Source organism: Sparus aurata, chromosome 5 (assembly GCF_900880675.1).
Source record: "Sparus aurata chromosome 5, fSpaAur1.1, whole genome shotgun sequence".
Classification (NCBI taxonomy): Eukaryota; Metazoa; Chordata; class Actinopteri; order Spariformes; family Sparidae; genus Sparus; species Sparus aurata.
The window spans coordinates 7318954-7875680 of NC_044191.1; the positions used below are offsets into that span (position 1 = coordinate 7318954).

General features: G+C 40.5%; 12 protein-coding genes and 2 long non-coding RNA genes across 17 annotated transcripts; 9 read left to right on the plus strand and 5 right to left on the minus strand.

Moving 5' to 3' along the window:
* Nucleotides 1-835: 835 nt before the first annotated feature.
* Nucleotides 836-38674, plus strand: LOC115581455 (transmembrane protein 132D). The gene is made up of 9 exons (XM_030416533.1): nucleotides 836-1539; nucleotides 7936-8809; nucleotides 19616-19753; nucleotides 25242-25434; nucleotides 30791-30934; nucleotides 33853-34058; nucleotides 34327-34591; nucleotides 35879-36070; nucleotides 36159-38674. Exons 1-9 carry the CDS (start codon nucleotides 1467-1469, stop codon nucleotides 37482-37484), a joined length of 3411 nt encoding a protein of 1136 aa, XP_030272393.1. The 5' UTR covers nucleotides 836-1466; the 3' UTR covers nucleotides 37485-38674.
* On the minus strand, nucleotides 38634-61573 carry glt1d1 (glycosyltransferase 1 domain containing 1). Of its 2 annotated transcripts, none has more exons than XM_030416537.1 (12): nucleotides 60965-61573; nucleotides 60223-60374; nucleotides 59960-60065; nucleotides 57939-57990; nucleotides 56646-56682; nucleotides 56005-56061; nucleotides 47520-47618; nucleotides 46738-46787; nucleotides 43803-43846; nucleotides 43195-43315; nucleotides 42554-42652; nucleotides 38634-39228 (listed from the first exon to the last, which is right to left on the minus strand). In XM_030416537.1, the coding sequence occupies exons 1-12, from the start codon at nucleotides 61030-61032 to the stop codon at nucleotides 39082-39084; spliced, it is 1032 nt and encodes a 343-aa protein (XP_030272397.1). In that variant the 5' UTR covers nucleotides 61033-61573; the 3' UTR covers nucleotides 38634-39081. The 2 variants fall into 2 exon arrangements, with proteins under 2 accessions (XP_030272397.1, XP_030272396.1); XM_030416536.1 differs by having other exon boundaries at nucleotides 43195-43378.
* A 40-nt stretch (nucleotides 61574-61613) lies between these two features.
* slc15a4 (solute carrier family 15 member 4) lies at nucleotides 61614-97956 on the plus strand. The gene is made up of 9 exons (XM_030416534.1): nucleotides 61614-61788; nucleotides 61957-62578; nucleotides 65926-66218; nucleotides 66903-67044; nucleotides 67299-67379; nucleotides 70763-70943; nucleotides 77738-77896; nucleotides 82011-82169; nucleotides 94874-97956. Exons 2-9 carry the CDS (start codon nucleotides 62006-62008, stop codon nucleotides 95023-95025), a joined length of 1740 nt encoding a protein of 579 aa, XP_030272394.1. The 5' UTR covers nucleotides 61614-61788; nucleotides 61957-62005; the 3' UTR covers nucleotides 95026-97956.
* Nucleotides 97957-108453: 10497 nt separating this feature from the next.
* si:dkeyp-14d3.1 (transmembrane protein 132C) lies at nucleotides 108454-288315 on the minus strand. Of its 2 annotated transcripts, XM_030418240.1 has the most exons (9): nucleotides 288105-288315; nucleotides 255588-256476; nucleotides 207189-207335; nucleotides 156213-156399; nucleotides 136953-137096; nucleotides 127801-128009; nucleotides 118792-119065; nucleotides 117451-117642; nucleotides 108454-110284 (listed from the first exon to the last, which is right to left on the minus strand). In XM_030418240.1, the coding sequence occupies exons 1-9, from the start codon at nucleotides 288148-288150 to the stop codon at nucleotides 109115-109117; spliced, it is 3258 nt and encodes a 1085-aa protein (XP_030274100.1). In that variant the 5' UTR covers nucleotides 288151-288315; the 3' UTR covers nucleotides 108454-109114. The 2 variants fall into 2 exon arrangements, with proteins under 2 accessions (XP_030274100.1, XP_030274101.1); XM_030418241.1 differs by lacking the exons at nucleotides 207189-207335; nucleotides 255588-256476; nucleotides 288105-288315 and adding an exon at nucleotides 156589-156607.
* On the plus strand, nucleotides 178632-182345 carry LOC115582323 (uncharacterized). Its single transcript, XR_003984157.1, has 3 exons — nucleotides 178632-178800; nucleotides 181525-181761; nucleotides 182179-182345. It is a non-coding gene; the product is annotated as an uncharacterized LOC115582323 (long non-coding RNA).
* A 14519-nt stretch (nucleotides 288316-302834) lies between the features above and the next one.
* On the plus strand, nucleotides 302835-311047 carry asb6 (ankyrin repeat and SOCS box containing 6). Of its 2 annotated transcripts, none has more exons than XM_030418314.1 (7): nucleotides 302835-302917; nucleotides 303375-303524; nucleotides 303705-303850; nucleotides 307035-307141; nucleotides 307237-307345; nucleotides 307436-307522; nucleotides 308708-311047. In XM_030418314.1, exons 2-7 carry the CDS (start codon nucleotides 303415-303417, stop codon nucleotides 309427-309429), a joined length of 1281 nt encoding a protein of 426 aa, XP_030274174.1. In that variant the 5' UTR covers nucleotides 302835-302917; nucleotides 303375-303414; the 3' UTR covers nucleotides 309430-311047. The 2 variants fall into 2 exon arrangements, with proteins under 2 accessions (XP_030274174.1, XP_030274175.1); XM_030418315.1 differs by having other exon boundaries at nucleotides 302874-302892.
* A 20518-nt stretch (nucleotides 311048-331565) lies between these two features.
* On the plus strand, nucleotides 331566-332694 carry LOC115581028 (immediate early response gene 5-like protein). Its single transcript, XM_030415837.1, has one exon. It carries the CDS (start codon nucleotides 331744-331746, stop codon nucleotides 332620-332622), a length of 879 nt encoding a protein of 292 aa, XP_030271697.1. The 5' UTR covers nucleotides 331566-331743; the 3' UTR covers nucleotides 332623-332694.
* Nucleotides 332695-333412: 718 nt separating this feature from the next.
* LOC115581888 (carnitine O-acetyltransferase) lies at nucleotides 333413-340108 on the plus strand. Its single transcript, XM_030417390.1, has 14 exons — nucleotides 333413-333598; nucleotides 334736-335005; nucleotides 335120-335238; nucleotides 336260-336313; nucleotides 336412-336577; nucleotides 336693-336867; nucleotides 336984-337162; nucleotides 337572-337672; nucleotides 337746-337865; nucleotides 337962-338084; nucleotides 338177-338312; nucleotides 338443-338505; nucleotides 338597-338734; nucleotides 338836-340108. Exons 1-14 carry the CDS (start codon nucleotides 333572-333574, stop codon nucleotides 339049-339051), a joined length of 1887 nt encoding a protein of 628 aa, XP_030273250.1. The 5' UTR covers nucleotides 333413-333571; the 3' UTR covers nucleotides 339052-340108.
* Nucleotides 339425-359457, minus strand: adamts13 (ADAM metallopeptidase with thrombospondin type 1 motif, 13). Its single transcript, XM_030417389.1, has 29 exons — nucleotides 359328-359457; nucleotides 358969-359035; nucleotides 356709-356842; nucleotides 356339-356422; nucleotides 355161-355285; nucleotides 354929-355075; nucleotides 353863-353997; nucleotides 352944-353094; nucleotides 352720-352824; nucleotides 352465-352616; nucleotides 352279-352342; nucleotides 350502-350628; nucleotides 350265-350413; nucleotides 350052-350172; nucleotides 349729-349809; nucleotides 349472-349653; nucleotides 349158-349314; nucleotides 347919-348048; nucleotides 347644-347823; nucleotides 347365-347563; nucleotides 347186-347288; nucleotides 346972-347101; nucleotides 345328-345504; nucleotides 345039-345243; nucleotides 343004-343286; nucleotides 342785-342928; nucleotides 342513-342692; nucleotides 341698-341873; nucleotides 339425-341599 (listed from the first exon to the last, which is right to left on the minus strand). Exons 1-29 carry the CDS (start codon nucleotides 359403-359405, stop codon nucleotides 341444-341446), a joined length of 4122 nt encoding a protein of 1373 aa, XP_030273249.1. The 5' UTR covers nucleotides 359406-359457; the 3' UTR covers nucleotides 339425-341443.
* Nucleotides 359458-366971: 7514 nt separating this feature from the next.
* Nucleotides 366972-391556, plus strand: LOC115581853 (neuronal calcium sensor 1). Its single transcript, XM_030417321.1, has 10 exons — nucleotides 366972-367145; nucleotides 367788-367901; nucleotides 368834-368974; nucleotides 374451-374475; nucleotides 381809-381947; nucleotides 386647-386725; nucleotides 387205-387293; nucleotides 388021-388098; nucleotides 388728-388826; nucleotides 390301-391556. Exons 3-9 carry the CDS (start codon nucleotides 368911-368913, stop codon nucleotides 388824-388826), a joined length of 573 nt encoding a protein of 190 aa, XP_030273181.1. The 5' UTR covers nucleotides 366972-367145; nucleotides 367788-367901; nucleotides 368834-368910; the 3' UTR covers nucleotides 390301-391556.
* A 2146-nt stretch (nucleotides 391557-393702) lies between these two features.
* On the plus strand, nucleotides 393703-454478 carry hmcn2 (hemicentin 2). Its single transcript, XM_030417322.1, is given in 82 exon segments — nucleotides 393703-393983; nucleotides 396712-396782; nucleotides 397451-397609; nucleotides 398329-398451; nucleotides 403860-404031; nucleotides 404140-404246; nucleotides 404329-404449; nucleotides 404545-404808; nucleotides 404907-405051; nucleotides 405479-405600; nucleotides 405830-406102; nucleotides 406511-406652; nucleotides 406970-407097; nucleotides 408529-408642; nucleotides 409595-409753; nucleotides 409838-409962; nucleotides 409964-410033; nucleotides 411856-411951; nucleotides 412087-412214; nucleotides 412313-412457; nucleotides 413820-413932; nucleotides 416165-416324; nucleotides 416491-416650; nucleotides 419034-419161; nucleotides 419316-419567; nucleotides 421059-421142; nucleotides 422922-423113; nucleotides 423222-423352; nucleotides 424345-424489; nucleotides 424958-425084; nucleotides 425179-425336; nucleotides 426791-427069; nucleotides 427144-427286; nucleotides 428350-428500; nucleotides 428973-429188; nucleotides 429294-429407; nucleotides 429497-429684; nucleotides 429782-429878; nucleotides 431147-431308; nucleotides 431423-431536; nucleotides 431712-431908; nucleotides 433343-433424; nucleotides 433512-433643; nucleotides 433726-433869; nucleotides 433962-434121; nucleotides 434629-434753; nucleotides 436011-436194; nucleotides 436292-436389; nucleotides 436486-436764; nucleotides 436853-437043; nucleotides 437514-437595; nucleotides 438887-439023; nucleotides 439111-439252; nucleotides 439336-439480; nucleotides 439568-439695; nucleotides 440001-440157; nucleotides 440246-440367; nucleotides 440456-440620; nucleotides 440739-440846; nucleotides 440926-441060; nucleotides 441666-441800; nucleotides 441929-442198; nucleotides 442284-442474; nucleotides 442563-442776; nucleotides 443159-443293; nucleotides 443373-443563; nucleotides 444225-444306; nucleotides 445493-445663; nucleotides 446152-446304; nucleotides 446964-447101; nucleotides 447504-447625; nucleotides 447715-447955; nucleotides 448042-448101; nucleotides 448195-448314; nucleotides 448449-448583; nucleotides 448739-448858; nucleotides 450530-450655; nucleotides 451311-451439; nucleotides 451523-451816; nucleotides 451907-452026; nucleotides 452115-452241; nucleotides 452781-454478. Coding segments are annotated over 82 exon segments (12603 nt in total). The 5' UTR covers nucleotides 393703-393724; the 3' UTR covers nucleotides 453160-454478.
* A 37521-nt stretch (nucleotides 454479-491999) lies between these two features.
* angptl2b (angiopoietin-like 2b) lies at nucleotides 492000-504404 on the plus strand. The gene is made up of 5 exons (XM_030418325.1): nucleotides 492000-492497; nucleotides 498301-499202; nucleotides 501254-501447; nucleotides 502400-502670; nucleotides 503252-504404. Exons 2-5 carry the CDS (start codon nucleotides 498326-498328, stop codon nucleotides 503449-503451), a joined length of 1542 nt encoding a protein of 513 aa, XP_030274185.1. The 5' UTR covers nucleotides 492000-492497; nucleotides 498301-498325; the 3' UTR covers nucleotides 503452-504404.
* An 8147-nt stretch (nucleotides 504405-512551) lies between these two features.
* On the minus strand, nucleotides 512552-516893 carry LOC115581127 (uncharacterized). The gene is made up of 3 exons (XR_003983992.1): nucleotides 516726-516893; nucleotides 512732-512828; nucleotides 512552-512651 (listed from the first exon to the last, which is right to left on the minus strand). It is a non-coding gene; the product is annotated as an uncharacterized LOC115581127 (long non-coding RNA).
* A 3042-nt stretch (nucleotides 516894-519935) lies between these two features.
* On the minus strand, nucleotides 519936-538013 carry zbtb34 (zinc finger and BTB domain containing 34). The gene is made up of 2 exons (XM_030417367.1): nucleotides 537717-538013; nucleotides 519936-526533 (listed from the first exon to the last, which is right to left on the minus strand). Exons 1-2 carry the CDS (start codon nucleotides 537732-537734, stop codon nucleotides 524971-524973), a joined length of 1581 nt encoding a protein of 526 aa, XP_030273227.1. The 5' UTR covers nucleotides 537735-538013; the 3' UTR covers nucleotides 519936-524970.
* Between the last annotated feature and the right edge of the window lie 18714 nt (nucleotides 538014-556727).

The window sequence follows — 556727 nt, forward strand, 5'->3', positions numbered from 1 at the left end:
TGTCCTCTTTTAACAAAATGAGCTAAAATGTGTTGAAACCTTATAATTTCTGATGCAACTGGGCTGCAAGCAAAAGTCAGTCACCTTTGCTTTTACTGAAATAAAATCTCCTCTCAACCATCAGAGGGCACTAAAAACCAACCTGATGCACTCACACATCCAGAGCTCATTGCATTTTAAATACCAGTGGAATCAACGCTGATGTATTCTTTTATAGACAATATGCATAAAAAAAAAGAAAAGAAAAAAGAGTGGATGGGTCAAGTTTGGTTATATTCATAATGTAAGAGAAGCTTAATCTTTAACCAATCTCTAAATTTTTAATGAACAATAATAATGAAGTCAGTGTGATGCAATCACGTCCTAATTAGCCTGATAAGCCCTGGTTGGATTGTAATTTTCACAGTCCATGCACTCTAGCAGACAAAGTCTGACAAGGTTGCAAGTGAAAATCAGCCATAATTCTGGGTAAAGAATAAGAAAGTTAGACATTAAACACGGCAGACAACTGAGGGAAATTATGCTGTAGAGAATTATGGAAATGCAGAGGAAGCGAACGTTTATTTTCCAAATTGTGAGGTGATGCAGTGCATGTACATTAGAAAATGTCCTCCATCATGAGATCATTATCAAGTGAAAAAAATAGAGAATGTTGATTCATATTTTCAACCACTGAAGATACTTTTCACTTTTATTTGCATTCGCTTAATCCTTCTTTTATTGTTTCACATCATAAAGACACAAGATGATTCTGAGAGACTTCCATCACGTCCATGCGTCCAATTTGAAACTTTATCTTCCGTAATGTCCAAACACTACAGGCTTCACTTCACTCTGGATCAACGTACAATGAAATCCCACATGAGTAGATTCAGTGATCAGAAATTAGCGAACACATTGCGCTTGATCATTTCTTCCGACCTGACATTTAAACCAACGCAGGGTTAATCCTACCAGCAGCGCACTGGACGTGGATTCCTGAGCGGATGAACAGTGACAGATGATGAGTTCAGTGCCCTGAGGATTGCGCACAAGACAGTCAGTGATCTCCTAACAGCCGTTTAGCACCACAGTCCCAGCCGCGGAGGCATACTGGGAGACGCGCTAACCGGAGGACTTGTTGAGATAACTCGCTGATTAAGCGGATCTCGATCGACACGAGACATTCTCCTACACAGACTCAGCTCGAGACTTCCACGCATCCTGACCGGACTCTTCAGGAGGGACATCTCCAGGATCGTTACGCACAACTTTTACGCACAACCTGCCGATGAACACATCTCGATGCGCTGCCCGTGTTCCGTGCAGCGCGGATTACTACAGTTTGTACTCCCACAGGTGTGATTATGTTAAGCGTGCGAACTGTAGAAATGGATGAAACGATCAGCTCCATGCTCTGCTGAAACGAGACCGAACCACGGACACTGGGAACGAGTCTGGAACAGCGAGCCGCACCGGGTGCCAAAATGAGCCTTTACTATCCGAGCTGGAGGACCTTACACATATTCTTTGCAACAATTACAGCAGTTCTCACACAAGGTACGTGTTTTGGGAGTCATTGGTTGTGCGTTGCGTTGTATTTAAATCGAAACTGCCCATCACGGACGAGTGTAAAACCAGTTTATAATCCAAAGCGCGATGAATGAACCTGAAGCCTCTTGAGACCCTCACAGTTTTAAGTGTTTATACCTCCCAGCTCATTTAAACAGCTGATACCACTGGGCTTTTTGCATCTCCCTCTTGTGCACATGCGACTGATGGGAGGTTGGCCTTTACTCGGCAAAGCCTGCAGTGGAACAACCTCCTCCAGAAGTCTAAATAAAATATAAATGTCCTCGTTTGCGCCACAAACTTACATCCCGCTACACAGTGATACAGCGTTCAGTGAGCAGTGGCATGAGCGTACCGTGTGTGTCTTACTTGTGGCAAAGCGGTGTCACAGCAGTGAGTGGGCTATAAAACATTCAGGATGAAAATGGGTGAGGAGTAACAGACTTGATGGTTATATTACAACTTGAGCTGGCCTTAATGCTCAGCACTTTGCTTCACTTTCAAAGTATCACTTTACCTCATGAGTGTCTGTTGGATCACCGGGGAACCCAATTTCCACAGTAAGGCAAACAAGAAGCGGGCAATCTAAATTTAAAACTTTCAGAATGAAAAAGAAGAAAAAAAAGCCCATCACAAAGGCATTTACTCTAAAGCCTATAACTGCCTTGTAGATGGCTATTTCCAGGGAATGAAGGCTGGCTGATTTGTGTGGATAAAAAGATGATAAAAACTGAGAAATTGTGGTAAAACAGATTTTTTCAAAGCAGCTTTAAGAGCCTCATGAACATGGCAATCCCTACCAATCACTGCACAAGCTTAAGCCTCTCTCTCTCTCTCTCTCTCTCTCTCTCTCCCCCTCCCTCTCCTTATCTTCTCCCCCCTCTCACTACTCAAGCCATCGGAGCATTACATGCTATATGATCGGTACTACATCATCTTTATATGTTTGTGTTAAGCACTTCCAACAGCATGGATGATGAGAAAATGCTGTAAAGACTTTGACTCATGAGATCTGACTGATAAGAAGTGTTGTAGTCTAACATTTACCCTGCTCTGGACACACTGTTGGAAGCACATAATTCACCATCACAGCTTGAGGCAAATGGCATGAAAACAAATCAGAAAATAAATCGACTTGTAACACTCTATACCTGATCATGTTATTGCATTGTACTGATTGGAGCCGCCCCAAATTTTGAGACCATAGGTTCTGAACTGGAAACCACAATACTCAGAAAAAGACAGAAATAGCAGGCACCACACTGTCGCACTGCTTATGTTTCCGACACACAATGTCTTCCAGATCTTTTTGGATCCCACTTTCAACATGACCTTTGATAACTAACAACAATGCTGAAAAATACTTTAGCAGCCCATCTAAAAAAGAAACGAAAACCCTGGGAGAGCTAACAGCTTGCCTTCCATTCTCATTGCCTCCTTAGATGACCGCTTGGTGTCTAAGTGTTCCACAAAAGACATAAAACATCGTATTTAACAACCTATTTATGAGCAAGCAGACTGATCAGCGTGAGACTTTTTGGTGTTTCATTAAGATAAACACACATTGTCCTGACATCAGTTACAGACAGTTAATGTTGTCTGTTACAGGTGCCTAATTAGTGTCATTAGCATCTTGGCCCCTGCCAACATTTTAAGGTTCTTATAATTAGTTTATTACTCAATATGTGACCCATAAAAAATGTTGAACGCTTTCCCACAAAAGAGAGAGAAACTTCAAGACACAAACAGCCTTTTTACTATCTCAATTACCGATTTAAATGCAGACATCCACTGTTATCTTCTGTGATGCTATTGTGAGTCGACTCACTTCTGCAAGCTGTTTGGCACATATGGTAAAAGTCATTACTGCGCATTAGAATTCAAAGGGCTTGCTCTGGCTTTGTGCATTTAAATAGAATAATACAAAGATTGATTATTACTGGAGGAAAAAATGCAAAAAGACATAGCACACTGAGAATAAGTTAGCTGACATGCCTAAAGATTCTAATATAGAGCCTTGAGACAAACTCCTGGGCAAAGTGTAGCTCATTTGATAAAACTGTGTTTTTATTAAAACTGGTGATGGGGAAAATTGTTTTGAAATGAATCTGTAAGACTCAATGCCAAAGTTAACTTTATAAACACCGCAGAACTAATTTCTATTACAGCACCACACTTTTCAAAGTAAAGTACCAGGATTATTTGTCTTTTGTATTTCTTACTGCATGGCAGTAAACTTCTCATTCAATTGTATTTGCTTTGTACAAGTGGCCAATACAGTGACCCTGAGGATCAAAACACAACATTTCAGAAAATACCTCTATAAAATGTCATTGGGTTTTGGGAAATATTGCTTGTTTTCTGAAACCCTGTTTTCTAAAATGTTGTTTTTTGTGACCTTCAGGGCCACCATAGGCCAGACAAAAAACACATCTCAGCTCAACTGCACAATATTTGTCACGTGAAAATCTATATTTTCGAAGAGACACATATTCAATTTGCAAAGAAAATCAGTACATGAAGCTCACTTTCTTCGACCACTAATAGGTGCTTCATTGCTAGTTTCAAATAATGTGATAAAAACAAAAAAAAAACCCAACTCCTTTATCTAATCTCATACAGGTAGAATTCTCTTTTGGATGCAGAGAGGCATGAACAATGATTTGATTAACATCATGTGATTTAAACCCTGGCATAAAGGGAATCTTGTCTTTTTTCTCCACAGAGAAAGCACTTAACCTACATACTGTAGACGTAAAAAATAAATTAATGCAACAAGGCATTGAACATTTCAGTTCAGTTTGCAGGAGAGCAGTGTTGGAGAGATGGCTTTTAGAGGCGGTTGTAGCATCTGCACGCCAACACTGATGCTTTCTGACTCGGCCAAGGAGGGAGCGAAGCTCAGGGTCTTCAAAATGAGTGATTTGAGAGGCTGGAACAGCTGGTACAGCGGATTTGCTCTCATGTTTATCAGCTGAGGGCAGAACTGTCATCACGATGAGATGACCAAAGAAGAGTTTTGCTCACATTGGCTACTTGTTAAAAATCTGAAATATTGGCAGAGGAGAGGGATACATATCTTAGCCCATGAGACATAAACAAACTGTGCCAGCAAAGTCTGCAACAGCCCTCACAAATAGACTTAGTCTTTTAGCAACCCAATCTCCAGAATACAATTTGTTGGTGTGTGTTTCTGCAAAACCACAAACATGTTGAAACATGACATTTATTGTTGTTGTAATTATGCATTTATTTAGGTTACATTTTTGATGCTGTGCATTGCATACACTCTGGTTACATTTAGGCACAAACCACTTAATAAGGGTCAGGTAAAGGTCATGTGTTGTCTTAAAACACCTGTTTTTGGTTGCCACAAACATATCGGGAGGTCTCAATAAAACCATCCAGTGTTGCCCCAGCAAACTTGGCTGAGTTGTCCTGATGTCTCATCAAAAATATCTATTTTCTTTGACTGGAGATATTTAACTTTCATCTAAAATATACTCCTCCCCCAATATAGCCAGAAATGGTCTCAGGGTCTTGTTAAAAACACCCAGTTCTGTTGCCACAAACACAGTTGGAGATTTTCTGACTTCCAGTAAAAAATATCTGTTCTTCGTCCCCACAACTGGATGTCACACTTGCAATGTTGAAGTGCTCTCTCCTACTGCGGACACCAGCTTCACTTCCACCTCCAGACATGAATGTGAGGTCATAAACGTTTAATGTGAATGTGAAATTACATGTTTTGTTTGTAATATGGTACGTGGCCAATCACTGGTTTGTAGAAATGTTAAGTGCAAACATTTTATACTGCCCATGGACTGCTTACAGTATGCATTTATCTAAACTGTCTCCTTTGGTTTTTTTTTTTTTTAAATGAAAAGAGTGTGAAATAACACGAAGAGCACAGATGACCCATCAAACCTGACTGTAAAGGGATGAGCTTGCATGTGAAGTACTTTGTTGCTACATTGGCAATGCATCCTCCCTGCAGGAGACACTGAGCCAGTTTATATTCACTCCAGCCAGAGCTGCTGCCAGCCCTGGTATTAAACAGCACATCTGTCACTGTGGCCACTGGTAGGCTAAGCCAGGACAGCCACGTTCCCAGCTCAAGTCTCTCATGCAGAGTGTTGCCCATTCTGCGAACATGACTGACACTCTTGTCCGTGTGAGGACGAGAGGAAAAAGAAGATGTCTCTGTTGTCTTTCTCCGAGAGCTGCTCGGTTGACATGATTGTGACGCACAGTGTAGTTATGGTTGTGTGAACCGTCAGGCCATCATGACGGGCTCGTTGCTGAGGTTGACGAGCGAGGATGAAAAAGCAGAGGGGCCAGTGATAGACAGCCCTGTCAAATGCCAGCAACCATAAGGGACATGACGACTGCTAATGACAGCTTCAAATCCTCCTCAATGGATAAATAATATTTAATAATTCAGTGACTTGCAGCTCTATAGCTTATCATCATTTCATAAATCTTACACAGGTGCATAGATATAGACATGTTCCCTGTCATAAGACATTGTGATTTTTGTGTGACGGTGATTCGTTTATGTCTAAAGCTGTTTTTTTTTTATTATGCTAATGCAGCTTCGTTCATTTTGCTATAATCTGCAGCGTAAACACCAGTATTTTTTTTATTTTTTTCCTTAATTCACCAAGTAGGGCAATTAGCCACCAGATAAACAAGTGCACGGTTGGGTCAGCTGCTATAATCTTCATAATTCTATCAAAATAGACATTTAATGAGGACAAATGATGAGCGGGTGACCCCTTCCTCTGAGGCAAACACTCACCATTAAGCTTTTAAACCAGATCAGAGAATATTTGTGCTGTTGATTTGTTTTTACTCACTCATATGCAAAGGTCATTCAGTGCACTTGTGACCGCTTTTTAACAGTCAGACAGTAATTGTTTTAATCGTAGAACCACTACACTGTTCAACACAAACAAACCGGCGCATTAATACAATGTACTGTATAATAGACAATATTTTTTAGATAGCTTGACATTATCAAAAGAAACATCGTCTTTTACTTCACATAATTATGCTCAACCACACTTGTTTTTCATGGAGGACTTGCCGCGTACTCACAGCCTGCTGACAATCTGAAAAGCCATTTTAATCCCAGTTTGCGATGCCTGATCTCCACCTTGCGCCAGATGTATCAGATCCCACCTCTACTCCCCGTATAGAGAAAGCAGGTCATCCATGAGCAAAGTGAAAGTGGGGCAGTGGAAATGAACTATGGAAATACGGTATAATACTACAATATGACAGGCCATAATCTTTACATTTTGAATCACATGACAGCAAACAGCTTTCAGAAGTTAATTTGATGGTAAGTGTAGTCACGGTCTTTTGAGATTATCTTTCTGCGCCATGATTAACTACCTGAGCAAAAATAAATACAGAGGGGGAAAGGGGACTAAAGGGGGGAAGGGTTGTTTTTACCTCAAACCTATTATTGTTTATCGATGAATAATTTCAGCTCTATTGTAATTTCTATTTTGGATGAGAGTATTTTTCATTGTGAGAGGAATGTTCAGTGAGAATATTAATAACCTCATAAAGGGCCTTTTTTTTTCTCGTATCCACGCTGGCGACAGCTGTGACCCGAGGCTTTATGTTTACTTGTTGTTTGTCTGTCTGTCCATGTGTCCATACGTAAATCCGTACGCACCGTTCTCGTGAACGCAATCTCACGAATGCCCTCAGAGAATCTCTTCAAATGTGGGACAAATGTCCACAATGACTCAAGGATGAACTGATTAGATTTTAGCAGTCAAAGGTCACTGTCATCTCATGTCGTCTCATTCTTGTAAACGCAGTATCTCAGAAACACCTCGAGGGAATTTCGTCATGTTTGGGGCAATTGTCCACTTGGACTCAAGGATGAAGTGGTTAGATTTGATTGGTCAAAATTCATGGTCACTGTGACCTCACAAAACACTTTCTTGGCACTCAACAATTCATATGATAAGTATGACAGTAAATTATACATATCACATACATACACATACATATCCAGGTTTAAAAGGAGGAGTAATGACTAGAGTAATGATGAGTGATTTTATATCCAAAAGGTCAAAGGTCAACTTCACTGTGACATCATAATAATCTGCAAAAAATGTTCCGACCGTTATTCAACACCATAACTCAGGAATAGCAACTTTCGATAATGAAGACATGGTATTTGAATCCCCACTCAGTTGAACAGTGGGCCTAGCCTGACTTTTGTTCCTGGAACTCTGCTGGTACTTGTCATACCATTTTAGTGTCAAACACAATGGAGAACTGAATTTCTTTGTTTCAAGTAGATTTCTGGCTGCTAAGAAATGTGGCACTATCACATCATTTTCTATTTTTACCTTTCAGATTTGAGCAGTAAAGAGCTGCTGGACAGCAGGAGTCCAGTGCTCAGTGCCTTCTTGCCGGTCGACTACGAAGTACGAGATGCTGACTACCTCTTCCTGAAGGAGGCTGGGCAGGACTTCATGAGGAACTCCAGCATGCAGACTCACACGCAGCCCTTCGTTATCTTAAGAACCAGTCGTCAGCCAGCTGTCAACGCCAGCTACGGCACCATGTCCACAGAGCAGCCTGTATCCCTGGATCTCGTCCAGTCGGTGCAGCTCTTCAATGCTCCAGAGGTCCCTACTTTCAACTGGAAAATCCAGGCCTTTGTGCTGACGCCGCGGGTTTTCTCCTCCAAGCCCAAAGTGCGCGTGCTCTTCTATGTTGCGGGCAGGGACTGGGGCAGGGGAGAAGGAACTGTGGATGAGCTACCATGTGTAACGGTGTTTGCATTCTGGCAGACCCAGGAGGTGAGGGGCTCCTGTGGCATGGGAGGCGAGAGGGGAACCTGCATGGCTGAGCTGGCTCCTGCGCCTGGCTGGTTTGCTCCAGGGTCAGAGGGCACCAGCAGAGAGAGGCAGGACCCGTCTACTGGGAACCCTGTGGAGCTGTACTACCAGGCGCAGCCCAAAGTCAATGGGAAGTGTAATTCAGTGGATGGAAGTCGTTGGGGAGGCTCACAGCAGCAGGCAGAGTATGTTCCCCTCACTCCCATGCAGAGGATTGGCAGCGTGCGTCTTCTGCAGGTGCCAAAAGGAATGGCAACACTCTCCAGGCTAAAGCTTGGCAACGCCATAGTCATACGAACATCCTCCAAACCGCTGAAGAAGACCGACATCGCCACCTTCTACATACTCATGGCCAGCTCCGCTCAGCTAATCAACTTCACTCTCAGGTAAGACGACTTACAAATACTGTACGACTGTACATTTTTCAGGTATCTGTGCTTAAGAATTTGTCTGACACATTTTTACTTTTACTCCCTACATTTGAAAACAAATATATGTACTTCTTACTCTTCCATTTTCAAAACAGGCTTGTTACTTTAGCTTTCATGCGTTTTAGGGGAATTATCAATTATTTTTGATAATTGGGAAACATTGAAGAAGTGGGAAACAGACAGAGAGGGAAACTGGAATGGGGAGTCAGTGTCTCGTATCTAGAAACCCTGCAGCCTCCTGCCTGGATTTTCTTGTTTTCTCACTTTGTTGCTTTGTTCGGGACGCTGTACCAATGAGACTGAACAATCAATTATCTTTGTGGTGTGTATACAAACAGCTCGGACAAATCCTACTGATTCTACCTGTAGGTTAATAGTCTTTGAATCATATCCATATGATGTGGGGTTCAGTTAGCTTTGCACAGAAATGGCCGGTAGAAATGTCCTTCAGAGCGATACTTTGAGTATATTTCAGAGCCTGAACTTTATTATTTCTACTTATTGAAGAATGCGTGGACTTTTGCCACCTTTGGTTTTCTGTGGTCAGACTGGCTTTATTGTAAAGATGCATCACCATACACTGAAGTGACGCACTGCCTCAGCTTCAGAGTGCCCGGAAGTTTGAATTCAAGTCCAAATTAATGATTCAAATCAATGCAGGGAATCTGTTCACTGACAGCATAAGTCCTCTCCTGTAATTCTTGCACAAATCCTGCACCCTCAAAATTAAGGGACTGTTGGAGGAAAAGAGATTTAGCATGGATTACGGCATTTCCCTGAAAATATGATCGAGGTTAACTGTCATTCCTGGAACTGTGGCAGGTTATTCAAGTTGAATTAAAAAAATAAATGTTTGAGTGAGCACAGCCTGATGACATTAAGAACTGTACTCATCAAGGTTACCATGGATCACCTAGAATCACGTGCAGCAGTGACTCAGTGTTGCTCTGCTCTGAAGGGTATGCTCAGGATCTGTGTTTTATGTATATATAACACAGATCCCACAGAGAGCCATTGAATGCATGAAGATGATGGGGATTATCAGCATGGCTCAATTTAATTTAAGGCTCTTTTTCCATTTGGCTAATGTTCCTGTTTGACCTGCGATGAGAGCATTTGTAATGGAATCTTAAAGCAATGATTATTCCTCTGAAGGTCTCTGTGACATCCTGGCAATAGAGGCTAATGTATCTTTTAAAGAAATGTTCCTTTATATTTCCCAAGAATCAATGCCTCATCCTCCACTGGAAGAAGCACAATACAAATGAATGGAAGAGAGAAAAACAAGATTTTAGTCTGTTCTCATGGCTTTTTCTTAAAAGCTGTCAGTCTTCAGGGTGAAATGATGCAACATGGGAGACTGGCACCTCAAAACTGGATTTAAATTAAATGCCTCCTTCGTGCTCTCACCGTTTTATTGATTGGTTTTCATGGTCAGCGACAGTGTAATACCTTTTCATTATCATCATCCCGATGGAGATCAAAGAGACCGGCTTTGCAGCGTGGCTAGATTTGTCGAGGTTAGCTGTCAGAGCAGACGAGAAGAGATTTACGCTAGCTTGATTAGAGGCGGATTTTTTTGTTATTATTCAAGACATTATCTTCCTTACTCCAAACCGGTGAATAATGGACTGTCAGGAGGTGTGAAATGCGTTTCTTGGCATGTCTCTGTTATTTATTTGCTTTGTGTGTAGATTTGAATCTTGAGTAAAGTCATGTCATAAATCCTTCTTTCAAATGCGGTTCGGTAACACAGTCATAAGAATGTCCGCGTTGCTGTCTTGTTGAGTGATGTCCAGTAAGGTATCGTGACTGAAAGGAAAATTTCAACCAAAACTAAAACATTTCTGTCTTTATCTACTCACTCCCCTGTCAGGGGAAGTTTCCCCAAAAGATTTTTTGGAGCTTCACAGCAAAACAGTGTCACAGTGTTTCTCTGAAACAACTGAAGTAGCTGTGGACGGTTTTCAAACATAAAAAACAACTGAAACTAGAATGGCAGTAAGTAGAGCGCATACATCTGCCAAGGCCCCACAGTCGCCTTCTTGTACTCACTCACAGATGCCAGCCACCTCAATACGTCTGATTGTGCTATTTTACAGAGATGAAAATGTCAAAAAATGTCCTGTATCAAAATGTTAAAGAAAGTAAGGAAAAACGTCCTGGCTCCATCCTTTTATCCATTATTGGGATCTGTTCTGGGCTGAGACCCATCCTCTATCCAAGTTTCGTGGAAATCCATTTAATAGATTTTGTGCTGACAGACCAACCAACAAACAGACGGGCAGAATCTTCACCATTTTGGCGGCGGTAAAAAAAACATAAACTGGCTCCATAAAGTTTTTGCAGTGCAATCCAAGCCTTCATAGGCCCCGAGATCCCAAATTGATATGAAACGCAAAAGTTCCCCAGGCCCCCTGGGAGCAGAAAGTTAGTTCCTCTTTGTCTAAGTTAACTTTAGCTACTGTTGCTCTCTGTTGGCGCTACGGAGAGAGGTACTGAGTCGAGGCACTGGAGAACATGCACAAAGTCACATCCTTTGGACTGTCGTTGGAAAATCCGACTCGAGCCCTTCAAGAAGAAATCCACAGACCAGTAGCTTTAAACAAGTTTAACAAATCGTCGACGGGCTTGTATAGGCAACCAAGAGAAACGGGGGAGGTCTCATTTTTCATGTAACGTTATGATCCGTTCACATATGGCCAATAAAATAGTGATCAATACATGTAAATTGCTGTAAATTGTTACATAGGGCCCCTTTAAGCTGAAATCTTCACTGTGGCTGTACACAACTGATCTGAAGTGGGTGCATAAGCTTGACTGTGCATTGATGCTGGAAATAATGTCTTTTCACATCATTTTGGGATCTTAGGGCTTACAGACACTATAATTACACCAGGCATGAGTTGTTTTTTTGGTTGTTTTTAAAAGAGGTGTTTTTTTTGGTACGCTTTAATGCTGCTGTATTGCAGTTCCCTCTCCTTCCTCCTCAGCACGCAGCTCTGGCCTCTTTTCTTCAAGCCTTTTTCATCACTTGTGTTTTGAAGAAGAGCCATTACAGGGCATACTGAAATTGGTGGCTTTCCCGGTTCCACCATAGCTAGTGTAGGGACCAGTAACAGGAGGATCCTGCTCTCTGCATGTTTCCCGAGCAGACAGGACCGCCTCTTTAAGAGGTGCTCCATCATTTTGTGTTTTCCAAAATTTGAAATTCAATAAACTTTAAAAGTTCTGGGAAGGGGCACCAGAACATTTCTTTTCTCATTTACCGCTTGAACAGTGGGTGGAGAGACATGGGTTGCTGAAAAAACACTCTCCAAGAGTGGTTCCTGGGGGAACATGCAGCTGTCTAACCCTTTTCAAATAAGAAAACAACACTTACAGCAGCTTTAAAGTCCCTATAGTTCAGTTGTTTTTAGCAGAGTGCTGCAACTCTTTTATGTTGTGGAACTCCAGAAATGTTTTGTGGACTTCAAATCTTAACCTGGATTTTCATCGGCAAAGGGATGAGTTGATAATGACTGAATTTCAGTTTTTGGATGAACTGCTCCTTTAAAAAGTGACTTCACAAGAAAGTCCTTGAAGGCAGCTGAGCCAAAAGTGTGTTAGTTCCTGGACAATAGTCACAGTCTCTCCTCATAGATTTAAAATACTGCACTACACGTTCAATACCTAATAAATAATTTCAGAGTTACTTCCGCCTGGACTTGTTCGTAAATGCTTCAGTGGAGGTGAGGAGGTGAGGAGACAGTCATGGTTTATTAATTCCCTTTTCACCTAGTCCTGCGTTCATTCACTTAGACAGTCACTTACTTAGATCAATTGTGAATGCAGGAATAAGTAAATATTGATTGAGCGGACAGCTGCGCATGAATGCACTTGCTCTCCTCAGCAGGTTTCAGAGACATTTCTCTCAGGTGTTCCGGTCTTTTCTGCTGGACCAAACAGAAAGAAAGAAACCTGAAGGTGTTTCATCCGACATTTCATGGATTCTCTGGCTTTCTAGGAGTATGTGATCATAAAATTGTGTTGCAGGCTTGTGCATTCATGTATTTTAAAGGGTTCTTTTGCTCTGTCTCTTGATTCGTGCTGAGGTAATGAAGCCAAAACAGCAATCCTGATTTCCTCTCTTCATTGTGTCACTTTTAATCACTGCTGCTTTAAGTGGTTTTCTCAGCCACAAATGTTTCTGCGCAAAAAGCAGAGAGCAAAAATGTTGCCTTCCTCTCCATTCCTTTCCTTTCTTCTGCTCTCCTTTCATTTGTTTGTCCCTTCCTTTCTATTCCATTCCTTTCCTTTTACTATCCCCTTCAATTATCATCTCTTCTTTTTTCCTTTCCTTTCCTTTGTGGGAAGATTGACAATCTTGTAATAATGTTAATAAATAAATTAAAATAAATCAGTAATTAAACCTGTATGATGGACACCTGTGTCTATATGGTATACACATTATATATGTATTGATGACTTACTCTGAAATTCAATTTCATACATAGTGCTTCCCTCCCCCAGCTTATCAGCACATTAACAAGCCCTGCGCATCCGCTCCTCAACAGCTGTCTGTGTGCTATATCAATGTCTGAATGTCCCATTAAGCTTTGCCTAATACTCTCTCATCAGCATGATAAACCTGTTATTGATGTCTATAGCTGGAGTCAAGGGACGAACAAAATTTGAGGTCGATTGAGAAAAAAGACAAGCCACACCTGTCCGTTCAAGCCAAATTAAACCTGTCATTCTCTGTGACGGGTTTAGAGAGTTTGATAAAGGTCATAGATAGAGTATTGTACCGCTGTCATCACACACTCACAAGAAGGCTATTAGATTATCCCTTTAGTTAATGCTTAGGAAGTTGATTGTCATGAGGTATGAGCTGACGATAGTAACGGCTTTTAAAAGTCAACAGTGGAGCAGAAAGCTTTGTCTTGTGTTGTGTTTTATGAAAAGGCAACATTTTGGCCATAAATAAACTGTAGCCTCTGTATCAACAGGACGTCGTGTCAGTGAGATCTTCAACTAGGTTTCCTAATCATTCATCGGTATGACGAATAGGTCTTTTACAGCCATTTTTAGTGCTGTGGCGCCTGCCATCTGGCAGGAGTGTTGGCATGAACGTCTCCCCAACTCCCTAAACTGCTCCACAAGTACGATAAGCACGTTGCCGATGGCTGGCCATCAGACTGGCTAAACGATGGACATTTGCCAGCATAATTAACGATTGCATCTGTTTCCGATTGCACTGGGGTTCACTGATGGTACTGTGGCCCCACAGTGCTGCATTCACAAAGCCAAAGATGGGAACACAAATCATATCAGGAAAGTAATTACAAACCCTATGTAGCGTTCTTCTAGCAGGCCTGGTGATGAATGCATCTGGGCCAGACTGCGAAACTCACAGGGAGGATAACTATCTTTGATCACATTTAGTTTCTGTTTCGCTGAATAAGGTATTCACTTTTTCTATGTCTCATTCTTCTGCACTCTGTGGTTGGCTATGGCTTCGTGATCTTTTAAGTAAGTTTAAAGAAAACAACATTCCACAAATAAGTACAAGACGGAATTGACTCAAAAAGGCCAAGAGCCAACGCGGTCTGCTTTGGGCGTATTTAAAAGTGTGTGCATACGTGTGTGTGTGTGTGTGAGTGAGTGAATGAAGAGAATGCAAAAGGTGAAAAAATAGCGCCACTCACGCCTTGCCTGGTCAGAAGTGAGATGGATGGCAGGTGCAGCACCTGAGAGTTGCTTTTTGCACACACTGTCACCTTCAGTCTTCACAGCCATCCATCTTCCCTGCCCTGGTGCCTCTCCCTGCCCGATGCCTGCTCAGGGCCTGCTAACCAAAGCCATGGACACTGGTTCTTGCTCTTCAACCACTCAGAAGAAAAACGCCTCTTCCAGTCACTGGGGACATTTCGTTTCTTTTTACACAAGGGGGGTGGATAGAGAAAGCGAGGGCTTCAGATAAGTCCTCTTGTTACTGTCACTTTTTATTAGTAAAACTCTGCCCTTTCAGCTCAATACATGTGGTGTTCAGAATGTTTCATCAGAGCAGGGCATGTTTTTCAGAAGTCATTACTAGAAAAACTGTCCTCCCAGATTTTCTCATTAATACCCTGAACAAGCCACCTTGCTTACCTCATCGATTAGGTCAGATTAGAGTTTCTCCCCATTGAAAGCAAATAATCACATTGCACTTACAGTTCTCGTCAGTCAGCATCAGTAGCAACTGAATACAGAAATAAGAAATACAGGCTAGAGAAGGCAGCAGTGTGTTGAAAAAAACGACAACAATATTGTACTTTGTTTGATAGAGTGTAATGTATAATGCATTACATGAGATTTCGCAGCTCCAGGGATTGCAATGTCTGATAGTTCTTAGAACCCAATCAGCAGAATAATGTTGGTAGTGTACATTTCTGCAAATGTTGAAACTTTACTTTTTGGCTATCCTGGTTCTGTCGCCACAAAATGGCTGGACATTGTCGAAACACTGCTCCAACAGTGGTCTCTAGTTAAAGATATTTTGTGGTTGGATGCCTACAAAATTGAAATTCTGTCTTTAAAAGTGGTCTAACAGCTGGAGAGAGTAGAGAGAGTAGAATTGTGTGTTGCTACTACTGAGTTCATGCACGTTACAAGAATTGGAGAATTTCCTCCTCCTATATAGCATATACATACTGTGTCTCAGTTAGTCTGGTACACAGTTTATAGAAATGCTGTAAATGTAGTGTGTAATATGTATGAGTCAGAAGCAGAGTCTGCCAAGCACCGAATGTAAGCATAATTTCCGTTTGGCGAGTAAATCTCGTAAGACTCCGCCACACCAACAGTTTGTACTCAAAGTCATTGGAAAAAAACCTTCTGCTGAGCAGCACTTCTGTGTTTTGTTGTCGCTTATCTAGCTAGATGTATCTTGTCTTCTCTCCCCTGCTGTTTGTCTAAAGTATATCTGAGTTTGACACACAAGGTCTCCATGGCACATTCAGGTGCACGTCTTAAACTTTGAAATCCACATGGCTAAGGATATGTGTGCCGACAAAGGGACCTAAAAAAGAAGGACTGGTCATCATGTCACTGAATCTTGCTTTGGGGCCAAACTTTGGTGACAAGTGCATTGAATTCAGTGGAAAATGCACAGAGGAACACACCACAATCCAATATACAGTATCTACGTTGTACGACTTCTGATCCAGGAAATGACACATTGTTCAGCCCTTGATTTCATTAGGAAAGACTCCCGTTCACAGTGTAATTGCAGTCTAATCAGCAGAAATCAGTTGGTTGACAATATAATCAGCCCTGTCGATCATTTGGGAAAAGAAATCAGTGGCTAACCTACTCTCTGAAGTGTGTCCTTTCAAGTGTGTCCTTTCATTGGCATATCCGAAGATATTTTGGTTTTTAGTGTGTTTCTACATGTGTCTCCCCTTTGCTTTAATATAACTGGCACCACAGTCTGGCACCAAAGCGAGATTCAGTGACATAACAATCCTTTCTTATTTTTTAATATCCGTTGTGCCGACAGGGATGTAATGGTGTGTTCAAGTGCACCTCATAAAAACTGTCAACCCCTTAGTCTACTAAAAGCGTTGTCGTCGGTGCTAAAAATTATCAAATTGAAAATCAAATCAAATCATGGATATGGAGAATCATGACACCTGAGTTTCATATTTACAAATGTTGCTGGACTGCAGATTGTTTATTTTATGATCCTCTAGATTCCTCTATCCTATTGTATGGATTGACACAAAATTTGTTTCAGGCGTTCATGTCCCCTTTCGGATGAATTGGATAAACTCTGGTGAGCCCACATGTTTTCATCCAGCATCATCATCAGGTCATAACATTTCATTCTTCGAATACTTCGGTTTATGACCAAATACCTCCAAAACTAATGACATTCCCATAAGCCTCAGCTTGTATAAGCACTAATTAGCAAATGACCAGTTTAAACCAAGTGTAGAAAAGATGTGAAAATATGGTTTCTCACATCACATGCCAGCTGGGGGTACTGCGCACAGAAAATCTAAGAAGCTACATACTCTATATGATTGCATTTTGAGTGGCCATGCAACCTAAATTCAGTTGATTTGAAAATTGCAGAAACAGAAATAATTAACATGCTGCTCCTCCATCATTTTGTCATTAACATGGCTGACATGGTGCAGCCACCTTCCTTCGTGTTATCACCTCGTCTTTCATCATCAAACACGTATGTGTTTCTCTTTGTTCATTCAGCCCAGACTGAGTGTTGGTCCCCTGTGTTGCTGGCTCTGCTGCCTCCTGGGAACCTTCTGACTGATAACAGTGGACTGGCTGACCCTCTCTGTTTATTCACTCTACTGCACATTACTTTAGTTTCATTTACCAACGCAGACCATGCACCACCTACAGTATTTTGTTTCTGTCTGTGCTCCATTTTGGTTTAGCTGCTTGGAGCCAGCATTGATTTAATAAGTACGCCATCCCTGTGGTACAGAGAGTGAGAGGTAAGAGGATTCAACAGAACTACCTACTTTGTAATTAAAATGCTCACTGGTCAAGTATCCACTGACTCTAAAACGGTGGCATTCAGCTGTGAGGTAAAGACTTGCAGGTTTTTCAGCACCAGATGTTTTGACCTCTTAGCCCTCTGCTCCCTGGTTGAACCTGTGCTCATCAGATAAATTAGCTGCTGTTGTGTGCAGCTGGGATGACAACCGTCAGTCTCCCTGGTCACAGCGGCAGCTCAATCCCTTTTTAATTGTGACCTTTAACCTGTGCTGCACTTGTCTGATTGAGCTTTTGTCACAAATGCTACAAGATGAGGCGGATTAATTCTTTCTGAGAAAAAGGTAAAAGGAAAAACCTTTTCATCATCTGCAAGACAGTTCTGAAGTGTTACAGCAAAACAGTGTTGCAGCATTCACAGAAGCAACTAAAGTAGCTGGGGACTTGTTTTTAAACCCCATACAGCTTGTCTAACATAACTGATATGAAAAGACATTATCTACACCCCTTTTAAATCAAAACCTTTACTGTAGCTGATAAGCTAAAAGTGTTAGCACACAGCCCATCTGTCCACGAGCTCAACTGTACGTCAAAGGAGGGTGTAAATAACATCTTGTAAAATTAATTTGGGATCTTGGGGCTTCCAGAGACTTGCTGTGTGGAACAATTTGTTTTGTTTTGTTTTTAAAAAAGTCTCCAGCTACTTCAGTTGTTTAGGAGAATGTTGCAGCACTGTTATTCTGTAAATCTCCAGAAATGCTTTGTGGATTATGAAACATCACCCAGCTTTCCATCAGCACGGGGGTGAGTAAATAATGACTGAATTTTCATTTTGGGGTAGATTGTTCCTTTAAGATAATGACAGAATTCATGAATATGAAATGCAGGGTGTAGTGGTTATTGTGGCTAAATAATACATACAAACATAGATACTGAACTTTAATTGCTGGGTGAACTGTTCCTTTTAGTCGCCAGGTTGTGTGAATCTCTGCAGCAGAAACTTCTTTCCTAAGATCAGTGGCCACTTGGGACATTTGAGGATGTGGAGGATTCACGCATTCATGCACGAATGAGTTTTGTTTTGTTCACACAAAACTCACCCCAAATCCATTAAGAAGTCATCTTGAATATTTCACAAAGGAGATAATGCATGTAGACGGTTCTGTTTCATTGTGCAGAACAGGGAGCGAAGTCTCCTGTTTATTTGCCTGGTTTTCTCAGCCAAAGCCCCGGCCCAAAGCATGAGAAGCGCTCAGATTGCTGTTGCTCCTATCACAGATTACACTTCCTCAGAGACTCATAATACGCTAAACGCTCTGTGTTTATCTCAAAGATTCAGAGATAAACAACACAGCTTTGCATGCAGATGAAAACCAAAGAATTACACGAGGATGTTGTTCTGAACTATTTGAGACTTGTCTGAGCTGCTGCTGAGTATTCACAGAGTCTCAAGGCTCTGGCTTTACAAAAGAAGGAGCAATACTTAGTGAGAATTGTTGACCGTATGGATTGGTATTGTTGCAGCAGAGGACTGGCTTTTTATTTATTTATTAATTTTTTATGTGCATGCATGCCCTGGTCTTACTTGATTTCATTTTTTTGTTGAAGAATATCTCATTAACATTTACCCTACATGCAAGCTGTTATGCTGTGGAGGTCCAACGGGAAGGTTTGCATGTTCAGCTGCATAATGCTTCCCATTTACAAATTAGAAGCAAAGAAAATTAATGATCCATTTGTTCAGTTTAAATAATGAGCGCACTTAAGGAGGAACAGACAGACCAATGCTTTCTTTGCTGTTTGAAATGCATGAGTACATGTGGGTAGATGAGGGTGGGGTGTTGGTGGTAGTACATTACAGATTTTTGACATTTTCTCAGTTTCTGCCACTTTTTGTTTTAATTTGATTGATTGCTCCTCTAATTCTAATAAATACCTTTTCTTCACTATTCAATGCCTAATATCTGATATATGAGGATGTATTCTTGCTGTCTTCGATTTATTATCACAACTTGGATAGGTTGTTTGAATTAATAAATCAAACCTATTCTGTATTTCTATGTGAAAGTTTGAATGTGCTATACACCGGGATTGGGAACAATCCATAACATCATTCGTCACAAAGAATGGAAAAAATAGGATCAGAAAATTTCAACAAATATGTTTGGTTAATTGTTCACATTATAGAAAACTAGATAACCACTGGTTGTTATTAGTATGGGACTTCCATTTACCATGTTCTTGACCTTTTACACTTTTGACTTTTCACAGAGCGACAGTAAAGAAAGGTGTGACCTTTCGAACAGCGACACCCACTAACTCTTTACTGTGGGACATCACTCTGGATATGGGTGCTGATGGTGCCATTGCTGTTGTTTGTCAGAGGAAGGCTCCCATACCTGGGAAAAGGCAAGTCGGTTCTCATCACTTTACTCTTTATGCTACTGTGTGCTATCTATGTCTATTTTTGCTGTCACTGGCAGATTTATCATATATTCATCGGCCTAAATTGCTATTGTTTGAATGGAAATCACACTAGAAAGCTCCAAAGCAAATCTTTCATGTGCTGTTGGTCACTGTTAAAAGTGGAACTACTGTAATGTATATTCTACAAAGCATGGCAGCATTTGTCTCTGCACCTGCGGAGTAGAATACAAACCATCTGTGCAGTATGAGCCTGACAACGGCTTACTGCAGAGGCCTACTGTGCTGTGTCCTGGGAGGACATGTCTTTCAGTCTCTAAGCACAGGTTGGCTGCAGGTGCTCCTGTAAAGCTGCCCCTTATACACAGATATTTCTTTTCTCCTTTCCCGGCCACATCTCCTTTCTGCTTTAACAATTCCTAAACATTTACCAGCTGTCCATGTCCATGCATTCCTAGTAGGCAGTAAAAAAAAAAGAAAAAAGATTGAATATTCTAACCTATGACACAGATCTTTGATGATTCATTTTCAAATGTAACACTAAAACTGTTTACAAGACATCTGCAGGTTGGTTTGATCAGGTCTTTGGGCTCTAAGTACTTTTAATTTGACCTATAACCTCATTAAAAGGGGATGCACCCTTTCCCCAACAAGCAGCTTACCTCAGACGTCCTTTCAAATTCAGCTCAGTGCAGCTTTCTGTTGTTAACTGACACGCACGCCTCGTGCGATTACTGGACACCCTTTTTGAAGAAGGACAGAGATGACTTTTAAGCCCCAGCTGTCTTACATGTTGACTTTTTACCTCAATGCCCAACCCAATCGCCAGAATAAATGTTAGAAATGTACATTTCTGTGAACCGTGGATATGTAGAAACATGTTGCAGCTCTACGTCTCTTTAGGTTACTTTTCTAATTCATTTTTGTGTTTATGTCTGGTTAGGTTTAGGGGCCAAAACAACTTGGTTGATGGAAAGGCCCAACGCGGCCTTTAAATAATCGCTGATCCTTAAAATAACAAGCAAGACTATTGAGATATCCAGAAATGTCATCCAAAACATCTATTTTTTCCCACCACAAATGTGCTGGAAAGATGCCCTAGTCCCAAAATCATGAGGTGTCCCAACATTGGAACTGAACACTCACTGACCCTTCTTGTCAAATATATAAGATTTTTGCATCACAACCATGGATGGAAATTGTCCTGAAATTTCCTTGAAAATAGATAGATAGATAGATAGATAGATAGATAGATAGATAGATAGATAGATAGATAGGTAGATAGGTAGATAGATAGATAGATAGATAGATAGAAATTAGGTCATCATAGCAGCAGGTACATTCAAGTACAAATACAATCAAAATGTAAGGCCAAATATAGAAACAATAAAAAACAATAAAGTAATGTATACAATAAAATGCTTAAGCAGTTATAAAATAAGATAAAATACTGAAGTAAATAAAATAAAATGCTGAGGTATCTTGGAGTTTAAGGTAAGTGGGACATAAGGTGCAAGAGAATAAGGTGCAGTTTTATCTACAGAGATAATAATTTACACTAAATGATGTGTGTTTCTGCGTGTAAGCATGCTGATGATGACAGGACTCTGCTGTGGCTGTCATCCATGTGAGCTAATTGTTCTAGCTCACCGTCCAGCGGTCTTGAAAGCAACATAGTATTCATGCTGTTGTTGTGCACTTCATTTTAATCATTGTTTTGCCATTCAGACTTGCCAGTGCCTCTTAAAACTGATCCACTGAGATTGAGCTCAAACTGTAAGATTATTTCCGCCTCTAGAGCAGCTCCAAGAAACGCTTGTAAAACCAACGCTCTAATCTGTGTGAACGATTGGCAGGGCAGGAGAAGAGCTGCCAAAGAATAGGCGGCCAACAGTCCCCTGAAAAAAACGAAAATTAGCAGCCATTGAACAGCATCACTCGAGAGCAAAGGATGAATTTGACTTTAGAATTCCTGAAGCAGATCACATGGGTCTGTCTGCCTCTGACTCTTCAGAGGTCAAACAACAATAGACACAGCTTGCTTTAAAGCAGAGCCAGAATGTTGACCTTATCTGCGTTCGTCATTATTGGTTTGACCTCATTAAGTTGTTTTCCCCGTTTGGCGTGGATTATGACATTGTTTATCACAACTTTGTGGGTTAACATGTTCTTTCACTCAGTCATTTCAGCTAATCCGCTCCAAAATGTCATGAAACTAACAGAACCCCTGCAGAGTGTATTGGGATCCTCTGACTTTCTGTCTTACTGGCTTAAGTGAGCACTAAAATATTTGCTGTATCCATACATTAAAGCCTGTTTATCCTCTGCTGCAGCTGCTCGGTTCGGATCTTAATATTAAAGCACTGCAATTCACATACAGACTGTTGGCCGTCGACACGTTGTTGAAGCTGCAAGCCTCACAAGAATGACTGAGGGTGTAAATATCACGGCAACATACCCTATCTTATCAGGATATCTGTGTTAATGCATACTTAAGGGGATATAGGCGTGCTTATGCGAGTCAAGCATATCTTGTTTTGACATCTGACCAGAATGCCTTTATTATCTTTTAATCTCAGGTGTCTGAGCAATATGCTAAGATTATTCAATTACACTTAATATCTGTCTTGCTCCTAATAAGGGCAGATAAAATGGACTAGTAAATGAGATGGGGACACAGAGAAGGGCATTTTTATGCTTTGTTGTTCAGTTTTGGAACTTAATGGGGGATTAACAAAATATGATTTGCAGTTTCTCCAATTGTTGTTGCTTTAACGCATAGAGGCAGCTGGTATGCAGCCCTTCAGAGGTCATTTTCATGCAGTAGCAGGACTTACTGTGCGTCTCCACAGCTCTGACACAGATATTTATAACATGCACATACACATGCACTGAGTCTGATAATGTCCATGTGGGTAAGTGCATGCGTTTTGTACTTCTATACACCAGTATATATAGGATTTTTCTATGGTACAATACAGTTAAGAAAAAAAATCGTACTCGGGCCATGGGAGAAAATTGAATTTATGGCCAAGACACTTTGTTCTAGCTGGCATTGCTGAGAGGCCATTATAAGTTAAGGCTTATATGTTGTTGTGTATGCAGGGTGATGCTGTCCTTGAACCAGCATTTATTCATTTCACATTTAGCAATATTGGAAACTCAAGGGTAGGGTCAGCATAGAGAAATTCAGCTCTCTTCCTTTTTTGTCTTAGTTTTTATTTTATTTTTTATTATGTCTTGCCACAGCTTCTGGGATCACATCCCTCTCCTAAAATCTCTACATTTTCCATTCATGCGGCCAAATTCATAGCATCTCACTTTGAATTTTGAGCACAATTTTGAGTCTAAATCTTAATCAGGTTGTGTTCTACCACAAAACAGCTTCCTAAATATGAAATAAAGGCAGACGTCTGAGTGTAGATATTGAGGGAACAGTTCAAAATTCAAGTTGAAGTTTTGTAGTCTCTAAAACTGGAGTGTTGAGGCAAAACAGTGTTGCACCATTACTTAATCAACAAAATATACCATTATAGTATATACTATACTATACAACAAGTCATGCACCCACTTCAGATGGGGTGCGTGCTAAAGCTTTTGGCTTGAATTACGACAGATTAGCAGTAAGGAGCTATTTTATATATTAATTGTGTATATTAAGCTCCAAAAATGTTTTGTGGACATCAAACTTCACACTGCTTTCCATCAGAGTGAGGTGAGTGAATCCATACATGGTGAATGCAAGACCTTTTGAGACCTATTGCATACTGCCATTGCATCATACAGTAAATTAGGTCTTATTGATGCGTTCTTAACTGTCAGTGTGTCACAGCAGAAATGCCACCAAACTCCCGGTCAGTGGTTAAAGTGATTGCGCCTGACACTCAAACCTGACAATGAGGATAAAGTCGGGCTCTGTCAGGGCAAAATGTGTCAATTCAGCGGTGGTAGAAAGTCACTCGTATATTTACTTAACTGCTGCCCAAAAACAGTTTTGATGCACTTTCTGTTTCATTCTACTTTATGCTTCTACTCTACTCATTTATTTAATAATTTAAGTCACCAGTTTCTTTGCAGATTTAGTTTAATAATACAAAAAATAATCGATCATGGTGCATGATAAGTACTTTTACTTTATTAATTTAATGTTTGATGTTCAAACAGTTATACTTTTACTTATGCTGCCAAGACAACTTTTTTTTTTCCTACTTTGATGCATAATTATGATGTAGAAGCTAATTGCACAATGCAACAGTGATAGAACAGGCCAAAAGTTGGCTTGCCATAAGGTTCGAGTTGGCCAGCCAGATGTTTGTTGTGTTTTTTTGTATTTTTTGTGACACAAAAATACCATTTTGCATTTTTTAATACCATTTGCATAATAATAATAATAAAAAAATAAAATAATAAATAAATAAAAAACCTTGCTTTCACTATGCTATTCAAATCTGTCAGTCAGGCTGGCAGCCTGGCACTTTTTCTATCTGCTTTCACACCTGCTTTACAATTATAATAAATTAATAAACATGTTTTGTTGTTGGTAGTTGCTACTCTGAGGAAAACGGAAATAAACGAGTTGTATTTGCAACACGGCACACAATAATAACACTTGGAAACACTTTCACTTTCAGTGACAAGTATTAATGCACAATTTGAACTTGTAAAAGAATATTTCTACATTGTATTATTACTACTTTTACGACAATAGAAGAACCAAAGACTTATTCCTCCGCTGCCACTCAGTTATCTGTTGTTATGTGATGAAAAGCACTTGGGTATTTTAGCAGGTTATACATTCAAAGAGATGACGACCTAAAGAAAACTAGAGCACAAAGGTTTCTGTGCTGGAGGCATGTTAGCATGCTAATGTTAGCATTCACCTGTAAGCACTACAGTGCCTCAGAGCTGCTAGCATGCCTGTAGACTCTTGCTATTGCTATTTATCAAACTAAATGTCACACATTCTAATTCAAAGTGTGTCTTCATCAGACAAAGGCAAAATAGAACAAAAGCACACTGATGCACTTTCCTTTGGGCTCCCAGCCCTTAGATTTGGATCCACACTGACTCGTCCTGCTCTGAAAACAATGAGCCACAGGCCAGAGTGCAGGATACACTGTAGTATAAGCACGGCACTACACATTAATTCAGACATAATTCTCGACAGGAGTTCACTGTGTGGGAAAAGAATTGTTAGACCCCAATGGCGAAATAATCATATGAAGTGTCAGCTGTTGTGGTGGAAAGATTCTGTCATTATGTTGCTAATTTGCATTTGGAAGGAAGTTAAAGAATTATATCCCTCACAGAAAATGCAAATGAAGCACTTCTTGAACCAAATGATACAAACATAATATGAGAATGGAATGCCGCAGTGACATATATTTTGTAATGTTTTGCTAATTTGCACATCACTTTTTCGAAAGTAACTTTTTTAAATGTTTGTTTCTAACCATTCCTGTTTCTCCTGCAGGCTCGAGAGCAGTCTGCTGGAGGTGCTTCAGATGGACTTCGAGGTGGATGAGCTAAGCAGTCCTCTCGACAGTCAGGTGATCATCTGGAAGCTGGAACTACCAAGCACATTCAAGAATGAAGCCAAGACTGAAGGAGCCATGAGGATCTTCACTACTCAGAGAGACTTCGTTGGCCTGGCCCCTCTTGTGATGGTGAGTTAGGTGACAGCTTCCATGTCACAACTAATCATTATTAATACTGGCATCCAATGCTGTGACAGAGTTTTTCCAATAATACCAACACTTGGACGGCATCCTTTATGCGTCGATGCATGAAAATATCAGAAAATGCACTCTGCTCTGATCCATTCCTGTCTGGTTTGCATACACAGAAGACTAGATTTCCTTTGGATTGTTTAGTAAATGGGTTCTATTTTGAGCAGAGTGTGACCTTGTGTTGTTGACTGTCAGCTAGCTGATGTCTCTCTTCTGTGTTGTTATGCTCTGTTCTGGCGTGCAATATGTGGTCATCCTCTTCGCCTAACAGCTGCTTCATGTGCTGCTATTTTGGTGCCGCAGGCCTATTTATCATGCTACCTCTATGATTAATAGATGACATAATCTCTACTGTTGAATAAGGAACATTAAACAAGAGGTTAAACCACTTGAATAACAATATTTAATCTGTCACCAGCTGACATGTCACTGGGATCAATGGCCACTTCAGACTTCATATAAACGTCCTTCCTGAGTAATCTGATCACAGGTGGACAATTCACAGTGGACTGTGTGTAATCAATTCTGCCTGTTGTTGTGGCTTCTTCTTCTTGTTGATGTTTCACAGAGGATGTCAGTTGAGTAGGCTGTCCTTCAATGTGGCCCAGGACACATTTCTGAACAAACTGCTTGGAGAATGTGGTCACATGAGGCCCAGACAACCTCTGAATGTGTTCACACGAGTGATCGGATCTCAGATGTGTCCTCAATGCGTCTTTAGTGCACTCACCCCTGCACATACAGCTGTCGGATGATAATACAGGTCGGAAAAGGGTTAATCTTCCTACGCAAGGTTTTACACAATGACAAAGACTGACATCACTCAGTCACAAAATAAACTTAGACTGCTGTTAGTCTGTTTCTTAAAAGTTGTTCAACCAAAGATATCGATTAAATATTTAATTTATACAATTAAAAAGTTAAGAATGATTATATCCTTACGTCATACTTTCGGGCAGGATGTGACTTCTATTTCACAATTCTCTCTGCTGCATTTCCATCATAATAGTCCCAAAGTGCTTGAAGTTATGAGGGTAGACTTCAGTGTCCTGATTTGTGAATTTGACATGGTTCATCTCTCTTGTGGATTAGAAGCCGACCTCAGGCAGGGGGCCAAACATGAGGAGATTTGATGGTCTGCTCGAGGGGACATTAACGCTGACTGATCACTCTTAGCCTTGCTCTGTGAACTCCAGCTAGTGCTGCTGCTCAATACTTCTATATAATGGTGAAAGCCTCCCTGACACAGGCTTAAGATCTGTATTTTTTAACTAAATTCTAATGACAATTTGAAAAAAATGATGTTCAATTATTTCAGCCTCATTTACACCAGTTGTTACAGTCGAGGGACTCGTATCCATCTGCTTCATTTTTGTACTGAGTAGACGAGTGTCTTGTTAAATTTGATTCAACTGATCATTCCCAGAACTTGACCGAGAAGCACTTCACTGCTCTCGTGCTAATTCACACACATGGGCACACACACTATATTGAATTATTTCAACTTCATTTGCAACAGTATGTTTCCATGGAGGACAAAACATATCCATCTGCTTAATTTTCATGCTTTGATTATGCATCCATGCATATAAATTCACATCTGTACAAATACACACACACTGTATTCATATAGCGTTATTATCCAAAGCACTTTACAACTTGAAGACAGCTACCATGAAAGCCGCTGGCCTAATCATCCTGAGCAATAGGGGCTCGGTGACTTGCTCGGGGAGACTTCGACATGTGGCCAGAATCACCCAGGGATCAAACCAACTTACCCTGCGATTAGTGGACACTTCCCTGCTACATCTGCCATATTTAATAATACATTGAGCATTAAAGGACAGAGAGATTATTCTTAGTCCACGTCCGTTTGATCATGTCTGATCATCGCTCTGAGGAACATGCCTGTGCACAAAAGTCCAAGATTAGCTCTTACTTCCATGTGGTGACCTGGTCATCAAGCAGCCTCAACTCCCCCTAAGCTCACCCCCTGGCTTCCCACAGGGGGGGACTGGCACTTCTTACCTCATCAGGACTGCTGAGTCACTGAGTTACACTTCATCGCCCCTGTCTCATCTACCATCAGCCTGTTTTTTCCTTTTTACAGTACTCCTATCTCAAAACCTTCCTTTGTTGCATGGACATGTCACTCATTTAGTTCACAGTTTTGTCAGGTTGTGACGACACTCGCAGCCAGTTTGGGTGCAGAAAATCACGAAAGAAAAACAAATGGTTCTGTGATCACTCTTCTGATGCACTTCCTTTATCTCATAAAGACACAGTAACTTTCCGTAAATACAGTTTTTAGCTTTAATTTGATGTGAGATGTTGTTTTAGTATTTTAATGTTTACTCAAGTATATTTGCACATATAGAAAAAAGCAGTGACTTTTAAATATGATTGAGCACCATTATAATGCAGATAATCAGGCTTGAAATTGAAGATGTTGGTAGTTGGGTTTTATTAAATCATCTTTGTGAAATCTTGTATTCGAAATAAATATTTGATTTAATAAAATGATATGCCATTCATTTAACATTAGATTTACACTATTTAAAGATATCTTAAAATACCTGATTTAATAATCAGGTATAGTTTAGTTTTACAATTCTCATGAGTTTGGATGTATAAAATCACATTTGTAATCCAAGGTTTTATTGTATTTTTCCCTGAATCTTTCATCGTTGGTGTTTTTTTTTAATACATGGAAATAAGTGTATTTCTTTGGCATAAAATATAAGCTTTTTAAATCTTTGCATTGTTGAGGCTCTACAGTTATTATTATCATTATTACAATAATAATAATACATTTTATTTATCAGCACTTTCAACTCGAGACTCAAAGACACTTTACAAGATTATTGAGAGCTTTGTAATTGATGAGGAGGATCTTGAAGTGGATATGCTGCTTTAGTGGGAGCCAGTGAAGGTGTTGCAGGATGGGTGTAACGCATTTCTATGAGTACGGAAATGACCGAATAATAGGCGGGTTTCAATTAACTGCAGGGTCCTGAGGTATCTGGATGGCAACACATTCTGATTTTTGAGTTTACTTAGTGTAGATTGAATGATGACTAATTGTTTCTCCTCTTGTGAGTTAAGGAGTGCAGACAGAGTGAGGCTCAAAGCTCCAGGGGTCCTAGAGTAGTTTTTCAACTGGGTGAGTGCTAAAGGTTAGCAGACGGCAGGCCATCATAAAGTACTAAAACCTGAGGTTGGCCCCCGCCAAAAGGTCGGAGATGCCCAAATGTTTATGTTCCCGTAGAAGGATGGGGAACCCATTTGGGTCATTTTGGGGACAAGACCTACAGTTGACTGCAGCCAGGTCAGATGAGTTATGGGAGAAGAGCAGGGAGACAGGTCAACTCCTCTTTTAATCTATTGGATAATATACCAAAATGACCAATTAGAAGAAGTGGGTGTGTACTGGAAAAGGGTCTCTAAAGGCCTGTGCAGAGAGAGAAGAGGGGGGTGGCACTTGGTAGAACTCCGTAGATCAAGGGCTGATAGGAGTTCTGATCGGGCAGAGGGAGAAGCATTTTGGCATTGCTTTTTCCAGAGATTTGATAATATCAGAACGCGGCCGCTTCTGAACCGGACTCAAGGCTCTAGATTCTGTTTTAATAAAGATTGCTCTATCATTCCACCCAGCCTTGCCTCCGCAGAATTCTTTTATCATCAAACTATCAAACTATCGTCCCCTTTAAACGCCAGGTGCAGGTGTATATTTTGATAAGTAACCGCCGGTTCCAATAAATGCCGGGTCTAATTTATTTATTCATTTTTTTAAATCAAGGAAGAAGACCTGACCACTGACACTGCATGTTTTTCTTCTTCGCCTTTCTCACGCGTTGAGCTTGCTTTCTGTCAGTCAATATCACATTGATGATCGCCATGGCTCTGGTGCAACAAAAAAATAAAAAGTATGACTGGCAATTTAACATTTCTGTCGTAAAATTTGCAGAGGAAAACTCAGGAGAAGCAGCCGCTAGACGTTTCTCTGTTGACCCCAAGAGAGTGAGAGATTGGCGAAAAAATCAAACTGAGCTTTAGCGTCTGTCCGAGGAAGACAGCAAGGACCAGGCTGCCTGGTGGAGGGAGGAAGAAGGCTAGCGAGGAGCTTGAGATAAACGTGCGGGGATGGGTTATCAGCAAACGGGCACGCCACAAGAGAGTGTCCCGCAAAATGATCAGGGCGATGGCGAAACAAATGTACGAGTGAAAGCAGAGATGAGGAGTTTGCCGCGAGTGCTGGTTGGCGGAATCATTTCCTCCGCCGCAAGACAACTATTGCCCAGAAGGATGCCAGAGAATTCACAGAGAAGCTGGCGAAGTTTGTGACATTTTCATCCCGGATTTTTGAGAGGAAGGAATTAAACGCCAATCCCAAATTGCCGCCTGGTCACAAATAAATGCCTGGTCTGTTAAAGTGACTGAAACAAATAAACACCCCGGCTCTTATTTGGTAATTTACGGTAACTTACACTTTGACTTCTATAGAAGTCTCTTATGTCTCCTTTTTTTTAGACATTCTGGCTGCGCCTAATTACCAAACACACATACACACACGCAATCACGCACGCACATGGACACCGATTCAAACGTTAATGTAAATAAAACCTCTGATATTACAATCCTTCCAGCGGACGTGACCCAGGCAGAACAAACGCCCAACTTACAGTGGCAGATTAATAAGGACTCCTGGGCAACTAGCAGACCGGTGTGCAAGCAAGGTAGAGTGACAGTGGGGACGGCCAATCACACAAGAAATGGCAGAGCCAATCGAGGAGCTTGTGGGCGGCCTAAACTAATGGAAACAGGCTTCGGCTCGAGCGGCTGTTTTCCGCTTGGTCCTAGTGCTTGACCGGTCTCTGTTTACTGTAGCGTAACATTGTTTTTGGACGGTAAAAAGTGCAGGGGACCAAAACAGCCTTTTGAAAAAGTGCAGGGGACATGTAGGCCCCCAACCCCCCCCCACCCCCCCCCCCCCCCCCAATTTACGTCCGTGGGACTAAATAAACACGTTTCTGCACTGGAGAGGGCCTAGATCAAGCCCCTCTGAGGCATTTGCACCTCTCCATCACATCTGTTGTTGCTCATATCTATATTGATCTGTATTATTTGTATGTGTGTAAACCAATATAAACAAATAAACAAACATTTTAGACAGGCATAAAACTCAATAGCGCCCCCACAGATGGCGCTGAGGGCTGAATGTCGAAAATGTCAAATTAAAAGAGATTTACTGTATGTGTGATTCTATTATATGGAATTATTTTCCTCTCTGCAGGACACAGAGATCCTGAATACAGCTATCCTGACTGGAAAGAAGGTGGTAATGCCTGTGAGGACAGTAGCTGTGGAAGAAGACGGAGTAATAACTGATGTGTCTGACTACACTGACTGTAGCTCCACTGATGAAGATGTTCTCAAGGTAGGATTTAGTTTTGCTAAATGTTCCATGCTTTCACATACTATAGAGGAAATAAGTGACCTCTAGCCTGAAATAACATCCTCATAAGTTTCTACACATGTTTTACACATTATGAGTGCAATAATTTTATTGTAGCATTAATGCTTCATAAAAGCTCTTTTCTAATGAGGACACATTGACAATAAAAAGGCTCTTCATTCAACCTTCAATTTTGCTGTGGAGGAGTCATGTAAAAAATATCTCATCACTACATGTACAGTAAATGGTAATACGAGAACAGAGGATGATTCTAGCTGCAATAGATGGAGAAATGTGAGATGTCTGTGTCTTGTCCCGCCCTTTACAGTAAGTGGCATGGGGGCAATTTGTGGTGACTGTAAAACAAAACAAAAAAAAAAAGGCTCCATGGGGGCAAGGTCAGTTTCATGTTTGATAGTAAGGACAGGTGCAGACAAATAAGTCGTGCCAAAGTCACCTCTGCTCTCTGCCTCTTTTCCACACGGTATAACAAACTATTAGCTGGGATCCAACAACATCACCCATCAATCACCCCGAACAACGAACAGCCACTGGGCTGAATCGCTCACCACAGATGACCTCACAGTCTGCCACAGTGCTCCCATCCGGTGACTTGTCCCTTTTATCCCGCAGACCTGAGCACGGCTGACTGCCAAAAGCCGGCTTTGTTTACTGATGAAATTGAAAGTCGGGTCCCTGGACCCTAAGGTCAGAGGCTGTGAATGTATTTACTCAAGGGTAAAAAGTGGGATTGTAAGCAAAGAATAAACACATAACACGCAGTAAACTCCAGACCGTAATAAGGTTTCTGGTCAAATTCATCCCCAAGCAGATTTAGCAAACAACACGTCTCGCCTAATAATATTCTGTTCAGAGTGTCTCTCTCTGAGGAGATCCACAGCACAGTGTATACAGTAAATGCACATGTATTAAAGTGCAGCTGGGTGTCAGTTAGAAGAAAAGCAGGATTACATGAGGATGTCAAGAGGCCGGGTATGGCCTAAATAATTCTTTTCCACTCTGTAATGTAGCCGTCTTTGTTGTTGTCCTAAGCCTACTGTAGCTCACAGTGTATTTGCTGACCAGCGAGCAGCTTCAGTCACAAATATTCCCTTTAATCTTCTTAGTCTAACAGCTTGACTCAGATTTTTTTTTTCTCTTCTGGTGTGCCTGAAGAGTATCAAATCTGCTAGTGATAGATGAGAAAGAATTTATGTAGAATGGATCGCTCATGTGACAAAACAAAAGCAAAACAACCTCTAATCTGAAGTGATGGAGAGGTTTTTTTTAAAATATGCATGAATTATGGAGAGACTTAAAATGTGCACAGACATTCTCTTAGTCAGTTTGGGATTGAAGGATTGGCACTTGAACATTTTAAGCAGAGACATATTGCGCATTGGATGTCTACATGGTTGATTAATCAGGACGCTTTATGACATGGTAGAGCAATTTGACTAACTGATTTACATCAAGTCTGAACTCAGTGTAATTCCTGAACTTAATTCGCCCCTTTGAAAAGATATGTTACAGTAATTCTGCATAATCATTAGAACTTATTTAACTTGGGTTATTTGCACAAGGAAAGTAGTCACAGTTGTGTCAGTGACACATGCATTTCAGCCTTTTTAAATTACTGCCAGTCTTTAATACTGTGCTCAAAGATGAAAGTCAAATCCGATTTTAATAAATATTTACTTTGAAACCAAAAACATTGAGGGATATTCTTGGCTGCAGAATGAGACCGACTAGGATGAGTGGGCGGTTGCCACATTAAAGTGGCATTCCCTTTCAACTGATGCTTCACAATATTATTTGCGCATTGCTCACAGAAGTTCAGTGTAGCTCTTGGAAGATGCTTGTCTGAAAAAGAAAGAGCTCAGTGTCTTAGATCATGGATGACTGGTTGACTGCCTCCACACCCAATTAAAACCATGAGCACTCCAGAGGACTTCAACAAAGTCGGTTCTTGTCTATTGTTCCATGCTTGCATTAGATATTTTCCATAACAATTGTTCAAGGGCTTTCAGCGCCACATATTTAAACGTAAATCTGCTCTTTGGATATAAATCAAGCATAGGATTACTCTCAGAGAATAGGTCAGTCAGAGCATCTCAGTTAGCAGTGAGGATGACACACAGTGATGTGGCCATTCTAAGGCTTAAGCTCTGGTCATGGGTTCAGGATGACTGACGCTCAGATGCAATGATGACACAATATCCTCTCAAAAATAGCATATCCCTGTGACAGCACATCCTCTTGCTACTTGCCACTGCCCCCCCCCTCCACTCCCCTGTGCACTTCCAGAAGCTGGTGACAGAATTTCAATGCTGTGTTAATTATCTAATTTGTTTAAAGCAGTGGTTGTTGAGAGAACCCAGAAAAAAACCTCTTGACTCGTGTCTCAAAATATCCATGAGATCTTTGAGCAGTCGCCCAAACTTGCCAAGGTCACTTTTGAAATTACACAGTAATGAATGCACTTGGCTGTGAAGGACTGATGTTCGGCGCAGCACCACATGATATTTTGATTAACATAAAATTGCAGTGCTGCCTCTTCCTAACGCTTCGGACTGGTGATCATCGCAGTGGTTTATTACAGCAAGCTGACATTACTATGGTAACGCATGCAGTGCAAAACTGCCGCAAGGCCATTTGTTGCTGTAAGAATGGCCTATTTGTTAAAATAGTGACTTTTATGAGAATATTTGATTATTTTTTGTCATTGGTGAGATGACTAACATCTCCCTCATTGACTACCGTCTCATTCAGAGTTTGATATAGATTGTTTACTTGAACGTACTTACGCAAAATCTTTGATATTATCAGGGAAATTAAAATGATAATATATTCATGTTGTGATGGATTGTTCCCTTTATATATTATTTCCTCCTAACCAGGTGTCGGACAGGTGCGACTATGTTTTTGTGAATGGCAAAGAGACGAGGGGCAAGGTGAAGATGATGGTAAACTTTACCTACAGCTACCTGAGTGCTCAGCTTGAACTGAACGTTTGGATGCCCCGACTTCCCCTCCAGATTGAGGTGTCAGACACAGAGCTGAGCCAGATCAAAAGCTGGAGGGTCCCCATACTGACCTCGAAAAGGTGGGACACACAACAACCAATTTACATAAAAACTACTTTTATTTGTTTTCCAGATGAGATTTCTAGAAGCATCTTTTAGCTCACACAAATCCAAATCATATCTCTCCAAGGGTTTAGGGTTTTGATTCCATTACATAATGTGCTGCAATATCTCAATGTGATCCAATCAAGCAAAGAGATGGGCTTGAGTGATTGGAGTCTAGTTGCTCAAAGCATTTAATGTGTGACAGGTGTGACCCACACGTGTGTTTCTGTGCTCATGTCCCAGAGCTGGCTGGAACAGTGAGGAAGACGACAAGAAGGGGAAGGGCTGCATGCTCCAGTTTCAGCATGCCATGGTGCGGGTGCTGACTCACTTTATGGCAGAGCAGGAAGATCCTCGGGATCCTAAGGTCTACTTCCTGGGCTCGGATTGGCAGGTGGATGTCACAAAGCTTGTTCGATACTTCATGAAGGTGGAGGACACTCGAGTGGCAAGGCTGCAGGCAGGAAGGGTGCTGTCAGGGCGAGACCTCGGGACCACCAGCATCCAGGTATTAAACTGAAATAAAGTTAAGGTTGGCCTCGGCAGCCTGTGACCAACACCACAGCAAGAAGTAAATGGTCTTTTGTCTTTTTGTCTGATCAAAGAGTACAGAAAAGTTGGGTTTAAATTTTATAGAGCTCAGCAGTGATCATCCCAAATTGTCCCGGTCCAAAGGACTGATGGAAAGTCAGGTGAAGTTTTATATTCCACAAAACATCTCTGGAGCTTCATAGTAAAACAGTGTTGCCAAAGTCCTTCTACGCAACTGATATAATGGGGGAAAAATGGGTCCATACAGCTCATCCAGCATAATCCAAGTCTCCCAAAGAGATCCCAAATTGATATGACAAGACTTCACTTGGATCTCGGGGCTTCTGGAGACTTGAACTTTAAAACAAATCCCCACCTACTTCAGTTGTTGAGGAGAATGCTACAACGCTATTTAGCTACGAAGCTCCAGAAATGTTTTGTGGGCTACTAAACTTCACCTTACTCTCCGTCAGCATGGAGGTCAGGTTAGTAGATAATGACTGAATATCATCAATGTTTGTGTGAACTTATCCTTAAACCTCGTCAATCAACTACAAGATGAATATTAACCATAAAGATTTTACTCAGAGATAAAAAATCTAAAATCTAAAATCCAAAATCTAAGAAAATAAATAAAAATGAATGTAAAACAGAAAGAGGGCAAAGGCATATTATTTATGAATGATTCTTTTCCCACAGCTTCCAACTCACAAAAACTCATACAGGGTCTGATTTGCAGTGATTTTTACCTCTTTGGACACTTTTCCTCATCTCTAAAAAAGTGCAGCATGTCGAGAGGGAAATCATGGTCGCTCTGTGGTAAATGTAACTTAAACAATCCAATTGTGGTAGCATTAACTTGCTAACCACCAGGACTTTCACAGGCTTGGTAAAAACGTCCATGGTAACAGTGAGTTTGACCGATTAGAGACGTTGCTGTTACACTTTAGGATTTGTGGGACCTTACTTTGTGGGTAGTGTGTTAGTATCATATGGACTTGCAGCCTCAACAGGAGCATATATCATTGTTTCACAATCTTAGAGCTAGTGGTAAGTCTATCTCAGATGGTTAAGACATTATGGCTGATAATGATCATCCTCGACTTGAGATATAGATGGGATATTCATTTTCAGAACCTCACTGTTCAGTTCTACTCGGACCCAAGTTCAACTTTAAACAGGGGCAACTGAACGGCTCCTGGTAAGGCCATATAGTCTGCAGTACCCTCATTAATATACTGTATCTGATATTGTTCTGTGACAGGTGTTTTCTCCACTGTCTGACACAATCTTGGGAAAAACAACCATCACAGTTGTGGATGACAAAGTGACTATTTCAGAGTTGGGGATCCAAGTGGTTACAGGCCTCTCCATGACTTTACAGCTAAGCACTGGAAGCAACAGGGCCATCCTAGCTACCACGACCGCACAGGAGGTCCTACAGAGCCCCAAACAGGTAACAGTCCTAATCCACCTAAATGTCTCAGAGATTAACTGTTGATTAAAAGAACAGTCACAATATCTCCTATTTTCTGTTCTTTTAGGAAGCTTTGGTGAGTGCCTGGGTGATGTTCAGTGATGGAAATCAGACGCCTCTTGACATTTATGATCCTACTTACTACCGATTGACGGTGACATCTCTAGATCAGGGGGTGGTGTCAGTGCAGGGCACGCCTCCAACTGTGGTGGCAGAGGGTGAAGGCGAGGGAGTCCTGGTCAGAGTTGAGATGTCCATCTGTGAGGCCTGCCAAAAGTCCAAACGCAAAAGCACTGTGGCTGTGGGCAACGGCAACCTCAAGGTCAAGTTTCAGGTGAACAGCAGGCGCTCAGGTGGAAATACTAGCAGCAACAACAACAGCACTGTCAGCGACAAGGAAAGTGGCAATGATAGGAATGATGGGGATGAGGTGGACAGCGAGAGGAAACGAAGAAGGCCATCCCAGGATCCTCTAGTGCGCAGCTCAACCTCTGATAAAGAGGAGAGTGCCGTACAAAAGATCACAACCACAATCAAATCTACACAATGGACCTTCTTGACCAGTGGGACCCTTGGAGGTGTAGGTAAGACCGACAATTCAGGAAACCCCAGCAACCCTACAAGTGTGGTGAATATCAGCATGATGAGCCCCCCTAGTGACAAGCAAAGCAAAGCATATGGCTCAGACAATATGATTGTGGAGGATATGAGCAGTGTTAGCTTTACTAGCACTGTAAAGGCCCCTGGGAACCTGGTAAACTATAATAACTTCCCCACCAAGGTGGGAGTACCTGGGCAGGAGACGGAGACAGAAATTGGCAGTGAAGACATGTTGGCCCACCGACAGCTCACTGACTTGGAGATTGGCATGTACGCTCTGTTGGGTGTCTTTTGCCTGGCCATTCTGGTTTTTCTGGTTAACTGTATCACATATGTTGTTAAGTTCAGGCACAAGAAGCCTCCCTCTCATGGCCAGGAGCCCACAGGACACAGACATGACTGGGTATGGCTTGGCACGGATGCCGAGCTGGTGATGAGCGTGCCAGGCAGTCCTGTCCAGCAAGGCCCCCAGACTACAACCACTGTCATAGACATTGGGCCTGACAAGTCTGTCTCTCTGACCAGAAGGCCCAGCTGCCTGGCCTCTGTCACAGACTCTCCCGTCAGCTGCGTGGGCCCCCACAGGAGCAAAGCTATGCACAGTGAGTCCGTCCACTCGCCCACAAGCAAGAGAAAGAGGGTCCAGTTCACCACCTTCTCCACCATGGAACGCCATCATTCACCACATCTCCCACCCAGGGAGAACGGCCATGGCATCCACTGGGTTGGGAAGCAGGACAGTTGCGAGGAGGAACCCCAAGTGCCCATGACAGAGCCAGGGGAAGAGTTATAATGCAAATATAACAGACTTCAGATGTACAGTTGATGTGGCTTTGATCACCTCAATGCCTTTGTTAACTCTAACAACTGTCTAGAATATGTGATTTTGGAATTGCCCTCTACATTTCATTACCTATCAAGGCCTTTTACATGTACATGTGCTGTATATTATTGTTAATATCAGACTGTGGAGGTGTGCAGTAATGTTTAAGATGGTTGACCAGAAGGACTTTTATTTACACAATGTTTAAAGCCACCAAATGTTAATGCTGCATGTGAACGTCTACTTCTCTAAGGTTTTGCACTCACATGCTGGTATATATCATACACAGACACACAGAAAAAGTATCCCAAATAAAAATGACAGTATATTGATTACCAGTAATCATTCTGACAGATATGGGTTTCACCAAAAATGTGGCTTTAATTAAATATAATTCGAACTGAAATGGGTGTTTCAATTATGTATTATTAAAGACCCTTTGTAAATTTAAGTTGATCTTATTTTCATTTTTGTTTTTTTTCATTAAAATACAATGATCGTAAAAATTGCCTGTCACTTGATTTTCTACAAGTTTTTACTAGAGCCATATGCAGGTCAGAAACTGATGTTGTGTAATGCTCAGTTTCACAATGGCATAAAAAACAAGTCAAATCTTCATGTTCATCTTCAACTTCAAACATTCATGTTTTTCTCACTGGCTGGCCCCAAAATCAGCCACCGTAAGTACAAATTACAAGAACCTTTTGTGCTTTTCCTTTGCTGGAAACATGCAACCCAACCATTGCACTTCATCAAAAATGAATGAAGTGGTGTACAGACTGCAAGTAAAAGACTTATTTCAGCAAAAGTACATTGGACTGCACAAATCGAGATTAAATGGCACTTTCAGTTTTCTGTATGACAAATAAACATGTTTTCTTAATAGAGGGACCGATATTTTTAAAACTCATACATTTTCAGACATGGCAGTGTCTGAAGGACACAAAGAGAAATAAAAAGGACACCAGCTGCATTTGGTTGGACACAAGCATGCAGGAACTTGTGATGCATTTATTGTGAAACAGTTCCAAACCCTGACTGAGATTAGAATTGTTGTATTGATATTGAAATGTTTTCTTCACTGGAAGGGCAGTATATCATGTTTTATCTACCAAGGGGACATTCAAGAAGGCACATTTGCAGCTTTTTTTTTTTTTTTTCTTACATGTGGAATGCAACAGTCTATTCAGATTAAAACAACAACCAGCATTGTAATCCCTTTTTTTTAATCCAAATGAATAAACAGAGAATCGATCTTTCTATATTTTTACTACACCATAAATAACAGTACATCGTCATTGTAAATACATAAAAGATATTATTTAGAAAGACAACCAACCACTTCTATATTAGATCTTTGGTTTAAAGTGATCTGCAGCATACATAGGATAAAACAGGATTAATTGCACTAACACCTTTGAGGTGCAATTTCTTAATGTACTGAGTATAAAGACATCTGTGATATTTGTATCTATGTTAGGATAAAACAGCAGTGTAATGCCCTGTTCTCTGTCGCTGAAGTTCCTGAGAAAGTATTAAGATTGGGGCTGAAGCTGTCTCCTCCCGCTCAGAGCAGAGTGTCCACCAGCCGCTGGTACGTTTCTCTTTCCTGTTTCAGGCCGTGATGCTCTTCCACGTAGAGTTTTCCATTCCTCACCACTCTCTCTCTCAGCTCATGATCTGACAACAGCCTCTGAGATTGACGTACAAATTCCTGGCGATGATAAAGGCAAACATTTAATTTACTGCCAAATGCTCACCATTGAAGTCGCCTGGAGATATATTTTTTTTAAAGCATAAAAGATAATCCAAGGCACGAGAACAGAACCCAGATAAAAAGGCTGTGTGCTGATTAGGAAATACTCTAAAAATGTCTGCATATTGCCAAAGGAAGGAGATATTTGCAGCTCCGGCTCCAAATACGGCAATAGCTGCCACCTCTCACTTATAAAGAAAGAAAAGCAAGAAGTGACTGCCACTGCTTACTGCTACAACGATACTACCACAACAACTGTCACGGGGACATGGGGAGGAGAAGATGAGGATGAAAATCAAAGCTATCGCTTAGCACTGAATGAGATGTGTTGCACCCACACATCATCCTGAATCCCAGTTTCGCATGTGTTGGCCCAGCAAACAGAGGAAAGTCTCCAACATAAATGAAGTTAAAGTGTCTTAAAGTGTCCCTGCAACATTGCAGCCAACATTTACTGCAGTAAAGAGCAAAAGGACAGACGGGGTACACCAAGTTTTAGCCACTACTAGTCAGCATATAAAGAGATGTGGATATGTCTGAAGAGGCACTTGGTAGGAAACTGCTCTTCTGCGTGACTATATGAGAGCTACAAATCCTAAGCAACAGGATTAAAGCTCAACTTATGAACAGTGTGCTTATAATCATTGCACTGCTGGTGCAATTTATAGAGGCGGGCAGAAAGTGCTGTTCTTTTTTCTTTAAAGCTTTCAAGTACTTCTGTTTCTCTGGACACATTTCTTGATACCTATACTTCCCATGCAATTACTTTGAAAGATTAAAGAACCAGAAGCACTGTCAATCAAAAAAATAAGAGATGATTTTCAAAGCATGCGTAACAGTGTGATCCACTTCAGCAAAAGTTAAAGGCCAACAGACTCACACTCACTGCCTGGCTGAGGTTGTGGCTTATCCAGGCCAAGTTGCTGCAACCATCTGTGAGAGCATCCTCCTGGCAGATCAGCTGAGCACACGTGACCCGGGCAACCCATGGAGAGGACTTATCTCTATAACAACATCACGCTAGAGCATAGTGTCTTGACTGGTTAGTGCTCAGGTCCTCTGTCATCTGGCCTTAACATATGCTATTCTCCTCATAGATCAAAGCCATAGGCACTGTTTGAACTATAAATTTGGGACTTAAAATAAAAAGAGAAAACTAAAGTGAAACAGAGGCTTTGGTTGAAAATTCATAACCAGGAGACCAATAAGTATCTCGACAGGGGATACGGTGGAACCGAACTGCAAAACACGACAATAAACTAGATACAGATCGAGCTATATCATGTAAATATGTATATACGTCGATTCGATTCTATTTTCTTTCCTTTTTAATTATATTGTCTATTACATATTGTCTATTTTGCTACTGCTCTTGTTCTTGTAATATTCTGCTGCTGCAACAAACAAATTTCCCCGTCTGCGGGACATTAAAGGATTTCTGATTCTGATTCTCAATCTAAAAGCTGTCTGGAGATGAGCCGAGAAGAGTATTATCTCCCAAAAAATGATGCTGTCTACTGAAAAAGAAATCATATCTTAATTTTCACATATCTGTAAATCAAGTCAACAGTCTGATTTCCAAGTATAGACCTAAACAATATAACCTATAACGCAAGTCCCCTAACTGTCCTTAACAGAGGTGGGACAGTACTTTACTTTAAAATACTTTGTTACTTTAAGTCAGTAGATTTTTTTAGGTATCTGTACTTTACCTACGCGTTGTTTTCTCAAACAACTTTTTACTTTACTTTACCTACATTTGAGCACAAGTATCTGTACTTTCTAACACTTACATTTTCAAAACAAGCTCATTACTTTAGTTTTGATGCATTGAATTGAATAATTCTGAAGGGAATTATCTCTTTGCACGGCGCCTTCACAACATCACAGGACTTTTTTAAAAAAAATCAGTGCATATCACGCACCGCTGATGTAACGAGACAAAATGACATTAAGGAGAGGGAGACTTGAGTGGGGAGAAAGGGTGCCGCCATCTACCTAGATTTTCTGATTTTCACACTTGCTGTGCTCAGGACACATTTATTTGACATCCTACGAATGAGACTCGACAATCAACTTTCTTTGCGGTGCATGTAGGAAAAGCTTGGACAGATCCTACTGATTGTACCCTTAAGTTTAATAGTGAATTATATTCATATGACTTGAGGTTCAGTTAGCTTTGCACAGAAATGGCTAGTAAATACTTAGATAAGTTTTACTTTTATACTTCGAATACATTAAAAAGTATCTGTACTCTAGGAAAGAATGTGCAGTAAGTACTTTTGCCACCTGTGGTCTTCACTGATTATGCTGTAAACTGTAAACAGTCTTTTGTTTGCTACTACTGGACAGTGATACATGGATCGATTGGACCAGTAAGGTAAAAAAAGTAAAAAAAAAAAAAAAGAATGATTAATAGTGGATGGGCTTTGGGTGTATGAAAAAATACATCATTAACGAGGAAAATATTACTTTACCTGCAGCGGCTGCTAAACTGCAGAAAAGATAAGTGTGTCTTCTGTTGCTGCGTATTTACCCAAAAGGCACAGCAGCTTAACTTACTGATTATTTAAATCTCCAACATGCCTTCAGTTACATGTCCAGGTAACTGAGGTCACACATACAGTCCAGGTTCATACAGTGACATTGTTTTGAGTAAAGAAGTCCGTCAGAGTTTTCTAAAAAGATATTTATTTCCGACGTTTCACTCTGTTTCCTTTCAAAGGTTACCACTGTCAGTCACATAATTAGTTTGCCTTACTTTTTTAGAGCACTATCATACTGTAAAATATCAGTTCTGTTCCTTTTTGGCCACAGCCACGAGGGGATTCAGTGAACCCCCAGAGCCTACGCAAACTGCACCTGTGACTGAGCTGTATTGAACATCTGACTGAATAACTCTCATGGAAGCTGCACTTTCTTGCATTCAGCTATGTGTTGCATCACTGTGGGGAAATGCGGTATCTTCGCTCTGTCCCTCAGGGCTGCATCTATTGATTCTAATCTAAGCACCTGAGGAAATACCAGCCCCTTTTTATATATTTTTACCTGCTCAGATGGGACTAATGAGGAGAATTTCAAATACAAAGTTTTATACATTTATGAAAAGTCTTCCTACTCAGACAAATCTGAGTCAGGAAGCGGACATCTTGAGAGAGTGCTTCAAAAGTACTTATCAAGTACTAAGTACTAATGTGGTCATTTGAGGCAATGGGAGTTGCTACACTGTCAGTGTTAGGTCTTAAAACATATGGTCACCTGCTCAATGTTTGTCTTTATATACCTGAGGAGACGAGTACAGCAGGCCAGTGAACTCATGCTGCACTATGGCTGCATTTCCTGGAATGTCCCTGGCCAACACGGGCACCCCGAGATCCATGGCCTGTTGGAGAAGAGAGATTAAACAGTAAAAAAGACAAAAGTTACTCACTCCTTCTATTTTTATTAAGCACCTTGAAAATTGTACAGCTTGGCTCTTCTGCTCTTTGGTGCCTTATTTCACTTACAGAATTAACAATCATTATCAGATAACACCTTCAGCAGGTTGCTGAGTGAAACATGCTAACACACTAATCAGACTTTAAGCCTATTGTGGATTGTCTTAAACGATGGTCTTTAAAAGAGATTAAGTGGATTTGCAGGTTTTGCTCACTCAGGAAAGGGAAGATTGGAGTCAAGCAATTAATTTGGGTAATTGTCCCTGAAGTGGTCCGATAACATTATAGCTGAGTGAGAAACAGTGAGATAAGGACTCCTGTAAATATTCACAGGGCTTGAACTTTTAAAGGGCTTTGGGTGGCAAATTCTCTATAAATAAAATACTTATTACCAAAATAAAATTCTGCACCACATTCTGCATGAGCTATAAAAAGACACAGCTGAGTTAACAGCTGAATTGTTACCCATGAGCCCGAAGATGTTTACCTCCAAGATGGCTGCTGACATGCCCTCTGAGACAGAGCAGTTGAGAACAGCGAAGCACCTTTTCATGGCAGCGTGAAGCTCCTGTTGGCTCCTCTCCTGGGCCAAGTAGACCCCTGCTGTTCTGCAGGAGCAGTGGCAGAGTTCAGTTCTGCGTGACTCAGGGCTCACAGAGGCGTGAATGATGCTAAAGGGCAGTGACAAGCTCAGGGCAGGAAACACGGCCCGCTATGTGTGACATGCACAGAGCGTCCAGGTAACGAAAGAGGGCATCTTCCTGCCGCAAAGATCTTTGTTGTGGTAAAGGCCCTTGGCGATAAACTGAAGGATCGGCTAAGACTTAAGAGTGTGAGGGCAGATACAAAAATAAAGAACATCTTGGCCCCCCCCTCAGAATTTCATTCTGTTCACATTATATCAAGAGACACGTGAATTACATTTGCTTAGATAATTCTTGTGCCATGTAGGATGAATAGAAGGAAAAGCAGTCTTCAGATTTCTCTGAAGAAAATATTGAGTGAAATATTGCCAGATCTGAAATTGTGTTTATGATATGAGATGTGTAACTGATGAAAAAGAAAGAAGAAAAGAAAAAGAAAAAGAAGTCTTACCTTTGAACAACAGCTTCCACTTCAACAGTGAGCACAGGATCAATCTAAGTCAGACACATTACAAAAACAAGTAAAAGCCATTTTCTGACTGTTAAAAGCTCTGTTTTTATCAAGGATGCCAGCAATGACTTAATCGGGAGGATATAATACACAATGACACAATTAATAGTTTCTATCATGAGCAAATCATTCACTCAAAATCCTGTATTTTCAGAGATTGGGGTCAGGGTTGGGTGGGTGGTCGGCCAATCTGATTAATTGCAATGTGGGATTTGCGTGCATTAGCCTGCCCACAGTCAAAGTCAAAGCATAGCAATTTAGGTCAAAGATGCCGCCAAGCAAGCTGCTACTTTATTCTCTCTAATTTTATAGCTGAAAGAATTTCTAAATGCAATCTGCTGTAAAGCATGTATATATTAAAATCAAAGAATATAAACTGAGAACAGTTTTGGAACACAGTCTAATCTGGGATTTAGCAGACACTGTAAAACCAGCAGGGGATAGATCATGATAAACACTGTATTACAACAAACACATGATTTAAGCACTGATTCTCTACTGTCCCATGGTGAATCCACTGGAAACCTTTGGGACATACGTGACCAGTAAGAAGGGGAAGGCAGTCATTAATGCTTTCATTCTTTTTATTCATTTTTATTCTATCTGTCATACATTTCCTGTTTTGTGATAACTGTGTTTTTTCCTTTGACATATTTTCTTAATATTAATCAGCAAATATCTAGTGCAAAAGCTTGCAAACATTCAAAATCTAACATTACATTTTTTAGGAACAAGTTTAATAATGCAGATTATGCTGCACAACGTACAGTTACGGAGGAGTGAAATGTGTTATTGCTGACAAACTGACCTGAATTTTCCCCTTAATGACAGATGCTGTGAAGCCACAGTGCTTATCACATGAATGAAGAAGCTGTGGATTTACAGTTCGTCATGACTCTCTGAGTAATGTCTCATTTTAGTATTCTGTTCGTATTCTGTAAATTTACTGTTACTTCATTTAAATTATCAATAATATTCACCAGGATCTGGTGGTCAAAATAATAATATATGGCTTTCCATTTCTCAGATAAACAAACAAACAGGCTTTCACGGTGATTCAGGGGTGTCGAGATGAATCATACGTCTCCGCTTCCACCGAAACCATTTCATCAAACAACAAAGCCGAGCAGAGCAAGAAGCGACAGTAAGAGCGTGTATAAGTTCCTGGCCATGTCTAACTGAGTTGTTTCAGAGAAAGACTAAAGCAGAACATACCTTTTGCCTGACACCACTGTTTGAAAGAAAGAACAGGCACTAAAATACTGTAAACTCATGTCACATCAAAGCAAGTTGTGGAGGGGAAGACAAGATGAAGACAAACAGAGAGACAAATAAATGAGGGACACATTGGAGAAGAAGAACAGTTGTGAGAGAAGTGAAGCTGCTGCTGTTGGCAGGATTATGAGTTATATCTGCAGTATGTAGCAGACAGAAACCGATCACTTAAAGAACTATGATAATGAACATATAAACTATCCCTCCTCTGATTTGACTGTCATGCTGAATTACTTGATTTATGAATATGGTAAATTGTGGCATATTTAAAGAGTTCAGTGATTTTGTTATTCCAATTGTTAGACTTACATGAAGCCACAGAGCCTGTACACTGTATGTAAAGTTCAAGGAACAGCACCCAAAAAAAAAATTGAAATCGGCCATTATCTACTCACCCCCATGTGGATGGAAAGATAAGTGGTACAGAAACATGTTTGGAACTTCACAGCAAAACAGTGTAGCAGCATTCTCCTTCAAGAACTAAGGTAGCAAGGGACTTGATTGAAAAACAGAAAAATACAGAAAAAAACCACAGAAAATACAGCTCATCAAGTGTAATCCACGTCTCTAAAAGCCCCAAGATCCCAAATTGATTTGAGAGGACCATTTACACCCCTGATGCACGGTCAAGCACGTGCACCCACTTCAGAGGAGTGAGGGCTAACGGTTTTGGCTTAGCAGCTACAGCGGCGGTTTTGGCTGAAAATAGGGTATAAATGATGTGCTCTCAAATTAAGTTGGGATCTCAGTGCTTCATGCGACTTTGAATATTCTGGACGAGCTATATGGTGCAGTAACTGCTACACTAATAACGCACATGCTGTCTGAATAGGGTGCACGAGTTAAAGTACGCATCAAGGAAGTTAATAACATTACTCTAAATCAATTAGAGCTCTCCGGCTTCCTGAGACTTGGATTAAGCTGGACGAGCTGTATGGAGCCATTCTATGTTTTGTTAGGTTGTCTTTTCAATATTCTAAAACAAGTCCCCAGCTACTTCAGTTGTTTAGGAGAATGCTGCAATGCTGTTTTGCTAAGAAGCTCCAGAAATGTTTTGCGGGCTGTAAAACTTCACCTGACTTTCCATTAGCATGAGGATGAGTCAATCATGACAGAATTTTCACTTTTAAGCGAACAGTCGCTTCAACATCTTCTGGAATGATGCACAAGACAGGCACATGATGCTGTGTGACAGGGTTATAAATGGCTCTGGCTGTAATTTACACCAACGCTCCTCCAGTAATCTGTCCATCCATGTGTATAAAATGAGGCTGCTCTGCACAGGTCACTAATCAAAGGCAAGTGCTACTCTGGAGTGGGCAATACATTAGTATATCAAGCAGTCAGCCAGACAGATACAGAAAGAAACAGGATCACTGCTGCTGCTGCTGACCCTCGCCCTGTTTGCAGACAGACCATTTCCTCCCAGCCTTAATTCCAGCTAAACAGCTAAAGCCAGTATCTCTGCTACAACCAATTAGAGGCCACTTGAATTCCAAGGGATGGTTTCTCTACAATTTCAACAGCACGGAGGGTCTCTAAACAGTGGGAGACACATGGCAGCTATGAAACGAAATTTGTGTAATGAGTGTGGCCTTACCTTTGGACCAATAATGACCAACACATTCTGTGAATCCTTACAATGCCACTCTGAAAGTAAAAAAATCACAATAGTTGGACAAAATTGAACAGCAGCAGATTCACAAAAGCAGGGAGACTTGTTACTTGCTTAGTGCACTGTATATATTTTTTCAAGCATGTGGATAGTACAGTTTAATTCGAAGATGTACCAGATTAGATCCACACATCTTCTATCTGGATTAAAAATTAATATACAGTTTGACGCCCTCTAGTGCTGTCTTATTACCATAACTGTGTGCTATCAAAGTCACATAAAACAACGGGCCACTGACGTGATGCCACTGATCTGTGGCATGTCTCACAGCTAAATGTATGGATACACATTAGAAGTGTATAGCATATACAGTGCATATATGATCGACATCACTAAAATAAAGGCAAGACCGGACCAGGAAAAAATGCCTTTGTAGGGCCAACATGAGATGTCAGTAGAATATTGTTGAACTCTCACATAAATTTTCAATTAGCTAAAACTCAACCGCAGAGATCTAACTTCATTTCTAATTCATGATGACATTACCATTCCCTCTACCACAGGGTAAAACAGAAGTACAATCACAAAGGGTTTGTAAATTGGGGGTTTACCTCTCACAAAGGTTTTAAAGGCTGAAAAACATGCTAGCAACAGACACCTCTTCTCTTCTAGCTGGCCAAATTGCAGCATTACTTAAGTATGTTAATTGCATGATTACCAGTATATACTTAAAATAGATAGATTCTAAACAAGTTTAGATGGTTTACCTGAAAAAACCTCCACCAGATAGAGGGGATCCTTGACTCTTCTGAGGCCACAGACCAACAGGAAGACACGCAGTTCATCCACATACTCACTGCTTACACCTGGAGAGAAGCCAGACACACAGAAAGACAGCAGCACAATATCAAAACACTGCATAATGAACGTCCCAAGTACATCAGCAGATAATGAAAGCAATACATCACCCAAGGTCATGAGGAAAATAAGACAGGAGTGACTAATGTGCTCACCCAATTCTCTGATCACAGTTGTAACACTCAGCAGGGAAAAAGGCTGTTAAAAACATTGGAAGGTTGCAGCCTAATCAGTGTGTAAAACAGCATCACAACTACAGAGTCTGAGTGTTCGGATGACAATTTATTCAGTGACTGGCCTCAGATTAAAATGAGCTCACCTAACATCATGCTGACAACATCAAACATATCGAGAACCTTGCTTTAATTGTGGCTGTGCCACTAAATTGGCTCATCCAATTTTCAGGATCAATCTAGATATTAGTCAAAAACTCACACTCACAAAAATAATCAAAGATCTTTTGTGAAGACTGATGAGAGTGGTGCATTTTGATCAGTGCTCCATCAGGCTTTAGCGATCCAGCTGTTGCCCGCATCTTCAATCCTGAAGCGAATGCTCTGTTTTTTCCCTCTTCTTTTCTCTTAGCTTCTAGTTTAAGTATGCTAAGCAGTGTTGTAAAGGGAACCCTTAAGCCATACCTGAATAAATGGGAAGAGATCGCGTTAAAATATTACTTTGGTGAAAGTGAAAAATCACCTGTTATGAATACTACTTGAGTAAAAGTCTTAAAATACCTGATACTAAATGTACTTGCAAATGTAACATCATGTAACTTTTTACCTTACAGTAACAGCTTCAATTTGATGGTAGTGTCTTGTAATAGAGTGAATGGTGTCTCTGTCTCAGCCACTCCGCCCATCAACACTTGTTAGTGCACTATGACACTTCAGTGAAAGGGTAAGATCATAGCGTTACGTACATGTTTACTTCAAGGTTTCAAGACATAACATAGTTATAACGTAATGAGTTTTGTTAGAAGTTAGCACCTACATTGTATCTGACAAATTGTTTCAGACCTGGGTTTTGTATTCATGACAGTGGTTTTAACCTCAGAAATTGTGGGGGGCACCAAATCACATAAAATACCAATTTCTACATGATGTTTTAAGTTTCAAAAGTACAAGTAAAAGTAAATTATATTTATATCTACATATGTACAGTATACACTGTAGGCTACATGTCGACCGCAGGCCTGGCTGATTCATGATGCAATATTCAGCATTTTTCTGGCTGATCAGTGTTTTGTTTTGTTTTTTTAACTCTAATTGCAGATTAAAAAAATGCATGTAAGGATGCACTTGGCTCTGATGCAGCATGTAATCTGCAAAGCAACTAGTAACTAAAGTTATCAAATAAATGTAGTAGAGAAAAAGTACAATATTTGCCTTCAAAATGTAGTGTATTGGAAGTATAATGGAAAATGGAAATAATCAATGTCATGATTTGCTTTTTCGCATCAAACACACCTGAGGCTGATGGGAATGCCATTGGCTTTGTAGGGATTCAGTCATTACCCAAACTCAAGAGCAAATTGAGATTATGACCTTATGATGGCACCAGATAAAACATTTTGGGATCAGCAAATCATAATTTATCCATGAATGTCAAATCAATTGGCAACCCATCAAACAGGCCAGTCAAGACATTTTATTTAGAACCACAAATGTCAACCTCATGGTGGTGTTACACGAAAAGTTAAGGGATCATCAGATTCATTAGAATACTTCATCTGGGAACCATGAATGTCTGAATGTTTTACCAATTAACTGAATAAGTTAAAATTTTGACCTGTTGGTAGCACTATAAAAAACAGTTTTGGGATCACTGATGTCAGTAGGTTTGATCCTCTGGGGACCATGAATATCTTTGCAAAGTTCGGGTGGATTGCCAGAAAAAAACTTTAAAACTGTAATCAATTTTAAAGCCATAACGCTCAGTAATATTTTTTTTATAACGTCTGAGAAAGCAGTCTTGTTTTTAGGTCAAAGTGACACTTTAAGTCAAGGTCTGCTGGCTAATTAGATAAATGTTGATCTTCACCAAAACAAGCAGGTGTAAAGGGACATTTAACATAAGAGGGTTGCCCAAAAATTAGAAAATACATTTTTAATTCTTGTTCTTAATGTTTGACCCAAATGACCCAAAAGGATAGTCTAAATCGAAAATAGAGTTGAGATAGTTCTGCTGGCGGTGGTTTTATCGAAAAATGCAGTGATTTTAATTGAAATATAACATAAGCCCATGTTGAAATGTATTTTGAAAAATGCCAAACTGAGAAACAAATAGGACGGGCACTCAGAGACAGCAGCAGTCCATCAAGGCCAATAGCCCACCTTTCAAGATATGTGAATATGCAAGCACAGCCAAAAATGACTGGATAATACGGATAGGTATTTTGAGTAAATTCAATGTTTGAGAACTCACATTAAATTATTATTGACTAGTTGCAAAAACATGAATAGATAAATGAATAAAATAATGTAATAACATGATCTGCTACATGATCTGAGTACCTGAGCCAAGCCAAAATGTGGGTCGGGGTTAGGGTTAGCAGCATGTTAGCAACACGTCTTGCACACCAGTGTCAGTAGTATGTTGTTTACACATACTACCTGTATGTTGTATGTTGTCAACACTTCACAGAACACCCCTCATATTTCAGCACTTTTTACAAACATTTTCTCTACCTTTGTAAGTATTTGTTCGCTGCGATGGTAGTTTGTACTTCAGCTTTTAAAACACCATCAGCTACTGGAAGCCTTCTTCTTCCAAAAAGCTTAACGTCAACATACCTCCTGTCACCGTTGGCTGGTTCCTCTGCTAGCACCTGAGGTGATGACAGATTGGCTGTCATCTACCTCCTCTGTTTCCTTATGGTGCCTCATGCACAACTGTTGAATCATTTAACTAGTTTTTTCACGATATCCAAGTTTAACATTACATTGTTTGCACTCATTTCATTAAATTTTACAAGAAACTTCTAAACATCCGTCTTATACCCAGAGATGGCAAAAGTACACACATTCTTTACTCAAGTAAAAGTACAGATACAGATAAACATGGACTCTTGTAAAAGCAGAAGCACTGATTCAACTTATTTACTTAAGTAAAAGTAATAAAGCTCATTCTATGAAATGTACTCTAAGTATAAAAGTGTCCCCCTGAAGGACATTTAATGGCCATTTCTAAGCAAAGCTAACTGAGCCTCATGCCATATTAATATAAATTCAAAGACTATTAAACTTAAAGGTAGAATTAGAACGATTTGGCCGATTTGGCTGTTTGTGAAATCACTGCAAAGTCGGTTGATTGTCGAGTCTCATATCCAGGATGTCAAATACCAACATTTTAGGTTTGTAAAGCACAGCACAAAGGATTAAAATAAGAAAATACAGGCAGAGGGCTGCAGGGTCTCTACAGATAGAAGACATTAAGACACCCTTTTTCCCCCATTCCAGTCTCCCTCCCTCTCTGCTTCTGTCTTATTATGTTTTTTACCTGGTTTTCTCTTGCTTTGTCTGGCCTGCGTGATATGGTATGATGTTGGGAAGGCAGAGTGTAATGCAAAAAAACCCCCAAAAAACGACTACCCTCAAATGCAGTAAAACTAAAGTATCCGGCCTGTTTTGAAAATGTAAGGGGTAAATGTAGGGAGTCAGTTGCCAGAAAAAACAACACTCATGTACAGATACCTGAAAAAACTACATTAGTACAGTCACAAAGTATTTGTACTTCCAATCTCCGTGTGGGCTACCCCAAAGGATGTGTGATATGGAACAGACAATTGCCCTATCAATGTCAAGAAAATAAAAAAATATATATTCTGTATCCGCCCTGTGATTCAGAACAGAATTTAATGGGCTCTTCCATGGCCCATGCTACACACTTCCCATAAGTATCACGAGACTGGGCCAGTAGTTTTTTCCCAGACTGCAGACAGTCAGAAAAAATACAAATAAAAATACAACCAGAAATAAACCAAAGTGAAAACCTCAATCTCCTTGGTGGAGGTTTCCAGACAGACACAAGCACGTGCTTAAAGCGCAGTGACATACAAGTGAAATCCCCTGCTGCCAGATAAGACCAGATCAGGAGGCTGAGGCAGCTCTTTTAATGCTATTAAAGAGCATCTTAAATTGACGCCGTGGAGTCGGGTACTGACCCTGATCCTAAGGAGCCAACTGTCAAAAAAGCTCTGTATCTGCGGGATGTATCGAACTTCCTTGCATTGATCCTCAGCATGAGAAAGCGAAAGGAAGCAAACATGTCACTACCTCACTACACGATCCAGGAAAATAATGGAGGGAAGCAGGACCCATACCAGAGCACAGAACTGTCAAAATGAACGAGAAATTCACGGAAGAAAAAAACCTAAGTCATCTTTCCTCGGGGGAGAAAAACAAATTGTACAAATCATTTGTTGTGCCAGCAGCAATCTTTTCTCCCTCGCTCTCTGCAGTTCTGTGAGTTCTATGCAAAACACATTTTTGTTTGCTTGCCTTTGATTTCAGGAGGGCATTCTGAACAATCCCCTAATGCTTTAATCAGATTGTGTGCGCATGCGCGTGTGTATATGTGTGTGCATGGATATGGGAGCCCACATCTATCTGAACAGCTGCGATTAATGTGTTGAGTGATGCAGGGTGACAGCGGGAACAGATAAAGTGTACAAAATCATGACAGCATTGTGGTAAAATAATGTAACTTAGAAAATCAGTGATACTAACACACCTAGACAGACATATATTAGGTACATTACAATTAAGTCTCAATGTTGCAAAGGTTTAATAATCAACCTTCCTACTGCACATGTGAGGTTTTAAAGCAGCCGTAATGTTCCACAAAAGAAAATTGGTAGTGCACAAATTGCAGGTGATTGTCTTTAATTTCTGCCACTGGGGGTCTCACAAACAGAACAATACAAAGAAAAACAAAGCTGCCGCTCAGCTGCTCAAGGCCAACAATATAAAAAGGAGAGGGGAGAAAGAGTGAGTAATTGTGGAGTTTAATGAGAGGCTGCCCCGAATTCAAACACACATACATTAGCTGCAAGCAGTTGCTTGCAAACATACAGCTCAAGGGCAATAAATGGCTTGAGATCGCTCAGCAGCTGGATTCACTGAAGATGCTAATGTAGCTGATATTCGCTTGATTAGTTTATATGTTTGTCACAGAAATGAACTTTTGACTTTTGGGTTCCAGGGGGAACTTATCAGGCTTCATTCACAAAAAGTCCATGACCATATCTGATAGTGTAGTGTACATATAGGAGGGATGGGGATAGAAATGCAAATGGAACATGGCACTGCTGGTAATTCGCACTCGAACGTCGTGCATAGTTGTCATTTGAAAAATTGACTGCGGATTTTCCCTCCCGCCACGCGACATTTTCGCATTGTGTTGGTGGGCATTGGCTTTTAACACGGGTACACAAGTAACAGGAATAAACACAAATTATCCTGTGGTCAAACTTATCTTGTTGGTGATGAACACACCATTAAACAACCACAACTGCTGATGAAAATCTATTTGAAGTGACTCAGGCAAGAATGTGTGTTGACAAGCTAACGTTTCAGTATCATCTATGCTATGTTTAGTCTTGTACGCCAACTTCCTTTCTCCCTCTCTGACCTTTTCCTGGATGCTATAGCAACATTTGGAATTATGCAAGTACACAACTCAACAAAATAGATAATAAGTCTCAGCGCTTTTGAACATTTTAATGCAGAAATCTTAGAAAATGTATCTGCCTGTGACCTAACACTTGGGGGTGGGCCTACCTATACTCAAGCACAACACTAAAAATAACTAAGGCTGGAAAAATACACAGTATACACTGGAAAATGCATCGTTTTTGTGCATGAGTAGAGGCTACAAAATGTTTACCTTTATTTCTTGGTTTCAATACAGAAACAGCAGTCTGAAAGCTCATACATAATGACCAAAGAAGATGAGGCAGTATTCAACTATGACATACCCCCCATGGCCCAAACACTGCTCCCTCATCATGTTCCTACACTGTAAGATGATTCTAGGCATTGTACTTGACATCTCACCTTGCCTCATCTCACCTCTTCCATTTTTAAAATCATGGCTTTATACACAGACTTCACTGAAAGATTCCTGTGTAAATTATTCAATAATCATGATATTCTTTGAGGAGCGAGTAACTGGACAAGGTAACAACAGCCCCTTTGCCTGTTTCTCATCATCCTTCAGTGATTCAAAGCATCTCTGTTTACTCCATACTGCTGTTCCTCATGTATCCAGCTAACACTACCACACAAGGGCACACAGCAGGGCCCAAAACAACCTACACCGAGGGGTTTTCATAGACTGATAGCTTCTGGATCCCAGTGCTGTAGTCTGTGCCTCTGAACGGTTCATGACGCCCAAAGGATAACAGAGACGAACGCAAGGTAGGAGGGCTAGCTCTGCCTCTTTTATGTTCACAGGTGGGGGTCTTTTTAAAGTGTGCCCCTGCAATGCTGGGCCACACGAAATACATTTATTCCCGAAACTCAAACCTCCGTACACTGTCATTAACCTAGCCTACATACAATGCACTAGTAATGATTTATTTATGTCACACCAGAATGCCAATCCTGCAGGGGTCACTTCAGACATGTTGTTTTTTTCCTCAAGCACAACAGTGCAGTCTGAAGCGGCTTGTCGAGCTTCAAAAGGAGGCTGTGTAACATCTGATCTTTTCGACGGCAGAAAGCCAAGAGCACCCAGTAAAAACTAAAAAAACACCTTTATGACAACTGAAAAGGTAACACAACAAATTTTACACATTAAAGGTCCTATCCGCAGAAAAAGACTCAATCCCAATTTGTCAGTAACTGACACCAAAAACGTGCTGCTTCGGCTGTGATGCAATAACCTCTCAGACAAAACGTCCCGCTCACAACACTATCTGATTGGTAATACATCAATTAATGGCAATAAACAGTAAAATAATATGAATCTGCAAAAAAATGTATCAAATAAATTTAATGGAAAGGAAGTATAAAGTAGAAGAAATACTCAAGTAAAGAACCTCACAATGTAACTTAAGAACAGTACCTGAGTAAATCTTACTTCATTACATCACTAGTTTCATTATTTACTGCAAATAAATATTGGGTCCTAATGTTGGTTGACCGTCTTGCTGACTTCTAATAATCGGTATCGACCCTGAAAAAGCCGTATCGGTCGACACTAATTAAATTGAATGGTTTGGGAGATTTGTGGCTTAAGTCTGCCTATGGAGAAATGAATAGGATATTGTTTTGAATTGGCATCTAATTATTTAAAGGTCAGATATTATGGTCATTTCTGCTTCTTGACATGGTTCCTTGATGTCTAAATGGGATGTTAGTAACCTGCTTTGATGGAAAAAAGCTGAGGGATTGAGCACAGCAGGGTTCTTGAAACACCAGTTTCACACTAATGACAGATGTAGTATTTCAACAAAAGAAAATGGAAAAAAAAGACACTTGCCCGTTTTCAACAAATCTTTTCAGCCATTTAGATTTCAGAGTTTATGAGGTTGAGTGAAACAAACTGACGGATAGCAGAGGTCACGATAGAGACTTTAAGCACAGTTTTTAGTCACATATCCATTTTAGTACAAACATTTATCTTTCAGTCAGGTAGAGTGCCTTTGAAGCTTCAGAAGGAAAATCGCTTGGCACTTGGAGGGTGTTAATTTTGGACACTGACATGCATCCATAATGAAAGATCAATTTTTTTTTTTACCCAGCCCTAAACACAGATAGCAATATTACTTGTCACTTCATTTATATATACACTCTGCCTTGCAGGTTGCATTCACTCATCCTTATTTCATAAAAACACAGGTAAAAATCAAGAGCATGCGTGGACTTATTACCTCTCTTTCAAACGTAAATACATTCTTTTCTTACTGATATTAAATACATTTGTTCCACATCTTGAAAAATGACTCAGACAAATTAACACCATCAGACAGCAAACATGAGTCGGATTTCAGCGCTTTCATCACATCTGAGGAAAACCACAACAGCAGTGACTCCTATTTCAAGTATAACAAATGTAGAAGTGACTGTGGGCAATTAGTATTACTTGCACTGATTGTGAAGCGTTGTGACAAATGGCCCCAGGCTGGAGAGCTATTAATCAGCTGCTGCTCTCTGCTCTCGACTGTGCTCTCTATGAGCACTAATGTACCTGGGATGGACATCATCTTGCAATGTCCAATTTAAAGTCCAGGCTCTTTGTGGAGGGGATGCCCAAAGCAACAGTGCATATTTACTGGACTAGTCACATGGAAGGTGAAGACTATAGGTGAACATTGCATCCAGCACCTGATATAGTTTGAGACATAGCCTTAACAGCTAAAATCAAAACAAACTGAAGCAGTAACAGTACCTGAACTCTTCAAGAATTCAGCCCAGCAGAATTTCTCTGTCACTTCTGTGTGGATACCTTTAAAATAAAAAAAATACAAAATAAAGCCATAGTGTTCTTGGTCAAGCTCGAGTAGTCTTGTCTGAACTTTGTTGATTACTTGACACATTCAAAATTATTTGATTAGTGAGTATATATCACTTCCTTTATTCTTCATTAAACACATTTATAATAGACACATAGATTAGTGTTTGTATGAAAAATCAATATGAATTTGTATGCGATATAGATTTAATGTATTCTACAAACATTATTTTGTGGGGTCCATGTTAAAAGCACTCGAGTGTGATCCCTCTCTGGTGACAAGCATAAAAAATAAGCTTTCAGTTGACTGGGTTCAGCCATGCAGCTAACCAAGGCTTCTCCTCTAATCTGTGAGGGGACACTATTTGCCAAACAAGGCTACTGGTGGGAAACAACACGGAAGAGTGATTTGGGCTGTCCTACATGGCACTGTGGCCAATGGCAAGAGCAAATACAACTCTGTACTGCAGACAGCATGATAATGGAGGAAAAAATGTCAAAGCTGATTAATGCAGCACTTCAATAGCGAGGCAGGGATGCACAGCATCAGATGAGGATGTTCATCCTGCAGAGCTTACCTTGGGGCTGCACATAGATTTTTCTGCTCTGGGACAGCTTTATGGGAAAAAAAAAACAATGGTCTCTGGTTAAACCAAATACCAACACATGAACACAGAATTGATTAAAAATCAGTCAGTAATGACTTAAGTGAGGGGTTTTCAGAAGTCACATGTGATTAATAGTTACTGTGCTTCTTTACCAGTTACGTTTCGTATTGCTTTCCCTTTGTGAGTCTGTGTTTGTGTGTGTCATCATAGTAAAATGTGGTACTGGAGAAACTTATTTTAAAAGAAACTGCTACAGAAGCTTTTTGCCAGGTGTTTACATATTATGTGATTTTTGTGCAATATACAGTTACAAAGCTATACAGGTGTGTAGTTGAGTTCAAAGATGGGTACTGTGTGCACATGTAATAGTGTAGTGATGGTTACTGGGTACACATATAATAGTGTAGTTATTACTACTGATTACACATGTAATAATGCAGTAATGTCTACTATGTAGTCATAGGCCAGAACATGTTGCCAAGTGTCCCAGCTGGTTTGATCCCATCACAAGATGGTCTCTAGTTCTCATTATGTCAGACAATAGAAAGTCAATTACCCTATTTTGTCTCCAAACATATTTAAAAATACAAACTTTAAAAAAAGTCATGAAAGCAGTTGCTCAGATAATGGGGTACTACAAAATAAATCAGAAGGGATGAAAAGGAAATTGACTGGATGTTATCACACTGGATCCATCCTCTAAGTGTGTTTTCTGTCACAATAAAAAGCGTGGTGATGCCTCTCAGTGCCTGTCCCTTCTGCCTGCTGTCAGCACTAAATGGCAGAGATAAAGCATGCCACTCGCCTCAATCTGCAGCCTGCGGCGGGAATCTAATCTGAAAATAAAACACGGTCATATTGTTTTAATGCCAAACTATTACGAGACAGGGCAGGATATTGTGTTTGTATAGTAAAAGCCCTTTTGCTACATTTATTCAAGCTGTCAGGCCACGCTGTCTGTAAAAAGCGAACAAAAAAAACATTTGCTCTCTTCATTAGTAGCTTTGTGAATGGGACAATATTTTGTTTAGGTTGAAATATTACTTCTTATGACAGTTGCTAACCTTTAGTGGGGACTGGGAGTGCAGCATAGCAGCCAGTTATGAACACACTGATGAACCAGCAATCAGGCTAATACCCATTAGATACAGACTTGCACATGCAAGAATAAAGTCATCAGGGCTCATCAAATATAAAATGCTACAGTTAGTCTTTTAAAATGCATATATCTCTATATAATAATGTACAGAAATATAACTTTACCAAGCATAACTCTGCCTCTTCTTTCAGCTTGTCAGTAAATGCAACCGCAAATCTGAAAAAGACAAAAAAAAAACCCAATTAATTGTCACCCCTGTAAAAGCTGTTTGAATAAGACAATTTGTCACTGCTAACAGCAAGTTTTGACCTTTAAAATATTCTTTTTTTTTTTTTTTTGCCTTTATGGCTTTATTGACAGTACAGCTGAAGAGGGTGACAGGAAACCGGGTGAAAGAGAGGGGTAGTGACACGCAGCAAAGGGACCCAGCCCGGGTCCACTGCAGAGCCTCAGCACATGGGACGCCCGCTCTACCAACTGAGCTAAACAGCGCCCCAAGTTTTGACCTTTAACAAGCAACAACAATTTTGACAACACTAGAGGAAAAAGCAGAGTTAACCACACTAAAACACAGCTACAATACAAGTCTCCAGGCTGAGACAGAGTTGTGAGAGCAGAACAACATTTGGGTTTGAAGGCAAAGTATTTAAGGGTGAATATTCCAAGAATACAAAGAGAAAAACAAAGGGAATTTGGAACAGTGCCGGGATATTAATACGTGCATGTGTGAGCGTGCATTATTAAATAGGCCAACAGGCTCAGAGTGGTTACTGAATTTCATGATCAAGGTCTGAGTTTGAAGGCACTAACAGTGGGAGGTGAGTGGATTCAGATGTTTGAAGTCAAGAAATCTCATGGATTTCCCCTGTTCTCCCAGAAGGCAATTATGCCCATAGATTCATGAGAAGGATGTCTGACTATCTATTTTCAATATAATGATAACAGAGTCACCAGGGTTTGACACCAGCACACAGGACAACATATTGATAAGCCTGTGTGCAAAATGTTGACCTAGGAAAGGAAGAAAAAAACACTCAACCTGTACAGCTGGGGTTGGCTTGTATGCATTCAGTCTCATTCTTTCATGCCAGTACTCTAGGATCATAGATAGATAAAACTCTAGTTATCATGATACAAATGCTTTGCAACAAATTAAAATTTAGAATTGTGATGTAATCCTTCTATCTACAACAATACTAGAACAAATGCGATTACTACGTTTAAGGCAAAATCTGCATTCATTTATGGCAATATCCCATTTGTTTACATTCGTCACAAATGTTACAGCAGGTATGATTTGAGCTTGCAAAGCTACATGAGATATGTTAGTATGTCCTGAACTGAAAATCCCAGTGCAAATCAGAGGTTGTCTTATGTACTTTAATTTTTTTTATCTGAAAAAATTTGAATTGACAGGTGTAAATGGCCACAGTTACTTCCTGTTTGCACTTCAGGGTGGTAACGTCTGCAGAAAACCTCTATAAAAGGAAGTGAGTAAAACATGCTGTGATACATGCTCACAGACCAGAACTTCAACAGATCTCTCTCATGGCAGATAACCTTGTGAGGTCAAAAGCTCCAGCAACACTTGTATTATTGTAAATTGTATTACTAGACTGCAGTATTTCAGCTTGGGCCTTCACCAGGGTTATCATGAATCAAATTAAAAACAACATTTAGATAAGGTAGGTGTGACAACACAAAAAAGTAAATAGTAAAGCAAAACACAGAGAAGACAACCAATCATGTTGGTTATTTATGTGGTCATTGGACTTCAGGAATCATTGTCAAAGACTGACAGAGGAGTGAGGGGAGTGTCCAGTAAAGGACATGGATGATGCTATGTTCTATTTTTAATAGATATTTGTAGTGTGTTGACTTCTATGTTTTGTATCTTTTCTATCTTTAAGCCATTACAAGCTGCAGTTTGTAATGGCTTGAGTGGTTGCATACTAGACTATTTCATCTTGTTTCCTGAATCTGAACAAAATATTAACCTTAGTTCATTTGGTCAAAACACATAAATAATGGCAGTGATAAAGAACCCTTTCCCTCACAAAAAAATGTGCTTAGAAAAGGTGTACAGTCTGTGTGATGTGCTAAGTCAAGGAGTAAACATTGTGTACTCAGTTTGGAGCTATTTGGAAAACAGTGGGTTAACGGGTTAGTTTTTCAACAACATCACCTGGCTTTCAGCAGCACCTGCTCCATAACCACACGCTTCTGCTCAACTTTCACATCTTCATTTATGTCTGTTCCACCAAAGATAATGCCGAAGGGTACTTGGACGCCTGGTGTAAAGGTTAGGCACAAAACAGAATAGTGTTGACATTTGCTCCTGTGAGACGGATCTAAGTGTACTTATATGTTAACTATTATTCTGATAAACACAATGGAATGAAGGTATGGAGACAAGTAAACAGATCATGTAACAGCGTGGATGTTTACCTAAAAGAAGCCTGCCTGCTCTGAACAGATGAATAGCCAGCGCACCCTCAAATGGAGGATTTCGAGATACAAGACCTGCCACCTCAGCAGGGGACTGAAACTCTGCAGCATCTCTGAGCTCACAAGTGTGTCCTGCTGATTCAATGTGGGACCTACAATAAAACAAATATACAACTATGATTGGCTGGAGGGAAGACATGATGGTAACAGCAAGATAAATTGAACTATGTCTCAAAATTATTTGGTTTTATTAATCAAGTGTTTCACTGGTTATTGAGCATCACCTCCCTCAATCATGTTACAGCTGATTTAAAGCCAACGTACAGTAGAGAGTTCACAGGAACTTTATTTTCATGTAGCCATGTTTAGTAGTTAACTACAGTGCTACTGCCTCACATAGCGTCACTGTAGAAATCATGTTCATTGATAGAATGTAAAATAAATAATTAAGTACATGTACTCGAGTGCTATACTAATAACGAGAATCCAAAGCCTTCAGATATAATGGTAACACATTGACAGGTAACCTTATGGTGCACAATGGGTACTGTTGCTGTCATACCTCAAGTACATGTTGGGGATAATACTATTTTTAATGCAGTACTTTTACTTGAGAGTTGCCTACTTTCACAATGTTATGTTCACAAAGGTTATTAGCATTTGAACTACTTATTCTACTGCTAATGACTACCGTTAGCAACAGCTGTTGTAGCTAGCTACACTTAACGACAGTTTCAGTTACCTTATCCTCTCAGCTGTAGTGTGGTTCCCAGTTTGGGGACTAAGACAGGCAAGAAAGAGTAATTTCATTTCTTTAGTACAGGCTCTTGCGGGCTAACCTGTTAGAATGTACACATTAAAACAACAAAAGCAGAGGGGATAATGCAGCAAGCTGTGGCTCTGTGTGCCGTTTGAGTAGGCTCGCTATCCTCAACACCTATCACATTTCCTGAAACTCATGATTACACCCAGAGCTAGATGTGAGCACCATACGGCTAGCTCATTAGCTGGCAACGCTATGGGCAACGTACCCACGCTTGACATGTTTACAAGTCCGTCTCCTATTTGATCCCCCGGAAACACATGACGGTAGCACATACTGTACAGGCTCTGTTGACCCGTTTCAGTATGTAGTTTAATTTTTGGACCGAGACAACACAACACAAAACCCCAAGCCAGATCGTGACACGACTGACAGCACTAGAATCAGCGGTTACCAAAAAAAAAGAAAAGAAAAAACAACCACGCAACGACTTCCCTTTCTCGGTGTAACAAGGTTTGCACAAACGGAAGTAACTTCCAAATCACACGGATAAGGCTGATCGCGTTGCTTCAGTGGACACGTCCGGTCCGGTTCACCTACAGATCGTCTCCACAGCTACGCAACTTGTGACGGCTTGGTGACTGAGCGGTGTGTCACGCGACAGTACTGTGACACACTGTTTTCTGTTGACTTCCAGTTCTCCTTTGACGAAGTATTGACTTAAGCCGAGACAAAGTAAACATTTAAGCGCTGTGTTAATGGAGATAACTGAACACCACTGGGGCGTGCTTCAATAATTAAAGGTAATGTCAAACCAAACTCTTACCATGCTAGCGTTATGCTGAAGCTAGCTTACTTTAGGTCTTTTTAGTGGCTGTGTTGCATATGATAAGGAAGGGTTAGTTAGGCACAGCTAGCTGTTCTCTCTGTATGAGCTAACTTGTTTAACCTCCTCTGTATTTTATTTATAGGTTTGAACTCTTACTATACAAGAAGAACTTAAGTCACTGGAAGTTGGGAATGGCTAACAACAGGGATGCCAATGAGAGCACCCCTCTTTTGGACTCAGATTCTGGCCAAAGACCTTCACCACCATCCGTTTTCCAGGGAAGGAGACTGGCATGTGCAGCCATCCTGCTGGCTGAATCATTAGAAAGGATTGCATTCTACGGCATCACATCCAATCTTGTTCTTTTCCTCAATGGTAGCCCCTTTTATTGGGAGGGTACTCAGGCGAGCCAGGCACCTCTGATGTTCATGGGAGTTACTTATCTGATTTCACCATTTGGAGGCTGGTTGGCAGATGCTTACCTTGGGAAATTCTGGACAATAGCCGCAAGTTTGATCCTGTATTTTATCGGCATGCTGTTTTTCCCTTTCATTTCAAACGATGAAACCAGGATAAACCTATGTGGAGAAGAGATGGCGTTTCCTGTGCAACCTGCTGAGTGTCAGAACAGTACCAGTGCAAGCAATGTGACCTGCCCTATACGAGCCCCATATTGTGGCCCAGTAGTCTACACAGGACTTTTTTTGATTGCATTAGGTGTGGGTACTGTGAAGTCCAACATCACTCCCTTTGGGGCAGATCAGGTAAAGTATGGCCAGCACTTTCATATCACCAAGTGTGAACTAAAGAATGCAGAGAGGAGGTGAAATGGAGTTTGTTATAGAACCAGGCTGATCTCTGAGATTGGGTGTGCAGTGTGACATCATGTGAGACATGTGATGGGATTTCTATTGCACCGTGACAGTTTATTTAGACATGCATTCCCTTGATCGCCATGGCCCCTTTTAAGAATTTCCATTGCAAAGTTGCCACTGAGAAATCCTCTGTCTTTCTCTCAGTTAAACTAATGTACACACACAAACAACCAAAAACGATGCCTGAAATGGTACGTCCTACTAACAAGAAAACACTGGTCACTTATCTACAAGAAGCAGTCTCAAAAGTAGAAAAGTTAATCAATGTCATTGTTTTTCAAAATAATCTAACCCAGGTTGGGTAAAACCTTCCAAACGGAACTTGCAGGGTGAATATGATTAGCACTTGATTAGTACACACTACGCTTGTTAAAAGAGTGTCACGTTTCTGTCAATGCGCGCTTTGATCCTGCTCGAACACACACAATACGCAACATCAAGGACAATCCATACATTGCAGGGAAATATAAGAGAAACACAGAAATTGGTATAGCAGCACACAGCAGAAGCAAAATAGGGAATAAATCAGCTCTATTGTGCCAGTGATTGTCAAAAAGCCATTATGAAATCCTGGCAAAACAGGTTACTTTTTTGAGGAGTTAAGATGTAATATGAAGTACATCACTTAAAGGCACAATTTTCCCACTAATTCACCGCCAGCTGAAAGTCCTAATTAAGTGGCAGTGGGAGCTGTTAATACTTGAAATGCGTCTGGTTCAAGTAAAATTGTAGATTGCCTGTTACGTATGGCTTGATTTCTGACTAAGAAATAATTGCACCCTCGTGCAGTGGGAACACCGCTACAGTCACTGTTTTGAGTGTTATTTTGATGGAGTGCAGACATAAGATTAGAGTTTTAGTGGGGCTGCAGTAGGCCCTGAATGATATGGACATTTCAGGACACAGTTATCCTGTCCAACATAACTGCAATGCAGGATATTGTCCTCTTAATCATTAAAATATGCTTAAAACTCTGAAAACATACTCGATCACTTTAACCTTACATTTTGTTGGGAAACAAATATTTATTCTAAATGTTTTATTGCATCACTAATGGGACAAACTTATTATTTTAGGAAATAATCAATTAATCAAAGCATCTTAAATAATTACCATAAATAATGACACTCTCCTGCACAAATAAGGGATAACTAAATGGTGGTAACTTCATCTTGTTTTTTTAGTTTGGAATCTGTAATATTTACACACCCGATTTAACTTGATTTTATGGTGGATACTATGTGAACACATTGTTTTCAGCAATGCTGACAGGCCCAAGCAGTTGAAAGTAAATCATGAAACCAGTATAGGATTGTAAAACGGCAATCTAGACACATGCTTTTTAAAGTCATTTATCTGAGGATTTTCTGGATTATCTCAAGTCTGTTTATCACAATAGTGAAAATTATCGTGAGTGTCTTATTTTTAATCAAGATTCGCAATAAAATATTTTATGGTTTGCAGCTGATCTGTAAAATGGAGACTTTGGACATGAAATAAGACAGGATACAAAAGAAAGGAAACTGCTTTTTCTCCTATAACGAGTCACTGCAGATGTATTGTAATGTTTACTCGCCATATTCTGTATTTGATGAAGGTTCAACACTGAAAATGGATGGTAAATTAAATGTCCTATACTGACAAGACAAAAGGTTTGAGGGAACACAACCACTTACTCTGATTGATAATTTGTCAAGACTTAATGTACAGTAGGAGCTACAGAAGCACCCCTCTCTAAAATGTGTTTAATGCAGTTTTCAGTAACGTGTGGCAATCAGGTGGTCAGTTTGAGCGTGATGATGAATTTTTTAACTGCATTACACAGTTGCAGAGAGGAACACCAGAAAGATTTATGCCTAGCATCAGCTCGTAAATGCTGTGACATTATCTTCCCAGTAGTTAATTGTATCTGTACCGCTGCATCTATTGTGTTCTTATATAAAAGACATACCCACTTCATCACACATTGATAAAATCTTTTCCTCCACGGGGATAACTGTATGTGGAATGAATCAGTGCCATTATGAGAATAATATTATTTGCTGGCATAGATATTTAACTGAAATTATTGCTATGTTGGTAAGTAGGCTATCGTAGCAAATCCTGTAAGAATGCTCACAGTCAGCAGACCAAGTTGGGAATAAGACTCAACAATCAACTCAGTTTCCTACAAATTGGACCTTAAAACACATTTCATTCCCTATGAATTCTTCATAATAAAAGTCCCCTGATATTTAGCTTTTTTTCCCCACGAGCAGAATTTCCTGAAGCAGCTGAAAAAGCAAATGAGATAAAACAGTAAAAATAAAGCAGATATCTGGAAGTACAAAGAGGAGCACTGGAGAGAAACTTGAGAGCTGACACACAGAGACTTTTAAAAAAGGATTTTTTTTTTTTTATCTTGAGCGGGACAAGGTGGGTTGTCAGGGGTCACTGCAGCCCACTCGGCGCAGCCAAAAGTGCCAGTGGAAAAGCCCCAAAAGAATTGTTGAGTTTTTCTTACCTTAGAATGAGCCTTTTCTCTCTACAGAGGGAGTGGGTCTTCTTACATGTGTCTACCATGTTAACTTACATTTTTTTCTACAGTAGCCTTGAACAGACAAACTGAACACTAACTCTAGAGAGGGACTTTGCATTTTACATTTCACATTTTAGCAACCACCGCCAGGGAGGGTCAGACGAGGGGTGTTAGGTTAGTTGTACTCTGCAACCTTGCGGGTTTTGCAAAGTAACTAGTAACCAAAAGTTATCAAATAAATGGAAAGGGGTGGAAGTATTAAGTAGCAGAAAATGGAAATACTTAATTCTACACGCTGGACATTTTTAATTAAATAATTATCGCACGAATTTCAGTAATTTAAACAGTTTTATGTATTGAGTAAAACTTGTTGTCACACCTCTGTCAGTTTCAGCTTGTGATCAATGTTCCTCGTTGTCACTGCAGTTTGCCTTTTTCTCATATTTTTTGTCAGGGTTTTTCAGGCATGCATTAATGACCAATGCAGCTACTATTTGAATGCATATGATTTGTTCTCTGGACTCATTTTCCTCGTGTGACCGGGCTTCTTCTGTAGCTGGCAAATTCTGCTAGTTTATTATCAAACTGGTCTAACACATAGCTGTAGCGATGTTCAGAGATTCAGCTCTTTATTATAATTGTTTTTCGTTCCTCTATATTGTACCAACTTAAAGTCGCATGATATGTTGTGGCCATCCTGCATTGTGTGTGCTCTTAGGTCAAAGACAGAGGACCAGAGGCCACGCGAAGATTCTTCAACTGGTTCTACTGGTGCATCAATCTAGGAGCCATCCTGTCTCTGGGAGGGGTGGCCTACATCCAGCAGAATATCAGTTTCGTGCTCGGCTACATCATTCCCACTGTGTGCCTGGGGATCTCCTTCCTTGTTTTCCTCCTGGGCCGGACTGTCTTCATCACCAAACCTGCTGATGGCAGTGCCTTCACATATCTGTTCAAGATCCTGGGCTTTGCCTGCTGCTCCAAGAGACCAAAGGAGTCTAACCTGCTCCGGTGAGAGTGAGATGCTACCTTTTGGGTGTCATTTTAGAGCATTTTATGTAGTGATGGGAAAAATACAGCACAAAAGTGTATTGTCAGGCTATAAAAGTGGTGATTCATTCCTTCAATGACAAGTAGTGCATTCACAGTAACTGTGGTGTAGCAAAGCATTCATCCGTCTCAATGGCAAGGCTCTTAGCAAGTGTTTTGGTTTATGGCAGAGGCCTGTGGCATGGGTACGCTCATCCAGCAGATTAACAGCCAGGTGTTGTCGGTAGACTTTTAAGTTGAAGCCTCATTTGATCCCCCTGAATAATAATTTTTTCCCGACTGGTCCATTCTTTCATCTTCATTCCCTGTGGTGAAAAGTTATTCTGAAGTGCTGTTATTTGACTTTGAACCAAAGTAGTACAATTGGTTCAAAAATTTGACATTGGATATTTTAAGTTGGCCAATCCTGCAGCCTTTCAAGAATTCTTCATTAAGACATATTCTCCAGAGATGGGGATTATAGGCTTTAGAATAAAGTTTTTTTCCTATCTCTAGAACTGCTGTTCACAAAAAAGGCTGCTCAAGGCTCACACTTAAAGAGTTTAGGATACTATATTTATTTATGTGTTTATTTACGTCACAATTACTCTGAAGATTTAAAGAGTATTTTAAAGGTCCTTTGATCTTATTTTATTCCCATGAAAGCAACAAGCCAACACTGCTCGACAGTGCCAAAGTGACCTATGGAGGGAAATTTCCGGAAGAGAAAGTCGAGGAGGTGAAAGCTCTGGTGAAAATCCTCCCAGTCTTCTTCGCCCTTATCCCGTACTGGACTGTGTACTTCCAGGTAAGATCATCCCTTTTTTAGGTGTGACAAACTGTATGAGTTTTTGTCACACATAAGATGATAAATATGAAGAAATTGCATATGGCAATATGAGCTTTCCAGATGGAGATATGCAAAATCATGTGTTAATATGAGGAAAAATAATTTTTTCTGTTTCAATATTGGAGACGAATGGTTCTATGCCAGACATCCTAGTGATCATTACACTGAGAATTACTTCATGCTGAGACCCTAATCTCCTTATTGCGTTGCAGATGCAGACAACCTACATCCTGCAGAGCCTTCATCTGAAGATCCCCGGTAGTGCCTCGAACAACACCGCTGAACCCCAAAAGGTAAACTAAAGGGAAGACACTCTCAGTCCAACTACCTGTGTTGCCTGTGGCTTGACTTTTTAATATGTTATCAAGGAGCGGCTGTATGATTTCATTGAGTTAAACACACCATTTCAACCAACCTGCCTCCATAAATAGAAGTGAACTAGATTTCACTGCTGAAACTAAAGGAGTCAGTAGGTCACTGACACAATGGTAGACAACAGCTGGAGGCATCAGCAAAAGCTTTGGGGATTAAGTGAGAACTTGACTTCACAGACTAATACCTTGCAGATTAGCAACCTGGCTGTGATTGTCCCCCCCAGAGCAACACTTCCAGCTGATTCTTCATGACTAGCGCTGCTGTTTCTGTTGACATGACTGTTTGTTGTGTTCTCGATGACTGACACCGTCTGTTATTCCACGTAGTACGTGACTCCTCAAAAAACAAAGTTTTAAAACTGAGCAAGCTTCGTCTGCTTGCTCTTCTTTTTGAATAGGCATGCTTGAGGTGATAGTGAAGTGAGCCAACTTCATGGAAATGTGAAGTGAAACCTCCGCCTGTAAACCACACAATCTAACCTAAATATACACATGCAGTATATTCGTACATTTTACAATGATATGCACGAAAATTTGTGAAACTGTGAAAGTGTCTGATGTAGTTTATTTGCTTATAATCCACTGTTTTTGACAATGCTACACAACTCTATTTTTTTTTTCTTTCCATCACGTGCTATGTAGTATCGTAACAAAACAGAACTAAGCCTTTTCTGCTACCAGCACAGACATTTTTCTACATCAAAAGGGAAGTGAGATTAGAGAGATCTGTGATTTGCTCCCTCACCTCACCTGACTCATTTCAATGACTAAGATGAAAAAATACTGTCTCCTCAAGGATACTGAGCAATAAAGACTGCTAATGGGAGGCAGTAGTGAACGTGTTAATTAGTTTTAATTAGATTTGTTTATGAGATTACTACTCCACCTGCATTTCATGTCTCCATATAAATTATACTTTAATTAGTTGTGGCTTGAATTGCATTTACTTTTTCTTTAAATTCAGGTTTATAATACCCTGTGAAAGGGCTGCATGATGTTGAAGTCAAGTAATCAAGTAATTGTGGTGATTTTATGAAGGAGTGCATTTTATCAAACAACCATAGGAGGCCCCGTTTGATAAATTGATTAAAAATTAGCAACAGGCATCATTCCCCCTGTATCCAAACTAGGCTTGGGCCGACATTCGGTATTATTGACTTTCACAATACTTTTCATATTGCATATCCAACAGCTATGTGATTCCTCACCTGAGAGCAACGACTCTGACTGTATTAACATTTTTTACAGACAAGCTGACAAGCCGCCCAAGCTTATCCATAAACTTTAAAGGTCCCAAATTCCAAATTAAGTTCCACTTGTGCTTCCAGTTCAGCACCAGCATGTTGGACCAAAACAAACCTGTGTGTCAACCACACCTACCCTCTCCCTTCGCCCCCCACGCACTCTGCCCTCTCTACCTCCGAGTTCTCAGCAGCACTCAGGAAGGAATAAGGTTAAACTTTTTTGGAGGATGTCAAGTGACAATTTAAGTACATTAGGCAAGCAGGAGTATGTACATATTGGCTTTATTTGTTCTGTAACTACCAAAGTTGGTAACAAGAAATGGGCGCTAACAGGTGGAGAGAAAAAGCATATGTGTGTGTTCTGACATATGCCACTTTTTGGGACAAACAACGGAGTCAAGACCGCATTTGCATTAAATGACTCAGTAGCCTAAGTCCATGGTTTTCCCACACACACACAATACACAGTCCCATGCTTGCTGTGTCTATTCATAAGAAGGGTGGTTCAAAGGTCCAAAAAGCAGAGAATCTCAATAACAACACACAGAGAGGGAGTTTGACGTCATTTTCTGCTCAGGATATCTTTACCTCACTATATCTTTACATTGCAAATAGTTGTTTCCTTACATCTACTGAGGCTGAACCTTTAGAGTAAAATATGTAATATTGGACGGACTGCTCTTGCCGGTGAACAATGGAAAACTGTGTGAGTTTTCCCTTTGTATCAAGCTGCAAAAAATTTGTAACATTATGTGTTGAGTTAATTTGCCTTACTTGACATTGGATGTCCTGTGATGTCACTAATGCATGTGTGCACTTTGCAGTTTCATTGTTGAATGCTATATTGTGTAGGCCTACCCAGTGATCCATATAGAGAAGTGGTTAGCCAACCTTTTTGGCTTGTGACCTTTATATATTAAAAAAATCAGTCACTACCCCTTTTTCAATAATAACACATTTTTAACTGAGTGATATGTGTGTGTGTGTTGTGTTGTGTTAATCACTAACAATTAGTAAAACTATTAAAATTCTGATAATGTGACAGCACTACACTATTTAATTGTAATGCTGTGTTGTCACATTTTAACTTTACCGAAAAATTGCAGATTCTGCGATGTGGATATGTCATTTATTTTCAGTGTGATTTTGATAATATTTTGTTTATATGTGCAACAATTTGACATGCGTATCATAGGCTTAGGGAAGTAGTAAAAGCAGAACATCATGTCCACGACTTACCTGTTTCTGCTGGAACACCTCTTTTGTTTTTGACAGGTTTTCCTTGGCAAAGAGAGGGTCTGACTTTACATGTTCTGTCATTTTGAATATGGGGAAAACAAGGGAGGAAAACACTTCTTAAGGAGCTGCGTATAGATTGCCAGCGGTGACTCCAAGAAATGGAATTTCAATTTGAGAATAAATGATGCTATCAGAAGTGTTAAACCAGAAACCCATCAGGAGCTCAGATGGCACTTGGAATTTGAATTGCAAAAAACATCCACAGCAGTTTGCAGTCTTTCATTGCTCACTCAATGAGATGTTGGCGTGTAGATACTTTGTATGCTCACAGTAGCTTTTCTCTCTGATTGATACGTCTTCCACTCTGTTTGCACAGTGTAATTATTCCTTTCATAGACAACACTTTATGGTAATGGGTTCAGATTTTTGCTGAAAATGTTAGTTTTGAATTAAGTGAGTTACCTTTTTTTTTATGCCACTTACATATTTAATGTGCATGTTAAACCAGCTCTACTTTTGATGATAGTTATAACAACAACAATAATTCTACTATTTACTTTCTAATAATTGATATGAATGTGCTGTCTTTTTTTTGGATTGAATGAATATTTTTCATTTCATTATGTTTGGTTTTGGCCACCTGAGGGTGCCAAAGCAATATCAAGCCCCAAGTACACACACTCACACACACACATGCACATTCATATAGACACAAGAACTTGGTGAACTGTATTTGAATGCGCTGACATTCTCCGTAGTTGTCATGCTTTGTCGCTTTTTGCACAGATTTACCTAATTTTTCTCTCCTGGATCCCCCAGATGACGTTCCACTTCCCGGCCGCCTGGCTCACCATGTTTGATGCAGTGCTCATCCTTATGCTGATTCCCCTTAAGGACAAAGTGGTGGACCCCATTCTGAAACGGCGCGGCCTGCTGCCTTCTTCCCTGAAGAGGATTGCAGTGGGGATGTTCTTTGTTATGTGGTCGGCTGTGGCAGCGGGTGAGTGCACTAACAGACATGTCCTCTCTGTGCTCTCACATAAGTAGGCCACATGAACACTTATTAAACAACAAAGTTAGCACTTGTGGTAAATGCCACATGCAATTAGTTGTTCCAAGGCAACGAGCAATGCAGCTTTGGTGCTGCATCTACATAACGAATTCAGTTTAATTTGAAAGACCTGTGAAACATTGCACTAATATGTCAGTTCCTCACCCACAATGATAGTAATGTGGCAGGCAGTACAGGGAATATTGTTGCTTAGTATCTAAGTATGATTTACAGATATTTGGCTAAATCCTTTGTTTTTACTTTCTAAGTTAAGTTCAGTGTGTTGCTTTGTGTGAGACTCAGCAGATGGTCTGTCCCAGATGTATTAATTGTCCCTGGATAAAAACATCACTTTTCATCTGGAAAATGGAAAAAAAAGCCCTAGAGGTTTTTATTGCCCTGCAGAGCACAGGGGGAACTGTGGCATCTTTTTGGTCCTGATCGACTGCACCCGCATACAGTAACGCAGCTCAGTCCTATTCACTTCAAGACTATGAATTATTTTGGAAGTAAAGTCTCAGCCAGGCCTATCAACGGGTGCTGTTGCTGCATTGATACATCCAGGCTAAAATGTTTTGAGGGAGACAAGCCACCGAGGCAGGAAGAAAGCAAATCAGTAACACTCCTGACAATCAATGCACAATATATTTTCTGTAGCCACTGCCCTTTCTCCTTCCTCAGATGCACAATACACTGGCAACTTTGATTATGAGCATGTTATGTCATTAGTGACCTTTTAGGAAATGACTGGTGTGCTTCAACCTGCCAATTGACGGTTAATCATGCACTCGTTTGACGACAAATTTACCAGTACATGTTTATCTAATACTTCATGCAATATTAATTTTAGAAATGATTTACATGTTGCCAAATGCGATTCTGTATGTGTATCCTGCATGAGCAGCCCCATGATTAGAGATGTCAAATTAATTTGAAGAGATGTTATTTACACCCTAAATACACAGCCAAGCTCATGCACCAAACCAACTGTATGGAGCCATATTATGTTGTGTTTGGTTGTTTTTTTTTTGTTAGTTTTCAAAACAATTCTCCAGCTGCTTCAGTTGTTTAGAAGCATGATTCTGAACTGTTTTGCTTTACTGAAGCTCCGGGAATGTTTTCACATGACTTTCTATCAGCATGGTGGTGAGTAGATTATGATTGAGTTTTCATTTAAAGGGTGAACTGCACCTTTACTTTACTTTCTTTTAATCAAAAAAAGCAACTTTTTGGGGTATTTTTATGGCTTTATAAAAATAATAGGACAGCTCAGAGATGACAGGAAACAGAATGAGAGAGAGGGGGTGGGACCCGCAGAAAAAGGACTCCAGGTCGGACTCAAACCAGGGGCCACTGCAGGGAGGACAAGGCCTCTGTACAAGTAACAAGTTTACAAGTTTACTTGGGGACGCCTGCTCTACCAACTGAGCTAATGGGCGCCCACTGCACCTTTACTTATTGCCATTTTCAGAAACCCCATTCACACTGCCCTTCGAGTGCAGGGATTCTGTGCCAATTCTCCGCATCCTCCTCTGTGTGAAAGTCTCAGATGCAGCGAGGGGTTTTCACTTTCACTCTGATGCGCCTCTGGAGGTAGTATCAGAGGCGCAGAATTGGCGAACTGTACCTGTGTGTGGTGGGTCAGGATCTCAATCACAACACAGTATAACTACATCCACATGATTACAAACAGTCAGCAGGTGTATGATTGACAGGTAGACAGCGGGGAAAAAAACTAGCTTCACGCCTCTTTTGGATCTGCATTGCCGGCTTGCTGTGTGAATTACACACTGGTGCGTCTTTACATTGGAGCTGCTTGGCTCTGTGAATGGTGTAGATATGGCGAACCACCACTGCAGCGATAATGCGCCATCTCTGTGTTAATAGGGCTAGAGTCATCTGACAGCAGAATGTGTAAACGGCCACATGGTCAACAGACAAATACATGGATCTAAAAGAACATGTTTCATATATAGTTCAAACCCATGTTTAAGAGCCTTTTAATGAGCTCAAATAAGTCAACATTCTCAGTGCCTGATTCAAGCAGCTGTACAATATGTGGTGTGTGTGTGTGTGTGTGTGATCTATACACTGAATGTATGATACGTAGATTAAAAGGAATAGACCCATCTAAACATCTGTGTGATGCTGTTTTTAGGGATACAAGAATGAAACTGGCCTAGACTCTCCTCCCTGCGCCTTACTTTTTATGGACATGGTGAAGAAGAGATGAGAAAGTTTGTTGACTGAGAGTCTGAGAGTTATGAAAGCCTGACTGAGCCCATCAGAACCATCCTTTTCAATCAGCCGATGTGCTAAAAGGTCCATTTACCGAATCTAATATGTCTAATGTGTTCGGTTTAAAGTAATATTTTCTTTTTAGAAGACATGAGCAATCATAGGAGGAAAGGTGCTCAAATATGTTCATTTCTGATGTTCAAAAGCCATTCAGGTATTTACTTTTCCATTTGGCTTCTTGAAAGAAAGTGCAATCCTTGCATTTGAATTCAGACTCAATAAATTCTGAATATTACAGAAAGCAATTTTGAGCCCTGGAACTGTAGAGAAAGGGTTTATGATGGTGCAGCAGTGTGGCCATTGGTCACAGAACAGTAGAACTAGTGTACAGCATGGGTCTGACCTGGATTTAAGAAGACAAATCAGGCGTCTGGATCACATCTGTACACTAATGTAGTTTGTAAAATGAGCCGCATTATTAATGATATTGTATCTGCATCTTATTTGAACTATTATTCATCCAGGAATAATTTGCTGAGCCTCAGTGTTGTTTATCCTCAGCACTGCCTTGCTTCACACTAATTCAGTTACACACATTGACTCCTGGGAGCTGCCTGACACTGTTAAACTGCATTTCCCTCAGCTGGGTTTCTGTGGGTCCTCAGTGCTTATCTGCATCTGTCCACTTAGTGAAATCATGTTGTGTTCAGAGACTGACAGATGGACAGTTTGGAATGACCAAGTATGGCATCTCTTTCCCAGAGAATAGCCAGTCCAACACATTGCATTGTCAGCCTGCCGCTCGTTGTCCACAACATCAGCCACACCACTGCTGTCTAGAGTTAGAATCAATTTCATCACCATGTGCAAGAAATGTGCAGGAGTTTGTCATGATGACATTGGTGCGGCAATATTTCACTGGCTTCCGTCGGCTCAGTGACGCGCATGGCACAAGGAGGTCTGGACCTCCCATGCAGTGAAAAAGGACGATTGAAGACATGCTGTCAAGCGGACAGTGTACTGTTTCTGATCCCCCTTTCATTTGTGTCCAACAGTCCCAGACTTCAGCCGCGCACTGAGGCCAGCTCTGAAAAGCTGCACTGACATTGCTTTTGAAGAGATTTTATTTTATTTTTTTATCACATTCTCTTAACTTTATATACTAATCTGCTTTGGTTAAAGCTCAGTGGCTTTTAGGTGTCCAGAACCATCTTCTTTTTTTAATTTTTATTTTTTTATTTATTTTTTTATGAAAGCTGGAGTAGAGTTGCCAAGGATCACACTGGGTTGTTTGATGTGTGATGTTTAGAAAGAGAAAAAAGCAGGGATGTGTGTTTCTAGTGAGATTTGCTCTGGGCAGCCCAGTGGCCTCACTGCCTGAGATGGACGCTTGGTATTATAGGATAGCCGGATTACAAGGCTGCAACTCCTCTCAAATACAGCATTAAGTGTAGTTATGATAGGAGGCTGTCTCTGGGAGTTATCTGGAAATAGCCGCTGGTTACATGATAATAGCTATCGAATAAAGCTTTTAGGAGGCGGCGGCAGTTGATGACAACTGCTTGGCTCTTATTATTGAACAGTCTGCACTGATCCATTCTGAGCTGCCATAATATGGAAGCGTGCAGATGTGATCTTAGTGAAGTGGTACAGTAGCCTTTAAACTAGCTAAATGCTTAATGAGCTGTCACTGATTCCTCTAACTCGAACAGTGTCAGGCTGTTTGTTTATGTCATGGCCTTTAATAAGAATTTCTTCATCCTGACTGAAATATACAAACCTTCAGATTCACCCTAGTTTCAATTTATATTTTTTTCTTTAGTGTGTATACATATATATATATATATATATATATATATTATATATATATATATATATATATATATATATATATATATATTATATATATATATATATAATATATATATATATATATATATATATATATATTTTTATTATATTTTATATATATATATATATATATATATATTTTATATATATATCTATCTATCTATATACTATATATATATATATCTCTATATTTATATCTCTATATATATTACTCTATATTCTATATTTATATCTATTCCTATCTTCTATCTATTCTCTCTCTCTCTCTTCTCTCTCTCTATCTACTTCTCTCTCTCTCTCTTTCTCCTCTCATATCTTCTCCTATATCTCCTCTTCTCCTTCTCTCTCTCTCTCTCTTCTTCTCTCTCTCTCTCTCTCTTCCTCTTCTCTCTCTATCTTATATATATATATATATATATATATATATATACATACACATTTTGTGAATACATTTTCACAAAAGCAATTTCTGATGGGAGACACTAGAGGTACTGGTGTTAGTTTTGCAGATGAACACACCTTCACCCTGCAAGTTAAGGAATTCCTCACTGTTTTATTTGCTACTGTAAACGCTGGTTGATGTTATTGTGTCTTGCTAGTAAAGCTCAGCTAACAACTTGCTAACATGTGTGAATGACCTGTTTTTCAGTGCAGAAAAAATGTAAAATGAATGGATGATTATAAATCTGTGTTTATTTCATTCGATGGGGGCAGTAAAGAAAGGTCTAACATATCCTTTGTTTGACATCCTACAAGAGGTCAGCAACCAAAGACAGACTCCCAGGATAGGGGGCTTGTATCCCTCTGCCCTCAGTGGGATTTCTGCCTGTGCACATGCCATTCAAAAATGCCACCCCAGTTGAGTTGGCAATAGTACGTACAAAGAAACCATACATACATGAACAAAGATAAAATAAAATAGATTTTTTTCTGCCCAAAGTTTTATTGCCCAAATTTGTTTGTTTCAGCAGTTAACTACACAAACATGGCAAAAATGTCATTTAATTATTTTAATTGTTCTGTGATTTTATCTGCTTTGTTAGTGCATGTTTTATTCTGCTTTGTGTGTCCTGTGTTTAATTGCTTTTAGCTTGCCTTATTCACTTCTGTTTTGCACAGCACTTTGTAACTGTTGAGAGAGGTGCTTTATAAAGAAAGTTGTTTATTATTATCAATACCAGCAAATCCAGATTTAGTTGAATTTCTGGCAAGACACTGCAAAATCTAGCTAAAGTGGAATTAGACAACTTTTCCACAATGTGGTGGTTGGCACCTCTATCACCAAGACTGCGGTAGCAACATTACTAGTGCTATGAAGCCTGGCCACTTTCCAAAGTAACAAACAACCGTAAGAATCCATATAGGACCTAGAAACCATGATCTCAGTGCTGTAAAAAGGGCTTTGTTACTTATATATCTAGTAGAAAGAATGCCAGTTTTAAACTGTCTGAAGTCCTCATGGTAAACATCATAAGATGCAGTCTGGACTTGAAGAGGGTGGTATGGGATTTTTCTCATGGATACGCTAAAAGATCAGAGCATGTATACTCCCCTGCAAGCCTGTAAGAAAACATTTTGCCCTGTGAATGTGTATTGATAATTGACAATTTATTGATCTGTTTGATTAAGTGATTTCAAATAAAGATAATTTGGCTGTAAGGGAAAAGCTTGTTTTGTCCTCACAATACAGTTGTGTAACAATCTGAGTAGGCTTTTTACAGTACCTTTGATTATAAAATCCTGCACTCTGTGACAATGAGTAATGAGGAGGAGTCAAATGCGCGGGACCATGGACAGTGTCACAGACAGCTCCTGGCATCATTACTGGCCGCGCGCAATAATGATGTGTGTGTTTATGTGTAGCAGCTGTCGCAGTTTCACACATTAAAAAAAAATGTGATTGAATGTGTGTTATCTAGCAAGTGTTGGTCGGTAGATTTACCAATTACAATTCTGTCCCACCAGACTTGACATGATGTGCGTGTTGCATTTGCTTATCAGCGGAGAAGTGAGATCCAAGTGGTCTGTCGAGACACATTTTAATGCCTGTGTGAACAGACGTACTTAGGGCTGTCCACTTGTCATCTGACTACAAAGGTAATAAATAAGGTGATAATACCAGGTGTAAAGAGAAAATAAAAAATGTTTTTAATGGGGGCCCACTCAAGGATAGTCCCGCGACTTTAACGTTATGGTCCCGCGTCCATTACTTAGCTTTGTACAGCCTCGCATAAAACAGCTCTGGCCGACTAGCCAAGGAAGCTAAGCTAAGAAAACTTTGTATGAAAACTGAGGCCACAAATTTACCTGAGGTAACAATGCCTCTTCCTGGCAGACGGGCTTCCTTTCGCCGTAATTGGAGCTTCATTTTTCCCTGGAAGAATCTAACCTGGTCTATATGGATCCAAACTGTACTCAAACTTTCTACAGCCATTACACTGTGTAATCAGTATTTATCTCAGAATAAGTTAAAGCAAAAAAGTTTACTTGCTCCAACTACTAGTAATGTGATGTGTAATATAGTCCACTGCTGCCAGACACAGATTATGTCTGCTTTTGTGTTTTACCACATTACTTTGTCCGTTTTTGCTTAGATTGCTTCTCAGCAAACTGTGCTCATATAAATTTCTCTCTTTCTCTTTTTGACCCCTCAGGTATCTTGGAGACCAAACGCCTGGAGATCATTCAATCAAATGGAACCATTGACCAGGTGGTTGGGACAGTTGTCTACTACGCAGCAGATTTACCCATATGGTGGCAAGTGCCTCAATATGTGCTGATAGGAATCAGCGAAATCTTTGCCAGCATTGCAGGTACATTTATTTGACATCTCCTGTGTCTTATTTAGCACTGTGGTTAGGCAGACATGATGATTCAGACTAATAGTGAAATGCAGTACCCTCCAGTGATGAACCTCGTGGTAGCGAGCCACTCTGAAAGGATGTGGGCCAAAAACTGTAGTGCACATTCTTCTAAGCAAAATGCAGCGAAGACTAAACCCTTTTTTGAGCTCTTTGTTTGATTCATTGCCAGACTACAGCGGCTTAATGTGTTTGAGGGTTGTAGTCCAGAGTAAATAGCCCAAGAAGTCGATCGATAGTTGATTATCTTGATTTTTTCACACCGTTCAGTAATGGGACATTTTATAAATACGGTGTGGATAAAGTAACCTTTTAAAGTTGAAATGATGATGACAGCCACAAACCAGCATCTCTTCCTGCGCTTGTTGTTCAGATATAGTAGATACTAAAACAAATATGTATACTGCACCACGTATCCCAAGGGTATCACAACACACAACACAATTAGCATCATAACATGAACTTTTCACCCTCATGTTCAGTCAGCTGTTGTGCTGACATTTACCTCTATGTACTTGAGTATATACAGCGTATGAAACAGAGAGAGATAATAATACTGACAAATTGTACTGCAGCACGCTGTAGTGCTAGTTCCCTCCTTCTGAAAGTTGAAGAAAACTGTTGGGCATCGGAGGAGATATTCATTTACTGAGTGCCATTCTAGTTTAAAAATTGACTACTTTGGCCCTGATGCAGCATGCAATCTGTGATCTAACTAGAGTTATCAAATATCAGCAAGTGTAGCAGAGTAAGAATATGATATTTTTCCCAAAAATGTATCAGAGTGGTAGTTTAAAGTTGGAGAAAATGCAAAACTGTAACAAGACAAATAATATACTTTTATCTAAAATACTTGAACACATTTCGTGAACACAAAAGGAACAGAAGGAAAAAAAACATATATGGCCCTTTTCATAATGATAACATACAATACTGTTTATACAGATGGCAATCACTTTGTTCTATTCACAGATCATAAAAAGATTAAACAATACACGTTCAGATAAATAATAATGATCCTAATAAAAAATATTATGAAGTAAAGCGTTTCACAATTTTTTTCTTTATGAATTCATTCAAATTGCATGATATTTGAGCAGCATTTTATGCAATTGTCCAAAGAATTCCACAGTTTCACTCCAAATACTGAAATACACACCTGCTTTAGTGGGGATCTATGCAACCTCCCCCGTCTCTCTTGGTTGCCTCTAAAAGCCTGCGGACGATTTGTTGAAGTTGTTCAATGCCACTGGACTGTGGATTCCTTTGTGAAGGACCAGGACTTTCCCCGTGAGTCCAAAGGATGTGACTTCATGCTGGTTCTCGAGTGCCTGGTATTAGTGCCTCTCTCTGCTCCGCTAATAGAACATTATAAGCTAACATTTAGAAATGGAGTCCACTATTATGAACTAACACACGCCTTCCAGCCAACACAGCAGTTCCAAGGGTCACCTTTCATGTCGTATACTCTACTTAAGTCTAGTACCAAGAAAATGTACTTTCCATTGTACATTCAATCACTGAGAAACCTCTCCCAGGGTCTGATGTGATATTAAAGCTGTATCACTGTTGCTACTAAGATAAGTCCTTCCATTATATAATCCTTCTAAAACACATGCTCATCAATGTAAGGCCAGCTATAATCCAAAATATAGCAGTGTTTGCCTTCCCCCAGATAAACGGATACCTTGTTTGTTTTTTTCCAGAAAATGATTAGAAAGAAAAGCATTGAATCAAAGCAGGTCACGATAGTTCATGCTGGAACTGACAGCTACAAAACTCCTCTGATACTTTGAGGCTATCAGCTGAAAACTGCTCAGCAAGCCAGCTCTCATTTCGTCTTTCTGTCTGTTTGTGAGCCCTGACCTAAACAGGAAATGCCATTTCATTAAAAGCTGTGGGAAATAAAGCTGTATTGCCCCAGTAATATAATAATGTGACAAAGTGAGAAATAGCTCTAATGTTATATCAAATTTTGGCAGCAAAATCTCAGACAAGAATGGGAACAACAGCAGCAATATTCTCCTTTATTAAAAGAAGGGACTTTGTGTCTGTGAGAAATGCACCGAATGTGATATAGAACATTGCTCTCTGGCAGCTGTGGCTTATTTTTATCCTATGCTTGACTCTGCAGTGCACAACAGAAATCTGCCTTGTATCGTGTAAATCCATTTTGTGGCTGTCTATCTGTCTGTATAGTTACGTTCTCTCTCTTCTATGTCTTTTTCTCTGCAGGCATTATAATGGTTTCAAGCCTCAATTATCTTAGTGACTCGAGCCTAGAGCCATGATTGAGTCATTTCTGTATTACTATGTGGCATGTTGTAGGCTCCTCTATATAGTGCTCACTTTATTTCTATATCAAGACCGAAGATTGAACCATTAATATTTAAGACTTTTCTTTCCTCAGTACGGTGGAGGGATTATCTAGCCCATCCAGTCACTGCTGGAACATTTACATTCATCATCTTTAGTTTAAAATCCATGGATACTGAAATTTGTTTAATAAGCTTGGGTATTGTAAAGCCCTTGAACAGAACTCCATAATGCTCCTATAAAACACTGGAATTCGCACAAAACCATCAGGGTCCCCATGAAAGTCAAATCCAGACATAACAAAGCTATAGGGATCCTTAAAATAAGCATACCCTCCTCTCTCCCTCCATACCATCCCACAGGGCTTACCTCGAGGAAAATTGGCTGACAGAAATGTGACATATGTCTGGTTAGGAGGAATATTTCCCCTTAGTCTTCTTCTGTTTGAATAAATCTGTTTAAAACCTCCGGTGCCGTCAAACTTCCTTGCTGCAATCCCCCAGTCTTGTAGGACGTGGGGTAATTCTTTGCTCGTACATGATCCGAGTTTGTCTGTTTTCAGGCAAAAAGAATATGCAAAAAACTTCTGCAGTATGAATCCCTACAGTATTTTTAATTATCCGCTGCACTTTTGAAAATGTTAAAGTGTAATTTTTTTTCTAAGTATGAATAATCACTCCTCCAAGACAAAATATCTATATGCATTATAAATTCCATCCTTTTCAGTTTATTCTCAGACGATACTACCTTTTGGTTGAGAAAGGTCAAGCAGTTTGTCTGTGTGTGGTGAAATGACTGTTTCTTTCATCACTGGTGTCACAGACAGCTGGATTAAACATGACGTTACATGTTCATCGCTCATATTTTCCTTTTACTATGCATAGCCGTATCTGAGACTCATCACCAACCTTTGCAATCCTCTGTGATATGCATAGCTATTGACCAGTGTTTGTTGCTATCAAAAGGTTAGCTTAGGATATCAAACAAGTGTGTTGTTGTGAACTTCTGGAAAGGTTATTCATGTTTTCCACTGAATAATAACCTTATATTTGCCATGCTCTTATCTCATTCCTTTTCTTGTAAGGCTTTTTTTTTTTTTGCACAACCAGCACAGGTATCTGTAAGGAGAGTGTTTGTCACATTAATTTGTGCAATGTCCCCCTCTAGAAAGGACTTAAACTGAAAACTTATTTAACCGCAGTTCCCTAATCTCTCCCGACAGATGTAGCTATAGGGCCTCATTTGAAAATCACATGTTTTGAGGTGCCAGGAAATTATCAATGTCAGCTTGCAGACAGACCCTTCTCTGGGCAAAAAAGACACATATTTGGTATTTTTTTCCTTCCTCATCTCTCTTTTTCTTAGGTCCCTTGCCCATTTTCTCATTTCTTTTATTTCTTTCAAGACACAGTAAATACTGAGTGATGTGTTTTCCAGAAATAAATGTTTTTTGGAGACCAGTACTCGGCAGAGTAGATACCCAACAATGACACTGCAGACCAGTGCCACCATGGAAAAATCAAGCCAGTCAGGCAGCTGCAGAGGAAGCCTTTTGGTCACACACAACACCTTAAAGGAAAACAGTCACATTCAACAAACCCCATCATGTTACTTAGATGTTAAGCAGAGCCGAGTGTACATGAATTTCGACACTATGTTTTACTTTAACTTATATTTTCACTGTTTTTATACCCTGCATATTCGACAACAATTCACCAAATATCTGTCTTTTTACTTTTTACTTTTGCAGGTTTGGAGTTTGCGTACTCTGCGGCCCCCAAGTCCATGCAGAGTGCCATCATGGGGCTCTTCTTCTTCTTCTCTGGGATTGGCTCCTTCGTGGGCTCCGGTTTGTTGGCAATCGTTTCCCTGAAGGCAATTGGCTGGATGTCATCACACAAAGACTTTGGTAAGAGTTACAGCAGCTCGTACACTCCTGCAGATATATGAGTAGTCCTAGTAGTAATCCAACAGCAAGATATAGAAAATGTCACAAAGTAAAGCAGCTATAATCTATATCATTATAATAACAACAGATGGAGTAAAATGTGATGTAATGTGAAAAGGGTTGCTTGTACCCACACAGTATAATCAACTGACGCTGCTGTTTCTGTCAGCCTGCTGGAGCATTATAGCTTACATTAAAGATAACTGTACTGTTTTGATTCACCCTCACAACTCTCACAGTGTCATTTTCAGCCTCTGCAGGCAGCTTTTTTCAACATAAAAGCTCTAAAAACACAACCTGCTCAGCACCAAACAGACAAGGTTAATTGGTGAACATAGTGGAGCTTTTAGGTGCTAAGGAGACACATATTTCTATCAGAGTTGAGTACAAACAGACCTAAAAGAAGAGGGAAAATTTTAGTTTTTGTCAACAGGTGGGGGCATCAGAAGGGCACCTTCAAAAAATGGAATCTTGTTGTACTTGCTGGATGTGTAAAGAGGCATCTGTTAGCTCACAAAGTTCACCATGATCAAATACAACACAACATTACAGAATCAGTCATTGCAGGTTTAAAGTTTATCATTGTTTTAAATGTAAGCCATCATCATTTTATACCACTTCCCATAAAAGTAGTGGCATTATCGTGCAGGCATGCACAAATTGTGATGTCCTGGGCCAGTGCCGATAACAATTTATTTTGCTTTTGTTGTAATTTATTCACTCCTGTTTTTGTTTTACCTCTACTTCTTAAGGAAAATTAAGAGGGTTACATTCTAGTGCCAAGTTCTCTTTAACTTTTAAAGAGGGGCAAATCATCCTAGCTGGAAACCTCACAAACTCATGGTTTGTGCATGTTCCAAAACATTATTGGTACCCATTTATGGAGCATCAGTGATATCGATAAGGTGTCTGCACAGAGCGCAAAGGATACTAAAATACAACACCCACCCCAGTCAAAGCCCGCCCACACTGCTGCCATCTGGCAAAAAATACAGACGTATCCACTGCTGTACCACCAGACTACAGAGCAGCTTCATTCCTCAGGCTGTGAGACTCCTGAGCTCCTCCTCAACACATCATAAAAAAATTAATTTCCTTCCGTAGCATTCAGAGACTACAACTTGTTTTTTGTTGCAAAACCTAGTCTTGTAGAGTGACAATTAAATGAACCTTGAAACCTTTTGTGCAAAGGAAAAAAATAAGAAATAACTGAGTGTTTTTTAAATAATTATGCTCTTCATTATACTCTCTTTGAAAGAGCAAAAATAGGATCATACAAATGAATGAAACAACCTTTAATTAACCTTCCTTTAAATAAAAAATATTTTGTTTTTGTTTTTAGCCTCCTAAACAACAACGTATTTACATAGCATTACAAAGTGATGACAGCACAAAACACACATCAGCATAGCTTTGGGAAATTGTGTTTGCCATTTTATCGATGCAATGATTAATTGGTGGATCAATAGAACAGTCACCAAATCAATAAATAATTAGAACAATGTATATTTACAGCCCAATTACAGTCATTCCATAGCAGATGCAGATGTAAAAACATGTAGTATTATATAAACAGTATGTTTAGTGTGTCACAAACAGACATGACTAGAACGTAATCAAAGAATAAGCTGGTCCTTTAAAGTGCTCTCATGCCAGCCTCTTGTTATTCTTTTGAAGTTTCCATTAGTGAATGACTTTTCAATTCAGGATGCCGTATTAGAGACCACAAGTGCAGCAGAGCAACATCTGCCACTGCTGTTTGTGAATATATCTAACTTTATTTAACCAGGAAGTCACATTGAGATTAAAATCTCTTTTACAAGTGAGAGTCTGCCAAGATAGGGTCAAAACTAGCAGTATGGATGACATGACAAGACAACAACATCATCATCAAATTACAACAGCAGCAGTAAGAATAAAAAAATAAAAACACATTTCATAATACAGTGCATGGACAAATCCACAATATTTAGTCATTTGTGAAACAACTGCAGCTGGCAATGAACACTTCAATTATTCTGCATTCGAAAATGCAACAAAATTTGCAGATTAATTAATCTTAATTGCAGGTAGGCCAATACCAGACAAAAAGGCAACTAGCAGCAGATGCAGACCTCCTGCCGTTTAAAGTTAAGAATGATGCAGCTCTCTGCAAAACACCTTCAGCACAGAAGTGATTGAGCTTTACTCATATAGTTTTCTTGGGGTTGTCCATAATCCTCCTGAACTGAGCATTACAGTTGTCAAGCCTGCTGTTCGTGCACTATTGACTTTGCATATCGACTAAATATATGGACTCATGGAAATAGAATTGTTAGTGATGTTTCAGAATACAAAAATTCATTTTCCAGGGACATACTTTAAGAATTATCATATAGCTCGTGCTGATTTAAAAACAGCTTAAAGACTGATTGTCGATTGGATGCAGAGGGTTGGGGGGGGCGGCGGCAACACTCTGTGCCGTTCTCTTGTTTAAAGAGTGTTTCCCATAATGAATAGACATGTCAGATGTACGACAAAAGGTTTGTGTAAATCTGTCCGAGTTGTAGGATAAATAGCATAGTGGTGGCAGCATATGGACTGGCTCCCTAGTAAGATGAGGCTCCCAACCCAGATGCACTTTTCCCTGAGCATGCGGTAAATAAGCCAACACTGTAAATTGTTTACACACAAACACCTAATAGCTCATTAAAACAGTGTGCCGACAGGTCAGGAAGTACTTTTGATGATGTTAGCACTGGAAGATGCTTGGCACGCTTCATAAATCCATCCTTTTCTCAGCCTTGCGTCACTCGAGGGGCAGTTAAACTAGAGCCGGATTGCCTGTAAGACTTCTTTTTGCTTTCCAAAATAAGTAATTTAAAAGGTGAGCTGCAGAAGTGGAACAAAACATCCTCCTGGCCACTGATAAAAGACACATAACATGAAGCTTAGCCACTAAGTGCGCTCAGGAGTCATGCAGTGTATTTTCATGGCTTTTTTTTTTTTTCTTCACATTTTGCTGCATGTTAGTTTTTATCTCACGGCTCTCTAGGTGGAGATGATTCAACTTATTTCCATGGCTGCAGGCAGAATGGTGTGCAGTAAACAGCATCTTGGGTGAGCTTTGCTAAGTCGTACTGAGCTGCAGAGGCCTGAAGACAGATGAGCAACATTAATCACAGGCTGGGGGTCTGATTACGTAGCCCTGCTTCTCTTAAGTAAAGCTGTCCCTGGAGCGTTACATGGGGACGGCACTGCTTGTCTGGCATCATGATGGTAGTTGCTGAGCTCTCCTGTCCTGCTGTTGGGCCATCTCTCAGTACACATTACATGACAAGTGTCATATGAGTCCATTGAGTTTGCTCTACCTTACAGTGACCAGTTGGATTCAGAAACTGTGAAATTAAACTCAAAGTCTTGGTTTGGTAAAGATGTCAGGGGAAAATAGGGAATGCCCACATCAGATACCAAATACCCAATTTCTTTATTCTGATTTATTTTGGATAAATGTTTTGTTCTGTTTTACAGAAGTCATGAGTTGAATGTTGACTATCCTTTTAATATCTACATTGTTCACAGCAATTCTATTCTTTCTTATTACTGCTTTTATCTTATATCCTGCACTGCATGACTCAGGGAGATGTTCCTTGAATCTTGAATCTACCCCATATGACACTGAGCTCTGGAGATATAGGGTCATTGTGTAAGCCAGATAATTACAACATTCTTTTTTCCCTTCCTCAGTGAAACTTATTAAAGGGAAACTAATGGAGGAGAGAAAAGGGTAGGGGTGCAGTCAGATAACTGTAGGATGTTTATTTTTTTACCCTGGTTCCCTTTGTTGTAAGCATTTGAGTTAGATGTATGTTAAAATTCCTTTAGTTTTAGTTTTAGTTAATAGTGTTGCTGTTTGCACATGTGTGGTTTTATTAATTGAGTGTGTCATTTTGGTGATAATCTAATAAGAAGGAAGCGTAGAGGAGTATCATCAAAATCAAAATATAGCCAAATGCAATATGCAATTCAGAGAAGCTTCAGTTCCTTTGTAAAAGGTAAAATGTGTGACCAAACAGCATTGAAATCAAATACTAAAGTGATGCAGAGATGTTGTGTCTGATAAATCTTGTTCTCTAGATCTAGAAGTAGTAAAGAGAACATTATCAAGGTGCAGACCCCAACAAATCTCAATCATCAAGATTTTAATATTTTTATTGGTTAAAATCAAAATAAAAAATGAGAATTTCCAGTAATCGTGACTCATATCAAAATTTTAAAATCTATCAAAATAATCACATATAATTATTGTGCAGCCGTGGAAACTCTCAGGTCCCAATGCAGCCACTCGGTAATATATTGGTTCAACTGCTGTCTCACCATATTGTGCATAATAAAACACTTAATGAGCAAATTGTGAATTAATTTTATATTTAAAATACAAAGCAACATTTTTTAGATAATCCTTAATTTAAACTGCATGCACAAGGAAAATGTATAAAGGCTAGAACTGTTACAATTATTAAAACTGATTTAAAAGTGTAGTCCAGATGTATTCAACTACTTTTTTAAGAAAGGCCAGTTATGAGTTTCCTCATTTTACACTCCCTGTGTCTTAAAGCGTTGCACTTTTTTTCCTACACATTTTCAGAATAGAAAATGAAACAATACAGCACATGAATAAAACAATGTACCTTTTTAATCCTTCAAGAAGGTTGTCAGTTAAATGTTTGTACATTTCCCTCCGCTTTAACAGCTTGGTTTGAATTCTTAAAATTGAATAAGGGTATTATTTGTGATTAGCAACAGACATAACTGATGAGCCTATTAACAAAATGGTCAAAGGACCGGAATGAGGTTGTTAAAGGGCCACCGTTTGAATCGGGCTTTAACTCGATTGGGCAGAAAATTGATTTCCTGTTTTGATTACTGATTCACCACTTTTTAAGCAAAAACATCACAAAAATTATATCAAGATTCAGCCTCAAAAATGTGAATGTTTAATCCGTAATGACATTCATTTACAGTGTTAGCCCAATTATTGTCATTCGTGACAAAAAATTGGGTTGCTGGCCTTTGAGCCATAATATAAATGACTCTATGAATACATGTTGCATAATATGTATGTAATACAACACGAACATAGCCAAAATAAATACTGCTTCTTCAAAGTCCTTCCATGCCCCTCTTGTTTCTGAGGTTAGTGGCTTTCCCATTTAACAACCACATGTGCTGGTGAAAGCTCATGGCATCAGTGTGCACACAGTGATGAAAATGATTATAACAAAGTGTTTTAGCCACATCTGTTCTAAAACTTAGTGAGCGTTTGTGATGAAATTATGGATCCTTCCTATCCCATAGCACATCATTTCCCTCGTGTGGTCACATCTGGTTGAACAGTCATCCATCACAGCCTTTTATTTGGTATTTTTATGGGCCTGGATTTACACTGTCTCATCCTTTCCTGACAACAATGAGTTTTTTTTTAAAGTCACAAGTAAGTCAAATATCAGCCTTTCCTCTCTTCACTGGCATTCTTCTTTACACACAAGGTTTTTGTTTCTGGAAAATGAAAGGTTTTTGTTCACTGCTGTGGTCACATGACAGGAAATGGCTTCTTTGGCCAGTATTCAAGTCCTGGCAGATCTTATATTAGATGTCTAGGACGTGCTGAGCCACAAGAGTGAGCTGACATTCGCACATCCTGCTCATGAAGTGTTGGATCACACTCAGTGAAATGTCAGTGTTTTAATGGGAGCCTTTAATGTCAGATCTGGCAAATTTAACTCATGTTATGTACGAAAGGGCTCTTTTTGTAAATGTCATTTTTGCCGCATGTATCAGACATGTCAAAGGTGGCAGAGGGCAGGTGAAAATAGTTGGCACATTGTGGCTATTTACAAAACTTCAGCGTCAATCATAAAGTTTAAACGAGCAAGTGGGGAGCCGCAGTAATAACTATATTTATAGCTGAGACAAACATGCATTGATTCCCTCTCTGATTTCATTCCGAGGATGGCATTGAATGCATTGGAGCATTAAAAAGTTGGGTCATTGCACTGAAGGTCTGGATCAATTGATCCATTTTCAAACGTTAAATTGATATTGACCCGTTTCATCTGGACTCGCATGGTCTGCTCGAACCCACTCGCAGGTAAAGTTTATATCACTGAGATATTAGAAGTCTGACCCCTTCTGTAGGGGCAGTCGGTGTAATCACAGTCGTGTCATTTACTAACTGTCAAACAGGCCCGCAGAGGTAAACATGTGGAACTCTCAGAGAAAAACAGTGTAGCAGCAAATACCTCCCTCTGATCACATAGAATTTGCCTTTAAAGGAACTGTCAAATATTTATGGGCTTCATTAATGTGTTTTACAGCAAGTCCTTGTTTAGTCTTTTGCTGCTGTAATTAGCATTCCATATTTTCTTTTAAATGCTTAGCAGCCAAGTGGGCCCTGGGGGGCGGAGGCTGAGCGGAGGAGGCAAACCCCAAACTTAATGTAAAATGAAATTAGAGCAAGAACCATTAGAAAACTGAAACCTTGCACAATTTTCAGCACTGCTCCAAAAAAAGAGATGTTTGCTCCTTTGCCAGTCGTCTCTTTTTTTTCATTCCTCGGTCCCAGTTAAGCAAGTCATTTTGAAATCTGGAACAAAGGTTGAGAGCCAGTCATCTGTCAGTATAATCTTAAAGCCACAATAAAACATTCTCTCTAGCTAAGGAGAAGAAATGTCCTAAACTCAGGATTTGTTACATGCCTCATACTGACATTCAGAAACTGCGAAGAGCCAACTCATGAGAGTGTTACTGTATATCCTGTGCTTATTTTCACACGGTCCATGTTCTTCTGTAATCCCATCATATTTTACCAAACACTCTGGATGTTGCTGTTTGCGGCCAGGATACATATGTCTTCAAAATAATTTGTATGCTGTATTTCTTACTTTTTGTAAGCCATACTGCTCTGTTAATTAAGACTGCAGAGGCAGACTCTTGAGGTGAATTATCGATTTGAAAACACAAGTGCCCTTGCTGCGGATGCACTTCCCTTTTCCTGCTGTGCTCTCCTGTCAAGCACATTGTTTTGTACTTCATGAATTATTCAAACACTTCTTTTGTGTTTGATATATTTCTCACATTTTAAACTTTTGACCAGATTAGGATGACAACATGATAAGATAAATCTGTGATGGGGGTCAGAGTGTCAGGTTTTCCATTTGCCACTCATTTCATTAACGCTCTGGCAGCACTTCAGTCATGAGCTGGCTCTCTTTTCCTAGATCAAAGGTTTCAGGCTATAGAGATGGCCTAGTGCAAAGAGCACTGATGAAGAATCACTCCTGTGTGATACATCCTTTTATCGAGGTGTTCTTTATTCCCCTCGATTTCTAATTACCCACAAGAGCACGCACACACCAGAGAGGCTAGAGAAAGAATTATTTATATACACGATGGTGACATTATAGAGTGTGATCTGCTCCGCTGATCACAAGTGATCATGCAAAGCACTGGGATCACTTGTTTCAAATGAGTTAATTCTGTTCTTTGATCAGTAGGAAAGGACGCCATGTTAAATCATGTACAAGAACATGAAGGTTAGCTGATGATGATTTGTGACACTGCTGCCTGTAACACAGTGAGGTGGATGTTAGGCAGGCCTTTGTTGTGTAACACGGCAGATGTGTCTATGTGGCAGATAAACTATATTGCCAGAAGTATTCACTCACCCATCCAACTAATTGAAATCAGGTGTTCCAATCACTTCCATGGCCACAGGTGTATAAAAGCAAGCACCTAGGCATGCAGAATGTTTCTACAAACATTTGTGAAAGAATGGGTCGCTCTCATGAGCTCAGTGAATTCCAGTGCAGTACTTTGATAGGATGCCACCTGTGCAACAAGTCCAGTCGTGAAATTTCCTCGCTCCTTAATATTCTACAGTCAACTGTCAGTGGTATTATAACAAAGTGGAAGTGATTGGAAATGACAGCAACTCAGCCACAAAGTTCTAGGCCACGTAAAATGACAGAGCGGGGTCAGCGGATGCTGAGGCATCCTCCAAACTTCATGTGGCCTTCAGATTAGCTCAAGAGCAGTGTGTAGAGAGCTTCATGGAATGGGTTTCAATGGCCGAGCAGCTACATCCAAGCCATACATCAGCAAGTGCAATGCAAAGCGTCAGTTGCAGTGGTTTAAAGCATGCCACCACTGGACTCTAGAGCAGTGGAGACGCGTTCTCTGGAGTGACGAATAGCACTTCTCCATCTGGCAATCTGATGAACGAGTCTGGGTTTGAAGGTTGCCAGAGAACAGTACTTGTCTGACTGCATTGTGCCAAGTGTAAAGTTTGGTGGAGGGGGGATTATGGTGTGGGGTTGTTTTTCATGAGCTGGCCTTGGCCTCTTCGTTCCAGTGAAAGAAACTCTGAATGCTTCAGCATACCAAGGGATGTTGGACAATTCCATGCTTCCAACTTTGTGGGAACAGTTTGGGGATGGCCCCTTCCTGTTCTAACATGACTGTGCACCAGTGCACAAAGCAAGGTCCATAAAGACATGGATGAGAGAGTTTGGTGTGGATGAACTTGATTGGCCTGCTCAGAGTCCTGACCTCAACCCGATAGAACACCTTTGGGATGAATTAGAGCAGAGACTGAGACCAAGGCCTTCCCGTCCAACATCAGTGTGTGACCTCACAAATGCGCTTCTGGAAGAACGGTCAAAAATTCCCATAAACACACTCCTAAACCTTGTGGAAAGCTTTCCCAGACAAGTTGAACCTGTTATAGCTGTAAGGGGTGGACCGACGTCATATTAAACCCTATGGATTAAGAATGGGATGTCACTTGAATTCATATACGAGTCAAGGCAGGTGAGCGGATACTTGGCAATTTAGTGTACGTTTGTAAGTTCATGCAGGAGTTTGCTTTCAACTTCCGGTCTACTCATCCCTGTTCTACGAACCTGCTTCATGAAGAAATGTGCATAAAAAGCAAGTATAAGAAAAGTATTTCTGCTGCAATTGGAGTCAAATTAGTTCTTTCCAGGAAATGATTGGAATTAATGTAAAATGTTGGCCACATCACAGTATATCCTCTGATCATCATGATAAACCACTAGGATGGCTGTAGACTCCCATCAACCCCTGATATTTGCATTGCCCCTCTGTGCCCAGCACACGGTGCATAGCTGGGTGATTCTTTCAGATTCAAGTGGCACAAAGTAGTGGGGGGAAAATGGGCTTTACAGTGAAAATAGTGTCTCAGAACAGCGTCGGTTTCCATCACAACATCAATCTGCTGCAATCTGCTGATTTTATTTACAACATCAAACAAAATACTTAAAGCAACTGTGAAGTAATATATATATTTTTTTTTAAAGTAAGCAAACAGTTTTAATGAAACACTTCTCAGCCAGTAGATGTGATTTAAGGTGGTAAATGTGATAAACCTGCAGCTTCAGATTAGAGAAGTGCCATGCGACACTGGGCTGCTACCAAAAAAAAAAAAACAACACACATTCACACACTTTGGACTATTTGGATATAACTCTGCATTCTGCTGTTTATGAGAGACATTGGATTACCAGAGCTCAATAATCCTGTGCATCACAGCATCCCTTCCAATTTATAAAAAAAGTAAAAAGGTTTATTCTTGAAACCTGTTACAAAGCAAATACCACACATTTTCTGATATGGTGTAACCACCAACAACGTGAAATACAGTAGAATTCTGACTGAATTGGCGTCAGTCTCCTTGGCCAACTTCCACATCGTACTAGAAAAAACCACAGCAGCTGCCTCCTGCTGCAGGTTTATGGTCTGTGTGTTCACGTACTGCTGCTCTGCTCAATCGAGACAAGATTTTGATATCCAGCACAAGCATCTCATACATAATAATCACCAGATCCTCTGCATATATGTACACAGATCAGCCAAAACATTAAAACCACTGAAAGGGGAAGTGAATGAGACTGATCCTTTTCGTTATCATTCAGTGGTCTACAGGGAAACCGTGTGTCTGGGCATTCGTGTGGATGCCACCTGACAGGCACCACCCATTTAGAGTAATCACATCTCATCTCATCTCATGACAACAACACTTCCCGATAGCAGTACCCCCCCTAGGAGTAAAGTGCATCCTGCCACCCCCAAAAAACTAAGGAATGGTTATACTCCTCTTGACTGCTGTTTGCACGCCAAACTGCCCCACGCCGTAACTCTATTCTCATTTGATATGTATTCCACATCAGCCAGCCTTTTTGCACTTTGCACTTTTTGCACTTTGCTATCCAGCTCTGCACACCATTCCAAGAGCGATTCATGCCCTGGTTGTGTTACTGTAAAGGGTGATGACCTCAGCTGTACGGTGTATTTGAATTCTTCTTCCTCTCTGAGCCTTAAAAAGTTTTGGAAACTACGAAAACAACTGCTTGATAAATATCTAATCCGTCTCATTTTGAACGTGTTCCAAAATCAGCCCACAAAAAGCCAAAAAGTAAGGTGGTTCGATGCATTCACTCATAGCCACCCACACACACAAGACAAAGACACACACACACACACACACACACACACACACACACACACACACACACACACACACACACACACACACACACACACTAATTAAAATCAGGCCTGCTCCTCTGTCTCTGGCTCTTTATTCAGTGTGACAGCTCCACATGGAGACGCTTATAGACGCTGTTTAAAGGGAAGACGGCAGATTGCTCTGGGCCTTCATAGCAACTCATTTCACGATAATGTAGGATGTAAGCTATAGGTATCTCTGTCCACTGATGAAACTGTGCCTTACATGGAGCCTGTTACATAAATGGAAGGCATGTTCCTCAATGTTCTGTTGCAGGAACAAAGATTAAATCCTCAGTTTTGCTCTCCTAAAACCAGGTCACCCAGAAATGTCTCTTTGTCCGGCAAAGTAGTCTTCATTCTCCTCTTATGCTGTTCACTATAAAGTCAACTGGTGTGCCAAGAGGCCACAAGCTGCTCTAATGCCAATCCAATTGTCTCTGTACTTGAACACTGGAGACAATTGGACTGTCATCAGCTTTGCCCTTCATGTAAAACCCTAGCGAGGAGAAAACAGGATTTGTTTAGAGCTTTTCTCTTGAGCTTGGTTGCTGAATGAGGACAACCACTTCACTCAGCAGGGCAGCACTTGTTAAGACGGTTAACGTTGAAGGCTGCTCATGCTCATGGTGACCAAGCAGGAAAAATGGGTCAAGGATGTCAACAAATAGCATTACTCAACATTTTTAAAGGAACAGTTGGAAATTCAGTCATTATCTACTCTCCTCCACGCTGATGGAAAGTCGGGTGACGGTTTGGAGGGTTGTAGCATTCTCCTTAACAACTAAAGAAGCTGGGGACTTGTTTTAAAACATTATAAACAACCACAACAGATCTCCAGAGGCTAAGAGATGTCACATGATTTGAAAGACATTATTGACAACCTCATACGGTGGTGGAGCCTTTGCACCCACTTCAGAACGGGTGTGCACTATTGCATAGCAGCTACACTGAAGATTTCTCCTTAAAACCTAATATAGACCATGTTTCACCTGTCAGTACGATGACTGGAGAAATACAGTACCTTTACATTAATCACTATGGTATCTTGTTTACCCTACAACCTCATGAACAGATTATCATAATAATTACAAAAAAATATGTTTAATGGCGCATTGATGTTCCGACCCCATTTAAGATGGTTTAAAAAAACACTGTGTCCACTTGGTTGAGTTGTCAATTCGGGAAGGACATTTGTAAAACGGGAAATTAATCACTTGATTTTCTGTTATCAGCAATTGATGCTGGGGGAAAAAGGAATGATCAGATGATCAAAACTTATTGTGGTAAATTGGGGGTAACTAAAAAAAAAAAAAAAACCCTTCAAATACCGGTATATAGCTTGATAATTACCACCTATTAACTTTACTCACTTTACTCACTCTCAATCAGCATGTGGATAATGAGTGAATTTTCACTTTTGGGTAAACTGTTCCTTTAGGGCTAGAAACTTACCGTGCCTAGTTCTGTCAGTCTCAGCGAGTCTCCCCCTTGTACACAAGTCATGCAGCAGATCACAGTGGAGGCATCAGTTTATTTTTTCCTCGTCTTTATTGCATCTCATTCCCATGAGGAAACAAACCTTCCTTTCATACAGATGAAAGACTCCCTGGCTCGAATCACAGCTGAGCGCCTGTACTGCTTGTGTTATTTCTGATTCCTCAGTCCCACATCATCAATACAGCCTTTTTGTATCGACGGTGAAGAGCAGGGTCAACTGTCTTCACTTTCAGAAGGTTTCACACTGTGGTGAGATGAGAAGTAACACGCCCCTCCACTGAATTCCTTATTCCTCACAGAACTGTGTTTCTCTGCCACGCTCACTTCAAGCCTTTCTTTTATGTCTGACAAAAACACAGCAACCTGCCACATTAGCAAGCTTGTGGCCATTTACCTTTCCCTTTAGTATTCTTTTAACATGTAGTACTTTGTGATAAAAGAACCCTCCTGCTGTCCCAGTACGAATATGTCGGGACTGGCTCTTTTGTTTTCCAAATTTGCATATTTGTCATTTTGCCTTGCACCCCCGAATTTTCATCAGGATGGCAGTCTTGCCCCTCAGCTCCTTCTGATAATGTCCTTGTGTTCTCTCTTTCCAGGTAATATCAATGAATGCTCTCTGCACTACTACTTCTTCCTGCTGGCGGGGATCCAGGGCGTCACCTTGCTGGTCTTCCTTATTGTTTCTGTCAAGTTTGACAAGCAGAAGAGCAGAGCGGGAAGCCAAAGGCAGGGACACACCTCCTCTTGACCTCGACATGTCCCATACCCCCCTCGCCACACCTGCCTTCTCCAGTCATATCGCTTAGTGCCCAAAGACCCTGACGAATAGGTAATGAAATCCTACAAAAGCTTTAGCTTTACCTCTTTCAGAAAAGCCACATGTGATCCTGGCACGACTTAATATCTCTTATTTATGTTTATTTTACCTTTAAAAGTGGAGACTCGTTATCCTTTTTTATAACTATAATGGTTTTAGATCGCTGTATGACTGCACAGGTACTGCTGAAAGAAATGCAGGAGCCATGTTTGAATCTCCTTCACTCCTGTGTGTTTACTCTTGTTGCCTTTCTTTGATCATTTGCACTTGACATGAGGAGTGGTGCCATAAAAAATACAATATCTAGGTATTTTATAATCTTGAAGAATACTCGTTTTTTAAAGTTAGAGTTTTACTTCCTGTTTTCTAACGGTCTTATTTTCTGACTAACCATTTTACTGACCCGATATTTTGTCAAACTGACTGTTTAAGTGATTTATAGACTTGCAAACCCTCATTCCAATAAAGTTAGGACACTATATAGAACATAAAAAAACAAAATACAATGTGTTTTGCTAAACTCAATTGAAAAAAGTCCAAATACAATATATTTCATTTTTACCTCAGAAACCTTTTTTGTAAATAAATTCTTATTTTGAATTTGATTAATTGTATTCTGTTTTATTTGCTTTTTTCCACATTGTCCCCTCATTTTTGGAATCAGGGTTGTACCTCCACAATTTAAAATTGGGCTATTTGTGCACTAAATATACTTGAATGTTTGCATAATTTCTGAATAACAGTTACATGTGTTGGGCTTCAAATACCTAGGTAATAACATATCTGTGATTGCATTAAATGGGAAATTTGTTTTAAATGAATAGTTAACACGATGATATAAATGTGGTTATTATTTACTAACCCCCATGATGAAGTTTCACATTTTACGAAAAGTTTCTGAAGTTTTAACAGCTAAACAGCTTGGCAGCATTCTCCTAAACAACTGGCGTAAACCACCAAAAAACCTAATCATTAAATTACTCCATGCAGCTCGTCCAGTGTAATCCAAGTCTCCAGCAGCCCTGAGATCCTACATTGTTTTAAAAAAGAGGAAATCTTCACTGAGGCTGCAAAGCTAGAACAACTAGGCCACACCATGTATGCAGTGGGTCTGTGAGCTCGAGGGCGCCTTGAGCATATAAATAACATCTTTTCCAATTGATTTAAGCTCTTGTGGCTTCTGGAGACTTGGATTATGATGGATGAGCTGTATGGAGTAGTGGTGCACGATATTGGAAAAAAACTAAGATAACTAACTATGATTTGGTTTGGTGTGATTTATATTGTGATATAAAAAAAATCATCCAGATATCCTGAACAGCTTTTTTTTTTGCAAGAAAAAATCACTCTAGTATGATGGGGCTGATTTTGTAGTGGGATGATTTTTATCAAACCAAAGCAGGTCATGCTGTGTTTGATAAATTGATCAAGAATGATTGAGGCTGACAACCATGTATTAGAGACCCATTAAATTGGACTAAATCATGCCATATTAGACAGATTTCTCTCAAACACTAGTCATGGAAAATGAGAATCGTGCCAGTAATAGCATGACATGTTTGAGTTTATTTTCCTTACTTGAAATTGCACAGGCACACATCTGCATGTTGATGCTGAAATGACATATTGCACAGCTCTAATTTGGAGCCATTTAATGTTTATTTTGGTTGTTTTGTATGTTTTAAAGCAAGCTACACCAAGCTACTTTAGTTGTTTAGGAGAATGGGAGTGAGTAGATAGCTACCAAATTTTCAATTTTGGATGAACTTTTCCTTTAATGCTGGATGGTATTGCTGTCAATGTTGAGACAGAAGAGGGCTATGTTTGAGCAGATCCCAAATAGACTCTGTTTGGCTAATCTGATATTCAAATCTAATATTGAGAGAAAAAACGATCTCGGACAATTGTTTCCCTTGCCTGTGATTACATACTGTAAATCCACATAAATCCGCCTTAAATCCTCAAATAGCTCTATACATGAATAATAAAAACTCCTCGTGTTAAAAATACTCCATGTCCCAGATGAAGCTTCACAGCAGTTTTTACATTTCTGGTCAAGCTGCAAAGCGGCACGGCTGCATGACAAACAACTAATTAGAAAGTAACCTTAAGCATAACAGGCAACCTTGAGTTAAGATCTTAAAAACATCCACTGCATTAATGCTTGGATCGTGATGAAAAGGAGTGCTGGAAATGAATAAGTACAAATGAAAAATGTAACCCATTCACATTGACATCATATTCAGATTTAGAGTTTCAGAACGAAATAAGCCACAAATTTCACAGTTTTTGTTGTCAGCAACTTTCTACAGTGTTATCACAGCTTTGCAGCTTTGCCAGGACATATGTTGTTCTTGTATTTATAAGACCGTGATGCATTTATTTTAGCTTAGAAATGTGTGTGCGCGCGTGTGTGTGTGTGTGTGTGTGTGTGTGTGTGTGTGTGTGTGTGTGTTCATGCATGTGTGTTTCTCAGAATAGGTACAGCACAAGGTACAGACTTTTATTAAAACAAAAGACCTCAGGGCTCAAGCAAGAGCATGGAGTTACATAACACTCCAGGAAATTTAAAACTGCCTTTCAAAGCACAGAACAGTGTTTATCCTGTAGTGTACATAGGTTTGATTTGCAAGAGCTCATAAAAAGCAAGACGCTATCTCAGTACAGATGGTATGTGATGCCTGTCTTTTGTGATTTTCTTTTGTGTTTAATTGGTCAGATAAATGGATGTTCCTTGTTTTACTGCATATTTTATGAATATATTTTTTGGGGGGGGAACGATAATCTGTTTTCACAATGCAACAGAACTGGAATATTGTTTCGTGGTTATGTTTTTGGCCATTAAAGTTTATTAAATGAGAATTGGGTTTGTCATTTTCAGCCTTCACCTGTCACTTTACATGCTGTCTTATTCAATTTAAAGCTCTCATTTGATAGGGGTTATGCAGTGCCTTTACAGTGCCTCTGAAAGCATTAATCTACAGGAGTTTAAACGCATTTAATTATTTTCTTTTTAAATGTATGTTTCCCACCTTAATCTAAAGAAGAATATGGGAATATGATATATGTTTTTAATGTAAAAATATTCCTACAGATGACCTGTAACTGCCCTTGTTAGCTGGAAAACACAATGTTGTCCACATCGTTATTGTCTTACATGGTGCAAGTTTAAATTGAATAACAAAATCACTGGAAATTAAGACTGAAAGAAATATGAATTTTCAGTGGCATAACATTTTTTTAGTTCTGTATGTCCTTATTTACAATAACTTTGTGCTTATAAGAAATTTAAAAAAACTAATGCTTAGGTGGAAAAACAACCATTCAGAGATGATGCATCAATCTTTTATATGATGGCCTGCAAGTGGATCAGGGGAGAGGAGAAAGAAGAGAGAGTAAGGTCATGGTCTACACGATCACTCATTGGCTATTGTAGGACCTAGGATGGGCATGGAAGTTAAGTTCTGCTCAAATGAGCTGTCAATTAAAATGGCTGCCAGGACTGCTGACAGGTTGTGCAGTCAAGAGTTACATATACATATAAATGAAAATTAGGGGCCTTTTTTATTCTAAACTAATATATGTTGGAGTTCACTCCTGTGTTCACAAATCTTATTTATGTTTACAAATATGTGTCAGGAAACATTAATAACTTGGAGTGATAACATGTTCCAGCCCTGTATTTGAAATTCAGGCAGCGGAGGGACCCTGTTGTTTACATGTGAATCACGAATAGTGACTTTAAAGCCTGCCAGAATTCTTTCGTGATTAGGGTTATGGTTTGTTGACCCTGAGGGAAAACTCAAAGTAGAGTGCTTAAATTATTTATATTACAAAACAGGCCCTGAGGCATGCTGTTCGGAAAAAAGTTGCAACCACAGAGGTGTTAATCCTCATTTTGCATTCCTATTAAAGACGGCAGCATATTTCTTCTTAGTTTCATCAGACACAGATTGAAATCTTCACGTCATCACAGATCATATTCTAATGCTGAGCCCTCCCAGCCGTGAGGTGCGGAGAGGGCCATTTCCTGCTTAATTTGGTCAGAGAGCCCATACTGCTGTGACTGAGCTTGATGTTTGAAACCAACACAATGCCTCTGGGTTATAATTCTCGTGTGGCGGCTTGTTTCTCATGTCGAGAGAGATTTCTGACACATCCAAGTGGTTATGGAGGCAGAATTGCAAGGCAATAACACTGAGATATATAGTTTAGGGACAGGCCCCCGAATAGTTTAAAATAATTTACTGTATAGGATTTAAGCAAACAGCAGTGCTTTAGAGAGAACCTCTTGCCAACATCTATACCTGCTACTGTTTGATGTTTTTTGAGCATGTTCTTAATTTGAGAGAGTATATTTTAAACCATGTAAGTTGCATGTTCAGTCTAGGATATCTAAATGACTATGGGATGGATCACCGTCCATAAAATTTGTTACAGATCTTCATGGTTCCAAAACTATGATTTCTGAGTTTTGATTATAGTTTGATGTCACCCTGACATTTCCTTGTGGCATCACTGGCAGGTTAAAGGATAACTCGATTGATGCATTAAAGTGTGTTTACAGGTCTCTGGCTTTGTCTGCATATGTAAAAAAAAGAAAAAAAAGAAGAAGTAGGAACCTTTGTGGCGCTACTGTTTTGGAATAATTGCCTCCAGTGATGTTGCATTGTGGTTATTGTTGGCGTCACATTTTGAAAAGCAGCATGATGCACTCCTATAACACATAATGGTGTAAAAATCAATACAGCACAACCAGAGATAAACCCCTGTGTTTATTCAACACATTCTTCTTCCTTAATCAAAATCTGGTGCCTACATTACCCACAATGCAACTTAGCTGGCGAGTGACATCCCTGAATGCAATTTATGAGAGTGCATGCAGCTTCCTCTCGAGCCACAAAAGGCTTTATGCTAAGTTTCTGTTTGGTTTACATACAAAAACACTTTGACAGAAGCCCAGACGAAAGTGGCAAGTGAGATCTTTTTTTCCCTGTGATCCATTTTTCTAAGTTCTAAAATGTTTTTCATGAGTGAAATTCCTGAAAAAAAGATTTATGTGTGCAGAACCCAGAAGAAAAAAAGATTTATGTGTGCAGAACCCAGAAGAAAAAAAAAATCAAAAGGAAAGTAACGCTCATACATCGAGGTGTTTTCTTTTGTGATAATCCATTTTACCACAAGAGGCTGACCCTAAAATATGATAAAAAAAGCTTATTTTATTTATAGACCTTACTACTTTAAAAGCATAAATTATGATATTTCTATAAAATACTTGACTTGGAATTGTGTGTGCATTAACAGAAGCTTTGACCCACACAAACAAACATTTTGGAGACTGTTGTCATAAACATTCAGAACAGCAGTGTCAGTTGTGTGCTTGCACTTCCGTACTTCAGCTTTTAGTCAAGTATAATTATTTCATAGACCTTTCAGTTGTAAATACGTCAGCTAACTCAAATCTTAAATCAATATTTCCTGAGTGTCACCATCACAGTCCCCTCCCCCAGAGCACAGCGGAGAGGGCGGGACTTCACGTAGTTGTTGTGTGTGAAATTGCTGCAGTGGACACGAGGGAGCTGTCAGGCGCACACTGTGCACTCGGTGTGATCTGCCGCACAGACCGCACTGGAGATGGAGCAGTCCCCGCACACACTCTGCCTTCTCAGCTCACCTGGTACATCCTCATCACCTGCACATATGGATTATATGATTTTTCAAAGCCTGGAAATGAAGCCAGTGACCGCTCTTGACTCGTCACACCCCATATCCTCACTTTGAGTGGTCATCATGATGCAGGCCAAGTTCACCGTAACTCAGTGTAACTGAACAGTGTTCAAGTATCAAATGTCCATTTTCCAATGATATCCCAGGCTGAGGGATACCACTGTGTACATGAAGCATTCAGTCTGATCGCTGTAAACCTAGAAATACCGTGGTGGCGCTCATGTGTAATGCTGATGGATGCATAGACTTTCACTGTCCTCAGACTGCTAGGACAATTTGAATGGAATAATTAACACCATGTGTTTTTCAACCTCCATCTCAGTCACATACAACTCCTTCTGTGTGCCAGAAATATGAATCTTCTTCCTCTTAATGTCCTCATGTCCTTTTCACAAGCACAAAACAGATTTGGACTTCCACAAAAATACTTTTTTGCCTATCTTCAAGTCCGTCACTTTATCAATACAAATTTCAAGCCAACTCAAACAGAAACACTGAAGGGACCAATTGATAAGTTCATCATTAATTTTACATTGAATAAAGGTCTTATCACATACTTTTATAATAGCCTCCAGAGTTGTAACCAACACAATGTTGATGGGCTTGTGAAGTGATGGGAGGAGGACCTTCAAAGTGTATAATAAAGATGCTTGGGAGGGATGTATCCAGACCATTCACTCTCTGTTTCTCAGCAATAATTTTAAAGAAATACAATATAGAATACTTCATAGAAAGCACAGGACACCTTATGTTATGAACAAAATTGACCCTAATAGATCACCATTGTGCCTTAAATGTAAGTTAACAAGTGGGACATATATACACTGCTTCTGGAGCTGTCCAAGAATATCAAAGTTCTGGTCATGTGTATCTAAGGAAGTGACAGCAATATTTAAACACAGTAGTAAACACATGTAAAGATTTGGGCCAGTTTCTATTGGGGCTGCCACCTTTGAATAGAGTTATGGATGTGAAAAGATCAAAATTACTCAATAAATTCTTACTTTTGGCCAGAAAATGTATATTATTTAATTGGATTAGTGAGAAACCTCCCACTGTAACTCAGTAGTACAAAGACATTTTTAGAGTTATTCCTATGGAAAGACTAAGTGCCAAATTAAAAGGAAATGACGACACTTTTACGGACGTATGGCGGCCTCTAATGGATTACCCGCCTAAGGATCTAAGTGAAATTATCCAGAGGGGAAACACTGGCAAGAGAGAATGAATTATGATGAAGAGAGTAAGATTATAGTATGATTAGTGTTTTTCATCAGATGCATTTACCCTTTCCAAAGGTTTTAAGTTCTAGGTTGAAAACTTTTAAGACTCAGAAAAAAGCAAAAAAACAAAGATTTAAGTGTTTATCTCTAGGTCGATTATGTTAATTGCTTAATTAAGACCATTTTCCTCTGTGCATGCCAAATAATGTTGTCTCCTCCCTACTCTTCGGGGGCATGTGGCAATCCAACATAATCTACAGAATGTTAAGCTGCTTTTAATTGTATTACTGAGTCTTACCTGTGTAATGAGCAACCGGCAGATGCTCCAGAATATGTTCCTCCAGTAATTGGAGGATTAGGGAGGTATCATCGTGTTAATTAAGAGATAAGCTAATGCAGACACAATGTTTAAGAAAACAGCCAAGGAGACAAATCACCCATCTCTAAGTACTAATTATCCGCATTTGCATAGACCTAATTATCTTATCTGAGCGGTCGGCATCCCAGAGCATTTTCTGTCTTGGACAAGAGACAAGTTGTTATACTCAGGTTGATCTGTTTTTAACATGCTATCTCCATAAAGGCATGCTGAGGTGGAGAAAAATAAACATATGTAGTGTGTCTTCCAATCTCCTCTACCAGAAAGTCTGCTGTTCTTGTCACGACTGTTTTCGACTGTGACGGCGGGGCTAGGACGTCATTCAGAGAGATGATCTGTGAAATAAGCGACCGTAAATTGGTTTAACGGCATACATCCATCTGGATTTACAGCATCAACCTTTGTTATTATGTGCAGGACCTATAGTTTAGAGCATCTTATTTGTACAGAATGGGGCTTGACTCCCATAAAACAGTACAGGTATCAAGATAAATCTATCTCAGACACACTGAGGAATACCATTCTAGCCAGGTGTATCTCGGTAACCCTCTGACCTTCTGTTGTTTCCCGGCAGGCAGAAAAATGCCCCAGCCTGTCTCACAGTCCTGGCTGATATGTCGCTCCCCTGTGCACAGTGCTCCACTAGTCATCCTGGGCTGATATATCTAAATGACATGGTCGGCTGCTCACTTTATGCTGCTGAAGGGCTTCACTAGCTACTGTAGTTGTTTGTTGCCTTTGGGTGTTTTGAGTTATCACTAACACATTTTGTAGTGCAGATGTTTATACTGTTGTGTGTGAATTTGTATTCATATCATATTGTGAGAATCAAAACCTGATTGTTCCCTGCTGTTGTGTGGAGGCTTACTCTTTCTGGGGACTTACAAACTGGTCCCCTACGTTACAATGTATTAACGGGGTTTTAACTTTATGGAGATAAGGCTAATGGTACTATGGCACTATGGTAGACTAAAATCTACAATGGTTTGATTTTAACTCAAATCACAAGACCTTTTGTGCCATAGACTTTCGATGTTGTTAAGAAACCCAAAAAGCTGGGACACTGTTTAAAAGGTAAGTAAAACATAATTCACATATTTTTGGGTCATATTAAAAGCCACACCATTGCACTGACATTTTTCTTGATTGTGTCTCTTTATAGCACTGTAATTTAATCCCAGGCAAACATCTCATCTCATCTACGCTCCAAAAAATTATTTCCCCAAAACTTTGACTGTATATTTCTATTACAGATTACAGAATTTCCACATAATTCATTTACATAAGTTCTACGTAAAGTAAATCAATTAATGCAAAGTATTTCTACAATGTTGAAATTATGTGAATAAATTAAATAATTTAGCCTGCTTAAATGGAGTTGATGCCATTTTTCAAGTATTATACACAAAAGTAATGCAGTACATATGGATTACTTACGTTAGTAAATTACATGAAAATACTATATGTAACTGAAATACATAAAGTCGTACACACTGGGGCATCAGCTGTGTATAGAAGGAGAAGTTCACCCAAAAAAAAACCAGAAAAAAGAATCTACTTGCCCTTATGCTGATAGAAAGTCAGGTGAAGTTTTGTACTTCACAAAACATTTCTGGAGCTTCACAGGAAAAAGGCATTGCAGCATTCTCCTACACAACTGAAATTACTGGGGACTTGTTTGAACCGTAAAATAAAACAGGAAAAACATAAAAGATGAGCTGTTGACTGAGACCACTAAAATCAATATTATGTACAGTTTGACCCTTTTCCAGTGGGCGCATGTCTTCTTTTTTACTACTTTAATGCCACACTGCCAATTTTACTTTCACTGTCATTGCCAGTACTATTTTTTTGTGTTCATTTTTCGTTTACCCTTGTTCTTAACGTGTCTTCTATTGTATTGTATTAGGCACCGTTTTCTGCAATTACCCCTTGAACACTTTATATTTTATATATTTCATTAATATTTAATACTCTTATCAACTTAAACTGGGCCCAGAGTTTGACCATGGCTTGGGGTACCAACTGATTTTTAATGGTTGTTAACTATTGCATTTTTGTAGCAATCTCTGGCATAACGATTTCCTTCAGGAAAAACAAAGTTTCAGTATATCTTTTCTTATCTTAAAATGTCTCCATAGAGCTGATCCATTATAATCCAAGTATATGGAAGCCCCACAATTGATTTGAAAAGACGTTATTTACACCCTTTTTTAAACTTAAACCTTCACTGTTGTTGATAAACTAAAAGTGTTAGCTACCCACCGTCTGAAGTGGGTGCATGAGCAGGACAGCAGCACTGAGGGTGTACATACAATCACTTTGAGTTCTCGGGGTTTCCAAGTTTTTCCAAGTCCCCAGCTGCCCCAGTTCCTGTGACACAGAAATGTTTCCATCAGTGTGAGGGTGAGTAGATAACGACTTTATTTTCATTTTTGGATTAAGTGTTCTTCTAAGTTTAAAATAGTCCCAGACAAAATCATGTTTAAATCCTTTTTCAGTAACATTTGCTAAAATACTACAGTGCCCAGCTGTTTTAATAAATGAATGATTGTATACATTTGTGAACCATTTATAAAGATCTGCAAATGGCCATTGGAAATGTCGGTGAGTGATTAATTACAGAGATATGTGTAAACACATTGTAGGATATGGTGTTTTTGTGGAATTTGTTGACAATAAGAAAGCAATTCAACATTGCAAGGTTATAATTAGGTTTAGGTCAAGACTGCTCTGCTATATGTTGTCAAGAATGAGCCCTTAAAAGGCTAGTGTGATAAGTTGCTCTATATGCTCTGGTGTTTGTCTTCCCACTGGTCAGGTGGGAGATTGTGTTTACAAGACACAGATTTGGCACAAGGGTTTTGTTTGTGAACAATGTTGTCCCTGGTTCCCTGCGGCTCCGTCTGTAGAAATTGGTCAGAGCGTAATGTCACGCTGACCTTGTCAGCTGCTGCTTCTTTCCTCTGCGACTGCGTGTTTGTGCATGTTTAGTTGCTGTAAAACTGCTGTGAACTGATTTAAAAATGAATTCAAAAGAAGCAACATAAATCAAGCAGCGAATAATCAGTTGGAAATTGCAAATACAGAGCCGGCACATTAGGACCACAGGGAGCACAGCCAACCATTAGTGAGAGTTTGTTGGTCTCACATCATCAATTTAATTAAAAATCCATTTAAGAGGGAGGCCTGGGGAAGGCCTTTTCTTTTCCTTTCAGGGAAGTCAAGACTTCAAGGCCAGCAAAAATGAAACTTGAGTTACCAAGAATGGATATGAATACAATCATTATATCTCCTGTGTCACGTCCCGCAGATATATGAACATATGTCTCTGACCTGAGCCCAAGGGGGGGAGACAATGGGGCTTTAATGGGCTCCACTGTTCCGTCTTCACTACCTGGAGAGGTTGGAGACACCGATGGTGGTCACAGAAAGAGAGTCGCAGTGGTGTTTTAATTACACAGCACCCTCCATCAATCATGCCCCTTGTGGCTGACAGTTAAATCCCTCCCAGACCTGCGGGAGCTCTCTTCGCCCTTCACAGTCCACAGGCTGAGCACAGCAGCCATGGTCCCAGCACACACTGCTTTGAACCCTGCTTCAGTTACCTGCAGCCGCTGACAGAGCCACAGAATAAGGGGAACAACACAGGTGACAGCAGATCGCAGCACAGTTAGATAATTTCGGGACGGAGCAGAAATACAGAAGAGAGGGAGCAGGAGTGTTTTTTTCTTCTCTCTGTGTGTGTGTGTTTCTTTTTTTTAATCTAGTTTAACATTTAAACTGATGTAGACTATTGCAGATTTGGAGTCAGATGAAAAGGTTGATACCATTATCATGTTGCTGTACTACTTAGCACACAGACTGGTAACATAATCTGTTACCTTCAGACAGAGCAAGGTTAGCAGTTTCATTCTGTTTCCAGTCTATGTACAAAGCTAAGCTTAATGACTGCTGGTGCTAGGTCTATATTTACCACAGCAACATGAGAGTGGAATTATCTTTCTGAGGTTAGCTTAGCTTACCACAAAAACTGCTATAAATAAGACATAAAATATGAACTGGTAAGATTTTGTGGTGCTGGTAGATGAATTGTGTTACCTTTGGACAAGGGCTGCACATTATCACAATTTCTCTACATGGTTATCGAGACTGAAATAATTCAGAATAATGATATCACTGTGAGATATAGATAATTAAAAAAATCTACAAAACTCCGATCTAACCATGTTATTTTTATACTTTTTTTTGCGCATCACTAGCATCCACACACTGTTGTAAAGGCAAGCTACTGTGTCTTTTTCTTCTTTATTTCTCGATTATTTACTTTATATTTTCATGTGTATTATCAACACAATATCAATATTTCATTTTTATACATCCCAGTTATCCTCAATAGCGGTATATCTCAACACCTCAATTCTGGGGAGCCTGTCCTCATCAGAAAAACAACCATAGAGGTCAAAACTGAAAGCAGCTTATTATGACCCATATTTATGATTGTTGTTAGGCAGTAACCTCTAATGTCTAGTGTAATTATTACAACTGCAAAGGAGAAAGTGAGGTAAAGTAGTATAAAGAGTTAAAAGTCCATATAGGTTGAGGAGTGACAGTCGGGTTAAACAAGCACAGGACTTTCATTCAGAAGACTTGTGTTCATGTCATGTATAAAAACCACAACTCAATGGTGATGTCATTTTACTTATTAATGTAGTGAAGTCAAGTACATAAGTAATGTAAGTTACTTAACCATGATATGTTTTAGTACATAAACCTACATACATGGTGGCTGTTACACTGCATCAGACAGTTGATGCTGTCCTTCAACCTACTGAGTTGATTTTGGAACGAGGATATGTTGATTTTGGACATAGTCAGGCTAGCTGGTCTTTATGCTATGCTAAGCTAAGCATCTGTTGGTTGTAGCTTCATACTTACCGTACAGACATGAGAATGGTATTGATCTCTTGGCAAAGAAAGCAAACAAGTACATTTCCCAAAATGCTACACCTGTATCTTAATACCTATCATTGGTTTTTTATCTATCTATTCAAACTCATGTCATTTTCTTTTTTCGTGATAATTCAACATCCTGGCTCAGCAGGCAGTGAATCAATAGCAGCTCCACAGAAGTCGAAACTAGGATCAGTCATCATGCTGCTTGAGCAAATTCAATAAAAGTAAAAAAGCCACTAAACTTGCAGGTGTCTCGAGGGGCTCCATTCACTGCTGACTGTTGACATAACTGAGCTAATCTAAATGGCATCCCTAATTACACTCAAGGTAGTGCTCCTATTTGCTGAAGTATCTCACCTCCCCTCTTCCAAGATAATATTGTGTGCATTGCTGATTAACAATCTGATCCACACCGCAGCAACAGTTAACATAATGTGAACATTTCTCTGCTTGATGGAAAATAATAACACAAAAAAACCCAATCAGCCAACACCACTGTGATGATAATAAGGCTCACTGAGCAAAATGCAATTTTTCAGCCGACTGCCTTTGTTTGGGAAGTTTCAGAGATGATTATTATTTGTGCAATTATCTGAATAATAAAAAATATCCATTTCCAAAAAGAAAACATCTCACCCCATCCCACCTTCCCTGTAATTATCCTTCTTTGTATCCACACTCGTAAAGAGATGGAGAGCACATTTCATCCCAGTGCGCCAATCAGTATGCTTTTCCTGGAGGCTATGGAACAGAGGTTAACGAGACCTTAATTGGCATTTTCTTCAAAGCTCACAAAACTTTAAACTGTGGGGTGGCAGTTGGAAATGTCACATTACCATGTTGTCCAGCCATTTAATTTAAAAGCTCCTTCATACACTGGCCGTCATGTTGGGCTACTGTGTTCAAATAGACTAGATGAGAGTGTCAATGGCCACTGCCGGCATCCACCGACCAGCAGATTGTATTGTGGCTTGTGGGCAAACTGCGTTTCATAAAATACTCATTCACCACAAAGTTGACTATCCTTAGGATGAGAGAAATGACCTGCTGTGGGTAATAAAAGCTAACACACGCTCTTGACATTGTTGTGTATTTTTTAAATGTTATGAAAATACAATATACAGAGAAACAATACAATGCTTTGGAGACTGTTCGGTATATACATAACAGGTCGTCTGCCGTGTTAAGGAGGATGAGAATGAACCGGAAAGTTGTGCCTTTTGTTTCCTACAGCATGCAGAAATTTCTCTCGGCTTGCTTTGGCCTTTCCTCGACTCTTCCACAGAATAAGGACCTGGCATAGGAAATTAATACCCAAAATTTTACAAAAACTTCCAAAACCATTTAATGTGCACAGACATTCAGAACATCTATCTAGTCACGTTACTGTTCGTTTAAAAATCTACATGTCGTCTGACTATCACAGGTCTGCAGATCAGTCCTTACGATCCTTCTACCTAAACCCTGTAGTCATAAAATAATTATTAAAAGGTAATCATCTGATAAACAAATGAAAAAAAGAACCATCTGATGTCCTCGTTCATTGACGTATTGTATGTTAGTGATTCATCATTAGTCACTTCTGGAATCAAGACAATTCTCTTAAATGTAATGACCCTTTGGCAGTTTGAGATGATTCTCCTCCAATTTCACCAACAAGAGGTCCGGTTTCCATCCAGACCCACTTTCTTCTGAAAGGCATAAGGGTGAGTTTGTTACAAGGGCACACAGTACATTATGCCACCTCTTTTAAAGCACTGTCATTTAACCTTTCCATGTAATTGCGCAACTCCTTGGAATCTCCCAGCTCCACGTCTTGGCACACCCACTTAATGTCCTGGCTGTGGCCTCCAGTCAGTGTGTTCACAGTGGGGTAGTTACTGTCTGAGGGGATGGTGGTGAACGTGGAGAACTTGACTCGCTTCCTCTTGGTGGTCGGTGAGTCTCCTTTGCTGTCCTTGGGTATACAGCTTGTGTCCGCCGCCCGATGCACTTGGCCCTGCACGTTCTTCTGGGCTGAGCCTCCGTTCAGCAGGTGGCTGCCTTCCTCAAGTCCGCTGCTCGAGTCCATCATGGAGGTCTGCTCCTCCTGCTGGGGTGAAAGGCTGATTTGGCTCTCAAGCAGCTCTGCCTCGTTCCCCAGCCACACCCAATCGTGGGCATGGTTCATGCTCTCCTGGCCCTCGATTGAGAGCTCCTTATGGCGGTATTTCAGGGTATAGGAGATACAGTTGATGAGAAAGACCAGGATGGCAAGGCAGAAGACCCCCAGCAGGGCGTACATGCCGATCTCCAGGTCGGTGAGCCCACGAGCAGTCTGGATAAGGTCATCGTCCATGTTGCGGCCACGGGGCAGGTCCACTTGTGCAGGGAAGTCAGCGAAATCAATTGGCATATTCTGGCTACCGTCATCTGCAAGTTTACCCCCATTAGGTCTGCGCATTATTGCGCTTCTGGTGGTGGTGGCTCTCCTTAACACACCATCCTCCACGTCAGAGATGGAGCTGCCGTAGTAGTGGGTGTCAAGGCCGGTCCTGTCCTGGGAGGGGGAGAGCCTGCCTCTGTTCTCCATATCGTCCCCATCAGGACCGTAGTCGCTGTTCCCTCCCCTTGAGCTGTCACTATGACCAAACTTCACCCTGATGTTACAGTTCCCCGCTGCCAAGATGCTGCGGCGCTTAAACTTCTGGCAGACCTCGCAAACAGTCATTTCCACCCTGACCAGCAGGCCTTGGCCCTCTGCCTCCGTCACAATGACAGGCCATTTCCAAGAGGGGTTCTGCTGTACTGTCACTACCTCCTCATCTAGGGAGGTGGCTGTCAGGACAAAGAAGTCAGAATTAAACAGGTCCAGAGGAGCCGAGGAGCCGTCGCTGAACTGTAGCCAGGCGCTGATCAAGGCCTCCTGTGAAAACACACACACACAACAATATTTAGTGTGAAAATATGGTGAAAATTGAATGTACTAAGCCTTATTTGAAACAGATTGAAACTGATAACATTGTTTTTCAATATATAAACTCTATATTATAAGGCCTCCTGGAGTTGGAGCATCAACCAGGTGTTCTGTTAAGGGATTCTGTAATAACCTACTGCTTGCTGCCACTGGCTTTCACTATCTGGAGTGAAATTAATTGAAAAACTATTTGCATCTAAATTTCCTTTTTTCAAATAGATTTACAGAATATATGCAGCTTTCTAATTATGGGAGACATTGTGAGTGTAAAAAGTTCACAAAGTCACTTGGTTCTGCGAACTCAAAGGCTACTCTCGCTAAGCTAAGGGGGATACAGATTAAAAGATATGCGGAAAAGATCAAACAGTAACATTAAACATTGTTCATGTGAATAAGGATTTGCCATACAAAGCGGCTCAAGCCTTTCTCCTGCCGCAGTTTCGCAATTTGCTTTTTAATGTTGCGGAAAGACAAATCCCCAAAGGCGCACAAGTAGATCCATATAGCGGTCTGTCAGTGCTCCCTAATTACTGGCAACAGAGGACTTACAGTGCAGCGCTGCCTGCTTATCTTCACACTCTGCATGTGCAGATAGGGCAGATAAATGGCCTTACCAGTCCCTCCCTTTCTCACTTTGAGGAGGAGGACTGTAAAGGAGCAGTTCAGAGAACTTGTGAGAGGGCTTGATGGGCACATCAAAGATGACACAAAGAGAGCAGCCTTGGCAATTGAGACAGGAAGCAAAACATGATTTCGCCCGTAAGTCATATTTTGGAGCAGAAGCTGTGGTGTTGCTTTCGCATGTCCTCAGATTAAGCTTCAGTTTCTATTAGCTGCCCAAGGAAAGGCATTCTGTCACAGTTGGGTTTTCGAGCCTTGCAGTTAAGAGGGTTACTGATGGTGTGGTACAAACAAATAGACAAGAGTACATGAGCGTATGCATGTTCTCACTTGATCATAAAATTGCACATTCAAGGACCCTGGTGGTGTAAATGGAATCTGGAAGTTAGTCTTTTGTTTTGGAATGCAAAGTAGTCAAGGCTGCAACGTGAACATTTTTTTCTCTCAGTATGCATATGAAATTTTTCATTTCATTTTTTTTTTTTTTTGACTATCAAACCATCAAAGAATAATTAAATATGCTAAGAGATAATAATTACTGTTATAAAACAAATTAACATCATTCTCTGGCTTAATCAGACTGGGCTAAATAGCGTTTGGAAATAATTACTGGTCTTGTTTTTCAATCTATTCAGATCATAATCACCATCATTTCAGTAAAGGAGGATTTGTATGAGGTTGCTAAGGGAGACATGCATTGAAAAAAGCTCAATTCTTGATTATTTCATTTCAAAATTTACTTGAGTGTGTGTGTCACACACACACACACACACACACACACACACACACACACACACACACACACATACCTAACTAGCAATTATTATCACTCTAATTATCATCCTGCTGATTATCTTCTTAATGAATAGTATATCACCATTGCAAAGCAGTCCAACAATGGCAGTGTCTTAGACAAATTCAGCATCCTTTGAAACACCACTTTCCGCTTCAGAATTCCTTGTGCAAGGGAAAATACAAAATATATAATATCTACAGAAACCTGTTTGTCCTTGCTGCCAAAAAACACCTAAATCAGTAAGGAGAGCCACTTTTTGAAGTCAGCCCACTATCTCAGCCCACAGCACATGTTTTCTCTGCTTCAGTGTTATATGCTCCCTCTTTGCTGACCAGGATGGATCCCTGAGTAGTGATTGGCCTCTTACCTTGCCATGTGATAGAAGTCTGGCTGACTAGGAAAACCCTATAAGAGGGGGTAGGGCACTAGGCACTCTCTCTTGCTGATTATCTAACTTCAGTCCACCAGACAAGGGTTGCAGTCAGTCAGCCAGGAGGCTGTCTGAAGTATTATGTTTTTGATTTGTGTTTATCTGATGGGTGCGGTTGTCAAGTTTTCTTGGGTTAATTTCAATTAGGCTTTGTTGTTCTGTTGTATTAGGGTAGAGGGTTAGCCCCCAGTTCTGACGGCACTGTTGGGTTGGACTGGGTGGCTGCTCTTCTTTTGTTTATTTTGGCCAGCCCATCAGTTTGTTTGTTTTGTTTGATTATTTGCCGGTTTCTTGTGTTAGACCTCACTTGGAGGGGGTCGTAACATAAATTGAGGGCTTGTCCAAACTACTTGAAAAATTTAGTATTTTTCAATGTGGTTGTGACATCTGCTTGGTGGCTTTGAGGCAGTAGGCCTGTGTATATCTCAGTCCCTCCAGAAAAAGGCAATTATGCGATCACACAATTAAATGCATAATCAGCCAAAGTCTGCATATTTATGCGGGGGCTGCATTTTTTCAAATACGCCACACTTTTGCCGCATTAATTGCAGATTTCCGCAAAAAAGTCAAATATATCTTAGCAGAAATGTGAAAAATGTTGCGTTTACTTCACACAAGAACAGCCATTTTCCCCTGTTGCCATTGGAACATTATGAAGTGACGTAATTACGCGATGTGAACATCATCAAAAAGCTGCAAACCCCGTGATGAAGCCATGATGAAGCCCGCAAATCAGTCTCATTTTCCAACAAAAAAATCATACTAGTTTCAAAAACCTTACAGTTGTAAGTATATTAGTAGTATGTAAATTTACCTTACAGTAAGAGATTGCACTTTGTGCACTGGAAGCACTTATTTTAACAGAAGATGTCTGTTTTGTATAGCTACCTCTGTAAAACAGGAAGCACACATTTTATTTTTTTATATTTTATTTATCAATTTTTACAGAAGTTGTAGCATATTCCTTTTGTAAAGCTACAGAACTTCTTTGACTCATCAATGTTTTATAAGTTTGAGCCATGTGTTTATTAAGGTCTGAAATAAAACAAGCTGAGAACTTATTCCCAGCACGTTCTGTGATGTAGTATGCTTGCTTATCATAGGCAGTAATAAGAAATGACTCTTTATATTAAGGTAGTAGCCTAGTGAGAACAGGGTGTTCACTTTTTTATCAAACCGCAGTTTTTGCAAGTTCCCGCAATTTCATTGCATAAAATTGCATAAATATCCCGAATATTCCATCGCATTTTTTAAGAAAACGTGCCGCATAATCAAGGATTTTTGCCCGCAACAATCACAAAAAAAGTCTGCATTTTTCTGGAAGGACTGATATCTGGATGTTTTATGGTATTTTGTAGTTTTAGCCTTTTGGGTTTTTTTGCAGTGTTTTTTGCAGCTGAGTTGTGCTTAGACTTGGAATATACTGTGGAATTGAAATTGGCAATTTCTTGAGTCTCCTTCACTGGATGCATTTGACTGGTGCACTCAGGTCAATCTGGTGTTGATTGCTGATCATTATGAGGTAGCTGTTTCAAAACAAACAAAAAAAGCAGCCTACAAAAGCTGACTTGTACGATGCCCTAGTAGATAGAGGGATTTTGCCCCAGAGTACTCAAAGAAGTCAAGTCATTCTGAGGCAATAAGACTTTAGGAGTTTGAAGTTGAGTTGCAGCGTTTGGTTTTAAGAGAGGAGTTGGATTACATGGATGACATTGAGGCTAACAGGCTTGAACAGCAAACTAGCATTTGCTTGTGTGAGCTAGAGCTGGGTGTTACTACTCCTGCAAGGAGATCCGCTAACTTATAGCAGAAACATTTGCTTGGTTCCTGTTTTTAATGAGAAGGATGTTGATAATTATCTTATTGTGTCTGAGCGGGTGGCATCTACATTGAAGTGGCCAACAGAGATATGGACCTTTTTGTTACAATGTGCTCTGAGTGGGAAAGCACAGAAGGCTTACTCTTCTCTTCCAGCAGAGGCTAGTCTCGATTTTGACGAAGTAAAAGCTGCTGTACTCAGTGCATACGAGCTGGCACTAGAGGCGTACCATCAAAGGTTTCGTTGGTTAAAGAAGCAAGGGTATCAAACTTATGTTGAAGTGCTTGTGAAAAGGAGGCTCTTTTTGATTGCTGAAGTACATCCAGTAAGGTTAGGAATTTTGATCAGTTTAGACAGTTGATGTTGATGGAGTACTTAAAAAAATATCTACCAGAGAGTGTATCAACACATATGAATCAGCTGAAGGTTTCTGATATTTTTAAGGCAGCTGTCTTAGTGGATGAATATGTTCTTCCTCATGAGGCTGTTTTTGTTGATCGCCCTTTCAGTAAGGGGCCTGTTGAAAACCTTAATGGTACTAGGAGGAATAGTGCTAGAGGTATGGTTGTGAAGTCTGAATGTGGCAGAAGTGCTGGGTCCTGAGAACTTGAGGTTAAGGCTGAAAAGGATGAGTTGAGGGGAAAGGGTGAGGTGATGTGCTTCTACTGTAAGAAAAAGGGGCATATTGTGGCAAGTTGCCCGGTGTTGAACAAACTAAATACAAAGTCAATACTTTTGTGAATAAGTTGGATAAAACCTTGACTGTGAGGGCTGGAGAGTCTAAAGGGAAAGCTAGTGATCTTACAGATTTTAATCTGTTTATTTTGTATGGTTTTGTATTTGTTGCTTAGTAATGGTCGTAAGGTCCCTGTGAAAATGCTGCGGGACATTGCTGCCTTTCAGTCTTTTCTTTTGGAGGGAGTGTTGCCATATAGTAAGGTTTCTGCTTTTGGTTTTGACATTCCTGTGTTGGGGTTCGGCATGAATGACACAGGTGTGCCCCTACATAACATCTTCGTGGAGTCAGATCTGGTATCGGATGAATTAGCTGTGAGAGTCCGTCCTTAGTTCCTGATTAAGTGGGTTCTCTTTTTGATAGGGAATGATTTTGCTGGGGGAAAGGTGTTGGTTACGTCAGATATAACGCCAGTCTCGGGCTGGGCAGCCTCCAAATGATTTGGCGAAGAGGTTTCCTAAGGTCTTTGCAGCATGTGCTGTTACTCAAGCTATACAAAAAAGGGAATAAGGATGACATGGACTTTTATGTAAAAGAGATACAAGAAAATCGCTCTTGTTCCCCATGTGGTAAATGGACTCACATTTCTATAGCTTTTCCAGTCTACTGACCGCTCAAAGCCACTTTACATCAGGAGCAATTTGGGGTTCAGAATCTTGCTCAAGGACACTTCGACATGCAGCTAGGGGGAGCGAACCAGCGACCTTCTGATTACTAGATGATCCGCTCTACCTCCTGAGCTACAGCCGCCCCTATGTGATGCTGAGTGACACAAGTAAGAACAGATCATAAACATTTGCCCATGTCTCGTGAACAACTGATAGCTGATCAGCAGAATGATGTCATTCTGTTCCTTTTGTTTGAAGCTGCAGTAGATGGAGTGGAAGTTAAAACCTTGCCGCTGGGTTATTTTGCTAGCGATGGTTTGCTGATGCATAGATTGGACCCCACTGAGTGCCTCTGCAGCAGATGACTGGAGTGTGGTAACTCAGATTGTTGTCCCAGCACCATACCGGACTGGAATTTTGAAACTAGAACATGATGGTTCCCTTGCCGGTCACTTGGGAGTCAAGAAAACATAAGACTGGATTTTGTGACGTTTCTATTGGCCTTTTTTAAAGTGTGATGTGGTGCGATATTGTAAATCTTGTCACATTTGTCAGGTTGCTGGGAAGCCAAATCAAAGCATCCCTCCTGCTCCACTTTATACAATTCTGAACCATTTGAACAGGTTTTGGTTGACTGCGTGGATCCACCTCCACGTGTAAAGGCTGGTAACAAGTTTTTGCTGACAGTGATGTGTTTCCCCTGCGTAAGATTACCACGCAAGTGGTAGTTAAAGCGTTGACCATGTTCTTTTCATTATTATCTGAGAGCCAGGGTGCACTTGAACGTTTTCACCAGACATTGAAGACCATGATGCGCACTTATTGTTTGGAGTTTGAAAAGGACTGGGATGAGGGGGTTCACCTGCAGATGTTTGCCATTAGCGAAGTGGTATAGGAGTCTCTTTGTTTTAGTCTTGGTGTTTTTAGAGTTGGTGTTTGCTCATATATGTCCCATGTATGTGGTCCCTTGAAGCTCTTGAGGGAGAAGTGGCCGTGTGAAGGGACGGAACAAAATTTGCAACTTCAGGTTGGAACTGCGTCGATATAGCGAGTGGCAATATTAAGGTAGCACAGACCCAGATGAAAAGATAGTTTGACAGAGAGGCTAAAAGTAAAGAGTTTAAGCCTGGTGACAAAGTCCTGGTGTTGCAGCTGATTCCTGGTTCTAGCTTGCAGGCTCGCTATTGTGGACGCTATTTGGTTCAGCAGAAGGTCGGGGACTGAGACTACCTTGTGGCTACCCCAGATCGCAGACGCAGAACCCGCCTCTGTCACACTCACATGTTGCAAACATGCTGTGAGAGGGAGTGTGTTCAGTTGGAATGAAGTCCAGTTCAGAGACAAATGAGGCCTCTGTGAGACCTGGGCCACTGTCCGGTGTTAAAACTGTACCACCATCTGTTAGCCTGGTGGTAGGGAATGTCACAGAGGAGCTGTCCAGTGCTGAAGTGAGTGACGTGGGTCCCTGGGTGCACGTCCCTGAACTGCACTGCTCGGACTTGGCTGAGTTAATTGATTCTAACCAAATTTTGTTGATGCTGATGTTCCTTCTCAGACTAACCTGTTGAAGCACGATATTGATGTTGGTGATTAACAAACCATCAAACAGCATCCATGGTTTAAGGCTTCTCCTGGCTAATGTCTTGTTGCAGGCAAAGGACATGGAGACTATTCTGCCAACAGTGACCCGTCTCCACACAATGTCCCAAAACATCTTTACAGAAACCTAGAAGTCTACACAGATGAAGCATCTTAAAACCTCCCGTTCCTCTGTGACGGGCCCCTAACCGGTAATTGATGGGTCCATGGCGGGTCCTTGCTCAGAGTCCGTGAATGGAATGAGATCCCCCGCAATGACATAGTGAACACAGAGCCTAATCATAACACTCTTTAAGCACCATGTGTGCTAACCAGTTACAATGGTTTATCTATCTTCAAGCAGTTTATGAACTTTCATTTCGTTATGCAACCCTGTGTTATATTATAAGGGATGAATTAGCTTGTACCTTGTACTATGGTGTTGTGATACATTACATTAACCAACAATCTACTGTAGAAAGTTACACTAACCAATGATATATTGGAATACATTACAGTATCCTGACCTGTTTGAGGCTCTGCAGAATCTCCTGTGTGGTCGTGGTAGCCAGGATGGCTTTGTTGCTTCCTGGACTGAGCTGCAGGCTCATAGAGAGGCCGGTCACCAGCTGGACCCCCAACTCTGTGATGGTCACTTTTTCATCCACCACTGTGATAGTCTTCTCTGCCAGGATTGAGTCTGATAAAGGAGACAACACCTTGGAGGAAAAAGAAGACAATGAAGAAAAAGATAAAAGGGAAAGGATCAGCACTGCAATGCTGAAGGAATTTTAAAGGAAAAAGATGAAGAATTTTATTCCACAATACTACCCTCAAACACTTTATTGTCCAGCAATAACCTGTGACATTCAGGTATGTTTAATTACTGCTGTGCTACTCTACAGTAGTGGCTCAACCTATTGTGCAGCCTGTTCATGAAAGCTTTTTCATTTCCTGTTTAAACGCCCAGAGCTGGAGAGGTTTTCCCAGAAGAAATCAGCAGCGACAGCAACCAGAGCTGAACGGTGAACAAGAGCACTACCTATAGAAACTTCATCAACAGAAAATCCAAGCACAAGTTCCCCCGCTGGTCACACTGCTTGATTGACAAGTGATTTCTGGCAAGTGGAATGCATAAGCATCACATCAGTAAGCATTTAGCAGCAAAGATGTCACCAACATGGGAAAAAGCAGATTACCATTAAGGTTTAAGAAAGATTTAAGAAAACGCCTTTCCCAGTGTTTCATCTAACATAAAAGGCTCACAAACCCCTGTGCAATATGCAAAACTATACACAGAAACTACTTTTTATTTGATCTCTTAAATCAGGCTGTGTATATCAAATGACAACTTAGCTTGGCTGCCTTCCACCTGAATTATAGTCATGTTCCTGAAATAGTTTATTATATAGACCTATGGTAAAATGTTGTATTATAGAATAATGTACAGCACAGAAAAGTTGAGTAGAATCAACTACAATTACAACAGCTTGCTTAAAATGTGGAGTTTGTTGCTTGCTTGTAATTAGATATGATGGTCCTGAGACAACTTTAATAATGATGTGCAAAGAACAACACCAACACAACAATATCAGATAGAGCATAATTAAACAGTTTGCCTTTAATTTGGATGGGATGCCTCCAATTAATTTTAGCTAACCTGAGGGCTTGTTTACAACCTTACAACTGCCTGACTTTGTGTTGCCTCAACAGACCTCTCCTGAGTGACAACCTCAGCAATTAAATCCATGAATATGATTTTATTTTGATAGGATAGGAGTGATGGCCAAAACTAAGAAAATAAGATCCCAAATGCTACATATGAGATCATTTATGTAATGTCCCTTGAAAGCTAGCCCATGACCTACCTGGATTGTGGTCATCCCCATGTCAAGTCCCACCAGTATCCTCCTGTCCAGTAGCTGTGCAATCTGGGGGTCCTCTACCTTCAGGAAGTCCCACACCAGCTCTGTGATGTCTACCTGCCAATCAGTGCCCAGCATGAAGCTGGTCTGGCCTCGAGGATCAGCTGACTCTGCTACAAAATGGGTCAGGACTCTGACCATGGCGTGCTGATACTGCAGAGTGCAGCTTCGTCCACGTCTGTCTTCGTCATCCTCATCCTCACTATCCCGTGCAGACCTGGCAATGAAAAAAACAAAAAACAAATCATGTGAAAAATTGTCAGCACCTTGAATCTGTTTCAAGCTGCATGGCTGCGATCCACTGCTTTTTAAATATCTGAAATATCTCATTTAACTTGTCTTCTATTGGAATTATTGGATCAATTGCAATGACATTTTGAACATTCATGGTACCAATAGGATAAATCCTCATAACTTTGGTGATCCCCTCACTTTTTGTCATTGCCACCATGAGGTTGGCATTTGTGGTTTTGATTGAATTGCCTCAACCACTTTAATAACATCTCAAATAAATAAAATATCTGTAAAACGTTCACCATCAGCCTCTGCTGTACCTTCAGCTTTGTACTAATTTCCAAAAATGTACATGTCAACAGGCTAAATGAGATGGTGACCATAGTAAACATTCTACAGCTATATTTGCTTGTTAGCCCTATCAACTTTAGCTTTATGTTATAATGCTGAAATTAGCATTCAGAGTCACTAGAATGGCTGTGGGCTCTTAAGGATCATCTGCACCATAGATTTTGAAAAAAAAAATCTACGCAGTGAACCCAAAGAAGCCACCTTTTCAGTCTATGAGAACTTCTTGCCTGACAAATATGCCAAGAAAGTTTATTTTCCAGCTTTCAGGTTTACTTCCTGGTTGTGCAGCCCATTGACAATGTTCAATTGTGTTCTTCACAACAGTTTCCAACAGTTGTAAATATAAGACCTCATGAAAATTCATGATAGAGTTCTACATTTTTGCAGTTCAAGGTGTCCTGTCGACAGTTTTACCAAATTCTCTTTTATAATTGTGCTCTATGGAGAACGAAGGGAAATTTCTCCATGCAGTATTGTGACTGAGGTTGCATCTCCATTGTGTTCCGGCTCCGTTCCGGTTTTGCGTCATCTGGCTGAAGTTGCGAGACTTAGAAGTTCCCGCGATAATCACATAATCACCTGCGACCACAGTTATAGGTATGTATTATAACACTATAAGTGCTTGTATTTTTCTCCTATTATTTTTGTACTGGCATCTAAAAAGAGTGTTTTTTAAATTTTATTTCCCTGGATGTATGTTGTTGTTTTGCTGTGTGACTTCCTGTCTGTTCTTGCTGTGCCGTGCTCCGGCATCCGGTAGAAATAAAAGTCCTGAGTTTCTGCTCGTCAGAAGCAAGCAAGCACTGCGCAGTCCAGGTATGTCTGACCTGTTACTGCTGTACATCATTCAGAGAAACAAAAAGAAAGCCAGAAAGATATGGGTTCATGAAATTCTTCAATGATGAGGAGAAAAACAGTTATGAGAGATGTCGTCTTTTAAATAAATAAAAATAAAGATTTAGTTCAGTACATTTGTATGAGTCAACATCTGGTGTCCTGGCCATCAGTTAGTACTAGTATGTACATTTATTTGATGAGTATGAGCCTCACATAAGTTATAAGCATGTAATAAGTTGTAAATGTAATGCATTGTAATACCAGATAGATTTAGAATTTGGCTGTCAGTGTTTCTATCATTCATTTAATCATCCTGAAAGTGATCTAAACCATATTATTTGTCGTTGTCGCTGTCAGTGTAGTTGGGGTTTGGACTCCATCCACTATTCAAATTATTGTTATAGTTATCATTGCGGTGCACTGCCCTTTAGTAGATTGTCACTGGACGATTATCGCAGGCTGAAGAATTCACGGTAACTATATAATTGCGATAGCAGAACATTTGGAAGTGACGTTTTCAGACCAAGTCATCCTTAACTTTGTATATTTTGCATTTTTTTGATGTTGTTTTCTAATATGACAAAACCAACACAGAAAGTAACCAAAATGATTAAGAGTCAATCTATTATTTACAAGATATTATTATATACGTAGTATTAACATCAGTATTTCTTTCTTATATAACGGATTATTGTCAATACCAGTACATCATGAAACCACTCGTATGCTATTTTGATTAAGAACCAAATATATACTGTATAGATGAGAAAAGAAAACATCAGCAGTGCTTGGTCACTGCATTGATGTTTGTTTCGTGGCATTTTCGGCAGCGCTTCAATTAAACCGATCTCAGGTAAAATGTACACACACACAGCAGGTCTTTTCACGCGGAGATGTGTACCTGACAAAGCTCATGTAATGATGCCGTGTTGTTTATTGGACCACTAAGAGAGGATCAATCCAGTGCACGGCTATCATTTCTCTTTCTCAGTGTCTCTCCTTCACTATTTCGGAGCACACGGTCTGAATTGTGATATGCATACACCTCCTTACTGCTTTACTTAATAGCCTCGCTGATTGCTTTGCTGCTAGCAAATCTAATTTTATGACTGAAGGCAACAAATCAGCCAACACGGGCTCAGCTCTTTCTCAACAGGAAAATTGCTTTGAGTATGACAAACTCGGTTTAAATGGTTACAGTACAGCCTCGTAATCATTAGATTTGCCCATAATTGTTTTTTATTTTTTTGCTTTAACAAACAACTTTTCAAAACCAACAGATAAAGCACTCCGGTGTGTCGAGAGAGAAATGCGTGAACAGTTGAACTAGGAGACTTAATGCCTTCACAGCTCTTCAGTTCTACACAGGGGCACAGCGGGGACAGAATAGTGCTGTGTCAACAAATCTACTATTCATATACTGTACTGTAGATTTACACCCAACATCTATTCCTCTGTCTCTCCCTCATGCACACATACAAGCTAGAAAAGGTTGTGGTCATGATTAAGGGGAGAAGAAAATGAATTAATCTCTTAAACTGTTTTTCTTGTGATTATCTGCTCTGCTTGTCCCGTTCTGTCTGAATACCCTGAGAAATCTGACTGCACGCGAAGCCATGAAAATAAAGATGTTACGCTCTGGAGAAAAAAGCCGAGTGTACAGTGAGATTTGGAGTTAAAGGGCTTAAAAACCTCCGCTGGCAGGACCGATTTCACAGGCAACTGAGTGACAGACATTCACAGAGGAAATTATGCCTCTTTGATCACAAGAGAAAAGAGAATTCAGGATTCAACAAGGTTCAGAAGCAACAAGTGATTCAACATCCCAAATTCAAACGTATTTGTCAATGGGTTTTGGGCGCACTTTTGACTGAACTTTGTTGTCCAGATACAAACTTTTGTACTTTTCTTCAATTTGTAATAGAAATGTGTATCTTTGTCCTACAATGCTAAACACCCACCCACAGAAGATGTCACTTCACTGTTTTTCAGTTTATGCTAATAAGCACCAAATCCATCATGGCCTACCTATATGTTCTAGGAGGCATTTTTGAGAACGATGATCTGGACTTGTGTCTCCAATTTCAAGTCAGTCAGAAATGTTTTTCAACCAATGTCACTAATTCATAATACAAATCTCTGTCCCATACTACAGTATGCCAAATTTGCTGTTGATTGAGTCATATTTGATTTAGATTTGAATCATATTACAGTTTAAGATTATGCTAAGTAGCAAAACATTTGCACTAGGTTCCCATATAAATTATTATTATTCAAACCCTATTTTAAGCTGAAAGGTTTACTGTAGCTGCTAAGATAAAACATGTTACTGCCAAACCCCTCGGATAGACGTTTAAAGTGCAAATAACCTCTTTTGAAATCAATTTGGGATCTCAGGGCTTCTGTCAAATTCAGTGTAGTTTTGGGAGCAGACTACGAGGAGAGGAATGAATGGATATCAGTCAAGTGTCAACAGCTTCTGTATACCACACTTGGAAGGATGTCTATCGATCAGTTTGGAGATCTGCTGTCTGGTCTTCACATGGCACTGCTCGCTCGGTGCTTACACGCCTCCGAATCCTCCTACTTTGAAAGTTTTATTTTTTAATACTATTTTAGAAAACGCCTGTAACACCAGATTAAAATAGAAGATCAGCTGTGCCTCAGCAGTCCCTACATGACGCATTTAATGCATATTTATGAGTGATTACTCCTTCATGACTATTATGACATTTTCCACACAGATGTGAAACACTGCACTAAATTGTGAGGTTATTTCAGTCCCTCTGGTCTAGTTTCAGTTTTATGAAATGCATGGAGCTTTCTGTCCGGTTGGCCTTTGTCCACTATGGCTAATAAAAGGCCAACCTTCAAATTCACACATAAACAAAAGAACTACCAGCTGGATAAAGTCTAGCACTTGCTCACATTGTTTATCTGAGCCTAACAAGGAACTTGTGATCAAACATGAATTCTTCTTTTTAATTTCTGTTCCCATTTCATAAATCCATGTTCACTTTTGTCTCAGCACCCTCTCCTCTCATGTGTATAGAGGGGAGAACTACCTGCCCATCATTTCACTCACCATCTCCCAATTCATTTCAGTGGAAGTGATTAAAAGTTTTCCTCCGCTGACTGCTTTGGTTGAATCCTTTCAATCATACTGTGAGTGTTTTGAGCATAAACAGAATTTGTCATTTGACATTCACAGCTTACGTATCGACAGACGGCGCTGATGTACAGGAGTACATTCTAGCAAATTGACTGAATCAGCGTTTAAACAGTATATTTATGAAGATATTTACACATGCAGGTAGTCGTCAAGTGTAATGGATTCAGGAGTAAACAAGCTGATAGTGAGGTCCAACCATTTCATCTCCGGTGTAACTCTGGTCTGTCAGTGCTTATGCAGCAGCCATCGCCAAATCTAATCTAAGGTTAATCTAATAAACAAATCAAACTCAGCTCCGAGAACAGCCTGCTTCACAAAGCAATTCTTCTTTCCGCTTCATTCACTTTCAAGCCCAGTCCTGACTTCAGAGAAGATGCTGCATATTAATGCGGTGTGTCATGCTTATTTTTCTTTGTGCCCTGTGGATCGTGTGCCGTATTTGTTTTGGTATTGAGCTGCATTCCATTTTCTGCAACAATAACAGGATGGAGGTCATTTGGACGGAAATAGGCAGCGCTGCTTCTGACAGTGGTTGATAGATTTTTCATTGTTTGAATCTCGTTGAAATTTCGTGCAAAGCGGCTTGTTGTACAGTAGAAAAACTCTCAGTCCACAAAGGTCTTTAGACAACAACATTAAACATAGAGTAATGAAAGGAAACTGCAAGAAATTTTCTTTAAAAACTAGATGGAAAACAGCATTCTCAATATCCATATCTTGAAAGACGTGTTAAAGGAGTGGCGCATGCCCGAGTGCTACGCCTACACTTAGGTTTGCTGTCTGCTGAGGCTTATCTTTTACATGTTTTCGACAGGGCTTAGGGAAGGACGAGGTGAGCCATACAGGCAGTGTCAATCCAAAACTGTGTGAGGAGTACTTTTGCAACTATCCCACTTACAAGCCTGATGTCTATTTATTTCTCATTCCTCTCCCCCCACAGTGTGGCCGCGACTTGCCGGCCTGGCTGATAGAGGAAGGTCCTGCCATTTGTTCCTTGTGTGCTTATGGAAAGTGGACCAATGCCCATTTTGGCCAACAGGCACAGTGCTACTTCACAAGGTCACGCCTGTTATCCCCTGATAAACAAAGACGGGTGGAAGACAGGAGGAAACAAAGCTCTGTGCAGCCCATCAGCTGCCATGCTGGTGTCAACAATGACAACACAACCCGGCTGTCCTCGCTGATAAAGGCATACCAGCAGCTGGATAGCAAGATTCTCGACAAGCCATGGCATTAGTCGAATGCTGTACCTCTGTCACTTAAAATAAGAGGGGCGCAGGGATAATTAGAGGAGCCACACTGCTGCGTGGGACAACTCCAAGTCCAATCTCAACGCTTTTCCGGAACTAATTACTGCAGGTAGGTGATAGCTGCCCCATCAATTGATGGATTTCTATAGTTGCAGAGCAGCACTACACAGCTTGGTTGGCAGAGGTGTTGCTGGTGATGAGCCCCCCGGGGGAAACTCTGACCTCCAGACAGCTCTAATAATGTTCTGTCCTACTGACGACTAAATGGCATGATGGGAGGCCACCTTAAGCCAGCGGTAATGACAAGCTGTATTGCACAGGTCAGCCATTTTGTTATCAGCCAAGAACTGTCAGGAGGACTGAAGTCAGGAAGAGACAGGTTGAGTGGTGTGCAGTCACACGTCTCATCATTATCTTATCTGAGGCTGCCGTGATTGAAATCGAATACATCACCTGGAGAAAAGGCTGTTCGTTACCCTTTAACATCAGGACAGCACTGCTGCAGAGGTGGACAAAGGGTCTGATCCTAAGCGTTTAGAGGAAAATCTACAAGAACAGCGATGTTGTTGGAGAATGAAACTTGGATCCGCTCAAATTAAAGTTGACCCTGATGCTTTTTTATTTTCTTAGGGTTATAACTAACACCTAATCCATTAATTGTTTAGTCCACATAATCTCCAAATAATGTGTAAACTGCTGGTCACAATTTCCCAAAGCCCAAAGCGATGCCATCTTCAAATTGCTTCTTTTGTCCATTAAACAGTTCAAAACCAAAAGGCTCTTCATTTACCATCATCAACGACAAAGAAAAGCAAAACATTCCAACATTTAAAAAGTTGATCCAACAGACGAATGAATGTGTCAATGTAGGGTTTTTTTTCTTCCAGGCAGAACAGTGCTGGCAGTTTGCTCGGGAGTGCTAGGTTCAAGTGCTTGCGCGCTGATAGAAAAAATGCTGCATGTTGGTTTTGACAGCTGCTCACGCTATGGTAACAGAGGGCTGACCAAACAAGCGTACAATAAGTAGGGCAATAAAAGCACAACACTCATGAGCAACATTCAGTGTAAAGATAATCTGCTCCCACAAAAGAGTTTTTGTCAGCTAAAGCTCAGGACAGACAGGCGCAGCCAGAACAAGCCTCTCCTCGATTTTCTGGATTAGCAGGGCAGGAGGCTACATCTGATCAAATATATGCTTGTTTGCTTAAAAACTTGCAGAGCGGTCTGAAAAATTACGCTGGGAGCAGCACTTTTCCTCTGGGTGGCCACATACGCTCGCTCCTTATTAGAAACAGTTGAAAAAGGATGCTGGTGCTCATAAAGATAACGCTACGTGGACACGGGGCCTGATTGATTGATTGATTAGGTAACAATTAGTAATAATGATAATAATAATAATAATAATAATAATAATAATGATAACTCTTAACAAACATAAAAACAATATTTTTAAGCCATTTGTTAAGCCTTGTAGAGGTTAATGAGAATCAATTGCAACTTTATAATGATGATCCAAATAACGTAAATGTAATCTACACAGAATTTAATAACCATTTACAAAGGGTTATGAACACAGTTTGCAATCTGACAGTAAAAAATGGTTGATAAATGTTTTATGAGTTATTTGACTGTTCGCTTTTAGTGAAATAACTATTAAATAAAGTTTAATGAACCATACATTTACCATTTTTTGATGATGTCAATCATAAAGTGTTACTATTGGTTATCTATAATGACCAGTGTAATGAACGATCATGAAATAAAATCATGAGCTTTGTATTGTTGATTGTATAAGTTGTCATCAGTAACCAGACATGGTGAGATCTGTAAAAAAATAGAACATTTTGCTACCTGGTTGCCTATTGTAAATCAAAAAATGGCTTTACCAAAAACATCCAGTCATTATAGATCCTGTAAGATTATGTTGACCCACAGTCCATTAAAGGAAGTGACAAAGACATTGTGATCAGTCGGTAAAAATCAGGAACTACCTGAGGACTGACTGTAGATCGTGGCAAGTTTCTTAAGTGTGGGACATTTATCTTTTATTTTGAAAGAGGAAGAGTCAGTCGTTCTTTCTACATTCTTAAATTGTCCTGGGGTCAAGATGTTGGATTTTCTTTTAATCGACACATTGATTAAGTCACTAATACAGTTCTACATTGGAGAAATTGAAATATCTATCTATTAAAACAAGAAAGCTGTGTGTGTGTGTGTGTGTGTGTGTGTGTGTGTGTGTATGTGTGTGTGTGTGTGCCTCAAATATCTCTGCAGATCAAGATCAGACTGGCCTGAGATTTTCAACATGGCAGCTGGTTGTGCAACCTTGGATTTGTTTGGACTACCAAAATACCATTAATAAATGATTTAATAAATGATTTACGAATTCCACCAGCATTGTCAACCATAGCCACCATAGCCACGCCCCCTGAATTTGTGCGCACTAAAGCCAATCACTGCAGAGCCAACCTCCACGCCCCACATCCTGTGTTCTGAGTCTCAAACGACCCACCTTACTTTGAGTGGAGATATAGGCGAGAAACACAACAATACTTGCACAGAACACTGGTATGCGAGAGAAAAACAGAAAATTGTCCAAGAATTAAAAGGCAGAATGCATGGATACAGCGCATCTGTCCATTTTCATAAGAGGCGTTGATGTAGCTGCCATGCATGGGACGACGATGGGCAGGAACATTTTTGATGCGGTGGAGAGGTTCGTGAGTAAAAAGAAATAAACCTGGGAAAAGTTGGTGGGGCTAACTACCGATGGAGCACCTGCAATGTGCGGAGGAAAAACGGGCTTGGTTGGACTAGTACTGCAAAAACCACTACATGTATATTCCATCCAAGTAGATATTTAAATACCCCCCAGATTACTTCTTTATTGTAAATAAACATTGGAACAAATGTGTTTGTGTGTATTTCTCTGGTTTCATCTCGTCCTGACAAATTCTAAGAAATGGTGACTTAGCTACAAGATGTGTCATCGTTGAGTCTGTCAAAGGCTCAAGAGACTTCTGATGTAGTCCCAGAGATTGAAAACTTAGAGAAGAGAGCAGAACTCACAGACACAATGCAGTGGACCTGACAGATGCGGTACTGTACCTCTGACTGGTGGCCGTGATGGGGACCCTCCACCCTTTGATCTGGCTCAGCTCTGTGTCTGACACCTCAATCTGGAGCGGGAGTCGAGGGATCCACACGTTGAGCTCCAGGTGAGCGCTCAGGTAGCCGTAGGTGAAGTTCACCATCATCTTCACCTTGCCCTTCATCTCTTTGCCATTCACGAAAATGTAGTCACACCTGTCTGACACCTGCATGGTGGGGATTAAGAGAGGCAGTATTTTAGTTGAGCTCTTCTGACGGTTGCACCAGATGACTACACAGTCAATTACAATGTGCAATATACTGTACAGCGCGCACTGTAGGCCAGGCCCTCGAGTTGATTATAAGGCTTTACACTCCTGAGCTCTCCTCCACTGATACAGTACTGCTGTAACTACTTTGAACAAGATGAAAGGTCCTCTATCTGCTCCACACTCAGGGTAAGAGAGAGGAGGGCAGCTAGGACGTCTTTGAACCTAAGGGAAAACAGGTCGTAGTCGGCTCTTCTATTATAGTTCTGCCTGTGGCTAAAAGAAGAACCAACAGATGGAATCTAGTTAGAGAAGAGAGGTTGTCTCTTGACGAAATGACCAAATCCAAAGCCATCTGTTTCATAAATTGCATTATAAAAGGAATGGGCGGGCCAATTTTGTGCCATTGAAGGACACAACTCTTTGTTGCGGACTGTCTTAGCATCGTTCTTTACTCGTACCAGCGTTTGATTAATACCCAGCATTCTGTCGCTCTCTCTTTAAAAACACATGAAACAGACACACACTCCACACTCACACACACAAAAAGCCACAGAGGATCTCAAGAGGAATATCCAGCTGACACACACACAATCTAAGGTAATTAATCAGTATGTCTTAAACAGAGATACCCTGTTTTGGGGCTCTTTGTCAATCCTATTGATCCCATCATATAGCAGACTACCATGGCTGGAACCAGATGGAATTAGATGGTCTGGGGAAATATCCTTTTTTTCCCCCTCCTTCCAAGTTGTTTCTCCACAGTGAGATAAAACCATAAACAGCCATTCATCACGAAGTCGCGGCAGGATATCCTCTGTGACCAGAAAACTTTGTGTGTGACAGATTCTATTGCTTTCGCATCACCTCTAGAGTAAAGCCAGCAGAGTTTATGTGGAAAATATTGGTTGGTTTGTTTAACTAAAAGCGGATATTTGGAGATTTGTTGCATTGATTTTACACTTTGCACTGTGGACTCTTCTCACAGAAGCAGTGTGTGGTTTGAGGTTTTGCTTCATCAGAGACCTTCCAGTTGAAGGCTGTTGTTTTTTCGTTGATCCATGTGGTGAGAACTGTTGCTTGAGAAACATAATTTAGGTTTGCTGCTACCTAAAGGGAATGTACTGTAAATGCTTTGGAAACACAACACCCCTAAGGTTTTCGCTCACTCCCTCACTAAATTTAAGAGCAACATAATGGATCTTCCTGCAGCTGTACAATGAATTCAGGCACCTACCGTCATTCGGACAGAACCACTTATCCCACTTTTAAAGTAAATCTGACATTTGGAATCTGGTTGCTTTCGTGTAAGGAAACACTATAATGATGCTGCATCTTTGTGAATATTTTTCCAATTTGCAAAGTAGAATAAACACATTTTGGATGTCTTTGAAAAGCATCTTGAGGCTCAGTTTATATTCCATTTAAAAGTGGAGGCTATGCAGCCAGTTGGCCTCGCCTGCCAATCTTAACAACTATTCCAAATAGGCATTTATTTTCTAACACCTGTCGTGTCATTGTAAGCTCCTGCTCCTGCTTGGTCAGTGCTGTGTTTGTCCCAAAAGGGGCAAAGTGGGAGGTTTACAGTTAATCATGTAGGCTGTTTTTCTATCATGGGTCCAGTTGCAGTAGTGGGTAGAGCTGCAGTGATACCGATATAAGATACTGAACTGTAACATATAAGAGTAATATTTCGTGTTTGTATCATGTTTAATGTCTGTCTGGATATAATATTTTGGGAAATTATTAAAAAAAAGCAAAAATTCTACATACGAGATGGTTATCGTAACATGAAAATCTCATAATGTGGCAACTCTACTCGTGGCAAATGTACTTGAATCCTTCTACAGAGACATCTATGCAAAAAGAGAAAAAGAAAGGAATCAAAAGCCATTCAATATGCAGAACGGCACCTTTAACAGTGATACGGTTTTTCTAACAAACATGTACGTGTATGAATATTTTAATACACAATTCATCAATGTGGAGCCAATTATAGATTTGCATTGTGTAATGTACATTAGTAACACAGTACTGTGTCACATAGAGCTGCAACTATTAATCGATTAGTTGTGAATTATTACATTAATTGCCAACCATTCTGAAAAAAGATACATGTGGTTTGACTAATTCTTAAGAAAAATAAGTTAAATTTCTCTGATTCCATTTGCTTACATGTGAATAATTTCTGGTCTCTTTCCTCCTCTCTGACAGAATATCTTTAGGTTGTGTACGAAACAAGACATTTGAGCATACTATCATGGGCTTAACTACTTTATTAATTAAAAAAATATAAACAATGTAAGAAAATGAGTTCATCTGAAATTTATGAGAGTAGTAGTAGGCATGTCAAGTAGAATTAAATGGAAATTGTAGTACAGTACTTTAATGCATGTACTTAGTTACATTCAACCACTATTTTTGGATTTGAAAAGGCAGTCATCACTACAGCACTGAGGCTGAGTGTGATCACTAGAGCTGAGTCACAGAGAAATGTTAGGAATGCTTTTATCAAAGATTGGGACCTAATGGCTAATGACATCAGCCCCTGGGCTAATACACAAGTGTCAGTGTGGCTGTCGGAATTGAAGTGATGTATTGAACTATTTTTAGTGTGTGCCCACAGACATGGAACATGGAATCCCAACAAATTTAACAAGTAACACAAACAACCTTTAACTGGGCATGACGTCTCAATCTAAAACTGATGCCCCTATATATCCCTGCATGAGTCAATAAACTAAAAGGACCTTTTTTCGTCTGTCCTGCTGTTGGGTAGGATTTCAACGTATCCAGTTTGAATGAGTCATAAAATAAAAAAAGGTCTCCCACCCAACAGTGAGCTAAAAAGAGCAGTGGACTTTATGTAGGTGCAGTGGCCTGAGCACCCAACACGAATCTTGAAACCCCTGTGAGAGAGCTGAAAAGCCTCCTGCAGGGTATCTTTCAAGACTCTAGCCAATCCTGATGTCCTGCTTTTTGCCCTGTATTCACAAGCAGGATCAGTGGATATTTCCCCTATAAATTCACAGCTAATAACAAGCACAGATCATAAGTAGTAGTACTGTGCACTAAGGCTGCATAACATAACAGTGACAGAATTGCTTGATGAAGCTTTTGAACATTTCTACAAGGGCGGTGTTTCCCCACTGGCTACAGCCAGTCATGGAGCAGATTGGGCTCCATCAGGGCTCCCTGTGTGAGAGTGTGTTTGAACTGATAAAGATGTCAGAGGAGTCCCTGCTCCTTATCAGCCCCCATTGTTCGCCTCTTTCTCTTTCCCTGCACTCAGTCTGCTGATACTGAAGTGCCTTTGACAGACCCTTCGTCTTTGACGTTTTCTCACAAGTTTGGTCTCCGCGACCTGTCTGCACCAGCAAGAGGTTGCCAGATAACAACTGGGCTCCATGTGAGGCTCACCAACGATAGCTGTGGTGGCCCTGAAGGTCAAAACACAACATCCTTTCAGAGAACATGACGACTTTTCAAAATACAGATTTCAGAAAACACAACAATATTTCAGAAAACACAACAACATTGCCGAAAATACAACATTTCAGAAAACTGAAATGTTGTATTTTCTGAAATGTTGTGTTCTGAGCTCAGGACCTTTGTACATATCTAACAGTGACTGGAATGATAAATGAAATGGATGTTTCTCGCAAATACATGTGTTCTATCAGTCGACTTTCACTTGCCACATTAACAGGAAGCTGTATGAAGTCAGTTTACCCTTAATTGTTGCAGGAAAAGTTCTGTGTAAATAAGTGTGTGATTTATAAGCATGCAGCTCTGCCACAGCATGTCCCATGACAGGGAAATTAAACACCTGCTGGCATTTCTTTGATCTATTCCCAAACACTCTTAGCAGAAACAATTACAGAAAACATGCAATTGATAACCAGCCATCCCAACACATTACACTGACGTGCTTACACCTTCCTGCTGTGCTGTAATATTGGCTGACATGGCTCCAAATCAATATTTTAACATACAAAGACACCCTCAATTAATCAGTGGTCCTTTTAACCCCTCGCACACTCTCCCAGCAGGATGTGTGTTGTGGCAGACCGAGGGTGGGACTGTCTCTACGAATTACACACTTTCCGTCATTCTGATTCACATAGTATCATAAACGTCCAGGAGGATCCACTGCCACATTAATCAGACACATTAGGCAGCTAACGGGAGAATACTTACCGAAGACATTAAGGCTGTCTCTGGATCTAGCCCAGGAAATTAACAACTCACCAGACAGATACAATCCATGGCAGATATGAGCGATGGGAGTAGGGAGGATGAAGGTGGGGTGAGCCTGTCTCAGACTTGTACACAGAGTTGGCTTGACAGAAGCAATTAAGCTGCTCAGACTCCTCTGCATAAGCTACGCTACTCATTTCAATGCAAGGGGAAGGCCTGTAAATATTCTAATAGCCCTGCTCCATGGAAGCGGTGGTTTTAAAAGCCTGCTTGTAGCATGACCTTGACTAAGTACAGACCACGGTTTAGATTAAATGAGATTTGCTTGGAAATGCATTAATACAGATTATTCAAATTTTTGTTTCTTGTTTCATGAGAGCAAGTAATATACATTTTCTCTTTAAAAAGTAAGTTTCAGGAGTCAAAGGTTACTTCTACACCTACATGGGCCTCATACCAAAAAATACCCAGAGAACTTTTGGACACCCCAAAATAATCAAAATTCACTGCACAACACTACATTTATAAGGTATAACTAATTCACAAGTTTTAAACCTGCAATACTGGCTAAAATCTAAAAAAACAGACACTTTGGTTATTATTGCCAATTTATTCTGACAAAGGAAGCAGGTATAGAGCAACATTATGATTCATTTGGCATCAAATATCTAGATATTTAACTAAGTCTAGGTTGACTATGTATGTGTTTGCCGTAAAGTCTTTGTCCGTTGTAACGCTGATGAAAACAGTAATTTCGAAACATTGGTTTGTTTTTACTTATAAAGGCATGATATTTGATTTCTTCTGCTGGGGTCTCTCAATCAACACAAATCAACAGACGGACAACTCTGGAGGAGAGAATCATGTGCAGAGCCAGGCCTTATTGAGGAATAAACACCAGAAGTAACATCCTATTTTGCTTCACATACATCTCAACTGCTTATCGATGGGAGAAGAGCTCAGAGATTCCGTTTTTATCTTTGGGATTATAAGGGGTATTTATTGTCACTCCTGTTCATCAAATGTTTTGTCATGTTGACTGCTGACTGGAGCTGAAGGGGAAATCTTCTTCATTTCATGAACGAAACATGACAGAGAAGAGAGGGGAAAAAGAGAAGCACGAACTGGAGTCTCTGGTGAGTGCTGAGGTAAGTGATCGAACACACAGTACAGTTATTGGCTGTTTGGGGTGAATAAGAAATAACATAAATTATCCCACTATGCTTGTATGAGTCACGCAGGGTAATAATTTGATTCTGTAGTGGTGACCATACCATTAAACACTCACCACTGATGTTGAAAATATATCTAATGTGACCCAGGCAGTGTTCATGGATGAGGTAATGTTTTAAACTTTTATTTATCAAGTTATGTTGAGTCCCGTTCTTCAGCTTTCTTCCATAGTCTCTGAATCTCTATGAGAAATTAGTGACAGGCAACAAAATGAAATACACCAGTACCTTAACTTAAATTCTGGATTTAATTGGTTTTGAACATATTTTGAATACAGAAATCTTATATCTGATTTCTTTAAAGCGGGATTAGTGCCTTTGTTTCCCCTGGAAACGCACTGTCCTTGAGCTGTGAAGCACCTGAACCATCTGCTTATATTGCTGGAAGAGTTGCAGAAACCCCTGCTCTGACCTCGCTTTTTTAAAAGCTACAATGTTCTCTTTAGACTGCTGCTAACTTTGTCTGTCTGCGGGTGGCTGACAGAGGGTTTTTAAGGGGTTTCAGCAGAAAAGCGGCTGCCTGCTGCGGCTGAAAACAACACACACCAAAAAAGGCCTTGAGCTGAAAGACGCTTAAATGCTTTGAGAGGAGGGGAACTGCAGAGTCCTCATCCTGTGATCATTTTGCGTTGGTTGGTCACTTTGAACCATGCTACTCACATACAAGTAGTCGTGTGATTGTTGATATAAAAATATTAAGTGCACGAGCCATCCGATACTGTAAACGACTCACATTCAACACAGTCATAGTGAACCAGGAAAGAAACATGTGCATGCAAATGAATCAACACTCTGCCTGCTTTCAGCCTAAACATGTCAGACAAAACTTGTTAAAGCGGGACAAATCTCCGAAGAGGTCTGAATAAAAAGCATGCGACCTGGGGTATTTCTTTCAAATTCACTTTGATTTTAAGGCCACAGGCGGATAAAAGCATAATTTAATGTGAGCTGTCATTCATTATTCAGCTTCAGTGTCACTCTCTGTTTACGTATCGCTAATTCCCCTGGTCCAAATTAGATGAATTAGTCATGTTTACATACATGAGGGCAGACTATGATTAAAAGAAAATGTCCTGAGTTATCAGCAGTAAATATACTCCAGTGAGTGCCCTGACTGGATTTTTTTAAAGATCTTTTGAATGTTATCTAATTTCCCTCTGGAACTTAACATCCCTAACTCACAAATCAGACATGATGAAATGGATCGATGTGGCAAAATATCCCCCACTACTTTTGACTTTGTTACATTATCACTTTTAAAGTGTAGTGAGTTTTGATTTGCTGCATCCCTCTATCCTTTCTCACCTTGACAATCTCAAACAGGAAGCACAATTGGAAGGACCCCTTTGCATATCAGGATGCTGTCTCTAAATACTGAGACTGATCTCTCAGCCACTTGAAAACAGACCACAGACAACGTGATGTTTTTCTAGGGATCATTAGGATGTCATTGGGATTCTGCTGGTGAGAGACTTCTTTTGTTTTGAGACCAAAGCCAGAGATACCAGGGCTCAACTCGATAAAACTGTAAGTGCCTTTTTATTCATGCATGCCTTGTGCCCCAGGTTTGAAAGTGGCTCTAAAAATAAAGGAAATCTTGAGCAACCTGTCAGCAGTCACTACATATCAAACACTCCCTTTCATGTTGTTTGTTGGTGTTTGTTTATCCATTCTGGAGGATTTATATAGATGCGCTAAACATAGCTAATATTCTCATCTATCCTCACATCAGCTTTAATGCTTGTCTGTAAAACGCCACAATAATAGTGTCAGTGTTAAATGCACATATTTGTTGTCATTCCTTGTTCAGATCATTTTGACATTAGCTAGGTATAACAATTGAGTTGTCTTCTTCCCAGGAACAACTTGCAAACTGCCACTGGGCAGCTGTGGCTCAGGGGTAGAGCAAGCGTCTTGTTATCAGAAGGTCGTTGGTTCGTTTTTTGAGCAAGATACCGAAACCCAAAATGGCTCCTGATGTGCTGGTCGGCACCTTGCATGGTAGTCACCGCCATCAGTGTATGAATGTATGTATGAATTACTGTAAGTTGCTTTGGACAAAAGCGTCTGCTAAATGTAAAATTATGGAAGGGAATGGACATAACAGATTTTTCTCACAGAGACTATGGAAGCCTCAAGGACATGTCCCCCCGGAAGGAAATTTGGCGAATTAAAAAAGTCAAATGCATCAGTCTGGTGCAACATTCAGAGGCTATATCATAAATAAAATGAACATAAATAAGAAACTGAAAATTAAAAATTTCTAAAAGGGTTAGCAGCAGGAACAGTACTCTAGTTGCTTATGTTAAAAATCTATTAATCCTTTGTAAATCATTGAAAAACATAAGTAAGCAGCTGACAAGGTAAGTTTTTTTAAGAAAAGTGATGAAAGCCAAGTTTGTGAGTTTAATTAGATTTCCTGAAAATCTGCAAAATTGAACGCAAATAAACATGTTTTTCAATTTTTCAATACATAACCGTTCTGCAAATACCAGGAGATAAACAGCTGATGGTGCTAATTTACCAGTTGGATACTCTTACACCAATGCAGAAGAAGAAGTACCAGTCAAACCTCAAATAGAAGAAATGTAACATGAAGTAAATATGACATTTATGTTTGTCTTTTGTATTCATTTGAGAAAGGTCTCTTCACTGAGTTCTACTCAGATCTATTCTAACATCTTTTCAGTGGAGTGTTAACTTTTGCGTTTATGTCACATTATGTCATTACTTAGCTGCTAACGCTATTTCTGTCGCACATTTGTTTTTATCAAAACAACAACTTTATCAATGCAGGTAAAATAAGTGTTTGTAGTATTTTAAGTTTTAAGACTTTCATGCCCATATTGAAAGTGTTCATTCACACACTTACTTATTGCAATCTGTGGAAAAACAGCAGCAGAAATGTATTTGAAGTCAGCTGATAGCAAGGTATGTTTTTATTAGATAAGTGAAACAGGACAGGATTGTACATTTTACCTAAAGTCCCAGAAAGTCTGCAAAAGAAATGCAAATACATATGGGTTTCAAACCACTGCCATTATAAAATTATTAGGAGTTGGGCACCTCAAGATAAACAGCACCTGGTGGCACTGATTTTCAAGTCAGATACCATTACACCACTGCAGAAGAAGAGGACCCAATGAGATGGCATGATATAATTCTCACATTTATGTTTGTTTATTGTATTAGTTCGAAGTTGGTTACAGTCTTTTCATCACTCCAAACAGATCTATTTTTGTGTCTACAAAGTGAAGTGCAGACCTGTCTAATGCTTCATGTGACTTAGTCGCTAAATCGTTTTCCCCTACATTTGGTAGCAATATGCTTTTACCAACACACCTACTTCTCTAACTCAGGTGTAAAACGTTTTTTGAAAATACTTTTGGAAACTGTGAAAAAATACACTCAAACACTCACTCTGCACACATACAGGCTTGTTTCTTTTTCAACAATTCATCTCACTGACCTTGACCACATCTTCGTCTGTAGAGCGACACTTGGCTGCCTCTGAGACATCCATAACGGAGGCGTCTACTCCAACGGTCACCACCTTCACTGGGACAGCAACTGTCTTCCCAGTCAGCACGGCAGTGTTCAAAATCTCTGAATCCTGGAGACAGAAAGAAAGAGAGATCAGCAGAGCAACGGTGGAGGGCCTGGCACGTCTTCTAATCCATCCAACTGCAGATAATATGTAAATACTAACTCTGAAAGAATAGAAAAGAATTGTCGCTCTCCTGGGGAGAATCATTTGTTTTGAAGGTACAACATGCAGCATTTTGCATGTATTTTTGAGTAGCTACTCTTGAGTTTGAATTCGAGTTGCAACTATGGTGGTGTTGCTCTAATTATTGTGCATGTAATTATTAGAATGAATGCAAAACATTCCCCCCAGTGCAACAGTCTTCAGATGGCTTACTGAAAGTAATTAGCATAGCACTGTGGCTGGCTAGTCATGAAATTTATAGAGCAGGAGACACATTTTTATTTTATTTTACTGCCAGGAGACAAATGAAATGTAGGAGATTTATATTTCACGTTTGAAATTATTCATGTTCTATTACATGAACATTTTTCTATGAATCATTTGCTTTTCCACTCAGACACATCATCAGTAATATAACACAGAGTCACTGACTGTTCCTGTAGCCAGGCTTGATGCTGAGGGTTGCCCTCTCTGCAGTCTGTGCTCAGTGTGATTGCCCTCCTCTCATGCATGTGTAATTGTCTGGTTAGCGTACTGCCACGAGACGTCTCAAAGTACCTTTTTGTTGAGCACATAGTGAATGCCGTTTCTACCTTCAGTGGTGTGCGTGGTGTCTTTTCACACTTTTGATTCATTTTGAGGCTGGGATGCAAAGTGCAAACAACAATGCATGTGTGACTGGGAAAAATGTGGTAAAGTTAAATGCAAGAGCACCAAGAATATAACTATGATTTAGGGTATAAATACATGCTAGCAAACTGCAAAACAGAAAAAAAGGTTGTATTGTCCCATTATATTTTGCATAGAGCATTCCTACTTAACGACTGAAAAATACAGACCAAACCCTCTTTCCCTAAACCTAACCAAGTATTTTTGTTGCCTTAACCTAACCACACAGCAGCAGAAAACAAGTAGAGATAATATCTGTAAAACAATATGTGAACAGTATAACAATTATAAATAACCCTTGAAGGACGTGGTCCATGAAGGCGTGGCCTTCATATACCACAAAGGCAGAACTGAATGCTGTTAAACAAGACTACTTTCTATCTAGACTAGACTGACCTTACCCTTGTGTCACAAAGCACTGCTCCTGTTGCATAGCGACCCTGACGGTACTGGGGTCCATTGTTTGTTACCATTTGTATCGTTAGCTACTTGAGTGACCCAAACACTTACATTTAAAAATGAATTTATCTGTTCTGTTTTACCCTGCAACAAATGTCACAAGCGCACAATGACTCTTGGGATAGGGTAGGCCGTTGGATGCTTCACAGCCTATCGCAAAGATTCATTGCGCGCAACAGCATTCATGGAAGAGGGCGGTTGCATTCCTCGGCCGCATTTGAAGGAGCCTTCGAGATTCGGCTCCTGAATTTGAAACACAGCGTACATTTTTCAAACAGGATATAAACCCCTGTCTCCTGGGTGACAGTCTTACACACTCTTCTCTTACAGGTGACAGCCTTACACACTCGTTTTAGTGTGTAGTAAAAATGACAGTCCTGGAACAACATTTCATATGATCTTGTAGGAACAACACCAACACAGTGATATCAGATAGACCAACTAGGCCCTTTGGTGGAAAAAGCTACTCTAATGAGTGACCTCAGTGGTCCTGACAGCTCAGGTTCTTTAAGTTCAGTGGTGCAGCTTCATCACTCTGAACATAAATCTTAACCTTTCATTACACACACACACACACACACACACTCACGCACACCAGACTTGTCACGGAAGAAAATTGGGGCCAATTAAGATGAGTCTAAGTCAACTTTTGCTCTCTAAAGTCATACATGCACATTGTACCTCCATTAATTCAACCCAAAGAACTTGGACTTCAATTACACAGATTGCTATGGAACCCTGGGTAGAACATCAAATTGTTGCCATTAAGGTCAGAGTGTGCTTCTCAATACTTACAATACGACGGACACAGCCTTATTGCTATTGGTGAACCGAAATGACTGTAGCTCATTGTACAGCCCGACAAAAGTCTCTCACCGTAAGCTGTTTCCATTCTACTACTGGGATGGTCTTACACAAAAGCCCTGCTCAGATTTCTTTAATTTGAACGGGCAGGAACCCCAAGACACTCTATTTTTCTTTTTACTACATTAAAGCTAGCTTTGCCAGCACTGAAGACATTTCAGTGTTTTTCTATTGAGGAAGCCACTCATATTTTTTCTTCTGACAGAGGAAATCTAACTCTGGAGTGATGCCTGTTGAACAAAATGTCACATTTGTTTAGAGTAATTTTAAAACCTGACAAGTGCAAACAGGACCAATCTAAACTGTCTGACTTCCTGTCACCACCTTCACGTCTATCCCACCATCAACAGGGAAGTACACAATATTTGTACATTGCCCCTGTTAAATGGGTTTCTAAAGACTTCCCCCTGTGTTTGCAAGCCATTCAAAAAAAAAGAGGAAAAGAGGATTACGTTTGGTTGAAAGGAGTATGGTCGGGCATCAATTACGGAGACCATTCAGCTCTGGAGTAAAATGATTATTAGTTGAGCCAAGAGATAGCAATGAATCACAAAAAAACACTTAATCTTCGAATGGCTTTTCATTACATTTTATAGACTGTGACAGCGTTATATAGCAATATAAACCCCCCTCTTACTATGCCGCTGACTTTGATTCAATCCCCCTTAAAATCGAGGGATGCTGTAAATTAATACTATGTCTGCTGGGATTTCTCCATTTCCAAAGGGTCATCTATAATACATGATGGGGTAAATGGCCGGGACCTGGTGAAAGCGGAGGCTAATGTTAGATTAGAGCAGCTGGAGATGACCCAGCAGGTTGAGAGCAGCAGAGAGCAGGGCCTGGCAGTAATAAGCCACAGCGGGATTCCACAGTGATGCATCAGTGGTCGACACATTCAGATGTAGACAGCGCAATTAAACACGAAATGGCGGCCAGTGGTGCACAACAGCAGCGTTACTCAGTCATCTTATTGTAAGTGTGAAAGAAACCACCTGAGAGTCGGTGATGTTTTACTATGGTCAGAGACTCATTTCATGAAAATGTACTTTAACCTTCAACCTCCAACATCACCTTATGTATCACCTAAAATGGTGATACATGTAACAATGTGTGCTTTATAGGCATGTTGCTCGAAGGATATGAAGATGTTTCTAAATCTGGTCAGATCTGTACTATTTGCATTTATTTTAGGAAGAGGTAGATAGATGTGTTGAACCCAGGGATGAAGAATTGTTGCAAAGTAAAAATGGTTTCCGTTTCCTGTCATTTAGGATTATTGTATCAAATACAAATTCACTGAATTACCTGCAAAATCTAACAAAATGGATGGACAAAATTCACAATTAATCAAATTACAACATGAGCCACATACTGAACCTAAAGCCTTTGGGATCCACAAGTGTCTCGGGTCCCAGGCAGTTACCCGCTATGACTGGCTGGTAATCCAGTCAAGTAGAAGAAGAACAAGAACAAGAACAAGAACAAGAGGAAGACGCCTAGTAACACCTGCAAGTAGCCTACCACCTTTGAGCGCTGGTTTAGAATGATGATGAGGTCACTATGCAACAGCTGTGCATTTTTATGAAAAGCCCCATAAAGCAGTTTATAGCATGTTAAAAAAATTATATATGTTAATGTGAATCAGACTACATTTGTCTTGTCTTGCTGTCCTTCACATTCTTATCGACATGTGTCCTTTTTTTTCCCCACTCTAAAGCAAGGACATGATTCTGTCATCAAATCTATCATAGAAATGATGAATGCAATTGTACAAATGCACTTAGTCATATTCTTTTAAGTATAGATTGATTTGTAGTCCATTTTATTTTCAACTGTTGATGCTGGTGTCTGTGCCTTAGCTACAAGCCAATCTGCCCCCTCAAGTCTCACAGATAGGAGTCTTTTTGTTCAATAATCTGTCAGAGAACTGCCCGTCTGCTTTATCAAGAATCTCTCTGTTAGCATTCAGCACGCTGCTGTGGCTGGTAATGTGCTCTGGGCCGTAATTTCTGCCTGTGTCTCGGTTGGATCTGAAAATAAGTGAGATTTATGGTGTCAGCCTCAGTGACACCGGCAGAATGAGAAGTAGCATAGCCGCCTGTCCTGGTGTTGCGATTAGCCTCTGCCTCCGCGCTGCACTAACACATCCACATTCTGACCCCACCATCCTGGCTACTGCAACAAATGAATAGGTCAAGCACAGTGTTGAGTTGGGGATTTCTGGGCTTACATTATTCATGGTGCAGCACGGAAGAGAAGTTGGTAAACAGTGTTTATGCTAGCATATACGCCTCCGTCTGCCCCTGATTGTTGTGGCTTGTAGCCGAATACACACATCAGGATAGGAAAACACCCTACAGGCCAAATCACTTAAACCTACTTTAACCCCACCATAACTGATGCATTGTCATTGGACATAAGTCACTTTATGATCCTTCATGTCATTTCAAGAACAAATTGCATTAAAAAGATGCATAAAAGTGTGCCAATAGACAAACTAAGCTATAGGGTAAATGAAATATTCATAGTTCTTATAAACAGTTTCCTCCCTTGGTGATAAAGTGAGTGTACGTGTAAGGAAGCTGAAATGGGAGTAGTAGCATAGTGAATTATATGATAGACGTTAAACGCGACTGAGACGGTGTCCTGAAGCTATTAAGCAGCCTAAAAGAGACATGTCCTTTCATCAGCTCCCCTCTCCACATTGTGCGTTGCTCAATGTGGCACTTCCTCTCTCCTATTCCAGTGGGCGTTTAATTGGCTAGAAGCGCGAAACATGGAGGAGAGTGGGAATAAAGGCCTTGGTAGCACCATGCAGAGCGATACATCACTGCATGACAGTGCATTGAAGTGGTAGGATGGTTGTGAAGCCAACACAGTGCCTTTTAATGAGGGTCTCTCTCTTGCTCCTTCTCTTTTGTTCCTACTTTTGCTCTGCCAAGAATGAGCCACTTCCTCCCCTATCTTTCCGTTTTCCTTTTCCTCATTTCTTCTTGGCTAACTGGACAAGGTGGCTGCGGTTTGCGGCACACATAGACCCAACTGCAGTGCAGGGCAGTGCCCTGTCTCAGGTGCATGCCGGTCAGAGATCTGATGTGCTCATTACTGTTGGCGGGGGCTGGTAGGGAGAAGATTAACTCGATGGCTGCTTTGATAGTGGATCTGCTCCAGAAGGGGTATGTTTAAAAGGAGAAGTAATGGGGGATCATGGTGACGATCACGTTGACAGGATGAATTGGTGCCTTGTCAAGGGCCAATTCATCAGGTACCTTGTTCAAAAATTAAGAGACATTAAGGGCTCTTCATTCCCTATCAGAGTACATAGCGGATGTCAAGCACACAAAAGTGGCAGTATTTGAATAACCTGAGCTCTAGATTGGGTGATAGATAGACAGGTGTAGATTGCGGCCCATGGCACATTTGTGTGTGTAACTTCTGAAATTTAGTACAGTTCCCAATGAAACTTTTAAGTAATTACTTCATTTTGTTCATGTTATTGGATATACATTATGCTTTATCTGTCACCAGTTTCATAGAGTGTTGAACATAACACTAGTTCTAGAAAAAACACTGAAGTCGCATTCTCAAAGGTATTTAAAGCTGCCATTATGCAGAAGTGGCACAAGTTCACACGTCTGCCAATCAATAATTGCCCTCAAATGCATTCAAACTAGAGTAAGCAGCCTGTTTTGAAAATGTAAGGAGTACAAAGTGTACAGATATTTGTGTTCACATTTGAGGAGGAAAAGTAAAAAGTTGTCAGAAAAATAAATACTCATGTAAATTACAGTTGCCTGAAAAATGTACCGTAACAAAATATGTTCCCTTCTACTGTGTCCCTTCCCACCTCTGCCATTATGACATGACATCTGTTACTATGTTTTCTTGTTCATTCTTGTATTGTCAATTTAGCATGTTTGTGTATGTGTATTGTATCAACCCTATCACCAGAATAAATGTTGTCAATGTACATTTCTACCAACCATGGTTTTATTGAAAATTTATGTTTCTTTAGGTTCAATTTGTTTATGTGTTTATGGTGTAGTCTGGTTTAGGTACAAAAAACACTTGGTTTGAGTTAGGAAAACATGTTTTTGTTTAAAATACCTTCTCTGGTCACCACAAACAAATGTTAAAAATGTTGAAACGCAGCCTTGAACTGTAGTCAGCAGCTTTTTCTGCCTTCTTGCCGAAGTTCACCAGCATCCCCTCCACCCAATCTGAATGTCAGGTTATCTACATGTAAAACCAGCATGATATGGCACATATTGTAGAAAAGTCAATATGGTACATATGACACGTAAAAAAAAAAGAGAAGGTATAAGTGGTTTGCAGAAGCTCTGAAAAATTTTTTTCCTGGCAAAAGGAGCCGGTTCAACATAGAATAGTTGTGAGTTAGATGGGAAGATCAATACCACTCACATATTTGCACAGTAAATTTGATGCTAAAGTAATTAGTGTGCTCCTTTCTCGCTTAGTTAGCGTAAATTCACATATAGACCACACACACTTTTCCTCAACATATATCTGGTTGTTTCAGTGCCTTGACCTAGCCAATTAAATTTCTTGCCATAACACTGTCAGGTTGGGGTAAAAGGGAAGACTATGGAAAAGGGGAAAGTGGACCCAAATGCAGTTACGGACAAGAGGCAAGGATATGGGGAAACAAAAGGCGAGCTTTATTTAAAAGCTGAACACAAGAACAGAAGCAGGCAAAACGGGGGGCGAGAGGCAAAGTAGCAAATTAAAGCAGGGCAAAGTAGCAACCAAAAACAGCAAGAATAAGTTCAAATCAAAAGCAAAGTTCAAATCAAAAGGCAAAATGCAAAACTCAAATCCAAAACGCATACCGTGGGGAACAAGGATCAGACAGGAGCAGGCACATGGACGGGAGCATGGACAAAGACAGACGCTGACAAGAACAACGACCAGACAAGGAGTGAAGGGAACGCAGAGACTAAATACACACAGACACTGATGACAAGACTAGGAACAGGTGAGGTGGACCAACAGGTGAGGTAACGAAGGGGAGGAGCACACGAGAACATGAAGGGGACAAAGCAATAGACAGAGGGAGCCAGAGGGAACATAGGAAAATACACAGGAGAACTTAAAGGACACATGAGGGCATGGAAAAACAAGACACAAGACAAGATACAAAGACATAAAACCAGAGTCATGACAAACACAACCAAACTGCAACAGTATCATGATTGTCCAGTACGGCTGACAATGCAATGGTCATGCTGTTTCGGAAACAATCATCTACCACTTTGTTTTTTTTGGGATTCACCAGCAATCGACCTATTCATTTTAAGTATGAGGATGTGCTCCTGTCTTCTCATTGTAGGTTCTTAATTACCAGACAGACATGACATTTTCATGAAAGAAGGAAAATAAGCATATTTCCTAAAATGATGACCTGTTCCTTTAAGGTGGGATTAATTCTCCCACAGAATCCTCTTTGCTGCTCGCATTCTGTGAGGTCCCTCAAAGAGCAGAGCATTTTCCGCCAAAATCTAAATGTATCACCATTTGATTGAAGTGTTCAATGGCTTGACTCACTGTAAGACTCTGACTGAAAAAGAAGAATAAAGCACTCAACCTCAAAACGCTGGCCTGAATTTGACTCTTGATAACCATGCCACGGTAGTAAGAAAGAGAACAAGAAAAGACACAGTTGGCACTGATCCTCCTCACAGCACCCGAATGTGCTGTGTTAACTTGAACAGGAACTCCTGAGCTCAGTGAAATGATTTATGTTGTCGCCCTCACAAACTTCAATTGAAGGGCAACTAATGACATATCAAGAACTACCTCTTCTTCATCTAAGCTGCTTGGTCGGTTATGCAAGACGATTCACAAGACAGTTCATGGACAGTATTGATGCTTTAGCCACATTGAATCGCTCTCAACTGTAAATTATTTATGAGTGCACATGATTTACGAGTTAACTTTGACTGCAGAGAACTGTCACAATGACAGGACAAATCCCCCTATAAATATCAATTACATTATGAACTGTCCTTGTTTCCTTAGTCAACACAGCTTGTTGACAGCATATTTCATTTTCTTCAACGCAAGCTGATCTAGCTGATCAAGACGATATAAGGTTTGAGCTTAAATCTTATCCAAAAAAAAGGAGACAGAATGTAAAAGAAGACAACAGAATGCGTTCATGGACTGCAGTTATCTGTGCTGCATTCCTTCACCTTCAGGGCATCTCTTGTAAAGATGCCTATCCAAATTATGAGTACGTCTGTACTTTCAAAATAAAGTCCAAAATTATTAAGTGCTGGTGCTCGAGGGATGTAGCAATCCTCTGGAGCCCAGTGGCCATGAACTGCATCCCATGCTGTGAAAGGAGTTGTGAATAAAACATGGCTGAATGTGGAAGTACAATATTTGAAGTTTATAGGACAAATCCCCTGCAACTCTCATGAATAGGATACCTGTAATACATCTAGATCAATGGGTCAGGAGGGAGGAGCGGGGCATCCCTGGGGAATCAAACAGTCTGACTCAGCTCCGGAGAACCAAGGTCGGGCACCAGGGACACAACCGGCTCTCCGCTCACCTGGACCATGAGTGAGAGTGCTGCGGAGCTCAGGGCAGGCAGCTGGTGGCAGCTCTGACTGATGCTGGCTCTGGTGCAGTGATGTTTCACTGGTGCCCCTGCTGTTTGCCCATTGAGCCGGGGCCCGGAGGCTAGAAGCCAAGGAAACAACCCTGCATGCGCCAGTCTGTTCAATTTCAGCCCGATATCTATCACACTCGAGCAATCGATGAAGACTTCTTCACCAACAGCCAGCCATGCCTGTGGGAGATGACCTCCTGATCTCTGTCTGATTTCTTCACCCGGCTCTGATCGAGATCCATACTGCCAGCTTAGCTTGGCTTAGCTTGGCTTAGCTGCCCTCTGGACACAGACCTCTCTCAGCAGGCACAAAGGTCAGCTCCACTGTAGAGTCCATTACCGCCAAAAAATACACACATTCCTCTCAAAGCTCAGTGGGCCAAGGATTAAAGTCAGAATGAATAGAACTGGGCAAGAATGTGAAGTGGGAAGTTAAGAATTTTGGGGGGAGATGTGAGATACGGACATTTACTCTGTCACTCTGAGATTGATCTGTCAGTCTGGATCCTGCCCTTCACTTCATCCCTGTATTTTTGCCTCGCTGTACAAACTGTTCTCACCATAATGGACGGGGTTAGGAGAACAGAGAGGGCCACAGTGACCGGGATGAAGGATCACAGCATTCAATTAGAGAAACTAGACTGTTTCCAAAGGGCACAGGTCTCAACCCTTTTCTATAGGCAAGCGAAAATAAACTTTTACATAAATGCAGCGTTTATTGCTTGAGTCATGCAATGCATGGCATGTCATCTTCTGAGAACTGCCACAGAACGGTAAACAAGTAATTTGACCTCAGTGCTGGGGGGGGCTTCAAAGGCATCACGGAAAGGTTATCTTTCTTAATGGTGACTGATAATTTTCTGAAGTCACTGTAATTAGCAAGCAGAAATAGGCTGTGCAGCATCTGAAGTTGTAATTATGTACAGCGAACACAAATGGAAGATGCGTGAGTGTGTTTTTAAAAGGTAGCTAACCTATCCCACTCACTTTTAGCCTTCCAATTACAAAACCATTTCAGAGTGTGTTCCTGACTGACACTGGACGAATTTGTCATTAAACTCCAGTGTATCTGTTCATTTTGAAAATAACTCTGAGTGTGTGTGCATGCATGTGTGTGTGTGTGTGTGTGTGTGTGTGTGTGTGCTATGTCACAAAAAAGTCACAGTAGTTCACCCACTCACTTACTCACTTGTTACTCTGCATGCAGTGAAAACGAGTGTCAGTCCTTCCAATACCTTTAACATCCTGTGATGGAAAAGGTTGGAACGAAGTTTGCTGCAGTAGTCGGTGCTCTCTGTGTTTATTGGAGATAAACAAGGGATGTCAGGGACATTTTTGTCTGGATACGCATGTCGGTCTAAAGGTTAATTTGCATACAGACACACTGTCTGCTAACGGCTTCACTAGAGCAGTCTGAGGTAAAAAAAAAAAAAAAAGTGAAAAGAAACTCAGTGTGGGAACATTTCCTTTGGAAAGGCATCCAAGTCAAATGTAAAAATGTCATTAAATGCGTGATGCTGCACTACGAGCACGCTGTTGTCGTGTCCGAGGATGACCTGCAGCCAAAGATCACATCGCCGCTAGCCAGGAGGACAAGGTGTGATGTGCTCGGGCAGAGGATGAGGGATTCAATGAACTGGTTTTGTATCTCATCACGTTACGCCAAACGTGAGCTTCTGAGGCCGAAAAATATCGAAAAACACGTTGAGAGGAAGGATGAGCTAAAAGACAAACTAGCAAGGACACACAAGCTAACGACAGCTCTGACATGCGACTGTTGGACAGCTGTCACAAATGAAAGCTAGCCTGAAATCAATTCCAGTGTGCTCCTTTCTCAAGTTCTGGCACAGCGACAAAGCAAAAGATGAAATTATGTCCAGTTATGAGGGCCTACTGTGCTCCTGACTCAGAGCCTCTACGCTGTACGGTACATGTCAGACAACCTCGCCAAGACGTTGACAAGGTGCATCGGAGCTCATTTAGTCAATAGAGTGCTGGACTAAAAGGAAGGTGCCAAAAAGGAGTTGGTTACCTCACTGAGAAATTGAGGAGTGCAGCCTGTCGCCTGTAGCTCCTCATCAGTTCAGACCAAAGGTTCATGACGCCACCAAACCATTTCAGAATGTTGCATGGGAAAGTTGCAGCAGTGAGAACTGGCCTGTCGCAGCTTGACTCGGGCCGGCAGTTGATGTTGCATGAGACTCTGCTTGTCAAGTTGCCAGTGGCTGGTTTTAGAACATAATGCATGTAATCAATGTAATCAGCCATCACAGCTTTTCACCTGCTGCGCTTGCATTCACAGCCACTTTCCACCGCTCGTTCCTTTTCTCTCACACATAATCGCTTTGCAGAATTCGCAAATACTTGCAAGTTACTCACTGTGAATCTTTGGTCTGAACAGGGCTTAACAACAAGAACTCCAGTTCTCCCACGGCGTGTGTGAAACGTCTCCCTGACACATTTCAGCTGATAAGTTGTCAAAAAATACCACTTTAAAATACCATACCAATGTTCTGGAGATGCATTTTTGATCAATAATGGTCTTAAGTGCTAAACTCTTTTTACACACTTTTTCTGTGAGTAGCCTGCGTCATTATAAAAGTCAACTTATGTTTCACCAGTTAAATGCTTTTAATCCGAAGCAGCAGTGGTTTCCAGTGGTAGGAAATTGACGTCATGCTCTGCTGATAGTGAGCGTCTTCTCTTCTATAGAGCCTGGTGTAATTGGACACTCTGGCGTTGTCTCGAGTTTATTTGCACAGGGAAAATTCATCCTCGCCACAACCCTAGTTGGAACATGAAAAATGCCGCCCGGCTTCAACAACTTCAGTCATGTTCTCGATTTGGTGACTGTGTGTCACAATCTGTTGTCTTAATAAGCTTTACATGTAGAACACCACATGTGCATAACGCAGCAGCCTCAATTAGTGCTACCACTTCATCATCAGCCTCTAAGCTGTAGTAGATGCTAATGGATTGCTCGCTTGGGGTCCATCCATCAGTCCCGTATTGTAAACTGTATGACTCTTGCTAAGTGTTGTTCTGTTCCACTAAAACACGACGGCTGTGCAACAGAGACTCGGCAATAGTGGAAGTGAGGTTATTAGACGACTAATATCAGGTGTTTTCAAGCTAGGTGTACAGTATATCCTCTTTTGATAAACAGCTTGCATGATATTATCTGCGCCCATGCAGCATTTCTGCAGGATTAGCTGGCACACCAGTGCTTATGTCTGTGTGTCTAACTATGTGTTTGATAAATGGCCCTCCAGATTTCACTTGCCTGGCAGAGGAGATGTGCATTGCAACAGAGGGAATGGAATCGAAAGGAGTAAAATGAAACATTCATCGGACGATGTTGATAGATGACTTTATCATGTGAGAGCAGAAGTGGCCAGAGAGGGCCAGGGTGATGATATATTGTTTAACGATATATGGGAGCGGTACGTGAATACAAACGGCTGCTTTCATTTCTCCTCATCTCTATGCCCACGGATACTCGTGTGAGTGAGCACAGTTTGGTGTCTCGGCTGGAACAGGAAGACTGATGAGTCCAGCTATGATGTATGCCCTGTCCTCCTGCTCCCTCTCCATCACCAGGCATCCACAGCATGGGTAATGATGATGAGGGCAGCCTGGACAGGAGAATATTACTTCACGATGGTAAAAGATAATGGACCAGCCTCCTACTGTGCAGGGGAATCTGCTCAGGCATCCAATTACTGCCTTTAAGATCCATCTTAACATGACCCAAAAAAACACACAGCTCGTTCACTCTTTAAGTGAAATGGAGGGTGCCGACACAAGGAGGTGGAAGGATACGAGGGAGACAATTAATCTACATTGTTAATATATTAATGTATGTTTGTCTGGAGCAAGCGGGAATATATTGTGAGAAAAAAGAGGTAGAGAAAAAAAAGAGGATCTAAAGATCTAAAAGAGCAGGTAAAGAGAAGCCTGGTATGTGGTATTACAGTGAAGAGTTCAGAGGCAGTTCCTCGCTCGAAACCGACTAAAACTTTTGAGTGCTCTTTTCATTTTCTGCTTTTGAAATAATTGCTGCATTTGCACAACTCCTGCTTCAGGGCTTCAAATTGGTGACAAAGTGGTGAGCAGTGCTCTGAGCCCTCCCAATGCAGGTGGGTCTGTGACAACACACAGGAGGAGCCCTCTTCAAAGGGAGCGGAAAAGAGAGAGTTCGTCTTTCAAAAGGATGTCGCTGCTCTCCCAGAGGTGTCACCCATGGCAGAGCCCATCACTCGGTTGGGAAAATGCAATAAAAAGACCTTTTTATAATAATCAATTCCGGCAAGGGTGCAGTAATTTGGAACAAGCCATGAATGGGCAAAGGAGGGGATCTGAGGAGTCGTTGCAGTAATAGACCATAAATATGATCAGACCCAAAATAAGCTTTCCATTACTAATGCTCATTAGCTTTATAACATTACAACCTATGGAGACATGGTCAGTTATGGATCCTCATTCAGTTTATGAGATTATTTCCGGTCAAAACACAATTACAGCAGCGCTTCCATTACGACAGAATACAGTCAAGCTTATTACACTAATTAGTCCTAAATACAGATGAAAGGACCTTCTAAAGCAAAAGCATGGAGCTTTTGTGTCAACAGATGCCTTCAGCAGGCTCTGTGAAGTCTCCCCTCTCAACATGATTAAAAACATTTCCCTCACGCATTTCCCCCTCTCCACTATCCCTGAATACACCTCATTTTCCTCCAACTCCACTTTGCCTCTTCTACACTCTCCTTTTCCTCTTTCCTTCTTCTGTAAACTTGATTTACTGTCCACATCACTGTTCTGCAGAAGCATTTTGCTGCCACACCATAAAAGGAAAGTTCAGTACAGAGATCATAACGAGATCTTTTCATGTTATAACAAGAAATATTTTTGTGATTACCCAATGCAAACTTATCACGTTTTCTTATCATGATATACCTTAACTTTTCTTGTTATGATATACCATTCAACTTATTATAATGCAAAATGTTTCACATCTTAACGTGAAAATATATAGTTATGCCATGAAACATTTCACATAATGACAAGATGTCGTCATGTTATAATAAGACATTTTCCTTGATAACAAGACATTTTCATGTTATTACCAGATGCAAACTATTCTTGATACAGTATAACGTGTGTTACATGAAACGTTTCACAACATTATTATAGGTTATCATGTTATGACATGTAACCATTAATGCTATAACAACAACAAGTGAAATGTTTCATATTAGAACATATGAATAACATTTTGTCATAACAGGATAAGTCTCTGTTTTACAATATAACAATTTATTTTCACATTTGATTTGTAAGCTACAATTTTACATTTTCCTTCTCGCATGGCTGCTGTACTGATCATAAATACGTCTGCAAAAAATACAACACCATAACAATTGCACCAAATAAACTACATTACTAGACATTCATATTGCTTTCTTCTTTAATCAATGTATTTCCTCATCAAACGTTGTCTATGATGTAAGATTGCCAATGCTGTGGATCCCACTGAGAGCCGACACTAAAGTCTACAGCCTCAGCTTTCAGCCATGTTCAGCTCATTACTTTGACTCTCAGAGACCCAGATTTTTATCTCAGGAGTTAGGAGATAAAACAAGAGTTAAGAACACAACAATATCAGACTTGCCTTTGACTAGTGGAGGAAAGAGAACTCTGACGGGATGTCAATGTTGCTCTGCTTCTGCTTGGTGAGTAAGTAATGTTGCCAAAGGCTTGCCAACAGGGATAAATCGACCTATTAGAGATCAGTTGGTGAATATTGCCCTACCACAGTCTCAGAAATTTCCACAGAATTTAGAGTGCTGTGAAAGCCTGTACCAAGGGCATAATTTCCACTGGGAAATGCATAATAGTTTGAGTTCTAAAGCACCAAACCTGTAGAACTGGGATCCAAGGGCAGCATTTAAAGAATCCTGCCCTTTGTGTAAAACCTCCAGATCTCAGAGCAGTGGAAAAAAACATATTCAATCAGTCAGTCAGTCAGTCAGTCAGTCGTTTTTCTCCCCTGCTGTACATATAGCGAAAACTAGAGGATGATTACAGCCAACAGACTGCTGATGTAGTAAAAACAGGATGTCGGATCTGTGCTGTTGTGGGCAGATATCTTTAAATTATTCGGTCTGACCAGCAGTCTGCGTGTTTCCTTTATGATATTACCATATGGCAACCTCAAAGTAACCCAACATTTGCTTCATGAATCATACATTCTGTCCACCCACGTCTCATATATCCAGTCTCTGCTACATCTTCATCTTAATTTCTCTATAACAGTGAGTTCTGTGTGCAGAAGCCTGTTTTACATTTGAATCACTGAGTTTGTTTTCCCCTTGGTGGAGACGATGTGGTGATGGCGGAGGGGTGGGGTGGGGGTGGGTTTTTGCCGGCTGTAAAGGGGTTTGAAGTCACTGCTTTTACATTACCTTACTTCCTCTTCTCTACCAGTGTAGCAGGCGGGAGGGAGAGGAACTTATCTGTGGGCCTTTCATGCCACAGTGATCCCAAGTAATCTAATTCAGCCTTCCTCTTTCTCGCTTGTGTGCTTCTCTCATATTGGCACATGCAGATTGCAAAAACCTTATGTGCATGTGTGTGTGTGTGCGTGTGTGGAAAGAGAAAAAGGGGACGGAGGGAGAAAGACAGAGTTAATGAGATCTGAATGTCTCTGCATGTATACGTCTTTGTGTTGCGTGTTAACTAGCACGGAGTGGCCGGGGATGTTTGTGCACCTTTTCGAAGTCGTCTGTGCCAAAAAGCACAACACGGAGAAAAGCGAGCAGAATGTGTGCAGCATTATGATAAAGCAAAATGAAGTAAAATTGGCCCATTCAATCTCTTTTCAATAAAAGCCAGATGATGAAAATGTTTGAAACGTTAGTATCAAAGGTGTTCGACGCGCAGTGAACTTGATCCTTCTCAATACAACGTATCCACACAGTCTCTGACATGAGCAGCTGCTTCACCGACTCACTGACAGGCCCTCTGAACAGAATAGCAAATCAAGGCACAGAGACGTGGAGAGCAAGTCTTTCTGTACATGCACGGCACACACACACACAGTACATCATCTGTTTTAGTACACATGAAACTATTCGTCTTGACTCCTGAGAGGCTCCTGCCTAAATTATCCTGTCCCTAATTGATTTAGCCAAGTTTAGCAAATAATGTAATATCAGGTTAATTGAGATGGATATTTGCCCACTGTGAAAAAAAGGTTACATGATTTATAGAGAGCAATAAAATCCCTTCTATCCTTTCATCTACACAAAATGAGCAGAATATTCAGAGTGAAATGGGCGACAGTTTCAGGATTGATTACTGAGCGCATGTTTGATTCTTTTGGGCTGTGCATTCTGATTTTGCATTGATTCTGAGGTGCGCAAAATTCCTACTAGAGTAAACAGAAATGTTATTTTTACTTTTTATAGATATTAAGGTGAAGTATTACTTTGGTAGTGAAAGCCACATATAGTTAAGGTTCTTGAGTAAAGGTCATTGATATTAAAAAAAAGAACAAGCAGAAGTGATTTTAAGACATATATTTACATCATTGGCTGATCATTGGATCTGATATTTAGCATTTTTCTTACTATCTGAAATAGTGTTGTTTTAATCTGATTGCTGAAAAAACAGACAAATTTAAAGGTGTAATATGTAAGAATTTACCACCTGTCATATTCATAGTAAAAATAAATAAGGTGCAATATATCACCGGTGTAACCGCTTACTTCGGCTAACTGTTGCGACTGTTAGCTGGTTAGCTCAGTCAGTCGTACAGCCAACAAGTCGAACTGGGATCTGAGAACCAGGAGACCGTTACTGTTTACACTGCTAGCATAGGAGCCCTGGACCGGGACATGCTAACTTCAGTAGTTGTTTCAGCAAAACAAAACAAAGACATCATAATGTCAGGACTACTATTTATTCTCATTCTGCTGATTTTTCATATGTTTTGTAATCTTTTCAGGTTAAATTCTTACATAATGCTGTTGGCTCTGATGTAACATACAGCAATACTCAAGTAACGTTGCTCAAAATTGTACTCAAGTAAAGGACTGTAATCAATGTATATACTGACATTCCATTACTGCTGATGTCTTGTAAAATGGCAAGTTTTAATCTATAATGTATTTTTTTAATTCAGCTCACAGCCGTCAATTATTTTCGTGAGTAAAGTCTAAAGAACAAATCATCTGCGCTTTTTTTTTTTTTTGTCAGTGGAAGATTTAACAGAAAACTATATATTTTCTGAGCAGTATGCAGACTGTTGATACACCAGTGACATGATATGAGAAAAGAAACTCGAACAATACTGCAGCATTAAACACATGGCTTCAATTATCTGGAGAAAGGATCCGTGGGCGAGGATGTCACATTCCTCTGAATCGAGGAACAGCCGCCCACACGCATGTATCATCTACACAGCTACGGGCAATACTTAGAGAATAACATTGACACAACAGTCAGGTATGTATCATGCAGATCAGGAGCACCAGAATAGAAATGAATGCATTTTTTGTTTTACTAATCAGCGCTGATGTGCCAGTGCATCTTTCTCTTTAGGCAACACAATTGATGTCGCTCATTTTTTCACCTGAATGTTCTTGATCTAAATCTGACTCTCTCAGTCACTGAACAAAGCTGCAGAAATGCATGAAAGGCTCTCTATGTGAAGTTCTATAGGGGGAGCTTTGGTTTAACTACACAACAGAGTACCTGTGCCTCACTGAGGGAGACTCACAGCTCCGGGCTTACCCTCAGGCCAGAGCCTGACTCTAGACCCCATCTGATGCCTGCTGGGAGATACAGATGCTCTCTTCCTGTCCCACTCATAAACACACTCTGTGGGCACAGAGCCACTTTACAGTCTGCCTGTCTAAAGGCTACTGAGGTAAAATATATTTTAAGTATCACAAAAAAAGTACCCATTATGCAGAATGTCCCCTTCCATAATGTTTATATGATTGCTTTATCATTGCAGTGAAATTAGCATGTATGCCGCATATCGATGTAGCTTGACAAGGTAGAATAAACTTCAGATAATTAATATACTGTGAAGCAGTGTAGGTTTTGAGTGTAATGTATATTGTACATTTTCTGTGTTTACATAGCATTTGTTGTTCTTTGTTTTGTTTCATTAAAGCACGATAAAAATATCTTGAAAAACTCGTAGCAACATCTGCACAGATACAATGCATGTATTTACCTTAATCATTCTCGTGGATTTTTTTTTATCCAGAAATCGCATAAAAAACAAAAACAAAAAAAACTACACAGAGTCGGACAATCAGAAAAATGCTGTCGATAATCAGCCGACTGTTATCCTACAGTGTAAACAAACAGGTAAATATACTGTACGTCTAGCATTTACTTTTATTGGTATACTTTTTGAGTAATAATATCAGATACTTTAAGACTTGTACTCGAGTAATATTGGCATGGGTGATTTTTACTTTTACCGGTAATACATACACTTTTACAAGTCATATTTTAGTGATATGGTAATATATGTTTGTAGCAGATAATGAGAATACTCAAATTAAGTAAAGGTACCTCAAGTTATACTTTTTGTACAACACATGAAAAAATATACTCGCTGTCCACCATTGCTCAGCAGCATGTGGCTTTGTCAAGTCAAATGTTATATTCCACTTTAGCAAAAGTAATGATATCCCATTAAAACATTACTTTGGTAAAAATGAAACTCACCCACATGAACAGTAATAGTCTTAGAGTAATCAGCATTTTTCTTATCAGCATCAATCTTACTGCTGATGAAATAAATGAATATGAAAATGTGCTGCTTCGGCTCTCATGCAGCATGTAATCTGCAAAGTAACTAGTAAGGGATCAAATAAATGTAGTGGAGTAGCAGACTGCATTTGCCTCCAAAATGTGGAGTGGAATTATAAAAGATCAGAAAATGGAAAGGCTAAAGTAAAGTACCTCAAATATGCACAGTATTTGACTAAATTTGTTGTTGTTATTTTTTATATAAATGATTGCAGTGTTATCTGCAGCATTCTAATGTCAAGGGACTATCCTACTTGCTATTCAAATGTTCAGTAAAACACATTTTTGGTTACTGAATTCTTCATTGAAACATGTGACCATAGCATGAATATGAATCTTCTCCTCCAGGCTGCCACCACTTATGATTAAAAGTGCAGCAACTCTCAGGCTTTCCAATGCAAAAATATTTCATTCATGTGTTGAAAGAAAATATATGCAAACGTTGCTGCTGACTCTAAAACCAAAAGAATACAATGCACTGTTTCACACTGTAAGTGCTGAGTGTGCAGCCATCACTTTAGGTGTGGCGCCGAGCTGAGAGGGGCATGACTCACCATGGCCAGTGGCACGATGCCCACCAGGTCCTCCTGTGCCACTCGGATCTCCGTCTCAGCTTCTTGGGTTGCAGCACGACTGGCTGGGTACTCCACCTGCCAGGCCATCCAGCGGCTGCCCAGCGGCTCTGGGAAACTTTCCATTTTCAGATCCACCTGGAGCACCCTCTGAACCCCCATCTCAGACCTGCCAGAGTACAGGAGAAAAAAAAAAGATAGAGTCAGTGAATGGTTAGGCAGATGGCTGGACGTGAGCTTGATAAAGCAAAAGTGGGAGCGCCGTGAGAGCTCATTCAACCTGCTGTGTAGTCTAATAACGACAAAAGGTAAAGGCTTATGAATGTTTCTGTAGCTGAAATCTTTGACATTTTACCACCTGAGAATCTTCAAAATGTCAAGTCCCTTTGTGTTTTACTCGCTGGTCAACCCTCTGCTTCTTGGAATAATATCACCACCCCCTTTTTCTTCATTCCTCGCACTCTTTTCCAGAGGTGCACTGTAAATACAACCTATAATCTCATGGCGGCTCCTCGGAGCAGTTCAAAGGAATGCTCCCCTGCTATGGTGTTGATGCTCTGGTTTGCCCTTCTCTGCCACGGCAGAGTGTAAATATACGGAATGCTTTGGCACGATCTACGGCAGGCCTGAATTAAGTCAGACAAATGGAGAGCGTTGATAATAAAATTTCCCGTGGCGCCATAAGTCTCTGGTGCTCAGAGTTTAAATATAGCCTGGAGGCAGGAAAGGTCAGCTTTACACGGCGGCTGGAGGAGATGGGAAATGGCACAAGATCTGTTAGCCACGTCTTGCGTGTCAAATGGCAGGACTTGGGGCCAATAAATTTCATGCATGGTCTCTGTGGCACACCGGCACAAAACAGCATCTTGTAATTTGAACACGGTGAGGGGGGGAGAGACAGAGAGGAGGAGATGAATAAATCCACATGGTACTCTGTTTGGAGAGGAAGGCTGCATCTGACATGGAATAACATACTGCAAAGCAGGAGGCAAGAAAAAAAAAGAAAAAGGTGTTAGACAATGGAACATGGAGGGAGCTCTAAAACTATAGGGAACAGCATAACTGTACCCTGCTGCTGACTATACTCTCTTATTTAGCTATCTTAGGCTGTAGCTCAATTAGCCTAAAAGCTGGTAAAAGTGGCCCTGTTATGGGGGAAGTCACTGAAGGTAAAGGGCTCAGCTCAACCAGGCTCAGTCGCCTCAAAGTGAACACAAGTGACTCCAATCAGAACTAGGACTTTGGGGACAAGAAGACGTGGCAGGCGGGGACAGGAGAGGCATGAAGTGACAGAGCACAGAGTGAGTCGGACGACAGTAAAAACAGCGTGTAGAGCTGGAATATTTTCACATCTCACACTGTAAATTGTGTATTTATTTTGTTTGAATGAGCAGTGTTTTTACAATGAGTTAACGAGTAAATTGAGCTTTTTATTCATTTGATAAAAGAGAGTAACTCGAATTCAGACGATGTACGGTTGTATTTTTCTGTTCAGGTGAAATATAACAAAGAACAAGTATTTTTTTTGTGTGTGTGTGTTTATTGAAGAGAATATCTGTAAAAGTATTTCCTCTCTCAATGGCAAATTCAATATCAAGTTAACAAAATGGTGCCATAAACAGAGATCACACATCTCAGCAAAGACAACAGTGCAAATGTATAACATGGAATATAATGAAGAGAGGACTAAAAACAGTAAAACAATAAATTAGAGAAAATGCTCTATCCACCAATCCCATGTTCACGTAAATCTGAAACTGAAACTCCACATCATTTTCAAATTATTCAGTTTTATTCTGAGGGAATGACGGATTTGTCACACAGCAGAGCATAACAACCCACATTTCACATCCAACAAAGGTGCGTATAAATAATTAAGACGACAACCAAATAACTTGTGTCACATTTCATAACAGCATACCAATCAGTGTACTGAGCCATTGAAGGCGTACTATGACATTGTGGACTTACATAACTGTCCCACAATGCTGGAGAAAAAGACAGATGCTAATCTCTGCTTGCAAACCGGTACAGCCACGAGCATTAACAGGGAAACGGAGTAAACAGATGATGAACCGAACGTCCAGAAATAAACCTCCGCAGTCACTGAGCGTCACACAGGACCCGTGTCAGACATCAGCCCAAGTGGCCTACTTTCTACAGCACAGGCAGACTTTAGCTGCAGAAAGGTTGCTCTGGCAAACATCACACATTTTATATTTGCACTGAGACAGACAGGCAAAAGAATGGAAGCGAGTGCACAGCAAGAAGGTTTAATTATGCTGTACATACGCTACTGAATACAAGAACTTAACTCCCAGGTTCACAAAGCAAAAGGGCTTCTAGAGAAGACAGAAAGCTTGACTGTTATTAGCTTTGTTTTTTTCCTTCAGGGACGTCAATTATTTTCCTCCTTGCATGATCCAGTTGGCAGAGTTTAACAGCAGCTGTGAATGCTATGAATTTTATATGTTTAAAAAAAAAAAAAAAAAAATATATAAAAAAAAAAATATATATATATATATATATATATATATATATATATATATATACATATATATATATATATATATATATATATATTAAAAGTGTTGAGTAAAAATAGTCCCTCTGCTCCATTTTAACAAGCGTCTTATTAAGTATTTTTGTAACAGAACAATCCAACTTTGAAAGAAGAACTTTAAAAATGACAGCAATATAGAAAACAAGGACGAGTGAAGGGAGGAGAAGAAAAATTGATCTCAGGGTAGTGTATTGCCGACATGAAGGACAAAAGTGAAGACATGCAATGAAATTCATTCAATTCAAAAAGCCTTTATTGGCATGGGAACAGAGCCTTACAAAAAGTTTCAAATAAAACAACAAAATAATAATGGCTGGTTCCCAGCCTCAATGACTATATATCCAGAACACTGCAGTGTACCTCGCTTTCAATCTACCCAAATTCTCCCATGTGACCCCCCTCCTCCGAGACCTCCATTGGCTTCCGGTTGCGGCCCGCATCTGATTCAAGACGATGGTGCTGACCTTCAAGGCTGTCAACGGAACTGCACCCATCTACCTCCAAACACTAGTCAGATCCACAACCCCATGCATGAGCACTTCCCTCTACTACATCAGCTGGCCAGCTGGTACCGCCATTGCTGAGAGCAAACAAATCCCGCTCAGTGGTGGAATGAAGTTCAGCCCAATGTCAGGACAGCAGAGTCATTGCCATCTTCCGCAAGAGACTTAGGACTCATCTGTTCAGACTTTACCTCGACTCCGTATGGCACGACTCTTTTTAATTTAAAACATTCAAAGAGTGAACATTATCAACAGAGTGAGTAGAAACGTGTCGATGCTACGTCAATTAGTACTTTAATAAGTCAACAAAATAAGCTCACAACATGTCAAAAACTTTAGAGACTTTATTTTATCTTCCTTTCCAAACAGAACAATATAGTATAAACACTGCAACATTTTTTGAATTTAATGTGTTTATATTTACAGACATAAGCAGTGTGCAAATGGTCAATACAAGACTACACAAGTGATTGATAGTCTTCATGGTGGATGTTTTCCATTGGAGGCGTGTTGCAGCAGCTCTGCTGTGTTTGTACATTGCTGTTCTTTGCCCAGAAGGTTTTTGTTAAAGTCCGTGTCAAGCAAATTCAGCCAATTTCTTCTAAACACATTAAATAGGTCATAAATGTATTTCCTTAAAATATGTAAAAAGCCATTTAACCATTTAGAATTAAATTTTAGAGCTAGGCTCAAAAGCTGTGTTTCAACATTTCTGTGTTAAGGATTTAATGGGCGGGTCAGAAATCATGGCGAGTTATTTGCATAAATCCAGCCCTGCTTGGAAGTGGTATAAATACATTCAGCGCATTAGCTTCGGTGGTTTTTCCACTCGCTCTCGAGTCTTGGATAGCATCTCTTACAATAGTTTGCAGCTGGCTACCAGTCAACCAGTCAGCTAAACAGTCATGTCTCCTCCACATCGCTCGTGCATCTTTCCTGGATGCCACAGTGTGCAGGGTAACGGCGCTGTTAGCTTATTTAAGTTTCCTAAGGACGACAACGTAAGTAAACGGTGGATCGATTTTGTCAAGAGGAGCTACTGTGAAGAGCTCAAAATCGCCACCAACACCCGTCCCTGCAGTGTCCACTTTACCCCCGATAGTTACAGCAACTATCACCAGGTAATGTCTGGATATCTGAAGAGTCTGTTGACGCTGGTCAATGGGGCCAAACCGACCCTCTCCGTCCCGGGCTTGCATCCTCCCATCTCACCGACAGCCGGTGCCACCATCATGGCCCCAGGCATTATGTGCCCGCCTGCAACCGTCTCCGTCCCGCCGACAGTGGATGCTCTCATCTAATCTTCTCATCTTCTCATCTAATGTTAATCATGACATGATTTGGCCTCATTCCCTGAGCGGAGTCCATCTGACAGCACAATGATAATCCACAGGTAATATTTTATGTCTACCAATATAGCTATGACAAGGAATTATATGTAGACTGGGGTTTTACGTTTGTGTGTAATGTCAAACATGGACTGTGAGGAACGAGGCTGAGCACTATCAGTGTCTGACTCAGAGTCAGTTTCTGGCTCTGATGGCTCAGACAGGTCGGGCTGGGTCCGTCCGATGACGCTGCTAGCTTCCATTGTTACTGTAGGTTATGTCCTTGTACACTACATGGAGGAGGCTCCCCTCCCACATGTGGGCGTGGCTCCAGCGCCTCTAACTGGCACGCCTCCAGCATTTCACAGCAGAGAGAAGTGCTTGTTTTTCCATGATTTTGAGACCTAATTTTATATACTTAGCAATTTTATTAATCTTTCAAATTTGGCTCAGTGGTCAATGACACATGTTTCTGTGGTGTGACAAACTCACACATTTATTTCTGCTTTACACGGACTTTAATAGCCAGGTTGCCTGAGTCTTTTTGGGATGTTGTAATCTGTAGATAGTAGTTGTCTCTGATGTTGGTACAACTGGCAGGTGGTTAAAAAGTGCAGCTCGGCTTCCACCTCCTGCTGTGTGCATTGTCTTTCCTCTGGGGAATCAGGTGTGCCTGTGGCGGCCTCTCTCCACGGTCAGGCTGTGCTCAATGAGTCTGTACATGGTCAAGGATATCCGTAGTTCCGGATCGGTCACAGTGCTCAGGTGATCTACCAGTGAGTACTGCATTCCAGTTTGCTCTGATTTTTGGTTGATACCTTAACAAGGAAGAGGGGCTCAGGGGGCTTCTCTCAAGATTCTCATGTTGGTGAGGGTTTTGTGATGGAGTGTGTTACTCAGATGATAACAAAATGTAAAAAAAAAATAATAATACATACAAATAGTAAAATCTGCATATATTATTTGGAGTTTTCCATTGGATATGGAGGATGGATTTGCAGAGTTCTGCATGCAGAGTCTCAGATTGGTGAGAAATAAGTTACTTAACACATTCTAGCATTTTACACTGGATACGAATTGGGATGTACAACCTGTTCTTATTTATGGCAAAAAAAGTCTTTCTAAACCATAATTTCTCCTTGGCCATTCTTTGACCTTAATTAGCAACATTCATGTATGGAAATAAAATCTGTGGCAGTCTATTGTGATTTAAGGAAAAATGTGTAAAAGTGCTCCATGCACAAAGCTGTGACTATAATAAATATGTAACAAGTAATAAATGTTCATGTCAAAAACTGTTTATTTAGGGCGTTTTTATGAAGGCTCTTAAAAACAAAAGCTGTTCCTGGTTGTATATCAAGCCAGCCAATGAGTTATAAAGCAGATGGCAAATAGTGTGAACAATAAACAGCCATTTTAAGCTCTTTACCTCACAAAGAAAGCCTGGCAGCAGTCTGTTTTTGATCGTCCGCTGTACTTGACCCCCATTGACACACGTCATAAAATGAAACCTGACGGAGACATGGGTGTCAGGGTGAATGAGGCTCAGACGTTGAGTCACAGACATCAGCCACACACACCAGCATGCCATCCTGAGCCGACCTCCCCGCTCCAAGTCTGCTAATCGCATGGCTCGCTGGGGGAAACTGTTCATTTCTCTGTCACTTCCAGCATGGGGTCTAATTCAATTAGCAACAAAAGGCCTATGGATGCTTGCCACACAGCTGGCCTCAGCCTGATAATTATCTGTGAACTAGCTGCGGTTTGACTAAATCAGAGGCCAGACAGACGACCGGAGGGCAGCCAAAGGCAATAGAGAGGGGCTCGGTAGATAACAGCCCCTAAAGTTGGAAGCAGCTGGCCCTGTGGCTTTGGGGACAGGACTTGAGAGGAAATCAGAGTTGACAAGGTGCCGCCCGAGAAGCTGACAACCGACTCACTGAGAATAGCAGGGAGATGGCTGAGAAGATGCTGTTTAGGCACATTCAGGATGCCCATTAATCACAATGATGCCAAGAGATCTGCAGGGAATGCAGTGACACACAACGCAACATAAGTGAATAGCTTTGCATCATAATGCATGTGTTTAAGATGCTATATCTAGCTTTTTCATACATCAAAATGACACTGTAAAGTCAATCGTTGACATAAATAACAGAGGCGAATGTGACGACTAGTGACAAAAGCCTCTCACTCCACTGTTAATGTCAGCGCTACAGTTTTTACCATAAACTCTGTTTATGGTAAAGACCCTTCATGACAGAAAGAGGGCTAAATACAGAAGTTCTACCAAAAAACAAGTACACAGTAAAATTCTGTGCAAGTAATTACAGGTTTACAAAAGTCAGACTAAATGGCTACAGAATTTAAAGCAAGCAAAAATATCTAGTCTCAAAGAACCCACAGCTAGTTTAAAACCAGACTAGAGACAAACTTAACTTCATACAAAGAAAGGTTTAAGAATTATTTCTACTTTCAAATATTTTATCAATATGCAGGAAAAGATGGCTTAATTCCCATGCCAAATTATTGTCAGCTTTAACAGAGGAGCAATAGAAAGTATCCGGACTGAACAATCACAAATTGGCATGCTACATGCATGGCCCAGGACAGGAAGTCTCGACAGCAGGTGAATAAAACCACCCAGAACATCATTGGTACCCATCTACAGAGCATCAGTTATATCTGTGAAGTGAGGTGCCTGCATGGAGTCCAGAGGATACTAAAAGTGGTATGGTAGTCAGGAAAAAAGTTACAGTACAGCAAGGGATGACTATAGCCTGGATTTTAAATGACTCTATTTGATATATTACAGGGTGATAGAGACAGTGAAGAAATTGGCTAAACTTTTAATCCATGTTGGACTTTAGTACCTCAGTGCAGAATCAGGCATGTATTCTGGGTCACCTTACATGGGTTACTCACCAGGTGCACCCAGTCTGTCATCTATGGCTTGACAAACATGAAGCCAATTACAAGCAGCTCGCATCATTACAAACACACGCCTCTTTTTTGTAACGGGTCCAAAAAAAACATTGTCATGACTCCCTATGGTGAGCCTCCACTCCCCTCCAGATACATTTGAGGCATTTTGACATCCTCCAAAAAAAAAAAAACACAGGAAGATTCTGACCCAATGGCATCGGTAAAGAGATTTTAACGTTCTTTCTTTCTTTCTTTCTTTCTTTCTTTCTTTTTCTAGAGCAAATAATATCTGATACTGGAACATGCAGACTCACACCCAAAACTACAACCAACAGCGACATTTGAACATATGCACAGCTGTCACAATTGTGTTGCATGCAGTAACTGCAAAAGGTCAACACGTGTACCAGCTTTAAAAAAAAAAAAAAACCTTTAAAAAATAAAATGAAAAGCACAACATTTTTAAACTGATAACGTGCAGCTCCAGTGACATTGTATACCCCTTTTCACGTATCAAATGTGACATCCGATATGTAGAAAAAACAAGGAGGCGAGTTAGATTCTGCGGCAAGACATTTTGCAGATGCCAGTTATCCTATTTCAGATTTTGCAGTCTGTGGCTTTGACATGATGACTTTTAATCGTCGTGGTGGAAATGTGTGATCAAGTTTACTCCAATGTGAATCCAGATGTACAGTATACGAGTTAAAATACTACACCCCGATGCTTAAATGTAGAATTAGATACAGCCTGTTTTCTATGATTCATCTTGTCTCTCTGTAGCAGTTGGTCCCATTTCCAGTGTGTGTATCAGTGCGAGGCGTATGAGGCGTCAATGCTTTGGAATTGTATTTTCGGCATGTTTGTAATGATGTGAGCTGCTGGTAATTGGCTTCATGAGTGCGTAACAAGCCCTGGATGACTGAGTAGGTGCACCTGTAGAGTAACCCATAAATACATTGAGGTGACCCAGAAAGCATCCCTCATTCTGCGCTGAGGAACGTTCAAAGTGGACTTAAATGTTTGCACACTTTTTTCACTCTCTCTAAAAAAAAACAATAATAATAAGGACATTCATAATACACACTATAGTCTGAATCTTGTTTGTTCTCTGTGCAATTCCTCCCTTGCTGTAGGACAAAAAAATGTAACAGTCACAATGTAAAGCTTTCAACCTTCTTATAATGGAAAACAAACACCAAAAGTTATTGGATCAGTTCCTGTATCGGCCGATACACAGAGTTCTGAGAGATAAAAAGGATAAGATACTTGAAATATGAAGTCCGACAGGTTTGCTTTCTCCTTATTTCTGTGATAATGTTTAAAAGGTTCTGAAAAGGACTGTCAGTTTTTAAGATAACATGAATTATCCTTAGCCAGAAAAGATCAAGGCTTCCCTCGTTTTCGTTAAAACCAGAATGACTTGACCTCAATTCCATTCAATTCGCCTTGTTGTGAAGATATCACTTCACTGTGCACTGTAGTCCTTTCTGTTGGTGTATTAAAGCTATATTGCCTGACTTTCAGAAACTATTTAGTAAGCACTGCAGCATACAACTAAACGGGACTGGCATCGGCATGTTTCTGAATGTCTGTCTGACCTACCAACATTTACTAAGGGGGGTTTGGTTAGGTCAGTTGTGATTACCCAATATCTAAATAGTTACTGAATAATTTTCTGTTGATTAATACTTTCAGCTAATATAAAAAAGCTTTATTCTTTTTTAGGTTTTCTTTTTCAGGTAGTTTTAGTGTTGTAATGTCCTCAACATCTTCCACTTGCCCTTTCAAAATGTGTTATCAACACACCCAAACTTGTATTGTTCAACTTTTGTCTTCACCAATTACACGGTCTCAAAAGCTCTCTGTAGAGGTGACTGAGCTCCATCTTATCTTGATGGAGCACGTTCGAGCGATATTGAATTTGGGCTGCAAGACGGTTAAAGAAAGACTGATTTAAATGTCAAAATGAATAAACAGACATGAGACAAAGTTACCAGAGAAACTCCTTTTTGAGAAGATTTCTCTAGAGAAAGAGCTGTAATTGACAGAAATTCTATTGTTCCATTATCAGACTCACTGTGTCATTGTGACACTCCTTGTTTAATCTCTCCCTGATGTGAGGATCTGAGTGTCCACTGCCTCACCCAATGGGGATTGGAGAATAAGGGAGAGTATAGACAGAGAGCTTTTGTTGGATAAATGAAGTGACATTTTCAGGTCCAATTTGTTCATATTCCAACTTGCAGCTCAAGTTTTAAGATACGTCTCCTGGTAATATAGTAAGAGTAGAACAACAGACTGATGACTGGTAAAACATTTGAAGCTCGGGCCCGATGGCTTCTTCTTAGGATGTTTAATGTATAAGATACATAGAGGAAGATCATGTAGAGTACATAGCATGAAGGGCCATAACAAATCTCAACAGAGCAGGACGTAACACTGCTGAATTACTGTAACAAGAGATGCTGAGTGGAAACAGAATGGCAGATGAAGATGCATAATGCAGGCTGGTGGAACCAGAGACGATGCAGTCGACGGCTGTGTGAGGTAGCTGTGGTGGTGGTGGTGGTGGTGGTGGGGGGGGTTCTCATGCAAACTCTAAACTACTTGTGGAGGAAAAAAAATAATCAAATTTGTGGCTTCAGTGGTGCTTGAAAACAGCACCCTCAAACTCTGCTGTTCTCATGCTCCGTCACCTGGAACAGCAATAAACCAGTCAGCACAATGGATCCAGGACACACACATTCATACACACACGCACACGCACACACACACACACACACACACACACACACACACACACACACACAAAGACCTATGCATACATGTATGAGCACACACAGTATATACTGCACACTAGTGCATCCATGCATGAACTGTATCTGCACACGCTCAAACAAGGTGGACCTAATCCCTCATGCAAGATTACGTTTTGTGAATGTGATATTAACATCTACATGCAACAAACTGTAGAATATATTGGCTGCTACACATGTTTGCATGTCCATTAAACCCCCTGCTACATGCAAAAGATTGAGAAAAAACAAGCACACCATACAACCCTGCTGAAAACAGTAGTGGTGCAACAATGAGTAAGAGGGAATAAATATTTACACAATTTAAAAATGTTTTGTGTAAGGGCTACAGCTAACCACTATTTTCATTCATTATCATTTAAACTTGTATTTATATAATACGACTAGAATGTCATCCTTGGCTATAGCAACCATTATACAGCTGATGGCTCAGTTAGAGATGGCCCTTCAGTTTGCCTGGACCGACTACTTGGATGATGGGAGAGTCAGCATGGGCAACGGTGCTCAGCTCAGCTGGGTATAGCAGCCTAAGAGATAGACGTAGGTTAGTTTGAAGACAATAGATACAGTACGGAGGTGATTTACAGTGGCTTTGAACAGGACTATGACTCCAGGGATGAGAAGACATGGCAGGCAGGAACAGGAGAATCATGAAGCAGAAGAGGAGAGAGAGAGAGTCGGCCGTCAGCAGGTGGTGAAAACGACACGTAGAGCGGATAAATTTCACATCTTTGACCAAACCAGAGGTGATTGTGAAAAGAAAAACCAAGACAGCTGTGAGTTCAATCTTTTTTATGTCAAGTTTGAATGAACTGTGTTTAACGTGAATTACGACCGTGAACGGTTGTATTTTTCTGGTTAGAAAGGAAAATGGATCTGAGAATATTTCCTTTCTTGACATTTTGTGAGTTTATTTTGTACATTTATCACATCTAAAGACAAGAGAGCTAGTACAAAGTGGTACTATTTGACAGGAAAGACAAGGGCTAGCTTAGCCTGCTAACTTTAGTAGACATTTCTGCAACACATTATACTGTACTCTTTGACATAAAGTAAAACTTTGTTGTTTCTTCACATTCTGTTATAATGTTAGTACATATTTGGTTGTGTTTAAACCAAAATTCTGTCCATATCTTGCATATTTCCTTTAATCGTCTGATTATCTTCTCAGTTAATTCTTTAAAAAACAGTGTAAAATGTCCATTACAGTTTCCTCCATTCCATTGTGAAGTCCTAAATGATATTGAAAAACCAAAATATTCACTTTTTTAAAGATATAAAACAGGAAAAAAAAAAAAAAAAAAAAGACTTTTTACAATTTGGGAGCTATTCGGAAATTTGACTTAAACATTTGATCAGCCAAATAGCTGCAGGTTAATTTTCTGTCAACTTCATTAATGGACTAATCATTTCAGTTTTGCCCCTCAACCTCAGTGCAAATGACACAGAGTACTGTGACACGGGACTTGATAAGCTTTGGCTTCTCCCGCTTTTCCCTTTCGGCCATGTGTGTTGTATTATTTGAACAATGATGAAATGTGATGCTTATGAATTGACATGTCCGAAACAAACAACATAAATAAATAAATAAATAAATAAACTGTCATGCAGCATTGTTATTAATGTATGGCTAATGGGCCTGATTCATAACATCTTACCAAAGTGTGGAGCTGCATGTGAATGTATTGTCAAATCTTTCAAACTGGCTTCTCCTGCTGTTATTCTTTTATAACAAATGCTGACAAAACTAAAACTGCCACTAAACTTAGCTAAGCATTTTGAAATGCAGACAAAAAGGCAGGTTTTTTCCTCTTACCGGTTTTGTATATTCATCCTTATGCTAAAGTATGTTTCCGGCAAATTTTATCTCATAGTATTATTATGTCTTTATCCTAAAAAGATCAAATATTAGACTTTGATTTATATTTGTCGATATATAATCTATAAAAGCAGCAAACTCATTCGAGGGGGCAGGTGATTGAAACAACAGTGGTGTTGTGACATAGGTAAATGGGAAGAACAGAAAAATTCCACATTTCAGCTGCATCCCTGAAACGGCTTTGTGCTCTGACTCTGCGGAGAAAACGTGCCAAGCCTAGTTTGACAGAAGTCGGCTAAAGATGCATTGAGCTGCACAGAGCAGATACAAGATAAAACACATTGTGCCGACTCAGGATATGCAGCACAACAAAGTCCAAAATATGAACAATAAACATACTCAAAACAGACCAAAATCAAGAAAAAAATGACTAAATAAAAAAAACAGTCTGAGCAACTCAAGCAGCACAATATCAAGCAGGCGTGTCAGTCTGCTTTTGAAATGCCCCCTGTGGGACATGATGTCATGAAATGGATGGAACAAAACAGCATTGAACACGGCCGGTGAAAGAGATGTGCCCAGTGGAATCAAGGGGTTACTTCTCAGCCTGCCAAATGCCCATTCTATATCATTCTAGGCCTGATTTCTAAGAATAGACCCCTGCGGTCACAGCATGACACCCCGACCAGTAAGTCTGATCTGAAGTCACATATTCAGGCCCTATGATTAGCTCCTCTGCAATCAAAGCAAATCACTCAGAGCCTGACTATGCTATAGTCATGGGTACATTCAAAAACCAGAATGTTAATCCTGACTTTACAGCGAAGAGAAGAAACACTGAATATAGACTTAAGTTTCTTATTACTATGATAATGTTTAATATCAGGCTTCTTGGCTATTGGAAAAGCCAAGGATGATAAATCCATTAGTATCTTAAAAAATTATAATAATTCTAGATTTCTATAAAAGTACATGATGGGCGACGGGGGAAAGAAAATAACGAAGGGTGAAGAGTGGGGGTTGCGGTTTGGAGAGAGCGTGGGAAGAACTCAGACGGCCATACCCAGTGGGCCTTTTCAATTCAGCCTTGTCCAGGTTAGACAGAGAGATAGTGATGGGTGGAGAAAAGGTGTAAACTCCCCTGAAACACTGTCAGATAAAGGGAAGACAGGAATGAAAATAATAGTGATAAATGTCAGCAAGGTGTAGCAGCCGCTGTGGCTCTCAAGGTTCATGGTTATGCAGAGATGTAGTGGCCACAAGAGAGTTCGAGGCGGATGGAAGAGAGAGAATTCGCACAAGAATACAGACACTTCAAGAGTAGAAGAGACTGGATTTATGTCATGATTTAAAAATATGTGCGATGCCTGCTGACGGTGAAAAGATATCACGTCTTCCAAGTGTATTCATTTTGAAGTTCACACATGAATCATTGTGGCAGATGAGAGTGAAAAGGACGTGATTTTCCTGTTCCGCTGGCGCTCCATGTGCTGATCATCGCTGCGCAGAAAGTGAAAAAGCACCCAAACTGACACTTTCAAATATCTTTAAAGGAACGGTTCACCCACAGACGGAAATTCAATCATCATCTTCTCACCCTCACCTCGAAGAGTCAGGTGAAGTACAAAGTTGTAACCCACAAAACATTTCTGGAGCTTCAAAGCAAAACAGTGTTGCAGCATTTTTCTAGGCAACTGAAGTAGCTGGGGACTTGATTTAAAACGTGAAAAGGCAAACGGCGAGATCTCAACTCAATTTTACACACCCTCAATGCGTGGTAAAGCTCATGCACCCAATTCAGACCAGTCGTGTGCCAACGCCTTACAGTGAGGACTTTTGCTTTAACTATACTGTAAATAATTTATTTTCAAATGTATTTGGGGGCTCAAGGCTTCTGGAGACTATGATCACACCAGATGAGTTGTATGAAGCATGAGGCAACCTCTGGGACTGAAAAATTAAGACACACAGAAGTACCAAAAACTGCAGTTCCTCAAGTGGACACTTGAGTCTGGGCCCAACAGCGAGTCAACCCCTAAAAGAGCCAGTGTTAAATAGCCCAACTTCACATCAGAAATAAACATGTTTACAGCCTGGTACAAAAGACAGTTCTTCATACTTACGAGCGTGTCCGCTTTAGAGTGACAGCTAGCCGCAAGGTGTTTGCTAGGCTTCACCTCAGCTGATTTGATTCACAGATCTTAATCTCTTGGCCCTGTTTGCCGTGTATGTGACATTTGGAGAATTTTTCTTTTTTGATTAATGTGCAACCCTTAAGTGTTAACCTGCGTACGGCTGATTGTGCTGGTGAGCGCTGAAGGAGACAGCCATGGGGATGGTTTGTTTTTTTAAACTAGTAGAATAAAAAATAGATTTATTTTTTCACTCTCGCCTCTCAACCTGTCTGCTGCAATGAGGCGCGAGGTACGGAAATCCACTGTAATGGACTATAATTCTTTATTTGACGGCTGAGTGGGGGGGAATGTACTTTACATTATGAATGTACACAGAGGAAATGGGGAAAAGACACTGCAGGATAACAGAAAGAAACTGAGTATCTGGCAAGCGCTGACTTTGTAAACACATACACACACACTCCTTCGGCATCTGCTGTTGCTTGATGTCTTGCGGCTTATCTACAGTAAGTTTTTCTGTCTGTTCGAGGAAAATTAATCGGCGGTCCAACTCAACTAAAAACAAATGTCAAAATAATGTGAGGCCAATGTTAAAATTAAATGCCCTTTATGTGTGAACACAGATAGATTGTTAGCCTAAGCTAGCTCGGTAGCTTCCAGATCAATGGGCTTGTTTAACTAACTAGACTTGCTCCACCACGTTCACTGTAACTGGTACAGCCAAGATGACGACGGCCGGTACCAACCCCTTTGGGCTTCATTCTGGCTCTTCAGAAATCTATGGGTGACATCATGGTGGTTCTGTCCTCTATTTTTACAGTCAATGGTATGGATTCATTTGAAGTTTTTCTTTCTGTTGTTTTTTTCAAAACAGGTCCCCAGCTACTTTAGTTGTTTAGGAGAATGCTGCAATGCTTGAGGACTACCAAGTTTTGGCATCACAGCAAGTAGACAATGACTAAGCAATTCTTTTCTTTTTCTTCCAAGAATCAATAATTGATTTCATAGCATTAGAAAGTTTGTAACCAGTGTCAAGTCCGCCTTGGTGAAAAAAGGTGATAACATAAAATTTAACTCTCGGTCTGACACAAAGTGAAAAGAGAAAAACCCTTTTCTCCCCTTCACCTGACAGCAACAATATGTTCTCGCAGCCTGTGAGTGCTCTTTCCATCCTCTCCAGGATTTAAGCAATAAAGATCCTTCTGTACAAAGTGGCTGCTGACGGGAGCCTGCAGTGCCCAACATTAACTTGTCAATATGACATTCAAACGGCGCCAATTTCACATTTGATTAAACTTTAATCCCAAGCTGCCTCTGAATGTATGGCTTTGTGATGGCTATACACGTGCAAGCCCGCCCGTGTATGGATCCATGTGCGTGTGCAGGATTCCAGTATTTCAAACATGTCGTGTGTTTGCTACATGAAGGCTGCACTGCACTGGTGATACAATCAAGTGAGCCGGAGCATCCCTCATGTTGCTATCATTTCCTCCAAGATACTAAACCAATACCTTTTGATTTATGGTGCGTCAACTGACATTCCTTTACACGCCCCTAAACCGGCAGAACAAGAATAGAGGAAATACTAAACTGGGCTGTTAAAAGAAGCTCTCTGGTTTAAAGGCTGTGTCTGGAATGTGATGAAAAAATATGGATTTGGGTGACAGTGTTTTAAAATTTACTACAGGAAGCATAAATGCTTGAACACATCTCTGTCTGTCACACAAATTCTTCTCGAGTATATTCCACACTGTCTCACTGAAAAATATCCTGAGCAAGTCCAGTTGGCCCGCATGACCAGTTCGCACAGCAGCCACTGATGTTGAACAAGAAGACAGAACAGTCTGAGGTATTTTAAGGAGAAAGCATTGTTGTAAGGATAAATGGATGATTGAACTGTAAGTCATTTTGAAGATTGTGGATGCTAATCCTGAGATAAATACACCGTTACATCCAACTAATGATATGTATCCTCACTGATTAAACTGTTGAGCATTTCATTTAGCATAACATTGTTAGACTCATGATGGACAGCATCAAAATTGAAATGGTGGAACCACAGTTATTGTCTTTTATCATTCTTCTTTCTTCTATGCATTACCAACAATGCAACTTGGCCAGTGACAGCTCAATCAAATGCTGCGTTCCAGAAGACTTGGAGCTACAATAAAAAGCCACTTAAGAGTTGGAATACATGTGAACTCAGATCCGTCTACCAAGACTTCATGAGGGAGCAGTTGTCTGATGTTACATAAAAACACCCACTGTGTAGGATGTATTTGTAGACGACAGTATTTGTGTAAGGCCAGTTCATTTAATATCAAGACGTTTCAAGGTATAAAAGTGGCATAAAATAAAATTAATAATGCCGTCTGCTACGTCATGTGTTGTCACTCCTCTATTTCCTTTAGATATGCAAGGAGGCAGCACTGCTTGCCAAAGAGACATTATTTTGTTATAGTCAGACAGGTTTTCATTTTTTTTTTACTTTTGCTGTTATGCACCTTGAACAGTCAGAAGACAGATGTTGGAAATTTCAGTGAGGAAATTCCCACATTGACTTTGAGTGGAAGCCGAGGGTAAGATTTGGAAGTGTTCTCCTTGTAGCAGCTAAGGTAGCGAACTCAAGGCCGTAAGTTTGGTCTCAGCATTTGTATGGACGAGCCCTAAGGCTAGTTGTTTCAAAATCAAACCATACATTTATTAATCAGAACCAGGAGTCGGAGACAGTGGGAAACAGCTGTTTGTAGTTTTCACTGTCTCAGTAGTGATGATTCTGAAACAACATTGCTGCTGACTGTCTTGGTGGTAGCTAGTGTCACTACTGTCCATATGCAAACCTGCACCCTTGCAAACTCCACAGCCCCATATTTTTTCATTTTCAAACTTGGAGACTTCCGAAATTACACCACTTAAGGCAGTTAGATTACAAACCCCTCCTTCTGGGGCCTCGAAAAGTCTTTATCCAAGTAAGCAGTTGCTGTATTACCCAAAACCTTTGAAGAGATTGTGTAAAAAATTAACTCAAGTTTGTAATTTTTTGAGGTACTGTAGTTTTCCTGCAGTTTATGGTGCTACTCACCCACATACTTGAGCCATATTTGCACAGGACCAGTATTACCTGGGAACCTCAAGTAATTTGCAATAATTCAGAGGAATCATTAGATTACCATATTTCGCAAAACTAGGAGGTCATGTAATATTATTAGTCCTGGAGGATCAGGATGTCGGTGGTTTGGGTATGTTAAACTTTTTAAACATCTGTCTTCTGTTGTCAGAAGACTGAACAAGAATGAAATTTGAGGCTCAAAATATGAAGAACAGCTGTGCTGTCAGATCAGCTGCACTGACATTAAAAATGAGTGACAGAGGGGGTTAGGACCGACAAAATGTTGCTATAAACAAGCACAGCCCCAAAGCATATTTCACTTGAGCTAAACTCTATGAGCTGCAAATCTCCCCAAAATCACAAAAGGGAATAATAATAATAATAATAATAATAATAATAATAATAATAATAATAATGCATTTCATTTAAAGGGGCCTATCAAAGCAAGGACACCGCATAAGAACAACAAACAGGAGACAATTTAATGCAAATGAGGATAAATAAATAATAAGAGGATGCAATTACATAGTGCCAGGAGCTCGGCACAGAATTCTTACTCTGCAGCCCTCACCATACAAGAGGTCACTTGGGCCGGGTTGGTAATGTCTATATAACATGAGGTCCCCTGGTAACACTTGTTCCTTGTGAAAAGGACTTATTAAAGCATACAGAATTATGCTAATTTTCAGGTTTGTAATTTTACATTTGAGTTATTACTAGAATATGTGTACATTTTATGATGCTCAAAAAGCACTTTTTTACTTCTCATACTGTCCAGTGCTGCAGCACTGTATTCCCCCTCTGTCTGAAAGGCTCTGTCTTAACTCCTGTCTCTTTAAAGCCCCTCTGCCAGAATACCCAGTCTGCTATCATTGGTCAGCTTTAACATGCCTGACCCTGTACCACTCACTCAGCTCTTTTGTTTTTTTTCCAGCTTTACTGAAGTTAACTTAACTTCTACCATGAATAAAGGCATACATTATATAAATGTAAAAAGTCATGGACAAGGTGTTTCAGGAGCAGTGTATTCTGTTGGAAAGAGGAACCTTTTTAACTTTCAAGTCCTTTAAGATTTGAAGAACCCAACAGTAGGTGAAGCAGTTACAGATAGATCCCCTGACCAACTACTACAGCTACTATACTACTATACTTTAATCAATTGCATACTGTGACTAAATGATAATAATCCAATAATCTAATATATAATGAAATGACACTCACAAAGGCCATGTTTTTACCACTATTCTGCCTATAATAGGCATAATACTATTTCTTTTACCTATTTTAAAATTACTTTGTAATTCTACTCTCACCACATATCCCAACAGCCTGCATTAGCCCAGAAGAAATTCAATGTATTTGTTTTACAGGAGGTTTTGAAGGTATAAGGTATATATATAAGGTTTTGTTCAGGCCAGTCACCAGGATGTAATGTTAGCAGTTAACAACTCATCAAACCACAGTAACATCAAAGTTTGACATTTGTACCAAATTTGGCTTATCACACTCAAAATGCATGCTAATTAGCCCCCTGTCAGGGCAGTGGCATTATAACCAGAGTGACCAGAGTTGGAGCACACTTGGACACATTTCTGGGCGTTTTTGTGGCGTTTTATGGGAAGTCAGACTTCATCCTTGAGCGGGCAACAAAAATTAGTGTTTTAAGCCAAACCATGATGCTTTACATACCTTAACCAAGTAGTTTTCTGCAAAGGCACAATGTCGTTACAAAAGAGAAATTGAAAATTCAACTGAAACAAACGTTAAGTTGTAACATAAAGCAATCTCCAGTTTAACGTAAATGTGGTTTTGCAGACATGCTTAACTAACATTTATTCTGGCTGTTAGGTTGAGATGTTGTCTACTGCTTCAGGATCAGGATGTGATCATGAGCTCAAGTGCTCTCAGCTTATGACCAGTGAGGGACCACCACGGCATTTAGTTCCACGTTGCCTTTCTATTAATTTCCTGTCATCTCTTTATTGTCTGTTATCTAATAAAGACATACAGTTCCTAAATATAACAGTAAAATGATGCTATAATAAAGTAAGACACTTTTAAGGGTGTTCTACACTGCTCTGCTTTATTCTTCCCAACAGGCAAGAAATACATTCAAGAAATGTAATTTCCATCTATCTTATTCACCATGAGCCCATAAGGAAATCAAGCTGCTACATTGGAAATAGCCCACAGAGCCTGAATTAAAACCCACTTTTAATAAGCATCCGATTCCCTTTAATTTAATCAATTATTCTTTACCCCTTTCTAACGTGCACACAGAGAAAAGGACTGAGTACTATTAATTATACGATTATAATGAACCATGGGTGGAAACCGAGGGGTTCTGGCTTGTGTGCACCAAACCCAATAAGGGGATCAAATTTCTGATTAGCTTAACAGTGTTCTGCAGCATTCATCAGCTAAAATATTCAACTCCCACATACACTCACTCTCTCGTGGCTCTGCCTCTTGCTCCTCCGTCTCGCTCGCTCAAACTGTCACGCATTTCATTTGATTAAATGTATGTGGGGAAGGGGAGAATACTGTCTTTCTAAATAAGTAACTGTCATATGTGGTCTTGGATTGGAAAGAGAAGAGGTTTTGTTATTGCTCTTATTTATATTGCTCAAATAATTTACTGCCACTTCAATAAAAATGTTCAGTTGGCAGGTTGTTCAGCTTCTACAGAGAGACTAAAAGACCACATTTTACACAAACATTAAGTAGAGACGTTACAGCAGCAGTCAGGCTTGTTCTAAGTCATCTTTCATTAGGGCATACACAGGGGGTGAAGGATGGGATGCGAAAGGTAGAGGAGTGTCAGGAGGGGAACATTCCATTATTATATTTGGTTCTTGAGAGAACCAGGGCTCAAACAGAGGCATATCAATTCCCAGACAACAGAATCTCATCTTAGAGTTAATGAAATGCGCCTTGCCAACAATTGTCTAATCAAAGCTAAATGCTTCTCTGCAGTGCAACATCATTAGAGTCCATCAGCTGAAGTAGGCTTCATGGTGTAATGGATCCCTAATGACGGCAGTTATCATCACCGGTGACCTCAGACCTTTGTGCACGACACATCACTTCCTAGTTGGTTGCACTCTATATCAGTCTCATTCATAGTGAAGCTTTCCAACTAGCAAATTGCAATATAACAAATTGCTACTTGTCCTGACAGTCACTCTCAATTTTTCCAACATCAAAGCACTTATCTCAAGGCTGGATAACAGGCATTAACCACCAGCAAAGCTGCTGATAACTCATCCAAACACACACTAGGGGGCAGCAGACACTGAGCCCTGGGGCACTGATGCAAATATGAGCAGATGAGCTGATACTTCTCCGGTCTGCACACTCGCCCTGCTTGATCTGCGAGTGACATCATGTGACCGTCTGGGTCTGCCCTTGCACCTGCAGGTGCTGTGACACTAGCAACGCCTGTCCTCCCCACTAAGGTCCTTAAAGACCCCCCAAAACCTTGGTCCTTTCAGCTCGGGCTCCGTTGGCATGGCAACAGAACCAGGAGAACACACAAGAGTCATTGACCAGAGAGGCCCAGAATATCAGATCAATGCAACCGAAGCTTCACCCCCTTGCTTGTAGGATGTGCACGGTTAAGCTACAACTCTGTGAGTCCTAAAAAAGGGTGAAAGAGTCAGAGAGAGGATCAGCTCAATATTACAGCATGTGTTTTGCAAACAGGTCAGTGGTAAACAAGGACAGCAGAGCCAGATGTCGAATTTGCTGTGACAGCATAGTGAGATCTGTGCAGGCATCTTACTAAAAAGTGTTTAACCTCAACAGCAGAGACCTTTTAAAATGATTATTTATTGGATAAAATGATGCTGGAAGGCAAACATTCATGAACATTTTTACTTTTTGACACTTATATAAACAAGTCACACTCCTGCTGTTCCACACAAACACGGGTGTAAACGGAACTGCTTTGTTTTTGATAATTACAGTGTTGGTGAGGAAATGATGCGGAGGCTGTGTTGGCATGATTGCTTTGTACCTCAGTCTTAATGTAGTGTCCCACCAATCGGAGGGGTGAGAGGAAGCGATGGAGAGTCGACTCCTACCTTCCAAGGAGTCCTTAAGAGTTCCATTTTAATTGAGAGACTCACAATAAATGTCCCTGACGCCCACTCACTGGCTAGTCTCTCACACTAAAAATCTGTTTTCCTTCAGCGTGCAACGCTTGTCAGGTGGTTATTAAGTCTGACTTCCAAATGTGCTGAGAGTTTCAAATAAATTCTCTTCCCAACAACTTGTTTATGTTTCACAGCAAATTTATGGCTGATTATGCAAATCATTGATTGTATTTTCTAGTCATCAAAAAGGTTCGGTGCATTAGCAGCCTGTCTAAAGGCTGGCCCGCAATCACAAACAGTCCATTTGTATCCAATTTGAATGATGTAACAAGGAATTGACTGCTCATTTACTGTGAAAACCCATAATAAAAAACGTCTGATTACTTGTTGGATTATCTTTGATTCGAAATTACATTGTAAATGTATTTCAGTATGGTTGAAAAGTAATAGAAAATTTACTCAACCTTGGCCAAGATACACCAAAGCGACAGGAGTAGCCCTGATGTAGCGCAGGACACAAACTAGGACCACAGACGCTCACCGACAGCCGAGACATGGCCGACGGCGGCGCAGTCACCAGTGGTTGACTTCTCTAAGAAGCATCAAAAATCAGTCCATAACTGCCAACATTAGGCTGTGAAAGAGAAGGAGATTATATGACGTATCGACAAATTTCTTACCACCAATGTTCCCGCTCCCATATAACCCTGCACCACGGATAAATAGAATACAAGGATGTGATGTCCTGAATTCATAATTCACGCAAGATTTACAAAAAAAGTGATAAAAAGTCAGCATCCAAACCTGATCTCATAAGAGATCAGGTTCTTGTTTTTAGGAGGTGTTAAGTGATGAGATCCTACGGAAGAGGATTAGGGCCACATGTGAATTTTTTTTTTAGTTCTGACTTTAAAGTCAGAATTCTGAGATTAAAGTCAGAATTCTGACTTTAATCTCAGAATTCTGACCTTAATCTCAGAATCCTGAGAAAAAAGTCAGAATTCTGACTTTAATCTCAGAATTCTGACTTTTTTCTCAGAATTCTGCCTTTAATCTCAGAATTCTGACTTTAAAGTCAGCACTAAAAAAAAAATTCACATGTGGCCCTAATCCTCTTCCGTAAGATCCACATGTTAGGCATTGGCACTTGCACACTGAGAAACGCCCATTTGATTTGTATCACTCCTCAATCAGGAGAAATTGCTAATTGCGAGCACAGCAGGAGAAAGGGAACAAAAGGGACATTTTCACAAAAATCTGGATTGTTGGCAGGTATGTCCGTCTGCATCAGAAAATGTGTTCAGTCAGTCAGTAAATGCCGCTGAAACCCCAGTGTACATGAACACTAGCAGTGAATGTGGACACAATGACGCTCACAAGCCAATTAACACTAACATTACTTACATTTTGGATTCATAAAACCCCTGAGCTGCAATCATGGGCTCAGGCAAGTGAACCCTAATGGCTGTTTTTAAAACACATGAGTAGCATTTATAGTCTCAAAGCGCTACATCAGCACCTCCTCCCAGTATGCACCCAGCTCCCAGTCCGGAGCACATTAAGGTATGAAGCAGAATTTAGCCACCTCTTTTGCACCACTTAATGAGCTCAGCACTAAATAACCACCAGAGCAATTACACACACATCAGCCCAACACTGCCTGACATACTGCATCCACTATACACACATCAACAGTGAAATAGAGACAGGCCACTTTTATAATCCACTAATCAAACTGCATACTTGTTGAAATTTGATCATGTTTATATTACAAAGAAAGTCTTACCAGCACAAGTAATATACATATCAGGCTTATGCGGCAGAATTTATCATTGATCAGCAGTTATGGAGTGTGATGTCAACGGACGTCTAGTCACAGAAGAAATTATAAAGCATTTTGTAACGGGGAAAGAAAATGCCTACACACACCCAGAGGTCCGTGAGCAGGAATGAGACATTGATCCATAATTGGAAGCACTCAGTCATGAAATCTAGAGACTAATTAAAGAAAGAGAGCTTTAATGGCATGCATTTACATATTCAGTGCTGTGATTCAATGCCGCTCACTGACTTACAGCCTGTGAGAGCCGGAGGGTCAACCCACAGGCTGTGAAGAGCTCAGATAGATCGTCCAATGATTGACTAACGACAAGTGTCTGAAATGTTGAATTCCATCGGGCTGAGCCACTCGCTCAGCATGAATAAGCTGCTTCTGTGGCTGTGCTGTCACTGACAGTAACTTCCAACAAGCATATTAGTAGTTACTATCATTTGAAAGTAATATGTTACTTGTAATGCATTACTGGTTACACTAGTTTTTCATTACTTTTAATAAAATAACAGAAGTATGACAAGGCATTATAAAATGAAGGAGCATAATATTGTATCACACTGAAGCCTCAGATTAACCCGCTTTTGCTGACTATAAAATCTTCTACGTTCAATTAAGACGTATTGTTTATCAGAATCTCGCACATCTTCGCCATTCTGCTGCATTTACAAAACTGAAAAAAGATGGCTGTCACTGTAAAAACTGCCCTCTGTCTGACCAGGCGCTAAAGCAGTCTGTGAGGCGAGATTTCACACTATAAGGCATTGAAATATTTCAGCTACTGCCGTGGGTGGTGGCCGATAACAGCTCGATCGACCATGGCGGCAAAGGTACACAAAAGAGCTGACTGGCCTTCATCTCATATGACATATGTCATATGACTCCCTCTTCCACTGGCACAACGTCTTCTTGCTTTATAGTGTTTTCATTTGCTGTGTAGTTTATTTGGTTGAGTTAATTAAGAATACATTTTCCAGCAGATTTATTTATTAGAAGCAGCATTTTTCATACATTTGTTATCTTCAAATTCTACTTTGTTAAATAAAATTCATTTAATATGCTTAATCCCTCACGTGTGCGTCCCTTACTTGTTATGGCCAGAGAGCCTACCATAACAAAAGAAAATAAATCATCGAGGAATGAACACAAATTAGAACTTAATTACAGCTTCAAAGATAGGGAGTGACCACTCTGTTGCTAACCATGCCAGCAAATCTGAACAAAGCTTTTGGTTTGCATTTAATGAACTGACCGACAGAGTTGTGGAGAATCTAACTGATCTAACCAGCTATAGCATATCCATAATGACAAATTTATATTGTTATGTCCCGCTTTGAACCAGTTTAAAAGTGTGACTGGTTTTAACCAGGTTGAAAAACATCGATGAATACTTATGCCGTGTTCCAATATCCATACTTTCCGTACTTACTATACTTAGTTTGAGGACGTAGGGTGTTCCGATATCGATCGCGGTGAAAAGAAGTGTACTTAAAGGACCCGGATGTTGCACTCATAACGGCAAAATCGTTGAGTGTGCAACGATGTACACTTTGCGCACTCAACGGCCGCCATCTTGTCTACGTAGCGGAAGAAGCGGAGCCAGGCAGAGGCGCTCCGCTTGGATTTTTTTTTTAAAATAGCTTCTGAGACAACAGCGCCTGCAGCTGAGCCATATTGCAGGATTGTAGGATTGTAACTGTTAAAAAGTAAAGCCGTAGATGTCTTATGTTCACCGTTCAAAGCGGGATGTTTTTGCCGCCGCGGCGGCTGTCGCAATTGTAATTTCCGGTAAGTGCACCACGGAATATTAGATTTGGAACAATACTCACCTGCTGAAATCTGCGTACTTAGTAAGTGTGGATAGTGTACTACGTTTAAGTGTACTCATGGAAGTATGGATATCGGAACACAGCATTAGATTCAGGTGGTAACTGGATAAGGTAACTGTAATGACATAACTGCAAATCCTTAGTAACATGTTATCTGTTATTGCTTAAAATGATATATTATTGTAACACGTTATTTTTGTAGCAAATTTCTCCCAACTCCAGACACATCAGCTGTGACAATTTGTAGCTTTTAGTGACAGTTAATCAGGGATATGTTCTTGGCACAAACTGCAGTGAAATTGTGAAGTCATCGATTAACTGCGGATGTCTTTTCAGAGTGACCTCCACAAGCCAATGACAGCCTCTGCTGCTTCACTTCGATGTGTGAATATCCATTTGTGTATCTGCAGTGAGTGGTTACATGTGAAGGTTCAAGGTGGAAGAGTTGACATGTACAGAGTGGGATCTCATCTGGAGGCACGGACATATCGGCGGGAGCTGCCATGTTGAGACGCTCTAAGCTCTGTGTGTCCCATGGAGGCGCACACACCGTCTGATTACATGTCAGGGTTGGTAAGTCCTGCTAAACAGGCACCGAGCTGCAGCTGCGTACAGTGGCATCCTATCCTTTACCCTGCACGTTATCAGGTGGACAGAGTTCTGCTTTCAGCTGGTTAAGCTAGGAATGATAACAGAGGACAGCAAAAGATTGCTTGTCAGTGTTGGCACATACAAGTGCTGGTGGTGCAGATGAGGGGATGAGACTGGTACCTTTTCTGTTTGTCCTTCGGTTGATTGAATGTGCTCGACTGAAAGCAGAGCTGCCCATTTGTGTTACATGTGCTGAGTTCTTCAATGTCCCTTTCCTTTGTGCATGTGAAACCCCCCTCCTTGTATTTCTTTTTTTGTTCTCCAAATACAGCTCCTATACCATGCTCAACAGCCCAGGGCCTGTTTTAATAGGCTCATTTAAATATTTCTCCTGTGCAGGTTAGAGAAATGAGACAGCGTTGGTGCCAGAGAAGACATTTCTCTAACTGGAATAGGCTTTGGTATAAAAGCCAATCTTCTTGAAGGCCAAGCTAAACGGAGGTTAATTGGAGCCAGGCCAAGGTTTCTTTTGCCTATTCAGTTAGATAATCTGTGGGGAAGAAGCTGTAGAGAGAAATTTGAATGGTGATATTAAAGACAAGTGGAGCTTATTCTCACTGCTTTATTGTTCATTACAAGAGAATGCTGAATGAGGGAAATCTCATTGCTATGCAATCGAAACTGAGTACTTGCTCAATAGACACCGTGATGATGTAATTAGAACAGAAACTCTCAGTATTTTTTGTCAGGATGTGAGTAGACAATTGCATGTTTACATCTCAACCCATTTCACCTCCCTGACTCTGAGTTCTGGTACCTGCAGCGAGCACAGCAACAATTTTGATCTAACCACAGGTCTAAACTGTGTCTGTCTGCTCAGGAAACATAAGGACATTCTGCAGAGGCTAAGATCATACATTTATTTATGGGAAGACAGCAGGGGAAATAAATCAGCGCCGTGCTTATTCTTGGCCTTTGTTTCACACCAAAGTATTTCAAAACAACACCTTCTGATTCCTTCACAGAGGGAGGATGTAAACACAGAGAGAAGTCAGTTTGTCCCATGGACAAACGTCAAGGTATTCAGTAATTTCTTAAACGTTGTATTCATATAAGATCACAGAAACATATACAGTTTATTTACGGGACAAAGTTACTTATGTGCCAAAAGAAAATGATGGGTAACACCTTTGAATACAGTCAGCAAATTATATTATAGTAGTATATAGTATATTTTGTATTGTATTGTATTGTATTGTATTTGTATTTTGAGGCCGGTTTGAATGCACTGCCAAATTCTCAGAAAGACGACTAGAGAGAACTGCGGGTGAAAAATGAACATGCATTTCAAGGGCAAAAGCTCTGGTTGACAGCCAGCAAGCACAAGCTCTCCCACACTCTCCAACATCTGTGGCATTATGTTATGTGAAAAAGCGGCGCATTTTAGAGTGGCCATTTATTGTGACCAGTCCAAAGCACATCTGTGCAACAATCATGTTGTTTAAGCAGCATCTTGATACGCCACACCTGTGGCTGGATGGATTATCCTGGCAAAGGAGAGGTGTTTACAGAGATATATTTTAACAAATTTGGAGTCAAAATTTGAGGGAAATGTTTTTACTGTTAACCTACTGGTAGGTATGGGTAGACGCTGAGGTAATAAGGACCAACAAATTTGTGTTTATTAGGGGCAACTAGCCGATAGACTGGTCTGTAATAAGGACTTTTTCTCACAAAGTTAACAGATTTTCCTGATGGTAGAGTTTTATCAGCAAAAGAAAACAGATATAGTTCCAACTGACTTTTCAAAAAACATGAATAAGAACAGAGGGGAAACTGACATGTGGTCGGTGAGTTATGATTGGTTTGTGTCCTTTTCTTTATGCTGTATTTTGTCCAATAAATTCCAATAAGTCTTGTGTGTGAGTGACAGTACACTGCATGTGGTTAGCTGCTTTCTACTTTTTGATGTACTGACATGTAAGAAAGCTGTTGGTCTCTCAACCATAAAATGACTTTCTATTAGTTTGGATCCAAAAACTACATGTAACTGCATATTCTATAATTCCTATTAAAATGCACACATATGAAACCGTTTCAGTCCCCAGCAGTGTTGGGGCTCGTTACTCAAAAAAGTAATATATTACACATTACACATTACTCTCAAAAATAGCAAGGCCGTACATTACATGATTACTCCCTGAAGAAAGTAATTAGATATATTACTCGTTACATTACTCGTTACATTCTTGCTACTTGCTCTATAAAATTGCCTGAAGTCCCCCCGCTGTGTAAAGCCACTTTTGATGGTTGGAGATAAAAACATTACTTTGAATTTGTTGAACGTAAGGAAAATAACTTGACTTGTAAGGTGCACACTTTGCCCGTGTTGGAAACTTCTCTCCACAGCTGCTAACACTACCTCAAACTATACGAAGCACCTACAGAGACAGCACACACACACACACACACACACACACAACGCTTGTTGCTAAGGAACCGTGGAGCAACATGAATGAGATGTCAAGCAAGCAGCCAAAACTTTCTTTTCAACAGAACCAGAAGGTACTGACAACATCGAAATCTGAGATGAATATGCTTGTTGCCTCGTACATAGTAGGGCAAGTCATGCGACTTCAGGCAAGTCGCATGCAGCAGCATGTTCTGCTCGTGTTGTTGACGCTGCCCTTGTTATCCCATCTCCCCTTGTGGGTGCCGACTAACCAATCGGTGATGGTGAAAGATACCTCATGCCAAACCCCACCCAATCACTGTTCCATTGTTGATGCCATCCAGCCCCCCCCTCCCCCCAGCCCGTTGTGTGTGATGCGTGCGACTATGCTGTTAAAATTGATTAACCTAGCAATGTAATGTAAGTAACGTGCTTGGCGAACTGTAATGTGATTACTACATTCAAAACAGTAATGCCTTACAATACTCGTTACTGAAAAAAAGTAATGTGATTACAGTAACACCCAACACTGGTCCCCAGTAACCTGGGTTTCCATTATCCGGTAATTACCGGACTTTGACTGGTTAAAATCTGCCGAAGGCTGGTATTTTTTGACCCCGCCGGTCAAAATGTCTGGTGAAAATATTCCCTCCACGCACTGATTAATTATCACTCTGTCTGTTCAGAGCTTCGGGAGTATGCTGAATAAACCATCCAAACCATTATTGGTCATTTTGGCAAATAAATTACAAGTGAGGACAAGTTGGCTGCAGCTACAACCCAGCTCATCGTTGCCACTTGTGCGCAACGAGACGCCATCGCTGTAATGACAGCAGTGGACTGAGTGGACTAAACTGGCCAAGATAGCCTGCATGATCCCCGTCTCCAGTGTGCAGAACCGCATCAAAACAGCACAGCGAAGTCGCCTCGGGGAGAATGAGGTGACAAGACTGATTTGCATTGCAAGTTGCGGAGAGACACTGCACGCTTTTGATTTTAATTCAGTTGCTGCACTCTTCGCTGAAGCGAAAATGCGTAAAAAACAAAACAAAAACAAAAAAAAGCCTGAAACATGTCAGGGGATTTTGTTTATATAGAGTTTTTATTGCATATATATTTCAAAAGCATATGGCGAAAAGACTTTTTTGAAATTTCAAGTCGCACACACGTTATTAAAATGGTATGAGCCAGTCCAGCTGTGTTTCTTGTTTGCAAATTGTTTTATCCTAGAACAGGCCTTAAGTTTCTTTATGTTCATGTTAAAAGAGCACATTGTGCAATATTTATTTTAGAAGTTACGCACGTGAGTCAGTCGACGGTACTCATTTTATTTGTTACAGCCTATACTTTTCAATACAAAGGATTATAAATTGACATGCTTTGATATCATTCTTATATATCCTGCATATCATTTATAATTTTAAGCTCAATAAATTCAGATAGGTATTTGACTGGAATTTCAAACATTTGTCCAGTAAATTGAAAACCTGCCGGTCACGTTGTCCGCTGCCAATTGTTTCTAGCAGAAATCCTGCCAGTAACACTGATATACTTTTTACTGTAATTAATTAATACTCAAACATACGTAGATATACATATAATTCATCTCAACAATAGAATGACTCAAAATGGAACAAGATGGTTCCATGTAGGCAGGAAAACTGTGGGATAGGTCAACTGTGAAAGGAGCTTTTTATTTCAGATATTTATTTTTCTTGTCAGTTGGCGACATCTACTGGCTGTAGTCATTATTACAAAGGCAAAAAAGGAAGTCAGGAAAAGTAATATTACGACCATTAAGACCATATAGGGCAGTGGTCGGGATTGGACCACCCGGTTTAACAAGCACTGTGTTTTTAACCAGGAAACCAAGTCTTTTTTTAATATGTTCATTTCTCTTACTATCGCAGCTTGGTTAGATTAATTACATAACTGCAGTTTTGTACATAGTCTAACAATGATCATAACTGAAGTTACATAATGAATGTCATTAATTTAACCCAAACCCATAATGTTTGCCTAGACCTAACCCTAACCTAAACAAGTTGTTCCAGTACCTAAACTTAACCAAGTCATTTTACTTCCTAAACCTTACCAAGTCATTTTACTGCCTAAACCTAACCAAGCAGTTGTCTTTCCTAACCTTTCCAAGTCATTTCAGTACCTAAACGTAAACGAGTTGTTTTACTGCCAAAATTGAACCAACTAATTTTACTGCCTAGACCTAACCAAGCAGTTGTACAGTCTAAACTTAACCTAGTTGTTTCATTACCTAGTTTTTTTGCCCAAACTTAACCAAGTAGTATTCTTGCCTAAACCTAACCAAACTGTGATTCTACGATGAAGGTTCGATATGCCTGTTCCTGGTATGCTGCAACAGTCAAGTTATTTTGAAAGTTATTTTAAAATAGAAATTGACCCTATGGTGTGACTAATGGTGTAATAGCTCAGTTCTGTGTGCAAACATACAATTAAATCAAAGAAATCAAGAAAACTCTGTACACACTCTGCAGTATGTAAATTAATGACCGAAAAAGAGTACTTTTACTTATCATATTATGTATTTTTAGAAAGCAATTTTCTGTAAGTAACTACAAAAAAGAAAAACCTCTGGTAATGCAGTGATGCAACGCTCCAAACACTGGTGGCTACCATCTAATCCCATGGGGGATTAACCTCTAAGAGCAGGATATTCACTCATAAACCTTTATAAATCTGAAACACATGAACTCTCTAGGACACATGCAAACCTCAATCTGTCTCTCCTCTACGCAAACACACTCTACCACAAACAAATTGTGACAGAAGCCGCCATAGCATGAATTGAGTGAATCTGAGCTTCTCTGCTCATATCATTGACCTGTTTTTAGGTCACGATGTGAACCTAATGTGATTTACGGATAAAGTTTCAAACTTGGATTTTGATTACCTTTGCAACAGATTAAATCTTCCCCATTTAGTGCTATTACTGTCTGGACTGAACTGGAAAAACGTGTAGTGAGGCACATTGGGACATTATTTCCCCATATTGTTTCCTTGGCAATTGAACAGAGAAGCAGCCTGAGCATTTAGATGTAATCTGGGCCGACTGCTGTAATCAGATGGATGTCCTGGGGAGACACAGGAAGTGCCACATTTCTGCTCCGGTCCTGATAAAGGAAACCAAGCCACATCTATTCTATTAAATGAAATCTGAATGTTCCTTTCTCATCAGCCTTACAATATGGCACCTAATAACACCCCCAGAATTCACTCTATCTTGATCGAAAAAGGGCCTGAGTATAAAGCTGTGACACATCTGGATCGTCACACATGAGGAAAGATCACATTTCCATTACTACAGTATGAGATGAAGAAAATAGAGCATTGCAGACAGTTGTGTCTTGGTAGATACTGCATATGAGGCTCCAGTCGGTGTTTACTGTAAATGGAGGTCAGTGGGAATAGGGCTGATTCATTATTAAGGGTGTTAGCATTAAGACTGTCAAGTTAGCGTTCCTGTTTGGCCCTAATGTAATTGGGCCATTTCATTTCAGCCTTGATTTATGCAGCATTATACAGCATTAAAGCCTACAGCGTGTGGCTCAGTCTCAGGGCTGTTGCATTAAAAAAAAACTTGATTTATGCAACAATCAAGAGGGTTTAGCATCTAATTTCAAATCAAGTTTGAAATCACAGAAATAGCACTGACCTGCTCATGTACTCATGATTGTGAAAATAACTTAATTCTTGTTATTAAGAGATGACACTACAGTATCCCAATTCTGGCTTGTCCTCATTTGCTTCCTGGCTGATTTAGAATTGATTTTAAGATTTTACTGATCACTTTAAACTCTTCTGGGTCGGCCCAGAGATACACAGCAGAAAGGCTGTCCCAATATGAACCCCTTTGCAGCCTTAAAAACTCAGATGGGGCACTTTTGGCTGTTCCAAGTTGAGGGTTGAAACTTAAGCTGACCATGCTTTTGCCATCAGAACCCTTCCAATTTGGAGTGATCTACCTGAGAAGATAAGGCTTGCAGAGTTCTTTTAAATCACTTCTCAAAACCCAATTTTATAGACTTGCTTTTATGTAAAATTGTTAGTTTCTATTCCTTTTAGTCTGTCTATCATTTTATCATTCTCATTCCTTTTAATCGGTATCAGATTAATCTTGTGTGATGTTGTGTTTTTATTGCTTTTATTCCTTTCTGATTGGCTTGTTATTGCATTTATGTAATTGTGACTTTTTGACTGGTTTTATCCACAGGTGGTGAAAGTCTGCACATTATTTACACAAGCAAAAGTACTGATTCAACTTTTTTATTCAAGTAAAAGTAAAGTACAACCTCTACAAAGTACAAAAGTATCCCTTTGAAGGACATTTCTACCTCATGTCAGTAGGATCCGAGCTGTTCGAAAACATACCACAAAGGTAATTGATTGCTGAGTCTCATTCCTGCGATATTAAAAACCAACATTTCTGGTTGGTTAAGTGCCCTAATCACAGCAACAAAATGACAAAATAAGAAAATCCAAGCAGAAGGCTGTGGAGTCTCTGGAGATACAAGACACCAACACACCTTTTCTCCCCAGTCCAGTCTCCCTCTCTGTCTGTTTCCATCTTATTACGTCTTTGATGGCGTTTCGTCTGTCTTGTGTGATATGCACTGATCAGACTTGTGACGTTGGGAAGGTGGCGTGCAGTGACCCAAAATAAAAATAATCAATAATTCCCCTCAAATGCATTACAACTAAAGTAATATGCTTGTTTTAAAAATGCAAGGAGTTGAAAGTACAGATATTATGTTCAAATATAGGGAATAAAAGTTAAAAGTTGTCAAAAAAGTGATTCAGTTTTTCAGGCTCTTCAGGACTGATAAAGCAAACCTGGACTCTTTGTTTCATTGCAGGTTTGAAGTAAAATGTCACAAACCATAAATAATTACGTTCTTAAAGGTTGTCCAGACTTTAAAATTGAGATAAATTGTGAGGTCAATGCCAAATCTCACCCGTTATTACATAGCTATATGATTTCTCTCCCTCTGGGTTCCTAAGCATTCACATTGATGAGATTTATTGGCCTACTTTAAGAGTGAAACTCATGTTGCAGAAAAATTAATGTACGATGAATTTAATTATATTAATCGGATCTTTGTGCAGATTTGATTCTAACAATGTAAAACAGGCCAAGATGAGGCTGTTTGAAGTTAGGATAATTCAAATGTATTTAAATATATATGTCCCCCTCACTCACCCCCTCCCTTCAACCTGGCTCGCTTGCAAAGTGGCTATAATAAGTGGACTGCCTGCTGTCCCTCTACTGGGTGTGGTGTGGGGGATTAATGAAGTCGTGGCTCACAAAAGAGATCCATCTGCAGCCGGACAGTCTTAATGAACTACCAAGGGCCAGACACTTTTACTGAGGCGTCCACTTATGCCTTATGACATGCTGAGGAGGCAGGACTGCTTTTGTTTTGAACAGGTTGGCCTTTAATGGTGACGAAGGGAACTTTTCAATCTACCAAAGTGCACTTCAGCCAATATCATGTGCTCTCCACACAGCAATTTTGTCCTCTGCTATTGAGATTCATTTGATTTCTTTGATGTAGTGTAGCACCATCTTCAGAAATATCCACCTGTCAAAGAAAAGGTACCATGTTCCCTTCAATATATGATGGACGGGGAAAAAGTAACCTGCATCTATATGTGGACTGTCCTCTCTTACCTTGTAGCTTATACAAACAGCCAGGTGTATGTAAAAGGAAAACCCTCTCATTAATTTACAATATATCAGTTAGTGACAGAGTATTTACAGGATGACAAATAACCAACAGCAGACAACAAAATACAAATACATAAATAATTAAAAAAGGAAATAACTACTCGTTTTCTAGCTTCCAGGTTTTACGTTGTGGTTTTGCAGCCCAGAGGACATTAATCTTAAAACCATAGATTTAAGCTTTTGTCCCAGATTGCTTGTCTGGGCTCAACAAAATAGTCTTAATTTAAAGCTTCCATGGATCAAAAATTCATATTACAAAGAGTTAAACATATTTAACCTTGTTTGTGGTTCAAGGGATCCTGTGAAGTGTTTTAAGGCTATCTCTTTTGAAATCGTGCCTTTTGGGCATCAGGGGAATATTCTGCTGCAATACCATAAGTGGCCATTGAGCAATTTTGGAAGCAAGGGAAGCAAGGGTGTCCTTGTAACAAAACCCACAAATAAGTCAGTCATTGGGGTTTTTTGAGTGAGTTTTGAGGTTCAAATATGGTCTTTGGTTACCACGGGCTTAAGACATTTTGACTTTTTCTTTCCTTGTAGCTGTTTTAAAATGAAAAGCCTATAATATAAGTGCTTCGTGGTTATATACATACTGGATGTAGCCCTAAAATACTGAGATAAAATCGGTATGTGGAGGGCAAAAATTCTTAGTTAAGAGGACATGAAAATAAAGGAGCAACATTGTTTGCTCAAGGGATACAGACGAGAACCAAGAGCTGCATGGTTGAACATACAATTAATTAGTACAACAATTAACTTACTGACCCTTGTCACTGACAATATGATTTATATGTATTCCAAATGACAAATAGATAAACATTTTAACTTGTCATCTTACCCCGACAGAAGCACCAGCTATGAGAAGTTGAGACTAGCAAATACAACTTTAAATTGCTGCATATCCCTTATAAGGCTGTGCTGCAACCTGGTGACTGCAACAGTTCCTAATATCAACAAGAAAATAATCAGAAACTGGACAAGCGCTGAATATCTCCACTCACAAGAGGTCCACTAAGAGAGAAAGACGAGCCTCTGATTATATTATTAGGATCATCATCATTCAAGCTGACGACCATTGCATTTCTATTTTTGCACCCAATCTGACCAATACTTGTCGACCTCAAGAATGAATTTGATAGAAGAGGAGTGCATTTATTTGTTCAACCATGATTTGATCTCATGAATATAAAGCCTTGCAGTCATTTCTTCAATGTTTGATTTTACTTTTCTCCAATCACTCATTCACTGGAGGGATACTTTCTTTTTGTTTGATTTTAGTTGAAGAAAGAATATACCTTTGACAATATAATCTGAAACAAACTGTATATTACTCTCTGGGTATTTGTATGCAGAACAGAACATGGCCTGTTTGTGATTTTAACACTAATTTGGAAACAGCTGTAAGAGGCTCCATCTGTGTCACTACAAGGCTTATGACCAAGAGCTTATTTCAAATTGCCCGTGTTGGTTTTAGAGCTAAGGGTGGGCGGATGGTGCTGCTGCTGGAATGGGTGTGGATGAGGGGCCCAGTTTAAAAATATTTTTCCCCCCAGATGCTCAACATAATAATAAAGTTAGCTAATGACATACCGCGTACTTTCAGAGATAATCAGTGCTACTAGTATAAGTAGTGATGCTGTAATCCATTGCAAGTTAGTTGATATTTCTGAGTTGGTATATCTGATTTCCAACCTAAATATATACCAGTGCATTTTGCTCAGGAAACCATGCACACCCGCAGCATCTATAGCAGCTGATTTAACACATTATGGCATTTAAAGAAATATGGGAGGAACAGGATCATAGTGCAAAGACTTCTATCAAGCATAAATCAACTCGAATAAAAACAGCAACTACAAAAATGCTGTTACAGCACACGACACAAACACTAACTAAAAAATGATGAATTGGTGAAAGGTAATTGTTCAGTGTGTTCCGTGTCATACTGCTGTGATGTCAACTGTTTTTTTGTTTTTACAAGTTATGTTCTTTACATACTCATTCAGTCATTTGAGAGGTTATGTAGGCAAAGTCAGGTTTTGTAGATCTGAGTTTCTAACTAGGCATTCCAAATTGGATGACCGTTCCATGGTACTTTTCCGTGTTAAAGGTAGTTTTTTTTTTTTTCTTCCATGTTTCAAGTGCAATGGATTGCAGCATTAGCCAGTTAGCCAGGCATTCTAAAGTTTGCAGCGTATTTTTACACAAACACACTGTTAAACCCTCGCCTAACACTACTGCAATGAAGATAAAACAGACACCAGCCTTCAAGGGGGCAGAATACTATACTTATTAGCGCCCATACACTGTTTCTGCATGTGAGATAATCCAAAACCTGACAGGCCTGTTGTGCCTAGATGGTAAGCTGAGGTCTGACGATGGCTGTTCAGGGCTGGGTGTACTGAAAAGTCAATTAATTTTAAACAATAACACCTCTCAACTTATAAATTCAAAGGCATCGATATTAATCAGCTACTTATTCTTTCAGAGAATAATGCGCATCATTATCCCACAGTATAAATGATGATGAGGGGTCATTTCAACAAATTCCTCTATTTGTGAGTAAGCATTTCTTATTCAGTCTGTTTTGACAATAAATGACGGAGGCTTAAAAAGGTAGCGCGTGTGACTCAGCATGAAGTTGAACTGGAGCAGTTCTAACACGTCTCATGACAAAGTCCCGGACAGCTGTTAGCTCATTATTGCATGCTCAACAGATTTCTTTCAGTAATTTGAAAAGAACTGACATCAGCTGTTTGGTGGCATTTCCTTTAGGGTGAAATCAGCTCTGTTATTTTCAGTAAAAAGCCCAACCTGTCTTCACACTGTAGCACTCCTTGATGAAAAACTGTCACCTCAGTATTGCTTTTATTAGGCTGGATGCTGCCAGTCAGGGGAAGTGTGCAGGTTTGCATTACCAGAGGAGAATTCAATATCTGCAGGGCTGAGACAGAGACTCAGAGTATGTCACTACTCTGAAAAGAATATTTTGTGCGATGAGTATTTGTAGCAATTCATATTTTTGATGAATACTGACAAAAATGGATGTTACGCTTTGCTGTAAAGCAAATCTTAATTTGAAGTTGCCTGTAAGCATTTAGAAAGAGTTGGAAAGTGCAGATCAGATAATGTCTCATTTATGTATTTTCAAAACACATTTCAAAATAAATGTATTCACAGCGAGTCGGGTGTGGTTGGAGCCTCAGCTGTGGACGGGAAGAAAGAAGCGGCTCAGCTGGCAGGTCTGAGCGGCTTCAAGAGACTGAGTAAACCTGCACATAACACACACCTGACCCATCAGTAGCACTGTGCTGTCGCGCTCGCAGAGGGGCCAGGCTCCCGTAATGGTACATGCACACACAGGCTTCAATTAGCATTCCCCCTGGACATTATTCAATGACACTTAAGCCCATTCCACAATCCAACGTTCAGTCACGGCGCCAAAGATCCATTTGCACCATGGCTGACAGTCAGAGCTTCAGTTCCAAGTTTTCAGTCCAAGTGTGTGAATGAGTGTGTGTTAAAATGAAAATCCAACCTCAGTGCAATCATGAGAGCAGTTACTGATGACATATATGTTTACTGGTGTCATTGGTTCTCTTCCTAACAGCTGCTCACCCCAGCCAGCTGTTTCACTCTCACCCTTCAAACTACAGACGTTTGCTTTAGATTTGCAAATTCTACGACAACTGGAGAATACTGAATGAAAGTCTGAAAATAAGAATATGAAATGAAAATCTGGTAATAATGCTTAGTCTGTATTATTTATTCCATCATCCACCGCTGTCAGATTTTTAGATTGCACGAGTGTCTCTTTCTGGAGATACTGCAGTGTTACTACTTCAGTGTCTATCATAATGGGGAGTTAAATATTCCTTATTAGGCCCTACCCCAAATGTAGCAAGACATGTGGGATATGCCGGTATTATTCATGTTTTAAGAGCATTCTTTTAAGAGAATTTGAAATATGTGCCTCAACTGTTTTTTTGTTTTTGTTTTTTTACTGCAATTATAGGGATTCATTTTTTTTAAATAATGAGAGAAATAAGCATGGAAAAAAATGCATTTCAATTCCACACACGAAAATGTCCTGATCAATTTGGACTAAAAACATAATATGGGTATCCATCTTTAACAGCTCCAGTGTTCTTTAACTGTACAGTAAATGATATAAATATATTCCTCTTTCCTGGAAGAAAAGACTGTGTGACTTTTCTCATTATGTAAATATTTTGTGGGGAGTATGTTGTGGAGTACACATTTGGAAGTTCCTGTTTTGCATCTGCATGTCACATTTTTTTAGACATTTAAAGTAATTTGATAAAAAAAAAAAAAAAAAAAAAAAAAAAACAGTTCACAGACAATTCGTTTTCTAAATGTTGCTCCAGACTGTGGCTGAGCTAAAAAGTTACCAGTCATGTAGAAACTGAGTAGGAAAACATTTGACCGTCACAATCATTCACCCTTTTAGAAATGTAATCTTTTTAAAAAACTTTTACAATTCCTCCTGCTTTCCGTGCATTCATATTTCATTATTTTTCTTGGCTGCATCCCAAGTGTCTCCCGCTGGATGTGACCGGACATTCAATGCATTAAAAGGGTAATGATTTTTGAATGAAGAAAGCTGGGAAATTGTAAGGGCAAATGAGTTGATACCAATGCTTATCTCTGAGTTGCAGTTAAATAGTTATGTTAATATGTGCTTTTCAGAGGTGTGACTATCCAGCAACTTTCAAGTTTTCGAGCACCTTTTAAAAAAAAAAGTGAAGTAAACCGCTTTTAGTACGGTGAGGATGTGTGTATGGGATATTCTCCTTTATTTATGTAGAGAGTTGCCGATTCTCTGAAGAATTTTTTAGACTCCATGTGATGAATCAGATCTCTTTAATACATGCAGCATGGAGAGAAGCAGGGGCGAAAATCCCATTTCATAGTTGGGGGGGGACAATAAACAGTAAAAATTTTAGAGAATAATTCAAGGGGGGGGACAAGGAATAAAGTTGCAGCCTGTCTTTTATAAAGCATCTTTTACCGCAATTTGATGCTTTAGTCTCTCTGTCTCTCCAACAGGCAGGCAGAAGACCTTTATTAGCACTGGCTGAGTCCACCTGCACATGTCTAGATTTAAAACAAAATGATTGAAATCAAGTTAACATGTACACATGCAATGAATAAACTAATTATCAGGCAAACAACTAAGTTTGTTTATCAGATTTCTCATAATCAAATAACTGCCTTTTTCCAGATGACAGATATCAGATTATGCTATTTTTTCTCTCTCGCAGTGTTGCACTCTTGCACTGTCAGCATGTTCAAATCAAATGTTTTAAAAAATGTTATCAAAAGTAATGATAATTACAGGTGGAAGGTGGCAATAATACACTTTATGTGAACAAATCTGACATAATGCCTTTGTTCACTGTTCTAACTTCCATCACAGTCCATTAAATATCTTTACAAGAGGTAAAAGCTCCAAACAATCCCAAAACTAAAGGAAATACCTTCAAGAATAATCCAACATAAAATAATTTCTCAAAAATATATATTTATTGTGTTGTCAACAAACATCTGACAACTATGCCACAAAACTGTATGTATTCCAACTCTCTATCTGTAAAACAGTTTTACAGATAGAGAGTTAAGACAATTAACTCTGGATAACTGGATAAAACCTTCCTGTAAATAAATCTAAAATGTCAGTAATATCTGATTCTGACATTTATATCCAGACAGTCTTTTAGAATGACAAAAATTATTATTACTGCTCTTGTCCTGTCCTGTCCTCTCCCTCTCCTCTCCTCTCTGTCTGTGACTATCACTATCTGTAGCTTTTAACTTAGCTTAACAGCACTCGTAATTAAGTAGGCTTTTGAACAATGCAGGATAAATGTTGCAGACAGCCTGGACCTGGCGCTTTTAGTAAATGGGATGTGTGTTGTTGTAACTTATGTAACTATGTCTATGTGGTATAGACCTCTTACCCCGCGAAGCACGGTGTGAGTAGCAGGCTCCGTCCACGCTGCTGCAGCTGTTGTTGGAAAGAGTGTGGGGTGGACTCAACCATTTGGGAATGGGAGTGGGGGGGGGGGAGACTAAATCTTTACAGATGTAAATAGCACATTATTGCGCGATTATAATGAGCACATTGTGCTTTCAATAAATGCTACTGCATTGTTCAAAAATTATTAATTGTGTCTCAAATTATTCTAGGGGGGAACAGCTTTACTGGAGGGGGGGACTTGATCCCCCTGTCCCCCCCCCCCCCCCCCCCCCGGGATTTTCGCCTATGGAGAGAAGATCCCACCATGTTCTCTGCAGCATTCCAAATGTATCTGCCTAAATACGCCAGAATAGGGGTTACATACTTTTCGACAGATGTTAATTACTCTGTTCTCTACCATACATTGATTTCTGAATTCAAAATTATTTAGTTCCCACATGTGATCTGCTGAAACATTAACTGGAACTACACAGCTCAAGATTGTGCGCAAAGTTCTAAAGATTTTACTTTTAGAAAAAGGATGAAAGTGATGTGAAGAAATGGACAAAATATTCATCACCTTGTTAAAAAAACAAAAATAAAGACGCTAAAAGGATTCACATCTTTGTGACCTACAGCATTCACACACCTCATCATCCTCCTATCCTCAAGGAAGGAGCCGAGAAGAAGAAAGCCGGCTGAATGACAGCTCAACAGATGAGATAGCTCTGTCTAATCCCCTCCTAAAAGAGCTTCATTGAAATAACTGGGAGCGGGGAGGACAAGACGAAAGAAAAATTGGAGCATTGTGCATTGTAGAGCCATCACGGGGCGTCTTTGTGGTCTCCTCTGTGAAGTGACTTTGACAGTTTTGGGGATTAAGGAGCAGTCCACCGTACATGGCCCAAACAGTAGGGATTAGACTAAATATGCTCACTCTTGTACCCTGTGCTTTCGCATAGCAAATTAATAAAAGGTGTTTTTACTAGAGCACGTGTTTTTTGTGTGTGTGTGTGTGTGTGTGGGAGAGAAGGTGAGGTCGTGAGACAGACAGCGCAGAGAGAAAAATACCTGCTTGAAAGGAGTGAATAGATCCAGAGGGAAGGAGGAGTCGGCTGCCAAGTGTTGCTGCTCGCTGCTGCAGTTTGCTGAGAGCTGCTTTAAATGTTTTTCAAGATGCTGCAGCTCCGCTTACTGCCAAGCATAATGTCTGTGCCTCGCATATCCATGAGAGAGTTCTAAGAATTCCACTTGGATTGACTTGTTCGGCCCCTTCACTTATTCAGTTTGACAGGTCGTGTTTTGGGAGCTTAAAACAAACTTTTATTAAAAAAAAAAAAACAAACAAAAAAAACATACCTTGTTAATGCTTAAGGTCAGTATAATAATGATGTGAGCACTCATAACATTCTGTGTGTCGGCATCTCTGGAAAATTGATATAACTGACCTGTTACTGCTGAACATTTCACAAAAAAAGAACAAGAAGCAAGCACAAAAGCATATGGTTTGAGAAAATTCTTCGAAGATGAGAGGAGTAGGGAGAACCATTGTGGTTTTAGGCCTGTAGAGTTCAATGCCGTGACAAAATGCCATCAATAAGCTCACGTTAAAGAGGTTGACTACAGTTTGAAACTAATAACTTTGGCGCTCCTGCAACATTACATTGTGGAAAAATGTCCTCAAAATTGCAGTAATGGATTTTTAATTGATCATTTCAGATGGATTTTGAACATTCATCAAATTGCTCTGAAAGTGATCCCAAAGGTATGGTTTACCACTGTCATTGTCATTACAGTTGTGTTGTGGACAGATTTGAAAAAAAATATCATATTTTTAGTTATCGTTACCATAACTGTTCTTGAGGTGGACGGTTCTTTACTGTACAACCGTTTACAGAGAAACTGCTGACACCAGCTGCGAGAGAGAACCAAAAAAGGCTTTCACTATACAGGCTTCTGCTAAAATTAGATAAAAACATCTCTAAAGTCATATGGATAAAATCTTGTGTCCTGTAAAGAATCATCTTCAGCTTACAGCTTCTGCTCCTAATATGCTTTTTGAGTCTTTTTCAGTTATGAACACAGACTGCAGCCAGAATGTTTAAGTCGATGAAAAGAGGGTGGATGAGATGGATACAAAGAAAATGATCATCGACAGTCTGCATCCGTGTATATTTGCAGGCAGCGGAAACCTTTCTATTTATACGACTGGGTTGTCAAAACACATTATATGAGTGAAAGAAAGGTCTGTAAAGAAGTTTCAGTGTGGAGGTGAATCTGTGTTCCTAGGGCAGCCCATGTTTGAATCTGCTGAAGTCAAGTAAAGTTGAGCTGTTTTGTTCAGAGAAGTGAAAATTTGAAACCGATTGAATAAACACGCCACTGGGACCACGGGCCGAGCCGCGAGTCTAAATGTGGCTCTGCAGCATTACACATCAAATGACTGTATGAGGAGTCTATTAAAGAAAATCTTTATTAGCTGTTTCTGATTTTACAGCCATGGCCGTTCAAAGGCAGGCACAGTTATCTTTGTTTTACGTGCCTGAGCATGAATCATTCCTCCTAGGGATCCAATTATAGCAGCATGTCCAAAACAAATCACTGGACCAACAGATTTTAAATGATGTATGTTTCACAGACCACTCTACACTTAAATAACCCCTGCACAACTTTGATTATAAAGTTGCAGATGCGATGTCAAGTGTCGTGTTTCTTAAGGGAGTGGCTTAGAATTCGCTAAGTAGAACGAAAGCCAAAGAGCACATAAGTGGAGCTTTCCCAACCCTAAATCTGCCTCTAATCCAGAAAATTACACCTGTCACTAGAAAGTTAGATCTATTAAAACTACTTCCTGATCCGAGGAGGAAAAACCATTAAAAACACACAAAAGCCTTCAATCAGCACTTAATTAACACAGCAACCTTTTCCCCAGTGCTGGCAATCACTTCCCTATCTGCCAGATTAGTTTAAGGACGTGAATACAGATAGGAAATGACCAAAACAACTTTGAGCTGTGGTGGAGAAAATAAGTATGCAAATAAAAAAAAATAAACGGGGGGGAGTTCAACTGTGTCATTTCAGCAGAGGGAACATCAGTGTGATTACCACTCACACTGTACGTTCCAGTGTGTCTCTTGCAAAATGTGCGACAGATGAGCAACAGAACAGGAAATGTAACAGACTTTTATAGGAGACTGAACCTTGACACCATCTAAGTGATCGAGCTAGAGCACATCAATGTGTGATTATCACTTGTGAGAAAGTGACAATTTGAAAAGAACAAAGTTTAAAAATCGATGTCCAGGTTATTTTAAAAAAGCAGAAGGCTTTCAACAACTGAAGATGTGCTTCGGCTTTGCCTCTAAATGTGAATGTAATGGCCCCTAATAGACCATAGACAGGAAAAAATGTGTAGTGCAATTAAAATACTTTAGATACACAAAGTAAAGCTTGCAATAAGATTTTATTATTTTTTTAACAACAGAGAAAATAACTGTTGGGTTCACAATGTTCACTCAGTATAATGTAAAACATTTAGAATGTAGTGTGTTTCAACTGCATAGCATGCTGGTTTTGTGAATTCAAGAAATGCGCAGATATAAACTGCATTAGCAAGAATTTCTGAGTATGGGACGTCAGAACGCTTAATGCTCATACTCAACTACAGATCGTCCAATGACAGCGTGTTCAAGCAATAGGATTGATGGTTCAAGCAAACTCTGCTTCTGAGGATGTTTAGGCAATAAATCCAATGTGTAGGCTTCACATAACGACAGCTTTACAAAAACAAAAGGGCTCTAGTCGTCTTACAGACCCCTTTTGTCCCACAGTCAAACAAAACACTGCAGCCAATGCAACATGATGTCTGGATTTATTTGCGTTATTTTCAATTATTAAGGCCAAATGCGGCTGATATAAACTTTAGATATGAGATAAAATACATAGCCAGAGACAAATCTTCCTCAGCAGCCTGCTCTTTGGTCAGCATGTTCTCACTCCCAACCCTCCAAAATTCAGCAGCTTGGTCGTTGACATTAACCTTCAGACTAGGATAATCATTCTACCCCTCTCGCATCAGTTTTGCACTTAAAGTCAAGTTAGCAAGAATACGTAATACATCATCCAAGTAGACTTTCAAAATAAAGGCTACTTGGTCATGTTTGCCATATTACGTACGACACTGGGTTTTTGCTTGCCAACAAACAGATCACATATCATGACATATTATGAATTTTGGACTGTTATTGACCATTATCAAATTTTACAGCTGATTCAGTCGTGGTTTGGTTAGGTTTAGGCACCAAAAGTACTTGATTAGGTGAAGGAAAAGATCACAGTTTAGTCAGGTAATGTAAGGTGTGTCATTTATATGGGTTAACTAACGTGCGCCACATAACTTAAAAAAGTTACTTTCGACTCTTGCTCCCAAACAGAACCATAACCACATTCTCCAGAAGGTGAGTCAAGTGTATGTCACGTCCAACCACCTCAGCCACCAACCAACTTGAACAAACGACTACTCATGCTCTTTATAGTATTGCATCAGAGGGGTGGCTCAGAAGTGATGCCAGAGTGGTACCTACAGCTGGTTAAATTCCCCAGGTCTGCATGTAAAAGTGTCCTTGGGCAAGATACTGAACCCCAAACTGCTCCTGATGTGCTGGTCAGCACCTTGCATGGCAGCCTCCACCATCAGTGTATGAATTACTGTAAGTCGCTTTGGATAAAAGCGTCTGCTAAATGCCCTGAATCTGAATCTAAAAGATTAACTGCAAACAAAATCTGTCATTGGGTTTCTTTTCACTTCTTATTTAATTTGCAGTTAAATAACAATGGGAAATATTACATAGAAGCAGGGGCGTCGCTAGGAGTGCAAAACATCCGGGGCTTTAGCCCCGCGCATTGTTGCCTCAGTTACCCTGAAAAAGTAATCTGATTACTGATTACTCCTTAAAACTCATTCTAAGCTTGATAGTACTTTGTCGCCAGCACAGAGTGAACAACAAACCGTAATATTCTCATCTTTAGCTGAGAGGAACTCAAAATAATGACTGTATTTCCATCTAGAAAAGCGCATCTCTCTCCTCCCTCCATTGTTGTTGTGTTTGTGTCGCTGTGTGGTATTACACGTGAGTTGTGCTCGTGCTGAAATGTGACTTGTTGCAAACGTGACATCACTCCCCGAGAGGAGAAGAAGCAGAAATATATATTTTTACTAAGGAAAAAACAATGATAAGTAACTTTAATGTGAGGTTTGGAAATATTAACGTGTTAGATTACTCGTTACTGAAAAAAGTGGTCAGATACCGGCATCACTGCGCAGATAGTCTTTTTTAAGGGGTCCGGGGAAATTTCGAAAATTTCGAAAATTAGGCTGTTTAAAGATGCAATTTCAACATAGTTTGAGAAGGAAAGGAAGGCCAATCATCGGGGTCCTCATCGTCATATTTTAATCACAAATAAAGCTAATTTTCCCTCACTAGGCCTACAGAGTAATGTTTACGTTAAAGATATTATAGCCAAGACCTGCGCTGTGTGCATAGGCTATTAGAGCAGGTAAAACATTCCCTATTATAATTTCTTAGCTTCATTGTCTATCTGCATCAGGCCTACAGGAGGCTTTGTAGGGTATTAAGAGACAAACATCGTCATTTAACATCGTCAATAAACCCACTAACGTAATACAAATCTGCAGCATTTAATGTAATAAACCCACAAATGTAATACATTTTCCACAAGAGCCGATGCCTAACTACAAACGTAACATGCGATTTCCCACACATGTAATAACTGTTACGCTTGCAGGGATTTGTTTGTGGGGACGTGCAAATCTTTATTGTAATAACTTCCCACAAGTTTAATAATACAATGAATAATGGTCGGGGTGGTTGTTGTTTGTTTGTTTGCCCATACACCTACTAAAACTGACCGTGGGTGCAAAATCCAGCTGCTGACTCTCCGCTGTCACACAACGGATCCCTCCGCGACCAGAGTGTCAGTTGGACTTCAGAGGAGCCGGAATTCAACACTACTAGAACTGCCGTAAGCGGTCATCTGGACCGCTAGATTTAAACTCTATAATCTGTCAGGTAAATACCCAACTGAGTGATGAATGCATTCATTGTGTCATGATATTAAAAAAAAAACCGAAATAACGAATTAACACCAAAGTGTACATTTTAATAAGTTTAATTAGGCTATAATTAAACTTAGTTATTTCGTTTTTTAAATGTAGGCCTATATTTATCAATATTCATCGCACATAGTAAACCGTAATTATTACACGATTTTAATAGAGAAAACTCCGAACAAGAAAATTAAACTATTAAACTATTAAAAGTAGCCTAACTTATTTGATTATGAAACATTTTATTTTAACACTTAATAATATATAATAAAATAATAATAATAATAATCGGAAAAGCTGAAAACGAGCTGATCTAAAACAAAGACAAACAAAGAGCCGCTGTGGTCACTGGTCACAGTCTGCAGATTACCTCCGCTCTCGTACAGTTACCACACGGGCTTGTGGCATTTCAAGTGACGTTTGGTTCCGTTTGCACTGCCTCGGTGTCTGTGTCAGCGAAGATGGTCAGTGGCGGTCTTCTATAACATCCTTGACCTGGCTGGGATCAATGCCCGCATCTTATTCAAGGAACACCAGCAGCAGGAGAGCCCGGAGGAAAGTCCTGCAGCAGCGGGCAGAGGAGCTGAGGGCAGAATACATGGAGGGGAAAGGGGCCGCGGCAGTCGGCACAAGGTGAGCAGAAGCGGAAGCAACCACTGCAGCAGCAGACACAGACACGGAGGCAGTGCCGGTCCAAAAGAGCTGCAAACGGAACCAAACGTCGGACACGTGTGTGGTAACTGTGAGGAGAGCGGAGGTAATCTGTGACCAGTGATCGCAACGGCTCTTTTTTTTTGTTTTACATCAGCTCGTTTTCAGCTTGTTCGATTATTATTATTTAATTATATAGGCCTATTATTAAGTGTTAAAATAAAATGTTTCATAATTAACCCGTTTAATCCCAAATTTTTCCCTGCAAAATAAGTGCATGCATTTTACTCTTTAGACCTCCCTAACATATGATATGTATGAATTTTTTCATATCATGTTGGTTATGTTAGTGAAAATGTAGGTTTTATACTCGGCAACAATTGTTGCCGGTGGGAAACCGCATAGTCTAAATTTACACAAATCCTTCAATTTGAACTATTTACACATGTAAAGAATGAAAATAACATGAACATGAGTAACATATTATAACTAGGCATGTAGGGCCCTATAAAATCCGTTTTATTTTTTCCCAAATTCCGTTTGATTTTTTCCCTTATTCCGTTTTTTCCGTTTTGATTTTTGGGAATTCCGTTTTTTCCATTTTAATTTGTGTGAATCCTGATTTACTCTTATTATACTACCAAAAACAGTGTGTTTTTAATGTTAATGAATAAAATGTACACAAATTAAATAGAAATTACCTTAAATTTATTGAGGTGACAAACATATTTCCTCAATACTGTACCGTACAGTACAGTAAAGTGCTTTCAAAAGTGGTTTCATTGAATAAAAACATGGTCAGCTCTCAGGCAGATCCAGAAAAGCCTCCCAGCCCAGGCAGAGTCAGCTAAGAGGGCTGTGGCTAACGGGGCTAGCTAGCTAACAGCAGCTACTGTTAGCAGCAGTTAACAGTCACTCTGGTATTATATGCCGATAATATGAATCGGATGGGTGGCTAACTCTTACACATTAACGTTACACCTTTAATTATGATTTCTCAGGTCTGCTTCTTTGCAAAACAACAGTTCACCTGACACATACAAGTCGTTCGGGAACTGCTCAGCTCTGTACTGAGGGGTTAATGTCAAGTTTCTCAGCTTTTTCGCAGACGAAGACGGAGCCGTGAGCAGCCGCTTCGCCATGCTTACATTGTTTTGACGGGGGGGCTCAGTCTGTGGGGAGGGGGGCGGCGGCGACTTGTTGTGCCACCCAGATTTGGTTCCCCACGTGCAGTTTTCCCCAGACAAACATTCCTCTTCCACACGAGAACAACATTTCAGTGAAATAATGTCAAATTCCGCGATATTCTGCGTTAAAAAGTAGATTCCGTTTCCGCGGAAATCATAGGGCCCTAGGCATGGTTACAACAACATCTCTGAAGAACAGCCAACTATTCACCACTGCACTGTGAAGGGACCAGGTAGGATTGGCCACCACCACTTCTTTGATCTTATTGCAGATCTATATCTTGACACATGAAGATCATGTAGATCCACACCACCCATGTTTTGGTTATATGTAAGGAAACACAGAGGTTGTGGCACTTTGACAACTGCTTTTTTCTCTTTGCTCCACCTGGATGTTTGACCCTCTGAATATCTTTCTACAGCATTGGTTGCCATGGCTACAACACTGTTACCCTTCCATCGCACTAGTAACTTCTCCCCCTCTGTAAGGACCTTCGTACTTCCACGAGGCATTTTTTCAAAATCCTTCACACTTTGTGAAAGGAATGTCATGCAGATGGCAAGGGACCCATAACCTTGTTTGGTCATTTCATCAATGAGGCTAAGCGAGGTGAAAAGGTTATCATGCACAAATGTGCATCCTGGAGGGACTTCTGCTTGTTCAGCCAGACCAAGGACTACACTTGGGCCCTGTCCTAAGCCAGTTTCAGGCAGATGTGTGTGGACTCCACAATAGGGCTCCATGTGAAACATGTACCCTGTGGGTGAAGCAAGGCTCCACAAGATGTAGCCATGCCTGCCATAATAGCGTCTCATGCTTTCATCAATTGACAGCTGTTTTGTGTATGGCATCATCTTGTAGGTGTCATTCAGTGCACTGAAGATGGGCCGCACTTTGTAGAAAGGGTTGTCTGTGGCCTTTGAGTTATCCACCAGATGAATTGAAGCCATTATCTCGTCAAAGCGGTTCCTTCTTACTGCATTTGAGATGGCTTCATTGTAGACATCAGGGTCATATGACCAATACATGTGCCTCCGTGGTACTGAACTGTAGCCAGATGCGAGCAGAACCCCATAAAAACAGCAACTCATCCATGCTCAGATCAAGTGCCTTCCCTTTGGTTTGCATTGAGTAGAGGTTTGACATCTCAACAGTGGGCTCCCTCAGAGTAGGAGGATACATGAAAAGGAACAAATCAGCAGGATCAGGTTTAGTTTGTTTTATGCAATCTGCTGCAGTTGGACCATAGGTCACAAAATCTGGTATACCGGATGTGGCTGGGCGTCGATCGCGATCTTTTAAAAATCGGGGGGGGGGGGGGGGCTCCAGCTGTTCTGGACTTATCAAGTTAAAATCTTTCTCATCCTCCAGATAGGTCAACTCTGCTTCACCATTCAGCAGTATAGCAGGCAAATGGCCTGTATCGCCTTGGTACTCTATCTGAGCAGTCACTGTCACTTTCAATTGCATCTTTTTCAACTGTAGGAATGACTGTTATGTAGCACACATCACTTTGGGGTTCTTTTAAGTCTTGAAGATCCAAAACCTCTGATAGTTTTAAGTTGTGTAGAGAAAAACATAAGAAAAATAGAATAAACAGCTAAAACTTTTGACACCACTATGACTATGTGTTATGCTAGCGGCAACAAATGTTGCCGTGGTTACATTTACTCTTTTTATGATCATAAGATTTATGCAGGCATATAATTCTCATTATATATCAGTAGTAGACCCTTTAAATAATATATGTGCAAGAATATTTCACTTATATCTGTTGATTAAGGTACTTTACTTGCTTCCTCTTGTACAAGTTTGAGGCAGACATTTCCTGCCAGCGGTGCAAGCAAGAAGTAAAGAGGCCTGGTCATGTGACCATTCACACTAGTTACATGATATTGATACAAATTAGAGGAGACAACATGTTCTTTGATTTAAAAACTTAAATTAGCTGCCAAAACCCAAACAGCACTTTTAGAGGTCCCAGAAGTGAAAAAAAAAGAGCGGCAACAATTGTTGCCGGTGGGATTAAACGGGTTAAATAAGTTACTTTTAATAGTTCATTTTCTTGTTCTGAGTTTTCACTATTAAAATCATGTGTAAATATGCAATAATTACGGTTTACTATGTGCGATGACATGAATGTTGATAAATGTTTAATTAAACTTATTTAAATGTACATTTTGGTGTTATTTCGTTTTTTTTGTTTTTTTAAATATCATGACACAATGAATGCATTCATCACTCAGTTGTGTATTTACATGAGAGAATATAGGATTTAAATCCAGCGGTCCAAATGACCGCATACAGACGTTAGTGTTGAATTCCGGCTCCTCTGAAGTCCAACTGACACTTTGGTCCAATCAGAAACATATAAATTGTCCGGATCTAACTCTAGGGTTGTGGAAAGCGCATTGTTATACCCTAACCAAGATATCGATTATTAAGATTAATTGGATCAGATCTGACTGGAATGAACCCGCCACAGTGATAAACTGATTCAGTTCACCCGCCAGCACACAAACTCACCCGCATTTGGCGGTGGCGGGTTTAATTTCCATCCCTGTTATAAACGCTGCAGTGGTACTAAACAGTAGGCTAATAGACGGGCTCTGGTAATTTCAGTGACGCATAGGGGAAATAATAACACTGATGTTGAATTTGCAACAAATTATTCGGATTTGAGGCTGCCGGCCGTTCGATATGCAGCCACATAAAAACCTTTCACCATTAGACAATTATATTTTATTTTTTTATTTATTTATTTTTTTTTTTCAAAGCACAGAGATCCGGGGCTATTCCCAAAACATCCGGGGCTATAGCTCCGAATGCCCAGGTCTAACGACGCGCCTGCATAGAAGTAATGCTGATTTACATTTGTGATAAAAAGAAAATGTCATTCAACGGTAGCTAGCACATTGATGTATTAAGGAGACTGGTAACATTTAGATCGATATCTGATCCACAGAGAATTCACAGAGTCCTGCAGTTCCTTTCAACAGCTTTAGACTCTTTCAGCACATCATTTGGTTTCCTACTCGTTTTCCCTCAGGCACTGACAAAAAAGAGCTGCATACTGTAAAGTTTAATATATCAATAGGTGTAGGTGTGTTTTTCAATCTGTATACAATAGTGAACACAGTGTGGAAATTATCTGCTGGAGATACTTTAAAAATCGTAGGAAGGTAACCAAAAGGTCATTCTTCTAAAGTCTTGATTTATTTCAAAATGAAGCGAACTATATTCTGACCTTTGTTGATCGTAGCCGGACTCCTTCCTGCGGCAGTGGAGAGTCACCACTCGGTGGCCTTCACTCCTCACATCCTGGCTGACTATCCACTGGGTGGGGTTGCTGGGACGAGCCCCGAGAAACGTCAAACCTTCTTTCAACTTCACTCTGTGGAGATAGAATAGACAAATGACACGTTTATGGATGTTTACAGATGAAGGATTCTCTTCTGTTACCAAGAAGATCCTCATTTTAGTGGTCGCTGCATATATCCAGCTGATCCATGCTCACCAGCTGCGTCCATTTTTTTTTTTCTTTTTGTTTTTGTCATTCAGTCTCGCAGTACATTATCCAGATGGCGCACTGCACTGTCTTGTCTTCAAAAGATGTCCCAGCTGTTGTCATTTGTTTCCCAAGAGGACAATTGGCTGTTTTAGACATGCATGTTTTCCACCAGCCAATCAAATAATCAAAGCACAGACAGCACCTGCGATATTAGTTTGTACATCCTAAACCATTGTTTTTGCTAAAATCTCAGTAGTTTTGACTCCAAAAAATAAGGTATCAACAATCTAAAAAATAACTCTGATTCTTTAGAATCAGCCATACATGGTGACTGTGCTGTACACTATAAAATGAGTATACAGTATAAGTGGGATGCGACTAGCCCATTATCCCACTCCTCTCCCTCCTTTACCTCCCTCAGTAATAGATTCACTCTCTTGTGCTCTGAAAAGGGCATTATCAAAAGCTTTCTTCGACTGCGGCAAAATTACAGCGTCAATGTCCTTGGCTCTGTGCACTACAAAGCAGGAAAATGTCTGTATGAAAAAAAAGGAAACCTGTAAATGAAAATCTCCCTTTAAAGTCACCCATATTGTAACATGTATCCACTGTGAAGAGGGTGACCTGAGCAGAACATTTTGGCATTAGACTTGGAATAATGTTCTGTAACATAATGACGAACATGTGTGATGTTGTCTGAAGGTGACAGCAAAGTTCCAGGACTGAGGAGAAGACTAAATTACAGAAGAAGGTCGAAGCACTTTTCCCATCCAGTCCATACCTGGTTGGCAGATGAGACTAAAGACAGGACTTTGCTTTCATCTCGAATTTGTTGCCACGCTTTTACATGCGCTATGTGATTGCCTTTCTGTATGCCAGTGAATATATCTGCCCTCTCCAGTAAAGCCTCTTTCTTTGATGTGATGTCTTATCATGTTGTGAAGGAGGGCTATATGAGAAGTGAAAATGGGTAATATGACAAATGGTATGCTTTCTCTCACTATAGGAATAAAGATCAACACAACACCTACTCCGTGTGTGTGTGTGTGTGTGTGTGTGTGTGTGTTTGTGTGGAGCTGTGTTTTGTGTTGCAGTCTCTTCCGTGATGATTTGATGTCTTTTTGCCAGCTGCTTCCCTCTCTGTTTTGTGCGTATGAATGAAGGCCAACACACACATTTAAAGATTTTGCCACAACACCACAATTTTAGTCTGATGCCTACATCAGACCACACAATATTTTGGTCTTTTGAGATGAGATGTGTGTCATTTGAGGCAGCCATGACTTGGCTGAATGACATGACTTCAAACAGGACCTCAACCGATCACAGCTTGCTATCTTTCACGACTTAAAGATGACTGTTCCACCTGCGAATGGCAATATTGGGCTTATGAATGAAAGCAAACCTTGAACCATTCATCTTCTGAAAGAGGATGGATGTGTGGGTGAGCAGCGCACATACTGTATACATGGAGGTGGTGATGTTGCACCCACAGGTGTGATACATTTGCTTTGAAGCTCCTGACCAGAGGGTGATGGTTAAAAGGTTACACTGTGGGTTTATTGAAATGAAATTATCTTTCTTACAGTGTCTCATGCCAGCCCAATCCTCAGAATAAATCACCCACCGGGTTAGGCTAGGAAAAACATCATGTTTTGGCGTAAAATACCTGTTTAGGTCAGCAAAAACAGGCCTGGAGATGTCAGGATATAACTTAACTATCAAAAATATGTTTTTTTGTCACTAGGAAAACATCTGGAAATTTGAATCTTCATTGACTGGATTTTTAATGCTTAAACAAACTAAATAAACAAATGTGCTTTATTTGAAAGTCTGAATAAATGAACTGACCTTAAAAGACTACACAATTCCATACTGTTTTTTTTTTTTGTTCAAAACCATTCTTTCTACTAGATCGATGAGTAACCTGCATACTTCCTATTACAACCTGGTGACCTACTCAGCCTTTTCATAGTTCTGAGATCAGAGTTTCTGGGTCAAATTTGGATTCATATTGTTGCTCTTTTCTTTGGACAGTAGCAGTAGCCATGTCAAAAACAAATCCTCAGTTTGTCTTCTTCTCTGGTTCAGTTGGGAAAAAAAGTTACAATGCAGCCAGGGAGGACCTCTGACTGAGGAAATCCAGCATGGACTGAAATTTTTCTGATTTTGCACATTCTTTTTCAGCCCTGTAATGTTTGAAGTAGAAACCCTCAAAATCCAGACTGTTGTGTGAATCTCCTCTGTGGTTCTTTGTGCATGAGTCCTCCCTCGCTGTACTGAACTAAATGAAACACAATAGAAAGTTGTCAAACTAGGCAAGAGAAGGCGAAACAATCTGCCATGCTCATGTTTGTGCTGGGTCATTGTGAGTCTTTCCATTATTGTATGTCCATTACTTCCATTATGACAAACTGCCCAGGAAGAATAAGCTACTGCCCACCCCGTGGTCATTTTCACCCCACGCCTGTCAGTTTTGGAGGGGCGAAAACAATAAAAGTTCCGTTTGGTTGACATCCCCACAATGTTGCAAGACAGGGAAAATGCACAATTACTGAACCACACCGGTGCAACTGGGCTTTTTTTAGGAATCTGTTGTTTAAGTCCCCTCTGGAGTGGTTAGAGTTAGACTGAGGTTTGTCTGTTCATAGTCAGCTCAGCTATCAATCTGTGATCCAATGTCAACTCCGCTAACCCTGGACCAACATTCTCTTTCTTTTTCAAAGTTTTCAAAAGACCTTTGCCAAAGCAACACTGCTGTTAGTAACAGCTTGTAAGCATTATTGTTCAAATACCTGTGCTGTTCACGGTCACTCAACAATTACTACATACATACTGTGGTATGTTCTAATTTAACTGTTGCTTAGAGGTATCTTTTCTTATTTTCTATGGCCCTGTAAATTGATACTCTTGGTAACCCCTTACAAAAGAACATCTTACTATAAAGATGACCTTCTGCATGCTAAAAAGTATAAAAGACTATTCAAACCTATGAAGTAGTGCATCACAGAAATTGTTTATTTCTTGCACATTTCTATAGATCATGATTGTTTATAGTACAGTTTGCACTGTGTATATACATTGTATATATCTTGCTTTCTATTTATGTTATGTACAACGTTTTTTCGTTTTCTTTCTTTTATTGTTGCGGACGCACTGCTGCTGTAACAAAATAATTTATGCAGCAACAGAATAATCCCTATTTGTAACCTCAGAAATCCCCAGCATTTGCAGTCCAGTTGGCTAGAAGGTTATGCAGTTTATTTCTATTCATCTTTCTTGACTGCAACAAGACTTGCTAAACTAGACAGGTGCAGAAGTGTTTACATCAAAGATGTCACCTTAACCTACAGCGCTTTCAAAAACACAGAACATGCCAAATAAAAGCTCACAGTGTCAATCTAAAGGCAGATATTTATTGTTTTCATTAAATGGAAGATCCACTGATCTAGCTGGAGTGAAAGCGCTGAGAAGAAACTCAGAGGCTGTGGGCAAACGACTGTTACACAAAGAGCTCATGCACAGTCCTCCAGAGATCTTATATCTGGTTTCTTTACACTTCACTGATCAGGGTGTCTATCAGTGGTTTCCAGTGAGGCTTAAGAACGTTTTAAACAGTCGAGTCTCAGGAGGAAACCAGTCATTACTCCACGGACCATAACCAAGCTCACAGCATGTGTTGGAGTACGGTTGAAGTGTCTTTTATTGACCTAATGGTCAATTTGGCCTTGTAACCAGGCAGTGTAGGAGTCTCCTGCAGGTTAAATAGCAGCGATCAACCACAAGTGACTACATTCATGTTGTGATGTCAGCCAGGGAAAACATATCTTCTCCAGCAGCTACTAGAAGTTAAGCCGACGTATCTTAATATTTTTCAAATATCATTTTTGGGTACATTTATTAAACTAAAGCACATTTCACCAAGGCTAAAAGTCTACAGTCATGCCTCTGTGAGACAGTACTCAGCACAGTGGTGCTTTGAGCTGGACACACAAATATAATGCAGCTTGCCCACAATGAAAATGTTAGAAGGTGTAATGTTGGCCATGTTAAACAAGATATAATTATGCTAATATCTGCAAGTTCAACTGAGGCGGGAATTTCGTTTTGCACGTATTGCATCACAAGCCAAAATTACTGATGATGGCTTGAGCTGAAAAGGCAGTGGATCCCCACAATCATTACAATTCATCCTTTGGGGCACATAAATGTTGGAACCATTTCTTTTACACAAAACAGATTGGTTGCACTGGAGGAAATAATTTGTTGACTACAAAACTTTACCTGACCTTTATATCAGCGCGGGGGTGAGGAGATAATGACTGAATTTCTTCTTACACATTTAATACAATTTAAGTGAATCACTCTGTCGTGTGGCGTTGCAGGACGCAAATAAAGAGTGAAGTCAAGGACAAACCACACACAAATGACTAAAACTCTCCTCAAAGTTTGACAAGCTGACACTCCCCTCCGAAAATGAAGAAGGAGGTAACACTTTATAAGAATGCACCTGGGCTTTCCTCAGTCTCTGAATAGGTCTCCTGTGAATTGGTGGTGCTACAATCGAGACTGACTGTTCTGAATACCAAGTATTACACAACTGGAGGGGAAGTAAAGAGACAACGGCCGGCAGAGGGAAGAAGAGATGCAGTGTAAAAAGGAAACAGCTGACAGTTAAGAAGTTACACACAACACAACTTCTCAGAACTGTCAGCAATCATAAAAGAACCTGACGAGTTCTCATCAGCACCATCGTACATTGGAGCCAAACTGAGCTGAACAAATGGTAAATGGACTGCATTTAAATAGAGCTTTTTGTTAGCGCTTTACTCAAAGCACTTTACAGCACTTGCCATATTCACACACTGATGGCGGAGTGAAGGTTGCCGATCTGCTCATCAGGAGCGGAACAGCTCGTTCTGACAAAACACCCCATGACAGTAGCTCATTTTGACACGGTGGTCATCTAACTCTGACATCAAGCTCAGAGTGGGAGGCTCAATTTTTGTTCTGCTATTTTCAAGGCTGCAAGTCCTATAAACATAGGGAATCTGAGAAATTATGATCATTTCACTACTACCTACTTTATCAGCAACTGAATATATTATGCATCATGAGAATCTGGAGGGACATCACATCATTTTCTTCCTAGCTATCATTACTGTTAGATAGTGTTACATAATAGGATAAGAAAGGCATATATTGATTCTAAAATACCAATGCTTGTTTTAGACACATATACTAAAGCCTGGATGTAAAACACACATATCTCGAGGTGCAAGAACATACCTAGTAACCATTAGAGAGGACAGAGGGGTCATTCCAGATTCTTACCCCATTTCGTGTCATCACCACCCTTTCTTGGGAAAAGTGAAGAAAATCATGCAGCAACTAGTTTATTCTCACATACATTTTCTCTCTCTCAGCTCCATCTCTGTACTCTCTCTACCACCCATCCTCACTCAGTCTTGCTTGTATGCTTGGATACCTCAGGGGCTCCCTTAATAAATAGTGATGAGATAAGTAGGAGAGCTACTTCTCAGCGGGGCAGTGAAAGAAATAAACATTTCCGGGGGAAATCCAATAAGGTCGAGGCTGGATGATAATGGGAGTCCCCAGCCAGTGGTCTGTGTCCCCGCATCCAGGGCTGCACTCCAGTTACCTCTGTGGCCTGCTTCCATCTGGCTCTGCTGGGCTACCCCTGGCTCATATGCATCACAGAGTTTGGTGATCTTTTCTGACCGTTTCCATCCTCTGACTCCTCTGAGGACCATATGCATCCACAATCAGCAGCTCCCCAAGGAAGTTTCCTGTTTTATTGTGCCATCCCGCCTACATAAACAGTGTGTAGGGATAGCAACAGCTCAGTGGGAAACAGGGGAAAGAGAGGATCTGCAGTGTGGGGGAAAAGCAGAGAGACAGCGGGAGGACAGTACTTTGTGATGGTTTGTGGTTGATGGCTAATGGAACAGTGTAAAGCACTGCACTCATCTACGTGCCCGCTGCTTCATAGACCATAACTGCCGCAAGAGCAGACTGGAAAGAAAACACACACACATACACAGCGGCAAGCAAAAAATAAATCAGGCCAAACGCCTACACGCCCAATTCTGACATGAGATATCAAAACAGACTTATTTTACTTTGTACAATAAGATGTGAAAACTTTTGCAAAAATTCCCCCCAAAAACATTTGATGCTTTTTACTGATTTGTGTTTGTGCGCATATTTGTGTGTTAGAGTGTGTGCAGGGGGCCATGTCTTACTACATTGTTGTATAATTGATGGGTTTACCTCACCAACACTCCCTCTTAGCTATCAGAGCATTAAGCAGGAGTCTGTGCCTGTCACCTTATTAATGTACATGACTTTCCTGGTTCCACAGTGCGTTTTAAGCCGAGGCATCTGGGGATGACAGTGCCGGTCTTCCAGACTGAAGTGCCTCAAAAGCTACTGGAAGAATTGCCATGAAATGTGGTCCATTATGCCAAAAGGATGGATGACCACTGACTTTTCTACCTACCTGTGACATATCACAGCTTCCTCTAAATTGGCAAAAAAATAGCAGAACAATCAAAAGCAAGAACCTCAGCGCTGAAAGAGCATGCTGAGAGAAAAGAAAGTTCAAAAGAGCAGAAATGAACTGCGCAGAATGAGCATGAACAATCTAGCCAAGATTAACTTAGGTCAGAGTGAGGCTCAACATTAGGGATTGTAATGCTTTTACATGTTGTTCAATCTTAGAGACATTGTGACATAGACATAGACATATCCTCATGACAAACCAATCGAACCATGTAGTAACTAAATAATGCTGATGGGACAAATTACCGCACATGGCTCTAATAATTGCAACATGAATTATATCTAGCAGCATGGTCTCTCTTATCAATAAATAACCTTAAATAAAAAACAATAACCCCTAAAATCTTGATATTGTGTTTTAACAGTGAAAATGGAGAATTGTTTAGGATATGTTAAGTCAGGCTATAGCCTACAGGTTACTTTGTGGATTATGATAGATATTAAATAGATTGTAACATTAATTTTTGGACAGATTTCTGCGGAGGCCCTGTGGGTGAAAACAACTGTTTCTCCTCAAATGTTGCCATGTTTTGAGCTTGAGGGTCACCGTAAGTAGTCTGACCCTATTCTAAATGTTGCCACCGAAAGCAATGGTGGAGATTAACCACTGGATGAATTGCCCTGAAATTTAAAACAGAAAATCAAGTCTCCTGGATGGTAATAATAACATCCCCACCAGCCTCATATGTACTTTGTAAAAAGAGCTAATTAGTTAATGTTGACCTAGACGTTGAACCCAAAGATGAACCAATTCAGTCCAATCAGAATTGCTCACCTGGCGCATACGTTTTCTTCCTTCTAGTTTTACTTCCTGGTTATGTGGCCCATTGAATATGTGCAGTAGTTTCTAATGCTGGACCAGCCCATGAGTTACTTAACGGTCCATAGACTTTATACTGTGATCACTTCACATATTTTGAATTCACTTTTCTTAGATTGATTAAAGTTCCACAAATATAGAACATCAATGGATCAAAAATTCACAATATTAACATTCATTAATGGAGGGGATACCCGTCAAGAGTTTGACAATCATCTGTTTCATAATGGTGCTCTATGGGGAAAATCATAATGCCGCTGCAGGGAGATTTTTTGCAGTGATTTAATGACTTAGGCACCAGCAACAGGAACATCAATGGCAAAAAGTATTTATTTAGGTATTTAATCACTAAAATAATAGTGTTTCTGGGGGCAAAGAGTCGCGGATTCCTGTTCAAAACATAACTTTATTCACTTGGTAAACCAGGACATTATATGGCAAAAATATTTTCTGGTTTTCCCTCAGCAGTCCTCTGGCTGCTCTGCTTCAGTTTTGGACAGATAGCTTTATTTGCAACTGTTAGTAACTGCTAACTATTGCTAACCAGCAGTCTTCCAATGAACACCGCCGTACACAACTTTGAAGTATTAAGGAAGTCAGTCACAGTCAGGGGAAAAGTGGGACTGATTACACAGGGCCCCAATGGGGGAGGGGGCCCTCGAAAGGCCTGAAATAAAAATGTTGTTTTTATTTTCCAAGGAATTAGTGTTAAAATTGGCAGAATAAATCGAATGAGAGACTTTACTCTGTATAAAAAAAAATAGTGGCGGCTGTCTGAGGCCCCTCTCTCCCCTCACAATACATATTGGTTCAGTCCATCCCTGCAGCTGCAGGTGTGTGAAGATGCGTCTCCAAACAGCTTAACGAGCGGAGTGGCTGCTGCTCATCAAGACATGTCTTTTCCCCAAGAAAGCAAAATCAGGGAGCCTTAAATGAAAGGAAAACGCAGAAAAGATAAGAAAGCAAGGAGAGGGAAGACAACGCCTCACAAATTTCTTTCAAAAGAAAGGTGAGCACAGTTCACAGCTAAAACAGTTTAAGAACAGTTAAAGCTAATGTCAGCAGTTGTAAAGATTGAAGGCAGTCAGACAGCCACAAATCTAGTTTCTCAGTTTGAGCAGCAGCAGGTTCTTCATCCTCATCTCATCCCTCATTAAGTGCTGACTGAAAGTTATTATTACAAGGAATCATTTCACATCGAGGTCGCAGACCTAGCGGTAAAAATAGTTCAAATTTGGAGCGATATTTAGCTCCTTTCCCACTAAGCTAGCATGACATGCTGGTATCAGCGGATTCATTTCAATTTCAAGATTTCTATGATGCTAATCTTAAAAACTAAGCCCATGACGGCCTTCACAAGACAGTAATGTTAATGCCAGATGATCCACTATAATTTTCAGAGGGTCAAAGGTAGCCAAGAACTGAGGTGGAGAATAATTCCAACTTTAAGATCATGGTGATAAATGAGGCAGAGTATAATCAAAATAAACATGTCGTTCTGTTTTTCACATTTGGATGGTTAAATTATGTTAGAAAATAGACCTACCAATAGGCTGCTGTTTAATTTCTGGCCTATTCAAACAAGACAATTTCATTTAAAGATATCACGTTCCCTTGTTTTTTAAAGTGTTTTACTATTACTGGCGCATTCTAGTCAGATTTAATTCTTTTCGCAAAAAAAAAAAAAAAGATTTAGTCTTCAAAAAAATTTTTCAAAAAGAGAAAAAAGGGGGTGTCTCATAATCAAGGTGTATATTATAAGCAGGTTAAGAGGCTATGCCAGTCCTGTATCACAGCTTGCTACCACCGTTTAAGACTGGTTTAAACCAATATTGGTCAGTTGCTTGGAGGCAGTCAACCAGGATAACTTGGAGCATGTATTTCTGCATCACATGAATTAATCAGCATCATAGTAACAATGTCATCTAACACAATCTATCAATATTACCTAGCAAAGCTTAACATCATGAACTACATGATCCTCAGTTTCAGAGACAGCCGGGGAGAGTGGAGCTGCAGTTGTTCTTTTCACAGATATGGGAATGATAGTCAAAAATATCATTAAAATGCATAGATTTATATAAAACAGCATTAATTTTTTTCGCAGGCCTATACAAGGGCCAAATTACATTTCTTTTCATGGGGCTCAAAATCCCCGGATCACAGTAATGAGGTGATTTATGGAGTTTCCTGATGGACAGATAGTTGTAGCTTTGTTGCTAAAGTAACTGCTTACCGATGATAACTGTAGCTGCTGTTTGGAGTTGAAAGCTGGCTAGCTCTGTGCCAGATCTATACTTTCATTTACTTGTTATTTCATTTTCAAAAGGAAAAGGAGAGGAAAGAACAGACATACTGTAGGTGAAGCCATATGTCAGTGGGAGTTTAGGTAAAGAGACAAACAGTAAGACGGAGAAGGAGAAAGGCTGGCTAGGAAGGAAACTGAGTGACTGAGACGGTGCAGGCACAGAGCGTGACTGTGCACTCTGCAGTTACTTCAATCAATGTGTTGTACTGCTCATCTCAGCCATTCAACAATGAAGGAAAACAGATGCTTCAATAATAAAGCTAGCACGAGAAGCAGTGTTAGCAGAGGTACAGATAAAATCATCATAAAATGTTCTTTGGACAATATCGGAGTGATTAAATGACACAACATTTTGAGTCCTTTTATGAAAACTAATATAAACACGAGCCCGGGACAGACCTTCACTGTCTGCTGGCTGTCAGCATGTTAACATAATATCCTCACTCTATCAGCCTCACATCAGCCTTTTTTTTTTTACAATGAATTATTCATTTGTTCCCTTTTTCTAAGCAAAATAATGTCATCAGGAACGATAAGAAAGCATTAAGGATTCCCCTACGGTATCCGTGCAAATAATAGCATTTATGACAGCTATGTTTTAACTTTTAGTTGTTATAACAGTACTGTTTAAAGGAGTGCCAGGTCATGTCAGAAGTGTGTCTTTACGATAAGAGTCCGGAAGAGTATGTGCCATTTTCTCATGAGTCTACGGGGGAGCCACTCAATGCTGGTAACATGCTCTGCCAACAGTAGCAGTTATTTCCCCACATACCAGGAGACATTGGCTTTTCATTTTTGAATCACACAGCAGAGATTACAGAAGCACCCATTGTTATGCTGAGTGGCCATGAAAGAGAAGGGGAAACCATTTTGTATGGAGATCTGTTTGCCAATTACTCTATCTTTAGTGTAGGCATGGTGTGAAAGGGGAGCATCGAAAATCCCATTTGAAGAATTCATATGATTGCTATCATGGAGCGCGTTTTTGTGGTGTTCTCACAGAATGTGTCCACCTAATTGGATTTACACGACATTCAAGAGCACAGCGAGAGGGGGAAAACACGCGCAGGAGGAGAGAGAAAAAAGCAGCAGAGAGAAAAAGAAACAGTCGATAACGCTCGGTGGTGAGATATCTTAAGACTTATAAAATATTTGCACGGCTTTTCCTCTTCTGTTTCATCAGAAAAAAAGGGTTTTCAATCAAACAAGGCTCAAATTTAATCCAACAAATTCAAGAATGTCTCTTTTTATTAATGCAACACGACTGTCTGCGGTTTGTTAGTTTGAGGGTCTGTGAAATAGTTTGTCAAGCCTGTGAATCATCCCCTGTTAAAGGATGTTAAAGAGTATTTGAGAAGAGCTGATTTAGGGGGAGCAGGTAGCAGGGCACAACAAAGGCTGCTGGAAAAATGTGTGTCTCCTGCATGGGGGCAGGCAGGCAGCCGCAGGCTAATCTGAAGATGAATGTGTGTGTAGGTAAACACGATGCCTTTCATTTTGAACACAACAGCAAACGCTCTCAAAACTCACACGAGCCAGGCACAGGGATATACGCAGCTACACACACCCACACACACACACACACACACACACGCACAAATACACAAATGCAAATGTACATCTGTGCATTCATGCATGGTTTGCACATGTATGTACAAACAAAGACAGAAACACATTCGTTGGAGCAGACCTCTGTTTAGTTGTGACGAAGAGATAATTTTGCAATGTTCCCGTTGGCGAGAGAGATTAACCCTCACACTTGTTTTTCTCTGTTTTTCCTGTTTTCCCTCCTTTTCATTTCATTTTCAGTTTTGAGAAAATGGGGAGAATAAACAGTTGCATGCCCAGGGGAAATGGTTTGTAAATGGAAAACTATATTGAAGGCCCTGGCTTTGCTGCTCACACAGTCTCTTGGTTTAATGTGGTGTGTTGTTCAAAGAGTGCATTTAGGCAAAAATCCACTTGGTCAGGGTTATGAAAACATCATGGTTTAGCTTAAACTACCTGTTTCAGTCACCAGGATCATGGACGGTTTTGGTCGGACTTCCCATGAAAACGGATGGAAGTTTTTCCACAACTCAAGAAAACAAACAAACAAAAAAAAAAACATCTTATTTTGTCACCACTAAAAGAGATGGAAACATCTTTCTCCAGGTATCCAGGGGTCTGACTCACACTCTGATCATCCATTTGGCCGCCTTGTTTGCTTGTAATAACGCTAACACCTTCCTCTCAACCTCCTGCTGCGACAGATAGATAATAAGCATGTAATATGAATGCGATGTGCCACATTTGGTGCGCGTCCTGGGATGTCACTGTGGTCTGCAGAAATGTTAACTGCTTTACATGACGGCTGGGCTGGATTGGCCTCTTCTTGTCAGTGAAATGTGGTTTCACTCAACAAACATTTCAAAAAAATATGCCACCAGTTTCTCAGCTTGTCTCATCCAGAGAGCTAGGTTACCATAGTTACTTTATGTGATTAAAAAAAAAAAAAGTTTTCTCTCTTACAGTCCTGTTGCTACATTCTGGCGGAAATAATAGTCCAATTGTTTTCAACTGCAAATTGTCTCTGAACTGCAAGAGTAAATTGGTACACTGGTGTGTAGATTTTTTTGAAGAGCTGTAATTATTTCAGGTTGACACAGTGACAAGTTCTCCTGTTTGTCTTATGTTTTTATATATCATTTCATAATGTCAAAGAGAGTCCACGTTGCAAGTCTTATTCAACGTTCCACACTGCAAATGAATTGGCTACTGAGCAGCAAAGAACTTCAGACAAGGAACAAAAGGAGCCACAATTTCACGTGAAAAACACGTTTGCCTTCACAGTCAAAGGGTCCTGAGTGATCCGATCACAAACGGACAGTTTTAAGTCATCAGTTCAGATCTGGCAATATAATGCGTGTCAGCGTGCATCACCTGCTATAAGATCTCAGGGACAAGAGGTACTAATTATTTTACTTTTTAACAAGAGAAAGAATTTCATGTTTCACATTTACTTAATTCTTTAAGGGAGCCTAGGGACTTACTCCACAGGCAACAAAGAGGTAGCCTATATTGGTTTGTGTTTATTGTATTTGTCACAAAATTTGACTTTATTTTCATTTTAATTTCTTATAGATTTAGTATAAGCATTCTTTTCACACCTGCACTTGTTGCACTTGTGATTGGATTGGTCTGAACAGGGCAAATTATTCAAAAATAAAAAATGGGGGCGCGCAGGTGGTCAAGTGGTTGGAGCGCATGCCATATACGCAGCCGACCCCGGTTCGATTCCGGCCGGAGGTCCTTTGCTGCATGTCACATCCCCCTCTCTCTCCCATATTTCCTATCTGTCTACTGGTTATAAAAAATAAATGGAACATGCTATTTCATTCATCCAGTTTAGTTATATTTGTTAGGACTTTACTTTCCCTGAGGTTAAAAATGTTAACAAGCTGAAAGCAAAAAAAAACCTTTGGTCCTGTCTCCTGTACCTATTCAATGCAATATTAATACAGCAAGACAGCGGTCGTAGAGCCGACAGACACCTGCCATAATGGTTCAGATCTCTGCCCGGGTGTAGAGGACAGGGTGGGTGAGGGACTGAATCCTGCAGGGATAAAACTTGGTATTCAACATGATGTTAGCTTCTTAACCTTCCCCCAACACCCAGGGTTATTTACACCAGCTTCCTGTCTTCTTTCACACATCCCCTCATCCTACGCTCTGCCCCATGTCTCCCTTTTCCCAAGGGGTTCTGGAGTTGCTAAAAGATAAGCTTTGTGTCGTGGCAGCCACAACTGACACAGCTTCAACAATATGAGGATTTAGCCTGCGAACAGAGAACTAATGCCTTGCACGTGTGGAGAATCTCTGATACACATCCACACCCATCTGCTCCTATGTCCCTTAACATGTATGGAAAGGCGCCGGCTGCATGCACACGCATGTTCAGACACATTCACTGAGTTAAATAAGCATATCAGAGGCACCCAGGAGGTCACACAGAGACGTGTGCTTACGCTCACGACACACAAACACACACACACACACACACACCCAATAAGGTAATGAACAGCCTGCCGCAGTAAACGGCTCCCAGCATGGCTTACTCTAATGCTCACAAAATTACTTTTAATTGGTGGAGGAGAATAAATCAATGCAAACCATGTCTAGAATACTAGCAAAGCGGAGGAGGAACCAAGAGGAATAAAGGCTGGCATGTGCACAGGCTGCATTAAATAAAAACGTTACAGCACTGTGTTGTTGACGATTGTTTCGCAGTTTTCCCTCTCTCCCCAGCAGTATAAACTGGTGTTACAAGTGAATTGCAAGTTAGGCTGCAGGACCATATCTGCACATATTGAGCCATTAAACCTGGTAAGCAGTGGAGAATCCTCAGAAAGCCAACAGGCCCCCAGGCAACCAGCCTCTCGCCCCCCCTCGCCCACAGCTGCTTTGATGAGAATTAGCTGTCAGTCTCTGGCACTCATCTGATCGGCACAACTTCATCTGCCGCTCACTGACCTTTACAGGGAGAGCCGGGGAAAGACGGCCGCCCACCTCACGGAGAGATCGACACACCCGGAGATAAAACAATAACAACCTCGGAGGCTCATTGAGATGGCACAGCAAAGAGACTCCGCACTGAAAGACTGGAGCTGGGTGGGCTGAGGTGTACAAAAGGATGTAGTTATGTGTGCATGGTGCACAGAGGGAGCGCATGAGCCCAGTAAGGAAAAACAGTGATTAAGAACATCAAATGGCTTGAGGGAGATAAAAGAGGGACTGTGCTTTAGCGAGGACGAATCAAATTGAATCCAAGAAACAGATTATAATCTCCTGTGTGTCACCATCTTGTTACCAAATGCTCACCAAATGAAAATTGCACCTGTTCTTTTCAGTAGCTCAGAAGGAGTTGATATGCCTTGAAATATTCAATTTGCAGGCTTACCAGGTAAAATCCATTAATGCCAGCCAGTAATGTCAATTGAATTAGGGCTGCTTCGTATAAAGCATGGATTCTCGGTTCCTTCAGCTGAGTGCCTCTGCTTGCACCTTGTTTGTAACCACAAGGCAAATGGGATTAGAAGGAGACACCGGCCGCTAATGTAACGACACAACTTTTCAAATCATGCAAAACCACAGAGCGCCACTAACAGCCTAATATAGCACAGGGAGAATGCATCGTAGTCTATTAAAGGCTCAACTCGTATCTGCAAAATTGGAACCTAAATTGCTGAAACTCTGTCGTCCAACTGGTATTTGTTTATGCACTGAGTTAAGTGGGCTGAGAACATTCTCATCACTCTGAAATTAACTGTGTGAAGACCTTAGGCACTGTGTGTGATGCTACATGGGTTTTGGTTGTGTATCTGTGTATCTGTAGATCCATAAGTCATGGCCTATTTTTCTGCAGATTTGAATCTCTTTATGCTGGTTTTATCAGTGGATGGAGACGGTGCATGTAAGTAAGGATCTTTGGAAAAAGTGGATCTTGAGTTAGCATTCCCCCCTATAGCAAAGTTGGTCTAGTCCAGTGATGGGTCACACAGCCACTTAAGCCTTGTTTTAACCAAAGCACTTTCAGGGTAGTACCCTTTAAACCCCACATAACCCATGGTAGCTGTACTTAAATGCAACATCTGTAGGCTTTGGGGGTCGGGGGGGAACAGCAGTTGGAAAACAACAGGGGAGCGATAACTCTTAAAAAGCTGATGCAGTTATTAACTGACACACTGTGACCTAAATGTGGTGCATTTCTGATTGACTGACGAATGTATTCCTCTCCTTCGCTCACATTCACCACCTCTTCTCTGCTGATCTCCGCCTCTATTGCTCAACCAAAAATTACAACAAGGAAACATGCTTTGCAAGAAAAATGACTGCTGAAAAAACAGGAGGGGAAATCCTCCATCATTGCACAGACTACACAACTCTGGTTGCTCGGGTTTTTAACTACACCATTTATGCTGCAATGCATTAGTACTGGAGAAAAACGATCTCCTACAAGCAAAAGCTCCAACGGAACGGTTATCCAAGATGGTGTTCCAAGTCGGAAACTTTGGCAAGATACACAAAGCCCAACTTCACCGACACACGGCGGCGCATGAATTATCTGTTATCTTTTCATCACTTCTTACTTTATGTAGCTTCTGTGTTGTGAAACGTGCTTTAACAACTTTATTATGATAACTGTTACAATGTGTAATGAACTGAGCCAGACTGCTTGGTGGATACAAGGCTTTACACTGGGCCCACATAGAGCAATGACTTACGGTTCAGAGATAGCCTGGTAGTGAGATCTGGTAGTCATGCCCATGACATGGTCCATGACATAGGCCTGGGTTCTGCACCAGAATGGGGCAGGCTATAGTCGTACAGTGTGCTGAACCCAAGCCTACAGTGTGTAATTGGCTCCCGGGTTCTGACTACGAGATCTGGACCGACTGCTAATCGACCCTAATTTATCGTGACAGAGCACAACTAAGTTGTTGTTAAAGAAACACTGACGGACCATAAGTGACATTGTAATGAGTGAAATAACAGACTTTTAATCGGTTGCCTTTTCGCTGAGAATGACATCTATGACTGCCTTCCTGGCAGCACCACAGTAAAATCAGGAATACCCTCATCATGTTGGTTCTTTTCAGCTTAGTTTAAGGGTATAAGGGTATCTGAGAATGATACAATAAAAGACTATGTTTGGCTATTGTAATATTTGGCCATTATATAGACTAATATTATCTAACATGATAAGATGCAACTAGCTGACACTAGCTATATATATATATATATATATGTATATATATATATATATATATATATATATATATATATATATATATATATATGTAGGTTGCTTGGCCACCATGACACCAGGACCATTGATCTTATAACCTGACTTGCAAATTGAATCTGAACTTTGCAATTTTGGATATTTGCCTGCGTCCCAAACAACAAGATGACCTTTCCAAATAAGAAGTGACTCAACCACTGTTGGCTAGAAACCTACAGTATTTAAGTTGAATCACTCTGCACCTCATAGAGGACAATTCTTGCCTAATGCCAGAATTACAGTGTGGTGTGCTGACCCCTATTATATGACCCAAAGGTCTTCTGCAGAATTAATTATGAACACAGCTGACTGTGCCCTTGGCCTGTGCACCTCGCAGTACATTACTGCACTCTGATTGACAGGTGACTCAGCGTATGACAGGTGGGGTGACACTGTATTGAAGTGGGCAGAGCGTGTTGTGTCCTTGTCCTGTGTATGTGGTCAGAGAGCTGAGGACAGCTGATAGACTCACCTGTTGGAGAAGCCGCCCCACAGCTCTTAAGGCTTGTCTCATCCCACCAGTGACAAGTGTCTCTTAGGTTTCACACTCTAACACACAAACACACACTGACTCTGCTGGACCAGTGTACAAAGAAAAGAGGATGCCCCATATGGACTGATATGTCTGTATCTGTTTCACCAGCATGTAATATATATATATATATTAACATCAATCTTAGCGCTGCAGACATCAAGCACCACAATACAGGTCTTTAAACACACAAACAAAGGTAAAAACACCACAAGCAAATTTCCTGAAAAGAAACTTCTACCCTCGAGCATTTAAAATAGTACATATATTACATGAAGGCTGGCGGAATCAAAGAACAAGGACTTCTTTGCAGGCCCATACACAGAGAATCCCACTATGAAAGAGGGAGAGACAGACTTAGATCAATTTCTGTTCCAACAGCAGGAGCCTGAAACATGTTGACTTTTCAAAAGAGGTAAACCGGCTTCTCTTTTTAATACAAGACAAGACAGCTGTTGGCAAGGTACTTGGAAGCGACGGAAATACTGATGTTTGATCTTATAATCATAACAGCCAAAGTATTGTACCTATTGTAAAAGCTGTGATAACCAATATTATCATGAATCATATGATTACTGTGAGGCATTGCTCCTGGTGACAGACCCAGAGGTTTCCACATGACTCCGCAGCTCATCTGCACAGCTCTGTGAAGTGTTTCAGCCACTTTCAGCTTGTTGCTTTTCGTTCACTTTCTCCAACTTTACTGTTTTTGTTCATGCTCATCGCTCTCATCAATTACTGTCTGCTTCCAGACAGGAGGCCGGTGTTTCTAGTATAAAAAGCTGAGAAAACCCAAAGGCCAAAAGGAGAATTGGAGTGAAGAGAAGTGACTTTTTGGACTACACTCCAAATGAATCTAAGTGTAAATTAGGAACAAACAAATTCATGGTCACACTCGAAAGTGCAGATCACATATCCTATTAGACTGCACTTTGAAAAGTCAGTAACACTCTGATTAGACAAATCGTTTTTTCCATCTTGTTGATCACTTCTCACTTCTTTCTCATCTCTGTTTTGAATTGTACAGGCACAGTACTTACCAGGCAGCTGGCAAGGCTTGGCTGGTGACAGACTGGTGCATTACAGCTAACAGGCTACAATAGCTTTCTTGTTTTACATTGTCTTCATTCCCTCAAACGTCAACAACATCGAGACTGTTTACCATTGGTCAGGATGTGAATTGGTAAGCCAAAGTTCATAAGTAAAACAAAAGATTTGCGAATGTTATTTTATTGAGGCAATTTTATCAAAATTAAAGATTTTTGCCAAAAAATGTGCTGCTGTGAAGGCTGATAATAGTAACCATGTTGGCCTAGTATAGTAAAGACAATACATTTGTTTTGCTGGTGGCAGCAAAGCGCCTTTATTTTCCAGAATTATACAACACCACTGTAGTCATCTACTTTCGAGTACAACTACCTAATGCTTTTCCCCCCCTCATAATTAAACATCAATCTCATTTGTATACAGACGACAAAATGCTTCATGAATAATTCAATGCCTTTACTGATGGACAATAAAGACAGGGTCTATATGTACGTATAACGTGAGGACAGACAGAGGTGGAGCTGAACAACAACACGAGGTAAACTACACCCTCCCCGTGTACAAAAATCTCTAACTCAAACATAGGCTTCATCTCACAGAGCTGTTCCTCCCTTGTGATCACCGTTCTGCCGCACTGTCCGCAACAACAGCAGTTAGTGCACGTGACATTTGTGTCATGTCTATAAGTAAGTGGATGTCATGTTCTATATGGATAAAGGATGCTTATTAACTGATGCTTATTTTATGGCTGGTTATTTCATTGACAGGAGTGTGTTAATAATGAGGCTGATGTATGACCATCTGTTCCTGATGAGTCAGAGTCATGATGGGGTTAAGGAGACAAAGGAAAAAGGAAAGGAAAGGAAAGGAAAGGAAAGGAATGGACAGGAAAGAGGAATACAGTTTCAGAATATTGAGTTTCCTTTGGTTTGTTTTCTCCCCAGCATGCAGGAATCATTTCCACGTAAGCAACCTTGACCCAGTCCATTGTAGGTGCTGTATTCACTCAGACACACACACTGAACACTGTTTCCACTCACTGCTAATTGCACATTATTTGCAGTATGCTTCATTTCACCTTAGCTAAGGCTGTTTACTCGTCATTCACTGTGAGTTAATGAGACTGTGACAATTAATACCACTTGTTTACAAAGTGCTGATGTCGTCGCTGCCGATGGAGTTCTTTACAGAGAGTGAAAGGGAGTCTGGGAGATTGGATCTGCATCTTGTACAGCAGAGCAGTGTACTATGATGCAAGATTCGTTGGTGACCAAGGCATGTGGAGAATAAAGCCAGAGTTTTTCCCATGTCATGAGAAGGTGGCTCTATTTCAACCTAGCTAAATCACCGTGGTAACTGCAGACATAATCTGGTCTACAACCTGGATGTTAATGCATGCAAAATTGTTCAGTCGTAATGTTACATTTGTGCCTCTGAATGAAGCCTTGCAATTACAGTGGTGCTTACTGTACAAGATGTAACCATACTACATCCGTATTCCTACACACAAGATGAAAGTATTGCCAAAGGAAAATGCTGTTTAATGGTAACATAAAGCGCCAAAAACACACAGTGTACACTTAAGCGGATATAAATACTTTAGGTGGAACTAATTTTAGGTGGTTAAAATATGTGTTGCAACTGATACAGTTTCAGCAGTACAAAGCCCTGCTGCCTGCCGACAGAGAGCCGACTAGCTGACTGTGCATGTAACACACTGACTAGAGATGAGTACCTCATACAGCCACATATCAAAAGACCCAAACCATCACTTCAATGGGAAGACCACACAAAAGAGACTGTTGTCTTGGGAACTGAGGTGATTCTATCAGTGCACTTATAGTGAGTCATCTGCCATAAGTCTAATTCATGCAGCAGATCCCAACCCAAGTACATATATATATATATATATAAATATATATATATATATATATATATATATATAGAATAAATGTTGAACAATTCTGCAAACGACGGAAATGCTGCAACTTTACATTTCTTTAGGTTCAATTTTCTATTCTATGTAATGACAATGCTGTTCGTATTAGATTAGATTGGATTCTACTTTATTTAAGTTTAGGAAAATATCATGATACGTCTTAAAATATCTATTGTTGTCAGTAACGCGTAATCCGATTAATTTTTTCAAGTAACGAGTAATTTAAGGGATTACAATTGAAAAAACAGTAATTAGATTACTGTTACTTCCCCGCAAGCAGGCTGCCTTACTTAACCGTGATTTTGTTTTGTGAGACTGTCTCGTGAGTGACAATGACGTATGAGCGGTGCAACGTCAGTGGTAAACACTGACGAGTGTAGTGATCAACAAGAGACAACATGGAGCGCGGGAGAGAGCAGGACCATGCAGCATTTAATGCTTGGAAGTACCGACATTACTTTGAGTTTTACTCGGTAAAAGCTGGCAGAAACATCAGTGTCCTCTGTACACTCTGCATGGGAAGAAAACTTTTATCTACAGCGAAAAATTCCATCTCAAATCTGAGCAAGCACCTAGAAAGCTGGCACAGGAACGTGAAACACACTGAAAAAACCCCGGATCCCCCCACTGACATGACCGCTGCGGCTACCGCATCTAATTCCACCGGGCGAACCTCCGAGGGCCCCTCTCCTGCTAAACAGGTGAAAATAGACTTAAGAGTGACAGGACTTAGTGCTTTGTTGCCCATTTCCACTGTAACGTTAGACTCTGAATCGTTTCGACACATCGTAGAAAAAATACCGACCAAAAGCGGCCATTTGTTTCAATTTTAGATGATGGAATGTGCAGAAAAAATATAATTAGGCTGAAAGGTCTATTGCTTTATAGCGTATTCAGGTTGTGCATCATGTTTTTGAAAAGTAACTCAGTAAAGTAACTAATTACTTTCGAAAATAAGTAATCAGTAAAGTAACTGGATTACTTTTTTAGATAAGTAATCAGTAACTAACCAATATTTCCAAGTAACTTGACCAACACTGTTTGTCACCACAAACACAGCTAGAAATTGTCCCAAGGTCTTCTTAAAAATATCCAGTGGGGTCAAACAGTGAAACACAGTCTGGAGCAGAGGTATGAGATATGAAAGACAGTGCATAAACATGTAATGTGAACATGATATGACACATTTTGTAGAAACATCAATATGGTACGTAGCTTCAGGCATACACAAATGAATATAATAGTGGTGTGCAGAAACATCAACTGCCAACATTTTGTCCTAGTGGCTACAGATCCACATTACAAACGTCATAGTTGTCAGACAGCAACCTGACCTTGTATGATATCCAAAGGCGACAAGGTGTCCTGCATAATGTTACAAAAGAGGGTGACATGAATACACTATCAACCGCCTGCCTTCATGAATTTTATTCATGGTGTAAAATGGGGCTTGAAATCACCTCCCGACACTGTTTACACAATATATTTTAAGCTATTTCTGCTATGTCTGCAGCCAGGAAAAATCACAGCTGAAGTTTTTCCCTGAGCCGCCACAAGCTTAAAACATATACTTCAGACAAACAATGTCAAGGCCTAAAACATCAGAAAACTGAGAGCGATCTGCTCGTAACCATGTTGGACTCCATACTTTGCAGCACACGAGGGGTGCTGCAGTTTTTGCAAAAAGAATATAGTGGCATTTTACCGAGGCACAGGAGGATGGATATAGCTGACACTTGCGTCCTCTGCTCAGCAGCAACGTCACACAGTAATTTGCAGACAGAACAGGAAAGCTGAATCCTGTGAAATTTGCATTTTAACAGCTACCGTACACAAAAAGTGTCAAGAGCCACTGCCAAGCAAGATGATACACTGAAAACCAGGAGGAGGTGAGGGAGAGAATATGTGAAGGGAGTCTGGTAAAACTGATGGGAGGCAGAAAACATATGAGGAAACAAATTGCATATGTTTTTACTGTAAATGTTATTCTCTGTCAACTGTTCAGTTAACTGTTAAAGGACTAGACTACAGACCAACCACCGCATGGCAACAAATGGTGAAACATACAGTGCTGAGAAGAGATCTAGCTTTTAGACTTCAGGTAGGAAAAGCTCTATTAGCAAATTTTGCTGTTCTGATATTTTTCCTCAATCTGGAATCAGTCTTGCTTATGCACTACGGACTTCGCTTCAGTTACAAAGGGGGAAATGTTGCACTGTGCAGCAGTTCTTCAGAACTCGAGAAGCCTCTTAAATGAGAGGTGAAATGTCTTCCAAAAACTAAAACACATACAGCACCAACTGAAAACCTTCATCAACATGTTGCATTGTGCACTTTTAATCAGGATGTCATTCAGACTGCCAGTTTAAAATTGTTTCATTTTGGTGATTCAAAAAGCTCATTGCGGAGCCTTTTCAAGGTAACACACCAATAATCAACCTGTGAGTTCAATTATGTGTATGGGGCACTACTGGGGTTTATCATACTTACACACTCATCACACTATCAAATGTGAAAACTGTTTTGACTTTCTGACTGAATGAATAAGCAGCTAAACAATGAAAGATAAATGGGCCTGACTACAGGCAAACGATGCTGATGATTAGTTAGCCTATATGTTCATGTCATGGCCCTGGGATTTAATTCAGTAATTTTTTGTTTTATGTTGAAAGACACTGTGTATTCCCACCTGTTTTCTGTGTTCAGCTGTGATTCATTAGCTAAAGGGAAATTATTGTATTTTTAAACCTGGGCCCAATATACAATTACTAATCATTTACACATTCTGGTGTGTAAATGATTCATACCACAATCAAAGTTTCAAAGTTAACTATCAGTCCAGTAGCTAGCCTCGGCTGGCAACCAAGCTGCAGTGTATGAATGTTTGTCCAGTTAATGCGCTCCTTTTGGCCCCTGACAGACTGAAGATGTGATTCTAACCAGGGAATTCTACTGGCTGCATGTATGTTGTGGAAAAGGCCTTTAGAGAGCCGCACGGCAGCTGAATTCAGCACAGCACAAACAGGAAGTCACACAGAAGCAACAACATAACAGCCAGTTCATTTTCATAATAGAACACACACCAATCTCAAAAAGAGACAAATCTAAGTACTTCTTCTAATTCTCGGTTGGGAACACAAACTTTATGTCTGTTTGTTGCTGTGTTTATAACACATTGATAAACCTGCGGTCGCGTGTGATCCTGTTATCATCGTGGGAACGCCTCAGTCTCACAACCCCAGCTGCCCAGCAGTGACGCGCCATGCTGCACTCAAAATTGAGCCAGTAGGGGTTGACGGATTATAAAGCAAGCAGCAAAAATGGAGCAGAGCCGTTCTGCAGTGTACATGCAACCAGTGGAATTCACGGGTTACAGTTGAATACTTTAATAAACACATATATCTGCTTAAAACATTATAATGTATTATACCACACTAATATTCTAAACTGCAGTATTCATTAAATGCAGTATCTACAGATTTGAAACACCAGTGTGCCCGTGAACGCACATCTATCATGGCAGTCACAGAGACGGTCATTTGTCAGCACGCAAAGAAACAACTGAATGTGTTCCCCAATCAGAGATTTATTCAGAAAATTATTGATACTTTGTTTTTGACAGAGGCGCAAACAGAGAAAAGCATCAATCAATTGAGAAATGTTCTAATACTCTACAGTGTACTAATTAAAATGAAGATGATATTTCATCAATGTGTGCCTGCTGGGTTTCTAATGTATGCTCATTGCCAAGAATATCAGGCAGAGAACTGCATTTCACATTTAGCTCGTTTTGTCCTGATCTAGGTTTTTCATGATTCCCTGTTGTATTCACGCACGTACAGTAAACACTAATCTTCGAGGAATACCTTTTCCTTAATTATTGTTATTCTATCTAAGGATCCTTTTGCCTGAAGAGTTAAGATGTTTTGCCATGGTAAAGGACACCTAGTTAGGGAGGTCATCAAAAAAATCCATAATCTCTTTTCTTTGCACTCAAGGTGACATCTATTTAAAAAGAACTCTTATCTGAGCAGATATAAAAGGACTTTCAAAAGCCATTTCACTGGCTTTTGTTGAATGTGCGCGTGTTTGTGTGTGTGTGTGAGTAAGAACTTCCCCTGGTGTCCTCTGTCCCACAGAGAAAAAGCAGAGCCAGTGATTATGTGAAAAAGGTTTTTCTAAAGCCTCCACTCCCGAAGAAAAACAGCTAAACCTTTACCCTGTCGTCTGAATGCCACGATGCCTTTCATACTGACAATGAGACAAAATGCTGTAATTTACTTACGTAAGCTTCAGTGTTAATCATGATTGGCCACTGAGTCAGTCTTTTTCTGTCTGTCATATCAGCCTCGTTCACCCTTTCTCCTGTTGCATGATAAAATACATCCACCTCATTCATATTCTAATTAGATGTACTTTGGATGCTTGTTGGAGCGGACTGATTGTCGACTGTCTTTTGAGAGTACTTATGGTTGGAGCATGCCCTGAGGTATCATCCTGACCCCAACAGACAGTCTCTTGCCTCCATCTGTGAATGAGAATGACTGCTAAACACTAAACTCCTAATGATATGCAGAAGCCATGTCCCTGTCGCCATCTCCAGCCAGCTGGCGCTCCCCCCCCACCCTCCTGTCTGCTCCCCTGGCCACCCTTCCACCAGTGTAGGACAAGCTATCTCCCAGTATCAGCTGGAAATGTGATGGATGACAGGTGGAGGGAGAGAGAACAAGGCTCCTCAGAGCCCGTCAGGCTCACTCCTTTTACCCATTAGTCTTCCATTTACCCCATTGCTGGGCAGTCACCCTGATCACACACACACTTGAATTTTCTGGTCAATGATGAATCCCAACCTTCCTGCTGCAGGATGGGCCCACAGGCTACTTTTACAGGAGAGAAAGAGGCCACCATGGTTCATTTCTCTCAGTCTTTAGACACTCAGATCAACCACTTTGCTCTGCTTCTCCTTCCCCACTGTCAGCCAGTGCCTAATGCTACAGGAGGAGCTGTCATACTCTTGATGTATGTCCATGGTAGATAAACGCTGCAGAGGACAGGGGTGTAGTGTGCATTGTAAAAAGCCGAACCGCAATGAACCAAAAGGGGTGATAAAGAATGTTTAAGTTGACCGTGAGAAACTTGAGGTCAGCTGCTTTATTTTGTTGTTTTCTCTTGCTTTGGCACCACCGGCTTGTCAGATAGTCCTTGCTGTGCAGTGACACATCCCCTCTGCTGCAACTGTAGCTCTGCAGCCCATTGAGTAAACCGTCGGTTCATTGATTAGACCTGAGGGATCAAAGAAGGAGCGTCAGGCAGGAAAGATCACAGAGGGCCTGCTGAGAATTGATCGGCGATGCCAATCAGCCCCTTCTGTGGCCCTAACAAGGCCTGGACCTCTGACACCTGCCCCAGAAAAACTCATGTTGAACACAGAAACATTGACATCGCAGGCACCAAATGAACAAGTAAAGGTTGTGACCTTTGGAAATGCCAGACAGTTGAATAACATAACCAGATTTGGAAGTGCATGTAAAATGCCAGAGTTCAGCATCTGAGTGGTCAAATCCCGAGGTGTTGGGGTGAGAGTGAGATAAGCTCTAAATATTGGGCAGAATGTGCCTCCAGTGGACTGAAAAACAACAACAATAATGTTGTTAGATTTGCAGTCAGACTGCATTTTAGCATTATCAGAACATGATTCAATCAAAGTGAGTCGCAACATCTCCATCAATTCAGTCACTGAAACAAGAAGGCCAGGCGCCATACCTTGACTTCTAGCCAAATATTACATCATCCCACTGCAACTTCCTGGTATAAAATCTAATCTTTAAGTCATTTCACGTCCTCTTTCCATATTCTTTTTACGAGAACAGGGTCTCCTCAGGTTAATAACAGTTTCCTCCAAAGATTATTACAGGAAGAAGAAGATGAAATGTAAATAAGGGAGGCTGTACTTTAATGATGCAGAGCTCTGCACCGTTTCCATAGGCTCTGACTTAATGTGGAAATGGATTATCAATATAGAATAATAAAAATGATTGAATGAATATGTGAATACAGATAGAGAAAAAACACAAAACGCACATATTTTGCCCTTAAATTACTTCAACCCCTCCAAAATCAACATCACGTGAGCAAAATACATTTTAATTTAGCATAAAACAGGTGATTTCTGATACCAGGGATCTCAACCCAAACAAAACAGAAGACATCTGCTGGGTGTTAGCAGAGCAGGCAGGCTCTCTAAAGGAGAGTGTCGGGTACAGAACTGACCTTCTGAGGAAAAAACATGAAGTCACTGCGAATGCTGCTCTGATTCCGAGACGCCCCGAGCAGAGATTACTTTTTTAATTCTGGGATAGAAGAAGATTTATCTCCACTCCTGTTTATCAACCTGACTGCAGCAGCAATCTGTGGAGGTGGCCTCCATTGTCAGGTGATTATGCTCTGTAATGTTGACTGCTGACTGGAGCTGGAGGGTAAATTAACTTTACTTCATTAACATAGCGTTACAGAGAGGAGAAGGGCAAAAGAAAAGAGAGAACTGGAGTCTCTGGTGAGTGCTGAGTTTAATGAGAGGTTGACTCAGGCAGAAATGTTCTCGGACGAGGTAATGTTTTAAAGTTTCATCGATGTTATGTTTATGCTAACTCCTTTCCTCGCCCTTTCTTCAAAGTAACCTTAAGTGAATCTGTGGATTTCTCTAGATAGGAACATGGTTGAAAACAGGGGTGGTTCTAGGGGGGGGGCCAGCAGGGGCCAGTGCCCCCGTAACTCTGAGTCTGGACCCCCCTGTGGCCCCCCTGACAGGGAGTCTGCATTAATAACACAATGACAGATTTCTTGCAATGATTTTGTTCTGAAGGGAAAGGCAGAAATAAAGTGTCTCAGCAGTTTACTACCCAATCAAAATTGCTGAAATTGTAAACACTGCTTTGTCTGAATGAGGGATTTGTCCTTTTTTCCGGGTTGTATGTGCCCCCTAACAAAAAAGCCGGCCCCAACCTGGCCCCCCTATTAAAACTGGTCTAGAACCGCCACTGGTTGGAAACATTTGGAATAATATAAATACACAACTCAAAAAATATATACACATATACATATTATATCTTCAAATGAGGCACAAAATTGTGCTGTAGTATTAAAAATAAATCGAATAAATCTATATTCACAATCTAATAAATGATATACTTTAACTCTACACTATGGAGAAAGCACCCTGCACTGGGAAGCATTTATTCTTGGGGCTACTGAAGCCTGGACAAGACTCCCTCCCAGCTGCAGATGGTTAGAATCAAACTGTGGGAAAAAAAAACAGTTTGTTATATTAATCACTGAGGCAGCCTGTGTGAACGCTCTTCTTCCTTGATGACATTATTTCACAAGTCACCGCTGCTCTCCAGCAGTGCTGCTACTATTTTGAGGAGGCAAAAAAAGGTTTGTGGATTTCCTTTATCACGCAAGGGTTGTGTCTACCAGTAGCAGCTCTGTCATGTTTTAACAGAGTCAGGAGATTTCTATAAACGGTGCCTGTGTTCTGAAGCCAGCTTTTCAAGAAGGTGACTTACCAGAAGTAAAACACAACAGAACATATAGACACTGTAAAGCAATATGGGATATACCCAGCCAAATGGTTTCTGTGTTTATTACAACAGTACGGGCAGGTTGGACTGTATTGTGGTGGTATGTGTGGGGTTTAGTAATGTAAATCTATACTCTGTCAGCGCAAAGAGCATTATGATCATTACCTTGCAAAATATTTGGATTCCTAAAATGTTTAGATTTTTTGATCATGTAATCTCTTGATTCCGTTACCCCAGGCTTCAAACTATATACTTGCTGCAACAATCAATCAGTATCTTATGAGAAACTACCAAGCTACGGGACAGGATTAAGGTGTGATAAGGAGTAAGGAGCGCACTCACACTTGGCCCAGTTGCTCTGCACCATGCCCAAGCATGATTGTTCCTCCTCCACAGTCCCCCTGCTAGCCTGCACACATGTTGCTCCAGCCCCAACCGGGCCTGAGCACGGTTACCTCTTGTACATACGTTGTACCTGTGCTTGTGCGTGTGCTTGTGCGTGAGCGACCATACCATGCCAAAGCACACCTCTTCCAACCATGACATGGCCATGGTGGCTCCCCAAGAGGTTAGGAAAGATGCGGCTATAGTATCAGTTATATATATGCAAACTGTGTCACAAAGCTTTCCTTCTTGTTTAATGTTTTTGTTCCTTTATAGCAGTATCTTTCATCATTGTAGGAAGCTACTTGAGGGTTCAAAGTCTAAGGCATTGTGCACCTACTTACAGTATCAGTCAACATAGTGTATTTAGCACAATAGCAAACAAGAGTTTACTTTTCAAATGTGTTCAAAAGAAAAATCTGTCTGGCTCTTCTGAGTTAAGAAAAATGCGTCTTTCTATGTTATTCAGCAGATCATTTAACAGTGATTCAACACTTTTGCATGTGAATTTCAGTCATTTTCTACCACAGTACAAAAATAGGTTGGGAAAGGGAGATTAGCCAGGTCGGAGTGGGGGGATAAGTCACAGGATGGGAACACATCCACGGGTGGTAACGCATTAGCAGCTGATGTCACAAATGCGGGTGGCATCGTCAATAACAGCTGTGCACATACACACAGAGCCTCGGAAAAATGTGCACAATGAAAAATGTTTGCTCCTACGACAAATGTGTGTACATTGCAAACATGCAATCAGACATGTCCTAAAGAGAGCAGATGACAAACTAATGTACACATACTATAAACCAAAATATGTGCACATGTGTAATGTCTGTCCAGGTCTAGAGCTATGTGTAATAATTACTCTGTTACATAAAAACATGTCGTCATTACCCCCATCTTCTCCTGAGACCCCGTGTATTCTTTGTGGTCTGCTGCATGATGCTTAACGTAGGATTATCCCTCTCTGATCGGGTTTGAAGGTCAAGGAGCAGCTCTCATTTTCGTTGTTTGGCTGTCTGCACATGATTACTGGTTGGGTGCTGCTGGGTCAGAGTTCAGCTCAGTTCGAGTGTGTAATCATCTAATTCATACATAACGTTATCATCAGGAATTTTTTATACACGAGACCTGCAAATATTAATCCAAGAAAAGCCGATACAGGCACATTTAAAAATTAAACAGATTACATCATTGCCAAGTCAGACATGCTTTCCCTGTAGCTTCCTTCTGAACTGTTATCCAAATGTGCTTTCAAAGAGTTCATATGTATTTCTATGGCACTTAAAGGCATCAAAAACACCCTTGCAAAGTGCCTTAAAAAACGTATACAATACAAACGTATTTATCTACAGGTGGTAAAATAAATCAGTGTTCCATATGTGTTTTCATCCGCAAGTGGGCTCCCTATTAAAGCAAAACACTGGGTTTGTGGAAAAAGCCGCTGCTCAGCTGGTCAGCGTATCAGCGACTAAACCTGAGGAATGAATTGTCACGTCAGGTTCTGCTCTGATCCGAAGCCAATAGGAGGAGAGCTCAGAGATTACTTCAGTAGAACTTCTGGCATTGAAAAGTGTATTTATCTTCACTCCTGTTTACCAACCTGACTGCAGCAGCAATCTGCTGAGGAAACCTCCACTGTTGGTGCTTCCGTCATGTTGTTGACTACCAACTGGCGTTGGGGGGGAAATGTACTTTATCCACAGTCTCTGGTGGGTGCTGAATAGTGAGAGTTTACCTGAATTTAAACTCACAGAGACACACTCTTGTTGTGTGCGGTTAATGTACAGTACTACATTTATCTGGCTGTTTCCGGCAAATAAACACAAATGATCCTGCCATCAATACTTGCTTTTCTGGTGGTTGATACGCCATAAAACAACTACCATTGCTGATGAAATTCTAACTGGTGTGACTCAAGATAGTTTTGAAGTATTATTCATGGTAACTTCAGACTCGTTTGCTGACTTCCCTAACCCAGAAGTAGCAACAGGTGACAGATGACCATTATTTCGAGAACCTTGTGGATCTCTCTAGGTCTGAATGTTGTCGGAAACATTTGGGATAATGTAAGCACACAACTCAACAGGGTACATAACACATTTTTAGATATTTTAATGCAGAATTGTTGCATCTTATAGCTATAAAAGACCATTACAACTGTGAGGAAATAAAAGCATGAATGATGGTTTGAGTGTCATTAAAACTCAGCATTGGTCGTGCTCTGGCAATAGTCCTCAAATGGTAACAACATGAACGCATAACTTCATGCTTAATGTTTAATAAAAGTGAAAAACAGAACTGGCACATGGTTTAACGTTCTTTGAAAGGGACCAAGAGAGGATGTGATCTTTAAGCAAATATCGGATGAAAGGTAACGGTGAAAAAACGTATAATTATTTAACAGCTATTTTAACTTTAAATGTACAATCTCTACAAATGAGCTCACTGTTGAAGTTATACTGCACTCTCATTGATAACAGCAGTGATGGAATGTTTCTACCTACCAGAAAGGATCTAGATTTATATACATTACACAATTACTCTTAAAAGTGAGAGTTTCTTTTACTTATGAATTTCTGTGGTGGTTGCACAAATCACTTATGTGTTTGTTTAATGCAACATCTACAGACAGCATAACAACACTTTTCTTTTGAACAATGAGTCGTGTGTGATGAGAGAAGAGTTGGTTGCTGTAGAAAAAACATGTTTGGCTTAAGAGGACTTCAGCATCATTTCTAATTCAAATGTTTGAAGTGAATCTTAACACAAAGGGTTTCCTGCAGTGTAGGTGGGCTGTTTCAAGGTGAATGCATGGTGTTGAATTCTAAATCTATTTAGAAACTGATGTTAGGTACCATACAAACATGATATGAGTGTTTCTTCCACTATATAGCAGCTGTGCAGGACAGGAAAAGGGGAGACAGGATGGATTGGCATTAGAGTGTAGCTGTAAGCATTTTTATTATTTGTATGATTCAGGGACTTTGGATCGCTGAATTAATATGAGAAAAGTGGATTGAAAGAGTTGCAATAGAAAAAAAAGTCTAATTTCAATGTTTCGCACTTTTGTAGCATCTATGTTAAGATGCACAAATGGCTGAGCTGTATTTTGGAGGGTGAAGGATGGATGACAACACATAAGTGTTCGAACAGTCTTTCTTCCGTTAACTATTCATGGATAAAGTAAAATAATGCACACAAAGACAAGTTAAACATTCTCACATTGATCTCAGCAGACGCAACAGCTGTTGTCTGTCTGACATCAAAATCAAAGCTTAGTGAAACTGAACCAGAGGGCCATCTGTTGTATGTTTCCCCAGACAGGACTTGAGGACAACTGTGTAAAATATAGTTCACATTTTCAGTGAACAGATGGATAATAGCTTTAACAAATGTGCAACGTTTTTGTTTTGATTAGTAAACAAACAATTCAGTTCAGTTCCAGGCGCTTTTTCCCTGTGTTACTGAAAAAAAAAGTCCCACAGTGAAATGAGCTGTTCCTGAAGGAATATTTCACATTTCTGTTAATACTCCTTCCTACTTCCTTGAAAAAAGTCAGATGTGAAGATGTGATACAGTACCAGTTGGTGTATATTTATGAAGGGCTAAAAGTGCCATGATTAAATTAATAAACACACCATTAAATAATTAATTAAATGTGTTATTAATTCATTAAATGTGTAATTAATTCATTAAAATGCCAATTCATTTTATGTTAAAAAAAAAACAAAAAACGTTTTTTTATTTTTCAATTATTTCACTATCTAATTAATTATTTCATGGTCCTGTGTTGCAGCGCTTCATGAATTTATTTCATCTGTCAAACTTGCCCATCACAGTCAGTGGGCGGATCACCTGATTGGTCACACTGCACATCAAGTCAAGGCAAATTGATTCCAGATAATGATTGATGCAATCAAAACTTTATTGGCAACCACTAAAAATCAAGTGGAAGGCTAACCCTAACCCTTCTACTGCTAGCCCCAATGTTGATACAGCATACAAAATGTCAAAAATTCGCCCTCACTAGAAAGCTCATGCAGGTCCCCCATCAAAGTAGCCATCATGTTTTGAAAGACTTCTTCCTCTTCTTTCGGTTTCAAGACTTCAGACCAAAGCAACGGATTAGACTAAATTCGCATTAGCCCCGCCCACTGACTCTGATGGGCGAGTTTGACAGATAAAATAAATTAATGAAGCACTGCAACACAGGACCATGAAATAATTAATTAAATAGTGAAATAATTATCTATGTTTTTTAGATAACATAAATTGGTATTTTAATGAATTAATGACACATTTAATTCCAATTTTAATGAATTAATGACACATTTAATCTATTATTTAATGGTGTATTTATTTATTAAATCATGGCACTTTTAGTCCTCAATACACATTAGCTAAGCTTGTTTTTCTTTCTTTGTTTTTTAATTTGTGAGCGTCAGAGGTGTTGATTTTTAAGCCGAGCCAGCTTGTTCTCACTCCCAGCTCATCAAACAAGGCAGCTTGGTCAGTGTATTTGACACTGTAGGTACCCCTCTAGTATCACTTCTTGAAGCGCCCCTCTAGAACAGTAGCATAAAGAGCAAAAAATGTCATGAGTTATGGGATGGCTGGGTGGACCAGAATTCTCCCTGGTCTCCAGAGAGAAAATCATAACAATTCAAGAATGAGTTGTTTTTAGGGTGGGTGGTGGTGGTGGTGGTATGACCGACCGCAACGATTTTTCAGCCATGATTCAGCAGCGTTTGTTGCAACAGAGCCTGATATTTTAAGCGGAAGCATGATGTTTTACTAACCCCTAACCCTTAACCTAAAGTGTTCTTGTGCCTAAACCTAACAAGACCAAGACGCACAGCATTTCACAACCAAAAAAATAAATTATAATTAATCACAAAGAAAAGGTTCAGCATATCTGTGTTTTGCAGGAAGGCACACTGCTTACATCTATCCTTATGTTTGGTTTCTCTAGCTCTATTCACAACAGACATGAGAGCAGGTATGTTTCTTCACATTTATTCTTGGCAACAAAGCATATTTCCCAAAATGGCAAAACATTCCTTTGATGACAGACTGTCATGGTTTTTGGGGGGATTTGGACATCTAAAGAAGAAAAAGAAGGGGAAAAAAGCATTCACAAAAATGTCGTCCTATGTCTTCTAAATCTTAATCTACTTGGCATCTGATAAATTTGATTACACTTATCTGTGGTGCAAAGATAATCCTCTTATGTCTGTTCTTATCTGGCTGTCAGAGAAAAGCAGCACTGAGAGATCTCTTGAAAATCACCATGCTTCTAACTGCTGACTACTTTTTTATTTACTCCCCATACTAGCAAAAAAATACAACTAAAGTAATTGAGATAATTAGCCGCTGTCAGTGAACAAGTGGCTACAAGTGTCACGGAAGATATAATACAAGCAGTTACTGTGCCAATTACTGAGTTATAAGGGCACATTAAAGTCCATGAAAATGAATAGGGAAACCATTCAATTTAGTCTTATTGTGTTCCCTCCAAGACACGGCATTAAATCATATCTCTCCACTTCCCGACTGCTAATAAGCTGAGCATCATTCAAGGTCTAATGGATGATACGTTCAAACTGAGCCAAAGAGTCGAGGTTTAAGTGTAGTCTGCGTGACAGACTGTAATTCTATGGGCCTCATAGGGGTGAATGATCAAAGTGCATTTAAAATAAATCTAATTAGCCTGTTCTCTACATCTGATCTTTTAAGCGTATAAAACGAACGCTAAACTATCTAAAACTAACTTTATTAATTCAAGAATGTTCGACTATAATAAGGAAGTCGTTTGAAATTACAAACTCCATATCTACATTCAAATTAGGACTCTGGGATGGACAACTATTTAAACAAAAAACCCTGAAAGAATCCATAAAATACTGACCTTAAATTAAACATGAGACTACAAGCTAACGGGGTCTAGCTTAGAGACTGTAATTAATTATAGGAAAAATGCTTTGATCGTGTTTATGCTTCGAAGGGGAATAAAAGTGAGAGGGGCAAAAGAAAGTGTAAGTAAAAGACTGCGGATTGAATAAGCTGACCCCTTAATTAGCAGTGAATAATAGACGGAATTATTGTAATTTAATTCAGTCTTTGTACAAAGAAATAATTACTGCTGCATTTATAATGTAGTGAGCGGGAAATGCATTGTGATCTCTGAGGCTCTACTCTTGTCGGTATATTCATCAGTGGTAAGAGCTTGGCCTCTATTAGTCCTCCAGCAGGATATCTGATTGTGATTGTGAGGTTCAGCTCATTTTAATATTCCTCAGCATTTAATTAGCTTGCTGATTTTACATGAAACAGTTTAATCAGTGAGGTTACAAGTGTAATCTATAGAGAAAGCTGAATATTCTATAGGTAAATTCTGGATGATTGGAGGTTTAGTTTGGACAACACTGAGACCACTGCTGAAAGGGTAGTAAATTCAAAGATTCAAGATTTATTCAATTGTTATTGTACTACTGCAAGATTGTATGTAATGTGTTACACAGACTAATTGATAAATAATAGACTGATGGAAAAATAAACTATCCATGGTGGAGTGTTGAGGATGAGTTCAGGAGGAAAGAAGCTGCTCTGTAGTCCGGTGATAGAGCAGCAAATGCTACTATCTTTTGCCAGATAGCAGCAGGGTGAATAGACTGAGGCTGGAGTGGGTGTTGTCTCTAAGTACCCTTTGGGCTCTGTGCAGACACTTCACTGATATCCCTGATGCTGTGTAGGTGGGTACCAATGATGTTCTGGGTGGTTTGAGGCACCCACTCAGAGACTTCGTGTCCTGGGCCGAGCCAGTTTGTGATGTTTCCTGTGATGTATGTTTAGGTACCACAAGAACTGACACAACAACCCTGCTCACACTGGAAAAAGTACTAAATTCATGTGTTATGGTTTCTAAAGGAATTGCCTCGAGCTTACCATTATGACGAATGTTACCACATTCCAAATGAACAGAGCTGTTTTAGCAAACTTCTGACTTTTTATTGTGAAAACAAACTTTGTGTGTGTTTCTTGTCTACAGTGAGGCTAAGAAACAAGGCTTACAGTCAAGGTCAGATTTATGTCTTTTCTCACAAGATCATTCGAGCAGGCATCTTAAACTTACCGCTCGAGTTCTCAAAACAAAACAAACTGATCCAGAGAACTTTTACTGATGAGGGAAGAGTTTAGAGATTACTTTTTATTTTCTGGGATTAACAAGTTAAAAGTATCTTCACTCCTGTTTATCAACCAGATCGCAGCAGTGATCTGTGGAGGCAGGGGTGGACTGGGACAAAAATACAGCCCTGGCATTTTCTGTCCAGACCAGCCCACTACATTATCAGCGGAGACCACGTAGTCCACAAATCTCGCAGCATCTCCTCTCCCAAATACTACAAAGGATAGTCATATTCCTTGATAGTAGTTAACAAATAAAGCATGTAGCTATGAACTCAAGGACTAAAATTGACAGCTATAGCAATCAACCAATAAATCTTTATTCATTATAGTGTCAAATCACAACAGAAGTTATGTCATGACAAGGGGTGGGACGAGACTAAAGGGAAGAACCCAAAACCAGACTCGGGGTGGGCACTACCTCTACCAGTTGGGTGGAGGGGGGAGAAAGAGCGAGAGACAAAGAGACAGAGAAGGGAGATAAGGACAAATAGGGACAATAATAACAAAATATCCTGACAAATAATCTAAATAGAAACATATTACAGACAGTAGCAGCATTAGAGCTGGAACTCATTCGTATTAACGATGACTCAGTCATTATGAAACCATAAATAGAGAATTGAAAAAAAATTAAATCTATACCTGTGTGAAAAAGTTACAGTTACAGTTACAATTACAGGTCTGAATAGATATGCATTCTCATATACGTGTATGTGCACAAGTATGTATTGCCCTACTTCCTCATCAGCCAGCCAGCTCCACTCTTCACCAAATTCGTGACCGAACTTGTACTCAGTATTTGTGTACTGACAAGTATATGTAGCCAAGTAGCCTCTTTGTGACGTGGTGACACCTAGTGAACAAATTTATCTGTCATGAAGGATGACTTAAAAGTCTCTAAAGAGGCCTAAGGCCTACCTCCATAACTGTCAATTGAACTTAAAAAATATGCAGATGTTGGAAAATTAAAATCATCAATATGAAAATCTTCGACAAATCCACAGAATAATGTACAAGAAATTCTCAAAAAAATATGTACACCGCATTCATATTTTTTTTTGCTCCACAACATTAACAGTGCATTGAGTTTTCACAAAGTAGTGAAAAAAAATCAAAACCAAAACAAAAAAAAACAAGTATTCATATCAATGAAAGTGTGTGTGTCATAAAAAAAAAGGCCTGACACTATCATTTATGAACAAGATAGTCAAATGGCTTCGTCATTTGTGACCTGAAAATGCTCAAGACAACACTATACACAGCCATTTGAAAACTACAGTAAAAGTAACACATTTACACACAAATTAAAGTTATACCTATTAAATAGTTATCACCTCAGTAAACAATAAATGGATTGAAAGATTACAATAAATTCAATAGTAAATATTGGAAATTATTATTTCCTATAGGTTTACTTGTATTTTGTGCTAAAATTCAAAGTATCTCAGCCTGATTCTGCATCTCTTACAGCATCAGTCCAAGTGAATGTTTACTGTTGCTATGGCAACAAGAGACCGCTGATGTTAGCATCTGTTAGCTAGCTTAGTTAAATCATCTGAAAAATAAAAACCCATAATATCACAATTCGGCATATTTGAACAAAATCAACCACAACTACCAACAGTCACAGCCCTTCAACTCTGGGCTAATATGCTGTCACATGTTAGATTGTCAAAGTTAGAAAAATAACTGCTTCAATCCCTGAGGAGCTACGTTAGCATTAGCGGCAGCTGCATTTATCAGTATGCAGTTAGTTAGGTCACATTACATTCAATGTAAAAACGTTTTTTACTTTGTTTTGGACAAAAATTTAGCCTAGCCAGCCCCAGGCTAACGTGACTTACCATGTCTGCCTCCACTCGCTCATCATCATTAGGTCCTCCTCCCTTGACTCCCGGTGCAGCAGCACCTGTGGCTGCTGGCGGGTTGGTGGTCCCGGCACCAAAAAGGTCCGTCAACTTCGCACATTTAGAAGTCTCCACCTCCAGAGACTTCAACTTTTTTAATCGCTGTTTCTCAGCACCACCCGGGCGTTTCTTCCTCTTATCCATTTTCACGTTGTGAACACGACAGTTTCGAAGATGTCAGTACTACTACTCACTAACGTTACTACTGGCTCAGCAGCAGCCTGTCCCGCCCGCCCACCGAGGTGAGTGCTGAGTATACTGATAGGTTGACCTGAATTCAAACACACACACACATAAACCCTCGCTGTGTCACATTGCCCAGTACTTAAAGCTCATGTGCAACAAACTCTGGCTGTTTGTCGCAAACAAACACAAATAATCCTAAATGAAACTCATGCAAGTGAAAATTTGCTTTATTGAACCACCAGAACTGCAGATGAAAATCCATCTGCAAGACCAAAGCACAAACGTTCATGGATGAGGTAATGTTTTATGGTTTAATGCATGTTACGTCACTCTCCGACTATCCCCCAGACGTTATAGCGACTAGCAGCCAAATCAAATGCATCGTTACTTTGAGTATACTCTATATAGTTTGAACAATGTTGGAAGCACTGCAAGATGTGAGAACTGTCATGTGTGTCTTTTTCTGCTCGGTTCCACTACAGGCGCACCCCCGTGTGATTGTAGTAGATTTGTCCACAGTTCCCGCTGCACCATCAGAGATCAATTGTGACCCCCACGAGCACACATAATTGGTGTTAGAACGCACACATAGCAGATAAGATGGTGCATCGGTTGCTGAGGAGAGCATGCTGAGAGCTTCACCATGTTCATACAGTATTTCCTGTAAATAGCATCCCCCCCAAAATACTAAGCATTTACTGTCTTCATATTGTACATTGTATATGTTATGCATTTGTGTCTCTTTCTTGCAATTAACAAGTCTTATTGTGCACTGAAGTGATGCAATAAAAAGGCATTTTCACTGTTAACTGTAATATGGCTAAGAAAAATGACTTCTCTTTCTGTGCCATTAATGTCTCAGATATACCTTCAAATATACTGCCATAGATTATGAATGCAAACATCAAGCTGCAAATGAAAAACAACCTTCTATGTAATGGGTAAACCAACAGTATATCTGTAGTGCTGTCTAATTATACATGAATGCTATTCCTGGGTGTACAATACTGTATTTTCAGTAAGAGAACGAATAGGAGCCAAGGCAGATGATAGGACCCCCCATGGAGCTGTGTGGGAACGATGGAGGATAGATGTGGGAGCGATGCAGCACTCTGCTGCGCTCTGTTACAGCACTGACGCCTCACTGTGTACCCAGCTTCTGGCAGCAGTGTTTGTTAACGGGACCTCAGTGAGCTCCTGGCAAGGCCACACACTCACAGCTAATAAAAATGTAACAAACCTAATGGGACAAATTTAAATCAGCAAGCTCAGCATAGGAGATGTCGATGTTTGACATCTTGATGAAAACATGAGGAGACTCCTTTTTACATTAACACAGCTCTCAAACATTCAGTGCTGTGTGTTTGGGTTAGTTTTTCTTAACAAATGAGTATGACTTGACCCAAGAGGGCTCCAGACAGTCTCTGCTGCTGACACCACGAGCCACTTTAACAAAAAAGTCGACAGCTTGTTTTGGAAAGGCACCAGCAATCTGCTGCAGGTTGTCTGTAACCTCTCACAGACTAAATATAAACAAACTACAAAGAACTAATTCATAATGACTCGGAGACATCTGACAAGATTTATTTAATGCATATTTGAAGCCGCTCTCTCAGATAGGTTTAGTCTAAATCATCTAGATCTGCTCCCCGGAGGGCTTCTTTCTGCCACTTTCAAATGGAGAAGCAGTTTTAGGAAAATGGCTTATGGCTTCAATGCCTGCCAATAAATGACAAGGCATTTTCTTAGTCTTTCATCACACATCCCCCCCTGCAGAAGCACCCCCATGGCTGCTGATTCAGGGCCTGTTTATAGCCAGCGATGATGGCTTTCAAATGAGATTGCACCATAATGGATCGGACATGAGTGTGTGACCACTGGGCTGATCTTTGTGTTGTCGTCTTCTGTAAAGAGGGGTCTTCCAATTGGCCTCAGCCAGCTACCATTTATGTTATCATCCATTTCTGACCCTGAGCAGTTATTCATTTGTTTCTATGAAGAATTAGTTTCAGTGAGACTCAAGTGGTCTGCAGCTACAAGCTGGAAGCTGAAACAGCATGCTTCCTGCTGTCGGCCTATAGGCCAGAGGATATGTTTGGAGAGTGTAGAACTAGATGATAATGTAAATAAGTAAATTGAACAAAAATGTGATAATAATCTAAAATCAAAGGGGTACAGCTTCCACCAACCCAGTCACCAAAAAAAGCTAATAGCCAAGTAAGTTTCAGCAAAACCACTGATAAGTTAAAACTGAGTGATCCTTTAAGATGAAACTTTATGTCTCCTTAAACGCACCCACCTTTGCCGCAACAACAACGGTTGGAAATATTCCCAGGTCTCCTTATCTATACACTCGGCCTGCGTGGGACCTTAAACGGAAGTGGGCACGAGCAGCCAGAAGAAGTTGCTATATTAATCTATTATTATTTTTTAATTATCCATAGAAAAGCCTCAGAATTGAGTTTTATGTCAATGTTTTTGATCACAAGAGGAAGAGGGCTTTTCACAGATAAAAAACAATTTGAATTTAATGAATAAAGTCAGATACATCTTTACAGAGACCTGTCTCCACCACAGCATTGCAGATCAAGCTGTTGCACTTGACAGGCAGACCATGTTTCTGAGCCAACAAAGCACAGGACTTTAGCTTTCTATATATGATATGGCAATGGCAGCAAATGAAGATGCACTTGCCGGTAGCTCGTCCAAATTTCTCTCCATTTTTGTTTTTTCAACAGTAATCTTTTTCGGCCTTATTGCTGACACGCAAATTACCTCTAAAACAGCATTGGAGAAGAAACGGATGTTTTGGATTAAGAGCAGTGGACTTTGAGATGATCACTGATCATGGCAAATTTAACCATCCAACTTAAGCAGCTAGATCGCCCCGGGGGGAAAGAGAGTCAGAATAAGAGCCATGCTAAAACAGCTGCTCCAGGCTAATGTCTGGTCACAGGAAAATAAATGGACAAACGAGAGTCAGGCTGGCAAAACAATTGGAAATGAGAGACTGTTGCTATGTAATACTTTCATAGAGTAGCTGCACTTAAAAAAAAAAAATGGGGACAAAATCCACAGAATGTATTGTGTTAGTAACACAAAAAGCAAATATGAGGCTTAACAGAGTGAGACAGATTAATCGTTATCATGGCAGTCATTTCAAGTTTTTTTTGCTAATGTTGGGTCCTGTCAACAACACAACACATATTCCTCATCTCAACAGGAAAACACTATGTGGGGAAACACAAAGACAGTATTTCACACTAACACAAAAAAGAATGTGTATGTAGTCCTCCATTTCTTTCAGTGTAGTTGTGCTGCCATGGAATCACACCAAAGTGTGGATGCAGAGGAGTGATTACAGTAACACATAACCTTTTTTAACAAAAATATGGCGTGTGACCATTGTATTAAGATGTGCTTAAAAATCTTACCTTTCCTTTCCTTGATAATGAAAACAATTATTAGTTGAGGCTTTAATTCTTTCTAAAACTGCATGCAGGTAATGAAAATATATCAATACTGTAAGAAAAGGCCAGGGAAGCTAAATATGCCTGATGGCAAAACTTGTGACTCAGACTACGCCTCAAACTGTTACTGCTGTTTGCAGAATGAAGTTGTGCCTCAAATTTCAGAAAAAAATCATTAAAAAATTGTCTATACTCGCTCTCCCCTGGTGATATTTCAGACCATTGCTTCTTGCATATATTAGTCCCTATTGTCCAGGAAGACATAATGAAGCGTAATGGAAGATCATTTGTTCACTGATGCACCAGCTTTTAAAGGCAAGGCAAATTGATTCCACCACAGCCGCTCGTACAGTACTTTATGTATTCAGCGTGAGCAGGGAATGGTGCTCAGACGTGTCGGCATACAAGCACAAACACTTCTGTAAACACACAAACACTACCATACAAACACAGACACACATGAATACGCGATGTGATTGCAGAGGGCTGACAGTTTTATTGAAATCTGTTTGCAAACAAATGTTTGGTAGAATGTTCTCCACGGGAGACAAACGATTAAACAGCCTGCATGCAGACGACCAGCGGTGTTTATTGAGTTGGCAAACATGTCAGCTGAAACACACAGACAGGCATGTGCACGAAACACACCTGCAACTGTCTCATACTCTTCCACACATCTGCCACACACTGTTCCATATCTTTTTACCACACACAACACATATAAAACGCAGATGAAAGTATAACCACAGCAATAACAGTTATTATCCCCACACATGTCAACACTGAATTTTGTGTCATTGCAACCAATTTCATTCCAATCTTTGCCATTTCAGTTCCTTTTCAGGGCAGAGGCAAATGACACCCGGCAGAGCAAGATCAAAAAAAGAGGTTCTTAAGAAACTGGGAAGCTGAAGCACTTTATGACAGTTTAGGCAAGAGTAATTTGTTGATTGCACAAACGTAATACTGTTGGAGATTTGATGCACTTAGAGTAAATCACTGATAATATAACTTGATCAGTAAATACCATACTTCTATATTGAAATTCTACATAATTACTGTGTCCATCAAAGGTTTTCATTGTTTCTCTCACCGAACTGTACAAAAATTAATAGGGGGAGGAGGTTTCAATGGTATATTTTCCTTTGGCTGAAGAGAGGATGGTCAAAAATAATTCTTAATTCCTTTCCAACCCCAGGTTAATATTTGATTCCTGCCTTCCTTGTGAGATTTGTCAGTATTGAGAAACTGGAACTGGACTCAGCTTCATTATGTATCGTAACGGAAAGCAGAACTACAGTAAAGAGTCACATGAATTCAAACTGAAATATAAGACAAGTTCAGCATCATACATAATGCACTTTGAATCAGAGAAGCAAAATGAAACATCATGACCAAACCATGGCTGGTTTTCAATGTTACAGCCTGATCTTACACACAACAACATCTGATCTATGCACCGATCATAGTAAGTGTTCCTACCAAAGAGTGCCCATCTGTGACCAGTTCATAAGCAGCACTGTATTCGTAGTGGCGATCGTAAGTCATCTGATAGAAAAACAACTTGAAGTGTATTATTTTTAGTCATTTTGGGGAGACAAGTTGCAGGTTTTGTCTGAGTCAAGGGGAATCATTTAGAGATATAATATGTGATATTTCTGCATCAAAATGTCCAAAAATTAGACATTTGTGGTGTATTTTGTACATAAATTATCCCAAATCTTTCAAACAATGTTCAGACCCAGAAAAATCTTTCATTTTTCGTCTTTGGTGCTTTTCATTTGTTGGCCTGCCACTATAACTACACTGACAGTGCAATAGATAATACATCAGGAAGTATGGAAGTTGGGGTGTGCGTTACATTGGACAGATTTTCATTTGCCGTGGTGGTGTTCTCACAACGGAGAAAACAACTCCAATGATCCCACACTTTTATGGTTTGATGTTAAAATGGATGTCCATTTTTACATATCAAATGGTGTTTACAGGTTTATTACACATGTCAGAAAGACCCCCCCCCCCCCCCCCCCCAACTCTAAAAGTGGTGTGTGGGTGTGTGCTACTTTGTCACTACACCAGGAAACTTTCTGTCGTGGAAGTAATCTATACATGCAAAGACATCAGTAATACAGTACTGAATGTAAGGGGGAATATCTGCTCGCAGAAAATGTTCGACCGACGTATTGTTAAACTGATGGCTGAGCACGAGCAGAGAGCACAATGCACGTGAAATGACCCTCACTGTGCAGTGACTCATGCTGTAAGAAAGCACTGCACCAAAACAGAAAAAACAATTTCCTTTTGTGCTCTGGGTTTTTTTCTTTATCCCACTGGAGACAGCAAGAGGAAAATCCTTTCGAATATTTCCTTCATTGCATTTGATTTGCATATCAACTATCGAATACAGAGGGATAATAATAAATTAACATATAACAATCTAAATTGTTCACACAGTGATACCACAAAAATATTATGATAATGAGTTCAGCTTGTACATTACATCCAAATTAAATTAAGTGCCTTAAAGTCCTAAGTGCCTATTCAGTGTATTTTCCTTCATTCGACTCCCCTCCAATAGAGCAGAATCTGCTGGTGTGCAGAAATGTCTCTATTCTTTGAAAGCATTACTCCCGTTCACTATAAAACCGCTCCACAGTAGACTGTGATGTGATACTGTTTCTCATCCGGCACAACAAAGCACAGAAATATCAAAGTACAGCAAATGAATACAGCAAAGGAATAGGCTGCAATCAAAGAGTTAATCTTGCCTAATCAAGCTATGTTCACAAAGATTAATGCTTTGGTAATATCCTTTGACACTTTGAAACATCAAAAAATGCTATATACCCCCACTATATTCATTAAATCGTCATAAAATATTATGAAATATCCTGATTTAATTAACTGGTTGACAGTGTAATGACATGGCATTAATGCATTACACAGAATATCACAATATAATTAAAGTTATCAGTAGATGACAAACCTGTCTCAAACCTGTCTCCCAATAATCACATTAATAATACCAGTTTCTTTAGGGTAATTTCCATGTACCCAGGGTCCTACATTCCCCAGATTAATTTACGGTGACCCAAACACAGTAGTAGGGTTATTGTGTGTTATATCTACAGAACATTGGACTGGAAAACATGGGAACCTGAGAACACATGGTCCTGGAACAAAGACTCTTTGGAACATAGGATCCTTGAAACAAAGGAACATTTGGACATAGAGAACATTGGATCCTTGAAACAAAGGAAGACTGGGACATAGAGAACATAGGATCTTTGGAACTTAGGACCCTGAGAACATAGGACCCTTGGGACATAGGTTGCTTGGACCATAGGACCCTGGGAACACAGTGCCCTTAGAATGTAGGACCCTTGGAAGGTAGGATCCTTGAAAAATAAGACCTTGAGAACACAGGATTCTTGGAACATAGAACCCTGGCAATATAGAACCCTGAGAACCTGGAAAAATGAAGACATAACTCAGGAGGATGTTAATTTTCTTTTTCCAAAACAGCCTCTATTGATGGCAAATACAGAAGATTTTTAATTAAAAAGTGAAAAATATTAAAAAGCTCATGCTACTACAAACTGACCCTCATATTTTCGCAAACATGTTCATTATCATTGATAAGGCTTCCGAGGACATATGATTTTTCATTTAGTTGTTAATTATAACTCAAGGTAACAGGACAACACTCTCTCAGAAATTCAGCACATTCGAAAGAGAAATAGCTGAAATCAAATAAAAATAAAAATCCAGATTCACAATTCTGTTCCAAAACACCTGATATTATCAGGTGCCCTCTAAATTTCACCCTGGTATTCATGGCATGCAGACGATGGCGATACATCTTTAAAAATCTAAATGTTAACACTACGAACCATGCACACAATCAGTGGCATGCAGTCAGGAAAGGCAGTGCCTCACCAAAGCTAAAAAAGATATGTTGAGATTATATAAATGGTGTATCTTTTAACAATTTGATTATTTTTATGTACTGTCTTTAGCATAGTCATTATTCATACCGTATCTACAGATTGCACATACTCTAGTAAAACTAGTCTGGATTGTTTTGTTAATATTAAAGTGTGTTCCTAAAAAACTCTATGTTATCTGTGTTTCCATTTGCCGAAAGGCATTTTTGTAGTTGTTCATTTTTGTGCATGCGTCAGTTACACTGTATTGAATGATCAACAGTGAGGCACAGGTGAAGCCTGCCGGAGCAAGACAGTCTATGTGGCTTATCACGCCGAGACAAGTCGGTAGAAAAGAGCTGCCATCAAAACCATCGTTTTTCTTTTGTGCAGTGCTTTGTGTTTTTCTACCAGTTTTAGCTGATCCAAAGCACGGACAGCTAGTTGACGGCTAACAGCGACAAAAACTGGTTTTGACACAGAAAAGTAGAGTGTTGGATTTAACATTCTGAGTTTATTTTACAAAAAGGAACACCAAAGTTTAAAGTTGTATTGGCTGCACCAGATTGATCATCATCTGGGCAAAACAGTATGTTTTTTACATTTAGCGTTAGTGGCGTTCAGATATATCTCACAAGTCCCGATCAGCGCTCAGTGGCGAGATGCACTCGCACAAACTGCTCATCTGGAAAAGTTTTACTTCACCAATACAGAACCGATTTATTTTCAGATGATGTTACATTAGACATCACATTTATTTTTGACTAACCTGATTAAGACTGAGTTTAACGTTACGTTACTGTCGAGCCCTGCCTTGGCATATCTGTTGATCTATATCTTGTATAATGGAGTGTATAGTTTGTCTATCCATGTGTAAGATGAAATTGCTCTGATGCATTAATTGTGTGTCGTATTGTGCAGTGAAATCTGGCTTGGATAGGAAGCGACTGTGTGGCATTATATCTACAATAGCATTTTTTTCTACCCTCAATCGGGCAGTTTTCTCTTTGTCACTGCACACTTAAATCATTTTTCTCCGTGGAAGATCAATTCGAGAGAAGACAGGATGCCAGAATGAATCATGATAATGACTAAAATTACCATCTATTAAACGCTCCACACCAAAATCGTTCTGAATTAGAGCAAAGTAAACTCCAGTGAAATAAGTCAAACTTTTCCGTTTCTGAGTGACACAGTCCATTAACACAGGGGAGGTCAAATCACATTAGAGTCCATCAAATTAAAAGTAGCATGTCAAGATAGGAATAACCCAATAATGCACACCATGCTGGGCATCCACAAAGCAATAAAATGGCTGGATGATTGGCTATTAAAATTTTGTGAAATTATGCATGAGCCTTTCAGCATAATGGATCACACGCAGGTGAAAACTGAGTTTGGAAAAGAGGGAAGAAACAACGAAAGTGAGGATTTTGTGCAGATATGTTGTTTGTCCCACTTGCTGAATAGTGAATAGAACCAAGAAATGGAATATGAAGGACTCTGCCTTGTTTTGTGCTATTAAATGTGCAAAACCAGAAATCTAATAAACATTTAAATCTAAAGCAGAGGGTCTGTTTGACAGATTTCACAGTATCATGAGCTCATCCGGCATACAGGGCTACACAGCCAACAATGGCCGACACAGAAGTGTGTCGAACACAGATGATAATGATGTTGTGAATATAGAGATCAAAGTCTTCTCGCTCTGGTGATTAAGCGTCCTAACAAATGCGTGTATGAGGACAGCCTTATCACCTAGGACCACACAGAGGCCTTTCCATATCTGTCGCTCTCAGATGGCCAACCTGCGCCTGCCACGCACAACGCTGCCAAATAAAAACACCGCAGGCATCGCCTCTGTGGCCAGCCGGGCTTGTTCATCTGACTGATGAAAGAAATCTTTCAGAGTTTTTCAATTTGGAAAAACAAAAAGTTGCCTTATCACTTCAGGACAACTCTTCGGTAATTAAATGAAACCCAAGAAGAACGTAAGTCTGGAGAATTTGTTTGGCTTGTTAAGACTTCACAGCTATTGTGAACTTGTTTACCTTGGCTCTAATTCTGAGCCCAAAGCACCCACTGTGTAGCTGGGAAAATGATCTTCATTAGTAAACAAAAATAAGAGTGGAAAGGCAATTATATAAAAGTGTATACTTTTCTTTTTAAAATTGCTTCTGCGTTACCGTGCCTCAGCAGAATAAACCCTCTTATTCAGCACACAGCTTGTTCTTCTTTTAAGTAGGTTGACAAATTATTTTGACCCCTCGTGGTGGCATCTCCGAGGGTTTATAAATGTTCTAAACCAGCGGGATTAAGATCGGCTTCGGTCATTACACTAATGGACATGCATTTTAATTAATGACATCCTCATTTGAATTGCATTTTAGTTATCTAAATCATTTTGTCTCATGTATTCGCGGTAATTAGTAGCTATCAACGGCTTCACAGGATCAAGCCATTTCAGTCTGGAGGAAATGTTCGGACTGATTATGATGGTTACAGTTTTCCTCTTTGTATCCACACAAAAACACGAACTATCCGCACCATTCTGAAAACTTGAAGCTCATGTATCAAAAACAAAACTCCCAACTGCCATACCCTGAGCACAAATCATCAAAGCAAACGTATCGGATAAAAAACAAAAAACATTTATAAATTGATGTTTTAATGGATGGTTCTTCGTCCCTGGGTGGGTGCTTTGTGAGTACGTTTGTGCAGAAAATGCCTGACAAAGTTCATAAACTGTAAAAGGGTTATTCAATTAATTCCCAATGAGTGTCAGCATATTTTCTGAAATATTGACACATGCCTTGACACATGTAGATATGTTCGAAAGTAAAATTAAGAGGCCGTCTTTCCTCTAACCCTCTCTGATCTTGTGTTTGTAATTCCAATAAAGCCAATGACACAATAGAGGCGCCTGTGTTTATGTATCTGTTGTCAGAAGACATCTGGATCAATATTGATTTAATATATAGGTGTAATGAACATACTTTACTGCACTTAACCAATAGCAATTCTACACAATTATTAACGAAATAAGAAAAGAAAAGAAAGGTGTTGCTACTTCTTCTGGAAGTTGGATTGAATGGGCATGTGATATCGTCTCATATCGGTCTTAGGCCCGATAGCTGCGATCAAACCATAATTTTATTCTTGCTCAGGTATTTGACTTTTGAAAGTGAATGTATGTATATATATATATATATATATATATATATATATATATATATATATATATATATATATATATACATATATACACATATATATCCAAAAAGGTTGCCGTTGTTGGATCCTAAATCTTTGCGGAGTAAAAAGACTAAAGAAAATGCAGAGAAGTCGACAGACTCTGGCTGCAGAGCTCCAGTCAGAGTCTGACAGAGAGTGTACAGCCAGACACTTCATAGAGGAACAAAAGAAAGCATTCCTACCTGAGAGTAAACATCTCCACGGGAGAGTAGGCTGACACAGTGATGAAAGCCGAGACGGTTTCCCTCTGACTCATGGGTACTGCTGGAACCATGACCATAAAGTTATTATCCAGCCTGTGTTCAGCGAGGGGTGGAGGAGTGGGGTTCTGGTACAACCTCACGCCACCAATCCTCCTCAGTGGTGTGGAGGTGTAGGAACCAAACAGCCCTTCCTGGCTTGAGCGGATGAAGCTGTCCTTCCTGGCCTCGTCTGAGTGGCACTCCCCTGCTTGTGTGGACTGCAGCATGTAGTAGAGCTCCACCGGCGTGCCCTCTGACACTTCCAGGTTCCTCTGGCGCCCTGGCACAACACTGGGTGGGCTGAACCAGCTGCCCAAGGGCTCCAGCTCAGCCACGCACAACCCGAGCTCCCCCTTCAGCTGACAAGAGCCGCGCACCTCCTGCGTCTCATGGAAAGCAAACATATGCACGCAGGGCAGCTTGTCGATGGCACTGTAGTCATCCCAGTCTCGACCGGCGACATAAAACAGCACCTGGACTCTGGGCTTGGCCAAGTGAATCCTGGTGTTCATGATAAAGGTCTGAACTTTCCAGTTGAAGGTAAAAACTGAGGAGGCAGGAAACATCCCTGGGCTCTGCAAGAGCTCTAAAGGGACAGGCTGCTCCAAAGAGAGAGGTCCATAACTAGCGTTCACTGAGGGCAAACTTCTGGCCTGGTAGATGAAGAAGGGCTCAGTCCGCGACATCAGGCTAGAGTTCCTCATGAAGTCCTGGTTGGCCTCCTTCAGGAAAAACGCCAGATCAGCATTGAGCACCTGGTAGTTGACAGGCAGGTATGTGGAGATGGAGGAATATCTCTGCAGTCCCTCCAAGACTCGACAGTCAGTTACTGCAAGACAGAAGCAAAAGGCTGAGTCAGGGCAAGCCAAAAAACTCTTATACACACAGAAAACAATAAGCGAGTGACAGCTATTTGAAGATGTTAAAAAACAACCAATTTTTTCTTTGTTTTAATCTGGTGGGTTGATCAATCCCACTGATAGCATTGTGTTCCTTTTCATAATAGGATGTTACATGTGTTTTTCTGACATTAACAGTCTCTGACTCACTCAGAGCATTAAGTGTTCTTGGGAAACAACATTAGCAGGTGAAAATTATGTTTGTACTCTGTAATTGTGTTGTAACAGAACAAAACAAGACAAAGAGAAGGCCCAGATGTCTGGAATGATTACTGTGACTGAAATTGTAAAATGCCTAGTGCTAGTGATCAAACGATTAAAAAATCCATCGACAATACTTTAACAGATAATTAAGCGTTTTGACTGGTTCCAGCCTCTCATTTGCTGCTATTTTACTGGAATGTATGTCATATTTTGGACTTTTTAACTGCTGGACAAGTGTAAAAGTGTAATGTCATCAGTCTGGGTATTGAGACCATGCAGGGATTAATATGTTACACACCCTACATCAAGAGTACAATTAGCTGAAAATGGGTACAGCTCCGGTTTGCTTTTAGCAAGCACTTTAACGGAGGCTACAACGAGAGTGAATCATTTTCTGTTAAGCTTTTTAGCGCACTGAAACTCTGCTTTGAACACTGAGCCAAAGCAATTGTGAAATATCGAAATGTCCATCAAACCCACTTGGATGCAATAATGGTCAGTTTTCAGTATACACACTCAGCTATCAAATTAGCCCTGGGGTCTCATTTCTTAAGGTCATTTCTAGTGGTGTACTTGCTTGGGCAGGTTCTAAGAATCATCTTTGTAACACACACCACGTGTTCTGTAATTCTCATACCAACTTGAACCGACAGCAACTGGGTTGTGATTCCCCACTTCTATACTGCTAGCACAAACGAGGGGTCAGGAACAACCATGGACCGAAAAAGAAAATGAACCTTTTTGGAAGACTGGATCACAGTGACTACAGAGGAGAATGAAGCCAGACAGCACGTATTAATCAGTGGACTAAAAAGTGTGTAGACAAAGTCAAACATGCAGTGTTTTGCTGCTGCACATTGTTCATTAAGCTCCTCCACAGGCGGTCACATATGAGTCCCAAACTGCAACCAGCAGGAAAATCATTAACAGCAATTCAAGAATTTTCTCAGATATAACATCCTGTCAATGTCAAAGGAAATTTCTATAATTAACTACTTGGATGTGGTTTTCTATGTGGTTAATTAATACTTTTAAAATGAACCTCCAGCTCTGCCTTACGTATTCCTCCCCTGTGCCCCCAAATACCACAACATTCTGAATTTCTCAGTGTTACTGTATATGCTCCGTAAAGGTTCTAACTAGGGATGTCACGATTCTATCTGCAGGATCAGGATCGGAGCCACTATGGGCATTTTTCCACTTTTGGCAATTTTGAACGTGGACCCAAGGCCGAATTTTTTTTTTTAACGTCAGAGCACAATTTGTGGCAGAAATCTGACGCACACGTAATGTTATTCTAGCAACCGGGGAATAAAATGTCTGCAGTGTGAAAATAACTTGAATTAGAAAGCAAAAGCAGTCCAACAGCGATTTGGAACATCTGCAATACGACTGCTGTGCGGAGGGGTAACAAAAGAGCTGCATTTAATACTACACATTTGGTACGATAACATATTACAGAGAAGGTAATTAAATTAATCACTCTGGATAACCAGCTCATCTCTGTGATAGAGGATCAGGGTTTTCTCCGTCATCTGGAGTATGCCCTACCATCTCAGCATTACATTACATTGACTCCACTTTTGAGTTACAACGGGCCGTTATGCGCACTAGTTTCGTGGGTCTCATACAGCAGAGTTGCAATTGCATATGCAGAATAAGAAAGAGCCATATAAAAGTATATACTCTGTTTCTACGAAATAAAAAATAAAAAACTATTTAGGACCAGCTTATATGCAGGCACTTTTTTTCTTAATGCAGCTGTATTATCCAGGAAAATATGAGTCAAGGCTAAGTATCGGATCGGGATATTAAAGGACTCGGAAAACAACTCATGAAAGAGAGGATATCAATCATGATCAGATGTAAAACTGGTATGGCTGCTTATCAAACTATTTTGAAAATCATAATTACAATTAAGCCCGTCACGCCACTCCACACAATTATACACTCTGACGCTATAGAAACAGTTCACAGTACGGACTCGCTTACTTTCACCTGTAGTCCCACTGGTTGAGGAGCAGCGCTGCCCGCACGAAGAAAAGGTTTTAATCACAATAAGAGTAGGCTTTGACCTTCTTCTCAAGAGCAATCTGCTGTGTGATTACACTCCCTCAGCAGACTCCCATCTTCATGCTGGCTGCCAGAGGATTTCTTTCCTTTGATCAGCCCTGTAAATCGATGTCTTGACAGTTTACAAATCAGGCTGAGATATGTGATTCATGCTGCTCCTCTTGACCTCAGTGCTGCTGTCCCACTGTGGGTTACAAGGGTGTAGAGGGGCCGCTATCCACACACAGGAGCAGCACCAGTCCTACTTTAAGGCATCAGTTTGCTGCTTTTGAGTAAGCACTTGGCTCCACAGATGAACACAGACCTCTGAGCAGAAGAGCACCACAGGGCAATTTGTATTTTTCCTGAACAAGGGGAAGCTTTGTGCTGTTTGTTGCCATTGTTCTATATGTGGTAGTGCACGGCTGACAAATGGAGACCTTGAAAGTATACTGAGCAACTCCATCCTAGTCCCTGGGTCGTGATGTCACTCTCACTCACATCTGAGCAATTTGTATTAAATCTGTAGCTAGTTATTTCCTTTATTTTGCTTTTGTATTGTCTTTTGAATTAAATTCTTAAATGTTCTGAATATCTTATTTTCAATCGCTATGCCCCTGCAAAGCACTTTGACAAGCCTTGTGTCTGTATGGTGCTAAATACCTTGCATATCTAAAGAAAAGTGAAGGCAAAGTGCTCTCTCGACAGGTCTGAGCACTTGACTCTCTGTGTCAGTGATTTATATTGTTCACAGCTTACATAACTCATTAGAATGTACTCACACTCAAAAGAGGAAAAATGCATAGATCGTTGCTGAATCCTTGAAATATGCGCATGTTAAGTTACAGATTTTTATCGAATGGATTCACCATTGGTGTATGAAGGGACTTCTAGAGTTTAGAAATTAGAAATTACACTTTAAGCACTTTTCCCTCTGGGCTAGTATTACCAGGGGACCTCATGTGATTTAGAAATTATCACCCCACGTTCGTGTTTCATGTGGTGCTTTTTCACAGGATGAGCAAACTTGTTAACACTTCATTTTAGAGGTCCACAAATTGAATGGTTAGTAGGGGGTAATTAACAAGCAGCATATTTGAAATTTATTGAAAATTATCTCAACATGATGTATCTGCTATTTTCCAGTGAGGAGTTAATAAAGAGCAGGTAAGGTCTTTGGTTAAAAAATGTGCTTTCTTAAGTTCAGCAGGAACAAGTTGGAAATTAAGCTGCAACATGGGTGTCAATAGTACTGGGGACGCAGGGTACCCACCACATTTTGAAAAGACCAATTTTGGCCCCTTCACTTAAAAAAAAAGTTAAAAGCATTATTAGTAAAAAATGTACATAAAAATAGCTTGCACAAAATATATTAACATATGAGATAAAATGAATTTGGATGTACCATTATGTAATCTTTTCCTGTCGTAATTACCTACTGGAACCTCATACAATCCCCACACTTCATTACCTGAAATTGCATATGTTGAAGACCAATTTAAGATGTTCTTTTTTCTCATCTGAGCCCTAGTGTTCCCACTACTTCTCAACACAAAGTGACAGCCGTGAGCTGCAACAACTCACTTCAATTTAGTGGCCTGCTGAGGGGAATTAGACGGAAACTAGTTGGAAATGAAAATGGCATGATCAGCAGAAGGTAAGAAAAAAACAGTAGTAAGTTTCCTAGAAAAATGATAAGAAATTATCAGCCATCAAAAATGACAATGACAAATGACAGGATATTATTATAAAAATATATATCTTTTAGGTAATTATTGTAGTAATTTGGGCTACTTTCGAAGGAATTTAAAAATATTCTGCTTGGTAATTACCACCTACTTCTTATAAAACTACATGTTAACCCAACTCCTTTTTACTCGCTCCTAATCTCCTCTGTCGTTATAGCTGATCTCACCACACAGCTGTTGACTGCTTTTTAACAAATTATGAGTCACGATCAAATTTCATACATGTTCAGTTGACTGACAGCAGAGAAAAACAGATGAATAAAAATGAATGCAACACCAAATCACAGACAGGCCTACTTGCATGGGATCACATGACCTCTGATTTTGGCGAAATATGGTAGATAATATGCGGTGGATTTTTTATGTAAAGAATTACGGACATGGCTAATTTGATCACCAAACAATTTACTAGAAATAACCAGAGTTCCCCAGGTGTTACTCACCCGTGAGAATAGGGCTTAAGTCCAAAACATCTTTTATCTACATGGACCAAAAGGTCCATTATTCAGAATGTTAACCAAACATATCAAAAAATAAAAATTGAATAGATTAGCTAGTTTTTGAAATCTCTGCATGGATAATGTGATCAACAAACTATTAAAGGCAAGAACCAAACCAAATAACTGAGTCATACTAGTAATAATACAGCTGAATGATAACAGACATTTAAGAGACAGAGATTTTCCAAACTACCATGTGAACCTATAAAAGGACTTACTTTAATTGTATTTAAAGTGATGAGGCACATCTTCTGCACAAATATTGAATAGCACAGTCCTCTCTTAATAAAATGAAGGCTGTTCTAGTGGAAAGGAGGAAATGAAACAGAAAATGGGAAATCTAATACAAATTAGGGTCTAGGTATGTTCGCATTAAACTGTTGAACCGTGACAAGTAGAACATACAGTCGTTATAATAATTACGCGGACACTCTGATAAACAAGGTTTAAATTGAGGGTGGTTTGGTTTAGATGCTGTTTGCGTTTAATCTTTAAAATGTCTTCAATCCATGCTTTGTTTTTAATTAAGATTAGACAGCTTTAATCCTATACCCAGGCATACTGTTCAGTGTATTTCAGTGCCTGCATGCCCCTGAATAGTGAAGAGCAGGGTTACCTAGCATCAGCAATGCAAACACTGTTCAGGACCAGCATCTGAAAACTGACACTGAATTTATAAACTGGAAAATAATCCTATCTCACAAAAAAATACAGCCTGGAAATCTCCAAACCCTGATCCAACATAATCAGAATCAGCAAGAATGTGTTATGGATTTGAATTAATAAATCATACAAAGCTATTTCAAGATGAATCTCTCCCTCCTTTGTTCTGGGGAGGGGAAACTGGAAAACACAGTACGAACCTACATTACAAACTCCAGTACTTCTTTGTTTCTCTGTGCAGCAGGGATGTAGTTCAGACACATGGAAGGAGCGCCTGAGAGAATATTGCTCAAAGCCCTCCTGTTTAATAAAATCACTCTTTTGAAACCCAATTTCACATCTTTGCAAGACACCGGACATGATGCAACTAAATGTGGGAGTGATTGTCACAACTTTTCAGGTAGATCCAGTGATGCACACAAGTGTCCTATATTACAGAACCCTACTTAAAACTCTACAGAATTTATTCACTTTGGTATGTTTTAAATCTCACTGGATACAGGTTTATGGACTGTGTATCAACAGCAGGGTGCTGCAGGAATGAGTCCTATACCCAAACATAAGTTAGCATTTTTGCACTTCTTATGAACTCGTCTTGAATTCAATTTTTGTGTTTTTTTTCTTTTTTTATAGTTTTGGTGAGATGCTTCCAAAAAAGGCTGTGACTGACACAAGCGAAAAAAAAATCAGTGGAAAAATCCTATTGGCTTTTTGTCAAGGGAACCAGGGCAATGCTAACTTCCAAGTTAGCCAACCAAAATACTTAGTCCCTTCCGCACTCAATTTGTAGGATACTGTCACAATACGCTACAGCAGAATCATCTATGTTCATAAAAGAGATGGATACGTTTAGAAAATCTGCTCTTTACTGATAGTTTGAGGAGAGGATTATTGATATGACTCATGTCTTTACAGTAAATACAAAGCAACAACCAGCTGCCAGCTAGTTTAGCATAGCACAGAGACAAGAAACAAGGGTGAACAGCTAGGGATAACAATACAGTTGTTACAGTACAGTTGGCCTAATTATGAAAGTCACGTTACCATTACTTTGACAATTTGGGGGTTGGCTTGTTTCCTGTCTAACCAGAATCTTTAAAAGAGGTTTGTTATGGATTTGTCCAGTAAATGTTAGCTTTGCACAGAAATTGGTGGCAGGGGGCATTGGCTAGGCTCTTCTAAAAATTCAATAATCTCCATACGCATTGAACTGTTAGGGTGCTTCACACAGTCTCTGGCGCTAAGCTTGATGGTCAGTAAATACCCTGAAAAATATATGTGCCGGCTGCTTGTTAAGTCATGTCTATGGTCAATACAGAGTATGTAACAGAGCTGTGCTGAGTAACAAAAGTCAAGTAAAAAAAGTAAAGTGCCTATCACAACACTGGTCAAGTGCTCTAGTTTAATTACATCTATAAACAACTCTCAAGGCAATCTTTGTTAACTCCAAATTACTGTCAGTTTATGAGCTATGTGATAGTAGCAACAATTTCCCAGTCAATTGTCATAACTGTATGTTGTTCTGTAGTATTTATAAGATTAACACATTTGCTGTTCAAACTTCTTCAATTAAAGTGGTTGGGGGTGGGGGGTACACATAACTTTCAGCTGGCAGAGAAGTGCAAAGGCAAAGGAAAATAATGATAATTCAACTGAGAAAAATGTCTATTTCAGCAAACACTTTATGATCCACATCATTTATAATTAAATTTCCCTATTGTATGGCATTAAATTGTAAAAGCATAGCCAGCATTATGCTGAGCCAGATACAATTGAAATGTTTGAATCTCTTTCATCATTTCCATTTTTTAATAAAAAGTGATTCTTTTTTTCTCCCTCTCTAAATGGAAGCACCTCTGAGGCTGTGTTTTCCTCATGGAACAGCTGTCAGGACCTCTCGTTGATGAGACCTCAGTGATTGTTCTATCCAGCAAACCCAGAGGATGGTCGCTTCATTAAATGTGGTGAATGTGTGCTGTGAAAGCACTGTATGTCTGCAGAACTACTGAATGGGTTGTCATGAAATTTTTTACAGACATTAACTAGTACCACATGATGTATCCTTTTCACTTAGGTGATTCCCTGAGCTTTCTTCTTCCTCCACCATGATATCGACAACATTACGAGGGTCTCAACAATTATTGGATGGATTGTAACAGTGTTTGACAAAGTCATTCAAATCCCCTTCAGGAAGAATTCGAACAAAGATCTCTTGACAGTTCATCTAGCACCATTATCATGTGAACATTTCGATTTGTCTGTACTGTTTACAAGCAAATAGTGCATGGAATGGAAATAATAGAGTAACAAAGCACCAACAGAGTGAAGTAGATGAGTGACAATGGTAACAAGTGTGTCACATCGTGCCTCCTGGTAATGCAGTTTGCTTATGGCAGTTTTGATTCACTCAGAGAATCAGAGGTATCTGCGCACAAGACAAAGTCACATTACATCAAAGAGTAGCCTAATGTGACTCACCAGATGTAGACTGTTGGTATAAACCCTGCTATTGGATTACTATTTCAGTTGGCATTTTCCTCCCTTCTCTACCAGAGATCCAATAATGGAAAATCTGGATAAGGCGTCTAAAATGTTTATCTCTATGAAAGCTGTTAAGTGGCTCAGGAAGCCAAAAAAGATGAACTTCCTGGATATAGAATAATCTGGATGGTCCAGAGAGATTTCCTATTGGGCTGCCCATGGTACAATTCCTCTAGACCTACCAAATGATACAAAGTTGCTCGAATTCTGATAGTGAAACGAGTCGTTTAACAGGGGTTGTGACAATCAAATAAAATTGTATGCAGCATTTTACAGCCACTTCTTTTACAATGTAGCTTATGGGAAAAGTCTATTATGGCCAGTGTGCATCACTTGACGTTGTAATAACATGGTTTGGCCACTATGTCAAGCTAGTTTCAAAGTCCGATGCTGTTCCAACAAAAATCTCTAGTTAGCTAACAACACAAGATTAGGGTAACTTGCCATTTTCAGAAATGCACCACCTCAGGCTTTGGATGATGTTACATTGCGATATGACATATATGTTGCCTCTTCTGGTTTAGAGGCTGCATTACAGTGAAGTATGTAATTTTCTGAAGTTACGAGACTGTTCAACTTGTTCAGATACTTTTCTTTACCCACTTCGTAATAATATCCACATTACTGATTCAAATATCATTCCTATCAGTCTCAGCTGCACTTTATGCTAATCAGCAAATGTTAGCATGCTAACATGGTAAACTAAAATGATGAACATGGTAAATATACCTGCCAAGCATCACACTGTGTGACGCTGTCATTGCGAACATGTGAGCATGCTGATGTTGCAAGCCTTAAACTGCCTCAAGGGCCACTATAAGGCTGCAGACCTATTCTTGTTCAGATACGGATTGCACCTGATACAGATTTCACCTGGATGTAGGACAGCTACAGTAGCCTGAAACAAGATGTATGTATTTAGATTATGAAGTCACTTGAACACATATCACAGACAACCTTGTTTTTTTGCCGTAACACAGCTCAGTGGAAGACTATCTGAAGTTCTCATAGATTTCCAATCTCTATCGGCATTGGTCTGTATTTTTAGTGTAATCTAGTTGCTAAGGCACTATGGGAGTTTGCAGCAAGTGCTACAAGAGCCTTAAAAGTTTGAGTTCCAATTAGTTTGGTTGTCACTTAAATATATCTGATGCTACTCCTATATGCAGCCACTTTCCACTTTCCGGTTTCTGAGGTTACCAGTCAGCCATTTTACTGTCAGACAAGGCTGTGTAGAGGTGTGCAGGTCCCACATGAGTGTTAACTAGCCAAGCAGCACCTTTCCTCTTCCCTAGCCTCATACAGGCTCACTCATCCTATCACTGAGGCTCCATGCTATGATATGTAGAGCTGGAATAGGACTGGCGGAGCGAAGAGCAGCCTTCACACTCGCAGAGGCTGAGTAAATGAACAGCCACAATAGAGGACACCAGGGAAGGCGAGGCCACACTGCTGCTGCCCACTCCTGGCTGTAATAATATAGGTGGAAGTGAACGGCTGCCTGGCTGGCTGGCTGGTCAGCTGCTAGTCTTTCTGCTTCATCACACACGTCAAGACAGGCAAGAAATAAGGAACAAGGACAGAAAGCTCGATAGGAAAAAGCAAAAGTAGCTGGTGGACAACAATGAACAAAGTATTAGAAAAAAAGGTGGATGTTCCTGTGATACCTCGATTGTCTGCAGAGATTAAATTATCAATAATCTCTACAAAAAGGGTTTTCTGACATGGGTAGTCTTGATTCGGTTTAAAAGGAACAGAGAAACATTTAATCATATTGCAAAACTGACAGAGAAAGGCTCTTTGTCGAGCTTTACAATTACACTCCCTTTGACCCTCGTCCCGACCCTGAATCATTCGATGCTTTGCCATGAATGCCAAACAGAAGTGCCTTAAGCATGAGGGATGAGAGAAAGCTCTCTAGTCCCATTGAATTACCCACATCATATTTCTCACCATGTTCAATTAATAAGGGCTATTGAATTTGTGACCATGCGTCAAGAATAATAATTACAATATTTCCTTCAAGGATCATTTTACAGATGATTTATGCTTTTGAGGCACCAAGAAATTCAGGAAAGAGGGACTGGGAAAAGAATCAATACATGACACAGTATGGTATTACTTCATGCCAGCCTCCATAGAAAAGAAATCATTCAGGCAGATAGAGGTCTGCAGACTCTGCCTAGCTGATAAGTAAGAGTCATAGAGGGGAGGGAGGGCCACAACACAAAGTTGGGAAACCTTCAGAGAAAACATGCTGCACAGGCGACTCTTCTTTATCTTTTGGATGAGCTGAATTCAATGCATGATAACTGTTCGTGATTAAGGGTCAATTTAAATAAGCGAGTGTGTGTGTGTGTGTGTGTGTGTGTGTGTGTGTGTGTGTGTGTGTGTGTGTGTGTGTGTGTGTGTGTGTGTGTGCTGGCAGGCTGCTGAGGGACCTGCTGGGGTTGTTTGCTCCCTTGCCTCTAATGGATGGCCACATTTAAGACGCTAAGAGCTAATAAAGAGTAATGGGCCTGTGGCCTCACTGGGGAGGAGGAAGAGCTATTTTGAGTTCATGAGAGAAAGCATCATCTCGGGGATTAAAGTGTATCGACCGATGAAGAGTAAACACTGCGATGTCCTGCCGCTGGCCTATATGGTGAAGCTGTGGATGGTAAAGACGAACCCAAATAGGCAGCACTCTAAGTGGCTGGGAGGGTCAGCAGGGATGTCATTATGGGATGCAGAGAAGAAGCTCCAGGTGCTGCAAGGAGGCCTGGAAGAGTGTTGGCACAGCAGGAGAACCCTGGGCATCCTGGGCAACCTGCAATCCCAGAACAACACCTCCTTTGTGCCATCCAGTGCACATGGCTAGGGGGGAAAGGAGCTGAGAGCTTTTGGCTGGGGTCGGGAGGATGAGACAAGCACATATCTGTGTGCCAATCAGTATTCCCGTGGCCCCTCCGGACTTCTCTAAAACATAAACTGGGATCCTTAATGATTCTCTTCCCCTCACACTGGCCTTTACTGCTAAGCGATATCGTAAATCAGGCTAAATACAGAGGCATTCGCGAGGCAGAGTCAGTCGGCTTCTTTGTGATGAGGAGGGGCATTTAATGGTGAGAGAGGCCTGTTCGGGCAGAGGAACAAGTGGACACAAATCCAACCACGACTTGTTTGCCACCCATTAATGAAAGCAAACTGGATTATAGCTGTGGACAAGAGCTGGGAGAAAATATTGATCCAGCAATACATTGTATAGCTTCCTCTTGCGATACAATTATCGATATAATCGTCAAATGTTTTTTTTCATTAAAACATGCAGGTGCTCTTAACAGATTCCCCTAAAATTTGATTTGCCAGAGACACTACCTCATGACTGCTTCTGGTCTAAACTTCTGTAAAATTAATTTAGACAGAGAATTAAGCATCTTTCCTTTAAACACATGCATTGGCATGGACAAGTTGCAGTCCGTGTGTTTAATAAAGGCAATAAACTATGACTCTATGCACTTTTTACCTCTGGCCAAAGAGGTTGTGTTTTCATCCGTGTCCCTATTGTCGGATGGTTGGTTTGTCAAAAGGATTACACGAAAACTACAGAACGGATTTCCACAAAACTTGGATGGAAGATGGGTATTGTCCCAGAATAACTTTTGGTTTCTCAATGTCTCAGGGAGTTAGAAAGGCACTCAGTAGACTACACACCTCTGCCAAGGCCCACTGTCCTCCAAAATCAGACTCAACAGCTCCGTATCACTTGAAATGTTAAACCACCCATTACTGCTTAAGGATGATTTACAGGTGCACTGTGTCGTTTTGAGGAAGACATTTTAAGATTTTCATGACTGACTAAACTGAATAAACAAACTCTCCTCAAAGGAAAACACAATGTTATACTTATATATACTTATACTTACTTTCTTTATATTAGCAGGACTTTTCTGAGTAGCCACCTTTCTAGACAGTGTTCTGGGGATGTTATTTGCCTCGAGGACAGCTTGCTTATATGGAAATATATCAATAGCTATTTCTGAGTTTGAATTATTACTGAGGGTGCTCTGATCCAGATTTTTGGGGATGATCACAGATCCCTGAAAGCAGTATTGGCCGGATGTTTCTTCACTTTATTGGGAATGACAATCGGTGCCTGCACAATCGGAGCACCCTTATTACCTTCTATATATTGGTAGTGTTAACCTTCTGAGTTTGACTTTTTTACTGAAACTACATAATGCACCTTTAAGCTCAAAAACTGTTCTCACTCATAGATACCAGCCACCTAACGATGCCCATGCATTATTTCCTGCTTTTCAACAAATTGACACAAATGTTGAAAAACAACCTGACATCTTACATTGTTACAGAAAGTAAGTACAGATTATCTAGATCTGCACCAAAATTATTGGGGTCTAATCTGGACTAAGACACATCCTCCATCCAAGTTTCACTGAAATCTGTTCTGTAGTTTTTGTGCAATCTTGCTGAAAAAACAACTAACAAACAAACAGATTAACAAGTGAGAACATTACATGACATTACTCCTCTGCATGAGTTATTATGCGATTACCGACTGAGAACTACATGACAACCAGTGTAACACTGAAAAATATCATATTATATTTACTTCTTTGTTCCTCAACTCCATCATAGTTTCCCCTCTTTAAGTGCGATCGCCACAAAATCATATTAACACCAAATCTCAGAACCAAAGAAAATCTAATTGAGAAAATATTCAACACAAGCAAAGCAGATTGATTATGGATGCTGATGCCTGTCTGTGATTTTGCAGTTCGAAAATGAAGTGTTGTGCTTCTCTGATGAGTGAGAGGAACAAGTGGCAGCCTCTGATAATGAAAGTGCCTCTGAATCAAGCCGTAACATGTTTTTCTCCTCTAAAGGATCAAAACTTTTGTGAAATTAAACTTCAGAGTTCAACTATGGTCAGTGCAAAAACTCCCACAATGAACTGTTTTACTTATAGTTTGTTAAAGCCAACATTGGGAGGCTGTAGGAGTTTGCCGGTGAACCAGGGGATGATAGCCGTAAAATCCGTAAAAGTTAATTAAATCAGTTTATACAGTCGGGACAGAGGGAAGATTTCCCCCCCAAATCCCCTTTATTTATAACCAAGGTGTGAAAAACAGAGCCTGTAAATGAAAGAGTTTTGTGGCACGGTGTCTCTGCATGCGTAAGTGCCTCCTATCCAACCCCGCTCCCTCCCCAAATCTACTGGTAAACCTCTCCCCAAGGTCACCTACATATAGGATGATAAATTCTGCGCGGAGCTCTCCTGACAAGGCTGAATCCCTTTAAATGCAGCCATACTGTGAGTCTTGGATAGGTGGTGTTTATAGACTTCTACTTTTTTCCCACTTTTTATGTTCAGCAGCACCAGACTTTGGTTTCATTGCTAATGAATAGACTATAATTATGATGATAATTGGCCTTGATTGGATTATAGCTTGCAGTACTATTAGATTATAAATGCCTAATGAGGATGTCTTCATTTTAAACTGAATGGTGCATTCAGATAAATTGCCAGGCAAAATTTTGAGGCGGTAAGGACGTACTCCGCTTCAATAGAAATAAGTGAATGGAGCGAAACAGGTGTAGGTTCACTCAACTGAGGCGAAGATTTGTCTCCTTAGATAAATGTTTGCAGCTGAGCAGAAATTGCAAAAACAAAGGAGCTGAAAGTAAAGTGAATGGTCGAATTCATACATGTTTGCTCTGAGCTTGAGAGCTGTTATACAAATAAAACTGTTATTAAATACAGAAAGGCATAAAGATCTAAGATTTGGCTTCTTGTTTCAAAAATAAGATATCTTATGTCAGACTATTACAGTTATTTAGTATGTATTTCTATGACTCATTCATTCACACTGAAGGAGTCACAACTTTAAGCCAAACATGCCAGCGTGCACACTAAATTTGCATTGTTTTTGGATGTGGTGTTGTGGATATTATTGTCCAACAGAAGAGGAGATTTTAGTAAGATAGCTCCAGGAACATAAAAAATCTCTGGAACCATTCACTTTCTCTTTCTAAAGTTAAATGTTGGTTGGTCATAGCTTTCCAAAATGTAGGTTTAAGTGTATGTATTTCTTATGTACTTTAATTACGTACAAAACATTTTTACCACTACAAGGTCTGTGTACTTTATTGTGTGGAAGTATGATACAGCTTTTGAGGGCAAAAGTTGCTTTGTGTTTTATCAAATTAAACCTGAAATACAAACTTCCAAACCAAACACGGATGTCGTCACAGTTGGAGTTGTAACCCGTGATGGAATGTAGTACAATTTTGAGGTATATACTTGAGTATTTCCATTTCCTGGTACTTTATACCTCACTCCACTACAATTTAAAGGCAATTATTGTCCTTTTTACAAGCTACATTAATTTGATAACGACCCATAGTATACATTATACACATGTGAAACTTGGCTCCAACTGTGGCCGATAGCTGTGCCGGATCTTATAGGACAGCTTTATTTGTATATGCTGATCTTAATAACATTTACTGCACTGAAAACAACTCTACCAAGCGACTGTCCACACAGACAAGTTCACAGGTGCATGCCAAGCAGCGTATAGCATATACTGTATTTAGCAGCGTAAAGGAGAGCAGAAAGTTATGTCCACAGTGCCAGTCTCTCTTACTCACATATCCTGTCTTGTTCTTACCTTGATAACTTGCCCAACAGAGTCAGTTTTATTCCACTAGCACACTGACCGAGTCACTATCTTAGTGTGTTGCAGGAGCAGTCCATGGTGAGGTTGCTTTCTAATCCCGCCAAAACTCAAAACTGCAAAAACTAGCAGTTCACAAACCAGATTACAGTATTGTGATGCCGTCTTCTCCTGCCAGCAAGGTGCACTTTATATTATGTAATCTAAATTGCATAAAATAAAAAAATAATAAAACATAATCCACTCGATAAATCTCTCAGAAAATCAATCCCACCTATGTTCAACACAGCACAGATTTCTTCATGCAGTGGGCCAATCAATGACTATGAGCTGTTCTCTGCTCGGAACTATGGTCATTGTATCAGCCACTATTGATCGACCTCTAATCTACTTCGTGGATTGTGGCAAAATTTGGTACAGACATTCATGGTGCCACAATGATTTAGGTGATTCTGACTTTTCATCTGGCGCCATCATCAGTTCGAAATTTCAATGTACCCAATATACAGATACAGGGTATACAGGCTCTATCTTAATCTCACAAAGGAGCACACAGCGGAGCGTAAGTAGTGTCAGAACGACACAGTTGTCAATTTCACGGCCAGCACCCACATTGTGTGAATAGCAAATGTACTTGCGTCCACCTTTGCACTCCTGGACATGTTGGTCTTAAAATGAGGTGTGGTCAGGCACACTGATGGTGGATTGCTATCTTGCGGCAGCAGAAAGCGTCTCTGCGATAGACCAACAAAAAACTGCTCCAGTCAAAGTCACAGTCTGTTTCCTGCTATTTAAAGAGCGCTTTAATCAGACAGTAAGATGCGCCTACAGAGGCTGGTTCAAAACGCACGTACACTCTGATTTTATGATTTGAGAGACTGCTTTCCTTCATTTTAAACATTTCCATGCTCGCAATAATGTCACCATAGCAATTATGGTGGCACATTAAATCAGCAAAGCTAAAAGTTGTAGTTATAAACTCTCCAAAGGAAACAGAATTAAACTTTTAGCTTCTGAAATAAATATGTTCAGACAGGATTTCAGGCTTTCTCAGGACAGCAGCTTCACTCCAAACTATGCAACCGTCTGAATCTGGACTGTGTGTGACCTTTTGATGTGCTGTAGAACACAGAACATTAATTAACATGAAATACTTACCTATCCTGTCGGCGAGTGAGAAGTTTTAACTAATCAATAACGTTTATCATCTGTTCCCAGTGCACAAATGCACATGTTGATGCAGAGATCACATCATTTCTGCTGCTGGAGGATTCCTCATTAAGGACGTATTTCACCCTCTCATTGTTACCCTCATTCGTTATTGATCAGGATGATACTTTTTATGACCCATCCTGCCGGATCCACAAAATGAGATCTGTGCACACACACAGAGATGGCCAGCAGCACTCCTCCTCCTCCTCCTCCTCAGTTAAATATAAATGTATTTTTTCATATGCAGTTGTTGATGGGACAGATGACTGTTTAATGCTGGGTAAGAGGCACTGGGATTGTTTACTCTTGTTTCACACATGACTAAGTCAGGGTCTAAATACAACCCCTCTGTGCCATGCGCCTCACTTTGCACCCGGATTATCTGCTTTAACTAGCAAAATGGACTTGGCCACACCCTGCGCCCTGTGCTTTACACCATGCATTATAGAATGCCTAAATAGGGCCTTGTCCGTTAAATGACACTTAAGTCTTTGTATCATTTTGTCTGCTCCCTTCCACATATGTCATCACTGTAGATGTGTGCTATGTGTTATTCTGGTTAACATTACTGTCATCAGAGAAGGGTGTTGGGTCTATCGATAATTCTGAGACTATAGGTTATTGAATAGGAAGTCAACCACCATGCCAACAGAAGTCTTAACCTTGAACATATTTTGTAAGACGATCAAGTTGAGAATATGCTTTCATGATGGCCAAAAGACTTACACTGTGTGTACGTGCAGTCAGTTAACCTCCTGCAGCATAGCATCATGATGATAAATTCTTTTAAACAACACACTAATGAATTATGCATTTATCCTCGTTATATCAGGACTGCAATGACTACAATAATAGCACTGATTGATGCTGCACTCTGCACAGATGCCATCTGACTCTCTGTACTCGTCTTTTCACCCTTGAAAACAGGTCGAGGTGCTTTTTGCTTTAGTGCAGATTCTGCACTATTAAAGATATTTTCAGCCTCTAAATCTAGGGATTTTATAGTTTGAAGTAGTTCCACACATGCACACATTGAGATCTATCCCAGTAACATGGTGGGCCTGTGGTTTTCCATTCAGCCAGTACAAGGCTTATACATTTTAGGTTTTTTAATCCTTGGAAATGTGAAAATTTAACGTTCTCTAGAAGTGTCAACTCACCCTCTTGTTAAAAGAGGTTTTTTTTTTAAATCTGCAGTTTAACCTCAAACCTGTCAGAGTGGGAACTAACTCTGTGAGCAAGTGGATTTATTTTGGTCCAGGGAAATAAAAGCTATTAAAGCAAGAGGAGAGAAATGTTTCTATTTGCGACTATCAGATGGAAAAGCAGTGTGCTTTCACACCTCTGACAAAATATTTTAGTTTTAAAGAACTATTTCCATCAGGGCACATTTTGTTTCACACAGCCTTCCTGTCCAGCTGCCAAGCTGAACTTTCTTTCAGTGATTGACGGCAACTCACTCTACACTCCGAAAAAGGAGTCTGCAGGAATCCTAGATGGACAATCCCTCCTGAGCCAGATTTACAGACGTGGGCTTCATAATGTGTTGGAAAGTAAGTATGGAAATGGAAGCTAATTATAATTTTTGTTCTACAACATTTTTTGGACGCAGAGCCGCTCTGCAGGCGGAAAAAAAAAAACACTCACTGTTTAAGTTAATCCTCAACAGGCCAAGTAAAAGCAGCATGCTTTTTCCTGCCTAACTAGACTGAACACCTTGGGAAAGCAAAGAAGGGAGGGGAGCGTGAATATTATCAAGCCTCACGTGCTCTCTGTGAAAAAGTAAAGTAAAAGTAAAGCAGTCTTAGCACATGAATTAACCCTGTTAGACACTACACCGCGTTAACCTGTCAAGTTCAAAATAGCTGTAACCTATAGTTTAACACTGTTCTTAAACGTAATGAAGCATGAGAAAGACAAGTCAGTCATCTATAATACAGTATATTTCATACATTAACGTTTTTTGCCTTATTGATTACACTCACTGAAGTTAAGAGTCAAAAGGGGATATTTAGTCCAGAGCAATGTGGAAACGTCACAGACGAAGACAGCTGAAGGATTCTAGCTACTTATACGGTAAGAAGTTAGTCATTAGAGAATGCAAAACACAACTGCCCCTGAAAAATTAGGAAGGTTTGTTGAATCTTTTGCACACATGACTTCGACTTAATCAGATTTTAGGTAGGCCTAATAAAATCGAGGTAGCTCAATGCTATTATAATTCAAAAATAATAGAGGCAAATCACTTCATTTTAGAACATAAATTCCAGGGCTGCACGATATGATAAAATATATCATATTACAATTATTTTCACAAACACTGTTATTGCCTTATGATTCACAATTACTGGGAATGATCATTTTTACATCGCAAATTTTTGTCGAAAAACTTTTAAATCGTGCTGATAGGACATTTTTTGGGTCTGTACCAAACAAACATCTTATATCTGGAGGACAAGTTCTGCAAATGAGGACATCTGTTCAGCACTGCAGTACATCATTACAATGCTGTTTGAAAACAGATTTTCAATACTGCGATGGCCATAATATATTGATTCATTGTGACGCCACGGGATATTTTTAAGGACACCTGCAGGCATCTCCATCCTTGTTCGTGGCGACTGAAACGGGTATTTTAAGCTAAACCATGATGTTTTTCTAACCCTAACCAAGTGGGTTTTGCGCGTAAACCTGCACAGCAATGTGATGAGAGAAACAGAAAAAATCACCCTAAACACACATAAAGTTACAAAATATGGAAAGAATCAGTTTTAACTTATCTGTGATTTTGCAGAACTATATTAACTAATGTATTATTCTGGCGCTTGGGTTGGGCACTGTTGGGCACTGCCCAGTCTTCCCTCCAGTTGTGTCCAGGGGCCTCAAAATAGAAAGATTCCTTTGCAGCCCAAAAAGCATTTTCACCATAAAGCACCATTATAAAACAGACGTCTATAAAATTGTTGACATGACAGCTCAAACGCAAACAAGGTCAATTATTGTAAATTGTTGATCCATTGAAATTACATTTTTGCAAAACATACCTCAAGAAAAAGGGAAGACCAATTTAAAAACAGAGCCTCTATTGAAAAACACAAAATGATGAAATCCAAACTCAATACCGATATATAGTCTTATGTCACGTTAAGAGTGGTGCCACAAATCTGTATTTCTATTATGTGTAAGATACCTTATTTAAAGTATTACTAAAAGAGAATCTATCTGAGAAGTAGAAAATCCAACAACATGAGCTCGACCTCTAAAAATGTATAACAGGCACAAGCATTTTGGGCGTTGAGCAGTACTGTAATTTGTTTTCTCCTTTACAGAACATAATTCCGCATTTGAGTTGAGTGCATTTAGGGTTCAGGCCGTCTAATAAAAAAAAAAAAAACACAAAAAAAAAACTAACTTGAAATCACACGGACTGACAGGTCACCCGCTAATTAGATGATTCTGGTAACTTGTCATTTGTCTTGTCTTGTATTTGTCAGCAGCGTTACATATTGTAAAAACTACGAGGGAAAACAAAACAAAGCTCATTCAGATGACTGATAGCACATCATTCATCACTTCTCTCTGCCAGAAGGCTTGATGCATTTTTTCTGGTGGTAGTCAAGTGTCAAACTCATCATGCATGAGGGCAATTTGCCTTCTAAAGAAATGTCACTTCCATATCTGATATCAGTTAATGTTGTTTGACTGTAAATTAATAAAGCCCTACCCTTGTTGTTGGTTCCATCCCTGGGGTTCAAATGAGCAGTAATCAGAGCAGGTTATATAAATGTGATTAGATAGATAGCAACCCCCTGAGCAGGTTAGGATAGTTTGATTTGTGTGGCTTTTATTCAGTCATTTGAATCAGTGTTTATAAAATACACATGTAGGGGAATCTTGAAGTAGAGTGTAAAACTCTGAGTTGTTACTCTCTGTATCGTTGCTGCCCAGTTGTTACAGCACAGGTCTATCTCCTACAACATGAGGAGATACACCAAAAATAAATTGTGTAAGCCTCCAGATCTCTTATCAAATAATTGATAGAGTTCTTCTACATCCTACACTTCTAGGGTTTTATGTACTTGGTATGCTTTTGTGTGAGATGACCTGAACTGAACTGTACTGTTTTCGGTGTTTGTCTCTGAGGTGAGCTGATGTTTACTGTGCCATATCACGGGCCGAGAGTGATTCTTCACTTCTCATCCGTCTCCATTCGCAGCAGGCTGCTGTCATACAGATCAGCCCACCTCTCTCTGCTGGTCAGCTCACACTTTATGCCCAAACATATTTCTCTTTCGCACAAAAGTTCAGCCCAGTGGCCAGGATATAAACCACAGATACGTCTAAGGCTGACATTTGTTATGAATTTGCAAAAGTGGCATACGACATTCATATTATTTGTGAGATATATTAGGAGGCAACTGTACGGCCGACTGAAGTTCGAGTCACACCAGTGAATATTTATAAGGAGACCTGGGGGCGTTTCCAGGCATTTATGTGGCGACAAAATCGGTTATTTCTTCAGGGGATATTTCTTGGTGTTTTCTGTAGTTAAAACTGCCTGTTTTTTCATGGAAAGTCGGAGCACCTCCAACCATGATCATAGCAACAACTATATAAAACTATTTTAAGGAGCTAGCTTGCACTAGGACAGGATATCAAATTATAGAATATGACACTACTGCCAGATAATGTCAGGACTGATCTGGGAAGGTATCACTTGGCGAAAAGCTTGCACATTCGTCATTCTTCCGGATTAAATTAACCATCCTACACATGGCATGTGCAATTAAGGATGGAGCACAGATTGCATCACTCAGTAGTGATTTCAGTGGTTGCCATAGTCCCAGCACATCTAATTACAGACCAGCACAAAACAATCTCTTAGAGGTTCACTGAGATGCACATAAACAGCATGAAACAAGGCACCAATGGTATTTAAATGCAGTCTAACAGGGCAAAGAACTACTTGCCAACAGCTTGTTTGCACCAATCTCAGTCTAGTTCGTGTGTCCTCTGAGTGAATCATATCAAGGCCTCCATCATACCTCTGTATCCCACTGCCAAATCAATGTCAGACCCACACAAGATTCTCAATATTGTTTTCGACGTGTGGGATTTAAAGATTATACAAACTGCCATACTGTGCTGACAAAATGCATTTATCGCTATTCAAATCCATACTGTGGTTTACTGTCTGCAGTGTACTTCACTGCTGTAGAGAGACAAGCCTATCTCCACTGCCTGCCAATAGATTTCAGTTTAATCCTGAGGTTTAACTCTTCACCTTAAACACAGTTATCATTCATCTGCCTCCAGCCTAGGTCTGAACTATTACCCTAACACATGCCAGCATGTACCTTAAGGGCATGTCAGTAAGTAAACATATACAATTCATACTGTTTTAGAACAATATTCAGTTAGTTCTCTTTAATTATGTTCTTTGTTTGCATCTTTATTGTATTTTACATCTCCATCTCCAGAGTGAGACCAAAGCGTGCCCAGCCCACCTCTTAAACCGGCTGCGGCAACATCGCATGACCACAGCCGATGCGCGTTGTCTTGCCTTCTCCCCCTAAAACAAAGTTTCTATGTTTTCAACTCTTTTTGTAGCATATTACTGAGGGAGCCCAAACAGAAAGTTAATGTTGAGCCACAGGCCAAAAGCAAGCACGTATTGCAACCCATCCTCATATCTATAAGATTGCCAAGAACATGGTGTACATTTTATCATAATTGTTTGTTACATTACTGCTGGTGAAAACCCCCAAAAGCATCTCTGAGGCTGATGGGAATGTGTGATCACTTTTCAGGTACTTAGTCATAAACCAAATCAAAACTGGGGAACGTTCTTCTCTTCACCAAACTTCATGTCCATCCATCCAAAAGTTTTTCTCAGAGGGATCACCTAAGTGATTGGGATCCATCCTTTGGGGCCAATGAACAACATGTGATGAGATTTTTCTGTCTGGGCCAGAGTGCTGGACCGACTGAGAGGCTGGCCGACCAACATCCATAAAGTCATTGCACCAGCATGGCGAATAGAAATGATGGCTAATCCAAATTTTAATTCCCAGCAGGTTGGGAATACAGCATTCAGTGTTGCATTAACATTCTTAAACGATTTTATTCCCAATTTGAATGAAACTGTAATATTTTTGAGGCTAACCCTTCATTATCATTGGGGTCATTCTGTCTCAGCGTGGTGCTTCTCCTTCCAATTTGTGTGAAATTGAGGGCCTCTGGGTTAGGAAAAGAATCTGCAGGAGCTGATAGCAGTTCAGAGCGAGCTGTGGCAGGAGTTGCTAGCTGCCAGCGCTGCCCCTCCCGGCCCGGGGCGACGCCACTGAGCACCACAGGCCCAATGACTCACTATAGCCACACTGTCTACGTTGTGACTGGACAAATCTAATCCTCCCTCGTCATCAGCTCACTGTCCCCTAGCATGAGAGAAACAAAGCAGCATGAAAACTCCAGGCTGCCAAAAACTGAGGACCAGAGGCTGCTGGATGGCAAGGGCAAGATGACAGCATGAAAACATGTCATTGCTACACATGTAGTTACAGATCAGGGTGAATCAATATCAGGACAATGCTTTTTAGCTCCAGAAAGTCAATGTGCAAAGGGGGACTTTTGTGCTCTTTGCCTGTGAACACAATCACGCTGAGTCAGTGAGTTCACTCGAGGGAGTTCATTAAGTTAGAGCCACTCCTGCCAGACTAACTTGTACACTGATTGTACTCCGAGGTGGCCATTACTTTCACACTGATTAGGAATCAGTGATTGTGTCGGGACTGATTGGGGAACCCACACATACACTGGCATTCAAATTACATCAAGTACCATCTTACTACTGGTCAAAGTGCACGTCAGACCATTTACATGTAACTGATTTGTAGTAAATGAACAAATGATTATTCTGTGGAGGTATTTCTGTTGAGTATTGGCTTTAAATCGAAGGAGAAAAGGAAACATCACCATCTTGTAATTAGTGCCGCACATTTGAGTAGAGTGAGTATAAAACACCTCCATTCCTTGATGTGAAGTAACTTGCTTTTATTGCAGCTAATATTGTACCATATTTTGTTGTGAGGCCCTCCTCCAGAAGACCTTGTCTGCTCTGATTGGTCAGCTCACACACACCTGAGCCAGCACTGCTTACAACAACAGAGCAGCTGTGCTGAATCAATTCTTACATGCCAAACTAGCCTCTCGGAATAAATTAATAAATAAATATATGACATGGTAACGTAGACTGATCTAACAAAGTCAGAGAATTAAGGGCAAGACTACTGACATGACGTTTTGACTTTGACGTTTTAACTTTCAAGATCTTTTAACATGCACAAGAACATACTGTATATAAAAAAAATGGGAGAAAGGGAAAAAAATCAGCAAGACACACAAAGGCAGGCAGGGCGAAAAATGAAGCTAGTCATGAAGCAAGCAACAAAATTAACACGGGCAGACAGGGCCATAAAAACACGAGGGCAGAGAAAACAGAACAAACAAACTGACAAATAGTGAGGCAAAGACAAGGATTTAAATAAACAAGAGGCCAATCCAGGACAGATGAGCCTAATCCAGACAATCACGAGGGAGGATAAAACAAGAGATAGAGGTTGAAAACTAAACCAAAAACCCAAACCATGACATTAAAAAGTCTCCTTTAACCCAATGAAATGTTTTGATAAATATCATCAGCAATGTGGATGTAACGGTTAAGTGGGTAAAAGCAAGTATTGGAACCAGTAGAACAATCTGATAAGTTCTTAAAATGACATCACTTTACTGCGATCCAACCTTTAAAACCAGAAGACAACGTCATATCTGATATCCAAAATCTAACACAGTCACAAATCATGATAAGGTTATAATATCCATATTGCCCATCGCAAATCAATATGGATAAAGTGACTGTAATACACCAGTGTTGATAGTGAAAACAAGAGATGAGCTTATGCATTGGTCCGATTATTCAGACAGAATACATCAATTCTGAACTGAAACAAGTCTCAGTTGAAGTGAGCCTCCACAGAGTTGAACTATCAGTCTGTGACGTCACGCTGATGTTAAGCCCACAGCTGCTTCCCTTGCAATAAATATGTTGATTCAAACAGTGATTTCTTTCTACATCCAAACAAGTTTTATATTAGGCTAATGCTTTTTGATTCACATTATAAAATGTGCTGTGTCAGAGGCACCTTTCCACCTATCATAATTCATTCTTCATGCAGCTGTGCTTTGCTTTGCCGTCACAGATGAGAGGACACAACAAACTCTTCGCTCTTGTTCCAGCCACCGCAGACAATAGTGATTATTCACGAACAGAACGGACCGCTCGAGGGATAAAACTAATATATTTTGAAATTAAAATTCAATGGTAGTTTTAAGGCTGCTGCTCAGCATTCTACTGCATGAGCACAGCACTCTGAATCACAAAGAGGTGCGCGACTCCCATTTTAACATAATCTCGACAATCAATCAGCCACACCACAAAGAAGTCAATGGGCCTTGACAATATGTACCTGTCAGATCATTGCCTCTAATGCATTAGGCTCTGATGCCTCTGATAGACAGCGACAGCTCCGCACACAACCAAGTGCGCCGCTCTCTCAGATGTAGTGACAGCCTTTTGTCCAGCCACCTGCCTGTGATTACTCAAATCAAAAATGCATAACCAAGTGGAGTTATGAATTCATCTCTGCTGACAGCAAGGAGGCAAGACTCGGCTGAGGAACAGCATATAAAAAGCTATAACCGGCTGGGAAGAGGAGAAAATATACCCATGCAGATAATTCTGCGTACAGAGTTTATCACAAATGCTGATGTTATTTTTTCTGCTATTCACATCGGTGCGTGCAGAGAAAACCCAGTTACAAGGAAATAAAGTTTCTCGGGTGGATTCATATTGTTTAGGTCGTTTAATGCAGGATATATTACATAAATATGTAATATTGTGGGATGCTGTCTTTGCACTTTTTCGGCTCCAAAGAAAGCTCCGGGGCTAATGACATTTATTAATGTATTAAAGTAATAAAAACATAATCCGCTTTCTTAGTCTTTTGGGGTTTTTTTAATTTGAAATATCCAATGATTCAATAGATTTTGAATTCCAGTGGTAATATATCTTTCAGAATAAAAATGTTTAAATTTACAGCAAAGAAACTGGTTGGAAAATGAAGACAGTAAAGGCAAAAGGGGATGTTATCTGCAGGAATACTGCTGTAACGGGAGATCTTGCCTCTCTCTGCAGCCTTAACATTGTTAGTTGAAATAGTTCTGTATAGTTACGATGTAGTTGCATATCAAGGCTCACTATGCCAACTACGTAAACGGAAGAAAACATCTAGGCATATGTTTAAGAGCTGGAAGCATTGCCAATGAACTGCATGCCAGAGTCTTTACTCTTTTCTCAGTGAGCAAGGTCTTCGCATCAGTTACTGTGTCAGCCACTGCCCTAATGTGACCACAGGAGGTGGTCACTTCAACAGGCAACCAAATAATTGCTGCTGTGGCTTACTGCATCTCTGAGTGGTACAATTTTTTTATTTTATTTATTTCCTTCAGCCTTCAAAATAAAAACAAGATTTCTTCATCCTGCTCAAAATATTTCTTGGGAAACTTTAATTGGATTGGTTTAGTGACATCTAAACAGTGACAGTAAAAGTTTGGAAATGTTTTTATAACTGACATCATTCACCTCACATTGCGTGTGTCTGCCAAAAAGCTGCATTTGAACACACCACAAAGACTACAGCTAATGGCCAACTCGTTCTTACGTTCTGCACCTACGCTCATCTGTTTGAACCATTCTTAAAGGGAAACAAGACCACCATTGTTATGATAAAGGAGCATCATTTTTACCCTTAGTCACACCATTATGGACACCTTTAGAACATGTCTGATAAAAATTTGACAAAGTGCACTAATACAGTGAAATTATTAATACTACAGACTCAAAGGGCTTTTCCTTTCGCAAAGTCAATGGAGTGGTGATCATATCAAGCTCCTCTTTGGGAACTTCAGGAGAACTCTGCATCTTGTGTTTTTGTCAAGATTATATTTCATACATGCAGTGAATCCTTCACGAGATGGAACAGGCTTGCCTGACGTTGTACAGCCTCTCACCGATGGCTCCGACATGTCAGCAGCAGTGGTGCTGTAGTCTCAGCACAGACATTCATAATGTCCAGGGGACGAATGCGAATGACTGATGTGATCCCCCTGACTGAAATTTCTCGACAATTGGATGGAAAAATCCTACCTGACATTTGGGATTAAGTGAAACATGATATGAGTGAAACTTGTCAACTATTTTATGGATCGATTTGTGGTACACAAACAATGAACTGCAGCAATGTGGGCAGTCCCATGGATTTCCAACTTGTACTAGCGCCATCATCGGGTCAAGATGTTTTGAGAAGCGGTCCCTTTGTCTGGCATTGCACACCTGTAACACTGTTGGACTCGTGATGGACAGTTTAAAAAACTAATGATCAAAATTGATACAGCAGAACCAGACGTCACCTTTTTTTTAATACCACACATTCTTCTTCTTTTTCAAAACCTGGTGTCTACATTACCCACATTGCAGCTCAGCCACTGAATGACATCACAGGAGGAGATTTATCAGATTGCATGCATCTTTCTCTGGAGCCACAGAAGGCTTTATAGCACTTTTCCACATATGCAGTAGTACTGCCCAAGACCTGTAAACACACTTTTATTTGTAAAACGGGTGGAGATACTCTTTAAATTAAATCCCCACAAATGTTAATGTAACTTCACTGACATTTCTTTACATTAAATTGCAAATTGTTGCTTGTCTTCGGTGTTTTCCTCTGTTGGCGCACACAGCGAGGCTGTGAACTCCTTGCTAGATTTATGGAGAGGAAGTCTACTGTTCAGACACAACTATCCACTGATGAGAGAACACACAAACACTGCATCAGCATGTTGGTCAATTATTACAATGACCCGCCTCCTCAGGCACACACACATTTACAACCCCTCCCTTTAAAGCTTTTACACAGATTTCCTTCATTCACCTTCCCTAATCATGAAATTTGATTAAATGGAAAGTGAGATCACGGCAGATATAAAGAGCCAATTAACACGGGGCAGATGTGCTTTGTGGAAATATTACAGGACATTACACTGATGAATATGAGGATTTATGGGGGCAAAAACCCGCTTTTGACTCAGTGATTGGAAAAGCTACAATGTAAGCCTCCCACACACACTTTAAGTATAATGAGCATGAAAGTGCAGAACAAGGGAGTCCACCTACTCAGTGTCTTTCATAAAGTGGTCATTAAACAAACAAAGGTGCTCAGTTTGACGCACAAACTAATAGCGTAAAGGTTGAGCGTAAATCATTTGTCGTGGTTGGTATTTATACAGCAGACAGATTCGCACTCAGTCTGCACTGAGCTGCGATTTTCTTTTCCTTTCCCGTTCCGTGGAGAGGAACTACAGAAATCACCTCAGCCAAGCCAAACTACATTTGGAAGAAGGAGAAATCCTGCCTCTTTTTATCAGTGTCCTCCGTCACAGATCTCAGACGTGCACCGCGGACTGCTCAAAGCGCAGCTGTAAGATAGCCTTGATGAAAAATACCAGCAAGCAAGCCAGAGATTTCTTCTGTTCTATTCATGTCCTCTCATCCGTAAATAAACAGCAGAACCAAGTTAAGACCAGCAAACCAGTAAAATGACATAACAAATCAGTCCACAAGCTCACTTAACACAGAGACTCATTTAACTCTGGATAAAAGTAAACTGATGTGTTGTCAGATGTTAAAGTTCCTGGAGAGTTTTCCTGGATTTAGAGTCTTCCAGTGAAATTAAACACTGCGAGGAGGAGTGGAGACAAAAATAGTAGTAATCACTGAACTGTTGATGAAATCAGGCCTCTTTGTTTAGCTAGTGATTAGAGCCCGAACCATGTATCAGTTGGCTGATAATATCAGCCAATATTGGTATATCACAGATATATCAGTATTGGCATATATGTTGTCCCATATGCACCAATATGAACACTTTTTTTGAGAAGTATGAAGAATTTTGCAGAAAAAGATGCCTGTGGTATTTTTCTTATTATTGAATTCTCAGTGAAGTTGACAGTTTCAGTGCACCAATGCCTTTTTAAACACATTCACAACTCATCAAACAACGATGCTTTGGGATGGTAGGAAGGGTCGGCCACCATCGCAAAGCATGGGCAAAGATGGGAATGAGACTCAAAAATGAATTTTCCTGATCAACGGCACCTTTAATTGTATTGTTAAACTGCAAAATATCCTACCCGTGTTTCGTATATACGTCACTCAAGTTATTGATAACTACATTTGAAGAATCTTTGCAAAAAGTGTGCATGTATCGGCTAATGAATTGATATGATATATATATATTTGACTCCAACATCGGGCCAAAAATCAAGTCTGTAATTCTCAAAAATATTTGGCTAGATTAAGTTTGATGTTGTACAACCTAAACTGAAGACACAATCATCAGGGTGCAGAAAAACACATTCGGATATCAGATATTGGATTTTGCTCTCAGGTATCCCAGCGAGGTCTCTCACTGCAGCAGTCTTTATCTTGACTTTGACAAATTGTAATTTTATTCAACACATTCCAGGAAATGTTACAGGTCTTTATCAATGCAAGTTTATTTAACACGGGGACTCATTTGACTCCTGATACAGGTTTAATTGATGAGCTGCCAAAGGTTTGAAACAGAATAAAGGATCAGTAGTCCTTGGGGCTTCCTGATTTGGAATTTAAATCTTCCAGAGCAACAAAACACGATGACAAAGTGAAAATAATCACTGAGGATGTTGATGAAATCTGTCCTATTTGGTTAAAAATTCAAAACTCAAATTGACACTGTATGACCTAGAGTCTAGACCAAAGAAACAGTTCTAAGCCAGAAAGCAAACGAACACATTTGGCTATTGGATATTCGGATTGGATATTCCTCTCCGGAATCACATAAATGTGAGGAATGCAGCCGGTTCTCTGGAAACAGAAAAAGACCTCCAGTCTTTCTCTTCACTTTAGCAAAATTACATTTTATTTAAGAGATTTTAGGCAGTATTACAGTTCTTTATCCAGCGCATGTTCACTTAACACATATAATGACCATATGCTCCTGATACAGGCAGAACTGATGAGCTGTTAACATTTCAAACAGAATGTAGGATTAGTAATTCTCAATGAGATTTCCTTGATTTGGACTTAACGTTTTTCGGAGCAATAAAACACTACGACGGAATCATGTTGAAGTAATCAGGCCCCTGTAGATAACTGGTGATTGTCTTTAATTCTGTCTAAATGTCCAGCTGATGATTTAAATGAATTTGACGTTGTACAGCCTAAACCAAGGAGACACCGTTTTTAAGAAGAATTCAAAAAGCCTAAAATAGACAAGCTTATTTGTCCACTTTGTCGTCCATTGATTTGAGTCATATTTCTCTTTTCCATTAAGTTTTAACAACATTTTCAGTGCATGCAGCATGTCACCCCTCTCTCTCAATCCTTGGTCCTTGCTCGCTCAAGGACAGGAGTCCTAAGTCTTAAAGGATTGCCAGGGGCAAAAGGAAGAGGAGCTGGATGCGTGCCATAGCAATCGGGTGCGGGACCACAGCAGTGGATCTTTCTCAAGACAATTACAGATAAAAACTCTCCGCTGAGAAAAAGCCTCCGAATCTCTGCAGGGTTAATAAAATGCTGGTGTTCCAAAGAAAAACATCCTACAGGACAAGCTGAATCTCTTGAGAGGGATATAGAGGCATGAGGACAGGAGACAAGAGACAGCATGGGCTATGTGCTCAGTACTTAAAGATGTGGACTGAAGGCTATCCTTGCTTGATCCCCTTTTGGATCTTGTTAAGCTCAAGGATAAAACGAAAGGAGGGAAGATTGGATATTCCTCGCAGGAATCCCACCGAGGTGTCTCACTAGAAGACACCTTGAGGCTTCAATTAATAGAGAGGACAGCCTTTTTAAAATGAGCGGAATTAGGTTGGTTCCCTGAAAACTGAAAAGACCTCCAGTCTTTATCTTTACTTTGGCAAAGGGACATTTTATTCAATAGATTCCAGGCAATATCTTTGGTCTAGCAACTTTCTGCCCTGATAATATCTCTGCTTTTCTTAACAAAGGCTGCAGCCACAATTACACCAGAGTACAAGATGACTTTCCTCCGCAATTATGAATTCATTTTGCTGTGCAGGCATTTTTCTCTCATAGATCTGATCCTCTCATTTCCTGGAGTGTGTTATCAATTTTCATCACTATTCACAGTGAGGATCTGTGTCCTGCAGCTTTATGACACACAATGCTCAATTAGCATCACACTGTGTACGGTTACTGAGGAGGACTTGGCATATGGCAAACATCATTACGCTCACTTCAAGCCAGTGAGTCAGCTCTTGTAGTTGAGGCGCTGTCAAACAAGAGTCGTCCTCGCAGCTGGGAGAAGAATTGTCAAGGTGTGCGTGCGAGACGCAGTTTGAGTGTTTCGTGTTGAATCTCTGGAAATGCTTGACCTTTAATTCTCTCGGGAATCAGCACGTGTTTCTTTTATTCTATTATAAATTACACATAGTTGGCTGTGAGTACAATCAGACAGTGATTCCCGTTCTCAAGGTAAAATAAAATGCAAATAAGGCTCAGTCGCTGAATGAGCAACTTGTTTTGCATTGGGGTTGATATTAATTTGACGATTTGCTGCGGCAAAGCTGTACAAATATTTGTGTTAAACTTAAGGAAAAGTTCCCAACGTTTGACAAGAAGGACAGCTGCTAAAACCAGGTCTAGAGCAAAACATTTTAAATTGTGCAGAGCTGCAACATAAATCAATACGCTGTCCATTTTTTTTGATGATCTCTTGAGTCATTATCTATGAAAAACAAGTCAAAATTCTCTTTTTCCAGCTTTTTACAAGTGAATGTTTTCTGTTTCCTTCCCTCCTTTGTGACAGTAAATACATCTCTTTCCATTTGTGGGCTTTAGGAACACGGAATCACCATTTTCTGACGCCAAACAGGTAACCGATCAATCGATAAATTTATGAAGACCGATAATAATCACTAATTGCAGTCCTACAACGCTGAACAGGACACATTTTCCAAATACAATTTAGGTTAGACTTTTCCCCCACAAGACAGAGGGGGTTCATTAGCCAGATCACTAGCTGCCATCAGTCCTGCAGGTTCTGGCTGCAGGGCAGTCAAAGTAAATGCTGTTCTTCTCCGTGTGGCGCTGAATGACTGATGCAGTGTCGTGTGCATAGAGAATGTCATTTACATGTGTTACAAGTGTTTCAGCAAGAACGCAGATAGATAGAGAGACAAGGTAAAACAGGTATCACTTCACAGCAATGCAGTGACCGTCCGCTGCGAAGCTGTCCCACCTCAGCACAGCTCTGCAACTTTTCCATTAAAATAATTATGAATTTTTCAAGACAAGACATAACAAAGCTCCAGATGCTTCTGTTGCACAGCAGAGTCCGTGTCATCCTGAAATATTCATGGTGTAAATATTATTTAAAGCCAGAGCTGCTGTACAGGTGCAAAGCCTCTCATCACTGGCTGCAGCGGGTCCTTCATAATGCACATTAACTGAACATATATAAACTGCAATCATTGTCTTACAGTGTACCTTAATTAGATACCATTCAAAACAACACGGTATGGCACTTGTACGTTGTGAGGCCAGCCTGAGCCTTACATCAGTGACTCAGGCTCCTCAGGTAGGATGTGTTCCTTTCACCTGGCTCATGGCACAGACGCTTTCTTTATGTTGGCCACAGTTTCTATTCAACTTCTTCATGTTTGGCTGCATAATTCTTAGTAAGAGAAACACATTTCCTCAGTTGAACCGGTGCACTAGTAGACACATGGGCAGACGGGGTAAAAAAAAAAAAAATAAATAAATAAATATTGTGCTTACCTCCAAAAAGTAACACCGCCGACTGAAGCGCGAGGATGTGCAACATGTTTCTTTCAGCTTTTAGGAAAACAAGAATCCCCGGAAATTCTATAGAAGCCAGAGTAATTCAATTTAAAGGAAAGGAGCCTTTTTGCAGCATCGTTTGTAAAATGTGAGAAAGCAACTTTTCTGGAAAAAATGTCATGCCTCATCCAGAGAAGTAAAAAAAAAAAAAAAAAAAAAAAAAAAAAACTGCTGGAAGCTTTTTCTCTAATGTCCAGTTTGGTTGATTTTTTGGTCCGGGAAATTCAACGCTTGAAGAGAGGAAACTTGCGCGCAGCTTTGCATCACTCTTTGAGGCATTTTTGGAGAGGAGACGCTCATGAGAAATTGCGTAAACCGGGAGTGAAACGTCTGTTGTGAGGCATCCTTCAAATGACTCTCTCAGCGAGCTGCAAAAAAGTGTTTTCTCTTAAATGAAAAGTCCCTCTGATTTCAGTCCCTCTTTCCTTGTTGGTCAGTGTGTGTCCTCCGCATCACTCCTGAAGTTGGCAGCTGTGCGGTCCGACACGTGTGGACGAGTGAGAGCAGTTCCAGCCCGACATATGACAAATACAGGCTACAAAAGTAGATCAAATTGCAGCATGTGTCAGCATACATCCACACCCGGGCGACCTTTCGGTGAAGTCCTCAATGTAACTCCAGCGCGCACGTCTCTGGTCCCGGAGCCAAGCGTTCAGCAGCCACTTCTAATTACACTTTGGCACCGAGTGGTTCAAACATTCTGCCGATGTCCGGTTTCACGCAGTCATCTTCCGATGTTTATGTAGACAGGTTGTGGGCTACAGTATCAGTGGAGCTTACGCATCGTCAGCCGTCCAATGCGCGTCGAGGAAAGCAGAGGAGAAGAAAGCGACAAGAAGTGACAGTGGCACACATCGGGAGGCGCCCGGCGCACCGGCAGCGCGCCATCCTCACAGGTAGCGGGGAGAATTAACAGAAGCATTCACAGCAAGTACACTATGACTAAGTCACATTCAAACCAAATGCATCTCTCTAAAGTACAGCTCATGTTCTAATCGGACTGTCGATGCGCCTTTTTTTTTTCATTCACCAAACTCATGTCTTTACCTTCTGTCTAAATGCCCTATGGCTCCCACAGACACCGTTGCCCTCTGTGGACAAAACGAATGACTTTAAAAGTTGTTCTCGGACATGCCCCATTGATTGCATGATCGCGCTACTTGGCAGGCACTAGTGACCCCTTGTGGCATCCGTACTGAACTGAACACAGCAGCGCGGATGTGGAGGTGGAGGACAGAAGGCAAAAAGAAAATGAATTCTGAGGAGGACACTGCTAAAGATGAAATCAGACATTAGTAATTAAAGAAATTGAAGGTCCTAGAAAATCTCCCTCTCTCTGCCGGGTTACCCTGCGAGGGTTTCACCACGGTGTGTGTTCGGTCATGGCTGCAGTGCTCAGCGGTGAGTTTCTAGTGTCACCATTTCTACTGAAACTAGCCTACTTCATACATTTATTCACTTTACCTCCCAAACTTATGAGGGCCACGAGGAACATGCTCTGCCTGCACTCAGTCCCAGCATGAATCAGAGATGTGGACTTGAGTCTTTGTGACTTGGACTCCAAGACAGGAAGTCAAAGACATGACGACCGGCATGACCTGTCAGCAGTCCTTTTTCAGTTTATTTTTAATTCTTTTAATCTGGCTGTAAGTATTTCACTGTTTTTCTAATAGAGAAAAAAAAAATAAACCTGCTGTAAGAGATTTTTTTTAAAATTACAATTAGTGTTAGATAGCTCAATATTCCAACAGTTATCATTGTTATAGTGTATTTAGTCAATAACACATTTCTTTCCTCCCCCTGCTCATGCTTGTAAAAGAGAAAAGAAAAACTCTGGTATCCCTGCCACCTTTATCCAATCAGGAAAGAGAACTCTATAAAGAGGCGGGTCTGTCTGCTATGCCAACACGCAGAGAGCAGGATCCTCCTGCTTACCGGCAATTGTGGAACGGGAAAAAATGACCACTTCCAATGCTGCAGGTGAAGGCTTTTACAACCAAACACACCAAGCAAAGAAAAACACTTGAAGAAAAGAAAAAGGCGAAGAGAGCTGCCTCGAAAGGAAAAGAAAAGAAAGGCGTCGTGCAAATGTGGTGACGTAGAGAGGAGGAAAAAGTTTGCTAATTGCAAACAAACTGTAGTTTAGCTAAAAACGACAACTGCACTTACAGCAGCGACGTTGAGCCCTCAGCCAAGGCCTAACAGACCCCTTTAATTCAATCGAGCCTGACCCAATATCGCAATATCAAATCAAACATATTTGATAGACAGTGGATGTGGATTTTCAGTTGGATCCGCATCAAATTGCACTCACTCCTACCAGCCACCTAAATATGTCAGATTTTTTCATTCATCGAGGTCTATGCATTATTCTCTGAATAAATGAAAATGTTATCTCACAATGTTAAATCAAGGGGGATGATTAATTAACGTTAGTGGAGTCTATTCTGGGCCAGTACCCTTCCTCCATCCAAGCTTTGTGGAAATTCGTTCTCTAGCTTTTGTGCAATTCTGCCGACAAACCGACCAAAACACAACCTCCTTGGTGGAGGTAAAAAGCTTTTATGAAGTAATTTGTTTTTGCCTGATTCCGTTTACATTATACACTGAATAATTACAACGCAAAGTCAATTTATTGTCATGCTTTTGAATAGGTTAGATGAATTGGCCAATTATAATAAAAAAGAGGCATTAATTCCTTGTTCTCAGCATAAAACTGGATACTGGCGTTAAGACTGCAGTATCTTGGTGAAGTGACGTGACTTGTCTTAACTGACGACTCGTCCCAGAAAAACTACTTAGGATTTGCTTGAGACTTGAGACCAATTGACTTTGGTCTAGATGTGTGGCATGCGTAGATAACACTCTATCCCGACATGCATACAGTATGTATGTTCGAGCAGACTACTTGAAGATTACATGGTGATGTTGTCCAACAAACATCTATTCCAGGCAATGAATTCAAGTCTGTGACTATTTAAGCTCTGATGCAACTTCATACATGACTGAACATTGACTACAATCATGTTTGCCGTTTTCTTAGTTGGACACAATCCGTTGGGACTCGCAAATGTAATTGTTGCTGCTGAGGAATTCATCAACAACCTGAAACAATTTCGGCACAGAAAATGATATCAAATACGGTTTGTTTCTGTAATCTGTTAACTGATTAAACCGTGAACCACACAGCAGATTTTTTCCCGTGCAGGCCAGATGGTGTTTTGAAGGAAAGATAAAGACAGATTCATGAACACTAAATACAGAAATATCAGATGAGTCACCCACCAGTCTGATCATCTTTTTATAAGTGTTGCTGCTCCTGCTGTGATCAGTGTGAGGTAAGGACCTCACATTACTTTGCTTCGTATTTCTGATGGTGAGAAAGATAATCATGCTTTTCTGAGATGTAATTAATATAATTAGTGCTTTTACAAGGCAGTGTATATTAATCACAAGTTATGCACAAACAAATTGACATCCAGGCCAGTTGCCAAGATAAAATGTTGGAAGTGAATGTTTCTGCAAACAACTGATTTGTTAACCACCTGTTACCATAGGCTAAAAAACTGACTTTAATATCAGGACTTTAATATCAGGAGATGGAGGGGATGCTGGAGTTACAGGCGAGATGGCTGCCAAACTAGTGACCACAGTTTGAGACTGCGTTTCAACGTTTGTAAGTGTGCAACCACTTGATATCTTCAAGGAAACCTCAAGACAAGTTCCAGACGCGTTTTAGGTGACCAGCCCTGGTGTTTTTAACAAGACCTTGGTACTTCTCCAGCTGTGTTCGTGTTGACAAAACTAAATGTCATTACACAACCACTGCTCATCTCCAGCCGTACCTATCACATAAGCACAGCAGTGTCATGAGATAAAATGGAAAATTGCACCTAAAGAGACGTAAAGTTTCATCATGAAGAGACATAAAGTTGGAATGTGTCTGGTTTGCAGAAATGCACAATGCAAACATTTATTCTGGTGACTACCGTATGCTGTGACATCATGATACTTATCAATGTTTGGATCTATATTGTGCAATATAATGCTTTTTGAATGTACGTTGGGATCACACGGTGGTTGTGCCTAAAGCAAAAAAAACAAAAAAAAAACTGTTTTGATTAATTAGTACATCAGCCAAGTAAATCGTGGCCTAATAGTGGTATCACAAGCTGGATTTGTACTGTGTTTGGGGCATCCGATGAAGTTTTGGGTATTGATACCACACAAGTTATTTTTTTGTGAAGATGTTTGCAAGGTAAGAGTGTATCTGAAATCTCCTTGACCAGGGTTACATGCTTTCATACTTTCTGGTTGACTTGGAGCTCCAGTTTTCTCCTTCTGGCACCAGGCTTTTGCTTCCTCCTGAATGTGTGCAGTTGTGGAGACAAATGCACTGTACAGCTGCAAAAAGCATTAAAAGTGGGGGGACAAAAGTGTTGATGTAGAGCAGTCACTTCCCTTGCTTTAATGGAGGGCTGCAACATCACTCACACAAAGGCTGGTCGACATCCAAAAGTAGCCCGTCTAGAGGCCGACAGTCAGACAAATCCCTTGAAGCCCACTCTACACTGAGGTCCATTCAGCTGCTGGAAGTCAGAGAGAGCACCAGCAGAGCCGGAGTGGCTTAGGTTACATCGTCTGTTGCTGCAAGTCATTAAAAAAGAAAAAAAAAAGTAGCTGAACCCCTCTGAGTTGTACACATGGTAAGTCCATTTCCCAGGTTAAATTACAGGCCCATAGGCTGCTGCAAAAACTCACACACCATCCGTCTTCCTCCTTGGAAATTCAGGAGTTTTGAAAACAGGCAGGCAACATGTAAAGAGATATCTTGGGGCGAGAATGCAAGCGATTGTGTCTCGGCAGATGTGACGTTCAGATGTGAAGACCTCTCCGTGGATGGGCCGTAAGACTTTGATGTCTGGAGAAAGGTCTCGAGGCTTTGATGTCTTGAGAAAGATCTGGAAGCTTTCATACCCTGAAATACACAGAAGACTGAAATGTCAGACGCATGAAGATACAACAAGCTGCATTTTCTTTATTTTGCTTTGGAATATGGGTTTATTTACCTGTGCAAGGGCACACAATTTCCGTCAAGTATACTAAAAACATATATATGCATCTTTTGTGGGATATTCAGGCATTAAGAATACCAAATGTGTTAGTAGAGACACACTGCAGAATGTGTTTTTGATGTTGTCATAGTCAGCCAATAACCTTCAGTAGGTCCCTGGGGTACATACCATCCGATCCCCTATGTTATACATAATGAACCGTCCCTTGTGTCTCCTTTTGGGTGGTATCCTTCATCCATGACCTTAACCAGCCTTGTGGCTTGTCCTCTAGTCAGTTGGTAGACAGGAGGCCCAAATTCATCACCACCTTTCATTCTCCTGCTCTGGCCTATATCTGATCTATGATAGCATTAATAATAACCGCTGCAGAATGCCCCGTCGCCCTCTGTGCCCTGCCCACTTCCAGCCATCGCAGATTACCACCAGCCATTCACAGCCCATTAAAACTGTATTTACTTATCAGCCTCTCTGGGGCCGTCACTCTGTTTTCAAGACTGATGCCCAGAGGGAAGGCAAAGAGTGACCTTCCTATAGCCCGCGGCACTGTAAGTCCCCAATGATTTGTCCTTTTTTTTTTTGCTGCCTCAACTTTACTGAAAGCAATCAGTCCGTCGACAACAAGACATAAACACTTTAATAACTCTGTAAATAGAGAGAGACAGATTCTTTTAAGCTTCTATAATCATGATTTTTATGTTAAAGAAATACTAAGTGATGGGATTAAAGTACATCTACTCGAGTACAATTTTGAGGTCCTTGAGTCGGTAGATAAGTGTGAGTTCTTCACTACGAGCACCCCTTATACATTATTAGTCATGTGTTCCATTTACAGAAATAGTTTTACTTGAGAATTTCCATTTTTATGCTACTTTATACTTGAACTCTCACACAGAGGACAATATTGGAAATTTTACTCACTACATTTATTTGATACCTTGAATGACTCGTCACATTGTACGTTGCATCAGAGCGCGACTAGCACAATACGGATTTTGATCTGATCCTAATCATCAGAAGTGTTGAAGTCAGATCATCAGTTGCCCCATAATATGCAATATATAAATGTGCAAATATATGCCAAGTATAATTTACTTGTACTTTTTGATATTAAAGTACATTTAATATCAAATGCTACTCCTTTGTGGGTGACATTCACCTTGGGAAAAGTAATATTTTAACACAGTACATTTACTCTCACCCATGTATGACTTTTGGGTAGGCTACTTTTTACACTGGAAATAGTTTTGCATTTTGAGACAAACACATATATGCTAATAGCTAGATTAAATGTGTTATACAACACAAGCAGCAGACCTTTAGCTTAGCTTAGCACAAAAAAATAAAAACAAGGAAACAGCTAGCCTGACTCAGTCCAGGGGTTACGAAATTCACTTTCCAACACCACTAAATCTCACTTATTAACACCTTATACATATAATGTTGTGTGAGTATATTTCTTGGTACGGAGCAGTTGCCTGTCTGCCCAAAATATCGAACATATGAATCCCAATGTACAAGTAGGGATAGAGTCCTCAAACAATAAGCATCTAACTTTGCATTTCCTCTCAACTGTACAGAGTGTTTTTTTAGCTAATTGTTTGGCTTTCCAGTACGCAAATTAGCTTGTTCAATCTCACGGCTCTCGTAGTGTAGAGTTAGGCTGCAGCAGACAATCAACTTCAGGAAATAAGCTCTAGCTACTGACAGAATGCTACACAGGAAAAGCTAGTGACAAGCTAGCAAACATTTCCTATCTAAAGAGCCAAAAACATAATGAATGTTAATGTTGCTACATGCTGTTTGTAGCCCACAGAACATTTCCAGAGCCACACCTCAGAACTCCGTCTCCTAAACAACTGAAGTAGCTGGGGAAGTAGCTGACCAAACAAAATATAAAAATGGCTCCATACAGATCCCTGAGATAAAACAAAATGAAAAAAATGAAAAGACGTTTCTAAAGCTGAGCTTAAAGCATTAGCATGCGCCCTGTCTGAAGAGTGCAAGAGCTTGACTGTGTATCAAGGGTATAAATGACATCTTTTTAAATGTATTTGGGTTCGCAGGGATTCCAGAGACTTGGATTATGCTGTAAAAGCTGTATGGAGCCATTTTACAGATAGACTTTCCAACAGCATGGCGGTTACGAGGAAACAACTGAATTTTCAATTTAGGGTGAAATTACCCTTTCAGTTGTAATCATGCTGCAGGATATTAATGCTTACACCACATTCAATTTATGACAAAATGCTATCAAACTATAGTGACGACAACATTCAACAGTTCATTCTGTGCCTCAAATTACGTTAGCCAGAGCAAAGAGTTCTAGTTGGGTTGACTTCCTATGTGCCATTATATTTGACTGACAGTTGAGCAATCATGATAACATAAATGGGACAAGGTGAACTTTCCTCATTCTTCCTTACACAGACAGTTATTTCTTATCAGCTGGAATGTGTCATGGTCTACTTTGGGTGTGCTTAACTTCCCCTGACCTTTAAAAGGGCTGATTATTTCCATCCACAATCTTCACTCAGCAATACGCAGCCAGCACAAAAGGATATTAGGCCCGGACCTGCTGGTCTGATAACTCCAGCTCTCGGTATGGAAGTGACGGAAACCAAACCACAATGCCCTGCCGCCACTCTATTATCATTTCCCTGCATCCGCCTTCACCTTCACCTTCACCACTGGTATTATATCACCTCTAACCTCAGTGAGTGCAGCAGCTTTTTCAGGGACTGAAAGAAGTGTGTTCTGGTTTATTACATCTTAAAAAGTACTGTGTATCCACAGTAATTAACTTCTCCTTTATGCATCACCCTCTCGGGACAAACCACACAGCTTTGCATAGCCCAAAGTACTTTGCAGCTGTGTAAATCTCCTCGGTGCTGGGGAACTCCCATGCCTCACACTCCCTTGACAGCACTATTTGATAAAAAAATAGAGAGAATCCAACGGGGGAACCAACAGGTCTAAATGTTTAATAGATTCTTATTTTACATGTAGTGATCTCGTAATCACAGCTTCGAGAGGGGGTCACATCTATCACCAAGGGAACAAATGAAAGTCTCATAGTGTCCTTCTTCCTCTCACCTCAGGAGGAAATGTGAACCAGATAAATGATGGCCTTGTTTCAGGAGAGACTCAATCTATTGCAAACGATTTGTGGCCAACAAAGTAATTTCGATACCGTTCTTTGTATTGATAGATGTGGTCTAAATTTAATAAACAGCCAATTTACCCGTGAGGGGCTATAGGAATGGAACTGCAGTTATCGTCTCTCCTTTTTCCCCTCTTTACCTCCATCCTGCAATTCAGCTCAAAATTAAATAGAAGGAAAAGGACAAACAGCACAAAGGGTGATATTTTTGACAGATTTTTCACTATCAACATTACTCTTCGATTCCTATAATCCCAGTGAATTGTTTCATCGTTTACAGTATTGAGAGAGGTTAAATTACTTTATCATTGTAAAGTGTGCAGAATTTGTGAGTTATTGGCATGTGGAATTTCAAGCTTAGAGACTAAAGCCAAAAAAACAGTACACCTGCTTCAGTAGCTCAATTCAAATTATCTTGTGTTTTTTCTCCATTTCCTCTGGGAGAATACACACAGCAGTGGCTTAGAGGATTTCTGCAAAAGCAGTTTCAAATGAAGCGTTTTGAAGACCACGGTGCTCTTGAAATGCAAAGCATTGACACTGAGCCAAGTGAGGTTCATTAACTTCCTTAAAGGTCATATCGATAATTAAAAGTTTAAGTAAAACATTTTTTTTATGAAATAGTACCCCTTTTCCACAGCTCAAAAATCTCACTTCAACCCGCTAAGATCAGGCTTTTGTGTGCAAAGGGAATGTGTAGACTCTGCATTTACACCCAGGTCAATTGACTCTGTAGTAGGTTTTTGTCACCTCAGCTTGGCTCGGATTTTTTCAGAACGCAAGACCTCAGTGAACATGCTAAATTCTGCGCAAAGTGATGACGTATTAACATCCGGTGGTGCCGCATAAATAAAGAAGGAATTTGGGAAGCGGTCTGTTGAAGGACGTGCCTTTACTCAGGCCCCCCGAGGCAAGTGCCAGGCTTTGAAGCCAGTTTTCGTAGTGGACAAACCATGTAATAAACCATGTGATGCACTAGGGACCAAAAATACGTTTTCCAATAAGCTTACATTGTGAAAGAAGCATCTGTAAAACGGTGGATGAAGTTTTTTTTTGGCTTCACAAGCCCCGTGAAATGACTCGTTTGACTAACATAAGTTGAGCTATTAGGTCCAATAATATTTGGAAAGTCTAGCAGAGCTGCATGATTATTAATTCTAGTGTGCACGCTCTATGGGCCCCACAGTGCAGATGCTGTGCGGAAGACAGTTCGAGTCATTTTGGCTTCATGTGCCACTGAGCAACTTTCATAAGAATGAATGGGACTTGGGCTCTGTGGCTGTGTCCAGGTATGATAACATCCTTGTTATTACTGTGTTGGAAAGCCTATAAAAACTAAGTGACTTTTATTCCAAAAATGCTCAACTTGCTTGGCCCAGCTACAAAAAATACGTGGATTTCCGACTGAGTCAGCCAACTTCCAGTTTAGCGGAATGGGGATGAAAGAATTTAATCGTGCGGCTCTTCTAGACTCTCTGAATGTTATTGGACCGAATGGATCAAATTATGTTACTGAAATGAGTCATTTTGCAAGGGTTGTGCGGCTCAAAAGAATTTATCCACCATTTGACAGGTGCTTATTTCACAATGGTCAATTGTAACGCTTCAGAAAAAAAAAAATCCAGATGGACTGCCTGCAGGAAGTGGGAGTGGTGTCAAAACCTGAATTTAGCGGGTGTAAAAAAAAAAAAAAAAACGTGTGTAGACCTGCCAATTTGGTGGAACGGCAGTATAATATGTAGTTTATCTATAGCTTGTAGAAAGGTGCAGAACAAAATTGACTGTTTTCCTTAAAAACATGATTGTGACTCTTCCTTTAATGTAAAAAGAGCATTTCCCAAAAAAAAAGTTTTGAAGTCAACAAAACATGTCTGGAGCTCCACAGCAAAACAGCATTGCAGCATTCTCCTAAACAACTGAAGTGGCTGGGGACTTGTTTTTTTAAAAACATAAAGAAAACAATTCAAAAGAAGGTAACATTACTCCATACAGAGCTCTCAAATTGATTCCAGAAGCTAAAAGCGTTAAGTGTGCGCATCCCCTCTGAAGTGGCTGAACAAGCTCAACCACGTGTCAAGGGGTCTAAGTAAGGTTTCTTTCCAAATCAATTTGGGATTTCTGGGCTTCCGAAGACTTGGATTATGCTGGATGAGCTGTATGGTGCCATTTCTTCTCAGTTTTAAAACAAGCCCCCAGCTAATCACTTGTTTAGTAGAATGCTACAATGTTGTTTTAGTGTGAAGCTCCAGGAATGTTTTGTTGATGAAACCCCAGCTGACTTTCAATCGGTGTCGGGGTGAGTAGATAACTTAATTTTCATTTTTTGGTTAGCTTTTCCTCATGCAAACCTCAGAACTGGAAAAGGGGGCCCTGAAAGCTGATATCAGCTTTTTTCATGGCCAATCACAGGATGTGTCTGCCACCTACTGTTACTGTTGTCTGACAAACAGTATGCTCCTGGGTCCACTGGGTGGCAAGGGTTCAAATTAACCTCAGAGTGAAAAGAAAATAGAGGGAACCCCGACAGGTGTGTGCACAAAGGATTACGACCTAATCAGTGTCAGATTGGAAAAGATGAGGTAGAACAGATTATTCATGAGCACATGGCTCAAAAAATTAGGGTAAATTGAGTGTGGCTGGAAGATAGCAAAAGAGATTCAGCCACATTAAAGAGATTTTGAGCAATCTGCCATCCGTTTAGGGAACACTGCTTTATTAATCGGGTGACGTGAAAATAATTAGAGTAATAGAATTAGAATGAAGCCAACCTTGATTCAAAGACTGGATTCTGTTTTCCACCTCAGAGGAGATCCAAGTACAGCAATATGATTCTCAAAGTATTGTTTGTTTGCGTTGCTGCTCATGTCGACATTTACTCGAGTGGTTATGTTTGCTTTCATGCATGTGCGAAATCGTGCACTCATGCATGTGCTCTATAAAAAAAAAAAAAAGAGATGTGGAGCATTGATTCCAAGTGCAGAGACCAGGGTGTGTGGACTACTGTGTCACTCTGCTGCCACCTAAAGTCAGAGTTTGAATTAACTGGTATTTGGTCAGCAATCATACAGCATACTGGACTTCACATACAGAAAACACACAACTGCAGTCACAGTATTGACATTATCCCTGTCTCATGAGTCCAACATCTTTAAAAACACATTTTAAATGACAGAATCTCAACAGGGAGATATGAGCTTCATATACAATTAAAACAATTGGCCTAAAACTGTTACGGTTGAGGTTATATTTTAGGACCCAAATGCAGACAACTGAGACAGGAAGTAGTGAAGTGAAGATTTATTTAATAAACTGTGCTGGAGGGTGATGTGGACGAGATGACAGGGTTTCCAGGTAGGCAGGCAGGCAGGGAAGGAGGGTTGAGTGGAGCCAGCGTGGAAGAACTCAGGTGAACAGATGAGTAGAAAGCAGAGCTGTGCTGGAGATCACTGTAGAAGACACCAAAGAGAAGGGCATGAGCCACTGGATGAGGGGTTGATCCTCCTCAGGTGTGCCACTCTCCTGCTGCAGCTGCCACGCCCACAGACACACACACACACACACACAGGGAAGGAGCAGGTGAGGGAGAAGAGGGGGGGGGCAGAACACTGAAAATGGAAACACATCCAGGCTTTCATGGCAGCACCGTGACATAAAACATGTACTTTAAGTATTTTAATTACATCTGATAATAATCTAATATTACATGAATTCGATGCAAGGGTCACAAGGGTTAATGCAAAGATTTTCTACTGTGTTGAGTCACTGTGTATAAATTGAATAACTTTATTCATTACAGGAGACAGAATAACCATGTAAAATGCATTGCTTTTATGTCTAATACTTGAATTGTAAACACTTGAATAAAAACATGTTTATGCAGAAACTCCACTTAACTTTACATGTAATAATTGAATAAACATCTAATTTTAATGAATAAGTCTGCACTGGTTTCATTATATCAGACTAAGTTATTCAGTTTATTCACACTGGCTCAACAAAATGTAATCTGACACTTTACTCTGAACTTAAAGGAGACCTATTGTGCTTTTTCATTTTCTTGCTTCTTCAGTGTTTATGTCATTTCTTGTGCATGTCAAAAATCTTGAAAGTTAAAAATACCTGGCAACTAGCTTAAGAATTGATTTAGCGCAGCTGGTCTGTTGTTGTTAGCGGTGATGGGTCAGGCATGTGTGAGCTGACCAATCAGAGCAGACTGTGTATTCAGGAGGGTGGCCTTAAAGAGACAGGAGATGCAACAGAGCACTTCAGACAGAGGGGGAATACAATGCTACACCACTGGACAGCATGACAAAGCTGATGTGTTTTTTGAGCAATAAAGCATTTAAACCTATTTTAGTAGTAGCACAAAATACAATTATGAACCTAGAAATAAGTATAATGTTGTGTAAATGTAATTGTTATCGCTAAAACAGCTGCAAACAGAAGCAAACAGAAACTTCATATTCTGCTTTTCTTGTTACTGAATATCCCTTTGTTAAAGTCAATTTTAAAAAAATCCACTTTGGCAGCATTTATGTTGAAGCGCAAACCAAACATCATCCTTGTATTCATTTGATTCACTGCTCAATCGAAAATAATTTCATTTCTTTAAGTGTTGGTCTAACACTTTTAAAAGGATGTGTCAGTTTAAATAATGTGCCTTTCACAGCAAGACATTTGCACTCTTTTCCAAAACATGATGCAGTCAGCAACAATGTGCGTGGTGTTAAAATACACTGTCATTAACATATACCGTGCTCAAAATCAGACACACAGATGTGTTCAAAATGACATCTTTTGTACGAGAGCACTCCTCGGCGGTTCTCAAAGCGAGCCATCTGTCACCAAACACAGGCACGGCAGGGGTTGCTTTACTAAACAAGACAAAGGCGACTGTTGGCAACCAGATGCTGTCAGCATAACAGTTGTCAAAAAAAATAAATAAATAAAAATCTTAAAGCTGCTGTCTGAAACTTATGTGCAATACGGATGAAAGACATTTTTATAACTGTTTCTGGTGGTCACATATGTGTTCTGTAACAACAGTGTTAATCAGTGGCTTGATCTCTGAAAGACAGGGACATAATGATACATGTTATTATGGTTTGTTAAATACATTTCAGAACATGCAGGTATATGTGAATTATGGTCTGTGAAATTTGACATCTGCACCCATTTAACACATTATGTTGTATAATGATCAAACATGCTTATTGCTTACTTACTAACAGGGGACACTCATTGAGTCTGACATATGTTCACATTTATCCAAGATTATATCAAAATTCTAACGGTGTAGCTGACAGTATGCCTCCGGTCGAACATCTTGCACTATCTGCCAGACCCTGTTGAATTTTTCATGTGTCATTTTGATGTATGCCCCATAGGCGGGCATCATATTAGGACACACACTTAGTAAATGTTTCTCTTACTGTGAGTTATGTATAAGTACAACAGCTGAGTAGCCTAATTCTTACACTTTTCCCTTCCCTTGCAACTTCAGACAACCTGGTGTTAATAACAGCGATGGAATGTAAGCAAGTACGTTCACTCAATTTCTGTACTAAAGTTTTGAGTTAGGCCTACTTGTACTTAACATTTTCTGCTAACTTATTTTTTCCACCCTTCTACATTTTCGAAGCAGATATTGTACATTTTATTCATTTATTTGATAACTTACTTACTTTTCATATTGCATACTGTATCAGAATAAAAGTAGTGCATTATTTTATTAATTTATTGGAATTCAGAACAAAGACGAAATCAGATACGTTGTATAAAGTAACCAAAATATATGATGATATAAATTAATTCAAAAAAGCAGTTCTCCGGCTCTGATGCATTATGTAACCTGCATATATGTAAGCAAAGTAACCTGCTACTAAAGTTATTACATTAATGTAGAACAGTAAAAGTGCAATATTTGTCTTAAAAATATCATGGAGTGGAATTATACAGCAGAGTAGTAGAAACAGAAGAGAAAAACTCAAGTCAAGTAGAAGAATACCTCACTACAATGACTTAGTAGTACTAGGCTACATTTATGTAGTCATTGGATACGATAATCTGTTGACCCATACCATACAGAATATACACACATTTAAATATAGCTTATGTGTGATTTATTTTTATTTGTACTTCTGATATTTAAGTACATTTATTGCCAAAAACGACTTTTAATACTTAAGTAACCTACATTTACCAGATACTTGTGGACTTTACTCACATACTAGTAAATCCAAAAGTAATATTTTAAAACCATATATTTACTTTTACGCAAGTATGAGGTTTGAGTATTTATTTTATTTTTTATTTTTACAACACTGGTTAATACTAAACTATAGTTTCAAAGGTAAGAACATCAATCCTGTCGCTGTAGCTTCCGTACAGGACAAAGTGGAAGTGGAACCTTCGTTACCCTTGCGTTTTAAAGGGGACTAAAAACAGCGTCGGACTGATATGGGCGTGGTTGAGCTTTCCTCTTTTGAAGGTAAACGACTGGCGTGACTGTCAGAGTGAGTTTCTATTAACTTGGCTTGTTTATTATCTAGAAAACCTTACATTCATAATTTACCAAGTGTATAGCGATACGTAGAGCTAGCAATGCTCGAGCTGAGTTTGATGTTAACATTCGCCTTTTAGCTAACAATAAAACTTTTCTCTCAAATCATGAATGCAGCTTTCCCAAGTTAGCTAGCCAGATGTAACGTTAAATAGCTGCCGGTAAAAATAAAGTTGAACTATGCCTTTGTAGCAGAAAAACAGATGAACTCATTAGTGTGATATCATTTTCTTTGAAGCGCGTACGTTAGCAAGTCAGCGTCAAGTGCCGCCCATTTCCAAAAGACATTTGTCAGCTGAATTCGAGAGATAACGTCAGACAAGTTGATCTGACGTGACCTGCACCCACTCTCACATTGACACGCCCTCTGTCCTTAACTTAAGTTTTTTTTGTTTCGTTTCGTCTTTTAGTTACTGGTTGAAGATTCGTGTGGTAAAGCGCGCAGGAGCCATGCCTTTCCTCCACGGGTTTCGTAGGATCATTTATGAGTATCAGCCGCTGGTGGACGCTGTCATGAGTGTGGTCGGACTGGAGGAAGTAGATGGTGGACACAATCGCAGGTGATACTGAAGCCACAGTTTTATTCGACAGTCAGCTGGAAGGTGTTGCTCTGTTGTTTAATTGTCTGTTGTAGATATTTACACTGAAGCCACTGTGTCATAACCGCAGCCAGTGCTAAATGCAATTTGATGGAAACACTGGTGGCGTTTCATACATTTACACAAGTCTGCTCTGTGCAGCTCTCTGGTGGAGCTTCTGGAGCGGGAGTCCCAGTCTGAGGTGTTTGTGGAAGGCATCAGCTATGCTCTGTTTAAGGTGGCCGAGCAGGGGCTGGCGTACGCTGCTGAAATCCTTCTACGCTTTGGGGCTGATCTAAACTTTGAAGGTGAGAAATGATGTGTGAGGATGCTTTAAATACATTGTACAAGCACATGGAAAAAGGAGCTGTCAGCCGGAGAAGCCAGTCTACTTATATGAGCTATTCTGGATGATGCGCTCAATCAGCATTTCTGTTACACTGAGGCCCTGTTCCCACCTGGTATCATCATCTGTTCTGAGTGATCCGATCACAAGCGGACACCTCTAAGTGCATCTGTTCCCATCTGGCATAAACATGCGTCTCCACATGTGTCTCCAGTGGTGATTGGATCCCTCTTCCCCGTTCTATATGCAAATAAACACATGCATCATTCCCATTTTGTAAAGATCAAAAGTGTATTTTTTGGCAAATGCACTTAACCGTGTCTAGTCGACCAGAAAAAAGAAGACGAAGGCCCTTCTTGTCTGCCGAAAATTAAAAGAAGAACACCAACTGGAGATGAGAAAAAGTATACTCAGGCTTCTTTGTACACTCAGTTTTATGCATATTTGAGTGATCCCCGTGAATTCTGTCACCTCTGTAAATTGAGTGCAGCACAATCACTGAACAATACGTTAGCCTTAATGTTAATTTATTGTTTGGTTTGGCCAAGAAAATAAAGTTGAACTACGTCATGTGAGCATAAATAGCAGAAACATTCATTAGTATAATTTGGTTTTCTGTAAAGCGTAAACATTAGTCGCACTCCCTCTACATCTGGGACTTGTTTCTGTTTCATCATCTCCAGTTGTACAGCCCCAGGGCCAATAGCACGTGGCACATTACCGAGAATATAAAAATAAAATAAAAACAAACAATAGTTTTTTAGGGAAATATACTTTTCATAAAAAAGATGTACATGGTACATCAGAATGTGAAGGTTTGTCTGAATCAGAATCAGATTTTGTCAGTGCAATAGTGTCCCAACTCTGCATGATGCAGTCCTAAAACTTTACAGGTGTAGTTGAGATCAAAATGATGGCTGCGGTCCAGCCCGTGAGTACCGACTACCACTCGTGGGCCGGATGTGGCCCTTTGACCATTTTGTGAGTAGATTCTTTGGCCCATTTATTTGTTCAGTATGTGGCTGAGCACATTATTGCTCTTATTAAATTTTCATCTATTATTTTCATTAAAAAGTTTTAACCTAGGCTTTTTAAGCAGAGGGAAGTTAAGAGAGTCAAACTGGCATTCTACTTATAAGATTAAAACTAATAAAGCAGAAAAAAAAGTCTCAAATCAAATCTGGCCTCTCGAACAAAAAGTTGAATATACCTGGGGTACGTCAACATATTGGCTTGCAGCCCGGCTGGTCTCTAGTTATCATTCTGATCAGTTATAATGACCCTCGAAAGGAATGAAACAGGAAATGTTTTTTGGTAGAACAAACACTTCGTCATTTTAATCAAGACAATTAAATGAAAGATTGCACCAAGAACATGAATAGATCTTCCATTTGCCCATTTTGTTCAAGGAACTGCAAGGATAAATTGGGCATATTCACTTCTCTATATACACTTGAGAAAATAAGCCTCCCGGTGGAAAGTGCAGCATGTCTTGCTGCTGTCATGAAACCTGCCAGGGCTCATCCAAACTCTGCTGTGGTGACCTCTAGTGGAAGCAAAAGTGCCTTTCCCCGGGGACATAATTAGTGGATCCTGGCAGAGGCAGCGTCATTCATCTTTTACTTTTCTTGAATGCCTCTTTCCAGAAAGTTAACACTGACAAATGCTCCCACATAGCATGCAAAAATGTTCCATTTCCTCTGAGTATTTGCATTCCTTTGCACTCACATTTAAAAATATGCTGTCTGGTGCCAGCTATCAGAGAAGCGCTGAGATGAAGCGTGAACATATGTAGTTATGATAGTTACCAGTCCCAAATGTGGCAATTAATAATCTGGGCACTGATGATAATGTATACATAACAGAACATTTGTGAGGAACAAAAAAAGACACCTGCAGTAACAATCTGTGCTCTCTGCTGCTGGGAAGCCGCAGTGAGTTACAGGTGCACTTATGTAACATATGAAGGGTTATTAGCTGCTTTTATATTGGATTGCTGCCGGCTACAGGGGGGAGAGAGCCTAACACACAACAGCTTGAGAAAACACTAGCAAATATTCACCATTTTGTTAACACATATGCTGCGGATTAAATTTCTGTTGTTTGTTGCCCCAAAATATGACCGAAATGTTGTAGCTCACAGCTGTTATATTGCTTGTGTGTTGTGGTGTTTCTGTTATTGCTTCTCCTTTTAAATATTTGTTTGAATATGTGTTTCTGTGTTTCCTCTATTTGGAATGCGTTTCTTTGCCGCTGTGTGTTTGCAATCTGGTGAATGCGTTTCCTCTGTTGGCTTGTGGTTTCTCAAGAGTAATTTATAATACTGGATTTTCTCACTTTGATAGAATACCTTAGAGAAAAAAATCTTATACTATTTTCAGTGCCACAGGGTAAACCTGACACAACATTGGGGAAAATACATTTTGATTTCTTTGTTAAAAGATAAAGGCAGCCAGGCTGTAACATGACAACGAGTTACAACTTTCCTTTACTTTTACTTTGGCTCTGATGCAACATACAATCCAAGCAATGTAACTGGCAACTGAAGTTAGCAAATACAATGTACAAAACGTACTGGAGCAAAGTATTATATATAATTAGCAGACATTACAAGTACCTTAAAATTGTAAGCACATTACTTGACGTGTACATTCCATCTTTGGGGAACAGAGAGTGCTAATGTGCTACAGTGATACGTCAGCTACTTAAATGACTGACGTGATCAAAATGATTGGCAATTTTTTTTCCTGTCATTGAATGTGTTCAGTTATTACACACTTGTCCACGACCTCACACTAATGTCACCCCAAAAACAGAAATGCTGTTGTTTGTAACTTTACATTGGGATTTAAAAGCAATGTTTGTTCGTGTCAACTTGCTCTCAAAGAAAAGAGAGAGCGAGAGCGCAGCTAGTACCTGTTCATTGATACTGGTGAAAAAGAGTATTGAAACACTTTTGAATACTGAGAAGTGTTCAGTGTATCTGAAAATTAATATTTAAATAACACCAGGAAGTTGTGTATCCAGTGTGTTTGCCCAGACACATCTAAAGAAAATGTCGTTGTATCAGAAATCTTTATCCGTCTGATTTTATATTCCGATCCTGTGATACAGACTCAATCTGAATCTTTGTTTCTACTCTGCAGACCCAGTGTCTTACTACAATCCTCTACACATAGCAGTTTTGAGGAACAAGCAGAACATGGTGAGGCTGCTGGTCGGGCACGGAGCAGACATTGAAAAGAGAGACAGGGTGAGGCAACTTTGTTCTTGTGTTTGTGTCCTCTCTTGTTTTCATAGTATCGCCTCTATTTTCTCAGCATTTTATGTAAATAATCTACTCGGCAGATCCATGAGAGCAGTCCTTTGGATCTCGCCAGCGAGGAGTCGGAGAGGCTGCCCTGCCTGCTGACTCTGCTCGATATGGGTGTCGACGTGAATGCAAGCGATAAACATGGTACATTTACATTAGTGTGCCTAAATCAAGAAACATCCATTTTTACATTCATTCATTCTGCAGACTGATTTCTGTGCTTTAATCACCAAGGAAAAACTCCTTTGCTCCATGCGTTGGCAAGCAGTGACGGACTCACGGTGCACAACACTGAGAACATCCAGCTTCTCCTTCAGAGAGGTACTGACTGCAAAATTCCCTTCATCTTCACTCATCGTCTGCTTTTGGTCATTTCAATATCCTGTCAAAGAGGATCAGGGTTAATCCATTACAGTCAGAAGATGTGTTGGTATCCATACCTGTCCACCTGTATATATTTTTTGGTCGGTTGCTACCAGACTAACACATTCACATGTAGTTTTTGACATCTTTTCAGTAGCTATGTATACAGGTGACTTTCCACCACAATAGCCTGACAAATGGAGATCCATCATTTAACCCTCCAAACATCTGTTTTCTCGTGTCAAAGTGCAAGTGACACATACACTATGAAATCTGATTTTAGTGACCAGTGTGTCCGGACTGAGACTGGAGAAGATGTCGATGTCCACAGTGAAACATTGTGATGGACACTGACATCAGTGTTTATGAATCTGAGGCAGTGTGTCCCCTCAGTGTTGTTGTAAGACTGCAGTTGCGTATTAGCTCACCACTGTAGCCGTTGGTGTTTCCCACCATTGCTTCTGACATGAATCTCAAACTGTGTCACGCTGCAGAGGAAACCATCTCCCGTTACCACCGACACAGACCCCTGTGCCAGGTTGAAAGCGCCCCTGTCTCCCCACCACATGTCCATCGCTTAACTTCTTCAGCCCCATATGCATAAAACAACATTGGCCGACTAGCTAAGGAAGTTCAGCTTGGAAAAATGAAAATAAAACGGCATGACTGAGAGAAACGGTATCTCACGGAAAATAAACACCGCTGTTACAAATGTGATTTGATTTAAAGTTCCATATCACAAACAACAACAACTCTTGCCCTCTACGGAAACTCTGAGTGGACCTGCCTCCTGAATGTACCCTCTGGTGGGGAGCCTTTTGAATCACCATGTTAAATCAAATCAGCTTTATTTATTTATATAGCTAAAAATCGTAATCACATCGCCTCAATGAGCTTTACAATCTGTATAGTACACGAGATCCACTGTCCTTAGACTCTGGATTCGAGAGAGGAAAAACTTGCCATATTGATGGAGAAAAAAAAAGATCCTTTGGACTGGGTTTATGATAACCATGAATTGATGGTCAGGGATAGTCTTATTGATAAACTGGCTTATTATTTCAGATTCACTTTTAGGCACATGTGCACATAACTGTAGTTTGCTCACAAATGTGGTTCTGAGTGATGTCTTCTTCACTGCAGGTGCTGACGTTAATGCTGCTACTGTAGACGGTGAAACAGCTGAGTCCTCGTTGGTGTTTCTGGTTAAGGAGGCCCTGGAGGCCAGCGTGGAGGACGCCGCTGAGATTGGTAACTTCTGCTTGAAAACCACACAGCTGCTGCTGGCTCATGGTGTGGACCCCAGCTGCTGTCTGAATGAGGATGGTGAGCCCTCCCTTACTCAGACAAGCCTGGAGCACTTTGACCTGCTCTTCCCTCTGGCTGTGCTCATAATCCAGAGCAGAGCATCTTTGGTTTGCTCCTATCACGGCGACTCCTGTTGGTCGGGTTATAGCCTCCTTTTCCAGCGGCTTCAAACCGCCCTGCAGCAGTGCTCTGATCAAAGTCAAGCCTCTGAGCTCCTGGAGCAAGCTGAGGTGCTGCTCGACTTGGCGAGGGTAGACATCCCAGCGCTTCATCTGCCTTCCAGGCTGGAGCTCCTTGTGCCCGGTCAGAACTCTCACCCCTACACTCAGGCACTGGTAGACCTGCACAACCGCGTAGTAGAGCACGAAGCAAACCCTCCTGCTCTGCGATGTCTTTGCCGAGCATTCATAAGGAGCCACCTACAGCCTTGGCCCCTGGAAGACCGAGTCAAAGCCTTGCCTTTACCAGACAGACTGAAAGACTTTCTTCTTCCTGAGCACACGTACACCCCGAAGCCTGGCTGGGACTGCTTCAAGCCCCAACATAGCCAGCGCTGACCGCATGAGCTGCCAGCTGGTAGCATTTGAAATGAAAAGAAAAACAAATGTGAATGAACCTACATTAAAGAGCAATCCACTGCGGCCCATTTTAACTTCCCATTTTGTGTCGTCTGTGCCAAACTTAAACAAATGTGTGTATGTTTACGTAAAAGGAAAATGTAATTCATAAATGAAAATGCAGTCATTATTTTCTCATCCCCATGCTGATGCAAAAAAGTCAGGTGAAGTTTTTTATAGTCCACAAAACATTTCCTTGTGAAAACATCGCTACAGGCTTCTCCGAAACAACTGGACCAGCTGGAGACTTGTTTTAAAATGTAAAAAACAACTGAACAACAGAAAATGGCTCCATACAGCTTGTCCAACGTAATCCAAGTCTCTTGAACACCAGAGATCTCAATTGATTTCAAAAGACATCACTTACTCCCTCGACGTGTGATCGAGCTGGTGGACCCACTTTAGACTGGGTCCACTTTCAGCTTAGCGGCTACAGTGAAACTTTCAGTTTAAAAAAGAGGCTAAAATGTGGCCTTTTTAAATCACTTTTGGATCTCTTTCTGGAGTTTTTTTTTCTAATAACAGTTAAACAATACATTTGAAACCTCCTTAAAAAAAACAATACCTATTTCATATCAAAGAAACATTCAAGAGTATTGAGCTATAAATAAGAAAGGAAACAAATTACTAAAAGCATTTTGAGTCAAAAGGCTGATGACGGTGAAGCCAATCGCCTGCTTTATCCCCGCTGATCCAGGAACGATATCAACCGATCACAATGCAAGACAGCTGAGATTCACAAGAGTTTGAACTGATTCAGTGTGGCTGCGGACAAACTTAAAATAGATATAGAAGAGTATGATAATACACGAATGCACAAGATTACCAAGAAAGGGGAAGGTATCCAAATGTTGCAGCACTCTGGATTGAGCTACTAAATGAATTGGTGCTGTGAAACTCTACGCCTGTGTAGTACAAGTATAACTTGTGGGGAATAAAGTTTTTTGTTAACTGTCTGTGGCTGTTGCCAAGATGGCTGCTGAGTGGCAAGACTTTCCTAAACGGACTTTTGCTCCCTTTGGCAATGCAGGGTACAATGTGACTTTTTTTTTTTAAAGTCCCCAGCTATTTAATTTGTTTAGGAGAAAGCTGCAATGCTGTTTCACTGTGAAGCACCAGAAATGTTTAATGAAACTGCACCGCACTTTCCATCAACATGGGGTTGAGTAGAAAACAACTGCAACTTCACTTTCGGTTGATATGTTCCTTTAAGACACAAATTGATTAAGTGTACAAATTAGCCTTTGACTTGTAACTAAGTTTTCACTGTTATGGTTTAACTGCTGTACAGTCAACGAAACCATATTCATGTGTGAAAGAAGTTGCAATACACAATAAAAGCCACCAGATGGCAGTGTTGTTCCTGCATATCACGAGCAGCTCAGATGTCGGGGTCAAAGATTTACTTATTCACAGAGCAGCCTATTACAGTTGCTCCAGCGCAGGAGGCTCCATCTATATTTTATCTCCTCAACATAATGATGCTGTATCGTGGAAGTTGTGTATCTTTCTTGTACATTTGAAGGGGACCAATAAACGGCAGTGTGTCTCAACATCAGTTTTTTGTGAGGCTGTTATACCCTGTAAGAACAGCTTGACATTATTTTATATTTATCGACATATTGCTGCCTGTACCTGACCAGGTAGGGGCAGTAAACTCACCTGCTTTAGAGGAATATTTGGAGCTATGTATTTACCTCGTGGTTGTTTTCATACACCAAAACATCAGTTGAGTGAACGCTAAAGTAAAGAAGCAGGAATAAAATGGTACCCACACCAGGAAAGAGTGTGCTTGTATATGTTTTTACTGTGGCATAGCTGCAGTGGCTGCTGGCGTGGAAAGTTTTACGAAGCTTTCTTAATGCCTATGTTTAAATTCAGATGAATTTAGGGCTTCTTTCTTTTTCTTTTGCTTCCTTATATATACGGAGAAAAAAAACCCAAGATTCTTTACACCCTGTCTCTGGTGCCTTAAATAAAATGTGCTATGATGGTACAGGAACACCATAGGGTACATATGTGTTTGCGTCCATGTGCGTGTGACGAGCAAACTAAATAGGACATTGTGTTACACAACTAACCCCTTCCTGACATTGCTGAAGCTGGAGTGGCTCCAAGGCTTGCGAGCGCTCCAGCTCCTCTTGGTTATCTAGGTCACAGCCTCTGAGGAGTAGAGCCTCGGCAGCAGCAGCAGCAGCCCTGCATGACACACGCTTCACTCTCCTGTCTGTCTCAATCTCTTGACAAAACCTCAACACTGGCCCTGGTCGAGGGAGGGAGGGAGGGAGGGAGGGAGGGGGTTGCAGGAGCAGTGAGAGGGAAAAAGTTAGAGATGGTATAGGTGGAATGGTTGCAAGAGCACTCATGGAGGACGCATGGAAATGGGAATGGCAACGTTGGATTACATTTATACAATACACTAGCCGTAGGAACATAATCCACCCAACCAACAATCACAATGCTGGGAGGAAAAAAAAACAGGCTTCTTCCATCCATCGAGTCCAATCCCTGCTTGTACAAGGCGATAGAATAGAGATAGTGGGGGGAGGGCTAAGCCAGTACTCTCCATCCAGCCTTTATTGGAAAACTGTGCGAGTGAAGCTCGGTACTGAAATTAGTTATTGATCTATTCTCTCCCTGAAGCCCATGGGTCTTTCCCACCACACCTGCTCATTCTCTCACAGCCTTTTCTTTCACCGGCATTCGCCCATTGTATCTTTCGACTGCTTGCTTCCAGCTTGTGTGTGTGTTTTTGCTTGTTCTGTAGCTCTTTTATTGTCTTCAAGTCATCTTTTCATACAGGCAAGTTCTTCCAAAATAAGATCCTGATAATGTCTTTTGGAAACTAAAACCTGTTTGTTTTCTGGAGGTTGGCAAACGGCTCAGAACTTTGGACAAATGAACACTCTAAGATGCTTTAAAGGGGCACTATGTAGTTTTGGATAAAAACTCTAAACTCAGGATCTTAATATGTACAATAATAATGAGGTAATAATACAAATGGGTTGGGTTTTTTTTCATAACTGAATAAACAAGCTGTTCTCTGTTCTATGGTCCCAGAATACTGTTTGAAGCTTGAGAGGTGGCAGGGTCCGCCACTTAGAAACTAAGTTAAACAGTATGAAATTGTGTTCTCCTTTAAGGTCAGTTTGTTTGTTCAGTTTATTAAGTCATGAAACAAAGAGAGTTTATTTACTTAGTTAAGCATCAATGGAGATCTTTCTATTCTCATTAAAATTTCTTCTCTAAATCTACATACTGCACCTTTAAAGTCAACAAAGTAAACACAATCATTTTGAAATAAAAACCTTATGTAACATGCTTGCTATGTTGCCCATTCTTTCTCTCAGTTAGGTATTGTGTCTTTAAATAATCTCTCTAATTCTTTGTAGTCAAGTTCTTCAGTTCATTTTCAGCACTACAGACTGAAGGATGCAGAAGCCCGATTCAGGTCATGCTTAAGAAATACAAACTAAAGTTTGAGAACATTTAAAAGCACATGCTGGTGTAGATGTTTTGAAGGATAAAGCCACAAAAATCTGATTTCAGTCTAATAAGTCAAAGTAGAAGTCAACTTACTGAGATGAAATCAGAAAAATAAGAGGCGCTAGAAAAGAAATGTGGTACTGCGATGTAGCATGAGCCATGAGCTGGAGAGCAAATCCTTTTTAAAAAACAAAGTAATTGGGCCATAACCACTTTAAGAAATGTTCTACTGCAATGTAGCAAGAGAATAAAACATGGAGAGAAAATCCATTTTCCTAAAATAAAAATGAACCAAAACAGCTTTAATTTGAAATTCGGTTGAATAATTTCAAAATAAAGCTGTTTTTTTTTTTTTGTTCATGCAAGGTCTGGTTGGTTGAGTTCCTCATCTGGCCCTGAAATGTTCATTTACCACCACGTCACCAGCTGAAAGACATTGTGCTCTTCTCTGGGCCTTTTCTTCTATAGAGCGCAGCCTGTGCAGAACGTGGATCTCCGTGTCTTTCACTAGACATTGTCTAGACACGGGATAATTGCAGACATCACTGAACGCTCAGCTGCTGCCTGAAGCCTCATGGGAGTTGAGATGGACTTTGGAGGGAAATGTCCAGCAGTCAGTGACGGGCTCACACACGCACACACACACAGAAACACACACATGCACCTTTAGATTGTGTGTTGTGCATCTGCGTTGCTGCCTATGTTTGCTGGTGTGAAGGCAAAGCGTGGATTCAAATGTGTGGGAGAGAGAGAAACTGAAGAGAGAAAGAGAGCGCAGACATTGAAACACAGTGTTCATAGCCGCAGATGTGGTGACTTCATCAGAAAAAAATTTACCCCGTCCTACTGCTCTGCTTGTGTTGATGGAGCTCTCCAAAAGTAATGGCTGGTAATGCTAATGCGAGAACCTCAACATATTAGGCACTTGACTTTATAAGACAACTGTTTTTTTGGCTCAGGCACTTTTAAATTTGGGGGTTTTGAATGAGTGTGGAGAAGTGTGCGTGTGTGTGTGTGCGTTTGTGTGTGTGTGTGTCTCGTGGGGGGTTTGGGTAGGTCTCTGAGAGATGGCCGCAGGTCGCTGGGTTCACCCAGAGCACAGGACTAATCTCAGTGGGGGTGGATTGGATGCAGTTTAACTGAATCCTGTCGGGGCAGGCCACCTTCCCAGTCTGCTCCAGGTGTTGGTTCCTCCTTAAGATTGACACATTCTGACAGTTGCGCACACCAGCTTTACAGTTTCAGTCAGCTTCAGGCTTTTCTTGTGTGTTGTTCTGCTAGATATCCAGTGGTCTGGACTCACATTCAGTACTTGTCGGAAAATAGAGAAAAACTGTCTTTTTCCAATGTAACCTTACTTTTTCTCCACTTTTATACAATTTTATACGTCTCTTGGATGTTTTTTTGCGTAGATACCACATTCCAGAATGTGTTTTCCTACACACCAGTAAGAGTTTTCAAGTTAAGATGTCCCTGTTTTATAAATCTTATTGGAGAGAAAACAGCTCAGACTAGTGCCACATTAGCACAAATCTGTTCTTGTTCTTTGAGGAGGAATCATTTGAAAGTGCAGCACACCAAAAAGTTCCAGCTCCGTACCCCAACTCCTATTTTAGAAGCACACAAATCCACCACCCTCTACATTTCTACAACTGACGCCATTTCACAGAAATTCCAGACAACTGGCGCCTGAGCTCTGCCTCCAAGAAGGACATGATGAATAGGACACACCCTTGGTATGCTAGTGAATGGTAGAATATATGGCACACTGCAGTGTTACAGCCTAGATTCATTACAGCCTCTCGTCCTAGCTCTTTAGAGTGCCGTTCTCTCTGCCTCTCTCCGCCTGCGTTTCATGCTGCTCGCCTATTTTTAAAAGCTTGAATTTGAGTGAAATGCACTGAGGCACCAGTAAGGCGAGCTACAGCTCTTTCCAGCGCTGGTTCCTGATCCACCTCTTTGTTGTGGTCTATGCATGCCTGCTCTAGTCACATGACTGCGTTTCTATGGCAACTCGGGTTTGAGTAATCATTTGCGTTACGACCTTTATTCCCTTGAGGAAAGGGGAGGGGGAGGTTAGACTGAGCCTGTAGAAAGAGAGAGCGAGAGGAAAGAGAAAAGACAGGCAGAAGGGGAGCGGCAGGAGAAGCACAGGGAGAGAAAACAGGCAAAAGCAACGGCTGTGGAGGGAAATTTTGCCCTTTCTACCCTGTATATTTCCTATTTTATCTTTTCTCTTCATGCTGCGTACCAACCTCCACCTCTTTGTGCTCGGTAGCTGGGGGAAAAAAAAAAAAGACAAAATCCTGCCACTAAACACTGGGTTGTGTTCTTCAGTTTCACCATAATGTCTTTTGTGCCGTGACTCACTCAGTGACTAGCACAGGCGAGTGAGTTCGGTTGGAGAAGCAGGAGGCATGTATGTTTCATAAGGGCTTCAGCACACACAAGGCACGCACTCACACACATACACACACTCATACACACACACACACGCACACACACACACACACACACACACACACAAGCCTCCCCTTCATTTCTTCTCGGAGGAAAAGCAGCACTGTGCCACATGTGCAAGTCTCAGCAGAAACAGATTCTGTATGTTCCTGTTTCTTGCTCTCCCGGCTGCGTTGTCATGGTTACAGAGCTAGTCCACCAAGGCACGCAGCCCCCTCCTCCCCTTCTCTCTCTCTCTCTCTTTCTCTCTCTCTCTCTTTCTCTCTTTTTCTCCCTCTCTCCTTCTCTCTCCCTCTCGCCACCGTTGGGTGATTCAACCCATCAGTTGGGTTGTGTCATCTCCTAGATGGAGTTTTTTTTTTTTAGTCCGGGCTTGTTTTCCAATCGAATTCTAGTTTAAGAAAACGGAGTAATTGCACTGAGTGTGTGTATGGGGGTGCAGTAATGGGCAAGTTTGTGGGTACATTGTACCAGCATCGGGGGGATCCAGAATTGACAGGAGGTGGGCTTGACGGGGTCGCTGGTGATAGACACTATGGGGGTTGTGCGGTGGTGGTGATGGTGATGGTGGTGGTGGTGCTGGCTGCTTCCAGGTGCCTGCGACTGGGGCTGAATATGAATGAGGGGCCCCGGTTCTCCAGAGATGGCGGCTGGGGAGAGAGAGCTGCTAAAACCAGAGACCAGTGGAGCCTGGCTGGTTGAGAGGCCCCCACAAGCTGCTGACAGGAGCTGCAGCTAGCCATCACGTTAATTAGCGTTTTTACTCTTGCAGCGGCAAATAGGGGGAGTGGGTTAGAGAGGGATGTGGGGGTGGTATATGACTCATAGACACAGTATGGTTTATTCATGATGGTGGAAGGGGATGTGTGTGCGTTAGTGTGCGTATGTGTGTGTGTGTGTGTGTGTGTGTGTGTGTGTGAGAGAGAGAGAGAGAGAGAAAGGAAACAGACATTTGATTTGCACACAGTTTTGTGTGTGCGTGTGTGTGCGTGTGTGTGCGTGTGTATGCGTGTGTGTGTGTCTTGCCTTAGTAGATCACTGATTGGCATTGAGCCAAGATATTATTATGTCTTGAAAATAATACCAGGCATTCATTGTTGTCATTTTATTTACTTTTTTCTTAATTTTATTTGAAACTAGATCTTTAGATCTAGATCTAGATTTCAGGATACACACATGTAACAGGAAATTTTACGTAACACGTGCAAACAAAAACCTGATACGGGCCACAGGACGGGAGCCGTTACATTGTTCATTTATTTCTGCTTCTACCGTTTGCAGAGACGTTATTGATCACAGGCTTCTGAGGCCCATCTAGGACGCATCGGACTGATGAAATGGGTGAAGGGTGCCTCTCTCATAAGTGACCTGACCTTGTCTCCCCTGCCTCAGCCCCTGACAGTGATCCTCACCCCCCTCACTGCACAGGATCGATAGATTGGTTTTTACCAACACCAATCACCTAAGACTTCCTATCCTGGTGGAGCGGAGCTGAGGAGAAGAGCTGCTGCAGCATGCAGAACATTCCAGAAGAAGCCTCTCCTCTTCAGTCGCTTGGCTTGCTTCATGCCAGAGCAGTGATACGAGGGCTTGTGTGTTTGTTTGTTTGTTTGTGTGTGTGTGTGTGTGTATGTAAGAGGGTGTAAGGGGGGGTTACATTACAGCTATGCTATTGTCTAATTGTCTTCTCTTATCATTAGTGACAACCATGACCTCTGTTATTGGCATATCTGCATTCTGCCTGCACTGCAGAGCCTCCACCACACTACTCGCAGCGTTTTCTCTCCCAAGAGCGGCAGGGCCCATGCCTCATAAATACAAACACAATCTCTCCTACACCTCCTGACTGCAGGACAGGACTCCACACATATCTGCCCGTGGAGCGCAGCCCATTTGCATACATATTAAAGTGACGCCTCAGAAAAAAGGAAGAGAGAGAAAGAGGGGGGAAGAGGGAAGGTAGGGAGGGGGGAGAGAGAGCGGGTATATGCAAACAAGGCTTTCATCTAATATGCAAGAACCGGCATTGCTCTGGCATAAATCTGCATCTGAGCTCAGGCAAAGAGAGCCGAGCCCATTTGACAGTAAATGGGCTAGGGATGGCTGTCAGATGCACAGGGGAACACTGTGTTACCCCACAGAGAACTGGGCCGATTGATCAGTTCAGCATGTCACATATAGTTAGATCTACAAGGTACAATAGTACATGATAAGTAAAACCTATGAATGATGTTAGAGGGAAAACATGAGTTATATAAGATGGAGCATGTCAGGAAAAATATGGAATACTTAAAGTTCAATATTATGTGCAATATGCTTGCTTGTTGTTTGGTTTTTGTACGAAAAAAAGCAAGATTAACCATGTTAATTACAGAACTTCAGAGATTCTTGTAGGCACATTCTGTTGCCTTCAGACAGAGCTTGCAGTTTCCCCCGCTAGTCTTTATGCAAGGCTAAGCTAACCAACCGCTTGCTCAAGCTTAATTTTTAACATATAGCCATGACAGTTGTACTGATCTACAACATAACAAATCATATTTCCCAACCTAATTAGAATATTTTTTGCAATCTGCAATGCTGAACAAAGATATTGAACATCTACACCTTACACACTTGCTAGACATTAGTATAGTAGCACTAGTATTACCATAGATTTTAAAGTGAATCGAGAAGAAAAGTTCTCTAGCTTCTGGGTTTGCGTCCTGTCATGCAGCCCAGTGGATTGGTGCTGTAAAGTTACCCCAGCTGGCCCCGCCCATGATTTCCCACTCTATCCATACACTTCAAGTTCTGATGATGTCACAGATTTTACATTGCTTTTTTTTGGTTCAAGGAAATATGAAGAATACCTCCATGAATTGATTATTTTTATAGTGTCTGTGGCCAAAATGCTTTTTGGGCCACAAAAGAACTTTCAACTGCAATGCCACTGGGCAAAAAGTGGCAGCAAGGCTGAGGGGGGCCCTATGTCCAGGTCTATAATACATTAATGTTGCTTACATTAGTATTTAGCTGAAAATCACTGCTGTGCCTCAGTACAGCTGCAAAGAAGTGCTAGCATAGCATGAGAGTCTGAATCTTGGAAACCATCGCTTATCATCTGATGTAATTTTAGCAATCTTTCAGGGCTACTGGTGTAGCCAGCTGATATCTGCATAATGGATGTAAGGCTAAGACTGAACGGAGTAGGGAGTTGGAGTTGAGGGACAGCTTTTAATTTATCTGCATATGCAGATAAATGAATGCATATCAATTCAGATTGATACACATTATTTTAAAAGCTTATATATACATTTGTAAAAAGCTAATAAAAACTAAATCACAGCCAGACAACCAATTGCATTTCGGTCAGTGTGCCTTGCCTCTTTTTCTCTTCACATGGACTGTTTACCTGCATGCAGCCAAAGCCCACTCACACATGACTGGAATACTACTGTGACTAAAAAACAATTCCAGTGCCCAATGCCTTCATTGTCCCTTTGTCTCCATATTCTGCATTTATATGCAATTATCTGCTTATTGAGATTTGACTCTCATTCTTGTATTACCTTTGAATACAGCAATGCTAGCTGGTTGCTCCTGTTTCTAGACTTTATGCAAAGGTAGGTTAACTGTATGTTGGCGACAGCAAGTTGTATAGACAAACACTGTGACATTGCGCTCATGACAACAGTTAATTCTGGGTAGATAGCTAGCGGTTGATTTTCATTGCAGAGACATGTGCTATCTACCACTACTGCTGTAACAAAATAATTTCCCAGTCTGGGATCATTAAAGTAATTCTATCTATCTATCTATCTATCTATCTATCTATCTATCTATCTATCTATCTATCTATCTATCTATCTCCTAACTGGTTTGACTTATTTGACATGTCTTTTGTGCTTATTTTATGTACCGTGCTGCTTTGCTGGCAGTATTGGGTAAAGTTACTTTTAAAATAACTCATAACAAGATTACTGGTATTAAAAAAATTGCATAACTGTCTCACCTACTGAAAAAAGTAACACGTTAGAGTACTTTAGAGTTGACAAAAATAACTTTTGGTTAAATAGTCCAGATGGTGTGTAGCCAACTGTACATGCACCTTTGAATGTATTGACTCCACTGTCATTTGCAGGCTTCTTTACAGCCAGGAGTCAGTAACTCTGCAGCCTAGAATAGAATAGTCTTTATTGTCATTGTACAGGAGAGTAATTGAACAGCCTAGTAAGAGGAATGACAGAACCAATATAACACTTACATCTCTGTGTTTTGCTAACAATCTGATAGTGAACTGAGCAGAGGCGTACAGTGTTAGGCACCGCTGGTTCAATGAAAACAAGACACCTTGCAAAACAAGGCACAAGGTTCATGTCCTTTTTGCCCCAAAATTCACAATAATGGGAATATTCCCACAAAGTTAATGCTGTCCTCTCTGCCATCTTGCTACTTTGAATTAGCTAGCTACACATGCTGCTGACACAAACGTAGGTTTACCTTCTGCTGGCACCTGCTGAGACGCAGGAGACTACAGAAACCGTGACGATGCTTCAGGGATTTTATTTTATTTTTAATGGTGACAAAAGGAAAGGAAAAGACAGCAATTTTTCTCCAGTAACAGATTACTTTTACGGGAAATGTACTAATCTAAAACAGATTACATGAATTGGAGAACTAACGCCTTAAATTACTTGTTACAATAAAAACGAATCTGAGTACTGTAACGTAATAACTGTAAGTATTGTAACAAATTACCCCCAGCACTGTTTGCTAGTGTCTGTTGATATCACCCAACAGCGAAGTCTAACTGCTAGTTTTTGGAAATACACTCTTATTTTCTAAATGAAATCAGGTCTCTAAACCAATGAAAGTTAAAGCTGCTGTAAGCATTATTCTTGTTTTAGCTCACTTCCTGTCTGTTTTGCAGTTAGCAATCCCCGCCCTCCTCGCTATGTCCCCACATGAAGGCGCAGCTGTAATCACCAGACTTATGAGCAAACAGGAGGATCCTGCTCTCTGTGCATTGATGAGCAGACAGGATTGAAATGTCTCTTCTCTTTTGTTTTTTGTATGGGGAGGAGAGAAATGGGTTACTGACCGAACACTCTATATCAGCAATTACTGCTCTTAATTCTTATTTCCATTTTTAAAAGCTTTTAAGTGTCAAACATGCATTTTAGATTAATAAATTGTATACACTTTACAGAATTAAATTGTAATCTAACTTTTATCAAGAAATTAAAAAAAAAAAAAGAAAAAAACAATTCTCCCCAAAAACTTTAACTTTTGCTTTAAAAGGGCAAAGCATTTGCTCCAGAAACATGCTGTGTCTATGCTCGATGATCCCATTAACTTGTTATTTGTGTTGTCACAGAACAGACAGTTGTCGAACCCCTCTGGAACATTTTTGCACAAGCAAAAGTAGAGCGCATGATGGCAGTGCTAAAACAAAAAAAAAAGTGCACAAGTGAAACTTTACTTAGTGTCTTCAGAAACTGGAGCACTGCCATGAGCTCTGGGTTTCCCCTAACTCTGCGAGTATTTCATGTTGGACACCCTTGAACTCCCTTTCCTGTTTTCCTGCCTGAGCATGTTGCGTCGAAGCACGCCATTCTGTCTGTACAGGTGATCTTACGCACAGGAAATGGAAACTCTGAATGTGCATGTGTCGTGCGTATGTGTGTGCAGTGTTTGTGCGTGCGTGTGAGACAGTGTTGGAAGGTGGGGGGGTGAAACAGGATATGTTGGGAATAACACAAAGCACAAAAAGTGTCACATGATCTGAAACACAGGGTTGATTTATTTGGCTTCAGAAAGAATCTGTTGCATGTGGTTTGGAGGAGAGAATGTTTTCCCTCTTTGCTCTCAGTGTGCTCAGACACAACACATGGAAACATTTTCTGAGAGGCCATGGGTCTGTGAAAAAAAAGTTCCAGACATTTTATTCCTTCTCCCTCTTTTCATAGCTTTTTTCAGTTCTTTTTTTTTTTTTTCTTGAACTGATTGAATTACATACATCTGCCTGCCACATGTAGAAATATCCCCCTAATGAATATTCGTGACACACTCGGGGTTATGGCGTGCAATTAGTCGATATGTTAATAGTTTATTTTTGGTCAAAAATCAACCGTACCAAGTGGCGGGCTCTTCCCTGATTCCATGCATGTGGTGGGGATATATCAATGAACATCCTATTTACAGCCTCTGTTTCAGCCTGTAATAAATACACTTCCACTCACACGAGACAGTTGCAGGTCTGCTCTATTGTCTGCCATAAATATGCTCGAAGGGTTGCTTAAATATTGATAACACCAATTTTCTGCCACCCCCCTCCACCCAACCCTACCCCACCCCACACACCCTCTCCCCATCACCACTACACACACAAACACATACACACACACACACACACACACACACACACACACACACATCTCACACTCGCACCAAACCCCTCCTTCGTTCTCTCCCTCTATCTCGCGGTTATTTCACCCTCACAGTAACCTTGCTTATGCATATTGCATATGTAAATAAAGCACCTCGCCTCTGAAGTAATTGTGTGCATCTTCTACAGAGCTGCATATCTCAGCACTGTGTTTAAGAGGACGCACTATGGAAAGACTGAATTCTCTTTGTTTACCAGTGATTCCTCTCTGTTTTGACTCTCCTACCAACTCAACAGCCTGAGATGTATTGATAAGAAAAGTACTGAAAGTGCACTTAGTCCCCACTCTGATTTTCAATTCTTTAGAGTTAAGAGGGAGCTGGATACAGGCCGGGTTGAGTTCCTTGTCCTGGATTTCTGGCAGATACAATTGTTGATAATCACAACTTCACAACTGAAGTAACTGCACCAGGCCTATAATTCTTAGGTTGAATACTGATGTAGCGCAAGTGTAAAAATTATTTAACTGAGAACATCTAAGGTCTTCCATTATTGATATTTTGCTCATCTCATCTCAGGACACATAGTGAAATAATTTAACTATGAATTATCAGATGTAGCTATTTATTTTTAATGTTTTCACAACATTCAAGAAAATGGGAATTTCTTATTTGATTCAAGTAAGAGACATAACCTAAACTTAAGTTGCTAAAGCACTCACACCATGTCAGAGAACTGGTGAGGTCTGTTTTCTGGAAATTGGGGAGCATCCATCACCTTTTGTGCACAGGATTTCCATTTTATGCACAAAATAAGTTCTTTGTTCACATAGAAATGCTTCAAAACTATAAATAAATTTGTATTTGTCAATTGTATGAAAAAAAAGTTCACTTTTTAGAGCAACATTATTCAACTGTTTTACCTTAAAATAACACATGGTACACTGACTTGTAATAGGGAGAATGGTGCCTCTTTCATTTCCACTCCGTACCCTGAATGCCCGGTCTTGTGCCATGTGGAAAAGCATGTTTCCTGCAGTAGAGGAGGATGCAATTCCCCCTTGTTTTTTGTAACTGCGCCAGCGTCTTAAGTGGATATCCAACATAACATTTAGCAAGATTTATCAAGAATGTTGAAAACAACTAAGGTGTTTTAAATGAGAAATATATATAAAGCTTACCTCAGCTAACTGAAGTGTAAGTCACATTAGTTCACCATTATAGTCTTAAAGGCACTATTGTTACAAACAATCCTTAGCTTAGCTTAGATAGCTCGCTGCAAAACAAATTGGTAGCCTCTTAATGTATATGTTTAGTGTTAATGAAACCACAGTGTAAATGTTTGTTTCATACTCATTGTCAACCATTTTAATTAGTTTTAAATAATCCTATTAAACTATGTTAACACATTAACTCTTTCTTGTTATGAGCCACTTTTTACATTGTTTTGTAAAGTTTAACTTTAAAACTGTTAGTACTTGGACAGATAGTAGTTTGGGTTAAATCCCAAAAGACAAGGGTCTCAGAACTGCAGTCCTGCAACATACTCCTCTGTTACAGGAATATAATGTTGGCCTAGTGATGTGGGTTAAGCGAGTGTGTAGTGCTTCAAAGCCCTAGCCTGCGTCACACACCACCAGCCATTGATTTTGGTAAAACTGGATTATATTTTATGGAGAAAATAAGTCTTTGATTAATGGCATTTCCTCACAGACAAATAGCTTCATGTGTTGCTAAACTATCTGCTAACTGCTGCTCACTGTGGCTGCCATTTGCTAATTAGCAAAGTTAGCCATGAAAGAAAATCAGAAAATATTTCCCCAATAAAATTTCCTCTGGTGTCTTGACAGCTTTAAATAACCTTGATGAACTGAACTTAAGTTCGCCAGTGTATCTGTCCAAGTTGCGAAAAAAAAATCCCGATACCAAATACCAATATTTGCATAATGTTGCTTCTTTTGTCTTGTGGTGATGCTGTATTATACTACACTACACAGAAAATTGTTTATCATATTTAATTGACCAGTATTTAAAAAAAAATTCAAAAAATTCAAAAAAAAAATTCAAAAAATTCAAAAAAAAAATTCAAAAAATTCTCCACTGTAACAATTAATTAACATTAATTAACTCATGTCAAACAACGCACAATAAGGGGTCTACTCAGTGTTGCTAACAGTATCTTTTCTGACTGCTCTATCTAATCTTTTATACATCAGTCTATCCTTCTGCTAAACAAAAATCAATGGACTGCCAACTAAGATCTGAATCTGACGATGTTATGTGATTTGTTTTGTGGCCATGTCTGATTTCATATGTGTGAATGTGTGTTATATAGTATGTAAGTGTATGTTTAATCTATAAGCTTAATATAAAAAGACAAGTGTATATTTCAAGTATATTTTTTTCGGGTGGAATATGTTCAGTCTGTGAAAACAATATTCCCCTTGGACCACAAAGACTGTATGTCTATCTAGAAGTTGAAATCATCTTCCTTTCCGTTTTAGTTGGTGTGAGTGGTAATGAGACTGGAATGCATCAGTACAGCAGTATGGAGAGAAAATGTATAAATAAGACCAAGCAAATAAATTAGATAGCACCACAGAGGTTTCCATGTCGCACATCAAACTTTATTCATGACATTCAATTAACCTCATTCAAGTAATCACACTATTTAATAGTACTGTGGTACACTACCCATATTAGACTACCCTCATATATCAGCTAATATCCTGATTTATGAGGGCTTATATTTCATGAAAGATATTTTAGACTGTGCCCATATGCATTTAAAGGATACATGAGAAATTACATGACTATGTTAAGTTTTTTTTTTTAATGATCACAAAACATTTTGACACAATGTGCTGCATTAATACACAAAGATTGTATTCGAAATTCCTGTTTGTAATTCCCTCAGCAACATAGACACACACTTACAACGGCTAATTGGTTTGTAATGATGGGGAAAAGGGGGGAAAAAAATGATGCAAGAGGACACTGGCGTTGTTTGCTGCTTCTCCATCTAAGCCTCTGTTTTGATTAAGATTCTTTGATTATTTTGAAAGGCGCTATTTAAGTTAAATTTATGTAATAATGTAATGTATTATTATTATTATAAACTGTTCATAGTGGGGCGCTGAGGATGAGTTAAGGAGTCTCACATCCTGTGGAAAAAAGCTGCTCTGTAGTCTGGTGGTACGGCAGCAAATACTTCTGTATCTTTTGCCAGGCTGCAGCAGGGTGAACAGACTGTGGCTGGGATGGGTGCTGTCTTTTAGTGTCCTTTGGGCTCTGTGCAGACACCTCACTTCTCCTACAACGTTCTGGGCAGTTTGAATCTTTCACTGTAGAGCCTTCCTGTCCTGGGCCATGAATGAACCATGCCAGCTTGTAATGTTTTATTGTTCCACTGTAAAGTTTGACGGGAACTTTGTGTATGAATTTAGCCTTCTCCTTATACAGAAAACTGTGAATTTCTAGCACATTTTCTGGTCAATCCCTCGCAGTCTGTATTTTAACACAAAACTGTACAGCTCTCTTATTTAAATAACATCTGTTTTATATTGTATTGTAAATCCATTGTTTTCTGTTATGCTCTTTACATATTCTAGAAAAAATCATTAAGATTGATTAATTCTTTATGACTTTATGTTTATGAATATGTTTAGAGTAAAAAAAGCAAGTGCAAAAAATACATGGTTTTTTTGTCATGTTTTGAATTACATGTTGCCTTACGGGCGGTTACAGGGAGTGGGAAAAGAAGGGGTAGGTGCCAAAATGTCACAGTGGAAGAAAAGAACTGTGACGAATATTTTATTGAGCATCACTGGAGAGAAACCACAACCTGCAATCAGTGAGAGACAGAACCAAAGGTCAGACCAAATGTCAAATGGACCCAGGATCAGTTTTGAAGACGCTGCTATACTTGGAGACACTTGTGAGTATTCCTAGCTGGCTCATATGACAGTGAAAGCCTTTGCTGGCTAAAATGTAAAGATACAAACAGCATTAATGGAAAAAAAAACGAGTATGCATTCACAAATAGCTGTAAAGAAAGCAGATTGTGATTTTAAGGTTACATAGTGTTGAAAATTGCTCAGTGTTCGCAAATACTGCAAATGTGTATTGTGCATTTTACTGTTGTCACGTTACTGTAATTTCTCATTTCGATACAAGACCTTGAAAAATATCACTATTCGATGCCACATGAAAAAACTGACGCAACACAGAGCATAACATTTAAACATTTTACAGAAAGATAGGTATAACAGGGCTTGTGTACTGCGTGTTAAGCAAGGCAGCATCTAAGTTAATTTACTTCTGGAGGAGGTGGGACTGTAGGCACTACAACAATGCATGTGTCAACTTGCTGTCCAAGAGGAGAGCAAAAAAACACAGCTAGCACTGGAGTATTGATACTGTGAAATATGAGTACTGAAACAATTTCAGATATTTAGTGTTGCTATACAAGTGCAATGGCTAAAACACAATATCTATCCAAATGGCAAAAATGTTACAGTGATTTAAGACAGGTCATGAAACTTTTTAACTATGTCAAGTTTATGATTCCATTTCCATTCAATACATATTTGTCTTTTTACAGTACTGTATGCATTGTTTACAACTTACAGAAAGACTTTATTTCTAATATATTTTTGGATATATAGATATATATTGTATGGCTGTATGTATATACTTATGTACACAGTTGCCCTGTCTTTTCTTTGCCTTTATTTGTTCAGCTTTGTTGTCCTTGTTTTTGCCTGTTATGTTGAGAATGATGAAAAACATGAGTTGTGTTTCTTGGATGTGTCATCTACTAAACCCCTTACCTTTACACATTCATCTGAGGCAACGCTAATCATCGAGTGTCTGTCTTTCGGTGTCACTACATTACTGAACTTTACCATAAAATACTGTGCTTTGCCATACCACATAGCACACCATACCATAGAACATGATATCAATCTGCTCTCTGCCATTTAAACTATATTCAAGAGAGAGCCCACATGTGTCAGACTCCAATTTACACTATTATCAAAGCATGATAACCATAATAGCGGCTGTCCTCCTGATTCACGTATTTGGCAGGAAATCAAAGTCATATCCAGGTGTTCAGTATGATGTCAGCCATCTGTGTGTGTACACACAAACAGATGTGGGGCATGGATGACAGATAATCTCTCTACAAACAGCCTCTGCCTCACACGTCTCAGTGCAATGACACTATTCCAGTTGTGAGAGGATGTCCTAATGACATCCCTGTCAGGTTCAGACACTTCATTCATACATTTACTGTATGTGTGTGTAAATATATATATATATATATATATATATATATATATATATATATATATATATATATATATATATGTATGCATTGAATCTGTGTACTGTATGAGTATATTTATAGTATAGTATAGACTTTAATACTAGCAGAGGTGGGATGTCACAAAGTATAAATACTTCATTATTCATCAATCATTACTATAAGTAGATTTTTCACTTGAGTAGTGTTAGTAGTTTTTGGTTACTTTTCTGACAACTTTTTACTTTTCCTGCCTACATTTGAACACAATCCCTGCACTTTCTAATACCAACATCTTCAGAACAGGCTGCTTGCTTTAGTTTTAATGCAGGTGAGGGGAATTATGGATGATTTTAACTCAACCCTAACTCAACATCACAAGACCGATTTGATCTATCAGTGCATATCACACACAGCAGAGGTAACAAGACAAAATGACATGAAAGTCACAACAAACCAGAAACAGACAAAGAGGGAGACTGAGATGGGGAGAAAAGGCGTGTAGTGACAAAGGCTCAGGTTCACTGAGTGTCGCAGAAAATGCAGAAAATGGTTGGTAGAAATGTACTTTTATACTTTGAGTACATTTCAGAGCCTGTACCTTATCAGTTTTTCTTTAGTAAAGAGTTGACTTCTACTCTCACCAGTCTTTTTCTACACAAGTATCTGTACTTCTACTTGAGTAAATAAAGTGTGTACTTTTGCCACTGTTGCATACTGGCCTACAAAGCAGAAGCGGTAACAACACATTTAAAATATCCGTTTTATCGTGTGGCAAATTGTCGGAAAATTCAGTTGTGCTCTATCTTAGAGAAAGGTTTATGGAAGAGATTGCTGTAACTAATGTAGCAAATGTGGCATATCACATTCACATAACATCAAATCCAAAGCAATTGTGACAAAGCCACCCATTTTTCATGGGAAGTTGGAGCATCTCCATCCATGATCGTGGCAACACAAACAGGTATTTTAAGCCAACATCTGATGTCTTCCTAACTCTAACCAAGTAGTTTTTATGCCTAAACCTAAGCAAGCATAAGCCCAGCATCGCATCAAGAGATAAACAGAAAATTCAACCTAAACAGACTTCAGCCGTAAATGCATTTTTATCCTTTTAAATGTCATTTTCTTTTTAATGTGATTTTAACATCTTCAGAATGTTTTTTACTGTCACATTTTAATGCGTGTCTCTGTAAAGCTCTTTGAATTCTCTTGTGTCTGAATGGTGCAATATGAATAAACTTGCCTTGCCTTTTATTTCCGGCTTGTGGTTCTGCAGAAACGTACTGACATTAGCTAACACCTACTTTGGCAACTGCATTGTGCTAGCTACCTTTATAAACATGCAAACAATGAAACAGATACAGATTTAATACAGTAGGAAGACATGAAGTTCTCCTTATTGCTGTGCTCTACCAGTATATCCTTTCAAGGTAATAGAAAGGCAGAGTGCAGGATCTGCATTTTTAGGGTCAATAATTGGTCACGATTTATAAACCTTGGAAAGTATTTATTTTTCAGGTAAAGTTAGAAAAAGAAACCAAAGCCATTTTACTCAGCCTTATTTTATTGTATTACCGCAGGCTGCTTTTTTAGGTCACTATAGTACAGACTTATAGTATAGTATTATTATGATCATGTTCCCCTTCTCCTGAGTTCTCTCCTCTTTTGTCTGTTCTGTCTTACTTTGTTGGTTAACATTCATGCTTTTGAGCGAGGCCACATTCAGCAGCCATGGCTCTGCTTCAGTCATCCAGAGGATCTGAGCAAAGTGGAAAATGTGAAATGGGCAGCTGTTTGAGCTTTGATTTGTACAAAAAGAGTTGCTTTAAAAGTTTTATCCGCTATTCTATTCTATTCCCTAGTCTAGTCTAGTCATTTCTTTTACCTTTTTCCTATGTTTTATTTCATTCATCTCCACTGTATTCAGGTCTGTTCTGTTTTGTTCTATTGCTCTCTACTACAACCTATTGCGGATCTAGCCAACTAGCGGCCCTTTAGCAACTTTATTTCGGCCCTTTGATCAGTTTGTTAATATGCTTATCGGCCCATTAATTAGTTCTGTTGCTAAGCACAAAAAACTCCTTTCAAACTGACCGCCCAAGATGGAAAATATGCTTTTTTTTACCTACACATTTTTAGCCCATATAATGTGTTATGTTCCTTTCTAGTGATAAAAACTAATATACAACGCGGGGAGGAAAAAAGTGCATTGTTTCAACAAATGTATATTTCATAATTTATAGGTAAGACACAGAGAAATGGAAACTTCACATTGTTCAAATGTATTTGTCATGTTCAGTGATGTTTTAATGATGTGTCCTTGTCCTACTTTTGCTTATGATTGTCATCTAGTCCTGTGAATTTTTGGGCTTAATGCATCACATTTTTGCAGTATTCTTCTCTTGTATTTGTCACATTTTGAGAGGACCTGCGTCTGTCTCTACCTCACCTGTCGGGCAGTGACCACACACTCTCTCCTCAGATGGGATCCGAGACGTCTTGTGTCGTCCTTTCTCTTTGCTTTGGTCTCTGAGTCTGTGTATGTCCAGGATCTGTCTCTGCTTTGTATCTCTGACAGTGAAGAGATACTCTGCCTGTATTCATGGTTTAGAGCCAGAGAGCAATTGAGTTTGCCACGAGTTTCGGTTTTACTTGTCCAGTGTTCCAGATCAGCATCTTTATTCTATTCATTTATTCTATTCTATCCTGTTACTCTTCACTATTCTTTATTACTCACTCTCTATGACCGTGATATTTTTTTAGTATTTTATCATGTTTTGCTCTATGTGCTATTCTAGTCTATTACTCTTTGCTATTTAACTCTATTCCATTACCCTCTGTTTTCTATCTGATTCTGCTCTATTGCTCTCTACACTGTAGTCTAGAACACAGTGTTCTACTTTATTTCTCTCTAGAATATTATTTGTGCATCCTCAGTATTCTACTCTGTTGTATTCTATTACTGTCTTTTCTATTACTCGCTCTTCTTTAGATCTCTCTGACTATATTCTCATATTTTCTAATGTATTACTCTATATTCTATCTTATTACTCTTTGCTATATTCTATTATCAAATCACTCTCTATTCTGTTCTATTTTATTATATAACCCTCTACTATGTTATATATCTTACTATTCCATTACTCTCTTCCATAGTCAGTTCTATTGTCATCTACACACTAGTCTATTCTAATCTGTTCTATTACTTTCTATTATGATCTATTCTGTTCCTTCGAGTTAATCTTTACTGTACTCTGCAATATTCTATTCTATTCTATTCTATTCTATTCTATTCTATTCTATTACTCTCATATATTCTGTACTAATCTGTTCTCTTTACTCTTTCAGTTATTTTGCTATTACTAGCCACTCTATTCTATTATCTACTTAAGTTCTCTTTCTTGACTCTACTGCATTCTGCTACTCGACTCCATCCTTTATTCTATATCCCATTACTCTTTGCTGAAATCTATTATCATGTTATGTTATGTTCTATTCTATTTCATCATAAAACTCTCCACTGTGTTATATGGTGTACTATCGAATCACTGTCTACTGTGTTATTGCTCTCTACTTTAGTCAATTCTATTCTATTCTATTACTCTATGTGGTGTTCTATTCTATTCTATTCTATTCTATTCTATTCGATTCGATTATGTTCTATTATGTTCTATTCTAGTACTCTAATGTACTTTCTCTTTAGGATATTATATTATCTTTGTGTGTCTATTGTATTATTATATAACTATCTATTCTATTCTGTTCTGTTCTGTTCTATTCTATTCTATTCTATTCTAGTACAACTAGCTACTAAATTCTATTTGACTTCTCTGGTCTAACTCCATCCTATTGTTTTTGGCTGTATTCTAGTATTTCTATTCTAATAGCCACTATTCTGTTATATTTTATTTTATAACCCTCAGCTGGATTTTAAGCCACTTTTCTGCCCATTGCATTGCTACTCTATTCACTTCTATCATGTTCTGTTCTATTGCTCTCTACTACACTCTATAGGTTACTCAAATCTATTTCATTCCACTCTAGCATGTTCTGTTCTGTTCTGTTCGTCAGTAATGACTAACCAATGTGTTCCGTTCCATTCTACCTCTCTCTTTTTATAGTTTTATTCTACTCTCTGTTCTCTTCTAATATGGTACTCTATTTTCCATTCTCTTCCATTACTTTCTCCTTTATTACACTCCCGTCTTCCTCGCCTCGACAGTGTGCTGTATCCCACTCCTCGCTTTCTAGTCTCTTCCATTCTACTTTTCCACGCGGACGATCATTTTCACGCTTTTTGTCCGCACTGAGATTTTTTTTTTAAAAGCTCAGAACACATTTTAGTGAAATGCAGCATGTCAGCTCCTACGTGCATTCTGAATGAGGCTCGTAGTGATGTTTGCGTATAACAGAAGCACCGCCTTCCTCCCATTGGACAATGTCTACGTGAAGGCGTGGCGAGGAAAGATGAGAGTTGCAAATCCATGCCCTTACTGGGAAGACATGGAGCGCTATGGACACAGTCTACACGAACCGAGTAGGAATCTCAGCTAGAGACATAAATATTTCTCCAGCAAGGAAACGAGCGATTTGAGAGACTGAGAGAAAAGAAAGGTCAGGCCCGGTTGAGGATGGAGTGTGCATTTGACGCACAGAACTTGATTTCCATTTCTTTGAGGAAAATCCAAAGCTCCAGGACGCAGAGAGGAGGCATCAAGCTCCACAAGAACTTGCTGGTAACGTACGTACTGAGAAACGCCAGGCAGTTTTATATGAGCAAAAACTTGTCGCAGACGCAGAGGACGCATCACTACGAGGATGTAGCCGCAGTCCGCGAGAGGCAAGAATATCTCGAACTGACCGGGAGCCTAACGGAGTTGTCTGATGACTTCTACTGCAACTTTACTGGGGTTGAGTCGGACACTTGGCACTGCGGAGCGCACCAGCCCATCGGCCAGCCTGCGGAGGTGGCGCACCAAGACGCGTCTGCCTGCGCAGCGGTCTCTCCAAGTGACTCTGATCTCATGGTTTCGGAAGCTTGTTGGAGTTGTGCGGACAAATCATCCTGGGAGTTACCTATCCCAAACGCACAAGCCAACCAAAAGACTGTCCTGGACTTGGACACGCATGTGGTGACTACTGTCACGAACGGATACTTCCACTCAGACTGTTGCGCGCAGTCAAAACAGCCGCAGGGCGCGCAGTGCTACAGCAAAAAGCGAAAGATGGACACAAGTTATCACATTGTTGACCCAGAGTTTTATCTGCCGGACTTTGGGCCAGTGCCATGTAAACGAATGAGAACTGACGACGATTCACATTCAGACACGGACCAGTTGGACAGCACGAACATCTCCAACCTGATCTCAGTGTTGGGTTCAGGTGGACTATCTGAGTTTGTGAGTTGGCAGCAGACGGACCTTGAGCAAATATTCGCCGCTCAAACAATTTGTTTGAAACATACACTGTTAACAGGCAGCGGCTGGACCAGAGCAATCGAAGCGTTTTGATTTGTAAGATTGTTTTTTTCTTTGTATGGTTTTATTTTATTGCTTTCAAATAAACAATGACACGACTGCAAATCATCTCTCTCCTCTGTTCTTCTAACGTGTTGATGAAATGTGTCTGTATGGAGCGATCCTCTCCATCTCCGGTTAGGCTGCTTTCGCACATTAATGTCTAGTGCCAATTAATGTAATTTATTCACACAATGTACCTTTCATTTAAACCCTTATTTGACTGGTGATGTTTGGGGTTCTGGAGACTGTCTTTGGCTGGCGTTAACGCTGTTCCCCAGGAAAGATGTTGGAAGAGCGCCATCATGTGGTCAGTCAAGATCTGTACAGCCTCATGCAGCAGATCAATGCAGAGCATCATTCTGTAAATGTATTATTTATACCAGGGCCTGTTTTTATAAATCAATAAAACTAACATCATCTATGAAAAACACTGATGTATCGGCTTTAAATTACAACTCATATTAAAGGCATGTGAGTGTGCACACGAGAGGGTGTTATTACAGACACACATTTATGGGGTTTATAGTGACCTTGCAGGGCTATTTTACTACACTGATCCATTTTCCTGGGGGATAAATCAAAACATGCATTACTCTACAATGACTAAAACTTAAGCACACTAGTTTATTGATGGTTATATGGGGGGGGGGGGGGGACTATGCTGCATTTCTTCAAGTAAAATAAATATTCAAGTGAAATGAGACACATTTGCTGAAAGACGTGTGGTAAATATCGTGCAGCAGCAGGACGCAGGTACCAAAGTCCACTCATAAAATCAGGACTTTTAGCGGGGAGCTCGCAGTTGTCTTTCCTCGGTGGGTCCGAGGGGGGCGGATGGCTCAGAATAGACGGCGTGCGTGTCCTTGAGACATGACTGCCCGACAGTTTCCCATTCATATTCCCGGGACAGTCATAAACTTTGGCGCATCTGTCGGACAACATGTTGGCTGTTTTTGTCAGATCCACGGTGAGTCAATCGTTTTTGAGCCTACATGTATTTTAGGTGCGTAATGACAAAATGCAAGTAACGTTCCGTCTGTGTTTACGGCATCAGGCTGTGTGAAGGGGGTGGGGCGCTGCACAGGTCAGCAGCAATGTCACAATATAAGGTTAAAATTTAACTCATATTTTACTGCCGTACACTCTCATAATGTCGGGTAAGGTATTGTTAAAGGCGGACTATTAATTCAGAGCGTTTGCGGCCGCCCCGTCGTGGTGACATTTTGCATAACGTTAGCCTAGCTTAATGTTAGCCGATAGCATAACGTTAGCTCACTGTGCGTGCTGCAAACAGGACTTCCGCGACAAAAAGCCCGTTATCAATACTTTTGTATTTGCTGCAGCGCTCCAGCCGTTGGTATTAACCCTTGTCTTTATCATATTTGTTGCACCTTGTACTGCCAAAATCACGTCAACAGAGACTTTATTTTGAAGAATAAAAAGGCACCGGAAGTTCTTGTTTATCGTATTCCCTTGAGCTTGCCAACACTAAAAGTCAGCTCTTTCAATTAGAATGATTCACATCAATACTATTAAATTGATTGTTCCCACTGTCACGTAATTATAAACATTTACATCTGCTTGAATTCATCCAAATTTATTGTCAAATCTTAGCTTTATTGTATCAGATAACTACTGCGTAGTGGTAACCATCAATGAGAATGAGGGCACAGATTTATTTCTTACTTTCATGTGTGTTTGTTTTAGCTCCGATTCCAAAGTTTCAACTGTGTCAACCTTCTATTTATAAGCTGGCAGAGCCCTCACCAGTCCGCCCAGACAAATAGTATGACTGCTTGGCCTCAGTTGTTTTGGTGTCAGTTTCCACAGCCCAAGTCACCTCACTGTAAAGTATTTGACTTTGGAGATAATTAGAAATGTTGTTCAAACACTTTACTGAGTTATTCACTGTTGGAGGCTTTGATTGCAACATATGGACTCCGGGATTCGTGGGCAGCATCTGTCAGCTCCAGAATCCAATAAAACTTCTGGTTCAACTAGCGACTACAGTCTTACAATCAAAGCCTGATGTATTGCAGTGTAGTCATTTAAGATATTACCAAAGCAGAGGAGAGTTTGTGCTAATTAAACCCATGTCTTTTAGCTGCGACCCGGCATGGTGAACCCATGTCGCCTGGTCAGACCAGTTACACAGATCCCAGAGAGGTCCCTGGTGCACCAGGAGGGTTTACCTAAACTGCCGGTGCCACCCTTGAAGCAGACATGTGAGCGATACCTGGCTGCTCTGGAACCCATCGTTAGCGACGAGGAGCTGAAACACACCCGTGAACTGGTGGAGGAGTTCCTCAAGGGTGGTGTGGGGGAAAGGTTGCAGAAAGGCCTGGAGCGACGGGCACGCAAAACAGACAACTGGGTAGATATCTGGCTTTATTAACATGTATATTTTGAGACATCTGTATGTTTGTAATACTACCTTGCAGACTGTAAAAAAAAAACCAAATATCCTGCTGTCTGACTGCTGCTGTAGCTGTCAGAATGGTGGATGCAGTCTGCCTATCTAGACTGCCGTATGCCGGTGCCGGTCTACACCAGTCCAGGGGTTGTCCTGCCTCGCATGCACTTCACCGACCGACAAGGACAGATGAGGTGAGAAACCAGCACCCACTGTAAAACCAGCCAAACTTAGCTCTTTATCTTAATAAACAAATCTGCATAGTCACAAAAAGATGAGGCAGTTCTTCTAATATGTGCTGTATTACTTAATATCAGTTATAAACCCTGATTGTCATTCCGATGAAGTTGTTTTTCCAAAACTGATTTACATTGTGCTGAAGAGCAACATAAACAAGCTCATATGAAGCTGTAGCCGCGGGCCGACCTTTGTGCAGGCTTCCCTGTACACTCTGGCTATTTAAAGCCTCTTCGGCTGCTCCTAGCATTGCTCAGCTGCTTTCGACTACTGTGACCCCTGGGATATGCAGTGTACACGGTGGCCCCATGGAGAAATACTCCAGTGAAGCCAGTGCTGGAGCTTTAGGTGTGCAGGGTACACAAGGCTCTGAAATTGTCAGCCAGTGGCATTTACTTGTAAATGTAAAGCTATTACTCAGAATGTTGTGTTGTCTGCGCACCCCTCAGATACACAGTAGCTTTAGAGCTTCAAAGGATATAGTCACCCAAAAATATAAACTTGAGTCATTATCTTCTCGCCCCCATGCTGATGGAACGTGAGGCGATGTTCACAATCCACAAAACATTTCTGGGGCTTGACAGCAAAACAACATTGGAGAGTTCTCCTTATTAACTGAAGTAGCTCAGGACTTGTTGTTGTCAATAAACAAGCTCGACAGTACATTAAGATGTAAATAAAATTTTTCAAACAATTGAGGATCGGGGGGACTCGGATGAGTATTTTTCAGTATTTTACATTCTGAAACAAGTCTCAGGCTCCTTCAGTTGTTTAAGAGAGTGCTGCAACGATGTTTCACTGTGAAGCTTTTTTGTAATGAAATATTTTGTAGAAAACGAAAGTTCACCTGACTTTCAATCAGCAAGAGCGTGAGGAAATATTGATAATTTTTTAAAAATGTTTTGGGTGAACTTGTCTTTTGATATTAAAATAAATCATAACCATCTTGTTAACAGCACAGTGTTGTCTTCTGTGCAGGTTTGCTGCCAAACTGATTGCAGGCGTTTTGGACTTTAAAAAAATGATTGACACGTGAGTTTGCCTTAAACTAATAGCAGAAAGCTTACTATCAACATGAATTGCAGTTGGTTGAAAAATGGCTGATGGATGATGTAACCCACTGTGTATAGTGAGACCCTGCCTGTTGAGTATCTGAGTGGAAAGCCGCTGTGTATGGACCAATATTACCAGATCCTGTCCTCCTGTCGCATCCCTGGTCCAAAGAGAGACACGGTTGTCAATCACGCCATCGGGAAAGCACCTCCCACTCACATCGCTGTAGTCCACAACTTCCAGGTGATCTAGATGGCACTGCTGCTCGTCTGTGCCTTGTATTGATTACTACTGGTTTTATGGCTAAAGAAATACTGGAACTGTGACTAAATCAGCCTGTTCTGGCTTTTCCTCGCAGTTCTTTGTCTTGGATGTGTACAACAGCGATGGCAGCCGGCTGACTGTAGACCAGTTGTACATGCAGCTGGAGAAGATCTGGAACTCATCTTTGCAGACCAACAAGGAGCCTGTTGGCATCCTTACATCACAGCATCGCAACACCTGGGGAAAAGCCTATAACAACCTGATTAAGGGTAGGCAGAATGAAGACCAAAACTTTGAGAGCATCTGCAGAAATCAAGGAGGAGGAGTAATTGAGAGAAAATATGTCAGGAAAAAATGAGATTTTATTGGGTTTGTTTGTTCTCAGATAAGACGAACAAGGAGTCAGTCCGTGCCATCCAGAAAAGTATCTTCACAGTTTGTTTGGATGCCCCGATGCCCCGCGTGTCAGATGAGATGTATCCGAGTCGCGTGGCTGCCCAGATGCTGCACGGAGGAGGCGCTCGATGGAACAGCGGCAACCGCTGGTTTGACAAGACGTTACAGGTCAGTCTTTAAATTTAAAGGGGCAATATGTAAGATTTAGCCATGTTTAGTTTGAGACATGCAACAGATGAAAAGTCTATGGGCAGAGTGGGAACTTGCAGGTGGGGCCAGCAGGGGAAATTGTACTGCGCATATTTAATGGGTTGCATAACCATAAGGTAAAAAACCTTTTTGGCATATGTGTCATCTTTTTATCTGGTAACTACTAAATAAATCTAAGGTCACTACAGCCAAAGATAGTTACAGCAAAGAGTATAGTTAGAAGTAGTAGTTAGCAGGTATGCTGCCCCATGTAGTTTTTGAGCTACGTCCAAATTCTGGTAATTTCTTACAAATAACACCTTATAAAATAATCAGCAGTACTGTGGTGATGCTCGAGAGTTTAAATGTACTTGTTAATTGTCCTCAGTTCATTGTTGGTGAAGATGGTACGTGTGGACTGGTGTATGAGCATGCACCCGCTGAGGGTCCACCCATCGTGTTCCTCATCGATTACGTTGTTAAATACATGTAAGTTCCTCTCAGTTTTTCTCTGTTTTCAAATGAACTCAAATTGATGAAGTGTTTCATGTTTTCTCATCAGGCAGAGAACGGAAACGGTTCGCTCCCCCATGGTTCCCCTGTCCATGCCTCAGAAACTGCGCTTTAACATCACACCTGAGGTCAAGAGAGACATAGAGAGAGCCAAACAAAATATGAACATGTATGTAACATGCAGTTATGATCATTATTATTGTTAATACTGTCTCAGCTTTGTTTCACATTTTGCGTAACTCCTTTTTTCATTGTGTTTCATCAGGATGGTGCAGGACTTGGATGTGAAGGTGCTTATGTTCTCTCACTTTGGAAAAAATGTACCAAAACAGCATAAGCTGAGTCCAGATGCCTTTATGCAAATGGTTCTTCAACTGGCCTACTTTAGGTGAGACATCCTCATCCCCTTTTCATAGTAAAACATTGTGTTATATATTCAAGGTATTACATCATGTCCTGTGTGCTGTTTCTGAATTCCAGGATATATAATATTTCCTGCTCGATGTATGAGAGTGCATCGTTACGGATGTTCACATATGGGAGAACAGATGCAATCCGGTCAACCACTGTAGACTCATTTAACTTTGTCCAGGCAATGCAAGACCCAGCTAAACAGGTACTGTTACACCACTGTATTTTCACAGTAAATCTGCAGTTTAAAGAAACAGTTCACCCAAAATTAGAATTCACTGTTGTTCCTGTAAGGCTTGTAAGCTGTCTGACACAACAGTAAATGTTCCCAACAGAACTCAGAAAGGCTGGCGCTGCTGCAGAAGGCCGTTCAGACACATAAGACGAACACGTACGATGTGAGACCTGTTTCTTCTTTATATTAAAATTGTGCCTTCTTCTGACACAGTCCGATTCATCTCAGTTCTACACATGCAACTCATTTTTTAGGCAATTCATGGACAAGCCATAGACAGACACCTCCTCGGTCTGAAGTTGTTGAGTATTGAAGACCTGACCTCCATGCCTGAGATATTCATGGATACTTCATTTGCCGTGGCTCACCATTACCATCTCTCCACCAGCCAGGTATATTTACATGTAAGAAAATAAACATCTATTATAACTGAGCAAATGATTATTTGTAGTCATGTTTGTTTGCCCCCCGTCTCTCCCATCTCTGTGTCCAGGTTGGCTCCAAGACAGACTGTGTGATGTGCTTTGGTCCGATGGTGCCAGATGGCTATGGAGTGTGTTACAATCCCATGGATGAGCACATCAACATCGCCATCACGGCCTTCAACAGCTGTGAGGAGACGAACGCTGCCAAGTTTGCCCAGGCTGTAGAGGATGCTCTGTTGGACATGAGAGCTCTCCTGGAAGACACAGCAACAGCCGAGCAGTGATCCCACACAGGAGCCTGGCACGGCGTTCGTGTCCCACCGGGGCTGGATGGAATGACTGGAACTGAACCGATGCCGGAGTCGCTGGCAGAAGGCCACTCCGACATAGACGCACAATCAACTGAGCGTGCTGGAACTGAGGGGAAACCTGTTATTAAGGGGTTTTGGGTACAGAATGTGTGAGTGTCAGTACACTGCCTATGTGATGGGATTTAATTATCTGTGGGGGAAATTCTATATTTTAAGAAATTGTGTACATATAAACTTTAAATGAACAAGATGTGCTGACTGCAATAGAATAATAGCCTCTGTTTATACCTAATTAATTCCCAGTGCAGTCTTTAAAATGATAATGTCCTCACTTGACACAAACATATTGAATGTTTGGCCTTTATTATTTATTTCAGGTCAAAAGAAGTAGCAAGTAGGCATGAAAACAAACAAAAAAGAGAATCTTGCGTAAAGGGTAACTCAACCTGTTTCACACATTACGATGTTTTTACAGGTCTTGAGGAGAACTACTGCATATGTAAAAACACAAGTAAAAAGTGTTTTGTGGATCCAGATAATGCTTCATGTATCGGATTAATGGTGTGTTCCATTGCAACCTTCAACGCGGAAAAGCTCAATGGAACGCTCATCCAAGTCAGAATTCCAAGTCGGAGACGTGCAGCAAAAAAACCTTTATAGTTGTCTTTTGTCAATTTCATTCAGCTGATCTGTGCTCAATAGAAATCTTTGAGAATATGTGTTAGGAGCCGACTCCTGTCGTTATTTAAGTGCCCTTAGCGATTAAATCCGCTGCTGTAGTTGTTTGTAAAGTTCACTATTAAAACACCTGCTTGCATCGAGCGTCCATGTTTTCCCTAACAAACGCACTGGGACACTTTTAAATTGGAAGTCGGTCGGGAAAACTGATTTGGAAATTCCAACTATGAACTTGGAATGGAATGCACCATAAATGTCTCCAGTGTTGTCACTTGGTGCACTGTGGGTAATGTAGGCACTGGGTATTACAAGGAAAAAATAATTTGTGGAATAAAGAGACCTTGATATATAACCTTGAGGCAGGGCCTTGCGTCCTGTGACATGTTGTTTACCATTGGTTTGCATTGGGTGTCTTTTCTCTTGTAACTTTAGAGATCATTTTTCTTTTTGTCATTTTTGCTATTGGTGTCCCACGTGGAAGCAAGCGTGAACCGTAATCCAAACCATGAGCCTTTCTTAAATTTAACCAGGTGGTTCCGTTGGCCTGACACACCAAACAGACATCAGAGAACTAGTTGCTCGAGGGGCCGACTGTTTTGTCACCTCAGATCTCCCATGTCTCAGCCAAGAAGCTGCACTTGACCACACTGCAAAAATTACAGCTGGCTGCCGGCAAGCTTGTATGTTCTGAGCCTGTGTGAAAGGAAACGCCTCTCAGATTAAGCAGCTTCTTATGAGAACATTCCCTCTAATATATCCACTTCTAATCGAGAATATTCCTGATAAATAGTTGCAAATGGCAAGAGGCAAAGAAGAAAAATAAAGAGGAACCGGGCTAAACCATGGATGCTCCTTTGACAGGCTCAACTGGGCTTTATTTTTCCATTTCTCTTTTCATGCACTGATGTGTTTACCTGAACAGCCAGTCAGAGCAATTTCTACAGTATATGTTCGATTGGCCAAGAAGCTTCCAACTAGTACTGTCCAGTGCCAGCGGTGTGGTGTCTCACTAGGCCTTGAACCTAACCATATCATTTTGTTGCCTAAACAACCTAACCAGGTGCAACTGAAAACAGAAAATATTCTTTGAAATACCAGAAAACAATAAATTCACTCAGCCAAAACAAAAGACCACATGGCCGCCCATATGAAGGTCATGTGCAAGATCCATACGACTATGTAGATCTTGTTCATCTTGAAAGCTGTGTCGCCTAACTTCCCAAAGGCTTTCCAGCAGAAAACTTCTCATATAACCACAGAAATGGTCTAGCAAGGCATATAATTAATTTCCATGCACGTAGATGTGAGGTCACACATATTACAAAAACACAACTGGGCTGAGACAGTCACAGAGCTCACTGCAGCGTCCGCTGTTGTGTCAATCCACGCCCAATCAGGTGAATTAATATGTTTTTAGCGAGACGTGTGAAATGAAAAAGCCAACTTTCTATGGTTTCTGCTGTATTGGTTTTGAACAGCGGCCTGCTTTACAAAACCTACTGCCTACATTACTCACGATGCAACTTACTGTCACTGGAGACAATTTATCAGATCACATGAAGCTTCCTGTGGAGCCACATGAAGCTTTCTGCTACTTTTGTTCACATATGCAGTCGGACTCCACAAGACCTGAAAACACACTTTGTTTTTAAATTGAGTTACCCTTTAAAATGGTTAATATTTAATATCAAAGACGTGTGAAGGAATATTCAGCTCTGAAACTCCCTTTGGAATGCAGGTAGTCTCCGTGAAATTCAATCTCTGCCATATTTCCAGTGGAGTGCCACAGAAACAGCTGCTGGCCTTTAAACACGTTGGTCTTTAAGACATCCATGTCCCGAATCTGAAGAAGACAAAACAGTGCAGCAGTTATCTCCATGCTTTCCTTTTAAATGTGCAGCATATAGAAAGAACAAGCCGTGTTAAAATGCTTGTCCACACCATAATGTATGTGGACTGGGAGTTGGTAGAGTTGAATACTAATCCTATGTGCAGCGCTTGGATTCTAATCTTCACTGAGGGAGGGGCGTTGATGAGGACTCGACAGGTGTGGTTAGTGCTGGATGTTGTTGGATTCTCAAAGACACCTCTTGGGGAAAACAGTTGAATGTCACAATCTGTGGGGAGAAGACGTTTCATCTTGGGATTAGTAAAATATCATCAAACACAAACAAGTGCGATAGCAAGGCACTGAGTATTATATTTGTGCCTGAAATTGGTTAGTATTTACTGGGACTGTCAGATGCTGTCACCTCCAAAGTCAAAGAGGAGGTAAAGAGGACAAACTAAAATATAACTCAACACACCAACATCAAATATTATACAATAAAACTTTGATGTCAAAGTTATCTTTCACATGTTCATTTCTCCGGGAAAGATGCATAGATCTTGATGTAAAGAATCAGGCATATTTAGATGGCTGGTGTCTATGAGTGAGTACAATTCAGCGTGGATGAATTTGGCCTTGGCTGAGGTATGTGCTCTACTAAGAGTTCTAGTTTAGTTGAAGGTTTCACAGTAGTACAACATGACACTCTGATTTCAACAACAGAGAAATGATCCGGCTGCTAGCTCCAAAAGATCTGAGTCTTTGAAGAAAAAAAAATCCGGAGGAAGGCCAAAATGATTTCCTCTGTCTTGTTGCTTCTAAACCAACAAGACTTCCAGTTCTAAACCTTAATGTTGCAATAGGCTTAAATCATTGGCCTCAGTTCACGTATCGTTGCTTCCCTTCCAAAAAGCACTCTCACTCTTACCCTGATGGTGACTCTTCTTAGTGTTCTTCTGTGAGCTGTAGGTCAGCACGACCCCGTTTCCGGGGGTGAGCAGGTTTTGACGCACCAGCAAGACGTTGGTTCTGGTGGTCAGTTCACTTCCTGCTACCTGCTCGCACTTCCTCACAAAAGCCAGTCGGTCAAAAAATGCAGCAAACTCCTCTGTAGAAACACGTGCACAGAGTTGCAAACATTTGTTTGGCTGCAATGGTCACAACAAAGACATCTCATCCACTATATGTGTTAAAACGTACTTTTTCTGCAGTTCAAGGAGCCAGACTCCACTTTGATATGAATGACCTCATCCAGGGGTCGGCCTATGGATACCGTGCAGCGGCCGGTTGCATCTTTCAGGTCCACCGTGCCCGATTCGTTCACAAGGAGCTGCCCACATGCACCTAAACAACAGATGCTGTGATGATAATCTGCTGTCAGCTGTAATAAGAATGGTTAAGAAGTTTGTGTGTACTAACTGGGTTTAGGTGTTGGAATGGTTGTTGTGGTCTGTGGGATGGTGACGGCCTCTGTAGCGCTTGGAAGAGAAGGATGGCCCATGCGGTGCGGTTGTGTAGGTGTGTGGCTCGGAGTGGTAGACGCGACAGGTCCGTCGGCCCTGCAGCCGCCCATGTTGCAGCCCTGGATGGTGATGGGTTTGGGCAGGTGCATACAGAGCAGGGGGCTGAGGGGCTCCGGCTTTGAGGGGCCCATGCAGGACACAGGTCTGGACTGGATCCCGTATCCACAGGGGACTGAACACTGGGGAGCAGTCAGCACAGTGGTGATTATAGCAACATCATTCATAAATATGCATCAGTTTTGATTATCGCGCAATAAACAGGATTCACATGAAAGTATGCAGGATACAGAATATTCAAGAAACATAATGCATAATTAGGGTGGGACCATACAGTAACACTGTGTTTTAATCAGAGGGTATGTATAATTTGTATTTTTCCTGACAGTTTTCAAATGCATCTTTACAATGTTGGGATATATTCTTTCCAGTCATTTCTTCTATTTATCAGTTATTTTTCTACAATATAAAAAATCATTTGGAAGAGTCTCCAAACTTGCCTGAGTCATGTGATCGATCACAAATAAACACTGAGTCTGCATCATGTTCTGTTAGTGTAACATTATCACTGGACATTATCATATCGGTAAGGACGTTTACGTGCAGCATTGTTCACTTTGATGGATTACACACCTGGAGCAAGTTTCAATACTCTGCCAATAAAATGGAAACCACTTGATGCCAGGAATGATGGAACACGTACATTAAAAGTCGGAGGGTTTGCAAAATGACTACCTGCGACACAAAGCAGACGTCATTTTAAATGATTCTAAACCTATGTGTTGCCAAAGCAGCTCTGACACATCGAAGCAGAGACACAAGACCTCTGGTGTCCTACGGTGTCTGGAACTGGGACACTGGCAGTGGATCCTTTGGGTCCTGTGGGTTCGGGGGTGGGGTCTTTATGCATCACACTTGTTCCTGCGTCTACCACAGATGCTTGTCAGATTGGGATCTGGGGAATTTGGGAATAGGATCAACGCCTTGGGCTCTTTGTCCCATTTGTTGGGTCATTCCTAAACAGTGTTTGTGGTTTGTCAGGGCCCATTGTCCTAGTGGGGACTGCCATTGTGAAGTGCCGTTGCCAGGAGGTCGTTTACATGGTCTACTTAAGTGTTTGGGTGGGTGGTGCATGTCGAGTCGTATCCACACGAATACCAGGACTCAAAATTTCCCAGGAGAACATTACATTGTAATGAGATGATCGATGTTGATAACTTCAGCTGTCAGTGGTTTAAATATCATGGCTGATCGGTGCATGCTTACTGTATATCTGAAAAAAAAAAGCTTTTGTGCACCTCTTAAAATCAAGAAGGCCTCACAATCCAGTAAAGCTTTGGTGACCCCCAGTTGGGTTTTGGACCTCCAGGCTATGAAATAAACTGGTCTAAAACATGCAAAACCAGTCCTTTAACATGGGACTTTGACTGCAAGACACTAATAAGCTACACAAATAGATTCATGAGAAAAAAACTTAATAGGTACCACTGTCATGATGCTGTTTTGATTTATATCAGTGGAATAATGTCTAATATTTACTTCACATCGTCCACTTTTGCGTCTTTGTTTTCATCTTCCGTTACAAGTTATTTCATCTTATCTGGGGCAGCAACTAGGAATTATTTTTCGACATTTGCTTGCTTTATAAAATGACTAAATATAGTGAAAGTTTTACATCACAATTTCTCAAGGCTCAACGTGACATATTCATGTCTTGTTTTCAGGATTTTCCAATGATATGAAAAGTAGAAAATCCTCGTAGTTGAGAGGCTGAAATCAGGTAATAGTTTACAATGCTGCTTGAAAGTGTATTCTAATGAGTAATAGAATTGATACATTTGGCAATCAACTTATTGTTCAAAACAACTGATGTCTTCATCCTGAATCTCATCTAATCTTTCTCCTTCAGTCAGTTTGTCTCCTGTGAAATGTACCTGGCTCCATGGCTTCACCTCCCATCTAAAGGTGCACACCTGCACCAGGCAGGGCACTGTGGTGGCTGGTTTGACAGCAGCGCGGCAGTTTTCCTCTGACACCGCACTCTCCTTACCCTGGACGAACTGGACACATGACACAGCCCTCCGAGCTACACCCAGATCGCAGGACACAGAGCAGGGTGATGTGCTGAATACCCTCCACCTGGATAAATGACACTGGTTGTTAAGTCATTTTGCATTTGAAAAAAGAAAAAAAGAGTGTTTTTGTTTATCTGGTGTGATGTACCTCGCTGGGCAGCTGTGGGTGTTACATGAAACCACTGCTGTGGGTTCTGGAAAGTCTCTGCACTCAGAGTCCTCCACCACCTCCTCCTCCCCCTCTGTTTCTCTAGCACAGTACAGCACCCTGTTGGCCACCCCTCCTCCACACGTTACACTGCAGACTCCTTGCTTAGAGTGCCACCTGGTGTTAGAAAAGGTATTTTGCTGCTATTATTTGCAAACCCTTATTTCAAGACATCTTTTCTCTGTAAATGTATACCGTGTAGCAAAAAGCAGCCAAAAGCCGACGCGATATCTTGTTCAAATACTACTTTTAATATTAAATCAATACGTAGCACTTTGAAACAATGTGAAAGGTAGTTAAGTAGCAGTATTAAAGTATTCGATATAAGATGTACTTAAATATGAAAAGTAATTTCATGGCAATACATGTACTCAAAGTAGTGCATTTAAATGTTCCCTGGAAGTGTTTTATATGTGATGTTTTTGGATTAATATTACTGCTGCATTAAATTGTATGTTGCTTATCTCATTTCAACTGCTTTACATCCTAGGTCTACTTTTTTGTCAGTTGGACTCAAATGTCCCCTACTTGAACAGTCTGGGTTCAAACCTTTCAATGAAATCAGAGTATTTTTGTGCTTATCAACAAACGTAAGTGATTAATATGGGCATTAGCATTAATATAATGTTTCCAGGGCTGGAATGAGGTTGTTAGAGGGCCTCATACGGCTTAGGGGCCACCAGTTGGATACCACAATGCCAGTGTTGTTAAAAGTATACAAAAGTCATGGTTGAGTAAAAGTAAAGAGCTCATGATAAAATAAAAAAAATGAAGCCAATAGCACTGAGTACAAATACCAAAAGTACAAATAAAGTAAATTATACATATATTTGCATGTACTTTATGTACTACATATACTTCATACTATGGATTGACCAATTATAAGATCCATTTGCAGCATCTTTCTGTTTATTGTCATCAGTGTTGTTTTTTTAATCAAAATAAATGTATTTGAAATCTGCTTTTTTGGCTCTGATGCAACATCATGCAACACATAACACACAAGTTATCAAATAAAGGCAAGGAGTAAAAAGTTACATTTTGCCTCCAAAATACAGCGCAGTGGAAGTATAAAGTATCAGAAAATGGCAGTGCTCAAGTAATGTACCTTAAGGTTGTACTTAAAGGGTAACGCCACCCATTTTTACACGTTCAAGAGTGTTTACAGGTCTTATGGAATACCACTGTGTATGTGAAAAAAAGTAGTTGAAAGCACTTTTTGGCTCCAGAGAAAGCTGCATGTAATCTGGCAAATTCACCCGTCACTTAGTGGATAAGTTGCATTGTGGGCAATGCAGGCACCGTGTTTTGAAAAGCTGTTCACTGGTCTAAAATTGCACTGTTGAACACATGATCAAAATCCCTTCAATAGAACCAGAGATATCACCTTTTTACCCACAATGCAACTTAGCCCTGAGTGACAGAAGACTAGAGGCAAATAATTAGACTACATGCATCTTCCTCTGGAGCCAAACAAAGCCTTAATACTTCTTGTTTCACAGATGTATGCACTTAGTTACACTCCATCACAGATTATAAATAAAACACTGTACATAAAATGCATTTTAAAGCATAGCATCTCACATGGGAGGGCAGGGACATGTGTTGCAGGTCTCAGAGTGAGGTGGAGGTTTGGTTGAAGCATCACAGTGGAAGTCAGGAACCCCCAGTCTGGTCTGGTGGTCCACACAGGAGAACCACACCTGCAGGGTTCCTACATAAGCATCAGGCTTTGGGTGACCTTATCGGACGGGCAGATGCTGTTTCTGAGTAAAGGTGGGTGTATGTTTTCATTTACCATTCCCACAGGTCTTTGAGCACTGGCTGATGACAGGGCTCCAGACATACACAGGAGCCTGTCTGGAGCGCGGCAACAAACCAGGCTTTAACACGGGCTGTTCCTGTTCAGAAAGGATGATGTTCAGACATGCTGCACATTTTGAAATCAGAGCCAGATTTGAGTCATTTCTACTCTACCTCTGCCTTAGACTCCCAGCCAATGGGACAAACATCGACCACACAGGGAACAGAACCAGGTGGTTTGATCTGCTTTGAACACAAGCTTTGATCCACTTCAACATCCTGACCATCTTCTGGCCGCACACACGAGACGCCGCGTTTGGCTTCCCCTGGCCCGCACACAGCTGAACATTCCCCTGGCTCTGACACACGCCATCTGGAAACACACATAGGATATTTTATTTTTACACCTGAAATGCTTCATATTCTGTGGTCAACGGTACAGTGATTGTATACCTGGCTGGACAGGGCTGCTGGTTACATTTTTCCACAGTACTTGGAGCTGTATCAGGAGGGCATTCAGAATCAGGAACCTTCACCACGTCAGCCCTGTGTTTCTGGACACATCTTACAGGACGCATTCTCTCTCCTCCACCACAAGAGGCGCTACAAGGCCCAAACGTCCCTGCATCCCACCTGCAAAACAGTGAATTATTCATGGGTTCCCATTTGTGCTGAGCTGCATGTCCACGTCAGTCCACGCGGAGCGGAGGACAGAGTGTGAAGCTAACCTGGGGGGACAGGGGGAGAGCTGACAGGTTGTGTGGGGTGGTGTGGGTGGAGGAGGTGTTTCACAGTTGTGCTCCTCCAAATGGTTGTTGGTTCCTTCACCTACACAGATGTATACGTGCTTCTGTACACCTAATGGTAAAAGAAAGGTTAGAATGTGTAGAAAGGAAAATGAACCTTTTCAATTAAATGATTTTTTTCTGCATTTTGGGGTAAATTTATTTTACGTTTCAGATTTTGCACCCTCATGCATGGCTTTAGTATAAACATTAAATGCAGAGGAGGAAGTTTAAAAGACTAAGAGGGGCTCTGTGTAACAACTTGTAGGAATTTACATGTATAAGTGACCTTTTTATGACAAAGTGTGGTCAAAAAGTACCCAAATGTTATTCTTGAGCAGAAGCAAAGATGTCATGTTAAAATATAACTGATAAAAGTAAAAGTTACCCATTGGAGGAGAACTTGGATATTTGATGGGATATGTACTAACATATTAGTAAGTAATTCCCTGGCAATAAATGTACTTGAATATCAAAAGTACAGGTAAAAGTATAATCAGCCAGGTGGATTTCTGGATCCAACATTCAGCATTTTCCCGATCACTGGAATCAGTTTTTTAAAAATAAATCAAAACCGGTGATCAATTAAATTAATTAAGAAATGCACTACTTTGGGGCACCGTTTAGCTCGGTTGGTAGAGCACGCGCCCCATGTGCCAAGGCTCTGCAGTGGACCTGGGTTTGACTCCCAGCCCTTAAAGCCATAAAAAGGCCCAAAAAAACTTTAAAAAAATAGAAATGCAGTACTTTAATCTGTAAAAAAGATAACACATATTTAGCACAAGTTGAGGGTATTCAAAAGGAAACAGCATTTACCGACAAGGAAAATCTAATAAAAAATATATCAACACACAATATTTCATCTTGTTTGCTGGACTGTGTGTGTGATCATTCGGTTAATCAGTTCATTGGACACTTGGTGGTATTTCATTGTGGAAATATCTGAGATTGGAACAATGACAAGGCGAATTTGACATTTTCATCACTACAACTATGACTAAGTAAGTATGTGATAAAAGCTTCCTCAGAAAGGTCAGTATTGCTTCAAGTGCCTCGTCTTCGAGATTGTAAAACAGATCAAAATGTGCAGTCAGTCTACGAATTTGTAATAATCAAAAACATTTTATTGTGCTATGTTCTCTTTGTGCTTTTCAGCATGACTCGTGATTAACAGTTACCGACCTGATCCACAGGAGACAGAGCAGGGTGTTGTTATGACGGCCCATTTGCCTTTTGGTGTGATGTCTGTCAAGATACTGTTTCTGGTAGGTACATAGAACTGGTAACTGATGTTTGGATTTGTTTTCTCTCCATATTCTTTTCCATATTTGCGATAGACCTGCAGAGACAAAAATAATGGTAAAAGTCCGATGTTGCACGCATAGATAGATTTTGATTTAAGCATTTTGTAATAAGATTTAATAAGTGAAAGCTATTTTTTAAGTTTAATCAAGTCCACCTCGTGAATTAGACTGGATATTTTAACCTACTCTGACCTGTATTTTTATCTCCTCCTGCAGTGGTCCGGGCAGCAGCAGCTCCTCCATCTCAGGCAGAAGGTCAGGGGTCATGTGGAGTTGGTACTCTAGACGGTTATCATCCAGTGGGGAGGGGTAGGTCATATTCAGCGCCATGCTGCCCCCCCCAGACACAACGTACCCATCTCCAACTGTTACAGCTGCAGACACAAATGCCCATCAGTTTGAATCCAGTTGCAAAAACTTGAATCTGCTGTGAAAGTGATGACACTCACCCATGTGAGTGAAGAGAGGAGCCCTGTTGACAATATGAACCTGTGTGGCGTTTACTGGCAGTGAGAGGAAGGTGGTGTACTCTGGAACAGAAAGAAGAGGAACTAGGCTGTCATGTTTTTGAAGTTGATCTATTAAATATTTTGTCTTAAAAAAAATCAGAAAATAGCAATTTAAGTGAGTATGTGTAGTTAAGTTCTGTGCTAATTTACAGATCCTATTTCTGTATTAGAGTATTTTCAATTTTACCTCTTCTCCACTACAACTGAGAGGCATTTTCTGTCACTAAATGTGTTCAATTATTCCACACACTGCTGTTTGCTACCTCTTGCCTGACCACCAGTGTAGGAGTCAGAGGTCAAACTGCAGGACAATCCATCACCACCGCACACCCCACACACATCCCTCACTTTCCCAGAGTGCAGCACGCCGTCACAGCCGAACAGCTGATTGGAGACAAACATCACATTTAGAAAGGTGTGAGACTGAGTGTAAAATCTGTTTTCGGTAATGCTGAGTCACAGTTAGTCATCCCTACCCGACATCTCCCTCTTAGACAAGCAGCTGTGGAGCCAAAGGGAGGTGGGCTGTCTGACTCACAGCGAGTCCCGTCCACAAACTGAGAGCCACGACTCACTATAAAGTTTTCTCCACCTGACTGGCACATGTATCTGCACTGATCATCCCCTGGTGAGAAGGGTTGAAAGAAATGACAAAATAGGTAAAGGTTTTGTCCTTTTATATATGGAGCACAAAAAGATGTCTCAAGGCCCACCTTGTGCAAAGCCGACAGCAGGGATCCAGGTGTAGAAGGAGGCAGTGTTTGGTATCAGGTAGAGTGGGTGGAGGTCTGTTTGGGAACACTGTTCTGCCATGAAATCCAGCTGGGTGCGCTCACAGGACTACGTGCGGAAGAAAATAGAGGGATTATTTTCTACATTTCCGGGCAGATTATAGTGTCTGAGTCCACCACTGACCACAGAGACATTCAGGGTGGAACATTGCATGTCATCAAAAACTCATTTTGAGAATCGCTCCCTTTGTTCCAGGCTCATGGTCTCACTTTTAAATGACTTTCTTGGCTCCGACTGTCTGAGTCATCCCATCAGCGCTTCAATTTTTCGGTTCCTACTTTGAAAATTGCATGCTGCATCATTGCAGCTGAGCCAAGGAAGCACATTTAAAAAAAGAAACAAAACAAAAAAAAAAAACAGATTTTGAGTATTAGAAAAATGCTGAATATCAGATCCAATAATCAGCCATCAGGTTGACAGTAAATGCACACACACAGTATATGCAAATACATGTAAAATGTATTTTTACTCCAGTATATTTTCTGCCAGAACAATGCTTTTTATACATCATTACATTTAATATCAGACACTTTAAGACTTTTACTCAAGTGATATTCATATGGGTGACTCTCAGTTTCACCCATAAACTTTTTCAACAGGATGTCTTTACTTTCACTCAAGAGTATTACTTTGGGTACTTTTTACACTGACCCATTCCAAACTTTTAATGGCAAATTTTGATTCTTTTTTCAATCTATTGCTTGTTCTTATTGTTTTGTTTATCCATCTGTCTTGTTTTGAATTCTCTTTGAATTTCAACATTTTTAATTCTACCTTGTTTTGGCCATGTATTGTGTATTGTTGTGATGATTTAAAGCAACATTAAGTAACTTATTTAACCTTAAAACTAACAGCTTAAAAATAATTTTGATGGGTGAATGGTGTTTCCGTCACAGTCACTCTGCCCCCCTACCACTGTTTCTATACTACGGACTTCAGTGAGAGGGTAGGATCACAGCGTTACATACATGTTAACTTCAAGATAGACGTTTTCAACACATAACACTGTTATGATGGAATGAGTTTTGTTTGAAGTTAGAATGTATGTTACCTCTGATAATTGTTACAGACCTGCGTTTGGTATTTACCACAGTGATGTTTCTGTCAGAAACTGTGGGGGGCACCAAACACAACATAATGAGAATTTCTCCATAATCTTGCTTTAAGTTGTGTCTGCTCTGTATCTCGGCACGGTTGTAGATCAACTTTAAACATTGAAGACATACAGCAAGTTGCCATCATGTTTTCTTTTTCGTCATTTCTTCAAACTATGAAAAAGAAGGCGCTCTGGAGGGTTTTAATTCTCAATCAATACATGCTGGGAAGTCTGCTAATGTGCTGGTCATGTTTCCCTTCGAAAGTTTTTTTTTAGATTGAACTGTACAGCGTATTTATGCAACTCATTATTTCATGTCAAAAGACTCCAGAAGATTTCGCTTAATAAGTTCCGAAGTAGTCTGAAAACAAAAAAATACATTTCTTTAGAAAGTCTTACATCCTGAATTTCATTTCAATAATTTAAACTTCTATGTTAAAATCAAGTTAATCAGAAAACATGAGTATATTCTAATTAATTCCTAAATGACTTTTTGATGATCATTAAAAAGTGTACAATGCTGGGTACAATGATCGACTGAGTAAATAGTACTGATGTTCTGTACGGAGGCCCACTGTAAACATAAGCAGTGAAAACTTTACCTGCTGGTGACAAAGTTCAGCCTCAATATCTGGTCCCTCGCAGACATCCCCTCCAAAAGCAGGTCTGAGAAATGAGACATGACACACAGTTTAAATTCTTACCCTTTGAAACAGCCTCATCATGTAAAGCACACTCACAGGATCGCCTGCACTGACCATGACTAATGCTTACACCACATTTCTCACCCTGGGTTATTGCATTTCCGTGTGCGATGAGTGACTCCCCCACCACATGTCCTTGAGCAGGGGGAGAACGATGACCAGCTGGACCAGGAGCCATGCACCACTACAGAGGAGCTGAGCTCATCCAGGGACACACAGCGGCCCTTCAGACACCACTGCAAGAGAGCATTTCACCTCATGAAGAAATATGTCGGGGCCTATTTTTAGTAAATAATACCACACTGGGAAAATGATTGCACCAAAATGACTCAGTAGCACCTGATTAGGTGCACACTCTGTCCCATCCAGCAGTGGAACCAGGAGGCGTTTGCAGGAGCTGTCATCATCGGGGTTAATGTGACAGGACAGAGCACGACAAGCTGGCTGATGGAAAGAGACCTATATTGTTAAAATGACTAGAAGCATGGTAATACTGTAGATTTTTTTCAGGCTTAATGCCACCTGGTGGTATCAAACAGCTATTACATCATTAGGTGATTTACCAGGTCAGGATTGGTGAAAGAGCAGGCTCTTGCAGAGCTTCCAAAAGCTATCCGGCACTGGTCATCAACTCCATAATATAAGCCAGGCTTCCAGTCCTGTAGGGAACCTCCCAGTGCAGGAAGGTCTTTGACACATTCAGCTTTACCTTCACTGGGAACATTAATAAATGTGTCATCTCAGTATGAAGTTGAGCCTATAGCAAACATGTACTTCATGTGTGTTAACAACTCGCAGCATAAGTCTTTTTTATCATATCTTAATGTTTTCACATTAGGTTGTTTGAACTGATTCCCTTTTCATATTCTAAGAAAAGATTTATGTAATATTAGATTTTTAATAAAAAAAGACAAAAAAAAAACCTATTGCAACTCAAAGGAACAGTTTTCCTAAAGTGAAAATGCAGTCATTATCTATTTACTCGCATACTGTTGGAGAGTTTCATAGTCCACAAACCTTTCTGGAGCTTCAGAGCAAAACAACATAGCAGTATTTTCTCAAACAACTGAAGTAGCTGGAGACAAAAAAAAAACCAACCAAAACAAACACGCAAAATGGCTTCATAAAGCTCATCTGGTGTAATCCAAGTCTACGGAAGCCCTGAGATCCCGAATTACAAAATATATTATTAACACCCCAGTTGTTTTTGAAAGTTGATTCGGAAAATGCTGCAATGTTTTTTTTCCCATGTTTTGTGGAGTACAAAACTTCACCTTACCTTCCATTAGCATGGTTGTGAGTAGACAATGACTATTATTTTTCATTACATCGATCCTTTCTCAAAATTTGCAAAGGGGAATCAACCTGAGGTGAACCCACGAAGATATAACTTATAGATGAAATGCCCTTTCAACAGTGCCAGGTGTGCATGATGAATGAGAGGCATTGTCATGCACAGCTGCTCTGAACAGGCTGGCCCACCTGAAGAATGTGAGCAGCTGCTGTCTGCTGCACTGGGACCAGGTCAGATCCACACTGTTGTAGCCTCCATCAGAGGCCATTATGAAGCCGCTCCTGCTGCAGGTGTTTCCCAATCCGTCATGGTTGATTCCAAAACTGGTTGAAAAGTGAAATTAAATATTAAATATGTTGAAATGTCTCGTTTGTGATGCTTAAACCATCAAGCAATTTTAATCAAGTTGTTCAAAGTAGATTTTATATAAATGGTGATATTTTAAGTTTTCATCCCCACCAGCAGCATGTAAACATAATAATCTCCACTCTATCCATTTTTGGTTAAAACTGTGACATTAAGGGTACATTAGAGGCAGCTGAGGCTCAGGGGTAGAGGGGTCTTGTTTTCGGAAGGTCGCTGGTTCCATTCCCCTGGTCTGCATGTCAAAGTTTCCTTGGGCAAGATACTGAACCCCAAACTACTACTGATATGCTGGTCAGCACCTTGCATTGCAGCCTACGCTATCAGTGTGTAAATTACTGTAAGTCACTTTGAACAAAAGCGTCCAAAGTGACTTAGTGAAACATAGTGAAAGTGATTCACTATGTTCTTTTAACCAATTGCACAATGTATTGCGTCAGAAATTTCTGAACAACTTCTAAGAACTTTCTTGGAGGAGACATATTATTTGTTACCTATTACAGGGAACACAGGTACGTGTAAACAAATGAAAAGCTTAATTTAAATACAAATGCATATTGGTTTATTATATATCTTTTATTTGACAAGTTATTCTGGCTGTTAATCATTCTTATTTTTTTATTCAAAACATTTTACTTTTGTATATATTTATTTTCAAATCTTTTTTGGTGCATCATCACTATGCATGGAGTCAAACATTACATATTTACCTCACTGTGAACTGACTAAAACTGTCCAGGTAATAGAGCAATTCATTTGACCTCATAAATTGCACTAATTTGACAAATCAGTGTCAAATTGGACTCTTCTTTTATTGAAAATTACAGCCCAGCAAAACAAAGCCTTACCTAATAATGTTCATAAGATGTAATGATGTAATGAAATGATAACCTGTGGCCGATTTCATGAGCGATGGTGATCCCCAGGTCAAAGCCCGTGTCCTCTGTGATCACACAGCTCCATTCACTTGAACAGGCCCCACCCAGCTGTGCTACCCCCCTGACCTGCTTATTCCCATCAGGCAACTCCAGGTCGTATCTGTTTGCGACAGTAAACATGTAGTAAAACATGTGTTCATGCATAAAATATGAACTCACAATACAACCAACTGCATATAGCACACCTTGTAATGTACAACAGGAGATCAGCGTGTAGCGGGTCTGTATCATTTGAGGGGTTTATCCTTCTGCCCCAGTCACACACACTTCTGAGAGATGAAGTAATGTCGGATGACATTTGGATCTCTGGCTAGAAGAGTGACCAAAAGTAAGGGACAAATAAGAAAAAAGAAAAAAGTTATTCCACTGGTGCTGATGTTCAAAGTCACCCTGGATAACAGCATTAGCTTTGTACTTACAAATGCTTTAATTACACACAGTGTCGGGGAAGCTTCTTTGCAAGCATAGCTTGTAAAGCTACTTGTAGTTTAGCCTGCCAGTAGTTGGAACAAACTACATTTCTACCCCTGGAGAAATGTAGTGTGTAAAACTACTGCTAAAGAAAGTAGGTTTAGCAACAACTCATACTCATATACTCATTTAACTCAGCGTTAAATAAATCAACATATGGTGTATATGAAACAAATAATAATAATAAATAGCCCACAAAAAATTCACATGCCAACAGAAATATGCCTCTCAACTCGAGAGGAAAAAGTCGAAAAAAGTCAAAATTATTGTTGTTTCTGGCTTGCAGAGCTCACATGGGAACACGTAGGTTGTGTTTGTAGATGCATCTATATCCAACATGTACATGCTCAAATATGGCCATGGTTGGGCTGGCGTGTTCGGGGGCGCATTGGAGGTAGCGGGAGGGATTGTCCATGATGTGCTTGTGCCATATGAGCACTGCCTTCCTTGGCACAAAGACTCACCCACTCTGTGAAACATTTGAGTGCTGCCAGGGCAAGCCAATCAGAGGCAGCATTGGTTTAGCACGTCATGACAGGTTTCATGCCTTTTTTCAAAGTAAAATAAAATAAAATAAATATTATATAGGCCTTTTTTTTTTATAAAAAATATTTCATGTTATTGGCCTAAATTGTAGTTTGTAAATTGAGTAGTTAAACTACAAAAAATGACCCAAAAAGTAGTTGAAACACTTGACGCAGCACAAAATATGAATGTAGTTTAACTATCAGCAAGTTACAGCAAATTGTAGTTAAGATATGTAGCTGAACTACATGTAGTTTAAGTCTCCCCAACACTGATTACACAACAGCTGCACAAACAATATTCCACAAATCTGCTCAATTATGAGCCTAATTCTACATTCTACAAGTTAAAACAGTGAGTTGCTTACCTCTGGCTCTGACAGGATGATCATGCGGACCAGGTGCACCCTCATGTTGGCTCCCAGGGTCATGTCTCTCAGCAGCTCTGAGGCCTGGGTGGAAATTGGACTAAAAGTCAGGTCGTTCTGGGACTATAGTATTGCAGTACAGCCAATATATGTGGTTACGTAAATATTTCCACATACTATATCGGAACTGATATTTTTCCCTAACTTGTATTACTTTTTTATTTAAATAATTTATATTTCAGCCTCTAAACAGTGTTTGTTTAAGTTTGCACCACTAACTTTTCTTCACGCAAATGGTCATCAATAGAACGTAGGCTGTTCAGGCAACAATTTCAGTAATTTAACTTTATGTTTTTGTGCTCAGATTTACAATGTTGAGGTTGGTGAGGATATATCGTTCTGTATCCTGCTTGTGGACCTGCTGGACATCAGGCCCTACCACCACCAGTAGTTCCAGATGTGTGATATCAGGCATCAAAGCCGATCGACGTAGCCGTCCACTCACTGTGATCAAGGAGAAGAAACAGTATAGTCACACACTAGTAATCTGGGTAACACTTCACAATAAAGGAAACAATTTTGAGTAGTCACTAGATAACAAATGAAGAATAAATTTGCAGTAATTCTTATTAACCATTACTTAATGATTAACTCCTTACCCAATTTTATAGAGCAGCTAATGATTACTTAATGATGAGTTAATAAAGAAACAAGAATAACGTGATAATTGGTGAATAATCAATTATTAATTAATCACTACTTCCTATAACTCCTGTTGCTGGACAGCAGACCTGAGGATCCTATATTAATGAATCAGTAGTTAATGATTAGTTCATGAATACATTAGCTACTGTTTTCTGTGCAGCCCTAGTAGTGATACATAACAGTGAGTGGTAGTAAAAGGCCCTTATTACTTCATCAATTTATTACAATTACTTATCTGTGTCCCTTTAAATAAAGCAGCGCATCATACTGAGTGGTTGAAGTCCTCATAGAGAGGATTGAATCATTACTTCGTGAGGACCTGTCTATAAGTAAAAGCTAACCTGTTCATTAGTTGAAACTAGGGTTGGTGTGTTATTCTCAGAAGCACAATACACATAATCCAATAATTTCGGCTGTAACTCTCATAAACCAATCCAATCATTTTATTCGGCTCTTATTAACACATCAGACAGGCTACCTGTCTGTCTACCGACGTACCTGCAAAAGCTATTAGCAAACTAGTGGCCCAAGAATAGCAGAGAAAGTGCAGACAAAATGTCCAAATATTAACAGACTTGCTTGACAGCAGTGAGAACAGACAATGGCCATGTTTGTTTTATACTTTTATGACGATATTGTTAAGTGTTTTCTTATATGAGACATGGGGTAGTTATGATAAGCAATGACCACAATGCCCCGCACTCACAGTACACTACAACCAGCTAACTCAGTAGCACTAAGCACACAGCCCGTGAGCTATAGAGGAGAGCCACGGTGGCAGCAACGCCTCCTTCAGCGTTCAACGTTAGCATAAAGCCCATTGTCCCAAATACTCCATTTCCATTTAATTCCTGATTTGTTCCTTACTTGTTTCTCAATTATCAAATCATATGAAATTGGATTAGAAATTACTCATTAACGAGTGGTTAACCAGTACCCCTTTTCCAGTGGTCAAAAATCCCACTTAAAACCTGCTCAAATTGGGTTTTTGTGTGCAATGGGAAGGTGTTAACTCGGCATTTACACCCGGGTCAATTGCAGTAGACATGGGTTTTTATCACATCTGCTTGGATCAGCTTTGTTCTAAGCATTAGAACCGGGTGAACAAGCAAAATTCTGCCAAACGAACTGATGACACTTTGTCAACACCCAGTGGTGGTGTTAATAAGGAAGGAATTTGGGATGCGGTCTATTCAAGGGTGTTTTATCATTGGACACAGTGCTTGAGGCCGAGTCCCATTCATTTCGATGAAAGCTGCTCAGTAGTGTTTTGGAGACAAAAAAGTTCAACTTCTCTACCATTAAAATACCTTGATTGCCGACTGAGCCAGCTAACTTCCAGTTTAGCACCAGGCTGATTTGAGCGGGGACAAAATAATTTAATTGTGCAGCTCTTCTAGACTTTCTAAGTCTTATTGGACCTAATGTCTTAAATTACAAAACAAGTCATTGTGTGGTGATGCAGAATGGTGACCCTTTTTAAGTTTTACAGAAGTTTCGTTCATTATGGGTCTATCGTTGTTTTCTCTTCTGTTGCAACTGTTTCCAGTGCTTTCGTGAATAACACGTGACATCAGTGACGTACAACTATGATGGTTTCAGATAAAAATCAGATGGGCTTGCCTTGCCTGCAGGAAGTGGGAATGGGGTCAGTAGGCAATTTTATGGGTTGACCCTGTGTAAGCACGCCAATTTTGGTGGAAATGCACTACAACTGTTTGTTCCTCATTTGTTCCCTATTAACTACTCAAAATTACCGTAAATTGCCATAATCTGTATGGTATAGTGCTTTTTTTGTAGTTTGGTAGTAGTAGTGTAGTTATGAGATAAGATTGTGTTTTATATAACACGTCCCTACACGATGACAGGAAGAAGATAATTCTCAGTGCATCATTCACGAGTCTTCGAACTGTTTTTATACTTACCTGAGGCGTCAGGAGAAAAACCAGAGGAGGAAACTGTGTCTTTCCGACTGGCGGAGTGATGAGAAAGCTTAAAGAGGACACAAACAATAACACCATTTTTAGCAGCTTTAAACCTGTGTGACTATATTTAGCTCTGTGGCCCAAATACTGCATGAAAATACAAAACTATTTTAGCGCTTTTGCATTTCAGTGATTGCCATGTAAATCCAGTAAAAACACAACATGACTTTCTGCAGGCCGGGGGTTTTCACAGGATGATAAGCAGTTTAAAGTTGAAGAGTTCAATGTACTTTGCAGAAGTCCCAATCAGAGGAATCACTAACCACAGTGCTCCTGTTCACCCGCAGCTTTCCACCTACCTCTTCCAATGGAGAAGTCATTAGAGCAGCGAAGCCAGGCCGCAGTAACAGCAGAAAAAGCAGAGCCATAAAAAACATGTTTCCCCTCTTCCTGTGAGTCTACCTGCTCTGCTTCAACACAGGGACAGTATGGGATCCTCCTACCGAGCAGGACGGCGCCAGCCAAGAGGGTATGAGTAACATGTGTCTATGTAAACAGTGTGGGAGTTGACACAGTTGATGAGTGACACACATTATTTGCTAGTTTTTTTCTGAATTTGAGACAGAAGAGGACAGCCCTCATTGGTTGCTCTGTTTTTATCATACTATGACTATTTTATGTGTAATTTTTTGCCTTTCGCCACTGAGCAACTTAGGCTAGGCTAGCACTGTACTTTAAGATATAATACGTATGAATTCTGCAGTAAAATGTATAAAAAAACCCCACTAGTTATATATTTTGTTGAGTTGTGTACTGACATTATCCCGAATGTTTCCAACAATGTCAAACCACCCAAGGGTTTAATTTGGACACTTTGTCCTAGAAACTTCTGGGATAGAGTTAGGATAGAGTGAGGAGGGAAGTTGGCAAAGAAGACAAAACACAACATGAATAGAACTAAAACGTTACATACTATAGTCTGTGAACATTTGAGTCATGTCAGATACTGTTGTGTTCATTATTACAGAGGCTGTGTGTGTGTCTGTGTTTTTTAATTCAGGACAACCTCTGACTCAGCTCAGCACTCACAGAGACTCCAGTTGCGTTATGTTCATGAAGAAAGAACATTTCCCCCAAAGCACCAGTCAGCAAACACCATTACAGAACATAAACACCTGAGTGAAGATAAATCTTTTTTTTAAATCCCAGAAGTTAAAAAGTCTCTGAGGAGCTCTCCTCAGCAAAACGTCAAAAAGAGAGTCCCTTAGCAGCAGTTAAAGTCACAACTACATGTTGTGTGTTGAAGTACACATCTTCTTACTTTCCTTTACTTTACTGTTTCAATCCAATAGTAAAGTAAAGCAACGTTATACTTCTACTCCACTATATCTCAGAAGCAGATATTGTACGTCTTACTCCACTACATTTGTCTGACAGCTGTAGTTATTATTCGGATTACAATTTTTCATTCTTTTCCTGTCCATTCGTAACCACATATCCCCAGATGTGTTGATTTTGAGTGTTTGTGATAACTCGAAATTCTTCCTTTATAGGCTGATTCTCATTGTTAAATAAAATAACCTCTGTAAAAACTAGCCAACAGTATATAAAATAGTTACAATGAGCTCAACTTTAAACATCTACAGCAGTAAAATGCAACGTACACATTATTGCAGCAGCTACATCAATCCAAAACACATACTCAATTATTTTACTGGACTATTTGTATACAAAATATGTTGATAATGTGAGAGAATCAATGATGGCAGCTGCAGTCTTTATTTAGTAACCACCGACAAATATCATTTGAATCATGAACTCATATTTTGGCCTTCCACAGCTGCTGAATTAATCCTCGTTATCATAAATATCATGTGCGTTATTACCTTTTTTAGCCATGAGAGGGCAGACATGATCCTGTGGACGGACCCTGGATGGAAACAGAAGCACATACAGTCTTCCATGACAGTCATAAAACCCTATCTAATGCTAAATTGATTATCAAGAGGGCTGGAGATTCACAGTGGAAACCATAAAACAACATTACAGCCATAATTATTTTACTTTACTACCACTTACCGGGACATGCATGTGTTCTCTCTCTAGATTCAGCTAAAAGTGATTTTTAAATCAAATAATGCTTGGGGGAGAGATGTCATTTCAAATGATGCCTATGATATACATACAGTAAAGCATATAGTAAAGCCTGGCCCTGTTGGTTTATTCATCTGGCTTTTATCAGGCACACTTTTTCTCCTGCTATGATAATGATACAAATGTCCTGAAATTACCATGATGTGTTCTTGCAGATACATTCCAAAATGTTGTTTCACCAAGCTGGAAAACATTTGACCCCTTTCTTTTCTTTCTTCTCCCCTCCATCCCCTTCCCTCCTGAGGGGGCATAGTTTATCTCCATAAAGCTCAGATTCAAGCCCCATCTGCCATTAGTCTGCCAGATATCTGCCTGTTGTCAGTCTGAATTAACAGCTGGGTGTCACAGGCATTACACCAGCATTGCTGCTCCACTAAAACCTCAGTGCCCTGCTGGATTTTACCAAGCACAACAGACTGTGATAAGCGTTGTTGGATCCGTGTGTCTGTTCCAAGGAGGGTAGGGATTGTATATTTATGATCCTAAATTATATATATCTAGCCATATGGGATACTCGAGTGGGCACAACAGATGATGCCTCGGGAAAATGTTGTTTGGTTGCGGCTAGTGAAGAAGGAGGAAGTTGATCTTGAAATAAAGTGGAAAAGGGATTTTTTTTTTTACTTTGATAGACACATTTACATTTCTGTCGTTCTTTCCTTGCAGCTATTTCAACTCCACGACTTCTTTCAGAAGCCATGATTAATATTGTCAAACATCCCCTAAATATTACTTGTAACAACCTTTCTGACAGACAATTGGTTAACCAGACCTCGTGTTGTGAAGCTCAACCTCTCAGTGTCTCATTCTGAGATGCATTTATGTAAAGTGGCTCTGGCTTGTACATGGAAGGATTCTCGTTCATCTGCTGCTCTTTGTCATTCCCTTCATCTGTCACAGGGTTGTAAAAGATTAATTTGTGCAAAAACTATAAATGTTCATCTCCTTATGAAAGCCCATAAGTTAAAACCCTTTATGTTTGCATGCTTGTTTGTATTTGTTTGCAAAAAACAAATTTAAGTATGTTAATTAAGTAGCTGACATGGAAATCCTGCTTTCCCAACAGAGAATGACAGAGTACTTAAATATTTAAACCTCATGTCTTGACTGCGCTTTTTTATCTTCCAAGTTATCAATTGTTACTATAACCAGAGGGCCTTGGTTAAATCTGGCACATCTTTCATCTTTGACTCATTGAAGCTGCATTTCTGTAGTAGCCATGTGACTATTTATAAAACTGCCAGCGTGATGGATCGGATGTTGAGTCAAAGCTACAGCTATACATAAAAATATCACCACCAAAAGGCCTCGTAACATCCATTTATCAAATATGTGAATGTTTCTTTCAGTTGTTATGTGCTTTGTTTATGCATGAGCAACTCTGTCTGCAAGTTGTAATATAATAAAAATCTGTAAACTCGAGAAAGTTTACTCCTGTTGATGGGATTTTTACTACCTTCTTGTGTTTTTGCTACTAATTAAGACAAATGATGTGTTGATGGTATATTGTCAGCCCTGAGATGATGACTCTCCAGCCTGTAATCCAATACTGAGGGTGCTAAAACTCAAAATATACAGAAACTTTCCAGGCAGCGGTTTTCTCCCACTAGTCCCTCCAGCTGCTTAAGCATATGTCAGCGTACCATGGTGATGCAAAGACGCTGCAGGGTTGTTAAACGGTGCCCTTACGCTGATTACGATTTAATGATCATGGCATGTGGTTTCTGACAAATGGACAAATATCTGCAAGTAATTGCACTAAATCATTTTCAGCACAAGTGCTCTTGTGATGTGCGTTTGAATGATAGGAGGAGAAAGGAGGAATGACTGTGTCAGTGTTTGATCCCCTGCAATGGAAATTCCACATTTGCTACTGTAAATGACTTTCAGATTCTAAGCAAAACAAACGAGGGAATTAATGGCAACTTTAACCAATTTCAACAAGGATAATTTGGTCCCTAGAAACATGAAATGTGTTGAAATTGTAAGCAAAAATATAGAAAGCAACCTTTAAGGAACAAAAAAATGTTCCTTGTACCTCTAGTGCCATTTATCCATGGACTGTAGATCACATGCAGGAACTACATGAGAGTTGGCCTGCGGTGCTCGAATTGCCAAAAAAAAACAAAAAAAAAACCTATTAAAAATAAACAGCAATGTCTCTCTCCAGAAAACATGGCCTGCTGGCTCAAGATAATCCACAGACCTTGTTGGGAGCTGTTTCATGTAGGAGCTTTTTACCCTTCATTTCAGCAGCCCTCCATGGCACATGCAGATGAAGCAGCTGCTACCTTCAAATTGTGCTACATTATGATGGCTTTATGACATTCATTAATACATTCATCAGCACTGGAGAAGAAAAGCGCAGGTTTTGGATTAAGAGCAACAGACTTTGAGGTGTACACTGCCTACAGCATCTTTCAACAGTTCAACCTAACCAGCTGGACCACCCCAGTGAGGAGATGGAAGAGATCCATGATGGGAGCGATGCTAATCCAATTTAGATTTAAGGCTGCTCCTGGGTAACGTATGGTCACAGTAAAATGAAATGGACAAACGGGACTCAGGATGGTCAAGCAATGGGAAATCAAAGACTGTTGTGCCCACATCTTTACAGAGACCTGTCTCCACAACCACATCCCGGATCGCGCTGTAGCACTCGAGGGACAGACCATGTTCTGAGCGGACAGAGCGCGGAGAGGCGGACTCTGTGTTGACATCATTAATGCTTGGTGTTCACACAGTGTTTACCTGATGTCAAACTCTTAATGTGAAGATGACAACCTTTATCCATTATCCACCATTATCATCACCTTGCTGCTGCTGTTTACATTTACCCCCAAAACAAATGTAAAAAATGCAATAGGTGCTAATGTATATAAATAACTATAAATATATTTCTAAGTTTGTGTAGCATCAAAGAGTTTACAAACTTTAATTTGGTTATGAAAAAACAATGTGTCATATAATGGTAAATAAATCATCTTGAAAAAAGGACGCATGCAGCTACTCAGGGAAGAGAGGCTAGCTAACAAAGCTAACTAAACTAACGTCACATCTCAGCCAAGCAGGATGAAATTAATGCGCATAAGCCTCTCTTCTATGAGTAGATGCAAGTTTTTCTTCGGCACGGTGAGTCACTCTGGTTTGGCAGAAAGAAAATAGTTCCCAAATCAAACAAAGTCTGTGGATTTTCTTGAATAACCGGGTCAATATTTGTGGAAGGAGACTTTGCCGTTGATTTTTTCAGATGTATTTTTGGGCCGTTTTAGCACCACAAGTCAATTGCAATGTTGTTCCAATTTATTGGAAATAAGGCAGACATCAATATGGTGATATTTCCAGAACTCTGCAACTTACACCAAAACAATTAAGAGGGTTAAACAGCACTACAGTGAGGAGAAAAATATGTGCTTTTGATTGTTCCTTTAATTTATGGCATTTCCTTAAAAAAAAAAAACCTTTATCATAAGTTAATTAATTTGATTAGACTAGAATATATGGTATTAAGATCTATATTGGACTAAATAGTTGCTGGTAGACTGTGTTCTGTTCATCATGCGTTATCTGAGTTTGGGTCAGTCTGCCCGCACAACCCACATAGCTAGAGTTCAAGTTGAACCATGTTTCTAAAAAGAATACAGAATTCCTCCTCTCAGGGTTACAGCATGAAAAGATTAGAAATCTTCCATTAATTTACCCCATTTTGCCCTGGCCTCTTTTCCTGTGCTCAGTCTTCTTCCCTCTGTTCATGTGAGACTACTGTAACTGCAGTTGACTGCAATAAGGGACTGCAGGGAAGAGCACGGAATACTAAGATGGCCTAGCCACACAAGCTACATTTAGATCCAACCCTCCCATGAATGGAGAGAGAGCCGTGGGCTGTAGAATAGTGGTCTAGCAGTTGTTAATGGACAAATGCTATAACTGAACATCTGTTGGCACGCAGCCGATGGGACCAGAATTTTAATAGGCTACATGTCAATAGGTCTTACTGCAAAGTTTGGACTCGAGTACAAGTACAACATAAGGATGAGGCAGTCACAAATGTGATAAATTGAGACTCGTGGGGAAATAAACGACTTGTCCTTGCATCCTTCATGTAGCCTAATAAGCAATCAATATACCTGGAGACTGCAGAATATTAATCTTATGCTTCAAACCAGTCTGAATTCCTTTACTTTTCCTAATACCAAATACAGCAGTGTTTCTAAAATTATTTCTCCTTATTCCAATATTGCACATTTTCTCAGCTTGGCCTTATGCTCTGTAGATCAGGAATTATAGCAGGCTGTGTTTGGATCAACTTAACCTGAATTTTCCTGGTATGCTCTCTCAATCTGTCATCCAATTCATAAAACTTAAAGACTTATTTTCTAGACAGGGACTTGCATTTCTTTTTAAAATAAAAGCTACACAAATTAAAACAAAACTTTGAACTTGACACATTTTGTACATTAGTTTTTTTTTTATACAGTAGTAGTCTTTGATTGTCATTCGAAAACAACTGAGCAATCCAAAGTCCCATCCCCCTCTTAATTACAGTTGCTTGGTCAGACAAGCTTGACAAAAAGAACCTGGTGGCTATGGCCTGGTTTAGCTGGGTGCCGCAGTGTGTATTAAGTGTCACATTATGCAATATAGTCTCAAGAAGGAAGCAGCGAGTGTCATAGTAGGTCTATGTGACTGAGGGATTTTTTCACAATGTCAAGTCAACCAGAATGAGAAACCTTGATCTTTTTTAACAATGACGTAATCTTAAAAATAACTCCGCTAGAAACAACTCCCTTTCTCCAAATCTTTTTAACACTCAAACAAACAAACAAGGTTTACTTTGGTGATGTGAAATCAGACTAACTCTTCTTGATGTGATGTTAGCTGGCCAATTCACTTATGTTATGCTAACATTTTTTTCTGCGAAAAAAGGTCCAATAGTGGTCATTTCGCCTATTTAATGCAGCCAGGTCTTTATGGAAAGACTTACCCAGTTGCATTACATGTACATTAAAGGCACTTAGCAGATACTTTTGTCCAAAGCACAGTAATTCATACATACATTCATGCGATGCGATGCAAATTCCCAACCAGCAAATCAGGAGCAGTTTGGGGTTCAGTATATTGCGATGAGACAGCGACCTTCTGATAACAATACACTGGCTCTACCCCTGACCCACAGCTGCATTATGGTAATTAGTTGTTTTTTTAGAGCTTACTAAGGACTAAAATGCAGTACATTTCAGCTGCTGCTCTATCAATTTTGACCATTATTTTCAGTCTTATCTCTTGTACCCTCCCCTATTAAATCAAATTATGATGCTAAACCCTTCAATACTGATCATTTCTTGGCTATAAATATTGCTGAAAACACTTAAGCCTACTATCACAGCCATATATGCTAACTAATAATTAGAGATGAAGAGAAGTTGAGAGAGATTTGACATCTTGTCATTTAAATATAAAGGCAAGCTATGTTTGAAATTGATTATTATTAGGCTGCACAGACAATCATGAGCTAAAAAGATAAATTACCCTCAGTCAAAACATAATAAAAAACTAAAAGAGAATGCTTATTATCCATTAGAGCCCAGTCTAAAGACTATCCAAGACATTAGCTTACTAACATCAGTGTAACATCAGAGTAAAAGTGGACAGGCAGGCCACCTCAAAGTGCCACATCTGTTCTTACATTCTATCCTAAAATGAGACTGTGGGACAAAGAGGAATAGTTCTGTGGACTAAGGCATGACAGTGTATAAGGCATGACACGTGTATAGCGCCTTAAAGCACACAAAGAGTCAGTGTATAAGCAGTGGTACCGCGACGTCAGTATCTCTGGCACTGTGCTGAGTTGGTCGTGGCCAGCAGCAACGTCACTCCCTGACGGCGGCATCAGAGCAGCGCGAGCGGCGAGCGAAGCAGCGAGTCGCTCCGGAACTCAGTGGCGGAGGGAGTCGACGTCGGACAGACAGCGGCTGTCTGCTTTTGTACTGACTGGACGGCGACTTTCCGCGTCTGTAACTCAGGTAAAGCGCTAAACCGTTTTCTTGAATAGCTTTGTATGTAATTCAAGGGGAGTTTCCTGTTTATTTTTAGTCAACTCGCCCCACGGAGCAGCGTGGGTACCCAACGTTACGAAGACAATGATTAGCAAAGCTCTTGTACTTTAGCCATAAACTGTGTGTTGCTATGGTGCTGCTGTCAGGCAACATCCCACCTGCTGCTGCCGCCTTTCTCAGTCCCGTCAACCTAAACTAACATGGATATATGGAAATAAAGCCCTCTTTCATGTGGTAATTTAGCCATTCATTTGTTAGGAATTGTATGTGTTCGTGTTGAGCTGTTTTCATAAGACTTCAATTGGTTATTTCTTGGACCTCTCGTCACAGTTAATTCGTCATTGAAATTGTGCTTATTTAAGGCAGCTTACTGTGATAATAGCCTCCTCACTTCACATCACTGATCCCCTCTCCACATTGTGTCTGTCGGCTATATTCAGCAGCCTCGCCAGACAGACAGGAGAAAGGTTGTTGCCTGTTTTGAGTGTTTTTCCAGTCTATTGCTCATGTGCCTGTGACTCCAGGTGCCAACACAGTCAATTTCTGTTAAATAACAGCAAATGCATGTCATCCCCATTAAAACTGCTGTCTGTCTGTTCATTTTCCCAGTGTCTAAGTAACACCCGAAGACCATATGGAACACAAGATGTTGATTTCCAGCGTGGCATCCCTCAGAAGGACATCACTGGCCATGGATACAGACAGCAGATGTTTGCAGTGAAGGTGCCTTGTGCCTTTCTTCCGATTCTGTGGTTTAGACAGTTGCTGTGGTTGGGCATCAGTGCATGCCAACACCAGGCCTGAGAAACAAAGAAATTCCATTATTCCTCATCTCCTGTCTGCAGTGACAGAGAGGAGGAAATCACCATACCATGCTGTCGTGAGGCCAGGAAGGAGGGAGAATTATGAGTCAGAACGGGGAAGAAAAGAAAACTGTCACTCTTCAAATCCTCCTATAAGCTTTCAAGACAGCTCACACACTTATTTTAAGAGCAAGACCGGATCTTTTTTCAGCTGGCATCCAGAACTGTAGAGCTATGTAGAGACCTTTCTTCTTTTTTTTGCTCACCATAAATTATTAGTGAAACCTGTTTCATTTTCATAAACAGTTATGTCTGTATATATTCCGGGGATTATAGTCAATGCTGAGTGAGTGCAAAGTGCAGCGCTGTGCATCCAAGGAGAGCTCTGTTCATTGTGTTTTAGTTTACACACCTCCTTTTCTGAGCTGTCAAGAGGGAGGATTCTTCTCTACAGTAACTAACCCAGAGCAATAGAGATAGTGGTGGGAAAGGAGGGGTGGGAGGAGTGAGAAGAACAGAGAATGACTGTGAGGGAGAGAGTGTGCTTTACCCTGCCACTGAGTGACTCTTGTATCCAAGGACGAAGGTAGCAACGCATCCAAACGCCACTCTTTGCCCACACTGCTGTGAAGAGATGAGGCGGTCACATAGGCACTCAGCAGCTCTCTTATAGACTCAACAACTTGCCAACCCTTCTTCACAGGGCCGCTAGGGTTTGACCTGCCACAGATCTCATACTCATTTAGCTCGAATGGGCGTTTTTTTCTCAAACCAAAACAAAAGTGTGTTTTTCCTGTCTTACCAATGTGTTTGCAATTGAACTGGCCCGCGTTTGTATATGTTTTTTGGCAGAGGAGAAGATTGGAGGAGGTAGTGACAGGTGCTGCGTGCCAAGGTGGATTTGGAGGTGTGGAGGAGAGTTGAAGATCATGGGTAAATCAAACAGCAAGCTCAAGCCAGAGGTGGTGGAGGAGTTGACAAGGAAAACCTACTGTGAGTACCACCAGGTCTTTGTGTTTTTGTTTGTCTTAAGAAAGAAAATCCTGCACAAACTGTTCAGCTAGCCTCTAGGAGAATAAAGAAACAATCTGGCCAGAGTGTGAAAGAAATACCTGACTTTAACTTTAATGCTGCAGTTTTCAAATCATATCTTCCACCCTCTGTGTTCCATACAGGCAGTACAGTAAATATCCCTGCCAGCCGGAGTACATTGGGATTCCACACTCGTTTCTCGTTATCGACAAAACAGCTACAACTAAATGTCAGCTGGGAATTAGCCCCTCGTTTGATTTGAATTTACATTTAAATGCTTCGTAGCAAATTGGGATCGGTTAAGGTCTTACAAAAGTTGTAATCAGCATCTTTAAATCACGCTGAAGGGACTTATGAATATGGAGGTGCTGAGTTTCTCTCGGCTATGAAGTTGGGGGTTTTTAACAAAAGGAGGATGTGGTTTTATATGCAGACCATGAACCTCTGTTTATGTTTTATAAGTACACAGAGACAGAGCTGAATAGATGCAGAATATAAACAGTCTGAATTAAGTAATGCTTTGCAATACCTGCCACAATTAAAAAAAATGTCAGTAATAGAGGCTAACAAAAATGATGGAATTGGTGAGAATGACCCAAGTCAAAAGCTGGAGTGATTCTGCAACATTGCACCTATTTGGATTTGTGTTGTTTCTGTCGACATATCAGGACACTGCAGATTGACAGCGCTTTTCTCAGCACCTATCAATGATCTCCTGCTGAACAACGAAAGATTCTCCTCCCACGATTTTCCATCAAATTTGAGCAGAGATGACGTTTATAATTACCACGAGGAAATGTGCCCTGAAGACACTATATTAATCATTTGTGTGTTATTTCGGTAGCACAGCATTATTATTATTATTATTTGAGCAGTAGAGTGTGCAGGTGTGGGTGGGAGTTGACATCCATTGACTGCTTAATGACAGTGTTATTTGCGTGGTGGGTCTCTCCACAGCAGAAATACGGAAGGCTGTTGTGGCAGGAAATTGCTGTGGAGGAAGATTGGGCTTCGTGCTGGGCTGGGCTGCTTGCTGCTGTCCTGTGCTGACTCTCTCTCTCTCTCTCTCTTCTCTTTCCTACCCTTTCGCCCTGTCTCTCTCGCTTTATCCCCTAATTGCCCTCTTTGAGCAGGGAATGGAATAGTATAATTAGGATCTTATCTGGTTAGCATCGCTGAGAGGGGCACCGAGCTTTCTCTCCCAGCATGATCATTGTCCCCCGTTCTGTTGTTGCCTTACTTGAGACTATCATTTCTGCTTCCCTTCATCCTGTTGCCTCTTGCTCTTGCTCTCCCATGAGAAGCTTTGTATGCCATTTTAGCCACTGCTTCCCTTTGGTTCTTGACAGATTTGGGACTTTGTAAAGTCTCTGTGCCTGTGTGTCTTTGTGTTTCAGGAGTGGAAGCAGTAGGGTGTTTTCTCCCAAATTATGCCCTCTGTGTTGACAGGCAAACAACAATGCCAGACTAGAAATACATTTTGTTTAATCCAAAAAGAATATCTCTAGATGTCTCTCTCTGCTGCTTTGTTATAGGTTTAAAAATGCAGAATTAAGAGCACATAATTAATAAGACATATTTAAAAAAAAAAAAACACTTTCTTGGTTGAGACAACCTTCGACTGTGGAAAGGCTGTGGCTAGCCGGTGTTTTTCCGGTTCTCAGTAAAAACCTGTACTTTAAGAGAGCTTAATTCAATCCAAAAATGACTCTTCTGGCATCGCATGAAAGACCAGCAGTCCTGTTAAAATGTCTGAAGGATGTAGACTTGGCCCATGTTATAGCATGATGATTTTGTAACTTGTCAAAGCCATGAGGAGGCTCATAGTGACAGAGTGCAAGCTGGATGTGTTGTAGCAGACCCTGGAGGGCCAACCGGCTGAGTGGGCCCTGCACTCTCCTGCACTGGGCTGATTGCATTATTGTCCATTGCCTCGGACTGAGTTATGTAATCTTTTTTTCTTATTAAATGGAAGCCAAGGTAAATTGCTTCAATTTCTGACTACATTGACTTTTGAGGCCAGTTTAATGGTAGCTTGATTTGGCTGACAGTCATGAGATTGACCCAGACATTCATTGCCCAGGAAAGGGTCACATGATGAGTTTCTTGGTGAAATGCTGAGCAGAACAAATTGGGGCAGAGATATATGCAGGGGGATGCTACTTGACCTGGCCCTCTTATCGATAGCATCTGTATGATTCTGCTCCAGTACTGCAGTAGTTACACTGCTACTACTACTACACTACTGTATGACTACATGAGCAAAGCTCCTTGTTAAGTATTTGCAGAAAATTCCTTTTTACTCTTGTCAGGAATATATTTTATTGTTATCTAACCACTCTCCTGCAATAGAGGGCCAATGTCCATCCCCTTCTGGTATCATTTATGGAACTTTATCTTAGAAGAATACATATGCAGGAATTAGCCCTAAAACCCAAAAAATTTTTTCCTCTTGCTGTCTCCTTCTCTCAATCAGTGGGTTTTTGAATGTATTTTTCACTAAATGCCTAAAATAAGGTCTGTGGTTTACACAGGCTTAAGAGATTTTCACGTTATGTTCTACTGCATAAATATGTTTTTTGATTACCTGATTTAATTATGCTGAACTTGGAGACTCATCTTCTCACTATTCCATCTTTAAAGGCACAGTTTAGATGCTAACTGTTCCAAGTCTAACTTGCCAAATAGTAGATGGATCAATTTATAGGGAGGTGTGTTTGGTAAAGTGTAGTTGAAAGCTTTGGGGTGGTATCATTTAAGTCACATGACCATGATGTAGTGAGTTTAAGGCCTGTAACCTTTGTACTTCTGTCGACTGCATTTAAACTAGAAAAATCATCAGTGGTAACTTTTGTAAAGATTAACTTGCTGAACAAAACTTCTAAGTATTATAAACTTGTGTTGCCACCAAGTTTATTTTCTGCTATAATCCAAAATCTGATTTTAAAAAATCCCATGGGTTTTTTGTCAGGGAGGCCAGGGTAATGCTAACTTCAGTGATATTCTATAAATTACTAGGGCTGTAACGATACACCAAACTCACGATTCGGTTTGTATCACGATTTTTGACCCACGGTTCGATACAAACCTCGATTTTTTTTTAAATAAAATTAAACATTTTATGTATGTAACATTTCAATAACTTCTGTATATGATACTCGTCTGATAGTATCAGAGGCGCAGTATTGGGAAACTGAACCATTGTGAATGGATGTGCCGGCTGCGTGTATAGAGGGCGTGTCCTTCAGTCTGATAACTACACAGGTCCTTCACTCAACTTAAAAAACAGAAATGTCCCACAAAGCAACGTTACAGAACCAAACAAAAGTAAGACAGTAACTGAAACTGTCTTTAGCAACTTATATGAAAAATCCTGCAGATATACGTGAAGAAGCGTCTGTCCTCCTGTCTGTCCTACCGACTCTTTGTCACATTTCTGCCCGAAAAACAGCGTCTGTCACCGGAAAAAAACTTTAACTCACCGAGTGTTTGTGATGAAAATAAATCACCGCGATGGTCAGCACTCCCGACCGAGACTTCAGTGAACTTTCCCCCGGACAACAGCCTCCGTCCCGCGAGATTGACGGGGGGGACAATGGGGAAACACCTTGAAATTATGCCGACGCCATCATCATGACGGTACTGTCATGCCTCTTTAGGAGCCACAGCGCCAGCTTTCTGTGTGAATTCACGGCGGTTCGTCTTTGGAGATGCTTCGCTCTGTGTGAATCACCATCGGCGGAGAATTGCTGAACCACCTGTGGTGTTAATGCGGAGTCTCTGTGTGAAAGGGGCTACTTAATATTTCTCATATGGTTGGACCTGGACTGGAAGTTGTGTCGCGATTGTGCCTTCTCACACTGCGAGACAGGTTCGTGGATCTGAGTGTCGCGATTTCGGTTTTGATATGTGTGTCGTTACAGCCCTGTAAATTACATAATATTTTTTGCCTTCTTTGGCAAGAGACAAACAAAGGTTTAATCCTTTTTGAATAGTGCACATTAGATGTTTGTCAATTTGTCAATTGTCAAAGTCCCTTGTTATCATGGTACTAAAGTAGGACAATATCATCTCGCACAATAAAGGTCACCAATACCGACATGACCGTAACCTTTTACAGAACAAATATTAAAAAAGGTAAAACTGCTGCAGACCAGCTCTATAAAGTTTCAGTTATGGGCTTTGGTTGATGTTAGATTAGATGATTCTGGGCTGGGCCAGGGCCTTTTATGTGGAGTTTGAATGTACTCCCCATGCTAGTGTAAGTTTTCTGCGGGTGCTCTAGTTTCCCCTACTATCAAAACATGGATATTAGGTTAATTCCCTGCTCAGTGTCCTTCACTGGCTTAGATCTGCAGTTGGTCCCTGGGTCCCATGCGGAGAACAAATGCAGAGAACAAAGTTTCCCTACGTTGTACTGAATATGATGCTGTGTGATGAATAAAGATTGCACTCCTTTTTTATCTACACTTATGTTACTGTTCAGCATTTTTATTACCAATTGCCTTTAAAAAACACATTTCACATAAAAAAAAGATGATTGTCTGTCACCATAAGCTTCTGTGCATATTTTTCCTGAATGAAGTCCCATCTTCCACTGGAAGAGGAGGGACATTTTGATAAATCAATTTGTTCAGAAACATCTTATTTGTGACAAGTGAATGCTGAGACATGAAACTCACAGTCCTGTTGTTTCCCTGATTGTCAATCTTTAGTAAACTTGGCTATGAGTTCTGTTAAACATAACAGTAGGAGAAATTATTGATTAACTAACTAGCTGTTTGTTGTAAGGCTCTTGCTTTGCCCAAGGCCCAGCAGAAGTGACGGCATCTTTCCTCAGACTTGTAGCCACGTGAATTCAGAAAGTCTCCCTCAGAGGACCACCTGGTGAAATGAATGAAATTGATTTCCATCCCTATGTTTTCATTAGTAACACCAGAGGCTGAGAGGACAACAATTGCTTTGGTTACTTGAGAGAAAGTAAAGAGACTTCATGGGAAAGCCGTGAGGGATTGGTTGATTAGATACTGGCAGATAATAGTGTTTGTGTGGGCATGATAACACCTCCTGCCTCCTAAACTGCTCTATGTCTTAAATCTGCGGCTGACCTTCATTCCCCTCAGCCTTGTTTGTCTTTTTGTGGCTCCCTCGAGTTAACTCCCACTTCTTCTCTATGATACTGGCCAGAAGAAATTATTATGCATCTTCTCTGATAGTATGCTAGAATCAGTGAACCACACCACGCTCAACTAAACATGGCTATTTTCCAATAATTGCACGCTGACACTGAATATTTTTTGGTTAAGTCCGAAGTGTATTTGAAAGGAGTGGGCCAAGATGATTAATGCTACTACTACTTGGCTCATTGTTGTATCTTTTTTCTAGGACAACCAAAGTTTATCCGCTAAGCTAATGTCACTTTTTGTTTCTCTTACAGTTACAGAGAAAGAGGTGCAGCAGTGGTAAGTGTATGCATTTATTTTTAATGAGTCTCAATTTCTGATGTGAGGCTGGTCATACTTTAGCTATTTACCAACAACGCTCGCAGAAATCAAGGGGGGCTTTGATATGTTTTGCCCAGGATTTAGTTTGTTAAGTGCACAGATAGTGCATTTAGTATTTGTTTGATAGTTGATTTGAAGCCATCTCCCTCACTCTACCCTGAAGACAGGTGAGTTCTGAAAATAGAATGACTTTGAAGCCTTGCTGAGACCGAATGACTTTGAAGGCTGATAACACTGATACAAACATTTCCATGATGCATCTTCAACAACCTTTTTGCTCTATTGGCAAAAGGGATGTCTGATAATGGAAGAATGGCAGGAAAATAAGGTTGTTTCACTGTCAGGGTCTTAATGACTACACTGCCACAAGGTTGCTGTTTAGTGTTCCTTCGGTCAGAATGTGTACCTATTAGTCAGTGTGACCCACGCCTTTGTCTGATCGCAGCCTGTAGTGTTATAACAAGTACTTACACACATCAAAATAAAACATTTTCATGAAACAAAGACACCTTGGGCCAGGATAAGTTACAGAGCTGCTGTGAGAATGAACATCGCTGCTAAGTTGTGAATTTCTGAATGTTTTTCTGAAGGTACAGCCACCGGCACACGGATGAGAGACAATACATCTTGATTTACATAGATGATTCAAGCGTGAGCACAGTCATTGCTTTTGTTTGCTGCATCCTGCTTTTTCGAGCTATTGATTCCTTTAAAATGACAAACAAAAGGAGGGAGCATTGTAATAAAGTGATCATACTTCCTTGTTCACACTTCAGTTCTCCCACGTTGGTTTTGCATTTCACGACCTAATTTTGCATGCGTGAAAAGAGCACTGCCTCGGGAGCTCATCGCTGTTCATGTCTCCTGTTTGGGTGTTTATGGGGGGAATGAGCCAGCGCGCATTGATGGCCACACAGCAGCAGCAGCATTCAATATCACTGTGCATCGGCAGGTCCAGAGCCTCCGAGCTGGCCTGTCTCTAGGGCTTCCTGAGTGCACTGGGGTGGAATCCCCCATCCTTTAAACCTCCACCCTCCAGGCTGTGCTGCCAGCTAGCTCACCATCACTCACACTGTCTTTCACAGGAAAGTTTGCATGAGTCCTCACTTGAAGATCAGCAGCAATCAACACGGCTGAGTGTGAGGGATGAGAGGGAATTTTACCAGGGGAAATGCCAGATGGCGTGTAATTAGAGCACAGGCACAGACATAGAAGAATTAGCAGGGTTAGATAAATGCCTGTGTTGCGCATTAAATTTGCTCCCTTTTCTAATTCTCCTCTAAGGGAACATCATTAGTATGCTCAAGGCTCACCTGAAATCAATAACAAAATGCCGTAGCGCAGTGATGTTCTTGCCAGCTAGGCAGAAACAAGAGCAACATCCTGCACAACTCTTTAGCAAACCACCATGGTAGATGCCAAGGAGTCAGAGCCAGTGCCAGTGATAAATACTTTATCTCCATGCTGGCTCCCCAGTGTGGTCTGATGCACAAAGTCACGTCTGCTCTGTCCCTGCAAGTTCACTGCGTAGTTGCATTATTGCACTACTTCAAGTACAGGGTGACTGTGTATGTGTCTTAACACCAGTGTCATCACGTCAGATTACTCGTACATGATGTGTTCTTGGCAAATGAAGGTGACTCTGATTATGATTAATAGCTGACACTGGGCAAACATGTTTGCTGGTACAGTGTAATGTACAGTATCTGCTTATGTAACTGCACTGATAGTGTGTTTAGTGCAGTAGTCAGCCTTACATGTGCATCACTTTATGCCTAGTTAAGCATAATAATGTAAATATCGACTGGCCAAAGATGGTAGAATAGCATTTCAGTGCCAGTAAGCGAAACAAAAACTGATTTGAATGATCTAGTATCTGCTATAATTTGGATGGTTTTATTTTTCAATTTACTTAAAGAAATTTGGTCACTGAGTAGTTTTGACCAAGATAATAGGGGGCCATTTTACAGCTCAAAACTAAAAAAACACAACACTAACATCAGCAGTTAATTTAAACAGTACATTTAAAAGGAAAAGTTACTATCATTAACCACTGACAACTTAATTCAACAACAAATATATAGAATTTCAGATTTAAGTCAATTATATACATATAGTATAGCAACATGCACGGACAGGTTGTGGAGCTGTTGCTCTAACCTGAAAATATAATAGCCCTAAACCCTGATCCGGCTGTCGACATACAAGCTAGCTAGTTAACTATGAGTGGTTCATTAGGCATCCCTTTGCATCAGTTTTCTTTTTGTCTTTTTTTTATATAGCTCTACCTCATCTTTGTCCTGTGGAGGCATGCATTCGCAAAGCACTAAAAGTTTAGAATATATGTCTTTTTATTTAGGTCTAACTTTATTTATCATGGGCTACTCAGTTTATGCATCCACAGCAATGAGTATAAATCAATTACCTATTATTTCTTACCTTAAATTGGGCAGCCGTATTTATGCAAAAGAGGGCAATATGCTGTTGCTCTGGCAACTTCAGCCAACAAACAATCCAAACAATAACTATCAGATAACGTACATTAATGTATGATGTAGGCAAGCCTTTCCTGTGAATATGAAATGACTTTTTAATAATTTAAATTGTCTGTTACAATTAAACACATCAGTCTGTTTATCTGTGCTGTAGTCCTACAGCTATGAACAAAAGTTGTTTAAAAAGTGGTACTGAAGCTAGTCCAGAGACAAGTGAAAATATCTGTCCCATTATGACAAGCCTTCAGTACTGTTCTTTGCTCCTCTTTTAATGAAATAGGCTCTCCTAGTCTGATAACTACTGCCATAGCAGAAGCTACGCTAACCTCTTGAGGAGCCACCAGTCACTTCTCTTGCTGTCCATTGCATCTAAACCAGGGATGGGCAACTTAAATGATAGAGAGGGCCACAAAAATGTTATCCTCACTACCTGAGGGCCAGATTGTGATTGTGCACTTCCACCTGTAGGATACTGTATCCCCATCATTCAATTAGCCAATTTAACACAGAGACAAAACATTCACATTCCTGAGTGATATACAATTATTTCAGTGCAATGACGTCTCAAAAATCATCATTCAATAAAAATAACACAGGCACAAAGTGCAACAGTTATAACAAAAACTAATATTCATGTTTGATGTGCATTTCTACTCTCTGCCCTCCCATTCCATGATATGTTTCATATTTATGCCATCAAGGAGCAATTTCATTTGCGGAAACAGAAATATATTCTGTGCACAACAAATGTATTTGCATGTTTGCTTTTATGCATTTTAAGGTGCAGTAATAACCTCTGCGCTCTTCACCTTCGCCTGCACACTGGCTGAAGTTAGAACTGCGTTAACAAACAGCTAATCTGAATTTAGCTTCTGATCTCGAAGTCTCCCACTGGGTTGACTTTGTGGCACATTTATATGTCTGTGCCAACTTGAGCACTGCTGCACTCTGTCCTCTGCTGCAGCAGCGCAGTTATGCGCGTCTCCGAGTGACACCATCCCGGACGCATTCCAGTCCAGCACGCTCTGCAGGTGTTTGATATAGTAAATAGCCGCCCGCAGTGTCTCCACCTTGCTGAGTCGTTTGTCTTCCAGCTCCTGCGGCAGATGCCTTCTGAACCGCGCGTGGCCTTCATTTACGCAGCGCACTCGGTGCCGCTCCATTTGCGGATGACCGCAGGTTCGAAGGAGTAATCACACACACCGAGGAGTCAGTGAAAGGGGAAATGGGAGAGCTGTGTGTAGGGTAAACTCTGGCCATGCACGTGATCAAAATATGCGGCGTCCAGGTGGAAGGCCAGTCCAGTTGGAGTGTATGCTAGTGCACTCCGGTGTTATCCATGGAGAGGCCATGGAGAGCACGTGTGGACATATGAAACAGGCTCCACTAACGCCCCTCTAATAATTAAAAAGTAGAGATGGTCCAATCAGGTTTTTTGGGACCGATACCGATCACCAATCACCTAAAGACTCACTGATCCGATTACCGATCAGAACCGATCGATCACGTGGAACGATATTATTAATATTTATATTATTTTACTCTTTTTTCCCCATTAATTCATCCACTCATGCAAAGGCCTATAGTCTTTCATTTATGTTAACCTTGTAATTATTTGTTTATACTACTTGATTACCTTTATTTATTGCATAACAGTAACTTCAATATTCCTTCATAGCAGCAGTGGCACTGTGGAAAACAATATGCCAAAATGGCCTCTAGAAGGCAGTCAAGAAGAGCTGAAGGTTGAAAGTTCAGTCATTTATTGATATTAGCCATTTAAATGGCTGTATTGTTGCATACATAGTATAAAAAAATAAAATATAAATTGAGCCCATATAAGCTATATAGCCTTCTTGTGATTCCCATGGCCTTCTCACCGCGAGAGTTGTAGGGCTGCGTGCTCTCCAATGTTGTTTGCAGCAGTGCCTGTGGGGTCGGCGTTGTCTTTTACTTTTCGCTAGTTAGTTGCAGGAAATCGTTATGTTCCTTGCTGTGAAACGACTTCAAGTGCCGATTTAAATTGGTAGTATTAAAACTACTTGGTTTGTTTCCCCCACGAGGCACTAAACGCTTGCATGCGTTACAGCTGGCGTGTGCGACGTCTGTCTCACATATTTCAAAGAACTTCCTATAACTGACATGTTAGCAGTGCATGCAGGCAGTGTGACCACAACACAACACTTCTTCTTTGTTTTGAAGCGGCAGTGGTTTGGCGCACTACCGCCCCCTTTGAATCTGGAAAGTAACAAACAGAAGCACATGTATAATATATGTATAATGCGATCGGATCGGTGATTTTAACCTTTTATCGGATTTCCCGATCGATCGTTTTTTTACCATATCGGCCCGATCCGATCAGTTACAGATCGATCGGCACCATCTCTATTAAAAAGGATAGATGTGAGTTTGTTGTGTTTTTGAGGCTGGAGGTATGGGGGGTGTGATCTGGGGCGGAGAAGTAGCCCTATCTCTCTCATCAAGATACAAATTGTTTACATAATGTTACTTCCGACGTCACTGTGAATTATTGATATTTGGAAATTGACTTGCGGGACGCACTGAGTAAGGACGAGGGCCGCATGCAGCCAGCCAGATGCCCATCCCTGATCTAAACCATACCTGTAGCTGCCAGTATTGCTTCATAGGATGCTAATTGGTCTAAACCACTGTTTGGTGCATAACATAAAAAACCAGCAAGATAGTTTTGCTTGATCATATGATCACTTGATCTTGATAATCCAACTGCCGCTCAAGGCAAGACCTACTTAGCATGTGCTTCATCTCGGCTTTGTGCTAGGAGCTTATGGCTACGTTAGCATAACAAACCCGAATGTCCTACTTAACTGTCGGCTAAAGTTGCAATGTAGGTAATGTTGAAACCTGGTTGTGACGAGGAAGAGAAATGCAGATTCATGAAGAAATGCATCTTCTCTGTCACTTTTGAAACTTTTAAAAAAAACTGTTCATCATGAGTCTGACAATGTTATAGAAGTGCAATGCTTAAACAATGGAGAACTCATTGCCATATCACTTTTTCAGATCTTTTATCTAGCACCTCCCTGTTGTTCTTTAGTTTGGAATCCACAGTATTTCTACACAAGCAATTTCAAATTTATTGTGGGGGATACAATGGGAAGGCCAAGTCTTCAACCATGGTGACATGGCTCAGGGTTTTTGAATTTTTTTTGGTGCTCTTAGTACAAATTGTAAAAACAATTCACATAAAGAAACCTTCTTCAGGCATGTCAGAAAAGGAAATAAGTTATCTTGAAGAGGTACTCTAGTAATTTAAAAATTGCACTTCCATAAAGTTGAGGGACTCATAAGTCACAGATTTTTATTTCAGATGCTGTAAAACTCCTTTAGGGCCACAGAAAACACAGTACAGGAAGCAGTACTTCTCATAATGGTTTAAAAAGCAGACCTGTTTCGAGATCAGAGTCTTAATCAGGGCACATTGACCACATTATTCATGTGGTCTGAGATGTTAATTCATTTCTATGTAATAATTTAAAATCCTTTTAATGCGATGCAGGATTCAGGAAACCTTTTTTGCTGCCATTATTTATCTGAAACAAGTTGAACTCCAATCAAAAACACATTTTTCTGCCCTGTAATTTCATGTTACTTCTTAGCGAACATAAACTCTACTACACTGTACAATATTCAGTAACAGTATCGTTCAGCCTATCATGTCCCATAGTCACACATTAAAAATTAAACTTCAGGTAACACCGGGTCAGCTTTGGATTATAATATGCATTATGTGTTCTGCTCTTTGAATACCAAATAGGTTGCATTCTACATTTTGCATTATAGTGAGCAGCGAGGCTGTCATTTTCCAGCATGTCTCCAGATAATTCAAATGTGAGAATTACATGCTTCTGCTCTCTTCTTGCTGAACTTTTTCTGAGCTGCTACTCAAAGCGTCTCTTTGAGTCTCTCTGACTATATGGAGCTGCTTCATTATCTCCAAGGCAGATTTAAAGTAAAGAGTTTGAAAGGAAAGTGGAGCCAGAACGCAAGTGGAAAAGATCTGTCCTGGCCCTCTTACTTCATCAGAACGCGCTCTCTCTCTTTCTTTCTCAAGCCGTAATTACAGCCCAGCCTTATTTTGAACAGCCTTAACTGAATCACAGACGAACATGCAGTGCTCCCTTGTGTGAACTTGCATCATATTTGCTGTTGATTGAGAGCAAAAGCTTTTTGCAGTGCTTTTTATAGATAGAACGTGCTATTTTTTCCCCTGCTATTTTCTCCTTTTCAGACATTTTATCTAGATTTTATTTTTGTAAAGGCTTTCTTCCTTCCTCATGACCTGTTACAGTCTAGTCAGACTTTGAGGCTACTGTATTCCTTTATGAAAGAAACTGCCTACCTTTGAGTGACTGTGCTTGAAATTGCTTATGAGTTGCTTCTATATTTAGGCTAATAGAGATATTAAGTCGCTCTCTAGATATGTCATTTCCAGGGGCGAGAGGAAGCTCTCAGACTTATCTATCAGCCACGCATATTATCAAAGGAGGGCTTGAGAGTAATTTGATTAGAGTTAACCACTCTGGGCTTGCTATTGGATTAAGGCGATCTTCTTATCTGAGAATGAGACAAATAGCTTTGCACTTCACCTTTTTGATCCTCTTTCATACTGAATCAGTAATGCTTTCTGTAGACGTGAGGAGGTAACTTCAGTCTGTCTTCATTATTGTACAATCTTGTCTTGATTAAGTATTCTTAAACACTGAAAATGAAATTTTAACTCTTTAAATAATCAGTATCTCTGCTTTATGTTTCAGGTACAAAGGCTTCATAAAAGATTGTCCCAGTGGGCAGCTTGATGCTGTGGGCTTTCAGAAGATATATAAGCAGTTCTTTCCCTTTGGAGATCCTACAAAGTTTGCCTCTTTTGTCTTCAATGTGTTTGATGAAAATAAGGTTTGTAATAAATTTTTTATTGTCTTATTAAAAGGAAGTAGGGATGGGCTTTATGGCCTTGATAATATAGCAATATTCTTAGGCTACATTGTACACAAAATATCTCAAAGTACATCTCAATATTTTGAAGTCTCTTCAAAAGCGATGGGCGACAAAATAGCTTGATGTTGATATTAGGACAGTATTAAGGGGATGACTAACGGTACGATTTATTCGTAATTTTTAAATAGACAATCATCAGTTATAGGGATTTTATAGGACAATATGGGAGTTTCTACTGCATTTAATCTGATAAATTGCCTCCAGTGATGTCACTAGGTGGCTAATTTGCATTGCGGGTAATGTAGCAACTAGGTTTCAAAAAGCAGTCCACTAGTCTAACATTGCACTCCTATTACACTGTTAGACCCATTATGTACAGTTTAGAAACACATTATCAATATTTATACAGCAGAACCAGAGATTTAACCTTTTTTATTCCATGCATTCTTCTTCCTTTTCAAAACCTGATGCCTACATTACCCACAACACAGCTTGAGTGACATCACTGTAGTTAATTTATCAGATTACGTGCAGCTTCCTCTGGAGCAACACAAGGCTTTATGCCTCTTTTTGAGCAGGTGCTGTAGTACTCCCCAAGACCTTTAAACACACTGTCATGTGCGAAAATGGTGGCGATACAAATATTTTTATTCCATCACAGGTAGGACACATATTTTTCCTTGAAAATCTTTCTTCATTAGAGATGATGAAACAATCTTTTCTGCAGGTCCCCCTGCAAATACTGTACATGATGGGCACCTCCCTGTTGTCCTTCAGTTTGGATATCACATTTTTTGTGGGGGTTACAATGGGAAGGCCAAGCCTTTAGCCATGGTGACATGGCTCAGGGTTTTTTAAAGTACTGTAAAAATGTGGGGCCCCTCCTGTTGCAATTCAAATTTGTAATGTAAGGAAATTCACAATTGCCCTGACATCCCAATAATGGAATTTACAAGAATCAGTCTGTTAAGTTGAGAAAATTCCATCACATTACTGTAATGCAGCCTTTAAAATCAGGATCATCTCATATTACAATAATGATATTATATTGATATTTTGTCCAATCTTAAAATTACCTTTGTTAACATCAATGTTACGAACAAATTGACAGTGGTTGGTTGGGAATGCTGCTAGATAAGGAATAGGTTGTTAAAAAGTGACAGTGTCTGACAACAGAGCAAACCTAAAGGTCTGTCTTTTAGAGAGAGGTTGCACAGAATAAAAGGCCAACAGGGCATAGAAATTGCATTATTTTGCAGTTCTTTGTGCACCTTTGTATTTTTGATCATTTTAAGGTCAGAGTCCTGCTTTATTCAACTTGTATTGGAGATCACTGTTAATAAAACACTCATTTAACATACAAAACAAAACATACAAATTCAGAAATGACTCTGCTTCAACATTGTCACGGTCAGTATTACAACAGCACAGATGAGTCTGTCCTGGAAAGAATGGTAAGAAGAGGGCTGAAGTTGAGTCATAGCCTCAATAGTAACACGTAATCGTAACTTTTAGCGTTGTGCCCGGAATCAATTTTAATTAAACTCTATATTATGTGGTCACATCCTCTGATTATTTGAGGACATGATGACATAGCACATTTTAACAACACCTAATTGGTACATGCTGCATTTGTCTTAAGTAATCTACCTCATTACTGCTGTACAAGTTTATTCAAAAGGTGTTTTGGAAGACAAACTGTGGATGAGCAGCTCCCAAGATATTGGTGGCCCCCGGAGGCTTATTGACTTCAGTTAAGAGGCTTTGTGTAAGGAAGATCAGACAACCGTGATGTTTATCCTTGGCCATTATTGTCTGGCACCCTGTAGTTAGAGAATGCATTGATCTTAACAGTTTTTATGACTTATGTAATCAGCAATGCATGACTTCAGCGTTGTCTGGTCAGATGTCTGGTAAATATAAAGTTAGCTGACCCCAGGGCCATGACGAGTGCTGTGGATGAATTGTTACAGCTAGGCAGCTGTTGTGGCCAGTGTTGTGCAAGTTAATTCTAAAACACAATGTATTATATATAACTAGTTACTTTCAGTTTGAAAGTCACAAGTTAGTTTACAATATTACAGTGTAGAGCAATGCATCACTGATTACACTTCTTTCTGTGACTTACATCAAAATAACCTCAGAAGTACGTGTTTGCATTATTAGAGATAAGAGGGACATATAGTTTTAATAGCAGGAAATCAAAGCACTGATGCATTAAGTATATTGCTGTTCATTAGAAATCCAATGGGGGGTGCTATTGTAAAGTTTAAGTATGATAAATTATGAATACTTGAAAACCATAGAAATACTTGAAAACGTTCTCAGTTTCTTGCTGTAGCGAATCCCCAAAGCTTCCCATCACAAAGACTGTACTTTGCTTGTAGGTTTTTGTCCTTTTCTCGAGTGTTCACATTTTGAAAAACAGAGATTCTCACTCTGCAGCCATTCAGGCTTTTTGCCAAGACCATTCTTATTCTGGCAATATTTTTTTCTGGTGACGCACTGGCTGAAGTGGCATTGTGTAGGGCTGCACGATATTGGAAAAAAACTGACATTACAAAAATAAAAGGAATTAAACAACCAAAAAATTATTATAGAATAGAAGTAAAATAACTCCACCAAACCATAAAAAGTAGTTGAGAAAAGGGTAAGGAGCAATGAACTATGTCTCAACAAAACAGCACTGCAACAACAAACAGATTGCAACTCAGTAAAATATTGTTATGTGTGAAATATTGTTCCAGAGTTCTGTCTACTTGGGAAATAGTCCGTTTTGTTTTTCCCACAATTGTAAAGCAGTTCAGAAAGACAGTTCAAAACTCTGCTCCTGGTTTTACTACAGCTCCCTACAAAACGGCTCCGAGTAACTGCTGAGGAAACTCATACTGGTAAAAACCCACATCCAGTACATGAAATTTGCCAGTATGCACCTGTAACCACTACCGGCACTTTTACATTTTACTCTTGCATGTACCACAACTTTTTCTTGCGCTTCTTACAAGCTCCATATCTCCATATTGGTTCTCTGGTACATTCATAAATGGCCTTAAATATACTACATTTCCAGAACGCACCACATGACGCTTGCCTGCTTTTCTCTGCTGGTCTGTCGGTTGTTTCATTTGTGTGACACACAAAGAGATAGAGTCAAAGGATGCACACACGGCAAAATTATTGGACATTGGCCATAAGACATGGCCAGTCCAGCTGCTTGTGCCTCTTTGAGCAAACCTCCCGCATGCCATCATGTAAATAAGAGGAGTAGTGGCTTGACTTGTGTTTTTTCCACATCAAGCATTGCACCTCCACTAGATTATTCCTCCTCCTCACACAGACATGGGAGACGAGGCTTATGTTTTACCACAAACTGGCGACAGTGATGCAGACTTTACAACGTGTTCTGATGCCAAGGAAACCTGCCGTATCTCTCTTCCACTGACCGAAAACGCTGGCAGCAGCGACACACTCACTGGGCATGCAGAGCCTGCATGTCATTCACTTGCAACTTACCCTTAAATCTGAGTAAATTATGTAAATCAAACAGACTTCTATTGTAGATTAGTCAAGGAAAATGAGAACTGCAAGTTTTCCTTTGGTATCAAGCAACAAGAAAGCTGTAGCAGGATGTGTCAGAGTTTATATGCCCACAGTGCACATCTGCAATGTGTCTATTACGCATGTGCATGAAAAATATATTGTCCAGCCCTAGTATGGTGTGGATAATTTCTTAAAAACATAATTTGAATAATGTCACCAAAACCTTTTGTCATATAATTCTGTTCCTACTCAAAGCAATATATTACTTTACAGTTGCATTACCCCCAATATTGGTTTTAGCAGAATGTCTGAAAAATTGATATGATGCTTCAGTACCTGGTGAGAGTATGAATTAACCAAAAGCCTGAAGGCTCCACTGCCAGCAAGTTGATATTGTATGCATTGTCTGTTGTCCACAAGCTGTTGTTTTCACATCAAATGTGAATGGTATCTTTTTTATTCAGCATCTCAGTTTGGTTTGAGAGTCTCCTCCATTTGCTCATGGCGAGAGGTCATAACTTGATGAGTTGGTTTGAATTAGCGGCACTTGAGCCACTTTGAGCATTAGTTTTGTATTTGATTATCGTTCAGACGGTTCTCTCCGCTGCACAAAGTGTGGCCTCACTGAAGAACGCTGAAGGCCACAATTATGTGAGTGTAATTGGAAATTTTGAGCTTCTGTGATAAGATTCAGTGCGTGGGGTTCTCAAAAAGCTGAGAGGACTTAAGTGTCAGAGCGGGATGTATTCTACCTCGTCGGACAGAATCATGTGCCATCCCCATTCATGACGCAGATCATAGGAAAAATATGAAACATCTTTGCCCCCAATTGTTCAGTGGTTGTTTGTGTGCTATAACTTTTAGACTATGAGCCAGTAGCATCCATCTTCCTAATGACCAGAGGTGACATATTTCTGCCTCAGGAGAGAGCCAGGTGCAGGGCAAAAATAGCAGCTGACTTGGAGCAAACGTCTGGCCCAGTTTTCAGGAGAATACGACAAGGACATCATGAAAGAACAGCAAGTAGCCCATGAAAGTATAGCGAGTGTGAAGTAAGATGCTTACCCTGTCTCTGGGCCATTTCCTCCCCCTCTCTCCCCCTTTTGTCACTCTACAGGATGGACGCATCGAGTTCTCTGAGTTCATACAGGCCTTGTCTGTGACCTCTCGGGGGACTCTGGATGAAAAGTTGAGATGTAAGAAGATGCACCCTTCTCCTCCCCTATTTTTTGACATTTAAATGACTGCCATTCATTGCATATGAAAAAGGAACAGCAGGTTCCTGGAGTGCAGCAAATAGAAGATTATTAGCAAGATACAGCAGACTTCTGCAACCTGGAGGTCATGACCCAATATGTTGACGGCTATTTTTGAAAATTAAACACCCTTGCAAAACTTGCAGTGTTAGCAGTAACCATACGTTTTTAACCGGTGTTAATCAGTATTTATATCCAGGATTGCTACTGTGGAAGCAATCACGAAAGGCTTCGGCCTGTCAATGCTTAGTCTTAAACTCTCCCAAAAACAATTAACACTGTGTGCTTTGTAATTCATGAAAATACATGGTGTGACATAATCTTTTGTGATATTTTGAAGTCACAGCTGCTCTCTGATCTCAGTGTGGGCTTCCTTGATTCACCAAAACCCATATGATTTAACATCTTTCTCTATGCAGGGGCTTTTAAATTATATGACCTGGATAATGACGGCTACATCACCCGAGATGAGATGTTGAACATAGTAGATGCCATTTATCAGATGGTGGTAAGTCTTACCAACTATTAAACATTTGATATGGATTATTTTGGGGGGAAAAAATCAACAACAGCAACCTGTACTCATTTGAATAGTTGTTGAAGAATGTTTTACAGCAATCAAATTAATAACAATAGATCATTTTAAATCCAAATGAAAAATCAATCAATATCTTCCTAAGCATATATTCGACTTTTCACTTTGTTGCAACCAAATTTGAACTATGTAGTATAAATATAGATCTGTCACATTAAGTTATTTGGCCCTGCATAAAAAAATTGAGTGTGACAGATTTAGCTAATTAAAGAACCATAGCTAAAAGAAATACTTTTTGGACTGTAAATATTCCCAAGAAGGATTATTATAATTTCCTTGAAACTTTTTATGTGAATCTGATAATATGCATTGCAGACATACAACACATTTAAAGATGTTAGTCCTTCATAATTATCTCCGCCAAGGAGGTTATGTTTTCGCCTGTGTCCGTTCATTGGTTGGTTGGTTGGTTGGTTTGTTGGCAGGATTACACAAAAACTACTGAACAAATTTCCACAAAACTTGGATGGAGGATGGCCCAGAAGAGACCCAGAGTGGGCCTCGGTAGAAGTACTGTGATTGCTATAGGATTTTTGCAAGGTCCCATTAATTTAATAGATTGTATTCAATTCAAGGTGAGATGGAATGGATGACATCTGAATTATTTGAATGTTACGAAATGAAATGATTTTCATCTCAGGGCAACACTGTGGAGCTGCCAGAAGAAGAAAACACGCCAGAGAAACGAGTGGACCGTATTTTTTCAATGATGGACAAGGTTAGCATTTTAATATTGATATAATGTCAAAAGACTGAAGTGACAAAAACAGTGCCATGCAATCATAGTAACTGTACCATTAGATGTTACTTTCTACAGTTTAACATCAAATGCTGCTGGACACTGATGCATGTGCAGTAATGATTATCAGTTTGCCATTAAGAGGACTGAATCTGCCCTTGTTGCCACCCTCGAGGCTCTGACATAGACACTGTTAAGTTTAGAGCCGTTAGTTGTAGCCATCACAGCGTCACTAACACCGCCTGCAGTCTATAAACATCATATATAGTCTCCTTCACCACTAGCCCTCGGTGCTAATGCCCCGTCCCTCAGCCCCAAGAATCCATTCCGCTTTGGTGAAAGATGAGACGCAGCCTGCATGGGTGTGTTCATCAGCCCACCACTGCCAAGATCAGCCCGTGGAACTAGCTGTGCAGCACAGCAGCTCTCAGTGATTTGTATTGGCTGAGAGTGGCTACCATCCAAGTGCACTGAACCAAAGATCAATCCAAAAGGATAGAACAGGAGTAACATGATTTAGTTAAGAGCCTCTTTTGCCCCCTGCTGGAAACTCTGTATTAAAGCATTTCAGGACTTCAGGCTCATTTTGTCTTATGTTCTTCTTCCAGAATGCAGACGGGAAGCTGACTCTGCAAGAGTTTCAGGAGGGCTCAAAGGCAGACCCTTCCATTGTTCAGGCATTGTCACTCTATGATGGACTTGTGTAGGTGAGTGGGGTTATGATAAGCCAGTACCTGCATTCTTCTTTGCTTGAGTGATTTTAAATCCCAGGTCATGCTACAGCTCCAAGATTATACCGAGCAATTCTTATTTCATCAGAGCAAAGAATAAAAGAGAGGACACTCCATCTGTGGGCTGAAAACCAAAGTGAAGAAGCCACTTTCTGCTCTCAGTTTGTTCTTATGAATTATTCAATATGGCCCACTTGTTTGCTGGCAATCAAATAGTCTTGCAGTGCTGAGTGAAGAGTGAGACAGCCCTCTCCTCTCACTGCCTAATGTAATGCACCAGCCGCTGCCAATTGTTGCTGACATCCTGCTCAGTGTTTTGTCAACTGTGAAGTGAGCTTGTGAAGATGTACTTTAGTAATGCAGCAGCTCTGTGTAGTGATTGTTGTGCATGCTCTGACCACAACAGGGTTTCATGACACCACAAACTGTCGTCTATTTTCTGTACGGCTGCAGCCAATGACTATTTTCATTGTTGATTAATCAGTCGATTATTATGACGTCCTCAAATGTCTTGTTTTGTCCTCAACTCAAACACATTTGGTTTATGTTCACAGACCAATATGGTCAGCTCTAAACCATATTTGGCAGCTCTGAACCATATTGGTCAGCTCGAGGGAATATGTTATCTGATATGCGCCGATATGAAAACTTTTTTTACACACAGAAAATATTTTTCATAATTATCAGCCTCTGCCCCCCAAAACTGTGCTTTGGTCACGCTGTATTTGAAGATTAAATAAAACTAGAAAATGATTACATTTAATCGACTGAAATCAGGGATTTTTTTTTCTTAAATTAATTGATTATAAAAAAATAGCAGGCGATTATTTAAATTTTTTATTTATTTTTTGATTAACGTTATTTTTTATTGTATTTGTAACCTAGAAACCCCAAGGCTGAATCAGCTAGCAATGCACAAATACATGGTACAATGATGCCAGAACAGTCCACCCCTCCCTTTGTTCCCTCCCAATCACCACACGTCCCTCCCATCCTCCCCTTCAGGTCCAAACCTTGATTCCTTTAGCATGTGTGCCTGATCAAATAAAAAGGAATGAGAAAAACTGCAGTATAAGTATGATAATAATAATAATAATAATAATAATGATAATAATATGTTAGAAAAATAACAAAACTGAACTAAATCATCTAATCCAGTTGAAAGAGCAGCAACTACATACTGAATGTGACTGACATATACATAACAGTAGGAATCAGTACCTATTTGAGCAATTGAGTGTTATGTTGTGGACTCCCAAGAATGTGAGAAAACCACCCCAGATCTTTTTAGAATCTCCAGGCTTGCCTCTCAGGTTATACATTATCCTTTTATTTGATATGCATGATGCAAATTCATTAGTCTGATTATTTCAACAGTTGATAACTAATTGTTTAACTGGTTACTTATTGCAGCTCTAATTCACTGGTGATCATTCTTACAACTTCTCAGATGGATCGAACTCAGCATCCTCCTGCGCATTACATGCCAATCCAGCACCATCACAACTGTAACGGGAGGAGGCCACGTTTATGTCGCTCACCCAGAAGTGGACTACAACCCTTTCGTCGCACGGCCATACGGCATCTGTGTCAAGTAGCTGTTCGTCTACATTTCCAGTCAGGATTGTAAACAAATATATCCTCTGCTGTGACGGAGAATTCCAACTTGTCAGCGAAACCCTCAGTCATTCATATGTGCTTCTGCGGCTATGTGGCACAGCATACACACATGAGTGTTGTGGACTGTACGAGCATTTCTGCAAGCGCAGTGTTGTGATTTCCCCACCGACAGTTCAAGGAACTGAATTCCCTCTGAGATGTTACTGTGCGTCTTGTTCACATACTGTTAAGCAGGGGACGCATGTAAGCTGCTCTGAGAAACTGCTACATCACCACATGCACAGATGGGAGAATCAGGGAGGAATCTGGCAAAATGTGTGAAAATGTGAACACTGACTTCAAGTTACACAGCAGTATAGTGTATATTGTATAATGTATATATAATTTATTTTCTGCTTTGCTGCATTTATGGGAATTTTACTCATAAGTATGGAATGAAGTTTTATTTTTTAATTGAAAGTGTTCAAAATGTTGCACTGTATTTTTCATTATTATTGTGGGATTGATCTTTTCTCACATTCTGAAGTTTCCTTTTCCTGAGAGAACAGGGTTTTTATTTAAAGAAGAGTGTTTAAGGAGCGCAGAGTTTTCTATGGATTATTTTACTATGTTTGCAGTCTGTGCATCCTATTGTGTTTTCCACTTTCCCGTTAGCACGAGCGTCTAGTGTCTGCAGTGTTGCACAGCCACATCCTGAACAACATGCACCAGGCAACACAACAAATTGTCGTAGCCTGCATCTGAATTGAGGCTCATTATGTCCTTTGAGAGCATCGTACTCCACCCACCGCACACACAAAGCCTGGTCATTGAGAGGCACAAACAGACATCAATTCTGGTTGTAAAGCTTTTGCGAGCTCTGTGGTTGCAATTGTCTACTTAGTATTTGTCCTGTGAAAGGCCAGAGCATGTATTGATGCCTTTTTTTTTCCATTCTTGGACTATTTTACTTAACAGCATTAAGATGTTTTTATCAGCTTCACTGATTTTATGCCTTATGCAAATGATAAGTTACTAAATGATTAATGTCATTTACCTGTTGATTAACAGTATAAGAGCACAGAATAAAATGCATTTAAGTGGCTATCTTTTCTATCACTGTATTCTTAGTATTTGTTTTGAAATGAGTAGAAATGATGTATTTGTCTCTAACAGGTTCTTGGGTCACTTTAAAGGAACGATTCACCCAAAAATGCAAATGTAGACATTATCAACTCACCCTCATGTCAATGGAAAGTCAGGTGACGTTTTGTAGACCTCAAAACATTTCTTTATACAGCAAAACGTCATTGGCGCATCAAACAAACAAACAAAAAGTTACATTTCTCCATACAGCTCATCTGGAATGATCTAAGTCTCTGGATGCCCCGAGATCCCAGATAGATTTGAAAAGACGTTTTTTACCCTCAACACCCAGCTCATGCAACCACATGAGACGGGGGGTGGGCTAACGCTTTAAGCTTGGCAGCTACATCCCTGTCTGAAGTGGGTGCTGAAACTTGACCATGTGTCAAGAGTGAGAATATTTTCTTTTTAAATCAATCTGGAATCTCAGCGCTTCCAGAGACTTGGATAAAACAGGACGAGCTGTACGGAGCCATTTTATGTTTGTTTTCGGTTATTTTTAACGTTTTAAAACAAGTCCCCACCGACTTCAGTTGTTGAAGGAGAACACTAAAACGCTGCTTTGCTGTGAAGCTCCAGAAATGTTCTGTGTACTGCAACACGTCACCTGACTTTCCAGTGACATGGCTGTGAGTAGACAGTGTCTGATATATCATTTTTGGGTGAACTGTTCCTTTAAGGAGCTGTTTTGTTTGATGCGTAATGCACTGCTGCTCAGATGTGTGCTTGCAAAATGTGTCCTTTTATCTCCAATGAATCTCATCTCAAGGGGTTCGAATACTTCACACCCCTGATTGCGCAGTCTTCAATATTTCGAACATTAGCTGTGCAGATTTGCATCGAGCCTCTTCACTAACAGGGATTAATCTCGTGTTAAGCTCTTGTCATGCTTTGAAACACAGAATATCACATGCCAACTCCCTCTGTGGTGTAAGCCTGCTCTGTGTGGCTGTATAATGAATCATGGACTGCATAAAGGTGTGAATCCTTGTCATTGATGGGTGGCTTAATAAGGGGGCTCAGCGGCTTTTTGTGTAGAAGCTGCTGCTCAGACCTGCTGTCAGCTTTCTTCTCATCAAGGACACCTGAGGAAGAGTGAAGAGGAGTTCAGGGTCCAGGGCTGTCTGGGTACGCGTTTGATTCTCTTTGTATTATACTGAGGTTTCAAAGGTAGCTTCTGTAAGTAAGTGCAGTGAAGGATAAGTTGATTTTGAAAGGAAAGAGCAGGAAGAATCTGGGCTCCCACCACCTTCTTATGGGGAAGATGCTGAATCATTAACAGAATATCAGGGCTGACTTACCATTGTAGTCGGATCTCCTTGGACACTCTATAACAATGACAATAATATTTACTCATCGACATTTCTATCTAGATCAGCAACACAGTTAAAAGGGACAGTGACATTTGTGTTTGGCATGTCAAGCCATTCTATCCATTCATATGCCAAGGGGATATTTCTCAGGGTGGGCTATGTATAAAATTAGATTGGTGTCAGCTGAATATAAACTATGCCTATTTATAAAAACGAGGCTGTTACTGAGACAATGTTCTCGGCATGTCCATAATACAGACTCCAGACTCCGCTGGTAATGTGCGTAAAGCTGTTAAGAGGCCACGTCTCTTGGGGCCCACGTCGATTACGGAGAAAATCGAATGGTAGAGGGGGGAATGTTGGATAGGGTTAAAGCCGGGAAGTAACAGTGGGGTCGAGGTACACGCGCGCGCGCGCATGCAAACACACATACACACACACACACACACTCACACAAAAAAAATCAGGTTGGGTCTCGGGAACCTTTTAATACCCATCTCCGCCCCCGTTTGAAGCGTCAGAGCACCAGCTCTCCAGGGGCTCTCCAACACAGAGCCAGTCCGCACGCTCCTCCAAACTTTACGCACGGATGTACTCCAGTGGAAGTCTTTTACTCTGGATTTTGATGTGTTTCAGCTGAGCCGCATTGTTCCAAATATCTTTTCTACCGACTGGAAGCAGTCCCAGACTGTTAACTGCTTTGAGAGCTAAACTTTTCAAAACTTTATTTAACTTTTTTTTTTCTTTCTTTTTTTTTTTTTTTTTTTATGTGATTCGCTTCATTCCAGCAGACAGATGCAGTAAATCTAGAATAAAATGAGCGGCGTCTTATTAAAGTGTCTCATCCTGGCGCTCTGTGTCAGCGCGCACAGGCTCTTGGCAGTCCCCCGGGCTGAGGAGGAGGATGGATCCGGTGACAGCGCCTCGACTCTGGCCTTTGTGTTCGATGTTACCGGCTCCATGTACGACGATCTGAAACAGGTGATAGAGGGCGCCTCGCGGATCCTGGAGAAGACCCTGAACCGGAGGACCAGACCCATTAAAAACTTTGTCCTGGTCCCCTTCCATGACCCAGGTACACACTTTGTTCTTTCATAAACACCTAGACACAGGCGGTCCATTTCCTGTGAATGTGGTCGTCCTGAATCCTTTGTGAATTAATGCACATGGGCTAATTAAGATCAGTGATGGAATGTAACTGAGTACATTCACTCAAGTACTGTACCTAAGTTGAATGTCCATAAGAAGAACTTTGCTGGGGTATTTCAGTTTGCTGCTACTGTGTAACTTCCAATCTGGCATCTTTAAGATAAATGTTGCTCTATAGCTTTAGTAACTTGTAGATCACATGCTTCACCAGAGCCAAAGCAGCACATTTTAAAATGAATTTATTATATTTGCAGTCAGAGAAAAAAAGAAACAAACAAACATGGAATCCTAGAAACGAATAGGTGCTTAATATGGAATCGGATCTAGTGATTTGCCAGGCTGATCATCAGTCAACCTGTAGGAGGTATATACTTATAGAAATATATTTATAACTGACCTTTACTCAAAAAAGTTCCTAAAAGTCATACTGGGGTGAAAGTGAAGATATCAAGTTAAAATATCACTCATATGAAGGCGTGCTTGAGTGAAAGGCCTAAAGTATCTGATATTAAGAGTACTTTAGTATCAAAAGCACCAGTAAAAGCAGAAGATCCATATATTTACATGTATGTATATACTGCAGACTATGGGTTGACTCAGCATCGGATCTGATATTCAGCGTTTTTCTGGTGATCAGAATCAGTGTTTTATAATTCGATTGATGATGAAATGAATCCATTTGAAAATACGCTACTACTCTGATCCAGCATGTAATCTGTAAAGTAACTAGTAACTAAGTTGATAAATAAGTATAGTGGCGTAAACAGTATGCTATTTGCCTCCAAAACACAGTGAACTGGAAGTATAAAGTAGCAGGAAATACTCAAGTAAAGTAACTTTTAGCTGAAGTACAGTACTCGAGTAAATGTACTTAGTTACATTCCATTACTGCTTTTAATTATACTTTTGATACTTAAGTAAATTTGATTTAACTTAAAAGACTTTTAATCATGTAGTTTCATTATTGGTTACTTTCACTTTTACCAAGGTAATACTTTAGTTTGATATCTTTACTTTTGTCAAAGTATGATGTTTGGGTACTCTTAACAACGCTGAATAAAAAGGAAAATATGCCAAAACTGTTAGATTGTCCTGCCGGGTCCATCCAGATCCCGGCAACACGTTAGCCTCCTCTTTGTATAAATATAAGATCAGCATTTCCAGGTTACATTCCCCCTGATTTGATAGTTTCCTGGAGCTGTCATCAGAGCTCCGTAAATTGAGTTTTACTCTAAGAGATGACAGAAACATCAAACTACAGCTCATCTCAGAAACTGTAGCACATGTAGTAAGTTAAGCAGAGTAAGTCCACTTACATGGAGCAAACTGTTCCGAGACGCCAGACAAGGAATATGCAAGGTTTACATTGCGAGGGGTCTGTGGGACAGGTAAGCCCTCTTTAACCCCCCCTGCATCTGTCCTTCTACACGGGAAAGCTTGAAAATAAGAGTGCTCTAATGGGGGAGGGTGTTTGAGCACTGATGAGAAGCATATGCTGTCTGCTTGTGTGTAATTACCCCAATCACCCCCCTCCTCACCCCTCCCTCTCCTGCATCCAAGCCTCCGGAAAACCCTCCTAGCCCCCAGTTTAGCCAGCCAGGGTGGTGGGGGTGTGGTTGGTGGGCTTCACTAACACCACACATTCTGTCTGTGTTTAATGTGCCTTGCCCTTGGGGGACCTTGTAAACTTCCAAGACTGCAAAGAAGCCGCGGCGGCTGACAAAGAGGCGTGACAGCGCTGTCAGTGTTTTACAGTCACTCCAGAGGGGGAGACGAGGACTTGAAAGCCTCCACTGTTGGAAAATAGATTGAGGATGAGTTAGAAATATCATCAGCTTGACACACGTCTGCAAGCTGTGTATCATTAGCCTGACGATGACGCTTGAAAATGGTATTTGACAGTTGGAATGACAAGCACAGACACACAGAAATCACGAGGCTCCACCCTACCTGATGAGGGTCTTTTCTGCAGTAATTATGATGAAAGGCTTGTGTTTATGGACAACAGTGTTCTATAGCAAAAACAATGTGTTCTCTGTGTATCGGTTAATGTTTACTGTTCCATCGATTGGCCCCAGAAGGCGTCCAAGTACGTGTCAGGCCCTGACAGGCTCTTATCCATCATGTTGCTGCTTGAGAACCAGAGGAAGTCGCCCGGCAAAAAAAAATGCTGACTACAGCTGCGGAAAATGATTATTCTGCCGTCGTCTGAACTTTGGCCAGATTGCAAAGATTTGTGTAAAATAAAACCCGAGCACTGTTTTTTCTCAGTGCACCAGCCCCTCTTGTGTTGTGTGCTGCGTGTGATTGATATTCATGTCGTGCACAAAAGCTACAGGGCATCACGCTGGTCCTGATAAATTATGCTGTGGCTTAGAAGGAGTTTTGATGCTGCAGATGCTTTTTTTTCTCCTCTGTTTACAGACGCTGAACTGCTGAGAGGGGACAACTAAACCCTTTGTTCTTAGAGTTATTTTGTTGCGTTTTTGAAGAAAAATCCAGACAAGTTAGACCTCAGCACTTATTCAGTTGGGATGAATATTTGTAGGCATACACCACATCTCTGATTAAGCTCACTTGATTTGATTTTGTTCAGTCCAAAAGCCTCTGTGTGGTTTCTTTGAAGATATCCATCATGTACTCTCCCCTCGCAGATATCGGCCCCGTGTCCATCACCACCGACCCCAAGAAGTTCCAACAGGATCTGCAGGAGCTGTTTGTCCAGGTGGGCACCAGAACACATGAAGTTATTATCCTGTCAGACTGGGTCAGACTTGTGTTGTTCCACACTTAATCGAGTGCTGCTGGGTGAACTACCATTGCTTAAAGGAAAAGTCCAACTAAAAACAAAAAAGTGTTGTCGTCCACAAAACAGTTCTGGAGCTTTAGGGCAAAACAGCGTTGCAGCATTCCCCTAAAAAGAGTTATAAAAGGGCTCCTTGCAGCTCGTCGAGAGTGATCTAAGTTTCTGTAAGCCCTGAGATGCCAGATTGATTTGAGGAGGAAGTTATTTAAACCCTCAACTCATGGCTGAGCTCTTGCACCACCTTCAGACAGGGTACGCGCTAACACTTTTAGCTGAGCAGCTACAGTGAGATTTGGATGTATAAAAAATAAAAAATGTATCCTAAAGCAACAATAGTTAGAAATTGATGTATTATTAGATAATGGGAATATTATCTTATTTCTTCTTTCAAGAGTTTGCTTAGTTTTGCTTACAGTTTTAAATGTGGGCCCTCAGCCTTCTCCTGCACACCTTTCGATCTTAAAGTGTGCAAAAGCTGCACTCTGTGAGTTGTTTCTAAATGTGAAATCAAGTTGAAGGAAGGTTCAAATATGATATTTAGAGTTTTTTTCCAGAAGTAGTTGATCATGTGAGATTCTGTCACACAGGGTGGGGGCGACTGTCCTGAGATGAGTATCGGAGCCATAAAGAAGGCCTTGGAGGTTTCTCTGCCTGGATCCTTTATCTACGTCTTCACTGATGCCAGAGCCAAAGACTACCGCCTGAAAAGAGATGTTCTGCAGCTGGTGCAGCTCCGTCAGTCACAGGTACAGGCCTAGAAACTGGACAGGGTTGTGAGGACCTCAGACATCCATACTGAATCAGTCCAGGGTTGGAATTTGAATAATTTCAATGTCAGCGAGCGGACATATGATTGAGATTCCTCCCTCATGGTACAAACAACAATAATGCAAGCATTTTATTAGTTTGGTTTTACCAATAATGTTTTATTGCTAGGCAAAGAGAAGTCTGGTTGAAGGCCATCCAGGCACTTCGAATTATAGTGCTTAAATAAGAAATAACTGCAGCATGTTTCGACCATTAGTTCTGAGAGCCCTGACAAAGATGTAGTGGTCGAAACATGTTGCCTTTTTAAACGATTAAGCCACGATCATAAACTTTTTTTTCAGTATTTCCTTTTTAGTTTGACACATTTTCTTACATTTGGGGTGCCTGGATTGCATTCTTGAAACATACTTAAAGCTTTGAATACCTGATCCACAGAGGTTTGAGTGTCTTTGCATTTATCACATGCTGTAACAAAAGAGATAGAGAGGCATGCTGGGAAAGATCTACATTCCAATGAAGTTCCCCGATGCTCAGCTGAGCTAGGGAAAGTTTCTTCAAAGTTACCCTTTCTCAGCCTTGGCGTGAAGCATGACAATGAGCATTAGCGTCACTTTGGAGCCAACTGAAAGCAAGTCTGTGGAAAGCAAACAGTGAACGGTAGTAATCCTCTTAACTCTCCTGCCCCCTTCGTTCCCAGGTGGTATTTGTGTTGACCGGGGACTGTGGGGACCGCTCTCAGCCGGGCTACAGGGCTTATGAGGAGATCGCTGCCACCTCGTCTGGACAGATCTTTCACCTGGACAAGCAGCAGGTCAACGAGGTGAGAGCGCTGCAGAGCACATGGCACTGCAATGACCAAACCCTTGTTAAACCCGTTCATAGACACTGAAAGAGAAATGTTTAAGTTAAAAACATGGAATGATGTGATGTCAAAAACATCTATGTGCCGTGTTGCAGAGATGCCCACTGAAGTCAGCATGCTAACCAGCTTGCCCTGGTCCATCCAATCTTGTAACACCGCTTTGTGCCACAAGAGGTGATTGGCCGATAGCCCCCTTAGTTTCAGCTGGGAGATGAGTGCAAGTGGCGAGTTTGCTACATAATCTAAGATTTAAGATTTTTTGGCTTAGACGCTTTTATTATGCAGTAGACAGATAGGAAATATGGGAGAGAGAGGGGGATGTGACATGCAGCAAAGGACCTCCGGCCGGAATCGAACCGGGTCGGCTGCATTTATGGCATGCGCTCTAACCACTCGACCACCTGCGCGCCGACCCCATTAACTTTTGTTGCAAATCCAGATATAGGGAGTGATCCAGAAACTTTTTCCCATTTTTTTTTTACACTGCACAATAGGACTTTTTTCTTGAAGGGGCTCTATGGAACAATTTGTAGCAATGTACACGTATTAATCACTTTTTACTGGCCATATGTCAGCAGATGGCAACATGATGTGAAAAATGAGAACTTCCCCATCTCTCTTGATTGCCTATATCAGGCTGTGGATGATTATACCTTGTTTAGTGCTGTTGGACTGGGGATTTCTTTGTGAAGGACTCGGGTTGGATTTTCCATGACTGTCCAAAGGATGTGACTTGAGTACAGTTTGATGCTGAAGCAGTAGTGGGTGGTTTGAAATTTACAGTGATACAGGGCTATCACGTTTGATGTTGGATTAGGTTTGATTGAATTAATGGGCACTGTTGTTGGGCCATGGCGGAGGTATGCGCTCTACTGAGTGCCATTCTAGTTTAACCTGTTTTCCTTACTAATCAGAAAAATACACACCGTACACCATCTACATACTTAACCACTTAATAGCTTCATTAACTCTTGAGAAAAGCTTAATTCACGCTCAACATTTACTAAATAATAACCTAGATGCCAGACTCTCTCTCCCCTGTTGCTTAATATCTCTCCTGTCTCCACCTGATGTGTCTTGTTATCGTAGTCTGGATTGGAGACATTGTAAATCACTTCCATACTGCATCCCATGTCCTACACATGACCTCCGTTGGTCTTAAAGGCTGTGTTCAGTCCCAGCCAGGTTGAGCTGAGCCCCAATGCCTGTGTTGACTCTCCCAGCGACCTGAGGTCGCAGTCCAGGAATACTCCAGCCAGCTAATGAGGCCACTAGCTCCACAACAAACAGATGTAATTGGCGAAAGAGCAGCGGTTTTTGTTTAATCTGGTGATATGCTGCCCCTATAGTTTGGAGCTACAGTACCTTCAAATTCTGGCCACCTACACCTTTAATTCCTTGTTGAGTATACAGATATCAAAAGGGTTATACGTCACCTAATAATGGAGAACAGCAGGGGTAGGAGGGAAACACACCCCATTTGACCCACTGATGTAATAATAGTGATTTCATTTCGAGTAATCAAATGGTTCCGAAGCTGATATTAAACTTCCTGGTCATATGATACGGGTGAGTGACTCTTTAATATCGGAAGCAGCATGTAACAGAAGCCCAGTCTCAGAAGCCAAAGACAGCAGGGCTCACTTCCCAGGCAGACGTAAAAGAAGCCAGAGTTTCCTCTGGAAGAGACACTGGTATCCTGCGTGTCAGCACAGGAGATGGCTGGGCAGCGCTGAGCGGGGGCCAACTGGTGGCCCACTGAACCTCTGAACTCACATGTGTTTGTGTGTGTGTGCGGGTCTGTTTCCTGTCAAGTCATGCTTGCATGTAGCTAAACATACAATGTCTGTGTGTGGGGCAGCTGGGTTAATTATCACTCCATAATCCTGCCAGCTGTTTAAGGAGTGTTTGAATGTCATTTTGTGTTGCAGTATTAAGTGAACAGGATTCCTAATTCACTCTGGCCCTCGCACCTCTACCCAACATGGCTTTGTGTTAAAGTAGCCTAAAGTACACTGGCATGTTCTCGGCGTACTGTTACAAGTAAATTGCATGTCTTTTTCTTGGATCCGTGCTGAATTAATGAATGTCAGTGGTTTTTAGACCTGTGTGATTGTAGCTCTTGGGTGGCAAACTTTTTTTCCAAATTAATGCAAATCCTTTAATCCTAAAAAAGCTCAGAACTAGTGTTACTCTTACCAAAATATTCCCATCTTGATAGCAGTTTAATAAAGTGTGCCCAAATCAAATATACAAAATCTTTTTTGTGGCGTCCGGGGAGCGGGGAGGGGAGGGAAAACAGACCCCTTATTTTACTCTCTAATCCCAGGATATGATCTGTCATGGCCTCCCTCCTTCCAACACAGCTGCCCAGTGAGGCTGGCTCCAAGTCTTCACACAGCAGCTCATTGTCAGCTCTACATATCACACTCTTTACACTCTTTAAATTTGGTCTGGTTATGATCAACAAGAGGATAAGCCAACAAGAGCGTGGACAAGAAAGATCCGCTAATGTGCTGTCAGACTTGGACCGTGATCTGCGTTCCTCATGATAATGATGCCATCCTTACTCATCGGCAGCCTGAAGCACTGATCAAAAATTGGGGCTGTGATTTCTTAGCTTCCAGATAATGTCTGCTGTGATGTGTGCTTGCAGAGGGTTTGAAAGAAGCACGTGCAGCGAAGGATATGGCCAGTTTGTACCTCACAGGCTGCACATACACTCAATGCAAGAGCCTTTAAGAGTCATTTTTTACCATTGCCCTTATGGTTTCCTCATTACGTGGATGCAGCAGTGAATTGAGAAGCTGGTAAACAGAAAGCCAGGTAACATTTATCCTTGTCTTCCTGAGCGCACTGAACAAAGGCGCCATCTATGTAGCAGCTGCTGCTCTCAAATACAGGCCAATTGTGACAGGCACAGCCTCGTCAGGTGTGTCGACTCCCACTGAGAAGAAGCAGGGGGTCCACCTGGGACTGATTCCATCTCATAACCTTGATTTGTAGCGGGACATCATCCTGCACATGTCTCAAGGCATGGTGTTTAAACTTGGTTAAGGACTAAACTGACCCCTGCCCACTATGTGGTCTGGAGTCAAGCTGTTGTGTTTAAAGTAACGGTTCACCCAAAAATGGAAATTCAGTCATTATCTACCCATCAGAGGTGTCTTCTGAAGTTAGCATGCTAACCAGCTAGTCTTGGCCCCTAATACCACCATCGTTCCAGTAGTCTAGTAGTGTGTTAGCCCCTGGTAGTTCCATCTGGAAGAGTCTGAGCGGCAAATTTGCTTAGTTTTACAAGCTCTCTCTTATATTTACATGTTTTGGTGTGTACATGATTCATTTTTACCAGAAGTTTTGGAATCGGTCCAGCAGATTGCCTCAGCTGGCAATGGCTGAAAGGTAATTCCTTGCGGCAACTCCAATCATCAAAGTTACGTCCATTAAAAGTGCTCGATTCCTACAGAGGGGGACCTTTTTTGTTGAAAAATAAGATCCTTTTTGTACAGTTCATCCTGCATAATCCAGGTCTACGAAGCTCGGAGATTTCAAATTGATTCGAAAAGACGTTTGTTCTGTCGCTGCTAAGCATTTGCGTGCACCTAGCTACTTAAGTTGTTTAGGAACACCTGCAATGCTGCTGTGAAGCACAGTTTCACCTGACTTTCCAGCAGCATGTGGGAATTAGTTTCAGTTTTGGGTGAACTGCTGCATTATTCACTGTGCGGCCATGTATTTCTTCTGCTGGTAATGTACCTGAACAAGTAAGGGGAATACAGCATCACGCCAGCCTTAGCTAACCCTTCTTCTCCGGCCCATCTGTCATGCTTCTATGAATAGCAGAGGGGGGTCCTTCCTGTAACAGCCCTCGACTGAGACACGCCGGATGAGGTTTCACAGGACTTAAGATCCTCAGCATTCCCAGAGGTTGAGGCAGGGAGTGGCTGCTCAACCCAGCGTGATCCTGCAGACCCGCCGCGGCCCGGACAGCAAGTCGTCCCGTCTCTTCACTCCACATCCTTTTATCTGAGGTCTGAGGGCAGAGTCGTGCCCACTCATCTCTGCGCTCTTGCATAAGAAATAGACTGTCCTGAGGCAGATGTAGGTCACCTCTTAGCAGTTTCCTGCCCTGCTGGTGATGGCTGCACATGTGGCAGACATTACAGCTGTTTCCAGTTGTAAAACGGGGAGAGGAACCAGCTGCTGTCAGCACCCAGTGGACCTGATAGACAAAAAGCGGAGGCCTGATAATTTAATTATCAAAGGCTCTCCTTGTTTCAGTTTTCTGTTCGTTTTCATAAATGTCTTAAAATGTGTTGCCGTTGGCTCCGTCTCCAAGAGCCCGCTGAAAAAATGTTTTCACTTTGTTTCATTACAGACGCAGCTCAGCCATAATGTCTCTGCGTATGAGGTCAAAACAAATACTAGACAGCAGTTGCTTGTTAAGCATTTGGAAGAAGGAAGATTGTGTCTGCTGAGACCACTGAAATGAGACTGCGAAATATCAATGGGCTCTTCTGCTTCTGTTTTCATTTTAGAGAAAACAAAAGGGAAACTGTTACTGAAAGCCATCATAATGATTATACCTAGAAGGTCAAGCACCTGTCAAAACGGAAATTCTATAGTGTTGGATATTCCTGTGGAGAGCCACTGAGGGACATCATTGTCTCGGAGATGATCATTTATGCCATTAAATGCAATCAAACTGTCAACCATTATGTCAGACATTAGGTAATCTTTGCTCTGAGCACCAGAATGACTCATATAAGAAGTGAGCCTCTTGCAGTCCTAATGTGTCACTGTCTGACCTCATCTGGCTTCGTAAGCTTAACTGATTCAACATCAGCCAGCTTTTTCTGCCATGTATGATCCTGCTTATTAATCACGTTGAATCTGTGGAATACACAGTTTTACTGTATTTCCAGAACAAAGTAACCCCCCTACCTCACATCCACCGCTTTCTATTCTGATGAACAAGTCTTATGATTCATGAAAGCTGTAGGAGGGGGACTTCTTCCTGACAGACTTCCACTTTGAGAGACACTCCTCTGGGAATACATGCTTGGGAGTGCAGAAAACTGCATGTTATCAGTTTGACAGAAGAACTGCTTCACTTTTCCTTTGTTTAGGCAAAGTCCCTCTGAGGAATAGTTTTGCAATGAAAGAATAGTCCAGAGACAAAGGCCAGCCTGAGCCTTGGGTAGGGAAGAGGTTGGTTGGAACTTTCAGGGAAAGGCCAACATCGTGCCCTTCCTGCTCTTGTCATCTCTCTAAGTTAGCCTCATCGACTGACGCGTGTGTTACCTCCGGCGTGACATGTAGCTCTGTTACGGTTCGTGTGATGTTATTTTTTCTCCTCCTGCCAGGTTTTGAAGTGGGTGGAGGAGACGGTCCAGGCCATGAAGGTCCACCTGCTGTCCTCCAACCATGATGGAGGCCAGGAGAACAAGTGGGAAGTGCCCTTTGACCCCAGCCTTCGAGAGGTCACTGTGTCACTCAGTGGACCAGGACCACAAATCCAGCTCAGCGATCCCTTTGGTAGACACATTAATACTGTTTTCTTTCTTGCCACCAAACAAGAGAAGATGTATTTTACATTTTAAATGACATTTACCAAAAGTTGACATTATTGTGCTTTTTTCTTAGGCCGTGTAGTTGGTGTAGAGCAGGGCCTTAAAGAGCTGTTGAACATTCCAAACTCTGCTCGTGTCGTCAATCTGAAGTTCCCCAGACCCGGGGCTTGGACACTGAAGGTACTGCCACGGTGACCATATATGTTACTACTACTACTTCATGACAGTGGGCTGGATTAAAACTATTAACTTCCTTCTAAAGACGAGCTGCAGTGGGCGCCATACTCTGAGGGTCACAGGAGTCAGCAATCTTGACTTCCGAGCCGGCTTTTCCAGTGTACCTGTTTCGGAGTTCAACCACACCAGAGAGAGGCCAATAAAAGGTGCTAAACCTGGCTCTGTTAACCTCCTTAGTCTTATTTGAAGGGAAGAACAAGTGCAGACGATGACAACATGACGATATTTCTTTGTCTCTCAGGACTTCCAGCCCATGTTTTGCTGAAATGCACGAGCCTGAAGCCTCCCGGGCAGCTGAGCCACGTGGAGCTCATGTCCGGCTCGGGTCGCTCCTTACGCACCATCCCCGTCCCTCTGCCCTCTGACCTCGGCCAACAAGGACTGTGGAGTCTCCCGGAGTTCCGCGCCCCCTCCCAGAGCTTCTTCATCAAGGTGACAGGCAAAGACGAGGAGGGCTACCGCTTCCAAAGGCTGTCCAGTGTCTCCTACACCAACATCGTTCCAGGCGAGACAACCCCCTTCCTCCAGAGCCACTCTGCTGTGTCTCTCACACCTCATTAATCTCTCTGGTGACCTTTAACTTTTGTTTCCTCCCTTGTGTAGATCCCCCAGTTGTGAGCATGCCTGATGTGGTGAAGGGCTTCTACATGCAGCCAGCTGTGATTGGCTGCTCGGTGGAGAGTGACATTCCCTACAGGCTAAGATTTACCAGAAATGGGATTACACTGGGAGAAGAGAGGTCCTTTCAGTGAGTCTGTCCTCTATCTTTTCAGCATTCTGTAATATTGAGTCGCCTTCCTCAGATGCTGCAACTTCATGTACTCGTTAACTGCAGTGAAAAACACTTATTAGGTCACTCACTACTCCTACCACGCCTGTAAAGCATTAGACTCTTGACTTTTATTGGCTCATCCGTCAGGAAACTGGTATACAAAGTCAATTTTGTGAACATTACATATTCGATTGTGTCATCTAGAGAAATCAACAAAGGGGCTATTCTTTCCCCGTGTTGATGCTCTGCTTTGAATTACATTCATGAAGTGAAGCTGACTCGGGATGAAAACTATTCCCAGTGTGTGTGTGTGCCAGAGATACTAATTGAATGTGATCCTAGAATAGGATCTCAGTGCTATCGTCATGCTCAAGCCAACTGACCGAGCGTGTCTTTCTATCAGGAATTCTGCCATTGCATCATGGGAGATTGCACGTGCATCAGCTGAGGATGAAGGCCTGTACGAGTGCATAGCACAGAGCAGCGCAGGGCAGGGACGTGCCTTAACGGAGCTGACTGTGAGAGGTTTGTCACACACACACAATGCAAACACACACACACACCTCCGCAGATGTTTTGCCTGCATACATCACAGTCACAGCGAGACTTTGAAATAAGTGCCAGACATTTTTTTTTTTTCTATCTTTGATTCATGGCTAAGACATCAACATGATACAAAGCATGCCAGCAGAAACATTTTCTGCGCTGTTTATTCACCGCTGATAACAGCAGTTTGATGTTTCCACTGAAACAGAGCCTCCTCCAGTCCTGAAGCGGGCAGTGAACGTGACTTCCTCTGTGGGAAGCGTGGCGGTGCTCTCCTGCCAGGTTGAAGGCTCCATGCGGCATAACTTGACCTGGAGCCGAGCGGGTCATACTATCCGAGCCCGTGCGGGGAGGGTCAAGGTGCTTTCGGACTCATCCCTGCAGATCAGTGGGGTGCGGACTCAGGATGCTGGGGCGTACCACTGTGTGGCCACTAACGCCCACGGAGACAGCAGAATCACCGTGTGGCTTCTCGTCCCAGGTACGGTAGCATGATACGCTGCACGTCATATGCTTAAACACTTAACACAGTGGGGCCTCATGGCTCCCCTCAGGCCCTCGTCATCTGTTTTCCATTACTGGCTCAGCCTCCTCGCAGTCAGATTGAGCCACTCCCTCATCAGAAAGTGTTTTTCATCAGACAGAACTGATGCATGTTGCTTCTTTTGTGGGCATTTGCTAATGAATTTCAAAAACAGACAAATAAATGATTACGTTTTCCTCATCGTGATCCCCTAGTCATGGAGTCAGACATTGATTGCTAGTAATTGCATTGTAGCACACGTCATCAGGAGTTTACTGTTGTTAAACTTGGAAGTCATAAATAGCATCATGTAGCGATGACAGGCCCTGAGTCATTGTCAGCACTGTGCCTCTGTTTGAATTGTAGAGGCTCCTTCTGTGGTAGTTCACCCCCAGAGCCAGGCTTTCTCCCGGGGGGACGAGATCCGCCTCATCTGCTCTGCGTCCGGCTCCCCCCCTCCCCAGCTCTTCTGGAGCCATGGAAACATGTTCCTCACTAATCGGCCGAGGTAAGGGAACTCTCAGCCCACTCAACACCTCCAGCACAGAGGTCTCAGAAAGTCATTACATTCCAATTTGACTACATGCGCGATTGCCACATCGTGTTTGGATCGCAGCATACATTTACATCTCCTGATATAAAATCTTGTTTCCAAACCACAGCTACTTCAAATGTCGGTGTAAAATACATATTCAAAGAAATATTTCTCTCATGATACCCGAGAGTAGCGAAGCGAAAGGTTCAGAGATGAATTGCTGTCCTACATCTGCACATGTAATCTAAAAAGATTCAACAAACGGGAATTCTGTCGATTGCGTTATACAGGTTGAGTCTAAATCAATATGGAGTTCTGAACATAAGAGGGGCCCTCCCAGAGGATGCTGGGAACTACACATGTTTGGCAACCAATGAAGTTGGGACCTCCTCTCAGTCTGTGTCACTGACGTTTGCAGGTAAGTTAAGAATAGCTGCAGATGTGAGGGTGAGGATGATGATAGTGGAATGATCCTTTTTCATTTCATGAAATTTGTGCTCTGAATTTTGTCTCTGGTGGAATTCATTTTTTTAGACATCAAATAAGGCAGCACTGTAGTTTACAGTTTTTTCTTATTTTACTTTATTGACATACATAGGCATACAGCTGTAATTACATTCTTCTTCTTTCACTATAGCATTTTTAATAATAAGATGCTTAAACCATAGCAATATCATATTAATTTATCTAAAGCAAATTGTACATCCAAAACCACTGAACTCTCAAGCTGCTGTAACCATTCTGATTAAGATAAGTGTTAAATAACTTTGGTCAGTAACCCATGTCACTCCACCCTTGCTCATGCAGTAAAAGAGAAAAGAAATGTTCTGGTATCTCTGCCCACTTTATCAAATCAGGTCAGAGAACTCCATTCCATCACTCCTGCTGACAGCTTATACGACCAAAAAGGTCAAGTGATAAAACATGTGAAGAAAAGAAAGAGGCAAAGAGAGCTGCGCTGAAAAAAACAAAGCTATCATATCAAGTGTGGCGACGTAGAGAGGAGGGAGGGGCCAGCTAACTGTAAAATGAACAGGATCTAAAACGCTTAGGACAGCTTTAATGTACACATTCATATTTTTGATAATGAACCATGTTAAAGGTTTCCTCGTAAAATTACTTCTCTCAGAATTCCTTTCATATCCATGCAAAATTGGTTTCGTAATTAAAAGACAGAATCATTCTGAATTGAATCTAATGGAATTGGAAATTGAATCAATCAGGACTTTGTGAAGCGGAATCGAATCGAGTCAAGTCGGTTTGATTTATTTAGCCCAGAATCACCATTGACCATTCTCCAGGAGCATTTGTTCTGTGAGTCATCGATATTCAGTGTAAGCTTTGTTCCAGCTCTGAGCAGAGGCCAAGCGAGTGAGGCCACGTGTGGCCCCGTCTCACACGGTAGAAACATCTCTCTGTTTGTTTTGTGAGAGCTCGTAGTCGTAGACCTCAAGCTTCTGTCATGGCATGTCAGTTGGTGGTTGACAGAGACCTCAGCACTAATAGACTGTGGCAGCCTCTTCCTGGGGCATGCTGGTTTTATACACACTTGTCTCTGAATGTCATTTTTAACAACATTGATCTGTCAAGGCAGCGAGAGAGCCGTGTGAGATGGATCAGCTCATCCTTTCAGCTCCACTTTCTGCCTGCTCCCAGAGCATCTTTCCCAGCTCTGTTGGCTCAGAGTGTGTGTAAAATCTAAGCTTAGGGTTTTATGTTTACCGCAGGTTTATTGCGCAGCCTTTGCTGGTTTAAGCCAACCTTACTTTTCTGGTATCTCCAGATATAGTAGCCTACATGCAAATCTAGTGAATTGCTATAAAATGAAAATGCCTTTTCTTTCCTTCAGAGGTGCCTAAAATAACAGTGACACAACAGGTCATACTTGTGTCTGTTGGCGGTGACGCGACACTGAAGTGTCAAGCCACAGGCTCCCCACCTCCTCTTGTCCACTGGTTCAAAGGTAAGTTTAAGGCTAAATTCACCCCAAAAAGGAAAATTGAGTGATTATCAACATAACCCTATGAAGATGGAATGTTGGGTGAAGTTATATAGTCCGCAAAACATTGCTGGAGCTTTACAGCAAAACAGCATTCTCCTGAGCGACTGAAGTAGCTGGGGATTTGTTTCAAAAGGAAAGAAACATAGAATGGCTCCATACAGCTCATCCAAAGTACGCCATGACTCTGGAATCCCTGAAATTACAATTTGATTTTAAAATACATTATTTGTAACCTCAACGTGCAGTAGAGCTAGTGAACCCACTCAAGACTGATTCAGAAGTGTTTTTTTTGTCAGCGGTTATATTTTAAAACTTTAAAACTACTGAAAAATGAAAACATCTGCTAGTTTAATAAGTGCAATTGCTGTATTCCGAGTCTACGGAGGCCCGAGATCCCAAATGGACATGAAAAGACGATGTTAACACCCTTTTTAAAAAGGACATCTTCACTGTAGCTACTAGACTAAACGCGTTTGAAGTTTGATTCAAAGATTCAAAGTGTTTTTATGCACACATATGCACAGTGAGCTAACATGTTTCTCTGTACAATGAAATTCTTCCTTTGCTGTCCACAGAATGCCAACAGTGTAAAAAAGAAATATATACAACCGAAATATACAAAGTAAAGCACTTTTACAAGGCACATGTGATGAATAAGAAAAATAAACGGCAATAGTAATAAAAATAAAACAGTGCAAATCTGAGAGTACCATGGCTTCATCTTTTCAAATGTAAGGTGCCAGAAATGTTTTATGGACTACAAAACTGCACCTGACTCTTCATCCACACGGTGGTGAGTAGATAATGACTGAATTGTCCCTTTAAGGTCAAATACATAAAATGGTTCACATAAAAGTGACAGAGGAAATGTCCAGTTAGAGACCAGTGCTCTTTGTTTCGCATTTTTTTCCAGGCGAGCTTGAGGTGGGCTCCGCTCCTTTCGTCGAGCAGGATGTAAACCGCGGGACCCTTCACATCCGGGGGGTTCAGGAGGTCGACGCCGGTCAGTACACCTGTGTGGCCAGCAGCCCTGCTGGAACCTCTGCTGGCACCGTCAGACTGGAGGTTGGAGGTGAGCCCACACTCCAGTTTTCCACATGAAGCTTATTTTTCTCACAAAATATACACAAAGGAAAATTCACTCTTCTCCTCACAGCGGGCCCATTGTTCTCCGAGGCACCGGTTGACATGACAGCTAACGTTGGGGAGAATATCACCCTCCACTGCGTTGCCCGGGGTTCCCCGCAGCCGACAGTGACCTGGCACAGACAGGACGGCAGGACAGATTCTTACGAGGACAGACAGCCACAGTCGAACAGTGCAGCTGGAAGATGGACATCTTCTAATCCAGAGTGAGTTATCAGTGAAACACCATCACAGCAGCAAAGAACTTCGGTCTGCAGTGCAGCTTGACACAGCCTTGTGGTTGCCTTGCACTCAATGACATGACCGAAACTTTCTGAGTGATTATTATTAGAAGAGGTGCAGCGTTTCATATTAAAGTCAGCTAACATTTTCTTTAGAAAGGGGGCCACAGGATCTCATCACCTTCTATTAAGTAACAAGATGACTGTCACAACATTATGTATCGGTCGTGCTAAAAGCACTTCTTCTGCTCTGTCAAAGACTTCACTTGACTTTGGTGCTAATAATCATTCGGCTGGTGGTGGCCTTTGTCTGTCTATGTTCTCATCAGAGCAGAAGATTTTAGATTGTGTACTCTGGAGGCCTTTCTACTTACAAAATGACTAATCTTGCCCACTGAAGGTGATCCTTTGTTTCCTGAGACTAAATGTTTATAGTGAGCGTACTATTATATTGGACAGGAACAGACATATTTGCATGGTCTGCTGTGGCTGCTGTCTGACCTTATTATCTCAATCTGTTGCAGATGGCTTTATTTTTTACCTGCTATTGTTTTAGAAAACGTCTCCTTTTGTATTGCGTCACACAAAAAAAACTCCACCATCCCTCGCCCTTCTGCTCCTTTAATGCTTAATGTCCTGTCATCTCCTATCTAAACATTGGTCTGACTGTCTAAACACTGGAAGTGAATCATATGTTGATCTTCTCACATGTGATCTCCAGAGAATTTGCCGAGTGGGACATGTGTGTCTGCAGGCCGGCTCCTAAGCCAAACCCATTAATCCTATTATTTTCTATTTTTATCTCTTAATTACAGCAGTCGAACCAATACTACCACTTGTTATTGAGTAGTAAGTAAGTGTAAGGACACTCCAGGACACTCCTTATGTCAGATGTGGTTCGCAAGGTGTTGATTTAAGTGGACATCCCCCCCCCCTGCCAAAAAAAAAAAAATAAATAACACCAACCAACAACATCCTTTTCCTCCTATCTGCTATGTGTCTATACGAATTGTTCTGGGTTGAGTTGCAGAGTTTTGGAGACATCGTAGTACTAGATGGCAATGGTTCTGTGGCGCTCAAAGTGCCAGAAAAAACTCACGAGCAATGTCTCTTTCCAGAAACCATGACCAGGTAACTTTAGATAATCCACAGACCTTGTTGTGAGCAGTTTCATGTAGGAACCTTTTTCTTTCCACTGAACTATAGCTGCACAATTAATCGATAAGCTGTCAGCCATTAAATGAATTGACATTTGATTAATCGTCTTGAGTATTTTTTTTAAGCAATAAAAGTCAAAATTATCTGATTCCAGCTTCTTGAATATGAATATATTTTGGGGTTTCTTTACGCTTTTATGACAGTAAACTGATTATCTTTGGGTTGTGGACAAAACAAGACATTTGAGGATGTCATCTAAGGCTCAGGGAAACACATTCTTCACCATTTTCTAACATTTTATAGACCAAACAACTAATCAGCTAAACAAGGACATAAAGGACAGATTAATAGACAATGCCCTATACTAAACTGCACCTAACCCGCCAAATGTATCACCGCGCAAGAGGGAAGTGTCAAGTGTGCATCTACTTATGAACAAGAAGCTAGCTAAATAAGGTAACTAAGCTAGCTAATGTTACAGCTCAGTCGAGGAAGACATCATTAATGTTTATATCCCGAGCACTCACGTCCATGCTTGAAGTAAACCTTCCTTTTCTTCTTGGTATATACGTCATGTCAAAATGTGTACATTTGATTTTGGTGTGAACTGTCCGTTTAAGTGGCTGGTTTCCTGTCTGTTTGACCGCAGGTGTCTGGCTGGATGATGAAGGGTTGTACATCTGCGAGGCCAAGAACCAGTTTGGAACCATCAAAACTGAGGCCAGAGTTAGTGTCACTGGACTGGGTAGGCTTGTCTAAGCTCTCTTATCTCGATCTGCACTACCATAAGGTTTAGAGACAATCTCTGCAACTATGAAGCTGACTGTGGCCTTAAAATACTTAGTAAGTGTTTATGTCTTTACACTTCCTTTCCTTGCAGAGGCCCCTCTCTTGGCCCAAGGTGCCCCAGTCATCACCACTGGCATCGGTCAGTCCCTCAGTATTCCCTGCATGCTGCTGGATGGAATACCTCTTCCAGAGAGACACTGGTCCCGAAATGGAAAACCTGTAAGACTGACTAGTATTCAGCTTTCAAATACATATGGTATGTTAAGCAGATGATCTCCATGTTCCTGTGTGACAGCAGTCATTATTTTTCTGCACAGGTTCAGCTGACTGGGAGGATGTTCGTGAGGAGTGATGGCGGCTTGTACATTGAGAGAGCCACCCCGGAGGATGCTGGGACTTATGTTTGCACAGCGGTGAATGTAGCAGGCTCCATGAACATCACAGTCAGCCTGGAGGTCCACAGTGAGTTAAAGGAATAATAGAATAATTGCCTTCTTGCTCAGAGAAAATCAGTACTTGACGTACGCTAACTGTGACGCTAGGGCCAGCAGACAATTAGCTTAGCTTAGCAAAAAGACTGGAAGCAGGGGGAAATGGCTAGCATGATTCTGTTCTGATATAACATGCAGATACACAAGAAAGTCATCTAGCCTGGACGAGAAGTAGTTCCAGTCGATAAAATTAGCCCCACACTGCTGTAATGACATTGTGTACAGTTTAAACAAATTATATATATGTATATTTCTGAGCTGCAGACGCACTGCTATGGTTTCTAGCCCTGTTAGCGGTGTGACATATTGAATATCTGGTTTATAATCAAATACCACAAAATCTAAAGACATTTCCATCAGACTCAGCTGCACCTTGTGTTTGGTGCTAATTAGCCAATGTTAGCATGCTAACATGCTAAACTAAAACGACAACTTTTTAGCATCTTCATTGTGAGCAGCTTCTAACCAAACTCGTCTCGTTGTTCCGCCCTGCTTTCATTCTCTATGCTTAGCTAAACTGTCTCCATCTCTGGTTCTAGCTTCATATTTAGCTAACACGAGAGGTATCAATCTTATCACTTAACTCCCAGGAAGAAAGATAATAAGTCAATTTCCGAAAATGGTTTTTATTTTTTAAAAGGATAATTCACTCATTGTGGACATTTAAGTGTGTTATCAGGTCTTCGGGAGTATTACTGCGTATGTGAAAAAAAGGAGGTTAAAGCCTTTTGTGGCTCCACAGGAAGCTGCATGTAATCTGATGGACTGCCTCCACTGATGGCGCTCAGTGGCTAAATTGAATTGTGGGACAATTAGGCACCAGGTTTGGAGGAAGAAAGTGTGGAATAAAAATGGTATCTTGGATCATTACTAAACTGTCCAAAATGAGCTTTATACTACTTTTTCCACATATGCAGTAGTACCCCCCCCCACCCCCTGAGACCTTTAATAACACTTTAACGTCTTAAATTGGTGGAGTTGTCCTTTAAGTTTCGATGTTGAGACACTGCAGGTTTGAACCCTATTTTATGGTTTAGACAGTCAGGTCAACAATGTGCTGACTCAGAATGGAAAACAACAATATGTCAGTGACTTGACCACCTGCTGTCATCATAGTGAGAGGGTTCATTTACTGCATGCTTTGATGAAAGGGCCATTTTGTTCATAAGCACGTAATGACAGACAGGCCAGATTACGGTTCATCATCGGGTTGTAATGAAGAAATGCCTCGAGCGCTGATTCTGCTGGCTGACTAAGGCCAGTGATAATGCTGTAGGCCCGCTTCTCTACGGCCAGTCAGACAGCTGTGTTTTGTGACCTACTTCTCCCACAGTGCCTCCTGAGATCAACGCTGGTCCGTACCACTACGTAGCCAACGAGGGTGTAGCCATCACACTATCATGCGAGGCCAGCGGTGTTCCCAAGCCAAAAGTCGTCTGGTCCAAGGTAGGAGGTCACACTCACAGTCCAAATCTGCTCTCATTAGCGACTGCTTTGGCTGCGTCCCATAAACCCATCATGCATCCAGGGCATGACAAATTGGCTACATCTTATTCCCACACTATCTAGTGAGGATTGTACTTGAAACTCATTCATTTACAATTAATCGTCGTGAAGGCTGTGAAAGCTATAGAAGCAGCTTACAATCATACAAAAGATCTATTTCCAGACTAGCGATGGTGATGAGATTTAGATTTTTCTCACAAAGTTTGAACCAAACTTGTCAATCAGTAGGCTATTATTAATATTATCATAAATGTAACTACTACTAGAATTACTATAGTGATAATAATAGTCATCATCATCATCTTATAATTATTACAATTATTTTTATTGTTCATTCTCCTTTATTTTTTCCTTGATTTGGCAGACCAGCCGACAATAACAGTTTGATCTGATTTGATTTGATTAGCCTGGCCAGGAAAGATGTAACCATGGCAACTTTACCATATTGCAGCGAGAAATCGTCGTTACACCTTAGGAATCTATTTAAAGCCTTTCTTGCAGTGCCTTTCAGTACAACACCTGTGAAGAAAAGGATCATTTCGTGAGAAAAAAAGGTGATTTACATCTAGGCTGAGCCGGCATGAAACCAGCATGATCATTAGACAGTATCCACATTATAATAGTGTGGAATGCATTCTTCCACTGCAGTCAGGGATGTCACCTCGTTTATGAGGAAACAAAGATTGAACACATTGTGGACAATATGAACATTTCTTGTCATGATTATCCTGGCCAAAGTAGTTAGGTTATTAATAAGTAATTAGGTTATTATCCATTATTATGAACAATTCTCTTAAAACTTACCAAAAATCACCAAGAACATATATGTTTTCTTACATTATGCTAAGATATATAAGAATATTGCTGTTACATCACAGCATTCAGTTCATAAAAAATAGGGAGGATTTTGAAAACCAAAGCAGGAGGCCGAGTTTCACAGACTTTGTTTCCTGATTTCTCGTGACTTTAAATTGGTGTGAACTTGTGTTAATCTCTGTCAATCTCTCTATTATATAATATATCATCAGTTTTCATTCTGTTTTTGCGCTTCCCCCTTAGAGAGTCTGTGCATGCCGTTGTGCTCATAAGCCCTCAATGGTGATTGAAGTCAGCGTGACCCCTGCGATCAACTGAAAGTAGATGGGGAAGATCTTTTAGAATGCAAGCCCCTTTCCATTAAAACTTCCCATAATAAACAGGCATTTCTTTTTCCCAGGTCATCTGACATTTCAGTATTTCATTCTCCTCTCCATTTCTCTGTCACTCACTGGGAGGACAAGGCGATACAGTACCCTACACTACATGCTGTATAGCGCCAGAAACAAGTTGTGAGAACTAAAAGCGGGAGAAAAAATGGTGTGAAATTTGTTGGGAGAAAAACAGGAGTGTTGTGACCCCAGGAGGAAACTGGGAGAGGGCAATTAAAAATGTGAGTTTCACAGCAAAATCGAGAAGGTTGTCAAGTTTGTGTCACAGATAGGAAAAATGTCTCTTTGTAGTGAGCATGCTTTTTGTGAAAAAGGCTCAAACAATCTTAAATATGGTCATAGATCATAGGGTCCCCCTGTGGAAATTGTTTTGTAGTTTGGAATCCACAGTATATACACACATCTGACCTGGCTTATTTTTGGGAGAGTAAACATTGAATGACTGGAAAGATGCAGGGTTCCCTTTGTTACAATTCAAAAGAAATCAGAAAATCCATATAGGGCGATTCCGATGATGGACCACCACCATCTTCAGTGTGTTTTCATCCCGATCCACAACAGAGTCTTATATCCTCCCATCCCCACCATTCACCATTACATAGTCAGCATTATTGAGTGAGATCAACTTGCACTTGTTCCCTACGTATTGTTGAACTGAGCCAGATTTTTCTTCCTCGCCCTTGCCCGAAAAGTACTCTCGAGTCAAGTGAATTTATTTTCTTGCCAGATGAAAGTGAATCTGTAAAAGCAATTTCATGTTCAAAGCAAGTGCGTGTGCAGCAGGCGGCATTCTTGTGTGCATGCATTGGGGATAGAGAGTGAGCTGGGAGGGGGGTTGCTAGCTAATTACATTAGACATCAAAGGTTGGACTGTAAACACTAAGCTTAGTGTCCCAGCACTGTTGTGCAAACAGCTTTTATCTGCAGTAGATTCTGGATGGTCTCATGCCTGCACTTCCTCCAGGGGAGGCAGCCACTGCCCAGGGACCACTCCTCTCTTCAGTCTGAGCCTGATGGATACCTCCACATCCCCCACCCTACCACTGAGGATGCAGGCATCTACATCTGCACTGCCACCAGTCCTGTGGGCTACGCCAGCCGAGAGGTCCAGCTCAGCGTCAACAGTGAGCAAATAAATGTTTCGCCGCAGTCACCCAAACATGGCAATGTTTGATTTTAACAAAGGCCGACCTCTGTCTACACACTGTATGTTTGACAGTATGACTTCCTGTTTGGAGTTGAACATAGTCTACATGGTATTCTCACTTTTCCTCTCTTCATCTTCTCCAGTCATGCCGAAAATAATGGGTGTGAGTGGCCATGACAACACAGTGAAGATGGCTGCCGAGGTTGGAGCAGAGGTTGTTCTCCCATGTGAGGCTGAGGGGAGTCCCTCTCCACTCGTCACATGGAGCAGAAATGGACATCCCATCCCCCCCGTCACAGCTGGGTAAGAGGAAGTCTTACCTCACTCTGGTAATGATGCAATAAAATTAGTTAAACATCATGGAACGAAAGGTTCTCACCATACCTTACCCTCTGACTTTGCTAACATCTGACTCAGCTTTTACAGGACTTTAGCTGGCGGCTGTTCAAAGCTGCTGCACATGTTCGGGGTTCATTTAGTGATGCCTTTTGAAGGGCAGCTAGGCAGCGGCAACAGCAGTCTGCCAGAGGGCTGTGTGGAGGCTTCACTTTGGCTAACTGAAGAAGAACATCTGGTCCCACATGGTTCGCTGACGTTGGCTTTCATGTGTGGTCACTCTGGGTGCAGACAGGCTGGCTGACTTGGGACACAGACTGCATAGATGACAGACAGCTTCTCGCGGCCAGACACCAGACCGAATGGTTTTGGGCAGATAGAAGAATGGGGGGAGTGGGTTGAAAGCTGCGGTGACTCAGATACAGTATGACTTGTGTGGGGCCAGGAAGAAGGAAAAGGTGGGGGCGGAGTGGGGGGTGCCAGGAAGAGGGGAGGAAAACGAACTGACAGAGGAAGAGATACAAGCCCTGTCTGCCTGATGTTTGGATTCCCTGGGGTGCTTCAGCAGTAAAACAACATGCTGACTCTTTACTAGCCCTGTCTGATGAGAATAACACATCTCCGCGAAACAACCCCCACATCAGCCAGCGCTTTGCATATGCAGGGCCTGCGGAAACAAGCATGCTGTGAAGGAGGGGGAATCATGCTCTCCAGCCACACTCTGTGGGTCAAAGGAAATGACCAGAGGGTGCTGATTGTTGAGATAACTTAAATCAGTGGGTGGTAAAATTTCTGCCATAGCCATGTAATAGGCTCATGCTAACTCTAATCCTGATGAGGCCAATTTGTCCCAGTTAGTCTTTGTGTCAGTCTGTGTACACAGATGACCTGACACCAGTGTGGGGAGTGATGGATAAAGGGGTGGTTCACGTCTTTACTGTCGCATCGCCGGATTGCAGCGGTCTGAGCACAGATTGAGCGCTGCAGAGGCAGTCATTTGGTTCCAATGTTCGATGTTGCTGCCTATCCTCAGGCTGTTTGAGGAGGTGGGGGAGCAACGTTACACCATATGTGCCACTGATATAGAGAGCTCTTTGTGCTTCAGTACCCACTTACATGATCGTGTTATTGTTATAATTCAGTTGCTAAGCAGACACTCTTATCAAAGATAAATCATGGAGGTGTGTTTACACTGGTGCATATTATGCATTTATACAGCTGGATAGCTTCTTGTGCAGGTCAGGTTACCTCACACCCCCTTAAAGTCTGTGACCTACATTTAAGTACTTTTAACCTACATTTAACTGCTGCTTGTTTTTGCTACAAATCATGTTTTTTGGGGGAAGGTTAGTGTAGGTGATCGTCTCCATCTCTCCGCTTGTTTGTATACATAAAAGCAATGGTTTGTTTAGCATAAATGCTGCTTTCCACATGGTTGTTCTCAAAAGCATATTGATAATGAAGACCCGTGGGACCTTCCTTTTAGCACCATTATCAGTTTGATTTTCAAATGATCTGTTTTCCTGACCCCTTAGTGGTAAGGACACAACAGTTGCTGCACATTTTACTGTTCCCAACAGGAAGAAATGCATGGATTTTTTGTGAGCCTGAGACCTTTCCAATGCTGATGTCATCAGGTCAAACTCCGGCTACCCATTTACACTGTAATTACCCTGTACAATGGTAATTGTGAGAGTAAGAACTCACTAGGGAGATTACTAGTGCCTGGCTAAGGTCCAGTTTCCACTTTGTGCTTTTCTTCCATCCATCACAGATCAATTCTTTATGGCAACCAAACAGCACAAATGCAAAGATGCTATCAGCAGCTCTACAATGTATTTCAACTCTGTGTTGCTGTCACTTCCTCTCATACTTTGTTACTTATTTGGAGCATACAATGGATAAGCATTATGCCCCAGTCTTTTTGCTCAAAATTTGTACAAATTATCTGATTATTTTACACACTAATGAACCACTTCATCAATGAGTCTCCGGCATTAGCTGTCCTGGGAATTCACTGTCTGAAGCTGTTTACAGGAACTGCTTTCATCAACTCAGCTTCTGCTAAAAATAGTTACACAAGCATCTTGAAATTGGTCCTCACAGAAACACAATAATAGAGGTTGATATCTAGATATACGTTAGTGACAAAAAAAACAGTAGTGTAAGGGTCACTAGATGATAGATGTACCCATTCTCCACAATATAAAGAGGACGTATGAGGTAAATATACAGTAGCTTTGACAGGAAAACATCTTTTCCTAAAACACAGTGGCTGTAGATCTTAGGTGACTCATGAAGTGTTTTCTTTTCTCCATCTCTTTGCCTTTGACCCCTCACCACACCCCAGGTTCACTGTTTTGCCTTCAGGCTCTCTGAGGATCACTGATGTGCGCCTGATTGATAGTAAAATGTACACCTGCACTGCAGAGAACCCAGCGGGCAACGTGTCCCTGAGCTACAATTTGCACATTCAAGGTAAGTCTGTGGAGTCTCCCGAGGAAGAAGAACTTCTTAGAAACATAAAACATCACTTCTAACATGTGTAAAATATTTAAGATATGTAAATAAATAGGTGAGTAACAGATGTTGTGAAATGTGCATTTTAAAAGAAATGTGTTTTTGTCCTCAGCTAAACCCAGAATTCAGCCTGCACCTTCCCTCTTGAAAGCCCTGATTGGCCAAACAGTGACTCTCCCATGTGTGGTCCAAGGAGAACCAAGCCCTGAGGTCAGTTGGTTTCACAATGGACTTCCTGTTGGAACCAAGAACACTACACCCCTCAGGATTGAGAGGGCCAGCCTCGATGACCAGGGCACCTATCAGTGTGTGGCTAAGAACAGTGCCGGACAGAAGACCTTGGAGATCAAGCTGGAAATTCTTGGTGAATATCTGCGGTTCACTTCTTTAATCCCTGCTTGTTCAATGTGTGAATAAGCAGAAATAAATAAAACTCTGCTATACTGTATACAGATATATTTTGAATCATGCCTGGAGTGTAGAAAAGAACCATTTCCTCCTACTTGCGATATCAAAATTTACACAGGCAGGCCACGTCCCTTTAATCCAACTCCGGAAAGGTTGGGCGGAGGGGGTGTCCAGAATTATTTGGCCATCTAACAAGCACTTCTAACGGACTACATTGGCTCTTGAAGCCTCTGTTGATTTGTGTATGTTAAGATGTGAGGACAATGTGGCAAATTCTGCTGAATCAAGCCTTCTTGCCACCAGTAATAGGGTGCCTCAGGAGTCTGTTGTTGGTCCTTTACTATATACATTATACATTAATATCATTTTGGTTCCGAATCAGTACTTCAGCAGCCACATTTTTGCAAATGATTTATTGACATTCCCCTACTCCCACTCCAAGCTAGGCTCCTTCTCATCTTCGTCACCTTCCCAATACCTATAAATGTGAAAAAGTACAATATTTTGTTGAGTTGTTTGCTTACATTACCCCTTAACCGTTATAATACAAAACCCCTTAATACCAAAGTTTACTAAAGGTAACAGTGCATTTCATTTGGTTGTCTGCCATTTTAACTATGAAATCACAGAGTTAGGAAGGAAGTCGAAGAACCAGACGTAAAATAAAGAAAGCGCAAAAATTTCCCCTCGTCTTTGAACAGATTATTGTATGTGAGCTGTTAGCTTGGAAGCGACGTCACAGGCCGAAAGTGGTTCAGCTCAACCTCTCATTGAACTCAGATCTCTCCAGGACTCCCTTTCCTCTGGGTAACGATATGTTCAGGAAGTAAAGTACATATCCCCTCCAGCTCCAGTCAGCAGTCAACAATACAAAACATAAACACCCGACAATGGAGGGCACCTCCACGGATCACTGCTGCAGTCCGGTTGATAAACAGGAGTGAAGATAATTTTACTTTTCAATCCCAAAAGTTAAAATGTATCTGTGAGCTTTCCAACCATTGGTGAAAGGCTTCAGATCAGAACAGAATCTGCTTTGTGGGCATGCAAGTGTTTATTCCTCCAGAAGGTCTGGCTCTGCACCTGACTTTCTCCTTTAGAGCTGGCTGGCTCTGAGCAGTTAAAACAGCGGCTTTAATTCAGGTCTCATTTAAAAAGGAGATTTTATTTTAATGAGACTACTTGATTTAATATAGCTACCAATAAGGTGCCTGGCTGTTGATGTTCTCTTGCCATCAGAGTTGAGTACCCATGGCTTAAGTCTTACATGTATAAGAGTTCTTCAGATACCCTGAAGGCTTCCTCTCATTTATTGGGTTTAGTTATTAATACATTTTACAGAGTAGATAACACTGACTAACACTCATCATGTTTTACATTTAACACTGTATCAACTGCCCTTGGGTCACTGTGAACCATGGTTAACATTTTGTTCCTGTCCTCACAGAGGCCCCATCCTTTGCAGAACCTGGAGATGCCATAATGGAGAAAGTAGCAAGCAGCAAGGTCACCATCCCTTGTCCTGCAAAAGGTAGGACATTATTCATTGATGAGTCAGCCTGAGACGGTCTGAAAAAAAGAACAGGGCAGTCAAAGGTCGGGCATTTAGAAGAGACACAACTTACAGGGTGCGACTACATTTTCGGTGCATAAAATGAATCGGTCTTTCTTAGCTCGTTTTCATGACACAAAAGAATATTCCTTCTTAAATGTAGGACAGATACATGTCGTCGTGCACCATCAAAGGAATGTTTCATTGCCACTGTAGACTTTCTGTTGTCAAACTTTTAAAAAAGGGCCTTGCCATCTTAAAAGGCACAGCTTCTTTTTATCACAGCACCCAGAGACATGCTGTTGTCTATATATTTTAATATCTCTGTGCGAACAAGGGAGCATCCTGGAGGGATGTGGAGAGCAAAACACAGTGAGTGTCTGCGTATGTCTGCAGATACACTGATAGATACCTCTGACAGCTCGCGGAAACAGGTACTGTTTGTGTGGAGCACTGCCATGGTAACCAGCTCGGTGAGAGAAGGTGAGGACTGTGTCTAATGTGGAGCAACAGCTGGAACATAAGTCTGCCTGCTGCCTCAGTGAGCCACATCTGCTTTCCTCTGCGTCGGGGCCTGCTGGGAGAGGAATCCTAATTACAGGCTGCTGCTGGCAGATGAAGGACAGAGATGTCTGAGGTGCACGGTGAAGCACAGGAAGAGGAAGATGAAGCCACACTAGCCCTCCTTCCATCCATACTGGCAGGCAGGCAGGCAGACCGTACCCGGCCTCAGAGGGCTCACACACAAATACTTGATGCTCTTGACACCCCTGAGAGGCAGCCGGCGGCAGGAAACAATGGTCCACTCATTGTTCTCTAGAGATCTATTTGTATAGGGAAGATAAAGAGCAGTCTCTGCCAGAAGGATACTATTAATTCGCCAACAAGCACATTGCATTTGATAGAGGTAATTATTTTGGAAACACATGGAAGAGATAATCTCCGTCAGCCCGAGAAAATAAATTCAAAGTCGACTAATGAGATCTGTTAACATCTAAAATAGAACATCTGTATGCATTTCCTGTTCAATGAGATAATTAATTTGCCCCAGAGCTCCCTAACTGTAAACATGTGTACCGACAGGCAACGGAAGGCAACATCACCTTTGCTAGTGCCTCCTGTGGTCAGTACTTTTGAGATTGAGGAAGGCTGTGCTGTGTTTGATTTCTCTCCCTCGTATGTGGTGTTTATATATGTAACACCTCTGTAAATAGACAGAGCCACGGCAATTGGATCTCTCCACTGCTCTGGTTGTTCACTGCAGCTCTCCTGGCCTGTCCTTGTTCTAGGGACAAAATCCCTCACCTTAACCCCCATTCTACCTTTCTCCTCTAGACCATTTCAAGCTCTTCTCCACCCAGTTATCCACAAAACACATCTGTTTCAGCCACCTTGAACTGATTGTTCAACCACTCCTATTCTTACTGCTCAAGACGCTCACCTCAGTGTTTGGCAATAAATCTCGATGCTAGTGTTTTCAGTCGTCCATCTCTCCAGCATGCTGAGTCGTACTTTTTTATGCGACTCTGACCTTGAAATGTTGAGCTCACAGGCTACAAGGACTCTTACAATTTTGGCATGGTCTCCCCTGCTGTTCTGCTGTCCAACAGATAAATGTAGGGCCTGCTTGTTCGAGTCTGGGCTGCATGCCCATTACATTCTCCAGTGGAGAGGCAGAGAGATGGAAGTAACTTTTCTTTGTCAGATGTGATCAATAAAGCTCAGTTTATATTCCTTCTCTTTTTCCCCCACCTGCAGGTTCACCTCGTCCCAAGGTACGCTGGTTCAAGAATGGCCTAGAGATACACCCCGAACAATCAGAGTTTTCTGTGGCGAGGGACGGAGCTCTCGTAATTAGCACAGCGTCTGCCAGCCACAGCGGGGACTTCAAGTGTGTGGCAACCAATGAGGCAGGCTCTGTGGAGAGGAAGACGAGGCTGAAAGTAAATGGTGAGGATTCAGTAACACCGGTTTTTCTTGCTTTTAACAAAAACCTTAAACTGAACTGAAACATATTTAAAACACAAAGCTTCACTTCTTTCTTCTACACCTCTACAGTTCCCCCAGAGATCCAAGATGACGGCCAGCCTCTGAACCTTACTGTCACATTGAAGCAGCCTCTCACTCTGGGCTGCGACGCCTTCGGGATCCCCTCTCCAACAATCACCTGGACCAAAGATGGTCATCCTGTGAGTTTTGTTTTCACCCTGAATTCCCTTTTACAGTAAATTAAGATCTTAAGTAGCGCGTTAATATACTGTATCTTGTTGATATCTAGCTGTACAATGACACCAAGTGGTTTTTGTTTTAATTACAATAAAACGCTAGAGATGCACGTCCCTACGCTGCGTTTAAGCGCTGCGCCGGCACTGGAGCAAGGTCCGACTGAACCCATTATTATTCTGGTATATGGGAATTTGTGCTGGCTTGCGTGTATTTCTTCAAACCAATCACAATCGTCTTGGTGCTCTTGCGAAATAATGTTGTGGGGGTGTTTGGTGGAAGCGAGCCCTGGCATTGAAATGGCTTAATCCCTGCAAAAAAAGCTGGCCTACCATACTGCACAATCCATGTCTTTGTGCAACCCAATTGCCAGAATAAATGTTAGGAATGTACATTTGTATTGATTTAGGTTAAATTTTGAATTTGATGTTATGACAATGCTGTGCTCATGATCTAGTTAGGTTAAGTTACAAAAACTTGGTTAGGGTTAGGAAATTATATTTTGGCTTAGAAGACCAGTATTGATTGTTACAAAGAAGGCTGGAGATGTCCCAGGGATTCTCATCTGGTTTTGTTGGCACAAACTTGGCTGGAGATGTCTATACGTTTTGCCAAAAACATCAGGTTTTGTTGGCAAAAACATAGCTGGAGATGTCCTGACTTTTTGTCAAAAATATTTGTGTTTTTCTCCAAAAACTGAACTGGAAATTGGCCTGAGGTCACCCATTTTGAACACCATAAAGAAGGCTAGAGATGTCATGAGCTCATGCTAAAAACACTCGGCTGGAGATGTCCCCACACCAGATTTTTCTCTTTTCACATAGTGATGGGTGAATGGTGAATGGCAAAGAACAGACAGCAGAAGGAGAAAACTAGTTGGCCAATGGCAGGCTTATACCCACAGTCTCCCTTTTTTGTGAGTCATATGGATGCACTAATTTAAGTTCTGTGCCTCCAGGTGGACAGTCCTGGGGTGTACCTGCAGAATGGGAACAGGATGCTGAGAATCTACAGAGTTCAGCCAGAACATGCAGGAAGATTCTCCTGCACAGCTCAAAACTCAGCTGGAGAGGCCCGGAGAGAATATAACATTGTGGTGCAAGGTGAGCTCATAAACCAGCTGTCATACTGGTATTTAGGATGAATAAGAATAGAGTGGGGAAGAGACACATTTAAGGACGCCTCCTACATTAAGTAGAGAGTTAAAAAGGAGATTTTTCTTGCCCTCAGTGGAATTAAAATATCCTAGAACAGCAGTCTAAAGCCTCAAAAGCGCTTAAACTGTTTAATTAAACTCTTATACTCTGTTTAATGTAGCATACATCCTGAAAGTTGTCATCCTCTCACACCTACAAAGACTAACCATTTATGTCAATGCTAATGATCTCATTAATAGCTAAGCCGATTGCCCTCTCTTATCTGGATGGTTTTAATGTCTGTCTTTTGTTCCAAACAATGAATTTTAATTTATTTGGATCATTATGTCATTCAGCATTTAGATCAATCTCATAAATCCATCAAACCATGTGAATCAACAAGTGTATTTCTGGTGTATGTGTGCACTGTTACAGCTCCACCAGTGATCTCAGGAACATCCCGGCTACAGGAGCTAACTGTGGCGCTGGGCCAGGAGGTGGGGTTTCAGTGCCGGGTTAGCGGACGACCAGCACCCAGAGTGGAATGGAGCCGTGATGGAGAGTAAGCGTCAGATTATTGATGTGACATTCAGCACCGCACATTGGATGCAGCATCGACGGTATTGATTTAATCCACCATTCCTTCCTCTCTCCAGAGTTCTGTCCCGTGATGGAGACCCACATGTGGAGTTTCTGGAAGATGGCCAGGTGCTGAAGGTGAAGTCAGTCAGACTGAGGGACCAGGGGCTTTACCAGTGTCTGGCCCGCAACAACGCAGGAACTCAGATGCGCCAGTTCAGACTCACAGTGCAAGGTCTCTACTATTTGTTCTCACTTTAACTAAGGTCACTAAGGTTCAGACCTGGTATTAACATCCGTCCTGAGTGATCAAGTTACAAGAGTACACTCGTGAATGCCTTAAAGATGCATTTAGTACACATTTGAGATCTGATCACTCAGACCACATCCAGAGGGGGCTGGGATACATGTCACCACATTCTTTTAGCAGTGTGTCACACTGATGGCCCGCCTACTCAACTTATGTCCTGTGAGAAGAAGAAGAAGAAGAAGAAGAAGAAGAAGGAGAAGAGAAGAAGAAGAAGAGGCAGAGTGGACTACACACTGGCCCGATTTCCATGTGGTTCCCTGTAATGCAAACTATGTGTTTGGGCCCAGTTGGCGCACAGTTGAACTGTAACCACAATGTTCCCAGACATACTTAACAAATCACACAATTTTGAGAGTTGTTGAGTGAGCAGAAGCCTTAAAAAACTGTCAGTTTGTCGCAGCATCGCTTTACCAGCCTGTCTGCTTCTGTGTCTAAAGTGCCTCCCACAAACATTGTTTCAGCTGAGTTAACCATTTAGCCTAAATGTATGCAAGAAGACTTCATTTTATTGATGGAAAATCATTTCAAATTTTATAAATATAGTAAAAAGTAACCAATATAGGCTTCTTTGTTTCCTGTGGAGAAAATGCCCAGACTTCAAATTTAGTAACTTATGGCCTTTAGAGAAACACTGTATTACAAATTCTTAATTTTTTTCTTCTTCTTGATAACATGGCAAATGTATCAAATGTATAAACATGAAGATATTTCCTTTTTCGTGTAAAAGAAAAAATCATATCGAATTGTTCCCGTGATGTACGCGTTAATTTGCATATACTGTAGAGTGGGAAAATTCAATCCAATCACGAGTGGCCCATCGAGACACATTGGTGACACGTTAGTGCCAAGTGTGTACTGATGGCTTTCCACTTGTGATCAGGACGGACGTTAATACCAGTGCTGATCAGTGCTTAAAAGACACATACCATACACCCACAACACATTGACCTGAATACAGTTTATGTTTATTCTGTCTACACAAAATATTAAAGGAAATAAATGAAATAGGAAAAAGAAAATCCTTTAGGAATGATGAGGATATTAAGTCAGTTTCTTTTCCAAAAGTGCTGTGGTGGAAAGAAAATAACTGAACATAATATTTAATTCATGTGTAAACCAAGCCTCTGTAGTTAGATGATTTAGCTTACGCCACACTGCCTGGACTGTGAGCACACACTGAACTCTCTTTATGCAGGCTCTGGGGATTTCTGTCACCTAGAGAGCATGTGCTGTAATTACCCAGAGTATCACACACTGCATTTAGAGGGTCGCCTGCACAGAACAGGTCAACCCCCTGAGGAGCTATTATTCTGTGCTATGGGCCAGTTAAAATCTTACTGCCTATTAAACATTAGTGTATTGCTGCTCTTTCTCTGCAGCTCCCCCGACCATCAAGGGCCCTACTGAGACCTCAGAAGTGTCAGTGGTGCTCGGATTCCCCACAGTGCTCCCCTGTGATGTTGAGGGCTCACCCACACCCAGTATCACCTGGTTAAAGGACAACCAGCCCATCGTGTCCAGTCCCCAGCTGACGTACACCCGGGGTGGACAGGCGCTGCGACTGGGCTCAGCTCAGGGAGAAAGCACTGGCCTCTACACCTGCAGGGCCACAAATCCAGCCGGCACCGCCATCAAACATTATTCTCTGAGTGTGCTGGGTAAGAGACATCTTCATCACTTACAAATTTGAGAGGCTGAGACAGAAGCTTTAATGATAAGTCTGCCTTTTCAGTCCCACCACAGATAGAAGGCGATTCTACATCTTTATCGTTTGGTGGTCAGGAAGAGAAAGTTCGGATCAATGGGAGTTTAACTCTCTCCTGCCTGAGCAAAGGTTTCCCTGAGCCTAAGGTTAATTGGTTCAAAGATGGACAGGTTGGTGTCTCCTCCTCTGCATCTTACAAACATGAATGTTTGATGTGATTTTAATGGAACAAGTTCAGCCTCTACTGGCAACCAGTACAAATTGCAACAGCCTTAGCAGCATTGGCATCCTCTTGCACAACCCACCCCCACTTTCCACATTTGTATGTTGAGTAAGCTTGTTAATTATAGCAAAGGCGTCGAAGAATTATCCAGTGAGTGCATATTATGATGTAAAATACTGAACTAATACTGTGTTTTATCCTCAACCTGTATTTTGATGAGCGGCTTTAATTTTTGGCAACACCTTGATGTGTGTGTGCTTGTGTGGAGCAGCAGTAAATACATGAGGATTAGGTGGGTTTTGGATTCATGAAACATCTGTTTTTCTAAATTGCCCTCCAGGTACCGTTACATAACAATTTTGTAAAACAAAAGAAAACAAACCAAAAAATGACATTACAGACTGAAAATTGTGTTTTTAAAGCCAGGCATTCAAAAAACCTGCCAAATGTTTTATTGAAGCTCCTCTTATCTAACCCTGCAAAATGATTTAAATAATGTCAGAAATAAGCTCAGAAAAAGGTTGAAATTGTGAAAGAATATGTATTTATTGAGCTATGGAACCGAGATAGTATATTGTGATGACATCATCGAGTGTACAACAAGCAAAAGCAAGCTGTAGTTTAACCCAATAAAAAAACAGGCTCAAAAGGTATCACACAAAAAAAGGAAAATGTTTAAGTCAACATATTTCAAATATGCATCTATGAAATGAAACCACTGAATATATTACAGGCAGTGAAAAGTATACAAAAATAGCTAGGTCAAAAAATGTTTTTTGTGGAAAATCTACAGTGAAAATATCTTCATAAGTGTTTTTTATGCTCCTGGCTCCTACATTACCCACGATGCAACCTGGCTACCAGTTTATTCTGAGATTGTAGCAGGTCATGTTTTGAAGTAACTCGAGGGAATTTATCTGTTTTTGCCCAACTCCCTGCAGAGCCACAAAGACTTTATAGAACTATTTCTGACAGATTACAGTGGACTATAATTGTGTTTATGTCTGTAGTTGCTGACTGGAACCCTTCATGCTGGCATTAAGGAGAGTGGCCATGTCCTCAATATTGACAATGCCATGCTGTCCCATGAGGGGCAGTACACCTGCGTGGTCACCAACTCTGCAGGAGAGGACAAGAGAGACTTCCGTGTCACCATTCAGGGTGTGTTTGGTTAAATCTATGTAATTATATTGTCTCAAGTTCGCAATCCTCTTCTCAAATACTATTAGCTAGAGCTGCAAGTAATTATTATTTTCAGTGTTGATTAATTGATCAGTTGTTTGGTTTACAAAAAGGTCAGAACATGGTTAAAAATCTAAATTATTGATTAGAAAATCTTGTTTTGTTCACCAACCAAAAATTTTCAGTTTACTGTCATAGAGGATGACAGAAAATACTCTACACATTTAAGAAGCCGAATAAGAGAATTTTGATTCAAACATATTTATTAAAAAATATATCATCATCAAAATAGCTACTTATTAAATAGTTGACAACTAATGGATTCGTTGTTGTTCTAATATTATAAATACATTTTACAGTTTGATAACTTGCATTTATGATACAGAATAATTATGATGTCGATTTTTGCGAAAGTATATTCTTAAATTAATAGAAAGTCTTGTATTGCTAGTTCCTCCGGTCTTTCACCGGGTGACCAACAGAGAAGCAGCCTGGGGTCTGGGACATGAGGGTGATGACAAAGAAGACATGATGGAGAAGCGAGAGGTGGTCTTGGGCCATCCAGTCAGTCTCTCCTGTGAAAGTAACGCCATCCCTCCACCGAAGCTCAGCTGGTACAAGGACGGACGAAAACTCACCTCTGCCGATGGGGTGGTACTACGTCCAGGTCTGAGGGAACTCCTTCCTCTGTGATCTCAGTTAAAACCAGCAGTGTGTTTGTTGTGTTGGACTGGGGTTTCATATCCGTGGACAAATGGTTTTGTTCTTTCAGGTGGACAGGTGCTACAAATCACCCGAGTACAGAGGGAAGATGCTGGAAAGTACACATGCCAGGCTGTTAATGAAGCCGGAGAAGACCGCATGCACTTTGAACTGGAGATCCTTGGTAAGCAGGTGCACATAATTAAAATGTATGTAAAAACACCTATATGGAAATGATTTCTGAAGGGATGTCTGTTGTGTTTACCTCCTCAGTCCCTCCTGTTATTATGGGAGCATCAGAGGAGTTCCTGGAGGAAATGGGAGCAGTGGTCAACAGCACCGTGGTCCTCCACTGTGACGCGACTGGACACCCGGCTCCTGTCATCTCCTGGCTGAGAGATGGGCAGGCGGTGCACACAGACTCACAGCACCGCATCAGCGAGGATGGGACTCAGCTCCAGGTTGGTCGTTGCTGACTTTAAGACATATACCTGCATGTGAACTGATCCAAGGGGACATGTTTTTATTCAGGAATAACGCTTCAATCCCATGTTTTAGCTCCTCAGTGTGCAGGTTTCAGACATGGCTGGGTATTCGTGTGCAGCTGAGAACAAGGTTGGAACGGTGGAGAAGCACTTCAGTCTAACAGTACAAGGTAAGGCTTCACCACTACCTCTGTATCGGGTCAGTAGGGAAAATAAACAGTCAAAATGTCTTAAAAGTTTTTTTTAGGCGTTCTTTTGCAGGATGTGGTGATGCATGCTTCAGTAAGCTCCATGACCGTGCATGTTATTTTCAGTCATTTGTGTATTTGACCTGACAGCTATATGTAAATGTTTTGGACATGTAGGCCTGCATGTGATGTCAATTACTTTCCTCTCTATCAGAGGAAATCCTCTCTGGCTGGATATAATATCTAGCACATGACTTTCATGTGGGCGAACAGAGTTCATGCCCCACAAATATGTGGAGTTTGTTTTATGGACTTTTATTAACTGAGTTTATAGTTTTCAGATATATAGACAGAAGAAATATATCAGCTTTCAGCTGCATTTTGGTTAGGTTTAGGCATTAAAACTGCTTGGTTACGTTTAGAAAATTATGTTTTCAGTTATGTGAGATGTGAGATATGTGTCTCATCACTTTTCAAGTGATGAGACACCCAATGTGAGCCGATGAGAACACACAGCAGGCACACAACACTGCCCCCGCGCAAAGTTTTTAGGGAGGCTCCAGAATCAGCATTTGGTTGCAATAAAGTGAAACTAGGCTCCTTTTAAACAACTGAAACTATTTTGAAAATGAAAGATTATTTTATTGGATAATAAAAAAAAAATATGAATCCGATTACTGTATATATGCTACAAGTTGTAAATTATTCTCAGGGTTTCTTGGATGTACAGGACAAATTTCAAACCCAATCCGGTGATAAATAATCAATTCATGAGGCTGAGAATATGCATACAAATAATCACAAAAAATATTACATTTATGTAAGAAGGTCAATCTTAAAAAAAAAAATCCCCAAAATTGTTTGCAGGTATAGGATTTTTCAACTTCCCAAGAGCTTAATACATGGTTTTATAGATATTTTAAAATAAGAAGCCATGACATGAAAGCTCAGAATTTATCCAGCCTTTTTCTCAGGGATTGCATATTAAATATGTCAGAATTAGCTGAGAGGGTAGTTTTCATATTACTTGTCATCCTAAAACAAGTTTAAAACAACAATCATGATGCTGGCATGTCAATTACAGTCGAATCCGAACAGAAACATGGGCAGCAATAAAAGCAGATTGAATTACAGTGCAATGAAGCATGACAAACAACAATCAAACACAAGCAAGCACAGACATGACATGAACGTGATAGAACAGCTTGCCCTCTACATTAGTACACTACAAAAGTTGGTTCCTCTTCCAGTGCCTCCGAGGATAATTGGCCACAAAGAGGAGGAGGTCAGTGTGATCGAGGGCGACATGGTGTCTTTGCTGTGTGACGTCCAAGCGTACCCTCCTCCAGAGATCACCTGGACCAGAGACGGCCAAGTACTCCACTTCAGCACGGGCATCCACATTCTGCCAGGTCAGACTTCGGCCACCTCTGACACCCAAATCAGTTGTGTCAGGAGGATTTCCTGTGTTTGAATCTAATAATGGCACAGATATTACATTTCATATTATATTATATATATTATAGGAGGCCAGATGCTGCAGTTGCCCCGGGCGGGACTAGAAGATGCAGGGCAGTATGTATGTACAGCCACCAACTCAGCAGGCCAGGACCAGAAGAGTATTCTCCTCAGTGTTTATGGTGAGTGAACACATGGCGACCCATCTGCACAATTTCACTACATATACAGATGATCAAATCTCGAAACATTGTCCAGGAAAAAAAAAAGTGTTTACTGCAGGCCAGCTGTGAGCAAGACCAGTTCAGGAGTGAATCACTGAATCAAACTGAGACCTCTGTGTGTGTAAACCATCAGTCCTGCCCACCCTGAAGCCCCGTCTGGATGCTGAGTCAGACTCGGTCACCCCGCAAGTTGGCTCCTCTGTCACCCTGAGATGTGAAGCTCAGGGGGTTCCTGAGCCTGAGGTCACATGGTACAAGAATGGGCTGCAACTGGCTGCAGGGAATGGACTGAAGATAAATCGTCACCAGCTGGAGATCATAGGAGTTCAGGTCAGGACAAAATGTTTTGACGTCTTACGTGAAAAAACAAAAAAAAACTATTTTTCTTTAAAAAAATGTTAGGACTCAGATTGGCTTTTGAAGGATGATTTCCATGTACAGTGAGGGCCACAAAGTAAGATACTTCTATTTGACCTTTAGTTTCCAATGCAAAACTATTTCTTTACAAATTACAATATTAGCTGAACAATTTAGAATTAAAAGTTGAATCCATGAATTTTTGGAATTTCTTTGAAGTTGTCTTGTTCCCCTTTTGCTTTAATGTCATCTGGCATGGACTCCACAAGTTAGTGTAAAACCTGATGACTCATGTTATCCTTGCACATGATTTGATAGTGTTCCACAAAGCTTCTTGTGATGTCACAGAGTGCTTGGCTTTCTCAGTTTTCCAAGTGCCCCGATAAATGTTCAGTGGGGTTGAGGTCAGGTACAGTCCTTGGTCTTCATTGTTCTTCACTTCAGGTAGATCATCTTGGAGGTGTGTGTGGGCTCATAGTCCAGCTGCAGTATGAATCCTTCACCACAAGGATCGAACCTGACAGTGGAGCATGTCTCTGAAGAATGGAGCAGTACTTGGAGTCAGTCCAGTGCAGGTTTCTGAAACACTCGCGGACTTGAATGTTTCCACCACTGTGTTTCACTGTGGGCTTCAAACTCTGTTGTTTCATTCTCTCCAGTTCGTCTCCGTACATACACCATTCTGTTACTGACAGAAATCTAGAACTTGGATAAATCAGTAAATTGAACTTTTTTTCATGATCCACTGTGAAATTCTGGTATTTCTCAGCCCAACTCATGTGTTTGCCCCAGTTTCCCCTCCTGAGAAGTGATTTAGAAACTGCTACTTGTGCTCTGAGACACTACGAGACAGCCTTTTCTTGACAGGAAGACTGCTGATTGGAATCTTGTGTGGTTTATTTACCAAATTCTGTATCTGTGATGAAGTCACTTTTCTATCTCTCAGGGAACTAAGCTTGATGTTTTGATTATCTGCTGGTGTGGTCACTTTGGGTTTGCCTCATCGTGCTTTGGATACAATTGATCCAGTTCCTGCAAAGTGTTTTATTGCTCCATGCACTGCTCTCTTAGAAACCTTTATTGTAGCCATGACAAAGAGTCCCTCTTTGCTTAGAATAACAGTTTGACTTCTTACTTTCTGAATCCTGAAACTTTCTCAATATTTCCAAGTTCATGTGACAATATTAAAGATTGTCATAGTAGACTTTGGACCTCTCTATACCTAAACATATGTAATGTCTTAAGTGCATTTAACACTGGCATATTCATCTCGAAATACATAGACTGGGAAAGTCTAGGAAAACTGGAGACATTTCTTAATTAATTGACCAGAACACATGCATGAGCCAGCATAATATGAAGGAGCTGAGTCCTTACTTTGATGCCCTTCTTTTTTTTGGTTCCCAGTTGGCAGATGGTGGCACCTACACCTGCAAGGTATCCAATGTGGCTGGACAGGTGGACAGGACATTCAGACTCACAGTTCATGGTGAGAATCCCTCTGCTTTATTTTCAAGCACTTTGCATATCTATTTTAAAAAGGATGTGATCAGCTTTTTTGATTTTATTTCCTCAGTTCCACCTGTCCTGGACGGGTCGCTCCGGGAGTCCCTGAACTACACCCTCGGCTCCCACGTGGCCCTGCTGTGTGAGGCCTCAGGGGTCCCTATGCCGAGCATCACCTGGCTCAAGGATGGAACTCCTATCGGTGAGACGGAGGCAATGATGGGGTAACTTTATGAATTTGTCACATGTTAACTCTGGTGTAAGTGAATGCGTTTGCTGTCCAGAGAGCAGTCTGCAGTGGCAGTGGTCCATCCGAGGGAACAGGCTGGAGCTCGGGCCGCTTACTCTGTCTCATGCTGGAACGTACACCTGTGTAGCCAAGAACAGCGAGGGACAAACACAGAAAGACTACACCCTCACAGTGCAGGGTAAAGAAAAGCCACCTCTACAATATCATATATAGCGCTTATAAATGCAATGATTTTTAGTGGCATTTAGCTGTAATCTTTGTCCCACTCAGTATCGCCTACCATCCTGGACTCTGAACACCCGTCTGATGTGAGTGCACCCCTGGGAGAGGAGCTGACCCTGGTGTGCAGAGCAACTGGAATCCCCACACCACGCCTCAGCTGGCTGAAAGATGGGGTGACTTTAGAGGGATCAGACAGCCGTCACGTCTCGTAAGTCATCCACCTTCCCTTTTTTACTGCCAGGGCTTTAAACGCACACAGAACAGGATGAAGTAATCACAATAATAATGATAAATTGTACTCTTTCAAAGCTGCTGAATTTGTTTTGCAAGCAGCGCAATAATCGATCAACAGAACTCCCCAAAGGTTTGGAAGTATTAATCTTCACTGTCCATGTGTGGACAGACGAATGGAGTCGTTTATAGTCTCTTGCTTAATTTCATCATGGGGAACAGTTAGACCAGCTGTTTTACAGCTGTTCAGCAACTTATGTGGTCATTGCCACTGCATCAGCTAGAGAGAGAAAAATATGTGTGTGTGTGTGTGTGTGTGTGTGTGTGTGAGAAAATCGTGGGACGATGATGATAATGATGATGAGAAAGTAATACTGGGGTTTAGAGGTTGGCTGGACAAATGATAGCTGCTGTTTTGGACAAGCTAATGGATACGGGGATATGGTGTTAACGTGAAAACACAATGTTTGTTTGAACCCGACAGTGTGACCCCTGATGGCAGCACGCTAACATTACTGAGGCTGAGCCCTGAGGATTCTGGGACATACACCTGTTTGGCTGTGAGCCCGGCCGGCCAGGAGAGCAAAATCTACACCCTCTTTGTACTCGGTCAGTTTAAACATTTCATATGTGCTGGGACTAGACCGATTATCAGTCTGATATTTAGCATTTTTTCGATTAATCAGAATCCGACAATTATTTTTTGTTCGAGTGCTGATTGCAAAATCAATTAGTTTAGAAATGTGCTACTTTAGCTCTGATGCAGCCATGTATCTGTCTGTAGTCACCACTCTGATCTCACTCAGTGTCTTGCATGATCTGATATCACTGTGTTGTTGTTGTTCCTTGGACACCATATCAGTGGCGGTTCTAGACCAGTTTTCATAGGGGGGCCAGGTTGGGGCCAGCTTTTTTGTTAGGGGGCACATACAACCCAGAAAAAAGGATAAATCCCTCATTCAGACAAAACAGTGTTTACAATTTCAACAATTTTGATTGGGTAGTAAACTGCTGAGACACTTTATTTCTGCCTTTCCCTTCAGAACAAAATCATTGCAAGAAATCTGTCATTGTATTATTGATGCAGACTCCCTGTCAGGGGGGCCACAGGGGGGTCCAGACTCAGAGTTACGGGGGAACTGGCCCCTGTTGGCCCCCCCTAGAACCGCCCCTGCACCATATTTTTTGTTGCTTCAGGAATACTACTAAGGGCAGCTGTCATGAAAGCACTGCCTCTGTCTCTACGGCAATCAAGGTCAAATGATATGTAGTTGGCTTCAGACTCAGACTCAGATAAACAGTCTCCTACTAGAGTGGTTTACATGTGACCTGAGGATCAAACAACATGACATAGGATAACTTAGGTAAGCATAGTTTATTTCTTAGGTCATTCAAATTCGCATTAGAATCCTTAGATATGTATAGATAAGTGAAATGCTACCTCATTTGGACACTTAAAAAGTCTCTCTTTGATGATGGTTCAGGAGCAACATTAATCATAATGTCGATGTCCCGCCAAAAAAAACAATATCTGATTGGTTACACATAACGAGTTATATCACTGGTGAACAATCTGAGTCTACAAAATAACTAGTAACTAAAGATATCAGATAAATAAATTGGAGCAAAATCTACAATATTTGCCTCAAAGATACAATTCCAGTACCTCAAAATTGTACTTAAGAACAGTACTTAGTAAACTGTACTTTCTTACTTTCCGTCAGTGGCAGTTCTGAAGTTTTACATTCAGATTTTGCAGTAAATGTATATCGGCTCAAATATCAGTTATCTGGTCTATCCCTAATTTGTGTATCTGTGTCAGTGCTTAAGTTTCTTACTGATTTGATCTGATCCGACCGGTCACAGTCCCGCCGGTTATCTCTGGTGAGACGACTGTCCCCAGAGAGGTGCAGGTCACACAGGACAGCGTTGTGACTCTGGAGTGTCAGGCAGCAGGAAACCCTCCTCCTCAGATCAGCTGGCTGAAGAACGGACTCCATCTGCTTCTCTCCCCTCGCACTCGCCTCCTGTCTGGTGACTCTGTGCTGAGGTCAGCTTACAGAGAAAATACAAACATAATAGTTTCTAAAAATATTACACATTTACAGGTGAAGTAATGCCAGGTTTTCCCTCTCTGCTTGATAAAGGATTTCTCCTGTGCAGCTGTCTGACTCTGGAGTCTACACATGTGTGGCACGCAGTCGAGCTGGTCTGGCCGAGCTCAGCTATGATGTCCAGGTCCAAGGTACAATCATAACCATAAACCACCTCCTGACTTTCCCTGGGACAGATATGTAGCATTTTGGATTTGACGGTTTCATACTGTGTGTATTTTCCTCAGTGCCCCCAGGTGTGGATCACGTTGAACCAGTGGAGCCAGTCACAGTAGTCCAGGGCTCCTTGGTGACATTAACCTGTGAAGCGCGGGGTGTCCCCCCTCCAACTCTGACTTGGATAAAGGATGGCCAGCCGCTGTCCCTTCACCGCAACCTGCTGCTCGATGGACAGGAGACACGTCTGCAGCTGCCTGATGTGGCGCCTTCAGACGCTGGCCTCTACAGTTGTGTGGCCAGTAACCAGGCTGGAAGCAGCACCAAGAGCTTTAACCTCACCGTGCTCGGTAATCCCAAAACAATCTGTACATTTAACTTCAAGTCATAGTGTAAACTTCTCAGACTACTGACCCAAAACATTCTGCTTTAATCCAGAGCCTCCAAAGATCTCTAGCACCAGCTCTCCAGGGGAGCTGACCATAGCACTTAACAGCCCTCTGGAGCTGGAGTGCTCCGCTGTGGGAGTCCCGCCTCCCACCCTCAGCTGGCTCAAAGATGGACGCCCCCTGGAAGCAGCTGACATTGTTCAGCAGGATGGACACTATTTAAGGATTAGCAAAGTTCAGGTAAGTTTCAAAGGGACAATATCACATGTTATTGCAACGTATTGATTTTAACGTAGAAACGTACATGCGGGAGCTGTTGTGAGAGTAAGTCATGATGTTGTAACTTTCTGCAAACTGTATTTTTTAACATAATTTGTATTTTGTTTTCATCAATAGTACAATATATACACATTTGTTGTCTTTACATAACATTTGTAACAACATGAATATCCACCCAATACATTATTTTATACAAGATTTTATACAAGATTTGCCTGCACTGATGCAGTTTATGCTTTTTTTTCATCTTATATATATATATATATATATATATATATATATATATATATAAACAGAAAGTATGTTGCATAAAATATGTCATAGATATAAATAACATTAAGATGAAAAAAAGCATAAACAGCATCAGTGCAGGCAAATCTTGCATTGTCATGCAAGAAACACTCAGGTTGATTAATGTCGTCCCTTTAAAGGTGGAGGATGCAGGTCTGTACACCTGCTTGGCCAGCAGCCTGGCTGGAGAGGATGGAAAGAACCACTGGGTCCGAGTCCAAGGTGACACAAGCTTCTCTTACGTATTGTTCAACTTGGCAGAAATATATCACTTCCCACCTCTCGCTGAACTTCCTCTTACTTGCACCTGGAACATGATGAATAGATCTCTGCGTACACTCAGGAGTAAAGATCAGGGTTTGCGAAAAGTAAAATGTCTGGCTTTAGCATTTTCTGCCTACAGTCATGCTAAACTTTTATATTGTGTGAGTTGTTAGGCACGCAATGACGTCTTTACGATTTATGATGCATTGTGCAGCATCCTTTCTCCATTTGTTCTTCCAATTTTTCATGCCAGAATGATATGATGCTTCTATAAATATGGGTATGTGCAATACTATCGAGACTTCTTAAACTGCTTATATTTTCCACATTCATGATGTTATTCTTCTTTGCGTTATCATGACATACTCGGCTCAGCTGAGTCATAAAACTCTGCGTGAATCATGATAAGAAAAACACACATTCTTACAGTTGATCTTTATAAATGTTATGCTCTGTGTGGAAAGCCAAGCATGGTTTTTTTTGTGCCAACGCATGATTGCTACATCTGGACCCTATTTACCTTCTGAGTTTATCCGTTCCACATGGTCACATGTCTTAACTGTACTATTGTCTGTTTGAAAGAAGCACTTTCGGCATATGGGAAGATTTTGTTACATTATTTAAAGGTACAGTTCACCCCAAAAAATACAATTTATACATTATCTACTTGGTTGAAAAAGTTGGTTGAAGTTTTGTAGCCCTCAAAACATTTCAAAACATTTCTGGGGCTACACAGCAAAACAGTGTTGCAGCATTCTCCTTAACAGCTGAACTAAACTTGGGACTTCATTCTGTGTTTTATGTTGCAATGTTTAGCTTGCTAGCCCTGGCCTGTGTTCTAGCAGTATTAACATCAAGCTCTGAGCTCCCATGCAAGGACCACTAACTGCATGGCTAACTGAGCTAACTAGCTTACGGTAGCTATAGTTGGCAGCAGTTGATGGGTACTCTGGTGATATTGCACCTTTTAAAAAGCAGAAAAAAAACAGGGGGAGAATTAATACAGGAGGGCTCCATAGAGCTCGTCTGGAGTAATCCCGCCTGTGAAGATATCATTTACACCCTTTTTTAAGGGTAGCTTCTGAGCTAAAAGCTATACCATGCAGCCCATCTGAAGTGGGTGCACAAGCCGGACCATACGTTGATGGTGAACTTTTCCTTTAATGGTGGTGTGTGTGTCATCAATGGGAACTTTTTGTAACTCTTGTCTGCGAGGTCCACCACTTAATAATCAGTGGTTTTGTTTCAGTCCCGCCAACACTCCTTGGCTCTGGAGATGTGAGGACACTGTCAGTGCCAGTTAATGGACATCTGACCTTGGAGTGCCTGGCTGACAGCGATCCGGCTCCAGAAATAGAGTGGTACAAGGATGAGTCCAAACTTCAGGTACAGCGTTGAAAAATCTAAAATAGGTTTCAGACAAAAAGAAAAAAAATCTCCTCTGACTCACACACCTTTCTTCTATTCTTTCAGCTGGGAGGTCGTATCCAGAGGCTGGCAGGGGGTCAGTACCTCGAGATACAGGAAGTCAGGCCTGAGGACAGCGGCCAGTACAGCTGTGTGGTCACGAACATCGCTGGAAGCACCAGTTTGTTTTTCACGGTGGAGATTCTCTGTAAGCCAGACTATCCATAACAAGCTCATTTAAAATACATTTAAAAAATATTTCTACATACAGTGTTTCACTTTTTTCTCCAGTGCCACCAGTCATAAAGGAGGGCAGCTCGGTGGTGACCGCACATGTTGGCCAGGATGCAGTTTTACCTTGTGAAGTAGAAGGCGACTCTTCAGCTACGGTCATGTGGAGAAAAGATGGTTTCCCCATAACTCAAGATAAGAAGAAGTAAACACCTGTCCTTGTCATTATATTTGCCTTTGATCAAAAAACAAAGACATCCATTCATTCCTCTTTTAACTGTGTTTGTTCCAGGTACACTCAGCTGTCAGAGGGCTCTCTGCGTGTACACGGGGTTCAGTTGAACGATGCTGGTCGTTACTACTGCACTGTGTCGAATGAGGCTGGCTCAGATCACCGGGGAGTCGATCTACGCGTGTTTGGTAAATATTACAGAGAGAAATATTACTTTATGAGTCTGGTCATGCTTTTTTTTTTTTCAAATGTTGTGTTGAGCAGGCAGGATGATTACAGTTATGATCCCACTAAGATCCCTGTGTTGGTTCTGTGTGCCTCATTTATTGAAAACACACAGACCAGAAAGACACAACTGTTGCTGATATTAAAAACTGATGGTCAGCCAGTTACTTAAGAATTAAATGTGAAAAGATTTATAGATGTGTCCAAAATGATATCTGATATCCATGACTGTGGTCAACATGCGTGAATGTGTTCTGTCTCCTGTCAGTGGGTCCGTCAATCGGCCCTGGTCCATTCAACTTGACAGTAACCACAGGGATCAGAGCTGCACTGAGCTGTGAGACTTCAGGTATTCCCCCACCCAAAGTATCCTGGAAGAGGAACGGAACTCCACTTGATGTCAGCCAGCAGCCCGCTGCATACAGGTAAACACAAAGCTCCGACTCCATTCAAATACACGCACCAACATTGACTACAAACCTAAAACTGATGCATTTGTGCTGTTCTCTCCAGGTTACTGTCGTCTGGGTCTCTTATTCTTTTGTCTCCGTCCATTGAGGATGAAGGTTACTTTGAGTGCACGGCTGTCAATGACGTTGGGGAGGAGCGCAGGGTCATTGAGGTCACCCTGCAAGGTATTGATCTAGCGTTTTGTACAATAAGCCGACAGCAGAGAGTCCTCGGAGATGATCGTATTGATGCATTTGCTGTTTTCTCTTTCAGTCCCTCCATCTATTGAAGACGATGTCTCGACAGTCACAGTTGTGAAAATGTCTCCTGTGGTGTTGCCTTGTCGTGTACAAGGACGTCCTCAGCCCACTGTCACCTGGACCAAGGGTGGAGCCCAACTGGGCCCCAGAGGAGGAAGTTATCGTGTCCTTCCCACCGGTAAGACAAAACTGTAGTGATTTTACACCTCTTTAGATTATTATACATCACGGTCCACTGGGGAATGTTCATTAAATATGATATTAGAGTGTGTGTCTTTGAACTCATTTCTACACAGGAGTGTTGGAGATAACTGCCGCTGTTCCAAGCCATGCCGGCAGGTACACATGCTCAGCCCGCAACCCAGTTGGAGTGGCTCACAAACACATCTCTCTCACTGTGCAAGGTAGGCTTTCAGTCCGGTAAATACGACCTGTTGGCACACATATTTAAAAATGTTTAACAAAAGATTTTTTTCTCCCTAGAGCCCCCAGAGATCAGGCCTATGGCAGAGGAAGTACAAGTGGTGTTGCATCATGGGACTGTTCTACCCTGTGAGGTTCAGGGCCTCCCACGACCATCTATCACCTGGCAAAGAGAGGGAGTTCCCATTGCAACAGGTTAGTACTAGCAAAAACTGTTTTGCACCTATGTATTGTATCTGTTATTCATGTGTTGTGTGTTGTAGAGTGATTGAGCATGTTTTATTTTGGATTTGAATTAAGGAACTTCTCCACAGCCTGGTCCAGTTTTTGCTCCACCATACCGTAACATGTAGTTAAAAACAATTTTTGAGTCCTGCTTTTGTGCGAAACATCAGTGAAGTGTGTTGTACGGTCTTCAGCAGTATTTTTTGTCGGTAAATGTGAGACAATCATGTGGCTCACGTCTGTTCACTCTTAACAACCAGCAACAAGGCAGTCAGTATGTATGGCTCAATGCTTTGCACAGGGGGCAGCTATGATTGGTCCAGCTTGTGGGATACTACTAAGATTGGTCACATTGTGGTGATTGGACCAAACTGCAATGCCATGCAGAAGTGATAGATACAGGTTAAATCTGCATTAACTAGCATCGCAACTTCCCGGATGGACTGAATTCTCAACATGTTTTTCAGACTGGACAGCTTCTCTTTTAAACCCCCAAACGCCCCACTGGAGTTTATGGGACACAGACTGATCTGATTTTCATGCTCATGTGATGAGACTTAATTGACTGATTACAGGTCACAGGCTTGCTGTGCTCTCAAATGGAGCTCTGAAGTTTTCTCGTGTCACACTTGGCGATGCGGGGACCTACCAGTGCCTGGCAAAGAATGATGCTGGTGTAGCTGTGGGCAGGACCAAACTAGTCCTTCAAGGTAATGAAGACTTCGGTCTCACAGATGGGAAGAAAATAGCGTCTGTGTTTGTTCCTGACAGATGCAAGTTTGCTTCTATTTTGAACATATTTAAACGAATGTATCCTTGCTCACCTCATTTTTTCTAGTCCCGCCCGTGCTGAGCGTCCCTCGCGTTGAGTACACTGCAGTGCTTGGCCAGCCAGTCAGCCTGGAGTGTGTGGCTGATGGGCAGCCTCATCCTGAAGTCACTTGGCATAAGGAGAGGAGGCCGGTGGTTGAAGGTGCTCATATTCGTATCTTTGCCAATGGAACTTTGGCTGTTACTTCTACCCAGCGTAGTGACGCAGGCCTGTACACATGCACTGCCAAAAACCTGGCTGGCAGAGCCAGCCACGACATGAGGCTGGCTATTCAAGGTGAGCTAAGAGGGAAATTTCACATTATTACAAGACTTAATATGGCAGGTTCATATTAAAACCTTTATTGATTGTTGCATTTCAGTCCCGCCCATGATCCCTCCGGCACAGACGGAGCTGTCAGTCATTCAAGGATTTCAAGCGCTGCTGCCCTGTGCTGCTCAGGGTTCGCCTGAGCCCAGAGTATCATGGGAGAAGGATGGTGTCACTGTTCCCAGCCTTCCAGGCAAATTCACCGTCCTACGGTCAGGAGAGCTGATCATCGAGAGAGCTGAGGTAGAACCCAACATCTTCACTGCATTACAAACCTTGCTGTCTAGTTTTGGCCATAGGAATCAGTTCTGACTGCTCTCTCTTTACACAGCCTGGCGATGCTGGTGTGTTCACATGTGTGGCTACCAATGCAGCGGGCTCTGTGAGACAAGACATCCGCCTGTCCATCAACATGAGGCCCGCCTTCAAGGAGTTGCCTACTGATGTATCCCTGAACAAAGGGCAGAGTCTGGCCCTGTCCTGCCACGCTCAGGGAACTCCACCTCCCGTCATCTCCTGGACCATCAACAACAGTCCTTACACAGGTACTATCTGCCTTTATATGGTCTATCTGCATGGTACTTCAACACTACCAAGGTACTTCGGTGTCATTGTGACACCAAATGCTTCCTAATGCAACGCTGAGTCCAGAGGAAACAGAATTGTGAGGGTCCACAGCTTCCCTATTTCTGAGTCAAACAGGATAGGCAAGCTGGATATAACATTGGAATTATTTTAGTTGGCAAAGTCATTGTGGGACAGCAGTACCTATCAGAAGGACAGAAACAAAGCCCATAGTATTCTCTCTTATAGGGCAGAAATCAGAAATGTCTGTACTCTGAAAGCTTACTGACGAGGAGAAGCAGTATCACTGTAAATCATGGGTGAATTTAAGCCAACAGTTCACTCAACTTTAAAAATGTTCAGGTTCCACTGTAGATGAGGCCGGCAGGAGCTCCGTGGTCATCGAGAACGTGACGATGAGTGATGCTGGGACCTACGTGTGCATAGCAGAGAACAGCGTGGGCTCCATCCGAGCGCTCTCATTCGTCCGTATCAGAGGTGAGCTGTTTGTCAAAGCTCAGTCAGGGCCATTCATGCTACTTTGATGATCTCATAAATATGTGCCGTGTGTCTCCAGAGCCTCCAGTGTTGAAGGGTGAAGCCCACATGTCTCAGACAGTCACCCAGGGGGGCTCTGCTGTTCTCGACTGTCCGATCCATGGAGACCCCAGCCCCCTCCTCCGCTGGCTCCGGGATGGAAAACCACTGCTCCGCTCCCTCCGAATGCAAGCGCTTCACAACGGGTCCCTGGTCATTTACAGCATCACTGTAAATAACTTTGGTTTTTATTTCAAATGTTTCTCTTCTCTTTATAGATAAGTCACACAAGTTTGAATGACCAAACCCCCTTTGAGCAAACGCCTCTCATCAATAAGTGTCTAATGTCTTGCACAACAACGGAGCAGTATTCATCCTGTCCAGGCTTGATCTGCAGTCCCCTTGGGTGGAGGAACAGTGTGTGACTGTCCTACAGCATCCTGCTCTCACCTAAATCAGATTCACTTCAGTCAGAAAGGCTAACAGCATTAGCAACAGAGTGAGGAGATGAACGGATTGCTGGATGTTCCCAGACTCTGCCCCTCTCTCCTCAGCCTGTAACCTTGTTAGATCTCTAACTGCTGCTGTAATTGCACAGCCTGCAGTTGAGACTTTCTCATAGACAGATGACTGTCCTTCTCACAGAGCACCCTAATGGGAAATTTCCTCTCTCCAGCCAAATAATATCTGTTATGAAAACAAATTCAATGGAATAGTCTCAACTACCCAGTAGATATAGATTATTTTCTGCTATAATGTCAGCTTTCTTTTACTGTTAAATGTGATTTAAGCCTCAGTTCTGTCCAGGAGGTTTGTGGCCATATCAGAGGAAAATTGTTCATTGGAGTGCCAATTAAGTGAAACTCTCCTCCTCCCCCTGTTTGATGTGCAGGCAGCAGATGAAGGAGAGTATCAGTGTGTGGCTGAGAGTGAAGCTGGAACAGCTGAGAGGACCATCACTCTCAGGGTTCAAGGTGAGTTCTGTGCTTAGAATTACACACAATGTAACAGGTCATCACACTGACATCAAGTATGTATCTCTGAGTTTGGCTTCAACTTCTAATCCATCCCAGCTTCACTTTTTTTGGCTTTCCTTCTCATTCTGTTCTTTGTCAAATCTTGGTTTCACATGTACATAAGACCAAAATGGCTAGAGTTCAGTTATTTTTTTAAATTCTGTTAACGTTTGTTGTTGTTGTTTGTTGAAAGACCTTTTTGTTTTCTTGTGGTAACAGGTTCAATTATCTAATTATCAAAGGTTGTTTTATTGAAATAATGTGATGATGTGATAAATAAACCCGTTATTTCGAAGAAAACAATCTGTTATCCTGAGATTATGTAATAATTATCTAGAAATTTGCAGTAAAATTATTTTTTAACAGCTTTCAAGAAACAACTGTACCTACGGCCTTTCCAGGCCTCCGTACACACAGTGCCTATGAAGAGAATCAACCCCTTAATTGTTTTCCCCTTTTATTTTTTTTTAAACTGAATCATGGTCAAAATACAAACATTTCAGATTTCTAAGTAAAATAAGTGATTCCATTAGTATTCACCCATTCTAAGTTGACTGACCTACTAATTCAACAGAGGTCCAGCAAATTGGTAGTCTCACAATTATTGAAGTGAAGATCACCTGAGTGGAGTGAATGCATCTCAAGTGCTTTTAGTACAAAGACATCTATGTCTGAAGGTCCAGTCACTGGTTCATCAGTATTCCTGGCAACAATTACACCATGAAAACAAAAGAACAGTACCAGCAGCTCTATTAAAGGTTATTGAAAGTATATGTCAGGAGATGGATACAAAAAAATGTCCAAGCTACTGAACAGAGTTCAGTTAAATCCATCATAAAGAAATGGAGGGAATATGGCTCCTGTGGTGCAGCTACTACGTACTGTCTTGAAGGGAGTGAATTCTTATGCAGTCACATATTTTTCATTATATATTTTGAATTAATTGACATTAGTAGAAGTAAACTTTGACATTAAAGTTTTTTTTGGTTAAAGTCTTTTTTATATTGACCATGATTCTATTTATAAAAGCAATGAAAGAGGAAAACAATTAAGGGGGTGACTGTATCTCATGATGTATGTTCCCTTGTTTATTTTTGCAAACATGCTAGACACAAAACCCCAATGTCTCCTCACTCTCTCTCAGTCAATGGAGGCTACTCTAACTGGGAGGAATGGGCTCCATGCAGTAGCACCTGTGGACAAGGCTTCCAAGAACGAATAAGATTATGCAACAACCCAAAACCAGCCAATGGCGGCCGATCATGCAGCGGTCCCAGTATCGACTCCAGGAAATGTCAAGCTGGCCTCTGCCCGGGTAAGAATTCCTTTCTGATTTCTGTTGTCATTGCTCCAGTGTTTCGTCACATAATAGTTCTTATTACAGACATAATCTGATTTCCTGGTCAAGTTCATAATGTATGCATTGTCGTACTAAATGCACTAATGAACAGATTATGAAGGTCACCTTACAGTTATGAACACTAAAAGGACATTGTTGTATGTTAGCTACAGGTATCAGTACCGTTTTTTAAAGACATACATAAGTGACAGTTATCAATCATGTGCTTGTAAACTTAAACTAAAAAATGACTTGTCTGGGGCGCGCAGGTGGTCGAGTGGTTGGAGCGCATGCCATATACGCAGCCGACCCTGGTTCAATTCCGGCCGGAGGTCCTTTGCTGCATGTCACATCCCCCTCTCTCTCCCATATTTCCTATCTGTCTACTGCTTAATAAAGGTGTCTATGCCGAAAAAATCTTAAAAAAAAAAAAAATGACTTGTCTGTCCATTTGTTGATAAAAGGAGAGACTCCTCGTAAGACCAGAGGCAGTCTGATCGGCATGGTGAACGAGAGGGAGTTTGGTGTGTCCTTCCTGGAGGCCAACATTACAGACAGTGAGGATGAGGGGAGCAGCACTCTGCAGGCCCGTCTGGATAACATCCCTCCCAGTGTGGGTGAGTGACAGCCCATGATTTGTTAGACGGTTACTTTTAAAACAAAAGTCAATTTTTTGACAGAAAATTACATTGATACTTACATGTAAGTTAATATAATAGAGACTTTAGGACTTTACTGAAGTACTTTTTGTATGGATGACTTTCACTTTCACCAAAGTAACATTTTAACCTGATCTCGACTTTTACTAAATTATGCTTTTGGGTACTTTTTACCACACTGACAGGAACATGTAGGCATGTATGCATTCATGCATGCAACAACCTCTTAAGCGTAACAGGCTATTGTGTTTCAAAGATCCTGCTCATGTTACACGAATCTCTAGAAGCCATGTCTTTTTTTTATAAGCCCACTTCCCCCTGGAGGGTGGGGAAGTTTTGTGACAGTCTGACTGACTTAGATGTAGAGCTTCTGGTTGCAGCTAAAAATTATTTTTGGAGGATTTTTCTTTTTTTTTTAACTCAGTATTGACCTGCGATGTACTTTGTTCATTTACCACTTCACTAAAAGCTGAAAGATATGAATTCAGGGAGTGCATCTGAGTCTTTCATTCAGATCTGAAAACAGTAGGGCTCATTTTCCTGATTCGTACCTAATCTCGGGTTCAAATGAATGTACTGTATATCTATAACAGGACAACATATTCTGTTTCACGTAGGTCCCTTGCTGCGGGTGCTGGTGTCTGTTTTTGCTCCCATCTACTGGACCACTGTATTGCAGAGTGGAGAAGCCAGAAATGGCTACTCCTTCACTCAGGGCCAGTTCAGACAGGAGTCTCAGCTGGAGTTTGAGACTGGTAGGTTTTGCCCATGATCAGTTTTCTTGTAAGTTCACCAATGAAGATTTCAAACCTTTACACTTATTACATATGTAAAAAAAAGGTTTAGGAAGTTAGGCAGATGCCCTTCTCATCTTTTACATGATGTAAGTATTGCATTCAAAATGCACACAGACAAACCAAGACAGAACAAGTAGTCATAATACAATTATCAATGTTATAATGACATTATTTGAACATTATTTGTGAGCAGTGATTCTTTTATTTTATAGTTTACTAAACAACCAGCAGATGGCACTAGTCACTACTGCTGACATTCATGAGTTTACACCTGACTATTACCTCTAAACAGTTGCAGCATGCTTTTCTTGCGCTTGTAAATCAGTCCTGACCTTTCTGGTTTTCAATCTCTTCAAACAGGGGAGCTCCTTCGTTTGACCCACATTGCCAGGGGTGTGGATTCTGAGGGAGTTTTACTAATCGACATTGTAATTAACGGATTTGTGCCCCCCTCATTATCGTCATCTCATCTTAGCCTACAGGTATTTAAAAAAGGCCCCAAACACATCTCACTAGATCATTTGTTGACATGCTACAGTTTTTCTGACTGGATTTCTCACGTGTCCCGCAGGAGTTCGATGAGTCATACGTGCAGACGGGCCAAGGGCAGCTGTACTCGTGGTCGTCACAGACCCACCAGAGAGGAGGAAACCCCATGGTGCTGCGCTGCAATCACACCATTATTTATGAGGGCCAGGAGGAGCGCCAGGGCCCAGTACTCCAGCTGCTCAAGGTCTCCGGAATGAACAGCGCCTACAACATGTTTACCCTCACTTTGGACTTCCACATCACCAGCAGCCTTCTCATACCAGGTCCTAGGAACAAAAAATAAATTAGAAAGATTTAAAACGTGCGTCACTTGAAATATTGGATGTGAATGTTGGTTTTCTGTTTGCAGATGGTTATGAAGACACATGCCCTAAAGGTTTCATTCTTGACACAGCCTCCTACTGTGCTGGTATGCTGCAGCTTTCCTTTTTATGCCTCATTTGTCTCTGAACATTTGTCACTGCACTTGTTTCGTTGTCGTGATTAATTGTGTCCTCGTTAGATGAAGATGAGTGTGCGCTCCAGTCTCCCTGCTCTCACTCATGTAACAACATCATGGGAGGCTTTTCATGTGCCTGTCCCTCCGGCTTCACCATCTCTACAGAGACCAACACATGCCAAGGTGAAGCCTCCTGGAGTATTTGTGAATAATTACCAAATATACAATGATAATGTCCTTGTTAAGTGAAGGAAAAGCACTCGTTTTCACCCGACTCTCTGCCTCAGCCTTACACACGTTGTCTTTATCCAATCCAGATATCGATGAATGTTCCCAGGGCTCGCACATGTGCCACTACAACCAGCAGTGTGTCAACACAGCGGGCACATATCGCTGCCAGGCCAAGTGTGGATCAGGATTTAAGCCCAGCATCACAGGATCCAGCTGTGAAGGCAAGTCACTGTTAATCACTGCTCAAATGTCGGCACAACATTTCATCTGGAGGCAGAACAACTAAACCTGGAGTTGTTGCTGCAATAAACAATAAAGAAATATCTCTTATCTTACCATACAGTAGCTCACTGGATGTGTCACTTGTGTGTTCCAGATGTGGATGAGTGCCAAGAGTCTGCTCTCTCCCCATGTCAGCATCAGTGTCTCAACACTCTGGGTTCCTTCCGCTGTATCTGCCACCCTGGTTACCAGCTGTCAGGACATCGCTGCATCGGTCAGTCAGTGTTGAAAGTTCATGGGTTATTAAAACTTTGGCCCTGTCCGCACATACACAGGGATTGTTCAAACAAAGCTTTTTCTATGCGCTTTAGCCTTTCTGACACATGTAAACAGCGTTTTAGGCCACTAAAAACAGGCCTTTTGGAAAATGCCCATTGTTAGTGAATGGTCACGTTATTTGTGTTTTCAGGTGTATTAGTATGGATGGAGATTACTTTTGAAATGGTGCTAAAATGCTCATCTGGATGCTGATGGGGATACATTTTAGTTTTAAACCCTGTTCTAAAAAACCGATGTCCGTGTGGAATAGGCTTTAGACAGTAATGTAGGTTAAAGGTCCAGTTTGAAGGAATTTAGGAACAGAAATTTAATATTATATTACAGAAATCTGAATAATTAGGTTGTAGTCCAGTGTTTACCACAGAATCAGACTTTAACTGTGGCGTTGGCTTTCTGGGGTGCCAAAGAGCATGCACACTCGAGACCTCCGCTGACCGAGTCAGCTAAGTTACGGTTTAGTGGCGAGCTAACTTGGATGGGGATAAAATGTAATCAGGCGGCTCTTCTAGACTCTTATTTTATTGGACCGAATTGCCCAAATTTTGACAATAAAACAAATCATTTCCCTGGAGCTGTGAGGCTTTATTACCGTTTCACAGATGCGTCTTTCACAATGTTAGCTTTTAGGAAAAAGTGCCAAGTGCATCACATGACGATGTAATTACATGGCTTAGCCACAACAAAAACTTGCTTTCAGGGCCTGGCGCTCTTTGTGAGGGCTTGATCTCGACAATAAGGCCAGCCATCTTCCAACTGCATTAAATAGTCCTCCTCCTGTTCTTCATTGGTTTTACTGGTGGACTAAAAACCACACCCCCATTCACTGTATCAGAGTATATAACCCCATACTATTCACTGACGGGTGTGCTGTGCTAAATGAGTGAGAACGGGACACAGCTCCAAAATTAAAAAATCAATATGTGGCGGCCAATGTTGATATTGTGGCCACAAACGACTTAATTTGTGGGAAACACTGATAGTCACCTTAAAATAAGAGTTTTATTTTATCTACAGAAGGACGAGGGCCCCTTTCAGGACATGTTGCACCTCATTGTTTCTACAGTAGCCCAGAACAGACAAAACAAAACTCTGGCTCTTAGGAAAGCCTTAAAGGATATGTTCATGTCATTATTTACTCAACTCCATGCAAATGAAAAGCCAGGTGAAGTTTTGTAGTCCACAAAATTTCAGCAGGTATGTAGCATTCTCCTAAATAACTGAAGTAGAAGGGGACTTGTTCTGAAATGTAAGGGGAAAAAAACAGCTCATCAGTGTAATGAAAGTCTCCCAAAGCTATAGATCCCATATTGCACCCTTTTTAAGAATGAAATCTTCACTGTAGCTGCTAAACTTCATTTTTGGGTGAACGTATCCTTTAAGCTTTCCTTGCGATTTAAACTGCTACTGTAAGGGAGGATGTTAATCACTGCTAGATGCCACTAAATCCTACATACATACAGCACCTTTAAACAAGTTTAACTTTAAAATAAAGGCATTTTAGATAATTTTTTAATGTAATAATTCATCTGAGAAACTGTGACTGTAATAATTGTTGGGATAACTAAAAATCCATAACAGCTCTATTGTAATTGGTGCACTTTTACAGACATCAATGAGTGCATGAGAAATGTCTGCCCGGCTAACAAGGAGTGCCGTAACACAGAGGGAGGATACCAGTGTTTCGACAGCTGCCCAGCTGGCATGACCAAAGCAGAGAATGGAGCCTGTGTGGGTGAGTGGTGACTGTATCATACCTCATTTATTCATCCACATACTTTATTTAGAGGGTGCTAAATGTAGCATTTGACTGTACACAAATGAAACAAAGCATCAACTTATTAATGCCTGAAAGGCTCGTAGATCCAAGACAACACCTGTGATGTCAGTGATTCATTTATCCATGGACAGTTGGTAAAATAAGCAGATCTTGTCTGCATTCCTAAATCTGTGGAAGCCGACAGAAGTGTTGTGATAATACTTGTAGCTGCTACAGACAACTTCACTGTATGATACATTACATAACACCAGATCAGATTTCACAGGATTGTTTTAAGTCACAAAACAGCAAGAGGTCACTACTTATTCCTCACAAAAAGAAAGTGGAAGCTTTTTGAAAAGTCTGCTAATTGTCCATCAGAGGAAACGTTTGACCGATCCCGATGAAGATCCTAATAACAGGACACAGCAAACTTTATGGTTGTGGTGTCTGCATTTTAACACCACCAACATGAGATGCAGGCTACTTATCAAAGTCATGATCTCAGTTTTTGATGCATTTTCGTATGTACATGATGAATTTAAAACAAAAGTGTTGATGCTGATTGGAGAATTTCAGGAGAAGTAAATACAAAGCTGTGTTTTGTGCCTGATTTGTGGATGTTTTTCAGATATTGACGAGTGCCAGGACGGAAGTCACATGTGTCGTTACACTCAGATCTGTCAGAACACGGTTGGAGGTTATGGCTGTGTGTGTCCCAGAGGTTATAGAACTCAGGGAGTCGGCCTCCCATGTCTGGGTATGACACTATTCTGTCTGTTTTGTGATGCAACTCACCAATGATACATGTGAGAACTGATTGAGCCTTGCTTTACCTTCCAGACATTGATGAGTGCCTGCAGACACCAAACCCCTGTGCCTACCAGTGTCGTAATGTTCCCGGCAGCTTCAGGTGCCAGTGCCCTCCTGGTACTGTGCTGCTGGGAGACGGGCGCTCCTGTGCCGGCCTGGAGAGAGGGCAGACCTTCAGCAATGGCACCCGAGTCAGGGCAAGGCTTCGTCCACAGCTGGTGTCATCTCTTGGCAGGCCAATCCTTTCCCGTTCTCAAGGAGTGTCTCGCATAACCAGACAGAGCTGTCCTACAGGCTACACCAACAGAGACGGCACATGTGTCGGTGAGTAAGCACCAATTGTACACTTGTGTGTGTCAACATCAGACTGTCTTGTCACTTGAGTTTCCTACTTATCTTTCATATTCTGTCCAGATGTAGACGAGTGTCTGCTCAGGAAGCCGTGTCAACACGAGTGCAGAAACACCATTGGCAGTTTCCAGTGCCTGTGTCCTCCTGGTTACAAGCTTTTACCCAATGGCAGGAGCTGTAAAGGTAAAGAGCATCACTCAACCTTAACATGAGCGTCTCTCTTCCTTTGAATTATAACAGCTAAGCTCCTGTCACCTTTCTCTCCCTCTAGACATCGATGAATGTGTAGAGCAGGGAATCCAATGTGGACATAATCAGATGTGTTTTAACACCCGAGGGGGATACCAGTGCCTGGACACACCCTGCCCTGCGTCTTACCAGAGTGGAAGGAGCCCGGGGTAAATATCCTGACTAAAACGTACTGTGCAGGGGCGCCATTTAGCTCAGTTGGTAGAGCAGGCGTCCCATGTGCAGAGGCTTTGTCCTTGCTGCAGCGGACCCCGGTTCGACTCCCGGCCTGGGTCCCTTTGCTGCGTGTCACTCCCCCTCTCTCTCACCCTGTTTCCTATCACCTCTTCAGCTGTACTATCAATAAAGCCATGAAAGGCCAAAAACATACTTAGTATTTGTTGATCCTTTACAAATCAGTCATTATTTTCTATCATTTAATCATCATCATCATCATCATATAAGTAACTTGATGTTTACTTTATCTCTGCTTGTAACTGTTAATGTAGCCAACTTGGATTTTGCATAAAACAGATCGAGGCAGTGTATTAAAATGTCCTAATTGAAAAATGTCCAACGTATGGTGTATATTATTCATTATTAGCCAATAATTGATTTTTAAGGCAGCAAACTATCAATTACAGAAATTGCTTACATTTTGGATCCATTGTATCAGTGACACATTCCTCTTTCCTGCTGACCTTTACAGGACCTGCTACAGACCTTGCTCTCTAGACTGCGCAGCAGGAGGTTCTCCTCTGCTCCTGCAGTACAAGCTGCTCACTCTCCCCTCTGGCATTCCAGCCAATCACAACGTGGTACGACTGTCTGCTTTCTCAGAGTCAGGCATCCTGCAAGAGCGTACGTCTTTCACCATACTGGAGCAAGAGTCAGAGACAGGTGTGATGGGCCGGGTGTTCGGCATCAGAGACGAGTCAGGCAGGGGGATCATCTTCACGCTGCGGCCTCTGGACAGACCCGGACTAGTGCGCCTTAAGGTGCAGGCCACCACCATCTCGGTGCAGGGCCGCATCACATACCAGAGCATTTTCATCATCTATATCTCCGTCTCGACGTACCCCTACTGAGCCTCTGCTGCTTTACTAATGACTCTGACTCCCAGTGGCCTCTTGATGCCTCTTAAACCAAAACCTGCCTCGGACACATTAGGCCATGCAAAGACACTAATATACAAGATAAGGTGCACATGGTTGGTAAGTGGATCTGAAGATATATAACCCCAGAGGTGACTGAAATGTCATGGTGGAGGAAGTCCTGTGAGATAAAAGACCTTTTTGTCTATCTAAAATGTTGACTAAGTTCTGTTAAAATTAATAATAAAACAGAACCTACTCTATAGAAGACGTTTGAACTGACAAACATGCTGGAAGACAAAGCATTTTGTTCATTTATTCACCACATGCCCTATGAGTGCATCTTTCTAATCAATATCTAAAAAATGCCGAATGTAAAAAAGTGTCATTTCAACCGAGCACTGAAGTTATTTAGTGTCCATCAGGAATTACTAGAATGTTTGATGTTTCATATCTATCATTTTTATTTTTATTGTTGTTTAAAATGTTATCTAATTATTGGACAGAGTTATTGTCATATGTTTGCAGCCTGCACTTGGACATACAAGTCTTTCAACAGTTATGAAATGTTTTCCCCTATTATTTTAATTTATTTAAGTCATTTGAACACATCACTGGTTCAAAAAATGAATTAATAAGGAACTACTCGCGTTGTAATTAAAAACCTTTTAATGGCACATTGTAGCCATGTAGCTAGCAACAGTGTTTCATCTATCATATGTGTTTTTGTACTCTTTTATACAATTTTTTATCATGTGAGAAAGTTTAAAGGTGCTTTTCTGAATGTATTCAAGTGTTTTGTGTTGGTACCGTTGACTTCACTGTTGGTGTTTCAAGGAAAACAGGCAGGTCATAAAGGCACAGTTCCCTAAAAAAATAAAATTAATTGTCTAAACCACCCTGGTACCAATGGAAAGTCAGCTTATATTTTTTAGTCCACAAAAACATTTCTGGATTTATCCTAAACAACTGAAGTGTGATGTGATCCAAGTCTCTGGAACCCCTATGCTGCCAGACTAATTTGAATAGATGTTTTTTTTTTACACCTATTTAAAAGCTTTTGCACCCACTTTGGACAGGGTATACAAGCTCATCTGCATCTCAAGAGTGTAAATGACGCAATTTGTTTAATTTATAGTTTTTTGGAAGTTGTTTTTGGAACAATGTCATCAATGTACAAATCTTAAAAGTTATTCCGAACACCTTAAAAAATTGCGGTTTAAGTGTTCTCTACTCTTGCAGGTTAAACAAATATTTCCCTGTTGTCATAATAAGTGTCAGATATTTGTAGAAATAAAATGGACAACACTTTTGTTTTGTCTGTGTTATTACCATCATCAGTCAGTCTTTATCCTATTATACCCACCAGATTTTTACAGTTTTCAGCTGCCAAACAAAAGTGATGCAAACATTAACTGCCCACAACATAAATGAATGACGTATGAACCCTGGCTTACTTTGACCAAAACATTAAGCAAACCTAAACTAATCTTTCCTATGAATCATGTCTTGTTATACATCCTGTTTACTTTACAGATATATTACAGCAGAGCATCTATATTATATAAAGAAAATGCAGTCAAGTGGTGTTGGTAATCTCTCTCTATCATTGACTTTAATGACATACAAGAACTTGTATGTCATTAAAGTCAATGATAGAGTATTTTAATTATTTACATATTCAAAATATTCTTCCTTTCATTTTGTTTAAATATTATTTCTACAGTTAATACAAATGTAATCTTTACATACAATCATTTCTCATCCACTTGAATCCAGTTTACAGTCCAGTTGATCTCATGGCTCATACTGATACACATTCTATTAAAAGCTGAATCAAAACTAATTGAGTGAGTAACTACCATATGTGTGTTTTCAAACAAGGGTGATAAATTATATTATAATTGGCTGTTGGTTGAGATGTGACTTCTGGTAAGTATGAGTCAGAGGTCCAAACAACAACAAAGAATGGCCGTATCCCTGACCCCTGGTTTTGCTACGAGACCAAAGTGTGATACTACAGTAATCCAACAGCAGTTCTACTACAGCGGATATTAGTAATGAGATAATGGAAACTAATGGTTGTAAAATGGTGTGCAATAATGTCTAGATCATTTACTGATGAAAAGTTAGTGCATAAACAAGACCAGAACTATGGCTTTATCCCAATTCAGGGGCTGCGTCCTTTGACGGACCCGGCCTTTGCGGTGAGACCTTTGAAGGCCGTGTCAACCACTGCTAAATGGGACGGTCTAGCCTTTGAAGCATCTCCTGGTTGTGTCACCAGATATTTTACCCTTACGTCACGATTTCTGTCGCCCTGGCCCGCAAAAGTGAAGATCTACACCACGCGATGTCGCCATTTTCTTTCTTTCTCTCTATTTCTAAGGGCGCGCAAAGAATCTTGGGATATGGGAGGCTGCAAATGATAGTAGCGGTGCATCTTCCAAAAAGAAGAAGAAGGTCGCATTTGTGGGCTGCATTCCGAGGAGCCTTCGAATTGGGACAGCCTTCACGCGGTGTGTAACATAATTGGCCTTCAAATGCGGCCTCCCAAGGCCCGGGCTGTATTTTTCTGTCCAAACAAAACCAGTAGTAACTGAACTCAACCTAAACTCTTTTTTGCTTCTGATGTTTGAAGTGACAATACGGGTCATGTAAACAGAATATTCAATTTGGATATTCTGAGTTAGGCCTCATTCTAAATATAGGATTTGCTGATCAAGACGTGGGATGTGCTGATATTAGGGCTTTGGCTCTATATTGATATTATTGTGTCATTGTGATATGGGACTATATATCATCTTAGTGCTGTCGTCTAATCTAGCATTTACATACATGAAGTGATTTTGAGGAATTTTAAGAATATTTAGACATATATCGTCTATCAATTAATAGCCTAAAAACATCATAATATTAGTTTTAGGTGCTATCACACAGCTCTAGCTGATATTATTCAGGTTTTATACACATTGTTTGGACATTTAAACATCGCATTCACAATTTTATGTTTTTGTATCAAAGCCTGACTGATATATTGTTTGCCGATATTATCAGCCAATGTGAGCAGATATGAAAACTGATTTCTTCTCTTGTTACAGAAAATAATGAAGAAAGAAGATACTTGAGGTAATTTATAATCATTAAATTCCCGGTGAAGTCTACTGTATCAGTGTTCTGATGTACCGGACAATAAAGCAACCACATTTTCAGGATCATTGCTATCGATATTGTATGTATATAAGAATATTTACCAATATATTGATATGAAAATGTTTTTGCACTTCGAAATAATGCTATGGGCTCCAAAAAAATCTAGTATTGGTAGGGCCCTAGTATTTGTAAACATTAAACATTAAGACTTTGATATCATCAGGTTTTTGATGTGCACAAATATCACAATGCTGACCTTTTTAAGACTGTACTTTGTATTTATTAATTTGAGTATACACAAGTGCATGTTAAAAGAAATATTAGTGGAAAAATAATTTTCATCATCAGCGTTAACAGCTGAGTGGGAATATTCTTGCTTATTTTTTTAAAGGGTACAAATTTAAAAGCTATTTCCTCAGGGCACTAAAGCCAAAACCAGCTTTGTATTTGGGAGGTAAGAGGTCAAGGTGTATGACAAAATCTATGAAAGCTGAGAGATTTCATCATCTAACAGTATTTACCATAATAGTACCCAACCTTAAAAGGGAGCATTAATACTTATAGAGTCCTGGATTCTAATCTTAAAATATGCCCTTAAATGATACTCCGACAAGGAATTATCACTCAGTAACTTTTGTTCGCCTTGGAAACTGAAGTAAACTGTGGTCGTTACCTCAGGTTAATACCTCAGTTGCTCAGTAGAGGGAGCAGCAATTAGGCTGTTGTCAAACTGACTGTAAGATGAACTGTTGTGTCTTCAGTGCAGAACATTGTTGGTCTCTTAGCTGTCATCACTGTCACATGTTGCGCTGCTGGTTGTAATAACTGACAAAAAAACCAAAACACAAATAATACTGAGCAGATCAGTCTCTACAGGAGGGACCTTCAACATAACCACGATACAGGATGCACACATGGATCTGTATCAGTCTCTCTCTACCTGACAAAACTACTCACCTGCACAAACATTGTCTTATTGGATTTTGTTGTTTCGGACACTAGTTTTTATGTAACTAAAGCGCTCACACAGTTTTCCATCTGTAACACAGGACTCTTTTTTTTTGTTCATTCCTCTGAAATGAGTAATAGAAAAGGTCAAGGAAGGCTGACCTGAGCTGAGCTGAGGGAGTGTGTTTGTTGATGCTTCAGTGTGTGTGTGTGTGTGTGTGTGTGTGTGTGTGTGCCTCCATGAAGCTGCCTCGAGTTGTTTTGATTTTTGCTGTTTCTGTGATGTGGTCATTAGCTTCGCCTGGATGTTAGTAACCCTCAGACAACAAGTACTAAACCCACACACAGGATATAAACTGTTCTTTCACAAACACAATTCCCAACAAAGTTGCTGGACGAGTCAGATAACCTGGTTTTCACTGGCTTTGAAAAATAAGGCATCCATCATACAGCTATATTATGACCAAATAATTACAGCCATTCATAATATCAAGTAATTTTTGCAGTTGCTGTCCAACTGGACCCAAAACCTCACTATTGTTGCCATATTCTTTACACATAAATTATTTCTAAGCCACTTCCTGACAACTGTGTTTCTAACAGCCATTAAACTTAATTCTTTTGGACTATAGTACATCTGAAGCTGATTAAAACAAAATGTGCTGCATTTTTAATTTCTCTAAACCACTGTAACTACAGCAGTACCATTAAGACTTTAAAAGATACATGTGGGCAGAACGAGCAGCATAAAGAAAAGACGAAGAAGAAGAAAATGGGCAGAAAACCAGCAGGATTGCACACCAAACTAGAAGCTAGGCATTCATTAAGGCTTCATAAAGTTTCACAAATTCCCTGTAAAACATGTCATGTACTTTAAGGCAGACTGGAGGCCTTTCCCCCCCTTCTATAAAACACAAAGTATTAGTGGAAATGAATGCTTAAGGCTGAGCGATGGCTACCAGTAACATCTCCCCTACTGCTTTACACAGTCAGGATGTCAGAGGAAATGGGGACTTACTGTGCTCCACTCACTAATGAGCACAACACTGCTGCTTATTAGTAGGTATAAGCAATGGAGCTCAGAGCATACCAATCATTAGCAAATTAAATGTGCAAACAAAAGAATTCTGCGAGTTAAAGTCTTGTCAAACATCTGACTGTGTCCTAGATTCTGTCTGACATCTAATGCCCAGTAATACGACAGATCAGCCTGAACTGCACTCTGCCACTGCATCACAAAACATAAAAAAAAATGTAATAAATACAAACTCTGAACAATGGATTAAAGATAATATGAAAGGTGTCACAATCCAAGCTCATCTTTTTGGTTCATGGCAACTTTACACAGTGTCCTAACAGCAACCAATCGCACTGCATCACACACTGAATCTGTTAAATATGCACTTCTGACACCCCATCCAAACATGCCACATACTTACCAGCTGGGCAAGATCAGACTGGAGGTGTAACACGTAAAAAGTGGTACTTGAATGAGCAGACATAGTATAAAGACTATAATATACTTCTTTCCACTTTATGAATCAACCACTCCTCATCCATGATGCAACAGTTTAAACAAACTACAGCAATAATTGAATCTTCTGTAATCAGTGTTGTCTTTGTTTTTCCTTGACATGTTGATCCTGCCATGTCTCTGAGTGTACCCGAGTTATGTCTTGTCTTTTCTCACTTGTTACATCTCACTTCAGTAAATAAAGGGGGGAAAAAGAAACGGGACGTCTGACAAAACTACAGCCCAGAAGGTGTTTGTGAAAATCAAAACAGAGATAAAAGGAGAGTTAACATTTGTCATGGGCTCAGAAACCCGACACCAAATGAACGCTCATGTTGCTAAGCATCTGCTGAATGTGGAAATAGGTTGTTTGCTGCTTTGAATATTTTATCTTTGCAAGGTGATATAAATGTCAGTTTTGTGATTTGACAACTAGATCTGCTGCCCACAAACTGCCCCCCAAAAGTTATTTAAAGCTAAACTGTCGCCAAAATGCAACCTAGGCTTTTTTGTGAATGTACCCGAGTCAAACCTTCATGTAAAAGCATAATTACGACGAAAGAGGCACTTTCAAGATTGACCGTATTTTCGTTTTCGGATCAAGCTCATTTTCAATGGGAGTGCTACGGGCACTTTGAACATGAGCACTGAAAACATTGTTTGTGTACACAGAGTTTACTAAAAAGAAGGTATTTGAACAACTCTCCTTAGCAGTAGCTTGTTCCGCTAGCTGCCATCCTGCCAGCCGAGAAGTATCGATTTCTGAATGCGACTTAACATGGAGGTGAGTTAAGGTGGACCGCTCCTAAAGCTTAGTTCCATATAAATGCACGGATAATTCATTGTTTGTCGTTAGCCAAAAACAAAATTGACCTTTAAGTTGAAAAAGGAGCCTCATATAAGAAACAATACTCAAATCAAAAGCCAGAAAAGTCATGTGAGATATCATGTGGATAGTTGTTGCCGGAAGACAGTAGCGTTCCACCTTAACTGTCCTCCATGTTACGTCACATTCGGAGATCGATACTTCTCGGCTGCCATGACGGCGGCTAGCAGAACAAGCAACTGCTAACGGGAGTGTTCAAAAACTTTCTTTTAGTAAACTCTGTCTACACAAACAATGTTCTCAATGCTCATGTTCATGTGTAGAGACCCTGGTGATACTACGAGCAAAGTTTCATGTTGTGTCGAGCTTCTTAGTGTTTTAAAAATAGTGATTTTTATGCTTTCCTAAAAGTGCCTGTAACACTCCCATTGAAAATGAGTTTGACCCTTTCGTCGTAATTATGCTGTTACACAAAGGTTTGACTCTATATATATACATTCACAAAAAAAGCCTTGGCGAGAGTTTCACTTTAATGTAGGTTTAAATGTTTGGTGTCACTATATAGAGAAGCAAAGTCCCGCACATTTCAGTGAACCACCATGGGGCCTTATTTCGGAAAAGTACCGTAGTCAATAGTGAGAATTCTTTTTTGAAATATCGATATTCCTCTCAGACAAATCAACACTGTAGTGCATACATAGCCCCCTCCTCCAGAGGCTAATTATTTTAGATGCTGTTGTGTTTAACAAACTGTACACAAGCCTTGTTACAGCTCTCTTTTAATAAAACATTCGAATAACACAAAAATATTTTTTCCAAGAGGTATCAAACATTAATATTTTTCAAGGTATTGTATTGAAGTAAAGACAATAGTAAAGACTGCACACACAACAGTTACATGACGTCATCTTATTTAATACCTTCCAAAGCCCATAACTGAAACACTACAGCTTTCCCCAGGAGGGTAAATCAAATAATTTCTCATTCTGATTGTACAGCCCTCCATACTAGCTGGTTGACAAAACCTAACTACATCTCCTTTCTCGTAACTTCAGCTGTCAATACGGTTAGACTTCTTGTGATTTTCACTTCTTTTGATGACCTTTCTGTGCCAATATATACTCAATATACAGTGGGTGTGACATTCTGGCCCATGGGGCACATCAGAAGCGCTAGGACTTGGATGAGGCAGCATGGTGTAGCTGAGTGTTTCGAATCAATTTAGTGGGGCTTTAGCACTGACTCACTTTACCTACATCTGCTGTCAAACAGCAGATTCCCCGAGATTTCAAGTTACAAAACTCAAAACGTGAGGTCAGCTTTTGTTCAACAGAGAAGTTGGATTAAATATCCCAGACATTTTTTATTTTTTGACAATGCACACAGGGGAGTCATTGAATGAGATTGACTCATAGTTTTTTTTTTTTAACTGGACTTCAAACCAGTAATGAACATGAGTAATGCCCCAGTTTCAGACTGTCATAATTCTGCTGTCTGTTACTAAGTGTGGGGAGATTGAGTAATACTATGATGTGGTGACTGAGAACTAATGGTAAAAGTGGAATGGAGGATGTGGAGAACCAGATGTCATTGCTCCATAAGCAAGGTCAAAAGTATAGTCACAGACTGGAGCACATTTGAGTTTGTCGATGTTTTACTTCATTGTCACGTTGTTAAAATGTCTCTGTCAGGTTCAGATTTGGTTCTTTGAAATTAAAGTGAGCTTGTCAGAGGGGCAATCAAAGGTCCAATCCCTTCAGCAGTCCTATCACCTCTCTATGTGTGCTTGTGTGACCTGAGCCCTGCCTCTTCATTAATTCACACAGAGTGAGCTTTACCTTATGCCAGAAATGCAAATGTAATCAGCCTGCACACTGTGGTGACTGTATGAATATGAACATGCTGGCAACATGTTTAAAAACCATTAATAGATTTTGCTCACACACACTTTGTCAACATAGCACTTGAGTGTTGAGACAAATTTATGAAAGTGAAGTATGTTTTCCAGATGACATATTAAGTTTCTCGCTTCATATGGTTGTTCTACTAATAAACGTGATCGTCGACATACGTACATGGAGCGTTCAGCGCATTACGCTATGCCCTGGAAATTAGTTGTGCACAGATGAAAGGGATGAGATGGCAATATTTACCTGTTGCTATAGCAGCAGTGTAACATACATAAAAGTGTTTAAAAAGTAGGCCAGTGAAAAAAGTGTGGAATAATGCAGACATGGCGCAATTATTTGAGGTAATTTGTGTGTTAAAAAGCTGTGAGTTTGTTGTTTTTATGTGCATTGACATTTTACCTTTGTGTTCTGTGTTGCAGTATTGTTTTTTGTTGTTAAGCCTTTTTTAAAGTAGAAATACTGATCTCTTTTCACTGAGGTGGGAAGTACTACACTTTGCAGTAGGGATGTCCCCTTCCACCTTTTTCAGTCTTGATACCGATGCCTGGGCTTTGTGTATCTGTCGATACCCGATGCTGATCTGATACCATTGTTGAATTAATAATAAACCGTATACCAGTCTCGGAAAAATGCTTGCGTGATGGAAGAGAGTACCTTGGCTGTAAGTATTCCACTGGGCGACATAAGCCCTCATATTCAACAACTGACATTGGTTGAGCATCTAAAACAATGAATTCTAAAACTTTCTGTGTTATTGCCAATGCTTTCAAGCTTTTTGTCGGAAACTTTTCGCGTCATTGAAGTGCATCTGCCAAAGTAAGTTACTGGGCTGTACTGTCTCCTGCTCCTTTGGTTTTGTTGAGCTGCAGGGATTCGGCATGCTCCTTAGCATGATGCTTTTGGATGTGCCTGATTAAATTGGTAGTACTGTACTTTGCAGTACTACTACCACCCCTCGAAACATTTACTTTGCAGACATTGCAAACAGCCGTAGAACTAGTTGGCGTGGCAAGCGTGAAATATCTCCACACAGCCGACTCTTTGGCTCGCTCCATGTTGCTCAAAGGTTAACTCAACTCTTCTAGCATGCGACACACGTGCTGCTGACGATTGACGTAGGATGTGCTGCGACGGTGGAAAAAAAAACAAAAACTGGATCAGCCCGTGGATCTGTTAATTTTCCCAGCTATTTTGTCCAAAATCCAATCTTAATATCAGATTGGTGCACCCCTACTTTGCAGGTATCTGTGCTGAAGCGTTAGTGTTCAGTTTACTGACAACTTTTGACTTTTACTCCCTACATTGGAACACAAATACCTGTACTTTCTTTCAAAAGAGGCTAATTAATTTTGTTTTAATGCACTGGAATGGGGACAAAAGGTGAGTTAGTGTCTTGTATCTGCAGGCGTATGCGTTGATTTTCTTATTCTCTCACCTTGTTGCTGTGCTCGCGGCGCTTTACCAGCCCAAAATGTTGGTATTTAACATCATGGGAATGAAACTCACCAATTACCTATCTTTGTGGTGGATTTCCGAACAGCTCGGACAAATCCTACTCATTCCACCTTTAAGTTAAATAGTCTTTGAATTATATAAATATGATGTGAGAATCCGTTTGCTTTGGACAGAAATGTTTATATTTTGAGCACATTTCAGAGCCTGTACTTGATTACTTTTGCTTGAGCAAAGAAGTTGAATCACTGCTTGAGTAAAGAATGTGTGCACTTTTTCTACTCTGTCTTTTGAATACATAAAAAGGGGGTAACATTGAAAGCTCATGGAGACATACATTACAAACATGAAATACTGATGGAGCACTGCCCTCAGAGCTATCACCCCTCTCAGTGGGGAAGTTAAAAAACGAGCGCACTGTGTGGTATACTCCCTGACATCATTCTTTCAGCCAGCTTGACAAGATTTCCTGCACACGTAAGGGAACAGCTTGCCAAGAACATCAATGCGTTTTGGACCAGTGTTTACCTTTTACAGTCCCGTATAAGACTTCATATGGCCGTCTGGAGCGCTTGCAGCCAATGATATCATCACTGGGACAATCATGCTCTGCCAACCACCCACAATGCTCCCTGATTCCAATGTTTGCCTTCACAAAATTCAAAAAGACACCAGCTTGTCAATACAGCATCTTGGCTGACACCCTCATGTGTTCTAAACATGTTGGCTGGAATGAAGCTGTTGTGTGAGTGCATGCGCCTGTTTGACTTTTAATGTGGGCCAGACGATGACTTCATCACCACAATGCTTACCACAGTAGTTCCATCCATCCTGCTTCCCAATCTGCCAAGCCATGCTTCCTACTATTACATCCCGGGACTGCAGATGGGAGGAAAAAGAGACTGGAATCGAATCCTAACATTCTGTCGCTACCGATGGAAAGAGGTAAAAAGAAGACTACCACAACTGGAAACAAAAAGAGAGCGAGTCCTTTGGTTGTATTCCACACAAAAGTCTCAAAGCTACCGTTCTGGGTTCGCTTCTACAGTTAATATCTTTCACATCAGTCCGGGCATGACAGCAGAACTTCAGACGCCAGACTTTCTTGTTCGTCACACTCACATTTTTTCCGAGCAGAATGACTTTCCAGCTCAAACAAATAAAAACTATTATATAAGGATTCACAGAGAAGGTCCAAGTAAATTCAAATAAAACTATCATAGCAGACTGGTAGCCGTGGCAAAAACTGACCTATATTGAATCAAGCATGTATAATTCATTATCCACTATGCAAATCTAGACACACATTCACAGTTGCTATAATCATTTTTTTTTCCATTAATAACCACCAAACTTCCTCTCATCTTTCATCTTTCAGCTCACTGTTTTAAACAATCACAATTTATTAGTTTTAATTCACACTGACTGCTCTCATCAACGTTATATTCAGCAGCAGCAGACATCTAGTTTTCAGCGAAAAAGCAAAAAAACTATAGGCTTAAAGATCAGCAAATAGTATTTTGTTACACCGCAGGAACCTTCAGAGGACAGTGCTTTTCCACAGCAGCAATCAAGGTCTAAATGTGTTCCAAAAAGCTCTTGCTAGAGGGATAAAAACTACAGGAACATTTCTGATTGGTTGAGTACTCACAGCAGCCGCCATCTTCTTTTTCATTTTTAATCTGCAACTGTTCACCAGTTTGTGTTTTGTACTTACTGCTTTGACACACCTACAGTATATGACAGATGGGCCGACGACCATGTCCAGGCAGCGTTGTGTTGCGGAAAAAATGATTGACATTTTCATCCATCAGCAGACTAATTAGCCTAATCCTTGCCGTGCTTTAGATTGCAGTTGAAAATGAGACAACAAATAGCTGAAGCAACTTGGCAATTTACTTATTATTTTGGTGGGAACACAACCATAAATGAGGATTTAGCAGCTACGGAGCCACACGTGTCCCTCAAAAATAAAGCTTAAGTAAAGTGAATATTGGACTTTCCAAAATGTTCTGCTGTCCCAACATAGCCAACATACTAGTTAATGCATGTCTAAGAAAATGAATAAGTTCCTGACTTCCGCATCGGTAACTAGCTCTTCCACCACCATTCTTAAACATTTGACAGTGAGAGCACGTTTTCTGCCCCCTCAGGATATTTTGTGTCTGCTCCGTTAGTGAAGCAGAAGGCTCCATTTTCCAGATTTACTGCCCTGTTGGACAGCTAATTGTCAATCCTGTGCCGGTGATTACTCTCAGACACAACCCATGCTGTGCAAGACCGGTGGTAAAAAAGTACTTTCTCACGCCAAAGCTAGAGCACCTTAGGCTATCTACGAAAATACCACTGCAGCTACACTGCAAGTTAAAATAAGAACATGCTCGTTTGCAGGTAAGCCGTGCCTCTAATAGCATTTTTTCCCAACTGAAACTATTTCTGGGGTTCTGTTTCATTAAAAGTGTTGTATATCAGTGTGTTTTTTGTTTGATTGTTGATACAACATTATCAAAATATGTTGTTCTTTGGCTCTGATGCAGCATGTGATCTGCAAAGTAACTAGTAACAAAAGTTAAAAATTGTACTTATGTACAGTCCTTTAGTAGATATACTTTGATACGTTCAATCACGGGTTATTAAATGTAGTATAACTTAGACTTAAAAGGAGTAAAAGTAACGTATGTCTAGCTTGGTAACAGGGCAAACAAATATTTTGTGGACAATGTGTGGGGACAAGATGGAAAACACACTCAAAACTCGAGAACAGCAAACCACACTTGTGTTGCCTGTTTTCAACCAGATGCCCCGCTAGTCCATGTCTGTAATCACGCTGTTGTAAAATGACTTTTTAAAGTTCAAGTTGTTCGCTTTGAGTGCTTACGACAGCTGTTCTCCGATCTGCAGACATTTGCGAGACCCATGTGTCTCAACTTCAAGATAAGCTTTGATATGTACACAAACACCTTCAATACATCAAAACCAGCAAGTCGCAACTGGCAGAGTACAACACTCCTAGCACTTCATTCACAGGCTTGGAATGGGATGAGATGGAAATATCATAGTCATAAATAGCTTTACAACATGGAGGTAAGGGGGAAGCCAAAAACAGCCCTCATCTGTCCTGATCCTCCCACACAGCAGCCATGAACTAATCATGGTCATGACTTTAAATGACCTGTTGCGTAATGATTCGAGGAAAAATCAACTTTCATCATTGGGAGGCTACATTTTATACACTTACAAATCATTCATGGCAGTTTTCTTATTCCAAAAGTAACAACTGATAAAAAAGGAAGCAGCAGCAATTTGTAGCACCAAAAAAAACAGAAATGTTCAAGAACTCTACTTGAGCTGCGGCACTTGTAGCTGTAACCAGTTATTTCCTGCCTCTGATGCGCTGATGAGAAGACAGACACTACACAGATCATCAACAAAATCTGTGTAGTGAACATGGAGTAAATTGCAGGCTGACATCACTGGACCCACCCCCTATATAATTGCAAACACAGAATTACCTCACAAGCAGAGAACTGGCCCTTTGTAGTGTAAATAAAAAGGGGTCCAATAAAGGCACATTCTACCACTTCTAAGAAACAGTCAGCGCTGTATAGTTTTAAGCAGGAGACTTTTGGTTTCCCAACAGACAACATCCCACGCTACGCTAGCCATGTTTGTCTTGGCAGGCTCATCATTTAGTTATCGCCCGGTCCAACATTCACATTTTCTGCTTTAGCTCCGTTTGACAGTTTATGGGTGTCTAGGATGTATTGGATCACAAGCTTTTTTTCTTCCTGGAACTGCTGGTGGCTGACTTCCAGAAAGATGTGACCTCCAGCGGTGTGACCTCAGGAAATGGGGTGGGCACTGGAGGGGATGACAGCCATCCATCACAGCCGGTGTGCCCTGGGACACGCTGTGCAGCACAGCTACAGCGTGCTCTCTGGCTTCCCTCTCAGCACTGACCATTTCATGCTTCTTGAAACCCAATACACACTTATATTTAGCTTGTCCTCTCCACATTTTACAACACGGACAGGGCCAACAAATGCCCACGACTTCACTATGAGACGAAACAATTTGTGGTATAAAATAAAGTCCATGGCAACTGTATCTGCTTTGCTGTTTCTTTGTTGTTGCAAATAACACATAGTGACACACTCAGTGACCACAGAGACGAACCACTGAAAAAGAATGATAAATACAAGTCAGCTGTGGATAATAAATCAACATATTCTCATAATGATGCAGGACATTTATACTTTAAAGACCCAGTTAATATAGCTTGTTGTGCTTAAAACCTTTCATGAAGTCAATCATGCAGCAAGGTCAGGTCACAGTTGTACGCACCGGACTATCTCTGCATGCTCTCTCAGCTGCTCATCATGCATTTATCCTCTTACACATATCAAGAGTTTGCACACTCTCAGCGTAAGCATTCCTTAACTCATCGAGCAGCCACTGGAGCAGCTGAGGATCAAGCACTCGAGTGAATACAACAATAGTGGAAATGTTGGCATGAGTAGTGTTTGATCTACCAGTCTATTCACGTCTACTGATAAAATCTAAACCTTTAATGCTTGGCTCAGCAGCATTCCTCCAAAACAGCGATTATCACAAATGAGCTGCAGTGGAGGTTTAAGGCTTACAGTCAGTCATTAAAGGGAATACAGTGGAAGGTTTAGGGAAACATTAAACCAGCAACTTTGAACTGGCAGCACATTGAGACTTGCTAAGCTTACTTTAGCCAACCTGCAGACACTGTAAGGAACAGTCTGAAACTGAAAACCTTTGACCCAGGACTTTCTGTGCATAAATGGCACCGGACCCTGTTTTCATTAAGTGTTGGTTCTTTCTAGTGTGAGAAAGTCAGTGACATGTATGCACAGTGCAGTGTAGCATAGCCTAATATGCACAAGGGTAGCAAGAGCAGTTACTCCTTTTATGAACAACAGACTCTAGGTGTCATGTTTTTGTAAATGAAACTCAATCGAAAAAGATTTTCAATTTAGATGGTTGTAATTTAAATCAGGATCTGTGTTTTTTTTTTTTTTTACGTCGTAGTGTTAGCCTGCAGCTGCACTTTCAGACACTTATTCTGTGTGCATGAAGACCATCAAATGATTAATAAGAAAGCAACTTGGATAGCGTCATTGGTGTTGGGTTATGTTCTTTTTTTCAGAGATCCTTTATTGATTTGTTTGGGAAGATGGTTTACTCAGGTGAGATTTGAGGAATTAAGGAATCTTTTGTTGTTTATTGTTGAAGTGTGGTGATTATCTTGTTGTTTCTTCAATTGTTTGAACATGTCTAATCCCGACCTGCAAAAAGAAGCTTCTGTAAATCACGGTTGTCAGGTCGATGCTGTAAAGAAATGTTGAACCCCTTAATTACATTTTTTGAGCTCAGATTTGGGGGCAGATTTGGGTGTGTTTTTTAAAATTTATTATTTTTATTATTTTTTCAATGATATGTTGTAGCTTCTTTCTTGTGACAAATGTACTTATTGTAAGTCACTTTGTACAAAAGCATCTGCTAATTGCCCTAAATGTAAATGTAAATGTAAATGTAAACAGTGCTCAAAGAAAATAATTCAAAAAAGAATTGATCAGACCCTCAGAAATCCTGCTCCTCTCTTTTGGGTACCGCATCACCCTTTACTATCTCTATATGATCACATCTCAGCACGCCAACAGCACTGATTTGTTTTGCTCCTTTTCTCTTTCTCTGTTTACTGAGGGTTAGAAAACATTCATAAACATAGTTTTCCTTTTTAATTTTCATTTGCTGCTGCTGGATATATTGTCGTAGCAAAATACCACTTAAATTTACCTAAAGACAACTACTGGATCACTTAGAAAATTGTGTTACTACTGATGCCTCTTGGGGAAATCTGGATATTTGCACTAGGGCTGGGGCGATGCGTCGACGTCATCGATTACGTTGATGCAAAAAATACGTTGACACAAAAACTGTACGTCAATGTGTCGTCAACCAAAACAAATAATGGCGACAGCGAGTAGCAGCAGCAGCAGCAACGCCAGTGAGTCAGCTGACGCTGAACTCAGCAAAAAAAGAACACGTATTTCGATGGTATGGGACTATTTTACAGTAAAAGGGGGCGACTCTGTTGTTTGTTGGCTTTGTAAAATGGAAATGGCCTATCATAAAAGCATGATGGCTATACACCAGCACCTCAAAAGGTGGCATCCAGGAGCAGCTTGTGCAGATGAAAAAACACAGAAAACAAGTTTTCAACTTTTTTTTCTTTTCTTGTTTGTTTTGTTGTACGTATTATATTATGCAATGAGTACCATTTTATAACATTAAATATCATAAAATAGCACACCCACTCACTCACTCACTCACTCACACACACACACACACACACACACACACACACACACACACACACACACACCCTCCTCAAAGTCAAAACTGATACAAGCTGCTCTCTGTTTTGTTGGTTTTTATTTCTGATTTTTGATTGTTTTGTTTTTGTTTGTTTTTTTTCTGCCTGCTTTGTTTTGCACTTTATTAGTCCTGTACTACATTGATTGTTGTTTTGTAATTTCTTTTTTGTAATTTTCATTTTATAATTGGTAACTGTCATGCCATGACAGCTCAACTACACACATAGGATTTGATTACTTGCTGACTTAAATGATGGTAATAGATAGTATGATTAGGATATAATAAAATCCTATTATTATTATTATTATTATTATTATTATTGATATTATTTATAGATAATTAATATTTTTAAAATTATTTTTATTAATCTGTGAGCTGTGTGTGTGATTTATGTTTTCAGGAATAAGGAGAAAAGTGTGGAGGACTACTTTCAGAAGAAAAAAACAACCCCCTGCACCCTCCAGGAGGCTATTTTATGTTTTGTTAAAGGAGAACTTCGGTCGATTTAAACATGCAGCTTCATTGCTCAAGCTACCCTTGACTTGCCAGTACCGAAGACGCGAACAAATTTGATCCAGCCACTACAGAGCTCCGTGAACGGAGACATAGCATTGAACGCTAACAGCATGGGGTCAGAACTTCACACTGTGTTTTAAGCGTCTTAACATGCTCCACATCTCACACCAAAAGTTATGCAACATCAGCAGACACCTTAGCACACAGCACTGTAGCGTGTATGACTCAAAATGAATAAAAAAGTAGTTAAAACAGTGTGTTTGTGCAAGGAGCTACTTACCTGTTTGTTGACATCCGTGTGTTCCGGTAGCTAGACCAAACTAGCGTATCCATCGAGTGTGCACTTAACAGGCTTAACAGGCTATTGTAAGGCTCATGGCTCATGACAGGCTGCAACATGGACATGTACATTATGAACATAAACACGAAAATGCTGGATTACGTTTCCGTCTCCGCCAGTGAGGGAGTAAATGCACGCTCGACGGATCAGCTAGTTTAGTCTAGCTACCGGAAGACGCCGATGTCAACAAACAGGTAAGTAGCTCCTTGCACAAACACATTGTTTTAACTACTTTTTTATTCATTTTGAGTCATACACGCTACAGTGCTGTGTGCTAAGGTGTCTGCTGATGTTGCATAACTTTTGGTGTGAGATGTGGAGCATGTTAAGACTCTTAAAACACAGTCTAAAGTTCTGACCCCATGCTGTTAGCGTTCAATGCTACGTCTCCGTTCACGGAGCTCTGTAATGGCTGGACCAAATTTGTTCGCGTCTTCGGTACTGGCAAGTCAAGGGTAGCTTGAGCAATGAAGCTGCATGTTTAAATCGACCGAAATTCTCCTTTAAATGCTACCTCTGGCATCAGATTGCACTACTGCATTCATTACTTGAATTACTTGAAATATTTTGGAATTTGGTAATTTAGAGCAATAAAAATGAATTGGAATGAAGACATTTGTGTTTTTTCATTGAGATACATAAATTAGCATATGTAAATTGCTATATAGGTCAAATTATGGGGAAATAATCGCTAATCAAATCAAATCGAAATCGAATCAAACTGAAAAATTAATCCTTAGATTAATTGATGCATCGAAAAAAAAAATTGCTAGATTAATCGATTACAAAAATAATCGTTTTGCCCAGCCCTAATTTGCACTTGACTTCGCAGAGGTCACTCATCTTGGAAAACATGCAGTTTCTCTCCCAATTTGCAAGTGACTGCAACTAATGATTATCTTAATCAATAATAAAACTATGGATTATTTTCTTGATTAATGATTTAATTTCTTAAATGTCCAAAAAGGTGAGATCTTCAAATATCTTGTTCTGTCCAAACAATAGACCACAAACCTGAGACATCAAGTTCACTGTCATAATAGATGGAACAGCAAAAAACTAAAATGCTGGATCCATTGGGGGATACTGGCCTGAGAAAAAGTAACCCAAACAATAGATCGATCACCAAAATAGTTGCCAGTTAATTTTCTGTTGATTAATTGACTACAGTAATGCTCTCAGCTCTGGTGAATTTGTTAAACTGCTCAACTGCCAACATCAATATTTTCAAAGAGTTCAGCAAAAGTGTCCCTCATTATATGTTGGAACAATTTTATTGCCCTGGAGAAACCCTGTGTCCTAGAACAAATACAATTGTAAATTGAATGGCATTATAGTCATTTAGCTCAGCATAAACCACACAGACATTTTACAAAGAATTGTGAAAACTGGCAGACTTGGGTAAGTCTGTAAAACCTGATACAGAACTGTTTTAGCCAAGTCTCAGTGTACCATCCCCCAGCAACTCCATGACTCAATTTTACTACACTGATTGCTTCTCACTTTTGTAATGAAGGCTTCCTAAAAGCTAAATCTCCTACAGTCATTTAATACAAACCACGGGTGCGTGCACAAGCCCTCTTCTTTTACAAGCTCCATGCTGGTTAGTCCCAACTCCAGAGAGGCTGAGAGAGAAGAAATTCAAGCTGCTTTTCTGTATGTTTAAAGAAATGGAAAGTTTTAGGTGTAAGACTCAAAACAAACAGGTCAAGTACTCTGACCCAACTTTTACTTTACTCTCTGGGACATTCCTCTAAAATGACCTCATAGGGGACAGCAGGCCTGGAAAGCAATAAAATCTGTCTCAATGGAGATGGCTTTTCCATCAGCTATCCGGCTTTGTTGTTCAGGGCTGCAGATCAGACCTGCAGTTCTGGACCCCCTGTTGCAGTTTCAAGGACAGGGGGAGAGGTTGTAGCAACTTATACTACTACTCAGGTATAAACTGTCACATCTTAAACTCTTGTAATGTAATAGTCACAACAGGCTTACATTATTGTCATTGGTAGCTAAAAGGTGAGCTACTGAGAGCAAACTGATTTTGTGCACAGCAAAAGTGGCCAGAAAAGGAGCTGAAACGACTAGTTGATTAATCGATTAGTCGGTAGGAAGACAATTATCATGAACTATGAGTCATTACAAAAGCAAAAAAAAACATTAAATATATGCACTCTTAAAGGAAAGGACTTGCTAGTTTTTTTTTGGATCATTTATGACAGTTAATGAAGAGTCTTCGGGTTTTGGACTTTTGGTTGGACAAAAGAAACATTTTGATGAGCGTTTTCCAACTTTTAGATGATTCACCGATTACTTGTGAAAACAATTGGCAGTTTAATCAGCAATAGAAATAATGTTTAGATGCAGCTCCTCAGAAACAAGAAATCATAAAGTTCTAACTATATGTGTCAAAAGAACAGGGAGAATTAGAGCAACGATTCTTGTAAAATGCATGATTTTTTTTTTACTTTAGTCAGAAGAAGAAGCAAGAACAAAACCCATCAAGGCTGATGGCATACGCTCGAAAATTTCACAGCTCTGTCTTTGCAACTTGTTCAGACTCCAACTCAACATGCTGAACTGGTTTAACAGGCACTGATAGCAGCCCTTTAAAAGTTACTGCAAACACTATAAAGACTACAAGTGATGTCTGCACATTCCCTGAGCTTGATGTGCCTGGGTTTTTACCTTACCAGAAAAAAAGGGAAACTGGGCTTAAGAACATTTAATAAATCAGGCAGCTGCAGAGAGCTGGCAATAACAAGTTATGTATGTCCGTGGTTTTGTGAAGTTTAATAGCACATGTGCAACATTACCTGTGTAATATACTATAAAGACGTAAGAAGAGTTGGTACATTAGCAAAACTAGCTCTGAGCCTAATCGCACTTATGAACGGATGTAAACATTCAAGGCTATATGTTGACATAGTGCTCAACACTGCAACACACACAGTTACCTCACATTGGTTCGTTGACTAGACAGGCAGACTAATGTTATAATGTCTGTCTGGGGCTCCAGCCTTTTAATGGCAATGCTTTGACTCGCCAGTGGAAATAGCTGACTAAATATTGGCAAAATTGTCAAGACTAAATATTGGCTCCAACTACATGGATGCTATGACTGACAAACATTAAGTAACAGTGGCTCTTCTCTTTCAATTCAAGGTATTTTAACAGACAGGTAACATAAAACGAGTTATTCTCAGCAATTCAAAATAGTCTTTAAGGCAACAGGTCACCACTTACTATTTCTGTAATTACTTAACATTGGAATTAATACGCTCTTTCCTGATTGTCTACAACGGGGCTATAATCAAGTTTGATGTCTCCCATAAATAGTCGCTGAAATCTGAGCTTAGGTTTGATTAAGTGTCTGTCTAGAGCAATGGGCTGAACCTGCACTGAACAATAAAGCTTTTGAGAGAATACTTAGCAAATTGCTACCGTAAGATCATCCAGGCAGGGGTACAAGAACAGGGCTCTTATTGGAAAAGAAATCTGCCTCTTTGCTCTGGAGGAGCAGCAAATGTTATAAAGTTTTACTTGTGAGACAATTCAATCAACAGGCACCCTATTGTTCCAAAGAGACTGGCTGCCAGTTTTTGCGAAGGGAAACTAATAAAAAGGTTTCACTTGATTGCTATTGCTGGATGAATATAACTTCTGAGTAGTTTCAGCCGGCACTTTATGTCCCAGCGTCAAGTCCTCACCGATGACATGTGACATTTACAACGATCAGTCAAATGGACGATAATTATGACTACGTGCTCTGCCACTTGGAGGAAATTAAACACTTGACACTCTCATGTGTGCACTGTACACCTCCATCAGCAGGGAGCCACTGGCAAAGGAGTAGCCATTCAGAGCTGACCCCAGCTTCACTTTATGCCTCGTTCTGATGTACCTACATTTGCCTTCGTCTGCCATAGGGTGGGTAGGGTACAATCAGGATACATATTCCAGACCTTGATTAAAGTGGAATGATCATTTATTGCTTAGGGTTGGGAATTGAGAACTAGAACTATTGAGAACTTGTTCTGAATTTTCTAAACCTTTGGAATTCTAGTTTATCATTTCCTTGCTAACTTGTTTTTGTGACCAATGCATTTTGGCCCAAAATACTTTCATTGTGAAAGAAGCGGCTGTAAAATGGTGGAAACATTGTTTTGAGCGTCATAACCCCACTGGATTGGGTTAAATTTGATACTAAGCATCCAAGAAATTTTAAGGATAATTTGCAACAAATATTTATGTCAAATTTCATTCATGTTTACAGTAACCAAGTTATTAACAATAAGTAATTTACAAGGTTTCTAATCTTTATGTGATACCTGTCGAACAGTGTGTTTTTCATTGAGAAGCAGGGAGGTTTTCTCCATGTCTGTTCAGTTCAAATACTCTGATCAAGAATCAAAATAAACTTGAGGGCCATCTCCTTAATAGCTGCAACTGAAGAAGTGGAAGAAGTAAAAGACTGGGCTTACGTATTCAGAAATGTTTCCAAGGTAAATGTCCAAACTAAACACACCAAGATTGCCAGCTTCCAAAGTAGGAGTGCAGGGCTGGTTGTCTGACCATACAGTACAAAGAGCCTGCAGACACCCAGCCAAATAATGAGCTCAACACTGGCCTCTGAAAGCAGCCTGTGCTGAGAGGATACTAAGTGTATACATGTGTTTGTTCAGAAGTGTGGGGTTATTAAGCTTGTCTCGTTTTCTGATGTGGTCCAGGAAATGCCTCACCGCTCCACTTAAGCTATGTTTAGGCTATAGCAGTAAACATTTTGTAGCCAGATTTCTCCAAGCTTTAAGACTAATGGTATAAGAACCTTTGCAAAGGGTTCAAAGGCATGCCCTAATTATTAACTATAAAACCTGAAATCACATTGCATCACTTCAAGCAGTTCAATCCAGTTAGATACAGGACATCACAATTTCTCCATCAATAGCATTAATGTCGGAGAGTTGATGATATTAAACTATTATTCAAGTCTCAAGCAGACAGTCGTGCTCTTAAAACCCGTCCTGTGAAAAATGAAAATAATGCTGCAGTTTGGCAGCTGAACTCAGGCGCAACATGACTGGCAGCACATTATCTCAGTGGAAAAAGCAATTCCCATTCTGTGGTTCCTCTGGTTTTCTTCTGTGAAATTGGGGGTCTGTCTTTGGAGTAAGGGCAAAGAGCTGGCTTTAATCTGGAAAATGTTACTGGGGGTAGAAGAACATGGGAAACAATAACACTAGGAGGATTCCTCTTCCACCCTATGGGCTCTGTGATTTGGAGATATGCTTTAGTCTGCAATTTTAGCTCACCGCAACTACCCGCTTGGCCCCGGTCCTATGCTACTCTTTTTCCACCTCCCTGTAAAGTCTGCTTTTGTCTTGCTGGCCCGTGAAGTACAATGGCTGAAGAGCAGCTCAGGAACAGCAGAAATCCCTCAGGTAACAGCCTGGGTAGAGTCGGCACTACAATAAGTCGGCTTTGTTCCAGATCATTTTAAAGATGAATGCTTTTAAGCTTTTAGGTGACTCTACCATTATCCTGCCAGTAGAGTTGTAATAGATGACACTGGTGTGTAATGAGGTCTTAGTGCTCTGCGTGGAAAGCTTTCCCTGTTCAGTCAAGGACTTCCTCTTCACACATGGAGAAGTAATCAAAACATGGGGGCAAATGGAGCAAGTAGGTCCTCCTTCAAAGCAGAATGATTCCCTTCTGTTTTTGACATTGAGACAGCCAAAGCCTTCCGGCAACTGATTAACTACTGTTTTCACAGAGGAAACCATAACAAATGATTTGTAAGCTGTTGTCGAGCAAACTCACCACAGGGACAGTAAATGGAAAATCTAATCTACATTTGCTTCCTGCTGGGCTGAATTGTGGAAAGTACCTCATAAAAAGGTACGGTTGATGAGACAAGACAAGGTGTAGCAGAAAATGTCTGAAAACCAAATCTTTTAGATTTTTTCTGTTGATTGACAGACTGGATTTCTGTCGATGTAGCACATTCATGATAGTCCATACGGGATTTAAGGGAGGAAAGTCTCCATGTGCAGGGCTCAATAATAGCTGCCCAATTGCCCAGGGTAAGTAAAATGCTACATCGAAAAGTAAATTTAGCTTTTTCCTGAACCAACGATGGATGGAACAGCTGGGTGGCGTTGAGGATGTATGGAAGTACGTACTGCTCAGTTCTAACTCTACTCTTTATTTCAACAAGATAACAGTGAAAAAAATAGAATAGAGATGAACTCATCCAATGGCCAGAGACTGGAATCAGGTGGTTTTCAGCATGACAGGTCATTAAACTGCTCAAAAGCTTATCAGGGGGAAATTAAATTCACCCAGATTGGCCAGAATCTGACTCCGCAGGTCAGGCTTACAAGGTGTGGAAATTGGAATAGGCCAAGAAAAATTAACCAGTCAAGGTCTTGAAATAAAACAATTTGTATAAGGGCTAGTAAAAACTGACATGGGGCATGTAGATTTCTGATCAACTTTTGTCCAACAAAAGTTAAACACTGATTTTAGGCAAGCGCTAATACTCATAATGGTCGTGTTTTGGTAGGCATATTTTGAGAAGCTACTGTGCACTGAAAAGGTGGCAGAAAAGTCATCAAACAGACTCAGCTGCTTATTTGACCTCGAATGATCCAAGAAAAACAGTCTGCAGCTTCAAAGTATAGCTATGCTGACTGTGTGGTCTGTTTCCATCTACGCGGCAAAAAACTTTACAAATAATCACTTTCACATACAAGGTTCTGATGTACACTGAACACAAGGTCCAACAAGTGAACAAACTGCTGACTATACTGCTGATACAACTCTATAAATCCTACTTTCTCTTCACCGTTTTACAGTGAGCCTTGGGAAGACAATGGGAAGGGGGCTGCTCTATTAGTCTGAGTCGGGCACGGTCTCTTAAAAACAAGACCTTAGATCAGTATGGTCAACTCTCAGGCTTCAGAGGGATATTTCTTACCTGTATTGAGTAAGAGTTCGATGTTTTGGAAGATATTTATTGAAATTTAGGTGATACCACTCTCACTCGCAATGATGTTGTCTCCCCCTCGTATCAAAGCAGTGTCGGTGTTTACAACTTCAGTGAGGTGGAACTATATCTTCTGGTCTTAAACAGAAAAAAACATAATAAAAAAAAGACTTACAGGAACAGCTGTCAGGTAAATTTGTGGTCTGTAATAACAGCTATGTTTACTTAATGTGCTAGCTTGTAGTGTGTTTGTCTATATATATATACATATATATATATATATATATATATATATATATATATATATATACACATATATATGCAACTCATCGTTCTTTATTATGTTTGATGAATGTCAATGGGCAGCACTGTTAATGAACCGCAGCTCATATTGATAACCCCATTGCGTGCCAAAACACATTCATCAAATGACAATCACGTTTCCCAGCAGGATTGAAGGCAATAGATTGATATTCACTTTTGATTATAGTTTATAGGCTTGTGTTAACTTGTGTTAACAGTAAAGCCAGAGCTGTGTAGTAGAGTAAGTTGAGAGCATTGGACCAGGCAGCAGAGCCAAAGCTTATCTTTATATTTGATATTTTTCATAATTTCTCATTTATGGTCATGACATTTATTCCATTTTTTCTCTCAAAGTTCACCAGATTGATGAATTTAAGCTGAAAATGCGCAACATTTTCTTCTAGGAGAGCATGACCCTTGAACACCCTAGAGGGACCGTGGTCCACCTACAGGGTTCGTACACATTTTTCAAGGTCAAATTCAAGCACTTTTCAAGCACTTTTAAGGGTCATTTACAAAATTTTCCAGCACCTTATCGCTGGGGTAAAATACATATCTACAGGAATATATATACTCATGATTATTTTTTTCACTTTTTATCACAATTATGTACATTGTATTATGCTGTCAACATCTAAAATGATGTTTCATGATAGCAAAAACTTTAGAAATTAAAGGAGAACACAAAGTTTTATCCAAAAAAAGGGAAGCCACTTGGCGTTCTTCAGGCACACTTGTACCGGGACTAAGAGAGACCTGAGAGCAGCCTGTAATTTTCTTTTTTGACATAAACTTTTATAAGCTTTTCGCTTACTCATCAAAGTTTATTAATATTGAACGTGTCATCAGTCCAAATTGCATCAAATTCACCTTCTCCTCAGCCATCCTTCTCTATTGTTACCAGGCTGCGTGTGTGACGACACACTCACTGATTTTATTTCTCCTTGTAATAAGAAAACTATCCAGTCTGATCCCAATGTTGCCAAGACACAGAGTTATAATGTCAAGCACTTTCAAGCACTTAAACTAAAATCCAAGCACTTTTCAGACCTTGAAAACACAACATTGGAATTCAAGCACTTTCAAGGCTTTCAAGCACCCATACGAACCCTGACCTACCATAGTCTCACAAAATCCTGTGGGAAACACTGGCCAACATAATCTACATTCCAACACAACTCTCAACCTCTGCAATTATTATTGATAATCATGAATGAACTGGTTGGGCATAGAACAACCCACAACATGACATATTAAGGATGAGTGATTTATCAGGTTTTTAGCTGTCACCGGTGTCAAGCCCTGCTTAAACATGGATTTTGCATTACTTCAGCAGTTCATTTACACATTATATTTAAGTTGTTTAATCCAAACAAAAACGAAGACCCAGGATTACTAACGACATACTAGGCTGCATGCTTCAATGTTGCAGAAATGGCCTTCTGTTGCTCAGACTGCACACATGTATCCTGTGCAGCCTTTACTGACCAAAATCCACAGCTTGCCAGTCACTTTTTAATGATGTGTTTATGTGATTCCCATCAACCTGTTAAATCTGGAAATGTAATGTGACCGTGTTATATCTGCCAGGTGCTTGTATTAAGGTGGTCGGCCATTGCTGGTAAAAAGATGAGATGAAATAGGCCAATAAAAAAATCACAGTGAGGTGCAAATGATGGAGGACAGGCATATAATTCAGTATTTGTTATTGGACATGTTAATTAGCTCACCAGCTGTTGAATCTGTAAGATATGCTTTTGATTTCTTTGTATCAATTCACATTATTTACTTTGCATTGTGTAATGTATCGTTTTTCCATATATAATTATTATCATAGTATTATATTATATGTTGGGTATCATGGAATTTGCCCACATTTACCACTGGTATTTAGCATTTTGCCAGCTGTTTGAGGTCGACTATCCCAGTTGTTAACGTGGAAATTTCTGATTTCACAAGTTGTCAAGGACCACCAAATGCATAATTGGTCGTGGTCTGTGAAGAGGAAGGAATTCACAATGATGCTGAATGGCTTCTATTGGGACAAGGCATTATTTCCACCCACAAGTGTTCAATTCTCAGAAGGCTTCACAAGGATAGTTGTGAAATAGAAAAGCTGCTCTGGAGCTTTACTAAGGTGCTCAACCTAAAAAAATTTGAGAAAATGGATATAAAAAGGTATGCCAAAAATGTTTTAATTCTTGGCAAAATGGGTTCAGTTTTTATGGTACGGTCAAGTAAACACACATGCTTTGTTGAAACATAGGGATGGAAAAGGCCACACTTGACTGAATTTGGTCACATAAACTGGAGCGAGTGCTCCCTGGGAGTTTCAGGTCAATGGCTTTCACTTGGAAACCTGCTCATTCATTTTATAATAAAATGCAAAGATGGAGAAAATTAGGAACAAAACACGCTGATCATGGAAGAGTCTGGATTTGTACTTGTTCATTTCAGAAAAACTTAAAAGATTCAAAACAAAAGATTAATTCCCGCCATGCTGTTCATAAACAATCAGTAATTGTGGTGTTTACATTTTCAACTCAAGCCAGGGTGATCTATACTGCATGGTGCTAATTGGTGCAGAGATTAATCAAATATTTGTATTTGATGCTAACAAAAGTATTTGAATTATTGAATATTAGCAGGTTCCTAAGTTTGAATAGATATTTCAGAAGATACTTTCTGCCTTGTAACACCTCCTTCTGTTGTGGATACACTTCCATGTTGTCCAAGTTTACTCCTAAAAAGAGTACGAAAACTCTCTTTGAGAGATGCGGCTCAACTGACTTTCAATATTTACATGTCATGCCTAGTGTGGACAGACCTCTAAATGAAACATTTCCAGTTCTGTGGGTGCTTTCTTCCAGTACCGGAGATTTAAAATATCAACTGACCTACACTTCTCTAAACTTCAGAGTACAAGGATTGTTCTGTGTCCAACAAACCACAAAAACAACCCATCTTGAGATCAGGGCCACACCTGTGTGTATAATGCTGGAAGTCTGGTGAAGAAGGGGTGACAAAAGGCAAGTAATTACAGGCTGGACAGAATAAACAACATTGTCAAATACTGCCTGATCCCTCTCAGGTCATCAGTGGGGTTATGGTCAAGAGCAAATTTTCAGAATAATATCTGTTCCAGACACTTGTGATTTAAATTAATAAATGCTTTTAAATTAGCATAAAAGCATTAAAGTTTGGACGTCTTCCTCTCCCTCTTTTTTTTTTACTTTTGGTTACACCCGCATCAATGCACACATATAGGTACCAGTGAAGTTCACAAAAGACAGTAGTAGGGCTGCAACGATTACTCGAGTAACTCGAATAATTCGATGACAAAAAATAATCGAGGCAAAATCTCTGCAAAGCAGAACTGAGCCAAGAAACCGTCCGTAAAAGTCAGAGAATGTCTGAAGTTTGGGATCATTTCACACTTAAAAAAGAAGATAACAAAGTGCAACGTGTCTACTGCAAAGCAGAACTGGCATACCACAACAGCACGTCAACAATGATTCAACATCTGAACCGAAAGCATCCAGCTGTTAACACCAGCACACCAAGCGTCGCCGACGCAAGCTAATGTAAACATTGATGTTAGCTTACTTAACAGAGCCTAGCATCGCTAGTTAGAGAGTATGGTATTTGCGGAGGCTGTAGCCTGGTGTCGGTATGACCAGACATCATGTTAAGATGTGGAAACTACTTTGTGTTAAATTGTAAGAGAGTAATAGACTACGCCAAATAACTCCTAATTTTTTATTAGAATACTCGATTGATCGATGGGATAATCAGTAGAATACGCGATTCTAAAAATATTCGATAGCTGCAGCCCTTGACAGTAGTCGTATTGCAAAATGTAAGCATAGCACAAAATCAAATACACTATCAGATCAATTTGTAAAATAGTGAAGAAATTCAAACTATGGAGAAAAAACTTCCACACATTTCTATCAGTATTAATAACTGATTTTTGAACTGAAATCACATTGTTTTCTTAACCTTAACCAAAGTAATCCCTATATATTTCTGTTTCACAAACTCTTCTAATTTTTCTAAACCTAACTAATGTACTTTGATACCTAAACCTATACACAGACTGGATGCAAATCCTGTATTCAGGTGTGACAGTCTTAGAATTTGTCCATTCCCTGCATCACCGGCACAGTTCATAAATGTAATATTTCAGTCAAAAAAATGTGCAGGTATAAAGATGGCTGTGATGATAATCACAAAACTGCATCCATGTACATGAATCCTGTCGATTATATGTTTTGACAATTTCATGAATCTCAAGCAACTATATTGTTACTACATTCTACCAAGAGTCCTTGGCATAAAAGAGGTATTATTTTAGTACTGCTGTGTTGTACTTCCTGTCAGTTTCCTTGCACAGGAACCGATCACATAGAACTTGTCTGACAGTCCCAAGCCTCTGTGTAAGGAATAAAGACAGACAATGATGAGATTATTTGCACCAACATTTCTCAGTTTGGGATGTCCTCATAAAAAACACAAAGATTTTGCAGGTTACTCTTAATTTCCTCCACATGATCCTTTATGTGTCAGTATATACCAGTGTAGGAACAGTGTTTAAAGTTGGGCTGAGTGGGGGGTTTTGGGGTGTCCCTGCTGCCATCAGTAATTCCATAAACAGTAGGGAAATGAGCTACGGTCTACCCTAGGCTGTCCTTTCCCCAGGACGTAAGTTATTAAAGCTAGCAGACCTTAACCTAAATACACAGCTACAGAATACACCTTGTTCTCCACAGTCCAGCGGCTGAAACCAGAGAGAAACAGGCTTCAACTGCTGCTTTAATCCATGTCACACCTGGCTTGGAGGCTGGCTTGTTCAAAAATGATACCGTCGACTAATGAATGTCCAATAAGATTTGACAGAGTCAAGAAAATGACTTTTAAGGGGTGATCACTGCTGCTATAAAGCAAACCTGTCACATAAATATGTGAGATGGCATTATTAACATACCTGGGATCAAAGATTAATGATTTATTCTAAGTGGGACTTAAAGATACTAACTTTTAACCCTTTCACACTGGGCAAACAACCTACTGACATTTTGTCTTCAATGGGAAAGAGTACAATCAGCATTAAAATGTGGGTAAGAACCCAAATCTGTAGAACGTGACACTCCAGTAAATAAACAAAAGACAAGCTCATCTATTAGCAATAGGAAATGAGTCAATTGACCCTTTTTTGTGAGTTTACCTGCATTAAAAAAAAAAAAAACGTGTATGAATGGTAATTTTGGCATAAAAAATGTATTTCACCTGCACACTCGCCTTTTTTTGGTACATGCAATCGTAGTGAGAACAAAAGACATTGCTAGAATTTAGGACTGAGAATTTCATGAAAAAAAATCCTGTTCCATAATCACTGAGAAATATTTGATGATTAATTAAAGATAGACAACCAAGACCTGCAACAATGAGATACCACCAGGTATCGTGTTATTACAGGTATTGGTAGAAAATGAGTAGTTCTGTTATTTCAAAGGGGCACTAAAAACAAGGGGAAAAACTATGGAAATCATATTCATTCTGATAAAACCATAGTCACACAAACAGTTTGAACTGTTCCTATTAAAGAAATAATCTAATATTTAAAAACCATGACCAATCCCTGAAGAAATGCGTCATCAGCCAAAACAGTGTGAAGTGCATCACATTTTTCTTGCATTTTAGAGGTTGGAATATTTTCAACCTTTTAGCACAAGCTCCACTTTTTCCATTTATTAATTATGACTGCCAGGATGTGCACACAGCCCGGCTCCACAGGTCCACCATGTTCAAAACGCGCTATAAGACATTAGACAATTACTAGATTCACTAACTACTATACATACATATAAATATTAACTGTGTAATATGCTTCATTTGCTACATTGGATTTGTAAAGAGTTCTTTGCATTCCCACAAGCAGTGGTCAATGGGCTGAAAAAGTAGGTCAAATATGCCACTGACATAATCCACACAAACTTCACTCAGAGCTGAGCTTTGTGAAACCTGAACTCTACTACTGACGGCCTCCCCTGACGACAGAACTAAACGTGTTTACCATGAAAAATGTCCTACATTACAGCTCTGTCCTCATGAGGCTGTCTGTCGTCCCCCCTTAAAATTCACTCACATACACTACCCATAAAGACAAACTGCCATAGCCTTTCGTGCGCACATTAGGTCACACATCATTATGTTTTCAAGCTGATCTTATGTGGCACAGGCCTTTATTTGTTGTTCTGTCCTGCTTCCATGGATCCCAAATCACAACACCTGTTAAAAAGCATTTACCTACTGCACCGAGCATGTTCCTCTGGATTCTTTCCAAATGATGTCAAGGCTGTTCTCTTGTAAAATATGTCTGGAAACCATACATTAAAACTTTGACACTCGTGATAAATAGGTGCTGTAACCTTGATCTTTAAATTCCATGCTACAAGGTATGATGTAAAACTTAATATATGTAGGATACTGAGGCACTTGCAAAGGGATGAACAAGCAGGACATTCAGTCTGAATTATTAGATTCGGCACCAATAAAAAGATAGTCGCTGCAAATGTGGCCAGATTTCCTGATGTTTTTTGCAGCTTCAGCATTGTTGGTGATATAATGTTAAGTCCCAGCATGAGTTCTGTCAAGTGAATTTCAGACAAGGGCCACACAGGCTGCTGGTGTTTTCAACATCAGACTAACGAAGTCTGAATGAAATCCTGTTCCTCTGAATTCTCACACGTTCCATATTTACTGGTCTCATTTGGCGGTTTTCTGCAACAGTTGGGGTGAGCTTGACAAAATCCTGAGCCAGTCCCATTCTTTCCACTCAGATCATAAAACTCAAAATTTTCCTCATAACAGAGCAGCCCTTGTAGGTCTAGCCACCAGGCACAGTGAGTGCTTCACATCAAGGCCATGGAATAATTAAGCAAACTCTTTCCATGCCACATCACAGAGGGAAATATTCATTTTTCTATTCTGATAAATCTATTACAGTAACAACTGACTCGTAATATGACCACACAGAATAAAGGTGGCAAAAAAAGGCCTGTTCCAACAACAACAAAGTACAAAATTCACTTCCAAGTAGTGATCAGCTTGTCAATCAGACACACGCAACAGACAGCAGAAACAGTGGGCCAGGGGTGACAAGGTCGATACAGGTCAGCAGAGACCCATCCATCATGGCTGACAGACAAGCTGGCCTTGTACACAGCCATGTTTAAACAAAGGTCACTCGGGTAGCCGCGCACAGTAAGCCACTCAGAACCTGACAACCAAAACACAACCTCAGTATATGTGATCCCAGTCATGAAAAATATAACCTGGACTGAGTTGAATATTATAAAAAACATATGCCACAAACATACATTTAAATATTAGTAGTATTGCTAGTTTGTACTGACCTACGGACAAACAGCAGCTGTGTTGTCCAACAGTTAACATGTCTATGTCAGTGTCAACCAAGGCTGGAAGTTATTTGGTAGCTACTAACTGCTTTTTGGATATGTATTTGTGTCTTTTTGATTTGTTTTTTTTCTCTTGACTTAAATTGAATCACTTTAATCCATCGGCTACATGGTACCCTTTAAATGTCTTTACTCTTGATAGTATTTGAAAGCAGAGCTGCAACAATTAATTTGTTTTTAATTAAGTTATTAAATCAATTGGCATCTAATTTTGATAATCGGTCTAAGTGATCTTTTGAGGAATAGCAGTCAAAATTGTCTTGATTTCAGCTTTAAAAATAAGCATTTTTTTTTATTATTTTTTATTTTCTACAAGAGTAAACTAAATATCTGGGTTGTGGATAAAAAAAGACATTTAAGGTCATCATCTTGGTCAACATGTTTCACCATTTTTCTGACATTTTATGGACCAAATAACTAATAAATAATCTAGAATATAATCAACAGATTAATAAACAATTAAAATAATCTTTAGTTGCAGCCATGTTTGTCAACACAATGTAGATCTTTTTTGCTGCTGTATGTCGGTCCATCCGTGAACAAATAAAAATATTTAATTTCCAAATTTTCTATGAAATCAATTAAAAATCCAAGTCCAAAAATGTTAAGTCTAGGTGCCAAAATATAAACTAATGCTATAGCTTATCCTACACAGAGGAAAGGGGCACTTCATATTTAGTAGATTGCTCATAGTTATGCTACTTGTGCGACTTTATGTTTGTAACTAAGTCTTTTGGGGGGTCAGGATGATACAATTTTAGATATACTGTAAGGCTAGTTGATTTTGAGTCACATTTGTTGAGGATTTTGCACCAATACCTGTCCTGTATTTGGTACTGCCTCCTAAAGGGACCTTGTGTCACAATCAAGTTCCAGCATATTTATAAATTTCAAATGTTATTTCCTGGTGGTTTATTTTCCTAAATATTCAATCTGAATACTGATCATCATATTACAAACAACTTAGTGATACAGTGTACAGGAACCTGAGGCCGGGTCATTTGGAGACAACAGGAGACAAACTGAATTCTTTTCTTTCACCCTTTGGCCCCAAACAGGTTGATTCAAACAAAATAAACTGAATATCTTCACACTGCATGGATTTGATTAGTTTTTTTTTTTTTTTTATGGATTTGTGTATTTTACAGATATGATTTCATACACTGAGTGTCCGCGAAGGTGATAAAAAACTATGATGTAATATTTTTCTTTCCACTCTGACGGAGACACATTGTTACCAAAACATCAGCTCATGGAAATAAGCCTGTGCTGTATATCTGTCATTCTCAAGTGCTCATACTGTTTTGTAAGCTATGTCTACCCAAATGTATTTCAACTTGAGTTGGGTGACCGCAGCTGTTCTATTGAACAACATCAAGACAGATCATGAGTTGCATGTTACACTGCCTCATATTTGAAACACATGAATATTAATTTATTTAAAATACTGTACTGATCATAAATGATGTGTCTGAAAATCAAAGGTGCTGCTGGCACCTAGGTCTCATGCATGACAGCAGCTAAATACTGATGATGATTAAAACCAGAGTGGGAGTAGAAGTTCAACTAGGCAGTACATCACACCGCGACGGCTACCTAGAAACATGTCCTCTTTGGTATTGCTTGCATGGCTTGTGCTCCTCTATTGCAATGCGCTCTCTGGCAATTTTTGGACTTGCATAAAAATTAAAATATTAGCAACTTGTCAGCACAGAGTTGTTACTCCTGTAGCAGAGCTGCCCCGCTCGTCAACGTTACACTTGGCCAGGGCGAACGCGCAGCCCCGCGTCACAGGAGCACCACACACTCTATCAGGGCATGAAATGGAATGGGAGATTAAGGTCTACAGAAAATGTTCTGCACCAGGGCAGGTAGGACAAATCATAGCGGATTATAGCGTGTGTCTATTTTGGGTTTGAGTGCTGTTTGAATGTGGGCTGAATATGTATATATTACATATATACATAACATATATCATATAGTTTTTATATGGCCAGAATTCTGTTATGTTAACAGCCAAATCGGCTGTCAAAAAATAAGTCTAGCGTAAACTCTGGTGGGCTCATTCCAATCTAGCCTTCCTCGTATTTCCCCCTGGGAAGACATGTAATACATGCCACTAATTAAGAAGCTGTTATCTGGATATGACAATTATTGAGTTGCATATTTATTGGATCAGACATGTACTTGCCAATTTGGATTGTTTAGAGTATTAAAACTAACATCTTTAATAAGCAATCATCTAATCTTTAACTCTATATTTCTATTTAACCGGTCGTAAATTGTTCTCTTAAAGGAGAACTTCGGTCGATTTAAACATGCAGCTTCATTGCTCAAGCTACCCTTGACTTGCCAGTACCGAAGGCACGAACAAATTTGGTCCAACCATTACAGAGCTCCGTGAACGGAGACTTAGCATTGAACGCTAACAGCATGGAGTCAGAACTTTGCACTGTGTTTTAAGCGTTATAACATGCTCCACATCTCACACCAAAAGTTATGCAACATCAGCAGACACCTTACAACACAGCACTGTAGCGTGTATGACTCAAACTGAATAAAAAAGTAGTTAAAACAGTGTGTTTGTGCAAGGAGCTACTTACCTGTTTGTTGACATCCGTGTCTTCCGGTAGCTAGACCAAACTAGTCAATCCGTCGAGCGTGCGCTTACTCCCTCACTGGCGGAGACGGAAACGTATTCCAGCATTTTCATGTTTATGTTCATAATGTACATGTCCATGTTACAGCCTGTCATGAGCCACGAGCCTTACAATAGCCTGTTAAGCCTGTTAAGTGCACACTCGATGGATATGCTAGTTTGGTCTAGCTACCGGAACACACGGATGTCAACAAACAGGTAAGTAACTCCTTGCACAAACACACTATTTTAACTACTTTTTTATTCATTTTGAGTCATACACGCTACAGTGATGTGTTGTGAGGTGTCTGCTGATGTTGCATAACTTTTGGTGTGAGATGTGGAGCATGTTAAGACGCTTAAAACACAGTGCAAAGTTCTGACCCCATGCTGTTAGCGTTCAATACTAAGTCTCCGTTCACGGAGCTCTGTAATGGGTGGACCAAATTTGTTCGCATCTTCGGTACTGGCAAGTCAAGGGTAGCTTGAGCAATGAAGCTGCATGTTTAAATCGACCAAAGTTCATCTTTAACTAAAGCTTTCTTCCTCCCAATCCCATATTCACTAGTAAACATGCCCATTGATATTCACCAACATAGAAGTCCATCTGTGAAACATTCCCAACCCACTGTCCATGATCTCTCCCATGTGTTGCTCGCAGCTTTAAAATGCATTGACTGGCTACTATTTCAATAAGGGAGTAACATTTTCCTCCCAAACTTTTTTATGGTTCGCTGTTCCTCCACCTGCTGGGGATTAGAGATGGAAAGAGAACTAATCACTGCACCAACACCGTGGTTTTGGGTGAGATCCAATGAGTCACTCAGAACACTCGACATTGACATGCAGCTCAGCTTCCCAGCCGCTGAGTAAGAGCGCCATTCACCAGTAAGCCGCAAAGTCAGCTGCAGTTGTCATTTAAGAGAAGAGGGAGAGGACGATGGATATAAACAATGGAATAATACCGGTACAGTAAAACACATCAGAGCTCAATTACATTTACTTTGATCAAATCTCTTTAAAAGGGATTAGTGTAGACAAATATGTGACCGCCCTTTCATGCTGGCTTAATTTGGGATGTTACATAATGAACGTGTCCACTTCTTGTTGATCCAATATCTTCTGCCAGGAACTTCAGCTCATACAGCCAGTTGCACATTCTCACCGTGTCATCAGGAGGAACATTTAAACAGTTCCATTCATTAAAAGAAGAAACAGAGTCAACCGTGGAAAAAATCCTCTGCCGTCTGTCTCAAACACTGCACCGCACATGATCTGAACCAAACAAATCATACGAGAATGTGAAACTAATGTAATAATTCAAGCAATACACACAAGGATTGTTTATAGATGTGATGAGGTTCTTCTTTATAGACATTTCCTTTAGTCAGCTGTCGCTTTCACTTAAACTGGCAGCATCTTCACTTCTTTGTAGTTATGATGCCCCGAGGATGTTACAGCAGCCGACAACGGAAAGGTTAAACGCTGCCTGTTCGAAACAGCTTTCCCAGACTTACTACATTTGGTTAATAGTGCATGGGAACATTTCCCCAAAGTTGAGTATGGCTGTTTTATGACTGGACCATTCCCTGATAAAAAACACATGAATGCAAACTGTACAAGGACCTGGATTACAGAGGTCCACTAAGGCAAACAAATCTATGAGCTTAAAGGGAATGGTGGATGGAAATTTTAAACAATACAACGGAAAACGCTGATTGTACACTATGAAATCAGGAGGAGCACACGACTAGTTGCATACGGCACATAATACAAAGAAGGGGTTCATTTTAAGATTACATTTAATACCATAACTGCAAGACACGTGAACCATAGTGTGTAATTCATTTAGAAGTTTTGACTCATCTTACTACTACACATGTAAATGGTTATATAACCCCCCTAAATAAAAGGGAGGCAGCATAAACATTTTAGACACGCCACTTTTTTCACTCATTAAGGTTAGGGCTGTCTTTTTTTTTTTTTTCTTCCATTCTTATTTAATACACATCCCCATACACAGTTTATAGGTGACACATGTAAAAGTTGCCATCTGTAACAAATTTAATTTTTATACCCCAGAGGAAAGATTCGCACATCCTATGCATTGTAAAACCAACTCCACATCCAGACTTAGACATTTTATTAAACTCAAAGCGACAGTAAAACACTCAAGTAAATGTTTGCTGGAATCTTGGTATCAGCTGTTACTAAACAAGCAGACTACAGTTTGGTACAACAATGCTTAATTTTTATTTGCTTAAGGCTACAAACCATGAAATGACCAATGATGGAAACAGGAGGCAGCATCTGTTTATAGTTGATTTCCAAGCCTTGGCTTGGAAAGGTGTGTTGCAATGTACCTCTCTTGCATTGAATTGTGGGTGAATTTTAGGCTAATGTTGCTTTCATATTTTGGGAGATGTGGCAGAAGAAAGCAGAGATCAAAATGCACCCAGTGTTTTGAAAGTGAACATCTGGTGACATTTTTGGAACTTGACTTAATATCTGCCTAATAACAATTACAAATCATGTCTGAATTTTCGGCCAGATCTAATATTTGCAACCATAAAGAATACAACACACCCAGCTTATCAGGCATTAATTGAGGAAGCCCTGTCACGTTACCCTGGAGAGGTTGTGCAAAGCAGAGACCTTTATATCATGTGCCCTGTCTTAGAGCTGCTATGTGGAAAACATATTTTTGTAGATTACAGCACACTTGTGTGTTGCAGAAGGATTTATGTTATGTTTTAGGCATGTTTATGTGCTTACATGGGTCACACCCAATTTTGTATGTTTTCGCCTCGTGCCAGACAAAAAGTGTCGATCCCTGAGTGCGACCTGACAGGCACGCTTGAGGAGCGGTTCACCATTACTCTCCTGCCTGTCAGGTCACACTCGGGGATCAACACTTTTTGCCTGCCATGACGGCGACGCGCAGGAGATGCAGCAGCTAACGCGAGTAGTTCAAAAACCTTCTTTTTCATAAACTCTGTGTACACAAACAATGTTCTCAATGCTCGTGTTCATGAGTAGAGACCCTGGTGATGCTACGAGCAAAGTTTCATGTTCTGTCGAGCCTTCTTAGTGTTCTCAAAATAGCAATTTTGATGCTAGCGTGTCATGCCCCTAGCTCTCGCGTTCAAAATTAACGTGCCCAAAACTGAAACTACAGTAAATCTTAAAAGTGCCTCTTTCGTCGTAATTATGCTTTTACACAAAGGTTTGACTCATATTCAATCCCAAATAAAGCCTTGGTTGCTTTTTGGCGAGAGTTTCGCTTTAAAAAAGGAGATAAACTTTACCTGACAACCTCAATTGATTAAACATGGAATATAATGTATACACTTTATATTAATATCATGGTAATATTGTCTGAAAGTTTTTACAGACATTGTGGTTCTGTAGCTGCTAGAAATGTTTGGCCTCTCTTCAGTGAATGTTACTCTGAAGTTTCTATGTGCACTGAATAGGAAAGTATGAAATAATCCTAGTAAAAACAGGGAACCTGATGACAACATCATTGGCTGGCTACAAAGTGAAAACAGGAAGACAACACAAAAGCATCAAGGCGACAGTATCCAAACCCAAGTGTCTGCTTGTGAAATTTAGATTGTTAATGCTGAAAACTGGCTCGAGCGCCCTCAGGATGACGTGTTTCATATCCTTTTGTCCAGCACACATGGACATGAGCAAGCCCAGCTCCGCTTTTGAACTAATTACGTAATGATCCAACATGAGTGTGCTGCTTTGTGCGCAGATCCAACCCCTGTTTCAGACATCTCACCTCCAGGCTATAAAGCAGGGTCAGCAGCCGCTCACCCAGACTTGGTCTAAGTCAAACACCTGGATCTGCTTCCTATCTGTCGAGCTCTTTCCGTCTCTCTGGGGCAAGTGAACATTTACAGCCAATTAGGCAACTCGATTCCTGATTAGTGTAACAGAAGTGCTGTCCAACACCAGAAGAACCAAACAGTCCGAGCCAGAAATAGGGGTGGTGGTGGTGGTGGTGAACTGGTGGCCAGGGGGCAGGGGGTTGGAAATTTGAGTAGTGCGTATTTCAGTGTGTGAGTGAGTGAGGGAGTGTGTGAGAGTGTGTGTGTGTGTGTGTGTGTGTGTGCTGTGCATGGTTGTAGATCTCTTTTGTGCCATGGGGAGGAGGGGTGGAGAAAGAAGGCTGTTGCTTTAAACAAGAATGTGTTCATTTTTAAGGGAGAGGGGGAGGCTCTCAGCTCTATTTGTCTGCCTACTGAAACAGTGCAAGAGGATTTTTCATCATTTAAAAGCACCAAGGCGGGTGAGAGAAAGCGAGAGAGAGAGAGAGAGAGAGAGAGAGAGGGGGAGGGAGGGAGAAAGAGAGAGAGAGAGAGGGAGAAAGAGAGGGAGAGAGGTGCAGTTGAGAGAGACAGCCTCTTAGAGCTGTGAGGCAGAAGTGATGGATTCAGCTCACAGGAAAGTGACAGTCTTCTCCTAACGGGCCACAGGCAGTACACAAACCTGAAGACAAGCCTCCACCATCCAACTAAAGTTACCAGTTGTCTCTTGAAAGTGTTGCAGCTTTTTCAAGTGGATTTTGGAACAAGCTGCTCAATGTTTGCTGAAGACTTTTTGGCAAGTTAGGCATCTGTTGGGCTAATGATGGTCTTTTAATAACAGGCTTTAAAAAAACAGCACTACCTCTGCACTGCTGGAATGGACTAAGGTGACAAAGAGTGAGTGAGCAGACGGGCAGAGAGGAGGACACAGGGGTGCAGCTTTCACACTTGGGATGACTTTCTACCGGGAGAAACTTCAATCAGCTCTGCCAGGAGGGCAAGGCAACTGAGGGAGCCTCATCAATAGTCTACAGTTATCTTGTAAGCATTGTGAAACTATTGATTTATCTATCTATAATATAATTGATTTATTATCATGTTAATTCAAACATTACTTCAGTTATTTGCATTGATAAATTGTTTGTAACAGTTAATCTCCCAGAAGAAAAAAAAAGACTTTTCTAAGTATGATTCCATGGATATAACATAACAAAAGTGATGGAATGTAACTAAGTACATCTACTCAAATACTATGCTATACAACTGAGGTACTTGTACTTTACTTAATTACTTCCATGTTCTGATACTTTATACATTTACTCCATTATTAGTTAATTTGCAGATTGCACGCTGCAACAAACAAAGTTAGGACATTTTTAAATCAATTTATTTGACTAACAATTGGACTTGCACTTACTGTATTCAGATAATCAGACGTATTCTGAATATTGAATTTGATAATCATTCAGCACACACTATAAAGTATACAGACAAACAGGACACAAAATATGTATTCATTTTCTTTTACTTGTACTTTTGATACTGAAGTACATTTAACATCTGATTTGTATTCAAGTACTATTTTTATGGATGACTTACTTTTGCCAAAGACTACTTTTTACAACACTGCCCACTGCATAACTATTTGCTAAATAACTTAAGTCTTTGGTTGTTAATTCTAAAGCAACAGCCTTTTACTTCATGTGTTCTTTTGAACCTAAATTCAGCAGTCATCATGCAGCATCTGTTATCTGACTCACCGTTTGGTGCCAATGGCTAATTCTACTTTCTGATGACTAACCAGACAGATGACTCTGATAGACTTGGTCGAGGGGGGTTAATTCAGCGCAGGGGGATGCTGGAGAGCGGGCTCTCTAGCCTAAGTGCTTCTTTGCTACTGATAAACACCCAGCTTGTCAAAACACAGGACCCTTAAGGGGTAAAATAAAAACCCATGGGTAATGATGATGATGATGCCTTGTGTAGAACATGCTGACAAACAGATTTCTTTTCCAATATCTAAAAAGTATAATTTACTTCTAAAAGACGAAAAAAAAAAAAAAAAAAGAAAAAAAAAGATGTCAAGCAGTCTGCAGCTTCAGGATGTTCCCCTGGGCTCAAGAGGACAGGGAAACAGCCAGTTGAATCCCGTCTTTGTTTCTGTTGCCAGGGTAGTGTTTGGATAAGGGGGCTTTGAGGTAGAATGCTGGAACTTATCGAAACAATTCCCAGAGACCCCCTGCCGCCCCGTCTGACTCAGATCACAAGCGTGGTATGGAAGAACGCACCAAGCTGCATGAGACAGAACTAAACCTAAAATTTGATCAAATACCTGAGCTCTCCTTCTCCATCGAGAGTCAAATGGAATACTGTCCTATAACATCAAAATGAGCAGGTAGTTGAGGTTAATCATGTTCCAAATGTCATGTTACACGCTTACAGGGATTACATGCTTGAGGAAAGAATGAGGTCACCCTCAAGGTAATGTAATAGTGCAGATTACCATGAGCAAATTGAATTTGACTCTGATCCAACACATATTGGGTGTCATGCAGAAGACTGCCGGTTCTCAGCGGAGTTGCCGCTAATTTGAACATGCAGCCCAAAGCCGTCCTGAAAAGTGTCCACTTCTTTTCAGCTACCGACAAATTAGGTGCTGTGTAGCAGTGTTGTGATCTCCTGTTGTGGATGATGATGATGTGATTATGAAGTATTCAAACAGAAAGTAGGACACTGAGAACGAATTGGGTCAGTAGATACAGAATATGCTCATAGGTACGGTGCAGATGAGGGGAGCTGTGGTCCTGCGTCTAGAGGGGCTAGCTCCCTCCGTCTGCCACCGCCATTGACTCTCCATGTGTGTATGGCAGCTCACGCTAATGAGGTGACGAAGAATGTGAGGAATGCCATGCTCATGCTGAAATGAGAGGGGCTGGGGTGAGAGACATCAGTCTGAGAGAGGCTGCCCACCTTCTAATTAATATGTGCTGAGTATGACCAAAAAGGCTGGAGTACGGCGGCTGGTCAGAGACACGCTGACCTGTTCACCACAGCCGCCGATCACACCTGATTTAACTTGGAGTAAAATCCAGGAGAATGAGTCGTGTAAACACAGACTGTAGAGACCTGAAGACAGTAAAACCAAAACATTTTGGCGTGAAGCAGACTTGAAGAAATTGCCAGAGAGTGGGGCTGGGCTGGCCTTAAACTCATGATATTTTTAGGCTACATCCTGATGCACAAAACATATAGCAGGATACATTTAAAGCTCCTCAAAAGCAATTCATAAATGCTTGGACTGGATGACAAATCAGATTCTATATTTCTGTCCAAACCCAGCCGAGTCCGAAAATGTAGTAACCAAACTAACTGGACTTGACAGGCATTCTGTTTCTTATGGCCAAATCTGACTCCCAAATGAATGTTTGCCACCTGGAAACTATATGAAAGCTTCTGTAGCAGTAGCACTTAACGGGCAAACACAGACAGTTTGTGTATACTAACTCAAGCATCAGTTATCGCTAAATATCACACTTAGGGGCTGTCCTGTCGAGAACGCTCTTTTGCAAAAAGGCACATGTATTGCATCGTTTTGGCCAACCGTCCACACGGACCCTGAAAACGCAGCGCCTGAACTGCACTTTTTTGAAAACGGGTCTCAGGGTGGACAAATCCTAAAACGTAGCCCTCTCGTTTTCGTGTGGACAGTGGATATGCATACTTTCCAAAGCGATGACGCATCGCCCCACCCCTCGACCTCTTGCCTTCGACCTCTGAACCTCTGAAGGGATTGTGCAGGCGTGGTGGAGGTATGATATCTACTGAGCTCCATTCTAATTTTGAAGTATGTTGGATAACTGGATATCAGTTCAGTGTTTTTGACCAAATACCTCAATATCACATTTGTAGGGATGACTATGGGTACTTTCACACAAAACCCTGATACAATGACTAACTGGGTAGAGGCAAGTGTCAGAACAAGTAATGTAGTCGCATAAGTTCAGAAAAATTGCATCACTTTACTGTAATGCAGCCTTTAAAACCAGGAAAAGACAACCCTGATACCATAGCACGATTTCAGGGATGAGACATAGTCTCTTCTCACAATAATGATATAATATTGCCAAGGCCATACCAATGAGAAGCTGCCAATCAAAAAACACTGGGAGTTGTTAATATTACTTCCGTCCCTCTGCCTTGAGCAGAGAAGACATATATGACACTTCTCAACACCAGTTAATCATTGCGTCTTCTTGCCAGTCAATGGCAGCTTGTTAAAGTGAACTGATGTTAGAACAATAATGAGCTGCGGGGGCTGTTAACAGTGAAGAAGGAGGAGGCGGCTCTCTGTTGTTCCCTCTGGCAGACGGTGGATGGGTTAATAACAGGCTGTCTCTGTAGGGGCAGATGGGACTCTCTGGTCCCTGGGAGTCTGAGCCCAGCAAGCGTTGTTGCTTGAAAACACACATTAACAGAAACAACACTTGCAGACACGCACATGCCGCTCTGACTCGTGCACATTTCATCACAAGCTGCAAACATTTTCCTCTCAGCTTTGAAGTGTAGTGAAGCCTAGAGCAGGAGATTCCGGGCTAAAGACGTCCAACATGGGACTCCTCCGCAGCAGGGGCCAATCACACGGCATTTCTAAGAGACAGAGCTCATGTTCCAGGGGGAAAAACCACAGGAGCCACTGGCCAAACACAGTCATCAGCACATTACAAGGGACAGGCCCCGGGCTTGTATATTACCTCAGTATGGGCTTGTTTGGAAGCTATTCTTAGTGATTGCCTCAGGCCTTGATCTATAAGTCTAAACAATGATTTCAGTGATAATTGATGAAAAGTATTTCTTTGCATAGAGTGAAAAATATGTATGACACCGCAACCTCTGCATCAATCATCAATGGCTCAGGTGACGTCATACAGCCAGGCTTTCTTAGCAGGATTAGTACTATGAAGGACCTCATACTGTGATGACAGAAGACAGCTTCACAGTAAACTTGAAACAAAAACTACACTCTTCACTGAGTGTAGTACAGTCAGGTTAAAACAAATGACTTTCTACTTTTACATACAAGAAGCATGGCAGCATGATCACATCTTACGTGTCTATTTGCTGTAAGTGATTTTATTTCTGGGCAGGTAAACAAAAAGTCCAAAAGGTTAACAAGAGCCAGTGCGTAAAACCCCTTCTTCTTCTTTCCAGTAAAACACGTGTTTACACATTCTATTCTAGACGGATAAAGCCAGAAAGGTTTGAATGTGCTAAGGGTCATGTTCTTGGGAATTGCTGCATTTCTCTTCTCCATGTCTCCAACCTAATGCGCTGGCAGCATGCCTGGATTAACAACACAAAAACATTTCTACTCTTTTCCCTATTTTGTTCTCATTGTTATGAGGTTGACTATCTTACACGCAGAGATAAGCTATAATAAACGTGCGAGGGAAGCACTTCAAAACCGAGCCAATATAGGCCTCTCTATAATGCTTTCTGATTAGACAGGCCCTTCTGACTCTGGGGAGGTGTTACACAGGACCTCTCTGTAATCCAATATGCAGCAGCTTTCAATTACGGTGCCCCAGGAGTTCAAGACCTTGATATGCTTAAACAGGAGTTACATTCTCCTAACCACTCAGTGGCATCCCCTAATAACATCACATCATCTACAAAAACTGCCCACACTTCTTATTGTTAGAAAGAGGTCCTCACTTTGAATTCTGGGGCTAAAAGTTAAGCATCTCCTTCTTATTAACTCTTGAGAAAAGGCTTGTGTAAGCATGTGTGTTCTGCGATCGCTCATTAGATTCTTCAGTATTCTAGATGTTTAAAGTAAGCTTTTAGTTTGACCGCGACATAAAACTGACATGTTTAAATATAGATACATAGATGCAAAGATATTGATTCACTGCCTTTCAGTGTCTGAATGGAGCTTGTTGCCCTCCTCTGTTTAGAGCTATAGAGAGGACTGATGCAACATGATCAATATTTAAAACCGTTCCTTGAATAGCATCATCTGGTAATGTCTCAAACTTTCCGTAAGCAAAGATGTCCAGGCCTGCAGCAGGGTGCAGATAGGAGTGTTTCTGTGTGTCAAGGACAGGCTGTGGCAGTCACCCAAAGAGAGCATGAGCCAACACAGAGAACTAAGCTAAACAACCTCAACTAACAGCAGTACAACTGACTGAAGACATCAGCACATCATTAGACAAAGGAAATATTTTTCTTAGGGGCAGTGAGGGGATTAGTAACTTTCAAACAGCATATCTGATAGTGGAAAGCTGATTTAAACAATTCGTGATCAAAACCAGATGCATTCTATGAATTACACCTACAAAACACGGGGAAAACAACTGTGTGCTCATGCCAGTAGTGAAATGTACAATGTGGCAACCATGAGATTCTTGATTTATATATAACACGTGAATATAAAGTGTTTCCTGTCATGGAAAATCATAGCAGCCACTGGAGTGCTCAGGGGGGCAAGTGGGCGATTTCCTTTCAGATCTAATCTTTTTCGGTAGCCCATATTTTTGGGAGCTGTAATGACCTGCATATGTACAGATGTTTATGTACAGGGCTTCTGTTCCTGCCTCCTCCTTGCAGGTAATGGAGGACAGCAGCAGTGTATCCTGATGGTCAGTCTTCTTCTGGTCTCAATCAGCATGTGTGAAGGATTCCATTGTCAAACTGAGTGTGCAGCCCAAGTTTCAGTTAATATTGGAAGGAGTTTGTGTCAGAATATGTATGCTCAAATGGTCTTTTGCTTACTGGCTACAAGAGTGGGTCAGTTATGACAGGTTTTTGAATATAACCCAATCACGTTCTTCCTTGTTCTCCTCAGGTCTTGGTACGTAGGACACAAACTCATGGAGCCCCCTTCAATGGTCCTACTGGGGCTCCTTCTTGTTTATGGACTAGCATGCTGTGTCCAGCAGACTCAGGGGAGTCCATCAGATAGCAGCCATGGCAGCGACAGGACACAAGAATTTGAGAGTAGTGATGATGGTCTAGAGAAGGAGTTTCTCTATGCTGGAAGGAGCAAACGTGCTCCAGCTGACCAGCAGCAGGACAAGTGCTCCTACACTTTCATTGTGCCTCAACAAAAAGTGACCGGAGCAATCTGTGTCAACTCCAAGGAGCCTGAGGCCATGCTGGAGAACCGGGTTAACAAACAGGAGTTAGAGCTGCTAAATGTGGAGCTACAGAAACAGAAGAGGCAGATTGAGACCTTGCAACAATTGGTAGAAGTGGATGGAGGTATTGTCAATGAGGTCAAGCTTTTGAGGAAGGAGAGCCGAAACATGAACTCTAGAGTCACTCAGCTGTATATGCAGCTGCTGCACGAGATCATCAGGAAAAGAGACAATGCCCTAGAGTTGGCTCAGATGGAGAACAAGATCCTGAACCAAACCTCTGAGATGCAACAGCTCACCAGTCGATACAAAGATCTCGAGCACAAGTACCAGCACTTGGCTTCCTTGGCTACAAACCAATCGACTCTTATTGCCCTGTTGGAAGAGCAGTGTCAAAGTCGTCCTCCGCCTCGGCATGTTCCCGTCCCACAGCCACGGCCTCAGCCACCTCCACCATCACCACCTCTCAGCAAGCCTTACCAGCCACCTGTCCTTCCACGAATTAACAACCCGATCAGCAACGAGATCCAGAGCGACCAAAAATCTCCGCCTGTTCTTCCAACTATGCCCACAGGCACACACAGCCCCTCCACCACTGACAAGCCCTCTGGTGAGTCTAACAAAGTACAACGCAAACTTTTAAATAAAGTTCTATTAATGATACATTCGTACCAAAATCATCCGTTGCCATCACAAACAAAGGATTGTGTGTCTGAGCCCACAACAATTGTGAACCTCTTAATCATTAATCATGCAACAATGGCGAGTACCCATTCTCCGAATAATAGCTGATTTAAATACACCCCACACATTCCCAGAGCAAAGGGCTCTTGGAGAGAACAGAAATGCTGTTGTCTGCAGCCTTTCAAGATGCATATCATCTAATTGCCATGATTCAACCCACGCAAAAAAACCCAAAGCATATTAGCAGGATAAATACATGTGCCTTAATGGATAGCAGGATTCAAGCCCATAGGGCTCTTAAACACATGTTAGTGGATGATAAAGCTTTAAAATTGATGTGAAGGGTGTTTTGTGTTATCAGTTGCAGTCAACAGTCTACTGCTGTTCCATTTCATTAAGAGGCTTCAGTTTTAATATGGTGGAAAAAGCAACCCATTCCCAGCATGACTACTGGGTGCTTTTTTCCATTGACATTTTGTGATACTGCTTTCCATTTTCACCAGGCTGCATGTGAACGGTAGCCTTTGTATGGAATCTTTGAAAGGAGGCAAGTAATTTCCTGCCCACAGCCGTGCAACGAACACCCTTAAATGTTACATAAACCCTTAACACGAACATTGAGCTTCACACAATGCAGGAAGGGAGGGAGGACGAGCGAGACCTGAAAGAGCAACAGAGGCAAACAGAGGGACGGAGTCCCAGAAAAAAGGGAGGGGGTGCAAACAGAAAGAGATACCAGGAGTCGGTGATGTCATTTGTTCCAGTTGCACCAGGCAAGAATCAGTCATATGTTCCACCAAAGCTGCAGACTTTATCAGGCAGAACAGAGCAGGGCAGGGCAGGGCAGGGCAGCTCTCTGGCTTGTATCTGCTCAACAAAGACATTCCTGAGAGTAAATGGATGGCAGAGAGAGGGTCAAGAAACATATCATCCGCAGTGATTTGATAAAAAAATTAAAAAAATAAAAACTTCTGGCTTTTCACATTATGTGAACACTTTGGCTGCTTTGTTTCTTCCTTCACATATCTTCATATGTATTATATCTCTTGCAAACTTTTGATGCACCCCTTACCTCACCTCTAGCCCCTATTCTCTTTTCATTTGTCTCCATTGTATTTAAAGACTTTGTAATCCGAGCCAATTGGCAAACTACACAAGTGTGAAATCTTGAGAACTTTCACAGCCAATTGAATCAGGGGAGCCAGTTGCCCCTTAAGTGTTTTTCCTAATCTGCTGGGTTTGGAATTTGGCCTAAAATCGTAATGGCACACGTTACGTTTCACTGATTTGCAGCGTGAAACCCAATAAGACTATTGACCTTGCACGAAATGCACTAAAACAATTTTAGCGCACATTCAACTTCTATTGCATGATAGTGCAGGGCTGATGCTGCACAATTAAAATAATTATATCTTCATACCATGCTTGTAACTCCATCCAATTTATGGTAATACTGGTAAAAAAAAAAAACTTCAGCAGACTTACTGGCAAGGATTAAACAGCTGTCCCTAAATTAATTACTCCAAGAAATCCTCTCTTAAAAACTCGATGTGAAGCCTTAATATGACTGCCTCCACTGAAAATGAGAGTCTGTTTAATATAAAATATTATAATATATCCATATATAAACCTAAGTGAAAGTAATATAATAATCCTTCACTGTTAAGCATCACAGATGCTAAAAGGTTTTTGCTACTGTTTCATCATGCAGTTCAGGATTCCCTTTGCCCTCATGCCAGTGTTTCTTTTGGCTTCCCAGCCAGCAGCCATTTCCCTCTTGAGAGGAGCAGCCAAAGTCAATTCTACTGTTAAAATGAGAGCCTCTGTTTAAAAATGGGATTCCCTATGGCAGAGTATAAAAAACTATTTTTCTCATTCTGGCTTTGTCTCCATTTCCCTTAGTTAACCTCTGAGATGCAGCTATAACCGACTGGATTTCAAATGCTATAAATGTCTTCTTGTTTTCCTTTTGTCCAGGTCCATTTAAGGATTGTCTACAGGCACTGGAAGATGGCCACACTGGCAGCGGCATGTACCTGGTGAAGCCGGAGAATGCCAACCGGCTTATGCAGGTGTGGTGTGACCAGAGACATGATCCAGGTGGCTGGACCGTGATTCAGAGGAGGGTGGACGGATCTGTCAACTTTTTCAGGAACTGGGAGACGTACAAGGTGCGACAGCTTCACACCAAATGAAGGACTTCGTAGTTTAGAGGGCAGCTGGCAGCTTTTGTAGGTTTTTTTTTACACTGACCAGATGCGCACCAGTAATGAATAGGTAATTGTTCAGCTTTCAAAATGTCGGGTGTAGTACCGGCCTCAGTCACTGCCACAGCCTTATGACTCATTAATTCCAGCAACATCAGTTGGTCTTTATGAATTACTTCACACACAAAAAAAAGTGGGAATGTTGGACTGAAATATAACAATGGTTGGCTGTGTCAGCATTCCTGAAGTTATGGATATAAACTTTATTTTCTGAATAATGCACCAGAAGGTACTTGCTAAATGGGGCTGTGTGGACATCATTTTTTATTCAGCGGAACTCATTTTCTTCTGAAAGGGAAATCCCACACACAGGGAGCAGCAATTCACTGCTGAACATTTGTTTTCTAGCCAAAAAATTCAAGAGGGTCCTGATTAAATCTTAGCTTCGGGCAACAATGAAGAACTTTCCAAGACTTTTTACGAAAACCTTTAAACCACATGAGATCTTAAACTGCATTGTACACTCATCAGAAGGAGTGTTTCCATGATTCAAAGCATGTGTATGGTAGGGGATACCGCAAACCCACTTACAGTATGACTGGAGCCAGAACAAAGCAGTAAGACAGCATCCAGCATGTTGAATTACATACAATATGTGCTGTATCCTGCTGTGTTTTCAATAACAAAATAACAGTGGAAATCTGGACACCTGATGCTCGCTATAAACTTGACTCAGAGGGTCCATTTATAATAATGTTCCTTGACGATAAACAACCCCATAGATGAGCTAAATTCATAGTTGCCTCCAGAACGTGTGCAATGACCTTGAATAATACCAGAGACATCCCAACTGTTCCAAGAAGCTTTCGAGGAAGGATCTTACTGATAATGCTTTTCTTATCACTGTGCTTCACAGCAAGGTTTTGGCAACATCGATGGTGAGTACTGGCTCGGTCTGGAGAACATCTACTGGCTGACTAACCAGGGAAACTACAAGCTGCTGGTCACACTGGAGGACTGGTCAGGCAGAAAGGTGTTTGCAGAGTATGCCAGCTTCAGAGTTGAGAATGAGGCGGACTTCTACAAGCTAAGGGTGGGCCGTTACCATGGCAATGCCGGCGACTCGCTCACCTGGCATAACGGCAAACAGTTCACAACACTGGACAGAGACCATGATGCATATACAGGTAATATTTCAAGTTAGAAAGTATTGAGCTGGTATCCAGGGATGCATGATATGAATTTTTTTAACGGAAAGGAAAACTGCCAATTTCACATTTTTTAATGTGAGGGTAAGAGAAGTATTAAAACTTCTAGACTTCTTGATGCACTCTGATAGCTCATTTGGTAGAACAGGTGCTCCATGCATGTTAGATATTTACCCAGACCCCTTTGCTTCAAGTCATCCTGTCAAGTCATCAGTTTATAATCTCCTATCACATAATAAAGGCAAAAAAGGCCCCAAATTAAGTATATATCATATAATAAATATTAAATGGGAGCTGACATTCTGATTGGTTTGATTTATGTTCCACCCAAAACACACACATGACATAATCTGAGTATAAATACACCCCCTTTGTGCCGTGCGCCACACTTTGCGCCCAGATGAATGTGTTTAACTAGCAAAAATGACTTAGACACGCCCTAATCGCACTTGCACCAAGCGCTATATACATGCACTCTAAATAGGGTCCAGTATGTGTTCAATGCACAATTTATTTTAATGAATGCAGCTTGAAAGTTTTTCTTCTTTCAATATTTCTAGGCAACTGTGCCCACTACCAGAAGGGAGGCTGGTGGTACAACTCTTGTGCCCATTCAAATTTGAATGGAGTTTGGTACAGAGGAGGACACTACCGCAGCCGCTACCAAGATGGAGTCTACTGGGCAGAGTTCAGAGGAGGAGCCTATTCACTGAAGAAAGTGGTCATGATGATCCGTCCAAACCCAAATACCTTCCACTAAGCATCCAAGGAACACTTACTGTACTGTATCTAGCACTAAACAAAAAACATTACAGCTCTAAAATCCATGCAATCTTTGTTTTACTTTTGGTTAAATGGAGGGGTACCAGACCAAGCCAGAGGACAAAGACAAAGTTAATATCCAAACATCAGGCTGATAAACTGGTAGCTCCTGACAGATCAAAGAATCTGTGCACTTTGTGCAATGTTAATGAATTGTCAGTATCATTTTCCCTTCACACTCACTGCTCAGGAGTTGTTTTAAACACACTGTCTTTAATAAAACAAAAGCATGCCTATTTGATCTGAGAGAGAAAAACAATAAACCTAATTTGAGATGAAAGAACCAAATAAGTAGTTCTGAAATAGGAACCCTACAATATATACTGTATATGTAGCATGTACGTAAAGTTCTTTTTTGCCAAAACACGCAAATGAGCTTGACACAGGAAATGTATCCAGTGACTTTTAATTTCATTCTACATACATTTTACAAATGTGTAATTTATAGGAACAGTAACATTATCATTGACTTGTAACAGGGTTGATATTCTGGCCAGTTTTGTTTTTTACTATAAAATGTACTATAAAAATCATGCCATTTTATTTTCTTACATAAAACCAAAACTGATACAATTACCCAACATTATTATCAGTCTGCTTGTACAACTTTAAATATGATTGAGGAGGTACAAACTCTTTCCTGCTCCTGATTTTTCTTCTAAAAAACAAGAAAAAAAAAAAAAAAACTCGTTTTGAAATCTTTGAATTGCTTGAACAGGTATCCAACAATTTGCTTGTATGAATCAAGCACTGTATTTACTGTATAAATTTAGTGGTATGTTGATGTCAATAGATCCAAAACATTGTGTTTGTACATAAAAGATATTTGTAATATAATGTATTAAGACCTTTTATGTCATTATTAAGTTGCAATAAAACATGTACAGCTTGTGTGTTTCTCTTCTCTTTTTTGTGTCGTGTTGTATAAAGCACACTTAGTATAGTGAGGAAGCTGTCTCATAAGTAACATAAGTCTACTTTCCAAAAGTGAAAGTAACACATTATTAAAAAAGATGATGTCTGGCAAAACAATGTATCATGTGTCAAAAGTCATGAATATAAATTACACTTGTGTAATGTAGTCATTAAGTGTAATTTAGCTAATGAATTTAATTGACGCAGAGCTGTCATGACAGTGCTATTATAACAGTCCATCATGAACCAACTAACTCTACCATTTAATTAAGCTGTTTATCCAGTTATAGTAATTACTAAGACTATCACTAAGATTTTGAATATACTTCTTCTTTGGTGGATTCAGCACCCTGTGATGACATTAAAGGAGAACTTCGGCCGTTTTTAACCCATATCCCTGTTGATCGAGGTTACCGAGTGCTGTCATTAGGAAAAATAACGAGAACATTTGGCACAATATTTACCGTGTATCAGAACGGCAGCTAAAGCGAACCTATGGGGGCAGACATATCCGAAAGTGAAACTTAAGGATGTATGCCCCCATAGGTTCGCTTTAGTTGGATACTAGATTTAGCAGGCCAGTCACTTGCTTTTCTAGAAGGTACTCAACATGCACAGTCCAACCAAACACAAAGGTCATTGCATTATTTTTAATGCTCAATTTGTTGTGGCTAACCCCCCTAAAAGTCTACTCTTCATTTGTAAAATCAATATAACATATTCCTCAATATAATGAAGCATGCAAGAAGAAACCTTATAGCATACAAACACATGACGGTACTTATTTTGACAAACTCATATGGGCCACTTTGGATATTGTTTATTAGAATCTTAACTGAGTGAAACTGGAGCATACAGGGTTTATAATATGAATAAAATGCAAATCTGTAAAACATTTAATTAACTGAACGGATTGCATGCATTGTAATTAATATTACAAGTACAATCTTAACGTAATTTGGATAAAATGCAAAAGATTACTTCTCTGTTCAAAGCCAGTCCCAGTTAACATCACATTCCTCCACCATGCAGCAACCACAGGTACATCATCTTGCTTATTTTCTTTAATTTTCACTAATAGCTCAACCATTTCTACAGACAACAGAAAGTAAACATTTAATTAAAGCACAGTAACAAGTAATGTGCTATATGGTTTCTCAAATACTATCAAGCACAGTGTTTGCGTGTAGAGTCAGCACACCAGGGACTGACAAATGAAATGTGACAGGCTTGTAAAACTAATGCATATAGCAGTCCCCTCCACTGACAGCAGAAACCACCTTTACTTTACTATGTGTCAATGAGATTTCCACAGACAGCTGGAAAATGAGGCAAAAATGACTTTACACTGCCAATGAACCAAGCTCCATTAATGCCATACTGTATTTTGTCACAAGACTTGAGTTGAGGAAGGTTTAGACAAGAGAGCATTTTACATCAATTTAGTATGAATCACTGTGAATGACAACTTTAAAGACAATCTGAAATTGTTTAAAGAGAGCAATTATCAGCAGAGCAAAGAGTGCATGTGGATTTAAATTCTCTTGCTTCAAATGAAACCAATTTACCATGTTAGCATTTTGTTCTGCCAAAGTAAAGATGGATGCTTAGGTGATAGTAGCCAAAACACTTGTCCTACATTAAAACGACACTGGCAGCTAAAACTGACTCATAAGTCAAAAGCTGAAAAGCTTTCTTCCCCATGACAGAGAGGATCTGGATGAAACAAAGGAAGTCATTCATCACTGTGACTGTCACTCTTGTAAGCTGTGTTCTTACTAAAGATGGATGGGACAGTAAAATACACTTTTTTACCAAATCTTTCTCTCTTCATGGACAGATCAACACTTTTATACAATTACACCCTAAAACCAGTTTATGTCTGCTTAGTCAATCAGCCTAATCGTGGTAAAACAGAGGACGGTGTTTCATCGTCTCCATAAACAGAAACGACAGACTCCTTGGATGCCGTGTACGTCTGAGGACTCACCACGATGGAAAACCTTCAGTAAGGGTGGCCTCTGCAGCCCCCACTCCTCAACCAACATGGAAAACCATGAGCTGACACAGTGCTCACTCAGCACAAAGAGAACCGCATTTCCTGAGCCTTCAAACCTGAACCTTCAAACTGGCCCTGCATTGTTGTTTCACTTATGTAAAAGTCCATGTCCTTGGACTTCTAATAGAACCATATTTAACTTTCCTGTGCTCCCTGTGAACCCTTCTTACTCCAGCTCTAAAGTAAATGTAGTCGTAACTGGAGGAACCACAGCATAAATCTGTCATTGGGGATTTTAACCACTTTTCCAGGCTGTCCTCACCAGAACAATTGTTGGTGGGTCATCTGTGCAAACAGCGTAGTCCAACCTGTTAGGTGATGACCCCTAGTGACCATAGTAATTATGATAGGAATAAAAAATGAAATCAGGTGACACAGCACAAGAGCAAAAAAAGTCTGCACTAGGAGGAGGACGGGGTCCGTGGGTGGGACAAACAAGCAGAGGCCTTTTGTTGCAGGAGGCTGCTGTTTGTTTCCAATGTGAAACCAAAAGTCATTGGTGAGTCCTTTTTATTTTCTTAAAGTACTTACTAATTATACTATGCCACATACATGACATATATTATAAGTTACTAACGTAGCTTACTTATTTTACCCAAATCTTTATCTCTCCTAAACCTAACCAAGTCATTTTTAAACTAAGACCTTTTCACAACATTAAAGGGATATTCCGGTGTAAATTTAATCCATGTTCTAAATCACTGTGAAACTGTCTTACACTCCCTCTCGAGAGATCAAGTTAGCAGACCGCTAATTTACGGAGTTTTATACCCCTCAGAAACGACCGCACGACAACAATACACTGCAGTAAATGGATCCAAATATAAACCGCCACCAAAAAGCAAATAATGCTCAGAACAGCACCAAACTTCAGCAACAGTACAAATAGGGTCTCAGCACATAGTCCGGGGCATCTAACCGCCGCTAGCTTAGCTAGGGAAGCTATTGGTAAGCTAAAAACAGAGTTCAACTCTCCTCCATCAGCTTCCGGGTCGGGGAAGTCCCGACGCGACGATTACCAAGTGCGATTAGAAATGCTCAATTCCGTTCTTTTCCCTGTCCACTCTCGATAATAACTGTTATAAACTGGCAGGTAAGACACATATAAACTTTGATTGCTTTTCCATGGAGTCATAATCATACATTTTCATCCATGAGCCGCGGAACTCTACTGCACTCGGTAATCAAGTCGTCGGGACTTCCCGTCAACAGTAAGCTGCTGCAGAAGAGTGGTAAATTTTGTCAGCTTTTCAGTAGAAATCCAGCTAAGCTAGCAGAGGTTAGATGCCCCAGACTATGTGCTGAGACCCTATTTGTACTGTTGCTGAAGTTTGGTGCTGTTCTGAGCATTATTTGTGGCTTTTTGGTGGCGGTTTATATTTGGACCCATTTACTGCAATGTATTGTTGTCGTGCGGCCGTTTCTGAGGTTGATAATACTCTGTAAATTAGCGGTCTGCTAATTTGATCTCTCGAGAGGGAGTCTAACACAGTTTCACGGTGATTTAGACCATGGATTAAATTTACACTGGAATATCCCTTTAACTACATGACATTGAAGGTGAACTCTGGTTTTCCTGTTGCTGGTACTCTTATGTAGTCTTATGACACACTTTTCGCAATGCATGAATCGTCATATGTGTAGTTTAGGGAGTCACTGGCAATCAAACTATCTAGACGGTAAGGTATAAGAACATACTTGAAGCAAAACTCCTGCCAAAATGCAACCTAGGCTTTTTTTTGTGATTGTATATGAGTCAAACCTTCATGTAAAAGCATAATTACGACAAAAGAGGCACTTTACCGTAGTTTTGTTTTTGGGCAAGCTCATTTTCAATGGAGTGCAGGGGCACTCGCTATTTTTAAGACACTAAAAAGGCTCGACACAACATGAAACTTTGCTCGTAGTATCACCAGGGTCTCTACACATAAACATGAGCATTGAGAACATAGCTTGTGTACACAGAGTTTGTTAAAAAGAAAGTTTTTCTAAAAACTCACCTTAGCAGTAGCTTGTTCCACTCCCAGTCATCATGGCAGCCAAGAAGTATCGACCTTAGAATGCAACATAACCTGGAGGAGAGTTAAGGTGGACCGCTACTGTCTTCTGGCAACAACTATCCGCGCGATATCTGAAGTGACTTTTCCGGCTTTTTATTTTAGTATTGTTTCTTATATGAGTCTCCTTTTTCAGCTTCAAGGTCAATATTGTTTTTCGCTACACAAAACAATGAATTATCCGTGCCTTTACATGGAACTAAGCTTTAGGAGAGGTCCACCTTAACTGTCCTCCATGTTACGTCACATTTAGAGATCGAAACTTCGGGAAGAGGAAACATCTGCTAACGTGAGTTGTCCAAAAACTTTCTTTTTAGTAAACTCTGTGTACACAAACAATGTTCTCAATGCTTGTGTTCATGTGTAGAGACCCTGGTGATACTATGAGCAAAGTTTCATGTTGTGTCAAGCATTCTATGTGTTTTAAAAATAGCGATTTTAATGCTAGTGTAAGAGTGCCCCCCCACTCCATTGAAAATGAGTTTGCCCGAAAACGAAACTACGGTAAATCTAAAAAGTCCCTCTTTCGTCTTGGTTATGCTTTTATACAAAGGTTTGACTCATATACATCCACCAAAAAAGCCTAGGTTGCATTTTGGGGGGGAAATGGTGGTGGTGCGCGAACGCTCGTCAACGTCAGTCGGGGCGGGGGGGGGGGGACACGGACAGACGCTCATCGCCGTTAGCCGGGAGCTCCTAGCCGTCAGCCGGGGGACGGACGCTCGTCACCGTCACGCGCGGAGTATAGCGCCGCTGACCTAACAGTATAGCGGCGTAGCACCGCTGTTCCACCGTCTGGGGAGAACCCTGCTTAGGCGGGAGGCAAAAACGCTTGGGCGCCGCGCCTAAGCCGTATAATGGCAGGGAAAACCCTGTACTGCCCTTCACTCAGTCTCAACATTGGGCCCGGGCACACCATCGCCACTGCTGCCACATGGCAAAAGATAGAGTATCTGCTGCCACACCACCAGACAATGGAGCAGCTTCCTTTCCAAGGCCGTGAGACTCCTGAACTCAACTTCCATTATTTTTGTCTAAAATAGATGTTGGTGTACTTGGATGGATTCAAACATTAGTTTGTTTTTTAACCCTTGTTTAAAGGATGATGGTAAATGTATTTCTGTTATGATTGGAGCATACTTATTTTACCCAAACCATCATCTTTTCCTAAACCTAACAGTAGTTAGGTAGTTTTAATGCATTAGCCTATGATACGATGATGAAGATCCGGTCCTGTCGCTGGTACTCTCTGGTAATTGTTGATCATTAAAAGCACTGTCATATGATTGTTTTGATTTTGATTTTCAAAACGATCCAATAACATTTTAAAATTTTATATTAAAAAAATCCTTCAGAGCTTATATGATTGACGAATTGAGGATATCAGTGCATGTGTTCAAGATGTGTTAAATGGTTTGACTAGGGGTAGACCGATTTGTGCATTTTTCCAATTATTGACATCAGGAGTTTTTCTGTCAGATTGTCAATAATATAAACAAATTTAAAAATGTTCTTCTTTGGCTCTGATGCTGCATCCTCTCACCCACAACACTATCTGATTGATAACAGATGTAACATAATCAATAGCCTAAAAACACTGAATTATGTGAATCTGCAAAGAAACAAATCACTAAATGTATCAATTACATGTAGTGGCGAGAAAGTAAAAGTAATAGAAAATTAAAATACTCAAGTAAAGTACCTGAAAACTGTTCTTAAGTTTATTCCATCACTGATTGTCAAAAATGTTGACACAGTTTAATTTTTACTCCAAATGAATATAAGTCACAAATATTGATTTTAAGTCCCCTTAATTTCTAATAATTGGTATCAGTCATATTGGTCGGTCCGTAGTTTTGACATCAGCACTGTGAAAGCACTGCGTAGGAGAGGTAAGTTTTCCACCATACACTTTTCATTTTTCCAGTGGTTATGAACCACATAAGAAGCCAGTCCAACAGCGAAGTCAAATTAAATTATATAATCATTATCAAAAGGGATAATTATATCACTAACACTAACCACAGAACTGTTCCCCCTTAAAAAAACACTCATCAAAAGACATTTTAAGCTGACAGTAACCATGAAGTGTCTGCAATGTGAATCACATCCATCTTTCTGTCATCTCCTTTTCCTCTCTCTATTCTCCTCTTTAACATGATCACTCCATCGTCTTGCCATAACTCACAACAGACTAAAGACATACTGAGGTAACACAGCAACGCTACCGTTTCAGTGTCTGAATCCCTTCTCAATGTCTGTCCCATCTATGTAATGGAGCATTCCATTTAGGTGATACAACCCTGACTTGAGCACAGCCTGTCATTGTCATTGTCCAGCTGCAAGTCAGCAAAATCTGAAAACATCTATGAAATAGCAAATGGTGAGATCCAACAAAATGCTGCAATAAAATGGTAACCAACATCTTTTTCCAATTCATTTATTCAAACCAGTCGTCATTGCTGCTGTTAAATTATTGTGATGCACATGGGAGTGATTAAGAAATCCTTAAAATAGAAACGCGTAATAATGTGGTGAAGCTTCTCTTTTGGAGAACAGTCACTTGATTGTTGATTACTTGCATAGTGGAACTATTGAATTCTGCTTTTTTTCCGTCCTCGAACAGCTCAGCATTTCAACTGATTTCCAACTGTGGAGATGTGCAGATTTGCTTATAGCTTTACAGCCACATGCCATGACCACTGTTTCATGTTCTTCCAAAACGCCTGTGAGTCCTCTGCAGGGAACTTACAGGAAATCTCTTAGGGATGGAAGAGAGGAATTTTCCTTAGCGCAATGGAACTTTTACTTTGTAAGGTTTTACTGTGGCTATTCCAGTGTAACAGTATTTCTCTGTTAGGTGATGATGTATCTTTACAGCTAAACACAAATCTCTCACATAAAATATAATAAATTGTATATTTGGGAGCTGGACTATCATACTTCAATTTGGTCACATTTTTTCCCATGTGCAGCCTGTGACCTAGCTTAACTCTGCTCACTCCACACTTTTTTTCTCTTTTGATCAATAATTGCACACAGGTGCCGGACACAAAGACACATATACAAAGTTCATTGTCATCTGGCATTAGTTTGATAAATCTAATAGAAGCACAATTTCAGACAGTAAAGTGAAGTCAATATCTGGCTGCAAAAATCCTCAGTTAAATTTTCATATATTACACAAAAATAATATTCTAAAACACACTACAGTTAAGTATAACCACTACGTAATAAGTAAAACACATTGTTAGCTGCTAGAAACTGTAGGAAATATGACAAAGTCAAATTTATCAGATTCTCAAAAACATAAACTATTACTCCCAGTTGATAACAAACTGTTACTTCTTAAAGTTAATGCATGCTTTATAAGAGACAAGCTGTGGTCTTACAGCTCAACACAGAATAGCAGTACACCAAGAGCCTTGAAACCGTTAGTCGGCTGTGAGTTGAAATGATTGGATCATCTCCAGTATAACAGATTGAGTCAGTTTTAATAGAGGAAAATATGAACAACATAAATGGACTTATAGTGGGAAAAGGCGGGTTTCTAAGAACCTCACAGATGTTCCCGTTTCTCAGGCTTTTGGTTGACATACCACGCCAACCCAGCAAGGCACACTTAACCCAACTACGCTTTTTCCTCATCCAGGTTAATTATATAAAGTGCTCCAATGTGTAGAGATTTAAAATTCACTTGTGAAGATAAAGACTTAGTTTATCACCACACTCCATGCTAAGAGTTATGGCTAATAGTTTGCTAAAGTACCAGCGATTGAAAGAATGGTGGCATCTGGCAATTACTTCCTTCGAATATATAATATGTAACATTTCTGGATCATGCCAAAAAAACGGCTGGACCTTTGTTAGATATTATGTTGAGTTGTGCTGAGATTGAATTGCGCGAACAACAATGTGCACCAAGGGTGTATGTGTGTTTGAATTCAGTTCAATCCCTCAAGTCAGCACTCACCTGAGACTCCAGCACAATCTCTTCTTTTTCCCCTCCTCCCTCTACACGCCACAGTACATTTCCCCTCCAGCTCCAGTCGTCAGCATCACAGTACATCGGCTCCCAACGATGGAGGTCAACTCAAAGGAGCGCTGCTGCAGTCAGGTTGATAAACAGAAGTGAAAATAAATGTACTTCTTAACCCCAAAAGTTAAAAAGTAATCTCTGAGCTCACCTCCAGTCAGCAAATGGTTACGTAATAGAGCAGAATCTGACATGACTCCAGGTGTTTATTCCTCCATAATGTCGTCTCTGCACCTATCAATCTCCTCCTAGCAGTAGAAATTACATATTGTACATTTAAGGGTTAGAGGGTAGGATCATTATGTTACATTTACGTTTTCTTCAAGATGCAAGTTTAGTTTGTAGTTAGTAGCTACATTATTATTACTACAGACCTGAGATTTGTATTTATGACTGTGGTGTTGCACTCAGAAACTTTTGGGGGCACCAAGCTGCACAAAATGCCAATTTTAATATAATGTTGCTTTAAAACTCACCTCAACTAAGCGCATTAATGTGCTGTAGAAATGACTCCCAGGTCAACAGATTTAAGCAATATTCTGCAAGCAGCACTGAAGTGCTCAAATGATGTTAAAGCACACCCTCGAGGATAATATTGTGATTATACAACTAATACCAACAAAAATACAATGTATAATCAAAATATATCCATGTTGATGGACAATTTGCTCTCAGATTTTAAAGGTTTTTGCGAGTGTGCGTTGCGTTTCCATGGAAACCCATGGGTTCTGACTAATAACTGAAACAAAATCAGTCACGTCAGTAGACTCATATGTGTAATGGAACGTAGTTTACCACTACAGCAAATAATCCAACCCTTAGTAACGACCTAGCAACAGAAAGGATTTTCTAGTACCAGATCAGTGAACTCTGAGCTGACATTAATGTTTTATCGCAGTCTCGGAATTTCCCGAACTAAATCAATACTGCACAGATAAACAGAAAATGCTTATTTTTATCGCCCAAGTTATAACAAAGATGTTGATTTTTTTCTTATAAATTTTTTATAAAACGTTTTCACCGCAATCACAATAGCGTCTCTCACACCGAAGGGAATACCGTAAAATACCAAATAATAGCCGGGCGTTTATTTGTTTCAATCACTTAACAAACCAGGCGTTAATTTGGGACAGGCGTTTAATTCCTTCCTCTCAAAAATCCGGGATGAATATGTCACAAACTTCGCCAGCTTCTCGGTGAATTCTATGGCATCCTTCTGGGCAATAGTTGTCTTCTGCATGTGAAGTTGTTGCGGCGAAGGAAGCGGTTTAGCCAACCAGCACTCGCGGAAAACTCCTCATCTCTGCACTCACGGTGGTGTACATTTCCATCACCCTGATCATTTGACGGGACACTCTCTCGTGGCGTTCCCGTTTGGTGATAACTCATTCCCGCATGTTTATCTCAAGCTCCTCACTTGCTCCCAGCCTGGCCCTTTTACTGTCCTCCTCGGACAGACGCTGAAGCTCAGTTTTATTTTTTCGCCAATCTCTCATTCTCTAGGGGTCGACAGAGAAACATATTTTCTTCTGCATATTTAAAGACAGAAAATTTGAATTTCAAGTCGTACTTTTTATTTTTTTGCTGCACCGGAGCCATGGCGATCATCAATGTGATATTGACTGACAGAAAGCAAGCACAATATGTGAAAAAGGCGAGGAGGAAAAACGTGCATTGTCAGTTGTCAGGTCTTCTTCCTTGATTTGAAAAAAATAAATAAATTAGACCCGGCATTTATTGGGAACCGGCGGTTATTTACCAAAATATACACCTGCACCTGGTGTTTAAAGGGGACCCTGCGGTTAATTGAAATCGGCTATGTAAGGGATAATGCCCGACGAGGTGTCCATAAACAGGAGTTAATGGACGACGCGGAGGCCTAAGAACCGTCCGACGCGTTGCCTCCGCGAAGTCCATTAACTCCTGTTTATGGACACCTCGAAGGGCATTATCCCGCTTATACCATCGTCACTTGCCAAAGAAAATAAATTCGGACCATTAATTTACATTTTCATGCGTTTTACAATCAAAATATAAAGTTTTTCACAAGCCATAACTTAGTTTCCCTGGTAACGCCTGAGGGTTTGACTAATACCTGGAACAGTCATTACTCTCCTGTCAGATTCTTATGCAACGGAGACGTTGTTCACTCCTCCAGTAAATAGGACGGATCATAGATACGACTTGGCAACGAGAGATATTCTAGTCCGCTCAGCCATGAGCCAGAAAGCTAACGCTATGCTAGCAAGATTCAAAGTCAATAACATTGCGTACGGTTGACAAACAGTAAATATAATTTGACAGTATGCTAGCTAACACAATTAGCTCGCTAACCAGTCATGTCATTGTCCCTAAATCAATAGCAAGATTTCCATGAACAAATGACCGGCCGTGTGTAACGTTACTGTGGCCGCAGCCTGAAGCAGAGAGCTGAACAGCGAACGGGATGAGAGATTATTCGCGAATCAGTAAGTTTAGAAGGGAAGTGAACTTTCTGCAGCTTGTGTGTTACAGTCGCCACCCTGTGGTTTTCAGAGGATAAGACACTGAAGGACTGACGGACTGAACTCAGTGCTGGAAATAAAATATTAAGATTTGATATGCCAGCTAGCGCATTAATTTACAGCGGTGAACAGTCAATTTGACTGGAACTACTTAGTAGGTGTCCATATATCAGGGGTTAATGGACACCCTGCAGCCAATCAGAATCGAGTATTCCCCCAGACCATGGTATAATATTTGGTAATTTACGGTAGGCTACAGTTCATAGACCTTGATCGGGACGTAGTCTGTTCATTCCTGGATAATTCCAGGCGATTGAGCTCTTCATGTGACATAGGCACAAATCTTTCCTTTTTTTGTCATCCTCCTCCAACCATTCATCCAAACTTAGACCGCCAAATAAATCACAGACTTGGCGGAGTAATATTTTGAGTAATGAATCAGGCGTGCTGTCATGCTGATTTGAGCACGTTCTAAATTTCTTGTTGACCAATCAGATTGCTTGGTCGGAACTACTGGTTGTATAATATACTGTCAGTGCTTGGGTTACTTTTCAGTACATTTGTCACACAGTATAAAAAGGTACAGCTATAAAAATAAAAAAGAGAAGTAGGACAATGTAAGAGTACTATACTGACACATTCATTTATGCCACAAAATTAAGACAATATGTTTTTTAAGCTTAGTGTTTCATAACCTTTTCCCCCCATGTACTCAAACCAAACAATGCAGCAAAACACTGTTATTTCATGAGCTGAATCCCCTGTCTTTATTTATTTATATTTTTGCTTGGTTGGAAATGCACAGGTGTTGCTAATAACGTTAATAATAGCTCTGTTGTAATCAAGTGTGCCAGTAAATCATGACAATGGGGCAGCATGCACAATACCAGGAAAGCTGAATCATAAATTTAATCATTCACATCTGCCCGTTATTCCTACTGTGGCAGTCAGAAGGCCTGATGTTAGCAATTGGGGTCCGGCGTGTTTAAGGCAGGTGCAGCAGCCTGGACACAATATCACTTGCAACACAAGCCTGATATTTTAACATACAGCAGCCACCAAGTGTCCAATACATCTTTTTCAACTGCATGAAGAAAGAGACCATTTCTGATCAGGGCCGTAGCTACCACTGAGGACACTGAGGTCAGGTCAGTTTCACTATTTAGAAGCGATAACATGCCTTATAAACTATTTTTTAGCAATTCTTTATTAGAAAGTTATGATTAATGATCATAATACTTGGCAAATGCTTCGTAAATATTGTGTAGTTCACTCATAAACATGATGGTAATGATATTTTTAACTTTTACAACTGCTTAAAAAATGTTTAATGAACCGATTCATTGTTTCTTAACAGTGAAATTACCTCACCTAGCCTAACTAATGATGTTATTACAAAGTGTTACCCGTGTCAGTAAGTTCTTTTAAGCAAAGCACAAAAGTCAAAATTGGCCATATGAGTTACTTATCTTCTCCTGTTTTATGATAGTAGAAGACCTTCTGCTACAGGTGCTATGCTAACGGCAGCTAACAACACGCAGCTAAATCCACAGATACTTCCGGTTATCCCTCTGCTAGCTTAAAACAAAAGAAAATATTCGCCAATATTGTTTTAATGAGAGAAATGTCACCTTAACGTACCTGCCCGCTGATGAGCTAGTTGGCTTCATCTCTATTAATTCAATGTTCCATCCTAACTTGATAGCATTCACATGTGGAGCACACCTGTGACCCGCGGCCATGGCACGCGGGGGGATTGCGTCGCTGCCTGAGTCAGTTCAGCAGGTCAGAGGTTAACTTCCCTAAACTGTCACTTTACGTGTTTCCTGTGTCGATCGATTTAACACTCTTGTGGTTGAGGGAGACATACATTTTCCGATGGCGTATTAGCTAGAGAAGGAATTCCTGCAGGGATGAACGGACCTGTAACCACAGGATCGTATTTTCATCGTGTGGGTGGGAAAACTCTCACCTGTTTTTCCTCTTCTTCCCCACGAGCTGCACTCAGTCAGTCCTCACAGATCACTGAAACGTGGCAGGATTGTCTCGTTCACAGAGCAAAAACATCAGCGCTCTTTAATAATATCAGATAACATGGTGGCAGAATACATTTTGATATTTACACTGACAATCGGTGTGAAGCACTCGAATAAGGCAAAGTGCCCGCCTGCTACAGGGTATACACGTGGAAGCCCATTTCTGCAAGTAAAACATCCCACGGTAAGTCATAGTTATGACATTGAAAGTAACAAGTCATGAGGAAAAACATGAAACTATGAGATTTGAGATGTTATTTCTTAATTTCAAAATCTCATAATTGTGATTTTTAATCTCAACGTTTCAACTTTTTTCTTATAATTATGACTTTTTATTTCATAAATGTGACTTATCACGAAGTTTCTAATTTTATCTCATAATTGTGATTTTTAATCTCAATGTGTCTACTTTTTTCTCAAGAATTCGCACATTTATCTCATAAATGTGATTTTTAATCTCAAATTTTCATTTTTTTTTTTTTTATCAAAGTTATGAGCTACCTTTTTTTTCACTTCATAAATGTGTTATTTATAAACTGGCGAAAATTGGCCTCCATATATGAATGGTCTTTTCTGATCTGTGAGATATTGTTGGGAGTCTTGCAGTTTCGGGATTACAATATGAGACAACATGCAAAGTAAGTGTGTGGGGGAACTAAGACACAGTCATGTTATAGTTGCAGAACTGCTTTAACAAAACTAGGAGTTATCCTGACAGAACATATTACCAAATGTGTGAAACAGCTAGCAATTATTTACAGCAATCCAAGTGGTAGAGTTTGTGTTACAGAGAGCCACAAATACATCATACCCATAGAATGCAGTTAAAGACTCCTTGTGGAAACACGGCTACCTCGGGTTTCCTGGCCTTGTATTTTGTGGCTCTTTTTATTCTCATATTCCACTGAACAGAGCAATTTAGCCTATTATTTTAGGATCATATGTCTGTGCAGCCATATAATGCTGTCACTTAAACAATTCATCCAGTTTATTAGAACTTTAAGCAATGGCTGATGCTTACTTAACATCACATGTTGCCAAGCGTTGTGTTATTCACTGAGAAATATTTTAGAGAGGTACAAAACATTGACATTCTTCTCAGTGAAGAATCTGCAGCCTGAAAGTACAGTTCATTTAAATCAAACATCAGTGAGGCACATAGCTGGCCAGTTTGGTTGTTTAGTAGTCATTTGGCTGCTGTATGGTCTCACTTTCCGTACAGCCCACATACAGTGGTAACACTATGGGAGGCTGTTGCACAGCTGTGCCACTTCGTGAATATATTTCTCCCTTTGGGTACATTTTTTAACACAGTGGGGACAGGAGCAAAAACACTGCTGAGGATTAGGCAGAGAATTTGACTGGACATCCAGCAGGAAAAGGAGCCTGTTCGGTGATAAATTAATTTTATTATCAGCCATCTGAGACTAAAGAAATTTATTGTTTTATACTCTACTACTTGGCCTGGGTGGCTTTGTGAATGGCCTATTTTCCACAATCCAAAAAACGGTCTCAAGAGAACTTACAATAGGAAAACATCTTCACAAGACATCAGTTTTGCAGATTATTATCTAATGAAATGTGCATGACTTAATTTTCACACAGATGGCTGATCATTTACTCAAGGCTGTAAAGTAACATTTAAATAGTAAAGTTTATCAGCTTTGATGGCTCCTTCATTCTGATTAAACTGCAGGAGTTCAGGCGCTGAAAGGACCTTCTGAGGTGGGTTTGTTGTTTTCTAGCACCCTCTAGTGGGTCAAAGTTGCACATACTTCAAAACTTCCTCCAGATGGCATAAATACAAAATGACTGCAGTACCATTTGAATTCCACACATTATTGTTTAACAATTGGACATGATGAAATACAGGATGGCAGAATATATCTGTGTATTTTTCCCTAACCTTTGGCAGTAAATGCTTTGACCACTGCATACGTAACTACAGTCGTATATAGTATATATATATAAGTACTTCTATTTCTCTTTTTCCCCTTCTCCATGAAGCTCAAAAAGGTACTTCTCACTGGTCAAGGTGGAGTCAATTCTGTGCAGGTGTCTAAAACAGCTCGAGACACTGGTTTCATTCTCTCTCCAGTTCGTCTCCATACATACACCCTTATAATACTGCCATAAATCCCAAACTCACATTAATCAGTAAATAGGACTTATTCCAGTCTTACATGTTGTTTTTTCTGGTATTTTTTAGCCCACTTCCAGTATTTGTCCTTGTTCCTCCTCCTGAGAAGTGATTTAAAAAAATGCTACTTGTCCTCTCAGACACTACAAAGACTGGCTTCTTTGGACAGGACAACTGCTGAGTGGAGTCTTGTTTTGCTTATTGAGCAAAGTCATCATCTGTGATGAGGTCGTTTTCTTTTCTTTCAGGGAACAAAGCTTGATGTGTTGATTTTCTGATCACTTTTGGTTTGCCTGATAGTGCTTTGGATACAACTAATCCATTTTCAGAGGGATGAGTTTCATGCACCGCCCCCTTAAAACCTTTAGTCTAGTTATGATTTTAACACAACTCAAAGCTTTGGCGAACTACCTGAAGACCAAATGTTTGGAGTCTACGCCAGCTCAAGTGCACACTTGCATTAAAGCCAAAGGGGGACATAAGTATTAAGATATTCTAAAATTCACAACATTTTTCAGTGATACATCTTTGTCAGCAAACTGTAACTGTGCCTATGATCTCTTGTATTAAAAAATAGTATTACGTTAATACCAAAGTAGAAGTATGTTGACTGGTACTGCCAGACATTTGGACCCCGCTATACACAAGGTTTCTTTGAGAGACACAAAAGACGAATCAGAGCCAAATCAGCGTCTTTATTTTACAAACGCATTATTCTATTGACATTTTTTCATATAATAAAAAAGCAATGTACAAGCTTAAGAACCAAAATGAAGCAGCACAGAATGATTATGAGTAAAATATATAATTTGAATAAATATATTTTATTTCATGCTATAAAATAAATTCATAAATGGCAATAGATACAACATCAGCTCTAGCTAGCTTCATTTACTTCATAGTTGTACAAAACAGTAGAGTTCTGAGGTTCACAGTTGGGTTGTGAGGTTGTGTGTAGAGTGGACAGAACAGGAGTTGGGACACTTCGGCTGCCATAGCTTCAGTTCAGGGTCTCCAGTGTCTCTCGAGCGTCAGCTCTGTGGAAAATATGGGCTCATTGAGACCTTGAGGCAGAATGTTTGGGAACCACTGACTGAGGACTTGTTTCCCCACCTGAAGAGAAGTGCACAATTATACTATGGACATAAGATGTATGTCCAATGAGACCACTTTTAACATTATATACCCTGAGTTCTAAGTTTTTTTGCCTTGTCACCAAATACATGAGCCAGAGACGTTGTAGTGCAGCGTTTAGGGACTTGTAAAAGGAAAAGGAGCAATAGCTGAAAACTTTCCCTCTGATCCTAAACAACTACAACTACAGTCTCAGTGCCTGAGGAGCCAAAGGAGACCACTGAACATCAGCATGACAACAGACCGCCCGCTCCCAAAACAGTGGCTATACAGCCCCAAATCCCTTTCATTATTTGACACAGCTGGAGGTACAACTCTGAACAGTGCCACTAAGTTTGACGACTGAACCACACGCTCAGTTCTTGTGTTGCAGTTTACTGACTTCCACTGGATTTTGACGAGCATTTAGCAACACCACTTTTTCACTTCTATATATTTTTTTTTTGTTTTTTCTGAGGAGGAGGAAGCCAACCTGTCCAAAGTTTCAGAAAATATATAAAAAATAAATCGATATCAAATTGTCCTGGTCTTACTTCAATTCAACAGCTCCCTGACATTCAGTTTGTTTGATATACGACAGGCCGATATTTCAATAGGCTTGATGATCCCAATACACCACTTTTAAAAAGGTTATTGCTCTTTTCTTATAATACACAGTGGACAGAAACTGACAGAAAAGCTATGGAAGACTTAAGATTTTTTTCTAAGCCTGTATCAGTGTTTGTAAACTACCTGAAGTGAGTTTATTATAAAAAGAATAGGACGAGCTGCAATTTCAAAAAGTAGTCTGACAGCCTTCCCTGTAAACACTTCCTTTTGATTACTTGTGGCCCATAATGCATCTCCTGTTCCTTTTTGGAGGTGTGGAACTAAGAGTCGAGTCGAGTGTGTCAAGTTCAGTTGGTTGTGTGGGCGTACTATCACATAGGTAATGACAGTTGATGACTAGCATTTAAACAGTTTCCCCTCCATTCACCTTCGATGATTACATGTACTTGTTTACTCATTTGATGATAAAAGAAAACAATCTGGACTAGTCTAAAAGCACCGTTTAAGGGGAAAGGTCCCTATCGAAGTGATTGAGGCCATTACAGCTGAGTCCCTTCAGGGTAACTACAGTTAAACGAAACTTCCAGGATGGAATTTACTATTACCGAAAAACTGTAAGTGCACAATTGATAACACAAATACAAGAAAACTCAAATCAAAAAAAAAATATCCATTGGCAATTTTATACAAATTTGTGGCTGAGCAACGTGCAATTAAGCTACAGTATATGAGAGTAAGCTTTTTTTTCTCTGCAAATATTCAGTTTGTCTGCTAAATACCCGAGCAGCTGTTCCCCTGCCAGATGCCAAGAGAAAAGAGAGGAAGTAGATTTGCGTTTCTCATGCATCTCCTTCCTTCATTTAAATGCCTAAAACTATAGTACACTGCTAAGATTGTCCTCAGTGGTTAGAGAGGAGGGATACAGTATAGTCTCTGAACATAGGGCAATGGCCTGCAGAGAACAAGTCTGCCTCATTTGATTGTAATCAATTGCTACAAAAACAGTTAAACCTTTAAATCAGTTGTCCACCGCATGACAGAAATAATAAAAAGCGAAAACGGGGGCTCGGACTCCGACTACAAAATGGACAAGAATGACATGAATTAATGTCTTTTCATTCTTGGCACCACTTATAAATGATGTGGCCATATCTTATTATAATCTCTCTGTTCAATCCATTTAAAAATGAAAGAGGCACAGGAATCTAAGTGCCAGAATCTAAAATGTAAAGCTTGTGGCAAGGCACTAAGTTTAAGATGCCACTTTTTGTGAAGTATTCTCTCTTTTGTTTACATTGGCTTTAAACAATTACAATACCTATTGCACAACTTTTATATTGTCAGCTTTCGTATGGCTTAATATATGTTATTTATGACTTTGCTGCTTAATGAATTCTTAGCAAATTGTTCAAATTGTACACAAGTGATTGTTACAAGCTGGGAAACATACATTCCTTGCAAACTGCAATGAACTAGACCTACATTAAATTAGGAACTTATTCTTCTTAATGAGCATTCAATTACACAATACAGACAATAAATTTACTGTCAAAAATCACCCATCAGTCTTTGGTGTGAACTCTTGGCACAAAATCGTTTTAGCAGTTTGTACCTTTTACTCACAAAACATTGCTGACAATAATGCAAGAAGGTATGCATTTCCTATTTTTTTTTCTAGATGAAGGGCAAGAATCATCATAGGCAGATTAAAGTAATTTATTTCTTTCCAAAATTATCTAGAAGCCGATTTGTTGAGGTCAGATCAGCTGTCACATCTGCACATCACATCTGCAGCTGACAGAAATTAACTTGAATTGCTAACATTCATCTGAAATGTATTGTAAAGGTGGACAGATGATGAAGTGTTTATGGTAAATCCTTAGACATAAAATTAACGGAAAGCTAGCTATACCGATTTTTTGCAAAAACCCTCTAAAGCTTGGTTTGTTATCCTAACTGTCAATGAGTGAAGACGACGACAGCACATTCAGTGGAATAAAAGAACTGCTCTCTTGATGTAACATTAGACATAAGCAACAAAACAGCAAATTATCGCACCAAATGCACACAAAGTAGAAAATTATATGATAACTGTGAAATAATCCAACTCAATTTGTTGGCACAAATTCAGCATGGACCAGATGGGACAAAATAAAAGCATAAAGCAGGTGCTCTTCTAACAAGGCATTAACCAGCTGGATGGCGAATAAGAAAGCAGGATAGCAAAAAGGGGACCACCCAGCTGAGTTTTAAATTAGCTAAATATGACATGATAACCAATCAGGTCTTTTAATGTATTCACTATGAATGCCGATTATCTTAAATCACAATGGCAATAAAACCAAGTCTCTATATACTAACACCACCCCCATCCCTGATCCCCATGGTTCAAACAGTATAGATAAAATATAATGTTGCCATATGCATGGCTTGTAGCCAATAGTATTCATGTGATTGCAGAGTCTCAACTAACCGCTGTGGAGCAGGTACTACTCAGCTGCTGCACCAGAATTAAGACAGAAATTAGCAAATTTTAATCAGTGGGACAGCACCGACCCCACCTACTAACTCTGCATCAATAAGTGCATCAATACTTTGGATCACCACTTAACCCTACCAACATTTTACTCTTAGCCGTAATCTAGCTATGTCACAAGTGTCAACACCAAAGTTGGACTGACAAATGCAGAAAAACATATTCAAAGTCTGCATTTGACCCCAACCGATGCAGAGAAGAAAGATCACAGATCAATGGTCCCACCATAAAGGGTAGGACAGAATGAGAAAAAGGAAGCAAGCTAGCTCTTTCAAATAATGGAAGAAAAACCATGTCAAAATGGCTGAGATTCCTTTGTTCTTTCTGTTTGCATATTATTCAGACTATGTAGATTTATGTGAACAGAGCTGTTCCTACTGTGCTGAGTTGAAGTACTCCTGTCCCTGGTAGACACCGAGTATACACCTAGAAGCCTACCCCAGGACAAAACAATTTACACATACAATAAATCAGTATAAGTCCGCAATCAGAGTATAGAGGAATACAAATGACTTCACTGTATGGACATAATTCACCCATTACATGGATGATAGCATCAAGAGCCACACCTTGGCCAACAAAGATCTGAAGTAGTGATGAGATAAAAAGTGTTTTGTGGAACAAACATAAGACAGCAAAATCTTGAAAAGTATACAGAGCCATTTTCTTACTCTATTCTCTCTATCACCAAAAACAGACATGAAGGAAATCTGGCAAATGTAATGCACTCCTAACATAGCACCTTCTTAATCATAAATTTAACCTGGCTGACCATGAAACATTTGACAAGGACTTTGTCCCGAATCCATACAATCAGCAAGGAATATTTCCCCTAAGTATCAAGGCTTTGTGTTGAGAGAATATTCTTTACAGGGTTTGGCAATAAGATACTGTACATACAACCTAGAACGGATTTCAAAACGGTGAATACATCTGTGCCTGGTAGGTTCTTGGCTATGAGGTAGAACCTGGTGAGTTTCATTAAATACTGTCTATTATGAGTATGTAGTTGCATCATGAGGTATTGAACGGATATGTCACACGAAGCTTTGCACTGGCAGAAAAATCATTCCTTGTGAGTAAGTGACCTCCTGTGGCCACATGTGCAAAAACAGGTCAGGTAAAAAGGTGATATGACTAGCATCTTACCAGAGCTTTCACATTATCAATTATTGCAACATGCCTATATAACTCTGTAAATATGTTTTAAAAAACATGGAAAGATAAAAAGAGAAAAATCAATGAGGGGGTCGTGATTATTGTGACCTCCTCAAAAATAGTAAGTTGTTACTCCCTTTGCTTGAAAGAATCAAATTTCTATAAAGCACCCATTTTCTCTCTGCATTCACCAACTAACTTTCATAAAATTGACAGAAACTCTTGACGCAAGAAAAGTCCATAGAGGAGGGAGCCGATTCAAAAAGAAGAAAAGTCCTTTAAGTTGAGTTGAAATAAACATTTCTTAAAGCTTCCTTAACCTGAAGCAAGGACCTAAAAATCACATCTTGACGCTTGAGCCTCCTCCGGACTGCATTTTGAACTCTCCTCCATATCATTGGCTGGTGCCTCCTCTGCATATTGCGCCTCAAAAGCTATCCCCTCAGACGTATCCTCTTGGTCCTTCTGACCTGAGCTTCCCTCCGTCCTCTCTGGAGAGTCCACATGATTAGTGCCCTCTGTTACTCCCATGTGCTTCTTCCTCAGGTGCTGGTTAAGGGTGCCCTGAAATGGGAAGCATTTACCACAGATCTGACAGTGGAAGGGCTTGTTGTCTGTGTGGCCACGGATGTGGTACTCCAGCTGGTCTTTTCTTGTGTACTTCTTGCCACAGAACTTACAAACAAATGGGGTGATTCCCATGTGCAGGCGCATGTGACGATCCAGGCTCCCTTTCTGATTGAAGGTCTTCCCACAGTATATGCAAATGAGCCTCTCATTGTAGGGGTACCACTGGCTCCGCTGGCATCGCTCTCGCACATCGTTCTCCAACCCTGCAGGTCCCACAGCTGATTCGCTGTCATCTGAGCCTGGTTTGATATGACTAAGCACCCCTGCGGGGATGGCCAGGGGACGCCTTGCCCTGGCTCGACCACCTCTGAAGCCACTGAGTATCGAGCGGGAAGGACTGGAGTTGCTGAGGTTGACAAAGCAAGGGGAGGTCAGCCCTGAGTAAGAATAGGTAGCAGACTGGATGACAGGACCATAGGAACCCACACTAACAGCCAAAACCTGTTCTCCATCCACCAACTCTGTGTGGTAGCCGTCATCACCAGCTGAGGAACTATCAGAGTAAGAGGGCCTGTCGGGCTTCTCTATCTTCACATGCACATCTGTTACTTGACCATCTTTGCCAATCAGTTCCACTTGCTCTGTTTCTCCCTCCATGGGAGCATCATGTTCTGACACGCTATCACTGCTGCCTCGGTCCGACTGGCCTTCCTCTTGCTGTGGTCGCCCCCGGCCCAGGCCTTTTCCTGCCAGCTCAAAGCGCACTTCGTGTCCTGCCTGATTCTGCCGGGAGTAGTAAGGGGGGGAGATCTGGGTAGGGTTTATAAAGAGGTTGCTGTCATTGACCCCATTGTGGCTGGTCTGCAGGTCATCCTTCTCTGGGCTGCAGACGGTAACTGGGATACTGATCTTGGAGTGGATGCTCTCCAGGATTTGGGTACACTTGTCAATGATGGCCTGCATCTGCAGAAAGCTGGCTGCAGTGAGGAAACTGATGATATCCTTGAGCTGCAGGGACATGTGACCTGTGTAGCAGAATGCGAGAAGCTTCTCAAACACCTCAGGGCTTTTGATGACCGAGATGGAAAGGCCACTCATGGTGCTGAGGGCTGAGTGGTCACGAAAGTAGGGTGAACTAGCTGCCAACACAGCCTTGTGGGCTCGAAATGGCTGGCCCTGAATGTGAACAATGATGTCACACAACTTCCCTTGCAGCCGCAGCTCATTGAGCTGGGTCAGTACAGTGTTACTGAACTCCGGCACATCAAACTCGATGTAGCTGCCGTCGTCCATTTCTTGGATATGTTTCTCCAGTTTGCCGACAGCCTGGCGGGAAAAGGAAAAGAAAACATTAGGTTTTGAAACATGGCACTTGGAATGATTTTACTTTTCCCCCATTTAACAAAAAGCTGTTGTACTGTTTCTGTAAGAAATATGAGACAGGAGGCTGTTTAAGACGAGCACTGAATAAAGGTTTACTTTATACAGTACATGTATATGCCAAATTCTCTGAAAAAAGAAATTCCATTAAATTCATCACAGCAAACACAGGACATTATACAGTGGGGATTGAACGGTTGCGAACCCTTTATAATATTCTATATTTCTGCATAAATATATGCAGAAATATATATTTGCCGTTAGTGTATTGATTATTTATTGCAACAGAGAGCACAACAATATATTGCAATATTGATTTTTTTAATATTACAATATTACACTTGGTCATTGGTTTGTTTACAAAAATGATACAATATCACATATTTGGGAGTGGCAAAAGTATGTGAACCATTGCTTTCAGGGTTAGGGTTAATGCAATAACTGCAACTAAACATTTCGGGTAACTGTTGATTAGTCCTGCACATCGGCTTGGAGGACATTTAGCCCATTCCTCCGTATGGACAAGCTTCAACTCTAGGATTTTGGGTGGTTTCTCACATGAACTGCTCGCTTTAGTCCTTCCCCAACTAGGGCTGGGCGATATGGGCTAAAAATTGAATCTCCGATTTTTTCACACCAAACTTGATTTACGATTTTAATCGATTTTTTTTTCCTTCTCAAGAACAAACTTCAAATTACAAAGAAATTATTAAAAACTTTGCATTTATTTTAATGCTTTTATTTTAAACAAATTTACCCTGCCATTGAAAACAGTGCAGCTTCAAACTCACTTAAAATAAATAAATAAAAGTGTATCCTTTTGAAAAGAATGTGTCCCTTTTTGATAAAATGCTTTTGTAAACATTAATTTAACATGTCAGATTGCTTGCTATTTTAAAAACAGATCAGTTTACATATTGGTATTCATAAAGTGTTAACTTTCATTAAATACTTTATTTTGCAAAAGGTGCCTTTTGTTTACAAAAAGTATTTTATATCCCTGAAGATATGTAAACTAAATTAAACATCTGTATAGTTATCATCACACGTTGGTAGATGTACAGGACATGAGGTGTGTGCTTGCTGTCTTTTTAACACATTTTTGACCAGGAAGACGAGCCTGTCTACACTCTCTGCCTAGAGGACCCGTTGTGGCTTCGCAGCACAAATCTGGGGTCGAACATTATCGTACACAATATCTTTAGCGATATGCACCGTGACTGCATCCATAAAAGCTGTCCACCGGGTTTATTCTAATATAGGACAAAATGATTAAATTATTCCGCTAATGTTGGCTGCTTTATAGCGGGTATTTGTAGACTATCGCGGTTTTCTCGTAGTGAACAACAAGTGTCCCACTCTGATCCATGCGTCTGTTTGAGATGCTGAAATAAATGGGTCGGTCCGCTGTTTGTAGTTACAACAGCCTTTGAACAAACTTTGCAGCGGACTTGTGGTTGTTCGAGGCCCGGCGCAACAAAACTAAGCTACTAACAAAACAGTGCCATTTTAGGAAAGAACTCTTGGCTTGCTGCATGTTGTGTTTGTTTCTCTGTGGGAAGTCAGCGCGGGGAGGGCGGAGCCCACTATGAACTACGGGAGCTCGTGGGGAGCAGCGGCGGAGCAAGTTAAAGAGAAAATCGATTTTATTATTTTTAAATCGTCCGAAACCACAAACTCGAATTCATCAATTTTGCCGATGTATCGCCCAGCCCTATCCACAACATTTCGATTGGATTAAGGTCAGGTCTCATTGAAACCAAAAAGTTCTATTTTGGTCCCATCTGTTCACAAAACATTTTTCCAATAGCCTTCTGGCTTGTCCATGTGATCTTTAGCAAACTGTAGACAGGCAGCAATGTTCTTTTTGGAGAGCAGTGGCTTTCCCCTTGCAACCCTGCCTTTCATACCATTGTTGTTCAGTGTTCTCCTGAAGGTTGACTCATGAAGGTAATTTGTGACCTCACTGACGATTATACATCTTGCTCTTGCAGTGATCTTTATTGGGGAGGGTAACAATATTCGTGAATTTCCTTAAAGGGATATTCCGGCGTAAAATTAATCCATGGTCTAACAAAGTGGTTCCCAACCTGGGTGGCGCGCCCCCCCCCTAGGGATCGCAGGGGGGGGGCGCACAACCTTGTCTGTTATGAGGTTGTGAGGTTAAAGTTATATTTGTGCAACCCTCTGAGGTCGATTGACGCGCCGGTATGTCAAAATCACGTGACCTATTTAAGATGACGTAGCAGCAAGACAGAGCCTCAGTGAGTCTCGGTCCGACTTATGTGTTGGAGCAGCCTTCAAGCTGTGTACCAGTTTTTAAATTGTGTTGATAGGCCAAGTAAAACCGGACTTATGATAAATAATGTACGGCACGCTTTTTCGTTAACATTACCGTCACGTTTGCTGCACATTTGGTGCGCGTTTAGTGCAGGAAGAGATGGACATCAACACGGAATTCTCTCACGAAAGTGTCAGCAAGCAGGAAAAGTTTGCGAGAGAAAAAACATGTTCCTATTGGTGGAAAAAGGCACCACACCAGCCAATCACAAAATTACATGGCAAGACACGTGATTTGGTTGCTGGGGGACAGGAGGAAGTTGTGGAGGGACCGACAGTGACGGTGAGAGAGTTGAGAGATGTGTGTCAAAGTGAAAAAATAACTGTACAGTCACACATGTGAAGTTGTGCTGAAAATAATGACACCAAACAAGGCAAGGTAAATAGTTTTCAAGGTGAAATATAATGGTAAAATCAAAAATAGTCAAAATGGCCAATTATACCCTGGACTGCATAAAATCCCAGTAACACACCCAATCAAAACTCTCTATTATCCAAATTGAAACATATTTCTTGGTCCACATTTAAATTCATTAGGCTAAGCTATTTATTACCAACACCCCTACTGAGGTAGGCCTATTCTGCTCTCTGGTAGGCCTATTCTGGTCGTGTGTGTGTGTGTGTGTGTGTGTGTTTGTGTGTGATACACCTGATGACACAAAAAGGAAGAAATGTATCTATATACATTGTAAAAGTAGGAGAATATAGCTGTTGTTTATTTTTGCAAATAAAAGTTTGTAATTAACCACTTTATTCTTTTAGTGTATGCGGGTTGGGGGGGCCTGGCTTGTCTTGGACACAGGCAAGGGGGGCTTCAAGGAAAAAAGGTTGGGAACCACTGGTCTAACACACTGTGGCACCGAGTAAGACCGCACTCGAGAGATCAAGTTTTCCGACCGCTAGCGTTTGTAGTTTAAGCAACCTCAGAAAAGACCGCACGATAACAATACACTGCAGTCTATGCCTCCACCAAGAAACCGCAATCAAAAAGCCACTCATAGCCACAAAACACCAAACTTCAGCAACAGTACAAATAGGCACATAGTCAGAGGCATCAAACATCTGCTAGCTTGACTGGATTTCTATTTAAAGGCAACACAACTCATCACTCTTCTGCAGCAGCTTGCTCGAAGCCCTGACGAGTCAATTACCGAATGCCATTAACTGCCAATCCTCGAGGTTCACATACTTTTAGCACAACGACGTGTTTTCCTAATAGGTCTAATACCAATTGTAACAGTTTATTGTTACAACATACAGGAAGATTAGAAAATAGCAGAGCAAGAGCAAAACGCTTTAGCACTGCTACTAGAATGCGAACCACAGTGTGGTGTAGAAGAAGAAGACGGTTCTGCAGAAGACGATGCAGCAGCAGCAGCAAAAGAAGAATATGAATGATGGCAGGACATGTTGAGGAGAGCAGGAAAGCGAGACAAAAAACGTTCAACACCTGGGAACATTTTGAAAATAAAACTGCGAAACATGTGACATGCAAACTTTGTCAAACACAGCTGTCATTTCATGGCAGCACTACAGCCATGCATGAGCACCTGAATTGTAAGCACCCTGGAGCTATGGTGGCATGTATGCCAGACGGGTAAGTTCACAAGTTGAACTGATAAAAGTCATTTGTCTTAGTTATCAGTGAGTTATGACCTTACCTATCTGTTTTGTAGTGGTTTGGTGCATATCGTAGCTGTCGGCCGGAAACTTCATATCTCCAATATATGATATTAAATTTACATGCGACTCTGTAGTAGCTTACAAACCAACAAGCAAATCAAACCGAAGTGGATTTGCATTTTTTAAGACATATTCAGCCATTAGAGTGCAACCAAAAAGTGATTCATTAAAATTCATAGTTATTAAAAATGCAACAGACAACTGTGATTGTTGTGAACCCATGCCCTGTGTATCATCAGACAAGAGGCTGGCTGGAGACGAGCTCTTTGAATACATTAATTGGTTAATAATGTGACCAGACGTGAAGGGTGGCCAGTAAACTTGATTTTGAAAAAATAAGTCAAATTTGCAAATAAGAGGTTTCTGTCTGACAGCAACGATATCAGTAATAATTCATGTGTAGGATATTAAAATCAGTACAAAACAGTAATAATATAAATTGGATAAAACACTGAATTATAAACCTCCACTTAATGCAATGATTTATAATATAATAATAATTCATTTGTAAGCTATGTACTCAGTTAAACACTAATAATTAGTATAAATTAGTTCAATACATTAGAAATCCAGTTGTGTTTCAAAATATTATGTTTTCAAATACATGTTTCATGGGTTTTTAATTTGCTCTATGAGGTAAAACCAGAGTCGAAACAGATGCTCCCAAAATAATCGTGACTATTTGACTAATCGAAAAAATAATCGATAGATTAGTCAACAACCAAAATAATCGTTAGTTGCAGCCCTAAGTAGAACCCAATCAATATATTGTAAGGATGCACGATATACATTGGACCGATAAATTATCTGCCCAATATTGGAACATTTACATTATTGGCGGAAAATCTAATAAACTAATAAGTAAATAAAAATGAGTTTAACACAATGAATCTTATTAGAGCAATGAATAACAGATCATCCATCTTCTAGCTAAGCCAGTAGCTATTAGCTACAGCCAGCCAAACGATAGCGTTACACCATTCCTGCTCGGCTCCCGGACCGTGGTCGGGAGGCACAGGGGAGATGATTTCCTCCAGGGCTGAAGTTTGTGTTTACCTTCGGGGTGAACCCCCTTTCACGTGTTAAACTGGTCTGGAAATAATACCAGGGAGCTTTGCTGTATCCAGCCATCACCTTTATTCACAGCCAAACTGCAGCCTGTATTGTACACTTTATTGCTGTCGCTACTCCTGCTACTCCTTTCGCTTCTCCTTCCTCTCCCATTCATTCACTGTCCACACTTACGTACGCTCCCTCACTCACCCACTCACACCTTACGTACCTTACGCACACACACCTAACGCACCACCCTATTCCTGAAAGGGGCTACGCCACTCTTACAACAATGGCAACTGCAGGAAACCCATTGACAGAACTTGAACCCCCTCCTCTTTCACTGAAGTCGCCGGTATGGAAGTATTTTGGATTTCCAGTGAGTTATGTTGACAACGTCTGCTTTGTTGACAAAAAAGCCACAGTTTGTAAGCTCTGCAGAAACTAGATGGTAGGTTATTTTGTTTAAGTTTCCAATTGACTGAAGATATAAGTCATTGTTAAATTATGTTGTTAATAAATGTTTTAAATTTGACAATGTAGTGTGGTACATTGTGAACAAAGGCCAGATTTTATGTTGCATAAAAGTCTAGTCTAAAAATGGCATAACAACCTGTGCTTCAAAAAAGATAGATGTAAAAGTCGAGAATCGTGACACCCCTAGTCATAATTGGGTGATAGCCTAACAGATACATCCATGTCAACGAAGATGCCCCATGTGCGCCCATATGAAAACATTTTTAGCAGAACTTAATGCTTGAGGTAAGTCAGAATGATTATATTCGGAAATGTATTCTTTCAGTGCACTGATTTTAATGTGGACAATGCGCACCTTAAACTATAAATTACCTTGACTTAGATACATGTAAAATTGTCAGGTGTTTTTTATTTTTCATTTTCTTTAATTTATTAAATCATCCGCACTGCACCTATACTTGCTAGACAGGAAATTGGGCATAATGTAGACGGAACAATTGCCGCTGCTGGAACAGAATGTACCAATGATCTACACACACTGACTGGGGCGGAGGGTGAACGTCATGTGAGGACAGCCATAAAGATGTACATCCAGCATTTGGCAGTGAAAGAAGAAAATCTGGTTCTGCTTGAAGGGCACACATGAACTAAGCTTTCTCTAAGAGTCTCTTTCTTCAAGGCTTCTTTGGTATAGTTTAATAAATGACTTACAGTAAGTAGCGTTGCAAATTTTTTTGTAACAGCCTAATTGTGTTTTTTCGCTGATTAATCTCATAATTCCAACTGACATGCACAACTGACAACTGCCTCTCCCTACATTGAGATATCTCATAGCATACCAGCCATGTCACATTACCAGCACGAAAAGAATTGCCGCACAATCACTGGCATACTACCCGTACACAATAACATAGAGAATTGACCTGGTTGATAAAATATTAACAGCACTGCCTTCTCAGCAGAACTAGTTAAACCACTCCTTGAAAAGGTACAGCTGTGAAATCCAATTATACCATGCCTGCTGTGTGATAGTATGTATATTAAAGAAAATACTTCTGTGTTGCAAAACCTTGGTATTCTCCAGCTTAACCCTCATCTCCCCCCATTCCATCTGCCCTTCTCCCATCTCTCCTGCTGCATCTCCTCTCTACGTCCCTGCCCCTTGCTGGCAATTCAGCATGATTTGCGCATCGAGTCCCTGTCAGCACTTTGGGAACGTAAACACTTTCTCCAGTTGCCAAAAGCTTGCCAAGACACCTGTCCGACCAACCATATGCTCCCATCCTGGCGCAGGAGAAGCAAAGATGTCGCAAAACACAATAGAAATAATCTTAAGAAGGAGAACATTAGTTTTACTTGGCCATTACCAGCCTTCAAATACAACATGTTCAAACACTAAAACTTATCAGTGATGCCTGCCAGCAGCATGCATACTGAATGGAGCCAAGTTGAAGGGAAGCCAAAGAATGCATGCTCAGTAGTTAAGATGCACATGCTGGGCAAGGGTCACATGCTTGGCTCACGTGGGAAAAAGAGAAAATGTTTTAACTCAGCTCAAAAATTCCATCTGCGGCTCGAGTTCCTTGCCTGGTAATAAACCTTTTTGACACGGGTGCTTCATGTAGGAAGGTATAAAGGATGCTGAGTACATTGTGATAGTTTGGCTGACCATAAGGTCCCCATAACTCTGGTGGTAAGATGACATGACGATTAAGTCTCTAATCTATAATGCTGGCATGTCACTCAAAAAAAGAAGTCACAAAAAAAAGAAGTCACAAAAAAAAGAAAAGAAACATTAGCAGAAAAATCTAAGTCAGCAGGCAAACATTGTATGCTTTCTTCAACATCAGCAGCATTTCACCTACTTTGAAAAACAGCTTGTGGTGCAGAGCAGCCCCAGAACAGAACTGCTTAACAGGCAAAGGTTGGGAGAGCAATTTAAAACAGATAATAATAAAATAAAAAATAAAGATAAAAATAGACTAGACTAGAAGTTAAGGTATGATGTGATTTGGCTTTGGTAACATGCTTTGTGGAAACTGTTTTGGTGTTCAGTATGTAGGGTTAAATATTTTATGCTCAGCCTTTGGGTGTTTTCTAGGAGTATATAGCTGGCAAACAAGTAATGCTCATCTTTCATTTGTGCCTACACACCCACTCATCACATGAACATGTGTGGCGACTTTAAAGACTATCGTTGTACTTTTCCATCAGCAAATACCTTATTAAACTTTCTGTAATTTGTAAAACAAAACGCCATACATATAGAAGAACGCTGAACAGAATCCAAATTGACTAACAGAATTATACTTAATTCTGTACTGTACAGAGTGAGGGAAGTTTGCCATGATCACATTATCAAGTTCTTCTTCAGAAAGGAAAAATGCATCCACTAACAGTCCTTCCTATTTCCAACATGTGCATTCATTACGAGCAACAAGTGATGCATTCAGATGACAGTAATACGTTGAAAGGAAATGATTTGGTCCATAACAGTACTCTGTCCAGTCTCTCCTGCAGCAGTTATCGTGCTTTTTTACTCTGAGACCAGTGCCTTTTAAAGACCAGCACTAATTATCACTACAATATCATCCTGCTACAAAGTCTTTTTACCTAGAGCCACTGTGCAGTGATTTCATGGTTGCAATACAGCTAGCAGTGACACATTTGATGCAATGCCCTTAAAACAGGTTTTATTACTGCCAAATGGTCAGGTGGAAGAGAATTCAGTCAGCCCCCATTTGCTGCTGAAATGCAGGGAAAACCCTGCAAATGTCTCCACGTAGAGCTCAGTTTTATTTTCTTCTTTAGGTGAATTTTGATAACATATAGTATAACAATACTGTATATTGGGATTGACCAATGGCTTTTTTCAGGGGCCAATTTATGTATTATTAGTTATCAAGGAAACCGATAAGAAATATTTAAAACAGATGTACATCTGCACTAAATAATTTAAATCTTCAAATTTGATAAGAATAACAACTACAATTTACTCAAGTACCGTTCTTAAACTAATTGAGGTAATACCTTATTAAAGTAGTTCCATTTCCGGCTAATTTATACTGCCACTTGTTTAAATTTATTTGATAACATACAGTTATTGTGCAGATTCAGTTTCTTCAGTGTTGACAGGCTATCACAGGTGATGTGTAACCAATCAAATAGTGTTGTGGCTGGGTCAAGACCAAGAAAGCATGTGGCATCAGACACAAGGCAGGACATTTTCAAATGAATTTATTTTATAGGCAATCTGATGAGTAACATCACCAATACCAGTAATATGGAAAAAAAAAAAAAAAACGCTCAAGAGCAGCTTCAATAATCAGCCAGGTCAATAATCAGTCTTTCCCCAATATATATCACACTAGTAGTAAATAGGCCTACTTAATAAATACTAGCCTAATATGTTGATGTTTAACAACACAGGTTTACCTGTTTACCTTGTGATTTATAAAACAGTAAACATGGTGACATCTGATTTATATTGATTAGCATAACATTCCCAAGAGGGTTTTTTTTTTTTGCTGACAGTGCTGGTGCAAAGACACCCATGTCATTTCTGTCTTCCTCATACTAGAATCCACCAACGTCAACACACAAAACCTGAATTTCTTCCTTAATTTCATTTTGAATGGAGACGAGATATAATGCTTGGTGTTGTTTACTGGGAAACAATCTAAACCTTGATGGTGTCCTTATTCGACAACTATGATAATGTGCACAATATGTAAAAGAGAAAAACGGTCAACGCGGGTTTAGTGATCAGCGCCCCAATATAATGCGAGCAGAACAAATTGTAAAAAAGGTTACCAAAAAATATCAAGGACAATGGCACTCTTTATAATGTACTGATACCTGCCTCGCACAGAATTGCCTTAATCTGTAACACCTGACAATGCCCCAGCAATTTCTGATTTCCCATATTTTCTGACTAGACCTCACCCTGCTGGAAAAACCAGCACAGGGAGTTTTGGTGGAAAAACCAGCATATCTTGTGTTTTAGTGCTGGTCCAAAACACACGATACGCTGGTAGCATATCTTGTGTTTTGGTGCTGGTCTGTGCTGATTTTTCCAGCAGAGCAGAGAGTCCCGTTTCACAAGACCTGACTATATGCACCTGGCATCTATATACATTGTATTGCACAACCACTCATTTCAGCTGGCTGTTCGTATCAACCCCGTTTTACTGCCTATCCCAAACAGAAACAGGACATAAAGACATAAGGTTGAATGGGTGCAAAGCCATTATGCCTGACTCATGCAAAACTGGTAATTGCTTTGGCTCTAATCTGATCTGACACGCCACGTAGTTATACTATTTAGACTAGTTTCAGACGCAGTTGTCCAGAAATAACACATGCGGTTGGTTTCAAACTGGGCTTTTAACACACGGCAGATTGGAAAATCTCCCAGCAAATGGGTCGAGAACGGTATAAACACGGTCCTTGATGACCTAGGTAAACCAAGTTGTACAGAATAGTGTTCCATGTCCCTGCACTTTGTCCTTCCCTGCCATAACATCACGGACAATTACTTTACAGCTAGACTAGTTGTTACCAAGAGCATTGCTAGTAATGGTAACGTTATATTTAGCCTTTGAGCTTAACAGATGTCCTGTGAAAACCACTGACGGTATCCAGGTTCGGTTCTGACACACTGAACACACACGGGCCTGATGCCAATGGTAACAGTAACGTTAACTGAAAAACGCAATCCAGGTAAATTATTGCAAGTCTTCGCTGTACGTTGATCGTGCCATAACTTATTCGCGTTTACCCGCGTTAGCTTCATCGTGAATTAACACTGAGGAACATTAGCACGTACGGTTGACCCCATCATACATGCACATAGTTCCGATACACTGGGGGGGCAAATGTGCGGCGGCTCAAACTTTATTGCAAACCATTATGGTAACGTTAGCTGTTGGTTAGCTAATGATGCGGGCTATACACTGCGGAGCCGCTAACGTTAGCGTTAGCTCGCCCGTCGCTTCCATCTGATTTTATTGTTATCTGCACCATTTCTCATTCCACGGTGACTTGTAGCTAGGTTAACATTAGTTTAAAACAGTGCACCGAATCACAGGGCCGAACCACCCAACTATCAAGCAGCAAACAAACACTGGCTAACAAGCTGTAGTAGCTAACGTTAGCCTACGAACAATTATTTTAGAATAAATTCGTAACTTTCCCACACACTTCACTTTGTCTCGTTCGGTACATTATTTAGCGGCTGAGTCGTGCCTTCCCAGACTGAACAGATGCTTGACAACAGAATGTGAATCTGAAGCAAAATCACAACGTCGTATGCGGTTAAAACTATGTCGGCTGTCATGTGTAGAAGCTACTATGCTAGCTGTCGTGTGCTAGTGGTTAGCACTAGCTAAGTTAGCAGCCATTCCATAACTACTCGCGCTAAGTAGCGGCTAACGCTAGCTAGCATTTAGGTGCTAACGCTCGGTCACGGGCAATTATTTCACCCATTACTTTCACCCTCAGAGCAAAAGCACACGGACATTACAGACACATGACAGTGACCAGTCGAAGCCAAAGATGAATTCAACTAAACTCACCGTCTTCCAGATTAACATGAATCGTTGTCCATTCCCCTCAGTAGTTCGCTAACACTACAGCCAGGCCTCCCCCCCTCTCCAGTCCAGATGTGTCAGACAGTTGCTGCTGCAATTTTTGCATCAACAGGAAGTGTTCTTTTGGCTCTTTGCATTCATTCTATCAGTGTGTTTTGCAGCAGCCCCTCCCTTGCTCATGTCAGTGTTGTATATCCAGACATCGTGTTCTTATTATACGACGTGATAGCGGAGTATCCTATTAAATCCCACGGTCGCTCAAACTGTTTTCGACCGATAAAGTGGCTTTACTGACACTCTTATCTGCTGACTACACCCATACCGTGGTAGTGTACATGAGTCACTTGAACTTGCCTCCACTTTACAGCGCTTACAGTGGCAGGGCACATGTAAATGTTTAATACATTTAGTGTTTTATTTCGGTTTTGTAAAAAGCTGTAGCCTGCCTTTTGTCACTGTAGCGAACTATACTGTGACACTGCTCTGTGTCTCGCACGGAGCGTTCACAGGTCACAGAGATCAGACGCACAGCTGGGAGGATGTCTCTACCATACCCCACCACCTCCACCCGAGACACACACACACACACAAGTTTAACCTTTGTAAAAAAAAAAAAAAAAAAAAAAAAAAAAAGTTAAAGCAATGCCAACATTGAAATAGTTTTATTGATCGATGCTGATTGTATTTCTTTATGTTTAACCTGTGCAGCCCCCTGATTGAGAGTCAGATTAGACAGTCACCAAGAGACAGTCACCCCTGGAGAACATAGCCTGCATGTGAGTTGATCTGAGGTGTGAAACTGTAACTTCACACATTGGTTAAAGCTAATTAAATATTTAATGGCAATATTTTTTTATTTCATAATTTTTTTTAAAGCCATTTGCTGTTTTTTAATAAAGGTTTTGGGGGGGGATTAAGCTGCATAATCTGTTTTTGCACACTCGATTGAATAAAACTGATTTTATTTAGTTCTGCATTGGTACCACAAAGGGGCGCCAGAGACTAAATTGATGAGGGAACATCAACTTTGCATCCCCCTTCCTGCCTGTGAGCATATTGCACAACTCTGAAAGGCAGAGGCGGATCAGCATCACAAGGGAAATATGCTATACGACGATTTATACCATGCATCATACAACCAAACCCAACACATTTACACTGAAAACTATGGTCTTTGTGTTTTTTTTATTTTATTTTACATGTCTGTTTGGTTTTTAACCACAGTAAATAGCTTGCTTCCAGGAGTTAGGAGTGTTTGTCCGGTATCAAATATGTCTATTAATTATGCATGTTAACTTTGCGCATCACCACATCAGGGAACATCACGAGGGCATTGGCAAGTGAGGAAAATGTGGGAAACACTGCAGGGTTTTATGATGAGCTGTGTGAGAAGGATCAAAGTGTTTCCCCTGGGTTTTATATGATCACCTGCATAGTCTTAATCAAATGGAAAAAAAAGAAGAACACACAACGGCAAATACTGTAACCTTCATGTAGGAATTTAAAGAAACGGAAACCAAATTTAAAAGTGTAATAATTGGCCATCTTTGAATATGACAATTGAGCACTGCAAGTGTAAACATTTATGAAAACTCGCCACTACACGGATGGATAGATGAACCTTCAATATTGTATATTCAACAATTCTGTTAATCATATTTCCCAGAATTGTATTTTCTCTCTTAGATTGTTATAGACGCTTGCAAACCTTGTCTAAACAGTATTCTGTTTTATTGATAATATTCAGGGTTTGCTTTGAGTAAAAGGGACCTTTGCTGTTTCCTTGCCTGCTGTCTACTGTTTCGGAGCACTAACATGAAATGAATGCGGCTGTGTGTGTTTCCTTTTTTTTCTCTTTTTTACAGAGTGTGAGTGACAGGTTGGCAGCTCAGGTGAATATCTGACCTAATCTGTGTGCAGGTGGGTGATCAGCGCAGAGAAAGGAACCGCTTTGTCATTGCACGTGCTTCTTGTTAAACAAATCACCCCTCTATTCTCGACCGTGATTCGCTTTTTTTTCTCCCCCCCTTTTTTTTTTTCGTGGGGATTGATGCACAAGCGAAGGTGCAGCCAAGGTATGGTGATTAGAGATGGTTTTGTTGATCCGCAGGAATGATCATGGTATTGATAACATTTCAAACAAACTCATAATCAAAGGGTTTCCTGTTGAAGTTGTAATCTTTTCTGAAATGGGGCTTTGTTAGCTCAGTGTCATTTGGTTGACCAGGAATTATTTGGCGGTAAGCTAATGGGGCTGGTTTTGAGTGGTGCAGCGCCAGGGATCGTATAGGGGCTCCAGGTGGTGTGGCCTGGGGCTCTGATGTGCTGCTCCTTTTTAATCCCAGATGACATTGCAAAATCCCCAAACCCCCTGCCCCTGTATAAGACTGTATAGGAGCAGAGACCAGATGATTTGTTTAAAGAGCACATATCATGTATCAAACTGGGGGAATAAGGAGTTCCACTGTTTTGCGTTAAGCCTGAGACCATAGGTTATGGTTAATATGAAAGATCACTATTTACTCTCTGTCTGTAAAGGGCATGTGTGCCATTCGTGTAAGTCAAACAACACTGTTTGGTTTTTAATATTCTTGATCATTTTTGATGTTGTGTCTCAACTGCAATTTTGCAAACAAGTACCATATTTGAACCACCTCTATTGAATATGTAGTGTCTATTGAAATATTAAAAGCTCTCAAACTATTCTGCCACTGTCAACAAATACCACTCTAACTGCAGTTTGTTTGGTAATATTGAATAAGTAGCACAATTTTTAAGCTTAACATGAATAACACATTGTTTTCTATGTGTGCCAAGAGTCCCAGAATACCTTGGCTGTCAGAGCCGGGGAGAACAATGGTCTCCCAGTGCTCCTGTCCAGAAATAGTCTATAGCTCACTGATGGAGAACATATTTCCCAATAGCAGGTGTCTGAGTCAGTCAGTGCCTGATCCTCACCATGACTGTAAATGAAAGGGCCAGCTCGTCCAGGTGCGGGTGCACCTCTTTGGCCCTCTCAGGTTTCTCCTTGATGGAGGAGCCTTTTGTGGAAGAATGAACAAGAGAAATATTGACATTAAACTTGGTATATTACCATTAAAACGCATATTCATCTTTTTATTAAATGGTATTTAGTATTCAACATAAAGGCAATTTACTCCTGGAATCTAATGAGACACACTTACCAAATCTGTATAGACGGAAGCCTGTATTAATGTAGTGTTGTTCTTTTATTTCAGCACATAAGATATACGCTTGGCTTGTACAAACCGTGGAAACATCATGCCTCAAAATCCTTTTGGGTTTTTGGAAGTGCACTTTTGAAGCAAACACAGCATAAGCTTATGAAATATTTATATACCACCATGATAGTCAGTTTGACATATCTTCATTTCATTTTAAAAATCAGCTGGACTCCAACCAATGCCAATCGAGGCAAAACATCGAAAGCTAAGAGAGTTTTAGCAGTAAGTACAATAATCACTTGCATTGCGAGGATAATGAGCTCTCAGATGTGTCATATATTTGCCTGAGAAATTAAGCCAATTTGTGGAAATGGTGGCCTGGGGTTGAGGGAATACAGAGTGGCTTGTAAAGATGAGTGATATCTGGCACAGCATGAAGAGAATGAGAGGTGTGCTGCCTGGTGCTTAGCTCAAATGAAAGCTCTGATTAGTGGAGCAAAGATCAAAATGACAGAGCGGTGGAGGCTTCAGCTGGGCCTTTGTTATTGATAAGTCTGTCATCTCTGCTGATATTGGAGCAGTAATGGCAGCTGATGATTAGGCCACTACTGAGCTATTAACTACATTTCTTATCCTTTTACTGGGGCCCAAGAGAGCCTGTTTGAGAGACAAAGGAGTCCTTTATGAGGCTGGCTTCTTAAACGGCATCCACCTGACCTAAAAGGCACAACTGTTACTGTCTCTCTGCCAGGCCAAAGAAGTCAGGGACGAGATACATGTCAGAGGGCGCAGTGTGCTGCTGTTTGAAATGAAGGGGTTCTGAGTGAGTAAGCTGCTGAAAGACGGCTGCAGGAAAATTACAGAAAATTGGCTGTTTTGTCAACATTTCATCAGAAGATTTACAGAAAGCTGACCCCGGCCCTTTCTCTCCCCCTCTTTCACAAGGCCAAGGAGATTGAGTGGGTCGGAATTGACTGACAAACAAATCTCTTCTTTATTTCTTTCTCGCTTTCTCTTTCCCTCTCTAGAAGTGATATTCAATATGATCTCCTTTTAATGATCCTAAGTGGCTGAAATTACATATCCTCAACACATATTGTTGAGGTTGTTTTAGCCCAATTCCAGGGCACACTATGGACATAAAAAGCAACTATCAAAATGTTTAAATTCTCCAGTGCAAAGAATAATATGGTAATCATTATGTATCATTATACCGTAGTGTACATAGATCCAGTAAGAAAGATAAGATGGAAATATAATGGTGGCTTGCTTGTGAGTAATAATTTAGTCAGTCCAGGGTACTTGTCATACTTTTGCAGGTGTGGTTGTGTTCATGGGAGGATTATGGTGAGGCTAAACTCAGCCGAAAAATATTGAAAAAATACTTTGATTAAAAAACATGTCCATAGTTGGCTATAACCCTTGATCGCTAAATTTGCAATTGGGATTACGTGAACACTAATAAGCAATTTAGTCAGCAGAGAGGTCTAAACAGTTACCTAAAAGAAATGGTTACAATAGTTGGCTAGAAGTAATAGAATATAATCAAACAGTTAATTTAAAGTAGGCTAACAGATGAGTAGTAAGCCAAAAGTAATGAATAAACATATTGATAAACATATTAATAAAAGATAACTGGTTGAAAAAGATAGCCAAAAATTGCTAGGCTAACAGAACGGTTAGCTAAAAGTGGATCGAAAAAACATTTCAATCCAGCTAAGAGCGAATAGCTGAACCTATTGGATGGTATAAAAAGATTACTAATGATGGATGGAGGATAGATAAAAAGAACTGTTGAACAGCTGATGTAATAGATCGCTAAACAGAACAGGTAAATAAATAGCTTAAACAAATTGTAGCAATTGTTAGCTTAAATGAAAAAATAAATGGTTATCTAAATGTAACAGAAGAATGGTCGAAACATCCAGCTTCTGCATCTCTGAACTACAATTGTATTTTAATTGTATGAAAACATTACTGCATTTGTAATATTAATAGAATAAACATCCTGTTTAAAACCAATTCAACTGAGCATAGTTGGAACATAACCCTGGACGGGTACATTTGACAGGGCTGTGGTTAGCACGACTAACATAAGAGTTTAGGAACCACTGCGCTAGATTGCATACAAGCTTGTTTAGGCGCAGCATTTCCATCTTCAGCTACATGCTTTGTCTCTGACCTCAGCTCAGTCCCCTCTCTGCCTCTGGTATTCCCCTACAAAGGCCAACAGGAATCCTAGGCTTGTTGATTTAGCCCCCAGTGGCCGGAGGCAAAGCATCTTTCATTAACGTCTAAAACCTCAGGAATGAGATACTGGCCTCATGATAAGATCTGGTAATGCAGTAACATGGAATTATGGACGAAGAAAATTGCCATTTTGTATATAAGCACCTGTGATCTCCCATGAAAGCCCCCTGTTCGCCAGGTTGGGTCAGTCCCAGGAGAGGAGAGGGTCCTGGAACCCAATCCATCCTGCAGAGGAGAGATTTTCGGGGCAGAGGGCCTGGAGCAATGGAAGGTGCTGCCGTCTGTGGAAGGTCAGCTTAGAGTACAGAGACAGTGATCCTGTGTGCCTGCCGGAGAAAATCATCTCCTACCCACAGGAGACATGTTCATAGTTCTGTTTGTGGTCAGCAAACGCTTTAAGGTCAACACAAGGCATTTATGAGACACTCCAGAGGTATTGTCACAGTACTTTATCAGTTTACCAGTAAGTGTGGACAAATCAGAGAGCTGCTGTGAGAATATGGGAGTTCTTGTTTCCTCCATTGCTCTCAGAAAAGTATGTCAGCCGTGCCACTTTTAGAAAGGTGTTCCTTTATCTGAGCCTCTGTGGAGAGAACGTGTCAAGAACAATAGATTTATGTGGCTTTCTGACATTTTGAAGAAGTTGGATACCCTTTTATCCGTGCGCTGAGGTCAAATTCAGAGTCCTCCCGAGCCTGGAAAAATGCAGGTGTTCTGCTCTCAGCAAACAGCCTGAAGAGAAAAAAAACCTCCCTTCACCATCCTTGAGCCCTCTGCATCCTGCAGCCTGTGAAATGGCAAAAAGCAAAGCTGTTCGCATGGCACTCACAGTGATGAAGTTTCCAATATGTTCAGTCTTGGCATGTCTTGGTCATTTACACATCATTGTGTCAGAGAACTATCTATTGGAATCCAAGCCAAGGATTTCTTCATTTCATCCAAACTGCAGGTCCTACAGGGATATTACGGAGACAGGGTTATCTGATTTTCCCAGGCTTTCCGTATATGTAACCACAACAATAATTTTGAAAGGCCAGTAGTCAACTCATTGCCGTTGCTGGCAGTGAGTGTGATCAACTGGAAAGAGGAGGCTGGAAAGAAGAAAGAGAAAAGTCTTATTGTGGCAGAACTGATGTGTTTTTGTCTCCTCTGGATAGTTTCTTCATCACCTCTTTAAATTTTAAAGCATTTGGCACGCAGCCTGTGGCAGGTTCTCTTGAGGAAGCAGCAAAGAAATGAGGGTCAACGGTGCCATAAATCTTAGCCTGTCCACTTTGGAATCAGACACGGACACTTGAGATGTGCATATTTAATCAAATGTTCATGCCGATGTGTCTTGAATGTCCAAGTCAAAAGGATTTTTTATACAAACGAACTGTCGCTAGATACTAACAAGTAAGAACAAATCTGTTTATCCACTGGAGACCCGCACTGCCAGAGGGTCTTTATTGTGTTTTCCTATGATGCAAAGTGGATCACATGCATGAAATGGCACATAAGTCCTGCCTTTGGGTTTTGAAAGGCCTGAGGGGGTGGAGAGCTGGCAGCCATGTTTTTGCACCTCATTCCAGAGCAATGCAATAAGTGACATAACTTTGGCCTTAACATAAGAAAGAGACTTACACTCAAAGACGAGCCATCCTTTAACCTCTGTCCTCCCTGTAAAGGATCAAAGCGCTAGATTTAAAAGGAAGCAGTTCACCCAAAAATAAAAAATTCAGTCATTATCTACTCGCCCATGGAAGGTCGACTGAAGTTTTGTGGTCCACAAAACATTTCTGTATCTGTACAGCAAAATGGCTTTGCTGCATTCTGCTAAAGAACTGAAATGGCAGTGGACTTGTTTGAAAACGAAATAAAACTACCTGTGCTGGATCACAGCTCATGATTTAGGTTCCATGTGTCGTCATGAGGTAAGCTGTATCGGACACGTACTAAAGTTGTTTTTAATTGGAATATTTTGGGGCCAAAGCACAGAGGGTGTTTAGTTCTCTATAATCAGGTAAAAAGCCTTACGTCTCGTTTCCATGCAGTTGCGTCGTTAATTATTAGTATCGGTATGACCCTATGTTCAACGCATTTCTTTCATGGGTAGAAATGCCACCGCTTTCATGAAAAAGACGCACCTTTTCTTTTTTTAATGGACGTGGAGCATTATCAAGACAAAACCAGGACCAATTACACATGGCGACAAGTAGGATAAGTAAGGCCAGTGGGCCTGTCGGATGTTAGCTAGTTTCGTAAGTGTTTTGTTAAAAGATGTATGAACCACTCAGAACCACCTTTCGCTTAGAGAAAATGTAGTAATAGCATTAATTCATTCATCAATCAGTTAGCTAAATCATTTATGCTAACTTCCTGTAGCACACAATGCATACAGTCTTCTCCAAAAATCTGTCACATAATTTTTTTTTTTTGCATATTCCAGACCAAAGAATAAAAAAAGAAGCAACACAAATGATAGGAAGAGTTTTGCAAAAAAATCAGAAATCATGTAGGAATTAACAGACTTCTCTCGCATACGTACACAGAGTTAGTGTGTCCCCAGACAAACCTGCTTTGATATTCTTTCCCAAAACTAGCATGGGCTCTGATCATATGCCACATAAGATGGACTCTTTATCATGTGGGCTTTTTTTCATGAGAACTAAATAAAATAATATTTTATGGTTCAGACGTATGGAACATACATGTAGCTCAGCTGTCTACCATTCTCTTGGCCAGAGTCTAAAACAAAATTAGCTATGTCGGAAGGGAAAAAAACAAACTCTCCAACATATATAATGTAAATACTTTCTGGCAACAGAGAGGGGTATAAGTTCAAGACAATATTTGGAGGCTATGAGACTGACAGTAATTCAATTAGACAGGAATCCTCAGCCGTACTGTGGGTCAAAGTTATCCATGTTAATCAGTAGAGACCGGAGACATATAAGCTGCTGGTTTCCTGCTGGGGCTGCTCTGTCTGCCCGTGCACTGTTGCCATGCTTTGTATTTAATATTAAAACGTGTAACAATACGAACTCACAATTGTTAATTCATTGTCATTCAATTTTAGTTTAACCAACTCTAAAAAAAATTTTTTTAAAAATCTATTTTTAGTCACTGAATTAAAAAATGAACTGAATGTTGAATCCAAACTAAAGACATTTTGACTCATCATAGCAGGAAGGCACAGGTGTAAATGATCAAATTAATGAGACTTGTGGTTCTGTGCATGCTGGCTCACTATCATGGCTCGCTGGGACACTTGCACTGAGCAGAGCTTTTGTTAATGTTATTGGTAACACCTGTGCTTTTCCTGCTATTATAAATTAAAGCATTCTCTGTGCAAGGGGCCTGTTGTTGGGCTTTGTACTTGTATGCAGGTTTGATATATTGACATTTTCCCCGTGTTTATTCGATTATCTCCCTCCTAAACTATAGAGACTATGGATTATATGGGAGATAATACGCTAAGAAAACACAAAAAGCACACTATTTGCAAACGATTTTTTGTTGTTATTGAGTTAACGTTTGAATTATATATTAGCGGATAATCAATAGCAAATCTGAAGTGCAAATTACAGAAGAAAAATTACAATGATTAAAGGACAGGCTAATTTTTCAAGTCTCTCTTAAATCAATATTGACATGCCCCTGTGTGCATTTAAACAGTTATTGGTTGCTGTAATCATCCCTCCTGTCTGCACTGGCCATGATAAGATCTCTTCCGAAAGCCATTACAAAGGAAGTGCTGCGGGGAAAAAATACACAAACGCGAGGACACGGCTTTTGTCGGCGATCACTTTAATTGGAATCGCAGGACTGTAATGTAAACAACTGGAACAATTACAGCGACTTTTAAAACGTACGTCAGGTTATGTATACGTAAATGAACTGACACACACAATAGGATGTGAAGAAACAACAGTGCTGACTTTATTTCAAAGACAGCTCTGTCCTGTGTTGCAGAGATATACTGAGGTTAGCATGCTAACCATCCAGCAGTACCACTTGGAACTGCAACACCCCTGTGCTTTCAGCTGGGAGATGTATGCTACGTTTCACAAGATCTATAGATTCAAGTGTAGTCGAACTCACAAAATGGCAATAAAGAAAAATCTATTTTCCCCACTAAAAAGAAAGATATAACTGTTCACCATCTGAATTCCAGACTGGCTTAACTGCCTCATTAACTCATCGTAAAAAACACTCTTCTTTCGAATGCAAAATAAACTCAGTAAAACTCCCCACCACAGTCCTGGTTTGTCTTTTCCACAATCACCTCTGGTTTGGCTGAAATAAATTCTCATCTCACCTAGAAAGATGTGAAAATAGTCCACCTTTACACGCCGTTTATTACGCCACTGGCTTCTCGGCTAACTGAGCCATGAGCTAAAGGTAGCTAGATAGAACTAAGGACAGCTAGCAAACAGCCGCAGTTGTTGGTGACTTTGGTTGATATGTTGCCCCCAATTTAGACCTTTCAAGACATACATGAAAAAAATCAAACATACCCTTTTAGTGAACTGTTAACTATTCCGCTGTTTAATATCCTGTACATACAATGCTTATGAAGTCCTATATTAGCTATGTAATGTAGTAATGAATTGCTAATTTTATGGGGTGGGTGCAATATTTTTTGTGGGCATTTATGTCTGCAGTGTTTGAATCCAAGATACATTTTCCTACAGGGACAATAAAGTATATTGTATCATATTTTATGGTATCACATATATTCAATTGCCATTAGATTTAACTATATTCAACATCTTAAGTGGCACTCTTTAATAATAGCTGGTGCCAGTGGACAACAATCACAAGTTTTGACATCAATCATCTGTCATCATTTGGTGCACATTGTTAACCTGTTAGCCAAACACTTCCTTATGTCTCATTTACACCTACAATTGTAGTTTTTTATCTTTTATATCCAATTTAATGCCACATTTAAATGGGGAGGCTCCTTTAGTTTTCCATCAGCTTGGTAGCACATTTCCCCTAATTACCGGTCTAGGTCATGGCAAGTTGTGTCACGGTCTCGTTATTTTCACAATGTGAAAGCAAACTTTCCTACAAAGCCCTAAGTGGTTAGCTTTATAGCACTCAGGCATTCATTGCAAACGACCTGAAAGAGTGTAGCACCTCCTCTGCGTTTTAGAAAGTGCCAAGGGTATCTTCTGAATACCCCAAGAGAGAAAGTGATGCAGTGAATACAAAGATCGTGTTTCAGATGGTATTCTGAGCAGTCCAGTTTGGTATCAGAGTGAGCTGTGACCCTGAGCGTGCCAGTTTAAGATGGCGGCTGTCATCTGGACACTTTGCACCTCGGGAGATGTCTGCAGAAAGTAATTACTTCAACGAGGACGCTGTCAGCTCAGCTCCAAGCAAATGATCTATTGTTTGAAAAAACAAAACAAACCAGTATATCAATTATTAAGACAAATCAGCGTGGGACCAAGGGGAATGTTGGTGGTTTCTTTCTGTGTATTACAGTGGTGGAAGTAACATGCAACCAAAGTTACGTCTTACAGATTTATATTACAAGCCCATAATTGAGCAATATAACGTGTTTCTAATAAGATTGTGACTATTTTATTACAGTTATCATATCCAGTAATACATACTAATTTATTTATGTTTTTGTTTTGTTTTAAAAAAAATAATTTGTACAAACCGTGCCATGTCCACTAGTGTGCCACCAGAAAAAAAAACCTCAAAGAAGAACGGCGTTGGCAAAATGCTAACACTGAGCTTACTGCGGGAGATGGCGATGCTAGCAAGCAAAAGAGACGGGCTGAGGATGAGTGCGATGCTTGAACCCTGAGCTTTGAAAAATCCTGTTAGCAAAAATCCTGACAAAACCAATCATGAGGTAAGCTAACATCTCCATTGAGACCAGTTTATGCTGAACCGAAGTGTTCGTTTTACACACCGTAATTAGTAATAACGCCTTTGTTAATTTCTCAATATTAACACAATTGTCACTATTTGATGCTGGTCCCCCCCCAAAAAAACACCTGGATATAGTCTTATTTAAATCTTTTACTACAGCTACTTAAGGAGAGACACAGCAGGTGAACATGATACCAATTAAAAAAAATAATGTTAGAAATATATCTTAGTTGGCGGCACATGAATAGAAGTTATGTCAGAAAGACATAGCATGGCAGAGTGTTTGGAGTCATTGTATCAGCATTTGTTTTTCAAAATTCTTTTCGGAAGAATATGCGTATATCTTTTTTTTAATCACCTATAAATCACAAAATACTGTGAAAAGCAATATAAGATTTTTTTTATTTTATTATTTTGGTTATTCAGTACCACATTAATCTACACAGACAGTAGTACTGTATAGTAACTAATGAATTTCAAATGAGAGTAACTAATAATATGTAATACATTCCATTTTGGAGGAAAATTGCCCAAATGGTGTTTTAGCTAAATAATAGATTTGAGTAACTGAGCATGAAGCTCCAAGCTATTCCAACTATTAGTTCTACCTGCCTACCTTTAGCCCCCCCGACTCTAAGAACAGGTGGATGCTGTTCAAAATCGAAGGAGCGAACACAAACACACAGAGAAAGGACAAGAGCCAGAGCTGTCATCCTGACTTTCAGATGAAGTGGGGGATTAGGATGGAGGTGAAAGCATGCTGAGGACCATGGTGACAGCAGATGAAGGGAGATAGCGCAAACTCTTGTGGAATTCACAAGCATTCATAGACGGAGTGAGGGGGGGGAAGGGTTGCTACGAGAGAGCTGCAGCGTTCTCTGAAGTATTTTTTGGTAATGTAAATTTCATCACAAAATGTCAATAGTAATGATTGAGTAAGTTTTGCTGTGGGGAAAATTACATTTCTGGGAAGATCTGAAAGGTTAAATATGCTTTTCAGATGACAAAGTTCTCCAGGGAGCACAACAGATCGCTGACAATCTCTCTCCATTCTGAACTGTTATGAAATCACGTCCTCTGTGTGTGTGTGTGTGTGTGTGTGTGTGTGACTGTGAGTGTGCGTGTGACCACAAACCCAGAACACCACTAGTCACACTACTGACAACACTGATATTAATACCAAAAATGATGTCTTACAAATTACAGCTTGTGCTCAGGATATTCTTGTGTGTGTGTGTGTGTGTCATATGTCTTTTCTGGTGTTATGGCTGTGCAGGAATGTGCTTTCCAGTGTGTTTCTTCTCCCGCCGATTCTAGCTGTGGTGGTCCTGCGGCACCAGCCATTCGTCCTTCCACAGACACGCTGACTAGGCCAGCCCGGGCTCAGGTATCTCCACTAACCTCCCCTTTGTCCCGCTTTAAAATAGACTCTTTTGTCTGCTGTTTTCTGCAGGTCATTGTGAGGAGCGCTTCTTAGTGTCAGCTTTAATTCACACTGTAACCCAAGCCGTGATGCCTCCCAACTATCCACGCTGCCTGCCTGGCATTCAGCTGCTCCTTGGAGAGCTGAGGCTGCATTACCGCCACCCTCCCCTCCCCTCCAACAACTGCACCCAAGGGACGACTTGCAAACTTTGTTGCTTAAATATTTAAATAGCCCTTTAATTGACATCCGTCAGACCTCACCCAGAGCACCACCTGAATGCTGCTCTGTAAACATAAAAGAAAATGCTGGTGCTGTTTTTCAGTCAGTGTCTCTTTGTGCTGTAGAGATTAGATTATAGAGTACTCAATTTTTTTTCCCCCTAAGATCATAGATCGAAAATCCAAAGCTGCAATTCATCACCTTAAATAAATCATCATCTGCTTCTTTCTTTTTTTAAGGCAGTCATTTTAAAATGATAGCATGCAGAAAACACTGGCAGGTACACCTACATGTTACCCCTTTGAATGACACTAACTGGGCGAAGCTCAGTAGTTTGCATCGACGCTGGTGTTCCTCTAACCCCTGACCTTAGAATGAACTGGCGTCAAAACAGCTGCTTAAATTAAAGGAAACTTAGTCCAAATTACAACAACAAAAACATGTGATGAGAATTGCGCAGTGGATGATGTGAAATAGAGTTGCGATGAAGGAAATGCACCAAAAAAGTCAACAACGGTGGTATTTTTCTCTTCGGAGCTTAACGTAAGATCCCAGCTGGGGAGATACAGCCCAGGGCTCTCTCTGTCTGTCTGCCCTTGAAGAGGAGAAGAAACAACAGGAAAAAAGAGAAAAGAGGCTCATGTTAAAACAGCAAACATCATAACCTGATATCGACACTCAGCTGGGGTTCGCTTCACTTCTGCAGTCTCTGCTTTTCTCTCCTGGGAGGGTGCAATCTATATGGGCTTCCTCAAACTATCTCCACGGCTAAAAATAAATCCGACACACAGTACAGTTGGTGTTAAGAGTTTAAAAAGTGATCTGCTGAAAATACAGACATTATTGTGATATCTGTAGACCAGATGATTAACTGGGCTTTGGATCATGGGTATTTTTTCACAGTATAATATCTATCTATCTATCTATCTATCTATCTATCTATCTATCTATCTATCTATCTATCTATCTACCTACCTATCTACCTATCTATCTATCTATCTATCTATCTATCTATCTATCTATCTATCTATCTATCTATCTATCTACATACATACATACATACATACATACATACACACATATATGTTTTAAATTGACAGAGTGGAAATGTTGGCTGTAAAATATCCATATTTACATGTGACCCGTGTCACCTATTACTACATATGTTATAGCAATTACATGATACAGTGCAAAAATTAAGACATTTCATTTGTTCAGATGAAATAATTGTTCAAAAGCAGGTGATACCAAATAACAATAGTTACTGTTTATTTAATATCCATTTTATATAACTAGAATTGGCCAAGTTACAACTTCTGTTCAACCTTTAAATGTACCGATATTTCAGAGACTTCATCAGTCTTTAAAGGACGACGGGACAAGCACCTGTTATGTTGAATTGTTAAGCCGCAAAATCCTACTATACAGGTATGTACTGTACAGAAGTTTAGAGAGTTAAATGATGAAGAAAAAGAGGATCAAGTCTGTTGTTATCTCTCCTGTGTTTATGACTAAAGAACAGGTGAAACAAAAATGTTTTGCCAGGATAATCTCTTTAAGATTCCTAATTTTCCCCTTTGCCTTGTGTCTCAGAGCTTCACTAGGAGGATTCCATGTTCTTTTAAAGGGGCACTTTGTAGTTTTGGAAAGGAAGTTCAAACTCAGAATTTGAAAATTTACAATTTTGATGAAGTAATAATACAAACACAGAAATATTTATTTTTCCATAACTGAATAAGCAAGCTGCTGTCAGAGGAAAATAAGGTCCCCAGGACAATGTTTGAATCTCGGAAGGTGGCAGAGCACATAAACAAAGTAAAACAGTATGAAGTTGTGTTGTCCCTTAATGTCAGTTTTAATTATTCAGTTTGTTTAGTCATGAAAATAGAGAATTGTTTATTTAGTTTGTTTAGGTATAAAAACACAGGCAATGAATTCTTTCTCTTCTGATTAAAATGTCTTCCCCAAAACTACAGAGTGCACCTTTAATTGACTGACTTCATGCACAAATTGTCACTCTGGCTGCTTCGGCCTATTTAAAGAGCATTTTATCTAAAAAAAAATAGACCAGCATGAACAGCGGTTAATAGAATATTTTTCTTTTCATTATTTGTACTTTTATTTTTTGCTAAAATCTGTCCGGCCAAATGAAAAATGCTCATCGCAATTTACCAGAGCCCTAAGTGATGTCATCAAAACGCTTTTTTTGTCAAACTAACAGTCCAAAAACACAAGACTCTTCAATTACTGTCTTCAATGATAGAGAAGAGCAGCAATGTTCATTTCATTTTTCAGACTACAGATTCTCTACAGTTGGAGAAGATATACAGCGGCTAAAAAGTCATGACAGATTTTGAAAATGCACCAAAAATGTGAAGAAACCATCTTTAAAACAACACAGAAGTCGTGACAAAGACGGTAGATTTAGATGTAAATCAGATCCCAACCAGTGACCACAGAAAGGTAGAGTTTCCCTCTGACAAGCGGGAGCTGAGTCTTTCAGACGGGTTTGCTGTCTTGAGGAATGGAGCAGAGGTTTGTGGGAGCCCGTCTCGGCCCAGTTCACCCGCTCTGCTCACATTCTCTTGGTGAACCCGTGTCCTGGGGCCAGTTGGGCGGCACAGTCTCATGTCTCAAGTCCTCACAGTTCACTGGGCCCTTTAAAGTGAGCACACCCACCAGGGGCCCTCAGGACTACAAAAACTACAAACACTGGGCTGTCCAGGATCCTATCTGAGACACACAGATGCACACTTGCATGCACACACGCACACACACACCAACTGTTAACAGCCCATTTATCTTTGATACAATGGAGAGACAATAGCAGAGACAAAGATATTATCTGTGTGTGTTGTTAGTAGCACGGGTTTGCAATTTCGCCCCTGAAAGTCAGAGTCGGTTCTCTGAAATATTCATCATTTTTTTTTTTTCTGTGCAATTTTTCTCCACAGAAGAGATATACATCCTGAGATGGTTATGGGAGGGAAATGTCAGAGAGCGGATCACTTTTCAGACACGGCACACTCCGGTGAACATACGCACCGAGATCAAAGCGAGCCCTTTGCCTACCGCAGTGCATCCCCAACAGATCTGACAAAGTGCCCCCATTGTGTGACCCTGACCCATTACTGATAATGGATCGCCTCCAGAACCGCCCCCTCAGAGGCCGAACTGGTCCTGCACACAGGGCTGCGGTCTGCGCTCCGAGGACAGCTGCGGCATGTTGATGAACACACACGATATGACATGTCAACTTTCATGCAGTGTGACAGCCTCAAACAGATTAGGAGCAATGTGAAGTTTTTCTTTCTCTTCAGCGTCTCCCTTCAAGAATGTGCCTGTTAGATCTCCACGTGTGTGAATTTGATCTTACCATGTGTTGTACCTTCATGAGTCATCCTAATCACTCCTTTGCTACAACTACACATTTATTCTAATTCAGGAATATGAAGAAGTTCAAAGGCAAAGAACAATTGCCAAGTTTTGGCAGGTTCCTCCCAGTTGTTTGATATTTCTGCTGAAGCAGCAATGCACAGGATTTGGTTTTCAACTGAGCTTTTTCTTTCGCTTGAGAGGAAAACTCCACACATCTGTGACCGCTCAGTGCTTTAAACTCTGCTTTGTTTCATTTGGTAACTCTGCAGAGCCACAGATTATACCGAAGCCAAATGTGGTGTCACTGTGCTGCATTACGTTTTTCTTTTTTTTCTTCAAATGAGTCATTAGTTGAAAGAGTGCTGCACCTGGATAAGTCATTACATGACTTAACATTACACTGCAGTGTCAGTACGATATGGCTTGATGTGTGTAATATTCAAAGGTGTAATTTGTAAGAAATGGCCAGAATTGGAAGGTAGCTCCAAAACTATAGGGGGCAGCATAACCACTGACAGCTGTTCACTATACTCTTTGCTGTAGCTTGATCTGGATGTAGCAACTCGCTGCCATTAGCAAGTGGCTAAAAATAGGTGTAAAAATATTTCCTTTCTTGGCATTTTGTGGGTTTATTTTATTTACTTGTCAGACAAAACACTAAGTAACCAACTCAGTCTCCCAGCTGAAACTACGGAGGCTGTCAGGCTATCACCTCTTGGGGGACAAAGTGGTATTACGAGACAGGACGGGCCGGGGCTAGTTGGTTAGCGTGATAACTTTAGAAGACATCTCGACAACACAGTACATAGACGTCTCTGACATGAGGTCAACACTGTTGTTTATTCACACTGTGTTGATAATGTTGGTTAATTCTTTGAATGTTTTAAACTAAAATTCTGGCCATATCTTACAAATTGTCCCTTTAAGTAGTGTGTTTGGGTGTTGCTTGTGTTCTGACAGCAAATATGTGCACACACCTACGCCATTCACACATATAAACATTTACTCACACACACACACACACACACACACACGTACACAGCCTCAGGCATGTTCTCAGTCCCTCCCTTCATAATTACTTTGGTGATCACGGTTAGAGCAGGAGTAAAGCACACTAACCCTTTAACCTTCGCTGAACTCTCCCATTAGTCCACCTTGGAAGCTGATGCAAGGTGTCAAACTCTGTCGGCCACAACAAGCCTGTGAATTAGTCATGAATCTAAGAGACGGGTCTAAATGGCTGCCGATTCCTCCACGTGAATCAGACGCTGTGGCAGAGACAGCGGGAGCGTGAGGGGGTCAAAAATGCAGCGTTATCAAACACCCCCCTCCTCAGACCCCCTGCCTGGGCTTACAGAAACAGGACAGACTCCCACAACGCACCCTGCCATTCTGCCAGCCCCGAGGGCTCCTCCAGACAGCTCAGGAATTCGGGATAGGGATCCGACAAGGTCTACAGCTGGGAGGAGAATTTCTACCATCCTCCGTTTGGCTCTCTTATTGTCTGGGCACTGGCATCCCAGTGTTCCCTGTCTGGCTCAGTTGTCCTCCAAGCTCACTGTTTTGATATTGTGTTTTTCTCAAGGGCAAGGGTCATGTGGGTTGTGACATCTGAGTTTGACGGGAAATGAATTGCAAACAGTGGTAATAATAAAGGTGAGAATTTAAACTGCAGTTGACTCCGACAGAAAAAACAGAGCGGATGAAGAGAGTCTTTGTGATTAGCAAGAATGCTAATCACAGTGATATCATCCACACAGTTATTAAAAGTAATCTGCACAACGGACACATGATTAGTTTAATTCTGGCTTTACATGTGTGGTCTTGACATCTTGATATTATTGTCAGAATGTCCAAAATTAAAGTGTTAACATTGCTGGTCCAGAACTTCACTGGAGGCAGATGGGAGTACTAAATGATCGGTCCAGGGGGCTGCCATCTTTTTACACCATGTTCCAGCTTTATTGGCTGCAGTGCACAAACTATTTTCCAGGGGGCAGTATTGAACCAAGAGAGAAACACACTTGAGACTGTCCAGCCAGAGAGAAACAGTTGAGCTGTGTGGAGGCAGAACACATGGATTGTTAATATAAGAAGCAAATAATCCCACCCTTATTAATAACTCTCAGTTTTGAAATTTTTCAAACACTTACAGAGAATCTGCGGCTGAAACGAGCATCAGCGTTCACTTTGTCCAGCGATAGCTGAAACAACCTGTTAGTCTTTCAGGAAGCTCCTCACTTATTAAATAAAAATCCTGGGATGAGTTTGTTTATTTCTTGGAGGACTGATCAGATGAACCGCCTTCATTACACAATTTAGGGATGCAAATGTGCGTATGTGTGATCTTAATGCGATAATTGCTGTTTTGACAAGCATGACTAAGTCTGTATGATGAAGTTTTTGGAACAGTTCTAAGTGCTCTGACATTTCTGCTCTTTCAAGTTTTATCAGGCTAAAAGAAAAAGGGGCAGGGTTGGTGTTGGTGTTGGAAGGTGATCAGATCAGATCCGAATCAGAATTGAGCTGTATTGCTCACGAACACAGACCTAGACGTACAGCTAGAAATGAAACACGGCCCCAAAAAACTGTGACCATCACCATGGCAGAAAACATAAAAGTACACACTGAAGGCTGTGCACAAGTTCTGCATGCTGAGAG

Bases quoted from the DNA above. Each gene is read 5' to 3' on its own strand.
- LOC115581455 (XM_030416533.1), top strand. From the start codon at position 1,467: ATGAGCCTTTACTATCCGAGCTGGAGGACCTTACACATATTCTTTGCA. The intron at 8,810-19,615 runs GTAAGACGACTT...GACTTTTCACAG, and splicing joins CTAATCAACTTCACTCTCAG to AGCGACAGTAAAGAAAGGTG. The intron at 30,935-33,852 runs GTAGGATTTAGT...CCTCCTAACCAG, and splicing joins CTGATGAAGATGTTCTCAAG to GTGTCGGACAGGTGCGACTA.
- glt1d1 (XM_030416536.1), bottom strand. From the start codon at position 61,032: ATGAAATTACTCTTTCTTGCCTGTCTTAGTCCCCAAACTGGGAACCAC. The intron at 60,375-60,964 runs GTAACTGAAACT...GTTTTATTGTAG, and splicing joins ACTACAGCTGAGAGGATAAG to GTCCCACATTGAATCAGCAG. The intron at 43,379-43,802 runs GTAAGACTTCTT...ACTGCCCTTTAG, and splicing joins GTGGAAGCTGTTGTTCAAAG to CATCATTCACGCCTCTGTGA.
- slc15a4 (XM_030416534.1), top strand. From the start codon at position 62,006: ATGGCTAACAACAGGGATGCCAATGAGAGCACCCCTCTTTTGGACTCA. The intron at 66,219-66,902 runs GTGAGAGTGAGA...TTCCCATGAAAG, and splicing joins AAGGAGTCTAACCTGCTCCG to CAACAAGCCAACACTGCTCG. The intron at 67,045-67,298 runs GTAAGATCATCC...ATTGCGTTGCAG, and splicing joins ACTGGACTGTGTACTTCCAG to ATGCAGACAACCTACATCCT.
- si:dkeyp-14d3.1 (XM_030418240.1), bottom strand. From the start codon at position 288,150: ATGTTGCACATCCTCGCGCTTCAGTCGGCGGTGTTACTTTTTGGAG. The intron at 256,477-288,104 runs GTAAGCACAATA...TCTGTCTTGCAG, and splicing joins GGCGGTGTTACTTTTTGGAG to TAACTGACTGTCGAGTCTTG. The intron at 156,400-207,188 runs GTCAGAATATAG...GTACTCTGGCAG, and splicing joins TCCGGCTACGATCAACAAAG to GTCTGAGATGGGGGTTCAGA.
- asb6 (XM_030418314.1), top strand. From the start codon at position 303,415: ATGCCTTTCCTCCACGGGTTTCGTAGGATCATTTATGAGTATCAGCCG. The intron at 303,525-303,704 runs GTGATACTGAAG...TGCTCTGTGCAG, and splicing joins GATGGTGGACACAATCGCAG to CTCTCTGGTGGAGCTTCTGG. The intron at 307,346-307,435 runs GTACATTTACAT...TTAATCACCAAG, and splicing joins GAATGCAAGCGATAAACATG to GAAAAACTCCTTTGCTCCAT.
- LOC115581028 (XM_030415837.1), top strand. From the start codon at position 331,744: ATGGAGTGTGCATTTGACGCACAGAACTTGATTTCCATTTCTTTGAGG.
- LOC115581888 (XM_030417390.1), top strand. From the start codon at position 333,572: ATGTTGGCTGTTTTTGTCAGATCCACG. The intron at 337,673-337,745 runs GTAAGTTCCTCT...TTTTCTCATCAG, and splicing joins GATTACGTTGTTAAATACAT to GCAGAGAACGGAAACGGTTC. The intron at 338,735-338,835 runs GTATATTTACAT...CTCTGTGTCCAG, and splicing joins ACCATCTCTCCACCAGCCAG to GTTGGCTCCAAGACAGACTG.
- adamts13 (XM_030417389.1), bottom strand. From the start codon at position 359,405: ATGTTTTTTATGGCTCTGCTTTTTCTGCTGTTACTGCGGCCTGGCTTC. The intron at 353,998-354,928 runs GTTATCATTTCA...CTTTTCAACCAG, and splicing joins GCTCATGAAATCGGCCACAG to TTTTGGAATCAACCATGACG. The intron at 352,343-352,464 runs GTGAGAAATGTG...CTCATTTCTCAG, and splicing joins CGGAAATGCAATAACCCAGG to ACCTGCTTTTGGAGGGGATG.
- LOC115581853 (XM_030417321.1), top strand. From the start codon at position 368,911: ATGGGTAAATCAAACAGCAAGCTCAAGCCAGAGGTGGTGGAGGAGTTG. The intron at 386,726-387,204 runs GTAAGAAGATGC...TTCTCTATGCAG, and splicing joins TCTGGATGAAAAGTTGAGAT to GGGCTTTTAAATTATATGAC. The intron at 388,099-388,727 runs GTTAGCATTTTA...TTCTTCTTCCAG, and splicing joins TTTTTTCAATGATGGACAAG to AATGCAGACGGGAAGCTGAC.
- angptl2b (XM_030418325.1), top strand. From the start codon at position 498,326: ATGGAGCCCCCTTCAATGGTCCTACTGGGGCTCCTTCTTGTTTATGGA. The intron at 499,203-501,253 runs GTGAGTCTAACA...CCTTTTGTCCAG, and splicing joins CACCACTGACAAGCCCTCTG to GTCCATTTAAGGATTGTCTA. The intron at 501,448-502,399 runs GTGCGACAGCTT...TGTGCTTCACAG, and splicing joins GGAACTGGGAGACGTACAAG to CAAGGTTTTGGCAACATCGA.